The sequence below is a fragment of the Anolis carolinensis genome, unplaced genomic scaffold, assembly GCF_035594765.1.
Source record: "Anolis carolinensis isolate JA03-04 unplaced genomic scaffold, rAnoCar3.1.pri scaffold_10, whole genome shotgun sequence".
Classification (NCBI taxonomy): domain Eukaryota; kingdom Metazoa; phylum Chordata; class Lepidosauria; order Squamata; family Dactyloidae; genus Anolis; species Anolis carolinensis.
The window spans coordinates 20060336-20567111 of NW_026943821.1; the positions used below are offsets into that span (position 1 = coordinate 20060336).

General features: G+C 42.5%; 26 protein-coding genes and 2 long non-coding RNA genes across 46 annotated transcripts; 16 read left to right on the forward strand and 12 right to left on the reverse strand.

Moving 5' to 3' along the window:
• Window positions 1-4516: 4516 nt before the first annotated feature.
• fndc5 (fibronectin type III domain containing 5) lies at window positions 4517-35332 on the forward strand. Its single transcript, XM_062962583.1, has 6 exons — window positions 4517-5110; window positions 22938-23053; window positions 23847-24045; window positions 25525-25617; window positions 29079-29212; window positions 31364-35332. The coding sequence occupies exons 1-6, from the start codon at window positions 5014-5016 to the stop codon at window positions 31403-31405; spliced, it is 681 nt and encodes a 226-aa protein (XP_062818653.1). The 5' UTR covers window positions 4517-5013; the 3' UTR covers window positions 31406-35332.
• A 3836-nt stretch (window positions 35333-39168) lies between these two features.
• On the reverse strand, window positions 39169-51943 carry s100pbp (S100P binding protein). Its single transcript, XM_003228739.4, has 5 exons — window positions 51823-51943; window positions 49414-50261; window positions 47080-47180; window positions 42196-42286; window positions 39169-39453 (listed from the first exon to the last, which is right to left on the reverse strand). The coding sequence occupies exons 2-5, from the start codon at window positions 50142-50144 to the stop codon at window positions 39321-39323; spliced, it is 1056 nt and encodes a 351-aa protein (XP_003228787.1). The 5' UTR covers window positions 50145-50261; window positions 51823-51943; the 3' UTR covers window positions 39169-39320.
• Window positions 51934-61044, forward strand: yars1 (tyrosyl-tRNA synthetase 1). Its single transcript, XM_003228740.3, has 14 exons — window positions 51934-52050; window positions 53655-53744; window positions 53934-54080; window positions 54889-55064; window positions 55907-56036; window positions 56122-56202; window positions 56453-56545; window positions 57120-57255; window positions 57420-57505; window positions 57907-58042; window positions 58169-58266; window positions 59397-59590; window positions 59930-60071; window positions 60352-61044. The coding sequence occupies exons 2-14, from the start codon at window positions 53688-53690 to the stop codon at window positions 60460-60462; spliced, it is 1587 nt and encodes a 528-aa protein (XP_003228788.2). The 5' UTR covers window positions 51934-52050; window positions 53655-53687; the 3' UTR covers window positions 60463-61044.
• A 2673-nt stretch (window positions 61045-63717) lies between these two features.
• On the reverse strand, window positions 63718-149242 carry nhsl3 (NHS like 3). 4 transcript variants are annotated; one of them, XM_062962581.1, is made up of 7 exons: window positions 148885-149242; window positions 77257-77415; window positions 75799-75854; window positions 72125-72245; window positions 71918-72031; window positions 67809-71012; window positions 63718-66627 (listed from the first exon to the last, which is right to left on the reverse strand). In XM_062962581.1, exons 1-7 carry the CDS (start codon window positions 149135-149137, stop codon window positions 66614-66616), a joined length of 3921 nt encoding a protein of 1306 aa, XP_062818651.1. In that variant the 5' UTR covers window positions 149138-149242; the 3' UTR covers window positions 63718-66613. The 4 variants fall into 4 exon arrangements, with proteins under 4 accessions (XP_062818651.1, XP_062818650.1, XP_008120742.2 ...); XM_062962580.1 differs by having other exon boundaries at window positions 63718-66593; window positions 148885-149241; XM_008122535.3 differs by lacking the exon at window positions 148885-149242 and adding an exon at window positions 115073-115384 and having other exon boundaries at window positions 63718-66593.
• A 24397-nt stretch (window positions 149243-173639) lies between these two features.
• Window positions 173640-194734, forward strand: sync (syncoilin, intermediate filament protein). 2 transcript variants are annotated; one of them, XM_008124256.3, is made up of 4 exons: window positions 173640-174279; window positions 185533-186484; window positions 193584-193708; window positions 194194-194734. In XM_008124256.3, exons 2-4 carry the CDS (start codon window positions 185540-185542, stop codon window positions 194255-194257), a joined length of 1134 nt encoding a protein of 377 aa, XP_008122463.2. In that variant the 5' UTR covers window positions 173640-174279; window positions 185533-185539; the 3' UTR covers window positions 194258-194734. The 2 variants fall into 2 exon arrangements, with proteins under 2 accessions (XP_008122463.2, XP_003230004.3); XM_003229956.4 differs by lacking the exon at window positions 173640-174279 and adding an exon at window positions 180701-181255.
• A 608-nt stretch (window positions 194735-195342) lies between these two features.
• Window positions 195343-203696, reverse strand: rbbp4 (RB binding protein 4, chromatin remodeling factor). 4 transcript variants are annotated; one of them, XM_003229955.4, is made up of 12 exons: window positions 203493-203696; window positions 201303-201450; window positions 200979-201124; window positions 199687-199860; window positions 199245-199360; window positions 198979-199139; window positions 198620-198746; window positions 198366-198443; window positions 197481-197557; window positions 197333-197390; window positions 196622-196732; window positions 195343-196404 (listed from the first exon to the last, which is right to left on the reverse strand). In XM_003229955.4, exons 1-12 carry the CDS (start codon window positions 203506-203508, stop codon window positions 196339-196341), a joined length of 1278 nt encoding a protein of 425 aa, XP_003230003.3. In that variant the 5' UTR covers window positions 203509-203696; the 3' UTR covers window positions 195343-196338. The 4 variants fall into 4 exon arrangements, with proteins under 4 accessions (XP_003230003.3, XP_016854465.1, XP_062818957.1 ...); XM_016998976.2 differs by having other exon boundaries at window positions 199236-199360; XM_062962887.1 differs by lacking the exon at window positions 203493-203696 and adding an exon at window positions 203193-203347.
• An 80-nt stretch (window positions 203697-203776) lies between these two features.
• zbtb8os (zinc finger and BTB domain containing 8 opposite strand) lies at window positions 203777-213531 on the forward strand. 3 transcript variants are annotated; one of them, XM_062962891.1, is made up of 8 exons: window positions 203777-203906; window positions 206920-207029; window positions 208023-208047; window positions 209380-209501; window positions 210052-210134; window positions 210815-210867; window positions 211556-211592; window positions 212067-213531. In XM_062962891.1, the coding sequence occupies exons 2-8, from the start codon at window positions 206921-206923 to the stop codon at window positions 212151-212153; spliced, it is 516 nt and encodes a 171-aa protein (XP_062818961.1). In that variant the 5' UTR covers window positions 203777-203906; window position 206920; the 3' UTR covers window positions 212154-213531. The 3 variants fall into 3 exon arrangements, with proteins under 3 accessions (XP_062818961.1, XP_062818958.1, XP_062818959.1); XM_062962888.1 differs by having other exon boundaries at window positions 203778-203917; XM_062962889.1 differs by lacking the exon at window positions 203777-203906 and adding an exon at window positions 205840-206023 and having other exon boundaries at window positions 206097-207029.
• Window positions 213532-214604: 1073 nt separating this feature from the next.
• LOC100555888 (ferritin heavy chain B) lies at window positions 214605-219493 on the reverse strand. Its single transcript, XM_003228716.4, has 4 exons — window positions 219033-219493; window positions 216711-216857; window positions 214974-215099; window positions 214605-214857 (listed from the first exon to the last, which is right to left on the reverse strand). The coding sequence occupies exons 1-4, from the start codon at window positions 219132-219134 to the stop codon at window positions 214705-214707; spliced, it is 528 nt and encodes a 175-aa protein (XP_003228764.1). The 5' UTR covers window positions 219135-219493; the 3' UTR covers window positions 214605-214704.
• Window positions 219494-220052: 559 nt separating this feature from the next.
• Window positions 220053-229804, reverse strand: zbtb8a (zinc finger and BTB domain containing 8A). 3 transcript variants are annotated; one of them, XM_062962884.1, is made up of 4 exons: window positions 229600-229804; window positions 224171-225133; window positions 221924-222093; window positions 220053-220719 (listed from the first exon to the last, which is right to left on the reverse strand). In XM_062962884.1, the coding sequence occupies exons 2-4, from the start codon at window positions 225105-225107 to the stop codon at window positions 220393-220395; spliced, it is 1434 nt and encodes a 477-aa protein (XP_062818954.1). In that variant the 5' UTR covers window positions 225108-225133; window positions 229600-229804; the 3' UTR covers window positions 220053-220392. The 3 variants fall into 3 exon arrangements, with proteins under 3 accessions (XP_062818954.1, XP_062818953.1, XP_062818955.1); XM_062962883.1 differs by lacking the exon at window positions 229600-229804 and adding an exon at window positions 227159-227282; XM_062962885.1 differs by lacking the exon at window positions 229600-229804 and adding an exon at window positions 227121-227274.
• A 496-nt stretch (window positions 229805-230300) lies between these two features.
• Window positions 230301-231781, forward strand: LOC134293761 (uncharacterized). Its single transcript, XR_010000724.1, has 2 exons — window positions 230301-230456; window positions 230614-231781. It is a non-coding gene; the product is annotated as an uncharacterized LOC134293761 (long non-coding RNA).
• A 2884-nt stretch (window positions 231782-234665) lies between these two features.
• Window positions 234666-247127, reverse strand: zbtb8b (zinc finger and BTB domain containing 8B). The gene is made up of 4 exons (XM_062962361.1): window positions 246934-247127; window positions 239432-240406; window positions 237693-237871; window positions 234666-235915 (listed from the first exon to the last, which is right to left on the reverse strand). The coding sequence occupies exons 2-4, from the start codon at window positions 240369-240371 to the stop codon at window positions 235604-235606; spliced, it is 1431 nt and encodes a 476-aa protein (XP_062818431.1). The 5' UTR covers window positions 240372-240406; window positions 246934-247127; the 3' UTR covers window positions 234666-235603.
• A 5783-nt stretch (window positions 247128-252910) lies between these two features.
• bsdc1 (BSD domain containing 1) lies at window positions 252911-264770 on the forward strand. 2 transcript variants are annotated; one of them, XM_008122498.3, is made up of 11 exons: window positions 252911-253007; window positions 254282-254342; window positions 255555-255671; window positions 255873-256040; window positions 256141-256195; window positions 257976-258091; window positions 258309-258377; window positions 258625-258706; window positions 260031-260546; window positions 261000-261103; window positions 262130-264770. In XM_008122498.3, exons 1-11 carry the CDS (start codon window positions 252997-252999, stop codon window positions 262160-262162), a joined length of 1332 nt encoding a protein of 443 aa, XP_008120705.1. In that variant the 5' UTR covers window positions 252911-252996; the 3' UTR covers window positions 262163-264770. The 2 variants fall into 2 exon arrangements, with proteins under 2 accessions (XP_008120705.1, XP_016853627.1); XM_016998138.2 differs by having other exon boundaries at window positions 252982-253007; window positions 254258-254342.
• A 1270-nt stretch (window positions 264771-266040) lies between these two features.
• On the reverse strand, window positions 266041-268587 carry tssk3 (testis specific serine kinase 3). Its single transcript, XM_003228713.4, has 2 exons — window positions 268276-268587; window positions 266041-266792 (listed from the first exon to the last, which is right to left on the reverse strand). Exons 1-2 carry the CDS (start codon window positions 268445-268447, stop codon window positions 266131-266133), a joined length of 834 nt encoding a protein of 277 aa, XP_003228761.2. The 5' UTR covers window positions 268448-268587; the 3' UTR covers window positions 266041-266130.
• A 95-nt stretch (window positions 268588-268682) lies between these two features.
• fam229a (family with sequence similarity 229 member A) lies at window positions 268683-278865 on the forward strand. Of its 2 annotated transcripts, none has more exons than XM_008122497.3 (3): window positions 268683-268901; window positions 276729-276868; window positions 278630-278865. In XM_008122497.3, the coding sequence occupies exons 2-3, from the start codon at window positions 276750-276752 to the stop codon at window positions 278730-278732; spliced, it is 222 nt and encodes a 73-aa protein (XP_008120704.1). In that variant the 5' UTR covers window positions 268683-268901; window positions 276729-276749; the 3' UTR covers window positions 278733-278865. The 2 variants fall into 2 exon arrangements, with proteins under 2 accessions (XP_008120704.1, XP_003228774.1); XM_003228726.4 differs by lacking the exon at window positions 268683-268901 and adding an exon at window positions 273028-273176.
• Window positions 278866-281808: 2943 nt separating this feature from the next.
• On the forward strand, window positions 281809-304786 carry kpna6 (karyopherin subunit alpha 6). Of its 2 annotated transcripts, none has more exons than XM_003228712.4 (14): window positions 281809-281954; window positions 294482-294618; window positions 294766-294861; window positions 295154-295253; window positions 296052-296146; window positions 296860-296991; window positions 297901-297989; window positions 298640-298739; window positions 299149-299312; window positions 300509-300587; window positions 300725-300850; window positions 301506-301633; window positions 302382-302560; window positions 302840-304786. In XM_003228712.4, the coding sequence occupies exons 1-14, from the start codon at window positions 281951-281953 to the stop codon at window positions 303025-303027; spliced, it is 1617 nt and encodes a 538-aa protein (XP_003228760.2). In that variant the 5' UTR covers window positions 281809-281950; the 3' UTR covers window positions 303028-304786. The 2 variants fall into 2 exon arrangements, with proteins under 2 accessions (XP_003228760.2, XP_062818593.1); XM_062962523.1 differs by lacking the exon at window positions 281809-281954 and adding an exon at window positions 293509-293530.
• Window positions 304787-304940: 154 nt separating this feature from the next.
• Window positions 304941-310281, reverse strand: LOC103281270 (harmonin-binding protein USHBP1). The gene has a single exon (XM_008122496.3). It carries the CDS (start codon window positions 308327-308329, stop codon window positions 306134-306136), a length of 2196 nt encoding a protein of 731 aa, XP_008120703.2. The 5' UTR covers window positions 308330-310281; the 3' UTR covers window positions 304941-306133.
• Window positions 310282-310291: 10 nt separating this feature from the next.
• txlna (taxilin alpha) lies at window positions 310292-326131 on the forward strand. Of its 2 annotated transcripts, none has more exons than XM_003228725.3 (12): window positions 310292-310428; window positions 312543-312639; window positions 314268-314500; window positions 315670-315948; window positions 317179-317270; window positions 318416-318586; window positions 318828-319022; window positions 320221-320340; window positions 320879-320953; window positions 321945-322037; window positions 322259-322354; window positions 324098-326131. In XM_003228725.3, exons 3-12 carry the CDS (start codon window positions 314302-314304, stop codon window positions 324380-324382), a joined length of 1605 nt encoding a protein of 534 aa, XP_003228773.1. In that variant the 5' UTR covers window positions 310292-310428; window positions 312543-312639; window positions 314268-314301; the 3' UTR covers window positions 324383-326131. The 2 variants fall into 2 exon arrangements, with proteins under 2 accessions (XP_003228773.1, XP_008120702.1); XM_008122495.2 differs by having other exon boundaries at window positions 312543-312590.
• Window positions 324821-331222, reverse strand: LOC134293800 (uncharacterized). The gene is made up of 2 exons (XR_010000756.1): window positions 330245-331222; window positions 324821-328656 (listed from the first exon to the last, which is right to left on the reverse strand). It is a non-coding gene; the product is annotated as an uncharacterized LOC134293800 (long non-coding RNA).
• Window positions 329825-342044, forward strand: ccdc28b (coiled-coil domain containing 28B). Its single transcript, XM_062962526.1, has 6 exons — window positions 329825-329962; window positions 333884-334071; window positions 335585-335760; window positions 337576-337730; window positions 338222-338244; window positions 340105-342044. Exons 2-6 carry the CDS (start codon window positions 333902-333904, stop codon window positions 340157-340159), a joined length of 579 nt encoding a protein of 192 aa, XP_062818596.1. The 5' UTR covers window positions 329825-329962; window positions 333884-333901; the 3' UTR covers window positions 340160-342044.
• A 1876-nt stretch (window positions 342045-343920) lies between these two features.
• On the forward strand, window positions 343921-349337 carry iqcc (IQ motif containing C). Its single transcript, XM_003228711.4, has 5 exons — window positions 343921-344088; window positions 346654-346797; window positions 347268-347589; window positions 347899-348005; window positions 348615-349337. The coding sequence occupies exons 1-5, from the start codon at window positions 344020-344022 to the stop codon at window positions 348651-348653; spliced, it is 681 nt and encodes a 226-aa protein (XP_003228759.1). The 5' UTR covers window positions 343921-344019; the 3' UTR covers window positions 348654-349337.
• A 1044-nt stretch (window positions 349338-350381) lies between these two features.
• dcdc2b (doublecortin domain containing 2B) lies at window positions 350382-362777 on the forward strand. Of its 3 annotated transcripts, none has more exons than XM_062962524.1 (11): window positions 350387-350987; window positions 353169-353226; window positions 353627-353703; window positions 354703-354834; window positions 356261-356407; window positions 356641-356680; window positions 357809-357877; window positions 357956-358160; window positions 359858-359961; window positions 361156-361218; window positions 362543-362777. In XM_062962524.1, exons 1-11 carry the CDS (start codon window positions 350623-350625, stop codon window positions 362669-362671), a joined length of 1389 nt encoding a protein of 462 aa, XP_062818594.1. In that variant the 5' UTR covers window positions 350387-350622; the 3' UTR covers window positions 362672-362777. The 3 variants fall into 3 exon arrangements, with proteins under 3 accessions (XP_062818595.1, XP_062818594.1, XP_008120700.1); XM_008122493.3 differs by having other exon boundaries at window positions 350397-350987; window positions 357977-358160; XM_062962525.1 differs by lacking the exons at window positions 353169-353226; window positions 353627-353703 and having other exon boundaries at window positions 350382-350987.
• Window positions 361239-368514, reverse strand: tmem234 (transmembrane protein 234). Its single transcript, XM_003228722.4, has 5 exons — window positions 368364-368514; window positions 366697-366848; window positions 365094-365160; window positions 364256-364348; window positions 361239-363346 (listed from the first exon to the last, which is right to left on the reverse strand). Exons 1-5 carry the CDS (start codon window positions 368374-368376, stop codon window positions 363267-363269), a joined length of 405 nt encoding a protein of 134 aa, XP_003228770.1. The 5' UTR covers window positions 368377-368514; the 3' UTR covers window positions 361239-363266.
• On the forward strand, window positions 368456-375094 carry eif3i (eukaryotic translation initiation factor 3 subunit I). Its single transcript, XM_003228710.4, has 11 exons — window positions 368456-368608; window positions 370368-370460; window positions 370601-370688; window positions 371107-371172; window positions 371823-371972; window positions 372064-372191; window positions 372447-372557; window positions 373161-373250; window positions 374354-374427; window positions 374547-374639; window positions 374761-375094. The coding sequence occupies exons 1-11, from the start codon at window positions 368606-368608 to the stop codon at window positions 374840-374842; spliced, it is 978 nt and encodes a 325-aa protein (XP_003228758.1). The 5' UTR covers window positions 368456-368605; the 3' UTR covers window positions 374843-375094.
• A 501-nt stretch (window positions 375095-375595) lies between these two features.
• LOC100556863 (myotubularin-related protein 9-like) lies at window positions 375596-390493 on the reverse strand. The gene is made up of 11 exons (XM_003228721.4): window positions 390099-390493; window positions 386873-387075; window positions 386595-386703; window positions 384943-385071; window positions 383238-383411; window positions 381567-381784; window positions 380383-380544; window positions 380125-380266; window positions 378902-379122; window positions 376363-376508; window positions 375596-375973 (listed from the first exon to the last, which is right to left on the reverse strand). The coding sequence occupies exons 2-11, from the start codon at window positions 387055-387057 to the stop codon at window positions 375804-375806; spliced, it is 1656 nt and encodes a 551-aa protein (XP_003228769.2). The 5' UTR covers window positions 387058-387075; window positions 390099-390493; the 3' UTR covers window positions 375596-375803.
• A 4344-nt stretch (window positions 390494-394837) lies between these two features.
• Window positions 394838-403357, forward strand: fam167b (family with sequence similarity 167 member B). Its single transcript, XM_003228720.4, is given in 3 exon segments — window positions 394838-395483; window positions 395485-395539; window positions 399505-403357. Coding segments are annotated over 3 exon segments (552 nt in total). The 5' UTR covers window positions 394838-395250; the 3' UTR covers window positions 399769-403357.
• Window positions 401798-429538, forward strand: lck (LCK proto-oncogene, Src family tyrosine kinase). The gene is made up of 13 exons (XM_062962854.1): window positions 401798-401938; window positions 405806-405976; window positions 408140-408224; window positions 410132-410222; window positions 411414-411512; window positions 412816-412919; window positions 414917-415066; window positions 416551-416703; window positions 417808-417987; window positions 420853-420929; window positions 421177-421330; window positions 424625-424756; window positions 426627-429538. Exons 2-13 carry the CDS (start codon window positions 405872-405874, stop codon window positions 426827-426829), a joined length of 1533 nt encoding a protein of 510 aa, XP_062818924.1. The 5' UTR covers window positions 401798-401938; window positions 405806-405871; the 3' UTR covers window positions 426830-429538.
• Window positions 429539-430489: 951 nt separating this feature from the next.
• On the forward strand, window positions 430490-452065 carry hdac1 (histone deacetylase 1). 2 transcript variants are annotated; one of them, XM_016998136.2, is made up of 14 exons: window positions 430490-430646; window positions 437142-437254; window positions 438512-438629; window positions 439837-439911; window positions 440366-440504; window positions 441186-441327; window positions 441440-441532; window positions 442132-442240; window positions 442872-443012; window positions 444112-444220; window positions 444313-444443; window positions 445651-445797; window positions 448704-448752; window positions 450792-452065. In XM_016998136.2, exons 1-14 carry the CDS (start codon window positions 430598-430600, stop codon window positions 450820-450822), a joined length of 1446 nt encoding a protein of 481 aa, XP_016853625.1. In that variant the 5' UTR covers window positions 430490-430597; the 3' UTR covers window positions 450823-452065. The 2 variants fall into 2 exon arrangements, with proteins under 2 accessions (XP_016853625.1, XP_008120699.2); XM_008122492.3 differs by having other exon boundaries at window positions 430491-430646; window positions 450789-452065.
• Window positions 452066-457322: 5257 nt separating this feature from the next.
• marcksl1 (MARCKS like 1) lies at window positions 457323-468535 on the reverse strand. The gene is made up of 2 exons (XM_003228718.4): window positions 468178-468535; window positions 457323-459050 (listed from the first exon to the last, which is right to left on the reverse strand). Exons 1-2 carry the CDS (start codon window positions 468274-468276, stop codon window positions 458400-458402), a joined length of 750 nt encoding a protein of 249 aa, XP_003228766.1. The 5' UTR covers window positions 468277-468535; the 3' UTR covers window positions 457323-458399.
• Between the last annotated feature and the right edge of the window lie 38241 nt (window positions 468536-506776).

The window sequence follows — 506776 nt, forward strand, 5'->3', positions numbered from 1 at the left end:
GCAAGCCCCATTTAATCTCCAATCTAGTTGGGGATTAGCGGAGTTTAAAAGCTTTGCTCTCACTTCTTGCCAGCGGAGCCAACACGGGATGCCAAGAACCCTTCCTGGCCCATTCGGTGTCACTTTGCTTGACGGCCCAAGAACGGGAGCGGAAAGCGCTTTCTATTCCCATCGGACAGTGACCATAAATCAGGCCACGGCCAGTTTAATTAACCTAAATGCACATTAATTCCAGCGGCCTGTCTAATACTTGGAGAACTCAGCATTTTGGATCACACCGTCCAGCTGCATTAATCCCTCCCGAAATGGCACCAAAGGCTTGCGGCCATCAGCTAAGGATATATGCACAAACACAGCATTTTCATAGCCTGCGGAAAAGAGGAACATCTCATGAGACCCGAGTGTTTCGACACAGTGTTCTTCCTCTGGACCAAAGATTTCTCAAGTTTTCATTGACCTTCTTTTGCTCCTTTTGCCATCCTGATTTCTGAAGTTTTGCAACAAGGAGCTTGATTTGCCAGAGGAAGTGTGCCATATGGTAGCCAATGAGTATATTGCAGTAAACTTGCAATGGGACATTATGTTGCAGAAAAGAGCCAGCTGTGACCCAAAGAGATCAATAAAGAGCCATAGGAAAGAGCCAGCTGTGATCCAAAGAGATCAATAAAGAGTCATAGGAAAGAGCCAGCTGTGATCCAAAGAAATTAATAGAGGGTCGTGGGAAAGAGCCAGCTGTGATCCAAAGAGATCAATAGAGAGTCGTGGGAAAGAGCCAGCTGTGACACAAAAAGATCAATAGAGGGTCATAGGAAAGAGCCAGCTGTGATGCAAAGAAATCAATAGAGGGTCATGGGAAGGAGCCAGCTGTGACCCAAAGAAATCAATAGAGGGTCATAGGAAAGAGCCAGCTGTGATCCAAAGAGATCAATAGAGGGTCGTGGGAAAGAGCCAGCTGTGACACGAAGAGATCAGTAGAAGGTCGTGGGAAAGAGCCAGCTGTGACCCGAAGAAATCAATAGAGGGTCGTGGGAAAGAGCCAAGTGTGACCCAAAGAGATCAATAGAGGGTCGTGGGAAAGAGCCAGCTGTGACCCAAAGAGGTCACGGGAGGGTTGCCACGGAAACCTAAATAAGACAGGTGTGGTCACAATCTGAGGGACAGAGGAAATACTGCTTTGTGTTTCATTTTGGTGAGAGAACCATCACTACAATCATTTAACAATTATTTTTACTAATAAATATCATTGCAAAATGCAAAGCCAGGCAAAGCTGTGTACCAAAGCTAGTGTATGTATGTATGTGTGTATATATACAAACACATACTCTACATATACATACATATATTTATTTATTTATTTATTTATTTATTAGCGACATTTATATCCGGCCCTTCTCACCCCGAAGGGGACTCAGGGCGGCTTACAAGTTATATATACATACAATATATTATATTATTAGTATAGCACAATATAAGCACTATATAAGCATTATATATAATTATATTGTACTTTATGACTATATTGCAATATTATTGGTAATATTGCACGTAATATAAATATGCAATTATAATAGTGTATTATTATTATTATTATTATCATCATCACATTGTATTACATATGCATACAATTCCATTGCAAATTTACTGTAATCATTTAATATAGAATGATTACAGTACATTTGTAATGGAATTGTGTGTGTGTGTGTGTGTGTATGTGTAGTGTATGTGTGTGTATATATATATATACACACACACTATACACTAGCTTTGGTATCCAGCTTTGCCTGTGCTGTATTCTTGGAGTTAGGTGTGGTCATAGCATATATGTATACGTGTACACATTTACCCATGCACACAAACACACATCATTGTAACCAAACATTATGCATATGTATAGCGTGTTTGTGTGTGTGTGTGTACATACATATATATACACACACACCCTATACATATGCATAGTGTTTGGTTACAATGATGTGTATGTGTGTGTATGGGTAAATGTGTACACATAGAATGGAAACAATGCAGGGGTGGGGGGATTGGGTTTTATTCTAGTGAATCCTAATAATAACAACAACAACAACAACAACAACAACAATAATAGTAGTAATAATAATTCTATTCCTCCCTCTCTCCCCGAAGGGACACAGAGTGGATTTCAACAAAGACGGCAAACATTCAATGCCAGATCCAATTCATAAATGTCATCAATGCCAGATCCAATTCCGACTGCATTTGGCCTGGGCCTTCCTACAAGAGGCAAGGCAACAGCAGCTGCCCCCAAATCCCTTACTGAGAATAGAGTTAGTGCCTTTTTATTCAAGCGTTTTGGACTTCATTTAAGTCAAATGTGCATCTGGATTTGCTTGGAATTTTAATTGCTACAGTCTTCTAAGCTGTTTAAACTTGATGTCTGTGATGTCTTTATCCTGTTTAACCTAGTTTTATGAACCTGGAATTGGAACTTCTTATTGTTTTATCTCTTAAAATACCACAATGAAGAGCAGCTTTAAATAAAGGTTTTAAAGGAAATGAAAAGGAGGCTTAAAAAGGCAACATCACGGGGTGCATTTACACCAGGCATGGACCAACTTGGGCCACAATTCCTAACAGCCTTCCAGCTGGGTTGCTATTGGTTTTCGGTACTGTATGGCCATGTTCCAGAAGCATTTTTTTCTTGATGTTTCGCCTGCATCTATGGCAGGCATCCTCAGAGGTTGTGAGGTCTGTTGGAAACTAGGCAAGTGGGGTTATATATATCTGTGGAATGTTCAGAGTGGGAAAATGAACTCTTGTCTGTTTGAGGCAGGTGAGAGTGTTGCAACTGGCCACCTTGATTAGCATTGAATAGCCTTGCAGCTTCAAGGTCTGGCTGCTTACTGCCTGGGGGAATCCTTTGTTGGGAGGCATCAGCTGGACCTGATTGCTTCCTGTCTGGAACGTAGCATTTGTTGGATCTTCTTAGTGAGTCTGGAAATAGTTTGTAGGTCATGTTTCTTCCTCAGCTTCCCAATGTGGTTGGTGGTTCCATTGATGTATGGTAAGAACACTTTCCCTCTGGGTGGATCTTTGCCTTGACTCTCATGGCTTGTCCCTGGCCTTGCTGCTACTGCTCAGTCGTTTAGTCGTCTCCGACTCTTTGTGACCTCATGGACCAGTCCACGCCAGAGCTCCCTGTCGGCCGTCACCACCCCCAGTTCCTTGAAGGTCAACCCAGTCACTTCAAGGATACCATCCATCCATCTTGCCCTTGGTCGGCCTCTCTTCCTTTTTCCTTCCATTTTCCCAAGCATCGTGATCTTTTCCAAGCTTTCCTGTCTCCTCATGATGTGGCCAAAATACTTCAACTTTGCTTCCAATATCCTTCCCTCCAGTGAGCAGCCATTGGGCATTATTTCCTGGAGGATGGACTGGTTGGATCTTCTTGCCAAGGTCCAAGGCACTCTCAGGATTTTCCTCCAGCACCAGAGTTCAAAAGCATCTCTCTTCCTTCGCTCAGCCTTCCTTATGGTCCAGCTCTCACATCCATAGGTCACTATGGGGAAGACCATTGCTTTCACTATACGGACCTTCGTTGCCTGTGTGATGTCTCTGCTCTTCACTATTTTGTCAAGGTTGGCCATTGCTCTCCTCCCAAGAAGGAAACATCTTCTGATTTCCTGGCTGCAGTGATCTTCGCGCCTAGAAATATAAAGTCTGTCACTGCCTCCACGTTTTCTCCCTCTATTTGCCAGTTATCAATAAATGTAGTTGCCATGATCTTGGTTTTCTTGATGTTTAACTGCAACCCAGCTTTTGCACTTTCTTATTTCACCTTGGTGATAAGGCTCCTCAGCTCTTCCTCACTTTCGGCCATCAGAGTGGTATCATCCACATATCTAAGGTTGTTAATGTTTCTTCGAGAAATTTTAACTCCGGCCTTGGATTCCTCAAGCCCCACATGTCACATGATGTTGAATAGGGAGGGTGAAAGTATGCACCCGTGCCGTACTCATTTCCCAATCTTGAACCAGTCTGTTGTTCCGTGGTCTGTTCTTACTGTGGCTACTTGGTCTTTATACAGATTTCTCAGGAGACAGACAAAGTGACTTGGTATCCCCATACCACCAAGAACATGCCACAGTTTGTTACGGTCCACACAGTGAAAGGTTTTAGAATAGCCAATAAAGCAGAAGTAGATGTTTTTCTGAAACTCCCTGGCTTCCTCCATTAGACAGCGGATATTGGCAATTTGGTCTGTGGTTCCTCTGCCTTTTCTGAACCCAGCTTGGACATCTGGCAACTCTCGCTCCATGTATTGCTGGAGTCTGCCTTGCAGGATCTTGAGCATGGGAAATAAGCTTAAGCGGCTGAGGGGGGAAAGGAAGGGGCCTGAGGCCGTTAGGAATGGTGGGAGTTGAAGTCCAAAACACCTGGAGGAGACAACTTGGCCCATGCCTGATCTATTCTGTGGAATGAATGCAGTTTGGCACCGCCTTAGCTGGTTCCTCTCCACCATCCTTCCTTCTGCCCTCCTTCCAGCCCCCTCCTTCCTTCCTCTCTTCCTCCCTCCCTTCCTCTTTCTCCTCCTTCCTTCCCTCCCTCCCTGCCATGAATGGAGCTGCCTGCCTGCCTGACTGACTGACTGGCGGCGGAGGAAGAAGAAGAAGAAGACCACCGGCGCCCGGATCGGCCTCCTCCAAGGCCCCTGCCCCAAAGCAAGAGACCCCCGGAGAGGCAGACCCCTCCGTCCTTTGCCAAACTTTGCCCGCCGAAGGAGGAGAAGGAGGAGAAGGAGAAGGAGCAGGCGAACGCGGCCTCGGGCCTTTCTTCCTTCTTCCTTCTCGGGCTCCGCTCTCCTTCCTCAGGGCCGCTCTCCGCGGTGCTGAAATGGGGGAGGCCGGGGAGGGCGAGGGCGACGCCATGGGGGCCTCCTGGGGGGCGGCCGGGGCCCTCTGATCCGGGGCCCCCTCCTCCTCCTCCTCCTCCTCTCCCCCCCCTCCTCGAGGCGCCCTCCGCCCATGTGGCTGCAGGAGGATGGACCCCCACCTGAGGATGGACCCCCGGCTCCTCTGCCTCCACGCCGCCCTCCTGCTCTACTTCAACGGGGCCACCCTCTCCCTGGCAGACCCAGGTAAGCAGGGCCCGGGCCGAGGGGTCGCCTGGGGAGGGGTCTCCTGGGAAGAGTTCTCCTGGGAAGAGATCACTTGAGAAGGGTTCACCTGGGAAGGGATCACTTGGCGAGAACTCACCTGGGAAGGTTCACCTAGGAAGACATCACTTGGGGAGAACACACCTGGGAAAAGTCACCTGGGAAAAGATCACTTGGGGAGAACTCACCTGGGAAAGGGTCACCTGGGATCACTTGGGAGAAGTCACCTGGAAAAGGGTCACCTGGGAAGGGATCACGGGGCGAACTCACCTGGGATCACCTGGGGAGAACTCACCTGGGAAAGGGTCACCTGGGATCACTTGGGAGAAGTCACCTGGGAAAGGGTCACCTGGGATCACTTGGGAGAAGTCACCTGGGAAAGGGTCACCTGGGATCACTTGGGAGAAGTCACCTGGGAAAGGGTCACCTGGGAAGAGATCACTTGGGAGAAGTCACCTAGGAAAGGGTCACCTAGGAAGAGTTCTCCTGGGAAGAGATCACTTGAGAAGGGTTCACTTGGGAAGGCATCATTTGAGCAGGCTTTACCTGGGAATGGATCACCTGGGAAATATTCACCTGGGAAGAGAATCCCTGGGAAGGACTCATCTGGGAAGGAATCGCCTGGGAAGGAATCTCTCGGGAAGGGATCGCCTGGGGAGGGATAACCTGGGAAGGGATCACTTGAAAAGGGTTCACTTGGGATGGGATCACCTGGGGAGAAGTCACCTGGGAAGGGATCGCTTGAGAAGGGTTCACTTGGGAAGGGCTCACATGGGAAGAATCATCCAAGAAGGGTTCACTTGGGAACAACTCACCTGGGAAAGGATCACTTGGGGAGGGATCACTTGGGCGAGAACTCACCTGGGAAGGACTCATCTGGGAAGGGATCACCTGGGAAGAGTTCATCTGGGGCCCAAAAGGGGAGATGCCCACCCTCTTCCTGGAAGCCCCCTGAAAGCAGGTACCTGAGAGACCCTTCACATTGGAAGAGAAAGGCTTGAGCCTCACCCTCCCTTCTGGGCCACAGGTATCGCCCAGGTATCTGCCAGGTATCAATCATATTGGCAGGTGATACTTGGGGCCCACGGTTTTCTCTTCCAAATGCCAAGGGCCCCTCAGGCCTCCTCTATTGCCCAGACCTGTTGGGTGCCCTGTATGTTTAGGAAAATACCTGAAGGTCTGGGGAAATGGAAAGGCCCCCGTCTCTCTCTAAGGCAGTGGCTCTCAGCCTGGGGTCAACAGATGTTTTTGGCCTTCAACTCCCATAAATCCTAACAGCTGGTAAACTGGCTGGGGTTTCTGGGAGTTGTAGGCCCAAAACACCTGGGGACCCCAGGTTGAGAACCACTGCTCTAAGGCACTGGGTTCTCCTTTCTCAAACTTCCCAGCCCTCTTGGGAGTCCTAAATGTGAAAGGTTTCCACCCTAATTACTGGAGGCAGCCCCCCATTTCCAGACCCACCTGAACCAAGGGATGGGGGGCACTGGGGAAGGAAGGCAGTACCTATTGATCTACTCACATTTGCATGTTTTCGAACTGCTAGGTTGGCAGGAGCTGGGGCTAACAGCGGCCGCTCATGCCGCTCCCAGGATTTGAACCTGGGACCTTTTGGTCCGCAAGTTCAGCAGCTCAGCGCTTTAACACACTGTGCCACCAGGGGCCCCAGTTAGTGCATATTGAATTACTTTTCCTGTCAAATTTGTTGTATAACATGATGCTTTGGTGCTTAATTTGTAAAATCATAACCTAATTTGATGTTTATAATAGGCTTCTCCTTAATCTCTCCTTATTATCCAACATTTTCGCTTATCCAATGTTCTGCCGGCCCGTTTATGTTGGATAAGTGAGACTCTACTGTATTATTATTATAATTACTATTTGTAATTATATATCCCGCTTCTTCTCTTCCCATGGAGATTCAAAGTGGCTAACAGTAAAAACCATACAATGTGTACATTAAAATCCAAAGCATACGGACATTAAAATTATATGTGTCACTGTTGCTATGCTTAAGTTTTAAAAAATGAAATACAGTAGAGTCTCGCTTATCCAACATAAACGGGCAGGCAGAACGTTGGATAAGCGAATATGTTGGATAATAAAGAGAGATTAAGGAAAAGCCTATTAAACATCAAATTAGTTTATGATTTTACAAATTAAGCACCAAAACATCATGTTATACAACAAATTTGACAGAAAAAGTAGTTCAATATGCAGTAATGCTATGTAGTAATTACTGTATTTATGAATTTAGCACCAAAATATCACGATGTATTGAAAACATTGACTACAAAAATGCGTTGGATAATCCAGAACGTTGGATAAGCGAGTGTTGGATAAGTGGGACTCTACTGTATAGCAATGTAGATAGGGCTTGAGAGATAGTATGGTGGGGTGCAGCGGTTTGAATGTTGAACTATGGATGAAACCACAGCACTCCGTAATGCTTAGTTGTTACAATGCTTTACTTAAAGTAAGGATATTAATAAGTAGCAACATTATCAAAGAAAAAAACACATGTTGCAGGTAACATAATAACTCATAATATATTTCGTCTGGGCTCTGTATAGATATCTTCTAACTGAAAGCCAACTTTAAAATACAGGTTATGTATCCCTTCCCTGAAATGCTCAGGACCACTAAAAAGATAGTTTAGCAAATGCATTGGGTTGAGATTTTGGTGCAAAGGTCAGTTGGCTAAATAGCAAAAGTGACCAAAGAGTTAGAGCAAGCATGGGCTAACTTCGGCCCTCCAGATGTTTTGGACTGTTGTACCAAATTTATTTGTTTAATCTGTTCTTTCTACCATTATTGCAATATTTGTTTATCATTTGTTGCCAGTTATTTATTTCCTTTTCTGAAATCATTAATGGTAACCCCCAAAAAGAAGGAGGATTGGGCCTTCCAAATATAAAAAAATATTATGAGGCAAACCAATTAAGATATGTAGTAGAGAAGATGATGGATGGAGAAGGTTTGGAATGGATGGAATCAGGGAATAAGGCAGTTGAGTGGAGGAAGGATAACATATTCTTTAAGGAAATCTCAAAGAAAGAGATAAAACAAATTGGAAATATATCATTAAGAAATATAATGGAAATATGGAGTAAATATAAAGGACAACTAATTAATAAGAATTCAGTTTTAACGCCAATAATAATGGAAAAAGATTTCCTAAAGGAACTAAAAGGAACACTAGATAAAGAATTAGAAAAAAAGGGAATTAAAAAGGGTAGGAAATTGGATAGAACAAAAATGGAAAAGGTAAAAATGAGAGAAGAATTGAGAGGAATAAATATTTCTTGGATTCATTGGATTCAATTAGAAAAATGGAATGAAAACTGGCGGGCCCGAAATAAAACTGGAAAACAAATAACGCAATTTGAGGAATTAATAATAAAAGCATTAAAAAGAGAAAATAGTGAGCCATTAAAAGGAACAACAAGTAAAATATATAAAATATTAATTCAAGACACCAGATGTTTTGGACTTCAACTCACGTCAGCTGTTAGGAATTGTGGAAGTTGAAGTCCAAAACATCTGGAGGGCCAAAGTTAGCCTAAGCCTAAGCTAGAGGCAAGTGATAGTGCTCCAATATAAAATATTGCAAGGCAATGCTGGGTTTTACCATCTGCTTTGAAAAGTCAGTCTTGGATCCTGTCTTGAGCTGGAACACGGATGTGCCCAATTGAATAACATGAACAAGAGCATCGCCTTCCCAAAAATAAAGAATTAGGCTCTTTATTTATCCCATTCCGGATTTCGAGCGAGCGTTGCAAGAGAGTGGGGACTGTGGCAAATCGTTTGCATCCAGAAAGCGAATATTTAATGTATTTGCATTTCCTGGGATGCTTCAACATGCATTTTCATCATGACAATGCTAGGAAATTGGTGTTCCGGAGGAGTGTTCCTTAAACCCATGTGCCGTTCCCGGTTTTCCTAAGAAGTCCTTTGGTACGTGTTGTCGAAGGCTTTCATGGCCGGGATTACAGGGTTGTTGTATGTTTTCCGGGCTGTATGGCCATGTTCCAGAAGTATTCTCTCCTGACGTTTCGCCCACGTCTATGGCAGGAATCCTCAGAGGTTGTGAGGAACCCAATGCACTTGCTAAACTTTGGTACCTTTGTTGCCATATGATACAGTTATTGGGAATAAATGAATGCAGCAGGTGGTTTGCCAGAAAGAGCAGCATCAAAACCCATTAGGTGATGTTTTTCAACATCTTTTTGCATTCGAGGCTCAGAGTCTCCCTAAGTGAATCATTTTAGTTAGACTTCTTCATTACTGATAAGTAGTTCTCAATTGCTGGCTCAATGGGGTCCCTAAATTGGCAGGTCCCCTAAAAGATAAATCCCAAGGGTTTCCCATTGCGGAAGCAAGCAAACGGCATCGCTGTGCAAATGCATAATCCATTCCCCATCCGAATCGCTGTGGGATTGAGAATTGGACACAAAAGGAGAGTTTTTTTTCCATCTCTGTTCCTAGCTGCTTTTCTCTTTCCTTGGCATCCAAACAGCCAGCCTAAAGCAAACTATCAAACGAAGCTGACAAAGCACAGGTTGACTTCCACTTTGCACCCATTGGCATTGGTGCTAAGAAGGACTCTAAAACCCATCTGCTTGGTATTATCATTGTTGTTATTTATATCCTTTATAACGAGACTGGCTGAAAACAATACAGATCCCCTCTTCACTGCTATAACTCAATGCTACGGAATCCTGGGAGTTGTAGTTTGGCAATAAAACAATGCATTTTGGCACCACTGTAACCCCAATGGATCGATGCTGTGGAAATATGGGAATTGTAGTTTTGTGAGGCACTGGCCCTCTTTGGCAGAGAAGGCTCAAAACTACAGCTCCCGTGACTCTGTAGCATTGAGCCACAGCAATTGATGTGATGTCAAACTGCATTATTCCTCCCTAGGGAGGAAATTCCAAATAATAATAAAAAGGTTTAAAAAGGTAAAGGTTTTCCCCTGATGTAAAGTCCAGTCGTGTCCGACTCTGGGGGTTGGTGCTCATCTCCATTGCTAAGCTGAAGAGCCGACGTTGTCTGTAGACACCTCCTGGGTTACGTGGCAGGCATGATTGCATGGAGCGCCGTTACCTTCCTGACGGTGCGGTACCTATTGATCTACTCACATTTGCATGTTTTCAAACTGCTAGGTTGGCAGAAGCTGGAGCTAACAGGGGGTGCTCACTCCGCTCCTCAGATTCGAACCTGCAACCTTTCAGTCAGCAAGTTCAGCAGCTCATCACTTTAACACGCTGCGCCACCGGGGGCACCTCCAAATAATAATACTGTAATAGTAACAAGGGGAGGCAATGTACTCATTTTGCACCCAGGGAAGTCCATCATGTTCATGACCACAAAGACTTTTTAATTAGAAATGTTTGCACAATATGCATCTCTTTTGGAATTCCTGCTTTTTGCTCCTGATGGGAGGCGGGCCTGAAAATGCACAGCAAGCTCCTGATCCTTATGGCTTTGGGGCCACGCTTGCAATTGTTCCCCAAGTTGCAGAACCGTGCCATGTTTCATATTGTGTTATGTAAACTAAGCGGCTGTCTATGGGTTCTCCCAAAGGATGGGATTTGGGTTCCTTGGATACAACTTGATGGAGGAGAGGAGGCATTTTTGCCCATCATTTCCAGTTATCTTTGACCTTCAGCACACCTTGGGTGACGTCTTGCACAACAGCTTTATGTAACTTGGCCTTGTTTGCAACAGGAAAACCTTCCGGCTCAGAGGTGCCCTTTTATGTGCCCTTTAATTCCATCCCCACAAAAGAAGGCTCCCATTGCCTGCATCCTTTGCATCTGGATCAGTTGGGAGACCATTTCTTCATCCTTTTCCCTATTGCATGAAACAATTGGCTTTGCTTGAAGCAGGATAGCAAAATAACACAGCCCTAGTCCACACAAATATCCAAAGCACCTTTGGATTAGACACAGGTGCCCTTAATGCAAAGGAAGGTATCACTCTGGACGTCCAGCTGTCTCAGGTTTATGAAGGTATTTGCAAAATGTTGCCTTTCTACACCAAAGAAGGCCTTTGCGATTCAAATAGCCTCTTCCTTTCTCCATCTCCTCCTCTCACCTTATCCTTAGCTCACCTTTGAGTCAAGCTGCTGCGACCGAAAAAGTCAACAGAAGGAAGGAAAGGACTTTATGTTTTCGATTCCAAATGTCTTTTCCTTTCCCCTTCTCTGAGAGAAACACAGCCATCTCTGTTTGCTTTGAGTGCGTATTTTGCACATCCAAGCACCCTCTGAGTCATTTCAACGATGCTTTTCATCCCTCCTTTTTCCCAATATGAAGAACAACCAATAACAGGGATGGCTTTTGTGATACTGGAAGGAAACCGTTCTGGGTTTTAGTCTGAACTTTAAAGGAGATGCTGATGGATCCAAAATAGGTTCTGCTCCCTGGATGGCTCCTTAGGTTCAGACTGAAATCTGGAATGGGTTTGCCACCTCAATGAGATGCCATTTCCAATGGAAATAAAGCATCCATTGGGTCTCAACGGTGCCCAAATCCAGATTGCTCAGATAGCCGCTTTCCCTTGCTTCCTCTATACATATTCCACACACATATACATCCAAAATCTTGGAATTTTTGAAATTGTGGGACTTTTAGGGGGGAATTGTGGGACTTCCAGGGGAAAATTATGGGACGTCTAGGGGAAATCTTGGGACTTTTAAGGGGAATTTTTGGGACTTTTAGGGGGAAATCGTGGGACTTCTAGGGGAAAATTGTGGAGCTTTTAGGGGAAAATCTTGGGATTTTGGGCAAGTAGATAGCTTCAAGGTGCCAGTGACAGGAAGGGGGTCACCCAAACCTTGGCCTTCTGTCTTTCTTTAATAGCCCCCCTTTCCTCCCATGCGTCTTTGGTCAATCAAACTCATACACAACAACATGTGCATCCCATTTGGATTTTTGCAAAGTCCTCTATGTGGATCTGCTTTCTAAAAAGACTCAGGAACTTCGCCCGGCCCAAACATTTGCAAACAGATTGTAGCCTGGAGTAGTTGCAGGATGTACACAATTCTATTGTTGCAGTAGCTCTTCTGACCAATTCTGGGCACAATTGCAAAGTGCTGGTGACCATCTGTTGGGAGGGCTTGGATGGAGTCCTCCTGCCTAGCAGAAGGGGGTTGGACTGGATGACCTGTGGAGTTCCTTCCAACTCTAGCATTCTTTTTTTTCTCCCCAAAGGGAATTTTTATTAATCATTATTTTATAATACATAATCATAGTTACATTTTCCTTTTCCATTCCCTTCTCCCTCCCCCACCCCCACCCCACCCCCTTCCCTGTTGACAACTTAAACCTTATTTTCTTGTTACATGAGCCTTCTTTCCATTCTTTCCCATTTTTTCTTCCAACTTTCGTCATATGGTTTAACAATCTGTAGCCATCTACTAAATGGAGTCTTTAATTTTCTTCTGTTTGTCTAACCATGTTTTTTTGTTTCTTATAATGTCCATAATATCCAGTTGTATTTGATCCCATATATATTCATACCATTTTTCAAGTGTCCATTTCTTTTTATCCTTCCACCCCCACGCTATTACTGCATGTGCGGCTCTAAACATTATCATCATTAATTCTTGGTCTTGGTCCTTAATTCTTCTGTCCCCATATATCCCTATTAACAGAATTTGCATATTTATATCAAATTTGGTATTAGTATGTAATTCAATCTAGGTTAGAATTTGGTTCCAATATTTTTTCTCTTCACATTCCCACCATAGATGAGAGTACCATGACTCCCGACTCCCACAATGCCAACATTTCGGATTTAATCCCTGAATCATGTGTGCCAGCTGAATTGGTGTTCTGTACCATTTCGTAATTATTTTCAGTTCTAATGCCTTATATTTGTCTATTTTTATTTTATTTAAACCATTGACTATATTTTCTATCTTTTCTTTTCCTAGGCCCCCTTCCTTTTCCCACTTGTTTTCCATTATTCTATACATAGACTCCTTATCTTGTATCATTCTTCCATATATTTTATTTTATCCTTTTTTACCACCAAGTCTCTCTTTTAATATCTTGTCTATTCTATCGTTCTATGAGGTTCACCTTAGCATCATCAATGGCAGCTAGTTAGTGTCCTACCTTCCAGTGGGACACTCAACACACTTTGGGTTTTAGCCTGAACTTTATTTTGGAGCTTTGGACAAACTCAACTCACACCTTTTCTTGTGACAAATGCCAAGTGCAAATATTGTAATTAGGTTCATTTTCTAGGGCTGATCAATAACCTTTTAGGTTATTCCAGAATGGATTCTGGAATTGGAGTTTTTTCAGCAGCTGGAGAGCAAGGAAGATGATTTGGCATATGCCTTTGCTGGGTTGTTTTCAGGCCATGCACAGCTTTGGAAGGAGCCCCTTTCCTCTTTGTGCATCAATTTCCAGGGGCCGAAACCACCAGAAATGGCTTGGAAGTCCAGGTTCCAGGCTTAGTCTAGTCCCCTTGAGTAACTGGTTGCCTGTTACTCGGAGGTTCATAATAAAAGCAGGAGTTGAAGTGTGCGAAACCTTTGTTGCAATACTATATGGAGCAGCGGAGGAGCAAATGGGACCCTGGGGCTGAGAATTCAGAGGGAGATAGAGGGGAAATAGTAAACATTGGCTCTGGAGATCTCCCAAATTGTGCACTTTATGAAAAGGCTGAAAGATCTTGTGTTGACATCTCAGCAAAGTGTTTCCTCGCAGTTGTTTTTTATGCGATCCCAGAGCAATAATACTGTATATATATAAGATGGCAGATACCCTCTCGTTGCCTTGACCCCAATGCTCTGGGTGAGAATGAAATCAGGGATGCATCCAGCGTTACAACAAGTGCGTCTACACTGTATCATTAGTGCAATTGGAACACACTTTAACTGCCATGGCTTTGCAAGGTCTTTCCCCTTCTCTGACCAAAGAGTTTGGGTGCTGCACCAAACCTTAAAATCCCAGGACTGAGTCATGGCATTTAAAGTGGTGCCAAACTGCATTATCGGAGCCTCCTGTGGCTCAGTGTGTTAAAGCGCTGAGCTGCTGAACTTGCAGACCGAAAGGTCCCAGGTTCAAATCCGGGGAGCAGAGTGAGCGGCCGCTGTTAGCCCCAGCTCCTGCCAACCTAGCAGTTTGAAAACATGCCAATGTGAGTAGATCAATAGGTACCACTCTGGCTGGAAGGTAATGGCGCTCCATGCAGTCATGCCAGCCACATGGCCTTGGAGGTGTCTACGGACAATGGCGGCTCTTCGGCTTAGAAATTGAGATGAGCACCAACCCCCAGAATGTGAGTAGAGTAATAGGTACTGCTCCGGAGGGAAGGTAACGGCGCTCCATGCAGTCATGCCAGTGGCCACATGTCTTTGGAGGTGTCTACAGACAATGCCGGCTCTTCGGCTTAGAAATTGAGATGAGCACTAACCCCCAGAGTGTGAGTAGAGTAATAGGTACTGCTCCGGCGGGAAGGTAACGGCGCTCCATGCAGTCATGCCAGTGGCCACATGACTTTGGAGGTGTCTACAGACAATGCCGGCTCTTCGGCTTAGAAATTGAGATGAGCACCAACCCCCAGAGTGTGAGTAGAGTAATAGGTACTGCTCCGGCGGGAAGGTAACGGCACTCCATGCAGTCATGCCAGTGGCCACATGACTTTGGATGTGTCTACAGACAACGCCGGCTCTTCGGCTTAGAAATTGAGATGAGCACCAACCCCCAGAGTGTGAGTAGAGTAATAGGTACTGCTCCGGCGGGAAGGTAACGGCACTCCATGCAGTCATGCCAGTGGCCACATGACCTTGGAGGTGTCTACAGACAATGCTGGTTCTTCGGCTTAGAAATTGAGATGAGCACCAACCCCCAGAGTATGAGTAGAGTACAGTAGAGTCTCGATTATCCAATGTAAACGGGCCAGCAGAACGTTGGATAAGCGAATATGTTGGATAATAAGGAGAGATTAAGGAAAAGCCTATTAAACATCAAATTAGGTTATGATTTTACAAATTAAGCACCAAAACATCATGTCATACAACAAATTTAACAGAAAAAGTAGTTTAATACGCAGTAATGTTATGTTGTAATTACTGTATTTACGAATTTAGCACCAAAATATCACGATGTATTGAAAACATTGACTACAAAAATGCGTTGGATAATCCAAAACGTTGGATAAGCGAGTGTTGGATAAGTGGGACTCTACTGTAATAGGTACTGCTCCGGCGGGAAGGTAACAGCGCTCCATGCAGTCATACCAGCCACATGACTTTGGAGGTGTCTACGGACAACGCCGGCTCTTCGGCTTAGAAATGGAGATGAGCACCAACCCCAGGAGTCGGACACGACTGGACTTAACGTCAGGAGAAACCTTTACCTTTAACTTACAAACTGCATTAATTCTACAGTGTAGATGCACCCAGAGTTGCCGGGATTAGGGCCAACCACCAAATACAGAAATGAGAAATGTGTGGACACCTTTTGTATGCATTTTTTGGCATTTGCTCCCTCCCAATCTTTCTGTCTCTCGAATCCATTCCTTTTTCTCCTCCTTTGGCTTTTCTTGGAAGCGGAGGAGTACGTATGAAAGGATCGGCTTCCGTCCCCCATCGCTTTGCCATTCAAGCCCTTCCTTCGCTTGCACTTTGCAGGCCCAGCTCCCACTGCGTCGAATGCACGGCTGACTTATGGGGTCTTTGAGCGAAGGCTGCCCACCCGTCTCCCAAGTGCGTCGGCAGCACAAAAGCCCAGACCCGCCTCGGCCATTTGGGGCCTTGAGTCAGACAAAGGCAAGTGCTGTTTGGGCACCTGGATCGAACATTTGTGTTCCTTTGCCATTTGGCGGGAGAACAAAAGCAACACGGAACAGCACATGCAGATCGGAGGCAGATCGTAATCTCTGGGCCACAGGAGACTGTGGACGGCTGTAATTGGAAACTGCAAGATTTTGTGGGTTCTTTGAGGCCATCCAACCCACCACCGTGGCCTTCTTGGCATATTTTAGCATTTCATATATCCACTAGCTGTGCCCGGCCACGCGTTGCTGTGGCGAAGTATGGTGGTATGGGAAATAAAGTATTGAGGAACTGGTGGTAGTTAAGGTAAAGGGTAAAAGTTTTATCTTACATTAAGTCAATTATAAATGGGTTATATAGCTGTGTGGAAGGGCCTTGAGTCTACACTGCCATATAATCCAGTTAAAATCTGATAATCTGTATTTTATAGGTAGTGTGGAAGAGGCCTAACTCTGCCTGTCCCCTGGGTGAGTGGGTTGCTAGGAGACCAAGTGGGCGGAGCTTAGCCTTCTAACTGGCAGCAATTGGATAAAAACAATTATTCCTCTCCCTCTAATTAGGACTTTATTTTTCTTTTCTTTTTGTTGTATCAACCTAGAGGCATGGATGATGGGTTGTGTTGTCAAGGTTGTGGGGAGTTTAGTTTTGTTGTTTTGGCGGTCGCCAGGATTCCATCACTCTCTTATATGTATAGATTAGGAGCTCGCGGTGGCGCAGCTTGTTAAAGCACTGAGTTGCTGAACTTGCTGACCCAAAAGGAGTCACAAAGGACATGGAAAAACATTATATCCACATTGTTGTTATAACAACAATATAGGGTAATATAATAATAATAATAATAATAATAATACAGTAGAGTCTCACTTATCCAACATTCTGGATTATCCAACGCATTTTTGTAGTCAATGTTTTCAATACATCGTGATATTTTGGTGCTAACAGTAATTACTACATAGCATTACTGTGTATTGAACTACTTTTTCTGTCAAATTTGTTGTATAACATGATGTTTGGGTGCTCATAACCTAATTTGATGTTTAATAGGCTTTTCCTTAATCCCTCCTTATTATCCAACATATTCGCTTATCCAATGTTCTGCCGGCCCGTTTATGTTGGATAAGTGAGACTCTGCTGTAATAATAATAATAATAATAATAATAATAATAATAATAGGAGCCCCCGGTGGCGCAGTGTATTAAAGCACTGAGCTGCTGAACTTGCAGACTGAAAGGTCACAGGTTCGAATCCGGGGAGCAGAGTGAGCACCTGCTGTTAGCCCCAGCTTCTGCCAACCTAGCAGTTAGAAAACATGCAAATGTGAGTAGATCAATAGGTACCGCTCCGGGGGGAAGGTAACGGCGCCCCATTTAGTCATGCTGGCCACATGACCTCGGAGGTGTCTATGGACAACGCCGGCTCTTCGGCTTAGAAATGGAGATGAGCACAACCCCTAGAGTCGGACATGACTGGACTTAATATCAAGGGAAAACCTAGCTTTACCTATATCCATAAGTTGGTAGGGTTGGAAAAGGACCCCAAAGGCCATCTAGTCCAACCCTTTTCTATCCATGGAGAAATACACAATCCAAGCACTCCTAACAGATGGACATCCAGTCTCAAATTAAAAGCCTTTACATTTGGGACCCTCAAGGGTCATCCAGTCCAACCCTTTTCTGCCAGGCAGGAAAACACAATCCAAGCCCTCCCAACAGGTGGCCATTCAGCTTCTGTTTCAAAGCTTCCACATATGAAAGGGACTCCTAAGAGTCTTATAACCCAAGCCTCTTTTGCCATGTAGGACTGCACCATCTAAGCCCTCCCAACAGATGGCCATTCAGCCTCAGTTTAAAAACCTTCACATGTGGCACTTTCAAGGGTTATCAAGGCCAAACCCCTTCTTCCAGGCACGTTGCATTGAAGTGATATCAAACTGGACTAATTCTACAGTATAGACACACTGTATGCTAAGTCCTTCTCATTTCTTAGATGGGCAAAGGTAAGCTGATTCGAAGTCCTATATTGGATTTAAAATGCCAGGGAAACCTCCTCAGCATTAGAAATAAATCCGCTCTGGGTTCTAGATCAAAAGTGGATGACTTTTTGTACAAGGGCAGGAAATCTGGAAATCTAGAATATACATTTTAAAGAAGCTTTGAATCTATGTTGCTGATGCATCACCAAATGACAGCTCCCAGAATCCCTTTGCATGGAGCCATGGCAGTTAAAGTGGTGTCAAACTGCATTTGTTCTACAGGTTAGATGCCTCTTAAGTGGCCCTGAGATATTTTTGCTAAAGCGAGACTATTTACCCATTTTTCCTAAAAAGGTTTCAATGTCCCTTGGCCTTTTTTTGCTAAAGGTTTTGGCATCTCTGAACTTTCCGGAGTGCTGCAGAACAGGAACAAACTGACCTATAAAACCTTACCTGCTTGGCCTTGTTACAGGTTTCCTCAGAATCCATGCTGTTTTGGAACAAATGGAGCTCAAAGGCTTTTGGACAAATGGGAAGATTGAGCCATTGCAGTTAAAGGGTGCATCTAATGGTGCAGTTTGTTACTACTTTAACTACTATTGCTCGATGCAATTAAATCCTGGGATTTGTAGTTTTACAAGATCTCTAGCTGGAGCATCACCAAACTACAACTCCAAAGATCCCATATTGTGCTACTACTTTCACTACCTTGACTCAATGCAATTAAATCCTGGGATTTGTAGTTTTGCAAGATCTCTAGCTGGGGCATCACCAAACTACAACTCCCAGGATCCCATAGCATCGAGCCATTGTAGTTAAAGGGTGCATCTACTGGTGCCGTTTGCGACTACTTTAACAACTATTGCTCAGTGCAATTAAATCCTGGGATTTGTAGTTTTACAAGATCTCTAGCTGGGGCATCGCCAAACTACAACTCCCAAGATCCCATAGCATTGAGCCATTGCAGTTAAAGGGTGCATCTACTGGTGCTGTTTGCGACTACTTTAACCACTATTGCTCAGTGAAATTAAATCCTGGGATTTGTAGTTTTACAAGATCTCTAGTTGAGGCATCACCAAACTACAATTCCCAGGATCCCATAGCATTGAGCCATTGCAGTTAAAGGGTGCATCTAATGGTGCAGTTTGCTACTACTTTAACTACTATTGCTCGATGCAATTAAATCCTGGGATTTGTAGTTTTACAAGATCTCTAGTTGAGGCATCACCAAACTACAATTCCCACGATCCCATAGCATTGAGCCATTGCAGTTAAAGGGTGCATCTAATGGTGCAGTTTACTACTACTTTCACTACCTTGGCTCAATGCAATTAAATCCTGGGATTTGTAGTTTTACAAGATCTCTAGCTGAGGCATCACCAAACTACAGCTCTCGGAATCCCATAGCATTGGGTTATTGCAGTTAAAGGGTGCATCTAATGGTGCAGTTTGCTACTACTTTAACTACTATTGCTCAATGCAATTAAATCCTGGGATTTGTAGTTTTACAAGATCTCTAGCTGGGGTATCACCAAATTACAACTTCCAGGATCCCATAGCATTGAGCCATTGCAGTTAAAGGGTGCATCTAGTGATGCAGTTTGCTACTACTTTAACTACTATAGTTCGATGCAATTAAATCCTGGGATTGTAGTTTTACAAGATCTCTAGCTGGGGCATCGCCAAACTACAACTCCCAAGATCCCATAGCATTAAGCCATTGTAGTTAAAGGGTGCATCTAATGGTGCAGTTTGCTACTACTTTAACAACTATGGCTCGATGCAATTAAATACTGGGATTTGTAGTTTTACAAGATCTCTAGCTGAGGCATCACCAAACTACAACTCCCAAGATCCCATAGCATTGAGCCATTGTAGTTAAAGGGTGCATCTACTGGTGCAGTTTGCTACTACTTTAACTACTATTGCTCATTGCAATTAAAATCTGGGATTTATAGTTTGTAATGCAGAGTTGTAGATTGGTGAGACACCAGCCCTCTTTGGCAGAGAAGGCGATAGGCCATTTCCGCACAGTCTTTCTTTGTTATTGCAAATTATGAGCAATTATCTCCTATATTCCTTTTTTAAAAAGCTCCTGCCTTTTGGGCATTGCTGCAAGAAGGAGAAAGCTTTGTTCGGGAAAGATTGAATGGAAACCCTGCTGGCTCTTTTCAAAGTTGCCAGGTACAGCTTTTGTTCAGGGAACTACAGGCGGCTGCGTTTTTATAGGAGCCAAGGGAAAAGCAATGGCTTAATGGATTGGGGCTATTCTGGAATGTTCTGAAACCTAAGCATGTCGGGTATCCGTTATGAACTGAAATATTTGGGACCAGAAGCATTCCATTTTTTAAATTTTGCATTTTGGAATAGTTGTATTATTATTATTATTGTTATTATTATTTTATTATGACACAACAAACAAAATAGATATGCTGGATTTCGTATCACAAAATTACAAGTCGAACACTTCCCAAGTGTCTAGGACTGTGTGATGTATTTTCGGATGATGCGTGCAGATCCCAGTAGGGTGGCCTTTTGCAGTTGGCAGATCGTGATTTTGTCAATGTCTATTGTTTCCAAATGCCGGCTGAGATCTTTTGGCACGGCACCCAGTGTGCCCATCACCACCGGGACCACCTGCACTGGTTTCTGCCAGAGTCTTTGAAGTTCGATCTTGAGGTCCTGATAGCAGCTGAGTTTTTCGTGTTGTTTTTCGTCAATGCGACTGTCCCCTGGGATGGCAACATCAATGATCCAAACCTTTTTCTTTTCCACAACTGTGATGTCTGGTGTGTTGTGTTCCAGAACTTTGTCAGTCTGGATTCGGATTATTATTATTATTATTCATGTTCCTTTGTTACCTGCCTCTCCTTGCAGCTCAAGGCGTGGCACAACACAATTCAAATACATCATCATAAAACACGTTCATTACAATTCATCTATTGAAACATTTTCCCATAAAATACACATATTCAAGTACATGGAACAAATATATATAATGATATACAATAGATCCTTATATAACCCATGGGGACTGGCCGATGTCAGATAAATGTCATTTCTGGTTGCTTGAGAGTTGCCATTAAAAATCGGTTCCATACTATTCCATACCATAAACTCTGTATAGTAAACTCTCCATACTATTTGATACCATAAACTCTGTATTGCCTTAATACAGTAGAGTCTCACTTATCCAAGACTCGCTTATCCAAGGTTCTGGATTATCTAAGGCATTTTTGTAGTCAATGTTTTCAATATATCATGATATTTTGGTGCTAAATTCGTAAATACAGTAATTACAACATAACATGACTGCGTATTGAACTACTTTTTCTGTCAAATTTGTTGTCTAACATGATGTTTTGGTGCTTAATTTGTAAAATCATAACCTAATTTGATGTTTAATAGGCTTTTTCTTAATCCTTTCTTATTATCCAACATATTTGCTTATCCAACATTCTGCCGGCCTGTTTATGTTGGATAAGTGAGACTCTACCATAGTCATAATGAAATACAGTACAGTAGATTCTCACTTATCCAAGACTCGCTTATCCAAGGTTCTGGATTATCCAAGCTATTTTTGTAGTCAATGTTTTCAATACATCGTGATATTTTGGTGCTAAATTCGTAAATACAGTAATTACTAAGTAGCATTACTGCGTATTGAACTACTTTTTCTGTCAAATTTGTTGTCTAACATGATGTTTTGGTGCTTAATTTGTAAAATCATAACCTAATTTGATGTTTAATAGGCTTTTCCTTAATCCCTCCTTATTATCCAAGATATTCGCTTATCCAAGGTTCTGCCGGCCCATTTAGCTTGGATAAGTGAGACTCTACTGTACCTAAAACCAAAATGTATCCTCTCTTAGCATGTTCTAAGTCAGGGGTCCCCAAACTAAGGCCTGGGGGCCGGATGCGGCCCATCGAAGCCATTTATCCGGCCCCCACAGCACAAGGGCAGAAGGGGGTTGGGCTAAATGGCCCAAGGGGTCTCTTCTTCTATTACAACCCTTATTATCATCATCATCATCATTATCATCATCAATATTGAGGCTGGGTGGCCATATGTCAGGGATGCTTTGTTTGTGCTTTTGGTGCACAAAGGCAGAAGGAGTTGGACTCAGTGGCCCAAGGGGTCTCTTCCAACCCTCTTTTTTATATTATTATTATTATTATTATTATTATTATTATTATTATTATTATTATTATTATTAACATTGAGGCTGGGAGGCCATCTGTCAGGGTTGCTTTGTTTGTGCTTTTGGTGCACAAAGGCAGAAGGAGTTGGACTCAGTGGCCCAAGGGCTCTCTTCCAACCCTCTTTTTTATATTATTATTATTATTATTATTATTATTATTATTATTATTATTATTATTATTATTATTAACATTGAGGCTGGGAGGCCATCTGTCAGGGTTGCTTTGCTTGTGCTTTGGGTGCACACAGGCAGAAGGGGGCTGGACTCAGTGGCCCAAGGGCTCTCTTCCAACCCTCTTTGTTGTTGTTATTATTGTTTTTGTTGTTGTTATTGTTATTATTATTATTATTATTATTATTATTATTATTATTATTATTATCATCATCATCATCATCAAGGTTGTATTTGTTCCCGTTTTGTTTGGGTTTTTTTTTAACTTCAAAATGAGGCATGTGCAGAGTGCATAGGAATTTGTTCATAGTTTTTTTTTAAAAAAAAAACCTCTAGTCCGGCCCTCCAATGGTCTGAGGGACCGTGGACTGGCCCCGGTTAAAAAGTTTGGGGACCCCTGTTCTAAGTCTTCTATCATGACTGTGGTTTTCTTGGACTGGAAATCTTTCATTTCAAGAAGGGCGGATAAATGAAACCACCATGATTTCATGTATCCCCCCCCCAAACTGGGATAATGTTCCCTGCAGATACGTGATCCTAGTGTGGAGTTGACCGCAGCCACTTGCAAAGAGACCTTGGGGCCAAAGACGTGAATGACCACTGCCATGGCTTGAGGTCATTCTCCCACCGTCATCTTCCCGGGTTCTCCTTTCTCCCCCTTTGTAGACAGTCCTTCTGCTCCGGTCAACGTCTCGGTCAAACTCTTGAATGCCAACTCCGCCATCGTGACCTGGGATGTCCTGGAAGAGGAAGTGGTCATTGGGTTCGCCATCTCACAGCAGGTAAGCTTACTAATCCAGATTTATCTCCTTGCCTTCCTCTTCCTCCTCCTCCTCCTCCATCAGCTGATGTTTCCAAGAGGAAATATATGTGAATTTCAGTGTTGGAAGACCCCTAAGTCCCCCTCTCCAGAAGAGAAAAAGAGACAGGGAATGCATCTACACCAGGCATGGGCAAACTTCGGTCCTCCGGGTGTTTTGGACTTCAACTCCCACAATTCCTAACAGCTGGTAGGCTGTTAGGAATTGTGGAAGTTGAAGTCCAAAACACCCGGTGGTCCAAAGCAAAGCGGCTCACATGATAAGACCTTGTAACAAAATTTGGGGGGGGGGGGGGGGAATCTGTTCCTGGTTTGAAAGTGTTGTTTCCTGTTTAATTGTGTGGTATTTAGTTCGGAAATAGTTGTTCTACTCCAGAATCTTTGTTTTTGTGGTTGCCACAAACTAGTTTGAATTGGTTGAGATTCAATGAGATATTCATTGAAAAACTATAGCAAAATGTGCTGCAGGATGTCTCTTCTGCAAAAATAAAGTTTTTGCAGTTTAATAAACTTTCCCCATGTTTTTATGATAGAAACAATTAGGAAATGACATTTATAACAAATATTGTGATACATGTTGTTGTTGTTGTTGTTGTTGTTGTTGTTGTTATCAAAGTACTTGAAAAATTAAAAAAGGGAATTTGGCAGAAAAAGGGCCCAGGCGAGCCTCTCTTGGGAGGGATCTTGGAGCCGCCCCCAAGAAGGCCCTGTTGCCCATTCCTTCTGAGACATGCCTGGCTCTTCTCTCCTGGCAGAAGAAGGATGTGCGGATGCTGCGCTTCATCCAGGAGGTGAACACCACCACGCGCTCGTGCTCGCTCTGGGACCTGGAGGAGGACACCGAGTACATCGTCCACGTCCAGTCCATCAGCATCCAGGGCCAGAGCCCGGCCAGCGAGCCTTTCATCTTCAAGACCCCCCGCGAAGCTGAGAAGCTGGCCTCCAAAAACAAAGGCAAGTCAAATGGGCAGGTGGACAGAAAGCAAAGGCTAAGTCACCCAGATTGGGAATTTGGAGTATTTCAGAATTCCAGATAAGAGATGCTCAAATGTTCGAGGGTTATCCAGAAAGTAGATTACATTTTGGAATTAAAAATGAACTAAGTATAGGAGAAAACATTTACCATATGCAGTTGAAAGCCACACCCAAATACCACTTCTCAACATAGTCACCATTCAAATCTAGGCACTTATCATAGCGATGAATGAGCTTGGCAACTCCTTCCCCACAAAACTCTGCCGCTTGCGTCCTCAACCAGCCGGTCACCCCTTCCCACAGCTGCGATCCAGGACGAGCGTCGGGGAAAGTTGACTGCGGGGATTTTGCTGTTTATTGGGACGCCCAGTCCCACATGGTGGGTTACACACATGAAGTTCTGGAATCTTCTGGGTGGGAGTTGTTTCCTCATCCGCTGTGCAAAATCCCCACACTCAACTTTCTCCCACGCTCGTCCTGGATCTCAGCTGTGGGAAGGGGTGACCGGCTGGTTGAGGCAGAGTTTTGTGGGGAAGGAGTTGCCAAGCTCATTCGTCACTACCCTGTTTCCCCGAAAATAAGCCAGTGTCTTATATTAATTTTTGCTCCCAAAGATGCGCTAGGTCTTATTTTCAGGGGATGTCTTATTATTCCATAAAGACGAATTCACATTTATGGTTGAATTTTTAAAAAAATGTAAATTTATTATCTACTATACAGTAGTTGTCATCACAAAACAGCATAACTAAACTGTGAATCCTTTCAAGAATTTCTATATTATATTTTATTGCTATACTGTTTTAAAATTACTGTTTTAAATTTCTGTTCGTATGTAAATTTCTGTTGTTGTTGGGCTTATCCCTGTGCAAGCTGCCCTGAGTCCCTTCTGGGAGATTGAGGTGGAATACAAGAATAAAGTCATTATTATTATTTCTTGTTACTACCTTTATTTCCATGTACAACAATCTATGGTATGTACATTTACCGATCCTGCATGCTTCCAAACAAAAACTTTACTAGGTCTTACTTTCGGAGGAGGCCTTATATTTAGCAATTCAGCAAAACCTCTACTAGGTCTTATTTTCTGGGGATGTCTTATTTTCAGGGAAACAGGGTATGATAAGTGCCTAGATTGAATGGCGACTATGTTGAGAAGTGGTATTTGGGTGTGGCTTTCAACTGCATATGGTAAATGTTTTCTCCTATACTTTGTTCATTTTTAATTCCAAAATGTAATCTACTTTCTGGATAACCCTCGTATATTAATACAAATATTTTGCAGTCAAATTATATAGGAAGGAAAGATTTGGGAAAGTTGCTTCTTTGGGAAAGGGATCTCAGAGTCCTGCAGACAGCCAATACAGCTTATTTTCCCTTTCTTTCTTTCTTTCTTTCTCTCTTTCTTTCTTTCTTTCTTTCTTTCTTTCTTTCTTTCTTTCTTTCTTTCTTTCTCTGCAGACGAGGTTACGATGAAGGAGATGGGAGAGAAAAACCAGCAGCTACGAGCGGGAGAGGTCCTCATCATCGTTGTGGTCCTATTCATGTGGGCAGGTCGGGTTGACTCCCATTTCCATTTCAATGAGACTCATGGGTTGGAGGGTCCCTCAGAGGACATCTAGTCCAACCCTGGTCTGCTCAGGACAAAGAAATGACTCCCTTTCCAGAAAGAAATAAACAGGATCCTTCAATAGACCCAAATAATGCCCAGCAAAGAAGGCTTTGCTTTGGGAGAGTAAACATTGCAGTATTCCAAAACTCATCAACTGAAAAGCAATGTTTCGGAGCATTTGGAATAGAAAAAGTAACAAAACTCAGGGTCCAGGGGGCTCTGTTAGGTGCATCTACACTGCAGAATGAATTCAGTTTGGCACCACTTTAATTGCTATGGCTCAATGCTACTGTCGCCATATAAAAGAGAGAGCAGAGGAAACCTCTCCTGCTTTTGTTTGCTTTCTGCTTTTCCGTCCCCGGCTCCATTTGACGGCTGCTTTGGCTCCTTCCAAGACATGAAATATTTATGAAGGCAGAAAGGCAGCATCATGAAGGTTTTCGTCTGCCTTCGCCGGGATGGCTCCGGGAAGAAGAAAAGGGGAGGCATTTCGGGTGAAATCATGTCGGCTGGCATCGCTTGCAAGATGCGGCTTTCTCTGGGGAGGTTTGCAATGTATAGGCACATCACAGAGGCAGGCCAGAGAGAGCCATCCAAATTAATGGGAACAAAACCAATGCATTTAATGAAACATGTAGTTAGAATCAGAAGAGAGCTGCCCAATTGGGTGCCAAAAAGCCCACCCTAAGTGTGTTTTAAATTGAGTTTTTTTGCAAAATAGAACAACAGACATGTAGTCTTTTGTATTGGTCATTCTTTGAATACCATGAAAAAGTGATATATCTGGGGTGGCTCTACACTGACCATACAATGCAGATTCAAATTGCATTATGTGGCAGTGTCAGTCCAGCCTCCGCAAAGTATTTGGGATTTTATTTATTTATTTATTTATTTACAGTATTTATATTCCGCCCTTCTCACCATGAAGGGGACTCAGGGCGGATTACAATGAACACATATATGGCAAACATTCAATGCCAACAGACAAACAACATACAGTAGACAGACTCAGAGGCATTTTTAACATTTTTCCAGCTTCACGATTCCGGCCACAGGGGGAGCTGTTGCTTCACCATCCAGTAGTGGCTGTACTTCCTCATTCCTTTCCTTGTGTTTTGCTGGCAGTTTTATGGTGTTGTAAATTAGTTAAATTAGCCTCCCGCATAAAGCGTCCCTAAATTTCCCTAATTGACAGATGCAACTGTCTATCGGGGCTGCATAGGTCAACAGCAAGCCGGGGCTATTTAATGGTCGGGGGCTTAACCCGACCCGGGCTTCGAACTCATGACCTCTCGGTCAGTAGTGATTTATTGCAGCTGGTTACTAGCCAGCTGCGCCACAGCCCGGCCCCTTTTGTCCCACAATGCTCCATTCGGGCCTCACTCCATTTTTTTCACTTTTGCCAAAGGGTCAAACTCTCTAGGGGTGCATCTATATCATAGAATTCATGCAGTTTTGACATCACTATAACTGCCAAAAGAATCCTGGGATTTGTTGTTGGGTGAGTCCTTAGCAGAGAAGGCTAAAGACCTTGTGAATCTATGACTCCCAGGTGAATTCATTCTGCAGTGGAGATCCACCCAGAGAACGCCAAAGACCTTATAAAACTACAACTCCATAACACCAAGATATGACAATTGGAGTGGTGTCAAGCTGCATCAATTCTGCAGTCTAGATGCAGCCCGTTTTCATCTGTGAAGCGGCGGAAAGGAGTGGAAATCCACCGGCGCTGATGGAAATGCCACTTCTCCTGCACGGGTTTGGAGGCAGAGCCTGTCCCTTGTGCCACGGTCTCCTCTGCCTGAACACTTGTCGCTTTGCATTTGCCCAACCTGCATGGAGAAGGGCTGCCTATTCGAGCACAAAGTCGGCTGGTTTGCAGGGGAAACAGACTGTTGTCACTTTGCTTTTGCCACCAAATTGCAAGCTCAGTCCCTCTGAGACAAAGGCAATTCCACCCTTTCCTCTCTTTTCCTTTCCTTTCTTTTTCTCTCCTCTTTTACTTCCCTTTCCTCTCTTTTCCTTTCCTTTCTTTTTCTCTCCTCTTTTACTTCCCTTTCCTCCCCTCTATTTTCTTTTCTTTCCCTTTCCTCTCCTCTCTTGTCCTCTCCTCTCCTGTGTGTTTTGCTGGACAGAGATCTGCATTTTTCGGGCTGTGTGGCCATGTTCCAGAAGTATTCTCTCCTGACGTTTTGCCCACATCTATGGCAGGCATCCTCACAACCTCACCTCACAACCTCTGAGGATGCCTGCTATAGATGTGGGCGAAACGTCAAGAGAGAATACTTCTGGAACATGGCCACACAGCCCGAAAGACATACAGCAACCCTGTGATCCCGGCCATGAAAACCTTTGACAACAGATCTGCATTTTCCTTGCAAGAAGGTGCAGTGTTGCCTATGGCATTTCGGCACAAGATCGGAAATGACTTTGGGTGGTGTTGTATGTTTTCCAGGCTGTATGGCCATGTTCCAGAAGTATTCTCTCCTGATGTTTCGCCCACATCTATGGCAGGCATCCTCAGAGGTTGTGAAGTGAGGTTGTAAGGATGCCTGCCATAGATGTGGGCAAAACATCAGGAGAGAATACTTCTGGAACATGGCCATACAGCCCGGAAAACATACAACAACGCTGTGATCCCAGCCATGAAAGCCTTCAACAACACAATGACTTTGGGCTTTGCTTAAAGTAGCACTAAATAACCTCTACAGCAAAACACATCGTATTTGGGGCACTGTTTATCTCCAGACTTGTAGTTATTCATCCAGAGCCTTGATATTGAGGTGGACAACCATGGCAGATCCAGAGATCTGTTGTGGGCCCTTTGGGATGATGATGATGATGATGATGATGATGATAGAGTAGAGTCTCACTTATCCAACATAAACAGGCCGGCAGAACGTTGGATAAGCGAATATGTTGGATCATAAGGAGAGATTAAGGAGAAGCCTATTAAACACCAAATTAGGTTATTATTTTACGAATTAAACACCAAAACATCATGTTATACAACAAATTTGACAGAAAAAGTAATTCAATACGCAGTAATGTTATGTTATAATTACTGTATTTATGAATTTAGCACCAAGATATCACCATATATTGAAAACATTGACTACAAAAATGGCTTGGATTATCCAGAGGCTTGAATAAGTGAGGCTTGGATAAGTGAGACTCTACTGTAATATCAAACAACCACCAATACAATTCAGTATAAACAATCATCATCGTGATCTTCACCATCACCATCATCCTACAGCTCCAAGCCTCACCGGAGCTTTGATTCATGCAAAGCACCCATGTATTTTGCATGGTCTTCCTGGTGTTGGCACCTTCGACCCAAGCCCCCTTAACCACAGCCGGAGCAGGCTGACCATTAATGTTTCCTTCTTCTTTGTAACAGGGGTGATTGCGCTCTTCTGCCGGCAGTACGACATCATCAAGGACAACGAGCCCAACAACAACAAGGAGAAGGCGAAGAACACCTCCGAGAACAGCACCCCCGAGCACCAGAGCGGGGGGCTCCTGCGCAGCAAGGTAGGAGGTGACATTGGGGGAGATTGTGAGTTACAGACCACCACCTAGCCAACCACAACTATTAATAATTGTGGAGTACACAAGAGACCCAGAGTAAGCCTGGCCACCATTATTATGATTATTAGCTTATTGACTCAAATCTAATGCATCCTTGAATCTAATGTGCACCCCAATTTTCAAAACCTTGAAACCAAAAGAAGTACTTGCTGGCAAATGTAATGCACAACATCAAAAAGCGCACTTTGCAAAATTATGTTATTGGGAATGTTAGATATAGAAAAAGATTTTTTAAAAAAAGACGTGCTATTTAATTATTTAATTACCGCTGCAAGGATGACCGTAGCCAAGTCTTGGAGAAATAAAGAAATTCCGGAAACAAAATGCTGGATTAATAAGATCCTAGAAATAATGAACATGGACAAATTGACGTACCTGCTAGCGAACAATCAAGGTCGTCCAAGAAAACAAACAAGACTGGGAAATGATTAAAAATATTTAAAAGAGGAAAAAATGAAGATTTTAATTTGAGATCTAAGAAAACTAGATTATGTACTAAACCTCATAACAGGAGAAAAGGAATGATCTGGGCTATCAGGATGAATTTGAGAACTTAGGAAAGGGGGGAAAGATGAGACCCAAAGACACCATGCAATAGTTGGAAGTTTATTTTATATTTTACATGTTCTTTTTTGGCTATTTTTTGTCTATTTAATTTTTACCCCTTTCTCTCTCTTTTTTCTTTTCTTCTCTTTTGTTTTACTTTTTCTTTTTTCTTCCTTTTTTCTTTTCTTAATTCTGTAATTTACTTTATTGTATGTTTTTGTCTGTGTTTATGTTGAAAAGAACACTAATAAAAATTTATTTTATTTAAAAAAAGTGCACTTCGTCATTTGGCCGTTACAGTTGCCACCTGTATAGGATTGCTTTGTTCTAAACAATTGTGTTAGAACACCAAAGTAACCTTGGAGAGCATCTACGCTGTAGAATGAGTCCATTTTAATTGCCTTCATCCAATGCTATGGAATCTTGGGGGATGTTGTTTCTATACAAACACAAAAAAAAAATATCCAAATAGCATCCAAATCCAAATGCTGAGTATACCAACTATTATTGTAATTATTGTAGGGCTGATCTATCTTCCCATCTAACAATAGGGTGCCTGGCCATGATTATTTTTGCACTTTATTGACTGCTTTAACTGTGAAACTACCTCTCCCATGTTGAAGTTTTCTGCACTCTGGCCCAGATCCGTGTTTTTAGCTTTCCCGTTTTTAATCATTTTATGCTGTATGCCGACTTTTATGACTGTTTACTGATGCTGATGTTTTATTGATACAACATTTGTTTTATTCTCAATATTTGTTTTATTGTTTTATTGCTGCTGTTGTATTGTTGTTGGGCATGGCCCCATGTAAGCCACTCCAAGTCCCTCCGGGGAGATGGGGCGGGGTATAAAAATAAAGTTGTTATTATTATTATTATTATTATTATTATTATTATTATTATTATTATTATTATTATTACCAACTCCTGAAGAAGGGGATTTTCTCCCCAAAACAAGTACAAAAATACCCGGGAACCCCTGTAGACTTGGGACTTTATTTGGACTTTACTTACGAAGACTTTCTTGAGAGCGGTGCTCCATCTTTATTTTCTTCATACAGCAACATGACCAACCGTCTGTTTACTTTGTTTGGAAGATATTTTCATTGACTTTGTATCCCTGAAGCCTATATACTTGGGAACCAATATCAGACTTGGATAACTTTTGTGTTAGAGCTCCTTTTCATTTTGTCTGGTACTACCAAATTGAGCTTTGTACGGGGAACTTTAATAATACTATATGCTATTTGGATATATTTTCTTTGTGCATAGACCATCTTGTGTTTGTGTAGCTACAAGTATTCTGGGATTTTGTATAGTGGATGTTGTTTCTATGCCAAAGGAAACTGGGGCCTCACCAAACTACAAATCCCAGGATGGCACCGCATTGAGCCATGACTATTAAATTAGAGAGGAGCTCCTGGTGTAGCTCCTGAAGCAGCTTCTCTTTTTGCTTGGGCTCAGTGCTAAGACTTTTGGCTCATCTCCTCATTTCCATTTTCTTCCTCTCTTCTGGTCTTTCATTCCCCCCCTCTTTCTCTCTTCTAGTTCCCCAAAAACAAGCCCTCGGTGAACATCATCGAAGCATGACAGCCGGATGGACCGGCTCCATTCTTCCGCACCTGCTGCTTTTCCTTCCCAGATTTGGACGCCGGGGAATTGAAAACAGGGTTGTCCTTTGTGCCGCCAGAGACTTCAACCGCTTCCATCTTTCGACGGAGGAGGAGGAGGAGGCCAAGCCAAGCAAACTCAACCCAAGGTGGAGCAATCGAAAACTCTTTTATGGGGATGAGAGAATGGAAACGTTCCCATCTTCGAGGGTCGGGTTTGGACTTGCCGGACTCGCCTGTGCCATAGAGGCCAAATCACGGTGCCATCGTCCACCTCGACTGTCCGTCTCCGTTTCTTCTCTCTGTGGTTCCGCTTCCTCCCATGGCTCCGTTTTCTAAATGCAGGGGATGCTTGCCCATGATCTCAGACGCCTCCAACCTCCCAAGGCGAAGGACGTTGCCCCCAAATCTGCCGTTTTCGCAGGCCCCGAGTGCCGTTTCCCGTAAATAAACACAAGCACACGACATTCTCCACCTGGGTTCTCAGGACTCCACCAGCTGCTTCTTTAGAGGTTATTTTGAGCAGTTGTGAGTTTCTTCTTTCCGGTGCGTGTCGTGCGTCTTGTTCCCTTTCGTCGGATAATAATCAACAGAGAATGCAAAAAAGAAGAAAAAAAAATGAAGCCGAAACCAAACCCGTTTTTTCAGCGCTGCATAACGGCAAGATCCGTCCAAATAGCATCGCATTTTGTTTTTCCACTCGATTGCAAAAATTGTATGTATTTTATACTGGTTTATCTGCCTGCCGTGGCTCCTCTGCACTGTAGAATGAATGCAGTTTAAAACTACACTAGAGTCTCACTTATCCAACATAAACGGGGTGGCAGAATGTTGGATAAGCGAATATGTTGGATAATAAGGAGAAATTAAGGAGAAGCCTATTAAACACCAAATTAGGTTATGATTTTACAAATTAAGCACCAAAACAAGTTATACAACAAATTTGACAGAAAAAGTAGTTCAATATGCAGCAATGCTATGTAGTAATTACTTTATTTACAAATTTAGCACTAAAATATCATGATGTATTGAAAACATTGACTACAAAAATGCGTTGGATAATCCAGAACATTGGATAAGCGAATGTTGGATAAATGAGACTCTACTGTATTTGAACTGCCATGACTCCACGGGATGGACTCTGCTAGGATTTGGGGTTTGATGAGGCATCCTCTCGCTTTGGCAGAGAAGGCTAAAGACCTGGTAAAACTACAACTCCCATGATTCCAGACCACTAAGCCAGAGCAGATCAAGTGTGGTCAAATTGCATTCATTCTACAGTGTAGATGCACCCCAAATCCCAGGAATGGCTGTTTTATGATGTGATGAAACTGTACAGATGTGGAAAGAGCTTTACCAATGTGGCTATTGTGGTTTCCCCCAATGTATGGCCTTCCCGGTGGACTTCAAATCCTATCCTCCCTGTTGATGAGGCTGTTTGGGAATGATAGTGGTTGTAGTCCAGGACATTTAGAAAAGGCCAGATGGAGAAGGAGCCGATTCCCTTATCTACAGGCTTTCTTATATGCTTTTGGACTACAAATCCTGTCAAACTCATCAATGAGGCTGTTTGGAGATGATGGTGGTTGTAGCCCAAGACATTTCGAAAGGGGCGGATTTCCTTCAATTTGCAGCCTTTCCTGATGTGCTCTTGGACTACAAATCCTATCCTCCCCATCAACGAGGCTGCTTGGAAGTGTTGGTGGCTGTAGCCCAAGACATTTAGAAAGGGGCTGATTTTCTCAAAGGTGCAACCTTCCTGATGTGCTCTTGGACTACAAATCCTATCATCCCTATCAACTACAGTAGAGTCTCACTTATCCAACATAAACGGGCCGGCAGAACGTTGGATAAGCTAATATGTTGGATAATAAGGAGGGATTAAGGAAAAGTCTATTAAACATCAAATTACATTATGATTTTACAAAATAAGCACCAAAACATCATGTTTAACAACAAATTTTACAGAAAAAGTAGTTCAATACGCAGTAATGCTACGTAGTAATTACTGTATTTACAAATTTAGTACCAAAATATCATGATGTATTGAAAACATTGACTACAAAAATGCGTTGGATAATCCAGAACGTTGGATAAGCGAGTGTTGGATAAGTGAGACTCTACTGTACCACTATTTGGGGGTGATGTTGGTCGTAGTCCATTTTGAAAGGGCCAGATTGAGAAGGGGCTGGTTGACCAAGTTCAAAATCTTGATTCCAACTGAGGACAGATAGATGCCCTAAAAGCTTTTCCTATTAGCCCTTGCATTTGGACAGGAATTTTAATCTTTGGGAGGGTTTTTTAATGGAAAGTCTGAGCTAAAACCAATGCCATTAAGATGGCTGGGCATTGAAGCTTTGTGGATATGTCTAATATTGGTCATTTGAGACAGGAATAAGACATGTGGCCCAGAAAAAAAACCATTGTGAAAAGAGGTACTGGATACCTCCTTGCACTGTAGCATCAAAAGGACTTACGATATAGAGGATTTGTGTTGCATTTCCTAGTATAAATCACAAAGGTGGTTCTGGCCCCATATAACCTTATCTAATGACCCCAAACAGGGAGGCTTTCCATCCTTTTTCCAAAAAGGCAGCATAAACTAATGAATGGCCCTTGTCGCACCTTGTAGCCCTGCCAAGGAATGGCTCGTTTTGTGACTGTTTTCTTCCATTTTTCCTGGATCAAATGCCGGTTTTATCGGACGCCTCCCCCGACACTTTCCCCCACATTTTGGCAGATCCAAAGTGCATTTTTTATTTAAGCATTGTTCACCTTCAGCCTTGTGTCATTCTCAAAAACAGCTGTAAATCCGGGTACAACCGGCACCATCTGTTTGCAGGATTGTCAGTAGGAAGTGTATATATTTGTTCTGGATTTTAGTGCAAACTTTTGAGACCCTTCCAAATGCCTGAAGCTATTATGGAGAGAAAGAGACCCAGTGCTTTGGATGGGCTTCTCAAAGTTCAGACTAAAACCCAAAACGGATTTGCAATCAGAGCCACAAGTCTCCACTCGATATAGCCTTTGCTGCAGAAAGACCTTTCTTGAATCCAGGATTTGATTCATTGGGATCAGATCTAATCCATCCAAAGCTGTGAAAATGTACACAAATACCACAAACATCTCCATACTGGATTTATAAAAATGGCTTGTGTTTTTGAAGGAAGTGCTGCAAAATGGTGAATGCCGTTCCTTCCTTCGTGTTGCTGCCTTAATGTGTCTTTGTTATAGGACTTAAGTTTTCTTTTTAAAATGTGACTTCTATGAAATGTATTTGGTGCATTCATGTAATCCCCCTCAAACTCCTTATTTCAACCCCAATAACATTAGTCCAAACATTGAAGGAAGTATCCAACTTGGAAAGCTGGTTTAGGCTCAACGTCACGGAGAGATCTTTTCAAGTTCAGACTAAAGAGTCATAGCACCATTTGCACCAGTTGCTCCAAAGCATTATTTTATCAGTGATAGATCATGTTATGTGATGTCACTGTGATGACATCACAAGTCACATTTTGAGAATTCAGAGGAATGCCATATATATTTCTTTCTCAAGCTTGCTTCCATCTTTTGTGCCATTTTTTTTAAGTTCAAAGGGAAGAGGAACTAAGTCTCTTTTAGCCAAGGAGGCCTGTTCGAAATGGAGACAAAAAACAGGGGTTTTTCCAAGCTTTCCGTCTGCGTGTATAGCTCACTTTTCAAGCCGAGCGCTTGGTTAATTTCAAACACGAGGCGTGATCCGTTCCGGGACGCACTGCTCACCATTGCACACTTGTGTCGTCGCACGAGGGAACGGCAGCCCTTTCCGGAGCCTCCCAGCCGCCCCAAACCGCCCGACTTGAGCGACCAAGGAAAAGGTTGTTAGCTGTGATAACCGTCTGAGCAATAAACCATGTTTTTAAACGCACTACGGAAAAGACCTTCCCTTTGAATGTAACGAGATCATAGTTTAAAGGATTGCTTCGCTAGAACCTGACTATGAGAGGGTTTGGAGAGTATGGGTTTCTTCGCAAGGCATTTGAAAGTTCATTATGTGGACAAGCCTGCCTAAAGATCCACTTTTTTTCCCTCCAGAGAGTTCCTTTAAACACATTTTGTAGAAATGGGGTAGTATTTTTTTCACTCAGGAGGCAACAAAGAAAGCAAATGAGAAATGAATGAGATTTTCCTGCTTCTTGCAGGGGGTTGGACTGGATGGCCCATGAGGTCTCTTCCAACTCTACAGTTCTATGATTCAAAGGTCTTCCTGCCTATAGAAAGTGAGCATCTCAAGCAAGCAAAGGCTTGTTTGTATATACAGTAGAGTCTCACTTATCCAAGCTAAACAGGCCGGCAGAAGCTTGGATAAGTGAATATCTTGGATAATAAGGAGGGATTAAGGAAAAGCCTATTAAACATCAAATTAGGTTAGGATTTTACAAATTAAGCACTAAAACATCATGTTATACAACAAATTTGACAGAAAAAAATAGTCCAATATGCAGTAATGTTATGTTGTAATTACTGTATTTACGAATTTAGCACCAAAATATCATGATATATTGAAAATATTGACTACAAAAATGGCTTGGATTATCCAGAGGCTTGGATAAGTGAGGCTTGGATTAGTGAGACTCTACTGTAGAAAGCTATACAGAACACAGTTCCATGTGAGAGGAATCTAGGAGTCTTAGTAGACCACAGTTAAATGTGAGCCAACAATGTGATGCAGCAGCAAAAAAAGGCCAATGTGATTCTAGGCTGCACCCATAGGAGTCAAAGATTGAAGAAAGTCATAGACCTCCTCTATTGTGATTTGGTTAGACCTCCCCTGGAATTAAAACTTGAGTCCAGCTTGGGCAAAACAACTAAAAACAGAGGTGGACAGACAAGATGAATGGTGTTTAGAGAAGGGCAACCAAAGTGGTCAAAGGTCTGGACACCATAAATCCCTCTGAGAATGCTGGGTATGTTTAGCTTGGAGAAGGTGAAAAGCGACATGAGACATGTTTAAATATTGGAAAGGATATCCCATTGAGAAGGAGGCGGCAAACTTGTTTTCTGCTGCTCCGGAGATTGGGACACAACGGAGCCATGGATTCAAATTGCAGGAAGAGATATTCCACTTGAGCCTACTGATGGTTACAGCTGAATATGCAGCCTGGGAGTCTGGTGGAGCCATCTTCTATGGAGCTTTATAAGCAGAGGCTGGATGGCTATCTGTTGGGGGTCCTTTGATTGTGTTTTTCTGCCTGGTAGAATGAGGTTGGACTGGATGGCCCTTGGAGCGTCTTCCACCCTATGATTCTATGAAATGCCTGCCTCCACATAGAAAGCCGGTGTTTCAACCCTGGTCTAGAGGTTGAAATGCTGGATTGCTCACTTTGTATGGCATGGAATCTCATTTTGAGATGGGAGAATAAATGTTCCCATAGGGATGCAGTCTGCACTTATTTTCATCTCGCGTCGATCAATCTTAGCCCTCATGACTGTGGCCTTCCTCTCTGAATTTCCCTTGTGTCATCAAAACCAGGTTAATCAGAGGGAATCCATATACTTTCTCCCTTTTTTAAGGCTCAGCTTGATATTCTGTACTCTTTGGAGAGCGGAAACAGTGCCAAAAGCATCCCTGCTGTTTTTATTGCAAGGAGATTAGCAAGGGCTGTGGAGGTGGTGGGGACAATCGGCAAAGTTCTCTTGAGAAAAACATTTTCTCCCTGGAAGGAAAGAGCCGGCAGAAAAGAGCTCTTTGCAAAAACAGCAGTGCACAGGGGTCCCCTTTTAGAGGCCTTTAGCATGGCTTCCACATTTGCCACCTCTTCCTGGTGACAAACTTCCCTGCTGTTTCAGCTCGCATTTTTGAAACGCAATGGACTTTATAAGCCATGCTGTGGTATTTTTAAAAGCCTTCCTTCACTCCCAGCGATTCCGGAGGCACAATTCCACCTTTCCTTCTCCCAACCCCACAAAATGGGGCAAAGGCAAGATAATTTTCCATACATCTCCATACAAGAGACCCTCCTCCTGATAAGCACCATGCTTTCCTTTGCTGTGAGTGATTTAGAGGCATTAATTCCCAAGCAGTACATGATGCCAAAGGCTAAAAAGCCCCTTTCTCCATTCCTAAGTGTTATTACGGCAGGTTGGGACCATAATAGCGAGAAGCCGGTAGTTAATCTTGGCCTTGGTCTTTGCCTTTCAAAGGCTGCTCTGTTCTCTGCTGTGCTACTGGTATCTCATTTGGGAGATCTCATGGAAGGGATTGCCTTCTCAACAAGGAATTAAACTTCTGTTGTTCGAGACAATAAGAAAGCTTCAGAAATGAAGTTTTTGATGGACCAGGTGCTATCCTGCGTAGCTATGCTCAGTATCATCTTTGGAGAGCCATCCTTTCTCAGGTTTTGCAATCCACACAAAGATCAGAGAAGCCTCGGAGCCATGGGTTCCACCTGAACATTAGGAAGAACTTCCTAACCATAAGAAGAGCTGTTACACAGTGGAACTCTGAGGATGGATGGCCATCTGTTGGGAAAGCTTTGATTGTGCTTTTCCTGCATGGCAGAAAAGAGGGGGTTGGACTGGACGGCCTCTGGGGTCTCTTCCAACTCCATGATCATGGATTTTAAACTTCGGTCCAGTTAAAGTAGGAGTAGGGAACCTTATTCAGAGAATCAGAAAATCCTAGTTGGAAGGGACCCCAAAGACCATCCAGTCCATTCCCCTTCTGCCAGGCTGGAAGACACAATCAAAGCACCCGCAACAGATAGCCATCTAGTCTCTGCTTAAAAACCTCCAGAGAATGAAGGAGACTCCACCAGACTCCCTAGCAAAAGCATATTCATTTGTTGAACAGTTCTCAACATCAGGAAGTTCTTCCTAATGTTTAGGTGGGATCTCTTATCCTAGAGTTTACATTCAGCTTTTTGGGGCGTTCCTGGTATCCCTTGGTCCCATAAGAAAGGTCTCAGGGGACACATTTTCTAGGGTGGAAAACTCAACTGGGGTCAGACGCGTTGTTTTATCCCCTCTGTATACGTGAATATGAAAAAGGGGAGAAGAGGAGGTTTAAAGCGCAGCAAGGAACGTTTATTTTTAGAAGCGATTTGTTCCCATTATTCATGTGTTTCAAATGTAATTTGTTGCCATTAGTCATATGGAAAAATGGAGTCATTCTGTCACCCGCTGCCCCGCCTGTGGCTTTTCAATGATTTCCCAAGTAGGACATCCCTCCCAAACAAATTTCCTAGCAATGCACCTCTGAAAAGCCCACTGTGGCCTTTGGTCCTGCATCCCCAATGCTCTACTTCTGGATCTGTCAGGATCTCATGCTTCAGCAGCTGAATATGCAGACTTCAAAGCTCTGTGTCTGACGTGATACGAAATATTTGCCTACAGTTATTTGAACCCCGACAGCTGTTCCTCCCATTCAGTCATCCCTTAGAGGCTTTGACTATTAACAAATGTGTTTGAAGGCTCCTCAAAACTTCTAAAAATGGGGAGGAAATGTCAATGAGATTGACATACAAAGTAGTCAACCACAAGCCACACTGAGGACAAAGGGTAAGCGCATCGCAGGATATCGAAAAGACAAAAACGTTTATCAAGGTTATCACAGTGAAACGTATTTCAGAATAGTGAAAGCTCAAAGACCTCCCAAGACAAACCAAGGGCAAGACATGTCTTTCTAACAAAAATATAAACAATGAACTCTAAGATCCACTGAATCTGCCATTAGGAGGTAAGCCAAGACTTACAGAAATCACACTGAGTCAAATGGGTTTATTCTGATAGGACGAAACACTAGATTTAGGCCTGAATTGGCTTTGTTAAAAAATAAAATAAGGTCAGCAAAATGGATATTCAAAGTTGAGAATAAAAAAAAATAAAAAAATACACCTTCTGCTCTGAGGCAACGTCTAGCTTGGGATTGGGCTGCGCTGGAAGACTTCTGGGAGAGATGCGAACCGAGGGATGCTGCGGCCATTCTGATCGACCCACTGGGAAAGGCTGAAGGTCCGGGGTGGGTCTTTACTGCGCTGTGCATAGTTCCTGCATATAGAAAGGGGCAGAAGATGAGGTGCAAGGCAACACAAAGAGGCAAAGGGACAAGTGAGAAGCAAATTCACAGGCACCGTCATGAAGTTTTCTCCATGCTGGGTTTTGAATCAGACCCAAAGTCTCATTAGCAAGATATATGCAAGTATTTTAATGTGGTGTTATGTGCCTTTGAGGTGATATGGGCTTATGATGACCCTGATCCTAGGGGTTTTCCTTGCAAAATTTATTCAAAGGGTTTGCATTAGCTTTCCTCTGAGACTTGCCCAATGCTCCAAGTTTCCAGGGCTGAGCAGGGATTTGAATCCTGGTCTGACAGAATCCTAATCGAAGACTCAAAATGCAACACTGCACTGATAACACTCAGGGTTATATCAAGTACAAGAAGCAACTTCTATTCTCTTGAGCCCCAGAGTGGTGTAAAAGTCTGAGCACTGAACTGTGGGTTTGAATCAATGCTGTGCTATGGAAATGCAATCGGTTAGATTGGGCCAGTCACACAGCCTCAGAGGAGGGTCAGGGAAGACGTCTCTGAACAAATCTCACTAAAGAAAGCTGCAACAGGATTGCCATAAGTCAGAAACAACTTGAACTCACACGACAACCAAACGTAGACAAAGTGGCTGTACGCTGGCTGCCTTCAGTCATAACTGTTAACGTCCAAGCGCAGAGATAGAGGAGGAGTTCTTCCACACCACAGAAAGGGAGGCAAGTTCTATCTGCATGGTCATTTCTGTCCACAAAATCATTTGGATGCCACAGAAATACTCTAAAGTGCATGGCAGTAGCTGGTGAGAATACATGGCGCATGATACTCCCTATACCCAGATGCAGGATCTCTGCATAGTCCAACATTCTTTGTTAAAAATGGACCAAGCAAGCACTTTGGAGACACCCACAAACTGGCTGTGAAGGTAATCTTTGTCCTGCTCCTCTCACACTGAGTGTCCACAGAAGAGTCCATTCCAGTACAGTGCATCCTCTCATACTCTGTTTACCTTATCTAAACCAAAAGCCAGCCAAGCGCTAGCTCCCATCATTACATCTTAGGGAAGTCAATTCCACCAACTGTTTGTTGCTGCTGGATGCAAGGGATGAGTCAGGCCAATTAGTGACAAAATCTCTCTCGACTAGACTCCCGGAGAGTGTCAGGAAATCAGGGCTGTGTCTGCATCTGAGCGTGTTTGGCTCTTGGCAAGGAGGAAGCTTCCCCCGCGAAGGTTTGAACACCACTTTCAAGGGAAGATTCCTGGTTTCATGAAGCGCTTTGAGGAAACACACAAGGGCTACCCACTGCCCCCTCCCTGGACATCTAGCATCTCCTTTGTGTATGTCAAGGGAGGCAGCTGCAGGATCCGTGTCGACCCCCGGGGGAAACGCCATGCCTTACATATCATACATGCCTTTCTTTGCTCATTCTCTCTGCTGCATCATTGCAGATTAAAAGACTAGCTTTAGGGTGCTAAGCAAAGGGCGCAGGAAGACATTCTTCAAAGGGTTACTGGGAATCGACAAGGAACGTACAGCTTTCAGGAGATGAAAGGCATTCTTTCCATTGAGTTGGAGCATTCGGAGGTTGGGTTCTTTCCCTCCCCAAGGCAGACTGCTATTAGACAACCTTTCTGTTCCTGCCTTAAAGGAGTGTTTCAGAAAGCAAAAGCTTCATGAACGGGGAAGTGCATTAATGGGAATCCTGGAGCGGATCCCTGCTGCTGTGAATTATGTACTTCACTACCATTTGATCCCAGGGTTTATACCTTGCTGCATATTGGAAGCGGGCGGATCCAATGCCAAGGATGAATGCACTCTAATTTTCAGTCCAAACTTTAAAGGCACTATCATCAGAATAAACTCGGTATTTTGGACTTCTCCATTAAAGTTCAGACTCAAACTAGAGATGAATTCAGCAATCCAGTAATACCACAGCAGCCCATCTGTGCTCTGCTATTACATTTGTATGTATAACTAAGAATTATCATCAAAAGCATCTCAGTAAGGTTTGCTTGGTTTTTCAAGTATCATGGCAGCCTACTCTCTTGCCTGGCCAGCTTTGGACTGACTTGTAAACATAAGGCTGGTCTATCTAAAGCCACCGTCAAAGAAGGGACTCTGGTAGGAGTTTCAGGGATAAAGAGCTCTTATGGGAGTTAGTGCCGCTCACGTGTTTTGAGGTGGTCCTTACACAGGCCTTGCCTCTCATGCAAGTCTTTTAATTTCCAATAGAACCAAGACTAGGAAGGAGTGGGTGCGAGGTGCATTCACAACAGATGGGCCCTCATCTGAGTCTATTCTGTCATGCACCAAATGTTCTAGGACTGTCTGTTGTGAGCCACACAGGCTCACTCTCTGGGGTCAGATATGCTCAGTGCATTTGGCACAGAACAAAATTGCCTTTGTTGGGGTTTCACCTGTTGAAAGTACAGCTGGTTCTATTCTTCTGACTGTGGGGCCCAGATAACGTATGACAAATTGTATTTAAGGCACAAATCGGGGCTGAAATCCTAGCTGACTAGAAACATGGAAGAAAAAAGTGGCACCATGCCAACTTGACTCCAGCATTTAAAATGTTGGCCACACCAAAAATAAGTGTGAGGTTCAAAATGTGGGATTACTCTGTTACTCTCAAATTATTTTAAAAGACCCTTGAACCATTCCAAAAAACGTCTCTTATTATTAAAGAAAGGAAAGCTTGCCAGTGGGGTTTGGCCCAGATTTAAATGAAAGGGGACCCAGTACCTCACAGTCAGATCGGTTGTGTGCTGAGAGCTGTACCCCTTGTATTCGGAAGCGACCTTCTGCATCAGCGCAAGCATCTCATTGACCGCACCTGGAATTAATCAACGAAACCAAGTATATTCGCATCAAGTAAGACAATGGCAGAGACAACTTCTCACATATAAAGGCCCCATTTGCAAGTCCAACTACTTCACTTGGCACCCGTCGTACGCGATGCAGTGTATTTGTGAGCCAGTTTCAGTGCCAGCCAGAGCCAGCAGGTCCTAATTTCATCCAGCCTGAATGCAACTGACAAGGACATCGGGGAAGTCCAAATGCAATTTCCTCTGAAAGGATGAAGCATCCTTCCTTAGAATGGAGTTTCCAGCCAGGGATGAGTCATGTTAACCCAGAGACCAAAAAAAAAAAAAAAAGGGGGGGGGGAGTTTCAAGAAGGGCTTTCATTTAAATGTGTGTGAAGTCCAATGACAGGAGATAAAAGAGGGACAGACATACTTGCAGAAAAATTGGGAGATAGAGATGGCAGGTCAGGGAGGAGAATATTTGGCAAAGGCACCCAAGAACCCGGCAAAGGGAGCACAAAAAGCAGAGGTGGCACTTGGATTGAGAAGTCCAGCTACCTTGGGCAGCATAGACAAAAGGAAAGAATGATGGACATTTTGCACCCTTAAAGAAAAGGCATGAAGGACAACTAACTGGATGTCTCCGCAGATGTAGGATAGAGAAGGACCAGGTTAATGCTGCCATGTACAGACTGGGGTTTTCTGGTCTTGGCAAACAAAGGAGAAAGAAATTATACATCTGTTCCTTCATATATTCTACTGAGCTTGAATTGCCCTCACCGGAAACAACAAGCTCCTTTTATCCCTAGACGTAATTGGAACCTTCAGCACTGTTGACATTAAATATACATACATACATATACACAGAGTCCCTGAGTTGCAAACACCTAACTTACAAACATATCAAGAGTTACAAACAGGCGTGAAACAACAGGAAATGAGAGAAATCTACTCCTCGGAAGGGAAATTCACTCCTGGAAGAGTTACCCTGTTTCCCCTAAAAGAAGACATCCCCAGAAAATAAGACCTAGTAGAGGTTTTGCTGAATCGCTAAATATAAGGCCTCCCCCGAAAGTAAGACCTAGCAAAGTTTTTGTTTGGAAGCATGCCTGCCGAACAGAACACCAGAGCAGATCGGTAAATGTACGTACCATAGAAATAATGGTACATTGAAATAATGATAATAACAAGAAATTCTTGATAGGATTCACAGTTTGTCTGGTTATGCTGGTTTGTGATGACAACTACTGTCCAGTTTATAATAAATGTTCATTTTTTGTTCAACAATAAATGTGAATTCTTCTTCATGGAAAAATAAGACAACCCCTGAAAATAAGACCTAGAGCATCTTTGGGAGCAAAAATTAATATAAGACACTGTCTTATTTTCGGGGAAACACGGTATTATCGTGCGGGAAAGGTATTTCTACTGAAGTCAATCCTTGTTTCGAAAACATGCACGCACATGCAGACATGCCATTTGTTACTACCTTTGTAATTTCTTTTGCTACCTTAATGCAATGAGGGTTCAGACAATGTAGGCAATTTAAAGTGGCAATTCCATCTCCTCTCCCATTACGGTGCTTGAGTCAAGTAGGCTATCTCCAATGCAAATATTGCTGTAGAAGTTACCTGGGCAGCCGGCTGCAGAGTCGCTAGTGGAAATGCCTAATTATGCCATTAATGGTCCTTGAAAGCTTATTTCCTGAACAGAGGGGCTTGGGAGGGGGAAGCAGAAAGCAAGAATGCCTTCTGCAAATGTGAAGCCACAAAGACAAGGCAGACAAGCAGGATTCTACAGAAAAATGTTAGGGAGCATCACAATGTAAATTGGGCAGTGTCTAAAGAGTCCTATAACACATTTAGTGCATGAAATGAATGGATACCTATTGTGCATGCATCCTTCATCCCTCCAATCTGTCCAGGGCCATTGGGAAAAATGCCTCAGGAGCCAGAGTATTGCTGTAAACCAAGCAGAATTAAAACCTCTGACCGTTGTTTATGCTCCAGGAAGCAAATCCACCAAATGCCATTGGACTACAACTCCCAGCAGCCCCTGGGTCAGCACAGCCAATGATGAGGAATATAGGGAATTGTAGTTCAATACTTGGGAGGACTGCATGATTCCCAATCATGCACAAATTATTATCCTAAAATGCTGAATCATCACCAATTACAACAAACATAGACTAGAAAGTGATATAATGGATCTCATTTATTTTGGTCTTCACTGTAGGAAAACCATGGTCCAATTCTCTTTTAGTCCTGACTAGCGCAGACCATGAATCCATTAATCTACAAGTCCACTAAGGATTCATCTATTGATTGACTGGGTCCGCTCTAGTTTGGACAAACAAGCAATATGCCAGCCAATGTCTTTAAATCCTTGGGTCAAAAATTCCTGAGATGTATTGCATACCTAAATATTGCCTCAAATGGGCAGGCAGACATTTTTCAAACCCAGATGTACCTATGCTTGAAAACCGTAACAGTTTTGGAATTAAAATCTGAAAAGCAGACGTAATGTAAGGTCCCTTTAGTTGGCAGCCACTGAAACCTACGCAAAAGTTTCAGGATCACACAGGCTTCTGCTATGATCTAAACAAGTGTTTTTGCTGGAACTAAAGATCTCTCTAAGTTCCCGACAACCAGACGGAAGTGGCTTCAGCAGATGCCTTTTTTTTGAGCCAATCTGCTGCATGTTACTGTATTCCCAGACAGCTGGAATTCATATTAATCACCCTCTTGTGTTAAAACCTCACAGGAAATGTCAGGTCTGGCTCAGACGGATGGGGTTTCCTCTGGAGAGATCTGTGAAATTTTCGTTCCACCCACAGCTGCAAGGTGTCAAGCAGGAGAGCATTCAGTATTCATTTCAGATATTTATATAGCTTGTGCAGGCCAGAAATTGCAATATGGCCTCCTCTGCTCATAACACTTCCTTTTGATCAGTTATTTTCCACCATAAAGACATCTGAAGTTTACTTAAGCCATTTCATACTGAGTGGGGCACATTTCCAAGGGTCCTTCCACCCAGTCAATTTTAACAATGAATTCAAACTCATATCCTGTGTTTAATTTCATCTTTGTTCTGTGCATTTTAATATATGTACTTCATATATTAAATCTGTGTTAATGTATAAATTTCATATAATGTTTTATGATGATGTTTTTAACTGCCTTGATCCTCAATGAGAGGCAAGTAAGAAATAAAATTACACTATGTAACAAAATTGGGGGGTGGGGGGGAATCAGTTCCCGGTTTGAAAAGTGTTATTTCCTGTTTAATTGTGTGGCATTCACTTTGAAAATAGTTGTTATACTCCAGAATCTTTGTTTTTGTAGCTGCCACAAACTATGTTGAATTGGTTGAGACTCTATGAGATACTCATTAAAAAACTATAGCAAAATGCACTGCAGGATGTCCCGCAAAAACAAAGCTTTTGCAGTTTAATAACCTTTTCCATGTTTTTATGATAGAATCTATTAAGAAATGACATTTATAACCCAGGAACAAAAACTGTGTTGACAATGTTATTATGATTATCATGCAAATTATGCCTGTATGATTCCACTTTAACTGCTATTGAATCCTGATATTTGTATTTTAAAAGAGCTTATTTATTGAGAATCCTGAGTGAGAGAGAGCACTCCAGTGCCTCCTCACACTACAAACCCCATGGCATTTAAAGCGGAATCATAGCAGTATAACCATGTAATATGAATGGGTTTTCAGCAAGGATAGGGTTAAGGCACAAAATCCACTGAAATGCACCAAGCTCTGCATGCGCCCTGAGCATGGTCAGACCTCTGGGAAGCAGCACTCGTGGTCTCAGGCCAAAGCTTTCCTTATTTCTGTGCTCCCTTTGCTTTGGAGACTTTTACCTGAAGCAAGGACGTGTTGTGCCCACACTCAGCAGGCGCTCCCTGCCACACGTCTTCCCTGAGCTGCCCAACCAAGAAGCTATCCAATCAGTCTCTGAAAGCCATTTCGGGCCTAACGGCTTCTCCATTCCTGGTGCCTGACTCTGAATAAGCCCCATGTTTATAAAAAATGCAAACACGTCTGCAGTCTTTCATCTTGGGGGATATTCTGGGGGTGATCAATGTAAAATATAAGCTGTGAAGATAAAGGGTTCTGACAAGGAGCCCCCAGTAGAACAGTTTCAAAACCTCCTCTGTATTTAAAGGGGTGCATGCCTTGGTGGGCTGCCGTAGCCAAAAAGTACCCTCCCTTTGCCCCCGATTACAACCTCGATGCCTACAGCCATCTGAGATAAAAGTCTGTTAGTGCTAATAAGCAAACAGCTTGGATTCATTATAGGAAGCGCTCGCAAGCAACTCCTGACGTGAAACGGCAGGCCTCCAAAGGTACACCTCGCATATTAATAGGAAAAACACAAAGGGGAAAGGAAAGGAGGAACCTCATTAGATCTTCCCTTCTGCCCATATTAATGATCCTCAAGGCAAATGCCGCAAACGGAATAGCAGCCATGGCTCTCATCATATTTCACACAGCAAAGACAGATCAAGGAAATGTCGGTATTCAGTCAGATCAGGAAAAACAATTATTCCTTACCCCATTATGTTGAGGAACATAAAAAAAAAAACTACAAAAGAAAACAGAAAAAAGAACCCATAAAAGAAAACAAAGTTTGAGAAGGAACCACCACACATTTAAATCTCTAACACTGAGAAAGGAAGAAACAATCTTGCTCTGGCTGCAAACCCTTCCCTTTCAAGCAGAACCCTGGAGTTTACCCCTGACTGTTTAAAATTCCATGAGTGAGGCTTTCATGCCCCACTGTCCCCACCAGGCTCACCTATGACAGGTTCTCTGCGACAAGCGTGGTTGAGTACAGCGTTGATGTATTTCTCCTTGCTTGCCTCGAGGTCCGTCTCCTGGATGCATATGCGTCTAGGCCTTGTGGGGATGAAGGAGAGGAAAAACACATGACAAAATGCCATACAAAGCAACCCTGGACAAGGGTGGCATGTTAATAACATGGCTCTTGCTATCTGCCATCAGGTTGGCTCTGACTTATGACAATCTTATGAATGAGAGACCTCAACGAGCCACAGGCATCATCTATCCTGCTCAGACCTTGCAAACTCAGGGCATCTGCCTGTAATATAGCTTTCCTTTCTTCCTGCTGTCTTCCACTTAACCAACATTTTTGCCTTTTCCAAGAAGTCACGTTGTCTCATGATATGGCCAAAGTATGACAGCCTCGGTTGAGTTGAGAATTTAGGCCTGATTTTCTCTTGGACCTACTTGTTTTTCAATTCATTTTGAATAAAAGCCATTTAGGAATGGTTTGCAACACTAATTCCTGCCTATGGAGGCCCTTCATATCCAATATTTTGATATCCAGTCACTATTTGACACATTATGTCTGGCTCCTCAGCAAAATCCCATACAAATTGGGAGATACTACCATTAGCAATGCCACCATCACCATAGCGTCTTACGTCAGTGGAGCCCAACATCATGGAAAAGTGGGGCGAAGGGGAGTACTATGAGAATAGAAATGGGGAAGGGGCTAAAGACAAGAAAACATTGTCTTAAGAGAAGTGGTTTCCTGGTGATTTGCAGCAATTACCGAATTTTTTCAACTGTAAGACTCCATTGATTGTAAGACAAACCCTAATTTCAGAACCAACAAAAATACATAACATACACCTGCAATTCTAAGACCACTTTAGAGATGTTTATATAGGGGCAAAGTACATTCTAGAACTGAATAAAACCTGTACTTCCATCTGGAAGGCTTAAAAATCACATACCCATCAAAAAATTCTTATTCACGTAAGAGTGATTATGCCATTGGACTGGGACAAAGTCAAGCCTCTACTGAGGCATGAAATTCAATGGATAACCATGGGCTGGTCATCTACTCAGCCTGACCTATCCCATAAAACTGTTGTGAAATAAAGTGAGGAGGACAGGAGTCACACATGCCATGCTCATTAGAGGAAACGCAAGATAGAAACCTAAGTAATGGATCAATAAATCTGTCATGTAACAGCTCTCCGAAGTCCTGGCAAGGAAAGGAATGTTTATCTCACTTTCAAGAATTAAAAATACTTCACAGTTCCCAGATTTGACAACAATCTGGAGATAAATTGCAGACGTGACAAGTTTCGCCTTCTTTATACGCATGGAAGACACCTGCAATTTCAGCGCTGCCACCGTAACTAAGCCAAAGTGATTGATATGCATGGGAGAGCTGATGCCCAGCATCATCCAAAGAAGACACACACGTCCACAGCTCCCTCAATTTGCAAAAGGTTTCAGTGAGGCTTGAAGCTCCACCAGATAGTCGATGTAAGCAATCTGTATAATGAGTTTTTTAGAATCTGTAGTATTGAGGAAAGGCAAATTTCTGGCTATTGTGACTACGAGGGAAGGACTTAGCAAAAAATGCCAAGGAATTGTGCACATTCTGTGGGGCTTTAGGAAAAAATGGGAACTGAAGGTCTCAGAAGAAACCATGCAAATAAGCAAATGAGGAGAGTTGAATTTAAAAATATATAAACAGTCAATCAGATTGTTGTTTCTAAACCACACAGAAGAAAAAAATGATTCATGCCAACTTGGGTTTGGGGGATGGACAGAGTATTCCAAAAAAGGTGGACAAATGAACTTCCTAAATTATTTGGGAAAAAGAATCCTAAATGCGGAGGAATCTTTCTATGCTGGGACCCATTCTGTACAAATGTTGTGCATGAGGAGGGTGCATAGAAAACAATGTTCCCTGTCCAGGAAGTGAGTTGTTTTCTTTGGGAAGCAACAACAATGTGCCTTTTTTTGCACTGACTAATTCCCAAGCGGTGAACAGTCTTTATGAGCTATGCATTTTCAATTATGTTCTTGCAGGAAATATTAAAACGCTTAAATTATTCATTCTTGCCAATGAGCACATTTACAGAAATACACAACCCTATGACAGTACCTTTTCAGTCTTAAAATAGGGCATCTGCTACCACCTAGCGGAAAGGGATGGGATACCAGCGGAGGCACAGAATTATAGGACATGCATGTCCGCACAAGACAACAAATCCCTAAATTCTGCAAAAGAATACAAGCAAGGCAGGATAACCAGCCACAAACAGACAGCAGGCGCAAACAGGGCACAGAGGGAAAAGGTTCTGACCTGTTTGGTTCTCTGATCTGAGGATCTTGTCCATGGTTTTCTCTTTGTTCCCTGACAGAGCTGGAACAGGATGGTGAAACCTTGAACTGTGAGCCAACAGTTAATTTAACTCCAATGTTGCCTGCATTTTCCCCTCGTGGCTCCTTTTGATCTATGGAAGCCTGTCCAACTGAGGGCCTATCACCTCCTGCACTGGTCTCTCTCCTTGACTCTGCAGGTACCTTTTCTATGGCACTGGGAACATCATTCCCTTTCTCCAAATTCACTGAAGCATCTTCTGGAGGTAAAGGCCCCTTGGAACCTAAATCAAGTCCGGCTTGATTTTGGGAGCCTTGGTTCAGGTGATTCCAACTTTCTGAACACTCAGAGGTTTTCTTGGAAGCTGGATGGAGGGGCACTGTGTATGGACCCTTCTCTTCATCCTCACTGGCTAGGAGCTCGTCCTCAGCCTCCTGAGAGAGGTCTGTGAGAGAGTCTATGCTTTCCCCAACTGAAGCATCTAGAATGGAATCATCCACGTCACTGTTCTCATCATACGCACCACCGGGCGGCCCATGGACCGGGGAAGGGGCCAGCCCATTGCTTGGGAAGGAATCGTGACGTGAGGATGTGCATTGTCGCTTGCTGTCCAGTGGGTCACCGTCTTCAGTATAATCAAGAGGTCTTTTGCTTCTGGGAACTAGATCATTAAAGACTCGGTACACAAAGGGGCAGGAAATATCACTAGACATGATGGGAATTTCAGGGCTTCAGTAGATGTTTGTTTCTTTAATCAGGCTCTCTGTACCATGACATAAGGGATGTCCAAAACTCCAGCCTTTCCTTCAGTCAAAGCAGTCCCTTGTCACCTGAAAAAGAAAAGAAAAGCAATGTAAAAAGAGTTAGCCAAAAAATCTCTATTCTTGCCCCTATTTTTCATCTCCACTGGGAGAAGGTAGTTACTCCATTAATTTGGATCTGTCCTCCAAGAATTGCATTTACTTAGAAGTAGGCGCCACTCACCTTTTTTTTCAAATGAATACTGTCAGCATGTGCATGCAAGTGATTTGAAACAGCTTTGAGTATGACCTCACACAAGCATGAGTGTGAAGACGTGCAAGCTTTTTCATTACAAAGAATGCTCCTTTACGAGCAATCCTCCAATTCGTATGGCACAGTGGGTTAAACTGCTAAGCTGCTGAACTTGCTGACCGAAAGGTTGACGGGTCAAATCTGGGGAGCAGAGTAAGCTACCTCTGTCAGCTCTAGCTTCTGCCAACCTAGCAGTTTGAAAACATGCAAGTGTGAGTTGATCAATAGGTACTGCTCCAGCAGGAAGGTAACAGCGCTCCATGCAGTCATGCTGGCCACATGACTTGGAGGTATCTACAGACAACGCCGGCTCTTCAGCTTAGAAATGGAGATAAGCACCAACCCCCAGAGTCGGGCACGACTAGACTTAATATAAGGGGAAAATCTTTACCTTAGACTGGAGAGTAAACCCACTTCTTCAGATGCTGTACAGATATGTAAGCCTCAGGTCATAATGCATATTTATATTTGGAGCTGGATACATAAACAGGAAATTTCAAATTACAGTAGTCTCACTTATCCAACATTCTGGATTATCCAACTCGGTCTGCCTTTTAGTAGTCAGTGTATTTGTAGTCCATCTTTTCAATACATTGTGATGTTTTGGTGCTAAATTCGTAAATACACTAATTACTACATAACATTGCTGTGTATTGAACTGCTTTTTCTGACAAATTTGTTGTAAAGCATGATGTTTTGGGGCTTAATTTGTAAAATCATAATGTAATTTGATATTTAATAGGCTTTTCCTTAATCCCTCCTTTATTATCCAACATAGTCGCTTATCCAACGTTCTGCCAGCCCATTTATGTTGGACAAGTGAAACTCTACTGTATTTACATACACAAAGTTCTCTGATTGAAAATTATAGATACAGGAAGTCCGCATGTTACAAACAAGATAGTAACCTTCTATAGGCTGTCAAAGGCTTTCATGGCTGGAATCAATGGGTTGCTGTGAGTTTTCCGGGCTGTGTGGCCATGTTCCAGAAGCATTCTCTCCTGACGTTTCGCCCACATCTAACCCAACCCTTACTTCCTATTCCATCACTCCAACCAGTGGTTCCCAACTTTTGGGCCTCCAGGCGTTTTGGACTTCAACTCCCAGAAATCCCAGCTGTTATGACCTGTGGGAGCTGAAGTCTCAAACACCTAGAGGCCCAAAAGTTGGGAACTACTGCAGTCCAAACACACAGAAGGCTTCAGAGAAAAGAAAGCTCCCTTATACATTCACAGAAGGGGCCTTTAGGAGTCTCCCTTTCCAAGGAAATGCTCAACCAAACACTCCTCAGCTTCCTCGGGCATTTTTCTCCTGTTTAGAGAGAAAGAAGAGTCTCACCCGCCGCCATCTTGTTCCAAGAGGCTCTCAAGCCACGCCCCTCCGGCGTGTAGCGAGCCCGGCTGCATAGCCACGCCCCTTTGTGTCCTCTCAACCAATCAGGAAGCGAGGAAGGCCTCCGATCGATGCGCTCGGTGCTCGGCCAAGAGGAAGTCCGTCGGGGTGTTCAGGAGCGGAGGAGGAGCGCCGAGCGCAGCTGATGCAATCTGGAGAGAAGAGGCCTCGCAGGTGAGGGACTGAGGGGAACCGGTTCTGTTTAAGGAATTGGGGGGAAAGGCAGGTGAAGCCCAAAAGGGGTTGAGGGAAGAGGTGGGAAGAGCCGAGCACGTGGTTTAGATTGACAGTATGGGGAGGAAGGTTGGTGGATTTGGGGTTTGAAGGTGAATTAGAGAGAATTTGGGAGTATCTTGGCCTGACAGGATTGTCAGGTCTGACAGGACAGACCGCGAGGACCTAACAGAAGCTGAAGAGATCAAGAAAAGGTGGCGAGAATATACAGAAGGATAATAATAATAATCTTCTATATATATAAATGAGTGATGGCATCACGGCAACCAACAAAACAACAAAACTTGTTGCCCCCCAACCTCGAAATTTGACAACACAACCCATCATCCACGCCTCTAGGTTGATACAACAAAAAGAAAAGAAAAATAAAGTCCTAGTTAGAGGGAAAGGAATAATTGTTTTTATCCAATTGCTGCCAGTTAGAGGACTAATCTCTGCCCACTTGGTCTCCTAGCAACCAACTCAGCCCAGGGGACAGGCAGATTTAGGCCTCGGCCTCTTCCACAGATTATCTAATTTGCACTGGATTATATGGCAGTGTAGACTCAAGGCCCTTCCACACAGCTATATAACCCATTTATAATCTTATATTATCTGCTTTGGATTATCTGGACTCCACACTGCCATATAATCCACTTCAGTGTGTATTTTATACAGCTGTGAAGAAAGGGTCCTCATATAATCCAGTTCTAAGATGATAATATAAGATTATAAATATAATATGTAATAATTACTATGATATAATAATACAGAACAATATAACCTCTAAAATCAGGACAGTAAATAAAGATCAACACTCTGAAAGCATAAGCCACAGCAACCCGTGGCCAGGCAAAGCTAGTATAGTATATATACTATAATATATATATAATAATATAATATAGGAAAGATAATAATATCGAGGATAGCTTTGATGGTGTGGTGAGTGAATTAGAACCAGACATCCTGAGGAGTGAGGTTGAATGGGCCTTAAGAAGCATTGCTAATAACAAGGCAGCAGGAGACGACGGGATCCCAGCTGAGCTGTTTAAAATCTTGGAAGGTGATGCTGTCAAGGTGATGCATGCCATATGCCAGCAAATATGTAAAACACAAGATTGGCCATCAGATTGGAAAAAATCAATTTATATCCCCATACCCAAAAAGGGAAATGCTAAAGATTGCTCACACTTCCGTACAGTGGCACTTATTTCCCATGCCAGCAAGGTAATGCTCAAGATCCTGCAAGGCAGACTCCAGCAATACATGGAGCGAGAGTTGCCAGATGTCTAAGCTGGGTTCAGAAAAGGCAGAGGAACGAGAGACCAAATTGCCAATATCTGCTGTCTAATGGAGGAAGCCAGGGAGTTTCAGAAAAAACATCTATTTCTGCTTTATTGACTATTCCAAAACCTTTGCGTGGATCATAATAAACTGTGGCATGTTCTTGGTGGTATGGGGATACCAAGTCACCATGTCTGTCTCCTGAGAAATCTGTATAAAGACCAAGTAGCCACAGTAAGAACAGACCATGGAACATAAAACATTATGTCTGTTTTGTTTAGTTTCAGGGCTTGAAACAAGCTGCTTTTGGCATCATGGGGCATGAACTGACAGCAGAAGAGAAGTACCACCTGATCACCAGGAATTTGCAGGTACTTCTAACACAAGTGTGGATAACTATTTTTGAGGAGAGGAGCTAATTCCAACCAGTCCACCCCTCAGTTAGGCTGTACTCCAAGACAACAAGCCTCCAGGTTTTTATATTTGACTTCTTTTTTGAGATTCTGATTTATTTATTGTTTTGATGGTGATATTGTGCTTTTCTTTCTTTTTACTTCCAGGAAGTTCTCGGCGAGGATAAATTGAAGGCAATCTTGAATGAGCGTGAGCTGAAGATCTACTGGGGGACGGCCACTACGGGCAAGCCTCACATCGCCTACTTTGTGCCCATGTCCAAAATAGCAGATTTCCTCAAGGCTGGCTGTGAGGTGAGATAGCATAATCCACCTTATCCTGTCCCACTTGGCTCTTTTTTCCCCAGGGAATGGAAATCTGAAAATATTGTATATACTCGAGTATAAACCTAGTTTTTCAGCCCTTTTTTTAAGACTGAAAAAGCCCCCCTCGGCTTATATTCGTGTGAGGGTCCTGGTTGGCTTATATTTGGGTCAGCTTATACTCGAGAATATATGGTACATTTATTATTTTTCTCTATTATTGTTGCTACTATTACATTTATTTTACTCTATTTTTATTATTATTAATACATTTATTCTTTCACTCTGATATTATTATTATTATTATTATTGCATTTATTATTTTACTCTATTATTACATGTATTATTTTCCTGTATTTATTATTATTATTACATGTATTATTTTACTCTATTATTATTAAAAGGATACATAAGCATATTTACATTGAAGAAGATGAGAATAATGATTTCATCAGAGTTGGACAGTCTTATCTTAAATTTGAGCTTTATGTAAATATTCAAAAACATTTAACCTACCAATGCCTCAATTAATGTAATTTTATTGGTATCTATTTTTATTTCTGAAATTTCCCACCCTTGGCTTATACTGGAGTCAATATTTTCCCAGTTTTTTGTGGTAAAATTAGATGCCTCGGCTTATATTTGGTTCGGCTTATACTCGAGTATATACGGTATTTGAAAGTATATCATTTAGAAGGTGGAACGATTTTGTTTTTTGCTGCTTTAGAGACCAGGAAACCACAAACCACAGTACTTTAATCGCTTTGGTCTCTCTAAGTGTACTTTTTCTTGCTGTCAGGTGACGATCTTATTTGCTGACCTCCATGCTTACCTGGACAACATGAAGGCCCCCTGGGAGCTGCTGGAGCTGCGCACCCAGTATTACGAGATGGTGATCAAGGCCATGCTGGAGAGCATTGGGGTCCCACTGGAGAAGCTCACCTTCATCCGGGGAACGGACTACCAGCTCAGCAAGTAAGTCCACTCAGAAGAGAGTGCTCTGAACTTCTGAGGGCATATAGAGCTCTTCAAAAGCCTTCAGCTGGCATTTCTGTTGATGCTGAGAAGATGCTCTTAATCCTCCAGAGGTTTAGTCTAGTGTTGGAAACTGATTTAGAAAGGGAAGTTGGTGATAGTTTCATACAAGGACTCCTCTTTTGTATGGCACAGAGAAAAATGGAAGGAATATTCTCTTCAGGACCATCTTGCTGCTTATCACTTGTATACAATAAAAATTTTGAATTGTTAATCAATAATAATAATAATAATAAAACTTTATTTATATCCCGCCACCATCTTCCAGAGGGACTCAGGGCAGCTTACAAAGGTGCAATATACAAAATACGAAAATTGCAGAAATATTAAACAATAACAGCCAACATAAATATAACTATAATTATAAAACTTCTTAGTTAAAATCAATAAAATACAGCAATAGCTGCAGATATAAAACAACAATAGTCAATCTAGTAATGTAAAGTGCTTTGACATCTATGGGTCTTCACATATTTATTAAGGACATTTAAATATTGTTGAAGGCTTGTTGAAACAACAAGAAACCTTGTTGCATATCCTGCCAATATCCAAGATATGCAATAGAACCAGAGTTCGGTAAAGTAATATTTTTAGTCAACAAGTCACCAAATTATTCCCGACATCCAGCTTGGCTAACAACCATGCTGCCTGGGGATGGTGGATTTAGGAACAGATGTAGAGCCCAGCTTCTTCCTGCTCAACTTTGAACAGCCCATTGGACCTTTGCCTCAGAGGGAAACAGGAATCTCCCCCATAACAACTTGGGTTTTCATCCCACTCAGGGAATACACGCTGGACGTGTACCGGCTCTCCTCCGTCGTCACCCAGCATGACGCCAAGAAAGCTGGAGCCGAAGTAGTTAAGCAGGTGGAGCATCCTTTGCTCAGTGGCCTCCTCTACCCAGGACTTCAGGTACTAATTCTGCATTTGCCAAATTTTCCCGAGCCAAGAGGATGTTATAGGTGTTCCTTTCATATACGTCTTTTTCTCTCTACAGGCCCTAGATGAGGAGTATCTGAAGGTCGATGCCCAGTTTGGAGGAGTGGATCAGAGAAAGATTTTCACTTTTGCGGAAAAGGTGAGAGCTGGGAGAGGTTTGGCCTTTAGACCAGTAGTTCTCAACCTTGTGTCCCCAGAAGTTTTTGGCCTACAGCTCCCAGAAATCCCAGCCAGTTTACCAACTGTTCAGAGTTGAAGGCCAAAAACATCTGGGGACACCAGGTTGAGGACCACTGCTTTAGACAATCATGGGATTGCTTTTCAAGGCTGGGATGGGAGTTAGATGTTTGGAAGGTGTCTATGTGATATCTTTGTATCTTTCTCTCTAGTACCTTCCCTCTCTGGGTTACGCCAAGCGCATCCATCTCATGAATCCCATGGTGCCAGGGCTGACCGGTAGCAAGATGAGTTCCTCAGAAGAGGTAAGCTTCCAAACTTCACACACCAAATGAGCTGTATCCTGGAGGGAGGAAAATGTAGATTTGGAGAGGTTTCTCCCTTTAGATGCCTCTTACCTGTATCGGGTAATACAAACAGCAAGCAAACTGGATATCAAGGAATCCTGTAGGATATCTGAGACTGAGAGAAGAAGTTTTAGTGTAGGTTTTCATGAACTCTACTCTAAAGCTTCTTTTATTTATTTATTTATTTATTATTTATTTAATACATTTATATCCTGCCCTTCTCACCCCGAAGGGGACTCAGAGCGGCTTACAAATTAAATTTACATACAATATTATATTATTATCATAGCACAACACTGGCAATAAATTACTATATTATACTATATCAATATATTGTAATATTATATCTTTTTATGCTGGCTACCTCCTACTACGCGGTTGCTTGTTACCAGGATAGTTCTTGAGCTTCATTCCAGGAAAAGATCACCTGTCTTCTGCCATTTCTCAGACATTAAAGAATTCCGACTGCATTATACAATGAAAATTCATAACAGGGCCTTCTTCTGAAACATTTTCCATCCCTTTTGTTTAGGAGTCCAAGATTGACCTCCTGGATCGCAAGGAGGATGTGAAGAAGAAGCTCAAGAAGGCCTTCTGTGAACCAGGGAACGTGGAGAACAACGGGGTCTTGTCCTTCATCAAGCATGTCCTGTTCCCGCTCAGATCAGGTAACGGCTTCTTGGGATCTATGGGATGGGGACAGGGATGGATCCGAAGTTAGTTTGTTGTCAAATGGAGAATTCAGAGGGATTTGTGGGCCACCTTTACCATTGTTTGTATATGCACCTGGCTCTTGTTCGTGTGATTCCGTGACTCCTGTCTCTCCTCACAGAGTTTGTGATCCTTCGAGATGAGAAATGGGGAGGAAATAAGACCTACACAGATTATGAAGACCTAGAGAAGGAGTTTGCTGAACAGGTAAAATGCTGAGAAGGATGAGAGACAATGTCAACAGCTGTCCAGTGGCAGGAAAAAAATTAACTTGTACAAATATTTTTTGCATTCGCTTATCTATCTTGAGGCAGGAAAAGAATACAAAGGCCAAGAACACATTGGGGCTGCAAATTTTCCTAAACTGCTTTAATGCTTGTCATACATAACTAATGTGGGAGAAAGATAGTTCTCACTTTCAAAATTTGCTTTTCTTTGTTTTGATTTGGCAGCCTGTAACCTTTGGGAGCCCAGGCAAGTTGAGCCACTGAGTCCTCGTAGTTACGCAAAATCACATATGATAATGACTTAGAATTATTGCATATTCCGCAAATCAGCTCAGTAGTCCTAATGACTATTTGGCTCTTCATTCTTCTTTGTGCTGGCAGGCTGTCCATCCTGGGGACCTGAAGAACTCAGTAGAGGTGGCCCTCAACAAGCTCCTGGAGCCCGTCAGACAGAAGTTCAACAACCCGCAGATGAAGAAGCTCGCCAGTTGTGCGTATCCTGATCCGTCCAAAGCAAGTAAGTGGGGATGGGCACTAGCAGATGTCTCTTCTGTTCTCTGGTCAGAGCCCTTTGTGAGGCACCCACCTCAAAAACAGGACTGCCCTCCAATAACCACCTTTCCCATCTCTTGCCCAAACACAGAGCCAGCTGCAAAGATCCCTCAGAAGAATTCAGATCCTGAAGAAGTGGTGCCATCCCGGGTGGACCTCCGAATTGGGAAGGTGCTTAGTGTGGACAAGGTAGGCCCAGGATCCTGCATCCTACTTGCATGGTGTTATATCTGTACTTAGTTACACAGTGGCTGTGCTACTCCATATTGACATTATGCCAATATTCCTGCTTTTTGCATCATTGTGCAGAAGGGTATAATGCATGGGCACCTTTTTGGCAAACCTAGGATTCAAGTGATGTGCAGTGGGGATTAGAGATAGTTATGGACTATCTATGAATGCATGGTCAGAAACTTCTTTGATATTTCCCACTAGAGTTGGTTAGTTCTGGCCCAGACTACTTGTCTGAACATATCTCCTCCTATGAACCAACTAGGTTGTTGAGATCATCTAGAGAGGCCCTGCTCTCGATCCCACCTGCCTCGCAGGCTCGGCTGGTGGGAACGAGGGACAGGGCCTTCTCGGTAGTGGCTCCCCGGCTATGGAATGCTCTCCCCAGTAGTATTCGACAAGCCACAACACTCCTAAGTTTTAGGAAAGCAATCAAGACATGGCTGTGTACTCAAGCGTGTGAGGAATAAATATCTGAGGTGATATGGCTGAATCAAGGCGTACGCGAAAGGCGTCAGCGGATGAATCTAATTACTCATGCATTTTAATTTTTTTTTTATTATTCATGTTTTAATAGAGTTAATATAACTTTTAATTGATTTTGGTATTGTTATTTTATTGAACTGCCGCTGCTTATTGAATGTGTTTTTGGGGCAATGGAATTTGCCAACTGTTGTAAGCCGCCCTGAGTCCCTATGGGTGAGAAGGGCGGGGTAGAAATGATGTAAATAAATAATTAATAATAATAGTTCTAGGTAGAGTAAACCTATTCATGTGTCAACACATAGCTCAATGTTGCAAGTTCAGTAGCTTTACTGTAATCGAGACATCCACCCATTCTGTGATTGACCTCAAAAGAGCAGCGGCTGCAGCAGGGAACTCACCAACAAAGAGGAGGCCTGCACCGCAGGGCTCCCTCTGTTCCTCATTGCTGCCTATACAAGTGCAGCTCCTTCTTCACTTCCAACATTCTCACCCCAAAGGGAACATTTAGCAAACTGTAGCCTATGCAGAGCTGGTACGGCTCACATCTGCAGTACTGGAGAATTATTATTCCCAGTCATGATACTGCTGTGTCCCCCCCGCAGCACCCTGACGCCGACACACTCTACGTGGAAAAGATCGACGTGGGCGAGCCAGAGCCACGAACGGTAGTGAGCGGCCTGGTCCAGTTTGTGAAACAAGAAGAGCTCCAGGACCGGCTGGTGGTCGTGGTGTGTAACATGAGGCCCCAGAAGATGAGGGGGATCGAGAGTCAGGCCATGCTGCTCTGCGCTGCCAGGTGCATAAGGGAAATGGGATCTTGCAGAAGGACTTCTGCAAGTGGGATCAGGAGGGTGGGTGGCTGACATGGTCACTGTTTAGGTAGTGGGTGGGTTTGCCATTTACTGCATTTGCTCAAATCTAATGCTCACCTTTTTTTGTCTAATGAAATGTGCTGGCACCCTTTCTCCCTGTTCTGTGATGGCGTTTCCAAAAACTGAATTTGGCCACTAGACCAGGAAGGCTTTCCTCACTTTGGATACATTTTTGTTAGTTGAGAAAAGGACCTAATAGAAGCCAACTTTTTTACTGGGACCAGTTTGTATATGTTTTCTTAGTCTCTTTTCCTCCTTCACAGCACTGGGGAACCCTGCCAAATAGAGCCCCTGGATCCGCCGGCAGGATCGTGCCCTGGGGAACGAGTGTTTGTGGAAGGTTATGAGAGCGGTCAAGCTGACGAAGAGCTGAAACCCAAGAAGAAGGTGTTCGAGAAGTTGCAGGTGAGCAGGAAGGGGAAGAAACCTCAGTAGTGAGGACTGCTGGGTGACTCACTCAACTATTGGCGAGTGGCCACTTCAGTTATACCCCACTTTTCCAAGACTGAATTGCAGGTCACTCAGTTTTTATTGATCTGCCAGTTTCCCATGTTGGAAGAGCTTCTATTGTGCTTCTCTTGCGTGGCAGGGGGTTGGACTCGATGGCCCATGTGGTCTCTTCCAACACTAGGATTCCAAGGTGCCTCTTTGGCCTGATGACTCTCCCTTCCTTTTCTGTTTCCAGGCCGACTTCCTGATTTCTGAGGACCTCGTGGCCCAGTGGAAAGGAAAGGCCTTCATGACCAAGCTGGGGAAGCTCACTTGCAAAACTCTGAAAGGCGGCACCATCCGCTAGGCCTCCTCCTTTGGGGTCCCTCTCCTCCGCGCTGCATCCTGCCCGATAACCATCCCCTACACGCCATCGCTATCGAAGAAATGCCAGAAGACTTGGCTTCAAGGCTCCAGAGGGGGGCAAAAGAGGCATCTCAAAGCAGAGGAGGCCGTTGCTCAGAGACCCGGCTCTGAAATCAAGGCAAGTTTGTTTATATTGGGGAGGAACAAGCCCAATACTGCGTGTGGGACCCTGCAAATAATTCAAAGGTGCAAGGCGGGGACTGTGCCTAAACCAGTCTGTCCTCTCGGGCCCATGTGGGAAATTCTGCAAACGTAGCTGGACCGCACCTCCCGCTGTCCCTTACCATTGGCAATGCCACCTAGGCCTCATGGAAGGTGCAGTCCCACAGTGTTCCTCCCCTCCGGTCTGTTTGTGGCCTTGTGTCCATAGTAGAAGTCACTGTCTGCCATGTCCAGATCTAGGCTGGCAAAGCATGCAGGAGGGGATCTCCATCAGATTAGCAAAGGTTGCATTTCTGTCTATCATGAACACTGGACTCTATATTCAGTGTCATCCATCCCCAAATAAAACTATCACAACATAGCTTTTTGGGTCCTTTTAAAACTGATTTCTGCTATTCTACTGGGGTACCTTTTCTACACATTTGTGGACAAAATATGAAGTCCCCTCTGGGTGTGTTTTTAAAAACAGCTTTGAAATGGCATGTTTTTGAACTTGTAGAAGAGCCATGTTAACTCGGTTGTAGCAGACAGGTAGTAATGTGGTAGGTGTTTTGTGGGTTGGGTGACACAGCTGGCAGGTGTGTATCGTGTGAATCCATGAATTTAATATGGAAATGGAGATATCCAAGGGCAGTGAAGGGTCTTTTTGCATGCTTTCCCTTCTTGTGACGCTGAGAGTGTATGACGTGCCCAGTACCACCCAATGGGTCTTCATGGCTGAATAGGGATTTGGACCCTGGTCTCCCAGAATACAAGTCCAATACTCAAGCCATTGCACTACATTTGATCTCCAGATTTCATCCAGAGGTTTGACATTACCTTTCTCTGAGACGTAATACTTTGGTGAATAATAACAACAACAACAACACTATGTAAAAAAATTTGAAAAACTTTCTGTTCCTGGTTTGAAAGTGTTATTTCCTGTTTAATTGTGTGGTACTTACTTTGAAAATAGTAGTTAATACTCCAGAAGCATTGTTTTTGTGACTGCCATAAACTATGTTGACTTGGTTGAGACTTATATCAAATCTTCATTGAAAAACTATTGCAAAATGTGCTGTAGTTTAATAAACCTTTTCCATGTTTTTATGATATAACCAATTAAGAAATGACAGTCCTAATCCAGGAACAAAAATTGTGTTTCATAGTGCAATTATTATTATTTTTGTTCTTCACCAAAATATTAATTCTCAATAATGTAATAATAATAATTCTCTTACATTTGTTTATACCGCACTTTTACTCTCCACAAAGGAAACTCAAATGCCGTGAATGGCCAGCAATGATGGAAACAATGTGAGAAAAGTAAAATGTGTATCATATCTTTCTTTCATTGTTGATCATTGACCTAAATCATTAAATGTATAGAGCAGGGGTCCCCAAACTTTTTAAGCTGAGGGCCGGTCCACAATCTTTCAGACTGTGGAGGGGCCGAATGATCATTTGGAGAAAAAAAAACCGAACAAATTCCTATGCACACTGCACATGTCTTATTTGTAGTGCAAACAACAACAACAATGAAAGAACAATAATATATTTAAAAATGAAAACAACTGTAACCAACATAAACCTATCAGGATTTCAATGGGAAGTGTGGGCCTGCTTCTGGCCAATGAGATAGTCAAGTTAATTAGGATTGTTGTTGTTGTTGTGTGCCTTCAAGTCATTTCAGACTTTGGGCGAGCCTAAGTCTAAAATTATTTATTTATTCATCTACTACATTTATTTATTACATTTATATCCCACCCTTCTCACCCCGAAGGGGACTCAGAGCATCTGTATGTACATAGAATATATTATATTATTAGCATTGCACAATATTAGCATTATATATTACTATATTGAACTATACTACTATACTGTAATATTACAGTAGAGTCTCACTTATCCAAGCTAAACGGGCCGGCAGAAGCTTGGATAGTCGAATATCTTGGATAATAAGGAGGGATTAAGGAAAAGCCTATTAAACGTCAAATTAGGTTATGATTTTACAAATTAAGCACCAAAACATCATGTTATACAACAAATTTGACAGAAAAAGTAGTTCAATATGCAGTAATGTTATATTGTAATTACTGTATTTACGAATTTAGCACCAAAATATCACGATATATTGAAAACATTGACTACAAAAATGGCTTGGATTATCCAGAAGCTTGGATAAGTGAGGCTTGGATAAGTGAGACTCTACTGTATATGTAATATATAACATATAATTAATATTATTATATGGTATTATTATTTGTATTATATTGTATAACATTATAATATTATTATCAGTTATATATGTAAATACAATATATTCTGTTATTAAAAATGATATAAACAGATTATATTATAAAACTGAGGGCGGGAGCCGGGTAAATGACCTTGGAGGGCCGCATCCGGCCCCCGGGCCTTAGTTTGGGGACCCCTGGTATAGAGGCTAAGACTTGTGAAAGGTCACTTTGAGACTTCTGTGGATAAGCAGAGATGCAAATGGTGTCCTCTTAAACACCCCAACGATTACACTAAACCAAACCCCAAAGATGAGGTAGAAAGTGGCTTTTCCCCAAGAACAGACTTCTGTGTTGAATGGAAGGTGAGAGTCATAAATGTGGAATGCCGTTTCCGAAAGGTACCAAATCCCCCCCAAATTGAAGCATGAGTTATAGGTGGCAGCACATTGTTGGCTAGGAGTGTAATTATGATGTACAGATCAAAAGTATCGAAATGTATTCAAGGGCTTGGAAAATTGCATTTTGTATCCTAGCGTGGGGTCCCCCCCCCAATTTCCCGCAAAATTTGCTCAAATTGATTTGGTAGCTTTTGGAAAGAAGGCCAAGGAATAGTTCAATTTCATGTGGGCTTACTGTGGATAACTTGGCTGCTTCCATGTTGCCCTTTGACTACATGGGGTGATGTACCCCAAAAGGGTGCCTTATGTGTGAGTGCACACTCTCTTCCATACGCACATACGTACACGCACTCATTTCTCCTGTGGCTCGGCTTCACCTCCTTTTCCCTTTCAAAGATATTCAATTCACTACCAAAGTAAAAGAATCAGCAAGCAAGCTTTAATCATTCATCTTTACAAAGACACCTTTTCCTCTTTTTTGTAAAAAAGGAGTTCACCCTCATTTCCACTCCTCCCTTTCTTAAAGGTAGATTTTCTTGGTTTCTGTTTTCATTATCTCTTGGGTTTTTTTCTTTTTTTACAATCATGGAAATCAAATCAAATGACCCCAGGATTTGCTTTTTCGAAGTATATAAATCGGTCATCTAGTGTTCCTAGAGAAAGGAAAGCCAAGGCTTAAAGAGGGAAAGGGAGAATCAAAAGCGGGAGGTGTTTGGTCCCCTTTCCGAAAGGCCCGGCCTCGGCGCGGCACCCGTCCCCTCCTTTTCCTGGTCTGCCCACCTTTCCTCTCCTCCTGCCTTTCAAAAGTGCTGCGGGGTCCTTAGAGCAGCCTGGCTTGGGATTGGGGGGCCGGGAGGGGCCTTTCCTTGTGCTGTGAGCCCCTTACGGGGAACCAAAAGCCTGGTCTTCATTGAGTGGCAGGCAGAACTGGGCATTTACCTGGGTGCCAGGTGACTCACCTGTGGGAACTGTAGCATGAGGCACACTTGGTTCAAGGAGAGCAACGCAGAGAGGAGGAGTGAGGAGGCTACTCTTTGGGAGCCATTGACTCAGGATAAGATCAGAGCATCGCTGACAAAAGGGAAGAAGTTGGCAGCAAGAGCTGGGGCAGTATAAAGTGAAGCTTTTTGGTCAAAAGGGCCCTGGCTTCTGCCAAACAAGGCCACCATTTCGCCAGGATTCTTTATCAGACTAATTTTAGAGACACCAAGGATTGGATCTATTTCCTGACTTCCTGATGCCCATCAAACTGCTCTGCAAAGATGTCACTGAGCCAAAGGATGCCCTTTCGAGGGCCCTTGGTGCTGAGATTTAATACCATTCCACTCCCAGACAGTCTGCAACGGCAGACGTGCGGCCCCAGAGAGAAAGCTATAATGCTCAGCCCCACAGAGGAACACAATGTGGCTGATGGGTCTCCCAAGTTCTCATCTATACCATCACATTATAATGCTCTGTTGACCTTTCTTTAAAGCAGAAGCTGCTGAAAGTCAACTCTCATTGGTTAACTGAACCCAGCCTTGGTTTGGTTTGTCTTGCTTTGGCCTGTTCCTTCCAGGCTTTGTAATTTTTAACAATGATTTCAGTACAAACAGAATTCACCTGGACCCCAAGAATTCACCTGGCCCAGCACAGGAGACCCTTGTTGGAAATGGTTTTGCCAACATTAATACTCTTTCGCCTCCAATGGTCCTAATGGCACCAGCAACTCACTACTTCCATCAAGAGATCATGCCATAAAGATCAACATGGGAGATAAAATTGTTGTGTATATACTATAAACTTTGTATGCTTCCATATAGTATATATACACTCTATACCTTTATATATATATATATGCTTTGTATCATTTCCGCCTCTCCCAAAATGGACCGCAAAGCAGCGCCGGCACACTCCTTCCAAACCACCATCCGGTTTCAACTCTACCGTGAAATCCCCAAATAAAATGCAACTTCAGGCGTCAGCAACCACGACGACACCTGTTATTTGGGATCTTTAAAAGGCCAAAGCCCTCTTTGTGAAATCCGCATTAAAAGAATTGCACTGAACGCACCCGGTCTTGCAGCCCTTCTCCCAAATCAGGGCAAGGATCTCAAAACGCCTAGGGCCTCTTGGAGCAAAGGGCAGAGGTGTGCTATAGCTTTACTGTGGCAGTGAAAAGCCAGATTTGGGGGCATTGTAGGTTCTGGGGTGCTCTAACTGCCCCTTTGCCAGGCTGAGACAATCGCATTTTCTAAGGCACCTGCTGACTTACGTGTTAGACCCTGTCATACCTTGCATTGCCAGACACGGCTCCCTTTCGGAAGGCGCCTTCTAAAGGTTCCCTCTTGCTCTCCTGAGAACAAAGGAAGCCTTTCAAAGAGACAATTCCAGGCACAGAGGAAATGAAAGGGGCAGGAAATTAAGAAAAATAATAGACGAGGAACAATCCCATATGCTTTTGCCACCCTGATCCCGTTTTCCACCCCTGCTAGGTCCCAGTTTGTGCTCTGGCAGAATCTCACCGGGTCTGCAAAGTAAGAAAAAGAAAGAAAGAGCCAAATTTTGCTCCCCGAATCATCCAGTTTGCCCAAAGGAGCCCATGTGATATATACACATATGCGCATATATATCTAATACAGCCTTGTTCTCCAGTATCACTCTTCCATTCAAGTGCAAAAGGTCCACAGGATGTCTGTCAGCAGAGAGAGAATTGAGGCCTTGGCCAGATTTGGGAAGAAACAGTCTCGTTTCCTCCTGCCTTGGTTTTTGGAGAAAGTGCTTCTGTTTTGTTTCAGCGCCGGGCGAGTCTCTCGTCCTCGCAGCCAACAATGCAATCCACAAAGAAGAAGAAAGAAAAGGAAGAAGCCAAGGGCTCAGCCTTTGCAAAACACACCAAGCTGATTCAACTTTGCCGTGTCCCTTCTGCCGAGAGGTCGGCTGTTGCTATCCTCTTCGTTTTAACTTCGGAAAGCCTTTTCTTCCTGCACCAAACAGCCTCCGGTGGGAAAAAGAAAACACTAGCAAATCCAGCGAAGAGAAGGCTGCTCAGGAAAGGAAGAGCTGGAGGCAGCCTCAAGGAGGAAGGCGTTGTGCTACTTGGTCTTCCGGTGTGAGAAAAGCAAAACCAACACGATTTTTGCATAAATATCAAGGCCATCAGAGGCTAAGGCTGTTTCTGTTTTCTTTCCTTCCTTGTCCCCAAGTCCTGGCCTGCTCAGGTCCCTGAGATTTTGTGTGTTTGTCTTACGCTCCTCTGCAAGGAGGGCACTCGTACCTATGGGTCCTCTTTCACGCCATCTCCTGCCCTGGGTCTGCAAGAAGAAGAGGAAGGTCAGCGGAGAGGATCTGAAATGCAAAGCGCTGGGTTCAGTTTCTGCCCGACTAAAGAGCCCTATGATCTATCTTTGACCTCAGTTTCTCAACTGTAAAATTGGGTTCACAGTCAAATTCACCAAGGCTGTTAGAACTTTGTTGGAGAGATGCATGCAAAGTTTGGATGTGGATACTTTTTTATGCTCTTTCCATAGATTTGTGCTCTTAAGGTTAACTGCTTGTCTTATTTCACAATGTGCTTTCTCCTTCCAGAAACCATATTAGTTTATTTTATTTGCATGTCTAACTGCTAGGGTTTTTTTTTTTTTGCAATCCACCTTTTATTACTTTCTCACCCAAGTAGTTTTGCCAGAGTAATCAGATGTTATGCATCTACAATGACCATTTAACACAGTTTCAAACTGCCTTATATGGCAATGCAAATGGGGCCAAAGTAACAACAAAACTGGGGCTTTAGATCCACTGCTCTGGGTTCTTTTGCTGCCTAGATGTGCTGGCTTTTTATAAAGAGCTGGGTCATTTTAGTTGTGGCACTATCTTTTCAAGGAAATCCTTTGTATTTCTATGTAGTTTTAGTAAAGGCAAAGATTTCCTCTGATGTTAAGTCCAGTCGTGACTGACTCTGGGGATTGGTACTCATCTCCATTTCTAAGCCAAAGAGACGGCGTTGTCCATAGACACCTCCAAGGTCATGTGGCTGGCATGACTGCATGGAGCGCCGTTACCTTCCCGCCGGAGCGGTACCTATTGATCTACTCACATTTGCATGTTTTCGAACTGCTAGGTTGGCAGGAGCTGGGGCTAACAGCGGGCGCTCATTCTGCTCCCTGGTTTTGAACCTGGGACCTTTTGGTCCGCAAGTTCAGCAGTTCAGTGCTTTAATACACTGTGCCACCATAGGCCCTGTGTAGTTTTACATTATTATTATTCTAAGCACCAACATTTGGCAATATAAGAATGTCATTCAAGCACTTCTCCTGTCAAAACAAGACATGGAGGGAGTGTACTTGTTTGGAAACCTCCAAGAAGTGCTTACCAACTTTCAAACAAGGTGTTCTGTCCCTCAGAAATGCTTAACAGAAGTGGCAGAAGATGCAAACTTTGATACAGCCACCATCTTTGGAGGCTACAGACTGCCGGATGAAGTCCAAATGGGACGACCCAGTCCCGCCCCCCACATCCCACCTCCATACCTTGTGCTGGGGGGCTCTGCAGCGGGGCTCCTGGCACTGCGGAGGGGCCGTCTCCTTTAGTCCCTGCCACGACCGCCTGGCTACCAGACCCGCTGTCCTTAGTCCTCTCCCCAAACGCCACCACTGGGGAGCTCAGCTCCTCTGCTCCCGTTGACCTTGGGCTCCTGGGGGGCTGCAAGTGGCCTGGCCCCAGCAAAGGCTTCTTGGCAATGGGAGGGGGCACCTTCTGGGCCTTCTCGCCTGGAGCCTTCCCGGAGGCCTGGTGGTGAAGCCCCGGGGCTGCCACAGCCCGCTGGCCAGAGACGGTCATCAATTCGGCTACCAGATTCTTCTGCAAGTTGGCCTGGGCTTCCGGAGAAGATGGGCTCTCGATCACCAGTTTCTTGGGGCTCCTTGCAAAGATGAAGCTGGCCGTAGATGCCGGGGATTTGTGCAGCGGGGATGCCGGGCTGTCTTTCGCCTCACCGGTTGTAGAGAGAGACGAAGTGGGGAATGCAGGCAATGTCATCCGATTCCCAGCCTTCCTGTCCGCCGCCGCTCCGAGTCCTGGCACATCCCTGGAAGACAAGGTGGAGGCCTTCAAGCGCACCGCATTGTGCAAAGGGTTCGAGGAGGTCGCTTCTTTAGACGCAGATGGGTGACCCCTCAAGGAGAGGGACTTCCGGATAGGTTTCTGAGGGGCGGTGGGCTGCTGCAGTCCCGTCTTGCCATTGAGCCTCACGCTTGGGCCATTCTGCTCTGCTAACGGTTTGCCCGTTGTTGGGACAGCTGCTGAACCGTGGGCATCCATATTGACCGAGCGCAAGCGCACCATCTGTAGCAGGGAGGGCGTGACGATGGGCAGATTAGCATCTTCCTTTGGCACAGAACTGCTCTTGCTCCGAGCAGCCGGCTCCTTCTTAAGATCAGGGTGGAGACCGTTGACCAGCTTCTTGAGGTTTGACGGAGCTTGGAAGGTGGTGGGTGAGGGCACAGATGACGATGACACTGTGGCCGGAGGCTTGTGATTTTTCTGGGCAGTGGGCAATTCCGCCATCGCTGCTGGGAGCTTGGGAGGTGGAGGGGGCTCCGGCGTGGGAGCTGGCAGTGCCGAGTCACCTGGGACTCCTTGCTGTTGGCTCTTTGAGGACGCCATGGTGGAGGAGGAAGGCAGAGAGGTGGGCTCTTTGGCCTCCCCTGCAGACACGGCTCTTTGGTTGGTTGGCGGGACCCCAAGGGGAGGCCCATCAGTAGCATCAATGAAAGGCATTTCCTTGGCCGTTGACTCTGGCTGTGACTCTGGCGATAGCAGCGAAAAATACTCCTCATCCGGGGGAGGGAAGTCGGCCATTGAGAGATCCTGTTCCTCCGGAACGGGAGGCGGTGGAGGGGGCCACAGGGAGTCCGGAGGAGCCTCTGCAACAACCTCCAAAGAACTGGGGACAGCAATAGCAAGAGCAGCGGGGGCTTCCAAACTTGCATCGGCTTTCTTCGCAGGGGGTGGCGGCGGGTGATAGGCCGGAGGAGGCGATGGAGGAGGAGATTTCTGCTTGTTGGTGATTGCCACATTGTCGGTTTTTGGCTCAGCCAGTTGGGCCTTGATGGGCGGAAGGCAGGTGGGAGCCGGGACCTTGGGGTGAGGAGGAATGACAAAACGCTCTGCTTTGTTCAACATGGTGCCATCGGTGACGACGGCCGACAGCGGGACTGTCGCTGGATCCGAGGTGGAAGAGGACAAGGAGGTCAGTGAGGAGGAGACAGAGAGGCCAGCTGTCGGGGACTGGAGGGAGCAAACCCGTTCCGGCTTCTTTGGTTGCGGCCGCTTCTTCCCCGGCGAGGAGGCCTGGCCCAGGGGACTCTTGGTGTGGAGGGTGGGCGTCCCACTCTGGCTGGAGTAGCCACTGGAGGGAGACATCGTGCGGCCAAAGCGGTCAGGGGAGCTGTTCTTGGAAGGGAGCCCCTGGTTTTCCGCTGCTCTCAGCTCCTCCGCCTCGCGGAGTTTGTCCACAGTGATGGGGCTTCGGTGGGAGATGTCTGGAGAACAGGCCAAGCTGCTGCTCTCGCTCGGGCAAGATGGGGAGAAGACCTCATCCTCGCCCGTCAGACTGAGGCTCACTTGCTGCCCCACAACCCACACCTCGCTGCTGTTGTTATGAGCCGGCCGGCGGTCTGGCTTAGGGGGCAGCCCCATGGCTCTGGGTGCCCCCTCGGCTTCTAGCTGCTGAGCCTTTTGATGCAAAGAGTAGGTTCTGCGAGGGGGAGCAGGGGCTCTCTTCATCTTCCGGAGGGAGACGCTGCGGGTCGAGGAGCGGTCACTCCGCAGGCTCACACTGTCTGAACTGTCCGCCACGCTGCCGGTGCTGTACGCTGGGGAAGCTCGCCCACTGCTGCCGCCACCACTTCCGCCCGGAAGCCGTGTCACTCCCAAAAGGCTAGGAGAAGCAGGGACAGCACCAACCCTGGAGCCAGTGCCGCTGACAGAGCTGTAGGTGCTGAGCTGGTCCGGTTCATGCTGCCTGTTAGGCCCTGAATCGCTGTTGTCCTTCCTCCCGCCGTGGGAGGAGATGGTGGAAGTGTTGGAGACGATGGTCTCAGTGGACTGGGAATGGCTCCAGTTGTCGCTGGAGGAGGAGTGCTCCCGGCTGCGGGGCACCGGGGGGAAGAGGCCCACAGAGCGCACCGAAGGGGCTGGGCTGGCCGTGGAGAGGCTGCAGCGGCTGAGGGTGCGAACCCTGTTGCGGGAGAGCGCAATGACGTCCACCATGGGTGGCATGACGGCATTGGGGATTATCTTGGACAGGTAGGTGCCCTGCGGGGAGATGGACATGACCGGGCCCAGGAGCTCCGGGGAGCCCGGCTGGGTAGTCATCCAGGGAACGGCCAGAGACTTGGGCCTCATCACCAGTGGAGAGAGCTTGGCCTCTGTCTTGCGGCCCAGAAGAGAGTCGTCATAATAGACACGGTCAATGTGGCGCTGGAGGGCAGACTCCGCCGCAGATAGTGCCGCTGTTGGTGCCATCGCTGCTGTCTTTACCTCGAGGGCTTGGAGGGAGACGCGGGCACCGCCTTTGGGGACAGCGGCCGGCTGGAGCTTACCATCAATGGTGGGGATGATTATGGTGTTGCCGGCCACCTGGCCACCGTTCGCCAGGGGCTGCGGACTGGGGGTGGATCTGACTGCGATGCTGCCCGGGCGTTTCTTTGGATCGTAGCCATTGCTCAAGCCTGGGAGAGAGACACAACAGAGAGGTAAGGCAATCCACCTGAACGCAACGTATTAGAAAGCAGGAAGTGGGTGGGAGGATTTGAATCCAGAACCCACTAGTCCCAGAAGTGCACTCAAGTCAGAGGGATGTTTCGGGGATTTGGCTTGGACTGGAAAGCCCATGGGGTCCCTTCCAATGACCCGATTCCACTGATTCACACAATTACGGCTAAACCAGGGATGGGCTAAATGCACCCCCCAGATACTTTTTGGACTGCACTCCTCCCTGTGTTCCTCACTAAAGACGATATTGGCCAGGGCTAGGATGGGATATAGTCCAACATCATCTAGACAACAGGATTTTCCTGGGTGGACCATGCATTTTGCAAAAAGGAGACAAGCAAAAGCACCGTATCTCTTCAATTAAGAGTGTTTGCCTCCAGATGTCTGGCCCAAGACGAGGCTGCCTCTTAAAATGTTTCCTGGCTCCCAAACCTCCGTCTGACTCCAATGTCCACAAATCTCTTTCCCAGACCCCTCTAGAAAGTCAATCGTTTGCCAGAAAAGCAATCTCCCCAGCCAGAATTGAATGCACACAGACGTATAGATCGATAACGTTGAATTTCCATCTGTTTCCCTGGCTGCATTCAGGAGAGGCTGATTCCCATGTCAGATGGGGCAGTGAGACCACTCTGGGTTTTAGTCCCGACATTAGCCTATTGCGAGGACAGGTTTTGGCACAATGGGTCCCTCCTTTGCGCTCTGGACTAAAACTCTAGAGTGGATTCTTCACCCCAGTGACATTCTGGAACATTTTCCAGGTCCACTGTTCCCATTTTGTGCTTCGTGGGAATGTTTTTATTCGACTGGTTTATTCAGATGCCTCTCAGGGATGCCCCTCACCCTTATCCTAAGAGAGACTCACCAAGCTCCTTCTGCACATGATGCGGCAGCCCCAGGACTGTGGTTCTCCGCTCTCTCCTCCTCTTCTCTCCCTTCCCGGATTTTGGAAATGAATCATGCGGCCGGAAAGTAGAACCTGGATGCAGGCAGAGACAGAATTACCATATTGACTTGAGTCTCATGCAAAGAAGATAAATGTAATGAGGTCCCAGAGCTTCAAAGCCAATACCTTTGCGCTGGATCATCTCGGAGCGAACCGAGAGGGCATCTTCGGAGGTGGTTTCCGTGGTGCATGATGGCGTCTGGCTCCGGATCGAGACATCATCGCCTTCTATGGATGACGGGGAAGACTGCGGGGAAGAGAGAGAGAAGAATATGATGAGGACCCAGAATGGCAGCCTTTTATCGACTATTTAAAAGCAGAATATAAAAAGAAAGCATTGGTCTTCTATGGCATCAAGGGAAAATTATGACTACAAGGATGTAGGAATAACAAGAAAAGAAAAGAAAATAGGGAATTAAATAAGGAAATGCTACAAGTCGAAAATGGCTTGAAAACAAAAGTTTTCTTTACGCCAAATAGAAAACAAGTCAGTTAACCAGGAGTGTGTGCTTGCTCCATCAATGTTTAACATTTACACAGATGATCAGTCACTGCCAGAAGGGACCGAGAGTTTATGCTGACAATTGTATCATCACCGCTCAAGCAGGGAGCTTTGAAATGGTTGAATAGAAGCTCTCTGAAGCTTTAGGTGCTCTTACTGCCTATTACAGGGAAGATCAGCTGATTCTTTATCAAAAACGCAAACGTGCTTTTCATCCTAAGAATAGACAAGCATCTTGAGCTCTGAGGATGACCTGGGAAGGAATCCCACTGGAGCATTGCAGCACACTAAAATACCCGGGAGTCACTCTGGACCGTGCTCCGAATTACAAGAATCACTGCTTAACTATCAAGCAAAAAGTGGGCGCTAGAAATAACATCATACAAAAGCTGACTGGCACAACCTGGGGATCACAACCAGATACAGTGAAGACACCTGCCCTTGAACTTTGCTACTCTGCTGCTAAGCATACCCAGTATGGAATATATCTCACCATGTTAAAACAGTGGATGTGGCTCTTAATGAGACATGCCGCATTATCACAGGATGTCTATGCCCCACACCACTGGAGAAATTATACTGTTTTGCTAGTATTGCACCACCTAATATCAGCTGGGAAGTAGCAGCCTGTAATGAAAGGACCACGGCATTGACATCTCCAGCCCATCCTCTGTTCGGATATTAGCCAGCATGCCAACGTCTTAAATCAAGCATGCAACTTGATAAAAAACATTTTTAAAAGAACGAAAACAAGCAAAACTACAAAGGCTGCAACACTCCACCTGTCCACTAGGTGGAGGTATGAGCCAAGATAATTTCCAATATTATTTGCAGCACCAGTCTTGTATATGGAACTAAGATGGCTAAACTGAGGCTCTATCACAGGCATGGGCAAACTTGGGCCCTCCAGGTGTTTTGGACTCCAACTCCCACAATTCCTCACAGCCTCAGGCCCTTTCCTTTTCACCCTCAGCCGCTTAAATGGCTGAGAGGGGAAAGGAAGGGGCCTGAAGCTGTTAGGAATGGTGGGAGTTGGAGTCCAAAACACCTGGAGAGAAGGCCCAAGTTGGCCCATCCCTGCTTTATCAGGATGACTCTCTAGATAGGATACAAGCGAGAAGTAAAAATAGAAAACCACATTCCAGGCAGAGAAAGTGGAACCAAACTGCATTATTTCCACAGTGTAGGTGCACCCAAAGTCAACCTGACAACAGCTAACAACAATCAAGACAAAACAACAAACCAATCTCTTTCAATCTTCAGAACCTTGCGATTTGCCAATTAATGAGAACACCTAGCAATTTAAGTTTGGAGCACGACAGAGAGGATTGAACCTAACGAACTCAGACGTTTGGCGATCCTCCAGGGAGCTGCAACCTCCATCATTCCCAACCACAAGGACCATTCATTTATTGGGCAGGCTGGAGACTACCGATATAGTTTGTTGTCCAATGTATTTAGAGGACTGTCAGGAAAACTGGTTTCACAGCATCGTCCACTGCCTGATCTCCAAAACATCCAGGTTTGACTCCGAAATGGAAAGGAGCCACTCAAAATGCAGAACGTGTTGCCAGAAAAGGCTCAAAGGGGCTTGAATGGACTCACAACCCCATAGACAGGGAAGGAAGCCACTGCTCCGACAGGTTTCCCATCAACAGAAATGAGCCCAGAGGCATCCCTGGCTTGGAGCAAATATGCACCCAAATGGGATGCCAGGAGTGTTGAGGGCAATAGGCATTTCTGATCCACGATGAAGGGAAGGGAGGCCGCAGGGAAGTAAAGGGACAAAGTGCAGCTGGCTCCAGCCAAGGTAAATAAGGACAAGAGCAAACGCGTACACGCCCATGCGCAGAAGTATGAGATGGCTCTCCATATGCAGAACTATTTCTGCAGACAAAAAGGATTTCCCCCAATGGATCCAATCCGTGCTGCCTGTCTCTTGCACCTACACCAGTGCTTCTCAACCTGATGTTTTGGCCTTCAACTCCCAGAAATCCTAATGGCTGGAAAACACAAGTTGAGAACCACTGGCCTTCACGGACATTCGCAACCTCCTTTCTGGACGTTTTTTAAAAGCAGAGGCCAGGTGGCCATCTGTCGGGAGGGCTTTGATTGTGTCTTCCTGCAAAAAAAGAATGGGGCTGGACTGGATGGCCCTTGGCAGTCCCTTCCAAATCTAGTGCATGGGATCATATTGAAGGGTTTAAAGCAGAGGTGAGATGGCCATCTGCCAGGAGGGCTTTGATTGTGTCTTCCTGCAAGGAAGAATGGGGCTGGACTGGATGGCGCTTGGGGATCCCTTTCGAATCTAGTGAAATATAGAGTGCATGGGAGTCTCTGGAGGTTTTAAGAAGAAGCTGGGTGAGTAGGAATTTAGGGTTACTATTAACAAGGATAGATAAATTGGCTTCATAGTGCTTCAGGGTTGGAAGTCATGGTGAAGGGTGCACGGGTGGGGAAGAGGTTTTATTTTGTGTGGGATAGGGGTTTTAGGTGCGTGCAGAGTCTGTTGTGTGTAATACGTTTGTATGTCTTTGTTTGAATGTTAGGGTGAACTCTTATATTTAATTTCTTTTAAAAATGAGTAGAAATCTTGATTGAAAATAGTGGATAACATGTAGAAAGAGCAATTCTATATGTTTTGAATTACTGATAATAATATGTACAGTGGAGTCTCACTTATCCAAGCTAAACGGGCCGGCAGAACCTTGGATAAGCGAATATCTTGGATAATAAGAAGGGATTAAGGAAAAGCCTGTTAAACATCAAATTAGGTTATGATTTTACAAATTAAGCACCAAAACTTCATGTTATACAAAAAAATTTGACAGAAAAATTAGTTCAATACGCAGTAATGTTATGTTGTAATTACTGTATTTATGAATTTAGCACCAAAATATCACGATGTATTGAAAACATTGACTACAAAAATGGCTTGGATTATCCAGAGTCTTGGATAAGCGAGGCTTGGATAAGTGAGACTCTACTGTACTTAATGTTAGAATTAACCGGTTGATTGACTAATGTAGATATGCATGTACATTACAAAAGGACTGTTATTTGACTTTATCTACTATAATTTGCTGTTTTGTTATGTAACATATCATTAATAAACTGTTTACCCACACACACACACACCCCAAAAAAAGAAGAAGAAGCTGGGTGGCCATCTGTCAGGAGGGCTTTGAGACAGGACAGGAAAGCGAGACAGCAAAGAGTTAGTGAAAAAAGTAGGGGAAAGATATGGTGACATTGCAGTGGCAATGCATGACAAACGCCCGCAAAGGGAAGGTCTTACCTGGATGCTGCTGGCGTCGCTGTGGTCCCAGGCCCTCTTGGTCTGCTTGTGCTTCTCTAAAAGGCAACAGCAAAAGAGACATCGTAACCTGGGTCGGGGAGCCCCGGGGGGTCCTAAAAGGGGGTCCAGCGTTTCCGAAACAGTGAAGAGAACTCTCCAAACCAACCCCCACTGGCTTCTGTCTTGGGACTGACTGCGTCCACTGCCCTGGCCGAAATGGTCACTCAGGACGGCCAGGAGGAAAGGGTCACTGGTTGGACTCTGGCCCCATGCCGTCCCTCCTGCGCAGCCGCAAAGGATCACAAATGAGTTTCCGTGGCTGATGTGGCGGAAGGGTAAACAGAGGTGAGTGGCCTTTCTATGCACCACCCAGATAACTTAATACGGAGACTATAAAAGGTGCTATTGAGTTGCTGTGAACTTTTCGAGTTGCATGGCCATGTTCCAGAAGCATTCTCTCCTGAACTTTCGCCCACATCTATGGCAGGCATCCTCAGAGATTTTGAGCTCTGTTGGAAGCTAGGCAAGTGGGGTTTATATATCTGTAGAATGTTCAGGATGGGAGAAAAAACTCTTGTCTGCTTGAGGTAAATGTGGATGTTGCAATTGGCCAGCTTGATTAGCACTGAATAGCCTTGCAGCTTCAAAGCCTGACTGCTTCCTGATTTGGGGGTATTAGCTGGCTCTGGTTGTTTCTCATCTGGGATTCCTCTGTTTTCTGAGAGTTGTTCTTTATTTACTGTCCCCAGGTAGGAAGCAGCCAGGCTTTGAAGAAGCACGTTCTGTCCCTGTGAGAATTGGTATTTTGAACATTTGTCTTGTTGTGGAAACAAAGATTGGGGACAAAGCTTCAGTGGAGACCTCTTTTCCCCATGAAAATGACTCCTCCAGGAGTGAATTTCCCTTCCGAGGAATATTTATTTATTTATTTATTTATTTATTTACAGTATTTATATTCCGCCCTTCTCACCCCAAAGGGGACTCAGGGCGGATCACATTACACATATAAGGCAAACATTCAATACCTTTAACATAGAACAAAGACAAGACAAACAGGCTCCAAGCTGGCCTCGAACTCATGACCTCTTGGTCAGAGTAATTTGTTGCAGCTGGCTGGCTGCTCACCAGCCTGTGCCACAGCCCGGGCCCTCTCATTTCTCATTTCTAGATTCCTCTCATTTCTTGTTGTCTCAGCCCCATTCTTAACTAGGAGTTACTTGTTAAGTCGGATGTTTATAAGTTGGGGACAGACAAATATTATGAAACAGGAATGGCTACTGTGTCTGGAGGTGAGTCCCATCTCCAAGAGATTTCGTAACGCACATCCCTCCCAAATCCCAAATACACCACACTTCTGGCCTCTTGCCTTTCAGACAGGGATGCTCCTCCATCTCAATACTATCAGAGACTACAGAAAGGACCCTGTGCCAAGCCCATCACTATCACTTTGACCGGTACCTTGGTCCTGCAGGGATCTCAGTCCGGCCTGGGCCTGGAAATGTAGCTGCTCCAGGTGTGCCGTCCGTGAGCTGGGGAAGAAGACGTTGTCCGGCTGCTCCTCTCCGGCCTTGTACTGGACGCTCAGCCGCCGCTCATTCTCCGCCTTGGCCGCAGCCCCTGCAAACACAAGGGACACGTGGGGTCAATCCCTTTCCGTTCCTTTTATCTCCACAAGTACTATCAACAGTGAAATGCTTGGAAGCAAGATTTCTGGTTTGCATTAAAACACAGCTCCGTTTGGAAGCACTAGCTCATGATTATTATTTTTTTCGTGTCAGGAGCAACTTGAGAAACTGCAAGTCGCTTCTGGAGTGAGAGAATTGGCCGTCTGCAAGGACGTTGCCCAGGGGATACCCAGATGTTTTTGATGTTTTTTACTATCCTTGTGGGAGGCTTCTCTCATGTCCCCGCATGGAGCTGGAGCTGATAGAGGGAGCTCATCCGCACTCTCCTCGGGTTGGATTCGAACCTGGCAGCCTTCAGGTCAGCAACCCAACCTTTAAGTCACAAGGCTTTTTTTTGGTTATTATCATTTTTATTAAAGTATTAGCAATAGAGTACAGTGAAAGTGTGGGAACAATGTCGTGATAGAAAAGGTGGGGAAATAGAGAGAGAAGAATATAGAAGAGCAAAATTATAAAAAGAGGAAAAAGATGTGTATATATATACAGTAGAGTCTCACTTATCCAAGCTTCGCTTATCCAAGCTTCTGGATTATCCAAGCCATTTTTGCAGTCAATGTTTTCAATATATCATGATATTTTGGAGCTAAATTCGTAAATACAGTAATTACAACATAACATTACTGCGTATTGAACTACTTTTTCTGTCAAATTTGTTGTATAACATGATGTTTTTGTGCTTAATTTGTAAAATCATAACCTCATTTGATGTTTAATAGGCTTTTCCTTAATTCCTCCTTATTATCCAAGATATTCGCTTATCCAAGCTTCGGCCGGCCTGTTTAGCTTGGATAAGTGAGACTCTACTGTATATATATGTGTGTGCGTGTGTGTGTGTGTGTGTGTGTATATAGTGAAAAGTATATACATATATATATAAAAATAAGAAAAAGTAAAATATATAAATAAATATATAAATAAATAAAAATACGGTGACTTCCTTTAATCCTTAGTGTTTAGGGTCCACTTGTTTCTTTCCTCTAAGATTACCCATTGTCCTTCTGACCCTAATGTTTCTCCCATTATTAATAGTCAATTATTTCTTCATTCTTCTGAAGTAGTTTTCTACTAATTCCCAGTCTGTTTGTTTTATGGGGTTTCCTGAGTTCTTTTTAAGTCACAAGGCTTTAACCCACCACGCCATCGGGGGCTCGACTAGCTCATGATTCGATTTGTACAATGCACGTTTCATCCCAAGTGTAAGTGGATTTGCACATCTCGGGTGTTGCAATGTTCGGAGCAAACACAGTGAGTTAGTTGCTGCTTCTTTGGCTCTATGGGATTTTTTCAAAATGCTTTGGGCTAAATGCCCACCCCTGTTTAGATAATGGTAAGGCATCTTTGTAGAAAAATGGAAGCAAAAAAAAGGATAAAAAATTAAAATACAATCAAATCTTGAAACAAACAAAAAGCAATTAGGCTATAATCCAAGGACAAAGTATATCTTCCTAGAGATAAGTCAGGGAGCTATGAAATTCTGGCAGCTGTAGTTTGGAGAGACACCAGCAGTCTTTGGCAGAGAAGGCCTTGTAAAACGACAACCTTGTCAATTGGCCGAGAGTGATTTGAATACAGTAGAGTCTCACTTATCCAACATTCGCTTATCCAACGTTCTGGATTATCCAACGCAATTTGATAGTCAATGTTTTCAATATATCATGATATTTTGGTGCTAAATTAGTAAATACAGTAATTACTACGTAGCATTACTGCATATTGAACTACTTTTTCTGTCAAATTTGTTGTATAACTTGATGTTTTGGTGCTTAATTTGTAAAATCATAACCTAATTTGATGTTTAATAGGCTTCTCCTTAATCTCTCCTTATTATCCAACATATTCACTTATCCAACATTCTGCCAGCCCGTTTATGTTGGATAAGTGAGACTCTACTGTACTAGGATCCTTCATGTCGGAAGAAGCCTATTGAGATCGGCTGACCCAAAAGGAATCGCAAAGGACATGGAAAAACAATATAGGGTAATAATAATAATAATAATAATAATCATTGGATCATTGATGTTGCCATCCCAGGTGACAGTCGCATTGAAGAAAAACAACAGGAAAAACTCAGCCGCTATCAGGACCTCAAGATTGAACTTCAAAGACTCTGGCAGAAACCAGTGCAGGTGGTCCCAGTGGTGATGGGCACACTGGGTGTCGTGCCAAAAGATCTCAGCCAGCATTTGGAAACAATAGACATTGACAAAATTACGATCTGCCAACTGCAAAAGGCCACCCTACTTGGGATCTGCACGCATCATCCGAAAATACATCACACAGTCCTAGACACTTGGGAAGTGTTCGACTTGTGATTTTGTGAAACAAAATCCAGCATATCTATCTTGTTTGCTGTGTCATACAACGTCGTTGTGTCAATAATAATAATAATAATAATAATAATAGGAGCCCACGGTGGCACAGCATGTTAAAGCACTGAGCTGCTGAACTTGCAGGCCGAAAGGTCACAGGTTCGAATCCGGGGAGTGGAGTGAGTGCCCCCTATTAGCCCCAGCTTCTGCAAACCCAGCAGTTCAAAAACATGCAAATGTGAGTAGATCAATAGGTACTGCTCAGGCGAGAAAGTAATAGCGCTCCATGCATTATTATTAGATAAAGGTAAAGGTTTCCCCTGATGTTAAGTCCAGTTATGCCCGACTCTGGGGGTTGGTGCTCATCTCCATTTCTAAGCCGAAGAGCCGGCGTTGTCCATAGACACCTCCTAGGTCATGTGGCCGGCATGATTGCATGGAGCGCCATTACCTTCCCGCCAGTGGGGTACCTATTGATCTACTCACATTGGCATGTTTTCGAACTGCTAAGTTGGCAGAAGCTGGGGCTAACAGCGGGCGCTCATTCCGCTCCCCGGATTCAAACCTGCGACCTTTCGGTCCGCAAGTTCAGCAGCTCAGCGCTTTAACACGCTGCGCCAACGGAAGCCCTTGAAGGTGCATAACAACATTTATTATGTGTGATAAATAAATAATGTCCTGACACTGAACTGCCTCCAGAGCCCTGACTGTGGTAGAAGGAGGATGAAGGAGAGGAATGAAATAATGAATCCAGAAAGGGTGGCGTCTCCGTTGCAGGAGAGCCACCAGGTCCTGCAACTGGATCCCTTTCTATCTCGATGCTGCTGCTGCCAGCAAAGGCCACCCGACACCATTCCTGCTGCCTCTTCTCAGTCCAGCCGGACGCAGCCCCTCCCCGGCTGTGCCTTCAAACCAATGGCAGTGAACAAGCGAAAGAGCCCCAGGGAGGCATCACATGACTGATACCAGAAATATCTGTGCACCTTGCACACTGGCAGGCCCAGAACCAGCCAGGCTTAAAGGGCCAGCGCCCGGCACATGATGCGCCATGCACAGAATGGATGGGAATGGGCGAGGAAATGGAAAGAGATAAAGGGAGGGAGGGACAAAGATACAAGGCAGAAAGAGAGAAAAGGAAAGCAGAAGAAAGGAAGGAAGCAAGCAAGAAAAGGGAGGGACGGAAGGAAAAGAGGAAGAAGGGAAGGAGAATAATAATAATAATAATAATAATAATAATAATAATAATAATAATAATAATAACTTTATTTTTATATCCCGCCCCATCTCCCCGGAGGGACTTGGAGTGGCTTACATGGGGCCATGCCCGACAACAATATAACAGCAATGAAACAATAAAACAAGTTCGGCAATAAAACAATGTCGCATCAATAAAAACATAACATCAATAAACAGTTATAAAAGTAAGCGCACGGCATAAAATGGTTAAAAACAGGGCTAAAAACACAGAGCTGGGCCAAAGGGAAAAGAAGAAAAGAAAGAAAAGGAAAGGAAAGAAGGGAGAAGAGAAAGAGAAAAGGAAGAAGGCAAGGGAGCCAAATAATAATAATAATAATAATTTTATTCTTGTACCCCGCCTCTATCTCCCCGCAGGGACTCAGGGCGGCTTACAAATGCAAAAGAGTATACATACAAAACCATCAAATACCGAAAACGCACAAATGAAAAATTAAAACATACGATTAAAATCAAACCATTATTAAGACAAAGTTAAAACAAATGCAGCATTGCTCAAACAGGAGTCAAGGAACATGAAAGGCACTGCAGACTAACTCCATCCAGAGAAGTCAACCATAGCAGACCACTTGGATGAACCAACCTGGACACAGGATATTATTTGAGAAGACAGAAATGCTGGACCGCTCTCACAACCACCATGTCAGGCTACAGAGAAGCCACTGAAATCCACAGGCATGTGGACAATTTCAACAGAAAGGAGGAAACCATGAAAATGAACAAAACCTGGCTATCAGGATTTAAACAACTCTAAAATCAGGACAGTAAATAAAGAGCAACACTCAAAAAACTGAGGAATTCCAGACAGGAAATAATCAGCGCAAGCTAACACCTCCCAACAAAGGATTTCCCCCTCCCCCAGGCAGGAATCAACCAGGCCTTGAAGCTGCAAGGCTCTTCAGTACTAATCAAGGAGGCCTCGAACAGACAAGTGTTCTTTCTCCTCCCCTGGATATTCCAGATATATAAACAACCCCACTTGCCTAGTTTCCAACAGACCTCACAACCTCTGAGGATGCCTGCCATAGATGTGGGCGATACGTCAGGAGAGAATGCTTCTGGAACATGGTCATACAGTCCAGAAACCTCAGAGCAACCCAGAAGGAAATGAAGTTGGCAAGGAAAGAAAGAGAGAAAGGGAGAAAGGGAAAAGGAATAAAGAAATGAAAGGAGGAAGGGAAGAAGGAAGAAAGGAAAGGAAAAGAGGTGAATTTTCATGGGGAAGAGATGGGAAACTAGAGTAAGACTCAAATGCATGTACATATCGTATATACTCGAGTATAAGCCGACCCGAATATAAGCTGAGGCACCTAATTTTACCACAAAAAAACTGGGAAAACATTGACTTCAATATAAGCCGAGGGTGGTAAATTTCAGAAATAAAAACAGATACCAATAAAATTACATTAATTGAGGCATCAGTAGGTTAAATGTTTTTGAATATTTACATAAAGCTCAAATTTAAGATAAAACTGTCCAACTCTGATCAAATCATGATTCTCATCTTCTTCAATGTAAATGTGCTTATGTTGCCTTTTAATAATAATAACAGAGTAAAATAATACATGTAATAATAATAATAACAAATTCAGGAAAATAATACAAGTAATAATAAATAGAGTAAAATAATAAATGCAATAACAATAAGATCTGAGTGAAATAATAAATGTATTAATAATAATAAAAACAGAGTAAAATTAATTGTAATACGATAGAATACTAATAATACAATATAATATTAATTATATATTATATTTTACATGTAATATTACTAATAATATTACAATATATTGATACAGTGCAATATAGTAATTTATTACCAGTATTGTACTATGCTAATATAATACTGAATGTAAATTTAATTTGTAAGCCGCTCTGAGTCCCCTTCGGGGTGAGAAGGGCGGCATATAAATGTAGCTAATAAATAAATGAATAATAGTAGCAACAATAATAGAGAAAAATAATAAATGTACTAATACCAATAATAATAGAGAAAAATAATAAATGTACCATATATTCTCGTGTATAAGCTGACCCAAATATAAGCCAACCAGGACCCTCACCCGAGTATAAGCCGAGGGGGCTTTTTCAGTCTTAAAAAAAGGGCTGAAAAACTAGGCTTATTCTCGAGTATATACTGTATCTGCCACTTGCAAGCAGGATGTGTTTTGCTCAAATATTTTGCCACTGATGGAAACACAGAGGACTGCCTTCTGTCAAATCGGGCTGTCGAACCAACTGGTTCAGTGCATTGGGAAGCAGACCCTCTGATCCTCCAAAAGGTATAGACGGTGAAGAAGTCCCATCCAGGGACCCTGCAGGGAATAGAATTAAAGCCTTATGGGGATCCCCAGAGCCCACCTGATCTGGGCCTTGCCCTTTGGGCCCCGGCTGAGAGGCTCCTTTCCGAAACACAAAAGTTAGCAATTAAGGGCACTTAACATTCCTCAGCCCAGAGCTCCAATTTGGAAGCAGAAATGTTTGTTCCCAAACCCCCAGGAAAGAGTCCCTGCCTCATCATTGCTGGAGGCAGAGCAGACCTTTCCAGAAACTATACACTGAATATGTGTCGTCGGCTGTCGCTGGCACCAGAATGAGTTACACAACAGGAGGGCAACTGCAAGCACTTTTTAGAAAGAGAGAACAGAGATAGTATATATTTGGAGGAGGGCAAACCAATGCACATCCAGACCAGATGTATTTTCTCTTTTTTTACATCACAGGATGGGCAAAGCGTGGCCCAAGGGAACCCCAAAGTATGGCCCATGAAGACCCCAAACTATAGCCCATGAAGACCCCAAGCTATGGCCCATGAAGACCCCAAGCTATGGCCCATGAAGACCCCAAGCTATGGCCCATGAAGACCCCAAGCTATGGCCCATGAAGACCCCAAGCTATGGCCCATGAAGACCCCAAACTATGGCCCATGAAGATCCCAAACTATGGCCCATGAAGATCCCAAACTATGGCCCATGAAGACCCCAAGCTATGGCCCATGAAGACCCCAAGCTATGGCCCATGAAGACCCCAAGCTATGGCCCATGAAGACCCCAAGCTATGGCCCATGAAGACCCCAAGCTATGGCCCATGAAGACCCCAAGCTATGGCCCATGAAGACCCCAAGCTATGGCCCATGAAGACCCCAAACTATGGCCCATGAAGATCCCAAACTATGGCCCATGAAGATCCCAAACTATGGCCCATGAAGATCCCAAACTATAGCCCATGAAGACCCCAAACTATGGCCCATGAAGACCCCAAACTATGGCCCATGAAGACCCCAAACTATGGCCCATGAAGACCCCAAGCTATGGCCCATGAAGACCCCAAACTATGGCCCATGAAGACCCCAAACTATGGCCCATGAAGACCCCAAACTATGGCCCATGAAGACCCCAAACTATGGCCCATGAAGATCCCAAACTATGGCCCATGAAGATCCCAAACTATAGCCCATGAAGACCCCAAACTATGGCCCATGAAGACCCCAAACTATGGCCCATGAAGACCCCAAGCTATGGCCCATGAAGACCCCAAGCTATGGCCCAGGAAGATCCCAAACTATGGCCCATGAAGACCCCAAGCTATGGCCCATGAAGACCCCAAACTATGGCCCATGAAGATCCCAAACTATGGCTCATGAAGATCCCAAACTATGGCCCATGAAGACCCGAAACTATGGTCCATGAAGACTCCAAACTATGGCCCATGAAGACCCGAAATTATGGCCCATGAAGACTCCAAGCTATGGCCCATGAAGACCCCAAACTATGGCCCATGAAGACCCCAAAGTCTTGTATGTTTTCCGGACTAAATGGCCATGTTCCAGAAGTATTCTCTCCTGACGTTTGGCCCACATCTATGGCAGGCATCCTCAGAGGTTGTGAGTTCTGTTGGAAACTAGGAAAGTGGGGTTTATATATATCTGTGGAAGTTCCTAGATGGAGGGATGAACTCTTGTCTATTGGAGGCCAGTGTGAATGTTGTAATTAATCACCATTGTTAGCATTAAATGGCCTTCCCAACTTCACATCCTGGCCTGGGGGAATCCTTTGTTCAGAGTCGTTAGCTCTTTTTTTTTTTTTCTCGTGTCAGGAGCAACCAGAGTTGCTTCCGGAGTGAGAGAATTGGCCGCCTACAAGGACATTACCCAGAGGACGCCTAGATGTTTTGATGTTTTACCATCCTTGTGGGAGGCTTCTCTCATGTCCCCGCATGGAGCTGGAGCTGAAAGAGGGAGCCCATCCGCGCTCTCCCCGGGAGGGATTTGAACCTGGCAGCCTTCGAGTCAGCAAACCAACCTTCAAGTCACGAGGCTTTTATCCCCTAGGCCACCGGAGGCTCCAGAGTCGTTAGCTGCCCCTGATTGATTCCTGTCTGGAATTCTTCTGAGTGCTGCTCCTTATTTGCTGTTCTGATTTTGGAGTTCACACTAGCCTCCAACACACAAGAGTTCTTCCGCCTGCCCAGGAACTTCCACGGATATATAAACCTTCCTTGCTTAGTTTCTCCATACCTCACAACCTCTGAGGATGCCTGCCATAGATGTGGGCAAAACGTCAGGAGGGAATACTTCTGGAACATGGCCATCTAGCCCGGAAAACATACAACAACCCTGTGATCCCAGCCATGAAAGCCTTTGACAACACAACAACAACAACAACAACAACAACAACAATAATAATAATAAACCATTGATCATATCCTCAGCTGCTGTAAGAAAATCGCACAGACAGACTACAAACAGAGGCACAACTATGTGGCCTAAATGACTCATTGGAACTTATGCCTCAAGTACCACCTTCCAGCAGCAAAGAACTGGTGGGATCACAAAACTGCAAAAGTATTGGAAAATGAACACGCAAAGATACTGTGGGACTTCCAAATCCAGACTGACAAAGTTCTGGAACACAACAAACCAGACATCACAGTTGTGGGGGGGGGGGGGAGATTTGGATCATTGATGTCGCCATCCCAGGTGACAGTCGCATTGACGAAAAACAACAGGAAAAACTCAGCCGCTATCAGGACCTCAAGATTGAACTTCAGAGACTCTGGCAGAAACCAGTGCAGGTGGTCCCGGTCCCGGTGGTGATGGGCACACTGGGTGCCGTGCCAAAAGATCTCAGCTGGCATTTGGAAACCATAGACCATTGACAAAATTACGATCTGCCAACTGCAAAAGGCCACCCTACTGGGATCTGCACGCATCATCCAAAAATATATCACACAGTCCTAGACACTTGGGAAGTGTCCGACTTGTGATTTTGTGATATGAAATCCAGCATCTCTATCTTGTTTGCTGTGTCATAATAAAATAATAATAATAATAATAATAATAATAATAATAATAATAATAATAATAATAATAAGACCCACTACTCCTGACTTGGAAGTTCCCCCATTTGTTTTGAGGAGGCCTCTGCAGCTCCCAATTTTGAGGCCCTCAGTCTGCAGACGGTGGCCAAATGTGGCCCTTGAGCTCCGCTTTGAATTGGAGAAGGAGGCGTTTGCAATTGTCCCATTAGAAGCAAGGTCACCTTGTGCCCCGAAGGGCTGAGTCAGCAGAGGCTCTGCTCTCTTCCCCTTCCATTGTGGTTCTCCGCAATCGATGGATACTCAGCTTGCTTTCCTTCCCACCCATCGCTCCTTTTGTCTCTTCCCACCCAAACCTTCCACACTCACTCGCTTCCTCCCCTTCTTGTTTCCTTCCTTTCTCTGCTCTGCCAAGGTTGCCCAAGGCGTTCCATGCCCCTCATTTTTGGAGACCAAAACAGGACCGGTTACATGCCACGTAACACAATTTCTGTTCCCGGGTTATCAATGTCATTTCCTAATTGGTTCTATCATAAAAACATGGAAAAGGTTCATGAAGCTGCAAAAACTTTGTTTGTGTGGGACATTTTGCTATAGTTTTTTTGTTTAATGAGTATCTCATAGAGTCTCAACCAATTCAACCTATTTTGTGGCAGCCACAAAAACAAAATTTCTGGAGTAGAACAGCTACTTTCAAAGTAAAGACCACACAATTAAACAAGCCAGGAACAGAAGATTTTTCAAATTTTGTTATATAGTGTTGTTGCTGTTGTTACTATTATGTTTATTTAGGTAAAGGTAAAGGTTTTCCCCTGACATTAAGTCCAGTCATGTCTGACTCTGGGGGTTGGTGCTCATCTCCATTTCTAAGCCGAAGAGCCGGCGTTGTCCGTAGACACCTCCAAGGTCATGTGGCCATTGGCATGACTGCATGGAGCACCGTTTATTTATACCCCGCTTTTTCTCTCCACATGGAGACTCAAAGCGGCTAAAACAGCGGTCAGCAATTGGAATAAGGGACCCTATAGTGACGGGATATAAAAATAAAATAATAATAATAAGAATTATTATTATTATTATTATTATTATTATTATTATTATTATTATTATTGACCTCCCCGTTACCCCACCTGGCACAACCAGAGACTATTTAGAGTCATATTGGGCTTCCCCCAGGCAGAAAGAAGCCAGACTTTGAAGCTGCAAGGCTATTCAATGCTAATCAAGTTGGCCAATGGCAACATTCACACTTGCCTCTAACCAACAAGAGTTCTTTCTCCCACCCTGGTCATTCCACAGATATATATATAAACCCCACTTTCCTAGTTTCCAACAAACCTCACAACCTCTGAGAATGCCTGCCATAGATGTGGGCCAAACATGGAACATGGCCATATAGTCCGGAAAACATACAACAACCGCATTATTATTATTATTATTATTATTGACACAACAACATAGTCTGACACAACAAACAAGACAGATATGCTGGATTTTGTATCACAAAACCACAAGTTGAACACTTCCCAAGTGTTTAGGACTGTGTGATGTATTTTCGGATGATGTGTGCAGATCCCAGTAGGGTGGCCTTTTGCAGCTGACAGATCGTAATTTTGTCAACGTCTATTATTTCCAAATGCCGGCTGAGATCTTTTGGGACGGCACCCAATGTGCCAATCACCACCGAGACCACCTGTACTGGTTTCTGCCAGAGTCTTTGAAGTTCAATCTTGAGGTCCTGAGTTGTTGTTGTTGTTGTTATTATTTACTCTCTGTGGCGGAAGCTCCTTCCTTGGTGGCCTTTAAACAGAGGCTGGATGGCCATCTGTTGGGGGTGCTTTGATTGTGCTTTTCCTGCATGGCAGGGGGTTGGACTCGATGGCCCATGTGGTCTCTTCCAACTCTAATATTCTAGGATTCCTTCGACTTCCAAACTGCCAAAGAGTATGAACTACAGCTCCCGGGGTCCCATAGCCTTGAGACAAGGCAGTTCAGGGAGTTCAAACTGCATTAATTCTACAGTGCAGATACAGTAAAAGTTGATTTCGTCTCCCCAGCCCCTTTGAAACATAACCGAATGATCCAACATATTCGCTTATCCAACGTTCTGCCGGCCCGTTTATGTTGGATAAGTGAGACTCTACTGTACTGTATTTACAAATTTACCACTAACATATCACAATGAATTTAAAACACTGACTACAAAAACATTGATTATGAAAAGGCAGACTGCGTTGGATAATCCAGAACATTATATAAGTGAATGTTGGATAAGTGAGATTCTTCTTTAATATGAAATAATTACTGGGATAGAATAATGCAGAACAATATAATCTCTAAAACCAGGACAGTAAATAAACAGGGGAATTCCACACAGGAAACAATCGGGGCCAGCTAACACCTCCCAACAAAGTATTCCCATCATCAAAGTCTGGCAAATCCTGTTTTCTCAGGGCCACAGACAGTAGAAGCACATAAAATATCGCAAACAACACCACTCTGAAAACAAGGGAATTCCAGACAGGAAACAATCAGGGCCAGCTAACATCTCCCAACAAAGTATTCCCATCATCAAAGTCTGGAAAATCCTCTGTTTTCTCAGGGCCACAGACAGTACAAGCACATAAAATATCGCAAACAACACCACTCTGAAAACAAGGGAATTCCAGACAGGAAACAATCAGGGCCAGCTAACACCTCCCAACAAAAAATTCACTCAGGGAGGAAACAGCCAGGCTTTAAAGCTGCAAGGCCATTACATCCTAATCATTTTTCCTAATTGCAGCATTCATACTTGCCTCCAACAAACAAAAAAAACCAATCAGAAATATTGTATATTCACAACCTTTAGGAAATAATATCCCCTGATGGCGCAGCGTGTTAAAGCGCTGAGCTGCTGAACTTCTGGACCGAAAGGCCACAGGTTTGAATTGGGGGAGCGGAGAGAGCCCCCACTGTTAGCCCCAGCTTCTGCCAACCCAGAAGTTCGAAAACATGCAAATGTGAGTGCATCAATAGGTACTGCTCCGGCGGGAAGGTAACGCCGCTCCATGTAGTCATCCCACATGACCTTGGAGGAGTCTACGGACAACGCCGGCTCTTTGGCTTAGAAATGGAGATGAGCACCAACCCCCAGAGTCAGGGGAAAACGTTTACCCTTTACCTTAGCTACCACCAATTCCTCAATACTTTATTTCCCAGACCACCATACTTCGCCACAGCAACGCGTGGCCGGGCACAGCTAGTAGATATAAATAAGATAACTAGATGATAGATAGGGATATTGATACACAAATAATAGATGATTGATAGAGGACGAAAGATACATAGATATGGATGATAGATAGGTACATAGACACAAATAATAGATTGACAGAGTGAAAGATAACATAGATATAAATAAGATAACTAGATGATAGATAGGGATATTGATACACAAATAATAGATAATTGATAGAGGATGAAAGATACATAGATATAAATAAGATAACTAGATGATAGATAGGGATATTGATACACAAATAATAGATAATTGATAGAGGATGAAAGATACATAGATATAAATAAGATAACTAGATGATAGATAGGGATATTGATACACAAATAATAGATAATTGATAGAGGATGAAAGATAACATAGATATAAATAAGATAACTAGATGATAGATAGGGATATTGATACACAAATAATAGATAATTGATAGAGGATGAAAGATAACATAGATATAAATAAGATAACTAGATATAGATAGGGATATTGATACACAAATAATAGATTGATAGGGGATGAAAGATACATAGATATAAATAAGATAACTAGATGATAGATAGGGATATTGACACACAAATAATAGATAATTGATAGAGGATGAAAGATAACATAGATATAAATAAGATAACTAGATATAGATAGGGATATTGATACACAAATAATAGATTGATAGGGGATGAAAGATACATAGATATAAATAAGATAACTAGATGATAGATAGGGATATTGACAAACAAATAATAGATAATTGATAGAGGATGAAAGATAACATAGATATAAATAAGATAACTAGATATAGATAGGGATATTGATACACAAATAATAGATTGATAGGGGATGAAAGATACATAGATATAAATAAGATAACTAGATGATAGATAGGGATATTGATACACAAATAACAGATTATTGATAGAGGATGAAAGATACATAGATATAGATAAATAACTAGATGATAGATAGGTAAACAAATACACAGATGATAGATGATTGATGGATAGAGGGTGATAGATGGATAAACACAGCCCTAGGGGAGTGGCAGCATATAAGTTTAAATAATAAATAAATAAATAAATAAAAACAAGAAAGACAGACAGCAGGTAGAGAGACAAACATCTCTCCTTTTGGGATGTTTCTCCCAGAAGACAAGGAACCGAAGAACATGCGCATGATGCTCCCAAACATTATTCATAGGATGGATAGGAGTCACTGGGCCATTCTCCGCATCGGGCAAATTCCTTGTGCTTTGCAAAAACAACCCCATCCTCCCATTGCACTATTGACTCTCAAGGAAGCCCACCCTTGCCATTAGCCCCAAGCAAAGGGAAAGATGGACATATAGGCAGGAATCCAATGGGATTCCTTGGAAGGAGGGAAGGGGGGGGGGTCTCACCTTTCTTCTTGAAGAGAGCCAGCAAGGAAGGCAGGTTGCGACCCAAGAAGACTACCATCCTGGCCAGAGGAGGAGGAGGAAGAGGAGGAAGGGAAAAGGGATCTTCTCCTTCTTCTCCTTCTCCTCCTTTCTTCCCTCCTTCTCTGCTCCCAGTCTGTCCTTGGCTGCGCTGCTGCTTCGCCCTTTTCTCCTTCAGCCTCTTTCTCTCTTTTCCAGGAAGGGAGGGGGGAAAGGGAGGGGGGAGGAGAGGGGAGCTGTCAGATCAAGCCCCGCCCCCAGGCCCTGGCCTCAGGCAGCAAAAGGTTGGGGTCATCAATAATGCCGCTATACGCACAGATGTCTATAATACACAGCAAAAAAGGAAACGTATGGTATATAATATAGTACAAGGTAAGTTGTGTTCAACTTACCTTGTACTATATTATATGTATTACTAGCTGTGCCCGGCCACGCGTTGCTGTGGCAAAGTGGTGGTGGTATTGGTTAAAAATTGTTGTGTAATTTTTATTTGACATTATCTGCATTTTTTATTAATTTTATTGTAAGTTATATTTTTATTTATTATATTTTATTATTTTCTTGTATTATTTTTAGTTATTTTCTGTTATTATAGTATTTTATTGTATCAATTTTTTAGTGTTTTTTATTATTTTTTATTGGGTTGCTAGGAGACCAAGTTGGAGGAGCTTAGCCTTCTAACTGGCAGCAATTGGATAAAAGCAATTATACCTCTCTCTCTAATTAGGACTTTATTTTTCTTTTCTTTTTGTTGTATCAACCTAGAAGCGTGGATGATGGATTGTGTTGTCAAATTTCGAGGCTGGGGGGCCTGTAGTTTTTTTGTTTTGTGGGTCGCCGTGATGCCATCACTCTTTTATATATATAGATATTATATTATATTGTATTATACTAGCTGTGCCCGGCCACGCGTTGCTGTGGCGAAGTATGGTGGTATGGGAAATAAAGTATTGAGGAATTGGTGGTAGTTAAGGTAAAGGGTCAAGGTTTTCCCCTGACATTAAGTCCAGTCGTGTCTGACTCTGGGGGTTGGTGCTCATCTTGAGTCTACACTGCCATATAATCCAGTTGAAATCAGATCATCTTATTTTATAGGCAGTGTGGAAGAGGCCTGATTGAAGTGGCCCTGGGCTGAGTGGGTTGCTAGGAGATCAAGTGGTGGAGCTTAGCCTTCTAACTGACAGCAGACCAAGTGGGTGGAGCTTAGCCTTCTAACTGGCAGCAATTGGATAAAAACAATTATTCCTCTCCCTCTAATTAGGACTTTATTTATCTTTTCTTTTTATTGTATTAACGTAGAGGCATGGATGAGGGGTTGTGCTGCCAAGTTTAGTGTTTCTGGGATGTGTAGTTTTGTTGTTTTGTCCTAGGCCGAAATTTCATTACCCTTTTATATATATAGATTATATTATTATATGGGAGCCACCGCTCAGTGTGTTAAAGCGCTGAGCTGCTGAACTTGCAGACAGAAAGGTCCCAGGTTCAAATCCCGGGAGAGGAATGAGCGCCCGCTGTTAGCCCCAGCTCCTGCCAACCTAGCAGTTCGAAAACATGCCAATGTGAGTAGATCAATAGGTACCGCTCCGGTGGGAAGGTAACGGCGCTCCATGCAATCATGCCAGCCACATGACCTTGGAGGTGTCTATGGACAACGCCGGCTCTTCGGCTTAGAAGTGGAGATGAGCACCAACCCCCAGAGTCGATCACGACTGGACCTAACGTCAGGGGAAAACCTTTACCTTTACCTAAGTTGTGTTCAAGTTATACACTTCTGTTGTAGTATAATCCTTTGTATATTATGAATGTAACATCAATGACTTGTTTTATTGTTGATTGATTTTTTATTGTTATGTTTTTATATTGTTTGTGACCTGGGCTTGGCCTCATGTAAGCCACCCCGAGTCCCTTCAGGGAGATGGGGCGGGGTATAAAAATAAAATTATTATTATTATTATTATTATTATTATTATTATTATTATTATTATTATTATTTATATGTTCAAAACTGTATCGGTAAGTAATTGTTGTTTTAAACCATTTCAGGTCTGAACTGGATTTAAATTAAACTGGTGATTGACCATAACCCCGTCCCTGTCGTTCATCCAATAGATAATCGTAACCTTATTTATAGTAACAATTCAAATAAACAACATACAATATAGTGTAGGTACCCCACACTACATTATATACGTTTAAGTTGAAAGTTATATAAATCCATTTGGACAATATTATACTTATAGGGTACCTACATTATATTATACGTTGTTTATTTGAATTGTTACTATAAATAAGGTTACGATTATCTATTGGATGAACGACAGGGATGGGGTTACGGTCAATCACCGGGTTAATTTAAACCCAGTTCAGACCTGAAATGGTTTAAAACAACAATGACTTACCGATACAGTTTTGAACATATAAACTGATGTTACATTCGTGATATACAAAGGATTATACTACAATAGAAGTGTATAACTTGAACACAACTTACCTAGTACTATATTATATACCATAAAAGGCAAAGGTAAAGGTTTCCCCTGACGTTAAGTCCAGTCGTGTCTGACTCTGGGGGTTGGTGCTCATCTCCATTTCTAAGCCAAAGAGCCGGCGTTGTCCTTAAACACCTCCAAGATCCTGTGGCCGGCATGACTGCATGGAGCGCCGTTACCTTCCCGCTGGAGTGGTACCTATTGATCTACTCACATTTGCATGTTTTCGAACTGTTAGGTTGGCAGGAGCTGGGGCTAACAGCGGGAGCTCACTTCGCTCTCAAGGTTTGAACCTGGGACCTTTCGGTCTGCAAGTTCAGCAGCTCAGCGCTTTAACGCACTTCGCCACCGGGGCTCCTTATTATATACCATACTTTTCCTTTTTGCTGTCATCAATAATGCCATCAATTGCTTGAAATCAGCCTCCCTCCCCAAATAAATAAACAAATCTGGGAATGTTTGTGGAAGGCTGTGGGGAGGGGGGGTGGACACCTCTGCTGCCAGCTGTCCTTTTCCTCCATCTGGAGAGTCTTCTCTTGTGAACCCCCTGTTTTTTGTTTTTTTTTCCTTTTCCTCCCTCCTTCAGTTGCAAATCCTCCTCTGAATATTCATCAGGCCACTTAGAAAGAGAGGTCAGGCCCATGCCATCTGGCAGGCGGAAAGGAACGGGAAGGAGGGAAGGTGGCAAAGCAGAGAGATGCAGCTGCAAAGCCAGGAGGGAACAGAAGGCAGGAGCAGAGGGAGCAGCCGGAGCCTTTGGAGCTTCTTTTGGGGGGATGCAAGGGGGTCTATCAAGGAAGGATCCCGAATTGGATCCAGTGGCCACACTCATTTCCATGGAGGGCCGCAACCGCCTTCAACAGGCCTGTAGAACCCATTCAGGAAGAATCTGCAGATGCAGAGAGTCAATTCTAATTTCTTTTGCATAGCGATCAGCACTTTTTAGTTTTTACCCAGGTGGAGTCCCCAGATGTTACTGAATAACAACCCCTGGTGGTGCAGCGGATTAAACACGCCTAGCTGCTGAGCTTAGCATTTCGAATCCAGGGAGCGGGTCCTTCATGTCGGAAGAAGCCTATTGAGATCGGCTGACCCAAAAGGAGTCACAAAGGAAATGGAAAAACATTATATCCATAACAACAATATAGGGTAATATAATAATAATAATAAAAAGTGATAAGGAGAAGACCTGGCTATGGCTCACGAATGGGACCCTGAAGAAGGAGACAGAAGGCCCGAACCTTGCAGCCCAGGAGCAAGCCATCAGAACAAACGCAATTAAGGCCAAGATCGAAAAATCAGCTGATGACCCAAAATGCAGACTGTGCAAGGAAGCTGACGAAACCATTGATCATATCCTCAGCTGCTGTAAGAAAATCGCACAGACAGACTACAAACAGAGGCACAACTATGTGACCCAAATGATTCATTGGAACTTATTCATTGGACTTATTCATTGGACTCTGGCAGAAACCAGTACAGGTGGGCCCGGTGGTGACGGGCATATTGGGTGCCGTGCCAAAAGACCTCAACCAGCATTTGGAAACAATAGACATTGACGAAATTACGATCTGCCAACTGCAAAAGGCCACCCTACTGGGATCTGCGCACATCATCTGAAAATACATCACACAGTCCTAAATGCTTGAGAAGTGTTCGACTTGTGATTTTGTGATACGAAATCCAGCATATCTATCTTGTTTGCTGTTTCATACAATGTCATTGTGTCAATAATAATAATAATAATAATAATAATAATAGGAGCCCCCAGTGGTGCAGCATGTTAAAGCGCTGAGCTGCTGAACTTGCGGGCCGAATGGTCGCAGGTTCAAATCCGGGGAGCAGAGTGAGCGCCCGCTGTTAGCCCCAGTTTCTGCCAACCTAGCAGTTCGAAAACATGCAAATGTGAGTAGATCAATAGGTACCGCTCCGGCAGGAAGGTAGCAGCACTCCATACAGTCATGTCAGCTACATGACCTTGGAGACGTCTATGGACAACACTGGCTCTTCGGCTTAGAAATGGAGATGAGCACCAACCCCCAGAGTCGGACACAATGAGACCTAAGGTAAAGGTAAAGGTTTCCCTTGACGTTAAGTCCAGTCCTGTCCCACTCTGGGGGTTGGTGCTCATCTCCATTTCCAAGCCAAAGAGCCAGCGTTGTCCTTAGACACCCGCAAGTTCATATGGCCAGCATGATTGCATGGAATGCCGTTACCTTCCCGCCGGAGCGGTACCTATTGATCTACTCACATTTGCATGTTTTCGAACTGCCAGGTTGGCAGAAGCTGGAGCTAACAGCGGGCGCTCACTCCACTCCCCGGATTTGAACCTGGGGCCTTTCGGTCTGCAAGTTGATTACTAAAAGGCAGACTACGTTGGATAATCCAGATCGTTGGATAAGCAGAGGTTGGATAAGCGAGACTCTACTGTATTAACAGGAAAAAATACAAATAAAGAAAACAATATTTATACATAAACATAAGCAATAAACAATTACATAACTAAGCAATTTCTGTTACATCTCCACCCTAATGACACATAAACGTATATACATGCATTAGGTTTCAAAGGGGATTTCGGCTTTGGAGGTGCGATGGGAAGAAACAAGCATTTTCTGAAGGTAAGCATCGTAGTATTTGGATGTGATGGAGTCAGTATACATCCTGTCTGTATGCAGAAAAAACTACAGATACGGATAGAAGTGGAGTGTTTCCTAATGTTGATGAGGTCCTAAAGAGAGGCGAAGGTGCCGCCGAAATGCAGTGTTTACTCAGATCTTCCTGAACTCGGCAACCTCGCTGCTCTGCCCTGCAATTCTCCCAACACATTCCAGTTCCAGCGCATCACGAAAAACCAGGGTTTTTGCAGTGCCTGGGGCCACATCCAGGATGTGCAAGCAAAACAGTGCAAAAAAAAAAAAAAGCCATCTTGAGACAGCTGGAAAGGAACAAGACGGAACACATCTATTCTGATGAGGACCATGATGTGCCAGTCACTGTGAATTTATAACGAAAGCCGCGGCCATTGGGAGCTGGTTTTCCCACTTCTCCGAAAGGGCAGATCCAGCAATTGGGTGGCCTAGTGGCTGCAGGATCCACGTCTGGGATCTCTATGGAGTTTTCATAGGGATCTGTTGGTTTGAAATATGGGCTGAGGGCTACCATCCCTTGGCTGTTTGTTGCTTATTGTAAGGGGTCCCAAGAGGCCATCCATCCTGACCCCTGGGCATGCAAACCGAACCAGCCTCAACTGTCTTAAAACAAAAGATAGTCTGGTGCAATGATAAGCAGCTCAAACTGGAACTTGGGAAACCAAAATAACAGCTGCATCCAGACTGTAAAATTATTACTATTATTATTATTATTATTATTATTATTATTATTATTATTATTATTATTGACACAAAGACATAGTATGACACAGCAAACGAGATATATATACTGTATATACTCGAGTATAAGCCTAGTTTTTCAGCCCCTTTTTTAAGTCTGAAAAAGCCCCCCTCGGCTTATACTCAGGTGAGGGTCCTGGTTGGCTTATATTTGGGTCAGCTTATAATCGAGAATATATGGTACATTTATTATTTTTCTCTATTATTATTGGTATTATTACATTTATTATTTTTCTCTATTATTGTTGCTACTATTACATTTATTTTACTCTATTTTTATTATTATTAATAATACATTTATTATTTCACTCTGATATTATTATTATTGTTATTATTATTATTATTGCATTTATTATTTTACTCTATTTATTATTACATGTATTATTTTCCTGTATTTATTATTATTATTATTATTATTACATGTATTATTTTACTCTATTATTATTAAAAGGATACATAAGCACATTTACGTTGAAGAAGATGAGAATCATGATTTGATCAGAGTTGGACAGTCTTATCTTAAATTTGAGCTTTATGTAAATATTCAAAAACATTTAACCTACTGATGCCTCAATTAATGTAAATTTATTGGTATCTATTTTTATTTCTGAAATTTCCCACCCTCGGCTTATACTGGAGTCAATGTTTTCCCAGGTTTTTTTTGGTGTAAAATTAGGTGCCTTGGCTTATATTTGGGTCGGCTTATACTTGAGTATATACATTATGCTGGATTTTGTGTTATTATTATTATTATTATTATTATTATTATTATTATTATTATTATTATTATCAACACAACGACGTTGTATGGCACAGCAAACAAGATAGATATGCTGGATTTCGTTTCGCAAAACCACAAGTCGAACACTTCCCAAGTGTCTAGGACTGTGTGATGTATTTTCTGATGATGTGTGCAGATCCCAGTAGGGTGGCCTTTTGCAGTTGGCAGATGGTGATTTTGTCAATGTCTATTGTTTCCAAATGCCGGCTGAGATCTTTTGGCACAGCACCCAGTGTGCCCATCACCACCGGGACCACCTGTACTGGTTTCTGCCAGAGTCTTTGAAGTTCAATCTTGAGGTCCTGATAGCGGCTGAGTTTTTCCTGTTGTTTTTCATCTATGCGACTGTCACCTGGGATGGCAACATCAATGATCCAAACCTTGTTCTTTTCCACAACTGTGATGTCTGGTGTGTTGTGTTCCAGAACTTTGTCAGTCTGGATTCGGAAATCCCACAGTATCTTTGCGTGCTCATTTTCCAATATTTTTGCAGGTTTGTGATCCTACCAGTTCTTTGCTGCTGGGAGGTGGTACTTGAGGCATAAGTTCCAATGAATCATTTGGGCCACATAGTTGTGCCTCTGTTTGTAGTCTGTCTGTGCGATTTTCTTACAGCAGCTGAGGATATGATCAATGGTTTCGTCGGTTTCCTTGCACAGTCTGCATTTTGGGTCATCAGCTGATTTTTCAATCTTGGCCTTAATTGCATTCATGGCTCAATGCTATGGAATCCTGGGATCTATAGTTTGGTGAGTCATTAGGGGTTTTCTACACTATAGAAATTATAGTTTATCACTTTAATTGCCATGGGTCAAAGTGATGGAACCATGGGAGCTGTAGTTTTTTTACAAGATCTTTTGCCTTGATGGGGCCTCATCAAACTACAAATCCCATAGCATTAACCCATAGTAGTTAAAGTGGAGTCAAACTGCATTCATTCTCCAGTGTAGATGCACCACATGAAACGCATAAAATGATTTGGGGCTGGTGGCTCATTTTCTTTTGAGGTGAGCCAGAGACCTACCTCACAGGGTCGTTGTGACGCAGGGCTTGAATTCCCTCCGTTTGCCAGCAACCTAATTGCTGTTAATAAGTTTGTTGTTGTTTGTAATGAATAACCAGAAAGAGTGCGATGCTGGGGAATAAAGTCATTGTACTGGTGCAACGAGTAAAGCGGGGAAAACAAGCCGCCGGGCGACAGCTAAATGAAAGGAAATTATAAAGTTGGAAGGGATCCCAAGGGTTATCTAGTCCAACCCTGTGACAGTGCAGAAAGCCAAAGGGCAAGCAGGTCTGAGCACTTTGAAGGGCGGCGCATGTAAACGCTTACATATGGAGTTCACAATTGAGTGTTTTGGGGGGGGAATTTTTCTTGGAATTTTCAATTCCATTATTCCACTATTTTACAAGAGATTCTGAAGCATGTGTGCATTCAATTTGCCTGTTTTGTTTTTTTTTATCATGTCAGAAGCGACTTGAAAACATATCTGCTGTGAGAGAATTGGCTGTCTACAGAGACTTTGCCCAGAGGACGGCCAGATGTGTTACCATCCTGTTGAAGGCTTCTCTCATGTCCCCGCAAGCTAGAGCTGACAGATGGGAGCTCACCCCATCTCGCAAAATACCAAAAAACACTATGTAACAAAATTTGAAAAAAAATATTCTGTATGTATTATTCCTGTATGTATTATTTGAATTTAAGGACTATGGTGCAGTCCTTACTTTGAAAGTAGTTGTTCTACTCAAGAAACTTTGTTTTTGTGGCTGCCACAAATTATATTGAATTGATTGAGACCCGATGAGAAACTAGAGCAAAATGTGCTGCAGGATATCCCTCAAAAATAAAGTTTTTGCAGTTCAATAAACTTTTCCATGTTTTTGTGATAGAACCAATTAGGAAATGACATTTATAACCCAGGAACAAAAATTGTGTTACATAGTGTAATCGGTATTTTGAGTTTTTTAAATTTCTTGGGTGCACGAAAGTTGGCTTCTTTAATGATTCTGAGGATATGACACAAGGCCACGGTTTCCCACCTCTGCCCTATATAGAATCATCAGCTCTGTGGGTTAGCCGTTCTGAGCAATGCAACCAAACAGGTTTGGGCAAAACTGGGCGTTTCTGGGTTGATGCAAAGGCAAAACCAGAGAGAAAGAGCTTTCAGCTGCAAGAGAAGAAAGATTCTTTTTTTTCCGTGTCCGGAGTGCCTTGAGAAACTGCAAGTCGCTTCTGGTGTGAGAGAATTGGCCGTCTGCAAGGACGTTGCCCAGGATGTTTTACCATCCTGTGATAGGCTTCTCTCATGTCCCCACATGGGAAGCTGGAGCTGACAGACGGGAGCTCACCCCACTCCTCGTATTCGAACCGCCAATCTTTTGGTCAGCAGTCCTGCTGGCACAAGGGTTTAATCCATTGTGCCACTGGAGGCTCCCAGAAGAAAGATAGAAGTGGGGATGCAGTTTGACTCCATTTGAACTGCCCTGAGCCAATGTTATAGAATCCCGGGAGTTATAGTTTTGCAAGGCCTTTAGCCTTCTCTGCCCAAGAGGGCTGGTGCCTCACCAAACTACAAATCCCAGGGCAAATCCACAGCATTGAGTCAAGGCAGTTACAGTGTTGTCAAACCGCATTCAATAATAATAATAATAATAATAATAATAATAATAATAATAATAATAATAACGTCAACAACTGTATTCTTGTAGTTTTGCAAGGCCTTTAGCCTTCGCTGCCCAAGAGGGCTGGTGCCTCACCAAACTACAAATCCCAGGGTTCCATAGCATTGAGTCAAGGCAGTTACAGCATTCAATAATAATAATAATAATAATAATAACATCAACATCTGTATTCTTGTATCCCGCCCCATCTCCCCGAAGGGACTCGGGGTGGCTCACATGGGGACCAAGCCCGAAATACAAGAACAAGGTATATTTAAAACATATAAACAGATAAAATCAAAGGCATATAAAATACAATAAAAACATATTCACAATAACTAATAGCCTTCTAGGCGCAGTGAGCATTCTAGAGTGTATCTACACCTACGTCACTACTACACATAACACAGCCTTCAGACTCTGCATTGAATAGAGTTCCAGTTTTCCATGGGATCTTATATTCTCTCTAGCTTTGTAGAAACTCGAATATCTCCTGGCTCCCATCCACCAATCCTTCTGACTCCCAGGAACAATCTACACTGCAGAATAAGTGCAGTTTGATGCCACTTCAAATGCCATGGCTCAATGCAATTTTTTTTCATGTCAGGAGAGACTTGAGAAACTGCAAGTTGCTTCTGGTGTGAGAGAATTGGCTGTCTGCAAGGACGTTGCCCAGGGATGTTTGACGTTTTACCATCCTTATGGGAGGCTTCTCTCATGTCCCTACATGGAGCTGGAGCTGACAGAGGGAGCTCATCCATACTCTCCCCGGGTTGGCTGTCTGCAAGGACGTTGCCCAGGGGATGCCCGGATGTTGTTGTTGTTTTTACTATCCTTGTGATAGGCTTCTCTCATGTCCCTGCATGGAGCTGGAGCTGACAGAGGGAGCTCATCCACACTCTCCCTGGGTTGGTATCAAACTGACAACCTTCAGGTCAGCAGTCCTGCTGGCACAATAGTTTAACCCACTGTGTCACCGTGGGCTCTGCTCAATGCAATAGGATCCAAGGAGTTGTAGTTTTGCAAGGCCTTTACCTTCCTCCATCAAACAGCGCTGGTGCCTCGTCAAACTACAACTCCTAAGATTCCAAGGGGGTTAAAGTGGCGTCAAAAAAGCATCCCTGCGACAGTGTATAGTTGGAAAAAAGTAGAGACGTTCGTTCACAGACCTCCAAACAGAGAAATAAGAGAGGTACAAGATCAAAAGCAAGCCTGAACTTTCCCTGGAAGTCGAGATGACTAAGGCGAAGCCGAGAAGCTGTCGAACTCGAGACGTATAATGAGACACAAGATGACTCACTGGGTGGAAAGATTACGAAGCTGGAAAGAGTCGATCGGAGAAAGGGTGAGACGGCATGAGAGGCAGATTAGCTCCTTTGCAAGATTTTGCAAGACCTGAGCTGAAGGTGGAAACCTTTCTTGGGGATTAATAATAATAATAATAATAATAATAATAATAATAATTTTATTTTGATAACCCACCAACGAGCTACATCTCAAGGGCAGGATTGCAAAATTGCTGGCTTGGGTTGCATGCATTTTATGGTATAGATCAGGCCTGGGCAAATTTTGGCCCTCCTGGTGCTTTAGACTGCAACTCCCACCATTCCTAACAGCCTCAGGCCCTTCCTGGACTCTAATTAGGAATCTTCCAAGGACTCTAATAAGGATTCTTCCAAGGACTCTAGTAAGGACTCTTCCAAGGACTCTAGTAAGAACTCTAGTAAGGACTATTCCAAGGACTCTAGTAAGGACTATTCCAAGGACTCTAGTAAGGACTCTTCCAAGGACTCTAGTAAGAACTCTAGTAAGGACTATTCCAAGGACTCTAGTAAGGACTATTCCAAGGACTCTAGTAAGGACTCTTCCAAGGACTCTAGTAAGAACTCTAGTAAGGACTATTCCAAGGACTCTGATAAGGACTCTTCCAAGGACTGTAGTAAGAACTCTAGTAAGGACTATTCCAAGGACTCTGATAAGGACTCTTCCAAGGACTGTAGTAAGAACTCTAGTAAGGACTATTCCAAGGACTCTAGTAAGGACTATTCCAAGGACTCTAGTAAGGACTATTCCAAGGACTCTAGTAAGGACTATTCCAAGGACTCTAGTAAGGACTATTCCAAGGACTCCAGTAAGGACTATTCCAAGGACTCTAGTAAGGACTATTCCAAGGATTCTAGTAAGGACTCTTACAAGAACTCTAGTAAGGACTCTTCCAAGGACTCTAGTAAGGACTCTTCCAAGGACTCTAGTAAGAATCTAGAACAGGCATGGGCCAATTTGGGACTTCCCTCCAGGTATTTTGGACTGCAACTCCCACCATTCCTGTTAGGAACACCTGGATGGCCAAATTTGCCCAGGCCTAATATAGATGCATCTAACATCTCACCAAAGACCTTGTAAAACTACAACTTCCATTCAATTCTGCAGTGTAGTTGCATCCTCTTTCTCTCTTATTTCCTACTTATCCATCATCCTTCCCAAATGACACCCACCCCCTTTCCTGACCCCTTTCATTCCCCAATTGGGGTGAAATGGGGCCCCCTCTGAGGGTCCCAGACCCACAAATCGCCCTCCCCCTCCTCCCTGCTGCAGCAGCGCCTGGAAAAAAATAGGAAAAAACCGCTGAAGCAACACAATGCGCATTCTTTGGCTTTGTGGCCGCTGGGCGGTTGCCATGGCAGCAGCGGCTGAGAATGAGCGCACCGGCGGCACATTTTTATTTTCAAGTTGGGGGGGGGGGTCCTCTGCCCCACATGCCAGGCCCCTCTGCTCTCCAGAGAGCTCCCCTATTACATTTTGCTTGCCATCAAATCCATGTGTTTTGGTAGTCAAGCTGCATCTCAAGGGCTTCTCAGTGGTCCAACTGAGTTCAACTTATAGGAGCCTACCAAATGGAAGATCTCCAAGATCCATGGTCATCAGCTCAGGTCTTGAGAAGTCAAGGCTTCCTAAATAGACCCCATACACTTGTATGGATGCAATTTGACTCCACTTTTTCTACTGTAAGCATCCCCTTGATCTAACAAATCAAAGTAGTCAAAATGCATCTCAAGGGCTTCTCAGTAGTCCAACTGAGCTCAACATATGGGAGCCTCCAAGATCCCTAGTCATCAGCTCAGGTCTTGCGAAGCCAAGGCTTCCCAACAAAGTCCATCCACTTATATGTCGGCAGCTTGACTCCACTTTTCCTACTGAAAGCATCCCCTTGATCTAACAAATCATGTGTTTTTAATTAGTCCAACTGCATCTCAAGGGCTTTTCAGTGGTCCAACTGAGTTCAACATATGGGAGCCTACCAAACGTAAGACCTCCAAGAACCCTGGTCATCAGCTCAGGTCTTGCAAAGCCAGGGCTTCCTAAATAGACCCCATCCACTTGTATGAATGTAGTTTGACTCCACTTTTCCTACTGAAAGCATTCCCTTGATCTAACAAACCATGTGTTTTGGTAGTCAAGCTGCATCTCAAGGGCTTCTCAGTGGTCCAACTGAGTTCAACGTATGGGAGCCTCCAAGATCCCTGGTCATCAGCTCAGGTCTTGCAAAGCCAAGGCTTCCTAAATAGACCCCATCGACTTGTATGGCTGCGGTTTGACTCCACTTTTCCTACTGAAAGCATCCCCTTGATCTAACAAATCATGTGTTTTTAATTAGTCCAACTGCATCTCAAGGGCTTCTCAGTGGTCCAACTGAGTTCAACATATGGGAGCCTATCAAACAGAAGACCTCCAAGATCCCTGGTCATCAGCTCAGGTCTTGCGAAGCCAAGGCTTCCCAACAAAGTCCATCCACTTATATGTCGGCAGCTTGACTCCACTTTTCCTACTGAAAGCATCCCCTTGATCTAACAAATCATGTGTTTTTAATTAGTCCAACTGCATCTCAAGGGCTTTTCAGTGGTCCAACTGAGTTCAACGTATGGGAGCCTACTAAACGTAAGACCTCCAAGATCCCTGGTCATCAGCTCAGGTCTTGCAAAGCCAGGGCTTCATAAATAGACCCCATCCACTTGTATGGCTGCGGTTTGACTCCACTTTTCCTACTGAAAGGATCCCCTTGATCTAACAAATCATGTGTTTTGGTAGTCAAGTTGCATCTCAAGGGCTTCTCAGTGGTCCAACTGAGTTCAACATATGGGAGCCTACTAAACAGAAGAACTCCAAGATCCCTGGTCTTGAGAAGTCAAGGCTTCCCAATAGAGTCCATCCACTTATATGTCGGCAGTTTGACTCCACTTTTCCTACTTAAAGCATCCCCTTGATCTAAAAAATCCTGTGTTTTTAATTAGTCCAACTGCATCTCAAGGGCTTCTCAGAGGTCCAACTGAGTTCAACGTATGGGAGCCTACCAAACGCAAAGCCAGAGCCTCCATGGAGAATCAATGATAGAGTCCATGCATCTGTAACGTGGCTTCCTTCTTTTCCCTACTGCAAGTATCCCCTTCATCCAACATAGTAGTTCTCAATCTGTGGGTCTCCAGATGTTTTGGCCTTCAACTCCCAGAAATCAGCTGGTAAGATGGGTGGGATTTCTGAGAGTTGAAATCCAAAACACCGAGGCCCAAAGGTTGGGAACCACTGATCTAACAAATCCAGTGTTTTTAATGAGTCAAACTGCATCTCAAGGGCTTCTCAGCGATCCAACTGAGTTCAACGTATGGGAGCCTACCAAACGGGAGATCTCCAAGATCATCAGCTCAAGACAGGATCCACAGTTTCCTCAACAGAGCCAATCCACCTGTCATATAGCCTTCTGTTTATCTATTATACTATGTAACAAAATTTGAAAACATTTCCATTCCTGGCTCGAAAGTGTTATTCTTGTTTAATTGTGTGGCACTTATTTTGAAAGTATTTGGCTGCCACAAACTACGTTGAATTGGTTGAGACCCTATGAGATATTCATTGACACACTACAGCAAAATGTGCTGCAGGATGTCCCTCCCGCAAAGACAAAGTTGCTGCCACAAACTATGCTGCATTGATTGAGACTTGATGAGATATTCCTTCAAAAGCTATACCAACATGTACTGCAGGATGTCTCTCCGCAAAGAACAAAGTTTTTGCAATTTAATAAACTTTTTCCATATTTTTATAATAGAACCAATTACGAAGTGACATTTATAACCCAGGAACAAAAATCATGTTACATAGTGTTATTATTTGCCATCAATTTGGTTTCAACTTATGGCAATGCTCTGGATCAGAGATTTCCAAGAGTCCTAGCTGACAGCTCCACTCAGGTCTTGCAAACCCATGCAAACATGCTTTTCTCAACATAGCCAACCCACTTGTTGAATAGCCCTACTCTTTCCATATTGACTTCCTTATAATTTGCTATTTAGCTTCAAATTATGGCAATACTCTGGATCAGAGACTCCTAAGACTCCCAGCCACCAACAGCTCCGCTCAGGTCTTGCAAAGTCCGTCAATGACGTTACCATCTTTCCTAATGCATTGTAATGTATTATCGCCTTTCCCAGTGATCTCCGTTGACTCCTTGTACATCCATAATACCAAAAAAGGCCTCGATTTGTTTGTTTTGAACCCCAAAACAGGGACTTATGGCAGATGCAGCCCGGGTCCATATTTGCGATGATTCACAAAAGCAGCATAAATAAACACAGCCTTTTGTTCGCCGCATAAATATATAAAAGCAGGCCCTCACTCCCGAGGAGCTTGCAATAAAAAGGGCTTGGTCCAAGGCCCTCTTTCCAAGCGCCAGATCTCCGTCGCTCCGGAATCATGAAAAGTAGTAATTAAACTCTCAAGATTAGAGGGTGGGGATCTCTCGGCAGACAGGAATGGCCTCGACACTCATTCTCCCATTTCTCTTTCGCACAAACAAACAAAGCCTTCGACAACACATCAAAACTTCGACAACACATCAAACAAATAAGAGTCATCTGGAACCACAGAGAGCCAAAGGGGAGCCACATATTGATGAACTCCAGTTCCCATAATTCCTAACTCTCTCTCTCTCTCTCTCTCTCTCTCTCTCTCTCTCTCTATATATATATATATATATATATATATATATATATATATATATATATGATGGCTAAGGGGATGATGGGATCTGCAGTGCACGATGATACCCACTTCAACTTATGGTAATCTCATTGGGTTTTTAAAGACAGGGAAGACTAAGAGGTGGTTCAGCCAACTCCTTCCTCCAAAACAGAGCCTCCAGCAGCCGGCATTTGTTGGCGGCCTCCCATCCAAGTCCGAACCAAGGCTAAACCTGCTTAGCATCCAAGACCTGGTGCCGTCTGGCTTGCCCTAGATACAAGCAATGAACTTTTATTGGTATGCATGATTTTAATGGGTCTTTAGTCTTATAACATATTTATGAAAACATATTTATGTATGGGGTGGCGTCTCTTCTGGAGGGTTTGAAGCAGAGGCTGGATGGGCATCTGTCTGGAGGGATTGGATTGTGTCCTCTTGCCTGGCAGAAGTGGTTTGGACTAGATGGCCATGGGGGCCTCTTCCAACTCTATATATTTCAATGGTCTTATGCTTTACATATATTTAACTAAGTTGTACCATATCTTGGGCCGTAAGGAGAGGCAGGGAACAAATTTATTATTATTATTATTATTATTATTATTATTATTATTATTATTATTATTTTGGTGTTATTCAAGTTTATTTTTGTTGTCAACATTTTCTTGTTGGGGCCCCTGGATTTTTTGCCACAACTCGACACCCTCATAATATTTGCATGCCAATTAATATTTATTAATACTCGGTGATCCCACGCCCTGTTGAAAGAAAGAGCTGCAAATCCAATGGACACCACACCTCTCAAGAACAAACCCTCAGTTTGGTATCTTTCTCAAATCCCTTCTGGGAGACGGTGGCGGGATATAAAGAAGTTATTATTATTATTATTATTATTATCTTTCTAAGCACCAGACTCTAAGGTCATGTCCTGACATAACTCCAGGTTCATATATTCCTTTTATCCCATCCTTGGGTGCATCTACATTGTGGAATAAATGCAGTTTGACAACACTTGAACTGCCATGGCTAAATACTGTATATACTTGAGTATAAGCCTACTTTTTCAGCCTTTTTTTAGGACTGAAAAAAGCCTCCTCGGCTTATATTCAGGTCGGCTTATACTCAAGTATATATGGTATATTTATTATATTTCTCTATTATGATTGGTATTGTTACATTTACTATTTCACTCTATTAATTATTATTATGACATTTATTATTTTACTCTATTATTGTTGTTACTTTTACATTTATTTTACTCTATTTTTTATTATTAATACATTTATTGTTTTACTCTATTTATGATTACGTTTATTATTTTACTGCATTTATTATTATTATATTATAACACAGCAAACAAGACAGATATGCTGGATTTCGTTTCACAAAATCACAAGTCGAACACTTCCCAAGTGTCTAGGACTGTGTAATGTATTTTCAGATGATGCATGCAGATCCCAGTAGGGTGGCCTTTTGCAGTTGGCAGATCGTGATTTTGTCAATGTCTATTGGCACGGCACCCAATGCATTTATTATTATTATTATTATTATTATTATTATTATTATTATTACATTTATTATTTCACTCTATTATTATTAAAAGAATACATAAGCCCATTTACATTGAAGAAGATGGAAATAATGATTTAATCAGAGTTGAACAGTCATATCTTAAATTACAGTTTGATGTAAGGATTCAAAAACATTTAAACTACTGATGCCTCAATTAATGTAATTTTATTGGTATCCCGGCTTATACTGGAGTCAATGTTTTCCCAGTTTTTTCTGGTAAAATTAGGTGCCTCGGCTTATATTCGGGTCGGCTTATACTCGAGTATATACGGTACTATGGGACCAGAATTGCACGTGGCATCATGTTATTGTTATTATTGTTGGCATTGAAGGCTTTAAAGCTACACATCCTAAGATCCCATAACAAGTGGGCTCAAACTGCATCAATTCAGCAGTTCAGATGCACCCAAATGGAAGAACATGTAGGAAAAAAATGGACCAAGGCTACATCTCTGCCCATCTGTAGGTATCAATGGTGTCTTATCTGGACTCTTCCCAGATGCCGTCCTTGGCATCCAGTCATTGGGAATCATTTGCAAACTTTTGCCAAACTTTGCAGATGAGTAGATCCTCAATTGCAGCCTGCCAAGCCTCTCTTTTTCTCTTGCACTGGGTGCTGCCGGCTCAGCAAAGCTCAGAGGCCTAATATATTGGCCTTGCAATAAGAAAATTAATGTCCAAGCCATGCAAATGTTTTTTCCCTTCCCAGTCTTGCCCAACACTGAACAGGGAAAGTCTGACGCATCCGTGGCAGAAAGAGGAAAGCAGACTTGTCTTGGCTGCAGAAATTGCACAAAGTATCAGAATTCAACACAAGGAATCCTACCAAAGCAAAACAATGAGATTTGTCCACACTGATATAATCACAAATACTGGATTTGGAGTGCATCTACACTATAGAATTAATGCAGTTTCCAACTGCTTCAATTGCCACAATTCGATGCTATGGAATCCTGAGAGCTGCAGTCTGAACTACTGAGAGCAGTTTATAATAATAATAATGATGATGATAATAGGTAAAGGTTTTCCCCTGACATTAAGTCCAGTCGTGACCGACTCTGCAGGTTGGTGCTCATCTCCATTTCTAAGCTGAAGAGTCGGCGTTGTCCGTAGACACCTCCAAAGTCATGTGGCCGGCATGACTGCATGGAGTGCCGTTACCTTCCCGCCGGAGCGGTACCTATTGATCTACTCACATTTGCATGTTTTCGAACTGCTAGGTTGGCAGGAGCTGGGGCTAACAGCGGGCACTCATTCCACTCTCGGGATTTGAACCTGGCACCTTTCAGTCCACAAGTTCAGCAGCTCAGCACTTTAACACACTGTGCCACCAGAGGCCCCCAATAATAATAATAATAATAATAATAATAATAATAATAATAATAATAATAATAATAGCCCAGGAGCAAGCCATCAGAACAAATGCAATTAAGGGCAAGATCGAAAAATCAGCTGATGACCCAAAATGCAGACTGTGCAAGGAAGCTGACGAAACCATTGATCATATCCTCAGCTGCTGTAAGAAAATCGCACAGACAGACTACAAACAGAGGCACAACTATGTGGCCCAAATGATTCATTGCAACTTATGCCTCAAGTACCACCTCCCAGCAGGAAAGAACTAGTGGGATCACAAACCTGCAAAAGTATTGGAAAATGCACACACAAAGATACTGTGGGACTTCCGAATCCAGACTGACAAAGTTCTGGAACACAACACACCAGACAACACAGTTGTGGAAAAGAAAAAGGTTTGGATCATTGATGTTGCCATTCCAGGTCACAGTAGCATTGACGAAAAACAACAGGAATAACTCAGCCGCTATCAGGACCTCAAGATTGAACTTCAAAGACTCTGGCAGAAACCAGTGCAGGTGGTCCCGGTGGTGATGGGCACACTGGGTGCCGTGCCAAAAGATCTCAGCCGGCATTTGGAAACAATAGACATTGACAAAATTACGATCTGTCAGTTGCAAAAGGCCACCCTACTGGGATCTGCACGCATCATCCTAAAATACATCACACAGTCCTAAACACTTGGGAAGTGTTCGACTTGTGATTTTGTGATACGAAATCCAGCACATCTATCTTGTTTGCTGTGTCATAATATAATAATAATAATAATAATAATAATAATAATAATAATAATAATAATAACAGGACTGAAATCTCTGATCCTAGCCATGGAAGGGGGCAATTCTGTTTACATGGGTTATTACTGGTCAAGGTTTTGCTTGACCAACACAACACAAACCGAACTGAAAAGGGAGACCTCGGCCTCCCTGAATCAGCAGCAGCAAAAAACACAAAACCCAGGAGTCCTCCTGCCTTCCGTCACATGGCCTGTCCGTGGGCTGGAAAATCAAATGGACTTTCATGTCTCTAATCCATGGAAGGAGCAGGGAATGAGAGCCAGGGTGTCGGGGGGAAAAAAAACCGGATTGCTTTTCCTCCGTATTTTCCCAAAAACCAGGGCTCCAGACAAACAGATTAGCCTCGGTCCATTGCTTCCCAGTCTCCACGCAACAATTGTTGATGGTGTTGTTGATCGCTTGATTTATACAACTGGGGCTTCACATTGTTGAAACTTGCAAAAAAAATTTAGAATGAAGGGCAACACTGAAAAGGAATCGAACAAGCAATGATATTTTTAAAATAATGACTTTGAATGTTTTTTTTTTCGTCATATATCTTTGCAGCCATTGGAGTAGAGTGAATTTTTTTAACACGGAAGCTTATATCCATTGACTTGTCAAGGTATGAACTGACAACAACACAAAAACACGAGAGTACTGAGTTTGAATCTTAGCTTGGCTACGGAAGCCCATTGGGTGACCTTGGGTAAGTCACACTCTCTCAGCCTCAAAGGAAAGGCAAACTTCATTGGGAGACCTGGGTTTGAATCCTTCATGAGACATGAAACCTAATGGTAGACCTTGGGTATGTCGCACTCTCTCAGCCTCGAAGGAAAAGCAAACTTCATTGGATTTGAATCTTTCATGAGCCATGAAATGTGATGGCAGACCTTGGGCATGTCACACTCTCTCAGCTTCAAAGCAAAAGCAAATCTCATTGGGAGACCTGGGTTTGAATCCTTCATGGGACATGAAACCTAATGGTAGACCTTGGATGTGTCACACTCTCTCAGCTTCAAAGAGACTTGGGTTTGAATCCTTCATGAGCCATGAAACCTAATGGCAGACCTTGGGCATGTCACACTCTCTCAGCTTCAAAAGAAAGGCAAACTTCATTGGGAGACCTGGATTTGAATCTTTCATGAGTCATGAAACCTAATGGCAGACCTTGGACGTGTCACACTCTCTCAGCCTCAAAGGAAGGGCAAACCTCACTGAAAGACCTGAATTTGAATCCTTTGTGAGCCATGAAACCTAATGATAGATCTTGGATGTGTCACACTCTCTCAGCCTCAAAGGAAAGGCAAACTTCATTGGGAGACCTGGGTTTGAATCCTTCATGAGCCATGAAACCTAATGGTAGATCTTGGATGTGTCACACTCTCTCAGCCTCAAATGAAGGGCAAACCTAATTGAGAGAACTGAGTTTGAATCCTTCGTGAGCCATGAAACCTAATGGTCGATCTTGTGCATGTCACACTCTCTCAGACTCACAGCAAGGCAATGACAAGACAACCTTAGGGTTGCTATACGATTGGAAAGAACCTGAAAGCACACAACCACCACACTGGAAAGACAGTTTCCCCATATCCATATGATAAGCGGTATATAAACAGATTAAAGTCAATTAAAAAATAGTCAAAAGGCCAGAGTCTTATGAAGAAGAGAACTAGCTGCTTTCTCTCTCCGTGTTCAACATAGATTCCAGAGGAAGGGGAATCCAGAGGCTGGCATAGGAAGCGTCAGTCTGGATGCATTAATGCAACTCTGCAGGAATGACCTTGCCTACGTGGAGACCATGGTAATGCAGTTCCAGCAACACAAACACACACAAAAGAGCCTCCAGGCGAGATGCGGCAAAGCGTCACCCAGCTGCACAAAGTCAGGGAGACAGGCCCACCTTCAGGCCCCCAAAGCAAGGCCGAAACTGACAACAAGAAGTGCAAATACACTGTCAAATTAATGCAGTTTGGCACCACTTGAACTGTCATGGCTGCATGCTATGGCATCCTGGGAGTTGTAGCTTGCACTCTTCCGAAAAGAAGGCTAAAGACGTTCTAAAAAGACACCTCTCGGGATTCCATAACATGGAGCCTTGGTAGTTCAAGTGATATCAAACTGTGCTAATATTACAGTGTAGATGCGCCCAAGGAGAGATCCTTGATCCATCAAACGCAATAGTACCACCTCTGATTTGCAGCAGCTCTTTGGAGTTTATTTCCGGGTAAATTCCTGGGGCTTTCCTTTCTTCAGGGTTGCCAAGTGGAGCAATCTGCCTTTACCTTTAATCGTTGTGCAAAAGAGGGGATTTCAGTTGTTCTGCAATGAGATAACCAACGGAAATCCCAAGCGATAAAGGGAGAGGAGCCCTGTTCCTTGCTTCAGTGGATTATCCCAGAATGGGATAACAAGCAATCCCTTCTTTTGCAAATCTACAGGTAGAGGTAGAGGGAATCCATGGATTTGGATGCATAGGAGAGATCTGGTTGCATAGGAGATATTTGGGTGCATAGGAGATATTTGGGTGCATAGATTATATTTGGGTGCATAGGAGATAATTGGGTGCATATGAAATATTTGGGTGCATAGGAGATATTTGGGCGCACAGGAGAGATTTGGGTGCATAGGAGATAATTGGATGCATATGAAATATTTGGGTGCATAGATGATATTTGGGTGCATTGGAGATATTTGGGTGCATAGATGATATTTGGGTACATATGACAGATTTGGGTGCATAGGAGATAATTAGGTGCATATGAAATATTTGGGTGCATAGAAGATATTTGAGTGCATAGGAGAGATTTGGATGCATACAAGATTTTTGGGTGCATAGGATATATTTGGGTGCATAGGAAATATTTGTGTGCATAGGAGAGATTTGGATGCATAGAAGATTTTTGGGTGCATATGAGATATTTGGGTGCACAGGAGAGATTTGTGTGCATAGGAGATATTTGGGTGCACATGAGATATTTGGGTGCACAGGAGATATTTGGGTGCATAGGAGATATTTGGGTGCATAGGAGATATTTAGGTACATGGGAGATATTTGGGTGCATAGGAGAGATTTCTGTGCTTTTCCCTCTTCCGCTTATCTCTTTTTCCCTGGCGCCGGACCCATTCCAATCCCAATTGGTTCATTCCAGACAAGTCCGTGCAAAGGACATCCCTTCCCAATGCAGCACAAGGAACTGTACACAAGCTCTTGGTGCCGTCTTTTTTTCATTCCTGTGTCTTTTTCCCCCATAGCTCTAAAAGGAGACCATGGTCAACTCTTTACACCTTCAAAAATGGTTTAAAACTCCAACTGTGAAACAGCTTGCAGGCACAAGGCTGCCTCTGAGCATGCACCGAGCGGCATCCCCTTGCTTCCCTCCACATTCAGGGTAAGAGAGCCCTTCAAGGTCAAAAGGCACAAAAGGAGACTCCAGGAGCCAAAGAAGCCAGGTTTGGGGATTTGGAGACTTTAAAGGTGAATGAGGAAAAGGAATGAACAAAGGACTGGATGAAGAGCTGGATGCCTTCCCTGTGAAGCTCCTTAAGGCATAAAGGGAGCTACCGAACTGGTATCCTTGTGGCTCACCTTCCTGTTGCTCATAGGTGATCTACCGGATGCCTTTGGAAAGGCATTGAAAACAATTCCAATCTGGTTATTCAGTCCCACCAGTTGCTTCGAGGCGACACTCCCCATGGTGGAATAAGGACAGTTTGACGCCACTTTAACTGCCATGGCTTTATTTACGTCATGGGAGTTGCAGTTCAAGGAGGATCCTAGGATTCCACAGCATTGAGCCAGTGCCGTTCAAAGTGATGCAAAACTGCATTTATTCCACAATACAGATGCATCCGTTGCAACGAAAAGAATAGAAACGGGTGGACTTTGGAGGTGACAACAGCTCCACAGCAATTAAAGTAGTGCTAAACCGGATTAATTCTATAGTGTGAATGCACCCAAACACACACACCTGGGTTGCCATATTTGTCTTCATCTGCACAGCTCTCCAAAAAGAAGGACTTGGAGGTAACAACAGTTCCAAGCACTCAACAGAAATGAAATTGGTGCTAAACTGGATTCATTCTACAGTGTGGATGCACCCATATATACACACCTGGATCTCCTGACCTGTCTTCATCCGCAGAGCTCCCCAAAAAGAATGGATTTGGAGGTAACAACAGCTCCAAGCATTTCAAAGTGATGAAACTGGTTCTAAACTGGATTCATTCTACAGTGTGGATGCACCCATATATACACACCTGGATCTCCTGACCTGTCTTCATCCGCAGAGCTCCCCAAAAAGAATGGATTTGGAGGTAACAACAGCTCCAAGCATTTCAAAGTGATGAAACTGGTTCTAAACTAGATTCATTCTACAGTGTGGATGCACCCAAGCACACACACCTGGATCCCCTGACCTGTTTTCATTGGCAGAGCTCCCCAAAAAGAATAGATTTGGAGGTAACAACAGCTCCAAGCATTCCAAAGAGATGAAACTGGTGCTAAACCGGATTCATTCTATAGTGTGGATGCACCCATACACACACACCTGGATCCCTTGACCTGTCTTCATCCAAAAAGGTGCCCAAAAAGAATAGATTTGGAGGTACCAACAGCTCCAAGCATTCCAAAGAGATGAAACTGGTGCTAAACTGGATTCATTCTACAGTGTGGATGCAGCCAAGCACACACACCTGAATCTCCTGACCTGTCTTCATCCGCAGAGCTACCCAAAAAGAATAGATTTGAAGGTAACAACAGTTCCAAGCATTTCAAAGCGATGAAACTGGTTCTAAACTGGATTCATTCTACAGTGTGGATGCACCTATAAATACACACCTGGATCCCCTGACCTGTCTTCATCTGCAGAGCTCCCCAAAAAGAATAGATTTGGAGGTAACAACAGCTCCAAGCATTCCAAGGCAATGAAAGTGGATTAATTCGACAGTGTGGAATGCACACCCAACGCAGACATCACACCTGGGCGGCCTCACCTGTCTTTGCGCGCTCCGGCCGGCCGAAGTTCCAGAAGGACCAGGTGCTCTTGGCGCTGGGTGGGTTGCGCTTGCGGTAAGAGTTGCCCATGGCGCCGGTTCTGGGTTCGAGGAGGGAGGCAAACCCCTCCAACCCACCCAGCCCTCCCCTTGTTGCTGGGCAGCGGAGGAAGAGGGTGCTACATGATGAAGGAAGGCATCCGCAGGGCCAGGCTCCGGCAATGCAGAGAAGCAGGAACAGAGAGGGAAGGAAACCTGCCCGGCTCCGGCGGCGGCTGCTTCTGACGGCTCCTGCCTTCCCAGTGCCTGCAGCAGCGGCTCACAGCCCCGCCAGTTGTTGCCAGGCCAATCGCGGAGGGCAAACGGGAGGGAGGGCCCTGCCAGAAAAGGGTTTGGGAGGTGCCCTCCCGCTGTGTGTGTCTGTCCCTGTCTGGCTCTCCAAAAGAAGGAGAGGCACCAAGGTTCTTTTTTTTTTTAAGCATAGGGACATAAAGCACTTTGCACATGCTCAGAGGCACCGTCGCCAAGTCAGTTCTGGGATTTCAAAGCAAACGTCTAAACTTTTTAAACAGGGGGCCAGTTCACGATCCTTTGGACCGTTGGAGGGCCGGATTATAGTTGGCAACCGAGCAATATTAATAAATAATAATAATAATAATAATAGACCCTTGGGCCATTGAGTCCAACCCCCTTCTGCCTATGTGCACCAAAAGCACAAGCAAAGCACCCCTGACAGATGGCCATAATAGACCCTTGGGCCATTGAGTCCAATCACCTTCTGCCTTTGTGCATTGAAAGAACAAGCAAAGCACCCCTGACAGATGGCCTCTCAGCCTCAATGTCAATAATAATAATAATAATAATAATAATAATAATAATAATAGACCCTTGGGCCATTGAGTCCAACCCCCTTCTGCCTCTGTGCACCAAAAGCACAAGCAAAGCACCCCTGACGGATGGCCTCTCAGCCTCAATGTCAATAATAATAATAATAATAATAATAATAATAGACCCTTGGGCTATTTATTCCAACCCCCTTCTGCCTCTGTGCACCAAAAGCACAAGCAAAGCACTCCTGACAGATGGCCTCCCAGCCTCAATATCAATAATAATAATAATAATAATACAGTAGAGTCTCACTTATCCAACACTCGCTTATCCAACGTTCTGGATTATCCAACGCATTTTTGTAGTCATTGTTTACAATACATCGTGATATTTTGGTGCTAAATTCGTAAATACAATAATTACTATATAGCATTACTGCGTATTGAACTACCTTTTCTGTCAAATTTGTTGTGTAACATGATGTTTTGGTGCTTAATTTGTAAAATCATAACCTAATTTGATGTGTAATAGGCTTTCCTTAATCCCTCCTTATTATCCAACATATTCGCTTATCCAACGTTCTGCCGGCCTGTTTATGTTGGATAAGTGAGACTCTACTGTAATAATAATAGACCCTTGGGCCATTGAGTCCAACCCCCTTCTGCCTCTGTGCACCAAAAGCACAAGCAAAGCACCCCTGACAGATGGCCTCCCAGCCTCAATATTAATAATAATAACAATTATTATTATTATTATTATTATTATTATTATTATTATTATTATTACCCGGTGGTGATGGGTACACTGGGTGCCGTGCCAAAAGATCTCAGCCGGCATTTGGAAACAATAGACGTTGACAAAATTACGATCTGCCAACTGCAAAAGGCCACCCTACTGGGATCTGCGCGCATCATCCGAAAATAAATCACACAGTCCTAAATGCTTGGGAAGTGTTCGACTTGTGATTTTGTGATACGAAATTCAGCATGTCTATCTTGTTTGCTGTGTCATAATAATAATAATAATAATAATAATAATAATAATAATAATAATAATAATAATAATAATAAGGGTTGTAAGAGAAGAAGAGACCCCTTGGGTCATTTAGCCCAATGGGCCGCATCCAGCCCCCGGGCCTTAGTTTGGGGACCCCTGGTCTAACACATGCATGGGCAAACTTTGGCCCTCCAGGTGTTTTGGATTCCAACTCCCACAATTCCGAACAGCCTACCGGCTGTTCGGAATTGTGGGAGTTGGAGTCCAAAACACCTGGAGGGCCAAAGTTTGCCCATTCCTGGTCTAGAAGTTTGCCCATGCCAAGTATAGATATGTGAAAGGATGAGGTTGCAGGCTTGTTTTTGAACTAGCACTCAATGGAGCCATGGGTTCAAATGACAGGAAAGGAGATTCCACCTGAACATTAGGAAGAACTTCCTGACTGTAAGAAGAGCTGTTCAGCAGTGGAACTCTCTGCCTCAGCTCTTCTTTGGAGGCCTTTAAACAGAGGCTGGATGGCCATCTGTCAGGGGTGCTTTGATTATTTATTTGTTTGTTTGTTTGTTTGTTTACAGCATTTATATTCCGCCCTTCTCACCCCGAAGGGGACACAGGGCGGATCACATTACACATACAGTAGCGTCTCACTTTTCCAACATAAACGGGCCGGCAGAACGTTGGATAAGCGAATATGTTGGATAATAAGGAGCGATTAAGGAAAAGCCTGTTAAACATCAAATTAGGTTATGATTTTTCAAATTAAGCAGCAAAACATCATGTTATACAACAAATTTGACAGAAAAAGTAGTTCAATACGCAGTAATGCTACGTAGTAATTACTGTACAGTAGAGTCGCACTTATCCAAGCTAAATGGGCCGGCAGAAGCTTGGATAAGTGAATATCTTGGATAATAAGGAGGGATTAAGGATAAGCCTATTAAACATCAAATTAGGTTATGATTTTTCAAATTAAGCACCAAAACATCATGTTATACAACAAATTTGACAGAAAAAGTAGTTCAATACGCAGTAATGCTACGTAGTAATTACTGTACAGTAGAGTCGCACTTATCCAAGCTAAATGGGCCGGCAGAAGCTTGGATAAGTGAATATCTTGGATAATAAGGAGGGATTAAGGATAAGCCTATTAAACATCAAATTAGGTTATGATTTTACAAATTAAGCACCAAAACATCATGTTATACAACAAATTTGACAGAAAAAGTAGTTCAATATGCAATAATGTTATGTTGTAATTACTGTATTTACGAATTGAGCACCAAAATATCACAATGTATTGAAAACATTGAATACAAAAATGAGTTGGATAATCCAGAACGTTGAATAAACGAGTGTTGGATAAGTGAGACTCTACTGTATAGGAAAACATTCAATGCCTTTTAACATAGAACAAAGACAAGACAAACATAGGCTCCGAGCGGGCCTCGAACTCATGACCTCTTGGTCAGAGTGATTCATTGCAGCTGGTTCATTGCAGCTCTCCAGCCTGCGCCACAGCCCGGGCTGCTGATTGTGCTTTTCCTGCATGGCAGAATGATCCCAAGGGTCTTTTATGCCATTCCTTGATGCCACGCACTTTTTATTTACTGTACAGTGTTCCCTCACTACTTCGCAGTTCACTTTTCGAGGATTCGCTATTTCACGGTTTTTCAATAAACTCTAAAAGACTCTAAATCTCTAAATAATAATAAAAAATTACAATTTACAGCCTAAGGAAGGGAGGAAGGAGAAGCCAAAAGAAGAGAAAAGAATCCTATGCGGCAACGGGAGGAGAAGGATGCGATTTATCAACACACGATTGGTTGATAAAGACTTAAAATAATGTGTAACTACTAAAATAATGTATAAATATTAAAATAAATATAGTGTCCCTACTTTGCGGATTTTCACAAATTGCGGGTGGTCCTGGAACCTAACCCCAGCGATAAGTGAGGGAACACTGTACTTTAAACTTATCCTGAGGAATGCAAGGTCTTTGCTCAACATGGGAATGGAAAGCACTTTGCACATGCTCAGAGGCACCATAGCCAGGTCAGGACTCTCTCAAGTCCTGGGATTTCAAGGCCAAAACAGTGTAGACTCATATAATTCAGTTCAAAGCAGATCATCTGGATTACATGGCAGCATAGATCCAGCCCCGGCTAATATTTCACCAAACTACCCATTCCATATCATTAAGGCAAGGCAATAGTGCCAAACTGCATTAGTTCTGCAGTGTAGACACAGCCCTGGGCAAGAAAAGGGAAAAGACTCTTTGCAAACTTCACTTTAGTTCCAATTTAATAGAATGTCAGATACGAAGGAGTTAGTCCAGAGTTCATGGCCGACGCTTTCCTCTGAACATGTGATGAAATCACAGACTTCCAGCCACAGATTTCTCTATAAATTAGATTTATCTCATGGGGATACATAGTGGGGAACGCCTTACATTTGCCCTACAAATAAATCCTTTCCGGATGCTATAAAAGGGCAATAATAAAACATGCAGTGATGCAACACAAAAACATATCCCATAAACTATACAGGTTTGACACTTATTAATGCATTGGCCCCACTTGGACTGCCATGCTTCCCAGAAAGATCCCAGAAAGATCCCAGTTGCTGTAGTTTGGTGACTCACATGAACTCACAGCATTGGGACCCAAACTGCATTAATTCTGCAGTGTAAATGCACCTAAGGACGCCCCACCCGCTCAAATGAGTCCACTTGCACATCCACATACATGTGCATTAATATCCCCATGGCGACAACTTGCAAAAGGAATGGAAAGCAAGGCTTAATAAGAAGGAGCAAAGCTGATTAAGTGAAACTTCTCAGCCAGTTATGGGTCACTGCGGGTCAGTTTCGAGAGGAGCCAAACCGGTTTGCAGCCAGGCATTTGGAGTTTCTGGCCCCTTAAGAAGGCAAGGGGGTAGCTCTTCTGGATGGAAACAAAGCCATCAGATGAAGGCAAAGAGCCATTGCCAGAGGTTAAGATCTGGAATCATTAACCGGAGGAAACTCTTACCAACTTCTTTGCTGCCTAGGCCTGGGATGGCATCTACACTGGAGAATGAAAACACTTGAACCCCACTTTCAACTGCCCTGATTCTTTTTTTCCTCCCAATATAATTTTTATTGATCAACTGTAGGATGCAGGTAAGGGTGGGTACAAGAAAAGATACAGAATAGGCACTTTAAAAATCTATATATATAAATGAGTGATGGCATCACGGCGACCAACAAAACAACAGGCCCCCCCAACCTCAAAATTTGACAACACAACCCATCATCCACGCCTCTAGGTTGATACAACAAAAAGAAAAGAAAAATACAGTCCTAATTAGAGGGAAAGGAATAATTGTTTTTATCCCATTACTGCCAGTTAGAGGACTAATCTCTGCCCACTTGGTCTCCTAGCAACCAACTCAGCCCAGGGGACAAGCAGACTTAGGCCTCAGGCCTCTTCCACGGATTATCTAATTTGCACTGGATTATATGGCAGTGTAGACTCAAGGCCCTTCCACACAGCTATATAACCCATTTGTAATCTTATATTATCTGCTTTGCACTGGATTATCTTGACTCCACACTACCATATAATCCACTTCAGTGTGCATTTTATACAGCTGTGAAGAAGGGGCCTCATATAATCTAGTATTTTATATTATACTATGTAACAAAATTTGAAAATGTGTTGTCGAAGTCTTTCATGGCCAGAATCACTGGGTTGCTGTGAGTTTTCTGGACTGTATGTCTATGTTCCAAGTGGGGTTTATCTATCTGTGGAGGGAGAATTCTTGTCTGTTTGAGGCAAGTGTGAATGTTGTAATTGGCCACCTTAATTAGCATTGAATGGCCTTGCAGCTTCAAAGCCTAGCTGTTTCCTGCCAGAGAATCCTTTGTTAGGAGGTGTTATCTCCCAACAAAGACACAATCAGGGCCAGCTAACATTTCCCAACAAAGGATTCCCTCAGGTACTGGATATGCCCAAATTTGAACACTGATGGGTTTCACAACTTATAACAAAGTGCACTTTAGCTAGTCTATTCCTCAACTTCGCTGTTTTTAATTCCGTGTTTTATTAAGTGTGTTTTTATTTTCATAGGTTAATGTTTAAATTTTATAATTGGTGCATGTTTTGTTTACTGACGTATTTATTTATTTATTTATTACAATATTTATATCCCGCTCTTCTCACCCATCGGGGACTCAGGGCAGCTTACAGCTTATAAAACACAGATATAAAAATTGTACAATGCACTATAAAACAGTTAAAAATTAATTAACTTACACCGGACATTTATAAAAACACATTATAAAATACAGATGGGCGTGTTCAAGTTTAAAAGACTGGGTCTGTCAATTGAGTTCCACTGTTTTTATCTGATATTATCTGTGAGCCGCCACGAGTCTTCTTCGGGGGAGATGGAGGCGGGGTATAAATAAACTTATTATTATTATTATTATTATTATTATTATTGACACAACGACGTTGTATGACACAGCAAACAAGATAGATATGCTGGATTTCGTTTCACAAAATCACAAGTCAAACACTTCCCAAGTGTCTAGGACTGTGTGATGTATTTTCGGATGATGCGCGCAGATCCCAGTAGGGTGGCCTTTTGCAGTTGGCAGATCGTAATTTTGTCAATGTCTATTGTCTCCAAATGCCGGCTGAGATCTTTTGGCACGGCACCCAGTGTGCCCATCACCACCGGGACCACCTGCACTGGTTTCTGCCAGAGTCTTTGAAGTTCAATCTTGAGGTCCTGATAGCGGCTGAGTTTTTCCTGTTGTTTTTCTTCAATGCGACTGTCACCTGGGATGGCAACATCAATGATCCAAACCTTGTTCTTTTCCACAACTGTGATGTCTGGTGTGTTGTGTTCCAGAACTTTGTCAGTCTGGATTCGGAAGTCCCACAGTATCTTTGCGTGTTCATTTTCCACAACCTTTGCAGGTTTGTGATCCCACCAGTTCTTAACTGCAGGGAGGTGATACTTGAGGCATAGGTTCCAATGAATCATTTGGGCCACAGAGTTGTGCCTCTGTGAATCATTTGGGCCACATAGTTGTGCCAGCTGAGGAGCAGAACTAAGAGCACCTAACCCATTAGCATTATGGAGAATCAAACCCAAACGAAGTCTATACTGGCTCAGTCGTCGCCCAGGATAAAAAGGACCGCGGTGGATGCTGCTGATTCTGGACATCCATCGACAAGTGGGCTACGGAATCATCAAACCCCAAATGAACAGTCACAGAAGCGGCAGAAATACACAATGCCAGAAAACCGCACAATTATTATTATTATTATTATTATTATTATTATTATTATTATTATTATTATTATTTTGAAGGGAATTGGCTTGGTCATTTTGGAGTTTTAGATACTGGGATTTATAGTTCACCTGCAATCAATGAGTACTTTGAACTCTACTGAAGATGGAATTGGACCAAACTTGGCACACAGAGCCCTCATGACCAGTAAAAAATACTTGAGTTATTTGGAGAAAATTCACCTTGATTTGCGGAAGTTGTAGTTTACCTACACCTAGAGAGCACTGTGAACGCAAACACTGATGGATCTGGACCAAACTTGGCATACATACCTTATATGCCGAAACCTGATTACTGGAGGGGTTTGGAGGGAACTGACCTTCCTTTCTGGGATTTGTAGTTCGCCCACAACCAGAGAAACTGTGATTTCCACTGATGATGGACCTGGACCACACAGAACCCCTATGACTAACTCAACCTACTGGAAAGGTTTGAGGGGACTGACACACCATAATGGGAGTTGTAGTTTGCCCTACAGCCAGAGAGCATACTGAACCCCACTGATGATGCCCAACACCATCAATCTTGCAAAGCCCTTGCCTAACTGCAATTCCCAAGATTCCACAGCATTGAGTTTTGGTAGTGAAATGGTATCAAACTGTATTCATTCTGCAGGCATGTTTTGCACAGAAATCAAGTCTCGGTGAGTTCCGCTTGCTCCAGGGACGTTTGCATAAAGCAGGGGTCCCCAAACTAAGGCCCGGGGGCCAGATGCGGCCCTCCAAGCTCATTTACCTGGCCCCCGCCCTCAGTTTTATAATATAATATTTTTATATCAGTTTTAATAATATAATATATTGTATATACATATAATATTGATAATAATATTATGTTATACAATATAATACTAATAATAATACCATATAATAATATTAATTATATGTTATATATTACACTAGCTGTGCCCGGCCACGCGTTGCTGTGGCAAAGTGGTGGTGGTATTGGTTAAAAATTGTTGTGTAATTTTTATTTGACTTTATTTGCATTTTTTATTAATTTTATTGTAAGTTATATTTTATTTATTATATTTTATTATTTCCTTGTATTATTTTTAGTTATTTTCTGTTATTTTAGTATTTTATTGTATTAATTTTTTAGTGTTTTTTATTATTTTTTATTGGGTTGCTAGGAGACCAAGTTGGAGGAGCTTAGCCTTCTAACTGGCAGCAATTGGATAAAAGCAATTATTCCTCTCTCTCTAATTAGGACTTTATTTTTCTTTTCTTTTTGTTGTATCAACCTAGAGGCGTGGATGATGGGTTGTGTTGTCAAATTTCGAGGTTGGAGGGCCTGTAGTTTTGTTGTTTTGTGGGTCGCCGTGATGCCATCACTCTTTTATATATATAGATATTATATAATAGTATAGTGTTATAGTTCAATATAGTAATATATAATGCTAATATTGTGCTATGCTAATAATATAATATATTGTATGTACATACAGCTGCTCTGAGTCCCCTTCGGGGTGAGAAGGGTGGGATATAAATATAGTAAATAAATGCAGTAAATAAATAATTAATTTTAGACTTAGGCTTGGCCAAAGTTTGAAATGACTTGAAGGCACACAACAACAACAATCCTAATTAACTTGACTATCTCATTGGCCAGTAGCAGGCCCACACTTTCCATTGAAATCCTGATAGGTTTATGTTGGTTAAAATTGTTTTCATTTTTTAAATATTGTATTGTTCTTTCGTTGTTGTTGTTGTTGTTGTTGCACTACAAATAAGACATGTCCAGTATGCATAGGATTTTTTTTTGTATTTTTTTTTCCAAATGATAATTCGGTCCCACAACAGTCTGAAGCCTTGTGACCGGCCCTCTGCTTCAAAAGTTTCAGGACCCCTGGCATAAAGACACATGGGTTTGTCATGTGACAACACACTGAAGTCCCAATACTGGTTTGACAAGTCGGATCCTCTTGCCTCTCTCTCTGTTTGCTTTTCCTCTTCATCCTCTTCTTTTGCCAGAACCATAAGTCAACGATCGCATTGTTTTCAAGAGGCAGGATTATTATTTTTTTTAAGTAAGACTTTCCGTATGCATCGAAATCCGACTCCTAAACAGTCCGGAAAGCCGGCTTCAATTATGTTGTTTGCAAAATATACTCCATGCCTTCCTTCCCGCAGGTGAAAGAATAATGCGCTCGGAAGGGGCACGCCTCGCTTTGCTGCGCCAAAAAAGTCTTGCTTTTGGTTCCCGGTTCCCTTGGATTCCTGTTGCTCACATTTTCCGAAATGTCACTTCGGGTTTTCTAAATCCTGCAGATGAACCAAATTATTGTACAAAGGCTTGGAAGGTGTTTTGGCGGTCAAGGCCGAGGGGAAGGGGACCTTTAGCATGCTAGGTTTGCCCCCAAAGCAATGCCCTCTTAATGTATACATACTGTGAGTTCTAGTTTTACAAAGGATGCATCTACACTGTACGGTGAACGCAATGTGACACACCTTGAACCTTGGGAGTTCTAGCTTGACGCAGGGTGCATCCAGATTGTAGAATGAATGCAGTGTGACACCACTTGAACCCTGGGAGTTCTAGTTTGATGAAGGGCGCATCTACACTGGAGAATGAATGCAGTGTGACACCACTTGAAATGCCACGGATCGATGCTATGGGATTCTTGGAGTTGGAGTTCGGTCAGGCACCAGCATTATTGGGCACATCTTGTAAAACTACAAATCCCAGGATTCCATATCTTGTAAGACCTTGTAAAACTACAAATCCCAGGATTCCATAACTTGTACAATCTTGTAAAACTACAAATCCCAGGATTCCATATCTTGTACGATCTTGTAAAACTACAAATCCCAGGATTCCATAACTTGTGTGATCTTGTAAAACTACAAATCCTAGGATTCCATAACTTGTACAATCTTGTAAAACTACAAATCCCAGGATTCCATAACTTGTAAGACCTTGTAAAACTACAAATCCCAGGATTCCATGACTTGTAAGATCTTGTAAAACTACAAATCCCAGGATTCCATGACTTGTAAAGATCTTGTAAAACTACAAATCCCAGTGTTCCATGACTTGTAAGATCTTGTAAAACTACAAATCCCAGGGTTCCATAACTTGTAAAGATCTTGTAAAACTACAAATCCCAGGATTCCATATCTTGACTACAAAAATGCCTTGGATAATCCAGAGTCTTGGATAAGTGAGACTCTACTGTACCTATTGACTACAAATAAAGATAGAATTGCATAAAATGAATTTACAGTAACAACATTGTGGAAAATTAAATCTGTAAAGCATTCAATCCTTGCTGCCTAGAGAAAGAGCTGTGGATCCGGGCGGGACTGTGTTGGATAATCCAGAACGTTGGATAAGCGAATGTTGGATAAGTGAGACTCTACTGTAATGAGATGGAACCCAGTCTAAATATGAGATTCATTTATGCCTCATATTTATGTTATATATGTAGCCTGAAGGTGATTTTACACAGTATATTCCATTATCCTGAGCATGAAATAAACTTTGCAAACAGGAGGCAACGGTGCCACTCTCCCAGGCACCAAGTGTTGGCTATTTGGAAGATTTCACACTTCCAGATAAGGGAAGCTCAAGCTATATTTTTCCGGGGAGAAACAAGTCAGATTTTTCCGTCCTGGGTTGTGCAACGTGCCTTGCGCAGAACAGTGAACTGGGCACCCAGGACTCATTGTTCCCTCCCTTGCAGAGATTGCAATGATACGATTTATTCCTTGTAATAAATAGAACAGAAAAATGCAGCCAGGTAGGCGAAGGGAAAAGGAAGAAAAAAAGTACTGTATATACTCAAGTATAAGCCTAGTTTTTCAGCCCTTTTTTTAGGTCTAAAAAAGCCCCCCTCGGCTTATACTCGGGTGAGGGTCCTGGTTGGCTTATACTTTGGGTCAGCTTATACTCGAGAATATATGGTACATTTATTATTTTTCTCTATTATTATTGGTATTATTACATTTATTATTGTACTCTATTATTGTTGCTACTATTACATTTATTTTACTCTATTTTTATTATTATTAATAATACGTTTATTATTTCACTCTGATTTTATTATTATTATGTTTATTATTCTACTCTATTTATTATTACATGTATTATTTCACTCTATTATTATTAAAAGGATACATAAGCACGTTTACATTGAGGAAGATGAGAATAATGATTTAATCAGAGTTGGAGAATCTTATCTTAAATTAGAGCTTGATGTAAATATTCAAAAACATTTAACCTACTGATGCCTCAATTAATGTAATTTTTGGTATCTACAGTAGAGTCTCACTTATCCAAGCTAAACAGGCCAGCAGAAGCTTGGATAAGCAAATATCTTGGATAATAAGGAGAGATTAAGGAAAAGCCTATTAAACATCAAATTAGGTTATGATTTTACAAATTAAGCACCAAAACATCGTGTTTAACAACAAATTTGACACAAAAAGTAGGTCAATGTGCAGTAATGCTATGTAGTAATTCCTGTATTTACAAATTTAGCACCAAAATATCATGATATATTGAAAACATTGACTACAAAAATGGCTTGGATTATCCAGAGGCTTGGATAAGCGAGGCTTGGATAAGTGAGACTCTACTGTACATTTATTATTGTACTCTATTATTATTACATTTATTATTTTACTCTATTATTATTACACTTATTATTGTACTCTATTATTGTTGCCACTATTACATTTATTTTACTCTATTTTTATTATTATTAATACATTTATTATTTCACTCTGATTTTATTATTATTATGTTTATTATTTGACTCTATTATTACATGTATTATTTTACTCTATTATTATTAAAAGGATATATAAGCACATTTACATTGAAGAAGATGAGAATAATGATTTAATCAGAGTTGGAAATCTTATCTTAAATTAGAGCTTGATGTAAATACCCTAACCTACTGATGCCTCAATTAATGTAATTTTTTGGTATCTATTTTTATTTCTGAAATTTACCACTCTCGGCTCATACTTGAGTCAATGATTTCCCAGTTTTAGATGCCTCGGCTTATATTCGGGTCGGCTTATACTCAAGTATATACGGTAAAACTTGGGAGAAGAGTTTGTATAGACCATTTTGAGGTCTTTAAAAGGGGGTCAAGAAGTCCCCAAAGCTTTGCAGGATTGGAAAAATATTCCCAAAGCACAACGCCGTATAGAATGAGGTCTTGGGGTGCGTCTAAACGGAGGAATTAATGCAGTTTGACACCACTTTGGCTGCCATGGCTCCAGGCTATGGTATCATGGGAATGGTAGCTTTACTAGGTCTTTAGACTTTCCTGCCCAAGAGTCTAAATTAATCATGGCGGTCCAAGTGGTATTAAAACTGCATTAATTCTATCATGTAGATCAGGCATGGGCAAACTTTGGCCCTCCAGGTGTTTTGGACTTCAACTCCCACAATTCCTAACAGCCTATCGGCTGTTAGGAATTGTGGGAGTTGAAGTCCAAAACACCTGGAGGGCCAAAGTTTGCCCATGCCTGATGTAGATGCAATGTTCAAACCCAAGACTTTTTCCCAAGCTCTGAGACATAGCAACATCTGTGTATTAAATCATCTTTCTTTTTCCCAATTTAAAGCCAGTGCGAACATCTGGATTTACAGTAGCAAGGCTCATGGCAGGGAGGAACCTATGAACATAGGCAAAGGCTCTGGGAAAATTAGGAAAGTGCTCCTTTTTATAAAGATCGCAGGCTATTTATATCCGAAGGATGTGAAAGGAAAGCCTCTCCGCAGGATGGAGAAGCCATGTACGTCGCAACAGCTGCGCACTATAAACACACACTGGGTTTTCCCCCCTTCTTTTCCAAATAAATGGCAATTGTGCAAGTTTGAATGTTATCATATTTTTGATCCAGACATAAAAGGATCCCTCACAGTACCTGGTCTCCAAGATGCACAGAAATACACATAGCCAGGTAAATCCAGAATTCTTTGCATCCATAGTGACATTGCGGGCCTTCATCCAATGGTGTTCACCTAATGGTGTTTCTCATCCAATGGTGGTTCTCATCGAATAGCGTCCTCCATCCAATAGTGGTTCCCATCCAATGGTGGTTCCCATCCAATGATGCTCTTCATCCAATAGTGGTTCTCATCCAATGGCGTCCTTCATTCAATTGGGTGCTTCATCCAATGGTGGTTCTCATCTACTGGTGTCATCCATCCAAATAGGGTTCTCCATCCAATAGTGGTTCTCCTCCCATAGTAGTTCTCATCCAATGGTGATTCTCATCCACTAGTGTCATCCATCCAAATAGAGTTCTCCATCCAATGGTGGTTCTCCTCCCATAGTGGTTCTCATCCAATGGTGGTTCTCATCCACTGGTGTCATCCATCCAAATAGGGTTCTCCATCCAAAAGGGTTCTCCATCCAATAGTGGTTCTTATCCAATGGTGGTTCTCATCCAATGGCGTCCTCCTTCCAATAGGATTCTCCATCCAATGGTAGTTCTTATCCAGTGGTAGTTCTCATCCAGTGGCGTCCTCCATCCAATAGGGTTCCCCATCCAATAGAGTTCTCCATCCAATAGTGGTTCTCATCCAATGGCATCCTTCATCCAATGGTAGTTCTCATCCAGTGGTAGTTTTCATCCAATGGCGTCCTCCATCCAATGGTAGTTCTCATCCAGTGGTAGTTCTCATCCAATAGCGTCCTCCATCCTACAGTGTAGTCCATCCAATGGTGATTCTCATCCAATGGTGTCCCCCAATGGTGGTTCCCATCCAATGATGCTCTTCATTCAATGGTGTCATCCATCCAAATAGGGTTCTCCATCCAATGGTGGTTCTCATCCCATAGTGGTTCTCATCCAATGGCATCCTGCATCCAATAGGGTGTTCCATCCAATGGTGGTTCTCATCCAGTGGCGTCCTCCATCCAATAGGGTTCTCCATCCAATAGTGGTTCTCATCCAATGGCGTCCTCCATCCTATAGTGTAGTCCATCAAATGGTGATTCTCCTCCAATGGTGTCCCCCAATGGTGGTTCACATCCAATGACATCCTCCATTCAATACGGTTCTCCATCCAATGCTGGTTCTCATCCAATAGCATCCTCCATTCATTAGGATTCTCCATCCAATGGTGATCCTCCATCCAATAGGCTCTTCCATCCAATGAGGTCTTCCAGTCCATGGAACATCCTCAATCGAAGGCATCCTCCAGTCAATGGGGCTCCATCCAATTGTGGTTCTTTATCCAATGGTAATCGTGCATCCAATGGGGTCCTCCATCCAGTGTTAGTCCTCCATCCAATGGGATCCTCCAGTTAATGGTCAGTTCCATCTAATGGCCAGATAGACAAGATGGCGGCATCACCTGTCCTATTCCCAGGGCCACTCTCATTTGGTTCTCTTGTTGTCCAACACTAAGCCATGCCCCCACCCTTGCTTCACAGATGCTGGCATGAAATTAGAAATCCTGAAGCAGGCGGGTGGCAGCAAAGGGGCAGCCAGAAAGCACCTGCCCTGCCCAGCACCTGGGTTTATTTTTAGCCAACAGCCATGACAACAGAGAGGAAACCCAGACAGAATCCAGCCATGCGCTTCATGCACAGACTTGTCCATGCAACCTTTTGGATGGGGCTGCTCCGCCAAGGAAGCCTCAATCGGGGGCGGAGGTGTTGACGGGATAATTTGCTCTCATTTTGGGCTGTATTTTGGATCCTGCATGAATCGATCCTGAATATGAGCCAGAGAGCTCTGTTTCATGGGGAAAATAGGCAAGAGGGAGCAATGGAACCCAATTTGGGGGGGACGGGGACGGATGGTTACATTATTATCATTATTATTATTATTATTATTATTATTATTATTATTATTATTATTATACTATTACACAAAAATGAACAACTACCCGTATATACTCGACCCTAATATACATATAGCCGACCCTAATATAAGCCGAGGCACCTAATTTTACCACAAAAAAAACTGGGAAAACATTGACTCCAGTATAAGCCGAGATACCAATAAAATTACATTAATTGAGGCGTCAGTAGTTTAAAAGTTTTTGAATCTTTACATCAAACTGTAATTTAAGATATGAGTGTCCAACTCTGATTAAATCATTATTTTCATCTTCTTCAATGTAAATGTGCTTATGTATCCTTTTAATAGTAATAGAGTGAAGTAATAAATGTAATAATAATAAATGCAGTAAAATAATAAATGTATTAATAATAATAAAAATAGAATAAAATAAATGTAAAAGTAACAACAATAACAGAGTAAAATAATAAATGTAACAATACCAATAATAATAGAGAAAAGTAATAAATATACCATATATACTTGAGTATAAGCTGACCTGAATATAAGCCCACTAGGACCTTCACCCGAGTATAAGCCAAGGAGGTTTTTTTCAGTCCTAAAAAGGGCTGAAAAACTAGGCTTATACTCGAGTATATACAGTATGTATCCTTTTAATAATAATAGAGTGAAATAATAAATGTAATAACAATAATAAATGCAGTAAAATAATAAATGTAATAATAAATACAGTAAAAAATAAATGTATTAATAATAATAAAAATAGTAAAATAAATGTAAAAGTAACAATAATAGAGTAAAATAATAAATGTAATAATAATAATTAATAGAGTAGAATAATAAATGTAAAAATAACAATAATAATAGAGAAAAATAATAAATATACCATATATACTTGAGTATAAGCCCACCAGGTCTCTCACCCAAGTATAAGCCGAGGAGATTTTTTTCAGTCCTTAAAAAGGGCTGAAAAACTAGGCTTATACTTGAGTATATACAGTACTTTCAAAGTACCGCACAATTAAACAAGAAATAACACTTTCAAACCAGGAACAGATTTTTTTTCAAATTTTGTTACATAGCATTGCTGTTATTCTTCTTCTTCTTGCTAGTACTAGAAACCATTCTGTCTTCAAATGCTTCCCCCTGCCCTATCCCACTCTATACACAACGATATGACATTAAATGAAATAGCACCCAAAAGCTATTTAAACTTATGATCTCCATGCCGTGGTCGTAAATCCATATTAGAAGCCATATTTCTTCCTCTCAAGGTGAGCGGTTTCAGTCTCTGCTTTAACAACCCTGCGCGACCGAATACCGTCCAGCACAGCAAACGATAATAAAGTTTCGTGTATAGTGCCATGTAGTGATTTAATTATTTCAATAGTTTCAGTGAGTTTATGGGATCATTATTACTATTTATATCCTGCTTTTTCTCTCCAAAGCTGCCTACATTAAAGGTACAGTAAAGTCTCACTTATCCAACATAAACGGGCCGGCAGAACCTTGGATAAGCGAATATGTTGGATAATAAGGAGACATTAAGGAGAAGCCTATTAAACATCAAATTAGGTTATGATTTTACAAACTAAGCACCAAAGCATCATGTTATACAACAAATTTGACAGAAAAAGTAGTTTAATATGCAGTAATGCTATTGTAGTAATTACTGTATTTACGAATTTAGCACCAAAATATCACAATGCATTGAAAACATTGACTACAAAAATGCATTGGATAATCCAGAACGTTGGATGAGTGAGTGTTGGATAAGTGAGACTCTACTGCAGGGGTCCCCAAACTAAGGCCCGGGGGCCGGATGCGGCCCATCAAAGCCATTTATCCGGCCCCCACGGCACATGGGCAGAAGGGGGTTGGGCTAAATGACCCAAGGGGTCTCTTCTTCTCTTCCGACCCTTCTTCTTCTTCTTCTTCTTCTTCTTCTTCTTCTTCTTATTATTATTATTATTATTATTATTATTATTATTAACAACAACATTGAGGCTGGGTGGCCATCTATCAGGGGTGCTTTGCTTGTGCTTTTGGTGCACAAAGGCAGAAGGGGATTAGACTAAATGGCCCTAGGGGTCTCTTCCAACCCTCTTTATTATTATTATTATTATTATTATTATTATTATTATTATTATTATTATTAATAACATTGAGGCTGGGTGGCCATCTGTCAGGGGTACTTTGCTTGTGCTTTCGGTGCACAAAGACAAAAGGGGATTGGACTCTATGGCCCAAAGGGTCTCTTCCAACACTCTTGTTGTTGTTGTTATTGTTGTTGTTGTTATTGCTTGGTGACCAACTATAGTCCGGCCCTCCAATGGTCCAAAGGATCGTGAACTGGCCCTCTGTTTAAAAAGTTTGGGGACCCCTGCTCTACTGTATGTGAAAGGAAGTTGGTGTTCAGAAAGAGAAAGAGAAAAAGAAAAAGGGAGAGAGAAAGTGAAAGTAGATCCGTGAATTCAACTCATGTTTTTAAGACTTTATTTTGTATGTTGACCTTTTATGATTGTTTTTATCGATGTTGATGTTTTATTGTTGAGTAATTTGCTTTTGCTTTTATATTGTTGTGTCCGGGCAAGGCCCCATGTAAGCCGCCCCGAGTCCCTTCGGGGAGATGGGGCGGGGTATAAGAATAAAATTATTATTATTATTATTAAGGTAAACATAGTCTATGCATGAAGGGCTTTATATCTTTCTGTGCTCCTGGATCAAAACATGAAGACTCCACGGTGTTGAGTTGTTAACACAACATTCATTTGCAAATTTTCACTTTTGCATTTGAGACTCTTCTTCCTAGCATTGCTCGCCCTGTGAGAAGACATGAGTGCATCTACACGGTGGAACGAATGCAGTTTGACTCCATTTTGCCATGTTTTTTTTTCATGTCAGGAGCAACTGGAGTTGCTTCTGGAGTGAGAGAATTGGCCGTCTGCAAGGACGTTGCCCAGGGGACGCCCGGATGTTTTGATGTTTTACCATTCTTTTCCCCCCCCCCTGTTTTCTGCTGTTTCCTCCTTATGGTCTTTATTTCTTAAGAAATTACAGTTCAAAAAAACATAAAGGCCACCCCAGATGTGTGCTATTTTGTGTGATTATCTTCCATTTACTGTGATGGTCTCTGCTTTGCTCTGCCTAAATTGAATTTCCTTGTTTGGCGAAAGGGGAGGAAAATGTTGTTTCCATTTTCTTTTCTTTTTTTCAAGTTTTTTTTTAATTGTTATTATTATTTGAGAAAAAGTTACAATTATATAAACATATTCTATACATTTCCCCCTCTTTTATTTACATTCACCCCTGTGCTCCCCTTCCCCAGAGCCATCTTTTACCATCCTTGTGGGAGGCTTCTCTCATGTTCCCGCATGGAGCTGGAGCTGATAGAGGGAGCTCATCCACGCTCTCCCCGGGTGGGATTCGAACCTGGCAGCTTTCAGGTCAGCAACCCAACCTTCAAGTCACGAGGCTTTTAGCCCCTATGCCATGGTTCAATGCACTGACATCATGGGAGCTGTAGCTTCCCAAGGCCATTAATCGTCTCTGCCAAAAGAGTGCAAACTACAAATCCCAGGCTTTCATGGTATTGAGCCATAGCAGTTCAAGTTGGGTACAACCTCCCTCGTTCGAGTTGGGCTCTTGGCCACTTCCGAAGGCAACGCAATGCAACATATCCAGACTCCGCCCAGCGAATGCATGCAATTGCGGCATCCCATAAACGCCTAATAATAACAACCTCTATTTTTAATAGCTCTTTCGTTCCACCTATAAAACCGTGCTACAAACCCAAGTTATGGCAAGATTCCTGGAACCACCCGATCACAGCCAAGATCCCGCTAAGCAAGTCAGCCTTGACCTCCCAAGCCAAGATCTCCTTGACCCATCCAGGCGCTTGGCTTGGACTAAAGCAGCCGGTGCCAAAATGGTTGCGTTGGGTGCGGCATGCGATGCACAGCTTGCTGGAAACACCAGCAAGCCAGGAAAGCACAGAAATCCCAGATGCTTGCATGCACCCACATGTTTCAGGCTCCTGTGGGGGGAGTCCCTTCAATTCTAAGCACATTGCAAACCCTTCCTTACTTGTCTCAATACCCTTTGTCTGTTATTTCACTGCATTGATTCGCTTCTTTGCTTTCCTACCAAAGTAACAAATGGGATCGGGCTGTGGCGCAGGCTAGAGAGCAGCTGCAATCAATCACTGCAATGAATCACTCTGAACAGGAGGTCATGAGTTCGAGGCCCGGCTAGGAGCCTGTGTTTGTTTGTCTTTGTTCTATGTTAAAAGGCATTGAATGTTTGCCTATATGTGTAATGTGATCCACCCTGAGTCCCTTTCGGGGTGAGAAGGGCGGAATATAAATGCTGTAAATAAATAAACAAACAATAAACAAGGTGCAATGCTACCGCGCCCAAAGAGAACCTTTGACTATACAGATGTCAACTTCGAAGCTATTTAATAAAAATCAGGGCTTTTGATCCCATTATACTTATATTTACTCGAATCTAATGCGCACCTCAATTTTCAAAACTATAAAACCAAAGGAAGTATTTGCTGGCGAATGTAATGCGCAGCGGCAAAAAGTGCACTCTTTGTAATTTGGCCAAAAAATGTGCACATTATAGTGGATGCCTACTTATAATTCCCCATTTATAGTTATAATTCTACATTTTAAAGACTTTGCATTAAGAATAGAGGAGCTCTTTTAATTTTGGGAAGGGAACTCAGCCAATAAAGGTGAGCATTAGATTCGAGTAAATGCAGTATTTCCAAGGTTTGGTTCCATCACTTGACTTCAACAGGACTTTCTTGGGACGGCTAAAGATGCATCTACACTGTAGTATTAATGCAGTTTGGCACCACTTTAAGCACCAAGGCTCAATGGAGTTGTAGTTTGGTGACACATGAGCACTAAAGACCTTGTACGACTATAATCCCTAGGATTCCAAAGGCTTGAGCCACGGCAGTTCAAGTGGGGCCAAACTGCATTAATTCCACAATGCAGACGCACCCTTTACAGCAGGCATGGGCAAACTTTGGCCCTCCGGGTGTTTTGGACTCCAACTCCCACAATTCCTAACAGCCGGTAGGCTGTTAGGAATTGTGGGAGTTGGAGTCCAAAACACCCGGAGGGCCAAAGTTTGCCCATATCCATTTCGATCCAGCAATCTGACAGGCTTCAGTCTCCCATCATCCTGCATAAGAGTGAGGATGATGGGCTTTGCCATCCGGCACCTTGAGAAGGTTGCAGAATGGGCGAAACCACATTCTTCATTGTGGAGATGGAAGAAGTCTAATCATAACAACATCTCCTTTCCTACGGCAACCAACCAGATGCGGTTGGTTTTATAAAGGAAATGATTAATAAGGATGTCTGGGAGGAACATATTTTAATTTTTTTTTCCACCTCTTTGGCTTGGAGAGAGCAGGGTTTTGCTTTTCCACTCCTACAGAGGAACAAATGAGGAAAACCCATTTGTAGGTTTCCTCCGAACACATACATAAGCCAAAGGGTCACTAGCATGTAGACAAACAACCCCATGGAGACAAATAAACAATAAATAAATTTGGCAAAGTGGTTCACAGCGTTTTAAAAAATGGAGGGAAATTGTAATTTTAAAATCCACAAAATAACAATATTAAAATAGAATGAAACATGTCAATTTATTAAAATCATTGAAAAACTGTGTTGTCGAAGGCTTTCATGGCCAGAATCACTGGGTAGCTGTGAGTTTTCCAGGCTGTATGGCTATGTTCTCAAATCATTCTCGACTAACATTTTGCCCAACATCTATGGCAAGCGTTTTCAGAGTATCGTGTATCATCCAGAAGTATTCTCTCCTGACATTTCGCCCACATCTATGGCAAGCATCCTCAGAGGTTGTGAGACTTCACAGCCTCTGGGGATGTCTGCCATAGGTGTGGGGGAAATGTCAGGAGAGAATGCTTCTGGAATATGGCCATACAGCCCAGAAAACTCACAACAACTCACTTAAAAACTGTGAAAACATACAGTACTTCTTGGCTTGTTATTTAAAACTTTAACAACATACGGGATATAAATGTATTAAATAAATACATAAATAAGCAACAACAATTGGGATGCCAAAATCCGTGGGGTTACTCTAAGGACTCATCTACACTGCCATATAAAATCCAGATTATCTGCTTTGAACTGGATTACATGGCAGTGTAGACTTGTATAATCCAGTTCAAAGCAGATAGAGTGGATTATCTACTTGGCTAACTTGGTATATATGGCAGTGTAAATCCAGTTTAAGGTCCCACCTAATAATAATAATGATAAAAACAGGAAAAACTCAGCCGCTATCAGGACCTCAAGATTGAACTTCAAAGACTCTGGCAGAAACCAGTACAGGTGGTCCCGGTGGTGATCGGCACATTGGGTGCCGTGCCAAAAGATCTCAGCCAGCATTTGGAAACAACAGACATAGACAAAATTACAATCTGCCAACTGCAAAAGGCCACCCTACTGGGATCTGCACGCATCATCCGAAAATGCATCACACAGTCCTAGACATTTGGGAAGTATTCGACTTGTGGTTTTGTGATACGAAATCCAGCATATCTATCTTGTTTACTGTGTCATACAATATAATAATAATAATAATAATAATAATAATAATAATAATAATAATCTTTATTCTTATACCCTGCCTCTATCTCCCCGAAGGGACTCGGGGCGGCTTACATGGGGCATGCTTACATGCTCAGGCAAACACAATAAGAAACATAAAACACAACAATTAACAAAAACCACGCGCGAATGAGAATAAACATTAACATCAAAAATAGCAAAAACATTGGTAAAAAGCATATTAAAATACAACAGTAGAATCATAAAAACAAACTGGGCAAAAGTGCGCTAAGTGAGTTTTGTAAACATACACTGCATCCTGAACTGGATTATCTGGCAGTGCAGAGGCATATAACCCAGTTCAAAGCAAATAATGTAGACTTGGAAACTGGATGATATGGAAATGTGGATCCAACATACCGTAAGTCAATAGGGGACTTAAAGGCACACAAATTGGAGATTTACATCCTTGCCATTGAAATGAAATCGCAACGCCCCTCAGTACAAGGACTGCATATTCTATTCCTTTTCCAGGGCAAAGGATCTGGCAAAACGCTGAGGACAACATCTGGAAACCGTGTCCGTGAGTCAGAAGGAAAGGAACCCAAAGGAAGAGGAGGGAATTCCCTGGGCAGGCTGCGGAAAACAGCTGCGTTGGAGAAAACGCCAAACGGCTCAGGTTACTATGGAAGGCTACCCCAGAATTACCCTATTGACACGAATGTAACGCTCATCTTTTGGGGTAAATAATAGGCATGTCCGATCGATGAAAAAAATGTTTCAATTCTCGTTTCTAAAGTAGGGGGTGCTGGCGCTTCGATATAGAAAGTATTTCCAATTTTTTTCACCCAAAAATTTCGGATATTTCCGAAAATTCGTAATGATTCTAAATGTTTCTAAAATGGCAGATGCGCATGCGCAATCGCTACACACTGGGCTTGTATGGCAATCTTCCATGTGGACGCAGAGGACGTTAGCTCCCACCTTTGCGTCCATCATGGAAGCTTCTGATTGGCTGGGGAGCGGTAGCCATATTAGGCTGTGCTAAGCTCCCATTCAAGGTAGGTTGCAGAAACAAATTATTTTTAAAAAATATTTTTTAAAATATATATATTTTTTAAATGGGGGGGGGGGGAATTAACGAAACATTAAGAGACAATTAGAGAATGGGTCAACAATGGTTCGAATTACATTGCTGATTGCGCTGTGAGACAATATCTCGGAATGCGTATCAAAAAGTGAGCACAATCCGAAATAATTCCGATGTACGATTCAAAACGATTTTTTGGACATGTCTACTAAATAACCCCAACAAAATGAGGCTGAGCATTAGATTCGCATGATACGGTCATCTTAGTGCTGAGCCAAAGCCAAAGGGGAAGCTGCTTCAGGAGCTCCTCTTTGAGGGACACCATCTCTCATTTAATGCTACGTATGTGATCCTGAGATTTGTAGTTTGGTGAGGTACCCGCATCCTGTGGCAGAGGAGGCTCAAGACCTTGTCAAACTACAGCTCCTGTGTCTCCATAACACTGAGCCAGGGCAGTTAAAGTAGATTCATTCTGCACACCTTTCTGTTGCAGGAAGCCTTGGTGTCCTAACACTTTTGTATTTTACTCTTCGATATAGTCACAGGGTTCACCCCAGTTTAAGGTTCTCCACATGATCTTATAGCACCTTAACTTCCTTCATGTTTACAAGTCTCACTCAGTGCACTTTGCCCAGTTCATCTTACGATTTTATCGCTGTGTTTTAACTTGTGTTTTACAATGATTGTGACTTTGTTTTTGTGCCTTTTAATTTTATTTGCGTGTTTTTCTGTACTTGATACCATTGTATGCTTGTTGTATACAGTAGAGTCTCACTTATCCAACATTCTGGATTATCCAACGCATTTTTGTAGTCAATGTTTTCAATACATCGTGATATTTTGGTGCTAAATTCATAAATACGGTAATTACAACATAACATTACTGCGTATTGAACTACTTTTTCTGTCCAATTTGTTGTCTAACATGATGTTTTGGTGCTTAATTTGTAAAATCATAACCTAATTTGATGTTTAATAAACTTTTCCTTGATCGCTCCTTATTATCCAACATATTCGCTTATCCAACATTCTGCCAGCCTGTTTGTGTTGGATAAGTGAAACTCTACTGTATTTGTAAGCCGCCCAAGTCCCTCTGCGGAGATGGAGGCAGGGTATAAAAATAAAATTATTATTATATTATATTACTAGCTGTGCCCAGCCACGCGTTGCTGTGGCAAAGTGGTGGTGGTATTGGTTAAAAGTTGTTGTGGAATTTTTATTTGACGTTATTTGTATTTTTTTAATTAATTTTATTGTAACTTATCTTTTTTATTTATTATATTTTATTATTTTGTTGTATTATTTTAGTTATTTTGTTATAGTATTTATTGTATTAATTTTTTAGTGTTTTTAATTATTTTTATTGTATTATTTGTATTTATTTTATTTTTTATTCTTTTATTAACACTGGGCAGAGTGGGTTGCTAGGAGACCAAGTGGGCGGAGCTTAGCCTTCTAAGTGACAGCAATTGGATAAAAACAATTATTGCTCTCCCTCTAAGTAGGACTTTATTTTTCTTTTCTTTTTGTTGTATCAACCTAGAGGCATGGATGATGGGTTGTGTTGTCAAGTTTCGAGGTTGGGGGGCCTGTAGTTTTGTTGTTTTGTGGGTCGCCGTGATGCCATCACTCATTTATATATATAGATTCTAAAAATGCATCAGTTGTAACACTCACCTTTTTTTTTTTTGGCAAAATGACGAAGCGTCATTGTGAAACAGCTGAAGACATGGCTATTTCAGTATGCATTTGATTAATTCACCAACATGATAGACCCTTTCACCAAGACATTACTTCTTAGCACTTCAATCCCTTCCTACCTTACCTTATCCCATATTATCCCAGTTGACTCTCTGATGCTTGTTTATGCACTTTATTAAAGCTTTGGATATTGTGTTTTATATGCCCGACCCCTTTTATCTCCAGTGGTTGATGCTGTATTTGTTTGGATTGTATGTGTTTTATTGTAATTTTATAATGTTTAAATTGTTTATTTTATTTTATTTAAGTTAATACTGTTTTGCTTTGATATTTGCTGTAATTGCTTTATTCTGTTTTGTTTTGGGCATCACCCCATGTTAGCCGCCCCAAGTCCTTTCGGGGAGATGGTGGCGGGATAGAAAAATAAAGTATTATTATTATTATTATTATTATTATTATTATTATTATTATTATAAAGCGCACCCTTTTTCACATTTGGCAGCAAATACTTTCTGAGGTTTCAAGGTTTGGAAAATGGAGGTGTGCATGAGATTTGACGGCGCATGAGACTCGAGTCAATACATTAAGACTAAGGGCACGTCTATACTTTAGCCTTCCCTGCCAAAGAGTGCTGGTGCCTCTCCAAACTACAACTCCCAGGATGCCATAGCACAGTCGTTCTCAACCTAGGGGTCGGGACACATATTTCTGATGGTCTTAGGAACCCCTTTAGCACCAAAATATCACGATATATTGAAAACATTGACTACAAAAATGCATTGGATAATCCAGAACGTTGGATAAGCGAGTGTTGGATAAGTGAGACTCTACTGCACTGTATTTACGAATTTAGCACCAAAATATCATGATATATTGAAAACATTGACTACAAAAATGGCTTGGATAATCCAGAAACTTGGATAAGCGAGGCTTGGATAAGTGAGACTCTACTGTACATGTATTATTTTCCTGTATTTTTATTATTATTATCATTACATGTATTATTTTACTCTATTATTAAAAGGATACATAAGGGTATTTACATTGAAGAAGATGAGAATAATGATGTGATCAGAGTTGGACAGTCTTCTCTTAAATTAGAGCTTTATGTAAATATTCAACCTACTGATGCCTCAATTAATGTAATTTTATTGGTACAGTAGAGTCTCACTTATCCAACGTTCTGGATTATCCAACGCATTTTTGTAGTCAATGTTTTCAATATATCATGATATTTTGGTGCTAAATTCGTAAATAGAGTAATTACTACATAGCATTAATGTGTAATGAACTACTTTTTCTGTCAAATTTGTTATATAACATGATGTTTTGGTGCTTAATTTGTAAAATCATAACCTATTTTGATGTTCAATAGGCTTTTTCTTAATCTCTCTTTATTATCCAACATATTCACTTATCCAACATTCTGCCGGCCCGTTTATGTTGGATAAGTGAGACTCTACTGTAATTTTATTGGTGTTTATTTTTATTTCTGAAATTTACCACCCTCGGCTTATATTGGAGTCAATATTTTCCCAGTTTTTTTGTGGTAAAATTAGGTGCCTCGGCTTATATTTGGGTTGGCTTATACTCGAGTATATACGGTAAATCCTGCATACCAGATATTTACATTGCAATTCATAACAGTAGCAGAATGGCAGTTATGAAGTAGCAACGAAAATAATGTTATGGTTGGGGGTCACCACAACATGAGGAACTGTATTAAGGGGTCGCAAATGGTGCCAAACGGCATTAATTCTAGCTTGTTGTTGTTGTTGTTGTCCCTGTTAAGTCTCAGGTTTTGGCCATGAAACCTCGAGACATGGTTCATTCCAGATTTTCTTGTTTCCAACCCCTTCAGCAAGACAAAACAAAAAGTGCATAAACACACGCACACTTGGATCTATCCATGTTTTGCTAAAACTGTAACAATTTGCTGTGTTTGTGTTCAGTTACTTCTGTCCATTTGAAATGGGATACAAAGGGTTTTGTTTACGTGCGTAGTTTTGTGTCTTGTCAGTGAATCAAACAATTGGCAGCGCCTACTACGCTTCAAATCCGTTCCACACCCAAGCCTTGCACAAAAATCCAAGAATCATAGAGTTGGAAGAGACCCCAAGGGCCATCTAGTCCAACCCCCCACCATGCAGGAAAAGCACGAGCAAACCCCTCCCAACAGATGATCATCTAGACCAGCGGTCCCCAAACTAAGGCCCAGGGGCCACATGTGGCCCATCGAAGCCATTTATCCGGCCTCCACAGCACAAAGGCAGAAGGGGGTTGGGCTAAATGACCCAAGGGTTCTCCTCTTCTCTATTATTATTATTATTATTATTATTATTATTATTATTAACAACAACATTGAGGCTGGGAGGCCATCTGTCAGGGGTGCTTTGCTTGTGCTTTTGATGCACAAAGGCAGACGAGGGTTGGACTAAATGGCCCAAGGGGTCTCTTCCAACCCTCTTATTAATGTTGTTATTATTACTATTATTATTATTAACATTGAGGCGGGGAGGCCATCTGTCAGGGGTGCTTTGCTTGTGCTTTTGGTGCACAAAGGCAGAAGGAGGTTGGACTCAATGGCCCAAAGGGTTTCTTCCAACCCTCTATATTATTATTATTATTATTATTATTATTATTATTATTATTATTATTATTATTATTATATTGTATGACGCAGCAAACAAGATAGATATGCTGGATTTCATATCACAAAATCACAAGTCGAACACTTCCCAAGTGTCTATGACTGTGTAATGTATTTTCGGATGATGCGCGCAGATCCCAGTAGGGTGGCCTTTTGCAGTTGGCAGATCGTGATTTTGTCAATGTCTATTGTTTCCAAATGCCGGCTGAGATCTCTTGGCACGGCACCCAATGTGCCCATCACCACCGGGACCACCTGCACTGGTTTCTGCCAGGGTCTTTGAAGTTCAATCTTGAGGTCCTGATATTATTATTATTATTATTATTATTATTATTATTATTATTATTGCTTGGTGGCCAACTATAGTCCAGCCCTCCAATGGTCCGAAGGATTGTGAACTGGCCCCCTGTTTAAAAAGTTTGGGGACCCCTGATCTAGACTCTTTAAAAGCCTCCAAGAAAGGAGCCACCACCAGACACCGAGGCAGAGAGTTCCACTGTTTAAAAAGGTCTTCTCACTGTCAGGTGATGTCAAAAGGAGACATCTCAAACTCAGTACACAATTGTGGATTCGATAACAAAATTTAACTTAAAAAGACAGAAATTGGAAGTGTTTGCTCAAAAAGTAACCAAAGAAGTGAAAAGAATGTGTACAGTAGAGTCTCGCTTATCCAACATAAACGGGCCGGCAGAACATTGGATAAGTGAAAATGTTGGATAATAAGGAGGGATTAAGGAAAAGCCTATTAATTTTACAAATTAAGCACCCAAATATCATATTTGACAACAGAAAAAGCAGTTCAATACATGATAACTGTATTTATGAACTTGGCACCAAAACTCCACAATGTATTGAAAATATGACTACAAAAACATTGACTACTAAATGGCAAACTGCATTGGATAATACAGAATGTTGGATAAGTGAAGGTTGGATAAGCGAGACTATATATATATTTTAATGTGACATATGATGTTGACCGGGCTCGTCCCCATGTAAACCCCTCCAAGTCCCCTTGGGGAGATGGAAGCAGGATACAAAAATAAAATTACTATTACTATATTATTTTATTATGACACAGCAAACAAGATAGCATTACTGCGTATTGAACTACTTTTTCTGTCAAATTTGTTGTTAAACATGATGTTTTGGTGCATAATTTGTAAAATCATAACCTAATTTGATGTTTAATAGGCTTTTCCTTAATCCCTCCTTATTATCCAACATTTTCGCTTATCCATGGTTCTGCTGGCCCGTTTATGTTGGATAAGTGAGACTCTACTGTATTGTGAAATTTTGGTGCTAAATTTGTAAATACAGTAGAGTCTCACTTATCCAACGTTCTGGATTATCCAATGCATTTATGTAGTCAATGTTTTCAATATATTGTGAAATTTTGGTGCTAAATTTGTAAATACAGTAGAGTCTCACTTATCCAACGTTCTGCATTATCCAATGCATTTATGTAGTCAATGCTTTCAATATATTGTGAAATTTTGGTGCTAAATTTGTAAATACAGTAGAGTCTCACTTATCCAACGTTCTGGATTCTCCAACGCATTTTTGTAGTCAATGATTTCAAAACATCGTGATAATTTGGTGCTAAATTCATAAATACAGTAATTACTACATAGCATTATTGCGTATTGAACTACTTTTTCTGTCAAATTTGTTATATAACATGATGTTTGGGTGCTTAATTTGTAAAATCATAACCTAATTTGATGTTTAATGGGCTTTTCCTTAATCCCTCCTTATAATCCAAGATATTCGCTTATCCAAGGTTCTGCGGGCCTGTTTAGCTTGGTTAAGTGACACTCTAGTGTATTTATTATTTATTTACTATATTTTTACCCCACCCTTCTCACCTTGGAGGGGACTCAGGGCGGCTTACAACATGGCAATCATTCAATGCTGTTTAAAACAATGACAAAGAACTACAGAAAAGTCATCTAAATACACATTAATTTACAATAAAACACAGTTAACACCATCAGCATACTATCTGCTCCCATTCTGCGGGTCTCCTGTCTGGATATGGGGGCTTATCCTTATTTCCTGTCTTGTCAAGACAATGGGAGAAACTGAACCCGGCACCCATTTGTATTCTGAGAACCTGGATCAGATTCTCTCCCAGCAGACGCTTCTCCGCCAAGCTACGGGGAGCCCCGAGTTCGAATCCTGGACAGGGGATATGTTTACTACAGGGATATCTGCCTATACACAGTTGGAAACAGAGAACACAATGAACTTTGGTCTGACCCATACGGTGGAATGAATGCAGTTTGACCCCACTTGAACTGTCACGGCTCAAGGCTATGGAAACTTGGGAGTTGTAGTTTGCATGTTATGGCAGAGTAGGCTCATGAAACTGCAAATCCCAGGTTTGACAGTGTCAAAGTACTGTATATACTTGAGTATAAGCCTAGTTTTTCAGCCCTTTTTTTAAGACTGAAAAAGCCCCCCTCGGCTTATACTCGGGTGAGGGTCCTGGTTGGCTTATATTTGGGTCAGCTTATACTCGAGAATATATGGTACATTTATTATTTTTCTCTATTATTATTGGTATTATTACATTTATTATTTTTCTCTATTATTATTGGTATTATTACATTTATTATTTTTCTCTATTATTGTTGTTACTATTACATTTATTTTACTTTATTTTTATTATTACAGTAGAGTCTCACTTATCTAAGCTAAACGGGCCGGCAGAACGTTGGATAAGCGAATATCTTGGATAATAAGGAGGGATTAAGGAAAAGCCTATTCAACATCAAATTAGGTTATGATTTTACAAATTAAGCACCAAAACATCATGTTTTACAACAAATTGGACAGAAAAAGTAGTTCAATGTGCAGTAATGTTATGTTGTAATTACTGTATTTACTAATTTAGTGCCAAAATATCACGATGTATTGAAAACATTGACTACAAAAATGGCTTGGATAATCCAGAAACTTGGATAAGCGAGGCTTGGATAAGTGAGACTTTACTGTATTATTAATACATTTATTATTTCACTCTGATCTTATTATTAACAGTAGAGTCTCACTTATCCAACGTTCTGGATTATCCAACGCATTTTTGTAGTCAATGTTTTCAATACATCGTGATATTTTGGGGCTAAATTCGTAAATACAGTAATTACTTCATAGCATTAATGTGTAATGAACTACTTTTTCTGTCAAATTTGCTGTATAACATGATGTTTTGGTGCTTAATTTGTAAAATCATAACCTAATTTGATGTTTAATAGGCTTCTCCTTAATCTCTCTTTATTATCCAACATATTCACTTATCCAACGTTCTGCCGGCCCGTTTATGTTGGATAAGCGAGACTCTACTGTACAATACAAGAAAATCAAACATAAGCAATTAAAACAATTAGATAATTTAACAAAATACATTAAATAGATTTAAAACAATCTATATATATAAAAGAGTGATGGCATCACGGCAGCGGACAAAACAACAAAAGTAAACACCCCACAACCTCGAAAATTGACAGCACAACCCCTCATCCATGCCTCTAGGTTGGTACAACAAAAAGAAAAGAAAAATAAAGTCCTAATTAGAGGGAGAGAAATAATTGTTTTTATCCAATTGCTGCCAGTTAGAAGACTAAGCTCCACTCACTTGGTCTTCTAGCAACCCAGTCAGCCCAGGGGACGCGTGGCCGGGCACAGCTAGTGCAATATAAAATACTTGAGCCGTTTGTCCACAAGACCTTATGCATGAACTTTAATCCGGACCGAGTCGAAGCCAACAGAATTCACTCATCAAACACTTGCTCACAAAGCCAAGTCTTTACTTTTTTCCTAAAATTACGCTATGTAATACGTTTTTTTGTTCCTGGGTTATAAATGTCATTTCCTAATTGGTTCTATCATAAAAATATGGAAAAGGTTTATGAAACTGCAAAAAAATAATCTCACCCTGCAGTACATTTTGCTCTAGTTTTTCTATTAATATCTCATTGAGTCTCAACCAATTCAATCTAGTTTGTGGCAGCCACAAAAATAAAGTTTCTAGAGTAGAACAGCTACATTCAAAGTAAATATCACACAATTAAACAGGAAATAATACTTTCAAACCAGGAACAGGACATTTTCCAAACTTTGTTGCATAGTGCTATGAGTATCGTGCATCTGAAAAACCCTTGCTTCCATCTTCAATGTGGGATCTGAATCATGTGTGTCTATGTTTCTGTCTGCCTGCATGCGCCTAAAGAGTGGATGTGCTAATTCTGATGCCAGTGTGCCAGCTTGGCATGCTACTTGGCATTGTGTGTTTGGGAAAGTTACACAATGTTTATGTGCGAATCAGCCAGCTCTGCCGCACCGACATAAGTCATGTATGAGCACACTTGGTCCATAGGAGGCACATAGAAGCACATATAGGCACCGTGTGTTGGGCTGCTTTTGCCCCTGTATACAGGAAGGATAGCACATTTATGTGCCGTCTATGGGCCACGCCAGATCTATAGCACAAAGTCCTCCTGGGTGCATGATGTGCCACTTGATAATACTATGTGTTGACAAAGGTTTTCATGGCCGGAAGGTGTGGATGTTGCAGTTAATCACCTTCATTAGCACTGAAAAGCCTTGCAGCTTCAAGGCCTGGCTGCTTCCTGCCTGAGAAATCCCTTCATTATCTGCCCCTGATTGTTTCCTGTCTGGAATTCCCCTCTTTTCAGAGTGTTGTTCTTTATTTACTGTCCTGGTTTGAAAGGAAGGGCTACCGGTACTTGTCACGTGAGGCAGGTGAAGGACTGCCAGTCCCATCAAGCACCTGAGAAGGCTCTGGGTCCCATCAGGCCCTGGAAGGAGGAGTGCAGGTCCCACAAGGAAGTCAGGGGAGGACTACTGGTCCCATTGAGCACCCAAGGGAGGACTACATTTCCCATGAGGGAGGTAAAAGACTGCCAGTCCCATCAAGAACCTGAGAAGGCTTTGGGGCCTCTCAAGACCCGGAGGGAGGAGTGCTGGTCCCACAAGGGAGTCAAGAGAGGACTATTGGTCCCATTGAGCACCCAAGGGAGGACCGTGTCTAGTGAGGCAGGTGAAGGACTGCCAGTCCCATCAACCACCTTGAGAAGCTTTGGGTCCCAACAGGCCCTGGAAAGAGGAGTGATGGTCCCATAAGGAAGTCAAGGGAGGACTATTGGTCCCATCAAGCACTTGAGCAATGCCACCAGGCACCTGAGAAGGCTTTGGGTCCCATCAAGCCCTGGAAAGAGGAGTGATGGTCCCATAAGGAAGTCAAGGGAGGACTACTGGTTCCATTGAGCACCTAAGTGAGGACTACGTGTCCCATGAGGCAGGTAAAGGACTCCCAGTCCCATCAAGCACCTGAGCAAGGGTTGGTGGCACCTGAGAAGACTTTGGGTCCCATCAGACCCTGGAAGGAGGAGTGCAGGTCCCACAAGGAAGTCAAGGAAGGACTGTTGGTCCCATTCAGCACCCAAGGAAGGACTACTTGTCCCATGAAGCAGATGAAGGACTGCCAGTCCCATCAAGCACCTGAGAAGGCTTTAGGTCCCATCAAGCCCTGGAAGGAGGAGTGATGGTCCCACAAGCAAGTCAAGGGAGGACTGTTGGTCCCATTGAGCACCCAAGGAAGGACTACTCGTTCCATGAGGCAGGTGAAGGACTGCCAGACCCATCAAGCCCTGGAAATAGGAGTGCAGGTCCCATAAGGAAGTCAAGGGAGGACTACTAGTTCCATTGAGCACCCAAGGGAGGACTACTTGTCCCATGAGGCAAGTGTAGGACTGCCAGTCCCATCAAGCACCTGAGAAGGCTTTGGGTCCCATCAAGCCCTGGAAAGAGGAGTGATAGTCCCATAAGGAAGTCAGGGGAGGACTTTTGGTCCCATTGAGCACCCAAGAGAGGGCTACTTGTCCCATGAGGCAGGTGAAGGACTGCCAGTCCCATCAAGCCCTGAAAAGAGGAGTGATGGTCTCATAAGGAAGTCAAGGGAGGACTGTTGGTCCCATTGAGCTCCCAAGGAAGGACTACTTGTCCCATGAGGCAGGTGAAGCACTGCCAGACCCATCAAGCCCTGGAAAGAGGAGTGCAGGTCCCATAAGGAAGTCAAGGGAGGACTGTTGGTCCCATTGAGCTCCCAAGGCAGGACTACTTGTTCCATGAGGCAGGTGAAGCACTGCCAGACCCATCAAGCACCTTGAGAAGGCTTTGGGTCCCATCAAGCCCTGGAAGGAGGAGTGCAGGTCCCACAAGCAAGTCAAGGCAGGACTATTGGTCCCATCGAGCACCCAAGGAAGGACTGCTTGTCCCATGAGGCAGGTGAAGCACTGCCAGTCCCATCAAGCACCTGAGAAGGCTTTAGGTCCCATCAAGCCCTGGAAGGAGGAGTGCAGGTCCCATAAGGAAGTCAAGGGAGGACTACTGGTTCCATTGAGCACCCAAGGGAGGACTACTTGTCCCATAAGGCCGGTGAAGGACTGCCAGTCCCATCAAGCACTTGAGCGATGCCACCAGGAACCTGAGAAGGCTTTGGGTCCCATCAAGCCCTGGAAAGAGGAGTGATGGTCCCATAAGGAAGTCAAGGGAGGACTATTAGTTCCATTGAGCACCCAAAGAAGGACTACTTGTCCCATGAGGCAGATGAAGGACTCCCAGTCCCATCAAGCACCTGAGCGAGGGCTGGTGGCACCTGAGAAGGCTCTGGATCCCATCAAGCCCTGGAAAGAGGAGTAATGGTCCCATAAGGAAGACTGTCGGTCCCATTGAGCACCCAAGAGAAGGCTACTAGTCCCATGAGGCAGGTGAAGCACTGCCAGTCCCACCAAGTCCCGCTTACCTTTGTGCCTCTTCCCCTCGGCAGGGGGCGCCGCGCTCTCCCCGGGGGGCGCGGAGGGGGGATTCTGGGCCGCCTTCTTCTTCTTTCGGCCCCGGAGCCAGCTGAAGGCGCGGCGGAGGCTGGAGGAGCCCGACCCGCGGGGCTGGGGCTGCTTGGGCTCCTTGGGCTCCTTCTGCGGCTTGGGCTTCTTGGTCTTCCTGGCCGCCCCCTCGCCCTCCTCCCCCTCCTCTCGGGGGGCGCCTTGGCCGGCCATGGCGCGCCCCCTCCCCGCCTTTGTCCCCTTCCCCCTCCTCCCCCCCCGATGCCCCGCTTCCAACCAGGCGCAAAGCAGGAGAAAGGAGGAGGCGAGCGAGGAAAGTTTCCCCGGAGAAAGAGGAGGAGGAGGAGGAGGAAGGAGGGGCGGCCCCGGAGAGGAGGGGCGGGGCCTGGCGGCGGGAAAAGACCCAGGAAGGGCACCCCAAAGGCCATCCAGCCCAGCCCCCGCCTTCCAGGCAAAGAGGCACCCTCCAAGCCCTCCCTAAAGATGGCCAGCCGCTGCTTAAGAAACCTCCAGACTCAAAGGCAGAGTTGGAAGGAAACTCCAAGGGACATCTACTCCAACCCCTTTCTGCCAGACAATGAGACACCCCCAAAGCCCTCTCGACAGATGGCCAGCCAGCCTCTGCTTAAGAAACCTCCAGACTCAAAGGCAGTGTTGAAGGGAACTCCAAGGGCCATCTACTCTGACCCCTTTCTGCCAGACAATGAGACACCCCCAAAGCCCTCTCAACAGATGGCCAGCCAGCCTCTGCTTAAGAAACCTCCAGACTCAAAGGCAGAGTTGGAAGGGAACTCCAAGGGCCATCTACTCTGACCCCTTTCTGCCAGACAATGAGACACCCCCTAAACCCTCTCAACAGATGGCCAGCCACCCTCTGCTTAAGAAACCTCCAGACTCAAAGGCAGAGTTGGAAGGGAACTCCAAGGGACATCTACTCCAACCCCTTTCTGCCAGACAATGAGACACCCCCAAAGCCCTCTCGACAGATGGCCAGCCAGCCTCTGCTTAAGAAACCTCCAGACTCAAAGGCAGAGTTGGAAGGGAACTCCAATGGCCATCTACTCCAACCCCTTTCTGCCAGACAGTGAGACACACCCAAAGCCCTCCCAACAGATGGCCAGCCAGCCTATGCTTAAGAACCTCCAGACTCAACGGCAGAGTTGGAAGGGAACTCCAATGGCCATCTACTCCAACCCCTTTCTGCCAGACAGTGAGACACACCCAAAGCCCTCCCAACAGATGGCCAGCCAGCCTATGCTTAAGAACCTCCAGACTCAACGGCAGAGTTGGAAGGGAACTCCAATGGCCATCTACTCCAACCCCTTTCTGCCAGACAGTGAGACACACCCAAAGCCCTCCCAACAGATGGCCAGCCAGCCTATGCTTAAGAACCTCCAGACTCAACGGCAGAGTTGGAAGGGAACTCCAATGGCCATCTACTCCAACCCCTTTCTGCCAGACAGTGAGACACACCCAAAGCCCTCCCAACAGATGGCCAGCCAGCCTATGCTTAAGAACCTCCAGACTCAACGGCAGAGTTGGAAGGGAACTCCAATGGCCATCTACTCCAACCCCTTTCTGCCAGACAGTGAGACACACCCAAAGCCCTCCCAACAGATGGCCAGCCAGCCTATGCTTAAGAACCTCCAGACTCAACGGCAGAGTTGGAAGGGAACTCCAATGGCCATCTACTCCAACCCCTTTCTGCCAGACAGTGAGACACACCCAAAGCCCTCCCAACAGATGGCCAGCCAGCCTATGCTTAAGAACCTCCAGACTCAACGGCAGAGTTGGAAGGGAACTCCAATGGCCATCTACTCCAACCCCTTTCTGCCAGACAGTGAGACACACCCAAAGCCCTCCCAACAGATGGCCAGCCAGCCTATGCTTAAGAAATCTCCAGACTCAAAGGCAGAGTGCTGCTCCTTATTTACTGTTACTTATTTACTGATCCCAGCCATGAAAGCCTTTGACAAAACTTTTCTTGGGTTTTTTTGTGTTTTTTTTTGGGGGGGGGGGGCAGCTTACTCACGATCACCCATTGGATTGGCCTGGTTGAGGCACGATTTGAACCCTTTTATTCAAAGCCCAAATGCTCAGACTGCTACCCTGCTTACAACTGCATTGCATTCAATTCTCTTGGACCTCCTTCAGTGTCCTGCCCCATGTCTTGTATGTGATGCAGCCTATCAGAACCACTTGAAAGCAAAAAAAAAAAGCCTTTGTTGAGGAACAGCACCATGCGCACGCATGTATTCCCTATCGCTAAAGGCCCTTTTGTCCGTTTTCTGCGCTGGACAGGATGTTTGGGGCCTGGTCTGAAACAAAGCCACTTTTGGTTCCTGGGACTGGCACTGCAGCCTTCGCCTGACCTTTGGGCAAGCCTTTTGGTTTGGAAAAATGGGGAAAGGGGGCTTGAAAGAGTCATAGAATCATAGAGTTGGAAGGGCCTCCCAAGGGCCATCTAGTCCAACCCCAATCTGCCATGCAGGAAAAGCACAAGCCAATTACCCCCAACAGATGGCCATCCAGCCTCCTTGCAAGCTTCATTCCCCCAGGCAGGAATGAAACTTGCAAGGGCCATTAATGCTAATCAAGGTGATTAATTACAATATTCACACTGGCCTCCAACAGACAAGAGTCCTTTCCCCCACAGATATATAAACCTCGCTTGCTTAGTTTTCCAATAGACCCCACAACCTCTGCTATTAGATGTGGGCGAAACGTCAGGAGAGAATGCTTCTGGAACATGGCCATGCAGCCCGGAAAAAGCACAACAGCACAAAGTTTGCCCATGCCTGTAAGTTGAATGCAGCTTGGCCCCAATTTATCCGCCATAATAACACTATGTAACAAAATTTGAAACATTTTCTGTTCCTGGTTTGAAAGTGTTATTTCCTGTTTAATTGTGGGGTCCTTACTTTGCAAGTAGTTAATTTATTTTAGAAACTTTGTTTTTGTGGCTGCCACAAACTATGTTGAACTGGTTGTCAATATTCATTGACAAAAAAAAAAAATGTGCTGCAGGATCTCCCTCCTGCACAAAGTTTTTGCAGTTTAATGAACTTTCGCCATGTTTTTATGATAGAACCAATTAAGAAATGATATTGATATCCCAGGAACAAAATTGGGTTACACCGTGGAATGTTCTACCGTAATTATGCCTATTTTAACTGAATTGTTTTGCCATGCTATGCTAATTTTATATACATATATATGTATGTATAATATATATATATATATATATATATATATATATATATATATATATTATACATACATATATATGTATATAAAATTAGCATAGCATAATAATATAATGAAATACAATATTATACTACTAATAATACAATATAATAATATTAATTATGTATTATATATTAAATGTAATCTTACTAATAATATTACCATATAATGATATAGTACAATATAGTAATTTAATGCTTATATTGCGCTATGCTAATAATATATTGTATATTCATTTGATTTGTAAGCCGCTCTGCGTCCCCTTCGGGGTGAGAAGAGCGGGATATAAATGTAGTAAATAAATAAATACATAAATTGTTTGTTATGTTTGCTGTGTTTCAAGTTGTTGTATGTTGTTTTGCCAACAATTGTTTTTGCATACATGTTGGAAACTGCCGTGGCTCCTCTCAAGGAGATGGAGCGGTATATAAATAAAGTTTTATATTATTATTATTATTATTATTATTGACACGACATAGTATGACACAGCAAACAAGATAGATATGCTGGATTTTGTATCACAAAATCACAAGTAGAACACTTCCTGAGTGTCTAGGACTGTGTGATGTATTATTATTATTATTATTATTATTATTATTATTATTATTATTGACAAAATAACATTGTATGACACAGCAAACAAGATAGATATGCTGGATTTCATTTATTATTATTATTATTATTATTATTATTATTATTATTATTATTATTATGACACACAAACACGATAGATATGCTGGATTTCGTATCACAAAATCACAAGTCAAACACTGCCCAAGCATTTAGGACTGTGTGATGTATTATTATTATTATTATTATTATTATTATTATTGACACAACAACATTGTATAACACAGCAAACAAGATAGATATGCTGGATTTCATTTATTATTATTATTATTATTATTATCATTATCATTATTATTATTATTATTTTATTATGACACAGCAAACAAGATAGACATGCTGGATTTCGTATCACAAAATCACAAGTCGAACACCTCCCAAGTGTCTAGGACTGTGTGATGTATTTTCGGATGATGAGTGCAGATCCCAGTAGGGTGGCCTTTTGCAACTGGCAGATCGTATTTTTTTTGTCAATGTCTATTGTTTCCAAATTATTATTATTATTATTATTATTATTATTATTATTATTATTATTATTATTATTATTATTATTATGGAAGCTTGGAGCCAAATGGAAATAGCGTTTGTGTCATTTTCCCCATCTATTCTATTCAAAGATCAAAGGCCCAAGATCCAAACATTGTGAGCCATTCCTTTGACTCGGCATTTCTACGGAAAGCTGAGCACATGATGGCCCAGGGTTGCCCTTTGAGCTGGTTTTAGTCAATTTTTAAGCCCTTCGGCATTCCTTTCTTTACCGCTCCAAGGCAGGAAATCAGATTTCTTCAGGAGTTGGGCATTTGCTTCTCCACTTCCAGACATTAGTCAATCAGGGACAGCTGATGCCTCCAAACAAAGGATTCCCCCAGGCAGGAAGAAGCCAGGACATTTGCAAGGCCATTAATGCTAATCAAGGTGATTAATTACAACATTCACAAGAGTTCTTTCTCCCACCCCGGACCTTCCACAAAAATATAAACTTTCCTTGCTTAGTTTTTCCAATATACCTCACAACCTCTGAGGATGCCTGCCATAGATGTGGGTGAAACGTCAGGAGAGAATGCTTCTGGAATACAGCCATACAGCCCGGAAAACACACAACAACCTTGTGATTCCAGCCATGAAAGTCTTCGACAACACAATGTGGGAGGAATCCAGCATTTAAACTCTCCATTTACAGCATTTTTTCCCCATCTTCGGGAAAATACAGAACTATTTTTCACCTTTTATAATATACCGTATATACTCAAGTATAAGCCAACCCGAATATAAGCCGAGGCACCTAATTTTACCACAAAAAAACCTGGGAAAACATTGACTCCAGTATAAGCCGAGGGTGGTAAATTTCAGAAATAAAAATAGATAGCAATAAAATTACATTAACTGAGGCATCAGTAGGTTAAATATTTTTGAATATTTACATCAAGCTCAAATTTAAGATAAGACTGTCCAACTCTGATCAAATCATCATTCTCATCTTCTTCAATGTAAATGTGCTTATGTATCTTTTTTAATAATAATAGAGTAAAATAATACATGTAATAATAATAATAAATACAGGAAAATAATACATGTAATAATAAATAGAGTAAAATAATAAATGCAATAAAAAGATCAGTGAAATAATAAATGTATTAATAATAATAAAAATAGAGTAAAATAAATATAATAGTACAACAATAATAGAGAAAAATAATAAATGTAATAATACCAATAATAATAGAGAAAAATAATAAATGTACCATATATTCTCGAGTATAAGCTGACCCAAATATAAGCCAACCAGGACCCTCACCCAAGTATAAGCTGAGGGGGGCTTTTTCAGTCTTAAAAAGAGGGCTGAAAAACTAGGCTTATACTCGAGTATATACAGATAGATATTGTTTGGGCTGTTTGGTGGTAACTGATGTCGTAAGCCGCTTTGGGTCCCGTTTCAGGAGAAAGGTGGGAGGGAATCCAATAAATAAATCCAATAATTAAAGCAATAAAAATGGTCTTTTGAATCCGTGGGGGTTTAACTAGCCTACAGCCACCCTTTTCCCTTCTTTGTTCAAGGAGACTGAGCTCTTCTTTAGCAGAGGCACAAATGAGGACAAGTTTTCTGTAACTGCTGCAAATCCTAGGCCTTCTCAAGGGATTATTCAGGGATAAGGACCGATAAGCAGAAACACTTCTTCTCTACCTTTTTCCTTCCATTCAAAGGGGCGATAATGCAATATCTGTCATCCCAGTTTATCAACTTGTCATTGTTTTTCCATTGTCCAAAGAACTGGCCGTCCTATGAGTCTCCCACCTGGTCATTGGAACAAGAACACTGGAAAAGAGGGGGGTATGTATTTATGTATGTATGTATGTATTAGTAGAAGTAGCAGTATTGTTACATTATTGTTATCATCATTATTATTATTATTATTATTATTATTATTATTATTATTATTATTGACACAAAGACAGAGTATGGCACAGCAAATGAGGTATATATATGGGGTTTTTGCATCACAGAATCACAAGTCGAACACTTCCCAAACGTTTAGGAATGTGTGATTTATCATCATCATCATCATCATCATTTAAGCACAGGCTGGATGGCCATCTGTCAGGGGTGCTTTGAATGCGATTTCCTGCTTCTTGGCAGGGGGTTGGACTGGATGGCCCATGAGGTCTCTTCCAACTCTACTATTCTATGATTCGATGATTCTATTACCGATACCTTATTATTATCACAATTATTATTTTATTATTATTACTTTATTGTTGTTGTTGTTATAACTTCATTACCTTATTATTATAATTACCTTATTATTGTTATTATTACCATATTATTATTACCTTATCACATTATTATTACCTTATTGTTATTACTTTGGAGCCCCTCGTAGTGCGGCGGCTTAAACCGGTGAGCTGCTGAACTTTCTGACCGAAAAGTCAGTGGTTTGAATCCAGAGAGCGGGGTGAGCTCCCGCTGTTAGCCCCAGCTTCTGCCAACCTAGCAGTTCGAAAACATGCAAATGTGAGTAGATCAATAGGTACTGCTCCGGCATAAAGGTAAAAGCACTCCATTTAGACATGCCAGCCACATGACCTTGGAGGTGTCTATGGACAACGCCGGCTCTTCGGCTTAGAAATGGAAATGAGCACCAACCTCCAGAGTCAGACACGACTAGACTTAATGTCAGGGAAAAACCTTTACCTTAAGCTATTATTACATTATTATTACCTTATTATTATGACCATGTTATCATCATCTTACCTGCCTCTCTCCAAGGTTTGAGGTGGGCTACAATGTGATTAAAAAGTGATAGATAAAACCATAAAACCATTTAAAACACAGATATAATAAATGCCATAAGCATCAGATGGGAAAATATTAAAATTAAAACCAGATATGTGGATTGCTCATTGTTGCTCCTGCTGATCTTGCAAACAGGAGGTCAGTCCTTTGATCCACCAAAGTCCTTGCAATTGTATTGTGGGTTTTTTTTGTCATCTATATTGTTTTGTTCTCATCTATATTGTTTTTTATTGTGGGTTTCTCATTGCATGCACATATTTCATGAACATGTCCCACTTTCCTGACAGTAAACCCTACTGGGATTTCCTTGTATGTAACCATGCATAGGGTTAAGCTGCAAATTTGCATCCTTATCCTTACGTAAGACAGTGTGAGCCTTATTTGTGAACTGGCAAACTATCTGATAGACACTCTGCTCTGAAAAGGGTTGTGATGATGTTTCTGTGCCTTCCATGCTCTCTGAAATCTGTCCTGCTATAAGGCTCCTTTCTGTTGCCTATAAACAATCCCTTGACATTTATTTCTCAAGGCTCCCGGACCATATCTTTCCCGGCTGCCCTGAGATTCAAAGGAGGGCTCGATAAGGACAAGTTTGCTTATGAAACACCCAGAGCGGCTTAGAGTTTTGCCGCAGCCTGGAAAGTGGGTGAAGGTGCACCGGGGAAGTGGCCTGCCTCGCAAGCACGGCGCTCCCGGTTGGTGATGTGTATGCCTGGATCTTCAAGCATGGACCTTCTATTGGGGCTTAGGGCCCAGTTCGGGATACTTAACAGTCTCTGAAATCTCAGAAATCAGTCTTTTCTGCAAGGACTATTCCAAGCACTCTCGTAAGGACTCTTCCAAGGACTCTAGTAAGGACTTCCAAGGACTCTAGTTAAGGACTCTGCCAAGGACTCTAGTAAGGACTATTCCAAGGATTCTAGTAAGGACTATTCCAAGGACTCTAGTAAGGACTCTTCAAAGGACTCTAGTAAGGACTCTCCCAAGGACTCTAGTAAGGACTCTTCCAAGGACTCTTCCAAGGACTCAAGTAAGGACTATTCCAAGAACTATAGTAAGGACTCTTCCAAGGACTCTAGTAAGGACTCTTCAAAGGACTCTAGTAAGGACTCTCCCAAGGACTCTAGTAAGGACTCTTCCAAGGACTCTTCCAAGGACTCAAGTAAGGACTATTCCAAGAACTATAGTAAGGACTCTTCCAAGGACTCTAGTAAGGACTCTTCCAAGGACTCTAGTAAGGACTCTTCCAAGGATTCTAGTAAGGACTCTTCCAGGGACTCTAGTAAGGACTATTCCACGGACTCTAGTAAGGACTGTTCCAAGGACTCTAGTAAGGACTCTTCCAAGGCCTCTAGTAAGGACTCTTCCAAGGCCTCTAGTAAGGACTCTTCCAAGGCCTCTAGTAAGGACTCTTCCAAGGACTCTAGTAAGGACTCTTCCAAGGCCTCTAGTAAGGACTCTTCCAAGGACTCTATTAAGGACTCTTCCAAGGACTCTAGTAAGGACTCTTCCAAGGACTCTAGTAAGGACTCTTCCAAGGACTGTTCCAAGGACTCTAGGAAGGACTCTTCCAAGGTCCTTACTATTCCACGGACTCTAGTAAGGACTGTTCCAAGGACTCTAGTAAGGACTCTTCCAAGGACTGTTCCAAGGACTCTAGGAAGGACTCTTCCAAGGACTCTAGTAAGGACTCTTCCAAGGACTCTAGTAAGGACTCTTCCAAGGACTCTAGTAAGGACTATTCCAAGGACTCTAGTAAGGACTATTCCAAGGACTCTAGTAAGGACTATTCCACGGACTCTAGTAAGGACTCTTCCAAGGACTCTAGTAAGAATCTAGAACAGGCGTGGGTCAACTTGGGCCTTCCCTCCAGGTGTTTTGGACTGCAACTCCCACCATTCCTAACAGCCTCAGGCCCTTTCCTTTTCCCCCTCAGCCGCTTAAGCGGCTGAGGGGGAAAAGGAAGGGGCCTGAGGCTGTTAGGAATGATGGGAGTTGCAGTCCAAAACACCTGGAGGGAAGGCTCAAGTTGACCCATGCTTGACCTAGACTTTTGCCCACCTGAGGAAACTCTTTGAAGGCATCCCAAAGGGAACTCAGCAAAGCCAGAGGCCTTGATGTAATGTGTGTGTGTGTGTGTTGTGTGCATCACAGGGGCTCCATTGTTGGGCGACATCTCTCCCGAAACATGGGAAGACGGTGGGCGGACGGCACCCTCCGGCCTCTTTCATCCGCCAACGCAGGATGCGGCCCCTCTTTCCATTTCGCCCTTCGTTCCCACTCTTCCCTTGCAAAAAAAGAAAAAGGGTGGGCTTCCAGTTTAGCCGATTTGAGTTGAGTCCTGAGGCTGAAACACACAAGAGGAGCTAAGATGTTTGGCATCATTCGCAACAGCTGCTGGGAAAGCCCTGTGGGGCGGGAAGGCCTCCTCCTCCTCCTGTTCTTCTTCTTCTCTTCCTTTTCCTTCTCCCTTTTCTTCTTACTCCCCCTTCATCGTTTTCCTTCATCATTCTTCTCCTTCTTTCTTCCCCTCCTTCCTCTTCCTCTTCCTTTTTCCTCTTTTCTTTTTTTCTTCTCTTTCTCCTCTTCCTTCTCTTCTTCCTCCTTTCCTTTGCCCTTTTTCTCTTCTTCCTTCTCCGTCTGCTTCTCTTTCTCCTTCTTCCTATTCGTCTTCCTCATTCTCTCCTTCTTCTTCTCTTCTTTCTCCTCCTTCTCTTCTTCCTCCTTCTCTTTTGTTCCCTTCTCCCTCCTCCTTCCTCTACTTCTCTTTCTCCCCTTCTTCTTCTTCTTCTTCTTCTTCTTCTTCTTCTTCTTCTTCTTCTTCTTCTTCCTCCTCCTCCTCCTCCTCTTCATCCCTCTCTTCTTCCTTCTTCTCCTTCATCCTTCTCTTCTTTCTCCTCCTTCTCTTCTTCCTCCTCCTCCTCTTCTTCCTCCTTCTCCTTTGTTCCCTTCTTCCTAGTCCTTCCTCTACTTCTCTTTCTCCCCTTCTTCTTCTTCTTCTTCTTCTTCTTCTTCTTCTTCTTCTTCTTCTTCCTCCTCCTCCTCCTCTTCGTCCTTCTCTTCTTCCTCCTCCTTCATCCTTCTCTTTTTCCTTCTCCTTCTCTTCTTCCTCCTTCTCTTTCGTCCCCTTCTTCCTCCTCCTTCCTCTGCTTCTCTTTCTCCCCTTCTTCCTCTTCTTCTTCCTCTTCATCCTTCTCTCCTTCCTCCTTCTCCTTCATCCTTCTCTTCTTCCTCCTCCTTTCTCTGCTTCTCTTCCTCCTCCTCCTCCTCCTCCTTCTTCTTCCTCCTCCTTCTTCCTCTTCTTCTTCTCTGAATATATGCACTAGTCAAGTTTGAAATTACAGCTGTAAGAAACGCTAAGACCTGAAATGTGTGCAAAGGCCCTTAAGGTTTCCATCATGGTCCCCATTGTTTTGCTTCTGAAGTTCATTTCTCCCCATATAGGAAGGTTCAATAAACCTGCCTATAAAATAAACATTCAGACTTGTAACTACACTTACCATCACCCCCCAGGGTCTCCCAGGGAATGACAGAAACTGTAGTTCATTACATCTGAAGAACTAGAAAAAAGCACAACAGCATTGCGGATTTTGTTTGTATACAGGCAGAGTTGGTAAAATTTATATTTAGCCAGTTATTTGCATGGACTTTATAGTCTAGTGGAATCGGTCTCTCTCTCGCTCTTAAAAGTCTATGCAAACTGTAACTATATTTATCCAGCGCTTGGAAAAGGATATGGAAATGGGAGGGAGCAAGCAGGTGTCCCTGGGGCTGGGATTATTCAAAACCCGGAAGCCAAGTTTAGCCTCTGGTTGCCAGGTTTCCATGGCAAGGCAGGTCAACCAGAGGTGCATCTACACTGGAGTTAATGCACTTTGGCACCACTTGAACTGCCATGGCACAATGCTGTGGAATCCTGGGCATTGTGGGTTGCCATGCTTGGTTTATAATTTTTTAGAAATCTTTTAAAATCTCATAAAACTACAATTCCATAGCATTGATCCATGGCAGTTCAAAGGGGGTCCAACTACAGTTTCGATGCACTCAAAGTAGAACTGTTTCTTGTTATTGTTTCTTTAACAGGAATTTGGTACCCAACTCACATATACTATGAGAAGAATAACAACAAGTTCCTGCATTACAAAAAAAGCCACATAATAATTATTAATTATGATATTAATGTGATGTCGAAGTCTTTCATAGCTGGAATCACTGGGTTGCTGTGAGTTTTCCAAGCTGTATGGTTATGTTCCAGAAGCATTCTCTCCTGACGTTACACCCACATCTATGGCAGGCATCCTCGGAGGTTGGAAAAGTAGAGTTAATGTAGTTTGACAACTATATGCTAGCTGGGGGATACTTGGAGTGGCGGTCCAAAAAGAAGGATCTTCCTAAATCCCGAAAAGTCTGCCAAGGAGGGCTGAAACGGTGCAGTCCAAATCCCAGGGGATAAGATGTGCCCAAGAAGAGAGAGATGGGGAGATGTGACCAAGAAGAAAGCAATGGGGAGATGTGTCCAAGAAGAGAGTGATGAGGAGATGTGTCCAAGAAGAAAGCAATGGAGAGATGTGTCCAAGAAGAAAGCAATGGGGAGATGTGTCCAAAAAGAGAGCAATGGGGAGATGTGACCAAGAAGAGAGAGATGGTGAGATGTGTCCAAGAAGAGAGCAATGGGAGATGTGTCCAAGAAGAGAGAGATGGGGAGATGTGACCAAGAAGAGAGTGATGGTGAGATGTGTCCAAGAAGAAAGCAATGGGGAGATATGTCCAAGAATAAAGCAATGGGAGATGTGTCCAAGAAGAAAGCAATGGAGAGATGTGCCCAAGAAGAGAGCGATGGGGAGATGTGCCCAAAAAGAGAGAGATGGGGAGATGTGACCAAGAAGGAAAGCAACGGAGAGATGTGCCCAAGAAGAGAGCAATGGGGAGATGTGTCCAAGAAGGAAAGCAACGGAGAGATGTGCCCAAGAAGAGAGCAATGGGAAGATGTGATCATGGTGAGAGCAATAGAGAGATGTGTCCAAGTTGAGAGCAATGGAGAGATGTGCCCAAGAAGAGAGCGATGGGTAGATGTGCCCATGGTGAGAGAAATGGGGAGATGTGACCAAGAAGCGAGTGATGGGGAGATGTGTCCAAGAAGAGAGCGATGGAGAGATGTGCCCATGGTGAGAGCAATGGTGAGATGTGTCCAAGAAGAGAGCAATGGGGAGATGTGTCCAAGAAGAGAGTGATGGGGAGATGTGTCCAAGAAGAGAGTGATGGGGAGATGTGCCCATGGTGAGAGCAATGGTGAGATGTGTCCAAGAAGAGAGTGATGGGGAGATGTGTCCAAGAAGAGAGCGATGGAGAGATGTGCCCATGGTGAGAGCAATGGTGAGATGTGTCCAAGAAGAGAGCAATGGGGAGATGTGTCCAAGAAGAGAGCAATGGGGAGATGTGTCCAAGAAGAGAGTGATGGGGAGATGTGTCCAAGAAGAGAGCAATAGGGAGATGTGCCCATGAAGAGAGCAATGGGGAGATGTGCCCAAGAAGAGCGCACATCAGCCATGGAGAGGCAATCCCACCCCCAGAGCTGTTCCATCCCCTTTGTTTCTTGCATGGCTTGCAAAGCGGATATTGGAGGGTTGCACAGCGAAATCCCTTCTCCTGCCAAGACCGTTGGATGCCGGAGGAGAACAAAGCGTGAACTGGGCGCCACGCCCTGAAGTTCTGGGCACAAGGAAGGCTTCGTCTGAGTCACCGCTCTCTCTCTCTCTTCCGCTCTCCAGGAGATCCTGGACCATCCGGAGGGGCTGGGCATCTCTCTGGGAGGGGAAGGCCCACCCATGGAGCCGGGCTGGGCCTGCATTGGAGCATGCGCATATATATATAGACACACACATGCAGAGCTATGGAAACGGTGCAGACACACCCAGGCAAACAAAGCCTTGGCAGGACAGAGAGGACAAACAGGAGATAGGCAGGGCGGGGAAGCACCGCCAAGGTCAAGCGGAGAGATTCGTGGAGGAGAATGGGAAGGAAAGAGTGAGAGTGAAGGCTAAAATAGCAGGGCTTTCGGCTCAATAGATTTTGCAACCGGGACTCTGCATCTACACGGTCAAATAGGTGCATTTTGGCACCACTTTAACCACTGTAGCTCAATGCTACAGAACAATGGGAGTTTGTTTGCACCACCAGCCCTTTTTGGCAGAGAAGGCCGAAGATCTTATCAAACTACAGCTCCTAGGAGTCTATGGCATTGAGCAGTACAAGTGGGATCAAACTGCATTAATTCTGCAGTTTTCCATATTTTTGCTATGCATATCCTAGCTGCCGTAACCATGTATATAAAGACATCCCCCTCAATAGAAAAATGGATGCTGAGACTATTCGATATTAAAAACATGGATTTATTAACACAAACAATATCACAGAATACATCACCAAGACAAAAGACAGACTGGGATAAACTGAGACAATATTTGACAAGGGAAAAAAATTGATCTTATATGATATATGTTTACAAGCAATCCTTGGCTTCAGGACATAACAGTTCCCGTTCGGTGGGGGGTTCCTTTCCTAATTTTAATTTTCCTTTATCTCTCTCTTTCTTTTTTCTCTTTTCCTTCTCTTCCTCCTTTCTATCCCTCCATGATTGTTCCACAACTTTTTTTATGTAAACTTAAAATTTAATCTAAATCTGTCTATCTTATCTTATCTAAATCTAAATCTAATCTAAATCTAATCTAATCTAATCTAATCTAATCTAAATCCATAATAAAAACAAAAACCCATATGTGTGTATGTGGTACAGAGGTCTGCTCATACAGATAGCCCCCAGCCACCACTACACTTCCCAGGGTTAAGAATCTAGCAAGTCACTCTTTTCCACTGACATTGCGGTTACAGCGAGCACCATGAGCATGCAGCCCAGCCCCTGCCAATGTCCTTCCCAAACACTACAGCCCACCACCCAAGGAATGCTTTCGTTTGGGGACCATTTCATCCTAGATTTTGCATTTTCTTCCACCACAGGCAGGCATCCCAGGGTTCTCCATTGCTGTGGAATTTGCATGGCCCCGCCCACTGCCCTTTCCTTTCCAATCTCTCTGCATAACAAACAGAGCAGAACTGAGCTGCAACTAAACTTACTGGAGGAGTTTTGGGATTGACTCCACATGGTGGAAGTTGTAGTTCACTCTGCATCAAGTCAGCGCACTGTCACTCCTACTGGGGAATATAGAGGAGTTGTAGTTCACCTACACCCAGAATGCTATGAACCCAAATAATGATGGCTCTTGGCCAAACTTGTCATGCAGACCCGATATGCCCAGATTTGACTACTGGTGGGTTTGGAGGGGAACTGGACTGGAAGTTTAGGAGTAGTAGGTACTGGGATTTATAGTTCACCTGCAATGAATGAGCATCACACTTGGCACACAGAGCCCCCATAACCAATACAACATATTGCACAAGTTTGGGGAAAAGGGAGTTATAGTTCACCTGCAGCCAGATAAACACTGACCCCCACAGACAATGCACTAGGACCACACGTCATGCAGAGAAACCTCATGACCTACTAAACATACTGCAGGTATTTGTGGGAAGGGGCCTTGATTTTGGGAGTTGTAGTCCACCTCCATCCAAAGACCACTGAACCCAGTCAATGACGAATCTAGACCAAACTTGGCACACAAACTGAATATTGCCTGCTGTGGATACTAATAGATATTTCGGGGCAATTGCCCCAGGAATCTAGAAATTGCAGTAATTCACCCCCATCCAGATAGTACTGCACCACACCTGGTACACACGCCCAAAATGGCCAACTTATAATACTGGCAGGGTTTGGGAAGGATTCAGCCACGATTCTGGGAATTGTAGTTCACCCACTCCAAACAGAATACATAACATTAAAAGACAAATGATACCATTCTCAAATGACCTGGGCATTGGAAAATAATAAAATAAATAAAATAATTGGGGAAAAAAATCTGCAGTGTAGATGCTCCCTCTTCTTGATGTTCCTCCACATTTATGGAATTCCACTTTTCCTCTTTATTATCTCCTCTCTGCCCTTTTCCTGGGGCAGATCTGTATCATGCACCGAAACATAGGCACCTTTCAGCGTGTGCATGCGTGTGCGTTTAAGGCCTGCACACCAACTCCCGCAGACAGTTGTTGTTGCTGTGGCGACAGCGGCAGCTTATCATGCGGACAGGGAGGGAGCGGCCCTGGATTTTCCACTCCTCCCTCCCTCCACTCCTCCATTACCTGCCTCTTGAAACCCATCCAAGAAACAGCAGCTGGGAAGGAAACTTTCCCCTGAAAATAAGGAAGCTTGGCATTGGCTGAGCAGCCAAGCACATGGCTGGCTGTGCACGGGTTGGCACAAGTCAGCGAGGACAAAGGTGCCCCAAAGCAACCTGGGTTGGGCCTTTCAGAGAAAGAATGTCATACTGGTTGGCACCGGTGGAGGGTACAGCTAGATGCCCTCTGGGTTCCCCCTATTTCTGGCACACAGAGTGCCAGCAAAATGTGCAAGTGAGCAATTTCTGCCCAGGAGAAGGACACAGCTATTCAATCTCTGACACTTCACAGTCTGGGTATTTATACCAAGCAATGTCAGAATGGCCAGGATGTTGATGAATTATTATTACACTATGTAACACAATCTTCCTGGGTTATAAAGGTCATTTCCTAATTGGTTCTATCATAAAAACATGGCAAATGTTTATTACACTACAAAAACTTTGATTTTGCAGACCATCCTGCAGCACATTTTGCAATCGCTTTGCTCATGGAGTCTCAACCAATTCAACCAAGTTCGTGGCAGCCACAAAAACGAAGTTTCTGGAGTAGAACAACTACTTTCAAAGTAAGTGTGGTACAATTAAACAGGAAATAACACTTTCAGACCAGGAACAGAATACTTTCAAATTTTGTTATGTAAGGTAATAGTAAAGGTGTTCCCCTGACATTAAGTCCAGTTGTGTCTGACTCTGGGAGTTGGTGCTCATCTCTATTTCTAAGCCAAAGAGCCGGTGTTGTCCATAGACACCTCCAAGGTCATGTGGCCAGCATGACTGCATGGAGCGCTGTTACCTTCCTGCCGGAGCCGTACCTCTTGATCTACTCACATTTGCATGTTTTCAAACTGCTAGGTTGGCAGAAGCTGGAGCTAAAAGCGGGCGCTCAATCCTCTCCCAGGATTTGAACCTGGGACCTTTCTGTCTGCAAGTTCAGCAGCTCAGTGCTTTAACACACTTCGCCACCGGGCCTCCCCAATAATGTGATACGGTTATAGTAATAATAGTAAAGTGGTGATAGTAATAATACGGTAATAATAATGTGATAATAAAGTAGTAATAATAATGTGATAATAACAATAATTTGAACCACTGACCTTTCGGTCAGCAAGTTCAGCAGCTCAGCAGTTTAACCTGCTGCACCATCAACGGCTCCTTTTGTTAGTGTTATTATTATTGTTGTTGTTGGTATGTATGAGTGGCTACAAAGGTGACTCAAAGGAACATGCAAAGTATGAGGCATGGATGCCACAGCTTGTTTTTGTCTGAGCCATGTACTGCCAAATAGTGCTGGGGCCTCTAGCCGAAATCCTAGGATCCGTGGAAGTCAAAGTGGTGTGGAACTGCTTCCATTCTAAAGTGTAGACACATCCAAGACCCAGCCCATCCTTCAATCATTGCTAGTTCTTACTAACACGATTTGCTATTGTGTTTTTTTCCATTTCCTGGAGTGTTGCGCATGGATCGCACATAGATGTGCTGCCCTCTTGTGGCTCCAGGGAGGCCTTGCATTTGCATGGAAAGGGCATCTCTGGGTCATGGGCATCTGCAAGGCTCACAAAAGTCTTGGGTTTTCTTCTCAAGCCGGGGAGCTTCTAACCCTCTAAACCTCATATAGAAAAAAGAGGAAGGAATCAGGCCCCAAAGGAAGAGAGCGACGGAGGGAGAAAGGGGACCCTGTGTGGCGCATGGTCATAATGCGGGGAAACGAGCACATTTGCCCTTCTTTGGAAAAGCCTCTCCGACAGCTGGGCCGATACGCGATGATTCAGATTTTCCCCAAGAGATGCAAAGCCTCTTTCCCAACTTCATCTTTATTGGCAAGACAGACACATGGATGAAATCAGAGCTTGGAAAAATAGCTTTCACAAACAACATACCCCAGAATCCTCCCAGTCATTCACTATGCTGGCTGGGTGGATAATGGGAGTTGCAGTCCAAACAGATGATGCCAAAAAATCTCAGCCGGCATTTGGAAACAATAGACATTGACAAAATCATGATCTGTCAACTGCAAAAGGCCACCCTACTGGGATGTGCACGCATCATCCGAAAATACATCACACAGTCCTAGACACTTGGGAAGTGTTCAACTTGTGATTTTGTGATACGAAATCCAGCATATCTATTTTGTTTGCTGTGTCATAATAAAATAATAATAACAATAATAATAATAATAAGGAAGTAATAATAACCCACTGCTTTTCTTACATTTTACTGAAGTAAAAGCTTCAGTGACATAGAAATGATTCAAATTGAACTCTATTTGTCTCTTTCAGCAACATGAATGCACCTAAGGGTGCGTCTACACTGTGGAACCATTGCAGTTTGATACTCTTTTGACCACCATGGCTCAATGCCATAGAAGCCTGGGAGATGTAGTTTGGGGAGGGCACAGGAGAAAGATAAAAAATACTGCTCCCAGGATCTCATTGTTTTGAACCGTGGGGGTTAAAGTGGTGCCAAAACTGCAGTGTAGATGCACCCTTTTTTGTATAAGGATGGAATGATGGATGTCCCTCCAAGTCTTCAGACCTCTCCCAAGTTTTGCATCGACAGCTGACGTCCGTTGGTTTCCAAGCCAGAACCTTAAGTGGCTCCTGCATTCAAATAAAGGCATGTTCCCTAATGGATGCAGCCGGAGTTAATGGCTGGAGCCGGAGAGGGAGTGAATTATATCAGGGCGAAAAGTCCTCAATTGGAGAAGATCCAAGGGCTCTCCTCCCGGCAGCCAAAGCACATCGAAATGAGCAAAAGCAATTACTGCAGTGCTTTGATGGAACCAGAATAGAGGAGATGGCAAAGAGAGAGAAAAGGCTAAATAAGGGGAGGGAAGGATACTCCGTAAAAGCAAGAAAGGAGAGGTTATCAGATTCAGAAGTGGTCTATGAGACAACGCAATGCCTTGGGAAAGGTTTATTTTCCTTACTCCAGAGCAAGGAGAAGGATCCAGAAAGGCCCTCGACCCATTTTTTTTTTTCGTGTCAGGAGCAACTTGAGTCGCTTCTGGAGTGAGAGAATTGACCGTCTGCAAGGACATTGCCCGGGGACATTGCCCAGATGTTTTGATGTTTTTACCATCCTTGTGGGAGGCTTCTCTCATGGAGCTGGAGCTGATAGAGGGAGCTCATCCGCGCTCTCCCCGGGTGGGATTCGAACCTGGCAGCCTTCAGGTCAACAACCCAACCTTCAGGTCATGAGGCTGTAATCCACTACGCCACCGAGGGCTCCAAAATGTGTACTAATAAAGCATTTAATGCACAAAATAAAACCAAGAGGAGCACAGCATGGCAATAAATGGAACCACAAAGACTGCTCAGACAAAACCATATGATATAGTAAATATCAATCTCTACAACTGCAGGAAAAAGAAAACATTTATTTTTTTACTTTGATATTATATCTACCAATATCTGAAGAAATATAGCTAACCATATCATCACTGAAGGGAGGGTTTGTTAAGGACATTGCTGGTGTAAATGCTATTCCAAATGCCATAAAATGAAAGCCAAATGGAAAGGCAGCTGTTGTTGTTGTTGTTGTTGCTGCTGCTGTTGTTGTTATGGCACCCGATTGCCTCTGATCCTGGGTGCTAAGCAGGGTCAGGCCTGGTTAGGACTTGGATGGGAGGCCGCCAATAAATACAAAGCTCTATTTTGGAGGCAAAAGTAGCCGCCCCAAGTCCCTACGGGGAGATAGTGGTGGGATAGATAAATAAAGTTGTTATTATTATTTTATTATGACACAGCAAACAAGATAGATATGCTGGATTTCATATCACAAAATCACAAGTCGAACACTTCCCAAGTGTCTAGGACTGTGTGATGTATTTTCGGATGATGTGCGCAGATCCCAGCAGGGTGGCCTTTTGCAGTTGGCAGATTGTGATTTTGTCAATGTCTATTGTTTCCAAATGCCGGCTGAGATATTTTGGCACGGCACCCAATGTGCCGATCACCACAGGGACCACCTGCACTGGTTTCTGCCAGAGTCTTTGAAGTTCAATCTTGAGGTCCTGATAGCGGCTGAGTTTTTCCTGTTGTTTTTCATCTATGCGACTGTCACCTGGGATGGCAACATCAATGATCCAAACCTTTTTCTTTTCCACAACTGTGAGGTCTGGTGTGTTGTGTTCCAGAACTTTGTCAGTCTGGATTCGGGAGTCCCACAGTATCTTTGCGTGTTCATTTTCCAATGCTTTTGCAGGTTTGTGATCCCACCAGTTCTTTACTGCCGGGAGGTGGTACTTGAGGCATAAGTTCCAATGAATCATTTGGGCCACATAGTTGTGCCTCTGTTTGTAGTCTGTCTGTGCAATTTTCTTACAGCAGCTAAGGATATGATCAATGGTTTCATCGGTTTCCTTGCACAGTCTGCATTTTGGGTCATCAGCTGATTTTTTGATCTTGGCCTGAATTGCCTTTGTCCTGATGTCTTGCTCCTGGGCTGCAAGGACCAGGCCTTCTGTCTCCTTCTTCAGGGTCCCATTCGTGAGCCAGAGCCAGGTCTTCTCCTTATCAGCTTTTCCTTCAATTTTGTCAAGGAACTTTCCATGCAATGTTTTGTTGTGCCAGCTGTCAGCTCTAGTTTGTAGTGCGGTTTTCTTGTACTGGTATTATTATTATTATTATTATTATTATTACTATTATTATTATTTATGATCACACAATTAAACAGGAAATAACACTTTCAAACCAGGAACATTTTTTTCAAATTTTGATACATAGTGTAATCTAGAATGCTTGTCAAACATACTCCAAGAGAGTATTTTAAGCCTGCTGGTGCCGCATTCCTCCGGTCCTACGATTCTGACTCTGGGGCGGGATCCAGATGTGGTCATCTGCAAAACAGGCCCATCCAAATCAGTGCCATGACTCACTGCCCTCCCATCACTTTGAAGGGGTCCAGGCCTGGCTACGTCTGGATCCCGACCCATTTTCCAGAAAGGAATGAGATCACTTGCTTGGCAAACTTGTGTACAATAAGGTGAAGGGCTGGAGCAGAAGGGACCGTGAATGGCGTTTGTTGGGGAAGGAAAGGGGGGAAAAGAGCCTCTGAGTCCAAACTGGCTGCCTTCCTTTTCCTCCTCTTCCTCCTCCTCCGCCTTTCTGTCATGGGCTATTTTTAGAACCTCATTTTTAGCAACTTCTCCATATAAATAAACTGGAAGAGACGGCGAAGCAGAACCATTGGGACAGATTGCAATTTTTTTAAATCTGGATTTTCATGGACATTTGCATACTCTCCTTCTGCACCCCAAAGAATTCCCCAACAGACACTATTGTTATTGTTTTGTGCTTTTGAATACAGTAGAGTCTCACTTATCCAACACTCGCTTATCCAACGTTCTGGATTATCCAACGCATTTTTGTAGTCAATGTTTTCAATACATCATGATATTTTGGTGCTAAATTTGTAAATACAGTAATTACTACTTAACATTACCGCATATTGAACTACTTTTTCTGTCAAATTTGTTGTATAATATGATGTTTTGGTGCTTAATTTGTAAAATCATAGCCTAATTTGATGTTTAATAGGCTTTTTCTTAATCTCTCCTTATTATCCAACATATTCGCTTATCCAACGTTCTGCCGGCCCGTTTAGGTTGGATAAGTGAGACTCTACTGTAGTTTCCAGCTCATGGGGATCCTAAGATGAACTGATCACGGTATCTTCTTATTCTCTAAAGGCTGAGAGTGTGCAACATGTCCAAAGCCTCTCAGTTTCCACGGAATTACAGCTAAATTTTAAACTTTGGTTTTGTCGAATCCTGGCAAACAGAGTGGGATAAAGGCCTTGTAATACTAAATCTCCAGCGATTCCTTCTTTCTTTGTTTCCTTTTCTTCTTGCAGTGCAGCTATATTGTAGAATGAATGCAGATCGACACCACTTTGACTGCCATGACTAAGCTCTGGGAGTTGTAGTTTGACTGCCACTTTGACTCAACCCTGGGAGTTGTAGTTTTCCAAGACCAAAGAGAGCTACATCTCCCAGGATCCCATAGCATTAAGTCATAGTGGTTCGAATGGGGTCAAACTGCATTCATTCTAACCCTAAAAATATTTTAAAAGTGTCTCAAGGGGCAACTATACTAGAAATCACTTGAACTGCCCTGGTGTAATGCTACAAAGTAGTAGTAGTAGTAGTAGTAGCAGTAGTAGTAGCAGCACTTTATTTTGTTATCTTGAGTTCACAACTTTTATCATGTGCACTTTACTTAGTCTAGTATCATAACCTCGCTGTTTTAAATTCCATGTTTTATTAAGTGTGTTTTTTATTTCGATAGGTTAATGTTTAAAATTTTATAATTTGTGTATTTTTTTGTTTATTGATGTATTGTATATTGTATATTGTTAATATATACACAATATACAATACATCAATAAACAAAAAACATACACAAATTATATTGTATATTGTTATTATTGGAGCCTCAGGTGGCCTAGGGGATAAAAGCCTCGTGACTTGAAGGTTGGGTTGCTGACCTGAAGGCTGCCAGGTTCGAATCCCACCCGGGGAGAGCGTGGATGAGCTCCCTCTATCAGCTCCAGCTCCATGCGGGGACATGAGAGAAGCCTCCCATAAGGATGGTAAAACATCAAAACATCCAGGCGTCCTCTGGGCAACGTCCTTGCAGACAGCCAATTCTCTCACTCCAGAAGCAGTTCCGGTTGCTCCTGATACGAAAAAAAAATTGTTACTGTTTTTATCTGGTATTATCTGTAAGCCACCCCGAGTCCCCTTCGGGGGAGATGAGAGGCGGGGTATAAATAAACTTCTTATTATTATTATTATTATTATTATTATTATTCATAATAATAATAATAATAATAATAAATATTTACTTATATCCCGCTTTTCTCCCTCATGGAATCAAAAGTGACTTACAGAGTAAGTGTGCCTCTGGTAGAGCTAAAACTCCCAGATTTTAAGCAGTGCCAAAGTCCATTCGTTCGACAGTGTGGATGCACCCCACGTCACACCAAACTACAACTCCTGGCATCCCATAGCATGGAGACATAGCAGCTAAGGTGATGCCACACTGCACTAATGCGATAGTGGAGGTGCACCTGTAGTCCAGGGTTTGCCTACAGCCCCAGGTGTTCCTTGGCGGTCTCCCATCCAAGGACTAGCCAGGGCTGACCCTGCTTAGCATTCCCAGATCAGAAGGAATCTGGTGCCTTCAGTTGAACCAAGTTGCAAATCCCATCTTTTCGCAGCTGGCGGCCTGTTCTTTTCGCTCTGGAGCAGCTGTTGGAGCGAGGATCCGGTTACCCCTTTGGCTTCGCTCCCTTTTTGGGTTTTGGGTGTCGGGTCAGGAGCGCAAGCTGCCTTGGGAAGTGAGCAGAACTTATTAAAAGGCATAAGGAAGGTCGGCCTGCCTCCCTCTGTGTGCCAGGGCCTTTTTACTTTGTGCGGCTTTATTAAGTTTTTATTTGTTTAAAGTGGGGAAAAAGGCGCAATCCGGCTCTATTTGGGGAGAGGTGCCTTTGACTCCATGGCGAAGGAATGCTGTTAACGTGAGCAACGGTCGCTCGTTGTGGATATAAATACCCGGCTCAATCTCACAGTGAAAAGTGCCAGCGAAGGGGGTCAGCCGGGTGGCCGGAGAGAGCCTTCTATGGCTTGGAAAGGAACAAAATGTAGGTGGCAGAACACGCCTTTCTGATTTATCCCAGAAAAATCCCGGCGGAGGGTGGGCAAGAGAGTGGTCCAGGGCCATGAGTTGGCCACAGAAACCCAAGTCACTCTGTTTGTGGACAGATAGCTAAGCAACAATGATGTGCAAGGGTCGAGTAGCGCATGATAATGCCCCGGGCACGCTTCGTCTCCAGCATCAATGCGGCCTCTTGTACCCAAGCCAAAGCCAGAGGCGAATAGCCAATGTTTGAAGGGAAGAGAGTCTTGGGAGTTGTAGTTTTACAAATTCTTTTGCCTTTATATATCTTTGGAATGATGTCCAGGCTGGGAGAAAGAATTCTTGTCTGTTTGAGAAAAGTGTGACTATTGCAATTGGCCACCTTGATTAGCATTGAATGGCCTTGCAGCTTCAAAGCTTAGCTGCTTCCTGCTTCAAGAAAGAATGCTTCTGGAACATGACCATACAGCCCAGAAAACTCACAGCAACCCAGTGATTCTGGCCATGAAAGAGAGAAGCAGAGAAGCCATTGAAATTCACAAGCATGTGGACGATTTCAACAGAAAGGAGGAAACCATGAAATTGAACAAAATCTGGCTACCAGTACAGTAGAGTCTCACTTATGCAACCTAAACGGGCCGGCAGAACATTGGATAAGCGAATATGTTGGATAATAAGGAGGGATTAAGGAAAAGCCTAATAAACATCAAATTAGGTTATGATTTTACAAATTATGCACCAAAACATCATGTTATACAACAAGTTTGACAGAAAAAGTCATTCAATACGTAGTAATGCTATGTCGCAATTACTGTATTTATGAATTTGGCACTAAAATGTCATGATGTATTGAAAATATTGACTACAAAAATGCATTGGATAAGTGAGACTCTACTGTATTTAAAAAAAAACTCTAAAATCAGGACAGTAAATAAAGAACAAGACTCAGAAAACAGGGGAATTCCAGACAGGAAACAATCAGGGCCAGCTAACACCTCCCAACAAAGGTCGGGGGTGCTTTGAATTTGATTTTCTTGCTTCTTGGCAGGGCATTGGACTGGATGGCCCATAAGGTCTCTTCCAACTCTATGATTTTATGATTACCCAGGCAGGAAGGCTCTGAAGTTGCAATTCCTGACAGGAAACAATCAGGGCCAGTTAACACCTCCCAATAAAGGATTCCCTCAGGCAGGAAGCAGCCAGGCTTTGAAGCAGCAAGGCTATTCATTGCTAATCAAGGTGGCCAATTGCAACAAGAGTTCTTTCTCCCACCCTGAACATAATTCCACAGATATATAAACCTCACTTTCCTAGTTTCCAACAGACCTCACAACCTCTGAGGATGCCTGCCGTAGATGCGGGCAAAACGTCAGGAGAGAATGCTTCTGGAACATGACCATACAGTCTGGAAAACTCACAGCAACCCTATGTTGAATCACAAGTCGAACACTTCCCAAGTGTCTAGGGCTGTGTGATGTATTTTCGGATGATGCGTGCAGATCCCAGTAGGGTGGCCTTTTGCAGTTGGCAGATCGTTGCTGTGGGTTATTATTATTATTATTATTATTATTATTATTATTATTATTATTATTGAGACTAGTCTATGAAATATTCATTGAAAATCTAGAGAGAAATGTGCTGCAGGATGTCCCGCAAAAACAAAAGTTTTTGCAGTTTAATAAACTTTTCCCATGTTTTTAGATAGCACACATTAGGAAATGACATTTAAAACCCAGGTTACATAGCACAACCGAACACAAACTTACACTAGTGTTCACTTACAAAACCACAACAACTGGTGAAGCTATGCTACAGACTGTCCTGTCTGTTGATTTTTGTGCCTTATTTCCCTGCTTCCTTTAGATCACACTATATATGATCCCATCCCATTGAGCCAGGGTAGTTCAAGTGCCACCAAAGTGCATGAATGCTACAGTGTGGATGCAGTTTTCTCAAATTTCTTAAACTGAGAAGAAAGGGAGAAGGAGAAGGGGAGTGGCAGTGCAGTTCAGACCAGACTGGGAAGAAAAAGGGAGATGATGGAGAGATAGACTGGCACTGGGCCATAAAGGGAGGGCTGCCACTTGCCCAGCCCCACCTCCCTCGCTCGCTCTCCTCCTTCTCCTCCTCTTTCATTCCCTCCATCCAGACCCTTCAGGGCAGCATTGACTGCAGCTGATCCAGAGCCTTGTGCCAGGAAGTGCCTTCTTTTGCAGAGGAGCCCCTCTCAAGCCCTGGTCCAAGGAGAGCGAGAAGGAGGTAAGCCTGGCCTAAGCCTGGTGCTAAGTCATAGCCACAGGAATCAGGTTGGGTTTCCTTTGGGGAGGGTCTTGCTCATTGTTACCCAGAAAGTCCCCAAAACTAATCTTATTTGGAGGAAGGAAGGGCAGATTTTTCTTTTGAATGGGTGGTGGTGGTGGGTTGCATCTACATGGGGGAGTTAATGCAGTTAATGCAGTGTGTTAAAGCGCTGAGCTGCTGAACTTGCAGACTGAAAGGTCCCAGGAGTGGAGTGAGCACCCGCTGTTAGCTCCAGCTTCTGCCAACCTAGCAGTTCGAAAACATGCCAATGTGAGTAGATCAATAGGTACCGCTCCGGTGGGAAAATAACGGCGCTCCATGCAGTCATGCTGGCCACATGACTTGGAGGTGTCTATGGACAACGCCGGCTCTTCGGCTTAGAAATGGAGATGAGCACCAACCCCCAAAGTCAGACATGACTGGCCTTGACGTCAGGGGAAACCTTTACCTTTTATACCGCTTTAATGGCTCGAGGCTACGGGATTTGGAGAGCATCCAGATGATTGCGGAGTAAATCTGTCTACTGTAGGGCCATCTGTTGGAAAGGCTTTGATTGTGCTTTTCCTGCATGAAGGGAGAAGGAGGTTGGACTAGATGCTCCCATGTGGTCTCTTCCAACTCTTGGATACTATGGATCTATTATCTATCTATCTATCTATCTATCTATCTATCTATCTATCTCCTGCTCTGGCAGTCTTTATACAGAGCTAAATGGCCACCTGTCAGGGGGGATTTGATTGTGGTTTTCCTGCCTAAAGGGATAAGGGGGTTGGACTAGATGCTCCCATGTGGTCTCTTCCAACTCTAGGATTCTATGGATCTATCTTTCTATCTTTCTATCTATCTATCTATCTATCTATCTATCTATCTATCTATCTATCTATCTATCTATCTCCTGCTCTGGCAGTCTTTATACAGAGCTAGATGGCCACCTGTCAGGGGGGATTTGATTGTGGTTTTCCTGTATGAAGGCAAAAGGAGGTTGGACTAGATGCTCCCATGTGTTCTCTTCCAATTCTAGGATTCTGTGGATCTATCTATCTATCTATCTATCTATCTATCTATCTATCTATCTATCTATATCTGGCAGTCTTTATACAGAGCTAGATGGCCACCTGTCAGGGGAGATTTGATTGTGGTTTTCCTGTATGAAGGCAGAAGGAGGTTGGACTAGATGCTCCCATGTGTTCTCTTCCAATTCTAGGATTCTGTGGATCTATCTATCTATCTATCTATCTATCTATCTATATCTGGCAGTCTTTATACAGAGCTAGATGGCCACCTGTCAGGGGAGATTTGATTGTGGTTTTCCTGTATGAAGGCAGAAGGAGGTTGGACTAGATGCTCCTATGTGTTCTCTTCCAACTCTAGGATACTATGGATCTATTATCTATCTATCTATCTATCTATCTATCTATCTATCTATCTATCTATCACCTACTCTGACAGTCTTTATACAGAGCTAGATGGCCACCTGTCAGGAATGCTTTGATTGTGCTTTTCCTGCCTGGCAGAAGGAGGTTGGACATGATGACTCCATGCGGTCTTTTCCAACTCTAGGATACTATGGATCTATCTGTCTATCTATCTATCTATCTATCTATCTATCTATCTATCTATCTATCTATCTATCACCTACTCTGACAGTCTTTAAACAGAGCTGTATGGCCACCTGTCGGGGGTGCTTTGATTGTGCTTTTTCTGCATGAAGGCAGAAGGGGGTTGGACTAGATGGTCCCATGTGGTCTCTTCCAACTCTAGGATACTATGGATCTATTATCTATCACCTACTCTGGCGGTCTTTAAACAGAACTGTATGGCCACCTGTCGGGAGTGCTTTGATTGTGCTTTTCCTGCCTGGCAGAAGGAGGTTGGACATGATGACCCCATGTGGTCTCTTCCAGCTCTATGATTCTATGGATCTATCTATTATCTACTCTAGCGGTCTTTAAACAGAGCAGGATGGCCATCTGTCGGGGGTGATTTGATTGTGCTTTTCTTGCCTGGCAGAAGGGTTTGGACTAGATGGTCCCATGCGGTCTTTTTTCCTAGCCCTTTGACCCCACTTGAACTGCCCTGGCTCAAGGCATCCTGGGAGTTGTAGTTTGACAAGGTTGGTAGCCTCCTGTGCCCAATAATGTCGGTCTCTCGCCAGATCCCAAGATTTCATAGCATTAAGCTGTCGCACCTAAAAAGGTGCCAAAAATGCACAGATGATACAGAGGCAGCCTTGGGAGTTGTAGTTTGGTGAGGCGGCAGCACTCTTCGGCAGAAATGGCAACGGTTTTGTGAAACTACGGCTCCCATGATGTCATTGCATGGAGCCATGGCTATTAAAGGGTTGTCCAGCTGTTGAGATAGTAACACATTATTATTATTATTATTATTATTATTATTATTATTATTATTATTATTATTATTATTACAGTAGAGTCTCGCTTATCCAAGCTAAACAGACAGGCAGAAGCTTGGATAAGCGAATATCTTGGATAATAAGGAGGGATTAAGGAAAAGCCTATTAAACATCAAATTAGGTTGTGATTTTACAAATTAAGCACCAAAACATCATGTTTTACAACAAATTTGACAGAAAAAGCAGTTCAATACGCAGTAATGTTATGTTGTAATTACTGTATTTACAAATTTAGCACCAAAATATCACGATACAGTGAAAACATCGACTACAAAAATGGCTTGGATAATCCAGAAACTTGGATGAGCGAGGCTTGGATAAGTGAGACTCTACTGTAATAATAATAATGATGATGATGATGATGATGATGATGATGACGACGACGACGACGTTGTTGTTGTTGTTGTTGTTGTTGTTTGGACTCACTCTGTTCCTTTATAGAAGGAATGTATTGACACCATGGAATGAATTCAACTTGACACCACTTTCCCATGACTCAGTACTACAGTCTGGGATCTGTAGTTGGACAGAGAAGGCTGAAAACTACAACTCCCATGACTCCATAGCAATGAGCCATGGCAGTTCAAGTGCGGTCAAACAGCATCCATTCTACAGCTAAAGCGATGGAATGCCATGTTTAAGCACTATGGCTTCTTCCTGGGGGATCCTGGGATTTGTAGTGTGGGAAGGGACTTGGGTTTCTCTGCCACAGACTCCTGTGTGATCCCTCTGAACTACAGGTCCCAAGAAGAGAGAGGTCTGGTATTAAATCATACTGGGAACAGTATGGTTTTATCCGTTCTTATCCTCTTCTTCCTATTACTTTTTCACTTTGGGACAGACTTGCAGCAGTTACAGCCGGCTGAAAACAAGGGAGGAACATTTGGGATGAGAAAGAAACCGGGACATTTTAACAGCAGTTTGAAAAGTGGGACGGCAGAGGACCAATATGCCAAATCCGAGATCGTTGGAGGATATGTCTTCTCGCCAAACTATAAATCACAGAATATTAAACTGGGATTGTGATACAGTGTAAATGCATTAGAAAAACGACATTCCATCGGTGGCGATGCCAATCCAGGGCGGCAAAGAGTGCGGCTGGAAACTCAATGCGCCTCCATCACAAGCCCATTCCGACATTTGCTTTTTGAAGCCATCCTTCAAAGCAGGGAATGGATGAAGCGGCCACTTCATCCTTTCGGAGCCCAGCAAAGGCCAGGCATCTGCAACAGCTGGGCCCAACACACCCTGCTTTTCCCCCTCCGGGGATGACGCTACAATGCCCTCTGGGAGAAACCGGATCCCTTTGGCATCTCCCTCTTTATATATCTCTTTTTTTCCAGACTGGGGTATTTTGAATCCCATCCCTGCCTGACACAGTCCTGCGACATCATTGGGGCCACTGTGTTCTGTTGCCTCCGGGGCTGCTCTCGAAAGATGCAATCGTTTCCGCAGTTTTATGATGATTATATGTGCCGTTCCGATTCCTGCAACCTTATTGTTTGTCCTCGCTTTCCCCTGAAAGGCTAAGAAAATGAGGTTAGTCAAGGGATGAGTAGGATTCGAACCCGGGACTCACTCCCATCAAGCAGGGCAAAGGCACCAGAAGTCTTTCTTGTTTGTTTTGGTTTAAATAACTGACTTTTTATTCAGGGGTGTTTTCTGCCAATACTGACCACCTGATACTCTCGGATGAATTTCTTCCTGATTCCAAAATAAAATGGAACAATATAGAATCATAGACTTGGAAGAGATCATAAGCTATATCTCCCTTCCTTCCTTCCTTCCTTCCTTCCTTCCTTCCTTCCTTCCTTCCTTCCTTCCTTCCTTCCTTCCTTCCTTCCGGGGTCTTGTGCTATAGTCATCCAATTCAACCCATTGCCATATGTTCATAGAATAGAATAGTAGCGTTGGAAGAGACCTCATGGGCCATCCAGTCCAACCCCCTGCCTAGTAGCAGGAAATCACGTTCAAAGCACCCCCAACAGATGGCCATCCAGCCTCTGCTTAAAAGCCTCCAAAGAAGGAGCCTCCACCACAATCCGGTTCCTTTTTTCCTTCTTTCTTTCTTTCCTTCTTTCTTTCCTTCTTTCTTTCTTTCCTTCTTTCTTTCTTTCCTTCTTTCTTCCCTTCCTTCTTTCCTTCCTTCCTTCCTTCCTTCCTTCCTTCCTTCCTTCCTTCCTTCCTTCCTTCCTTCCTTCCTTCCTTCCTTCCTTCCTTCCTTCCTGGGACTTGTGCTATAGTCATCCAATTCAACCCATTGCCATATGTTCCTTCTTTCCTTCTTTCTTTCCTTCTTTCTTTCCTTCTTTCTTCCCTCTCTTCCTTCCTTCCTTCTTTCCTTCCTTCCTTCCTTCTTTCCTTCCTTCCTTCCTTCCTTCCTTCCTTCCTTCCTTCCTTCCTTCCTTCCTTCCATCCATCCATCCATCCATCCTTCCTGGGACTTGTGCTATAGACAACCAATTCAACCCATTGCCATATGTTCGTTCTTTCTCTCTTTCTTTCTTTCTTTCTTTCTTTCTTTCTTTCTTTCTTTCTTTCTTTCTTTCTTTCTTTCTTTCTTTCTTTCTTTCTTTTTTCTTCTTTCTTTCTTTCTTTCTTTCTTTCTTTCTTTCTTTCTTTCTTTCTTTCTTTCTTTCTTTCTTTCTTTCTTTCTTTCCTGGAACTTCTAGTACTATAATCATCCAGTTCAATTCATTGCCATACATTCCCCCCTCTGTTGTCGAAGGCTGTCATGGTTGGAATTACTGGCTTGCTGTGAGTTTTCCAGGCTGTATGGTCATGTTCCAGAAGCATTCTCTCCTGACATTTTGCCTGAATCCATGGCAGGCATCCTCAGAGGTTGTGAGGTCTGTTGGAAACTGATCAAGTGGGGTTTATATATCTGTGGAATAATGCCCAGGGAACATGGCCATACAGCCCAGAAAACTCACAGCAACCAAGTTTCTCCCCTCTTCTCACCTCTTTTTCCTTCCTTCCTTCCTTCCTTCCTTCCTTCCTTCCTTCCTTCCTTCCTTCCTTCCTTCCTTCCTTCCTTCCTCCCTTCCTCCCTCCCTCCCTCCCTTGGATTTGAAGTGCTATAGTGAAGGAACTAGATAAAATCCTCTAGTATAAAGACATATAATTAAATATCAAAGTCTGAATCACCTAAGCCATAGTATGTCTGATTCTATGCATGGACATAAAGGTTGTACAGCAAAGAAAAATGATAGTTAAAGACTCAATGGATGTCACCTGTGTCATGGATTGAGCCTTGGACCGCAGTTTGGGAGACCAGGGTCCGTTTCGCCCCTTTACCACAGAACCCCAGTTGTGAGATACCTCTCAACCTCTGAGGATGCCTGCCACAGATGTGGGCAAAACGTAAGGAGAGAAAGCTTCTGGAACATGGCCATACAGCCCAAAAGACTCACAGCAACCCAGTGATTCCGGCCATGAAAGCCTTCGACAATACAGGAAAGACTTGCAAGACATGAGCTGTCCTGTGGCTGACCAAGGCACATGGAGGTCACTCATTCAAATAAAAACTAAGTTCTGTAATGTGTCAGTGATAACAAAAGTGGGCTTTGGTGCCTGAACGTTGGATATAGGATTCTCGAAGACCAGGATTTGAACCTCGCAGGTCATACTCTCTCAGCTTTAGAAGAAATCAGTGGCAAACTTTCTTTGAACCCATCTTCTCAAGTCAACCTAGGAGCGGGACGCCATAAGTTGGGGCCAATGTGAAGAAGCATAACAAAGCAAATCAATGAAATTGTCCTTATGCATTATAACTCTAAACAGCTGCTTGCATTATAATCTAGATGTCAAATAATGGGGCAACCTCAGCACACCATGCTTCAGGTTTGGATAGCTCTGGTGCAGATCCAAGATGTCGTAAGGATGAAAGGAACCAGCCCAAGTGCAACAAAATACAAGGATCCATAGCCATGTGGAAAGACTCTAAGACAAAATACAAAGATCCATAGCCATGTGGAAAGACTCTAAGACAAAATACAAAGATCCATAGCCATGTGGAAAGACTCTTAAGACTTGTAAATTTCAGGGCAGATGGACAACGGAGCAGGACAGCTTTGGCCGCTCATATTGTTATGCTGTTATTCTTTATCGACTGCATACCTTCCTTCTCTGGTCCTTCCTGAAGCGTCTATTGTGGCCAGGGGAACATGCGCCTGGGTGCACGGCACAGCATTCGTCACCCTTGCAACACGTTCTGCAATTCACAGGAAGCCGTTACAGGAAGTCAGAAAAAAAAAAGGCCAGCTCCAAGATTTAAAACGCTTGCCGTTGGCACCCGTGGGCACACCCAAGCGGACGGCCACTAGTCCAACCAATGGAGCTAAACCATGCATTTATTTGGGTGGAGATGAATCCAGAATCATGGTAGAAGAAGAGTCGGGAAACGTGTGAGATGGGGTGATGGCACCAGAAGAGTTGCAAAACCAAGCGCTGAATAGAGAAGATAGTGTCTTTGGGAGCTCCTTTCATAAAAGCAGAAAGGAGTAATCCATCAGCAAAGAGGTAAGGCTCCTCGTTATATTTCTTGCAAATCTTTGGAAAGTTGAAGATTTTGCAATTGCTCTTTTAGAATGCAGCTGGATATGGAAGGTGAATTGAACAGATGTAAAGCCAAAGTGAGAATCAGGCAGCATTCCAGATGTTGAACTATAATTCCCATCTGCTGGTGAAAATCTCTGGAAACGGGTTATCACAAGTCCCTCAACAGACATTGGGCAGACCCTTTGGAGGGAGAAAACAGACCCATCTGCACTAACCATTTAATGCAGTTTCAAACCAACAAGAAACCTTGGAACCAATTTGAGGCCTGGATAGCGATTCTATATACCACAGAGCACTGGTGCGCATTAAGGACTTCCTTTTGCACACTTTTGTGGGAATTCATTGTCAACCTAGTTTGAAGCTAGTTTGGAATTATGTTATTATGACACAGCAAACAAGATAGATATGCTGGATTTCGTTTCACAAAATCACAAGTCGAACACTTCCCAAGTGTCTAGGACTGTGTGATGTATTTTCGGATGATGCGCACAGATCCCAGTAGGGTGGCCTTTTGCAGTTGGCAGATCGTAATTTTGTCAATGTCTATTGTTTCCAAATGCCAGCTGAGATCTTTTGGCACAGCACCCAGTGTGCCGATCACCACCGGGACCACCTGCACTGGTTTCTGCCAGAGTCTATGGAGTTCAATCTTGAGGTCCTGAGAGCGGCTGAGTTTTTCCTGTTGTTTTTCGTCAATGCGACTGTCACCTGGGATGGCAATATCAATGATCCAAACCTTTTTTCTTTTCCACAACTGTGATGCCTGGTGTGTTGTGTTCCAGAACTTTGTCAGTCTGGAACAGTTTGGAATTATTATTATTATTATTTTATTATGACACAGCAAACAAGATAGATATGCTGGTTTTCATATCACAAAATCACAAGTCGAACACTTCCCATGTGTCTAGGACTGTGTGATGTATTTTTGGATGATGCACGCAGATCCCAATAGGGTGGCCTTTTGTAGTTGGCAGATTGTGATTTTGTCAATGTCTATTGTTTCCAAATGCCGGCTGAGACCCTTTGGCACAGCACCCAGTGTGCCCATCACCACCAGGACCACCTGCACTGGTTTCTGCCAGAGTCTTTGAAGTTCAATCTTGAGGTCCTGAGTTTTTCCTGTTGTTATTATTATTATCATTAACTTCATTTCTATCCTGCTCTTCTCACCCCGCAGGGGACTCAGAGTAGCTTTCAACATACATTTAGACAAAAATTCAATGCCTCATTATACAAAGCAAATAATTGCCTGAAGTAGTCAATGTAGATGGGGCCACCATTTTCAATTGGTGTGTATACTGCTTCCAAACAAAGAAGAAAGAAACGGTTGTTGCCAAGTAGTGTTTCTTAGATACACCTGCCTGTACTCTCACCTGTTTTGAGATGTTCATTGTCATGCTAAGGGCTCTCCTGCCTTTGGAGGAATGGCTTTGCATGTCGTTCAAATCTCCTTTCCGCAGAGAAGGCAGGACCCAGGGGGATGCAAAGCGAAACAGGCGGTGCCAGCGTTGGTTTGGAACATCTTCTGCCGCAAACCGTGTTCTTGTTCCCTTTTTTACGGTTCCATGGCGCCCAGCCATCTGCCTTCCAGCCACTATCTGCAAACCAAATCTCATTCCTAGGACTCTCAAAACAAGGGAGGAAGCTTCTTCAGAAATGTGTTAACGTGCCATGTGATTTTGCCTTCCTCACAAACAGAGGGATTGAACACTTACTTACTTACTTACAACAGACCCTAGATCCCAAGCCTTTCCAACCAACCCTGTTGACCCGCTTTGTTTGCCTGGCAAAGTTATGGCCATTGGTATATAGAGGCACCCTCCAACCAAATCCTGAATGTACCTGAGATTCTCTGCAAAAGACAGGGTGATTTTTAAAATCCAGAGGCCTAAACGAAGGTCTTAATGTCCTTCCATTCTTGTAGACTCTTTCACACGTTGTCGGGTTCTCTTCTCACAGTTGTGCTGTGGGTCAGTCTTCCATCAGAAAAAGCACCTGTAGATTCCAACAGGTTTTATTGTACAGAATACCAGAACCTTCTCTTTAGCCCATTTATATAGGGGCTCTCACATACCAGAGGGGAATTGAGGTTTTATGGCTGGCCCGTTTTATGGCTGGCATCTGTTCTTTGTCAGCCAACCGGAGATGTCAAAAATTTGGAGATCATGACACACGTTCCCGCCTTTCCTTCCCGTTAGTCCAGCACATGCTATTCAGTGTTACGGTATCAATTTTTCCTGTCCGTCTGTGCCGTCACGTTACCTGTCGACTGATGGCAGCCCCATGCATTTAAAGAGCGTTTTCTGCGAACAATGTTAGCCTTTGCTCACATGTTTTCACTTGTCTAAATACATGGTTTGAGTTCCCGATCCAGAAATTTCTGAACTTTGATTCTACAAAGGTGTGGATATAATTATGGCGTTATGCAGTGTGATGCAATATGTATTTATATTTTCTTTTGCCATTTAGTATCGCCCCTGAATGCTTTAAGTATAGCAGTAGTCGTTATTCTGTGCCTTAAATTGTTTCCGAGTGATTGCTGAAAGGATAATAAAAAATATTACAGTATTCCCTCACTTATTGCTGGGGTTAGGTTCCAGGACCACCCGCAATAAGTGAAAATCCGCGAAGTAGGGACACTATATTTATTTTAATATTTATACATTATTTTAGTAGCTATGCACTATTTTAAGTCTTTATCAACCAGTCGTGTGTTGATAAATCGCCTCTTTCTCCTCCCGTTGCCGCTTGGGCTCCTTTTCTCTCCCTTTGGCTTCTCCTTCCTCCCTTCCTTAGGCTGTAAATTGTAATTTTTTGGGATTTATAATAGTCTTTTAGAGTTTATTGAAAAACCGCGAAACAGCGAATCCGCAAAAAGGGAACCGCAAAGTAGTGAGGGCACACTGTATTATCATCCTCATCATTCTAAGGGGTTTTCTGGGGCTGAGAGAATGCGACTAGTCCAAGGTTACCCAATGAGTTTCCATGGCCAAACCGAGAGTCGAACCCTGAATTGTAGTCCAATGCTCCAACCGTATCTACATGGATGATATGTGATAATCTGTATTTATATGTTCTTCTTCGTTGTCATTTTTCTGCTTGAAGAGTATCTTGTTGTTACTGTGTGCCTTAAAGTTGTTTCCGACTTACGGCAGCCCTAAGGCAAACCTATCCTGGCGTTTTATGAGGCTGAGAGTATGTGACTTATCTGAGGTCGCCCAGTTGGTTTCCATGGCCCAACTGGGAATTGAACCTTGGTTTCCAGGGTTCAGACCACTACACCACACTAGCCAAAACACATCAGGCGTTTTGACCAATAGAAGAACAATATTTTGCTTCCATTTTCTTCTGTGAAACCCTTGAAAGACATTGCTTCCGGTCAGAGTTGCCAAGGTTGTGACTCAGTCCATGGCTGCTTCCATTCTTCCCATTAGAATCAACCCATTAGATGAACATGCCCATCTGTATTTTATAAGTGTTTTTATGAATGTCTGATGTAATTTAATAACTTTTTAATTGATTCACAATGTATTGTATCTATATATATATAAGAGTGATGGCAGCAGGGCAACCCACAAAACAACGAAACTACAGGCCCCCCAACTTCGAAATTTGACAACACAACCCATCATCCATGCCTCTAGGTTGATACAACAAAAAGAAAAGAAAAATAAAGTCCTAATTAGAGGGAGAGGAATAATTGCTTTTATCCAATTGCTGCCAGTTAGAAGGCTAAGCTCCTCCAACTTGGTCTCCTAGCAACCCAATAAAAAATAATAAAAAACACTAAAAATAATTAAAAACACGAAAAAATTAATACAATAAAATACTATAATAACAGAAAATAACTAAAACTAATACAAGAAAATAATAAAATATAATAAATAAAAAAATAACTTACAATAAAATTAATTAAAAAATACAAATAACATCAAATAAAAATTACACAACAATTTTTAACCAATACCACCACCACTTTGCCACAGCAACGCGTGGCCGGGCACAGCTAGTATTTTATAAGTGTTTTTATGAATGTCTGATGTAATTTAATAACTTTTTAATTGATTCACAATGTATTGTATAATTTTATATATGTGTTTTATTGTAAGCTGCCCTGAGTCCCCTATAGGGTGAGAAGGGCGGGATATAAATATTGTAATAAAATAAATAAACAAATAAATAAACCGGTACAAGAGATGTCTATAGACCTGATTCACAACTTGCTTTTCCATTTCCAGGGAAGTGATGGCACACTCGGATCCCCTCCCGGAACTGGACGAGGCTGATGCTCTCTTGCCATTCAGCGATGATGCTGCAAGGACGGCACTTGTGGCGGATGATGCCTCTGAGATGCTTTGCATGGACAATTCCAATGGACCAGAAGGAGACGGAAGTATAGGAGACCTGGTGGAGCTCCAGGAAGCGTTGATGGGCCAGGACCTGGATGTGGAAGAGCACGAACTCATGAGCATCGAGGAAATCGGAGAGCGTTTCCAGGAGTGCATCGAAGCAGTGGAAGAGCTGGAGAAGGAGAGGGACCGGCTGATCGAGGAGCTCTCTCTCCTAAGGGAGCCGGCCCTCGAGGAGATCCGGAAGGCCCACCAAGAGATCCTGGAGGCCTACCGGTTGCATGCCAAAGTGGAGCTGGAGAGGAGCAGCCTGCGGGACGAGATCCGGCAAGTGAAGCGGAAACTGTTCCGGGTGACCCGGGAGTGCGTGGCCTGCCAGTACCAGCTGGAGACCCAGCGGCATGAGGTGGCCCAGTCGGCCGTCTACCAGGAGGAGCTGGAAGGCCGGATCCGGCAACTCTCGGAGGAGCTGTCCCAGCTGCGGGAGGCCTGTGAGAAGGAGAAAGAGCGCTTCCGGCAGCGATTGAGGGCCCCTCGGCACCGCAGGGACAGTGTCTACCTGCAGGAGAGCCGCCGCCTGTCCGCAGAGTTCGAAAGCTTTGTCCTGGAGAGCCGGCAAAGCCTGGAGGAACATTACGAGCCCAGGATGATGCGCCTCCTGGAGCGGCGGGAGGCCAGCCGTGTGGCTCTGCGGGAGACACAAGGAGAGGTCCACAGGCTCAAGGAGGCACTGCGGCCGCTGCGGGGAGAGGTCAGCCAGCTCCAGCTCCAAAACCGGAGCCTGGAGGAGCAGATCCTGCTCATCCGGCAGAAGCGGGACGAAGACGTGCTGCAGTACAAGGTATTGTATATACTCGAAGATAAGCCGAGTTTTTCAGCCCTTATTTATGAGCTGAAAAAGCCTCTCCTGGCTTATAATCAGGTCAAGGTCAAGGCCGGCACTGGAGCCTGCAGGCTGTTGCTTGCAATATGTGATCTATTTCTCTCTTCTCTTCCCTTATCAGTGTGTTTACTTTTGCAAAGCCTCCCTCGCTCTTAATCAAGGGAATGTTTTGAAAAGAGAGACACCCTTGCAAGTCAGGAAGAAGAAAAATATATACAGTAGAGTCTCACTTATCCAACATAAACGGGCCGGCAGAATGTTGGATAAGCGAATATGTTGTATAATAAGGAGGAATTAAGGAAAAGCCTATTAAACATCAAATTAGGTTATGATTTTACAAATTAAGCACCAAAACTTCATGTTATACAACGAATTTGACAGAAAAAGTAGTTCAATACGCAGTAATACTGCGTAGTAATTACTGTATTTACAAATTTAGTACCAAAATATCATGATATATTGAAAACATTGACTACAAAAATGCGTTGGATAATCCAGAACTTTGGATAAGTGAGACTCTACTGTATTCATTAATCTCATGAAAGCATTTTCCCCTGAAATATTTGTTAAACTCTCCTACGGATATATATTTTTTATTTTAATGGTCGGGTGCTCACTCTGACACAGGTTGGACTCGAACTCATGATCTCTTGGTCATAGTGATTTATTGCAGCTGGACTGCTAACCATCCTGTGCCACAGCCCGGCCCCAGTGTCCATGTGTCTAGAACCAGTGTCCATGGAAAAGCCCATTTCCCTACCGTCGTCATCATCATCATCATCATAATTGTCATCAGATTCATTGGTTACCTTCTTCTTTTTACTGAGAAGTCTAGACCACTGTTTCTCAACTATTGTTATAATATAGATGAATTGATTTATCGTATATCCTAAACCAGTAGAACACCGGTTTTCTAGTTGGTTTAATCATACAATATAGAATCATAGAGTTGGTATGTTTTGCCATTAAAACTTAACATTTCGCTGCATTATTGCAGTGTTTCACTACAAATTGAATAATTATTTTTGGCACTTTATATTTACTTCCTTAAAAGAACCCTACTAAACGTCCTTCCTTTTGCTAAATAGTGATGACTAATAGCAGAATGCCAGTAAATGTATTAATGCCCTTCTCAGGAGAAAAAATTGCATTTTTTTATTTCACCACATTGGGAGGAAACTGGTTTGTCGGCAATGCAATTAATGGGGTTTAAGGTATGGATGGTTGAGGGCCATGGGGTTAAGGATCTAGTTATTCTTCTGGAACATTAGCAGAGACATGGAGAGCCTTCATTTGTAATCCAAAATAGCCAGTTTCGCAAGCAGAGCAACTATGCACTTGAAGCTATTGATTAATCTTAGTTACGTGACACTTTAAAAGCTCTTATTCATAGAATCATAGAGTTGGAAGAGACCTCGTGGGCTATCCAGTCCAACCCCTTGCCAAGAAGAAGGAAAATCGCATTCAAAGCACTCCCAACAGATTTATTGCCAATTGATTGATCGATCACATGCTTTACACAATTTTCCTTTTGTTTCTACATTTGTACTGGTTAATTCCCAAAGAGCCCATTCCCAAATGTTTGCCTTCACCATTCGCTGATTCCAAACAGTATCTAAAACTAGAGACCTTTTTTTGGAGAGTGAAGTTCAATAGATTCTATGAAACCTTTAAGGGAAAAGGCCTTGCTTTGTGTTCTGGGTGATAATGTTATTCAATGAATTTATGAGGAAGTATGGCTAAAGAGGAGACCTTTTTTGCTTTGCCTCCAGGCCAAGGTTTGGAGCCTATTTAATCAAATGGAAACAGGGTGTGCCTTGCGGTTTAAGGAACAGAGAAAGTTAACCCGTGGAAGGACATCTTTGCGGGCAAATTGGGCATCTTGGTGCATAGAATCTCAGTCACTATTTTTTTAATATACTGTATATACTCGAGTATAAGCCTAGTTTTTCAGCCCTTTTTTTAAGACTGAAAAAGCCCCCCTTGGCTTATACTTGGGTGAGGGTCCTGGTTGGCTTATATTTGGGTCAGCTTATACTCGAGAATATATGGTACATATACTATTTTTCTCTATTATTACATTTATTATTTTTCTCTATTATTGTTGCTATTTTTACATTAATTTTACTCTATTTTTATTATTAATAATACATTTATTATTTTGCTCTATTTATTATTACATTTATTATTTTATTGCATTTATTATTATTATGACATTTATTATTTCACTCTATCTATATATATAAATGAGTGATGGCATCACGGCGACCAACAAAACAACAAAACTAAAGGCCCCCCAACCTTGAACTTTGACAACACAACCCATCATCCACGCCTCTAGGTTGATACAACAAAAAGAAAAGAAAAATAAAGTCCTAATTAGAGGGAGAGGAATAATTGTTTTTAGCCAATTCCTGCCAGTTAGAAGGCTAAGCTCTGCCCACTTGGTCTCCTAGCAACCCACTCAGCCCAGGGGACAGGCAGAGTTAGGCCTCACAGGCCTCTTCCACACTGCCTATAAAATACAGATTATCTGATTTTAACTGGATTATATGGCAGTGTAGACTCAAGGCCCTTCCACACAGCTCTATAACCCATTTATAATGGACTTAATGTAAGGGGAAAACCTTTACCCTTTACCTTAACTACCACCAATTCCTCAATACTTTATTTCCCATACCACCATACTTCGCCATAGCAACGTGTGGCCAGGCACAGCTAGTTATTATTAAAAGGATACATAAGCACATTTACATTAAAGAAGATGAAAATAATGATTTAATCAGAGTTGAAGACTCTACTATATATCAAACATATGATCCAGGCACATGTTTTAACTAGTCTTGAAGACAGATTATTAGCATTTTAATCAAAATGCATCCATTTACATTGGATCAATATTGTGTTGGCCAGGTGTGAATCACATAGTACACACATATTTAATGCATAATAGATTTAATACTTTGAGGTGGGGTGATGGGATCTATAAGTACCTGAAGGATAAATGAACTCAGGGCTCTGGGTCACCCCATTTAAGTGATACCCCTGTTTTCGGAGACCTTATACCTCAAAGGCCAAACACTTGCCCTGCTATTATTTCCGTGCCCTTCTTGTCAACCTTACAGAAGCATCTGGCGAGTCTGGATGGAAAAATACTCAACTTGTGCAACTAGGAATAGCTGTACTTGGAAGTAGGTTTTTGAAATGCCATCTGTTTAAACAAGACATGATTCTAAATGACTAGATGTCAAGATCCTGACGTGTCCAAGATCCACAAAGCCACAGGCTCTCACCTTAAAACAGAGATTATGGCCATAGTTGTTGGGATCAGCAGCTGCAGAGCTCATCAGATCCATTGCAAGCATCGCCCGCTAATCCCTTTTGCATCCCTTTCTCTGCCCATGTAATCTAAGCTCTTTCAGAAAGGCAATTCCGTAATCCGTTTGCTTTTCGTACGAGGAAAACAGATGCTAGAGAAGGGGAGAAGCTGTAGCTCTCTAGATATTGGACTATAGCTACCAGCAACCCTTGCCAAGCTGGCTGATGGGATTTGGAGACCTAAATTCACATTATTATTATTATTATTATTATTATTATTATTATTATTATTATTAGCAACATTTATATCCTGCCCTTCTCACCCCGAAGGGGACTCAGGGCAGCTTACAAGTTATATATACATACAATATATTATATTATTGGTATAGCACAATATAAGCACTATATAAGCATTATATATTATTATATTGTACTATACGACTATATTGCAATGTTATTAGTAATATTACATGTAATATAAATATAATTATAATAGATTATTATTATTATTATTATTATTATTATTATTATTATTATTATTATTATTATTGTATGACACAGCAAACAAGATAGATATGCTGGATTTCATATCAAAAAACCACAAGTCGAACACTTCCCAAGTGTCTAGGACTGTGTGATGTATTTTCGGATGATGCGTGCAGATCCCAGTAGGGTGGCCTTTTGCAGTTGGCAGATCGTAACTTTGTCAATGTTTATTGTTTCCAAATGCCGGCTGAGATCTTTTGGCACGGCACCCAGTGTGCCCATCACCACCGGGACCACCTGCACTGGTTTCTGCCAGAGTCTTTGAAGTTCAATCTTGAGGTCCTATTATTTTATTATGACACAGCAAACAAGATAGATATGCTGGATTTTATTATTATTATTATTATTATTATTATTATTATTATTATTATTATTATTGACATTTATATCTCACCCTTCTCACCCCGAAGGGGACTCACGGCGGCTTACAAGTTATATATACATACAATATATTATATTATTGGTATAGCACAATATGAGCCTCTGGTCGCTCAGTGTGTTAAAGCGTTGAGCTGCTGAACTTGCAGACTGAAAGGTCCCAGGTTCAAACCCGGGGAGCGGAATGAGTGCCCGCTGTTAGCTCCAGCTTCTGCCAACCTAGCAGTTCGAAAACATGCCAATGTGAGTAGATCAATAGGTACCGCTCAGGCGGGAAGGTAATGGCGTCCCATGCAGTCATGCCGGCCACATGACTTTGGAGGTGTCTACGGACAACGCCGGCTCTTCAGCTTAGAAATGGAGATGAGCACCAACCCCCAGAGTCAGACACGACTAGACTTAACGTCAGGGGAAACCTTTACCTTTTATAGCACAATATAAGGACTATATAAGCATTATATATTATTATATTGTACTATACGGCTATATTGCAATATTATTAGTAATATTACATGTAATTTAATTATAATAGTGTATTTATTATTATATTACATTATAAACTATTGCAATTGAAAGTACATGCTACCTGCAATCTCCTCCACTAATATTTCTTTTCCTATTCAGTCCATACTCTGCTGTTCCCTTCCCCATCCATCTCTTTTCTACTTTGCACAAAAATAGTCTTCTGCCTTTTTCTATTTACCTCTCAACTCAACTTTGCTTCCAACCATGTGATGAGTTCCTTTTTGGAACCTACACAAATAGAGGCCTATTTTTGTGCGTAGGCAACCGACAAATATTCCTATACGGCCTTGCTCTGGTTCGCTGCACATGGAGCCCGGCAAAATCCCCAAAGGCATCCCTGGACCTTGCGTAACATCATCCGAAAGGTCAACACACGATGTGAATCGTGCCAGGGCCCTTTTCAGCACCAGTCCTACAAGACCTGAAAGCTAAGGAAATGACTTCTGAAACATGTGTCAAGTTGCCATCATGACTCCCAGGCATCTCAGTTGGCACAGCCTGTTATTTAAGCAGAAAAGGATGGGACACTTACCTTTGTTTTAAAGAAATTGATGCAAAGCAAGAAGGCAACACTGGGATCCTCTGGGATCTTTTATTCAGCAAATCTTATCAGAGGAAAAATACAGTAATTCACATGGTCAGATATGGAACCTTTTGAAGCTGCTCTAAATACAGATACTGTATGGACCCGCTCCTTCTGTGTATGCCTTCAAGTCACTTATTGACTTATGGACCTTCTATGAATTTCATAGGGATTTCTTAGACAAGGAAGACTCAGAGGTGGCTTTGCTAACTTTGGTAGCCTTTCTGAGCTTGAGAGAGGGGTCTTCTTTTTGCACTGCCATTCCCAGAATCTCTTGGCTGGTGGATTCTGGGAGTAATAGTCCAAAAAGGTCCCTTTTCACATGCTTTGGGGTTTTTTAGCATTTCAGGAAAAGCGACTAAGTCAAGATCGTACTTGCAGATCATATTAGGGGAGGTATTAAACATATTAAACAGAGGCTGGATGGCCATCTGTCGGGGGGGCTTTGAATGCGATTTCCTGCTTCTTGGCAGGGGGTTGGACTGGATGGCCCATGAGGTCTCTTCCAACTCTACTATTCTATGATTCTATGATAGGTGGGTAGCAAATGAAAGTATTATATGCATGTACAGTAGAGTCTCACTTATCCAACATAAACGGGCCAGCAGAACATTGGATAAGCGAATATGTTGGATAATAAGGAGGGATTAAGGAAAAGCCTATTAAACATCAAATTAGGTTATGATTTTACATATTAAGCACCACATCATGCTATACAACAATTTTGACAGAAAAAGTAGTTCAATACGCAGTAATTCTATGTAGTAATTAATGTATTTAGGAATTTAGCACCAAAATATCACAATGTATTGATAATATTGACTACAAAAACATTGACTACTAAAAGGTAGATAATCCAGAACATTGGATAAGCGAATGTTGGATAAGTGAGACTGTACTGTATGTATATGCCACTGGCGAGCTCCCATCCAAGTACAGTAGAGTCTCACTTATCCAACATAAACGGGCCGGCAGAATGTTGGATAACAAGGAGAGACTAAGGAGAAGCCTATTAAACATCAAATTAGGTTATGATTTTACAAATTAAGCACCATAACATCATGTTATACAACAAAAAGTAGTTCAATACGCAGTAATGCTGCGTAGTAATTACTGTATTTACGAATTTAGCACCAAAATATCACAATGTATTGAAAACATTGACTACAAAAAATGCGTTGGATAATCCAGAACATTGGATAAGCGAATGTTGGATAAGTGAGACTCTACTGTACTTACCAAGGCTGACTTTGCTTAGCTTCCAAGATCAGAAAGGATCCTGTGCTTTTGGGATCAAATACCAAGAGCCTATCTTGCACTCAAGATGAATTGAACTTATCCTATATCAATCTTTTCTTTGAGGCCTCGTAGTGGTCTTAAAATTTCATTTTCTCTAAGTCTATGGCTTCAGAACACCAAAAAACAATAAACCCAACACACTTCTTTACAGGACTGTCTGTTCCTGCAAGATTTGTCAATGCCAGTAAGTTTGAAGAACATTAATTGCTCCTTCTGCTCCAATCCTAAGGTTGCGTCATGAAACACAGTTTTGCAATTGAGAGCCGGCACACCCTGTTTAGACAAGCACCATCTATTTGAATGTATTTTCATGCTGAGGTTACGTTTAGTGAGGGCCTTTGCATAATAGTCACAAAAAGGCATGATTACTGTTCAACTAGTCCAATGTTGGTGCTTTTCTCCCTACAGGAGCAAGTAGAGGAGATGGAAGAAAGGCTGAGAGAGCTCAAAAACGAAGTGCAGCTCCAGCAGCGGAAAAACCAAGAATTGGAAGAGCTGAGGGCCAGCTTACACCAGGAGCTATCCATTTACAAGTAGGTTTAGCTTTTTTGTTTCACACCTAATTAAATTGGGAAGTGACCATTTGTTTGTTAGCAAAAGAGAAGAACAAGTGACATGTTCTCACTGCAGATACTTGTCAAGCAGATATTGCAACACCAATCCTTGTCTTTCCATGTAAAATGAAAAGTGTGATCATAACCGGTTCTCCTAATCCTTCATCATAAACAGTCTGGAATATCAGAATATTTTCCTCAATGTAGTTGGATTACATCCAATTATTGTACAGCATAATTGTATTTAACATGGGTTAAACAAGCAAGTATGATTAAAGCCACTGGCCAGGATCTGCCTATCCACCAAAATACCAACCTCACCTCAAAAATAACCTGCTCATCGTCATTATTTTCTCATTGTCTAAATATAAGGCATCGTTCTTCATAAGGAATCCCTTCTAATGTTTCTCCTAGCTACTCTTCCCAAGATAAATGTATTGATAATCCTGTTTCCATCCTTGCAGGGACTGCTTAGAAATCTATGGACAGCTCTGCAAGTCCAAATCTGAGGACAATACTGAATCATGAACTCACAAGCCTGGATAGTCTTCCTCTTATTTACAATTGCAGTACTGAGTAGTAGCCACTGGGAAAGAAGTCAACTATGATGGATTCCATCATTTTATACATCAAGGAGTTGAGTGATCTTCTCAATTTTGGGAGCTACGCTGGACAGAGATCATTGCAACAGATATGTGTTATGCAGAACTCTGTGTGAAAAAAGATGGGCCTAAATCCTACTTAGTTCAGACTAGACCCACCAAATCAATGCAATTGAGTCATATTTACTATTTCATCTAGTGGATCTGTTTTCATTGGGACTAATCAACAGGATTCAGGCCTGGCCTCAAGAACAGCTCCATATTAAAAAGACTGTCTGCCAACATGTTTGCCAACATTGCTTTATTTTTGTCCTTCAAGCCATCTGCTTGTAATTGGAACCTGTTATGAAACAAGAAACTGAAATAGAATTAAATGTTTTTATAAACATGTCTTTTGAAACAACCTTTCAAAGAGTAACTACTTTTGTGTTGATGCTTATACTACAACTTGAAGTAAATCTAATAATAATACACTATTATAATTGTATATTTATATTACATGTAATATTACTAATAATATTGCAATATAGTGGTATGCTACAATATAGTAATATATAATGCTTATATTGTACTATACCAATAATATTGTATGTACATATAACTTGTAAGCCGCCCTGAGTCCCTTTTGTGGTGAGAAGGGCGGGATATAAATGTTGCTAATAAATAAATAAATCTTGCAAAAGGTAGCTCCCCATATAGATCTTAAGAAAACATTGGCACTTGACTTTAATGTGCCACTTTCCTGCATGACTTTTGGTGCTTCTCTCTCAATCTCAAACCAAGGATAAATCTGATACATCTCAGGAAAAGGCTTTCTGCACATTTGAAGACTGTTCCTTCATAATATTCCAGTGTCCTTTCTTCACCTCACAGCTGCTCTTTTTACTAAATTATTAACTTTATTTATATCCTGGCTTACTTCCCCATGGACTCATAGTTAATACAGTTCCGTGCAATTATCCAAAATATCTTTAGGTTTTGTTGTTGTTTTTCTAAAAAGAGTCAACCACATTCTACATAGAAAACCAAATTTATTTTATCTGAAGCACTTGCACAGGTCCATGAAAAGATAAATGGGCTGCTGGTGCAATAGTTCACCCACACAGGAGATGTATTGATACAAGGGAAAAAGAGTACATTATCTGCACATAGTACTCCTTAATATGTGCACCAACTGCTAGGATGATCCTAAGTAGTTGGTGTGTGGTGTGTCATTCAGTTGAAAACAAAACACCTTTTAGAACTTGGTGGTCCCCCAAGTTTAAATGCAAAAAAATAATTCACAGAAACAAAAGGTAATAGGATAACACAGATCAAGAAACACACAAGAAGGAAGCCATGTGCAGGTTTAGGCACCTCAATCATATCTGAATCCGAGCCATATCCACTGCCTTATCTACCCATCGACAAAAGATGGAAGGTTCAACGGCTTAGGGAGAAATTATCTAGGCCAATGGAAACACAGCTAGAAATAGAAAATCAGTTGATCCTGCATTGCATTTCAGAACTACAAGACTAGAGAGAGCAAAAGCCCTGCACACGACTTTAATCAGAGGGACCAAAAATATCATATAATATTAATAAAATAAAAGAATCTTCTCCACGCTGGAATATTCCCTCCGAGAAAAACGTTCAGATCTTACTAACATTTGAACTGCAACTTGGGCACTGTTTGCATTAAAAATGTAAAAAGTAAACATCACATCTCAAAGGAGAGGATGCTGACTCAATTCACCAAATACTGTAAAGAGGAAAAGTGGTCAACGATGAAGCCACTGGTGCCATGATGGTTGCGCTTATCAATTTTCAACTGGCAACAGTTCAAGTTCTGTGTTAGAAGCAAAATCAATGGGCAGTATCTACAAATGGGTTGTTTGAATACAGTGTGTGTGTGTGTGAGTGTGTCTTTCAAAACAGCAGTATTGACAATCTTGGGAAAGCAGAGAGAACAAAGCAGGGAGAAAACAACGGAGGAGGGAAGAACAAGGCAGGAACTGGGCCTAATATCTAGGACCCCTGGCCTTCTGGATCCACGTTGCCTTCGGGATCTTCATCGTTATAAATGTTCTCTGCCTACAGAGTGAAAGGAACAGGGATTTAGGAGTATTAATTGGATGGTAAAATAGTAGATTAAAAGAACACTGGCAAATAAAACACTAACAAGCACAATAACTTAACCAGTTGTTATTCTCTCCAAATACTTATTACTGCAATCACTGTTTTAGACCCTGACCAGCCACACTGTTTCGGGTTCCCATTCCCCAAGAATAATAATCAATGAGGTACTTACCATTTGCCAGACTTGCATGATATTGTCTTCTGATACAGAACAAATTACCCAGGGCTCATTGGGATTCCAGGAGAAGTCGGAGATCTTGGCAGTGTGGCCTCCGTGAATAAACTAACATTGAAAATAAGACAATAGTTTTAAGTACACAATACCAATGGTACATATACATATCTAGAACAAAATAGAAACTTATTCTGAATCTTGTTGTTCGGATAACATAAACCCTGACAACCTTCAGCACAGATAGCATTCTAAATCAGTAACACCTTTTTAAATAATTCTAAAATACAACCAAGAAAGAATCACATAACGGAGCTAAAACAATTTCCATTTAAAATTATTACCAGCATTAAGATAAACCATAATGTACAGGATGTAATGATTAAACACCAGGCCAACCTCACACTTCTTTCTCATCACTTTGCTATCTCTTAAACAGCTAGGTTTAATCATTCACAGCCTTGAGGAAATACTAAGGGCATTAAGGTGGGAAGCAAGGAAGGCAAAAAGGATAAGAAAGGAATATACATGCACAACAAAGGTAACAATGACAACACAACATCCTACAATTGGTGTTCACAGATGTCAGGCATACATTTGCTTTATTAGCAAGACCGAACCGAAAGGTACAACTGCACCTGGATTTTCACAGCAGGAGGAAAGGGGAAACAATACGCAAATCATAACAAAATCCAATATAAACCTACTCACCAACAGTTCAGGTGGACCATCCTCTGCGTCTTCAGGAGACTGCTCTTCTCCAATTTTGCTGAAATGAAAGACAGCAACATTTAATGGAAGTACATCAAACGGATTTCTAAACAGGATCAATACAAGGCTTTGCTGATACAACACTCACCTCAAATCCCAGACATTCAGCCTGCGATCCGTGCCACTGGAAGCCAAAATAGTCTCATTATGAGGAGACCACTGAACCTGCATTAGTTAGGATGATAAAATGTTTGAAAGCATTCATTTATATAATTCTATAATTTATATATTTTATAATATTATATTATTTTATAAATAAAAAAGTCTTCAACAAATGCCAGTCACCCATCCTAATTTGCCCTCCTGGTTTATTTTCTGCTCCTGAAAACTGCAATTTAACAGGCTAAATCAAAGGACACAGGGCAGAGAATTAAAAAAAAATCAAGATATATATTATTGAATCAATTTTCCTTTCAAAATAACAAGTATTCATTTCCTGGGTACATCTCGTAAGAGCTCTAATCTTACCTGTTACTGTACTTCTACTGTCTGAAACTAAAAATAGCTCTCAGTTACAAGTGTTTTATAAACTAATGTATTATTACCATTATTGGGGGGAATTACGAGAGCATTTGCTATGAAAACAATATATGTATACAGTTGTCACAGACATCAAGAAAATAAGCATATCCTATCTAAGCCTTTTGTAGTTGCCAGCGTCATTATTTTTTTAGCAATTTAATATACAATATGACAATTTCACTGTTTTCCTCATATGATACTCAAAAGACATGAAAAAGGAGAAAAAGCACAAGCTTAACTGTACATTTTCTCCAACACCTGCTACTAAGCCATTTACAAAAATGCCCAAACACAAGCCGCAGTTTATGTCAATAAAAATAACACTAAAGCAAGTTCTGATTAACTTCCCACAAAGTGGAAAAACTAAAGAAAAAGACATGCATCTTGAATGCCAGCTTGGGAGAAAGACAGGATATAAAGTCAATACATATACAATTATATAGAGTTTTACCTGAAATATTTCATCTTTGTGTGACTCAAAGGAATGTAGCTTCAATTTCAGGTTTCTAAGATCCCACAATGCAACTGTCTACAGAAGAAAATCAGAGCAGAGTTAATAACTAAAGGCATTTATCATATTAAGTCCAGGCCACACTATTGATCGGGGACTTCCGACACAGATTGTATGACATACTATCCCATGAAGAAATCCCTATGAAACATCTCATCAATGAATATTGGTAACAAGAGTTTTGTTACAGGTACCTTATCAGCTGATCCTGTGGCCAGGATGAACTCGCTGTAAGGGTTGAAAGACAAACAGTTCACTTCTGCAGTGTGAGCATCCACAGAGTGGCTTGGCTTGGAAGTGTTGTTTGACCGGGTGTCCCAGCTAAAAAAGAAGAATGTCAAGATTGGTTATTATTAAAAGCCCCTCTTCTTTACAAAAAATTAAGAAAACCATTCAGTATAAATAGATTGTAAGCCTGAGATCAAATTAACATTTTGTGGACTGCTCTGAGTGCCTTTATGGCTGAAGAGTGGGATAAACATTCTCTAAAAATAATAATATAGTAATAACAACCACCACCAAACAAACACAGCAATGGTACAGTTTTATTTACATCATGAGTTTCTGATCATCCGCAACAGAGCCAAAAAGCGATTCATGGAGCAAATGCCAGGAAACGTCTTCAACTACAGCTGTGTGGCCTGTGAAGATCGTTTTGGCATCCACCACTTTCCCTTCCTTTGGAACAGCGCTGATGTCCCACAAGCAGATAGTCTTCAAGAAAAAAATAGAGGAAAATACGCTCAGATAGAAGGCATAATTCACCTGGCAAATATAACATGTATGTGGGCCATGGCTAACTTAACATACAATACTAACATGATCATCAGATGCGCTAAGCAAATGCCCACTAAGGTTTGGGTTCCAGGACAGACCATAGCCTTCTTTCTGATGCCCACGGAGACGGAGATCTGGATTACATTCACCAGAAGGGTCTGCAAAGAAAAGGGTTTCAGAATCTCGGCTCACTCTAACCATGCAGAAAGATCATGCAATCCACTGAGAAGAACCATAGGAAGCTAAGTTTTGTTCCAAACCTGAAACTAGACATTAACAACCCAACTGTCTAGTTTAAAAGCTTTATTTAACTATGAATCAATAAAGGTTCTTTGAAACCTTACTGGAAAATTCTCCCTTATGAGGCCTCCTTGCCCATGGCAACTCAGACCCAGTGATTTTTGTGTGTAATTGGTTCCCACATTTCTGTTCAGGATCTAACTACAACTAAAAGATATAAGGCGAGATCAGTCTTCACAGGTACCTGGTTTAGATGGGTGCTTGGTATAGTCGAACACCAGAACATCACTGGATGGTGTCTTTGTTGCAATGATGCAAGGATTCTGGGGCATGTAGCGTGCTCTATTCACTTCTCCTTCGTGGTTGATTTTTATTTCAATCTCAATTTTCCCGCTGACAGATCCAAAGCCTCCAAACTCTGAAGATAAATAAAACATTGATAATATCAATTGTGCTCACTTATACAATGAATTGAATTTTTTTTTTACAAAAATGTCAGGAATCTATGTCATATGACATTACAGACATGAAATATGGGAGGTGTATAAAAATTGAAAATCATGGGTGGACTGTGGTTCAAATAGAGGGCACCAATACTATTTCACGGTGGCTCCCTCTCCCTTTTTACTGGAAACAGTTGCAAATTATTCAGTGACATATGACCCCATAAATGTTTCACTTCACAAAATGGAGTATTATAATCTCCCAAATTTATTTATTATTTACTATTATTGATTTACAATATTTCTATCCCAACTTTCTCTACCCCGAAAGGGACTCAAGGCGGCTTTACATAAAAATCAGCTATTTGATGCTTTGACAACAATACAGCATTAAAAAGACATTTAAGAATAATAGAATACAAATAAAACAATTAAAAACATTTTAAAAACCATACAACCATAATTGATCACATAATCCACAAGCATAAACCAGGCCGTTCCTATAGTCATAACATGTCAATCCATATCTGTTTGTTTATTGCACAGGTTCTCTAAAGGCCTGGTCACAGAGCCATGTTTTTACTTTCTTGCAGAAGATCAGAAGGGAGGGAGCTGATCTTATATCCCTGGGGAGGGAGTTTCAAAGCTGAGGGGCTATCACTGAGAAATAAAAAAAAAATTTAAAAAATCACCTTTAAGAGATGTAACATCCCTAGTTTTGGTAAATTTATCCAGATGTATAAGTACTGTCAGGTACTATGCTATCAGTTCTACAACTGGGAACTGTTGTACCAGAATATCAGTCACATTTCTATACCACTTCACATAGCCTAACTATTTTTGCAATTATGGTTCCAAGACCCAAAGTAACTCAACACAGTAACAATTTGGAAACACAATTATTTACTTTCTCAATTTTTCAAAAGCGCATAAAATTTCTGAAAATGGCATCCAAGCTGCTGGCAAAATATTTTTGTCCAGACCACCTCATCACTGTCTCAACATCCACAATTAGAGTGGAATTACTTACTGAGCTGAAAAGCAAAATACAGCCAGATAAAATGAGGGAGAATTCTCTTTTTGGTTTTCTTACCTCCCTTTTCACTATCATAATGGGAAGCATCAAACTGTGCATCATCATTCGGAAGCTGAACGCTGGCGATCACAAGGTGGTTTTGCTCATCAGAGGTGTGGGTCCCAAGCACTAGTCGATGGATACTGAAGTCTTTGCCTTCAGGTCTGCAATGTAATCAAAGGGAAATAATCTCTTTTTAGGTAGGACTCCTCTCACTGATTTGGTCATTCATATCAAAGAGAGCATCCCTTACATTACAATGTGCCATGCTCAGAAATAAAGTCCTACTGTATTCAACCACATTAGCAATTACATTAAAGCTATCACTCAAGAGAGACTTACCTGGTTACATCAGGAAGCCACTGAGCAGTCAAGCTGGGCCACTCCAGCGCATGTGTCATTACAAGATCATAGAGAAACGGCGTGTTCTTTTTCCATATTTTATATTCTTCATTAATCACCCGTTCCTCCACTGCATCATCAAAGGCAGCTAGATGAATAAGAAAATCACGAACACAATTGATATCAACACAGAAACCTAAAATCAACACAAATTGCTCCCTAACAGGAAATTCCTTGAACCAAAGATAGAAGAAAAACGATTCCATATTTATGATCTTTCCCATGCTCAGATTGTGTTGCAATGGGTATCTCCAAATCCTCAGAAGGAATAGGAAATGCACCAAAGGAGCACAACAGGTCTGCTGGGTCATGCAGAAATAAAGGCTACGTATTTGAAACTAATTTACTGGACCTAACAGCATTTAAAGTGGTTACGATTGTACTGTGGGGAGAGTAGTCATAAGGAATGGTTTTCAGTAAATAAATGCTTCCACAGTTTTACACTGCAGTTACAAGTAGGAACCTCAGGATGTATACGAGGGTAGAGAAAAGCAGCCGTCAACAGGAAAGCATCAGAACAACTTTATTAAAATTCTAAAGAAACCTAGTTCTATTGTCAAGTAAAAGAACAAGCTCTTAGTAGGTAAACAAACTCAATTCCTCTTATCTCCTGGGCTGCACTTGCATTGTAGAATGAATACATTCTGGCACCACTTTAAATGCCATGGATTGATGCTGTGGAATCATTGGAGTTGTAGTTTTATAAGGATTTCAGCCTTCTCTATCAAAGAATGCTGGGGCTCACCGAAATGCAACTCCCAGCATCCCTTAGCATTAACCCACAGCAGTTAAAGTGATGTCAAACTACATTCATTCTACAGTGTAGATGCACCACCCGTCTGAAGTTTAAAGGAGCTCTCCAAGAGCCGGAACCTTAGATACAATGGGAAGGAACGGAAATAAGGAGAATCCATATTGCCCCTTCAAAGTGTCTTGGGAGAAATGGCAGAAAAAGCAAGGCTCACAGGGGCTCTCTTTCCTCAGTGGAGGTTGATTCGCAGAGTTTTCTAGCCTTCTCTGCCCAAAAATCGTGGTGCCTCACCGAACAACAAATCCCGGGATCCTATAGCATTGAGACTTGGTAGTTAAACTGGTACGAAATGCTGTGGTGTCTTGGGAGTTGTAGTTTGGCCCTATTGGGCAGAGAAGGCTCAAGGTCTTGCAAAACTATAACTCTCAGGATCCATAGCCATAAGTCATGGTGGTTAGTGGTGTCAAACTGCATTCATTCAACAACATCGTGGCCCTATGCTATGGAGTCTTGGGAGCTGTAGTTTGGCCCTATTGAGTAGAGAAAGCTCGAGGCCTTGCAAAACTGTAACTCCCAGGATCCCATAGTCGTGAGCCATGACAGTTAAAGTGGTGTCAAACTGCATTCATTCAACAACAACATCCTGGCTCTATGCTATGGAGTCTTGGGAGCTGTAGTTTGGCCCTATTAGGTAGGGAAAGCTCGAGGCCTTGCACAACTGTAACTCCCAGGATCCCATAGCTGTGAGCCATGACGGTTAAAGTGGTGTCTAACTGCATTCATTCAACAACAACACCGTGGCCCTATTCTATGGAGTCTTGGGAGTTGTAGTTTGAACCTCTAGAGCAGAGTAGGCCCAAGAGGGCCTTGCGAAACTACAACTCCCAGGATGCCACAGCCTTGCGCCTTGGCGGTGAACACGGTCCCAAAGTGGCTCCGCAGAGAGGCCCAGGTGAGGCCTCCTTCCCTTCCCCGCCATGTTGGGTTTCTCCTTCCATCCCGCGGCCAAGGAAGGAGAAGGCACCCCGCGATTTGGGGGAAGGAAAGGCGACTGGGTTCCCGTCCCTTCCCAGCGGCACCTGATCCATCCTGGAGGCCGCCTCCGCCGCCGCCACCGCGCCTCATGACAACGCAAGGAGCCGGTCTCGCTCGGGAAGCAGGCCCTGCGACGCGCCAACGCCAGAAACGGAGCCAAGGAGAGGAAGGGGAGGAGCGAGCGGAGGAGGCTCCCTATTGGCTGCCTCGCGATCAAACGGGGCGGGGCTTGCGCCAAGCCGCGCTCCGATTGGCCCTGGCGCCGAGGGCGGGAAGAAGACAGGCAAGGGTGGGCGTGTGAGGCCTCCTTCCGGCCCAGGAACGCCCCCCTTCACTTCAGTTACCTTCTTTATCCGCCATGATGCCGAATCTCTTCGTCGCCGTCGCGGCTTCTCTGCTTCTTCCCCTCAGTGTCCCGGCTTCCCTTCTCTTCCTTGTTTTCCCCACCGCTTGGCCCGCGGTTTTTTTTTTTTCTCTATCTCTCTCTCTCCGGGAAAGGGACGCGGAGCGCGCGAGAGGACGGGTTCGCGCCAACGCGGGCCAATCGCCGCCGGCGCCGCCGTCTCGAGCCGCTCGGCGAATCAGGAGCGCGTGCGCAGTGGGAGGAGGGGAGGGGGCGGGGCCGCCGGGGGATGCCTGCGCAGGCGCAGTGGCACTCTTGCTTCTCCCACCGTGGAAGCCGCCATTTTGAGGCATTTTGGCCTGTGTGCTGAGTGAGCGTGGTCCTGGGCTTCTTTCCTGTTTACCTATATACACATGTATGCATGAGGTATTCCTATACATAGTTGCATTCAGGGGTGAATAGGCGCTCGACCCAGCAGCCTCGAAAATAGCTTAAATGTACAGTAGAGTCTCACTTATCCAACCTTCGCTTATCCGATGTTCTGGATTATCCAACGTAGTCTGCCTCCTGCTCGGATCCACTGCTGTTTCTCTAGGCAGCAAGGATTGAACTTTTTAGGGATTTAATTTCTGAAAATGTTGTTACTATAAGCTCATTTTATGCAATTCTATCTTTATTTTTAGTCAATTTGTTAGTAGCCAATTTGTATTAGTCAATGTTTTCAATACAATGTGATGTTTTGGTGCTAAATTCGTAAATACAGTAATTTCTACACAACGTTACCATGTATCGAACTGCTTTTTCTGTCAATTTGTTGTAAAACATGTTTTGGTGCTTAATTTGTAAATTCATAATGTAATTTGAGATTTAATAGGCTTTTCCTTAATCCCTCCTTATTATCCAACATTTTTGCTTATCTAACTTTCTGCTGGCCCGTTTATGTTGGATAAATGAGATTCTACTGTATATATATATTAATATAAGTAGATACATACTTTTTAAAGCAGCCATGGACAAACTTTGGCTCTCCAGGTGTTTTGGACTTCAGCTCCCACAATTCCTAACAGCCAGTATATCTCTATATAAATATATATTCATATAAATATATATATGTTTATGGCTATAGCTATATATGTGTGACCGAAAAAGTATGTATATATGTGTTGTCGAAGGCTTTCATGGCCGGGATCACAGGGTTGTTGTATGTCTTTCGGGCTGTGTGGCCATGTTCCAGAAGCATTCTCTCCTGACGTTTCGCCCACATCTATGGCAGGCATCCTCAGAGGTTGTGAGGTATGGAGAAAACTAAGCAAAGAGGTTAATATATATCTGTGGAAAGTCTGGGGTGAGAGAGGTCAGTGTGAATGTGTAGTTAATCACTTAAATTAGCATTGAAAAGCTTATCTGCTGTCTTCTTCCTGCCTCTGGGGCATCCTTTGTTTAGAGTCGTTAACTGCCCTTGGTTGATTCATGTCTGGAAACCCTCTGTTTTCAGAGTATTGCTTTTTATTTACTGTTCTGATTTTTGAGTTTTGTAATACTGGTAGCCAGATTTTGTTCATTTTCATGGTTTCTTCCTTTCTGTTGAAGTTGTCCACATGCTTGTGGATTTCAATGGCTTCTCTGTGTAGTCTGACATGATAGTTGTTAGAATGGTCCAGCATTTTTGTGTTCTCAAATAGTATTCTGTGTCCAGGCTGGTTCATCAAATGCTCTGCTATGGCTGATTTCTCTGGTTGAATTAGTCTGCAGTGCCTTTCATGTTCTTTGACTCTTGTTTGGGCGCTGCGTTTAACCCTAACCCAAACGCAGCGCCCAAACAAGAGTCAAAGAACATGAAAGGCACTGCAGACTAATTCAACCAGAGAAATCAGCCATAGCAGAGCATTTGATGAACCAGCCTGGACACAGAATACTATTTGAGAACACAAAAATGCTGGACCATTCTAACAACTATCATGTCAGACTACACAGAGAAGCCATTGAAATCCACAAGCATGTGGACAACTTCAACAGAAAGGAAGAAACCATGAAAATGAACAAAATCTGGCTACCAGTATTACAAAACTCAAAAATCAGAACAGTAAATAAAAAGCAATACTCTGAAAACAGAGGGTTTCCAGACATGAATCAACCAAGGGCAGTTAACGACTCTAAACAAAGGATGCCCCAGAGGCAGGAAGAAGACAGCAGATAAGCTTTTCAATGCTAATTTAAGTGATTAACTACACATTCACACTGACCTCTCTCACCCCAGACTTTCCACAGATATATATTAACCTCTTTGCTTAGTTTTCTCCATACCTCACAACCTCTGAGGATGCCTGCCATAGATGTGGGCGAAACGTCAGGAGAGAATGCTTCTGGAACATGGCCACACAGCCCGAAAGACATACAACAACCCTATGTATATATGGTCGAATCTGGATAGTCAAATTCGTAGAGTCACAACGGAGAACCTACAGAGTCCTAGAGAGACAATTTGTAATCCGAACTATTCAAATCCATAGAGATGCAATGGAGGACCTGGAGGTTCCTAGAGAGACAGTTTTTGATCGAACCCGTGAATAATGGGGTCCATAGAGTCGCAATAGAAGACCTAGAGGTTTCTAGAGAGACTATTATGAATCAGTGAATAATGGGATCCATAGTTTCAATGGAGGACCTAGAGATTCCTAGAGAAACTATTTGCGATCAAATCCATGAATAATGGGATCCACAGAGTCGCAATGGAAGAACTAGAGGTTCCTAGAGAGACCATTCTTGATCAAATCCATGAATAATGGTATCCATAGAGCCCTAATGGAGGACGTAGGGATCCCTAGAGGATCAAATCCTTGAATAATGGGATCCATAGAGTCGCAATGGAGGACCTAGATATTCCTAGAGAAACTATTTTCAATCAAATCCTTGAATAATGGGATCCACAGAGTCGCAATGGAAGAACTAGAGATTCCTAGAGAGACTATTCTTGATCAAATCCATGAATAATGGGATCCATAGAGTCCCAATGAAGGACGTAGGGATCCCTAGAGGGAATGTCAATCAAATCTTTGAATAATGGGATGCATAGAGTCGCAATGGAGGACCTAGGAGTCCCTAGAGGGAATGTCAATTCTGAATAATGATCAAACTTGCAAATGTGGAGGAACAACCGTTTTTTCAGAACTGCAAATCTAGGGATTCTGGGAGGCATGGCCATGGCAGTGAAAGTGGGGGCAAAGTGCTATAGGCATTCAGTGTGGCTGCAGGTGCCCCCTTGCGTAAAAGCCTGCTACTGTCTCTTTAACAGGCAACCAGGAAGAGGCCCTGCTTTGCTGCCTGGACTGAAGCTGAGCAGAGACAGCAAGAGATTGCTGGCCGTGTTCTCCACCGCTTCCCGTTCCTTCTCCCTAAACAACCATTAATTTCATTTCATTTTTCCTTAGCATGGCGTTCAGTGAAGCTACGGAGCTGGACAATTACCGGGATTACAATTTAACCGAGGACCAGAAGCTCATTAAAGCGAAATACGCTCCTATTTCGAAGAAGTACGAATGTGAGTCTTTCCCCTCGTGTTCCCTTTTCCATTTGAAAAGGATTTCATTCTTCTTTTATTAATAAGGGGCCAAGAAATGCTGTTTGGGGCTGATCTATAGTTAAATCACTTGTATGTGTATATGTGTGTGTGTGTGTGTGTGCGTGTATGTGTGTATCTTGATTTCTCTTGCGTTCAAAGGAGACTCAATGCAATCACATCATGTTTAACCCAACATGTATAAGCCAGGCATGGGCAAACGTTGGCCCTCCAGGTGTTTTGGATTATAACTCACACAATTCCTAACAGCCAGTAGGAATTGTGGGAGTTGTTCTCCAAAACACCTGCCCCCCCCCCGAATATTTTTATATTTTAGTATAAAACACTAAAATAGAATTAAATATGGGACTTATCTAAAGCCAATGAAATAATTAAAACCATTTCTTGACTCCAGGGAAGGCAGTGGGCAAGTTGGAAATTGTTTGGTGAGAGGTTGTTGTTGTTGTCATTATTATTATTAACAGTATCATCTTTGTTGGTACATTGGTGTATCCCATCCTTTCCTAAACTGTAACTCAGAGTAGTTGACAAACTTCTTAAAATATAATGATACAAAGCACTACTTTGTATTCAAGGAGAAGCATGTAACAAATAAAATGCATTATTATTATTACTTGTATATGAATGTTTTGAAAATATTTTATTTTCCCACTTACTGCTTCTTGTAAGCAACCTGGATTGTCTCCCAATTTATAACATGTTATTGTAATATGAACTTAAAGAACTTGATTCTAGGGAATGAGTAAGTTGGCAATGATTGTGTGAGAGGCTAATATTATTATTATTATGAATACCTTTGTTGTTGTTATATCACATCTTTTTCCAAACTATAACTCAAAGCAGTTTTCAAACCTCTTAAGACGTTATGACACAAAATATCCATTTTTGTCTGCCCACTTACTGTTCCTTTTAAGAAGTCTTTTTTAAAAAAATTCTTTTTTACTCCCTCTGTAGATTTGGATCATACAGCTGATGTCCAGTGAGTATTGACTTATATAATAATAATAAAATAATAATAATAATGGTGATGATGTACATGTTGCCTGCCTCTCCTCACCTCTCAAGGCAGACTACAATGAGTTACAACGCCCAGATCACATACACTGCCATTACAAGGAGAAAGGAAGCAATATTGCCAGGTATTGCATGTTCCCTTCTGCTCCTCCCAAAGCAGAAACTGTGACTCGTTCTCTATTCTGTCAGCTGTGCTCTGATGGTGAATCACTATTGATCATAGTTTTGCTGATGATAGACCAACACTGTCTGGACTTACAGAAAATAGGAATCTGTTTTCTGGTAAATCGCAGTCAATTTTTAACTCTGAATTTTATATTCTGTCCCTATTGTGTTTTAATCTTGGTTCCTGTGTATTTTAGTATGTGCATTTTATAGAAATATGTTTTAATATATGCATTTTATTTAATGTATTTGATTATAGTGGTGATGATGATGTACTTTAACTGTGTTTGGCCCCGCCTTGAACCGTAAGGAGAGACGGGTAACAAACAAATTATTATAATTATTATTATGAAGGTGACGATGATGGTAATAATAATAACAATAACAGTCACAACAATAACAGATGGTTTTGTTACCTGCCTCTCCTCAAAGCAGGGTACAACACAGTCAAAACACATAAACATAAGTACATTCAACAAAATATCTATATCAGAACGCGGCACTAAATGATACATACATCAAAACATATGGTACAAAGATCAAAATACATCAGTAATGGTTTATGATCCACAAAAACACGTTTGTCCATTAATCTGTTTATTGGCGGGTAACACATACATTGTTGTTTGACTGCCCCATGAAGGCAACAACAACAACAATAGTACACATGGTACAAAGGTCAAAATACAGCAGCAATAGATTATGATCCACAAAAAACTCATTCTGCAATAAATTATTTTATCTCAAAGCATCTCCATGGTGGTTTCTTGTAAAAGACTTAGCACAACTAGCATTCCGTATCTAGATTCAGTTCCTAGTAATGCAAGAAAAGTAGGGAATAAACATATGGTAGTCACAAAGTTTAAAAGGTAACTGCCATACATGGATTGGAGTTTTAATGTAAATAACATAGCATTTTGGGTAACTGTTCCATCCCTTGCTGTGCCATATTACTGAGAATAAAGAATAATTAAAAGAATAAGATAGAGAGATTGTTTTTCTTTTTACAATAAAAGTAGGGGAACATATAAGTTTAAGAGTAGGAATAAAGAGTTAGCAAAATATAAGATAGGACCTTATATTTTTGACCTGCTTCCCCATGACCATTATGAAGCATTTCTGGTGTGTTTAGGCTGCATGCCTGGGGAGACACCTTGGAAGAGGCCTTTGAGCAATGCGCCATGGCCATGTTTGGATACATGACAGACGCAGAGACCGTGGAGCCCCTGGACACCGTCGAAGTGGAGGCAGAAGGTAGGAGGCCCCCCTGGATCTCCCTCGATTCCTGATCGTCCCATAAGCATCAACTTTCCAAGACGACAGGCAGGGATGGTTTCCCAGCACTGTTACCCAAGACCAATAATAATCAGAATCATTTTTCCAAGACCCCAGGCAGGGATTGTTCTCCAACTGCCACCTAAGACCACTTTTGATGCATTATGGGAAAATGGAAGAAGGATTGGATACATCCAAAGGGTCGGCTCTTCCCATGAACCATTTAACCTTCTCCTTGTTAAGTGTAATGTGAAATGCAAAGGTCTGTTCTTGATTTATAAGGCTGTAGGATCTGGAAGACAACATGCTTCCTTAACATAATTAGGTGCTCTAAGAAGGAACATGAGGTGTCTTGGTGATCGTTGCACCAGTGTAGACCCTTTTATCCCTCACCTGTTAGTACCTGTTGCTGGAGAGAATAGGATGAGCATTTGTTCTCTTCTTATAATCTGTGTCTCATCTGGAAGCCTTCCTTTGCACTGAGAGAGATTCTCCACTTAGGACTGTTCCTTTTCTGCTTACCCGACAGGACATGACTTGTTGTCTCTTCTTTTTCACTTCCTGGACGAGTGGCTCTATAAATTCAGCGCCGAGGAGTTTTTCATTCCTAGGGTAAGTGCTTGTTGTATTCCAGTTTATAGACTAGGTTTTGGAATGAATTCTACATCGTCTCCAGATTGGTTACACTTCACACACTCTTATATTGCTAGTCCACTGGATCCATCCTGTATAAATTCAGCATTTTGGAGTTGGAATTAAGACACTACAATGAGCTAATAGGACATTGAAAGAGAGACAGTTTGGGGGCCAAGTGAAAATTACAAAGCAAAGTTTCCTTTCAAGTTTCACATAAATGTTCTCTGAGTATGCTACAAAATAATAAAGAAAAAACTAAACAGAAAAAGTAGGTGATGATAATTATCTGAATTTCCCTTGAAAGAGAAGAAGTGGTATGATGATAATGATGATGATGATGATGATGATGATGATGATGATGATACATGACCAGTCTCATGAATCATCAGATAGTCATTCAGGAAAATCATAGAATCATAAAATCATAGAGTTAGAAGAAACCGCAAAAGCCATCTAGTTCCAAATTCCCTGACTTTCAAACTGAATAACTTTTGATAACCTTAAACAGTCACAAATTACTGTTATTGTTGTTATTATTATTATTTGACCTGAGATTACGTTACCTGGAGTATTTATCAGGTCTTACTAGATCTCTCTGAAGCATGTTTTTAAAAATTGTAACTAACATTTTCTCTTTATTCCCATTTTTTTATTAGGAAATCAAAGTGCTTTCCATAGATCGATCGAGATACAAAATAAGGTCTATTGGGTAAGCAGAATCATCCAGAGTTGCCATTCATTTAACTAAGTCATACATTTAGCACCTGAAAGGAGGTAGCAATTTTTAGTGGATGTATATTTTAATTTGTTGAATTGTATCCCTCCTTTCTCCCATCATGGGACTTATCAGGAAGCAAGGGAATTCTGGGGCAAGGTACAAAAAAACACTGCAGGAAATTTAAAAATCAGAATTACAATTAAATCCTGGTTTATTTTAATTGGGAATGCCAAACAAATAAATAAAATCACTAAATGACAAACAAGATAATTGCATCGTGGATGCTATATATCCAGCATTGGAAGCACCTTCTGACAAGAGAAAAATGGGTTGTAAACATGTTTTAGAAGAATAGAAATGGATCAGTGGGCCATGATGAACAAAGGAAACACCCAAACAACTTTCTCAAAGACTGGCAACCATTTCTAACATTGGGAGGGAGGACACGTTTTTATAGAAGGCTTCATCATTTAATCGGTCAGAGTTTTCGTGTGGAATGTTTGAATAACTATTATGCTAAAAGGAGGAATGGGAAAATATTGTAATAGGAAAGAAAAATAGAACTGTACACGACGGTCTCTAACCCAAAGGGTGGGAAGTCACTGCAAAGGGGTGCGAGGGAAAGGTATAATTAGTGTAGAAGTAATTGTTTAATCTGGTTTTTTTTTTCATTTTTAAGGTGGGGAGAGGAATTCTCGCTGTCCAAACATCCTCAGGTAAGTCATGATGATGATGATGATGATTATTATTTATATCCTACTTTTTCTCTTTACAAGAACGCATAATAAATGCTTCCATAAATGCTGTTAGCATTCTTTAGGCCTTGAAATACAGAAAGCCAACCATCAGATTGGTTTAACTATAACATGATTGTGACATATATATGTGTATATGTGTGTGTATGCATCTCTCTCTCTCTCTCTCTCTCTATATATATATATATATATCTCCCCAGAATCTCTACATTCCCTCTCCAAAGTAATGAATGAAATGGCTAATCATTACTGTTTAATGAGGCTGACTTATGTCCAAGCGCTGGAGCCCTGATCAAGATGTTGAAGGAGGGGAAGCTTGTTGCATGACAGTATTTGCTTCCTTTTGCTGTCTCTTGCTATGCATCATCAGATAGTGTTGTTTGCCCATCCCTAGGCCACCAAAAGTTGGAGATATATTGTGTTTTTATTTGCCAGGGCACCGAGGTCAAGGCAATCACCTATTCGGCCATGCAGATCCATGAGGAGGAGAAGCCTGAGGTCTTTGTCATCATTGACATCTAAGCCAAGGAAGCAAAGGGCATTGCTCATGTTTCCTAGCAGAAATATCACACAGGAAGGGAATATGCCACCTTGGAAAGACTTGGGAACTGGTTCAGTGAATGGCAACGGTTGAAAAATTATCATGAAGGTGGCAGTGACCCTTTAGGAATGTCCAGATCCGGATGATGCATCATGCAAGAAACTGTTTACAAAGAGAATTTGTATGTATGGAAATATTAACCAAGGGTCATCCTGATGGTGCTGCCTATATTGTTTTCAATGGAGTCAGAGAAAATATCCTTCTTTGGGGATGAAATAGAGCTAGAACTGAACACTTATCTTCTTCTAATCATAATAAAACTACCTCTTGGTTCTTCAGATATCACATAAACTTGATATGATAAAGTTTGCACAAAAAGGAACTAGTGCTTGAGTCTGGATTATGCTGAATATATAGCAGTCCTATCTTCTGAAGGGTTTTTTTTTTGCAATATTATTTGTTTTTATTTCTATTTGTATCTCAAAAAAAGATTCAAAGCGGCTCACACTGAAACCAAGACCATGCAATTTTGGACCTAAAAATAATCAAACATTAAAATAAAATATAAACATGAAGCAGTTTTAAAAATAAACAATGAAAAACATGGAAGGATGTTCACCATTACCTTCTGAGGCTGAGAGAGTGTGTCTTGCCCAAAGTCTCATACTGAATTTCCAGAGCTGAGCAAGGATTCAAAACTGGATCTCACACTCAAACCATTGCAACAACAAATGTATTTAAAATATTTTATTAATTAAATAGTAATAGATCTATTACTATTTAATTAAGGCTCTGCATGTTCTGTAGGAAACAGGAAACAATTGAAAATGTGGATTAAAAGAGTGCCTTTGTAATATGAAAACTGGCTTTCAACCTATCAAAAATTAAAGGGATAAGGAAAAAAACTGTTTTAATGCCCCTAAAAAGCTAATTGTCCCCCCAAGGGGTTCCACCTCCTCATCTTGATATAAATACAGCACTATTATGTTGTGTTTAAAGGCCCAAAGCACCATAACAACATGGTCTGCTGTTAGGAATTGTGGGAGTTGAAGTCAAAATTTGCCCATGACTGGTCTAGACATAGTAATTCACGGTTGCTCTTGTGTGTGTGTATTTATGTATCTCCTGTTTACCTTAACTGTTCAGTTTCGAGAGATATATTTCTGGTTAAACAGGGCAGAAATAACAGGAACGCATGGTTACGAATTCAATTTTATGTTAAAGGACCCTAGCATAACATTCATTTTTACTATGCTTTTATATTTAATTGCGCAAATGAAAGAAAAGGATTTGTGCTTTTATTTTAAATATCTGTGGAATGAACTATTTTCAGCTCAAATAAAATTCATACTGAAAATAGGTGTTCAAGACTTGTGAGTCCATAAAAATCTAAGGATCTGCTATAGCGGAAAGCTGCTGTGTCTCGCATACAAAGTTTGCTGAAATGCTTTTTTTTGGGGGGGGGGGGGCTGTGTGGAATTTTATCCCTATGCTTCTCATTTGATTTCTGCCTGAGGGTCGGTCTTGGTGAGAGATTGAGTCTTGCCATCCATATCTATATCTATAGACGTTACTAGGTGAAGTGGCCCTCTGTGGTGATGTCACTGGATTGGCCCTTCCTAGGTAAAGGATTGGCTGTTGCTGGGTGAACTGGCCTTTGGTGATATCACTGGATTGGCCCTTCCTAGGTAAAGGATTGGTTGTTGCTAGGTGAAGTGGCCTTTGGTGATATCACTGGATTGGCCCTTCCTAGGTAAAGGATTGGCTGTTGCTGGGTGAAGTGGCCTTCAGTAATATCACTGGATTGGCCCTTCCTAGGTAAAGGATTGGCTGTTGCTAGATGAAGTGGCCTTCTGTGATATCACTGGATTGGCCCTTCCTAGGTAAAGGATTGGCTGTTGCTGGGTGAAGTGGCCTTCAGTAATATCACTGGATTGGCCCTTCCTAGGTAAAGGATTGGCTGTTGCTAGATGAAGTGGCCTTCTGTGATATCACTGGATTGGCCCTTCCTAGGTAAAGGATTGGCTGTTGCTGGGTGAAGTGGCCTTCGGTGATATCACTGGATTGGCCCTTCCTAGGTAAAGGATTGGCTGTTGCTGGGTGAAGTGGTCTTCGGTGATATCACTGGATTGGCCCTTAGGTAAAGGATTGGTTGTTGTTAGATGAAGTGGCCCTCTGGTGTCACTGAAGTGGTCCTAGGTAAAAGATTGCTAGGTGAAGTGGCCCTCTGTGATGTCACTGAGAAAGAAAGGTGACGTACATACGAGTATAAGGAAGGAAAGAGACAAGGGAAAGAGGAAAGGAGATGAGAGAAAGAAAAAGGAAGAGAAAGGAGGAAAGGAAGGCGTCTCAGGGAAAAGAAGGGAAAACATTGCCATTAAGACATTGTGAGAGAGGCGTCAGAGCTGGAGAAAGGAGAAAGCAGACGAGTATAACCGATTATATGTCTATCTGCCCGACCAACAGTAAACATTTTTTATTATTACAATGACTTCCAGGAACAAATAGCCAGTGGTCACCAAACTCAACCTCTCAGGTGCTCTCCCCCAAAGAGTGCTGGTCGAAGAGGTGCTCCCCGAGGCCATTGTGGGGCACCTCCAGGCGCCGCAGGTTGGAAACGTGACCTCCCATCTCCTTGACAGTTGCCACTTGGTCCTCCAAGAAGGACTTTAGGAAGTCGCACATCTGCAAGGAGAGAGAAAGCAGGGAGGCTGAAAGAGTGAAGAACTTTTTGCAAGTTGCATGTGTCTGAATGGGAACTCTTGAGTGTATTCTCAGTCCCATCCTCCTTGTTCACTTACGTGCGGATCCCCTTTCTGCAGAGCCAGATGGTGCAAATCCAGGAGAGCTTGGTTCAGGATGCGCTCCAGCCGTAAGGCGCTCTCAAAGGCCACCAAACTGTTCTCCCATTCATCCTTTTCTGGCTTCTGAGGAGGAAAGACCAAGCAGTAAGGAAAATCACTCATGTATTTACATTTTCATGACTACTCAGCCTTTGTCAATGGATGAAAGAGGGTTGTTGTGTGTTTTCCAGGCTGTATAGCCATGTTCCAGAAGTATTCTCTCCTGACGTTTCGCCCACATCTATGGCAGGCATCCTCAGAGATTGTGAGGTATATGGGAAAACTAAGAAAGGTTTATTTATTTATTTAATACATTTATATCCCGCCCTTCTCACCCGAAGGGGACTCAGAGCGGCTTAGAAATTAAATTTACATACAATATTGTATTATTAGCATAGCACAATACTGGCAATAAATTACCATATTGTACTGTATATATTGTAATATTAATTTTTTTTTCGAGTCAGGAGCAACTGGAGTTGCTTCTGGAGTGAGAGAATTGGCCGTCTGCAAGGACGTTGCCCAGGGGACGCCTGGATGTTTTTGATGTTTTGTGGGAGGCTTCTCTCATGTCCCCGCATGGAGCTGGAGCTGATAGAGGGAGCTCATCCGTGCTCTCCCTGGGTGGGATTTGAACCTGGCAGCTTTCAGGTCAGCAACCCAACCTTCAAGTCAGGAGGCTTTTATGCCCTAGGCCACCAGAGGCTCCTAAAATTATTAATAATATTACATGTCATATATAATATATTATTAATATTATATTTTATTAATTTTAAGGTAAAGGTTTTCCCCTAACGTTAAGTCCAGTCATGTCTGACTCTCGGGGTTGGTCTTATCTCCATTTCTAAGCCAAAGAGTCGGTGTTGTCCGTAGACACCTCCAAGGTCATGTGGCTGGCATGACTGCATGGAGCGCCGTTACCTTCCCGCCGGAGCGGTACCTATTGATCTACTCACATTGGCATGTTTTTGAACTGCTAGGTTGGCAGGAGCTGGGGCTAATAGCGGGCACTCATTCAGCTCCCGGGATTTGAACCTGGGACCTTTTGGTCTGCAAGTTCAGCAGCTCAGCGCTTTAACACACTGTGCCACCAGGGGCCCCTATATTGTATTATTATTTATTTATTTACAGTATTTATATTCCGCCCTTCTCACCCCGAAGGGGACTTAGGGCGGATCACATTATATACATATAGGGCAAACATTCAATGCCTTAACATAGAACAAAGACAGAGAGAAACGCAGGCTCCGAGCTGGCCTCGAATTCATGACCTCTTGGTCAGAGTGATTTGTTGCAGCTGGCTGCTCACCAGCCTGCGCCACAGCCCGGGCCTATTATATATATATAATACTAATATTATTAGTATTATATTGTATTACAAAATAATAGTAATATTATATGCATATACAATATATTATATTATATATTATTGTAAAGTATATTATATATATGTATATATGCATGTGTGTATACATATGTGTGTGTGTGTGTGTGTGTGTGTGTGTGTATAATATCTTTTCCCATATACCTAACAACCTCTGAGGATGCCTGACATAGATGTGGGCAAAACGTCAGGAGAGAATACTTCTGGAACATGGCCATACAGCCCGGAAAACACACCACAGCCCTGTGATTCTGGCCATGAAAGCCTTCGACAACACAATAGATGAAAGTTTACTTCTTTCGTCCATTCACCTGAATGTCCTTCAGCATGATGCACCCTCCTCTCTTGTTCTGATACTTGAGAAACGCCTCTGCGTCCGCACTCTTCTTGAGGGACTCTTTGCTGAAGAAGTCGGCCACGTGCTTCAGGGCCACGTCGTCACGCTTAAAGTAGTGGGACTGGGGTCAAGGAGGGAGAAAAGAACAAGAAACCATCAAAGGCCCTTTACCAGATCCGTTGATCAGTGATCAGTATTTTCTGACGTTTTCTACTGGTGTTATATACATCCTATCCATCAGTTTCCACACTCACAAATTACACTCTATAACAAAATTTGAAAAAGTTTCTGTTCCTGGTTTGAAAGTGTTACATCCTGTTTAATAGTGTGGTGCTTACGTTGAAAATAGTTGTTCTACTTCAGAAACTTGGTTTTTGTGGCTACCACAAACTAGGTTGAATTGGTTGAGACTCTATGAGATATTCACTGAAAAACTAGAGCAAAATGTGCTGCAGGATGTCCCTCCTGCACAAACATTTTTGCAGCTTAGGAAACTTTTCCCATGTTTTTATGATAGAACCAATTAAGAAATGATATATATACCCCAGGAACAAAAATCGTGTTAGATATAGTGTTATTGAGCTGTTCTCATCATGCTTTGATTACACTTACCGTATATACTCGAGTATAAGCCAACCCCAATATAAGCCGAGGCACCTAATTTTACCATAAAAAACTGGGAAAACATTGACTCCAGTATAAGCCGAGATACCAGTAAAATTACTGTATATACTCGAGTATAAGCCTAATTTTTCAGCCCTTTTTTTAAGACTGAAAAAGGCCCCTCGGCTTATACTCGGGTGAGGGTCCTGGTTGGCTTGTATTTGGGTCAGCTTATACTTGAGAATATATGGTACATTTATTATTTTTCTCTATTATTATTGGTATTATTACATTTATTTTTTTCTCTATTATTGTTGCTACTATTACCTTTATTTTACTCTATTATTATTAATAATACATTTATTATTTATATCTGATCTTATTATTATTACATTTAATATTCTACTCTATTTATTATTACATGTATTATTTTCCTGTATTTATTATTATTATTATTATTACATGTATTATTTTACTCTATTATTATTAAAAGGATACATAAGCACATTTACATTGAAGAAGATGAGAATAATGATTTGATCAGAGTTGGACAGTCTTATCTTAAATTTGAGCTTTATGTAAATATTCAAAAACATTTAACCTACCGATGCCTCATTTAATGTAATTTTATTGGTATCTATTTTTATTTCTGAAATTTACCGCTCTCGGCTTATACTGGAGTGAATGTTTTCCCAGTTTTTTTGTGGTAAAATTAGGTGCCTCGGCTTATATTCGGGTCGGCTTATACTCGAGTATATACAGTGATATTTTGGTGCTAAATTCGTAAATACATTAATTACTACGTAGCATTACTGCGTATTGAACTACTTTTTCAGTCAAATTTGTTGTATAACATGCTGTTTTGGTGCTTAATTTGTAAAATCATAACCTAATTTGATGTTTAATAGGCTTCTCCTTAATCTCTTATTATTATCCAACATATTCGCTTATCCAACGTTCTGCCGGTCCGTTTATGTTGGATAAGTGAGACTCTACTGTACATGCAGTAGGTAGGTAGTTAGGCAGGTATGGTAAATAGATACAGATCAATAGAGAGTAGATAGGTATGATAGATAGATAGATTGGAGAGAGAGAGGGAGAGCAGATTCTCCCAAAGGGCCGGGCTGTGGCGCAGCTGGCTAGTAACCCGCTGCAATAAATCACTACTGACCGAGAGGTCATGAGTTCGAAGCCCGGGTCGGGTTAAGCCCCCGACCATTGAATAGCCCAGCTTGCTGTTGACCTATGCAGCTCCGAAAGACAGTTGCATCTGTCAAGTAGGGAAATTTAGGTACGCTTTATGCGGGGAGGCTAATTTAACTAATGTACAACATCATAAAACTGCCAGCAAAACACGAGGAATGGAATGAGGAAGTACAGCCACTACTGGACAGTGAAGCAACAGCTCCCCCTGTGGCCGGAATCGTGAAGCTGGAAAAAAAAAAGTTAAATGCCTCTGTGTCTGTCTATATATGTTGTTTGTCTGTTGGCATGGAATGTTTGCCATATATGTGTTCATTGTAATCCGCCCTGAGTCCCCTTCCGGGTGAGAAGGGCGGAATATAAATACTGTAAATAAATAAATGAAATCAATGGGGTTAAGTCCAACAGTGCTGTTGAAACATGTCCTATTTGGATCTAAAGAAGAAGTGCTGAGCATGTCCCACAAGAGAGAAGCAGCACGCAGGCTTACCATGGAGAGGTAGGCATAGCTGGCATAAAGCTCCAGGTTGGCCACGCAGTTCACGGCCGCCTCGCACTCCACGTGGTAGTTCTGGTTCACCTGGGAGCCCATCTCTCAGTGGCTCCCGGTTGAGTCAAGGGCCACTCCAGGTTTGGGCACTGAACATTTCTGCCGAAGGCCTGTGACTCACCACCATTGTTCGTCCATATAATGGGACTCAATGGACAGGGAATGCCATTCAATAGCAAGTGGAGATGAGCACGTGGCCTCGCAGCGTGACACAAGGGTCTCCATGGCACCAGGGAAGGACAAGGCGATGCCAAGCAACACAATCACACTAGACAGAGATCTTGAAGGTCCACAGGGAGGATTCTTGCTCTTATGTATCCAGGAACCAAAGGCTATCTAAGAAATGGACTAACCTGAGGCTGTGGTTAGCAGCCAGCTTCAATAAATCACTCTGACCAAGAAGTCATGAGTTCAAGGCCAGCCCATGTCGGGGTGAGCACCCGAAAATTTAAAATATAGCCCCTGCTCGTTGCTGACCTAAGCAACCCGAAAGATAGTTGCAACTATCAAGTAGGAAATTTAGGTACTGATGATACCAACATAACGCACTTTCGGCCCCGTTTCTTTGGATCCAATCCAAGATTTTAATCAGTATATTTTCTATGTGATTTTTTATGACTGTTTTTATTGTTGATGGTTTTGTTCTATTGCTTGTTTTTATATTGTTGATGTCCGGGCTTGGCCCCATCTAAGCTCAGGCTGTGGCGCAGGCTGGAGAGCAGCTGCAATGAATCACTGCAATGAATCACTCTGACCAGGAGGTCATGAGTTCGAGGCCCGCTCGGAGCCTATGTTTGTCTTGTCTTTGTTCTATGTTAAAAGACATTGAATGTTTGCCTATATGTGTAATGTGATCCGCCCTGAGTCCCCTTCGGGGTGAGAAGGGCGGAATATAAATGCTGTAAATAAATAATAAATAAATAAATAGCACATATTTAAAAGAAAACTTCCACGCCTCCGTGAGTTGTAATAGAGTAACTTACAATGAAGTTGTGAACTTTTATTTCGAAGCGCTCCTCAACATTGGAAAAAAAAGGATTGAGAAGAGATCCGCTGAATACTATCAAAAGTGATCATTGTCGTCGAATGGCAAATGAAATGCCATCTTGGGATGGACGAAATCGCAAGACTTGGGAGTAAATGCAAAAAAGTCATACAACGCTCTGTCCATAAATGCATGCAAGTCATAGAAGAGAAAACGGATGGTACGTTTAACTGCAGGCCGGTTGGGAGTCGAACGGTCAAGACAAAGGAACGGCAACCGAAAAAGGGGGGTTCTCCGCATCCAGTCCGTTCTGGACTACCTGACGTTTGGCTTCACGTCTTTCTCGTCGTCCTCGCTGTCGTCCACTTGCTGGATAACCAGGTCGGTGGAGCTGTCCTCGACAATTTCCACGTCGGATTTGTTGTCCTCGCTGTAATTCCAGCTGGAGTCCTTGTCCTCTTCCAAAGGGAACTCTGGCGGAGGCTCCGTGTTTAAGTCAATGCGGATGCTGTCGATCCCGGCTTCGGAGAGGCACTCGTTGCACAACCTGTAGCGCCGCGTCCCGTCCTGGACCACCTGCCCGGTCATCTCCGTCACGTGCCGCTTGCACTTCCGGCAGATGGGCTTGCAAGCTTGGTGGATCTGCGGAGAAACGGAAGAAGGCCAATGAATTTCAACAAGAAGTGTAGGAGACTTTACCCAGGCAGAAAAAAATAAAATGTACAGTTACAGGACGGTGGCTGCCTGGCTTGACAACAATGTTATATGTGAAAGAGACCTTGAGAGTCTTTGTGACTTTTTTTTTTACAGAAGGAAGTTTAACGAGTGGTGAAAATTAAAATGTATAATACAGTAGAGTCTCACTTATCCAAGCCTCGCTTAATCAACGTTCTGGATTATCCAACGCATTTTTGTAGTCAATGTTTTCAATATATCGTGATATTTTGGTGCTAAATTCGTAAATACAGTAATTACTACATAGCATTACTGCGTACTGAACTACTTTTTCTGTCAAATTTGTTGTATAACATGATGTTGTGGTGCTTAATTTGTAAAATCATAACCTATTTTGATATTTAATGGGCTTTTTCTTAATCTCTCCTTATTATCCAACATATTCGCTTATCCAACATTCTGCTGGCCCGTTTATGTTGGATAAGTGAGACTCTACTGTAGTCAAATTTGAAACCCCCACGTTGAAATAGTCTTTCCTTCTAAAAACCTTTTTTGAAGAAGAAAAGAACTAGAGCTTACAATGGCTGGTGGCTTGTGAACAGGTTGTGAAACAGTGAAAATAAGCAGATAATTCAGGTGTACAGTACAATCTCACTTATCCAAGCTAAACAGGCCGGCAGAAGCTTGGATAAGCGAATATTTTGGATAATAAGGAGGGATTAAGGAAAAGTCTATTAAACATCAAATTAGATTATGATTTTACAAATTAGGCACCAAAACATCATGTTATACCACAAATTGGACAGAAAAAGTAGTTCAATACGCCATCATGTTATGTTGTAATTACTGTATTTACGAATTTAGCACCAAAATATCACAATATATTGCAAACATTGACTACAAAAATGGCTTGGATAATCCAGAAGCTTGGATAAGCGAGACTTGGATAAGTGTGTTTCTTTGCCAAGTACTTTTGCATTTTTATATTGCCATTTGTTCAGATTTATTTGTTTATTTTCTTTTTAATATAAATATGGACACTTTTTAAAAATATAAATATGGACACTTTTTTAAAAAAAGAGTCTTTGTGGACAAGCTGAACATGAGCCAACAATGGGATGCAGCAGCTGAAAAAGCCAATAGGATTTTGGGCTACATCAAAAGGTCGCACCGTTCGGAAATGGCTGGTGAGGTGGTCCAAGCGGCTGAAGCGCTTCCCGCAGGCCTCGCAGGGGTAGGGCCGCTCTCCCGTGTGGCAGCGCAAGTGGCGCTTGAGGTCTGCTTTCCGCTTCACCACGTGCGTGCAGAAGGGGCACTTGAAGCGCGTCCGGGGCAGGTCCTCTGCAAGGGGAGGGAGGGAGGGAAAGCAAGCCTTGTTAAGATCCTAAAAAGGGGGGGGGGGCATAACACATTTAGCACCACTCTGTATCCACATACATACAGTCGCTTCTTCCAAGGATGTAAACACTGTACATGAACATGCAAGCAACACCGCAATTAAGTCCTGGCCCCACTCTCATCTTCTGCTTTGGTCAGACCTTCTCACCTGTAATGACACTTGGTCCAAATCTGGGCAACAACATTCAAAGAGGAAATGGACACCATGGTAGATAGACAGATATGGTAGATAGATACGGTAGACAGACAGACGGATATGGTAGACAGTTAAGATATAGTAGAAAGAGACAGATACGGTAGATCGAAAGATACGGTAGATCGAAAGATATAGTAGATCGAAAGATACGGTAGACATACAGACAGATATGGGAGATAGTTAAGATATGGTAGAACGACAGACAGATACAGTAGATCAAAAGATATGGTAGATTGATAGATACGGTTGATCAATATATACAGTAGACAGACAGATATGGGAGATAGTTAAGATATGGTAGAACGACAGACAGATACAGTAGATCAAAAGATATGGTAGATTGATAGATACGGTTGATCAATATATACAGTAGACAGACAGATATGGGAGATAGTTAAGATATAGTAGAACGACAGACAGATACGGTAGATCGATAGATATGGTAGATCGATAGATACGGTAGATCAATGGATAGATAGATTATAGATAGATAGATAGATAGATAGATAGATAGATAGATAGATAGATAGATAGATAGATAGATAGATAGATAGATAGATGATAGGTAGATAGATAGATATGGTACATGGATACAATAGGCAGAAAGATAGGGTAGATACACGAATATGGTAGGTAGGTAGGTAGATAGAGTAAATAGATAGGTGTCCAGAGAAAGTGACCAATTCTGGAAACCATGAATCTCTCAGAGGAGTGCCTTATCAATACATATAATATTGATAATAATATTATAATGGAATACAATATTATACTACTAATAATACAATATAATAATAATTATATATTATATATTAAATGTAATATTACTAATAATATTACCATATAATGATATAAAGAAGCCCCGGTGGCAAAGTGCGTTAAAGCACTGAGCTGCAGACTGAAAGGTCCCAGGTTCAAGCCCCGGGAGCGGAATGAGTGCCCGCTGTTAGCCCCAGCTCCTGCCAACCTAGCAGTTCGAAAACATGTCAATGTGAGAGTAGATCAATGGGTACCGCTCCGGCGGGAAGGTAACGGCACTCCATGCAGTCATGCCGGCTACATGACCTTGGAGGTGTCTATGGACAACGCCGGCTCTTCGGCTTAGCAATGGAGATGAGCACCAACCCTCAGAGTCTGACACGATTAGACTTAATGTCAGGGGAAACCTTTACCTTTACCTATAATGATATAGTACAATATAGTAATTTAATGCTTATGTTGTGCTATGCTAATAATATATTGTATGTTCATTTGATTTGTAAGCCGCTCTGAGTCCCCTTCGGGGTGAGAAGAGCAGGATATAAATGTAGTAAATAAATAAATGTATTTTCATCTGCTGATGAAGTGCATCATGCCTGTATTTTCTTTCGTTATTTTGCAATTATCCGGGCTTGGCCCCATGTTAGTCGCCCCGAGTCCCTTTGGGAAGATGGAGGCGGGGTATAAAAATAAGGTTATTATTATTACAATATAGTAATTTAATGCTTATATTGTGTTATGCTAATAATATATTGTGTGTTCATTTGATTTGTAAGCCGCTCTTGAGTCCCCTTCGGGGTGAGAAGAGTGGGTTATAAATGCAGTAAATAAATAAATAAATAATAAATACATGAATTTTCATCTGCTGATGAAGTGCATTATGCATGTATTTTATTTTGTTATTTTGCAATTATCCGGGCTTGGCCCCATGTTAGTCACCCCGAGTCCCTTTGGGAAGATGGAGGCAGGGTACAAAAATAAAGTTATTATTAGTCACTGCGCGACAGTCAAAATATCAAATCCTGCACAGCAAAGACACAGAAATAAACACAGAACACATTTCCTTACCATCTGCCCAATTCCCCATGACGCCCAACATGGAGGACATGCTATTGTAGGGCTCATCCCCTTTGGATGGTTTAGATTTGCTGGTGGAATGCAAAGAGTCCAGTTCTTGCGGGGCCACTGCCAAGCCCCTTGGGTTGCCATCGGACCCTTGGCCGTATTGGTACCCCACCGGGCCAGAATCCCCCTCCGAATCAATCTGGAGATCGTCTTCCGGTGGAGAAGGATGGCTAACGGGTTCTGCGGCTCCGTCTTCCATCTTGCTCGACTTGTAGTGAGGGGCGTCGGGGGGCTGCGTCAGTCCCGAATGCCGGCTGTTTTTCTTCCCAGAGTCCGGCCTTTGGTCGTGTTTGGAGAGCGGCTGGACGTTCCTTTGCGAGGGCGGGTAATAGCTGAAACTGGTCCAGGAATTCCCGCTGTCCGGGCTCAAATGGGACGGAGGAGGGCTGCCCTCCGCTCGCCACCCGCCGCCGACTCCGCCGCCGTACAAACACAAACGCTCCACGCCGTTCGAGTTCACGGCCTCTTTATCCGACAGGCTGAAGTAGCGGTCCTTCTCCTTCTCGCTGATGTCCAGGGAGGACTTGATGAAGGTCTTGCACACGCTGATGACGTCCGTCATCTGCAGGAAGCTGGCGGCCGACATGACCTCGATGACGTTCTGCCCCGTGAGAGAGAGCTTCCCTGAATAGACAAAGTCCAGGATGACCGAAAAGGTCTCCGGGGCAAAGGCCTGGAAGGTGGCCGTGGAGGGCTGGCCGCTCTCTTTCGAGGACTGCGAGAGGAACATCTTGAAGTAGCCGCTGCTGGCGAAGAGCACGTTCCGGTGGGCCTTGAAGACCTTGCCTTCCACCACGATGCTGCAGTCGCAGAAGAGGTCCTGCCTGCGCTGCTCGTCCAACTGCTGCAGGAGGTGGAACTGGTGGGAGGAGATCTCCATCCTCGACTGCTGCAGGCTTCCTTCCTCTGCAAAAGAGAAGGAACAGCACCCGTATTGACTACCATCTCATGCACCGTCAATCTCATGCGCACCTCAAGTTTCAAAACCCCTATTTAGTATTTTTGCATTTTGGGTTTTGTAAATAGCTTCTATTATATTTTGGAAATAATACCCCATATCCAATTCTCTAATTATTGTTTTAAAAAAATTCCCAATTAACGTTGTCGAAAGCTTTTTGGGCATCTAAAGCGAGGAAGAGGACTTTTTTTCTCATGATTTAAAAAATATATATTTTTATTGAAAATTTTATATTTAAGGTTAGAAAGAGGGGTTTCAAAACCCCTATTTAGTATTTTTGTATTTTGGGTTTTGTAAATAGCTTCTATTATATTTTGGAAATAATACCCCATATCAAATTCTCTAATTATTGTTTTAAAAAAATTCCCAATTAACGTTGTCGAAAGCTTTTTCGGCATCTAAAGCGAGGAAGAGGACTTTTTTCCTGATGATTTTAAAAAATATATATATTTATTGAAATTTTTTTAGAAAGAGAATATAGGTTAGCCAGTAGTAAAATTTTCACATCGAAAGTGGGGGAACACTGATTGTTTATAGGAAAGTAGGAAATGAGATATAAAGAAGAGAAAGACAGAAAAAATAAAAAAATAAAATAAAAATAAAAAATTGATTGACTTCCATCTAACTTTAACTGGTTCATCATAACAAAAAAAGAACACATACAGTAGCTTAAATGTACAGTAGAGTCTCACTTATCCAACCTTCGCTTATCCAACGTTCTGGATTATCCAACGTATTTTTGTAGTCAATGTTTTCAATATATCGTGATATTTTGGTGCTAAATTCGTAAATACAGTAATTACTACATAGCATTACTGCGTATTGAACTACTTTTTCTGCCAAATTTGTTGTCTAACATGTTTTGGTGCTTCATTTGTAAAATCATAACCTAATTTGATGTTTAATAGGCTTTTCCTTAATCCCTCCTTATTATCCAACATATTCACTTATCCAACATTCTGCCGGCCCGTTTATGTTGGATAAGTGAGACTCTACTGTATTATTATCATCACATTAGATAAGGACAAGGGGTAAAAAATTCATTATTACTATTATTAAACTAAATAAGAAGGGCCCCCCAGTGGTGCAGTGTGTTAAAGCGCTGAGCTGCTGAACTTGCGGACCGAAAGGTCGCAGGTTCGAATCCTGGGAGCGGGGTGAGCACCCGCTGTTAGCCCCAGCTTCTGCCAACCTAGCAGTTTGTGTATGTGCAAATGTGAGTAAATCAATAGGTACCGCTCTGGTGGGAAGGTAACGGCATTTCATGCAATCATGCTGGCAACATGACCTTAGAGGTGTCTATGGACAATGCCGGCTCTTTGGCTTAGGAATGGAGATGAGCACAAACCCCCAGAGTCGGACACGACTATCAGGGAAAAACCTTTACCTTTACTCAGAAATGAGCAAAGCAATTATTATTATAATTACTAGCTGTGCCCGGCCACGCGTTGCTGTGGCAAAGTGGTGGTGGTATTGGTTAAAAATTGTTGTGTAATTTTTATTTGACGTTATTTGTATTTTTAATTAATTTTATTGTAAGTTATCTTTTTATTTATTATATTTTATTATTTTCTTGTATAATTTTTAGTTATTTTCTGTTATTATAGTATTTTATTGTATTAATTTTTTTTGTGTTTTTAATTATTTTTTAGTGTTTTTTATTATTTTTTATTGGGTTGCTAGGAGACCAAGTTGGAGGAGCTTAGCCTTCTAACTGGCAGCAATTGGATAAAAGCAATTATTCCTCTCTCTCTAATTAGGACTTTATTTTTCTTTTCTTTTTGTTGTATCAACCTAGAGCCATGGATGGTGGGTTGTGTCGTCAAATTTCGAGGTTGGGGGGCCTGTAGTTTTGTTGTTTTGTGGGTCGCCGTGATGCCATCACTCTTTTATATATATAGATTATTAGACTACATAAGGAGAGGTGGGTAATACATTTACTACAAAGATGAGCTGCGCTGGCCACGACTGACCAGAACCCATAGGGAGCAGGAGGCTGGGCTTCGGATCAAGGGAGCTGTGCTGTGACCATTCCCATCTGGCCTGTCTTATTCTACCCAATAGGAACCGGTGCTTTTTCCTCCTTCCATCTCTCCTTCCTCACTTCAGCTTCCCTGAAGATGTGTGCTGGCCAACTTCGCCAGGGATGGACGGGATTTCTCAACCCACCACAGAGACCGGGAAAAGGGCCAAGGAAGGAAGAAGGAAGGGAGGGAGGAGAAGATGTATAAGGAAGAAAAGAAAAGAGAGAAGGGGAGAGGAAAGGAGAAAAGCAAGAAGGAAGGGACAGAGGAAGGAAGGAAGGAAGGAAGGAAGGAAGGAAGGAAGGGAGGGAGGGAGGGAGGGAGGGAGGGAGGAGAAGATGATTAAGGAAGAAAAGAAAAGAAAAGAAGGAAGGGACAGAGGAAGGAAGGAAGGGAGGGAGGGAGGGAGGAGAAGATGATTAAGGAAGAAAAGAAAAGAGTGAAGGAGAGAGGAAAGGAGAAAAGCAAGAAGGAAGGGACAGAGGAAGGAAGGAAGGAAGGGAGGGAGGGAGGGAGGGAGGGAGGGAGGGGAAGATGATTAAGGAAGAAAAGAAAAGAGGGAAGGAGAGAGGAAAGGAGAAAAGCAAGAAGGAAGGGACAGAGGAAGGAAGGGAGGGAGGGAGGGAGGGAGGGGAAGATGATTAAGGAAGAAAAGAAAAGAAAAGAAGGAAGGGACAGAGGAAGGAAGGAAGGAAGGGAGGGAGGGAGGGAGGGAGGGAGGGAGGGGAAGATGATTAAGGAAGAAAAGAAAAGAGGGAAGGAGAGAGGAAAGGAGAAAAGCAAGAAGGAAGGGACAGAGGAAGGAAGGGAGGGAGGGAGGGAGGGGAAGATGATTAAGGAAGAAAAGAAAAGAAAAGAAGGAAGGGACAGAGGAAGGAAGGAAGGAAGGAAGGAAGGAAGGGAGGGAGGGAGGGCGGGAGGAGAAGATGATTAAGGAAGAAAAGAAAAGAGGGAAGGGGAGAGGAAAGGAGAAAAGCAAGAAGGAAGGGACAGAGGAAGGAAGGAAGGAAGGAAGGAAGGGAGGGAGGGAGGGAGGGAGGGAGGGAGGAGAAGATGATTAAGGAAGAAAAGAAAAGAAAAGAAAAGAAAAGAAAAGAAGGAAGGAAAGAGGAAAGGAGAAAAGCAGGAAGGAAGGGAAGAAGTTAGGGATGGAGGAAGGAAGGAAGGGAGAGAGGAAGGGAGAGAGGAAGAAAAGAAGGAAGAAAGGAACGAAGGAAGGAAGGAAAAATGAGAATATGAAGAAGGGGAAAAAGAAGGAAGGGAAGAGGAAGGGAGGAAAGAAGGGAGGGAGGGAGGGAGGAGAAGATGAATAAGGAAGAAAAGAAAAGAAATGGGAAGGAGAGAGGAAAGGAGAAAAGCAGGAAGGAAGGGAAGAAGGAATGGATGAAGGAAGGAAGGGAGAGAGGAAGGAGAAGAAGAAGGGAGGTAGGGAGGGAGGAAAGAAGAAAAGAAGGAAGGAAAAAGGAGAATGTGAAGAAGGGGAAAAGAAGGAAGGGAAGAGGAAGGGAGGAAAGAAGGGAGGGAGAGAGGAGAAGACGAATAAGGAAGAAAAGAAAAGAAGGAAGGAGAGAGGGAAGGAGAAAAGCAGGAAGGAAGGGAAGAAGGAAGGGAGGGAGGGAGGGAGGAAGAGAGGAAGGGAGGGAGGAAGGAGAAGAAGAAAGGAGGGAGGGAGGAAGGAAGGAAGAAAAGAAGGAAGGAAAAAAGGAGAATATGAAGAAGGGGAAAAAGAAAGGAAGGGAAGAAGGAAGGGAGCAAAAAAGGGAGGAAGGGAGGAAGGAAAGAAGGAAGGAAAGAAAAAAGAAGGAAGGGAGAAATGAGAGAAGGATGGGAGGGAGGAAAGAAGGAAGGGAGGTTGGGAGGAAGGCTGGAATGAAGGAAAGGAGAAGAAGGAAGGAAAGAAAAAAGTCAGGAAAGGGAGGAAGAAATAAAAGAAGGATGGAAGAGGAGAAGAGGAAGGGAGGAAGGAGAAAAGGAAGGAAAGAAAGAAGGAAGGGAAGGAGGGAAGAAGGGAGGGGAAGAGGAAGAAGGGAGGACGGAAAGGTAGGAGGGAGGGAGGGAGGGCGCCAGGGATCCTCAGCCCCGCCCCGCCTCCTCCGCCTCCTCCTCCTCCTCCCCTGGCGGGCCACTCGCTCCGCACCGGAGGTTCCAAGGGACTCCCGCCAGGGACCCGGGAAGGAAGGAAGGGAGGAAGAGAGGAAGGGAGGGAAGGAGGAGAGAAGGGAAGGGCCAGGGGAGTCCCCGCTCGCCCGCCCGCCCGCCCGCCCGCCTCCCTGGAGACGGCTCCCCGCCCGCCCTCCCTCCCTCCCGCGCCCGCCCTCCCTCCCTCCCGCGCCCCTTCTTGCCCGGCTCAGCCCTCCTTGCCCTCGGCCGGGCCCCGCGGCGCCGCTCACCGTCCTGCGAGAGGCCGCGCCTGGGCGGAGGGCGCTGCGGGCGCTGCGGGCGAGGAAGCGAGGCAGGGAGGGAGAAGCCCGGCGGCGGCGGCGGGAAACAAAAGGCTGAGCCCAGCGCTGCTGCTGCCTCTGCCTCTGCTGCTGGTGATGATGATGACGTGGGCGTCGGAGGGCGGAAAAGAGAGAGAGGCGCCCCGGGGACACAGTTAAAGGGGCAAGGCGCAAAGAGGGCGGGGGAGCCAGGCAGGCAGGGAGGCGGGCGCTGCGCCCTTCCAGGCTCTGCCCACCACCCCTGCAGAACGCCCCGCAGGCACAGCCAAAGCCCTCCCAGCAGATAGCCATCCAGCCATAGATATCATTGAGATAGGTAGGTAGGTAGAGATGGCTGAAGACACAATCAAAGCCCTCCCGACAGATGGCCATCCAGCCATAGATATGATTGAGATAGGTAGGTAGGTAGAGATGGCTGAAGACACAATCAAAGCCCTCCCGACAGATGGCCATCCAGCCATAGATATGATTGAGATAGGTAGGTAGGTAGAGATGGCTGAAGACACAATCAAAGCCCTCCCGACAGATGGCCATCCAGCCATAGATATCATTGAGATAGGTAGGTAGGTAGAGATGGCTGAAGACACAATCAAAGCCCTCCCGACAGATGGCCATCCAGCCATAGATATCATTGAGATAGGTAGGTAGGTAGAGATGGCTGAAGACACAATCAAAGCCCTCCCGACAGATGGCCATCCAGCCATAGATATCATTGAGATAGGTAGGTAGGTAGAGATGGCTGAAGACACAATCAAAGCCCTCCCGACAGATGGCCATCCAGCCATAGATATGATTGAGATAGATAGGTAGAGATGGCTGAAGGTATTTATTATATGGTAGGGATAGCATAGAAATTGTGCTGGAAGGAGTTCCCAAGGGCCATCCAGTCCAGCCTGCTACACAATCAAAGCCCTCCCGACAGATGGCCACCCAGCCATAGATAGGATTGAGATAGATAGATAGGTAGGTAGAGATGGCTGAAGACACAATCAAAGCCTCCCCGACAGATGCCCATTCAGCCATAGATAGGATTGAGATAGATAGATAGGTAGGTAGAGATGGCTGAAGACACAATCAAAGCCCGCCTGACAGATGGCCATCCAGCCATAGATATGATTGAGATAGATAGGTAGGTAGGTAGAGATGGCTGAAGACACAATCAAAGCCCTCCCGACAGATGGCCATCCAGCCATAGATATCATTGAGATAGATAGATAGATAGGTAGATATGGCTGAAGACACAAAGCCCTCCCAACAGATGGTCATCCAGCCATAGATAGGATTGAGATAGATAGGTAGGTAGAGATGGCTGAAGACACAATCAAAGCCCTCCCAAGAGATGGCCATCCAGCCATAGATATCATTGAGATAGGTAGGTAGAGATGGCTGAAGACACAATCAAAGCCCTCCTGACAGATGGCCATCTAGCCATAGATATCATTGAGATAGATAGGTAGGCAGATATGGCTGAAGACACAATCAAAGCCCTCCCGACAGATGGCCATCCAGCCATAGATATGATTGAGATAGATAGGTAGATAGATATGGCTGCAGACCCAATCAAAGCCCTCCCAAGAGATGTCCATCCAGCCATAGATATCATTGAGATAGATAGGTTGGTAGATGTGGCGGAAGACACAATCAAAGCCCTCCTGACAGATGGCCATCCAGCCATAGGTAGGATTGAGATAGGTAGGTAGGTAGAGATGGCTGAAGACACAATCAAAGCCCTCCCAACAGATGGCCATCCAACCATAGATATCATTGAGATAGATAGGTAGGTAGCGATGGCTGAAGGTATTTATATATGGTAGGGATAGCATAGAAATTGTGCTGGAAGGGGTTCCCAAGGGCCATCCAGTCCAGCCTGCTTCTGCCAGGTAGAGACACAATCAAAGCCCTCTCGACAGATGGCCATCCAGCCATAGAAAGGAGTGAGATCATTTTCTTTTACTTGCATGAAAACAAGACCCTCGTTCCATCGTTTTCTTGATGTTCATTCACTTATTTTATTTTCCACATGTTTCATCTATAAAAGTACCGGACAACAGCCATATAAACGTGTATGGTACATGTACAGTTTCAACAAGACGCAATAACGCACCACCGGAGAAACGGGGGGGGGGGGGGGGGGTGTCACAAAAGCACTTTGCATTGGCTCCTTTGCCCTTGGAGCAGAACAGTGGCTTTTTAGAGATTCTCAGCTTTGGTTTATTTCCTTCCGCTTTGATATAAGCCAAGAGGAATACGCTGGGATTTCACTTTGGCACCAGAGTTTTGAGAGGACCATACCATAATAATATGTTATTTTGTAATAATAATTATTATTTGTAGAAAACCCTACAAAATTATTAGAGTATTATTATTATATCATAATAATTGTGTAGGATTTTCTTAGACAAAGAATGCTCAGAGGTGGCTTGGCCAGTTCCCTTCTTCCAAAATACAGCACTTGGGTTTGCTTGGCGGTCTCCCATCCAAGTACTAACCAGGGCTGTCCCTGCTTAGCATCCACGGTCAGCTAAGACATTTCAGGTACTGTATATACCCAAGTATAAGCCTAGTTTTTCAGCCCTTTTTTAGGGCTGAAAAAGCTCCCCTCGGCTTATACTCGAGTGAGGGTCCTGGCCGGCTTCTATTCAGGTCGGCTTATACTTGAGTATATAGGTATTCAGAGTTGGACAGTCTTATCTTATTAAAGGCTTATTATCTTAAATTACATTAATTTTATATATGAATTTTCCCAGCATATGTTTGCAGGTCTTTGCAAATCCTATATACATATAGATCCACGGACCTGTACATCTGTATCCATATATATACATTATTTAACCTACTGATGCCTCAAATAATGCAATTTTATTAATATCTATTTTTATTTTTGAAATTGAGCCATAGCTGCTGCATTTTCCACCCTTGTCTTATACTCGAGTCAATAGGTTTTCCCAGTTTATGTGGTAAAATTAGGTGCCTCGGCTTATATTCGGATCGGCTTATACTCGAGTATATACGGGTATCTGGATATCAACTTAGACTCCATCTGCACTGACCGTTTAATGCGGTTCAAAGCTAGTTTTATGTTGCGGAGGACAGACAAACACGCAAAAAAGGGCATGAAAGAAAGCCCTTCATGCACATCCGTGCAATCAAACTGGTTCCAGGATTTCCTCTGGCATCGAATAAGAGCTCAGTGCATTCTTGCCACCAAAGCTCCAAAAACAGTTCATTGTTGCCTTTGTCCCATTGATTTTAGTTAGGGTGGCCCCAGAAATGGATGCATGAGGATTCTGTACCATATAAATTTAGAAAACTTGGCACCGCGGGGTCTGAAAGGCAGCAAATATTATGGTTTCCTCGTCATAGGTTTCCGCCCTTCTCTTTACATAGAAGAAGTGGATGAAAAGGTGGGATACCTGGGGAGAATTTGCCTAAATATGTCTACAAACCAAAACATTACATTGGTCAAAATTGGGCCAAGGAGCTCCAGTTGTAAAGTTACTGTTCACTGCAAAAGAAAGAATGAAAAACGAAGGGAAAAGGAAAGGAAAAACTACATTATCTCTCAAATGGTCTGGGGATTCAGCACTGAGGAGTCTAGATTCTTTTCAGTCAAAAGGGCAGATTGTAAATCTCAGTGTTTTACTACATAATTATGGTTTTTTTAAAAGGATTATTGCTTCCTGCTCAGCTCTGTTTGCCTCGTAAACAATAGAAATCGGTATGATAACAACCATCGCAATCTCTTTTATAGCAATGCTTTGGAACATTTTAGAAAATGGGTCTGTAAGGGAACCAACGCAAGTCACCAAATTTATGTAGCATCCCAGGTATTAATTATGACCAAAGTGATTGTATATAAATATGCAAAGCTTGGTTGACTTTTAACAAATTGCTTGTTTCGCTATCTTAATAAGGGTTCCCTCCAGTATGTTTCCCAGTCGAGTTAATTGCTGTGTTCCTAGATATTAATAGTGACCCTAAGTTGTCCCACTGGGATTGCTGTTGCTGTTTTGCAACATTAATCCTTCAAGGGTTTGCCATTGTCTTCGCCTATGGCTGAGAGACCGGGATTTATCACTGGATGTCTATGGCCAATTGTCATAATCGCTCATGTCATGCAACGATAATATCCCCGGTACAGTCACATAGCATATGGACAAAAGGGGGGACAGGGACAAATGGGGCAGGAAACTGGAAGGTGACATTAGCTGGCCATAAAGATCAATTACTCCGATGTGCAGGAAAGTGCAGGCTTCAGAGGAGTTCTGTGATTTATGACATTATAGGTAAAGCCCCTGGTGGCGCAGCGTGTTAAAGCACTGACCAACGGTCACAGGGGAGTTGAGTGAGCACCCCCTGTTAGCCCCAGCTTCTGCCAACCTAGTCAAAGGTTTCCCCTGACATTAAGTCCAGTCGTGTCCGACTCTGGGGGTTGGTCCTCATTTCTATTTCTAAGCTGAAGAGCCGGCGTTGTCCCTATACACCTCCAAGGTCATGTGGCCAGCATGACTGCATGGAGCGCTGTTACCTTCCCATACCTATTGATCTATTCACATTTGCATGTTTTCGAACTGCTATGTTGGCAGAAGCTGGAGCTAATAGTGGGTGCTCACCCCGCTTCTCGTTTTCAAACCTGCGACCTTTCAGTCTGCAAGTTCAGCAGCTCGGCTCTTTAACACACTGCACCACTGGGGGCTCAGCAGTTCGAAAACATGCAAACGTGAGTAGATCAATAGGTACTGCTCTTGCTGGAAGATAACGGCGCTCCATGTAGTCATGCCAGCGACATGGCCTTGGAGGTGTCTATGGATAACACCGGCTCTTTGGCTTAGAAATGGAGATGAGCACCAACCTTCAGAGTTGGACACGACTGGACGTAATGTCAGGGGAAAACCTTTACCTTTACTACTAGGTAAAGCCCAATATATATGGGCTGTAGAGCATTACTTATGTATTCCGAACAATAAAGATATTTGGTATCCTCAGCTCCTGTGCATCTTGGAGAATTCTTTTGAGAGAAGGCTAACTCTATAGCAACACAGCCAATGCTCAAAGGGACCATAACACTTTGTTCAGAATCACCAGCGTGCTTCTACCCACAGCAAACATGCAGTCCAACATTGAAACCACTGAAACCTGCCTGGCTCTCTAATAAACAAGGGGAATCAGCCGTTGGAAAGTCAACCAAGGAGCCCCACATTTCCATTGACAGGAAGGAGATGATGTCCAAGGTGAAATTTCTAACATGGAGCAGGACTCGGGTTTATAAGACTGTAAAAATCTAAAAAGAATTGTCAGTACAGACGACACCATCTCACCATACAAATAACACGGATTTAAATTGAAGGAAAGTGGACAGGAACGTGGTCCTTATTACAAAGTGGATGAAGGGCACCTTGGAAAGATAAGAGAGAGCTGGATAAATGTGGCTCATTTAAAGTTTTGTAACAACTTGGACAGAGACGCTTTGTGCCACGACAAATGACCAAAACTTTGGCATTCCTAGAAATTCTTTTAAGGTTTTCCTTTTCTCCAAAATTAAGATAATCCAGCCCAAAGAAGAGTTCAATCCAGCTTTCTTCCAAACAGAAAGTGGAATCGTATAAAAGGGTCTGGGAGAAAGGCAGCAAAGAGTGGCAGCAAAGAGGACGAGAAACAACTGAATGGACGGAGGAAGGTTTCTCACTGCACAGATCCCAAGGCAAGCAAGAGATGGCGGGAATGCGGCTTCCGTTTACCCTGGACACAAAATCCCTTTGAAAGGTATAGCGCACAGCACTAAAAACAGTTTAGAAGACATGTCGGAGTTGTGGAAGTCCAACTGCTCCTATATGTCCTAGGAAAGTTGAATGTTGATATTATTCATATTTTTTAAAGATCACGATCTTGATAAATATCGTACAACAAGTCACACAAAAAGACTTCTTGGCATTACCCTGCCCTGCTTTGGCTACTACAGAAGGGCTTCCCGGTGCAGGCCCCGCTTATCGTCGGGATCGGGGTCCACGTCGTCGTCGTCATCCGGGGGGTCGTTCTCGTCCCCGGACTCCACATAGATGGGCCAGTCATTGTCCGGATCTCTCTTCTCCGGACCCTCCGAGGAAGGCTCCATCAGGCTGAGGTTGATGGGCATGGAGTCCTCATGCGTAGTCGTGACGCATGTGCAGCTGTCGCACAGGCCGAAGCGTCGCAAGCCTTGGGACAGGCTGCTGGTGAACGTTCTCCGGCAGCCTTTGCAGATGATGGGCTTGTTCGAGCGATGGACCTGGAAAGGCAAAGCAGAGCAGGAACATGAGCGGATCAGGTGCCAAAAAATATGGCATTATATGGTCCTTGAGGGGCCAGCAGAAGTCATCTGGAACATATCAGCAGCATGGGAGCAGGGGCTCTTATACCAAGAGTAGGAGTGTCACACTCATTTTCATGGAGGGTCATATCAGCCTAATAATAATAATAAGAAAAAGAAGAAGTAGAAGAAGAAGACTGGCAGAAACCAGCGCAGGTGGTCCCGGTGGTGATTGGCACATTGGGTGCCGTGCCAAAAGATCTCAGCCGGCATTTGGAAACAATAGACATTGACAAAATTACGATCTGCCAACTGCAAAAAGCCACCCGACTGGGATCTGCGCGCATCATCCGAAAATACATCACACAGTCCTAGACACTTGGGAAGTGTTCGACTTGTGATTTTGTGATACGAAATCCAGCATATCTATCTTGTTTGCTGTGTCATACAATAAAATAATAATAATAATAATAATAATAATAATAATAATAATAATAATAATTGTATATCTTCAGCTGCTGTAAGAAAATAACACATACAGACTACAAACAGAGGCACAACTATGTGGCCCAAATGATTCATTGGAACTTATGCCTCAAGCACCACCTCCCAGCAGCAAAGAACTGGTGGGATCACAAACTTGCAAAAGTAATGGAAAATGAACACGCAAAGATACTTTGGGACTTCCAAATCCAGACTGATAAAGTTCTGGAACAAAACACACCAGACATCACAGTTGTGGAAAAGAAAAAGGTTTGGATCATTGATGTCGCCATCCCAGGTGACAGTCGCATTGACGAAAAACAACAGGAAAAAGTCAGCCGCTATCAGGACCTCAAGATTGAACTTCAAAGACTCTGGCAGAAACCAGTGCAGGTGGTCCCGGTGGTGATGGGTACACTGGGTGACGTGCCAAAAGATCTCAGCTGGCATTTGGAAACAATAGACATTGACAAAATTATGATCTGCCAACTGCAAAAGGCCACCCGACTGGGATCTGCGCACATCATCCGAAAATACATCACACAGTCCTAAATGCTTGGGAAGTGTTCGACTTGTGATTTTGTGATACAAAATCCAGCATGTCTATCTTGTTTGCTGTGTCATACTATGCCGTTGTGTCAATAATAATAACTGTTATTCAAAAGGCTGTTGAATCCATGGATGGAGAATCCGTGGAGACAGAGAGAGGGACAACTATCATTTCTTTTACATAGCAATCAGTGCCCTTGAGTTTTCACCCAGTTTGCGTCCCCGGATGTTAATGAATGGCAACTCCCATCACTTGTGAATATCCACTATAGGGACTGGGGATAATGGGAGTTGCAGCCCAATGGCCCTTGTGGCTCTGAGGTTGGGGAAAGGCGAAATGGCATTTTGAAGTCAGGCATCATACTTACAAGCCTTGTATCTCAATCCAAACCCCACTCACCTGACTACACAGAACAAACAGCAGCCTTCCAGATGTGACTGTATGCCAACTCCCATCACCTCTAGCCATGATAATGTCTCATGATGAGGAATACAGGAGTTGTAGTCCAGCGAGCCTTGCATTTCACACAAAACTTAGATGACACAAAACTTAGATGACACAAAAGCCTCCCCGCCAACCTTCCCTGGAGTCACACCCTCCTCACCAGTCCTGTTTATAAGCCCATTTGTTTATTTGTTGACTCCAATCTGTAACTAGACAGGTCTGCACAGATCAAGTCACAACAAAAACACGGGCCAGAACCATTGCCTGCTCTTTCCTTACACTCAATGCGTGGCTCCGGAGGTGCTCCTGCCGTGTGAAACGCTTGCCACAGATCTCGCAGGGGTAGGGCCTCTCGCCGGTGTGCGAACGGATGTGGCGCTTCAGGATGCCTTTCTGTTTGGCCGTGTAGGGGCAGAAGGGGCATTTGTGCAGCTTGATGGGCACCACGAGCACGTCACCTGCGGAAACACAAAAGAGATCGGCTTTGAACCGAAGTCAGAGGCTTAGGACAACCACAGCTTTAAACACAACCTAGCGAGAATATTAGAAAAAGAGGTAATTGCTACATCACTCAATACTAACCATGCCAGACACAGTCCACACAATACTCATTGTTGCAAGGGAAACAGGAGTAGTGTGGGGTCGAAGGAGACAAATTCTCTCACTTTGAAATCTTCCAAATGTATTTGAATGTTTTCTAAAACTTTTGATGGCTCTACTATCGTTAACAAGGCGTCATCCGCAAATAAACTAATGTTTACTTTTTCTTCTTGTCCGATTCCTCTACATCTTTGTCTTTCCTTATTGCATTCGCTAATAATTCTGTCACTAGTATAAATAAAATTGGAGATAAAGGGCAACCTTGTCTAGTTCCTTGGTTTAGGTTAATTAATTCTGTTTCTCCATCATTAACTAATAATGAAGCTTTATTCTTTGCATAGATAAAGGTAAAGGTTTCCCCTGATGTTAAGTCCAGTCGTGACCGACTCTGGGGGTTGGTGCTCATCTCCATTTCTAAGCCAAAGAGCCGGCGTTGTTCATAGACACCTCCAAGGTCATGTGGCCGGCATGACTGCATGGAGTGCCGTTACCTTCCCGCTGGAGCAGTACCTATTGATCTACTCACATTTGCATGTTTTCGAACTGCTAGGTTCGGGCTGGGCTGTGGCGCAGGCTGGTGAGCAGCCAGCAGCCAGCTGCAACAAATCACTCTGACCAAGAGATCATGAGTTCAAGGCCAGCTCGGAGCCTGTATTTGTCTTTGTCTCTGTTCTATGTTAAGGCATTGAATGTTTTCCTTATACAGTAGAGTCTCACTTATCCAACATAAACGGGCCAGCAGAACGTTGGATAAGCGAATATGTTGGATAATAAGGAGAGATTAAGGAGAAGCCTATTAAACATCAAATTAGGTTATGATTTTATAAATTAAGCACCAAAACATCATGTTATACAACAAATTTGGCAGAAAAAGTAGTTCAATATGCAGTAATGCTATGTAATAATTACTGTATTTACGAATTTCGCACCAAAATATCACGATATATTGAAAACATTGACTCCAAAAATGTGTTGGATAATCCAGAACGTTGGATAAGCGAGTGTTGGATAAGTGAGACTCTACTGTATGTGTAATGTGATCCGCCCTGAGTCCCCTTCGGGGTGAGAAGGGCGGAATATAAATACTGTAAATATAAATATATAAATATAGGTTGGCAGGAGCTGGGACTAACAGGAGGCGCTCATTCCGCTCCCGGGATTTGAACCTGGGACCTTTTGGTCTGCAAGTTCAGCAGCTCAGCGCTTTAACACACTTTGCCACCGGGGCTCCATATTCTTTGCATATAAGCTTGTAATACTATATTTGTTAAGATGGATGTTAGTAACTCGGGGACAGCCTGTATCCTATATCCATCCAGACCAAACAGGCCTTATCCCAGGTAGGACATTACCAGATTCTATCAGAAGAGTTTTAAATATCATATAACAAAAGTGTTTGGTGTCTGGTCTCAACTCACCTGCATCCTCTCCATACCAGTCGTTGTCCATCATGGAGCTCATGGGCATGGCACCGTCCTCCGGTCTCCCTTCGAAGCCGCGCACAAAGTGATGCACAACATCCTCCTTCCTCTGCACAGTGCTGTTGCGTAGCAGAGCCTCCAGGAACTGCTTCATGTGGTAGTTGTTACAGGCCAGGTCCATGGCCTGGCCGCTGTGGAGCCCCTCCTCGATCTGCTCCATAGTCAACGGAGCCGGGAATTGTGACAGCCTCTCACCCACCTCCACCTCCACCTCGTCGGCATCGAACTCCACTTTGGGCTCCACCACTTTGGGCAGCGAGGAGTTTGTGTCATCCGGAGAGTCGCTGCCGACGGGGTCCCGGACCCTAAGCTCAATGGGGTGGCAGTTGTCGCACTCCCCGCAGGGAGGGTCTTGGCGACAATCCGGGTTTCTGTCCTTGTCTTGCAAAGACGAGACGGAGGCCGAGCACTGGCTCTTCGTGGCGAACGATGTGCCTTCTCTGGCGGAGCTGCTGCTCCCGCTGTCGGCCTGGTAAAAAGCGGCCTCTCGCTCTATCTTCCTGCAGATATCCAGTGAGGACCGAATGTACGCCTTGCAGAAGTTGACAACGTCCGTCATCTGCAGGTAACTGGCCGCAGACATGACCTCGATCACGTTCTCCCCGCAGAGGTCCAGTTTCCCGGAATAAAGGAAGTCCAGGATAACCGAGAAGGCTTCCGACGTCACGATGTCCAAGGAGGCGGTGCTGTGCCGGCCGCTGTCTTGGATGTAGTGGATCAAGAGCGCTCTGAAGTAGCCGCTGTTGGCAAAGAGGATGTTCTTGTGGGCCTTGAAGATCCTCCCTTCGACGATGATGCTACAGTCGCAAAAGAAGTCCCTCTTTCGCTGCTCGTTGAGCTCCCCTAAGAGTTTGGCGTAGTACGACTGCATCTCCATGGCTTCGGCACAGCGAGGAAGAAGTATTTTCACGTCTGCAAGGAAAAGCAAGGGGAGAACATCAGGAGAGGCACAGGGTGACTCACAGTCCTTCTCATCCGCAACAAATGCACATGGAACTGAATCAGGAGTACTTTAGGATTCCATAGGATACAATTATGACTATAAAATTGGCATCACAGGGCTATATTTGTGGCGTAGGGTCTCCGATGCTGTGGATGGCATCCTATACTCCAAACTAGGCTTATTTATTTATTTATTTACAGCATTTATATTCCGCTCTTCTCACCCCGAAGGGGACTCAGGGCAGATAACATTACACATATAGGCAAACATTCAATGCCTTTTAACATGGAACAAAGACAAACAAACATAGGCTCCAAGCGGGCCTCAAACTCATGACCTCCTGGTCAGAGTGATTCATTGCAGTTAATTGCAGTTGGCTTGCTCTCCCGCCTGCGCCACAGCCCAGGCTTCCCCTTTTTCCACTTTTGTGCTGATTGTTCACAAAATCCCAGCTAGAATCATAGAATTGGAAGGGATCCCAAGGGACATCCAGTCCAACCCCTTTCCGTTATCTAGGAATTCTCAACACAAGCCCTCCTGACACATAGACATCCAGCCATTGCTTTAAAAAAAACCCAGGGAAGGAGGCTCTATTGGATTCCTAGGTAGCATATTCCATGGTTGGACAGCGATTACCATCAGGAGGTTCTTCCTAATGTTCCGGTGGAATCTCTTTTCTTGCAATTTGAACTCATGTCTCCACTGTGTCCTAATCTCCAGAGCAGCAGAAAACAAGCTGGTCTTCTTGGTGCAACATCCTCTCAAATTAACATTTTGGTGCCTCAAATGTTAGACCGTTTCTGGATATATTTGATCGGTGAAGTCCAAAAATGGTACTGGTTTCCACAGTCAGCTTTAGTTTTGAAGATATGACATATAAGAGTCACCACCTGGTCAGCCACGGAAAACCAGGATAACCATATCTAAGAAATTATAATAATAATAATAATAATAATAATAATAATTATAATTATTATTATTATTATTATTATTATGATACGGAAAACAAGATAGATATGCTGGATTTCGTATCACAAAATCACAAGTCGAACACTTCCCAAGTTTCTAGGACTGTGTGATTATTATTATTGTTATTATTATTATTATTATTATTGACACAAAGACATAGTATGACACAGCAAACGAGATGTATATGCTGGATTTCGTATTACAAATTACAAGTTGAACACTTCCCAAGCGTTTAGGATGGTGTGATGTATTTTCGGATGATGCGTGCAGATCCCAGTCGGGTGACCTTTTGCAGTTGGCAGATTGTAATTTTGTCAATGTCTATTGTTTCCAAATGCCGGCTGAAATCTTTTGGCACGGCACCCAATGTGCTGACCACGACCGGGACCACCTGTACTGGTTTCTGCCAGAGTCTTTGAAGTTCAATCTTGAGGTCCTCATAGCGGCTGAGTTTTTCCTATTGTTTTTCGTCAATGCGACTGTCACCTGGGATGGCGACATCAATAATCCAAACCTTTTTCTTTTCCACAACTGTGATGTCTGGTGTGTTGTGTTCCAGAACTTTGTCAGTCTGGATTCGGAAGTCCCACAGTATCTTTGAGTGCTCATTTTCCATTACCTTTGCAGGTTTGTGATTCCATCAGTTCTTTCCTGCTGGGAGGTGATACTTGAGGCATAAGTTCCAATGAATCATTTGGGCCACATAGTTGTGCCTCTGTTTGTAGTCTGTCTGTGCAATTTTCTTACAGCAACTGAGGATATGATCAATGGTTTGTCAGTTTCCTTGCACAGTCTGCATTTTGGTTCATCAGCTGATTTTTCAATCTTGGCCTTAATTGCATTTGTTCTGATATCTTGCTCATGGGCTGCAAGGATCAGGCCTTCTGTCTCCTTCTTCAGGGTCCCATTCGTGAGCCAGAGCCAGGTCTTCTCCTTGTCAGCTTTTCCTTCAGTTTTGTTAAGGAACTTTCCATGCAATGTTTTGTTGTGCCAGCTGTCAGCTCTAGTTTGTAGTGCGGTTTTCTTGTACTGGTTTTTTGTCTGCTGTGCTTTGAGAAGTTTCTGATTTTTGACTTCAATCAAAGCAGGTTCTTCACTTTGCTTTACATATTCTGCTAGGGCATGTTCTTCTTCTTTGACTGGTTGTTTTACTTGAAATTACTATTATTATTATTATTATTGACACAAAGACATAGTATGACACAACAAACAAGATGTATATGCTGGATTTCGTATTACAAAATTACAAGTCAAACACTTCCCAAGTGTTTAGGACTGTGTGATGTATTTTCGGATGATGATGATGACGATGACGATTATTATTATTGTTATTATGGCCCACAATGTGACTGAGACTCTCCAATTATTATGCCTAGCCTACACTGGGGTTTAGAACATTCAGGGAAGGTGTTGTCGAAGGCTTTAATGGCCGGAATCACAGGGTTGTTGTGTATTTTCCGGGCTGTCTGGCCATGTTCCAGAAGTATTCTCTCCTAATGTTTCGTCCACATCTATGGCAGGCATCCTCAGAGGTTGTGAGGTATAGGATTCCAAGCTTGCTCTTGGGACGTCTAAATATAGAACTTGCAAAATAACCAAGAATTAGGGGAGAAAGCTGAAGCCAAGGCGATGACACTTCTTCCTTGATCCTCTTCCTACGAGAAGCCAAAACCACGCAAGGTGACCCTTGGAGGAAGCGGCATTAGGACCTGGGCAGAATCCGCATCCCTTGCCAACCATGTGGTTTTCGTAGCATGACCCTCCAGGGGGAAAGCCAGCCTGACCAAGGAACAAAGAATTTCCAGTCCAGCCAGCAGAGAAAGCACAGGCCCCAAATATCCCAAAGCATCTTCCTTATTTATTTTTATTTTTTTTGCCTGCGATCTTTATCAATCATTCCTTCTCCAATTCTGGACCGTTTTCCTCTCTGTCTTTTTGCAGCTCGTCCTTCTCTTCTTCCGCCTGCTCCAGCATTTCCACTTTGCATTTGCCAAGAGTTGGAAGGGACCCTCAAGGGCCATCCAGTCCAGCCCCCTTCTGTCAAGCAGGAAGACACAATCAAAGCCCTCCCAACAGATAGCCATCCAGCCTCTACTTAAAAGCCTTCCGAGAAGATAAGGAGATAGATAGATAGATAGACAGACAGATTCCTAGAGTTGAAAGAGATCCCAAGTGCCATCCAGTTCAGCCCCTTTCTGCCAAGCAGGAAGACACAATCAAAGCCTTCCCAACAGATGGCCATCCAGCCTTTACTTAAAAGCCTTCCGAGAAGATAAGGAGATAGATAGACAGACGGACTGATTCCTAGAGTTGGAAGAAACTTCAAGGGTCATCCAGTCCAACCCCTTCTGTCAAGCAGGAAGACACAATCAAAGCTCTTCTGACAGATGGCCATCCAGCCTCTGTTTAAAAGCCTCCTGAGGAGGAGATAGATAGAAACCTGGAGTTGGAAGGGACTCCAAGGGCCATCCAGTCCAACCACCGTCTGCCAAGCAGAAATACACAATCAAAGCCCTCCGGACAGATGGCCCTCCAAGCCTCTACTTAAAAGCCTCCTGAGAAGGAGATAGAGAGATAGAATCCTAGCATTGGAAGGGACCCCAAGGGCCATGCAGTCCAGCCCCTTTTGTCAAGCAGGAAGACACAATCAAAGCCCTCCTGACAGATGGCCATAAAGCCTCTACTTAAAAGCCTCCTGAGAAGGAGATAGGTAAAGGTAAAGGTTTCCCCTGACGTTTAGTCCAGTCGTGACCGACTCTGGGGGTTGGTGCTCATCTCCATTTCTAAGCCGAAGAGCCGGCGTTGTCCGTAGACACCTCCAAGGTCATGTGGCCGGCATGACTGCATGGAGCACCGTTACCTTCCCGACCTTTTGATCTACTCACATTGGCATGTTTTCGAACTGTTAGGTTGGCAGAAGCTGGAGCTAACAGCAGGCGCTCACTTTGCTCCCCGGATTTGAACCTGGGACCTTTTGGTCTGCAAGTTCAGCATCTCAGCGCTTTAACACACTGAGCCACCGGGGCGAAGATAGATAGAATCCTAGCATTGGAAGGGACCCCAAGGGCCGTCCAGTCCCACCCCTTTTGTCAAGCAGGAAGACACAATCAAAGCTCTCCCGACAGATGGCCATACAGCCTCTGCTTAAACGCCTCCTGAGAAGGAGATAGGTAGATAGAATCCTAGAGTTGGGACCCCCAAGGACCTTCCTGTCCAACTCCTTTCCGTCTAGCAGGAAGACACAATCAAAGCCCTCCCGACAGATGGCCACCCAGCCTGTACTTAAAAGCCTCCTGAGAAGGAGATAGGTAGATAGAATCCTGGAGTTGGGACCCCCAAGGACCTTCCTGTCCAACTCCTTTCCGTCAAGCAGGAAGACACAATCAAAGCCCTCCCGACAGATGGCCACCCAGCCTCTACTTAAAAACCTCCTGAGAAGGAGATAGGTAGATAGAATCATAGAGTTGGGACCCCCAAGGACCTTCCTGTCCAACTCCTTTCCGTCTAGCAGGAAGACACAATCAAAGCCCTCCCGACAGATGGCCACCCAGCCTGTACTTAAAAGCCTCCTGAGAAGGAGATAGGTAGATAGAATCCTGGAGTTGGGACCCCCAAGGACCTTCCTGTCCAACTCCTTTCCGTCAAGCAGGAAGACACAATCAAAGCCCTCCCGACAGATGGCCACCCAGCCTCTACTTAAAAACCTCCTGAGAAGGAGATAGGTAGATAGAATCATAGAGTTGGGACCCGCAAGGACCTTCCCGTCCAACTCCTTTCCGTCAAGCAGGAAGACACAACCAAAGCCCTCCCAACAGATGGCCACCCAGCCTCTACTTAAAAACCTCCTGAGAAGGAGATAGAGAGATAGAATTCTAGAGTTGGGACCCCCAAGGACCTTCCTGTCCAACTCCTTTCCGTCAAGCAGGAAGACACAATCAAAGCCCTCCCGACAGATGGCCACCCAGCCTGTACTTAAAAGCCTCCTGAGAAGGAGATAGGTAGATAGAATCATAGAGTTGGGACCCCCAAGGACCTTCCCGTCCAACTCCTTTCCGTCAAGCAGGAAGACACAATCAAAGCCCTCCCGACAGATGGCCACCCAGCCTGTACTTAAAAGCCTCCTGAGAAGGAGATAGGTAGATAGAATCATAGAGTTGGGACCCCCAAGGACCTTCCTGTCCAACTCCTTTCCGTCAAGCAGGAAGACACAATCAAAGCCCTCCCGACAGATGGCCACCCAGCCTGTACTTAAAAGCCTCCTGAGAAGGAGATAGGTAGATAGAATCATAGAGTTGGGACCCCCAAGGACCTTCCCGTCCAACTCCTTTCCGTTAAGCAGGAAGACACAATCAAAGCCCTCCCAACAGATGGCCATAAAGCCTCTACTTAAAAGCCTCCAGAGAAGGAGATAGAGAGATAGTATCCTGGAGTTGGGACCCCCAAGGATCTTCCTGTCCAACTCCTTTCCGTCAAGCAGGAAGACACAATCAAAGCCCTCCCAACAGATGGCCATAAAGCCTCTACTTAAAATCCTCCTGAGAAGGAGATAGGTAGATAGAATCCTGGAGTTGGGACCCGCAAGGACCTTCCCATCCAACTCCTTTCCGTCAAGCAGGAAGACACAATCAAAGCCCTCCCAACAGATGGCCACCCAGCCTGTACTTAAAAACCTCCTGAGAAGGAGATAGAGAGATAGAATCATAGAGTTGGGACCCCCAAGGACCTTCCTGTCCAACTCCTTTCCGTCAAGCAGGAAGACACAATCAAAGCCCTCCCGACAGATGGCCACCCAGACTGTACTTAAAAGCCTCCTGAGGAGATAGGTAGATAGAATCATAGAGTTGGGACCCCCAAGGACCTTCCCGTCAAGCAGGAAGACACAATCAAAGCCCTCCTAACAGATGGCCCCCCAAGCCTCTACTTAAAAGCCTCCTGAGAAGGAGATAGAGAGATAAAGTCCTAGCATTGGAAAGGACCCCAAGGGCCATCCAGTCCAGCCCCTTTTGTCAAGCAGGAAGACACAATCAAAGCCCTCCCGACAGATGGCCACCCAGACTGTACTTAAAAGCCTCCAAGGCAAGCCAAACAGCATCTTATACTCAGGAGCGCCTTCCTGGTGTTTAGGTAGAATCTTTTCTCGCCCAAGCCCTGGATTTCGCTCTTCTCAAATTGCATTAGAACGGGTCTGGTCTCCTCTGAGCATCTGCAGAGTGCATTTCCGTTTCCAAGGGGCGGCTCGGAGGACCAGGCGCCGGAGAGGCGTGGCTCCTGGAGGGAAGGTGGCCCAACTTCTTCCTCCTTTCCTTCCTTCCTTCCTTTCTCCCTTCCCTTTTTCTTTGGCTCACAGCAAGTGATGCGGGTCGAGAAGGACAATGGCAGGGAGGGAGGGAGGAGGACCCATTCCGGGTGGGCAGAGGCTCAAGGGAAAGGCAGGACGGGGAGAGGGTGGCTTTGGGGGGCTCTCCTTAAGGAAGGAAGGAAGGACAGCTCCTCGTGGACCCCCCCGCCCCCTCCTCGCAGTCTTTACCTGTCCGCGGGTTTCACCTGGAGCCACAGCCTCCGCCTCCAGCCGAAGGGCAAGCAGCCCCTTCCATCCTGATGCTGGGGAGGCGCCGGGGCTTTCAAACTCCTCCTCTTGCGCCGGGTTTTCTGGGATTTGCAGTTCCAGTGCTCTTCAACAGCTCCATCCACGACCGAACATCCACATCCCACCTGAACATTAGGAAAAAACTTCCTGAGCTGTTCAACAGTGGAACTCACTGCCTCTGAGCCTGATGGAGCGCTCCTTCCTTAGAGGCTTTGAAACAGAGCATGGATGGTCATCTGTCAGGGGTGTTAAATTAAATTTCCAATTAAAAGAGAAATATAATATAGGTAAGAATATTGGATTTAGTGAAAAGGAAACCTTTTGGGGAAAAAGTGTTGAACTTTGATAAGAAAATAATCACAAGTATATACAGTAGAGTCTCACTTATCCAAGATTCGCTTATCCAAGGTTCTGGATTATCCAATTATCCTCCTTTCTTGGAGGCTTTGAAACAGAGGCTGGATGGCCATCTGTCAGGGCTGTTAAAATAACTGCACCCAGTCTCTGGGCAATATATTATTATTATGATTATTGACACAACAACATTGTATGACACAGCAAACGAGATAGACATGCTGGATTTCGTATCACAAAATCACAAGTTGAACACTTCCCAAGTGTCTAGGACTGTGTGATGTACTTTCGGATGATGTGTGCAGATCCCAGTAGGGTGGCCTTTTGCAGTTGGCAGATCGTAATTTTGTCAATGTCTATTGTTTCCAAATTATTATTATTATTATATTGTATGACACAGCAAACAAGATAGATGTGCTGGATTTCGTATTACAAAACTACAAGTCGAACACTTCCCAAGTGTTTAGGACTGTGTGATGTATTTTCGGATGATGCGCGCAGATCCCAATCGGTTGGCTTTTTGCAGTTGGCAGATCGTGATTTTGTCAATGTTGATTGTTTCCAAATGCCGGCTGAGATCTTTTGGCATGTCACCCAGTGTGCCCATCACCACCAGGACCAGCTGCACTGGCACTAATGCACTAGCATGAAATTACTATATTGTACTATATCATTACATTGTAATATTATTAGTAATATTCCCTTTAATATATAATATATAATAAATATTATTAAATTGTATTATTATCAGTATTATATTGAAATACATTATAATATTATCAATACAATATATTATCTATCTATATATATAAAAGGGTAATGATATTTCGGCCTAGGACAAAACAACAAAACTACACATCCCAGAAACACTAAACTTGGCAGCACAACCCCTCATCCATGCCTCTACTTCCATACAACAAAAAGAAAAAAAAGTCCTAATTAGAGGGAGAGAAATAATTGTTTTTATTCAATTGCTGCCAGTTAGAAGGCTAAGCTCTGCCCACTTGGTCTCCTAGCAACCCACTCAGCCCAGGGGACAGACAGAGTTAGGCCTCACTTAGGCCTCTTCCACACTGCCTATAAAATACAGATTATCTGATTTGAACTGGATTATATGACAGTGTAGACTCAAGGCCCTTCCACACAGCTATATAACCCATTTATAATGGATTTAATGTCAGGAGAAAACCTTTACCCTTTACCTTAACTACCACCAATTCCTCAATACTTTATTTCCCATACCACCATACTTTGCCACAGCAACGCGTGGCCGGGCACAGCTAGTATATATATAAAAGGGTAATGAAATTTCGGCCTAGGACAAAACAACAAAACTACACATCCCAGAAACACTAAACTTGGCAGCACAACCCCTCATCCATGCCTCTACGTCCATACAACAAAAAGAAAAAAAAAGTCCTAATTAGAGGGAGAGGAATAATTGTTTTTATTCAATTGCTGCCAGTTAGAAGGCTAAGCTCTGCCCACTTGGTCTCCTAGCAACCCACTCAGCCCAGGGGACAGACAGAGTTAGGCCTCACTTAGGCCTCTTCCACACTGCCTATAAAATACAGATTATCTGATTTGAACTGGATTATATGGCAGTGTAGACTCAAGGCCCTTCCACACAGCTATATCACCCATTTATAATGGATTTAATGTCAGGAGAAAACCTTTACCCTTTACCTTAACTACCACCAATTCCTCAATACTTTATTTCCCATACCACCATACTTTGCCACAGCAACTCTTGGCCGGGCACAGCTAGTATTAGTATATATTATAAATTAAGTTTATATTTCTTTTTCCTTGTCTTTGGGCTATTTGTGCAATGCCCGTATCTCTGCCCTCCTTAGACCATGCTTTAGATTCTGCAGTTTAAAGGAGAAGATGCAGGTTGCTGGCCCTCTCCTGTCTTCCCTGCCTCTCTTCCTCGCTCTCCTAGCTTTGCTCTGGAGGGAATTTCCAGAGGAAATGCGCTTGGATGAGAAAACAGCCCATGCATTTGCGCCACCTGCTTCCAATCAGTGGCGGCCTCCAAGTCCGGCTTTTTCTTCGCAGGAGTCAGTGAGCCCAGCCATGGCATGTGCCCAATGCACACGAAATGTGGTTTAATGCAGCACATTTCCTTCGCTTCTAGACGCACAAAGAGATTGCCATCGGCAATGGCATCATGAAGGATGGAGCGGGTTTGTGGCTGCAATGCAGTCCATCCCTGGCCTGAAATCTCTCCTCCTCCTTCCTCCATCAAAAACATAAACGCCTGTACTTTCACCTCCCCAGGTATCGCAGCCACAAAAGCACCCAGTTTATATTTCAATGTTAATTAGCAGAACCTCTTTGTTCCAAAGCATCGTTCTCTCCAGGCGTCTGTCACTTTCCCCTTTCCCTCTATTTGGAATATTTCCAAACAGACCCAGGTGGGACCCAATGGGCAAAACCCGCAGCAGAGCTTCTCAGCTGTCCTTCCCAGCTGCTCCCTTCATCCGTGGGCTGGCTCTGTTGAACGAGAAGCCAATGCTCACGGAAAAAGAGAGCCAACATTGCAAAATAGAGTGGGAAACAGGTTTTTTGCAGGCAGGGATATAACCAAAGATCATTGGAAAAAAAGGTGTCACCAATGCCATCTCTGTTCCAAGGTTTTGTGCTTCATCCAAAGACTAACACTATCCAACACTATGCTTTTCAATGGGAAAAGCACCTTATGTAATCCACTGCCACTAGTGGTGCATCCACACTGTAGAATTAATGCAGTTTGATCCCACTTTAACTGCCCTGGATGATTGCTATGTGCCCAGGCTTTTAACGAATAAATGACAAAGACGACCCAGACTGTTATATGGATAAAGTAGGAGGATATTGGACAAACGGATTTTAAGCATATGTTTTATATTGTATACTGTATTTAATTGGTTGTAATACATTTTTTATATGTTGTTGTTTTTAATGATGTGTCGGCATCGAATTGTTGCCAATTGTACGCTGCCCTGAGTCCCTTCGGGTGAGAAGGGCGGGATAGAAATATTGGAAATAAATAAAATAAATATTACATTTATATATATATCATCCCGAAGGGGACTCAGAGCGGCTTACCAATTAAATTTACACACAATATTATATTATCAGCATAGCACAATACTGGCAATAAATTACCATATTGTACCATATCTATATATTGTAATATTATTAATATTAAATGTAATATATGATTAATATTATTATATTGTGTTATTAGTATTATATTGTATTACAAAAAATATTATTAATATTACAGTAGAGTCTCACTTATCCAAGCCTCTGGATTATCCAAGCCATTTTTGTAGTCAATGTTTTCAATATATCGTGATATTTTGATGCTAAATTCGTAAATACAGTAATTACAACATAACATTACTGCGTATTGAACTCCTTTTTCTGTCAAATTTGTTGTATAACATGATGTTTTGGTGCCTAATTTGTAAAATCATAACCTAATTTGATGTTTAATAGGCTTTTCCTTAATCCCTCCTTATTATCCAAGATATTCGTTTATCCAAGCTTCTGCCGGCCCGTTTATGTTGGATAAGTGAGACTCTATGTATTAAGTATGTATTTTATTCTGTTTTATTGTAATTATCCGGGTTTGGCTTCATGTTAGCCACCCCGAGTCTCTTCGGGGAGATGGAGGCATGATACAAGAATAAAGTTACTATTATTATTATTATTATTTGAAACACAACAAGATGAGTCCACAGCAGACACTCTGCTGGCTGTTGTACTGGATCATACGTCAGACACTTCCCAAGTGTCTAGGACTGTGTGATGTATCGGCAAATAATGCGTGCAGATCCCAGTAAGGTGGCCTTCTGCAGCTGGCAGGTGGTAATTTTGTCAGCGCCAATTGTGTTTAAGTGCAGGCCAAGGCCTTTAGGCACTGCACCCAGTGTGCCAATCACCACTGGGACCACCTTGACTGGCTTGTGCCAGAGTTTTTGCAGTTCGATCTTTAAATCCTCATATCGTGTCAGCTTTTCCAGTTGTTTCTCCTCAATCCTGCCATCATCTGGGATTGCGACATCGACAATCCATACTTTGTTTTTTAACACGATCGTGAGGTCAGGAGTATTGTGCTCCAAAACTGTCTGTCTGAATTCGGAAGTACCAGAGTAGCTTGACATGTTCATTCTCTGTAACTTTTTCTGGCTTGTGATCCCACCAGTTCTTTGTTGCAGGCAGATGGTATTTATGGCACAAGTTCCAATGAATCATCTGAACAACGGTGTTATGCCTCTGCTTGTAGTCAGTCTGTGCGATCTTCTTGCAGAAGCTGAGGATGGGGATCTATTGTTTCATCTGCTTCCTTGCAGAGTCTACATTTGGGATCTGTTGTCAACTTTTGAATTTTGGCTTTGATGGCATTGGTTCTAATGGCTTGTTCTTGGGCTGCCAGAACCAGGCCCTCCGTCTCCTTCTTCAAAGTTCCATTTGTGAGCCACAGCCATGTTTTTTCTTTGTCAATTTGTATCTCAATTTTTCCCAGGAACTGTCCATGGAGAGCCTTCTTTCGCCAGTTTTCTCTTCTGCTCTGGATTGTGTTTTTATGGTATTCATTCTTTGTCTTTTGCACTTGAAGCAGTTTACTACTCTTGACTTCCCTCAATGCTGGTTCTTGACTGCCTTTCACATAATCTGCCAGGGCATGTTTCTCTTCTTCTACAGTTTGTTTCACTTGCAGAAGCCTTCTTTCTGCCTCCCGATTTTCTGGGCAGGTAAAGTCTGTTGACATCACTATGTGGGTGTCATGAGTAGTGGATTGTCATGTTTTCTTGTTTTTCTGTCCAGATCATCCAGCTCTGCTTGTATCCAGTTCACAATTCCAGCACTGTATCTATTGACAGGGATGGCCCAGGTGTTGATAGCCTTGATCGTATTTCCGCCATTTAATTTGCTCTTCAAAACTTTTCTGACTCTTTGGATATATTCTTTGCTGACCACATTTTTCACATGCCCATGCGTGACATTTTCTAACTGTAGTATGCCCCGATATTTATAGGCTTCAGGCTGATTGCATTTTATGGTTTGTCCATTAGGCATCTCTATGCCCTTGCTGTGAGTACTTTTCCCTTTCTTTAATGCCATTGTGGCGCATTTGTCTAGGCCGAACTCCGTACTGATGTCAGTGCTGAAGATTCTGACTGTGTTGGTCAGTGATTGGATTTCTGTTTCTGATTTTCCATAAAGCTTTAGATTATCCATGTACAGCATTATTATTATTATTATTATTATTGTTATTATCCAGTCCACCCCCATTCTGCTAAGAAGTAGAAAAATCGCATTCAAAGCACCCCCGACAGATGGCCATCCAGCCTCTGCTTAAAAGCCTCCAAAGAAGGAGCTTATCCCAGGTTCCACCAAAAGCAGTCTTGTCCTTTGGTGGAAAGGAATAATAGAGCTGGGTGTAGTTTGCAGTTCAAGCCATGTAGACGGGGCCTTAAGAGTCAGTTGCTTAGCGTCCTCCCAACAGGAATGCGACCCCGCCCCTTTCTGAGCCGGAAGTGTCTCCATGTCAACATTGGCCGCTCCGCCCTTTGATGGGAAGCCGCCGGAAGTGACGGTGCCTGGAGGGGCGGGTCCGAGGCCAGTAAATATTGGTGACGTCAGGCTGCCAAGATGGCGGAGGGGTGAGCCTCAGAGGGAGCGCGGGGGGAGGAAAGGGGAGGGGTGGGGAGGGGGGTCTCTCGACTCCGCTGGGTTTCCAAAGCAAGGGGCCCAAAGCAGCTGGGTGCCTTGTTGGGGAGAAAGGCCGGAGGAGGAGGAGGCACTGGGAGGCTGAGTCTTCAGGGGAAGGAGAAGCCGGTCTTGTTGGGCGTCCACACTGCAGAACTAATCCGTTTTGACACCGCTGTGGGATTCTGGGAGTTGTACTTTACCAAGGCAGTTCAACTGCGTTATATGAGTCTACACCAGGCATGGGCCAACTTCGGCCCTCCCTCCAGGTGTTTTGAATTTCAACCCCCACAATTCCCAACAGCCGGTAGAAACAAAACCGGTTTTCTTTTTCATCCAAAATATTAGTGGGAAAGGAACCCTTTCAGCTCGGAGCCATTGGTTCCATTGACAGGAAAGGATATTCCATTTGAACCTTAGGAAGAACTTCCTGACTTTAAGAAGAGCAGTTTAACAGTGGAACTCTCTGCTGCGGAGTCCGGTGGAAGCTTCTTCCCTGGAGGCTTCTAAACAGACTGGATGGCCATCTGTTGGGAGGGCTTTGATTGTGCTTTTCCTGCCTGATAGCAGAAGAGCGTTGGTCTGATAGCCCTCTTTGGGGTCTCTTCCAATTCTTTGATTCTATTATTCTGTGTTTCAAAGATCCTCGAAGATGTGTTGTCGAAGGCTTTCATGGCCGGGATCACAGGGTTGTTGTATGTTTTCCGGGCTGTATGGCCATGTTCCAGAAGTATTCTCTCCTGACGTTTCGCCCACATCTATGGCAGGCATCCTCAGAGGTAGCCTGCCATAGAGGTAGGCTGCCTCACAACCTCAGGATGCCTGCCATAGATGTGAGTGAAACGTCAGGAGAGAATACTTCTAGAACATGGCCATACAGCCCGGAAAACATACAACAATCCTCGAAGATGTTCCCAAAATGTGTTCTTGATGGCTGGAAATGTATATTATTAGTACATCCAATAGGAAGAGATAAAGGATATCAGCGTAGTTCTGATTCTGAGGTTGGCCCCATCTACACTGCCATATAAAATAATTTCTGAATCTATATCCAGTCGTTCCTTTGCTATTGAAAGGCGAATTTCTGAATTATAGCTGAGGAAGGATTAATAGTTTAATGTTTAATAGAAACAGAATCAACTTATAATACCGCAATATTCATAACACACTCCTTGAGTTTATGATGTAAAATTCCCACTTTCAGCTTCATATGTTTGTCCTGTAACAGGGAAGATGGAGGCTGGTGGCGGAGCTGGCTGCAGCAAAGCCTTCAAACAGTCAAAGAGAAGGTGGGTGGACTGGCCTTTTATCAAAAAGTGTGTCTCTCTCCCGACTCTGAGCAAACAGCTTCCTTTTGTACACTTCTCACTTCAAGTTGTGGCCGTATTTCCTTTCTTGAGCCCACTTCTGAAATGAGCTGGAAGCTATGTCTTTGAATTCTTGTATGCTTGGTTAATAAATGTTTTTTCTAGGCAAACATGAATGCTTTAGTGGTTGCTTTGATGGCAAGTGATGTCAGTTGTTATGGCTCTCCTTATTTTTCATCATACCTTCATCTTAGACCTATTATGGTCTTGGAACAGCATGTTGAATCTGCAAGATGTCATTTCAAATTCTTTCCCTGTTGTCAACCCACTCCAGTTTTTTCCCCCTGTTGTTAACCCACTCTTTTCACCTGACTTCCTCTGCTATTAAATTAGAGGTAATGATAGAGTCCTACCTCCACAGACTTGTTATGCAAACAAACAAGTTAATGATTGAGAACTGCTTCAGTGCTGTTATAATGAAGCCTTTACTTGAACGGAAATACCATTGTTTCCAGCAAAGCTTACTCCTTGACTGGTAGATTTTTTTATATATAAGTAGTTATACTCGGCCCTTTATCAAGAGAGCACAGAGCATCTTACAATAGCATTAAAATGGATTAAACAGCCCAAAAGCAGTAAATTATTATCTGTCTGTCAGGGATGCTTTGATTGTGCTTTTCCTGCATGGCAGGGGGTTGGACTACATGGCCCATGTGGTCTCTTCCAACTCTATTATTCTATTATTCTATGAAATGAGCTGAAAATATATGAAATAGCACAGCCCAACAAAAAGCAATTCCTTCATGTCTTGGTTTTTATGTCTGTTCCTGGGATTATTTTGGTCTGATTCAGAAAATTGCATTGGACAGACTGCTCTAGTTTCTTAGATATGATTATCATGGTTTTGTGTGGGCGAGAAGATGAAGACTATAAAGTACATTTTTGGAATCAGCAGGTCAGATATACCCAAAAAGAGGGCTAACATTTGAAGCACCAAAATGTTTGTTGGCCAGTGTAATTTGAAAAATGTCAAGTTTTTTAAAACTGTAAATAATGGACTTTGAGTTGCATTAATGAGAGCCAAAGGTTTATGAACAATCCAAGTTTTAACTGGGCATCTAAACTGGGCCTTCAGGGTGATAGCATTCTATTCAACACTAAGCACAAATCTGTTATCTTCTTCCTTTGCTGCAGTCCACAGAGGCCTTGGAGTTCATGAAGCGAGACCTGACAGAATTCACGCAGGTGGTCCAGCATGACACGGCCTGCACCATTGCGGCCACTGCCAGCGTTGTCAAGGAGAAACTGGCAGTGAGTGGGCACCAGATTCTGAAATAAAGTGATCTGGGTGGGAGGGAAGGCATAGTGGGTCTTCTTTTCCCTCCACTGTAATGATTCCCACCTTTCCCTGTTGCTACTTTGGTGCCTCTCATTTGGACCCAAAGGAATACAGCCATGTCTGATTTCTTGTCTGTATTGTCTGACTGCCTTTTTAAAAATGTTTTTGAGAAGACGGAGAACTCCTCGGGTACCACTGAAAAGGTGAGGAAAGGGCTTTCCAACTTCCTGGGCGTCATCTCAGACACATTTGCCCCTTCGCCGGATAAGACCATCGACTGTGACGTCATAACCCTGATGGCCACCCCTTCGGGGACGACGGAATTGTACGACAGTGCCAAGGTGCCCCTTCTTCTGTCTTGTCCCCCAGACCATTCTGTTTCTCTCTATTTGCTGTCAGGATCTCATGCTCATACGCCTCTCCTTGTTTCTCCTCTTCTAGGCGCGACTATACAGCCTTCAATCAGACCCAGCCACTTATTGCAATGAACCTGATGGTAAGACATAGTATGGAGAAGTGTGAGGGTTAAGAGCTGTTGGGAGAGGAAATGAGCCAGCTGCCCAGTGGTGACTGCAGTCCACAATATGCTGTTGTCTTCATAGAGTCAAACCTTTCCCATTTTTGCAGTGAATGCCTTTCTTCTAGTACAAAGACAGGCAAAGTACAGCTGTGGCCTGCACTCAGCCCCAGGGTCATTTTTATGGTACCCAGAGCTTACAAGGTTTTATTTTAAAGCTCCAATGTCCTATGCTTAGCCATGAAACATCCCGAGTGACCTTTGTTGGAAAAGGCCCATGAGAATGTGATGCAACTGTCCCAGATAAGAACCAAGCTTCCCTTGTGCTGCCCCTTCTTCCTTCCCTTCCTCTTTTGCTCTCTTCTTCCTCCCTCACTTTCCAGCCATCTGCATGATGGAAGCAGTACAAGCTGGTTCTGAGGAACAGGAGAAACCCAGCCCAACATCTCTTGAGTTCTCCTTATTGCAGAGTATCACCATCCCAGAGTAGGGATGATGAATGTGTGTGTGGGAAGTCTGCCTCCTACCTGTTAAACCTGTTCTTCGGATAATGGAACCTGAGCTTGGAGGAGGCAGCATGTGAATAGGGTGGAGTTTCAAGCGTTCTGAGTCAGCCTGGTCGGGTCTAATCACTTGTTTCTCTCTCCATTCTCCCCAAATTTTTATTCTACTAATGAAACACCCAAACAAACAGATGCCAAGGCGCTTCACATGACACGGTTAATACCGTCATGAAGTGGAAGAGGGAAATTCTAGAACAAACCTAGATGCTAAATTCTTGATGCTAAACCCAGGGCAACCCAATCTGATTGATGAGTCAATGCAATGGACCAAGCTCCTTTTGATTCAGCAGCTCAGCAGTAATTGAGACTAACCTATGGATTTTACCTGACCTCACCGAGGTAAAACCTTCTTCAAACATTGGCCTGAGTACTGAAGTGCTTCTCTTACATTCTTGTCACCAAAGGTCAGCATTCCACAGTTAGGCAGGCTGTGCTTCCTCTCTAAAAAGTGCAGCTTTATCTTCTGGCAGCCTTGTGGCTTGAAGGTTGGGTTGCTGACCTGAAAGCTGGCAGGTTCGAATCCCACCCGGGGAGAGTGCGGATGAGCTCCCTCTATCAGCTCCATGCGGGGACATGAGAGAAGCCTCCCACAAGGATGGTAAAAACATCAAAAAACATCAGGGTGTCCCCCTGGACAGCCAATTCTCTCCAGAAGCAACTCAAGTTGCTCCTGACACTAAAAAAAAAATCTTCTGGCAGGAATCCAGACTGTTTAAATGTGAGGAATAGAGCAGACTTTGCAGACTAGCAAATGGGCACTGAATTGTAGCATAGTTATTTTGTGATCCAGTCTCTACCAATCTACACCCAAAGCATCCCTTGCAGGTGTCCATCCAAGCTGTCCAAAACCTAATGGAGGGGAGTCAGCCACCTTCTGCTGAGCACGTCTTGCTGTCAGGCATTTCTTCCTGATTCTAAGTTGCAATGTCTGTGGTCTTGCATCCATTGTTTCAGGTCCTGCTTTTTAAGATCACAGCACCAAGCTTGCGATATCTTCAGTCTGACATTTGAAGACCGTATCACCTTTCAAGAGTCTCCTTTTATTTTCGCCACCACCAAGGATGGCTGCAGATCTGTTATTAGAGTACTTTGGCTGATTTTGTTATGATGTGACCTCTTCTCCAAGTTCGTTCCAGCCACGTGCCTCTCGTCCATTGTGTTTTGATAGTCTTATTTCTTCACTCCTCCCTTTGCAGGACCCTCTCAACTTTTTGAGGCCTGGCTTTCACACTTCAACTTAGAGGAGAAAAAGGGGGAGATCTCGGACTTGCTGGTGAACAGTCCTTCCATCCGTTCCCTCTACTCCAAGATGGTAAGGGATCCTACTCCCTTGATCTCCGTGGTCTTTTTCCCAAGCCAGATGTTCTGGGTTAGTCCCTTCAGAACATTCTCCAGTGCCATTCTCCATTAGATGTATTGTATGAAACTGCAAGAGTGGTAGGAACCTTGCTTCCTTTGCTTATCAAATTCTGTTTTAAGCCATGCTGTGCCCATGAACCTGCTCTTACTTTTCCTTCCCATAATCCCAGGTCCCAGCAGCTGTCTCCCACTCGGAGTTCTGGCAGCGCTATTTCTACAAAGTCCATCAGTTGGAGCAGGTGAGTTGGCAGAGGCCCCGCAAGAGTGAGATAAATACCTTGTTCCTTTAGAAGGTACAGCATGATGGTTCTCCATCACATCTCTGAAACATAGAATCTGTTCTTTGCTGAACTGTAATAGCCATTAAGCTTCCCTCTCTCAGGAGAATCAGGCCTTGGGCCTTGCTTTGAGACTCTGCCCAGAGAAACCACTGGACAAGGACGCCAAGGAATCACAAGACCCTTACAAATTCCTTTTATTTCCTAGGAGGAGGTACGAAGGGAGGCCCTCAAGCAACGAGCAGAGCAGAGTGTTCACTCAGAGGAGCCCAGATGGGAGGAGGAAGAAGGTAAATGAGCCATAACTATGTCCTAGAAAAATTCAGAATAACTTTTCCCTCTTTTTTCCAAAGTTGTTCTTGGTAGAAAAAATGACAAATGGATTGTGGGATATGTTCTCTTTTAGAATGATGAATAAAATATTTAGAGCAGGATGTTCTTATGTTTAACTCCTTCAAACTGTTTCTAAAAGATCTGGAGTAAGAACACACTTGAATGAAAGCACCGTATATACTCAAATATAAGCCGACCCGAATATAAGCCGAGGCATCTAATTTTACCACAAAAAAACTGGGAAATCATAAGCCGAGGGTGGGAAATTTCAGACATAAAAATAGATACCAAATAATTACATTAATTGAGGCATCAGTAGGTTAAATGTTTCTGAATATTTACATCAAGCTCTAAGATAAGACTGTCTAACTCTGATTAAATCATTATTCTCATCTTCTTCAATGTAAATGTGCTTATGTAATAGAGTAAAATATTATATGTAATAATAATAAATACAGGAAAATAAAACATGTAATAATAAATAGAGTAGAATAATAAATGTAATAATAATAATAATAATAGAGTAAAATAAATGTAATACAGTAGAGTCTCACTTATTCAAGCCTCGCTTATCCAAGCCTCTGGATTATCCAAGCCATTTTTGTAGTCAATGTTTTCAATATATCATGATATTTTGGTGCTAAATCCGTAAGTATAGTAATTACAACATAACATTACTGCGTATTGAACTACTTTTTCTGTCAAATTTGTTGTATAACATGATGTTTTGGTGCTTAATTTGTAAAATCATAACCTAATTTGATGTTTAATAGGCTTTTCCTTAATCCCTCCTTATTATCCAAGATATTCACTTATCCAAGCTTCTGCCGGCCCGTTTAGCTTGGATTAGTGAGACTACTGTAGTAGCAACAATAATAGAGTACAATAATAAATGTAATAATAATAGAATAAAATAATACATGTAATAATACCAATAATAATAGAGAAAAATAATAAATGTACCGTGTATTCCCAAGTATAAGCTAACCCAAATATAAGTCAACGAGGATATAAGCCGAGGGGGGCTTTTTTAGTCCTAAAAAAAGTGCTGAAAAACTAGGCTTATACTCGAGTATATACAGTATATACCAGGTGTGGGCAAACTTTGGCCCTCTAGGTGTTTTGGACTTCAACTGCTACAATCCCTAACAGCCGGCTGTTAGGAACTGTGGGAATTGGAAGTCCAAAACATCTAGAGGGAGGGCCGAAGTTTGCCCATGCCTAATATATACCGTATCTCACATGGTGACCACATTATGGCTTCTTTCTCTCATGCATCAGAGGAGTTTCTAGGGTCGTCGTCATCATCTCCCCAGCCCCATACACAGCCTTCCCATGAGGCAAAACCTGCTCCTGCCTTGACAACAGAGGTGACTCCAACCCTGGAGGTATCCGTGGAAAGCTGGGCCACACTCAGCCCGACCCTAACTGAGGCCACCCCATCCGAAAGCAGCGAGAGCGTCTCCCTGATGACGCAGGTCACAAACCCAGCTTCAGCCGCCGCCACTGTGCCCGCCCTGCCCTCACAGACCAGCGCCCAGCTCTCTGGGGCAGGGGACCTCTCCCCAAGGCTGCCGGAAGTCCCCAGAGAAGAGCCCAAGGCACCAGAGCCCACACAGCTCGCCACAACGCCCCAGGACGGGAAGCCTTCGCCAGAGAAGCAGCCCAAGGAGGCAGCCGAAGGCAAGGGGCAAAGCCGGACAGACGGTCCCCGAGAGGAAGCGCCAATGGACCTGCGACTCTTTGAGCTCAACTCGGACAGCGGAAAGTCCACTCCCTCCAACAACGGGAAGAAAGGTGGGCAGTGTGGGAAGGGCAACGTGGGTCAAACCTAGTCTCTGCATAGGTGGAGGAGCGGGTAAAAACTAATGAGCACCAACTACTATGGAAAAAAAGTGATTGTTGCCCCTCTATCTCCGTGGATTCTCCATCCATGGAACCAACGACCCATGAAACTGATGTGGTCCTCTAGGAAAATGAGTTTGACACCCTTGCAGTACACAATGCTGGCTCACACTATTATGTGGCAGTCCTTCCCAACCTCAGAGGGACAGTCAATGTATATTAGTTACTGGCTGTACGTCAGAAATTGCAAAATCACCCTCTGAAATTCATGGAGTATCGTAAGTCCCAAACAACATATAGATGCACAATAGCAATTGCTAAAGTCCTGGGTTCTGGCTGTAAATAATTTCCCATCCGGAAAGCCTTGCAATAGTGATCCCCGGATTGTCCTTCTCCCTCTTTCAGGTTCAAGCACAGACGTCAGCGAGGATTGGGAGAAGGACTTTGATCTGGACATGACTGAAGAAGAGGTTCAGCTGGCTCTCTCCAAGGCTGACATCTCTGGGGAGGTGACTCATTATTATCCTTACTGCTATTATTAAAATATTTATTTATATCCCACTTTATCTCTCTAAAAGGAGACCCAAAAGAATACAATATGGAGCTTAAAACAGGTCCCTAAATGCAGGGACCTGTAATTTTTATTGTCTTTCTGGTTTCTGATTTTGATGTGTAAAGTAAAATATTTGGCAAGTGATTGCTTACACTATGTAACAAAGTTTGAAAAATGTTCTGTTCCTGGTTTGAAAATGTTATTTCCTGTTTAATTGTGCGGTACTTACGTTAAAAGTATTTGTTCCACTCCAGAAACTTTGTTTTTGCGGCTGCCACAAACTATGTTGAATTGGTTGAGACTCGATGAGATACTCATTGTAAAACTATAGCATAATGTGCTGCAAAATGTCTCGCAAAACAAAGTTTTTTTTTAAATTTAATAAACTTTTTTCATGTTTTTATTATAGAGCCCATTAGGAAATGGCATTTGTAACCCAGGGACAAAAATCGTGTTACATAGTATTATCTCAAAGACTGAACTGAGTTTAGCACAGGCATGGGCAAACTTCAACTCCCACAATTCCTAACAGCCTTTACTTTGGTACTCTGTTTTAGCTGGCTTTTAATGGTTTAAATGATGTTTATTTAAGGATAATTGTTTAATTTACTTGTTTTAATTTATTATATAATGTATTGTGTGCTTTTATATATATTTTTTATTTTATACTGGCATTGAATGTTTTCCTTTATTATGTTGAGAGCTGCCCTTAGTCCCCTTGGAAATATAGGGTGGGCTACAAATAAAGTATCCTTCTTCCTCTTCTTCTTCTTCTTCTTCTTCTTCTTCTTCTTCTTCTTCTTCTTATTATTATTATTATTATTATTATTATTATTATTATTATTATGGAGTCCAAAACACCTGGAGATAGGGCCAAAGTTTGCCCATGCCTGCTTTAGCACAATAGAAAGTACTTCCTTGAATATAGCGCTCCGAAGTCTCATCTTGCGTATCTTCTCCCTCTCTCTCCCTATCTGCTTAGCTGGATGATGAAGAATGGGCAGACTGGGAGTAGCAGCTGGGGCCCTTGCTTCCTGTGCAGCAGAAGCACATCCTGGCCCCTTCTCTGGCACCCCACGCACCCCTCCGCACCATCCAATGTGAATTAAATCACAGAGCAACCGGCTTCTTGCCCCTTGTGTCCGTGTGTGTTCTGGCCTGGCTGCATCTCATCTCTGCTCACGTCCCGCTGGGAAACTTGGACCACGAGGATGACGCTGGGATCCTTGCCATGGAGGCCGGTATCTCACTTGGGAAGGGAAGGGGCCATCTTCTCTTAGGACAATGCTCCTTTCCACTCAGACTAATAACTCTTTCAGAACTGCTGCTCCTGGGTGGAAGTCTCTTTTTCCTCTTTGTTCCCTTTCCACCGCCTTTTTTTGTTTTGTTTTGAACCTTGAGGTGGATGTTAGTTGGTGGTGGATTGGATTGAAGTGTAGAAGGAATTCTCTCTGGATTGACTGGACTTTGCAGAATAGTTAGGCTTCCTTTTCTGGCCGCTCTGAACCAGCAGCTTTGCTCGCTGTGTGGCCATTGGTTTCATGAAATGTAGCAAGCTTCTAGTGGGTCCCAGAACTGGGTCCTCTCTGCCTCCCACTGGGAACAATGGTCCTGAGGAGCGCCAGTGTGGACCCTGGCAGCCTTGTCGGTCTCCTTCCTTCAAAAGAGGCTTCTGTACCACCTAAATGGAACCCACAGTCTCCCAAGTTTTTGAGCAGCCCACCTTCATCCTGTCTTACGCTGCCTCCTTTCTCTGCTCTCCAGGGACCTGAAGCACTTTTCAAAAATAATAAAAGTTCTTGTGCTGAATCCTTTCTTGAGCATGCAACCCCATGGAAGGGGCACTTCCCATGCAAGCTCAGCAAAGGGGCTGTTGTGCAGGAGATGTTATTTCTGTGTTCTCTGGAGGAGGCCCCTTTCCAAAGTTTCCCTGGAAGTAGCCCCCTTCCTCAGACGGACGCTAATCTTGGCCTGCCTGTAAGGACCAGCGTTTGCCAAAGCCTTGTGCCCCTATCCACTACCATTGAGCCGGCATCATCTGTTGAACATCTCACTCAAACTGCCTCCGAGTCTGTTGTCTTGCCCGTAGCCTCCAGTTTAATTTTCCTTCCTAGGTATGTATGTGTTTTCAGGGAGAGCACAGTGCGTTTGCCCTTTTTTCTGCCCTGTCTCCCAAGACGTAGCCTAGCTGCCTTGCAACCAAGTCAAAGAGTCTGAAATTGCTTTGGAAGCTCTGACCTAAGAACCGATTAGCTGCAATGATGCTTTTCTAAAAAGGTTCCAAACTGTTGGCCGATCTCTTTGAGACACAATTCATCCTAGGATGCATTATGTGCCCTTTTGAAATGAATAGGAGCTAGCTTGAATCCACTGTCTACTTGCAGAAAGCATGCTCAGCTGCTCCCTAGTGGCGCAAGAGCCTTGTCTTTCCTGACTTGGAACAGGTCCATATCATAAAATGTTGAGCCTCTATGAGATTAGAATAATCTAATGACAGGAGCAAGCATGGGTTTTTCCAAGAGCTGCAACTCTCATGTGCAGTTAGGTCCCTTCCACTCTTCTCAGTGCTTCTACTTAATTGCTCACTTGTTCAACTGTTCCTGGCTTCTTGGGTACTAGAGGAGAATGAAAGCATTGTCGCTACCATTTTAATTCTCCTCTGCAAGAAGTACCCAGAGAAGATGAGGCAAATGAGCAGAAACACTAAATAGTGACTGGTGTAAGGCTGTCAATGGACAACTGTAGCCGATGTTAGAGTCTACAGACACTACAGTCACCTGGAGGAGATTAACCACATGATTATAGGCTCCTCTGGGAAATGGACCCTTAAAAATCCCCCCTTCGGGGAAAGCTAATGTGGGAGTCAGCTCTGAAAGCAGGTACATTCTAGGAGAACCAGTCTGCCCCCTTCTCTCTCTGGAGGGGTTCCCCAAATGCTGTACTCAGCAGACAAATAAGACGACTTCTTACATTCCTGTGATCTAGAACAGCAGCCGGAGTCAAGGGAGAAAGGCCGGAAAAATGTGTCAGGTTCTTCTTGCAGTTTGCAGCTTGAGTTGAAACGCTTGGGAGGTACCTGCCTCTTGCAAGTACTGGTCCCACCACATTCTTGCAGGAATGGATCTTTGGCTGCGTCTTAAGGATCCGCACAAGGGCCCACAAGACTTCCTTCTTGGCCAAAGGGACCACAAAGCAAGCTGTGTTCCAGGCATTTCCCCTCCCCTGTTTAAAAACTGGATCCAAGAGGATCCAAGCCTGGTGTCCGAGACTTCCGAACCTTGCCTTGGAGGCAGCATCCGCCTTGAAGACCCACAGCGAAGGGCTTGTGCGGACGGCAGGAGCCAAAACGAGGCTGGAGACCTGCAGCCATGTCCCTTCTCAAGGCAGTTGAGACGGGGAAGGAGCACGGGCGTCTCTGGCTTCATCGTAATTCTTCATTTTCCTCTTCTCGGTTGTGCAATATTCTCTCATTTTTAAATTATACCGCATCTCCCTGGACTGTTTTCGAAGCTGGGGGCAAACAAGTGACTCTAACAAGCTGTTAGTTTTGTAATTATGACTTTCTCCCCGAACCTTTTACAGACTTGCTGTTAACAGCGATTAAAAGAGTTCTACAGAAATGGCCTGCTGGTCTCCGTCTCTTTCCTATCCCTGTCCTGCAAATGCACTGAGTGGCCCGGGTTTGTTCTTGGCCACTTGCTATCGGGGTGACCTGAGTATGTTGAGATCAAAGTAGAGGAGCTGTGAAGCCAAGAAATGGCCGTATCAAAGGCATAGTTAATGGCATAGAAACTTATAGCCCTGGCAGCCACAAGGCAAGCAGGAGTCGAGGGCCAGTCAAGGAAAAGAGGGACAAGTAGTTAGGTAGAACAAATGTGCCTTCCCTTGGCTCAACTACTGCCTTCCATGTGCCTGCCAGAGCTATGGGAGTTCACTCCTTCCCATTCATCACATGGGAATGCTCTTTGCCAGGAGGCAGTCAATAGAAGGAGAGGCCGTTGGTGGTGGGAAAGCTATACTTTGCATGCTTGAGCCTCTAGCCTGTGTGTGGCATTAACAATGGAATCAAAAGTGTTCTTATCCTGCAGGATTTGGAAAGACCTCCCCTGAGAATCTGGGGTGAGTCATCTTCCCAAAAGCCAGCACAGAAGAATTATGGGAGCCGTAGTTTAAAAACCTCTGGAGAGCCACTGCTGGCTCACTCCTGGCCTGTTTGTGTTTGGACTTAGACAGGCAACTCTTTTTGATCATATTTAGGAAGCTGAGGAGATCAAGATCTCCAAGGTAAAGGTAAAGGTTTCCCCTGACGTTAAGTCCAGTCATGTCTGACTCGGGGTTGGTGCTCATCTCCATTTCTAAGCCGAAGAGCCAGCATTGTCCGTAGACACCTCCAAGGTCATGTGGCTGGGATGACTGCATGGAGCGCAGTTACCTTCCCGCTAGAGTGGTACCTATTGATCTACTCACATTGGCACGTTTTTGAACTGCTAGGTTGGCAGAAGCTGGGGCTAACAGCGGCCGCTCGCTCCGCTCCCGGGATTTGAACCTGGGACCTTTCGGTCTGCAAGTTCAGCAGCTCAGCTCAGCAGCACTTCGCCACCGGGGCTCCCTAAGATCTCCAAAGCCAGGCCAATTTTAAAATCCTAAGGCATGGCTGGGCAAAGCCTAAGTCTCCTTTGAGATCCCTTGAACGCCACCAAGGGAAGGGAAGGAGGCACATTTGGCACAGAGAGCCAAGGCTTATGTTTCAAAATACATAGCTTTCTTTTTGCCAGAGCCGCCACAAACGAATATTTGAACTCCCCAGTGAATATGCACAATGCCGTGAACGGACTCTGCCCACAGGCGCTCCCCGGGTTAAGGATAGATGAGAAACTGAACATCCCGTTAAAATATATGTGAGCGTTTTGGAAACAGACTGTCCCCTTTTATTGGGGGAAGAGTGTGTGTCTGGGGGGGTGGGGGTGACGTGGTCCTCAGCCCTCAGGAGCTGGCCAGCCACGGGTGCCAGCTGACCTCTTCGATGGAGGGCCGAAGGACCATGTCCGGCTCCAGCAGGCTCTTGAGGAGGTCCTGGCACTCCTCGGAGACCCCTAAGTGCCCCGGGATGGAGACCCCCTTCTGCTGGTGGCAGAGCATCTTCGGGATGTCGGTGTCGTCAAAGGGCAGGTTGGCGCAGAGCATGACGTAGAGCACCACGCCCATGCTCCAGATGTCCCCCTTGCGGCTGTCGTGGGGCACCCCCTGCAGCACCTCGGGCGCCGCGTAGGCCGTGCTCCCACAGAAGGTTTGGCTCAGCTCCTTCCGGTTCTTGGGCAGCAGCTTGGCGAAGCCGAAGTCGGTCAACTTCAGGTCGAAGCCCTGCAGGAGGGCGTTCTCGCACTTCAGGTCCCGGTGCGCCACCCCACAGCTGTGGCAGTAGCGGATGGCATCCACCAGCTGCAGGAAGAGGGCCTTGGCGCGCCCCTCCGGCAGCGGGCCCCCTTGCAGCACGCAGTCAAACACATCCCCGTCCTCCGCCAGCTCCATCACCAGGTAGATCTTCCCGTCCGTCGACTCCAGCATCTCAAACACCCGGATGATGTTCTTGTGGTCCAGGCGCTTGACGATCTGCAGCTCCCTGGGCAGGAAGCGCTCGATAAACTCTGCAAGATGAAAAGGAGAAAGAAAGCATTAGCTTATTCCAGGGGCGCCTAAGAATCATAGAATAGTAGAGTTGGAAGAGACCACATGGGCCATCTAGTCCAACCCCCTGCTAAGAAGCAGGAAAGCCTAAGGCTCTTATTGTCACACCTCAGAATAGTTCACCTTGCTATAGATAGCCAACCAGACACAGAAGGAAGTCTTTTGTACGAGGGCTATCCAGAAAGTAGGCTACGTTTTGGATTTTAAAAAGATCAAAGTATAGGATAAATCATTTACCATATGCAGCTGAAAGACACATCCCACAACTACAATCTCATGTAATCCCCATTTAAATTTAGCCACGTTTCTTATAGATGAATGAGTTTGAAAAGTACTGCACCAGTAAATTTGCCGCCTCCCTCCTCCATTTTCAACAATGGGGCAGCACAGCATTTTGGCTACGCTGCAGGAAGGGAGAAGGGGGAAGAGCCGAGGACACAGGCGGGGAATTTACTGGTGCAGTACTTTTCAAACTCATTTATCTATAAGAAACGTGGCTAAATTTAAATGGGGATTACATGAGATTGTAGTTTTGGGATGTGTCTTTCAGCTGCATATGGTAAATGATTTATCCTATACTTCGATCTTTTTAAAATCCAAAACGTAGCCTACTTTCTGGATAGCCCTCGTAGTTTTATTAAGCAAAGCAATAATATAAACCAAAGCAGGCGGTTGAAAAAGGTTTTCAAAGTTGCAAGGAAAGAGTCAATAAGAATCCAAATACATCATAAGTCATGAAAGGTCCATAAGTCCATAAAACTCAGCAAAACTAATAATCCATGAGGCAAGGCAATAGTCAATAGTAATAATCCATGAAGCAAGGCAGTAGATCCCAAGAGCCAAAGCCCCAAGAGCACAAAGATCCAAGAACTCTCTTCTTAGGCATGAAACGAGAACATCCACACAGATGAAGCGAGGATTTGCTTTGACAAAGAGCTATCTGCAAAACACACATTTAAAAGCAACCCAGAAAAGCATTCCTTTTCCCAGAACTCCCAGAATTCTATCCTGACGTTTCGCCCACATCTATGGCAGGCATCCTCAGAGGTTGTGAGGTATGGAAAAACTAAGCAAGGAATGTTTATATCTGTGGGAAGTCCAGGGTGAGGGAAGAACTCTTGTCAGATGTGGGCGAAACGTCAGGAGAGAATCCTTCTGGAACATGGCCACACAGCCCGAAAGACATACAACAACCCAGACAGTGTTGTTCATGCCCGTCTTATAGCACATATATGGTGGGTGTCTAGAGCCCTGTTTGTGGACTCTTCCAAATATGTGGCCTGCGTTTGTCAATGAAACAAGGTCTGCAGTTGAAGAATGTAACCTCAAAACCCCAAATCCCCTTCTGCTTGCAAATGTTTCCCAGGAAGACGAGATGTAGCCAGTCACACCGCACTTCCAGGGATGTCTGGCTGCATCAGTTCCAGCGTGTGCCGTTCTTACCTTCCGGTCCTCCCCTTTTGTCTATAATTTTCACGGCCACTTTGCGTTGGTGCTTCTTCGAAAACGCTTCCTTGACCTTCGAATAGGTCCCTTCTCCAATGGTCTTGCCCACCTGGTAACCATGGGAGAGTAGGAACTCCTCCATCGTGCCTTTAACCTGCTCCGCGGTCATCCTCAGGGCATCCTGTCCTCGCCTCGCCTAGGCATCGCCGTCTGGTCGCCTCCCAGGCCAGGCTCTGCATCGGATGCAGCCCAGGGCGCTAGAGCATTATTATTTTTCCTGCTCAGGCAGAGAGCCCTGTGATGGAGGGGTCCCTGAGGTGGGGCCCTGAAACCGGCAGCCCCCATTGTGATGCGGGCATGTGTCGCCCATGGCCTGGGGGCTGCAGGGAGGGGGCTTTGCACCAATGGGAGGAGGAGGGGTCAAGTGCCCCCCAGAGCCCTGCGGACAGGGCACGGGGTCAATGGCTATTAGGCCCCGCCAAAGAGACCTTGAAGTAGCTTAGGTAGGCCCCTTAGTCCGGCATGCCGAGTTAAGTTAGTGTTTCGCCCTCCACCATGGAAGTCTGCTGGCTTGAAAGCTTTGGGCAGGGCTTGGGTTCGGCTACGTAAGACGCATCCTAAGAGTAAGTACTAGACATGTCCAAAAAATCGTTTTGAATTGTATATCGGATTTATTTCGGAATGTTCTCGCTTTTTGATACGCATTCCGAGACATTGTCTCACAGCGCAAGCAGCAATGTAATTCGAACCATTGTTGGCACATTCTCTAATTGTCTCTTAATGTTTCATTAATCCCCCCCCCTCCAAATTTGATTTCCAGTGTCCTTCTTGCTTACAAATATAGCAAGGGAATTTCTAGTTTTCAAAGTATCTTTGCATTCCTTGCCAGGGCATTGCTTGGCGTGGTGGTCACTGGTCCATTTATAATTGAAGGCATTGGGTTGAGGCTTGTGGGATTACATAGCCAGATACACCATTGATTTCCAGTGTCCTTCTTGCTTACAAATATAGCAAAGGAATTTCTAGTTTTCAAAGTATCTTTGCACAACTTGCAAGGGCATTGCAAATTTGATGAGGATAGCTCAAGAAATGACCCGCCCCTGTAAAAGCCCCCCCCACCCCGGTTCCTTTTTGGGGTGATTGCACATGCGGGTCTGCCATTTTAGAAACATTTAGAATCATTACGAATTTTCGGAACTATCCAAAATTTTGGGGTGAAAAAAATCGGAAATACTTTCTATATCGAAGCGCCAGCGTCCCCTACTTTAGAAACGAGAATTGAAACATTTTTTTCATTGATCAGACATGCCTAGTAAGTACACCTTGGAAAGCTGTTCCTTCTTGCTGCTGCTGCTCAGTCATTTAGTTGTCTCCGACTCTTCGTGACCTCGTGGACCAGTCCACGCCAGAGCTCCCTGTCAGCCGTCGCCGCCCCCAGTTCCTTCAAGGTCAAACCAGTCACTTCCATCCATCTCGCCCTTGGTCGGCCTCTCTTCCTTTTTCCTTCCATTTTCCCCAGCATCGTGATCTTTTCCAAGCTTTCCTGTCTCCTCATGATGTGGCCAAAATACTTCAACTTTGCTTCCAATATCCTTCCCTCCAGTGAGCAGCTGGGCATTATTTCCTGGAGGATGGACTGGTTGGGTCTTCTTGCCAAGGTCCAAGGCACTCTCAGGATTTTCCTCCAGCACCAGAGTTCAAAAGCATCTCTCTTCCTTCGCTCAGCCTTCCTTATGGTCCAGCTCTCACATCCATAGGTCACTATGGGGAATACCATTGCTTTGACTATGCGGACCTTTGTTGTCTCTGCTCCTCACTATTTTGTCAAGGTTGGCCATTGCTCTCCTCCCAAGAAGGAAACGTCTTCTGATTTCCTGGCTGCAGTGATCTTCACGCCTAGAAATATAAAGTCTGTCACTGCCTCCACGTTTTCTCCTTCTATTTGCCAGTTGTCAATAGGTGTAGTTGCCATGATCTTGGTTTTCTTGACGTTTAACTGCAACCCAGCGTTTGCACTTTCTTCTTTCACCTCCTCAGCTCTTCCTCGCTTCCTTCTTGATGGCCAAATATTAATATGGGGCCAAAATTGGTTTAGGATTCACTCTTTAAGACAGCATTTCTCAACCTGGGGGTCGGGACTCCTGGGGGGCTTGTGAGGGGGTTTCAGAGAGGTCACCAAAGATCATCAGGAACCACATATTTCTGATAGTCTTAGGAACCCCTTTGGCAGAGAAGGTTGTCCTCACAACCTCTGAGGATGCCTGCCATAGATGTGGGCGAAACGTCAGGAGAGAATACTTCTGGAACATGGCCACACAGCCCGAAAGACATACAACAACCCTGTGATCCCGGCCATGAAAGCCTTCGACAACACATTGTCCTCTTCCTTTTTGGAAACAGATGGCGAATCCTCCCACCAAAAGCCCAATCTGCCCCAGTCTATCATTGGTTGGATTCAAGGGTAAACTATGATAGTAGGTGAACTATAAATCCAAACTATAAATATCAAGGTATATTTTCCCCAAACTCCATCCACCAGTCTTCAAATTGGGGCATATTAAGTATTTGAACCAAGTCTGGACCACATTCATCATTGTTTGAGTCCACATTGCTCTCTGGATGTAGGTGAACTACAACTCCAAAACCCAAGGTCAATGCCCACCAAACCCTTCCAGTATTTTATGTTGGTTATAGGCGTTCTGTGTGCCAAGTTTGGTTCAATTCCATTGTTGGTGGAGTTCAGAATGCTCTTTTATTGTAGGCGAACTATAAATCCTGGCAACTACAACTCCCAAATGACAAAATCATTCCTCCCCCCCTACCCCACCAGTATTCAAATTAGGGCTTATCGAGTATTTGTGCCAAATTTGGTCCGACGAATGAAAATATATCCTGCATATCAGATATTTACATTACGATTCACAACAATAGCAGAACGACAGTTAGGAAGTTGCAACAAAAATAATGTTATATTTGGGGGATCACCACAACATGAGGAACTGGATCAAGGGGTCGTGGCATTACGACTGCTTTAAGAGTCCCCTGTATTGCTTTCTATCCATCGTCCCCCTTATATATCAAGCTGGGGATGCTGCCTTGGTTCTTAGAGCAACAGCTTTTGCCTTGGAAAACTGTTTCTTGGAAAGCTGATCTCAGGCTTGGAAAGCTATTTTTTCATGTTCACCAAAAGCGAATCTGGGGGCCAAACATGCCAGTCTGGTGGGCTTATGACTCATCCTTTAAGAGCCTCATCTTTCATTGTCAGACCATCTTACCATCTTTCTCCAACACACCAAACACAACAATTTACTACCCATTATTTCATGGGTGTCTCAAGACCAGCATTTTATTCCCATAGCAAAAGATTGACCAGTTGCCCATTTTTATTTTTACTGCACTTTATTCCTTTAGCCGGCCATAGTCTCCTTTGTTTATGCCTTTCCCAGCACTTTAATGGGATAATGGTTTTGTATCGTCCTCTCCCCGACTGTATCTGATACTACTAGCATTTTTATGGCCCAGTTCTTTTTAGGAGCCAACCCAGGATTTTATCAAGCATGTTTGTTTTATATGATTTTATTTGTTTTATGACTTGCTTTATTGTTGATTGATTTGTGTTATTGTTGTGTTTTATATTGTCTGTTTGTCCTGGGCTTGGCCCCATGTAAGCCGCCCCAAGTCCCCTTGGGGAGATGGGGCGGGTATAAAAATAAAATTATTATTTTATTGTATGACACAGCAAACAAGATAAACATGCTGGATTTCGTATCACAAAATCACAAGTCGAACACTTCCCAAGTGTCTAGGATTGTGTGATGTATTTTCGGATGATGCGTGCAGATCCCAGCAGGGTGGCCTTTTGCAGTTGACAGATCGTAATTTTGTCAATGTCTATTGTTTCCAAATGCTGGCTGAGATCTTTTGGCATGGCACCCAATGTGCCCATCACCACCGGGACCACCTCTACTGGTTTCTACCAGAGTCTTTGAAGTTCAATCTTGAGGTCCTGATAGCGGCTGAGTTTTTCCTGTTGTTTTTCATCAATGCGACTGTAGTCTGGGATGGCGACAACAATGATCCAAACCTTTTACTTTTCCACAACTGTGATGTCTGGTGTGTTGTGTTCCAGAACTTTGTCAGTCTGGATTTGGAAGTCCCACAGTATCTTTGCATGTTCATTTTCCACGACCTTTGCAGATTTGTCATCCCACCAGTTCTTTACTGCAGGGAGGTGGTACTTGAGGCATAAGTTCCAATGAATCATTTGGGCCACATAGTTGTGCCTCTGTTTGTAGTCTGTCTGTGCGATTTTCTTACAGAAGCTGACGATATTATCAATGGTTTCGTCGGTTTCCGTGTACAGTCTGCATTTTGGGTCATCAGCTGATTTTTCGATTTTGGCCTTAATTACATTTGTTCTGATGGCTTGCTCCTGGGCTGCAAGGATCAGGCCTTCTGTCTCCTTCAGTATTATTATTATTATTTGCAAAACCCTAAACCACCCATGTGCAAGTTTCTCGTAAAAATCAGAAGTATCAGTGGATAGAGCTCATGTAAATACTGTTCAATTTTGTGATTTTCCAACTCCATAATTTTGCAATTATGACAACTTAGGAACGTGCAACTGTGATGGAGATGCCCTAAAAGTAAGCAGAGGCGGCAATGGGGTCCGTTGAGGAAAGCCCGGGGCGGCTGTCTTGAGCCAAGCAGGACGGAATTTCCCAGCCAAGAGAAGGACAGGGAGGCTTGTGATGCGAGCGCCATGCACTGCCCGGGTCACAATGCCCCTGAGAGGTCAGCTGCCTCTCTCTGGGCTCCATCCTAGCCTCTTGCCCTTTGCAAGAAGGCACAGCAGGCTGGCTGGTTGACTTCAGGGAGCATTCCTCTGCCTTTGAGAGGTAAGGACAGGTAGACGGAGGGGCTGAGAGACAGGAAGGGGGTTCAGGAGGAGCAGGGGAACCCTAAACCCCACGGTTAGAAGGAGCCATGACAGTCATAAAGTTCAACCCTATTGGGAGACGCCCATCCAACCTTGGTTGGAAGATCTCCAAAAAGGGAGAGCCCAACACCCTTTGGACTAGTGAAGGTGTTCTTCCTAATGTTTGGTTGTGTGGGCATTTTTCTGTATCAATGGGATGGTTTTGGCTAACTTTAGCTGGATGCTATAAGAATGGTATATACAGTAGAGTCTCACTTATCCAACATACACGGGCCGGCAGAAGCTTGGATAAGTGAATTTGTTGGATAATAAGGAGAGATTAAGGAGAAGCCTATTAAACATCAAATTAGGTTATGATTTTACAAATTAAGCACCAAAACATCATGTTATACAACAAATTTGACAGAAAAAGCAGTTCAATGCGCAGTAATGCTACGTAGTAATTACTGTATTTACGAATTTAGCACCAAAATATCACGATGTACTGAAAACATTGACTACAAAAATGCGTTGGATAATCCAGAACGTTGGATAAGCAAATGTTGGATAAGTGAGACTCTACTGTATATAGAAAAAGTCCTTCAGGTTGTGGATATTTATGCTAGATCTTAAACAGTCTTTTGATGTATGGTAATTCTCTTCTTATTGTGATTCTCAGAATCTTCTCATTACAGTAGAGTCTCACTTATCCAAGCTAAATGGGCCAGCAGAACCTTGGATAAGCGAATATCTTGGATAATAAGGAGGGATTAAGGAAAAGCCTATTAAACATCAAACTAGGTTATGATTTTACAAATTAAGCACCAAAACATCATGTTATACAACAAATTTGACAGAAAAAGTAGTTCAATATGCAGTAATGTTATGTTGTAATTACTGTATTTACGAATTTGGCACCAAAATATCACGATATATTGAAAACATTGAGTACAAAAATGGCTTGGATAATCCAGAAGCTTGGATAAGCGAAGCTTGGATAAGTGAGACTCTACTGTATCTACGGTATGCTGTGGATATGTTGCTTTCTCTCTCTTAATCATAATTGCTTGCTTGGTCCTGCTTGAATTCAAGGCCTTTCAATGTTGTCAATCTTCTAAACATAAACTTAGGCACATACTAATAGTAACTGTGATTGTTATACCAAAATAGATATGTATAAACACCCCATATGTTGTCCAATTCTTAATCTAGTACAGTAGAGTCTCACTTATCCAACATAAACGGGCCAGGAGAACGTTGGATAAGCGAATATGTTGGATAATAAGGAGGGATTAAGAAAAAGCCTATTAAACATCAAATTAGGTTATGATTTTACAAATTAAGCACCCAAACATCATGTTATACAACAAATTTGACAGAAAAAGTAGTTCAATACTCAGTAATGCTATGTAGTAATTACTGTATTTACAAATTTAGCATCAAAATATCATGATGTATTGAAAACATTGACTACAAAAATGCGTTGGATAATCCAGAATGTTGGATAAGCGAATGTTGGATAAGTGAGACTCTTATACTGTATATAAAAGAGTTTACAGAAATACAATATCCACAATCTGAAGAAGGACTTCCCGAAACGAGGCATTGTACCCGGGATTATTTGTTGTTGTATAGTTTTGTTTGTATACACCCAATAGTTGTGGACAGTTTTTGGTTGGAGATTGATGTGTGTTTTGCTTTATATGTTACATAATAAGATAGTACCCAGTAGGGACTGTAAAGAAAATGCTCAACAATATTAGCATACTATAATACACACGTTTAAACCTGGATGGGAATATATACATTTAAGTTTTTTCTATATATACCATTCTTATAGCATTTTGATATAGATATCTGTGCCCTATCGATAATTTTAGCTGGACTCTCCAAGGACCTACTTGTCAGATGGCATCCAGAACCTTTGAAGGCTATTTTGAAACCAGAATATGCCCCAAATATTGTTCATTGCCTCACTCACATGGGAGGCACCAATCTCCACTCTTCTCCAGCCTTTTAGGATGGCGCATCCCCAAATCCCCATTTATTGTGGATCAGGCTGGTATGGGATGATAGGAACTGGTCCAAAACACATGGAGAAGTGAAGACATTGTTTTGAACTACTTCGCGGTTCACTTTTCGAGGATTCGCTGTTTTGCGGTTTTTCAATAAACTCTAAAAGACTATTATAATTTTTTTAAAAAAATTACAATTTACAGCCTAAGGAAAGGAGGAAGGAGAAGCCAAGGGGAGAGAAAAGGAGCCCAAGTGGCAACAGGAGGAGAAGCAGGCAATTTACCAACACACAATTGGTTGATAAAGACTTAAAATTGTGTATCTATATATATAAATGAGTGATGGCATCACGGCGACCAACAAAACAACAAAACTACAGGCCCCCCAACCTCAAAATTTGACAACACAACCCATCATCCATGCCACTAGGTTGATACAACAGAAAGAAAAGAAAAATAAAGTCCTAATTAGAGGAAGAGCAATAATTGTTTTTATCCCATTGCTGCCAGTTTAGAGGGCTAATCTCTGCCCACTTGGTGTCCTAGCAACCCACTCAGCCCAGGGGACAGGCACAGTTAGGCCTCACTTAGGCTTCTTCCACAGATTATCTAATTTGCACTGGATTATATGGCAGTGTAGACTCAAGGCCTTTCCACACAGCTATATAACCCATTTAGAATCTTACATTATCTGCTTTGAACTGGATTATCTTGACTCTACACTGCCATATAATCCAGCCTTCCAAGCAGCAAGTCTATTCCTTTGTATTCCAGCTCCTCAAACAAGGATTCCCATAAAAAGAAAATGGCCAGGCTTTGAGGCTGCAAGGCTATTCACAGCTATTCCACCTGGCCAACAAAGCATTCCCATAAGCCACAGCAACGCGTGGCTGGGCACAGCTACTAACTACTAAAATAATGTACAAGGAACCCCAGTGGCGAAGTGTGTTAAAGCGCTGAGCTGCTGAACTTGCAGACCGAAAGGTCCCAGGTTCAAACCCCGGGAGCGGAGTGAGCGCCCGCTGTTAGCTCCAGCTTCTGCCAACCTAGCAGTTCGAAAACATGCCAATGTGAGTAGATCAATAGGTACCGCTCCGGCGGGAAGGTAATGGCTCTCCATGCAGTCATGCCGGCCACATGACCTTGGAGGTGTCTATGGACAATGCCGGCTCTTCGGCTTAGAAATGGAGATGAGCACCAACCGCCAGAGTCAGACATGACTGGACTTAATGTCAGGGGAAACCTTTACCTTTACTAGTGTCCCTACTTTGCAGATTTTCACTTATTGCGGGTGGTCCTGGAACCTAACCCCCGCGATAAGTGAGGGAACACTGTAATCCCTTCTTGGCTTGAAATGATCCTACGAGGAGAAAGGAGATACTGAAAGCTTGCTGGTTACGGCTTGTCTCCAAATGGGGTCTGGCTGTCTCTTTCTTAACAGTTCTCCTCTTCCCATGGGGCGCTTTTTTGGATCTGAAGAAGACCCCAACCTCCCTGACCCTTTCCTGCTTTCACAGACAGGTCTGGGGCTCTCGGTCATGAGCTCCCAAGAGACCCCACAAGGTCGGAGATTTCCCATAGAGGCAGGAGACTCTCCCAGCCTGGCGACGGCCCCCGAAACACAGGAGCCAGTTGCACCTGAGCGCCCTGGAAGCAGGTGAGACAATACAGAGCAATCCCTTGGCAGCCCCATTGGCACCAATATTTAAGTTTGGATGACTTTATATTACAACCTTTGGGGCCAATTTTTCGTAGTCCTTAAATTACTGTATATACTCGAGTATAAGCCTAGTTTTTCAGCCCTCTTTTTAAGACTGAAAAAGCCCCCCTCGGCTTATACTCAGGTGAGGGCCCTGGTTGGCTTATATTTGGGTCAGCTTATACTCGAGAATATATGGTACATTTATTATTTTTCTCTATTATTATTGGTATTATTACATTTATTATTTTTCTCTATTATTGTTGCTACTATATACTCGAATATAAGCCAACCCGACTGTAAGCCGAGGCACCTAATTTTACCACAAAAAACTGGGAAATCATTGACTCAAGTATAAGCCAAGGTGGGAAATTTCAGAAATAAAAATACATACCAAAAATTACATTAATTGAGGCATCAGTAGGTTAAATGTTTTTGAATATTTACATCAAGCTCTAATTTAAGATAAGACTGTCTAACTCTGATTAAATCATTATTCTCATCTTCTTTAATGTAAATGTGCTTATGTATCCTTTTAATAATAATAGAGTAAAATAATACTCTAAAATTAGGCAAAATTAGGTGTCTCGGCTTATATTCGGGTCGGCTTATACTCGAGTATACACAGTATATGGGTTTTGCCTTTTCTCCCATTTTCAGCATAATTTCTGGTATGGTAGAAAATGGGGTATAGTATGAGTTAGACCTATTTAAATAGTTATTCTCAGGCAATCAAAAACTGGCATCCACCAATATCCATCAGTGCCATGGGTTCACTGAGAGGCTATTGTAATAATAATAATAATAATAATAATAATAATAATAATAATAATAATAATAATGATGATGATGTATGGTATTGTATGGGGTATGGTATAAGTTAGGCCTATTTTTAATACATACTCTTTATCAGTGTCGTTGGATAAGTGAGACTCTACTGTATATAACTGTATTTATAAATCAATAACTATTTAGTACCATTATTTCCATGTACAACAATCTATGGTACTTCTTGCAGTTTCCATGCTGATTTCTCTCTATTGTAGTTTCAATGTAGTCATGAATAATGAATAATATAATAATAATTTAATAGTAATATGATAATATACCACAATAATAATAGAATACTAATATAATGATATATGTGTGTGTGTGTGTGTGTGTGTGTGTGTGTGTGTGTGTGTGTGTGATGTGCATAATTCCCATGGAGTAAACAACAAAACCACTGGACGAAATCACACCAAATTTGGCCACAAAAGACATAGTCATCCAATCAATCTGCATGCGGCAGTGTGTCAGCAAAAATGCCTAGGCATGTCAGTGCTGACATGCGTGTCATAGGTTGGCCATCACTGAGTTAGGCCTATTTGAATAGTTACTCTCAAAGCAACCAGAAACTACATTTATCCAGCATCAATTGCTATATGGTACCAGTGAACTAAGATACTATTCTATATTAATTCTACAGCATAAATGCACCGAATGCTGTGGAATCCTGGGATTTGCAATAATGTGAGATGCTAGCACTCTGGAAGAGAGGGCTTAAAAAGACAAGATTCCATAGACTTGATGTCTATGGTTGGTGTCAAGGTTCCATAGCCATGGTGGTTGAAAGTGGCACCAAACTGCACTAATTCCACAGTGTAGATGCATGTATATGTTGATGGGATCTAGTTTGTATTCCTGCATGACCAGCCCTTTCTCTTTGTCTCGGTCCAGGCAGCTGCGAAGATGCCCCGGGTGCCACTGCCTGACCTTGCCCAACGTCCCCATTGACGTCTACATTGCCATGGGAGGCAGCCACCGGCCACGGACCACCTGAGGCTCCCCCGGCACGAGAGGCCACGGCGGCCGCCCCCCTTGGGAACACGCGGACGGACAGACGAGGGGCGGCCGCACAGCAAGCCACACAAAACAGCGACCCACATTTTAATAAAAGGACACCTTAAAATGTTTCGGTGGCCGTCCTTCCTGGAGGCCTGGTTTGCTTCTCTCTCTTTGTGAGGAAGGGGTGGAGCGGGGCCACAATTTGTGGCCTCGTTTGAACTTGGGGGCCCAGGACAGAGGCACGTAGCAACATAGAGATGGAGAGGAAACCTTCTGTCGGGCAGGACAACACAATCCAAGCCCTCATGACAGAGGGTCCTCCAAGCCCATAGACAGAAGCAGGTTCATGGAGAAATAGGGCTGTAGGATCAGAGTATCCTAGTTATAATAGACTCCAACAGCCATCCAGTCCAACTCACTGGACACCATCCAATCCCTCCAGACAGATGGCCATCCATCCCCAGATATGATTGAGATAAGTAGGTATTTATTTATATTTATTTATTAGCGACATTTATATGCCGCCCTTCTCACCCCGAAGGGAACTCAGAGCGGCTTACAAGCCATATGTACATACAATATATTATACTATTCGTACAGAACAATATAAGCATTATACATTACTATATTGTACTATAACACTATATTGTAATAATATTAGTAATATTACATATAATATAAATAATATATTACATATAGGTAGATATGATTTATATATATATATGGTAGTTATACCATAGAATTCTAGGGTTGGAGGAGACCCCAAGGGCCATCTAGTCGGCCAGCCAGACTCAGAGACATAAGCAGACTCATGAAGAAATAGGTAAAGGTAAAGGTTTCCCCTGACGTTCAGTCCAGTCATGTCTGACTCTGGGGGTTGGTACTTATCTCCATTTCTAAGCCGAAGAGCCGGTGTTGTCCGTAGACACCTCCAAGGTCATGTGGCCAGCATGACTGCATGGAGCGCCGGAGAGGTACCTATTGATCTACTCACATTGGCATGTTTTCGAACTGCTAGGTTGGCAGAAGCCGGAGCTAACAGCGGGCGCTCACTCCGCTCCCGGGATTTGAACCTGGAACCTTTCAGTCTGCAAGTTCAGCAGCTCAGCGCTTTAACACACTGCGCCACCAGGGGCCCCATATAAATGCAATAAATAATAAATGCAGTCCAACTGCCTTCAGGCAGGAAGACACCATCCAAGCCCTCCCGACAGACAGACAGCCAAACTCATAGACATAAGCAGGCTCATGAGGAAATAGGTAAAGGTAAAGGTTCTCCCCTGATGTTAAGTCCAGTCATGTCTGACTCTGGGGGTTGGTGCTCATCTCCATTTCTAAGCCGAAGAGCCAGCATTGTCCATAGACAACCTCCAAGGTAATGTGGCCATCGGCATGACTGCATGGAGCGCCGTTACCTTCCCGCCGGAGCGGTACCTATTAATCTACTCACATTGGCATGTTTTCGAACAGCTAGGTTGGCAGAAGCTGGAGCAACAGCAGGCACTCACTCCGCTCCTGGGATTTGTATCTGGGACCTTTTGGTTCGCAAGTTCAGCTGCACAGTGCTTTAACAATAATATATAATAATTCTAACATATTGTATATACAGTAGAGTCTCGCTTATCCAACGTAAACGGGCCGGCAGAACGTTGGATAAGAGAATATGTTGGATAATAAGGAGAGATTAAGGAAAAGCCTATTAAACATCAAATTAGGTTATGATTTTACAAATTAAGCACCAAAACATCATGTTAGACAACAAATTTGGCAGAAAAAGTAGTTCAATACACAGTAATGCTATGTAGTAATTACTGTATTTACGAATTTAGCACCAAAATATCACGATGTATTGAAAACATTGACTACAAAAATGCGTTGGATAATCCAGAACGTTGGATAAGCGAGTGTTGGATAAATGAGACTCTACTGCCTCACAAGCGCGGCTGGTGGGGACGAGGGACAGGGCCTTCTCGGTAAACACCCTCCCCAGAGAAATACGGCACGCCCCAACCCTTTTGAGTTTTAGAAAAGCCCTGAAAACATGGCTATGTGCCCAGGCTTTCGAAGATTAAATGATAAAGATGACCCGGACTGATTTACGGCTACAGCACAAGGATTCTGGATGAATGGATTTTAATCATGTTTTATATTTTTATATTGTTTTAATTGGATTTTCATTGCTGTTTTAATTATGTGTAGGCATCGAATTGTTGCCAATTTTGTACGCCGCCCTGAGTCCCTTTGGGTGAGAAGGGCGGGATATAAATGTTGGAAATAAATAAATAATTAATAAATACTGTACATATAATATTCATAATATTATATTGTAATACGATATAATACTAATAATACAATATAATAATATTAATTATATATTATATTTTACATGTAATATTACTAATAATATTACAATATATTGATACAGTACAATATAGTAATTTATTACCAGTATTATACTATGCTAATACAGTAGAGTCTCACTTATTCAAGCCTCGCTTATCCAACGTTCTGGATTATCCAACGCATTTTTGTAGTTAATGTTTTCAATATATCGTGATATTTTGGTGCTAAATTTGTAAATACAGTAATTACAACATAACATTACTGTGTATTGAACTACGTTTTCATTCAAATATGTTGTATAACATGATGTTTTGGTGCTTAATTTGTAAAATCATAACCTATTTTGATGTTTAATAGGCTTTTTCTTAATCTCTCCTTATTATCCAACATATTCGCTTATCCAACGTTCTGCCGGCCCGTTTATGTTGGATAAGTGAGACTCTACTGTAATATAATATTGTATGTGAATTTAATTTGTAAGCCGCTCTGAGTCCCGTTTCGGGGTGAGAAGGGCGGGATATAAATGTAGCAAATAAATAAATAAAATAACACACTTCGCCACCGGTGCTCCATGAAGAAATAAGGCTATATTATTCAAGAATCTTAAAGTTGGAAGGGTTACCATTAGTGATCCCAAGCACTTCTGGGAAAGGGATCCTGTCTCCTTAAAAAGGGGTGCGTCCTGCGAAGTTTTTTTTTTTTGTCCCCCGCCGGCTCCCGTCGCCCCCCTCTTCCCTATTGAAGCCCCGCCCTTTCCGTTCCGGCTGCCCCTATTGGTCCGGCCCTGCCGCCATATTGTCGCCGGAGGAAGCGGCAGTGGAGGAGGCGTTGGGGGCCCCAGCTGCGGCCCGCGCGACGGAGGAGGCGAACATGGGTGAGGCCCGCGCTCCTCGCCTTTTCCCTTCCCTTCCCCAGGCTCCGGAGGGGCCTCTCTCGGCCTTTCCTTTCCGGCAGGCCTCGGCCTCGCCTGCTCCTCCTTCCCGGCCCCTCAGGCCTCCCTCGCGGGCCTCGCGCCCGACGGACGGACGCCCTTCTGAGGGGGGCAGGCGTTTACCCAGGTGGATTAGCGATCTAATATTAATCGCATTGAGTTTTTGAGGCATTTTAAAATTCTGACGGTGATATTAGGCATTATTATTATTACTATAGTGAAGCCTCAGAAAGGAAAGGGGGTCACTCTCTCAGCTTCATTTATGGTATTATTTATTTATTAGCGACATTTATAGCCCGCTCTTCTCACCCCGAAGGGGACTCAGGGCGGTTTACAAGTATATATACATACAATATATTATATTGTACGACTATATTGCAATATTATTAGTAATATTGCATGTAATATAAATATACAATTACAGTAGAGTCTCACTTATCCAACACTCGCTTATCCAACGTTCTGGATTATCCAACGCATTTTGGTAGTCAGTGTTTTCAATACATCACGATATTTTGGTGTTAAATTCATAAATACAGTAATTACTACGTAGCATTACTGTGTATTGAACTACTTTTTCTTTCAAATTTGTTGTCTAACATGATGTTTTGGTGCTTAATTTGTAAAATCATAACCCAATTTGATGTTTAATAGGCTTTTCCTTAATCTCTCCTTATTATCCAACATATTCACTTATCCAACGTTCTGATGGCCCGTTTACGTTTGATAAGCGAGACTCTACTGTATAATAGTGAATTATAATAATTATTATTAATTATTATTATAGGAGCCTCCGGTGGCCTAGGGGATAAAAGCCTTGTGACTTGAAGGTTGGGTTGCTGACCTGAAGGCTGCCAGGTTCAAATCCCACCCGGGGAGAGTGCGGATGAGCTCCCTCTATCAGCTCCATGCGGGGACATGAGAGAAGCCTCCCATAAAGATGGTAAAACATAAAACATCCGGGCGTCCCCTGGGCAACGTCCTTGCAGATGGCCAATTCTCTCACTCCAGAAGCAACTCCGGTTGCTCCTGACACGGAAAAAAATAATTTTTATTACATTGTATTACATCATAATATGATTATTAATATTATATGTATATACAATATGTTATAATATTAGTATAGTATAATATTATTATATATTATTATATCATTTAATTGATACAGGAGACATGGTGGAAAGATGTCTTCTTGGCCCCATCTTCTTCATTCTGGTCCAGAATGGACTATTATGAGTGTTATATAATATTATAATATATTGTATATGCATATAATATTAATAATAATAATATGTAATACAATATAATACTAAAGGTAAAGGTTTCCCCTGACATTAAGTCCAGTCATGTCTGACTCTGGGAGTTGGTGCTCATCTCCATTTCTAAGCCGAAGAGCCGCGTTGTCCATAGACACCTTCAAGGTCATGTGGCCGGCATGACTGCATGGAGCGCTGTTACCTTCCCGCCGGAGCGGTACCTATTGATCTACTCACATTGGCATGTTTTCGAACTGCTAGGTTGGCAGGAGCTGGAGCTAACAGTGGCCACTCATGCCGCTCCCGATGCTTGAACCTGGGACCTTTCGGTCTGCAGCTCAGTGCTTTAATGCACTTTGCCACCGGGGCTCACAATATAATACTAATAATATAATATTTATTATATATTATATATTACATGTAATGTTATTAATAATATTACAATATATAGATATAGTACAATATGGTAATATATTGCCAGTATTGTGCTATGGTAATAATATAATATTGTATGTAAATTTAATTAGTAAGCTGCTCTGAGTCCCCTTCGGGGCGAAGAAGGGTGGGATATAAATGTATTAAATAAATTAATAAATAAATATTAATAGTTATTTTAAAATAATACTATTGTAACATTATAATGATATCATAACATTGCAATATAATACTTGTAATATATTAACTTTTATTATATAACATATTATTTAGTGTTTGGAGCATTTTAGAATTACAACAATATCAGCCATTATTTTTTATTGCTGAAGTTTGTGTATATTGAAGCCTCAGAAAGGAAAGGGGTCACTCTCTCAGCTTTATGGTATTATTATGAGTATTATTAATAGGCTGGCCTGGGGCAGGCATTTAATAATAAGTGTTTGAGGTATTTTAAAATTATGACAATAATATTGGTAATTGTTATTATTACTACTATTAACTTCAGGGAGCAGAGTTTGTGTATAATGAACTCTCAGAAAGGAAAGCGGTTGCTCTTTCAGCCACTCATGAGGACAACTTTATATTATTATTAGGCTAACCTTAGGCAGGCATTTTGAAATAATAATAATATTGTATTAACTATTATTTAGTGTATGAAACAAAATTTGTGTAGGTTGGACCCTCAGAAAATAAAGAGCTCATTTTCTCACATACCCATTGGGACAGCTTTATGGTGGTGGTGGTGGTGGTGGTGTTGCTGTTGTTAGAAATCATAGTAGTAGTATCTGAGGCTGCCCCAGGGCAGGTATTTTGAAATAATATCAATGCTAGTTATTGTTATTAAGTATCATTATAATTAATATTATTTAGCACAAGAGAAAAAGTTTGCATTGATTGAACCCTCATAAAGCAAAGGGCACACAATTTTGGATTATGATTAGGATGAGTTTCTCCCTTCTTTCCTTTTGCTGTCCTTTTTGTTTCAGTATGTTTTTCGCAGGTAAGCAAGGGAGATGCTTCTTGGGATCTTTCATGTATCCTTTTAAAACGTCTGGATGTCTTTTGTATGATTTTCAATTGTTAATAATGTGTTCTTCAATTGTTTGGTCGATCTCTCAGCCAGCCAAGGGAACAACTTTGGCGCATTATTGTTATTATTGCACTGGTCTTCTTTGGAGCTTCTTATTGGGGTTGTTTATTGATTATTTCAAAACTTTTGGTATCTTTTACATGGTTTTGTGGTATTTAAAGTGATGGTTTTTAATCGTTTAAAACATTTTGTTTAAGTTTTCTTAGTGGTGCTGAAGGTGAAAGACATCTTCTTGCCTCCCTCACCTTATTGCCTTTGGTCCGCTGTTTTGGACTTCACCTCCCAGAAGGCTCTGCTGCTATCTTAGCCAACAGATGGGAACTGAAATCTCAAACACCTGGAAGATGAGCATTTTGAAAAACATTGCATTGTTACGCCCACATCACTCTATATGGTCCTTTTCTATCTATCCATCTTCCTTCGTCTGCCTGTATTTTTGCTCACCAAAGGACTGTTTGTAGTAGCCAAGAGCTATCCTTTCCCTCCTGACCTTCTTCCCTTGATTGCCAGAAAAGAAATCCAAAATAACAATTTTTCTTTAAAAATGAACCATAGTCTCTTCCTGTTCTGTCTTAGCTTTTAACTTTAAGAGTTTGACTCTATAAGGCCTTTTCTCCTCATACCAGTCAGGCCTTACTGGAGTGGACCACGTCTCAGTTTAAAGCAACCCCATGAATTTCATTTTTTTTCCGCCAAGGAGCACACAGAGGTGGTTTTGCCCATTCCTTTCTCTGAAATATAGCCTGCAGCAATCATTGGCAGTCTTCAATCCAGTTACCAACATGGACTGACCCTGTTTGGTTTCCAAGATGAGATGCCTCCCTATAATCCAAGCAAAGTGTAAATAATATTTGCTAAGAACAAAAATAACAATCTTGCCATTTATTGGGGGAGGTCCCACAAAAATGATGGTGGTAATTTTATAAATAGCCTAACTGTTTCTCTTAACTAACAGCTGATTGAAGGGAACTTGAACTTTGGTCTCACCTTCCTGTTTGCTTCTTTTGAGAGCTGTTAGAGACGCAATTCACCTGCCTTTCACCAGTTCAGCTGGTCTGAGGTGACTTCCTTTGACCCAAGCTTTTTTACTTTAAGGGGGACACAGGATACTCTTGGCAGAAAAAGGGGATCCTATCTTATATACAGTCATGATATCCACAGAGAGTGCATTAGGACAGATGGTTCAGTCTTTGTTAGTTTGCGCCCCCCCCCCCCAAAAAATCTTGGTTTAGTATGTTTCCCCTCCCTATCCACTCATGCTCTTTCCCATTGTTTCCTAGGACATAATCTGCTGCGGTGAGATTCATTTTCATCTCTTCTCTGCCTTCTAGATTTCCTTGTGGAAAATGAATTTATTAGAATATATATATTTAGAAGCCTTTAGTGGAGTTTTGAGAGATGTAACACAGTTCCTTATTCTCTGCAGCTAGATCAGTGTGTTTATTGGTTGTTGATCAGCACACTGACTTTTTGTAGAGGATGTGGTGTAGACATGGTTTTCATGACATAGGATAATTTTCTGGACTTAATTAGCTACAATTTCTTGTCTCCTCCCTTGGTAATGTACATAGCTAATTCTTGGGCGTACAGGTTGCTTCTTGTGTTGTGACTTCAGACAGCGAATGGAACTTACTCCTGAGGTTATAGGGCAGAATAATTATCTAGGAAAGCAAAGGACAGTCAGTTGTGTGATTTTTGTAGCATATTAGTTGTGTTCAAAAGGTACAGCTGTTGAGACATCTTGCTTTTATTTTGCGTTACAGGATTTGTGGACTTGTAGGGCTTGTAACAACAATAGGTTTGGGGATAGTTTTTATTGCTTCCCTTAAGGCCTTCATTATTTCCCTTTCTGCCTACCACAATCATGTACATTTTTAAAAAGCAAGAATAATCGACTCCTACACCTGCACTACTAACATGATCAAAATAATGTGTTTTGCTTTCCTAGATTCAAATGGCACCAAAAAGCAAATTTAACTTGCAAACAGATATGTTTTACCCCTTTCCTTTGTTAATGCATTACAGTTTAGCTCAAATAATGAAGATGGCTTGACCACTTGTTGGAGTTGGAGTTTAAAGGTGAATGCTTCCATAAATATTTGCACTGTAAAATTTTCTAACATACATGTTGTCAGTTCTTCTGAATAATGTATTTTCCCACTCTTAGGACATCTTCACACAGGGCATTTTGCCCTGTTTTCTGATTTTATTTGTGGCAAAGATGCTCCCTGCCGTGCACCATCACGTGCATCATGGTACGCCCTGCCCACATTCCTCTCAAAGTGGAGGTGAAGTGTCATAAGGTGCGTTCTCCACTATTACAAGGAAGGAAGTGTAGGGAAGAAAGTGTAGTTTGGTTAGCTCCGATGGAGCTACCCGCATTTTCCTCCCCTTTTTACCGTATGATGGCAGAAAGAGCTGCGAGGCAACATGCGTTGCCATCCTTTGGGACAGGGCCGTGTAGTCATTTGTGACATATTGATGACCTTTTTAAAGAAGTTAGGTAATAACACCACTCCAGCTGTTTCATTTGAAAGCTTTCCTGATAGGACCTTGAAAGTTATTCTCTGGAGAAATATTGGGAGGAAGCAACCCTGCAGTCCATTTTGAATAAGTTTTTTCATCTCTTTTAAGCTCTAAGACAAGTGGCTTAATATTCTTCATAGGTCTGGCTTGAAGATTCTTAGTCTTCTGTACCCAGTTACTAGCATGTCCTGTAGCTATTTATCTTCTGAAATGAGATGAAATCTGATAGTGTTCTATGGAAGTGACACAGTGTTTTTTTTAGGGGAGATGCTTGAATTATGTTTATTCCTAGAAGGAGGCTAATTTATTCTATTATATGTCCTCTGGATGTTTCCAACTTTTTTCACCATTGACTATGCTGTCTAGGGCTGCTGGGATTTGCAAGCAGACAACATCTGGAAGATCACCCAGTTTTTTTTTACTTCTGCTTTACTCAGGTGATCTATAAAAACAGACACAAGTCCTGTTGGCCTCAGAGAGTGATTTTGAGGAGAAAGATTTGCCATTTCTCCCCCCCCCCCCCCCCCCCGGTTGCCTTGAAAGTTTTTCTTTCAAGCTTTCCTTTGCCATTGTGCAATTGTGGAATTTTCAGTCCCGGAGTTTGTTTTGTGATTCAGACAAAACCTTAATTCTGTTGAGGGATGCTTGAAAAGCAGGTTGACCTTGGTTTCGCAGTGAGATTGTACATCTGAGCATGTGCAAACAGTAGTTAAAGGGGCTTGTGGTGGGTTGATGTGGCTGCAGGATTGCGTGGCGATCCTAAAATATGGAGACGGAAGCAGCTGTTCAGTAAAAATTACCTTCTTTCTGTACTGGTTAGGTTCTTTGCTACTTCCCAGTGTGAAATGTTGGCTCCTTGGACTGTGAAAAACCATTAAACTGTCCATAAGATACTTGAGGTATTTTAAAAGGTAGAATTTATGGTGGAATCGGTTTTGTAATGTGACATGAACTATGCATTTCTTATATTTAAGGAGCCACAATAGGCTTTTGTGGTTGTTGCAATGCTAGCATGACATGTTGCTGCTGCATGCTTTCCAGTTATTTCTGACCCATTCACAAGGGGATTTTTGGGCAATATTTGGTTGGTGAGATTGCTTTTGCTTTTCTCTGAGGCTGAGAGTGTGTGGTTCATCCAAGGTCACACTGTGTTTCCATGATTCAAACCCTGGTCTGCAGAGTCATAGTCCAGTGAACAAATGACTATGTTGGCGTAGATGTGCGTGGATTAGCCAGTGTAACACTTAACTGTTGGATATACTTTCTAAGTTTAAAACACCAGTAATGACCATCTTCTTCTGACTATTTTGTATGCTTCATATGTTCTTTTAACGGGTATTTATGTGCCTGATCCACAGTTCTTCGCTTCAGTCCATAGGAGAGGCTGGTAAGAAATATTATTTACCTAGTTCACTCTTAACTAAGACGATTGTCACCCAGCCCTTTCTGTTCCAACTGTGGGAGAGGATGGGATGAGCTTTCTGATTGGTGTTGGTTGTGAGCCAGTTGTGAGCCAAACTGCATGCAGTAGCAAACTAGAAGTGCCAGTCCAACCACATTAGTATTGGATCCCCTTGGATCACACTGTGCTGGCTGTAAGGTTTCCCGCTTTCATGCCGTTGTCAAAACACAGGTGGCATTCAGGAGAGTCTCTGTTTGTCTTGTCAGAACTTCGCCTGTATTATGTGGCACTGAGAGCTGGAAAAGGTTGAAAGCTGAATCTGTGCATTTGGATGCTGTCACTGAGGCATCTATACTATGACTGCCTTTGCATGTCCTTTGAATGAGACCCATGGAACTTTTCTGACTTGCTAGGTGAAGGTGCCACCTTGGAAGCAACATCCAGCTCAGTCATTTATTTGAAGGAAACTGGTGACACTCTACATCCCAGTCCATGTTCGTTTCCTCCCCAATGCAGATCCCAGCTTAGTCAGCAAAGTAGCGCATTCCAGGGATGTTTGGGTGCAGCGAAGTCTTTTGTGCCCCATTTGAATTGGGGCAGGAGCGAGCCCAGCTGCCCGTGACCATTGTACCAGACCCAGAATTGTGAGAATAAAGCGTGGGGAAATTTGTTTTTCTCAGCACAGAGTGTACTGTGCTCAAAGCTCTTGGCTCCAGCAACTCATCTTATGGTCAGGGCAGATCCTGTTTTTTTTTTCTGTCCCTGTCTCACACTCCCTCCCTCTTTTCTCTCTGTTGTACATTTTATACACATTCTGTGACCCTTTGGAAGCTTCCTGGTAACATTTGGGGCCTAAATAAATAGATTAAAACATCTCATCAGAAGACTGGCAAAATGTACAAACCATGCCAGGCACATACAGCTAGGCATAAATAATTGTAACCAGTATTTTTATATTATGGTTGAGATTTAGTTGAATACTTGGGAATTTTCAGAGAAACTGCTGCCTCTGTAGTGGAGTTGGGTGGCAGAGCACTTGCTTTTTTGGGCTGTGGTTTCACAGACCTTTTTGTCCATGTTCACTAACCCCCTCCACCCACATGCCCCTGAAGCAAATTGTGTGCCACTTTGATAAGCTGTTTGCAGCTTGGTTTTATATTAAATGGGAAGGATCTCTTTGATGCCCTTCTATTTTGACTATTGGCTGTAATGTTCCAAAGAGACTCTGAGCAGAGTGCAATGGTGTGAATGTGATCAAACAGGTATTTTCCTGACCTGGATGAATATTACAGTTGTTTGTTTTTATATAGACATATGCCTTCGAGGCACCTTCTAACCTATAGTAATCCCTTGGATTTTACAGGGGTTTCTTAGAGAAGCAGCACTCAGAGGTGGTTTTGCCAGTATTTAGGCCTCCTGTGTGCATATAATATGCCTCCAAGTTGCCTCTTGATCTATGGCAACTCCATGATTTTCATAAAGTTTTCTTAGGGAAGGAATACTCGGAGGTGAAAAAGTAATGGTCTTTAATGGAGGTCAACTTAAACATTTCAGTGGCTGAAGTCCGAATTTTAACCTTTTTTTCTTTCCATTTCTGGTTCTTGGGGTCAAAAGAGTGCCTTATTTTCCTCTTTCCCAGTTTCCATTTAGCCAGGCCTCTTTGGTGGTAAAACACACAGGTAGGTCTTGTGGCCTCTTGCAGAGATAAAGGGATTTCTTTGCCTGGCCTTCAAGAAGAAGCAAGACTTAATTTTAAATTGCAGAAGGCAAGACGGAGGGAGCCCAGTCCTTGAGGGACTTACTGGTCAAGCAGCATGCAGGTCTTTGTCTTCGGCAGGCAGTCTGCCCAGGGAAATCCAGGACACGCAGCCCTTTCTGTCAAGCATCAGCGCTCTTTCTTGCTTTAGAAAACAGTGTTTTGGCCTTACAGCCGTTGCCTCTTCTAGGCTGAGGGAAAACAAGGCAGGATTAGGAATGGGATGTTACTTGTAAAAGCACTGATTGTGGCATCCAATACCCAAGAGTTAGAAAGAGCTCCTTGTAACATTTCAGAGAGATGCCTTGGGAGACTTATTTTTGCAATGGTCAACCCTCAGAACAAATCTTGCCAAGAAAACCCAGGTTTGCCTTAGGGCTGCCATACTTGAGAAACAACTTGAAGACACACAACACCAACAACAAACTACTTACCGTACCTCTATTTCTTGTTTAAAATTAGCTGCCCATTTGGGGTATCAGAACATGCCTTGAAGTCTTGAAAAACTACAGAAAACAACCATGTGAACATTTTGTGTAGAATTAGTCATGATTCAAGAAAATTCTTGTCAATTCGGGATATTTGTCAGTGTTTCTCAACACTCAAACAACTTTTCTGACTTGCTTTTTAAAAGATTTTTTTGCTATCATTATTGGATGCTAGCGACAAAACTTCTGGTTGGCTAGCCGGAGCCGGTATGTTTTATTAAATAATTAAAAGTCAAATTGGAAAGATGTTGTTCTTGTCCAAAGGGCTCATGGTTCTTCTCCCTTGCATTTTACGCTTGCGATGAAGTACACTCTGCTGACAGAAGCAGATTTCAGGAATATGAGGGCATGAGTCAACCCTTCTGTCTAAGAGTATATGGCGGGAAAGCCAGGTCCCACCCCTTGCCCCTTTTAAAAATTATTTTCTCATTCAGAAGTAGTAGAAAATAATATAAAGGCAGCCAATTTTGATAAAGTCTGAAAGGGGTTGCTGAGCTCACGTGCTGGAAGCTCATTCAGCTCGTCAGGAAAAGCAGCGTCTGGACAGGGCTCTGTTTTTTAAAAAAAAATTTGTACTCCAAAGAAATGAACAAGCGGAAAGGTCTGGTAGCACTTAGTCATTCCCTAGTAACTGCTGCATGCCTGACACTGAGTAAGGAAGGCCTCTTCCACAGAAAAACATCCTGGATGGATCCCCAACTTCCTTCCAAGGCGGGCCTTGAAGTCTGCCTTGGCCTCAGCTGCCAAATACCTTGCGCTCCTGTGCCTCCCTTGGCAGCAGGATCAAATGTGCTTACTCTCTGATGCAGTCAGTTTGTCTGATTTAACTCATGATCCAGTCCCATGTTGGTGGTGTTCTGCTTTATAGCAGGGTGGGGACCAAAATAACCCCTGAGTTCATAACTAGGAAATAAGCATGAGGGTATGTCATCCTCATCAGTGATAAGAGTCTTGGCAGTCTCCATTTCTTATGAGGAACAGTTTGAAATGTGGAATGTTGGGAATTGTAGTCCACCAAGTCTGGAGAGCCACATCATGGTATGGACTCGTCCTCGTTTAATGCAGCCTTTTGATACGGGGGAAAAATAGCTTGTACGGTATATGTTTTCTGGGAGAAGCTTTTTATCAGTTCTAGGTTTTTCTATAGGTTCTCTCACACTAAAAGTGACTTGCAGTTTCTCAAGTTGCTCCTGACACCAAACAAACAAACAAACAAACAAATATGGGTTTGTATTCTGTAAACCTCTCTGTAGTGGTTTTTGTTAGGTGTGCCATGCAAGTGTAAATCTGTCTTACCCCTGAAATTATGGCAAGGCAATGCCAACTGGTGTGTTCCATGTTGGTGCAAACTGAGTTGAAAGTACAAAAGTAGTGTATGCTCATTGAACAGCAGGGAAGAGAGGAAAGGAAAGTTGGGAGTCTTTGTTTCCCTGTAAACTCAGGCAGACTGCATCATCCTTTTCCGGCTTATGTGCTCTTCTTCATTAATACCTTTTTCTCATCTTGACTACATGCTGATGCTAATTGTCCCAGTTGTCAATTGTGAAAGGTTTCAGGGCCTGGTCTTCCAGGTTTCCCCCCACAAACGCAACTGCTGAGGCCTCCCTTTTGTGTGACGCCATTCAGGATTAAAAGACTGCTGCCTTTATCCAGTCCACTTAGATAATAGCTCTCTCCGTCTGCTTTGGCTTCTGACTCAGCAGTGTGTCCGCCAGTTTCAGGCATGTGCATTTCTGCAGTTACTCAGCAAGGATTATCAGGAAAGGTAGGGAATGCGGAGAGCAAAGGATGGGAAAAACACTGGGGCTGAGCTTTGGACCTAGGTCTCTTCCAGAGTCATTTTTTGGTGTAACTACATGCACCCCACACAAATAAGTTGCAAGGATTGCCCTACATCAAGACTGATTTATATAGGGAAAGGTCTAAATACAACTTCAGGGCCTAAAATTGTGGGTTACCACCCCCTAGCAATCCCCAACATTTACTATGTGAGAAAGGATGAGCAAATATTTGAAAGTAGACTGTGGAGTGGTTAGGTATGGAGGCTTAGATTTGAGTTGGAAAGTCCAAAGGAAAGCTGGTTTTTTTTGATAGGGAAGCTGTTGCCACATAGGTATTCTAGGAGTCAGCTAAAAAGTAGAAATGGGAAATGTTTTGGAGGTACAAGAATGGAGATCATTCTCCCATGCGACTTGATTAAGGAGAAGCAACAGAAAGAGAGCACAGTGGAAGGAGAAGGGTCCCTGGGCCTCATTGCTTCAAATGTTTCAGTCCAGCTTTCCTGTTTTGCAGCTTTGCCTCAATGTTCTCTACAGTCACCATAAGTGATGAGCCAGCTGATGTCCTTTGGTCTGGCTCCTTCCACCATTCTTTTGACCAGAGTCTTCTGCTGCCAACGAAGTCACAAGCCCTCTTTTATGACATGATGGTTGCTATGGGAATGGGGGTATTTTGTCACACTTCCACTCTTTTGACATTATTGCTGAGGATGGAGAGACAGGGCTGAGAAACATATAGGGAAAAGACTGGTTCAAAGTGGGACTGAAAGTAATGCAACAATAAACAGGTGCTACATGGATTTGTCCCTTGCAAAATGTATCCCTTTTCCGATCCTCCAAGCTGTAGTTCTGGTGCCTTAAATCTGGCATGTTTTGCAAGGTCTGCAATCAGGAAAATGTGGAATGTTTGACTTCTCCTATAAGGTCTGAGAAGTCCTTCCAGATTTCAATGTGGGGGGGGGTGGTGGTGGTGGTGGTGGTGGAGAACTTCTGAAGAGACTTAATTTCTATGTACCAGAAAACAAAGACCGCAATGGGTACAAGATCATTATGCAAGCTTTAGTGGATATTGGTTGTAGCTCAGTATTAATTCAGAGTGGTCTTGAGTATTACTACTCGTCTTGATTTCCTTATTTCCAGGATAGGAGTTTGGTCTTTGAAGCTTTTGGCCTGCCCTATCTAAAAATCTTGCAGCTTGTATTTTATCGTTTGTAATTATGTTGAGAAGTTCAGAGTGGCTTCATGTAAAATCTCAAAGGAGACCTATATAATAATGGGCAAATCTGTAATAAAATGTGTGGTTACATCAAATCCCAAGGAGAGATTAGTATATTGCTACAGTTGTTTGCATTATTAGAGTTTTAAAAAGGTTGATGACATCTTTCTCTGTTGAGACACTTAAGTAACTTCAGGAACCCATTTGTACTTTTCATTTAAGGTCACATTTCTGCAGAGAGGGAATGAATGTTTTATTGCTGGTTTCAATGATCCCAATGGCAGTAGAAATGCTTAATTTTAGTAAAAGAAATTATTGTAAACTATTAGAGACATCTCAAAATGGATGGAGGGTGAGAGATTCTTCCAGACATACGATGGACTGATCCCCTGAGCAGTTCACTTGAATCCCCACCTGGACACATATTACCTTGTGGCCATTTGGGCCATTCTTAAACAGAGCCAATGCTTGAGGATGGAATTGGGAAGGCTGGCATCTGATCTCCTTCTGCTTTTCTCCGCAGAAACCATGGCGAGCCCAGCGAAGGAGAACAACTACAGAATGAAGAGTTACAAGAACAAGGCGCTGAACCCAGAGGAGATGCGCCGGAGGAGAGAAGAGGAAGGAATCCAGTTACGGAAACAGAAACGGGAGCAGCAGGTACATAGAGCCACTTTTCTTTCTGTCTCTCTGACTTTCTTTTCATTTTTGTGTTTGCAACCCCTGCACCATCTTGGGGCAGAAAACTGGCATGACCCACCAGAGTTGCCTTCCCTCCTCTCTGACTTAACCTGCTTTCTGTTTCAGCTCTTTAAAAGACGAAATGTGGAACTAATAAATGAAGATGCTGCTATGTTTGACAGTCCCCTTGCAGACGCCTTTGTCAGCTCCACCACCGGCGGGGTAAGTTAACCTTCAAACCTCTGGAGTGAGCTTAACTGTTTTAACTATTGTTTTGCTATGGTCAGTAGCAGAACACCAAATGGATTTTAAGTACCAGAAAATATTGGAAGTATTTCCTTTGATATCTTTTTTCCAAAAGTTTATAAAATGAATATCTTAAGTTTATTTGAATGGAACGATCCTCTGGGATCCAGACCAGCATTGTTCTTATTTCTGTTTTGATATCCTCCCCTTTGAAAAGAGAAATTTCTTGGGGATGAGATGGATTGATGTTTGGATGTGGATTTTTCAGGAGGGAGTGATCACAAGAGAAATGGTGGAGATGCTCTTCTCCGAAGACCCTGACCTTCAGCTTGTCACTACCCAGCGGTTCAGGAAACTACTGTCAAAAGGTAAGTGCAGCCTCAGGTTTTAAGCAGTTACATATATATATATGCGCAATCTATGCAATCCTCACAGAAATTCTGACAAAGGTGTCACCACAGAGAGAGAGAGAGAGAGAGATCTCTCCCCCCCCCCTCTCTCTCTCTGGTGACACCTTTGTCAGAATTTCTGTCAGGATTGCATAGATTACTGAATTGGTTTGCATAAAACATCTAAATGTTATAACAAGGACTGTGGAATAGACATAACTGTCACATTGTTTCTAGTTTACAAAAACCTTGTGAGAATGAGAGATGGAGTTTTGAGATGTGTGCATAATCTCATCAATCTGCCCAACAGCGTTATGAAAAGTTGCATCTGCCCAAATTTTTGAATGACACCCAGCAGACTGCTTTCTACAGCTCTGCCAGCAAAGTGCTTCAGTGAATAATGCAAAGAGTTTTTCCACCAAAAAGTGAATTAGTATCATTTATGAACATAGGAGCAAATGCTACATACAGCAAGAGGAAATAGCGATTTAAAAAGTGTATATCACTTTAGAGAAAATGTTAATCTCAATCCTTTTGATCACTTTATTTGCAGTACTTTGAAGAAGGTTTGTCTAGGCCTAGCCCGGCCCCAGATTTTTATAGGAATCTCAACTATCAAACAACATGTTTTTAGTGCATATACCGATGGAGAAAATTACTATTTTTATTTATATTTACAGTTCTGAATCTTTACATTAAAGAGTGGTTTTCAACAGAGCACCTAGTGCCATGTTTTCTTATTAAAGTTTTTAAAAGTATCCCTGTTCTTTTCTTTAGAGCCCAATCCTCCAATAGATGAAGTGATAAGCACTCAGGGAGTGGTAGACAGGTTTGTTGAATTTCTCAAGAAAAGTGAGAACAGCACATTACAGGTAAGTGGGGAAGGGGGGCCTTTTGACTTGGTATTACTTCTCTTCAAATCTAATTGGCCCAGTTTCACATTTTGGTGAACTGTACAGGGCACTGTGCCTCCAAATGGCATTCCTTGAACACGCTATTGTGGCCACAGCTTGACACCATTCCTTGGCACCAAACAACATAAAGTGTCTTAACTGTGAACTGAAATGCATTCTTTATTATTATTATTATTATTATTATTATTATTATTTATACCTTTCCTTGTGACTCGAGGTGGAGTGCAGTATAGTTAATGAAAGTGAGATAAAACACTATTAAAACACATATAACAAAAATACACTGAGTAAAATACAGATTAAAATTCACCAGTAAAATGCATATTAAAATAAAAGTGTTAATGAACAAGTGGGTTTTTTGGTCCTAATACTATTAAAGTGTATTGCACCCATTGAAGTTAAAATGCCTTTACTTCTTTTATTGCCCTCCTGCCAAATGTGTGCTAAAGTGTATTTGCATCATATTAAGAGAAGGCAGATAAGGAAGTATGTGGAATCCCAACTTGTGTAACATGTTTTTGTGGTATGTTTTCTGTGAAAGCCCAAATCCAGCATTGCCATTGGGATCAGTTTGTGATAGTCTCTGCTATACTTTGCAGTTCAGGACTCCTTTGTGGTCTCTGTACTTGGTTTGAGGATGTCTATTAATGGGTTGACTCTTGCTTTCCCAGTTTGAAGCTGCCTGGGCATTAACTAACATTGCCTCGGGCACGTCACTGCAAACCAAAATAGTCATTGAGGCCGGCGCTGTTCCTATCTTCATTGAGTTGTTGAGCGCTGATTTTGAAGATGTCCAAGAGCAGGTGAGGCACTTTGAGGGTAAGCTTGGACCCCACATCCAGGAGATCTGTCATGAAATACATTGGGCCAAGCAAAGGTCACACAGTCTTAGTCCCTTCTTCAAGTGTTTATAACCAGAAGTAGACAAATTGTGATCCTGCAGATATGGTTGGAACTATAGATCCCATTAACTGCAACTAGGATTGATGTGAATGATAGTCCAACAGCATCTAGAGGGCCGGATAGTGCCTCCTGTTCTTTTCTGTCCATTGTTGTTCCCTGCTCATCACATGTTCAGTGTGCTCTTTCCAAGCCTATGGTAACAATATGTTCAAGCGTTCTGACTGTTCAAGGAAAAAGGCAGAATAGCTGAAGGAGCTTTAATATCAGGGAAGCTCAGAGAAGAGGGCAAGAAGGAAATGGATATCAGAGGCAGCCCTGTGATTCAGGGTGAGAACACTAAGATCCGAATGGTGACTTTCCATTTCGCACAATTATCAAAGGTACTGCCTGGCACCAGCTTTCTAGAGGAAACCTTTAGGCTACAAGAAGCTTAATTGCTCATTTAATAGCAAAGTTGATGGACAGCAGGAAGTTAGTGCAAGGAGATCATCACATGCACTCTTAAAGAGTTGCTATATCACTTTAAATTCTACAGCTGCCTCCTCAAGAGTCCTGGGATTCACAGTTGAGGTGTCTTTAAAATTCCCAGCCAGAAAGGTTCTGGACCTCACTAAACATCAAACTCCAGAATTCCGCAGGAGGCAGCTGCAGGATTTAAAGTGGGATCTAACTTTAAAGTGTAGTGATAATCTTCCCAAAACAGCAGGGCCTTGAAAGGACCAAAGACTGGGACCATGCCCCTTTCCCATCCCCTATTTTCCTCTCCATTCAGGGATTGAGTGCTGTACTTTTTCTTCTCCTTCCTCCAGGCTGTTTGGGCGTTGGGAAACATTGCTGGAGACAGCTCTGCCTGCCGTGACTATGTCCTCAACTGTGGCATCCTTCCTCCACTTTTGCTGTGAGTAGCTGTTGGAAGAAACTGGGATATACTTCTGTTTCAGGTGTATTAACTATATAGGGCATTCTGGAGTAAAAAACTGATACCTGGACTAAGGCCACAGTAAACATTTCTTTATAAGATTTAATAAACCTTTTTTCTTCCAGAATGTTATTCCAGGATCAATTTTCTGTGTGAAAGACAGCATTTGTAGGTGTGCGTCTGTACTAGAGATAGGAAGGCCTGGGGAAAAAAAAACCAGAAAAATTGGGGAAAAGACCAGGTTTTTTCCCCCAAGCCATTTTTTCCAGAAAAAAATGGAAAAAAGTGCATAGAATATGTTCTTTTCCAATAATATAAATATCTTCAGGTTATAGTTTAAATACCATGTCATGGCCATATAATTTATCATTGGAAACGGACATATTCTACACACTTTTTTCCAATTTGTTTTGGAAAAAATGGAAAGAAACTCTATTTCCCCCCCAATGTTTCTGTTTTTTTCCAGGCCTTCTCATCTCTAGTCTGTACATCACTGTGCTATAGACGTAATTTAACATGGCTAGCTAAAACTGTTATCTTGGTAGAGTATTTCTGAAGAAGGGGGTCTATCAAATCCAAATGTGTTTGCATTTTCACTGTACTAATACATGGTTTGCTTCATATTCCAGGCTTCTCACAAAATCTACGAGGCTGACAATGACACGGAATGCCGTCTGGGCCTTGTCAAACCTGTGCAGAGGGAAGAACCCTCCCCCTGAGTTTGAGAAGGTGAGATTCATGAATTCACCCAGTATAATCCATAAATTCGTGCTAACAGACTGGGCCATTTTAGTTTTCTAGAGCCCATATTGATATTACCTAATGCTCCCACCTGTAGATGGCTCTGTAAAAGACTGTAACCCTCCCATAAGCAAGTGCATGAGGAATACACTTAGCATTGGTGCTGTTCAAGATCTACTTATGGCAGCTCGACTCTTGTGCTCCTTCTCAGGAGAATGGGTGGAAATTCTAGTTTCCCAGGTGGAATAGATATTAGGATAATATCTCCATGCTTCAACAATTTATTGTGTAAGCAACAAATGTTGCAGGCTAAAGACAAAATCCAAACAAATCTCTTGGTTCTTTTCCCCTTTTGGGCCTCTTTAAGGCCAATCATGATGCTCCTTCTTCTTCGCAGGTATCCTCCTGTTTGCCGGTCTTGTCCCGCTTACTCTTCAGTAGCGACTCCGACTTGCTGGCAGATGCATGTTGGGCCCTCTCTTATCTGTCGGATGGCCCCAATGAGAAAATCCAGGCTGTAATAGACTCTGGCGTATGCCGGCGATTGGTGGAATTGCTGATGTAAGTTTTTTGGCTGGAATAAGCACCTTAATCCACAGCGATACCACAGCATTGCATTGGAAGACATAGCAAATTCCTAGAGAGGAGACCTCTAAGAATCTCAGTGCAACTCTGTGGCATGCTGGGACTGCATATTGGGTAATGTAATGGAATTTGGTCATGTCTGTGGTTTCAGGTTATCCTGGAGCATATCCTCCACAAACACAGGGCTCTTAATTGGAGCCTTTTAATGAATCCTAATGGTTACAACCTTATATAAGTGTAACATTAATTAAAATAACTTCTATAAGGATCTTTTATTAATACAGGCGAGCATAGCCAGTCTAATTCAGGGGTGTTCATTCTCAAGCTTTCCTCCTTGGATCCAAAAAAGAATTTTCAACATGGTTATCTCGTTTTGCTTTAAGTGGGTTAAAGCTCTGGGGATATTTTTGGCGCTGAGAGGGCTGAGGCGATGCCCTCAGGATCCTTGGTGCAGAGATTAGCTGCTTAAGAAGAGTATGAAATCTGCCCAGGCAGTGAGTGGAGTTGACCTGCAGCATTGAAACCCCAGGCGCTAATCTCTGGCTCTGTCCTGGAGGTCAAGTGGAGGCCCTCAGCCAAATGACTCTTGGCTTATTTGTGAAGTCAGAAGTTAGCACTGCTAACATTGTAGTGCCTTGTAACACACTGCTGAGAAGGATCCATGGTTGCACATGGCTGACTTGGAGGAGAGCAAAATCATAAAATCATAGAGTTGAAAGAGACCCCAAGGACCATCCAGTCCAAGCTCATTCTGCCAGGCAAGAAGATACAATCCAAGCCCTCCAGACAGATGGCCATTCAGCCTCTGCTTTAAAACCTCCAGAGAAGGAGACTCCACTAGACAGCGTATATACAAATATACAAACATTAAAACATAATTAAGTATCATTGCTATTTAAAAATAATTAAAATACATAAAACATATTCAAAATTACAAACCATAGCACCCCCTGACTTGATCTTTTAAAACTTCTTTAAAATTTGAACCCATTGTTTCAGTTCTAAGTCTCCAGGGTAGCAGAAAATAAGCTTGTTGCCCCTTCCTTAGGGCATCCTTTCAAATATTTAAACATGGCTGTCATGTTTCCTTTTAACCTTCTCTTCTGCAGGTTAAACAAGTGAGCAAAGCTTTTCTAGGCTCAAACCTGTACCTTTCCTCCTCCTTTCCTCAGGCATAGTGACTACAAAGTGGCTTCCCCAGCTTTGCGAGCGGTCGGCAACATAGTGACTGGGGACGACATACAGACCCAGGTGATTACATGGGACAGCCAAGTTTCTGATTTAAGAACCTACAACTAATCAGCATCACCATGCTGGGTGGGATTGTGGGAGGCTTCCCTGAAACTGGCACCAAATGCCCATCCCTGTCTTCTTGGCTTCCTTTCCAGGTGATCTTGAATTGCTCGGCTTTGCCGTGTCTCCTACACTTGCTCAGCAGCCCCAAAGAGTCTATCCGGAAAGAGGCGTGTTGGACGATCTCCAATGTCACAGCTGGGAACAGGGCTCAGATACAGGTAGGGCTTCCCAGTCCCCCGGTTTGGGTCTGATGCCTGGAGATCAGAGTCCTTAAGTAGCCTTGACTAGGTGAGCTATGTTGCGTAGCATCCTAGAATGGAATAGAATCTGTTTACTCATTTGAGGGGTTTGTCTTCATCACCATTCCCATAATGTTATGAGGAAGCTTATAGGAAGGGGCACATTCGCTATCCCCCTCCATAGTATCAGAATAGCTTTGTTGGGAGCCTCTTTGCACGTTTTCTCACTCGGCGGGCCTCCTTCTCCCTGATGTTGGTGTTGGTCATCTTCTGACTTTCAATCAACCAGCCATGGGCAAGCTTCAGTCCTCCAGGTGTTTTGGACTTCAGCTCCCATATTTTCTAACAGCTACTGGCTGTTAGAAATTGTTGGAGTTGAAGTCCAAAACACCTGGAGGACTGAAGTTTGCCTATGGCTGAGATAAACCCATTAAAGGAGATGTCACAAACAGAAGGGGGAACTCTTGCCTCCTCCAGAAGTTAGAGAGAGGTTGGCTTTGCTTTCTTGCTCTGTATTCTTAAGTGCTTTCTTCTTTGCAAGTGGAGACTTTGAGCACGAAAGGTGACTGAAATACTCAAAGCAACAAGGGATTTCAACTTCTTGCTAATGCTGTTCCCTTCCTCTGTTCTACAGGCAGTCATCGATGCCAATATTTTCCCAGTCCTGATCGAGATTCTGCAGAAGGCTGAATTCCGCACGAGGAAAGAAGCCGCCTGGGCCATCACCAATGCAACGTCGGGAGGAACTCCAGAGCAGATCAAGTAGGTCCAAGCATTTATTCCTTACTAGGGCTGTTCTCTGATCAATCTTGAAAGGGGTATACATTGGATAGAGAGATTGTGAGACTATGGAAGCAATAGGATTGGTGTGCAGTTTCCCATTTTCTCCCATCTGAAAAAGAAATCTACTGTATCCAAGCTGGAGCTTAGTGTGTATTCTCAAATAAAAACTACTAAAGCCCTTGTGTTGAAGTTAAGACCTGTGGGCCGAATCCAGCCCTCCATGTCATTTTATGTGTCGCTCCAAATGCTGGACTACAACTCCTGTATTCCTACTCATGAGCATCATGACTAGGGCTGATGGGAGTTGTGATACAGTAACACCTAGAAGGCTACTGTTTGTTCTGTTTAGTCAGAAGAGTGGGGTCCTCAGAGCCACAGGGGCTTATCCCCAGCCTGCATGTCGTTCCATGACATCTGGTGGCCCAAATTGGGTAAAAACTAAAGAGTGCGAACCATTATGTAAAAAAAATATAGATGGCTCTCTGTCTCCGCGGAATCTCTGCCCATAGATTTAACAGTCATTTGAAGGCAACCATAAGGTGGCTGTGGCCCTGATGAAAATGTATTTGACACTCCTATGCTAAAGGAGTGCTTTACACCTAAAGTAGATTATTGTGTAAAGCTGGGGCACTGGACATTAGGATCAAGGGCTTTCTTGTGATGAATGCATGCCTCACTTCGGACTGCGGGTGTGATTTTCCTGAACATTTACTCTCTCCTTCCATAGGTACCTAGTAAACCAGGGTTGCATCAAGCCCCTGTGTGACCTCCTGACCGTCATGGACTCCAAGATCGTCCAAGTTGCCCTGAATGGCCTGGAGAACATCTTGCGACTTGGGGAGCAGGAGGCCAAGCAGAGCGGCACTGGCATCAACCCCTACTGTAGCCTCATTGAGGAAGCCTATGGTGAGTCCTCCCTTTAACTGTTTCCTTGAAATGGCAGTGAGTAGATGATGTTCACCTTGATGCCTCTCCAAACATACCTCTTAACAATATATATAGAAGTTATGTATTTTTTTTAAAAAAAATATCTGCTTGACAAAGAATGTACTTTTTACTCCTGCGCATGACATTCAGCAGCAAATACTATTATTGGTTTCAGGGTTTTGAAAACTGATGTGTGCATTAGACTCAACAGTGCATGAGACTTGAGTCTCATTCTTAACAATGCCCTTTCTCTTCCAGGCTTGGATAAAATTGAGTTCCTCCAGAGCCATGAGAACCAGGAGATCTACCAGAAGGCCTTTGATCTGATTGAGCACTACTTCGGTATCGAGGACGACGATGCCACTTTGGCCCCCCAAGTCGACGAGGCCCAGCAGCAGTTCATCTTCCAGCAGCCTGAGGCCCCCATGGAAGGCTTCCAGCTATAACGCCCAGTCAGAGGCGGACGGAGGGGGAGAGACCACCGGGATGTCCATCCGCGGAGACCCTCTTTGCCTCAGGCCCTGTCCTCTCCTCTGCCGGAAGTGGAAGGTGGCAGCGCCCTCACACCTGTTGAGAAAGCAGCTTTTTTTTTTCACCGACACGTGGCGGCTGTGCTTCGCTCTCATGAAGAGGAGATCATCCTTAGTACACCTTTTCCCCCTTTGGCTGCTGTGTTTCGGGGGGAAAGAAGTAGCAGCAGCAGGTGGCCGGAAGAGGGGTCTGGGTCTGTGACACCTTCTTGCGTGTGTGGATTTTCCTCCAGGTTTTCTTTTTTTTCCCTTTGTGGTGTGGTTTTTTCTCTCTCCTCTTAAAACATTGACTCTTCACTAAGGTACTTGAGAGAAGAAGGCTTCTTCAGAGGAAGGAAGCCAAAGAAAAAAATAAATAACAAATCATAACCAAGGAATCTAATCTTGGACGCTTGGGTTCAACTATTTAAAAGATTTCTATTTTTGTTTTGGTTTTGCACATTAATTTTTATTAAAGACTCTATCCTCTGCCAAAAGCACCACTTTGGCCCACCGTTTATTGTTTTGATTCTTTTTTTGGTCTTTTGGAGCCCCTCTCTTGCCAAAACAAGGATTTGGGGCAAAGTTTCTTGCTGCTTTTTTTGTCCTCCCCTCCGAGAAAGAGAATATTCCCCATAAACAGACTGCAAGGGAGGAAAAGAAATTGGACCATGCCTTGAGGAAGAAGAAGAAGAGCTTTTGTGTGTTTGTGCATTTGCATTTGGGGGGGATCCTTTTTCTTTTTGTTGCGGTTGATCTTGGGAGACAAGGCTCCCAACTTGCCCTCCCAAAGGGATCCATAAGGCATTGAAGGCACACGAAAACTATTCAAAGCACAGCTCCCTCTCCAGGAGGGCTTCCCTTACATTTGCTACTGACTTGGACTGATTGGGAAAGAAAAGAGAGGAAGGAAAAGCAAAACAAAGTCCCCATCTTGCGTCTTTACTTGAAGAAAACCCGGAGCCTTTCGTTTTCATGTCTTCATTTGGGATTGTCCACCCCCACCCCCTCCTTTTCTTTGCAGGGACGAACCTCAAATCTCAAAACGGGTCAAAACCTGCCTGTTTTTTTCTCGGAATGACCTCCTGCTCGCATTCTGTATCGTGTACATTTTCCTTCAAAATGAAGAAAGTCAAAGCTCTGTATTTTTTATATATTATATATACACACGTTAGATATTTGTCTAATTCGGTCTCCGGAGGGGGAGAGAAACTAATCCTTCTCATGAGATCCTGTGTGGAAGCAGGCCTTGCCTAGGAACATGGCTCTGGCAAAAAGAAAAAAGAAACTTTTATTTCTCTTGTGTTCCTGTCTTTGCCTACTCTTTGAGCCCCCAAATACATTCAGTTTCCTCCAACCCGGTTGCAATTGCTGGTCCGACTCGAGCAGAAAGCAGGAGACTCTTCGGGTGATGATAGATTTGGGATAATTATATATATTTGGGATGGGGACGGTCCCTTTGGTTGTCTTCATGTCTTTCCTTGTGCTCCAAAGGTTGAAACCTGGGCTCCCAAAACTTTCAAGAACAGATCTGATAATACAAGCAGGTGATACGTGGCGGTGTATCATCATAAGCCTCTGGCTGTATTTTGTAATAGAGAGAGATGCTTTCATTGTTTAAAAAGAAATGAAATAGAAAAAAAAACAAATGCCAAGGAAATTTAATAAACGACATCTCTGCATTCGGTGACTGCAATCCCAGTGTGACTGGAGGTTTCCCTTAATATGGCCAGCTGCGTCTTAACACTATTATTGATGTTTCAGAATAGCATGAATATTTGAAATTGACCAGGTTTGGTGTTCTGGAATTAACATTATATCGGTAACAAAATGGATTTCAACAAATGTAGGATGCTTCACATATTTATTTATGGCATTTATATCCTGCCCTTCTCACCCGGAAGTGGATTCAGAGTGGCTTACAAGTTATGTGTACATACATTATATTATATTAATAGCATGGCACAATATTAGTATCACATATTGCTATATTGTTCTAAACTACTATACTGCAATATTTAGTCATATTACTGTGTGATATATATATATATATACACACACACACACACATACATATATATATAAATGTTGTATTTAAAACATGACGATCATATATATAACAATATATTAGCAAAGCACGATACAGTATTAGTATTATATATTACTATATTGCACTAAACCACTATACTGCAATATTATTAGTAATATTACATGTAATATATAATTATATTTTATTTGTATTATATGATCAATATGATATGTAAGGTAAAGGTTTCCCCTGACGTTAAGTCCAGTCATGTCTGACTCTGGGGGTTGGTGCTTATCTCCATTTCTAAGCCGAAGAGCCAGCGTTGTCCGTAGACACCTCCAAGGTCATGTGGCCGGCATGACTGCATGGAGCGCCATTACCTTCCTGCCAGAGCGGTACCTATTGATCTACTCACATTGGCATGTTTTCGAACTGCTAGGTTGGCAGAAGCTGGAGCTAACAGCGGCTGCTCACACCGCTCCCGGGGTTTGATATGTACATGGAATATATTATATTACTAGCATAGCACAATATTAGCATTATATATTACTATACTGTTTACTTATAGTGCACTATTTAAAGTAAATAGTACACTATTTACTTATAGTACACTATTTACATAATATAGCACATATCAGTGTGATGCGCGATACATTTATTATGATATGGTATTACAGACAGTGTGCCGCAAAGCCATCCTTCCATTACCTTAGCAAATTGGAAGAGCACATTCATAAACACAGCATCCTTTAGAACAGGCATGGGCCAACTTGGGCTCTAGATGTCCCGGACTTCAACTCCTACTATCCCCAACAGTCCCAGGCCCCCTCTCTTTCCTTTTCCTTTCCTGTTTAAGGGGGGAAAGAAAAAGGGTCTGAGCCAGCCAGGAATGGTGGTCCCAAGTTGGCCCATGTCTGTTTCAGAATGATGCACTGGTTATTTGAGTTGCATCAGAACGCAATCAGGTTCCGGCTCCTCCATGAGGCCTTTAAAGATGGCTGCAGCCGCCTTCTTTTAGGGTTGCTCTCCTGACCCCTGGATGACCTTTGCCTCTTGCGGAAGAGTCCGGAAGCTCCCCAAGTCCTGCAGAGTCTGCACCAGGCTCTGCAACTGCAATGCATGGCGGTGACCCATCAGGGACACCTGCCTCTCTAGCTGCTGCACCTGGGCTTCCTGCTTCAGGCGGGCGTTTCGGAAGGCCGTCCCCAAGGCGCTGTGGGCCTGGAGGAGGTCCCTGGCCAGCTCAGCCTCCTGCCCGGCCAGGTCCCGGCCCTCCCGGCCCTGCTCCTCCACCTCCAGTAGGAGGGAGCCCAGCCGGCTTCTCAGGGCGTTCTGCCGAAGCAAAGACTGCTGGAGCTCCATCGCCTGAACTTCTGGGTCTTTGGGCTCTTCCGTCTTGCCTAAGGTTTCCCTTTTGGAACTGACCCTTGGTCCGTATTCCTCTGAGTCACTGCTGCTGGGACTGCTTTCTCCAGAGGAGAGGGACTGCTGCTGTTTTCCTTGAAGCTCGTCCCGTTCCTCCTGGAGGATGCGCACCATCAGCCGGAAGGCGGCCTCCTGGGACCGGAGGGTGTAGGTCTGGAGCCCCAGGCACTCCTTCTCCTTCTCCGCCAGGTGCAGCCGGCTCTTTAAGTCCGCCAAGGCCTCCCTGGCCGCCTGCAGCTCCTGCAGCAAATGCTCCTTCTCCATTGTGAAGGATGTACTTCTGGAAGGAAGGACCACTTGCAAAGCTTGACCTGCCTCTTCTACCTCTGTGGCCTCAATCCCAGTGTGGCATGGAGGGAGCTTCAGGGCGCGCTGCTCGGCTTTCAGGCACCGGATGTAGCCCCTCAAGAGCTTCTTTCTGTCCCTGTTCTCCTCCAAAGGGTTCTCTTCAGAGCAGACACTCCCATCGTCCACTCCATTACGGCTCTGCAGGAAATGCTGTGCTTTCTCCATCACGGCCAGCTGCATCCGGTGAGGCGAGTCTCTGGGTTTGCCTGCACAAGGAGGTCCTCCTTCATCTTCCCGCTCCACTGCCATCAGTGAAAGCAGAGCTTCATAGGCCTCCAAGCAGTTTTCGCTATACTGGACAGCCAAGCGCAAGGCGGTGCCACCCGCCTCGCTGCGCCCAAGAGCGAGGCTGATGCGTTCGGCGCGGCCCTTGGTCTCCTCTAAAGACACCCGCAGGAATCGGTTGAGCTCTTGGAGCCCTCGGATTGATCTGTGTAACCGATCCCTTTGCTCTTCCTGGGGGTCTTTGCCATTGATTTCTGCTGGAGAAGAGACTTCTTGGGAGGAAAGGCCCGGTGTTGGCTGGATGCTGGCGGCGTTTCGGACACAGCAGAGGAACTTCTGGGTTGCAATGGCCACCGGATCCTGTTTGCAGAGAGGGCTGGAGGCTGTATCTTGGAGGCCCTCTTCTTCCGCAAGGGCTTCCTGCAATTCCTTGACCTTCCTCCTTAACCGGTCCCTCTCTTCCTCGTAAACCAAGAGTGTCCCTTTGCAGTGTTGCAGCTCCTCATTCCGGATGCCCAGCTGCTTCTCGAGGGCCGCCTTCCTCTCCCGGCAAAGGGCCACTTCTTGTCTGTAGACGATGCTCTCTGTCGACAGGAAGTCCAGATTCGGCGCAAAAGATTGCTGACTTTGGCAACCCTTTCGGGACCCCACTGGACTTTCACCAAAGTTCTCAGCCACATTGGGACTTTGCTCTGTTCCGGATCCAGCGCTGGGCCGACGGTTGCGGTGAGAGGAGACCGCGTTCTCGAGGGAGGAGACTGCTTGGAGGGCAGCGAGGAAGAGGTCTGGATGCCTTTTCTCCGGAGGAGGCATCGTCGCTTCCAGGCTCAGAAACGGCACACTGCATCGTGGGAGGCTTGCTGTATATTCAGAGCAGAGATCAGAAAACTCTTCCTCCTCCTGCTCCCTGTCTTTCTCCCGCTCGAGGCGTTGGAGGTGTTGGTGAAGGCGGGAGACCGTCACCAGCAGTGCTGTGATGCGCTCCTCGCAGCGAAGGGCTTCTCGCTCATCTGGTGGCAAAGCCTTTTCGGGGGATCCTTCTTCATCTCTGGATCCTTCCTGCTCCATTCTGTCTGAAAAGTGGCTCCAAAGGCGGACAGCAGCATCAAAACAAGCCAAAGCCCAGCCCTTTGGTTCCTGTTTCTTCCCATAATAACAATAATAATGAGAAGCCTTTCCTGTCTTTCCAGAGAGGAAGGAAGCCGGCTCCATCCGCACCAATGCTTTAACCCAGGGGTCTCCAAACTTTTTAAACGGGGCCAGTTCACAGTCCGTCAGTCCGTTGGAGGGCTGGACTATAGTTGGAAAAACCCTATAAAGAAATTCCTATGCACACTACATATCACTTATTTTGAAGTAAAAAACAAAAACAAATGGGAACAAATACAGCCTCAATGTTAATAATAATCATAATCATAATAAAAATAATAAAGAGGGTGGGAAGAGATCCCTTGGGCCATTTAGTCCAATCCCCTTCTACTTTTGTGCACCAAAAGCACAAGCAAAGCACCCCTGACAGATGCCACCAAGCCTCAATGTTGTTGGTAATAATCATCATCATTATCATCACATAGTCCTAAACGCTTGGGAAGTGTTCAACTTGTGATTTTGTGATACGAAATCCAGCATATATTTCTCGTTTGCTGTGTTATACTGTGTCTTTGTGTCAATAATAATAATCTATATATATAAAAGAGTGATGGCATCATGGCGACCCACAAAACAACAAAACTACAGGCCCCCCAACCTCGAAATTTGACAACACAACCCATCATCCATGCCTCTAGGTTGATACAACAAAAAGAAAAGAAAAATAAAGTCCTAATTAGTGAGAGAGGAATAATTGCTTTTATCCAATTGCTGCCAGTTTAGAGGGCTAATCTCTGTCCACTTGGTCTCCTAGCAACCAACTCAGCCAAGGGACAGCCAGGGTTCAGTTAGGGGACAGGCAGACTTAGGCTCCTCCAACTTGGTCTCCTAGCAACCCAATAAAAAATAATAAAGAACACTAAAAAAATTAATACAATAAAATACTATAATAACAGAAAATAACTAAAAATAATACAAGAAAATAATAAAATATGATAAATAAAATATAACTTACAATAAAATTAATAAAAAATGCAAATAAAGTCAAATAAAAATTACACAACAATTTTTAACCAATACCACCACCACTTTGCCACAGCAACGCGTGGCCGGGCATAGCTAGTAATAATAATAATAAGGGTTGGAAGAGACCCCTTGGGCCATTTAGTCCAACCCCCTTCTGGGAGTGTGTCCCTGTTGGTTCTCTTGGACATCTCAGCAGCCTTCGATACTCTATACCCTGCTGAAGTTTGGAGTACGATGGACCATGGACAATGGGAATTGCAATACCTTCACTCACTTCCTGAGAACATTGCAATCCCCACCAATGCCTGAACAATACCAAACTTAGCACATAGAGGCCCCATGTCCTATTCTACACCTGGGTGCTGTTTGGAGGGGGATGGACCATGGACGATGGGACTTGCAATACCTTCACTGGCTTCCTGAGAGCACTGCAACTCTCATCAATGACTGATCAGTACCAAACTTGGTACACAGAGGCCCCATTACCCACTCTACATCCTGGTGTGGTTTGGAAGAGTTTGGACCATGGATGATGGGACTTGCAGTAGCTTCACTCACTTCCTGAGACCACTGCAACCCCCATCAATGTTTGATCAAGACCAAACTTGACACACGCACTCCCCATGACCTACTATACATCCTGGCGCTGTTTGGAGTGGGATGGACCATGGATGATGGGACTTGCATATGGGAATTGTACTTCACCTGCACCCATTGAACCCCGCTGACCCTGGACCTAGACTAAACTTGGAACACAGGCAAACAATGCCTTTCTCAAATGACCCAGGCACCGCCAGGTCCCCAAGCTAGCTGTTAGGAATGGTGGGAGTTGAAGTTCAAAACACCTGGAGAGAAGGCCCAAGTTAGCCCATGCCTGTTCTTGAAGGTTAAAAAAAGCTCCACTGGCCCTTTAATTCCAGTGTCCAAGTGGTTGCCGGGAAATGTAGTCCTCCGCCCCTCCTTGTTTGTTCTCCCGCCTCGCTCGCCGCTTTTCCCGCCCCGCCTCTGGCCTTTCCCAGCATGCCTTTCTCCGGCCTTCCCTCTGACTGGCTGGCGATGAGGGCGGCGCATGCGCAGTACCCAAAACCCGGGCCGGAGCCGCTTCCTCTTAACGCCGCCGCGAAGAGCAGAGCCGGGCGGCGGAAGAAGCGAAGGCAGCCGAAGCGAAGGGCCGCCAAGGGTTGCCTGCTCGTTCGGTGAGTGCCACGGCTCGCGCGCGTGACGTCAGAGCGGCCGGGGTGACGTCACTATTTACGTCGGTGACGCGAATAGAAAGCGCGGAAATAGTCACTTTTGGGAACTGGTATTTTTAAAAATATATTTTTATTATTTATACTATTTTTTTAAAAAAATTATCATTCATATTATTCTTTAAAATATTATTATGATTGGGTTGCTATGAGTTTTCCGGGCTGTATGGCCATGTTCCAGAAGCACTCTCTCCTGACGTTTCGCCTGCATCAGTGGCAGGCATCCTCAGAGGTTGTGAGGTCTGCTGGGAACTAGGCAAGTGGAGTCGATATATCTGTGGAATGACCATGGTGGGAGAAAGAACTCCTGTTCTGTTTGAGGCAAGTGTGAATGTTGCAATCGGCCAGCTTGATTAGCATTGAATTGCCATGTATGGACATGTTCCAGAAGCATTTTCTCCTGACGTTTCGCCTGCATCAGTGGCAGGCATCATCAGAGGTTGTGAGGTCTGCTGGGAACTATATATATACAATATAATTTATATTGTGTATATATATATGTGTGTGTGTGTGTGTGTGTGTGTATGTATATACACAATATAATTTACAATAATACATAATAATTATAACATATTGTATATACATATAATATTCATATTATATTGTAATACGATATAATACTAATAATACAATATAATAATATTAATTATATATTATATTTTACATGTAATATTACTAATAATATTACAATATATTGATACAGTACAATATAGTAATTTATTACCAGTATCGTACTATGCTAGTATAATATTGTATGTAAATTTAATTTGTAAGCTGCTCTGAGTCCCCTTCGGGGTGAGAAGGGCGGCATATAAATGTAGCTAATAAATAATAAATAAATAATAAACTAGGCAAGTGGGGTCAATATATCTGTGGAATAATGTCCAGGGTGGGAAAAAGAACTCCTGTTCTGTTTGAGGCAAGTGTGAATGTTGCAATTGGCCAGCTTGATTAGCATTGAATGGCCATGTAGTTTCAAAGCCTGGCTGCTTCCTGCCTGGGGGGAACAGCACCCAGAAAGCCGGGCAATTCCAGACAGGAAACAAATCAGGGTTAGCTAACACCTTCCAACCAGGGATTCCCCCAGGCAGGGAGCAGCCAGGCTTTGATGCTGCAATAATAAATAATAAACTTTATTTTTATATCCCGCCCCATCTCCCCAAAGGGACTTGGGGCGGCTCACAACAGGGACAAGCCCGAACAACGACACAACATATTTGACAAAACTTAAAATATTTCAACGATACACAAAATAATATAATGGACATTACATTAAAATCCAAGCAGATAAAATCAGAGTAATTAAAAGCGAACCAACGGGGACAGGTTTCATAAAGTGCTATATCCTGGAAATGAGTAACAGTGATAAAGTGCCGTACGGTTTTATAAACATAAAAAAGTATTCTGATGACAACTCTACTGGGCCTATTCATTCAAAAGCGTTCCAGAACAAGGCTATCCACTGCAAGGCTATTCAGTGCTAATCAAGGTGATTAATTGCAACATTCACACTTGCCTTCAACAGACAAGAGTTCTTTCTCCCACCGTGGACATTCCACAGATATATAAACCCCACTTATCTAGTTCCCAACAGACCTCACACCTCTGAGGATGCCTGCCCTAGATGTGGGCAAAATGTCAGGAGAGAATGCTTCTGGAACATGTCCATACAGCCCGGAAAACTCACAGCAACCCAAAGTATTAATACTGCATTCCTTCTTGCTATAAATGTGTTTTGCACAATACTTTGGGATGTGATTTATAACTGATTGAAACATTATCGACAGCATGTATTCTATATATTTACACAACATAAATGTTCTGTTATTAAAATACGCTGTTTAAAATGAATAGAAAGTGAATATGAAAGATAAATGAATTTAGCGTTTAGACTTGGGTCCAATCACATAATGAATATTCAAATATTTCCTCCCCAAAAATCGGGAAAAAATCCAAATACAGAATATGTCTGGTCCCAAGCATTTCGGATAATAATAAATACTCAAACTGTAGCAGTGGAAGGAATAATAATCCTTTCCTTATTCTCCTTTTGTTGGCAGGTGAAGACTCTTTTTATAAATTCAGACCATCGTTTCGAACTGAAGACTGTAAGTCTGCCGTTGGGTCAGAAATAAAGTCTGGTTTCACTCTTAAACGGTATATTTTTAATATATATTTAATGCATAAGCCTCCTTGAGTCTCAGAATAATAATCCTGCAGCACTGTGTGTTGCGGTCCTTCATTACGCATTGTGATGATGCCTTGCAGTTTCGCCTTGTGCAATGGCACCTAGTTAGTGGCAAGTCTTGCATAATGGTGCCATTTGTGTGGGAATGGTGTACTTAATGCTGGTGTGTGTGTTTATATATATATAAATATGCTACACTCAGAGGATGATAAATTGCAGCCAATATCTATCAGCAGGGATTATATTTCACTATGTATTGGCTTCTGGGACTAGTCCAACAGACCACAGCTGGCTACAAGAACCAAACTTGCAACCAAACTGAGAAGAAGCCAACAACAACAACAATTCCTACCTGCCTCTCCTTACGGCTCGAGGTGGAGCACCAAGCATAGTTAAAATACATCATAAAAACATTCACTAAAATGCTTAAACATATTTCTGTAAAATACACATATTATTAAAATGCACTAAACTAATTAAAATTCATAGTAATAATAATAAGTTGTATTAAAGTTGCCCCAGGTGCAATTCTTAAGGTAGTTTTCAAATAAGGTTCGTTCATCAGAGTCTGGAAATAACCTCAAATATAAAAGTTAAAAACAATGTCAAATATTTATAAACCAGCAGAGAGAGAGGTCTGAAGGCTAGTCTTTATGTTTGTTATTTAGTTTTGTTTTAATACATATGTTAAGTGTGTATGTTGGTGTGTGTTTATTTTTTGTGTTTATGCTTTTGTTTTTCTAGATTCATTGGAATTTTTTTTGCAAAAATGTATAATTTCATAATGTATTTATTCACTTTATTACAGTTGTGTTGTGGTTTTCTATCAATAAAAAGTAATAGCAAAATATTATATTGAACTAATAAAAATACTAATAAAATACTGTGGAATGGATGCAATTTGACACTGTTTGATGTGCCATGGCTTAGTATTATCGGTTCCTGGAGGTGGCACTTTGACAAGATATTATTATTATCGTTGTGATGATGATGTGGCACTTTGACAAGATATTAATATTATTGTGATGATGATGATGATGATTATGATTATTATTTATTATTGACCTCTACTTGTGACTTCATATATGTTCCTTTTTCATCATCATAAAAATGAATTTTTTACTTTACTCTCCTCGTGGCTTCATATAGACTCTCTTCTTCTCGATAATGATGACGATAAATTTATTATTGGCCTCTCCTTGTGGCTTCACGTATGCTCCCTTCTTATCTATAATTTTTATTCGTGTTCATAATATTATATTTCTTACCTATCTCTCCTCATAGTTTTAACACAATGTAGTTAAAAACCTCATCCTATAACATTATATGAAAAGGTATTTCTATGAAGTACATCTATTCAAACACAGGGAACAAAGATTAAAATACATAAACACAGCACATGAATTTAAAATTCATGGTTAAGAATGGACTGTATTTAGTCTTCTCTGGTCCTCGAATTCCATAGCTGTCAGTTTTTCTGGAAGTTCAAGTGTGTCAAAACTACATCATTTCTCCAGTGTCAATGTATCCTGAGTGATGCCCACTGCTCTCTTTCCTTAAAGCCAAGACAGGCTGACTTGTGATTTTCTTTTCCTAGGAACAGCTGAAAGTGGCTTTGCAGGCCAAGCGCCATGAAGAACCAAGAGGGAGATAGCCCAGCAGCCCTCTTCTCATCCAGCCCTTCCCAAAGGAACCTTTGCCCAGCTCTGGAGGACGGAGGCTTCGTAGAAGGGACCGCAGAAAGCAGTGAGGGCCTGTCCCCTTCAAAACCTCTGGTGGATGGGAACCTTGAGAAACCGGTTGGCGAAAAAAAGAGCAAAAAAGAAGAGGGTATGTGGTATCACCTCGTATTATTATTGGCTGTTATACTTTGCCAGAGTGGCTTCCAGGATCTCATAACACTGAGCCAGAGTCATTAATGAAAAGTGAGGTCTCTCAAAGAGACGCTTCTGAAGCAGTTTCTCCTTTTGCTTGGGCTCAACATTAAGATGATATTGTATGACGCAGATATGATGTGCACCCTGATTTCACTCGACGTACTGCTGTCAAGTGAAAAAGACCTTGGAGTCCTCGTGGACAATAAGTTACATGAGCCAACAACGTGATGCGGCTGCTAAAAAAGCCAACGGGATTTTGGCCTGCATCAATAGGAGTATAGTGTCTAGATCCAGGGAAGTCACGCTACCCCTTTATTCTGCCTTGGTCAGGCCACACCTGGAATACTGTGTCCAATTCTGGGCACCGCAGTTGAAGGGAGGTGTTGACAAGCTGGAATGTGTCCAGAGGAGGGCGACTAAAATGATTAAGGGTCTGGAGAACAAGCCCTATGAGGAGCGGCTTAAAGAGCTGGGCATGTTTAGCCTGCAGAAGAGAAGGCTGAGAGGAGACATGATAGCCATGTACAAATATGTGAAGGGAAGTCATAGGGAAGAGGGAGCAAGCTTGTTTTCTGCTGCCCTGCAGACTAGGACACGGAACAATGGCTTCAAACTACAGGAAAGGAGATTCCACCTGAACATCAGGAAGAACTTCCTCACTGTGAGAAGGGCTGTTCGACAGTGGAACTCTCTCCCCGGGGCCGTGGTGGAGGCTCCTTCCTTGGAGGCTTTTAAGCAGAGGCTGGATGGCCATCTGTCGGGGGTGCTTTGAATGCGATTTCCTGCTTCTTAGCAGGGGGTTGGACTAGATGGCCCATGTGGTCTCTTCCAACTCTACTATTCTATGATTCTATGATTCTATGAGAGCTGTTCGGCAGTGGAACTCTCTCCTCCAGCCTGTGGTGGAGGCTTCTTTTTTGGAGGCTTTTAAGCATAGGCTGGATGGCCATCTGTTGGGGTTGCTTTGAATGCAGTTTCCTACTTCTTGACAGGGGGTTGGACTGGATGGCCCATGAGGTCTCTTCCAACTCTACTATTCTATGATTTTGGCAAAGGGATTTAGCCCAAAAAGGTGAGCGTTAGACTCGATTGAATGAGGCCTGTGGGCTGTGTTTCCCTCAGGGCCCTTGGCCTGCGATGTCTCGGAGGAGCTGAGCCGGCAGCTGGAGGACATCCTCAGCACGTACTGCATGGACAGCCAGCAGGAGGAGAGTGGCCAGAGCGAGGTGGCCGAGGCGGAGGAGGTGGAGAAGGGCCGGAGCGAGTCTCCCAGGAACGGGGAGCCGGAGCAGATCGGCCCTGAGATCAACGGGGAGAAAGAGCTTCCCCGGGGGCATGGCGAGGACGGCGGGGAGCGGGACCCCAAGCGCAGCCAGGAGAAGAGGAAAGCCAAGGGGCTCGGTAGGCGACACTGAGCTCAAAACAGCCCTTCCCTCTCCCTTGATCTTGATTATGTTTGCTGTTGTGATTGAGTCGTTTCTTAGCATTTGCAATGTCACTTTCACTTTCAGTGCTATGGAACCATAGGGACTGTAGTTAGGGGAAGCAACCCAGCACTCTTTGCAGTGAAATCTTGTCAAACTACAGCTTTTATGATCCCATAGCATTGAGCCAAGATAGATAAAGTTGGATCAAAATGCATTCAAACAACAAGTGTCGATTAGGCCTGCACAATCTATGGCCTTACAGGTGTTTGGACCTCCAGCTCACAGTAGTCCCTCTTGCCAGCTTGTTCAGTGGTTAGGAATTCTGGGAGCTGATGTCCAAAACGGCTGTAGGCCTGATGCAGATGCAGTTTGCATCTCTAGTTTCTCTGCCGGTTGAACTCTTTCATAGGTCAGGTTTTCTGGCTGTTGTCAGCTCAATTTCTTTCTGGAACTTTCACATTACTCCATTATAGCACTTTGATGCTATTTTGGGACTCCTGGGATTTGAAGTTTCATGAGGCATGGTGCATTTTCCTGGCAAGAAATTCACAATACTACAAATGCCAGGGTCCCATAAGATGCAACAATGGCAGTTAAACTGGGATCAAAACGTGGTGCAGAAGGGACCTGGGATCAAGTTACAGAACAATTGGCTGGAAAGAAATGAAGGAACTTTATTTCCAAATTGCAAAACACATATTCTCTGTGAAATTGGTCTTTCTGTCATAGAGCTGTTGAAGTTTCTTTTTCTCAGTAAAAGGCCAGCCCTTCTGCCTGATTAAAAGATTAAATTTTTGATGAAACAGGAAAATTTTCCCTTTGAAAAGCTTTTTTGTTTTTCCGCTTTCTCTGACTTTCCATCTGATCCCTTTCCCTCCTAAATGCTGTAGGCTGGAACTTCCTGAGCATGGGGGAAAGTATATTTTTGGACTGCCACTCCCATTACCCCCCAGCCAGCATTCTGGGAATGGCAGTCCAAAAAGCAGGATCTTCCCGAAACCTAGAAGGACTAGACAATATCATCTCTAATTATTCCTTTTCCTGAGAAAACCCAATGAGATCTAGGGGTTTCATCATACATGGACACACAAGTTGAAGACAAGAATATCAAATGTTTGTAAAACAGGGTCTGCCCTTACAGTCTTTCCATGACTTCGTTCCATTGTGGCCGAAATTTTCTCTGTTTCATCCCTTTGTTTTCCAGGCAAGGAAATCACGCTCCTGATGCAGACGCTCAACACTCTCAGCACTTCGGAGGAGAAGCTGGCGGCCCTCTGCAAGAAGTACGCTGAGCTGGTTAGTTCTGAGAAGGGAAAAGGGATGGGTTTGGGGAAGGCAAGGCGGTGGGATCCTTGGGGTTGGGGCAGGCTGGTCTTATTCTCATTTACTAAGAGATTGTGACTGTATTTGTGCTTAAATCTTTGTGATTTGGGATGGATCACAATTATTTCTAAGCCAGAAAGAAGAAGATAATGATGATGATTTATTTAGCAGTGTACCTGGGGTGAGCACAAACTTGCTTTGTTCTCATCCACTAGAAGGTTCTGCACATGGACTTAAATCTTCATTATTTGGGACAAGTCCCAATTATTTCTAAGCTAGAAAGATGATAATAGTGATGGTGACGGCAGTAATAAATTTAGCAGGGTCCCTGCGGTGAGTGCAGACTAGTCTCATTCTCATCTGCTGGAAGGTTCTGATGGAATTTGTCCGTGTGCTTAAAATAAATCTTTGTCATTTGGACCAAGTCACCACTATTTCTAAGCCAGAAAATTGATTATGACAACTATGATGATGATGATGATGATGATATTAATAATAACAATAATAATAATAATAGCTCAAGGTGGGGCACAACTTAGTTCAAATATATCCATAAAAGCACACATTAAAACATACATATTAAAACACAAGACAGTGCAAGCCTTAGATGGTACCTCAGTTATCAAAGTCAAACAGATACAGTTTATGGTTAATTTGACAAGACACACCTGGAATGTTGTTGTGTCCAAGGTCCAACTTTTAGGGTTTATGGGTTTTGTCACTCAGATATTTTGCTGGCTCAAGTGCCCATGTCTCCCCCATATCCTTTATGATGTTTCAAAGGCATTCAAAGTCGTTTGCTCCTGGCTCTCCACTTCCTAAGTCTGTAGTAGGCAAAATTGCTTATTATGTTGATAGTGACCTAGGGCTGGTCCCACGCAACTTCATTAGGGATCCCCCATCCAAGTACTGACCAGGGCTGGCCCTGCTTAGCTTCCCAAATCCGTCAGGATCTGATCCTTTAGGCCACTTCAAGTTCAAGTTCCTTTCATAGGCCTTCCATTTTCCCCCTTTGTGTGCTAACTAGCTTGGAAACTCTTTTGGCCCACAGCATCTTGTGGGTTTGTTGGTTCCTCATGGCTGTTCTCTCCTCTCTTTCTTTTCCTCCTTCCTGCCAGTTGGAAGAGCACCGGAACTCCCAGAAGCAGATGAAGATCCTGCAGAAGAAGCAGAGCCAATTGGTGCAAGAGAAGGACCACTTGCGGAGCGAACACAGCAAAGCCATCTTGGCCCGGAGCAAGTTGGAGAGCCTTTGCCGGGAGCTGCAGCGGCACAACCGCACCCTCAAGGTGGGCCAGGCCTTCCTCGCCTTGGCAATGGTTGCCATTACCTTGTCTCTTGCAATCCAAGCCCAGAGTGGCAAACTGGACTGTGAGGATTTGCCAGAGCCTTGCATGGGGACTCCGAGCACAGCTGACTCCATCTGAGTACAGAAACTGAGTAGACTCCGGACTTTCCCGGGTCCAAATTGTAAGCGCTAGGTTTGCATTTCTCCTGCTCTCACCGCCTTGTCTCTCTGTCCCTTTCCAGGAGGAGGGTGTCCAAAGGGCCCGCGAAGAGGAAGAGAAGAGGAAAGAGGTGACGTCCCACTTCCAGGTGACGCTCAATGACATCCAGCTGCAGATGGAGCAGCACAATGAGAGGAACTCCAAGCTGCGGCAGGAGAACATGGAGCTGGCGGAGAGGCTCAAGAAGCTCATAGAGCAGTATGAGCTGCGAGAGGAGGTGAGGAAGCTTAGGGCAGGAGCGCTGGGACACATAAGGATTGGAGGGGAGGGGCAGGGAGAAAGGCTTCCCATTTGCTCTATGGCCTATGGATAGATTTTTATTTTTAATGCCGTTGATATTTAGTTCTGTTCATATAGTTTTTGGTATAAAATTGTATTGTGTTGGCTTTGCTGTGAGTCTCTTTTTAGAGAAAAAAGCAGAGTATTAATAATAATGACACTGTAATAATAGTGTGATAATAATAATAATAATAATAATAATAATATAATAATAATAATAATAATAATAATAATAATAATAATAATAAAAAGAAGAAGAAGAAGAAGACGACGACTCAAAGACGCTGGCACAAGCCAGTCAAGGTGGTCCCAGTGGTGATGGACACACTGGGTGCAGTGCCTAAAGACCTTGGCCTGCACTTAAACACAATCGGCACTGACAAAATTACCATCTGCCAGCTGCAGAAGGCCACCTTACTGGGATCTGCATGCATTATTCGCCGATACATCACACAGTCCTAGACACTTGGGAAGTGTCCGACATGTGATCTAATACAACAGCCAGCAGAATGTCTGCTGTGGACTCATCTTGTTGTGTTTCAAATAATAATAATAATAATAATAATAATAATAATAATAATAATAGGGCCTCTGTTTCATTGCAAACAAAAGGAGGGTAGAATTGTAGAGGACACTTGGCAGGAAAATCCGAGTCTGAGAATCCCAATGGCCAATGGTGTCGTAATTTGCAAGGGACTAGTAATAACTATACACAGATCTTTCTCTCCTTGTAAAAATGAGCAATTTTTCAGACATAAATTGAAGTGGGATGATACCACTATAGTTGTGTAGTGTGAAAGGATCCCTACCATTCTCATATCTTTTAAAATGAGGCCAATTTCATTTGGCACAAGAAAGGGCAATCACTTATTCGCTTTAGAGTAGGATCCCCATATCTCTGGGGAAACATTTCTGGACTTTTGTGGAGGCTCAAAATCGCAGATAATAATAAGCCCTATTAAAGTGAAGGAGCTCTGTCCCGAGAGTACTATAGAGTCACACTGGAGGATCTAGTTTTGTTGGGTGTGGGTAAATGAAACCACAGAGGCTGGTCCGGTAGATATGGGGAGGGGGGTATTCTATCCTTTCCTTGAGGCTCCTAAAAGTGGCCTAATGCTTGTGTTTCCTTCCCACAGCACATCGATAAGGTCTTCAAGCACAAGGACCTGCAGCAGCAGCTGGTGGACGCCAAGCTGCATCAGGCGCAGGAGATGCTGAAGGAGGCCGAGGAGCGGCATCAGCGGGAGAAGGACTTTGTGAGTCTCTGTTCTTATGGCCACATCAACTCGAGTTTCATGTGTCATCAAATCTAATGCATACCTTCATTTTTAATACCTGAAACCAAAAAAAGTATTTGCTGCTGAATGTGATGCACAGTGGCAAAAAGGACACTCTTTGTCATTTGGCCCCAAAAGGTGCACATTACAGTTACTGAACGCCTGGAATTCCTTCTTTCAAAACCAAAGTGTTAGAACAGCAAAGCTTCCAGCAATGGAAAAGAAAACCTTGGGGTGCATTTATGCTGCAGAATGAATCCACCTTTACTGCTTTGGTTCAATGCTATGAAATCATTGGGGGTTGTAGTTTAACAAGGTCTTGAGCCTTCTCTGCTGAAGAATGTGGATGCCTCACCAAACTACAAATCCCAGGATGGCATAGCATTGAGCATGAAATTAGAGATGAGAATCCTTCAAAGAGAATATTCTGGGGGGTTTCAGCAACCTTCGCCGTGCGTCCCCTTGAATGGTGGGTCCAATCCTCATTACTCTGCCCTCATTTCTTGTTTTTTTGCAGCTACTGAAAGAAGCAGTAGAGTCCCAACGGATGTGCGAGTTGATGAAGCAACAGGAGACGCACCTAAAGCAGCAGGTGAGCTGTCACTTGGCTCTTTCCTCTCCTCTTAACTTTCTTCTAGCGTAAAGGGCCATAGGACTGTGCTCGTGGACATAGAAATGACTAGAGGAGTATTCTTAATTTTTATATATTGTGATAATTTTACCACTTTTATGGGGATCTTTCTCACCATCCAAAAGTTGTAAACCAACTGCATCTAGCGATTTGATGTGGAAATTCAACTCTGGAAGCTGGTATCTCAGTTGAAAATCAGCTTCATAGTGAACCCATTGCCATTGACTTAATAACCAATTCCTGATTCAATTAGAAAGTGTTTGTCTTCGCAGGGAAACTTTTTTAACCCAATGCAATCAATTTACACGATCAGTTAAATATAATCTGAGCAGGAAGTATTTATTGTGTATTTTTGGATCTTCTTTACGTCACCAAATTGTAAAAGTCCTTCAGGCACCTCACAAAGCAGCTCTCCTCCTGACACGCTTTAGGGGAGCCAAATGGGCAATTGTTTTACATTATGTAACAAAATTTGGAAAAAAAATCTGTTCCTGGTTTGGAAGTCTTATTTCCTGTTTAATTGTGTGGTCCTTGCTTTGAAAGTAGTTGTTCTACTCCAGAAATGTTGTTTTTGTGGCTGCCACAAACTTGGTTGAATTGATTGAGATTAATTGAAAAATGTGCTGCAGGATGTCCCGCCTGAAAACACAAGTTTTTCCATATTTATATTATAGAACCAATTAGGAAATGACATTTATAACCCAGGAACAAAACCTGTGTTACATAGTGTTATTAGTTTGAAGCTCCATCTGAGTCCCAAGAGCAGAACCCAATGCAGGAGAAGAGATGACAGCTTTTTCCTTTTTGTCTGAAGTTCTCAAGAGAAATGTTCCCTCTGAACCCTTTTTTCAACCACTCTGATCAGTGAGAAATAAAGAAAGCTGTAAAACCTCAATTGCTTTCTTTTCAATGCTTCCCCCCCCCCTCTTTTTCTTCTCCTTCCCCATTACAGCTGGCTCTTTACACCGAGAAGTTCGAAGAGTTTCAGAACACGCTTTCCAAAAGCAGCGAGGTGTTCACCACCTTCAAGCAAGAAATGGAGAAGGTAAGTTGGGCCTCTGTTGCCTTCTGCTGTGGGCCACAGAGCTCCTGGGAAGTGAAAGCATAACGTTTTGATCTGCTCCGATAAGCTTTGTTCTGGGCACAACAGAGCACCACGGCCATCCCCAGGCAAAGAGAGGGAATACGGTGCCCAATGCATAGGCCACTATCAAACTCCTATGCTTTTCATTTTAATCTTCTCCCTTTCCTTCCTGGTATTTCCAGATGACGAAGAAGATCAAGAAGCTGGAGAAGGAGACCACCATGTACCGCTCCCGCTGGGAAAGCAGCAACAAGGCCCTGTTAGAAATGGCTGAAGAGGTGAGAGGATCCTCTCCCCACTTTGTCTCTGGTGTCTTTTGTGCCTCTTGAAGCCCCCTTCAACAATCCTCCAAAGCCCCCCCGCTCCCCTTCATTTAAGTTGTACCTTCGTCTGACAAGGGGGTTGGGCTGGATGACTCTTGGGGATCCCTTCCAAATGCCTGGGAGTCCAATAGTGTCTGGACGTTGTCAAGCAGAGGCTGAGGGACATCTGTCGAGAGGGATTTGATTGTGCCTAGCAGAAGGGGACTGGACTTAATGGCTTTTTTGTGTGTGTGGGTCCCTTCTAACTCTAGGTTTCTATGATTCTATGATATACTGTATATACTCGAGTATAAGCCTAGTTTTTCAGCCCTTTTTAGGGCTGAAAAAGCTCCCCTTGGCTTATACTTGAGTGAGGGTCCTGGTCAGCTTCTGTTCAGGTCAGCTTATACTTGAGTATATAGGTATTCAGAGTTGGACAGTCTTATCTTATTAAAGTCTTATTATTATCTTAAATTACAGTTTTATATAAATATTCAAAAACATTTAACCTACTGATGCCTCAAATAACGCAATTTTATTAATATCTATTTTTATTTTTGAATTTGACTCATAGCTGCTGCATTTCCCACTCTCATCTTACACTCGAGTCAATAAGTTTTCCCAGTTTTTGTGGTAAAATTAGGTGCCTTGGCTTATATTCGGGTCGGCTTATACTCGAGTATATACAGTATATATCCTAAAAGGCTGGATGGCTCTCTGTCAGGAGGGCTTGGATTGTGTCTTCCTTTATGGCAGAAGGGTGGTTGGGCTGGATGGTCCAAGGGTTCTCTTCTAGCTCGACGATTCTATGGTATTATTGTTGTTGTTGTTGTTATTACTATTAATATCATTACTATTATAATGTGTGCAATAGCTGATGTGTTGATATAGCAGATTCCCAGATTAGTGTAATGTTTACATTTTATTTTATTTGTTATTTAATATTTAATGTTTATTTTACTTAAGTGATACAGTGTTCCCTCACTACTTCGCGGTTCACTTTTTGTGGATTCGCTGTTTTGTGGTTTTTCAATAAACTCTAAGAGACTATTATAAATCATAAAAAATTGCAATTTACAGCCTAAGCAAGGGAGGAAGGAGAAGCCAAAGGGAGAGAAAAAAGGAGTCCAAGCAGCAGCGGGAGGAGAAGGTGGCGATTTATCAACACACAATTGGTTGATAAAGACTTAAAATAGTGTATAACTACTAAAATAATGTATGAATATTAAAATAAATATAGTGTCCCTACTTCGCGGATTTTCACTTATTGCGGGTGGTCCTGGAACCTAACTCCAGCGATAAGTGAGGGAAAACTGTATTTGTCTTTACTTTACTGTTACAAATCCTATGTAAAATCATACTATGTGTTTTTAACATTAATATTGAAATCTGAAATATATACAGAAAGTCTTTAGTGGATGGCTATCTGTTAGGAGAGCTTGGATAGTGACTTCCTGCCTTACATTAAAAAAAAGATTGGACTGGATGGTTCTTGGGGAGTTCCTTCCAAATTTAGTACCTGGGGTCATATTGGACTCTCCTTCCCTGGACGTTTTCAAGCAGAGGCTGGATGGCCATTTGTCTGGGGTGCTTTGATTGTGCCGTCCCTGCCTGGCAGAAGGGGGCTGGACTGGATGGCCTTTGAGGGGGATTTCAGGGCAAAAGCCAGTCCAGAAACTGAACCCCTTTCTTTCTTTTTCTCCCTCCCTGCCTTTGAAGAAAACCCTGCGGGACAAAGAGCTGGAAGGCCTGCAGGCCAAGATCCAGCGCCTGGAGAAGCTCTGCCGGGCTTTGCAGACGGAGCGCAATGACCTGAACAAGAAGGTGCAGGACCTTTGCGCCCTGGCCTCTCCGCCGGCTAACTTGGACGCCCAGCAAGGTCAATCGGAGGAGGCGGCAGCACGGGGTCCAGACCCGGCCGGCGAGTGCCTCGCGGGACTCACCGAAAGCCCCGGTGGACCCAGCATAGGAGCCTCCAAACCCGAAGCCGAGGAAACTGAGTGAAGAAAAGGGTGGCGAGCGGGCCTCTGCAGAGACTGATCCGTTCCGGGCCTCAAGGGAGGCGAGGAAGGGAGTCCGCCGGTCAGGTTTCCCAGTTCAATACCGAAGGCACTCTCTCTTCTCTCCCTTTTACCCCACTCTTCTTCTTCTTCTTCTTCTTCTTTTTTTGTTTGGCTTCTTTTTGCAAAACTATCTCAACCTATACTCTGCGACATGGTCCACTTTTTGATTCCAAATGCAAACAGACCCAAGAAACTGGGGGATTATAAGAATCCACAATTCCCAGTTTCGCTCCAAATATTCCACATTGTGTCCTCCAATTACAAACAAAAAAAAGTGGATTTTGCAGGGAACTCGGAGCAAATGTTGTAGCTTTCTTTGTTGTCCCCCGTAAAAAGAGAGCTACAACGTACAATCTCCGGAGTTGTAGGGTTTTTGTTGTTTCCCCCCCCCCCCCTCCACATAAAAAAAGCAGGGTTTGTCTTCTGGAGAATAAGACAGATATGAGAAAGAAGAGACGGTAAGGTTGAAGTGTGCTGTCTTTTTTGGGGCCACGTCCCCCTCTTCCAGGACTTTGTTTGCGACTTCCGGGATCTTTCTCGAAACATAGCCTTACGACTTTTCACCCGTTGCCTCGATGCTTTATATGCAGACACACGCACAATGATGTGTATGTATTAAAAGGAACTTGATCCAAAGGTTTTTTTCCCCCTTCCTTTTTTGCACATACCAAGGGGGATGTATTAGCCTCCCCTCTTTGGGAGCTCGGTCCTAAATCTCTCCTAGGTTCGGAGAGATGAAATCTTAAGCTCTCAAAGCCCAAGGAAAAGGAGGGCTTTATGGGAAGGATATGGGTTCTGTTTCCTTAGCCGTTAAGTGGCTTGTTGGAGTCCAAAAATCCTCATTCGTGCATCGTTACATGATGGAATTAATGCGGTTTGATGCTACCTGTAATTGCCTTATCTCAATGCTATGGAATCCTAGGAGTTTGACACAGAAAAGGCTCCCAGGATCCCACAGCGTTGGCGATGAATGCAGTTTGAAACTTTAGGAACGAAAGCAGCATCGAAACTGCATTGATGCTACTTTTTAGTTTGGGACTTTTCTCAATCCTGGTTGAGGATTGCAATTCAGTCTTGCAACCGATTGCAAGCCTCACAGCTGTTTGTTTTTCCTTTCCAAAGCTACCTTTTTGGGGTCGTTTTTAAAGCCTCGAACCCTTTGCCTGGCTGGTTTTATCCTTCTTCCGCTTTGCTTTCCAGCCCAGTGAGTAAGGAAGGTTTTGGGAGCTTCCTACGGCATTAAAGGGACGCATGGAGTGAGAATTCAATAAATAATGTTGGTCTGCAACTCCCAGCATCCCTCAGCCTCGCCTGGGCTGATGAGTGGCACAGTTCGGCAGCATTTGGGAGGTTTTAGGATCCCAATCCCACCGCCTTTAAAAGAAGGCTTTGGGATTTAGGCCACAGCTTTCAATGCCGAGTCTCAAGCGGTGGGCCCTCAGATTATTACTTTTGGAGCCCGCTTCCTTCCCGCTTTAAAGGGCCCCCTTCCAGTTCCTGGCAAGACGGTCCCATGGCAAGTGAATGTATTTTCTCCGCCTTGTGGCCAGGCCTTTTTTGCTTCCTTCCTTCCTTCCTTCCTTCTTGGCTTTTCTTCAGACGCTGTGGTATCAATAGCCTATAATCATCAGATCCGTTGTATGTACCTTTGTATCCGATAGAAATGAACATAAAACTTGATGACGGGAAATGTGTCGGCTCTGTTCTTTTGAGGGCTGGGATTGGGTCCCCCTCCCCGAGGCTGAGAGAATGTGACTTGCCCTAAAGAGCCCAGTGGGGATTTGAACACAATCGCTATGGAGAACCCATAGCTTCCTTAGGTGAGGCATTCTCAGAAATGGTTAATAATAATAATAATAATATATTTATTCTTATATCCCGCCCCATCTCCCTAAGGGGACTCGGTTCTCCTGAATTTTCCTTGGGGGTCTCCCATCCAAGTCCTAACCTCGGCCAACCCTTGTTCAGCTTCCAAAAAAAATTATTAGGGATGACACACACACACATATACACACATTATTACTATTATTATTGGAGCCTCCGGTGGCCTAGGGGATAAAAGCCTCGTGACTTGAAGGTTGGGTTGCTGACCTGAAAACTGCCAGGTTCGAATCCCACCCAGGGAGAGTGCGGATAAGCTCCCTCTTTCAGCTCCAGCTCCATTGCAGGGACATGAGAGAAGCCTCCCATAAGGATGGTAAAACATCAAAACATCCGGGCATCCCCTGGGCAACATCGTTGCAGATGGCCAATTCTCTCACTCCAGAAGCAACTCCGGTGGCTCCTGATACGAAAAAAAACTATTATTATTCACTCGGGGAGGGAGAAGGAGGAGAAGCAGCAGTCAGGAGGCTTGTCGCACCTTTAGTGGGTAGTCAACCTCTCCCCTCTTGACATCCAAGTCCTAACCTGGTAGCTTCCAAGATTATTAGGGATGACACATACACACATATACACACATTATTACTATTATTATTATTCACTCAGGGAGGGAGAAGGAGGAGAAGCAGCAGTCAGGAGGCTTGTTGTCACACCTTTAGTGAGTAGTCAGCCTCTCCCCTCCTGACATCCAAGTCCCAACCTAGGCTAACACTTGTTTAGCTTACAAGATTATTAGGGATGACACACACACATATACACACATTATTACTATTACTATTATTCACTCGGGGAGGGAGAAGGAGGAGAAGCAGCAGTCAGGAGGCTTGTTGTCGCACCTTTAGTGGGTAGTCAACCTCTCCCCTCTTGACATCCAAGTCCTAACCTGGTAGCTTCCAAGATTATTAGGGATGACACATACACACACATTATTACTATTATTATTATTCACTCGGGGAGGGAGAAGGAGGAGAAGCAGCAGTCAGGAGGTTTGTTGTCACACCTTTAGTGAGTAGTCAGCCTCTCCCCTCCTGACATCCAAGTCCTAACCTGAGCTAACACTTGTTTAGCTTCCAAGATTATTAGGGATGACACATACACACATATACACACATTATTACTATTATTATTATTCACTTGGGGAGGGAGAAGGAGGAGAAGCAGCAGTCAGGAGGCTTGTTGTCGCACCTTTAGTGGGTAGTCAGCCTCTCCGCTCCTGACATCCCCGTTGCCTTGACACTATAAGAGGATTTCGTGAGACCAGTCGCTCTGTAGTAACAGTGAGGCCGCGGCCCATATTTTAGTTCTTAGGGACCACTGGTGGTCCATGGACCACAGGTTGGGAACCACTGTACTAAATGTCCTTTGACCAGTAGCTGGCCACTATTGCTACTGTAACAGCTACCGCTTTTAGGAATTGTATCAAAAGGGTTACGAATCAGTTTTTGGTCAACTTTAGATTCGGTTTGGTTATTTGGAGCCTCCACCAGCCTCGTCCAACTAGAGGCTCCTGTTGAACTTCATTTTGATGGGACGAAACTAACAGAATGAACTTCAACAGGGACAGATGCAAGATACTCCACTTAGGCAGAAAAAAATTAAATGAAAAGATACAGAATGGGGGGCACCACGTGTTAAAAAGATCTTGGAGTCCTCGTGGAGAACAAGTTAAACATGAGCCAACAATATGATGCAGGGGCAAAAAAAGCCAATGGGATTGTGGCCTGCGTAAATAAGAGTCTAGTGTCTTGATCCAGGGAAGACATGCTATTCCTCTATTCTGCCTTGGTCAGACCACACCTGGAATCACACTGGGTCCAATTCTGGGCACCACAATTGAAGGGAGATGTTGGCAAGCTGGGATGTGTCCGGAAGAGGGTGAATAAAATGATCAAGGGTCAAGAACAAGCCTTATGAGGAGCGGCTTAAAGAGCTGGGCATGTTTAGCTGGAGAAGAGAAGGCTGAGAGGAGGCATGATGAGGACCATGGATCAAGATGTGAAGGGAAGTCATAGGAGGGAACAAGCTTGTTTTCTGCTGCCCTGGAGACTACGACGCAGAACGTCTTCATTCTACAGAAAAGGAGATTCCACCTGAACATTAGGAAGAACTTCCTCGCTGTGAGAGTTGTTCAGCAGTGGAACTCTCTGCCCTGGATGTGGTTGCAGCTCCTTCTTTGGATGGCCATCTGTTGGAGGTCCTTTGAATGTGCTTTTCCTGCTTCTTGGCCGAATGGGGTTGGACTCACGAAATCTCTTCCAAATGATGATTCTATAATTGTGGGAGTTGAAGTCCAAAACACCTGGAGGGCCAAAGTTCGCCCATGCCTGACTTAGCCTAAAAAATAAAATACAGTGTTCCCTCACTACTTCTCAGTTCACTTTTCGTGCATTTGCTGTTTCACGGTTTTTAATAAACTAAAAGACTTATAAATCATAAAAAATTACAATGTACAGCCTAAGGAAGGGAGGAAGGAGAAGCCAAAGGGAGAGAAAAGGAGCCCAAGCGGCAACGGGAGGAGGAGGAGGCGATTTATAAACTCACAATTGGTTGATAAAAACTTAAAATAGTGCATAACTACTAAAATAATGTATAAATATTAAAATAAATATAGTGTCTCTACTTTGCGGATTTTCACTTATTGCGGGTGCTCCTGGAACCTAACTCCAGAGATAAGTGAGGGAACATTCTAATCATAAAAAAATAAAATAAATCCTTTAAAAATCTTTAAGTAAAATCCTCAGAAAATAAAAAAACAATTTATTTAAATACAGTAGAGTCTCACTTATCCAAGCTAAATGGGCCGGCAGAAGCTTGGATAAGCGAATATCTTGGATAATAAGGAGAGATTAAGAAAAAGCCTATTAAACATCAAATTAGGTTATGATTTTACAAATTAAGCACCAAAACTTCATGTTATACAACAAATTTGACAGAAAAAGCAGTTCAATATGCAGTAATGCTACGTAGTAATTACTGTATTTATGAATTTAGCACCAAAATATCACGATATATTGAAAACATTGACTACAAAAATGGCTTGGATTATCCAGAGGCTTGGATAAGCGAGGCTTGGATTAGTGAGACTCTACTGTACAAACAAATGTAAAAGATAAATATAATCCTTACAAAATAATATCCTAAAGCTTTTTTTAAAAAAATCCTAAAAATGCAAAAATCCAAAATTAAATCAAACCTTTTTTTAAAAAATCATAACAAATGAAAAAGCCTAAAAAAGACATCGTTGTTTTTTTTAAAAAAAAAACAAACATAACAAATGAAAAAGCTTAAAAATACAATCCTTAAAAAAACCCAAAAAATACTAAAATAATAAAATAAATGCCAAAAGAAACCCCAACAAATAAAATAAATGCAAAAAAAAAAGCATTGTGGCCTGAGATTTGGGTGCAAAAGGGAAAAAAAAAACCAATGCAAGCCCTCGTCTTTTGGAGAAGGGCTTTCTTTCCCTTTCCCTGATTGGCTGTTTGCTTTTGCAAAAGGAGGGGGAGAGAGATGTGTGACCCCCCCCCCTTCCTATTTAAAAACAAGGCAACCTCATCCTTGACACCCCCCCCCCCCCTTTCGTGGAGAAAAAGAGAGAGAAAAACTCGGATCCGGCGTCGTTCATCCATCCTGCAGAGAGGTCAGTTCCATAGGCTTCCCAGGCAGAGAGAGAGAGAGAGAGATTGGACTTGGGGAGGCCAGCCTGGCCATGGATGCCTCTTCCAGGCGGCCAATGGGAAACCCCACGCATGCCCCATCCCACAAAGACCCCCTTCCTCTCCCCATGCTTCCCTTTGGTGGGCCAGCCATGGACCTTTCCTGGGGGTGGGGAGAAGAATCCCCACATCACATCCATTTTAAAGTGAGGGGGAGATAGTATAAACCAGGGGTCCCCAAACTAAGGCCCTCCAAGGTCATTTACCTGGCCCGCAGCCTCCGTTTTATAATAGAACTAGCTGTGCCCGGCCACGCGTTGCTGTGGCGAAGTCTGGTGGTCTGGGAAATAAAGTATTGAGGAATTGTTGGTAGTTAAGATAAAGGGTAAAGGTTTTCCCCTGACATTAAGTCCAGTCATGTCTGACTCTGGGGGTTGGTGCCCATCTCCATTTCTAAGCCGAAGAGCCGGCGTTGTCTGTAGACTCCTCCAAGGTCATGTGGGATGACTACATGGAGCGGCGTTACCTTCCCGCCGGAGCAGTACCTATTGATGCACTCACATTTGCATGTTTTCGAACTTCTGGGTTGGCAGAAGCTGGGGCTAACAGTGGGGGCTCTCTCCGCTCCCCCAATTCAAACCTGTGGCCTTTCGGTCCAGAAGTTCAGCAGCTCAGCGCGTTAACACGCTGCGCCATCAGGGGATATTATTTCCTAAAGGTTGTGAATATACAATATTTCTGATTGGTTTTTTTTGTTTGTTGGAGGCAAGTATGAATGCTGCAATTAGGAAAAATGATTAGGAAGTAATGGCCTTGCAGCTTTAAAGCCTGGCTGTTTCCACCCTGAGTGAATTTTTTGTTGGGAGGTGTTAGCTGGCCCTGATTGTTTCCTGTCTGGAATTCCCTTGTTTTCAGAGTGGTGTTGTTTGCGATATTTTATGTGCTTCTACTGTCTGTGGCCCTGAGAAAACAGAGGATTTGCCAGACTTTGATGATGGGAATACTTTGTTGGGAGGTGTTAGCTGGCCCTGATTGTTTCCTGTCTGGAATACCCTTGTTTTCAGAGTGATGTTGTTTGCGATATTTTATGTGCTTCTACTGTCTGTGGCCCTGAGAAAACAGGATTTGCCAGACTTTGATGATGGGAATACTTTGTTGGGAGGTGTTAGCTGGCCCTGATTGTTTCCTGTGTGGAATTCCCCTGTTTATTTACTGTCCTGGTTTTAGAGATTATATTGTTCTGCATATTCACTTATCCTGCCGGCCTGTTTACGTTGGATAAGTGAGACTCTACTGTATATTGATAATCTTATATTCTCTGCTCAGAACTGGATTATATGAGGCTCCTTCTTCACAGCTGTATAAAATGCACACTGAAGTGGATTATATGGTAGTGCGGAGTCAAGATAATCCAGTTCAAAGCAGATAATATAAGATTATAAATGGGTTATATAGCTGTGTTGAAGGGCCTTGAATCTACACTGCCATATAATCCAGTGCAAATTAGATAATCTGTGGAAGAAGCCTAAGTGAGGCCTAAATCTGCCTGTCCCCTAACTGAAACCTGGCTGTCCCTTGGTTGCTAGGCAACCAAGTGGGCAGAGATTAGCCCTCTAAACTGGCAGCAATTGGATAAAAAAAATTATTGCTCTCCCTCTAATTAGGACTTTATTTTTCATTTCTTTTTGTTGTATCAACCTTGAGGCGTGGATGATGGGTTGTGTTGTCAAATTTTGAGGTTGGGGGGCCTGTACTTTTGTTGTTTTGTGAATTGCTGTGATGCCATCACTCTTTTATATATATAGACTAGCTGTGCCCGGCCACGCGTTGCTGTGGCGAAGTCTGGTGGTCTGGGAAATAAAGTATTGAGGAATTGGTGGTAGTTAAGGTCAAGGGTAAAGGTTTTCCCCTGACATTAAGTCCAGTCGTGTCTTACTCTGGAGGTTGGTGCCCATCTCCATTTCTAAGCCGAAGAGCCGGCGTTGTCCGTAGACTCCTCCAAGGTCATGTGGGATGACTACATGGAGCGGCGTTACCTTCCCGCCGGAGCAGTACCTATTGATGCACTCACATTTGCATGTTTTCGAACTTCTGGGTTGGCAGAAGCTGGGGCTAACAGTGGGGGCTCACGATATATTGAAAGCATTGACTACAAAAATGCGTTGGATAATCCAGAACGTTGGATAAGCGAGTGTTGGATAAGTGAGACTCTACTGTAAATACTACATAGCATTACTGCGCATGGAACTACTTTTTCTGTCAAATTTGTTGTATAATATGATGTTTTGGTGCTTAATTTGTATAACGATTACCTAATTTGATGTTTAATTGGCTTTTCCTGAATCCCTTCTTATTATCCAACATATTCACTTATCCTGCCGGCCTGTTTACGTTGGATAAGTGAGACTCTACTGCATATTTCTAATCTTATATTATCTGCTCAGAACTGGATTATCTGAGGCCCCTTCTTCACAGCTGTATAAAATGCACACTGAGATGGATTATATGGTAGTGCGGAGTCAAGATAATCCAGTGCAAAGCAGATAATATAAGATTATAAATGGGTTATATAGCTGTGTAGAAGGGCCTTGAGTCTACACTGCCATATAATCCAGTGCAAATTAGATAATCTGTGGAAGAAGACTCAGTGAGGCCTAAACCTGCCTGTCCCCTAACTGAAACCTGGCTGTCCCTTGGTTGCTAGACAACCAAGTGGGCAGAGATTAGCCCTCTAAACTGGCAGCAATTGGATAAAAAAATTATTGCTCTCCCTCTAATTAGGACTTTATTTTTCTTTTCTTTTTGTTGTATCAACCTTGAGGCGTGGATGATGGGTTGTGTTGTCAAATTTTGAGGTTGGGGGGGCCTGTACTTTTGTTGTTTTGTGAATTGCCGTGATGCCATCACTCTTTTATATATATAGATATATATATATTAGCTGTGCCCAGCCACGCGTTGCTGTGGCTAGGACTTAATTTTACTTTTCTTTTTGTTGTATGAACGTAGAGGCATGGATGAGAGGTTGTGCTGTCAATTTTCAAGGTTGTGGGGCATTTAGTTTAGTTGTTTTGTCCGGTGCCGTGATTCCATTACCCTTTTATACATACATATATATATATACACACACACACACACACATATATACGTATATAAAATATGTTACTGGAGGATATATACACACACACTCTATCTCTTATATATATATACATACACACACACACACATACATACACACACACACACACACACACATATATATATATATATACACACACACATACATACACATACACACACATAATGTTGTATATACTAAGGAATATACTGTATGTATAAATATATGTGTGTGTGTGTGTGTGTGTGTGTAATTTTACGTTACTGAAGGATTGTATGTGTATATATATATATTTAATGTTATGCTACTGCAGGCAATAAACACACAAACACATATACATACATGCATGTATACACACTCACACATATTCTCTACATACACATATGGGGAGAAAAGGTGAATACGGTATATATAAAATATGTTACCGGAGGATATACACACACACTCTATCTATATATATACTCCTGCCAACCTAGCAGTTCGAAAACATGCAAATGTGAGTAGATCAATAGGTACCGCACCGGCGGGAAGGTAATGGCGCTCCATGCAGTCATGCTGGCCACATGACCTTGGAGGTGTCTACGGACAACGCCGGATCTTCGGCTTAGAAATGGAGATGAGCACCATCTTCCAGAGTTGGACACGACTAGACTTAATGTCAGGGGAAAACCTTTGCCTATCTTAATGGAGGAGATACACACACATATAGATATACACACACACTGGTGTCTGTTTGTATATATATGGAGGGAAAGGGTGACCCTCTCTGTGCTGTTGTGTCTACTTGCAGGTGTCGCTGGTCCTGGCAATGGAAGAGAAGCGGAAAAAGCGGAGCCCCAAGGGCCCCCCACCAGCCCCGGCCCCGGTTTTGCCCCCCACGGCCCTCCGCCGTCTGCCGGCCCCCTCCAACAAGAGCACCTCCTTCGCCCTGGGAAGACCCCACCTGCCTTCCCCGAAGCAGAGGGCCAAGGCCAAGAGGTCAGCCGGGGACATGGCTTTTGAAAGAGGAGGGTGGGAAGTGGGATTCGAACCCAGAGCCCACAGAAAGCAGGCCGGGGAGAAATACAGGGAAGCATTTCAATACCTGCTCTTCAAAGAGGGACACTCTACACATGCTCAGAGGCCGCTGGTAGTCCTTCCGAGCTTTGGGAAAGGAGCCTTCTTTAAGGACTGCCACTCCCAGAAGCCACCATCCAGAATTGTGGGAGTTGTAGTCCAAGAAGGCCCCTTTCCCATTGCTTTGGAAGCCCTATAGCTTACAGCATTTGGGGAAAAAGAGCCAAGAGCATGGTGTTTGTCTTTGTCTGCAAATCAATGTTGTTTTTGTTTTTTCCTCTTCTCCTTTGTAATACTATTAATAATAATAATATCATTTGCTAATCGGTTCAATCACAAAAACATGGGAAAAGTGTATAAACTGCAACTACTTTGTCTGTGCGGGAGGGACACCCTGCGACACATACACATATGTTGCATATTTATGTGTACCATTTGTATTATTTTAAATTGTTGCATGGTTCTGTTTTTTATGTGTATTGTATTGTATTGTATTGTTTTTATCATGCTGCAAACCACCCTGAGGAGATAGGGCAGTTTATAAATAAAGTATTATTATTATTATTATTATTATTATTATTATTATTATTATTATTATTAGCTCTAGTTTTGCAATGAGATAGGACGGTATAAAAATAAATTATCATTATTATTATTATTATTATTATTATTATTAGCTCTAGTTTTGCAATGAGATAGGGCAGTATAAAAATAAATTATCATTATCATTATTATTATTATTATTTGCTCTAGTTTTGCAACGAGATAGGGTGGTATATAAATAAAGTATTTTTATTATTATTATTTGCTCTAGTTTTGCAAAGGAATAGGGAGGTATATAAATAAAGTATTATTATTATTATTTGCTCTAGTTTTGCAATGAGATAGGGCGGTATATAAATAAAGTATTATTATTTGCTCTAGTTTTGCAACAAGATAGGGTGATATATAAATAAAGAATTATTATTACTATTATTTGCTCTAGTTTTGCAATGAGATAGGGTGGTATATAAATAAAGAATTATTACTATTATTATTTACTCTAGTTTTGCAATGAGATAGGGCAGTATATAAATAAAATCACAAGTCGAACACTTCCCACATGTTTATTATTATTATTATTATTATTAGCTCTAGTTTTGCAATGAGTATCTCATCATCGAGTCCCAACCAATTCAAAATAGTTTCTGGGGTAGAACAACTACTTTCAAAGTAAGGACCGCACAATTAAAAACACTTCCAAACAAGGAATATATATATTTTTTCAAATGTTGTTGCATAGTGCAATGATCTCCTTTCCGATTCAAACAATGTCAGGAAACGGTTGGCAGAATTCCCTGTTTTTGAGGAAAGGGAAGTCCCTTTGTGCTTGGAGGAAAGAGGACGGTTTCCACCCCTGGATCTCCTCTTTCTCCTCCTTCTTTTTCTTTCTCAGGCCGACTAAGGAGAAGGGCCGGGCCCCACAGCCCGGAGGGGCCCCCAGCGTTGGGACCGCGGTGGGGACCCCCCTCCAGCACTCCTTCCTCACCGACGTCTCGGACGTCTACGAAATGGAAGGCGGCCTCCTCAACCTCCTCAACGACTTCCACTCCGGGAAGCTCCAGGCCTTTGGTGAGTGGCCCCGGAGAACCAACACAGGGGCTCCAGAACAGACTTTTTAAAACATTTAAATCATATATTGAGACACTATATATTGGGGGGGGGGGGGGAGGGGGGAAGAGAGAAAAGCAAATCACTTTACAAAGTCTAATTACTGTATATACCGGTAATTAGGGGCTGGGCTGTGGCGCAGCTGGCTAGTAACCAGCTGCTATAAATCACTACTGATCGAGAGGTCATGAGTTCGAAGCCCGGGTCGGGTTAAGCCTCCGACCATTAATAGCCCCGGCTTGCTGTTGACCTATGCAGCCCCGAAAGACAGTTGCACCTGTCAATTAGGGAAATTTAGGGACGCTTTATGCGGGAGGCTAATTTACAACACCATAAAACTGCCAGCAAAACACGAGGAAAGGAATGAGGAAGTACAGCCACTACTGGACGGTGAAGCAACAGCTCCCCCTGTGGCCGGAATCGTGAAGCTGGAAAAATGTTAAAAATGCCTCTGAGTCTGTCTAATGTATGTTGTTTGTCTGTTGGCATTGAATGTTTGCCATATATGTGTTCATTGTAATCCGCCCTGAGTCCCCTTCGGGGTGAGAAGGGTGGAATATAAATACTGTAAATAAATAAATAAATAAATAAATAAATAAATATACTTGAGCAGGGGTCCCCAAACTAAGGCCCGGGGGCCGGATGCAGCCCTCAAAGGAGCAAGCCTCCTCATGAGGAGCGGCTTAAAGAGCTGGGCATGTTTAGCCTGCAGAAGAGAAGGCTGAGAGGAGACATGATAGCCATGTACAAATACGTGAAGGGAAGTCATAGGCAGGAGGGAGCAAGCTTGTTTTCTGCTGCCCTGCAGACTAGGACACGGAACAATGGCTTCAAACTACAGGAAAGGAGATTCCACCTGAACATCAGGAAGAACTTCCTCACTGTGAGAGCTGTTCGACAGTGGAACTCTCTCCCCCAGACTGTGGCGGAGGCTCCTTCTTTGGAAGCTTTTAAGCAGAGGCTGGATGGCCATCTGTCGGGGGTGCTTTGAATGCGATTTCCTGCTTCTTAGCGGGGGGTTGGACTAGATAGCCCATGAGGTCTCTTCCAACTCTACTATTCTATGATTCTATGATTCTATAGGTCATTTACCTGGCCCTCACCCTCAGTTTTATAATATAATATTGATAATAATATTATGTTATACAATATAATACTAATAATAATACCATATAATAATATTAATTATATGTTATATATTACATATTATATAATAGTATAGTGGTATAGTTCAATATGATGATATATAATGCTAATATTGTGGTATGCTAATATAATATATTGTATGTACATACAGCTGCTCTGAATCCCCTTCGGGGTGAGAAGGGAGGGATATAAATGTAGTAAATCAATAATTAATTTTAGACTTAGGCTCGACCAAAGTATGAAATGACTTGAAGGCACACAACAACAACAATCCTAATTAACTTGACTATCTCATTGGCCAGTAGCAGGCCCACACTTTCCATTGAAATCCTGATAGGTTTATGTTGGTTAAAATTGTTTTCATTTTTAAATATTGTATTGTTCTTTCGTTGTTGTTGTTGTTGCACTACAAATAAGACATGTGCAATATGCATAGGAATTTGTTTGTATTTTTTTTTCAAATGATAATTCGGCCCCTCAACAGTCTGAAGGATTGTGGACCGACCCTCTGCTTCAAAAGTTTGAGGACCCCTGTACTTGAGTATAAGCCGACTCGAATATACTGGTAAGATGAATAAAATGCAGTAATTGATTGCAAGGGCTGCTATTGTCGTCGTCGTCCTCTTGCAGGGAAGGAGTGTTCCTTTGAGCAGTTGGAACATGTTCGGGAGATGCAGGAGAAACTGGCCCGGCTGCACTTCAGCCTCGACGTTTACGTGGAGGAACTGGCCGAGGATCAGAAGAAGACCGCGGCCGACCGGAACCTGGACCAGCTGCTGACCAATGTGAGATGTTCTGCTTCTTTTCCTGGGTGCTTTTGCTCTCTGGATGGCTGTAATTTATGCAAACATACACCAAAATGGGGTGTTGTGTGGTTTCCGAGCTGTGTGGCCATGCTTTAGCAGCACTTTCTCCCGACGTTTCGCCTGCATCTGTGGCTGCTGTTATCTTCAGAGGATCTGATAGTGGCGTATATATATACCTGTGGAATGTCCAGGCTGGGAGGAAAGAACCATTGTCTGATAAATAAGCGTAAAGGGTGCAATGAGCAAGCCTGATTTGCAAGTGTCTGAGTGGGATCCGCCCATTAGTGAGTAACCATGAGGATAGCATAGTTGATTAGTGAGGGCATCTGCAAATTGTTTTTGTCTGTTTAATGTTACAGCTTTGCATTGTTTACAGCTGGCCAAATTGATTGTATTGTATAGATCCAACTGCTTTGTGATTTTCCTTATTTACCTTTGTTGTTCACAATGTATTCTCTTTGGTTTTGCAGCTGGAGGAACTCAGCAATTCCATGTATCCTTATTGAAGAAGTTATAGTTTGTCATAATTCCTGGGGCAAATGGAGAAGGAATGGATTGGCTCAGTGGGGAGGTTAGTAGAATGCATCTACACTGCAGAATTAATGCAGTTTAGTGCACATGGCTCGGTGCTATGGGATCTTGAAAGCCTGAGCCCCCTTCAACACTGTCATATAATCCACATTGTCTGCTTTGAACTGGATTATTATATATTTTTTCAAATGCTGTTGCATAGAGGGGACCTACAAGTCCTTTAGCCTTTTTTGCCAAAGTGTTCTATTGCCTCATCGAACTACAGATTCCATAGTATTGAGCCGGGGCAATTGAAATGGTATCAAACTGGGTTAATTCTACAGTTTAGGTGTACTCAATATCTCAACAAGCTACAACTCCCAGGACCCCATAGCATTGAGCTATGGAAGTTCAAGTGAGTCCCTATGAGGAAAAAGGTGGAATATTAATAATAATAATAACAACAACAATAACAACAACAACAACAAACTGAGTTAATTCTACAGTGCAGATGTATTTAATACGTTACCAAGCTACAACTCCCAGGACCCCATAGCACTGAGCCATGGAAGTTCAAGTGAATCCCTATGGGGAAAAAGATGGGAATATAATAATAATAATAATAATAATAATAATAATAATAATAATAATAACTACAGCATATATATCTCATTTGCTGTGTCAAACTCTGTCTTTGTGTTAATAATAATAATAATAATAATAATAATAATAATAGTGTTATATTAATAATAATAATCATCATCATCAAACTACAAGTCCCATAGTACTGAGCCAGGGCAGTTGAAGTGGTATCAAACTGGGTTAATTCTACAGTGTAGATGCATTCAATAGCTCACCAAGCTACAACACCCAGGACCCCATAGCATTGAGCCATGGCAGTTCAAGTGAGGCTCCTTCCACACAGCGGTATAAAATCCACATTGAACTGGATTATATGGCAGTGTGGACTCAGATAACCCGGTTCAAAGCAGATATTGTGGATTATCTGCTTTGATAGTCTGGATTATATGGCTGTGAAAGAGATCTTAGTCCTTATAGGGGGAAAAGGCAGTATATTAAAAAGTTAATAATAATAATAATAATAATAATAATAACTTTGTCAGTCTGGGGGCGCAAAGATACTGTGGGACTTCCGAATCCAGACTGACAAAGTTCTGGAACACAACACACCAGACATCACAGTTGTGGAAAAGAAAAAGGTTTGGATCATTGATGTTGCCATCCCAGGGGACAGTCGCATTGACGAAAAACAACAGGAAAAACTCAGCCACTATGAGGACCTCAAGATGGAACTTCAAAGTCTCTGGCAGAAACCAGTGCAGGTGGTCCTGGTGGTGATGGGCACACTGGGTGCCATGCCAAAAGATCTCAGCCGGCATTTGGAAACAATAGACATTGACAAAATCACGATCTGCCAACTGCAAAAGGCCACCCTGCTGGGATCTGCGCACATCATCCGAAAATACATCACACAGTCCTAGACACTTGGGAAGTGTTCGACTTGTGATTTTGTGATATGAAATCCAGCATGACTATCTTGTTTGCTGTGTCGTACAATAATAATTATAATAGGAAAGAAATATCAAACTGGATCACAGTCCTAGACACTTGGGAAGTGTTCGACTTGTGATTTTGTGATACGAAATCCAGCATAACTATCTTGTTTGCTGTGTCATAATAAAATAATAATAATAATAATAATAATAATAATAATAATAATAATAATAATAATAATAGAGGAAAGAAATATCAAACTGGATTAATTCTACAGTGTAGATGCAATTTTATTTTATTTTTTCCCCTTAACGTGACGATCCCTCAGACAGAAGCTCCACTTGGCAGAAAACCCCGACTTGGAAGATGCAGCCGCTGTCTAGAAAAAGGAATCTGCCGGATCCTCCTTTCTCCATTTATTTCAGTCTCGGAAAGGAAAGGGCCCGAGTAAAAGGCTACCGAAATATTTGGGAGGCAGGGCTTTGCAAAGCAGGGTTTTGACATTCAAAAGGATCCACAGCGAGGACAATCTGGGGAAAGAACCAACTCTGTGGCCAAGTAAACGGGGAGAGATCGGAAATCAATGAACCTGGAAGAGACAATTCTTCGGAAACACGAGACAAAAATAATCCCTGGGATGCCGGGCCTGGACTATGCCGGACTGCTTTGAAATCATGTGCCAAAAAGAGGAAAAAGTTCTTTGTTACACAATGCAAATGGAGCAGTTTCTATTGAACCTTGGGATATGTAGTTTGCTAAGGACCAGGGAGGAGTCTCTGTTGAAGAGTTTAAGATTTTCACTCATTGGCCTTCCAGACTTTGGCTGGATCTACCACTTTCATGGCCCTGCAAATATGCACAATGCAAACAGAGCAGTTTATGTCAATCTTGGGATTTTTAGTCTGCCAAGGGCCATGAAGGAATATATTGGAGAATTCTAAGTTTTCAGCCATCGGTCTTCCAGTGGGATCTACCATATGAATTGAGATGGCTCCATGCGATGGAATAATGGGAGTTGTAGTTTCACTCGATCTTTAGCCTCTTCCGTCCAACAATGCCGATGCCTTACCAAACTACAGCTCCCAGGATTCCATAGCATTGAGCCATGGCAGCTCTAACTACATTTATTCTACTGTATAGATCAGGCATGGGCAAACTTCGGCCCTCCAGGTGTTTTGGACTACAACTCCCACAATTCCTAACAGCCTACCGGCTGTTAGGAATTGTGGGAGTTGCAATCCAAAACACCTGGAGAGCCAAAGTTTGCCCATGCCTGGTATAGGTGCACCCCAAAAATGCTGCCATCGAGTAAGCTTCCCTTAGCAGAACTACAAATCCCAGGATTCTATCAAATGAAGTGCAATTGAACTGCTGTAAACTCTGCAGTGTAGAAATATATTCTCAGCAAAATGTATGCTTTCGAATTACAGTAGAGTCTCACTTATCCAACATAAACGGGCCGGCAGAACGTTGGATAAGCAAATATGTTGGATAATAAGGAGGGATCAAGGAAAAGTCTGTTAAACATCAAATTAGGTTATGATTTTACAAATTAAGCACCAAAACATCATGTTATACAACACATTTGACAGAAAAAGTAGTTCAATACACAGTAATGTTATGTTGTAATTACTGTATTTACGAATTTAGCACCAAAATATCACGATGTATTGAAAACATTGACTACAAAAATGCGTTGGATAATCCAGAACGTTGGATAAGCGAATGTTGGATAAGTGAGACTCTCCTGTAGTACTGGCCTCCCTTCGACTGTCTCTCCAGCCACTCATTTTCTTCTGAAACTGCTTTGCTTTCTTTGTGTATGTGCCAAAAAATTGAAAACATTAATGAATGGCTGGCCTTTCCCTGCCTGGCGAGAGTACTTCCAATCTCCAAATTTAATCTCCATGTATATCGACAGAACAAGATGCGATCCCAATATTCCCATATTTTGGGGCAAGGACTCTTCTTAAAGACAGAAATGTGTCCATCATTTGAATGATCAGTTTGGGAAATTTATTATTACTCTTCCATAAGAAATGTAGTCAATTTTAAACTATGGATTTTAGACGTACAGTACATTTAATTCGTATGCATGATTGTAATGTATTGTAAATGTTTTTTGTCCTACACACACACACACACACACACACACACACACACACAGAGTATTAATGGTCTTATGCTTTATATGTGTATTTTCACTGGGTCATATCCTGCTTCAAGGAGAGGCTGGGAACAAATAAAAATAATTATTGTTGCTGTTTATTCTTATTGTTATCATCATTCATGGGCATTCATATGATCTACATGTAGCATGAGAAAACCAGCCCTGGGTCCTTGGGATGTCTAGTTTACCTGGGCCAGGTCCCCACTCACTGAAGTCTCCTTTTTTCTCTCTTTTTCTTCCTCCTTCCCCCTCCTTTCCTTCCCTTCTTCCTCCCTTCCCTTCCTTTCTTTCTCCTTTCCTCCCGCTTTTCCTTCCTTTCCCTTTTTCTTCCTCACTTTCCCTCCCCTTTCCTCCTTTTCTTCCACATTCCCTGCCTTCCTTCCCCTTTTTCCTCTGGGAAGCCTGGCTTGTTAAAGGTACTTTGGAAAACTATGTCTCATGTATATAATTTGTCCTAAATGTTCCACATTTTTCCCCTATGTGTTCCTATTTTGCCTATATGTTGTGTTAACCTAATGTTTTATGCTCCTGAGATCCCCATTCCTTCCCTTTGGAGGAAACCTTGTTCCTGAACCCAAAGATGTCTTGCCTCCCACATAATTGTATAGCCTGGGGAAAAGAAACTAAGCTGGTAACTTCCTCATCAAGTTCCCAGTTTCATCTATATTGTTGGACTTTACCTGGACATTGCAACACAATACTTCTATTCAGGCGGGGGAAATCATCTCTCTCCACCCTTGGGGAAGAACCAATTTCACCACCTGCGCCTTTGATGAATGGGACCTCTCGCATCGGAAGGAAATCTGCATGTCTACAGCCAAACCCAACCTCTGTCATTTTTGCATGATTGTATTAATAAATGATGTTTTGTTTCTCTGGGGTCTGGAACCGCTAGGCCAGCCCTGTTAAGGGGCCATGCCATGTTCATCTCATAAGACATTCCTGGATAGGGCCAGAAAATGCCCTCAATCACTTTGTTATTTTTCCTGTTCAGTCAAAGGAACCCCATTCATCGACACTTAATCATCCTTTGTTCCCAGCCCACGCTGGCCAGTGGCTGTGACTGGACAGAATTATAGGCTTGGCTGCAGCCTATGTATAAAAAGGGCTATGAAACTGTATTCTGTGTGCTATCTAATTTGTGAATGTATCACTAGCTAGCATCTCATTTGCAGATAAAATCTTCCTTGGCTGAAAATCACCTCTCCTTGCTTGCTGGCTAATTTCAATTGGGCCTGATGCCGTGGTGGACTAAAGCCTCATGACTTGAAGGTTGGGTTGCTGACCTGAAGGCTGCCAGGTTCGAATCCCACCCGGGGAGAGTGTGGATGAGCTCCCTCTATCAGCTCCAGCTCCATGCGGGGACATGAGAGAAGCCTCCCACAAGGATGGTAAAAACATCCAGGCGTCCCCTGGGCAACGTCCTTGCAGACGGCCAATTCTCTCACCCCAGAAGCGACTCAAGTTGCTCCTGACACGAAAAAAAAAATCTGAATGCTCACCATAGCAGGGACTCACTAAAATGGGCAGCTCAGGCAAATCACTTGCCTGGGTTTTTGCCGACAGGCTTCTCCTGGGTCTCACTGCCAGAGGTTGCCTCCTAAAATGGGGCCAACATACATAAAAGGAGGAAAGGGCAGCCCCCATCCCCTCCAGGATATGTCTGTCATCTATCAAGCCACCTTCCATATCCATTTGTCTTATCTATCATACACACACAGAGAGAGAAACCTGTTCAAACGAGTTCTCCAGCAGCAGGACAGCAAAAGTTGCAAACTGATTCCTAAGTCCTTGCAAACTCAGGAATTGTGGGAGTTGAAGTCCAAAACACCTGGAAGGCCCAGGTTTGCCCAGGCCTGAGCTGTATCCATCCTACAATCTCTGGAGGTTAGCAAACAGTGCCCCCAGTGGCCGCTTTCGGGAACTGCAGGAGGGCTGGAAAGAGGCGCAACAGCCTCTTCCGCTTGGCTTCCGTCGCATTCTAGTGACGTCGTCGAGAGGCGCGGTTGCCTAGGCAGCAGAAGAGGACCCTGTTGTTGTCGCTGCTCGGGGAGGGGGTTAGAATGGTTTAAAATGGGTCAGGAAGGGGCTCAGGAGCCGCCATGGGGGTCCCTCTTCCTGAAGAGAGTGGTGGTCTTGCAGGTGGGTGTGCTTCTGGGGGATTTGATGGGGTTTTCTCAGGATGCCTCTCTTCAAAGAGGCGTTTGGGCCTATACTCCTTGCCCTGAAAGACAGCCTAAAGCAGTGGTTCCCAACCTTTGGGCCTCCAGATGCTTTGGACTTCAACTCCCAGAAATCCCAGCCAGCTTACCAGCTGTTAGCAAGTGTGGGAGCTGAAGTCCAAAATAATAATAATATAATAGGTAAAGGTTTTCCCCTGACGATAAGTCCAGTCGTGACCGACTCTGGGGGTTGGTGCTCATCTCCATTTCTAAGTAAGTAAGTAAGTAAGTAAAAGTTTATTTGTATACCGCCCCCTCTCCCGAAAGGGACTCAGGGCGGTTTCCAATATAAAATCAGTATAAAACATTGTACAATAAAACACTGAAAACACTATAAAACGCTATAAGAATTAAAAACAAAACATAACAATTGACTAAAACAATCACAAAAACAGAAGGAATATAATCACTCAAATAACATATGAATCTGAAAAGAAAAAAGACCACTGGGATGGAGGAGAGGATGGCCTGGAGGGACCACTAGAACTAAAATACAATGTTATATTCTAAGATGCTTTGGGGCAGAGGAATAAAGTATAAATAAATAAATTACCTATATATATATAAAATAAAGTATAAATAAATAAGCCAAAGAGCCGGCGTTGTCCGTAGACACCTCCAAGGTAATGTCGCCGGCATGACTGCATGGAGCGCCATTACCTTCCCTCCGGAGCGGTACCTATTGATCTACTCACATTTGCATGTTTTCGAACTGCTATATTGGCAGGAGCTGGGGCTAACAGCGGGCGCTCATTCCACTCCCGGGATTTGAACCTGGCACCTTTTGGTCTGCAAGTTCAGCAGCTCAGCGCTTTAACACACTTTGCCACCGGGGCCCTAATAATACTTTATAATAATAATATTATAATAATAAATAATACTTTATTTATACCCCGTCTCCATCTCCCCGAAGGGACTCGGGGCGGCTTACAAGGGTCAAACCCAGATAAAAATGGCAACAATATAAAACACATCAGGTGTACAAAGACATGTGCAATTATAAAAACAGACATTTACATATACAGGTAAAATAGCAAACTTATTAACATAATTAAAACAAGTTAAAAATAGGCTAAATAATATGCACCCTATAGATTTCAAACCTGAGGTAGGTGACAAAGTGCTACAAATTAGTGAGAGGACAACATTTATGTGTTTTAAATGCAATTTTTTATCCTGTATTGTTGTTTTAATTGATATATTACTGTTTTATCTTTTTTATATTGTGATTTGTACTATGTTGTTTATATTTTGTCCTTATGTTGTTTGGGCCGTTGCCCCATGTAAGCCGCCCCGAGTCCCTGTGAGGAGATGGGTTGTGGGGTATAAAGTTTTTATTATTATTATTATTATTATTATTATTTATTAAGGGAATAAACCCTGTGGCTCTATCGAATTAAAGTGCATTCAATGAGGAAATGGTCACAGGAAATGAGAATTATCATGAAGGTGGGCAGACCTTATCCAAAGGCCTGTGTGAAGAGCCAGATTTTCAAGCTCTTCCTGAAAATTGCCAGGGTGGGGGCTTGCCTAATCTCCCCGGGGAGCGAGTTCCAGAGTCGGCGGGCCACCATGGAGAAGGCCCTCTCACCTGGAGGCCCAAAGGTTGGGAATCCCTAGCCTAAAGCGCCAGGAGTCCCATGGCAGCCCTTCTGGGCTTGGGGAAAGGGGCCTTCACCATGGACTGCCATTCAGGGGATGTCTTTTTTTACATGTACAACAATCTGCATTTTAAGGATTTTAATCTTAATTTTTAATTAATACCCTTGCAGTTTAATTCTGTTTTAAAGTTTGTATATTTTTGGATTTAACATTGGATTGGAATGCTTTAATCATAAGCCACTTTGAGTCTCCTTTGTGGAGAAAAAAACGAACAGTATGAATAAACATAAACATAATAATAATGTATTCATTTATTCATGTACAAAAGGATCTCGTCCAAAAGGCGCCTGCTTGGGGTATTTACAAATACTTAATTATAGTGTATATTATCATTTATTTAAGTATTCCTCTCAGTCACATTATGTATTTCTATTTAATAATATAGTAATATTATTTTATAATTCAGTACATCTGTCTTGCATTGCAACAGGTGCCATAAATGTGTCCGTCTGGCTGGCCATGTTAACTGGAGCTTATTTTTGGGGTAGGGCTTATAAGCATCAAGCCAGGGCTTCTTTTTCCTGTTAGGCCTTATTTTGGGGGAAAGGCAGTATTAAATCACCTGCTGACTATCATCGGCCCCATACATTTCCTAGGGGGTTTCTAAGGCAAGAAATGTCACCTGAAAGCACCTGGGACTGCTTGATGGCCCTAAGTTTAGGGAAGGGTCTTTTGGACTATCACTTGCAGCATAATATATGTATATAGGCTCCAGAGCCAAGACATAAGAGAGGAAAGAGCCCTTCTTGTGGTTCAAAGGCTGGACTCTTGGCTCTTCCTTCCTAAGGACAATGATGGATGTTCATATTCCTTTTCTTTCTAGGCTTATGTCCGGGGTTATCTTGTCAGGAAGAGGTTTCAAGGGTTAAAGCAGGAATATGAGGACATCGTGAAAGAGATCGAAGGGAACCTGGATCGGCTGCAATGGGAGAACCATTCTGTACCAAAGCCCATATTTCTCCCCAAGGTAGGATTGTTATTATTGTTATTATTTATATGTTGCGGTGAATGGTGCTAAGAACAATGCAACATACATATTAAAACCTAAAGATTATGAACATAAAAATAGAATTGAACTTAGAACTATCTAAAAAGGAATAAAAGCATAGGATAGTTGGTTCCACTTCCTCTATCCAAGAGATCTCCAATGTGCTTTGAATCATACAAAAGTACAGGAAGATGGGGCAGGCTTAATTAAAAATAGATAATAGTAATATTACAGTCTTGTTATCATCTGACAGCAAAGGGTTGTGGCTAGGATGTTGGGTTCGAGGTTTACAACACAAATATTTAATTGTTGCTTTTTAATGTTTGTATTTGCCTTGTTTTTAAACTTTAGTGGGTTGTGTCAATGTGGAAAAGTTGGCATTTGTGCATAATAATTATAATGTTTGCACTGATTGTTCTTCTCGTTCTTTGTATATTTTAAATCTGAAGAAATCAATAAAGATGAAGGGATTAAGCAGCCAAGACGCTGAATCCAGCAAAAAACAGGAACATGAGCCAAAGCTTTGCTGTCAAGAGGAGTTACTGCCAGAAAAAGACTGTAAGATGCAGTTTCCAAGACACCTTTCAGAAGAAGTGATTGATGTCAAAGAGGAGAATGATGTCAGGCAGAATCCAGAGTATTTTGAAAGCAAGCCACCGGGGAACGCCTGCATTGTGTCGGCAGAGGATGAGGAAGACAAGGAGCAAAGCAATGCATCATCAACATGGAGCAGCCTTATCCTGGGGGCAGAAACCCCTCCACAGGGCCAGAGTAAGTCTCTTTTTTGGAGAGAAAAGTGGGATATAATAATAATAATAATAATAATAATAATAATAATAATAATAATAATAATAATAATAATAATAGCATAGAAAGAATACGTAGCCCAGAGTTATCTGACCTAATGCCCCCACATTAGATTCCTGCCATGATCTCTATCATTTTTACAGAATTTGCACACTAAAAATGAATTCCTTGCCTCAAGATGCTTGCGATCTTCATTTTGCCTGATAAGAAAGGAGGTGAATAAATGGGAAAGGAAAGGTTGACTTTCTCGGTGTCCCTTTTTGTTTTGTACAGCGCTTCTTTGCCACCAAAGACAAGCAATGCCGGAGCTGCAGGAGCACCGGAAGCACTTGGCCATGGAGCTGCTATGGCTGCAGCAAGCCATTGTGAGCCGCAAGAATGTAAGGCATCTATAACTATGTAACACAATTTTTGCTCCTGGGTTACAAATATCATTTCCTAATTGGTCATAGAAACATGGAAAAAACTTATTACTGCAAAATTTGTCTTTGCAGGAGAGACATCCTGCTGCACATTTTGCTCTAGTCTTTCAATGAATATCTTATCATAGGGTCTCAACCTATTCAACATAGTTTGTGTCAACTTAGTTTCTGGAATAGAACAACTACTTTCAAAGTAAGGACTGCACAATTAAATAGGAAATAACACTTTCAAACCGGAAATAACTCTTTCAAACAAAAACAGATTTTTTTCCAAATTTTGTTACTACTGTTATCTATCTCTCATCTATCCATACATACATCTATTTATTTATTTATTATAAGCATTTTTCTTCTTGACCCACCACCCCAGTTCTGTTTAAACCAGATTCTGTGTTCAATTAGTAGCTGTTGCATTTGACGGGTCCTAAAACTATCCAGGAAGAAGGTACTTAGGAAGACTGCAGTCTATTAGGTTAAATGAGTAGGCTCTAGGTTGCTTACTAGGTAGCTTACTGACTGGGATCTGTCTTTTATCTGTTTCCTTGCTCTCTACCTCCTCCTTTATAGTATTTGATCCTGAAACAGAAGATGGGAAGCGCAGAGTGACTACAGTCTGGAGGCACAGCCATTGGTGCCGTTGGGAACAGAAAACTGGAAGCACATGGACTTTGAAGCTATCAGATGGGGAAAATGGCTGAGACAGCTTTCAGCCGTTTTCCCAGAAATGAGTTGTGATATTTGTGCAAAGGGTGTGTTTTAAATACAACAGCTAAGAAGGACAGCATTCTCTGTGGAAGAACTAGACTCTGTTTCTGCAGGCTGAGCTTGCAAATTGTTTTTGATGGAGCAAAATCTGAACTTGAGGGTTTCATATACACACAAACACATACACAGATATGCAGCCTTTCCAACAACAGGCCGATATAGCCCAGTGTCTATGGTTGTTCTTGGCTGCCTGGGGATGATTGAACAGGAAATGATCATTCTTTTTATGTGCAAACTTTCACTTGTCACTTGTTCACTTGTTCGAATTCCCATCGTTCTGCTCCAGAGCTTCCAAGTGTAACTCTTTGGGTAAAATCCAGATGTTCTTTATTGATCTTTTGATAGATTGAATGTTTATTCTGTGGGTACATTTATCTCCACCTTTCAACCTCTCAATCCCATAAGCCTTTATCATTGCTTCATTTGTTGACTTGGTATTAAGACTATGCAATCTCTGATAAATTGGCAGTTGTCAAAATGATGAATGTGTTTTTGCTTTAAATAAAAAGCTATATTTTCTTAAAATGGGGATAACATAAGTGCTAATCATTTGGCTAGATGCTTTTTTCCATTACATGGATGGAATTTACAAACTTTTCCATAAATCGAAATATTAAAGCATGCATTACAGTCAAAGCAGCACAAAGGAGTATTGAATATCCTTTTCACCATACTTACTCAAATCTAATGCTCACTTTTGTTGGCTAAATGACCTTTCCAAAATTTAGGGTGTGCATTAGATTTGCATCATATAGTAATCTTAGTGCTGAGCCAAAGCCAAACGGGAAGCTGCTTCAGGAAACCCTGGAGCCCCTATTTAAAGGAAGTCATCTAATTTAATGGCCATGGCTCAATGCTATGCTGGGATTTGTAGTTTGGTGAGGCATCAGAATTCTTTGGCAGCCTGTATGATCCTAAACTACAGCCTCCATGACCCCATAGAATTGAGCCAAAGCATTTCAAGTGCATTAATTCCACACCATAGATGCACCCCAAATATTTTCCTTTCCATTGATGAGAACTTTGGTGTCCTCACATTTTTATTTTTAAAGAAGGAATTATGAACATGCAGTCACAGCAATGTGCAAATTACAAAAAGGCCACTTTTTGTTGCTGCGCATTATAGTCCCCAGCAAACACAGTAGAGTCTCACTTATCCAAGCTAAATGGGCTGGCAGAAGCTTGGATAAGCAAATATCTTGGATAATAAGGGATTAAGGAAAAGCCTATTAAACATCAAATTAGGTTATGATTTTACAAATTAAGCACCAAAACAACAAATTTGACAGAAAACATAGTTCAGTACGCAGTAATGTTATATTGTAATTACTGTATTTCCAAATACAGTACCAAAGTATGATATATTGAAAACATTGACTACAAAAATGGCTTGGATAATCCAGAAGCTTGGATAAGCGAGGCTTGGATAAGTGAGACTCTACTGTATTTTCCTTTCCATTGATGAGAACTTTGGTGTCCTCACACTTTTATTTTTAAAGAAGGAATCATGAACATGCAGTCACAGCAATGTGCAAATTACAAAGAGGCCACTTTTTGCTGCTGCGCATTACAATCCCCAGCAAATACTTTTATTTGGTTTCCAGGTTTTGAAAATTAGATTTGATGGCACATGAGACTTAATCTATATGAGTAGTTTCTGCAAAAAAAACCCCAAATCTTTCAGCACAAAACCGGATTCCTACGTTGGCATTCTTTCCTGGTACGAAAGAGTTGAAGCGACTGTGGTTGGAGAGGTTTGGGCGTGGAGATTCCTGCGTTGAAGCCTTGCCAAGGAGAGAAAACAACCGCTATGGAAACGACTAACATTCGTCAAACTCGGGCACAAAGAGGCTCAGAGCCATCTGTTTCTCCCTTTGCCATCTGTGGACCAAGACCCATGGGCTCTGGAAGGTTGGTGCTGGCCCCGCCGGCCAGAAACGTGGTGGTCTATCGCAACGGAGACCCCTTCTTCAAGGGCCGGAGGTTGGTGGTCAGCCAGCGGCGCTTCCTGACCTTCGAGGCCTTTCTGAACGAAGTGACCGGCATCATCCAGGCCCCTGCGGCCGTCCGGAGCATCTATACACCCCGTCACGGACACCGGGTCAATGGCTTGGAAGGCCTGGAAAATGGGCAGCACTACGTCGCGGGGGGCTTTGAGCGCTTCAGGAGGCTCGAGTGAGTAGACCCAAGATGGACCCACCTATTTCATGTTGGATCCTCACGTTTATCCCAGTCGCGTCTCCATTCTCTCCTGCTTTCAGTTTTAGATTGTGAATGAAACAGGCTGTATCCGCACTGTAGAATTATAGCAGCTTGACACTGCGTTCACTTCCACAGTTCAATGTTATGGAATCTTGGGATTTGTAGTTTGGTGACCTTCCTTATCAGCTCTGGGGCCACAACAAATTACACTACTTAACACAGTTTTTGTTCCTGGGTTTTCAATGTGTAATTGGTTATGTCATAAAAACATGGGAAACATTTATTAAACTGCAAAAACTTTGTTTTGGCAGGAGGGACATCCTACAGCACATTTTGCTCTAATTTTTCACAGAGTCTCAACCAATTCAACAGAGTTAGTGGCAGCCACAAAAACTAAGTTTCTAGAGCAGGGGTCCCCAAACTTTTTAAACAGGGGGCCAGTACACAATTCTTTGGACCATTGGAGGGCCGGAATATAGTTGGCCACCGAGCATAAATAATAATAACAATAATAATGATAACAGCAATAATAATAATAAAGAGGGTTGGAAGAGACCCCTTGGGCCATTGAGTCCAATCCCCTTCTGCCTTTGTGCACCGAAAACACAAGCAAAGCACCCTTGACAGATGGCCACCCATCCTCAATGTTAATAATAATAATAATAATAATAATAATAATAATAATAATAATAATAATAATAATAATGGTTGTAAGAGAAGAAGAGACCCCTTGGGTCATTTAGCCCAACCCCCTTATGCCCTTGTGCCTTGGGGGCCAGATAAATGGCTCCGATGGGCCGCATCCGGCCCCCGGGCCTTAGTTTGGGGACCCCTGTTCTAGAGGATAACTACTTTCGAAGTAAGTAACGCAGAATTAATCGGGAAATAACACTTTCAAACCAGGAAGAGAAAATTTTTCAAATTTTGTCCCAAAGTGTTGCAAGTTCCACGATTCCATAAAACGGAGATATGGAGGTTACAAGTGGTCCCAAACTGCTACAGTTCTGCAGTGTGGATGGGAGGTGTTTACTTTCTGTGAGTAAGGTGTTCTTGGAAGAGAGAGGCTGGGAATCACATTCATTCAATTCCGTGGTTTAAACTGCATTGTTGTTCTGATATAGAAAAAACATGATGTCCCATCACCAAGAAAGCACGATCTTGAGATTACAGAGTTATCACAACCTACAGTTTGGATTGGGATATAATAATAATAATAATAATAATAATAATAATAATTTTCTTATATACTGCCTCCATCTCCCCGAGGGGACTCAGGGCGGCTCACATGGGGCAAAGCCCTAAAAACAACAGTTGACATATACATAAAATAGTGCAAGTTACAACATTGAAATACATAGCAAATACACAGTTAGGATTGGGATTCAAAGTGCTACAATTGTGTCGCTGCCCACTGGGATTATGACAACACCGAGGCCATGATGTCAATTCTGCATCCTCATCACAACCATTGCAGGCTTCCCTCTGATGTTATTGTGTGTATGTGCTTGTTCATTGGTCAGCAACACTTTCAAGCAGGGAGCAGATATGTGAAGTTAGGTGACATCCTTTTGTGACCCGTTGTCTTACCCAAAATTGAACTGCAATTCCTGGTAAGTAAATAATTAAGTTCTAAAGAGGGGTGTGTGAATCCAAGGGCCCAAAGAACAAAGATCTGCAGCCAATATTATTTTTATAAATACTTTATTAATTAATGTTGAGACACTAAACACATTTACTGTGCATTACACTATATCACGATTTTTGTTCCTGGGTTATGAATGTCATTTCCTAATTGGTTCTATTAAACTGCAAAAACTTTGTTGTTGCGGGAGGGACATCCTGCAGCACATTTTGCTGTAGTTTTTCAAGGAATATCTCATAGAGTCTTAACCAATTAATTCAACATAGTTTGTGGCAGCCACAAAAGCAAAGTTTCTGGAGTATAACAAATACTTTCAAAGTAAGGACCGCACAATTAAATAGGAACAGAACATTTTTCAAATTTTGTTACATAGTGTTGTTAATTGTTATTATTGTTGTTATTTGTGAGAACAAATACGTTAACATTCTTTGAGATGAGATTTGAGTCCAAATCTAATTCTCTTCCTCCGGTCTGACTTGCTGACCCTATTTGTTTCGTTCCCTCTTTGGCAGTTATCTAAACCCTGAAATGAAGCCACTGAACAGAAAGATGACAAAAGACAGAACACAAGTGAGTTTCTAAGGAGACAAGAAAGGGAAAAAAACACCCAGATGTTGCTTTTAACCTGAGCAGCTACTCATAGAAAAGCATTGAATATTATTTTTTAGCTTTATAAAACCAGTAGTGACTTTGTCTATTAAGAAAATGAGCTATATTTATCCATTAACACGTTAGAGCCACATTTTGGCTACACTGTAGAATGGATGCAGTTTGATGCCCCTTTAATTGCCAATGCTATGGATTCCTGGGAGATGTATAGTTCCATAGCAATTTGAGCTCTGGCTGTTAAAGTGGTGTTAAACTGCATTTATTCTACAGTGTAGACACACCCTATGATATTTACCTGTAGAGCAGAAAGGCCATAGATGGATTACTAACTATACTATTTCTGATATTTTCCGCCTGTAAGGACTATCCAGGTATTTCCCAAAGGACCTCAGGTTCAGGCCAATGGAGGAGACCCACAAACTTACCCTGCATCATACAGTGAGTAATAATAATAATAATAATAATAATAATAATAATAATAATAATAATTTAATAATTAATAATAATTATAACTCAGCTGCTATCAGGACCTCAAGATTGAACTTCAAAGACTCTGGCAGAAACCAGTGCAGGTGGTCCTGGTGGTGATAGGCACATTGGGTGCCGTGCCAAAAGATCTCAGCCGGCATTTGGAAACAATAGACATTGACAAAATTACGATCTGCCAACTGCAAAAGGCCACCCTACTGGGATCTGCATGCATCATCCAAAAATACATCACACAGTCCTAGACACTTGGGAAGTGTTCGACTTGTGATTTTGTGATACAAAATCCAGCATATCTATCTTGTTTGCTGTGTCATAATAAAATAATAATAGTAATACATCATGCAGTTCTAAACGCTTGGGAAGTGTTCGACTTGTGATTTTGTGATACGAAATCCAGCATATCTATCTTGTTTGCTGTGTCATAATAAAATAATAATAATATATCACACAATCCTAAACGCTTGGGAAGTGTTCGACTTGTGATTTTGTGTTATGAAATCCAGCATATACATCTCATTTGCTGTGTCATACTCTGTCTTTGTGTCAATAATAATAATAATAACAAAACAACAACAACACTATGTAACACGATTTTTGTTCTCGGGTTATAAATGTCATTTCCTAATTGGTTCTATCATAAAAACATGGAAAAAGTTTATTAAACTGCAAAACTTTTTGTTTCTGCAGAAGGGACATCCTGCAGCACATTTTGCTCTAGTTTTTCAATTAATATCTCATAGATTTTCAACCAGTTCAGCATAGTTTTCTCTCTTCATCGAAACCTAAAGTAGCTCATAGATGACTGAGATGGTCAAATGGTTGCTAATGACCTTTTTTGACCACCTTGGTCATCCACACAACACTGCGAGGTAGGACTCAGCTGCCCTTCCCAGATTCAGACCTGCCAATGCCACCAATGGTGGCCCGCCCTTCCTTCCTTTCTTGCAGCATCTTCCGCAACGGGGACCTGCTGAGCCCCCCTTTCCGCCTGATCCTCAACAAGAGCCTCCTGCAAGACTGGGGCGCCATCCTCGAACTCCTGTCCGAAAAGGCCAACCTGCGCAGCGGAGCCGTCAGAAAGTGAGTCCCAGGAGACAGCTAAAGGCTACTCCTTACAGAGTAGCCCACAGAGTCTGCATGACAAGGCTGGTTTAAATGCCCAGGAGCAGAATGAGAGTTCAAAGCAGATTGCAGCATATTTCACCCAAATTAGCGAATGACAGCTCCTTCATCTCCTTCCTTGGGTTTTTTAATGTTTATTATTGGACTTGATAACCTTTCAAAGAGACTTTGGAAAGAATGTTGCATGGAGAAATAGTGCAATGGAATTGAATATTGCATGGAGAAATAGTGCAACGGAAGTGAGTGTTGCATGGAAAAATAGTTCAATGAAATTTAATGTTGCATTGAGAAATAGTGCAATGGAAGTGAGTGTTGTATGGAGAAATATTGCAATGGGAGTGTTGCATTGAGAAATAGTTAAACAGAATTTAGTGTTGCATGATGATGATGATGATGATGATGATGATGATAAGTGCAGGTGGTCCCGGTGGTGATCAGCACATTGGGTGCCGTGCCAAAAGATCTCAGCCAGCATTTGGAAACAAAATCACGATCTGCCAGCCTCAAAAGGCCACCCTACTGGGATCTGCACACATCATCCGAAAATAAGCACACAGTCCTAGAGACTTGGGAAGTGTTCGACTTGTGATTTTGTGATATGAAATCCAGCATCTCTATCTTGTTTGCTGTGTCATAATAAAATAATAATAATTTATTTGTTTGACCAGTCATATGACCATTTCAAAGTGCAACATAAATAAAAGCAAGGCAAAAAGGATGGGAGGACAGCAGCTGACCTTCTGTTTGCCGTCAAAAATCTTATTTTCCTGATTCTTCTTTCAGGAAATGTGCTCTTTTCTTGATAGCTTTCAGGATAAAAAGGCTTATTCTGATTATGGTGGATCTTTTTTGTCCTTGCAAGAGGACTGTCAGAAGATCATTTCTGTTGGACCTAAAATTAGATAGTAATGGATGAAAATATCTGTGTCAAAGTTCAGCATATGCTGGGCCGTCAATCAAAAAATGTTCGATATCTTTCACTATTTGTTCTCCCCAGACACAAAATTTAGTGTTGCATGGAGAAACAATATAACTGAAGTGAGTGTTGTATGGAGAAATAGTGAAATGATGGAACTTATGGTATTTTGTGTTAGAACGCAGTCTAAGTATAGTGTGTCTCTGCTCCAGAGTTATAGCATTATGATTTCACATTAATTGTCATGGATTCCTGGGATGTGTAGTTTGGTGAGGATCTCTCGGATGTTCCGTTCAATGACAGCAGTCCAGGGAATGGGCCAGAGAGGGAATTCTACAGCTTCTCCCCATACTACACATCTTCATGTTCCAAAAGCGGCCTGAAAGTGCTCCAGTGACATAGTACAGACAGGCCCTTGAGTCTGGCTCTTTCCCCAAAAAACAACGATCTTCCCCTCCTGCCCTCCAGGCTCTACAAGCTGAATGGGGAGCCGGTGCACGGCGGCAAGGAGCTGATCAGCGGGGACTACTACGTGGCCGTGGGGCTGGAGCCCTACAAGAACCTGCCGTACTTTGAGCTCCTGGTGCCCCCCAAGATGGTCCTCCAGTCCTTCCGGTAGGCGATGCAGGGCGTCAGGCCCAGCTGTGCAGAAGCATTGCTCGGGGACCCTCCCGACCAAACCCAATCCTCCCCAAACACTCCTGCGGGATCGTTTAACATTTGGGTAGCCAACCAAGGGTGCCAAAAATTCCCGTATTGACCCAAGTCTCATGCGCCATTGAATCTAATGCGCTCCTGGAACTAAATTTTTAAGAATTGCTATGAATTTTCTCTTTTTGGACTTATAGGAACTTTCCCAATAACCGACGGTGGACCCAGAATCAAGGGGTAAGTAGGCATCTTTCCTTATTCCTCCCGTTTTGATATTCAGTGGTTATAGGAACATAAGCAATAGTTTGAAATAATTATCTTGCAACTTATGTCATTGCTGGCCATTTTAAATGGCCCATTTGTGTCCTAAAGGGGTAGTTATGATATATAAGAAAAATATAATAATAATAATAATAATAATAATAATAATTATTATTATTATTATTATTATTATTATAAAATTACGATCTGCCAACTGCAAAAGGCCACCCTACTGGGATCTGCACGCATCATCCAAAAATACATCACACAGTCCTAGACACTTGGGAAGTGTTCGACTTGTGATTTTGTGATACGAAATCCAGCATATCTATCTTGTTTGCTGTGTCATAATAAAATAATAATAATAACAAAGTAATAATTATTATTATTATTATTATTATTGGGGGGCCCTGATGGCACAGTGTGTTAAAGTGCGGAGCTGCTGAACTTGCGGACCAAAAGGTCCCAGGTTCAAATTCTGGGAGCGGAATGAGCCCCCACTGTTAGCCCCAGCTTCTGCCAACCTAGCAGTTCGAAAACATGCCAATGTGAGTAGATCAATAGGTACCACTCCAGCGGGAAGGTAACGGCACTCCATGCAGCCATGCCGGCCACATGACCTTGGAGGTGTCTATGGACAACACCGGCTCTTCGCCTTAGAAATGAAGATGAGCACCAACCCCCAAAGTCGTCCACGCCTGGATTTAACGTCATGGGAAACCTTTACCTTTACCATTATTATTATTATTATTATTATTATTATTATTATTATTATTATTATTATTATATTTTATTTCTTACCCATCTCTCCTCGTGGCTCGAGGCAGGTTACAACATAGTTAAAACACACAATCATTGCAAACATTCTATAAAACACACATATTGAAACGTAATAATAATATAGTTTGGATGCACCCTAGATTGCTGACTCTCCACCCGACTATAAGCCCCAGGATCCCTTAGCATTAAGCCATGGCAGTGAAAGTGGTGTCAAACTGCATTAATTCTGCAGTGTAGATGCACCTGCAGATTGCATGTGGCTTTTTGCAGCCATGGGGCGGTTAATGGCTTGGTTGCCCACCAGTATGGTCTTTCTGTTCCCAGATTGGCAAGCTCCTTTTGCTTTCCCAAGACGGGTGCAACGACTCCGAATTCCTTGAACCACCACAGCAGGTAAAGGAAGGGGATGGACTTGAACATTTCCCTGCCTCTGCCTTTGCTTTTACCTTTTCTTATTATGTTTTTCTTAAGGTGTGTCCTTCTCTTGACCAGGACCCGCAGCCGGCCCAGTCCACCGGAGCAGAGCAAGCCGAAAAGGCCCCCATTGGCCCCACTGCAGCATCTCTAGGGCACAAACCGAGCAGGAGACACCAGGAGAAGGAGGCATCGGTTTTCCATGCCAAGGCAGCCCAGACGGAAGGAGCCAGCCAGCAGCCACGTCGGAGCATGGAGCAAGGTAGGAATTGGGGGAAAATAATAGAGGGATTTCTCAGGAATGATGGGAAACTATGTCGAGGATCACAATATATCAGTCTGAGAACCAGTGTACAACCGTAAGAGCTCATTGATGAAAAGAAATATAGTTTAAAATATTATTATATTTATTATTATTATAAAACATTGTTGTTATTATTAATATAAAGCATTACAGTAGAGTCTTACTTATCCAACACTCGCTTAACCAACATTCTGGATTATCCAACGCATTTTTGTAATCAATGTTTTCAATACATTGTGATATTTTGGTGCTAAATTCGTAAATGCAGTAATTACTACATAGCATTACTGCGTATTGAACTACTTTTTCTGTCCAATTTGTTGTATAACATGATGTTTTGGTACTTAATTTGTAAAATCATAACCTAATTTGATGTTTAATAGGCTTTTCCTTAATCCCTCCTTATTATCCAAGATATTCGCTTATCCAACATTCTGCAGGCCTGTTTACGTTGGATAAGTGAGACTCTACTGTATTATTAATAATACAAAATATTATTATTTTAAATATATATAACATCATCATTACTATTGTTGCTATTAATATAAAAACTATTATTATTATGATTTTGCTTTGTACCTCACTGTTTCTCTCCACAGAGGAGATTCAAAGCAGCTTACATGAAAAGCATTTCAATACCATTTAAATTCCAAAAATACAGTAGAGTCTCACTTATCCAACACTCGCTTATCCAACATTCTGGATTATCCAAGCCATTTTTGTAGTCAATGTTTTCAATATATCGTGATATTTTGGTGCTAAATTCATAAATACAGTAATTACAACATAACATTACTGCGTATTGAACTACTTCTTCTGTCAAATTTGTTGTATAACATGATGTTTTGGTGCTTAATTTGTAAAATCATAACCTAATTTGATGTTTAATAGGCTTTTCCTTAATCCCTCATTATCCAAGATATTCACTTATCCAAGCTTCTGCCGGCCCGTTTAGCTTGGATAAGTGAGACTCTACTGTATGCAAACATTAAAACATTATTAATAGACAAGTAATACTTATTATCATTCATAGTTATCATTATTTATTATTGTTAATAATAACAATATTCGCAATAATAATAATAATAATAATAATAATAATAATAATAATAATAATAATAATACCACATTTCTTCCCTCAGAAAGGGAAGGTTCTCTCCTTCCAAAGGAAGAAACCATGTCCAATTCAGCCTCCCCAAATTCAGCATTTTCCCCTTCCATCTCTCTCCAAATTGATCATTCCAAAGGGTCCTACATGGAAGAATATCTAGGTTAGATTTTTCCCTATTGGGAGATATGGATTTTGCCAGCTGCTGTGGTTTGTTATATGTCTTTAGGTTGCTTCTGTTGTATTTTACGGTGTTCTTATTTTATTTTAGTGCTGTTTTTTGTTTTAATGGATTGTTTGCTTTTATGTCTGTTGGACTTTCTGTCGCATATGTAAGCCGAGTCCCTTTGGGGAGATGGTGATGGGGTATTAAAATAGTATTATTATTATTCCTGGCAGAATTTGGTCAGAAGAGCTTCACCACAGTCTTCTTCTGAGGCTGAGAGAGTGTGGTTTTCATGGCCAAGCTGGGGATTTGAACTCTGGTCTTCCATCGCCCAATGCTCAAATCCCTCCACGTTTTATGCATTGATGTTTTTCCCTCTAGAAAGAAGCAGTGTCTACAAAAGGAAAGGTGCGCTGAAGGAGGTGGCCCATGCGCCAGAGGTGGGGGAGGATGAGGACACGCAGGTGGAGCTGCCCTTGGACCAGGTAAAGGGGGCTCTCCTGGGGGAGAAAGGATATGTTTTGGACAGGTTCTGGTTTAACTTTTGAGAGCAAAATCATTCTACATAGTTGTAATGAAGTACGAATTTTGGTATACAAATGTTATGTTTAATTGTGTGTTTGGGTTTTAAAAGGGTAAGTATTGCAGTTGCTGCATCTCAGCACTCAGAGGCTGGTTGCCATGGAAAAGTGGGCAGAGCCAACTGCTGGTTTGCTGAAGGATTGCAGAATTTTAAAAAGCGGGTCAGTCTGTGCCCTGATGAGGCACAGGGAAGATTGATCCTAGGTTGGAGGGATCAAGGGAGACTCAATTGGTCATTTTGAGTCAGATTAAAATAAGTTTGGTGACTTATTTAATAATCTGTGTCTTAGTAAGGAACAGAGGATCTGTGATAGCATATCACAGGGGTGACTGTGGTATAAAAGTGGCAGAGGAATAGGGTTTAACTACCTTACATTAAAAGAAGTAATACTTTAGAGAGTTGATTCATCTTATTCTGGAATTGTAACTGTTAATAAGAGTTACATAAGAACCAATATTGTAACCACTAAGCTCTGTGCCTGAATAAACTTGTTCTTGTTTTTCCAACATTGAAGTCTCTGTCATATATATTCTGAACCAAGTACGCTACCATCTGGAGTGAGTGGGAAGAAGAAAGAAGTAAAAGGGCTCCTCTCCTTGAATTTTTGGTGGTTGCATCTTTCCAAATTGGTGGCAGTTGTTTTTAGTTATTAGGCCCCTTTACAATTTGGTGACAGTAATAATTAAGCACCTTCACAATAGTGTAATCTTGTTAAAATCTGGATTCAGAAACTGGATTATAGACGGGTCCTGAATGAGACTGGTCCCTCGTAGATACTGTAAATATGTTTCAAGCATGTATTCATGGGAGTTATGCTTTTATTTGCTGTTGGAAGCCTTCTCTATGGCACTAGTACCATAGAGTACTAGTGCCGTACCAAATTACAACTTCCAGGATTCCATAGCATTGAGCCATGACAGTTATTCTGCAGTGTAGATGTGCCCAAAGTGGTGTCAAACTGCATTCATCCTACAGTGTAGATGCACCCGTGCTCCCAGTAAACATGCCAGCATTTCAAGGATTTGCTGTTCATCAACGAGATGTTTCTCCACTTTGCAATTTCCCTGCTGCAATTGTCTCCTTTTTTTCTCCCTAGAAAGATGCAGAGACTGTGGAAGAGGAGGTTATCCCCAAGACCAAGCCTTTGCCACGCAAAAAAGTTAGCAGTCAATTTTAAACTCTCGTCTTGTAACCACTACATTTTAATCTTTGCTCTGTGTATTTTAACATACCATATATACTCAAGTATAAGCCGACCCGAATATAAGCCGAGGCACCTAATTTTACTACCAAAAAACTGGGAAAACATTGACTCCAGTATAAGCCGAGGGTGGTAAATTTCAGAAATAAAAATAGATACCAATAAAATTACATTAATTGAGGCATCAGTAGGTTAAATGTTTTTGAATATTTACAAAAAGCTCAAATTTAAGATAAGACTGTCCAACTCTGATCAAATCATTTTTCCCATCTTCTTCAATGTAAATATGCTTATGTAGTCTTTTAATAATAATAGAGTAAAATAATACATGTAATAATAATATTAATAAATACAGGAAAATAATACATGTAATAATAACTAGAGTAAAATAATAAATGCAATAATAATAATAATAAGATCAGAGTGAAATAATAAATGTATTAATAATAAAAATAGAGTAAAATAAATGTAATAGTAGCAACAATAATAGAGAAAAACAATAAATGTAATAATACCAATAATAATAGAGAAAAATAATAAATGTACCATATATTCTCGAGTATAAGCTGACCCAAATATAAGCCAACCAAGACCCTCACCCGAGTATAAGCCAAGGGGGGCTTTTTCAGTCTTAAAAAAAGGGCTGAAAAACTAGGCTTATACTCGAATATATACAGTATGTAATTTGTAGAAATAATAATAATAATAATAAAAAAACTTTATTTATACCCCGCCACCATCTCCCCAGCGGGGACTCGGGGCGGCTAACATGGGGCCATGCGCAGAGCAATACAATATAATAAAATATAAAAACAGCATATCATAGCATAATTAAAAGTAATACAATAGATAATAATAAACATCACATCAAGGAATCAAAAAACAGTAAAACAAGAGCAGGCTGCATGAACACAAAGATAAAAGAAATACATTTTCATATGTGTATTTTGTATAACAGTTACGTGTTTGTAGCGATGCCTCAAGCCACAAGATGAGGCAGGTAAGAAATAACATTATTATTATTATTGTTAGCACTTATGGAAGTATTTTTATTGCATGCATCTTGCATAACAGAAGCAACCAATGCATTCCAGCTTTAAAAAGAGTGGGGTTTATTTGCTTTGGCACATATTAGGTTTTTATGGGAGCAAAGCTTGTTCTGCAACAATGAAACAAGCTTCTTTTATTTCTGTATCCTTTTTCACCTTTGTAAACGTTTCTTCCAGTGTTCTCGTCTTTTGTACATCTTTTATTTTCTCCCAACTCTTTCTGTGATAAACAGGTCGAGCCCACCGACAAAGTGCAGGCGGTTCATCCTATTCGGCGCTCGGCCGGAGACCCAGGACAGGAAGTGACCCAAAAGTACCATTTCCTTCCAACTTGGGGAAAGGCGGCTGCGTCGGAGAAATGACCCTAACATCAGAGGCCCATTTTTGATTCCCCTGTGAGTGAGGTTTGGGGCGGTCTTTGCTCTCGCCCTCTCTCATGGAAATCCGTAAAATAAATGTGTAAAACCATCACGTTCTTTCCTTTAAAAGAGTCATAGAAGTGGAGACTGACAGGAACCAAAAGCCCAGGATCACTGGTTTTGCAAGAGGATGGAAGCTTGGCTATTTGCTGCTGTAATGTTTGGAAGTGAAGAAAATATTGTAGTGGTTGAATGGGAATATGGGTACGAATTGTGACCTTTTAGTAGCCATAGTGGCACCAACCAGGGGGCTGCATCAAGGGAAATCTAAATGGGAAACCTTTAACAGTACTTTGGTGCCATTCACAGTTCATTGACTGCACTATAAGAAGTTTTTTTAAAACTTTACCAAAAGCAGAGGAATCTGTGCATCTAGACTCTGACTGGCAGACACAAAGTTGTTGTTGTTGTTGTTGTGTGACTTCAACTGTGATCCTGAGATGAACCGATTGGGGCCTTTCTTGGCACGGTTTGATCAGGAGATATTTGCCATTGCCTTCCCTTGAGGCTCATCTACTCTTGAGTCCAAAGAGCCTCATCAGAGCTGCTTCTCAGGCCCAGACCCAGCGATGCAGAGAGCGACTCCAGAGACAGTTAGCAGCATTCCCAAGGCAGCTCCTAAGGGAGAAACACACCCAGTCAAGAAATACATGCGGACAGTGTTTGCTATTGTTATTAATGTCTACAATACATTTATTCAAGGAGGGAAAGAAGACATGGTGTTCTTTTCCAAGCAAAGACAGAAAGGGACAGCAAGTGAGGAGACATTTCCTGAACAGGGACATAGCAAAATAACATCTCTGGGGTGTTCACCCTTCCCTGTGCTATCCAAAGTTAAAGGATAGACACATTTACAAAATTTGCCTGTTCCAATTTACAAATTTAACTTAAGAACAAACCTACAGAACCAATCTTGTTTGTAACTTGGGGGCTGCCTGTATATGGAAACAGAGGCATGACTGGAGGTGGCAGAGAGCAGAATCTGGCTGGGGCATTACACTCATATAATAAGGCTTGAATAAATGAGTTTGCACAAACACACTCCCCAATGTAATAACACTGGCCAACATACATTTTGATGCCTCAAATGTGAGCCCTGTTTCTGAGTATATTTGACAACTTCCGATTCTGAAAACGGCACCAGTTTACCCCATCAGTTTTGGAGGAGACAGAACATATGCCATCTCGTACCACACTTCACTCTGCTCACCCATAAGAAATAACTATATTCCAGAAATGAGAGATGATGCAGTCTATCCAATGCACTTTTCTGAACTGGCGCCCCAACAAACCCCAGGAACAGGCCTAAAACACCAAGACAAACATTTTTATTGTTGGGCTGTGGAATCATTCAGTTCTTTCTCTCCTTTTTGGCGTAGTGAATGGGGAGCAATTCAGCCATGGTTCTCCTGCTAGGTTCAAGGCCTTGGGGCCCACTGTGTAACTGCAATGTTGGAGTATATTTACATTAGGATTTAAAAGGGATCCTTAAGGGTTTTGTACCCAATCAGGAGCTGAAAGACTTACTTGGGCCGCCAATCTCTTCTCCAAGTACCTTCCCTGTTGCTAAAGTGAAGACTAGAGCCAAAGAGTTGCAAAGAGGCACCGCCAAGGTAAGGTCTGGAAGGAAAAGAGGAGTTAGTTCAGTTGTTTTGTTTGCTAGACTAAGCAACACTATTTCAGATTCTCTCCAAAGGAACAATGTATCCCAAGGGATGGAAATACCTCCAGACTAACCTAAAGCAAGGAAACAAATATCAGGAAAGAGTTGTTTGTTTAATTTGACAAACTTAAATAAAAATAATACTTTCAGATTCTCTCTAAGGAAACAATGTATTGCAAGGAATGGAAACACTCCCAGAATGACTTAAGTCAGAGAACCGGCAAATGTCTGTGTAAATATCAATATCAGTAACCTAGAAAGTTTGTGCGAGTCATTTGCATTTGTATAAATAGTGCTTTGAAGTGTTAGAAAGGGCTTTGCATATTGACTTATGAATGTATAGTCATCCTAGGAGTTGAGAACTAAATATCCTGATAACAAGAGCATAATCCTTGCCTAATAACATCAGGTAAAATAAAAAGCAGGGTGAGATTTGAACTGCTTTATAGTTCAATCTCTTAAGTGACTATACCACCCTACTTTGCTTTGATGAATCTAAAACATCCAACTTGAATATTATCATGCTTCAAATGACAATATTCCTGCTAAAAGCTGTGTATTTGTCCCTCTGCCCATGTGGCTGTACAAACTGAATCCATCTGTAGTGGATTTTCTGGATGTGATGTGTCAATTCTGAATCTTCAGTCTCCGGACCTCAAATCCCACCTGTATTCTCTGAAAGCAGGGATTATATGGACGAACCTGTGGATGCTAAAGTCAGATAGTAGACCAAGGAACCACACTGGTTGAGAACAAATGGCACCACAACCTGAAAGAAGAAGAAGAAATGGCAGTATTGATGCCAAAATCAGCTGGCTGTCTAAGGAATGGAGTGGATCCTTCATCTGGCACACCATGCTACCTTGACAGCCAGAAGAAACGTAGACCAGGTTCAGAAGCAAAGACAGAGGTTTAATTTACTTTCAGATCTGAAAGGATGTCTGATACAGAGTCTCTGTTCTAAAGGCATCGGACATAACCATGTATTTTCTCTCCTTTGACAGCCATTCAAAAGACCCAATCCCTCCCCTGATTGCCTCAGAAATGGTCCTAATTTGTTGTTCTTATATTGACTATTGGTCAATAACTGACTCAGTGGATCCTCTATTTTAACTGGAATACAATTCAAGCCAGCATCTTCAAATGCAATACAGTAGAGTCTCACTTATCCAACACTAGCTTATCCAACGTTCTGGATTATCCAACGCATTTTGGTAGTCAATGTTTTCAATACATCGTGATATTTTGGTGCTAAATTCGTAAATACAGTAATTACTACGTAGCATTACTGTGTATTGAACTACTTTTTCTGTCAAATTTGTTGTACAACATGATGTTTTGGTGCTTAATTTGTAAAATCATAACCTAATTTGATGTTTAATAGGCTTTTCCTTAATCTCTCCTTATTATCCAACATATTCGCTTATCCAACGTTCTGCCGGCCCGTTTATGTTGGATAAGCGAGACTCTACTGTAATTGTAAAACATGTACAATGCTTACTGTTCTGTTTCTTATCTGTAGAACCATATATTCTATAACAACATGCAGATATTCTTTTTTTGTCTTGTCAGCAATGAAAAGTTGGGCTAGATGCATTGCTGATATTGCAGTGAACCGCTATGGGAATGCTCTTAATGGACTGAATTTTATCTAATCTCAATTTTAATATCAGTGGCAAAGTGTGTTAAAGTGCTGAGCTGCTGAACTTGCAGACCGAAAGGTCGCAGGTTCAAATCCCGGGAGTGGAGTGAGCGCCCGCTATTAGCTCCAGCTTCTGCCACCCTAGCAGTTCGAAAACATGCCAATGTGAGTAGATCAATAGGTACTGCTCCGGCGGGAAGGTAACGGCACTCCATGCAGTCATGCTGGCCACATGACCTTGGAGGTGTCTATGGACAAAACCGACTCTTCGGCTTAGAAATTGAGATGAGCACCAACCCCCAGAGTCGGACATGACTGGACTTAACGTCAGGGGAAACTTTTACCTTTACTTTACTGTATTTTAATAGTATTATATTCTAATGTTATTAAATTGTAATAGGTGAAACCTGTATGCCAATTGTTTTATGAAGTACTTTGGTAAGTTTTTGGATTGCTGTGCTTGTATATTGTATTTGTTTGTATGCAAATACCCTATGGTTAGACATTAACAAACAGAACAGAATATTACCCCATGTAACATAAAACCCCAGAGGTCTTAGAAGTATACTTTGTAGGGTAGAATTGTGTGCTTTAGTTACTAGGAATTAGACAGTAATGATTGTTTTAGTTATTATATTATTAATAGACGGAAGTACTAACTACCCTGTAATTGAGGCAAAGGAACTTCATTTCTGCCAGGAGCTGCAGGCTCCGTCTCTCCTTCTTCACTTGCTCCAGACCTTCTGTTCCCTTTTTCAGAAATGGATTGGTTCCTCCCCAAAGAAGGGCCACCAAGAGACAGGCACCCAGTTCACCTGCAAGAAAAGAACCTTCTAATAGTCATAGTACCATTTGAAAGGATTTTTCAAACCAGCATCTAAGAAACCCCTCTTCCTCTTGGAGAGAGGTGCCAAGAAAAGGTTTCTGCCAATCTGCTCCTTGACTCCCAAGGATTTGCAATTAATAATCGGGTCGAGAGCGATCATCTTCCTCTGTCACTTCTATTTAATTTCGAAATATCACCTCCAACATTATTCTTTTGAAATTCTCAAAATCTAAATGGAATCCATGTTGGGGCCTTTGGGATTTCTTCCAACTCTAGGATTCTATATATTAAGCAGAGTCTAGATGGCCATCTGTAAGGAGTGCTTAGATGGTGCCTTCCAGCTTAATGGCAGAAGGGGGTTGGACTAGATAACCTTGGGGTCTCTTCCAATTCTAAGATTCTATAATAATAATAATAATAATAATAATAATAATAATAATAATAATAATAATAATAGCATTATAATAATAAGCAGAGGCTGGATGGATATCTGCCAGGAGGGCTTGGATTGTGCCTTCCTGAACACTGGTAGGAGGGGACTGAACTGGATGGCCTTTGGGGTCCCTTCTAACTCTAGGATTCTATTATTATTATTATTATTATTATTGACACAAAGACATTGTATGACACAGCAAACAAGATAGATATGCTGGATGATGATGATGATTATATTAAGCAGAGGCTGGATGTCCCTTGGGGTCCCTTCCTTCCAACTCTAGGGTTCTATGCGCCCTGTTTTTCCATGAGTCTGCTTATGTCCATGGGCTCGGATGGCCATCTGTCAGGAAGGCTTTGATTGTGCTGGGTTCCAGAAGCATTCTCTCCCGACATTTTGCCCACATCTATGGCAGGCATCCTCAGAGGTTGTGAAGTCTCTTGAAAGCTATGCAAGTGGGGCTGATATATCTGTGGAAGGTCCAGGGTGGGAGAATGAACTCTTGTCTGTTGGGGCAAGTGTGAATGTTGCAGCTGGACACCTTGGTTAGCACTGAATAGCCTTGCAGCTTCAAAGCCTGGCTGCTTCCTGCCTGGCAGAAAGAGGTTGGACTGGGTAGCCTCTGGGAATCCCTTCCAGCTGTAGGACGCACTGATTCTACATAGGCCGAAGGTGGCAATGGACACACACAGTTTCCAACCTTTCTGCCAATGATGGGACTCATATTTATACATTATTATTATTATTATATAATTATTTCCTTTTGTATCTCACCTTTCTGCCAATGATGGGACTCATATTTATACATTATTATTATTATTATTATTATTATTATTATTATTATTATTATTATTATATAATTATTTCCTTTTGTATCTCACCTTTCTGCCAATGATGGGACTCATATTTATACATTATTATTATTATTATTATTATTATAGAATTATTTCCTTTTGTATCTCACTTTTCTGCCAATGATGGGACTCATATTTATACATTATTATTATTATTGTCGTCATTATAAAAAGATAAGGCATTGGATGCCCCCACCCCTCCTTTTTCTCTCACCCAACGAAGCCATGGCGACCGGTCATAGAATATGAGGGCTAGACTGACGCATCAAGTCCAACTTCCGGTATGGTGCGGCTCCTGCTTGACTTGGTTGACTGGAAGTCAACCAAAACAGTGTGACGCTCTCTCACTTTTTGCATCTCTATAGACACCTCGCCCCGGCTTTCCGTTTCCGGTCTGATGCCGGAAGTGGCTCATGAGGCCTCTTCTGCGCCGCCCGGCCTTCTTTTGCCGCCGCCATGGTGAGTCCCTCTCCGCCTGAAGACGTCCCTGAGTCGGTTTGGTGGCCAAATCCAGCCGGGTCTGGGCCTGGGCCTCTCCGTTGATGGCTTTGGAGCCTGGCCTGTTCCTGCTGTCCTTTTGGCTGCAGGCGAAAAGCCTTTGTATTCAGGCAGGCTGTTGAAACGAAGTTTTGAGGCACAGGCCTTGGATTTGTCAATGTTTTGGAGCAGTTTGTGCCTTCCTCACTCTAATAAGGTTTTAACTCGGGCATAGGCAAACTTGGGCCCTCTCTCCAGGTGTTTTGGACTAACTCACACCATTCCTCACAGCCTCAGGCCCCTTCCTTTTCCCCCTCAGCCGCTTAAGCTTAAGTTTGCCCATGCCTGGTATAGAATATATAATTGTTTCAATTTGTTTGTCCACATCCAGTCCATTACGAATGACCGGCACTGGTTTAGGATCAGGACAGCTTCCTTGTCCATTAAAGAGGGGTTTAGGGATGGCTTTTTAAAATATAGACCCCACAACAATCAAAATAATAATTGGAATACAGTGTTCCCTCACTTATCGCAAGGTTCCAGGACCACCCACAATAAGTGAAAATCCGTGAAGTAGGGACACTATATTTATTTTCATATTTATACATCATTTTAGTAGTTATACACTATTTTAAGTCTTTATCAACCAACTGTGTGTTGATAAATTGCCGCCTCCTCCTCCTGTTGCCGCTTGGGCTTCTTTTTTCTCCCTTTGGCTTCTCCTTCCTCCCTTCCTTAGGCTGTAAATTGTAATTTTTATGATTTATAATAGTCTTTTAGAGTTTATTGAAACACTGCGAAACAGCAAATCTGCGGAAAGTGAACCACGAAGTAGTGAGGGAACACTGTAATAAGAAGAAGAATAGGAATGAGGTACTGTTCCATTATCTGAGAGGAATAATAATGATTATAGTAATAGTAATATATGAATAGGAATAATAATAAGAAGAAGAATAGGAATAATAATGGTAATAGGAATACTATTAATAATAGTAATAAGAATGGGAATATTAATGCTAATTGGAATGCTAATAGGAGCCTTCAGTGGCTCAGTGCGTTAAAGCACTGAGTTGCTGAACTTGCAGACTGAAAGGTCCCAGGTTCAAATCCAGGGAGCGGAGTGAGCGCCTGCTGTTAGCTCCAGCTTCTGCCAACCTAGCAGTTCGAAAACATGCAAATGTGAGTAGGTCAATAGGTACCGCTCCGGCGGGAAGGTAACAGCATTCCATGCAGTCATGCCAGTGGCCACATGACCTTGGAGGTGTCTATGGACAATGCCGGCTCTTCGGCTTAGAAATGGAGATGAGCACCAACCCACAGAGTCGGACACGACTGGACTTAACGTCAGGGGAAACCTTTAACTTTACCTTTAGGAATAACAGGAAAAAGAACTAGAGTACGAATAGGAATAATAATGATAATAAGAATAGTAGGAATACTACTAATAAAAGGAATAATACGAATATGAATAAAAATAAAAAATAGGTATAAATTTACAACTGTTTGTGTTTCTTTCCATGTATCTTATAGAATATTTAATTTATATGATACATGTTATCATGTTGTCGCTTGGTGTGCTATGTTTTATAAGAAATGTGCTGCTATTTATACCTTCTAAAAGCATTAAAAATAGATACAGCTTCACAGATTCAAAAAATAAAAACAGAGATAGAAATGAAAGCTCTACAAGGCAATATAGTTCAAAGACTTGTTAAAGCACATTGTTCTTTTCTTCCCACAGAAACCTATCCTCTTGCAGGGCCATGAGCGGTCGATTACCCAGATCAAATATAACAGGGAAGGAGATCTGCTTTTCACAGTCGCCAAAGATCCGGTAATGATTTTCTGGATCCTCCCCAACTTCTATATAAAGGAATTGAAAATCACTAATGTTATGATGTTCTGTTCCTCTCCTGGATGTGCTTCATTATGTTTTAATGACGCAGCCCAATCTATGAATTCTTCTTCTCCCAGATTGTTAACGTTTGGTACTCTGTCAACGGCGAGAGGCTTGGCACATACAATGGGCACACAGGAGCCGTCTGGTGCGTCGATGCTGACTGTATCCTTTGTCTTTAGGAAGCAAGCATGCTATTAAGACACAGATTTTCATTAATAAGACTGAGACAACTCTCAAGGTTCAGAGACTCAGCATCTGGAGAGACTAGTTCAGTAACGGGCCCAACATTCATTTTTATTGCAGATCTTGCTTTGGATTAACTTTTATGGATTCTGATAAGTAATTGTGGGGCATAAAAAACTCTACAGGCCATAAGACTTGCATCAGATGGACTGATAAATCCATGAGTGAGAATATACAAGTGAATTGAGATGCAGTGGGTTATACAAACCGGTTAATTGGAAGAATTAACATCGTACCATCTTTTGGATGCGTTGTCTAGATATTGATCTCTTGCAGTAGCTCATACTTTCTTCTGTACTGATATAATGCGATGGGAGTTCCTTGACTGCTCCTTCAGGGGACACAAGGCATGTACTGACCGGCTCTGCGGACAACTCCTGTCGGCTCTGGGATTGTGAGACAGGTACAACTCAGAAACAAAGGCCTTTGGGAAAGTGGGCTAGAGGCAATGGGAACATGGTAAATATTGGGACAGGATAGATAGAGTCAAAAGCCTGTCCCAGGAAAAGCAGAATTTGGAGCATCTGTGGAAGTAGAGCCATACTTACAAATCTCTTATTTTAATGGATGTCCTTAGTATAGTTCGGAAAGCCTTGTCCTTTATGTATCTGGCAGTGCTCCCTGATTCAATAGAATGTCCTCTCTTTGGCCTGTGTGCGGCCTTCAACCTTCTTCCCCTTCTTTGTTTTATCACTGTGTGCAGTGAGAAGGATTTTTATTTATTTATTTATTTTTATTTATTTTTCAAACTTATATGCCGCCACTCCCCTAGGGCTCAGAGCGGCTTACAAGAACCAGCTAAACTTTAGCTTTAACTTTTCTGAGTTAAACTTAGAAACCTATTTTGTAGCAGATCCCATTTAACTTTTCGGGATTTCTCCTCAGTTTAATGTGAACATCAACCGAGTTTTAGGGCTAGGGGCAGTTTTCCAGTGATGAAAAAGGGCAGATCACAGGATCTTCATTCCATAGGAGAGGCTTGAAATGCTAAATAGAGCTTTTTCTTTGAGCTAGCCCTGTGTTCTGATGTTGTGTGTTGTATCCCTTGCCTAGGGAAGCAACTAGCTCTGGTGAAGACCAGCTCTGCTGTGCGAACATGCGGCTTTGACTTCGGAGGAAACATCATCATGTTTTCCACTGATAAGCAGATGGGGTACCAGTGTTCTGTGAGCTTCTACGATCTCCGGGACTCCAGCCAGATTGGTGAGGCTTCTGAACAGAGGGGCCTGAATTGAGACAGGCCGCTGCCTCTCACCACAGCGGATGCCATTTAATTTTACCTCTTTGCCCATAGAGGACAATGAACCATACATGAAAATCCCTTGCAACGAGTCCAAAATCACCAGCGCTGTCTGGGGGCCTCTTGGGGAGTTCATCATTGCGGGGCATGAGAACGGGGAGCTGAACCAGTACAGTGCGAAGGTGAGTGCAGATTGATAGGTGGTCCTTGTGTCCTGCTGAAAGAGCAAATTGCTGCTGCCACCTAATCAGAGCAGCATCCCTATCTTGCTTTCTTTCATTCCCCTTAAGAAGTGCCACAAGAAGTCAGAAACGACTTTTGAGAGTACACAGCAACCAAAGTTATAAGTGCTGTTGCACTTGGCAATGAAGGGACTACCTTTCCCTCTCCTGGGGTCTGGCGGTACCTTCTTTGTTCACCTCTCTCTTCTTTCCTAGTCAGGGGAGGTCCTCATGAATGCCAAGGAGCACACCAAGCAAATCAATGACATCCAGACCTCCCGCGACATGACCATGTTCATCACCGCTTCCAAGGACAACACGGCCAGGGTATGTCCTATCTCTCAAAGTGCGGGTATTTTCTCCCGTGCCCTCCTATGCGACAGAAGTACAGCCCAACAGGGTTGTTGTGTGAGAGAGATCATATTTGTCTCAGGTATGTTCCCAAAGCCCAAGTAATACACGAGGAGGAACCGTGGGAGGCCTTCTATGTTCTTGGCTTGTGTTTTTTATTGGAGGGAGATTTTTATTGGGTTCGTGGGTGGTGAGACGGCAAAGGGATTTGAGTGTCAGGGTGGGATGAGCAAAGGTGCCTTTGGGTCAGTACAAGATTCCCATTCAGAAATCCCACAGCAGGATATTTTTCCTGTTTTTTACTCCTTTTTTGTTTAAAAAACATTTCTGTGCCAAGAGATGATATACCCCATAGGAATCCCTGAGTACATCACTTAGCTGGCTTTTTGTGGCCGTAATCGAGGTAGCACACAGAAATATATTTCCTTTTAAACAAGCCATACAGGTTTATTTTAATTATTGTTATTATGACACCTTTGGGGACAAAGTCCTGAAGGGCAGGCTAACAATAAAATATGTAGACTAGTTTAGGGCCTTCAGTTTGTGTTTATGCTGAGCATCTGCTTCTTCCCACTGCAGTTGTTTGATTCCACGAATCTTGATCACTTGAAGACATTCCGGACGGAGCGGCCAGTGAACTCGGCAGCCCTCTCTCCCATCTTCGATCATGTATGTTAGCAGACGAGGTGGAGTGTCCCCTTTAACACCCTCCAAAATGTCCTCCAGGGCTAGAGCTACCTTGTCTTTCAGTGGTCTGGAAGGAAATCTTTGTTAAATAACACGTTGTTATCTAAAAGATGCTTTTTGTAAACAGAGTTGGCTTGGTTAGTACTTGTATGAGAAAGCACCGGGAGGAAATAGCACAGATATCAAGGCAGATTTTGGAAAGAATCCTGCCTGGAATCCCTTGAGCGCCATTGCTGTCTGTGAGACGTGATGATATTGGTCTATATCTAGTGCATGACCTCTCTTTGTCATCCCCAGTGGGCTGCAAAAATGCATTTAGTGCGCCAAAGCTAAGACAGAGTGAGTCAAAAAAGAAGAATAGCCAAGACTCAGGGCAGCATTTCTAAAGAGTTTGGAGAGGCCTAGATGGGGCAGGATTTAGAGCAGATATTCTCAGCCTGTGGGTCCCCTGGTGTTTTGGCCTACAACTCGAGAAACCCCAGCTAATATACAAGTTGAATTGCCTTCAACTCCCAGAAATCCGAATAGCTGGGGACCCACAGGTTGAGAACCACTGATTTGGAGTATATGTCCAAATAATTAAGGTAAAGATAAAGGTTTCCCCTTATGTTAAGTCCAGTCATGTCCAACTCTGGGGATTGGTGCTCATCTCCATTTCTAAACCGAAGAGCCGGCGTTGTCTGTAGACACCTCCAAGGTCATGTGGCTGGCATGACTGCATGGAGTGCCGTTACCTTCCCACCAAAGCAGTACCTATTGATCTACTCACATTTGCATGTTTTTGAACTGCTAGGTTGGCAGAAGTTCAAATTAGTCTCAACTAATTATTAGCCTCAAATCTGTGAGAACCCTGATTCCAAATATCCAGTGTGTGTACTCTATTCAGAACTAAATTGGATTTAGGCCAATTTCTGCATTGCGGAGGAATGCAGTGGGCCTTGAGAAGGGAGAACATGGGCTTGTTTTCCACGAAGGAAGCAAGGACAGTTGGACCTTGTATAGCTGCCTTGAGCATCTCATCCATCTGTCAACCCATAACAGAGGAGTGACATGTATTCTTCTGTTTTGCTTTTTTTTAAAATCAGGTGGTGTTGGGCGGTGGACAGGAAGCCATGGATGTGACAACCACTTCCACAAGGATTGGGAAGTTTGAGGCCAGGTGAGCAAAGGTGGCCTTATTTCTTAAAGAGGGTGATGATGTTCCCTGCTGACGTTCCCTGTTGATGTTCCCTTAGATATGTGCTCTGTTCATCATTTTCCTTTCCCTGTTTGGTTCAGGTTTTTCCATTTGGGCGTCGAGGAGGAGTTTGGAAGAGTCAAGGGGCACTTTGGGCCCATTAACAGCGTTGCCTTCCACCCTGATGGAAAGAGGTGAGGGTCTCCATCCCATTAACTCTCCTTCTGGTTTGCCATGTGGCATTCGTTTTCTGGGGTTGGGAACCGCCTTGAACCCTGCAAGGTTTAACTCCCCTTCTTTCGTGTTATTTTCCAGCTATAGCAGCGGTGGTGAAGATGGTTACGTCCGTATCCATTATTTTGACCCTCAATACTTTGAGTTTGAGTTTGAGGCTTGAACCAGCTCCTTCCTCTTTCTACTGTTGCCTTTGGATCTTTGCAGTCCCAGCAAGACCTGACTGTTCCATTAGAGAGGCTTAATGAAGAGGCCTAAATGGAGGCAGGTACATTGTGGCTGCTTCTTTGAGCTCAAGCAACATTGAGATGCCCAGTTTCTTAACCTCACTCTTGAATAGCAGCTGCCTGCCCAATTAGGCGTATTTATAAAAGTTCCATAGATGGAAGCAATAAATTCTCAGTCATGTCTACAACGGTGGGAATGTGTCTGAAAAGTGTTTTGATCCTGATTTTCTTGAAATGTGTAGCATAAGAGCGAGTCAGGTCTCAGTTTTTTAATATTTGGCAATCTTCCGAGGGCTGCGTTTTACTTTCTTATTGAAGTCTGTGGCCCTTTACGGCAAACATTGAACCTCAGACATGAAACATGCCATTGGAAGTCACTTCAATCCCTGGCATCTTGGCTTTCCAGCAAGATTCGGGGGAACTGGCAATATGGTTGATTCAGCCAGTCACCATTCTCTGAAAACAGCATTTCTGATGCCTTGAATTTGGAAAGAAAAATTGTACTTTACTCTGAAGTTTGTTTTTCAGCAATACTTTGGAGAGAACAGTAAGCCCAATTTCCCTTTTGAAGTTTTGACGTTTAAAGCTAATGTTCTTGGAAAAACACATCCCACCCTTTTGTCTTTTATTGCTTGGTTCCCTCGATAGAGATATTTTGGTAATTGGACTAATCAAAAAGACATTTGGGGGTGGCTTTAACCAACAGAAAACTTTTCATTTTCATTGTAACCGTTTAAAGACAAGTCTGTGACGCTTTGCGTCTATTTCCAATGCATACATATATACATACACACCACAGCTGTATTCACTGTTAGTGGCCAGCATCAAGTGCAAAGCTTTTTTCTCCCTTTGGTAGTTCCTTATTAAAATCTGGAAGAAAGTGCAGGTCAGGTGAGTTCATAGGTGAGCATTTGTTTCTACTTTTGAAAGGGTTTGTGCCTCAGTTTGTGTTGATGCCGCCCCACTCTGATGTTCTAGGTGGGCTTTGTGATTTCTTGCTATTTTCTGGATTTCTGTCCATGCTTCATCTATATAATGGGAAGAACGCACCCAGCGGAGGAACAAACCTACAGGAAACACAGCTGTTAGAGACACATATCTTGTTCAAATAATCCACTCTGCAAAAGTTAAAACCTGCAAGTTGACCGTGTAGCACCAGAGTTTTATAGCAGACAATTCTCAGTGTTTCACCCAAACTACAAATCATAGGTTTCCACTGGGTGAAGCCATAGAAGTTAAAACAGTATCAGACTGCTGTATCTACATAGTGTGGATACCTTGAGAGTCAACAAGACTGGAATTGACCGTCTGCAAGGACGTTGCCCGGGGATACCTGGATGTTTGATGTTTTACCATCCTGTGGGAGGCTTCTCTCATGTCCAAATGATATCGCTGTGATTCTGTATTCTGGACAATGGCAGCAAAAGATAAAGGGGAGTGTGGGTTTGGGTCTTACCTTGCCAGAGGAAGATACTCTGGGGCTCCACAGAGGGCCAGATGACCAGGGGGTTGGGGGCAAACAGTGGGTTCAGGAACTTCTCCCTTTCACTGTGGATCCAGGGCCAAAGGGAGTGGGTCTTGCCTTCCACGTTGCAGAGCTTCCTGCAGAGCCAATGTTGGGTCACTTTCAATCAGCCCCAAAACCATGACCTTCCTAATCTAAGGGTAAACCATTCTGATATAGAGATGCTATCCCACTGAATGTTGAACTAGGCTTCGAATCCCTGCCCAGCCATAGAAAGCCAATAGGTCACCTTGGTCACATCATACACTCAGCTTCATCCAGTGTTTTGTGTGTGTGTGTGTGTGTGAGGAGCAACTTGAGTTGCTTCTGGAGTGAGAGAATTGGCCGTCTGCAAGGATGTTGCCCAGGCGACGCCCTGATGTTTTTGATGTTTTTATCATCCTTGTGGGAGGCTTCTCTCATGTCCCCGCATGAAGCTGGAGCTGATAAGAGGGAGCTCATCCGCGCTCTCCCTGGGTGGGATTCGAACCTGGAAGCCTTCAGGTCAGCAACCCAACCTTCAAGTCACGAGGCTTTAATCCACTACGCCACCGAGGGCTCCTTAATCCAGTGTTGAAACACAATATGAAGTGTAACTTGTGGTGAATAGGATTATTGAGACCTGGCAGCAATGGTGAGTGGCACTAGAGTGTTATGAAACTTTTTTTGAATTCGCATATTTGCATCAAGTATTTTGAAAATGAGTGAGAAGCATGGGTCCGCATGGGAACCCCAGTCATTTTTTGTGTGTGGCTCCTAAGCGCCTAAACACCCTACACTGACCCTAAATGTTAGATTTCTTTTCACGTGGCAACTGTAGTTGCTTGTGCATGTCCCTATAGCCTTGTCTTAGGGACCCCCTAAGTCAGAAGAGGAGCGCATTAGATTTGAGAGGGTGAAGCTTCAAATTATTCCTTAGTCTAAATTATGACATTGTAACTGACTTACTGTATATACTTGAGTATAAGCCAACGTGAATATAAGCTGAGACACCTAATTTTACCATAAAAAACTGGGGAAACTTATTGACTCGGAGTATAAGCCATGGATGGGAAATGCAGCAGCTACTGGTAAATTTCAAAATAAAAATAGATACCAATAAAATTACATTAATTGAGGCACCAGCAAGTTAAATATTTTTGAATATTTACCGTATTTTAAAGAAAAAGAAGTAAACTAGCTCCGTAAGTGGAAAAGTAGGGTGAACAAAAACAATATGGTATTAACAATAACTTAACAACAAAACTTCATTTGCCTATCTATTCAATGCCTATCTAAACAATGCAGAGCTAGATATAGATCTATAATTATATATACTAATTTCACATAAGAATTTTTCCCTGAAACGTTTGCAGATCCTCTCTATATATGTGCATTTCCCACCTGCATCTATCTAGAAATTTATATGTGTGTGTGTGTACATTTCCCCTGTAGTATTTCCAAGCCCTATATATCTATATTCATATATATCTATCTAGACATCTCTCTATATATAGATAATTAGATCTGCATAGGATTTGCAAAGACTTGCAAACATGTGAGGCAAATGTTCATATATAAAAATAATGTACACTCATAGATACAGATATGCAGATACAGTAGAGTCTCATTTATCCAAGACTCGCTTATCCAACGTTCTGGATTATCCAACACATTTTGGTAGTCAATGTTTTCAATATATTGTGATATTTTGGTGCTGAATTCGTAAATACAGTAATTACTACATACCATTACTGCGTATTGAACTACTTTTTCTGTCAAATTTGTTTTATAACATGATGTTTTGGTGCTTAATTTGTAAAATCATAACCTAATTTGATGTTTAATAGGCTTTTCCTGAATCTCTCCTTATTATCCAACATATTCGCTTATCCAACATTCTGCCGGCCCGTTTATGTTGGATAAGTGAAACTCTACTGTATATGGAAATCTCTAGATATCTATATGTATATAGAATTTGCACAAACTTGCAAACATATGAGGAAATTCATATATAAAATTAATATATATAGAGAGATATAAATATTTAGGTACATAGGGATTGCAAAGGCTTGCAGGGGGAAATGCCTACATATCTGTAGAAGAGATTAACAAATATTTCAGGGGAAAATGCTTTTATAAGATTAATGGGTATATATATATATTCTTCTTCCCGACTTGCAAGGGCTTATTTTCCTTTTCACAACATTCCCTTGGTTAAGAGTGAGGGAGGCTTTGGAAAATAAAACACGTTGATAAGGGAGGAGTGAAATATATCATATATTGCAAGCAATGGCCTCCAGGCTCTGCAGCCCAGCTTGACCTTGACCCAATTATAAGCCGGGGGAGGCTTTTTCAGCTGATAAAAAGTGCTGAAAAACTTGGCTTATCTTCGAGTATGTACGGTAATTGGTAGATGTTTTAATGAAGGTCTCCCCCTTCTGTAGGTAATTCCCATTCTTTTTCTTACTTGTGTTGTGGCTCCGTGCTATTCTTCCAATCTCAACCTCACCTTTCCTTCTCGTTGTTGCACAAGAAGGTCCCGTACGGCGAGGCGTAGCTGTGCTCAAACAGCGCCAGCAGGAAAGCTTCGTTGAACTCCAGTGACAAGGGGAACTGCCGCCCCAACTGCCAGACGCAGTCCAGGAACAGGAGGAAAACGGGGGACTCCTGCTTGAGCCGGGCATGAGAGTAGGCGGAGCGGGCACAGCGGAGGTGGAAGGGGTGCCCGGCCTGCAAAGAAGCAAAGGGCAATGGGGTAAAAGAGATGTAAGGCCACTACTAGTAGTAGCACTAGTAATAATAACAATAGACAATGGGGTAATGGAAAAGATTAAAGGGTGCTAGCCCTCTTATTTGGAAAACGTATGGCCCATGAATAACAACAAGGAACAACGGGATAACGGAGAACATTAAAGAGTGCTCCTGGTTGGAAAATGTATGGCTAAATAACAAGAAGAGACAGTGGGATAATGGACAAGATTATATGGTTCTTCTGGTTGGAAAATGTATGGCTAAATAACAACAAAAAGAAACAGTGGGATAATGGACAAGATTATATGCTTCTCCTGGTTGGAAAATGTATGGCTAAAATTAACATCAAGGAACAATGGGATAATGGATGAGATTAAAGGGTGCTAACCCTCCTGGTTGGAAAATGTATGGCCAAACAACAACAAGGGACAATGGGATAATTGGTCAGATTAAAGGGTCTCCTGGTTGGGAAATTTATGACTAAATCATAGTAACAACAAAGGACGATGGATAAGATTAAAGAATGCTAGCCTGGCTAGAGAACATATGGTCAATATAATAATAATGGTGATGATGGTGATATTTCTCGCCTCTCTTCACGGCTCCAGTTGGGGCACAACACAGTTAAAACACATCACCATAAAATACATAGCAACAAAACCATACATTAAAACGTGCCACCATAAAATACATGTATTAAAAAGCAAACCTTTGAAAAACAAGTGCGTATATTAAAATACAAGTAGATGGTACATTTAAAATTGGCTGAGTGGAATATTCCAGAATTTCCTACACCATGACTGTGGGCCATGTGGAGACCTGGAAACCAAAGTTGTGCAATAAAGTAGATGCTTGGGAAAAATTGCTCTTTTGGACTCCCAGAATCCTGCTTTTGCTGTTGGTGATTTTGAAGCTCAAATCGGGACTTGGAAAAGCTTCCAACTCCCAGTATCCCCCAGCTAACAAATGGGCCTACGATACCTGTATCCATTCCTGCTCCAGCAGCTCCTGGAATCCGGCCATCGTCCTGCGTCCAGGGTCCAGGATGACCTGGGCCAGAGCGGTCACCAGCAGAGTCGTGTCCATCCCCTCGGCTCCATGCACCAGGACACAGGCTTCCTCCCTGCAAGGAAGCCACACCATTGCTATTTATGGGACTCTCCTGAGTTTTTTTGTCCCGAGGATGCTGCAGGATGCAGGCAACTGTGCAATGTGGAAGAAAGCAGTGGGGAAACACACCTTTCCATGCACTGAGCAGCAAGACAAGCGGTGCCGAGGGACTCCTTGACGTGGGTCAGCCATTTGGAGGCCTCCAGCTTGCTCAGCCAGCGGTCCATGGTCAGCGAGGGGTCATTGCAAGTCTCCACCACTTTGACGAAGCTTTCCTGGAGGGGACGGCCTCTGTCCAGTGGAAAGAAAAGAGACAGCAGTCCATAAGGAAAATCCCACTACAGCCCCATGCACCTCTTCCATAGGGTCTCAGGACTGTTTCTGAAATGGCAGACAAAGGTTTGAGGTAATGAGACAAAGAGATTTCCGGTGGCTGTAGAAAAAAGACGTTTAGTCTCAGTGGCCAGAGAGAATATAGACCCTCCTGTCTCCAGGAAAAAGGGTACAGAACAAAGAAACACAGGTTCTTATATACTATTTTTTACCTTTATCTACGTCATATAGGCATTATCCATTACCAATTAGTGTCAAAAAAGTCTTACTTTGCACTTTACTAAAAGCTACTTTTGCATTTCCCTAAATTATAGGCTACTTTCAAGTCCTTTGTCTCTCCATTAGGCCTTATCTAAGGAATTCCTATCTAGGCTCTCAGGGATCCATTAATTAAGGAATTCCCCCCCCCCCCATCTTAGCTTGTCAGAGAGTCATTAGCACTCCTACATGGCGCCAGGTCTTATCTTGACATCCCAAAAGCCTTAATTTGCCTTTTGTCCTTTAGCTTATCTACTCTTGTTGACACTTGACATATGTCTCTGGCACTTAGGGTGAACTTTGGTCTCTGCTGGGTCTTGCTAGGCAAAGTGTATTTGGGCCTATATGCACACATTCTGCTTGTGATTACATATTCTCCTATTCCTATTTCTAATATGATTACATTCAATATATAATTTCCAATACAAGTATTATATTTTCCCAATACACCTTCATCATTTCCAGTCCATTGCACCTAAAATCTTAGGGTGGCAATGTTGCCCTTTTGGGTAATCTTGGTGCTTTTAAGGGTTGGCTTGCCCCCTTCTCAAGCTAGAATTGCACTCCATGGAGCCTGTAATAATGCTACTGAAAGGAAAGGAAAGCATGGAAAGAAAGGAAGAAAAGGGTCTCCCACGCCACCTGTTAAGGCTCAGGAGGGGTCTTTCCCCCCAAACTAATGGGGGCCAAGTACACGGGGTCAGGCCAAGACGATGTCCAACCTGTCCAGGGCCCTGTGCATCCGCTTCCACCCGGCGTAGGCGCTCCGGTGCTCGGTGCCGCCCCCCATCATCTTGGCCTGTTTGGCCGCCTGAGCCGAGCGGGTGTCCAGGACGAAGCCGCGGCTCCTTCCGTCCAGCGCCGCGGCCAGCAGCCCCTCGTCCTCCGGGCAGCGCTTCCGGTGGGGCCCCACCAACGGCTGGCTGCTGCGGAGCATCACCTGCCCAGGCAAAAAAGGGTGAAAAGAGGGACCCCAGAAAGAGAGGGCAGCTCCCTCCATACAAAACCATTGGGAACCCGCTCTGGTTCTAGTCTGACCATTATAGAACTGATCCAAGTTGTTAAAGTTGTTCATGGTGAGAGATCGGGCTGTGGTGCAGGTTGGTTAGCAGCCAGCTGCAATAAATCACTCTGACCAAGCCCGTGTTGGGGTGAGCACCCGACAATTAAAAATAAAATGTAACCCCTGCTCGTTGCTGATCTAAGCAACCCGAAAGATAGTTTATTTATTTACTACATTTATATCCTGCTCTTCTCACCCCGAAGGGACTCGGAGCGGCTTACAAATCAAATGTACATACAATATATTATTAGCATAGCACAATATAAGCATTAAATTACTATATTGTACAATATCATTATATGGTAATATTATTAGTAATATTACATTTAATATATAATATATAATTAATATTATTACATTATTAGTTGCATCTATCAAGTAGAAAATATAGGTACCACTTATATGTGGGGAGGCTAGTTTACGACACCATAAAAATCATCCAGCCGTCGTTGGAATGAGGAAGTGCCGTCGCAATGGATGATGAAGCAGCTGCTCCCCCTGTGGCCGGAATCAAACATACCCTCAGGAAGCTGGAGAAGGTTTAAATTGCCTCTGCGTCTGTCTCTGTTCTATGTTATATGGCATTGAATGTTTGCCTTATATGTGTACAATGTGATCCGCCCTGAGTCCCCTTCGGGGTGAGAAAGAAGGGCGGAATATAAATACTGTAAATAAATAAATAAACTTCCAGAAACACACAGCATTGAACCATAGCCATGTCAAACTGAATTACTTCAACTGATAAAGGAGATTTAAATTGCCTCTGCGTCTGTCACTGTCTCTGTTCTATGTTTATATGGCATTGAATGTTTGCCTTATATGTGTACAATGTGATCCGCCTTGAGTCCCCTTCGGGGTGAGAAGGGCAGAATATAAATACTGTAAATAAATAAATAAATAAACTTCCAGGAACACATAGCATTGAACCATAGCCATGTCAAATTGAATTACTTCAACTGATAAAGAAGGTTTAAATTGCCTCTGCGTCTGTCACTGTCTCTGTTCTATGTTTATATGGCATTGAATGTTTGCCTTATATGTGTACAATGTGATCCGCCCTGAGTTCCCTTCGGGGTGAGAAAGAAGGGTGGATTATAAATACTGTAAATAAATAAATAAACAAACTTCCAGGAACACACAGCATTGAACCATAGCCATGTCAAACTGAATTACTTCAACTGATGAATCTCAGCTCCCAAAAAAGGATCTCATATACCCAAGATTAAGTTTACTTTGTGGGCATTTTTGAGCATGCAAGAGGAACATCTTGGATGTGCGAAAATGGACGCAGGGAAGGCCTCCAGAAAATGAGAACAGAACGGATGCTTACAGTGCCGTTCTTCTTGTGGTAATAACTCAGGACGGGAAACCGTCCACCTTGGCGGAAGCGGGCGCTCTTCCGAAGGGCAGCGTCGTCCACCGAAGAGGGAACCACCACCAAGGCGGGATACGAAGGGCAGGCCTGGAAATCCTCATTGACGACACTGAGCCTCCAGGCGCCTGTCTGGGAAATGGGTCCACGTCAGCCTCTTTCTTTCTTTCCTTTTTTCTTTCTTGTAGGGTTGGGTCAAGGAGGGAGCCTTGGAGATAGTACACAAAGGCCAAGGCTTCCATTGTAGGAGGTGGAGGGCTTTCTGGGGTACGAAGGAGTTCTATACTGGAAATTGGAGTTCTGGAGCTCGGAATCATAGAAGGATTGAGCTGGAGGGCCTCCCAAGGGTCATCCAGCCCAAACCCCTTTCTGACAGGCAGGAAGGCACAATCAAAGATCTCCCAACAAATGGCCATTCAGCCACAATCAAGATAGATATGATTGAGATAGATTAGGTAGACAGATAGATATGCCTGAGAGAGACATATGGTAAGTATATTATACAATCTTAGAGTTGGAGGAGACCCTAAGGGCCATCTGATTCAACCCGCTTCGGCTGGGCAGTAAAATACAATCAAAGCCCTCCCGACAGATGGCCATTCAGCCATAGACAGACATATGGTTGAGATAGATTAGGTAGACAAATAGATATGCCTGAGAGAGACATATGGTAAGTATATTATACAATCTTAAAGTTGGAGGAGACCCTAAGGGCTGGGCAGGAAGATACAATCAAAGCCTTCCCGACAGATGGCCATTCAGCCATAGATAGACATATGATTGAGATAGATTAGGTACACAGATAGATAGATATGCCTGAGAGAGACATATGGTAAGTATATTATACAATCTTAGAGTTGGAGGAGACCCTAAGGGCCATCTGATTCAACCCGCTTCGACTGGGCAGGAAGATACAATCAAAGCCCTCCCAACAGATGACCATTCAGCCATAGACAGACATATGATTGAGATAGATTAGGTAGACAGATAGATAGATATGCCTGAGAGAGACATATGGTAAGTATATTATACAATCTTAGAGTTGGAGGAGACCCTAAGGGCCATCTAGGATTCTATGGTTCCTATCTTAACTATCTCCTTCTCTGGAGATCTTCAAGCAGAGGCCATCTGGCAGAATGGCAGAAGATGGTTGGACTGGATGTCCTTTGATGGTGCCTTCCAATAGATTATATGGATCTATTTATTTCCTTCTCAGGAGGCTTTTAAGCAGAGGCTGGATGGCCATCTGTCAGGAGGGCTTTGATTGTGTCTTCCTGCTTGACAGAAAGGGGTTAGTCTAGATGGCCCTTGGGGGTCCCATCAAACGAGGATTCTATTGATCGATCTATCTATCTATCTATCTATCTATCTATCTATCTATCTATCTATCTATCTATCTCCCTATCCTCTTCTCTGGAGATCTACCAAGATTCCTAGATCCCTTTCCACCCTTTCTCGTGGACTGCTTTGGAACCAAGTGCCCTTCATCTCGTATCTGTGCATTTCATTGTTATGCCTGTGAAGGAGCTGAGTGATATAAAGATGTGGAAGAGATGTCCTTAGCTCACGATGGAACCCTGAGGTTTAAAGCACAAAAGACAACATTTTTGGCCGATAGAGAGGGAGAGAGACGTCTCCATCCATTCCCAACCTTACTACTCACACGAGAAGCTACTTGCTGGTAGTATTTTTCCAGGGCATGGGGCTGCCTCCCCCCGCCTGCCAGCCTCATGCTTTGGGGCCTGTAGAAGAAGGGGTACATCATCATCACCGATTCCACGGAAGAGAGGGCCTGCGGGAAGCAAAGAGCACAATGTCAGTGGCTTGCAAATTGTTGTACCGAGCTTCTGAGGACATTGAGAGTCTATTTGGAGAGCCCACCCAGACTCCATCCCAAACCCATTCTCAATTAGCTGTTGAATGCAAACTATGGGTGTGTCTACACTATCGAATGAATGCCTTTGGACCCCACTTTAATAACCACTATAGCTCAATGCTATGGGTCCGTGGGAATCGAAGTTCCACAATGCAAATTACAATTCCCAGTATGGAATTTTATTTGTTAACACTTCAAGATGTGATATGGTTATTATTATTATTATTATTATTATTATTATTATTATTATTATTATTAGCTGTGCCCAGCCACGCGTTGCTGTGGTGAAGTATGGTGGTATGGGAAATAAAGTATTGAGGAATTGGTGGTAGTTAAGGTAAAGGGTAAAGGTTTTCTCCTGACATTAAGTCCATTATAAATGGGTTATATAGCTGTGTGGAAGGGCCTTGAGTCTACACTGCCATATAATCCAGTTAAAATCAGATAATCTGTATTTTATAGGCAGTGGGGAAGAGGCCTAAGTGAGGCCTAACTCGGCCTGTCCCCTGGGCTGAGTGGGTTGCTAGGAGACCAAGTGGGCGGAGCTTAGCCTTCTAACTGGCAGCAATTGGATAAAAACAATTATTCCTCTCCCTCTAATTAGGACTTTATTTTTCTTTTCTTTTTGTTGTATGAACGTAGAGGCATGGATGAGGGGTTGTGCTGCCAAGTTTAGTGTTTCTGGGATGTGTAGTTTTGTTGTTTTGTCCTAGGCTGAAATTTCATTACCCTTTTATATATATATATATAGATTAGTACTAGCTGTGCCCTGCCACGCGTTGCTGTGGCGTTGTCTGGTGGTGTTGGTGAGAAATTGGTGAGGTAGTGGTGGCATTGAATGTCTGTTGTATGGATTATATGGCAGTGTGGAGTCAAGATAATCCAGTTCAAAGCAGATAATATAAGATTCTAAATGGGTTATATAGCTGTGTGGAAGGGCCTTGAGTCTACACTGCCATATAATCCAGTTAAAATCTGTGGAAGAAGACTAAGTGAGGCCTAACTGTGCCTGTCCCCTGGGCTGAGTAGGTTGCAAGGAGACCAAGTGGGCGGAGCTTAGCCTTCAAACTGGCAGCAATTGGATAAAAACTATTATTCCTCTCCCTGTAATTAGGACTTTGTTTTTCTTTTCTTTTTGTTGTATCAACCTAGAGGCGTGGATGATGGGTTGTGTTGTCAAATTTCGAGGTTGGGGGGCCTGTAGTTTTGTTGTTTTGTCCGCTGCCCTGATGCCATCACTCTTTTATATATAGAGATTAGTGTTATTGGTTCTGCTCTCCAGGGCTGATGGAATCCCCAATGCAGCAACATCTGGGCAGCCACAGTATTCCTACGTATGCCTTAAGGGCATGGTTCCAAACTTAGGTTCTCCAGGTGTGGATTGGGCTGCTGCAGCGATGACCGACACTCTGAACAGCCTGAGCACATTCTCTGCTTACTTCGATGGAGCTGGCCACGTTGAGACATTCTTCCATCCCAGGGATCTCCAGCTGCAGGACCTTCAAGTCTTTGCATTTGAGAGTCAGGGAGCATGAAGCGTTTGCAAGCCTGGCAAGTGAAGGAGAAATAAAAAAAAAAGAGAGAGAGAGAGAAGAAGGAGAAGAAGAAGAGGAAAATGATCATTGTGTTTAAATATCTGAAAGGAGATCACCTTGAAAAGAGGCAAACTTCTAGAGACCGGGATGTCTCAATAAAAAACAAGGGAATTTTTCCGCACCTTTTCTCAATGGCGTCCACATTGCGAATGAGGAGCCACAGCTCAGTCTGGTTTTGCTCCCGGCTCCCGGATAAAAGCAAGTGATGGCTGGTGATGCAGAGGGTCCCTGCAACGGGTTCGAGCCCTGGATGCGAGAAGACCACATTGTCCACTTTGGTGGTCTTGATCAACTCTGCAAACTCCATCGCTGGGACTTACGGAACCTGCAGCCACAAGAAAAGGACCAAGAGACAGATTAGAGGTGCATCTACACTGTCAAATTAACCCAGTTTGACATCGCTTAAACAGACAGGGCTCAATGCTATGAGATCCGGAAAGCAGCCACAAGAAAAGGACTAAGAGACATGTTAGAGGTGCATCTACACTGTCAAATTAACCCAGTTTGACCACTTTAACAGCCCTGGCTCAATGCTATGGAATGCTGAGAATAGTACAGTAGAGTCTCACTTATCCAACATAAACGGGCCAGCAGAATGTTGGATAAGCGAATATGTTGGATAATAAGGAGAGATTAAGAAAAATCCTATTAAACATCAAAGTAGGTTATGATTTTACAAATTAAGCACCAAAACATCATGTTATACAACAAATTTGACAAAAAAGTAGTTCAATATGCAGTAATGCTATGTAGTAATTACCGTATTTACGAATTTAGCACCAAAATATCACAATGCATTGAAAACATTGACTACAAAAATGTGTTGGATAATCCAGAATGTTGGATAAGTGAGACTCTACTGTAGTTTGACACTCTTTAGCAGAGAAGTCTCAAGACCTTGCAAAACTATAACTCCCAGGACTCTAGCAGTGAGCCATGGCAGTTAAAGCGGGATCAAACTGCATTAGTTCTGCAGTGTAGATGCACCCTTTGAGACTTTTTTTTGCATAAACCAGAAGCAACTGAAAGGCCACCTGAGTTCACAATAACAGAATTATAGAGACATATAGTTTTCAGGCACTGAAATACATTATCTCATCTCCTTACAACAACCCTGTAAGGTAAGCCCATGCTGCACACAATCCAATGCAAGGGGTTTGCTCCAATATATATATATATATATATATATATATATATACACACACACACACACACACACACACACACACACACACATGTATGTATGTAAAGGGTTGGAAAAGTGCCTCCATTTTGTGCTATGATACTTTACGCCAGTTGTAAGATGAGAAAATGAATGCAACCACAAGACAAAAAAATTGAGCCGAGCCGAAGAAAAGTAAAAGAGAAAGTCCAGGTTCGAAAGGAAGACTTGGGGATCGCATTCATTTTATTGGATTTTTCTTAGGCCAGGAATATCCAGAAGTGCTTTTGCTGGTTCCTTCCTCTGAAATGCAGCCTGGGATTCAATGGCGGTCTCCCATCCAAGGACTATCCAAGGCTGGCCCTGCTTAGCATCCATGACAAATGGGGTTTATATATCTGTGGAATGTCCAGGGTAGGAAAAAGGACTCTTGTCTGCCTGAGGCAAGTGTGAATGTTGCAATTGGCTAGCGTGATTAGCACTGAATAGCCTGGCAGTTTCAAAGTATGGCTGTTTCCTTCCTTGAGGAATCCTTGTTGGGAGGTGTTAACTGGCCCTGATTGTTTCTTGTCTGTTTCCCTGGCTCAGAGCTATGGAACTGTAGGAATTTCGGGGCCTGTGGGTTGCTGTGTGTTTTTCGGGCTGTATGGCCATGTTCCGGAAGCATTCACTACTGACGTTTCGCTCACATCTGTGGCAGGCATCCTCAGAGGTTGTGAGGTCTGTTGGAAACTAGGCAAGGGGAGTTTATATGGGAGAAAAACTCCAGTCTGCTGAAGGAAGTGTGAATGTTGCAATTTCATAGCCAACAAAGGATTCCCCCCAGGCAGGAAACAGCCAGGCTTTGAAGCTGCCGGGCTATTCAATGTTAATCGAGGGGATTAATTGCAACATTCATACTTGTCTTCAACAGACAATAGTTTTTTCTCCCACCGTGGACTTTCCACAGATATATAAATCCCACTTGCCTAGTTTACAACATGTCACAATGTCTGAGGATGCCTGCCATAGATGTGGGCGAAACGTCAGGAGAGAATGCTTCTGGAACATGGCCTTACATGGCCTTTTAATTAATTTTTTCCAGAATATACACAATTTAGTGTAGGTAATATACATAGTAAAATAGATACTATAACTTGCAGTCTTAAATCTATTCTACTTATGTCCCTTTTTTCATATGTATATATTAACCTTTCTTTTTCTCTTTTCTTTTTTCCTTTTCCTTTTCCTTCTTTATTACTATTATATTATTATTGTATTATAAAAAAAATCTTAATAAAAAGTATTTTAAAAAAGAAAGCTTCAACAACATGTTGAGAATGATGTTTGCGATCAACCCCATGCAGCAGCTTGAGAGGAAACTGCATTCATTGGCCATGTTCCAGAAGCATTCTCTCCTGACATTTTGCCCACATCTATGGCAGGCATCCTCAGAGGTTGTGAGCTCTGTTGGAAACTAGGCAAGGGGGGTTTTATATGGGAGAAAAACTCCAGTCTGCTGAAGGAAGTGTGAATGTTGCAATTTCAGAGGCAACAAAGGATTCCCCCCAGGCAGGAAACAGCCAGGCTTTGAAGCTGCCAAGCTATTCAATGCTAAACAAGGGGATTCATTGCAACATTCACACTTGTCTTCAACAGACAATAGTTTTTTCTCCCACTGTGGACTTTCCACAGATATATAAATCCCACTTGCCTAGTTTACAACATGTCACAATGTCTGAGGATGCCTGCTATAGATGTGGGTGAAACATCAGGAGAGAATGCTTCTGGAACATGACCATACAGCCCGGAAGACTCACAACAAACCATGAAAGCTTCGGCAACATGTTGAGAATGATGTTTATGATCAACCCCATGCAGCAGCTTGAGAGGAAACTGCATTGACTGGCCATGTTCCAGAAGCATTCTCTCCTGATGTTTTGCCCACATCTATGGCAGGCATCCTCAGAGGTTGTGAGGTCTGCTGGGAACTAGGCAAGTGGGGTCAATATATCTTCGATAACATGTTGAGAATGCTTGAGAGCAGCTTGAGAGGAAACTGCATTCACTGGCCATGTTCCAGAAGCATTCTCTCCTGACGTTTCACCCACATCTATGGCAGGCATCCTCAGAGGTTGTGAGGCATATATACAGCCTCTGTTGAGCTCCTGTATTTATCAGATAAAATCCACGTCATCGTCACTTACCTGTTTGCAAATGGGGCCCAAGAGGATCAGCCAAAAAAGGGGGTGTCTTATTTGACAAGGGACCCCCAAGGCAGGTTCGGAGCATGTGCAGAGTGCAGCAGCTGGTGCAAAAGCAGGGTGCAACTAGCTAGCAGCTGTTTGGTCTGGGAACAGAGATTGTGCAAGAGACAAGAGACACTGTGCACACATTGCAGTGTGGGAGAGGCAGGGAAAAACAAAACCCAGAGAAAGAGAAAGACAGAGAGAAAGAGGATGTGGGTTTTAAGGTCGTCTGGCTGCAAATTATGATTATTATTATCATCCTAAAATGCATTTGCTTTCAGTATATATACCCGTATATACTCGAGTATAAGCTGACCCAAATATAAGCCGAGGCACCTAATTTTACCACAAAAAAATTGGGAAAACATTGACTCCAGTATAAGCCAAAGGTGGTAAATTTCAGAAATAAAAATAGATACCAATAAAATTACATTAATTCAGGCATCGGTAGGTTAAATGCTTTTGAATATTTACATCAAGCTCTAATTTACGATAAGACTGTCCAACTCTGATCAAATCATCATTCGCATCTTCTTCAATGTAAATGTGCTTAGGTATCCTTTTAATAATAATAGAGTAAAATAATACATGTAATAATAATAATAATAATAATAATAATAATAAAATACAGGAAGATAATACACGTAATAATAAATAGAGTAAAATAATAAATGCAATAATAATAAAATTATAAATGTATTAATAATAATATTAAAAATAGAGTAAAATAAATGTAATAGTAGCAACAATTACAGTAGATCCCACCTGGACATGAAAAGCGCCTTAAATGTATATTTAAATGTATAATTATGTATGTTTTTAATGTATACTTTCAATTTTTCTGTAATTTTTAATCTCGATGGTTTTTTAAATCTGATGTAAACTGTTTTTTGAAGTACAGTAGAGTCTCACTTATCCAAGCCTCTGGATTATCCAAGCCATTTTTGTAGTCAATGTTTTCAATATATTGTGATATTTTGGTGCTAAATTCGTAAATACAGTAATTACAACATAACATTACTGTGTATTGAACTGCTTTTTCTGTCAAATTTGTTGTAAAACATGATGTTTTTGTGCATATTTTGTAAAATCATAACTTAATTTGATGTTTAATAGGCTTTTCCTTAATCCCTCCTTATTATCCAAGATATTCGCTTCTGCTGGCCCCTTTATGTTGGATAAGTGAGACTCTACTGTAATACCAATAATAATAGAGAAAAATAATAAATGTACCATATATTCTCGAGTATAAGCTGACCCAAATATAAGCCAACCAGGACCCTCACCCGAGTATAAGCCGAGGGGGGCTTTTTCAGTCTTAAAAAATGGGCTGAAAAACTAGACTTATACTCGAGTATATACAGTGTGTGTATATATATATATATATATATATATATATATATATATATATATATGTGTGTGTGTGTGTGTGTGTGTGTGTGTGTGTGTGTGTGTATATATATATATATATATATATATGTGTGTGTGTGTGTGTGTGTGTGTGTGTGTGTGTGTGTGTGTGTGTATATATTCCCCTTTCACTGTCAAAGGGTTCATCTACACTGCAGAATGAATGCAGGTCATTATGGTTTGATAATCTGGATTATGTGGCAGTGTAGAAAGGGCCTGAAAAGAAGGAAAATGAGAGGGAGAGAAAATTTAGATCCCAATACACTCAGTTTTGTAGGAACACTGCTCTATTTGCCCTGCTCATTTGCAATGGAAGGGCAAATGCATTCCAAAAGTGTGGGCTTTCTGGTCCACCTTAAATGCAGGACAGCTGTTTTGCAGCAGCAAATAAACTCAGGGTTTAGAACTGGCCCAGCAGTTGAACATAAGGGAGCTGTAGGTTTGGGGCATGGGTCTCAAATTCCCCATAGATTGTGTCTCCTGAATTTGGGAGGCCAATGGGATCATCTTCCACAGACCCTTCTGTCTCTGGAGACTGGAGCTTCTTCTACACGGCCATAGAATCCAGATGATCAAAGCAGATGATCCACATACAGTATATGTGTCTACACTGCCATATAATCCAGGTCAAGGATAATCTGGATTAAATATGGCAGTGTAGATCCAGCCTCAAAGGCTAGAAGAACCGTTGATATCCCTGGATTGGTCACAAAGCATCCTAGAATCGGAAGGTTTCCCCAGAGGCCATCTAGCCCAACCCTGACTCATAGAATCGTAGAATCGTAGAGTTGGAAGAGACCTCACGGGCCATCCAGTCCAACCCCCTGCAAGAAGCAGGAAAATCTCATTCAAAGCACCCCCGACAGATGGCCATCCAGCTTCTGCTTAAAAGCCTCCAAATGCAACATCTCCATCTAAAGTTGTGTTGATATTCCTGGATTGGTCTCAGAGCATCCTAGAATCGGAAGAGTCCCCCAGAGGCCATCTAGTCCAACCCTGACTCAATGCAACATCTCCATCTAAAGTTGCGTTGACATCCCTGGATTGGTCTCAGAGCATCCTAGAATTGGAAGGGTTCTGTAGAGGCCATCTAGTCAAACCCCTTGCTCAATGCAACATCTCCAACTAGTGTTGACATCCCTAGGTTGGTCTCAGAGCATCCTAGAATTGGAAGGGTTCCCCCAGAGGCCAGCTAGTCCAACCCCTGGCTCAGTGCAGCATCTCCATCTAAAGTTGTTTTGACATCCTGGATTTGTCTCAGCATCCTAAAATCAGAAGGGTCCCCCAGAGGCCAGCTAGTCCAACCCTGACTCAATGCAACATCTACAACTAAAGCTGAGAGTGACACAAAGAGTTGTGCATGCGCCAGTATTGTGCACTGCGGCTGTGCATGGTTGCAATTGTGCATTGTATTTGCACACATGCACCTTGCAGTTCCATATTTTCCAAGGGTAAAATAATAATATTAATAATAATAATAATAATAATAATAATAATAATAAAATATAAATCATCATCATCACCACTATATATTTTTGTGTGTGTGTCAGGAGCGACTTGCACCAAGTCGCTTCTGGTGTGAGAGAACTGGCTGTCTGCAAGGACGTTGCCCAGGGGATGCCCGGATGTTTTTGATATTTTTACCATCCTTGTGGGAGGCTTCTCTCATGTCCCCACATGGAGCTGGAGCTGATAGAGGGAGCTCATCCGTGCTCTCCCCGGGTGGGATTCGAACCTGGCAGCCTTCAGGTCAGCTACCCAACCTTCAAGTCACCACTATGTAACAAAATCTGAAAAAAAAATTCTGTTCCTGGTATGAAAGTGTTATTTCCTGTTTACTTACGTACTTTGAAAGTAGTTGTCCTAGTCCTACTCCAGAAACTTTGTTTTTTGTGGCTGCCACAAACTAGGCTGAATTGATTGCGACTCTATGAGATATTTGTTGAAAAACTGTAGCAAAATGTGCTACGGCAGGATGTTTCTCCTGCTAAAACAAAGCCTTTGCAGTTTAATACACTTTCCCCATGTTTTGTTATGATATAACCAATTAGGAAATGACATTTGTTTTGTAACCCAGACACAAAAATCGTGATACATTGTGTGATAATAACCATAATAATAATAGTTGCCAGCTATTGCTCATGATCTCTTCCACTGTTCCATAGCAATGAGCCACTGCAGTCCAAGCTGTATCAAACTGGATTACTGTATATACTTGAGTATAAGCCTAGTTTTAGCCCTCTTTTTAAGACTGAAAAAGCCCTCCTTGGCTTATACTCAGGTGAGGGTCCTGGTTGGCTTATATTTGGGTCATCTTATACTCGAGAATATATGGTACATTATTTTTCTCTATTATTATTGGTATTATTACATTTATTATTTTTCTCTATTATTATTGATATTATTACATTTATTACTTTTTCTCTATTATTATTGGTATTATTATATTTATTATTTTTTCTCTGTTATTATTGATATTATTACATTTATTATTTTTTCTCTATTATTGTTGCTACTATTACATTTATTTTACTCTATTATTATTATTAATATTAATACATTTATTATTTCACTCTGATCTTATTATTATTATTGCATTTATTATTTTACTCTATTTATTATGTACAGTAGAGTCTCACTTGTCCAACATAAACGGGCCGGCAGAATGTTGGATAAGCGAATATGTTGGATAATAAGGAGAGATTAAGGAAAAGCCTATTAAACATCAAATTAGGTTATGATTTTACAAATTAAGCACCAAAACATCATGTTATACAACAAATTTGACAGAAAAAGTAATTCAATACACAGTAATGCTATGTAGTAATTATTGTATTTACGAATTTAGCACCAAAATACCACGATGTATTGAAAACATTGACTACAAAAATGCGTTGGATAATCCAGAATGTTGGATAAGTGAGACTCTACTGTATTACATTTATTATTATTTCTCTATTATTATTGGTATTATTACATTTATTATTTTTCTCTATTATTGTTGCTACTATTACATTTATTTTACTCTATTATTATTATTATTATTATTATTATTATTATTATTACATTTATTATTTCACTCTGATCTTATTATAATTATTATTGCATTTATTATTTTACTCTATTTATTATGTATTATTATTTATTATGTGTAATAATAACCATAATAATAATGGCTGCCAGCTATTGCTCATGATCTCTTCCACTGTTCCATAGCAATGAGCCACTGCAGTCCAAGTGGTATCAAACTGGATTAATTCTCTAGTGTGGACGCCCCCTAGGTCTGAGCGATGGGATGCCACCGACCTTTGAATACAGATCTGGGTGGAGGATTTTTTTTTCATAACGGCTCTAAGATAATTATAGAAGCAGGAAAGGAAGGAGTGTCCAGGGGAATAAATGACTTTACGGTATAAACTTTACCCGGCTTATCCTCCTTTATGTCCTCATTGAAACTTCCTTTTCACAGAACTGGGTGTCTCCTCCTAGTTAAAGACAATGATACCACTTTTAAAAAGGAATCGAAAGAGCCTGGGTCATTGGCCTCTGGATAATTAAATTTCCGGCCTTTTTAAAAAAAGATCCCAAGGTCTTTATTGTCCCTGGAATAAACAGCTCTGGGCCATGCATATATAAAAATGCATGCAGAAAGGGAAGAGCACATGATTTGCAAACACATTTTGATTTGCAAAGCTGTGCTATGGCTCTGGTGAGGTTCAAAGAACTGGGCGAAGAGGACTCGAACCCAGAGGAAGAGGACCTCGACAGCGTCAAGGCCTTGGCGGCAAAGCTGAAGCTGCAGACCCGGCGGCCCTCCTATTTGGAGTGGAAGGCCCATGTGCAGAGCAACTCCTGGTCTCAGGACCTGGCCTGAGAAGCAAAACCCAGAGGCCGTCGGGACAGAAAAAGGCCACCCAACCCCACCGGAGAAGGCCGTCTGTGGGTTCCCCAGCATCGGAGAGGCTTTTGAGTGGCTCCGGGCAGAGCTGGTGAGTAGGATCCAGGCATAGCGGAATGGGGTTGGGCTAGATGACCTTTGGGTACCCTGTGGATTCTAGGTCAGTAGGTTGGAAAGGAACTTATTTATAAATTATAAAATTATTATAAATTTATTATTTATATATTATCTTATCTATACAGTATATATAAAAGAGTAATGAAATTTCGGCCTAGGACAAAACAACAAAACTACACATCCCAGAAACACCAAACTTGGCAGCACAACCCCTCGTCCATGCCTCTACGTTCATACAACAAAAAGCTCCAGCTACTCCAGAAAACGGCCAGGCTTTGAGACTGCAAGGCTATTCACTGCTATTCCATCTGGCCAACAAAGGATTCCCATAAGCCACAGCAACGCGTGGCCAGGAAAAGCTAGTATATATATAAAAGGGTAATGAAATTTCGGCCTAGGACAAAACAACAAAACTACACATCCCAGAAACACTAAACTTGGCAGCACAACCTTTCATCCATGCCTCTACGTTCATACAACAAAAAGAAAAGAAAAATGAAGTCCTAATTAGAGGGAGAGGAATAATTGTTTTTATCCAATTGCTGCCAGTTAAAAGGCTAAGCTCCGCCCACTTGGTCTCCTAGCAACCTACTCAGCCCACCCAGCCTCTCAATAATAATAATAATAATAATAATAATAATAATAATAATAATACATTCCTAAGGTTAGCAGATACCCCTAAGGATCATCCAGTTCAACTTCCTTATATCATGCAGGAGGACACAATCCAACCACTCCTGACAGATGGCCATCCAGCCTCAACAAGTTCTCACCAACACCACCAGACAACGCCACAGCAACGCGTGGCTGGGCTAAGCTAGTATATATATAAAAGGGTAATGAAATTTCGGCCTAGGACAAAACAACAAAACTACACATCCCAGAAACACTAAACTTGGCAGCACAACCCCTCATCCATGCCTCTACGTTCATACAACAAAAAGAAAAGAAAAACAAAGTCCTAATTAGAGGGAGAGGAATAATTGCTTTCATCCAATTGCTGCCAGTTAGAAGGCTAAGCTCCACTCACTTGGTCTCCTAGCAACCCACTCACCCCAGGGGACAGGCAGAGTTAGGCCTCACTTAGACCTCTTCCACACTGCCTATAAAATACAGATTATCTGATTTTAATTGGATTATATGGCAGTGTAGACTCAAGCTATATAACACATTTATAATGGACTTAATGTCAGGGGAAAACCTTGACCCTTTACCTTAACTACCACCAATTCCTCAATACTTTATTTCCCATACCACCATACTTCGCCTCAGCAATGCGTGGCCGGGCACAGCTAGTATTTTATAAATTTATAAATTTATTATTTATATATTATATTTTACATGTAATATTACTAATAATATTACAGTATATTGATAGAGTACAATATAGTAATTTATTACCAGTATTGTACTATGCTAATATAATTTTGATTTTGACTTTGCTGTAAGCCGCCCCGAGTCCCCTTCGGGGGAGATGGAGGCGGGATACAAATAAACTTATTATTATTATTATTATTATTATTATTATTATTATTATTAATATAATATTGTATGTAAATTTAATTTGTAAGCCGCTCTGAGTCCCCTTCGGGGTGAGAAGGGCGGGATATAAATGTAGCAAATAAATAAATAAATAAACCTCAAGGGCCATCCAGTCCAACTCACTTCTGCTATTTATTTATTTATTTATTTATTTACAGTATTTATATTCCGTCCTTCTCACCCCGAAGGGGACTCAAGGCGGATCACATTGTACACATATAAGGCAAACATTCAATGCCATATAAACATAGGACAGAGACAGAAACAGATGCAGAGGCAATTTAAACCTTCTCCAGCTTCCTGAGGGTATGCTTGATTCCGGCCACAGGGGGAGCAGCTGCTTCATCATCCACTGCAACGGCAACTTCCTCATTCCAACAGCTGCTGGATTATTTTTATAGTGTCGTAAATTAGCCTCCCCACATATAAGTGGTACAGTAGAGTCTCATCCAACATAAACGGGCCGGCAGAATGTTGGATAAGCGAATATCTTGGATAATAAGGAGGGATTAAGGAAAAGCCTATTAAACATCAAATTAGGTTATGATTTTACAAATGAAGCACCAAAACATCATGTTAGACAACAAATTTGACAGAAAAAGTAGTTCAATACGCAGTAATGCTATGTAGTAATTACTGTATTTATGAATTTAGCACCAAAATATCATGATGTTTTGAAATCATTGACTACAAAAATGGCTTGGATAATCCAGAAGCTTGCATAAGCGAGGCTTGGATAAGTGAGACTCTACTGTATATATCTGTGGAAAGTCTAGGGTGAGAGAGGTCAGTGTTAATGTTGTAGTTAATCACCTAAATTAGCATTGAAAAGCTTTTCTGCTGTCTTCTTCCTGCCTCTGGGGCATCCTTTGTTTAGAGTCGTTAACTGCCCTTGATTGATTCATGTCTGGAAATCCTCTGTTTTCAGAGTGTTGCTTTTTATATACTGTTCTGATTTTTTAGTTTATTAATACTTGTAGCCACATTTCCCCATACCCACACTTTGTTCCCTTCTCCAGTTTTACCTTAGAACCCATTCCCCTCTTTTTTCCCTTTAGATTTAATTTGTAAAATTTTTCAATAAAAATCATTTATAAGTTAATCACCTAAATTAGCATTGAAAAGCTTATCTACAATCTTCTTCCTGCTTTTCAATGCTAATTTAGGTGATTAACTAACAGACACAGAGGCAATTTAAACCTTCTCCAGCTTCCTGAGGATATGCTTGATTCCGGCCACAGGGGGAGTAGCTGCTTCATCGTCCACTGCGATGGCAACTTCCTCATTCCAACGGCGGCTGGATGATTTTTATGTTGTCATAAATTAGCCTCCCCACAATTAAGTGGTACCTAAATTTCCTACTTGATAGATGCAACTATCTTTCGGGTTGCTTAGGTCAACAACGAGCAGGGACTATTTTTTATTTTAATTGTCGGGTGCTCACCATGATATGGGCTGGCCTCGAAATTCATGACCTCTTGGCCGGAGTGATTTATTGCAGCTGGCTGCTAACCAGCCTGCGCCACAGCCTGGCCCGGCCTGGATGTTGTCTTCCTGGCATGGCGGAAAGGGGTTGGACTGGATGACCTTCGGGTGCTGCTTCCAACTCTATGCAATGAACCTGTTGATGAGGAACTGGAAAATATGAATTTTTAGACATAGATTGTATGCACATTAGAAGCACTGAAATGTAGACAAATCAGACTTTCTCTGTGTTAGATTCTGTGTAAATGTACAAGCTGGCAGGACAGGGAGAAGGGGGGCTGTGGCGCAAGCTGGTGAGCAGCCAGCTGCAGCCAGCTGAGACCAATCACTCTGACCAAGAGGTCATGAGTTCGAGGCCAGCTCGGAGCCTGCGTTTATCTTTGTCTTTGTTCTATGGCAAGGCATTGAATGTTTGCCTTATATGTGTGGAATGTGATCCGCCCTGAGTCCCCTTCGGGGTGAGAAGGGCAGAATATAAATACTGTAAATAAATAAATAATAAATATGTACATTCCATTAGAGGGAGAGCAGACCTTTGACAGGTCAAGAGTGGCCTCTTGATGGATCTCTCTTGGTGTCTGTGACTTGCTACAGGCTTTAGGGTGCTTAGATAGAAAAATGCTGATCGTGCATATTTATGCTCATGTATGTAAGCATGTGAAGTGACGTACTAATGACGAGATGTATGTAGAAGCATGTTCTTTGTCTGAAAATGTATAAAAGGCAATGTCAATGCCTTGATCGGAGCTCTGGTTTGCTTTTGGAAGAGATCCCACTTCCAGAGACTCAGCTGAAAATAATAAACTGGACTTTTTGGCCTCTCAAAGGATCGCTCTTGGTGTTATCTCTCATGTCATCTATATCACTGTGAGTGATCATTTTCCATTTCTTCCTCCTCCTCCTCTTCCGCAGCGGGCCATGCAGGCGGTGGACCACTCTCTGGCCCGGCAGCTGATGTCCCTCCGGGCCCAGATCCACCGGCTGAAGGTGGAGCAGGCCTGCCACCAGCACAAGGAGATGCTGGACGACGCCACCTTCGAGCTGGAAGGCTGCGAGGAAGACTCCGACCTGCTCTGCAACATCCCCCCCAAGATGGCCTTCCTCCTCTCCACGCCCCTCAAGCACATCGGCCTCACGCGCATGAACATCAACGCCCGGCGGTTCTCCCTCTGCTGAACAGTCATTTTGCAGAGGCAAATGCAAAAAAAAATGCACATTGGGGGTCTCATTCCTCCTTCCCTCCCTTCCTTGGTCCCTCTCTTCCTTCCTTTCATCTTTCCTCCCTTTCCATGCCTTTGATATTGTATCCATGGCACTATGCCTCCATGGGTGCATCTACACCAAGGGTCCCCAAACTAAGGCCCGGGGGTCATTTACCTTAAAATGGCAGACAAAGGTTTGAGGAAATGAGACAAAGAGAGTTCCGGTGGCTGTAGAAAAAATGACGTTTATTCTCAGTGGCCAGTGAGAATATAGACCCTCCTGTCTCCCGGAAAAAAAGGGTACAAGACAAAGAAACACAGATCCGTATATACTATTTCGGTCTGCCTCCATCTACGTCACATAGGTATTATCCATCACCAATTAGTGTCAAAAAAGTCTTACTTTGCACTTACTAAAAAGCTATCTTTGCATTTTCCTAAAATATAAACTACTTCAAGACCTCTGACCCTCCATTAGCCCTATCTCTGGAATTCTCATCTCAGCTTTTAGGGGTTCTCATTAATTAAGGAGTTCCCCCTTATCTGAGCTGTCAGAGAGCCATTAGCACTCCCCTCATGGGGCCAGGTCTTATCTTGACATCCCAAAAAGCCTTAATTTGTCTTTTGTCCATTAGCTTACAGTAGAGTCTCACTTATCCAACATAAACGGGCCGGCAGAATGTTGGATAAGCGAATATGTTGGATAATAAGGAGGCATTAAGGAAAAGCCTATTAAACATCAAATTAGGTTAAGATTTTACAAATGAAGCACCAAAACATCATGTTATACAACAAATTTGGCAGAAAAAGTAGTTCAATATGCAGTAATGCTATGTAGTAATTACTGTATTTATGAATTTAGCACCAAAATATCACGATATATTGAAAACATTGACTACAAAAACGCGTTGGATAATCCAGAACGTTGGATAAGCGAGTGTTGGATAAATGAGACTCTACTGTATCTATTCTTGTTGACACTTAACATATGTCTCTGACACTTAGGGTGAACTTTGGTCTTTGCTATGGGGAGACATCTATTGCTAGACAGAATGTATTTTAAGGCTACGCACACAATCTGCTGGTGATTACATATTTTCCTATTTCTATTTCTTAACATTATTACATTCAATATATAGTTTCCAATACAAGTATTATTTTCCCAATACACCTTCATCACAGCCATGGTTCAATGCTATGGAATCCTGGGAGTTATAGTTTGCACTTTAACGCCCTGCCAAAGGCCTTAGGGAGCCCCCATTGGCGCAGTGTGTTAAAGCGCTGGGCTGCTGAAATTGCAGGCTGAAAGGTCGCAGGTTTGAATCCGGGGAGTGGCGTGAGTGCCCACTGTTAGCTCCAGCTTCTGCCAACCTAGCAGTTAAAACATGTCAATGTGAGTAGATCAATAGGTATCGCTCCGGCGGGAAGGTAACGGCACTCCATGCAGTCATGCTGGCCACATGATCTTGGAGGTGTCTGCGGACAACGCCGGCTCTTCGGCCTAGAAATGGAGATGAGCACCAACCCCCAGAGTCGGACACGACTGGACTTAACGTCAGGGGAAACCTTTACCTTTACTTTTACTAAAGGCCTTATAAAACTGTAATTCCCAAGTTTCCAGAGCGCTGAGCTACTGGTGACAAACTGCAACCATTCCACAGTGTAGATGCTCAATGTGATGGGAATTTGGGATTTACAGTTTTTCATAATCTTTAGCTCCCTGGATGATGCCACCCCAAGCTGCAAATCCCAGTTCTGCATAGCATTGAGCCATGGTGGTCAAAGTGGTATAAAACCGCATTAACTTTACAATGTAGATGTACGCACAGAGGCACAAAAACTACCTAACGGATTGGGTTTGAAGTTGGCAGGAAACCCTTAGAGTCGTCTTGGAACTTTTTGTGGTCAAGGCAGTGCTGAGAATCAGGTTTCTCGAACTGTTTTGCTGCACAAAGACCTCAGAAGGCAGGAAACCGGCAGAGAAGGTGGCAAGAACGAGAGAAAGAGAGAAAAAGAGAGAAAGAAAGGCGTCCGCACTCCCAACAAAACAGGATTAATTCGATAGTGGGATGAGGAAGATATCTCCTTCCTTCTTCAGTGTTAAGGCCCAAGGAGAACTGGGCTCCCATCTGCCTCGCTGAGAGGTAAGTGACGGAGGGGGAAATCTGGGGCAGAGTGCATCTACACTGTAGGATTAATCCAGTTTGGTACCACTTTCATGGCTTATAGCCCAGATGCAGATGAACCTCACTGAACTGGGTTATGCAAGGTTAGATCTACACTGACATATAAACCAGAGCAGATATTCCACATTATCCGCTTCAAACTGGATTATGTGAGTCTACACTGCCACAGAATCCAGTTCAAAGCAGATAATCTGGATTTTATATGGCAGCGTAGATCCATCCCTTGTCTACACTGCCATATAATCCACTTCAAAGAAGATAATCTGGATTTTATATGGCAGCGTAGATCCATCCCTTGTCTACACTGCCATATAATCCACTTCAAAGAAGATAATCTGGATTTTATATGGCAGCGTAGATCCATCCCTTGTCTACACTGCCATAGAATCCAGTTCAAAGAAGATAATCTGGATTTTATATGGCAGCGTAGATCCATCCCTTGTCTACACTGCCATATAATCCACTTCAAAGAAGATAATCTGGATTTTATATGGCAGCGTAGATCCATCCCTTGTCTACACTGCTATATAATCCACTTCAAAGAAGATAATCTGGATTTTATACGGCAGCGTAGATCCATCCCTTGTCTACACTGCCATATAATCCACTTCAAAGAAGATAATCTGGATTTTATACGGCAGCGTAGATCCATCCCTTGTCTACACTGCCATATAATCCACTTCAATCTGCATTCTGAGTAATCCAGTTCAGTGCAGCTAATCAGCATTCTGAATAATCCAGCTCAATGCAGTGCATCTGCATTATGAAACTGGATTAAATGGCAGTGTAGATCCAATCTGTATAGTCTATGCAGTCCTGGGAGTTATGGTTTTGCAAGGCCTTGAGTCTTCTCTACCAAAGAGTGCCAAACTACAACTCTTAGAATCCCATATCATTGGGTCTTGGCAGTTAAAGTGGTGTCAAACTGCATTAATTCTCCAGTGTAGATTCACCTTAGTTGCCCCTTTGTTCCCAACTCTGTTTCGACTGTCCATCTAAATGCAACACTTCTGATATTTCAATATTTTTGGCGCTATCTTTGCTTGCAATGGACAGCTTGAGTCCCTTTTCTCTAAAATGCTTGAAACTAGAAAATTGGGATTTTGTTTTGGGTTTTGGAAGACCATTATTTGCAGATATACATACTAAACTGAGACTTCTTGGAGGTAGGGCCCAAATCTAAACAGGAAATTAATATATGTTATGTATATATTATACTCATAGCCTGTATTTCATTTTATATGCAATGTTTTTAGTCATTTTGTGCAATAAAACAAAAGTGTCGCTATTTCAAACGAGTTGAAAGATGCTGGATTTTGTTTTCGTTTTCCATTTGTAATTTGCCGTGAAATTCTAATAAAATGAATGTTAAAACAATGGCGTTTGGAATATTTTAGATTTTGGAATTCCAAATAAGCATGATTATGATAATAACAACAACAACAACAACAATTTTTCCAGATCAGATATGCTCAGCCAATATTAATATTAACATTAATAATAATGAGTTGCTGTGGGTTTTCCGGGCTGTATGGCCATGTTCCAGAAGCATTCTCTCCTGATGTTTCACCCACATCTATGGCAGGCATCCTCAGAGGTTGGAAACTAGGCAAGTGGGGTTTATATACAGTAGAGTCTCACTTATCCAAGCTAAACGGGCCGGTAGAAGCTTGGATAAGCGAATATCTTGGATAATAAGGAAGGATTAAGGAAACGCCTATTAAACATCAAAATAGGTTATGATTTTATAAATTAAGCACCAAAACATCATGTTATACAACAAATTTGACAGAAAAAGTAATTTAATACGCAGTAATGTTATGTTGTAATTACTGTATTTACGAATTTAGCACCAAAATATCATGATGTATTGAAAACATTGACTACAAAAATGGCTTGGATAATCCAGAAGCTTGGATAAGCGAGGCTTGGATAAGTGAGACTCTACTGTAAGCATGATTATGATAATAATAATAACAACAACAACATTTTTTTCAGAACAGATATGCTCAGCCAATATTAATATTAACATTAATAATAATGGGTTGCTGTGGGTTTTCCGGGCTGTATGGCCATGTTCCAGAAGCATTCTCTCCTGATGTTTCACCCACATCTATGGCAGGCATCCTCAGAGGCTGAAACTAGGCAAGTGGGGGAAATATATATATATCTGTGAATATATAAATATATAAATATAAGAAATATAAATATATCTGTGGGGGAAAGGACTCTTGTCTGTTCGAGGCAAGTGTAAATGTTGCCATTGGCCACCGTGATTCGCACTGAATAGCCTTGCAGCTTCAAAGCCTGGCTGCTTCAGTATTTAAAAACCTCTACCAATCAGGACAGTAAATAAAGAACAACACTCAGAAAACAGCGGAATTCCAGACAGGAAACAATCAGGGCCAACGGACACCTCTCAATAGAGTATTCCCCCAGGCAGGAAGCAGGAAGCCTTTGAAGCTGCAAGGCCATTCAATGCTGATCAAGGTGGCCAATGGCAACATTCACACTTGCCTATTTATTTGCATTATTATTTTATATTTACAGTTAGCTGCCTTGAGTTTTTCTCTCAGGAGAAAAGCAGGATAGAAATAAAGTCGATTAATAAAAAGAATAAAATGAATTTGAAATCCATTAATGTATATTTTTAGAGCGTCAAGGTTTATGAGTTTGTGGCAGAGATTGTGGGTTTCCTCTTGGTCACTGCATTGACATCCCTTTAGCCCTCAGATGTGGAGGATAAAATGTGATTGATTTCACCGCTCCTGCAATGCAATGCGAGTTTGCAAATTGTTTCTAAGGCCCCTTCTACACTGCCATATATCAATGCAGATAATCCACATTATCTGCTTTGAACTGGATTATATGAGGCCTCTTCTACACCGGTATATACAACTCAGGTCCCTTCCACACAGCTCAATAAAATCCCACATTATCTGCTTTGAACTGGGATATATAGTGTGGACTCAGATACCCCAGTTCAAAGCAGATATTGTGAGATTTTCTAACTTGATATTCTGGGTTATACGGCTGTGTGGAAGGGCCCTGAGTTTACACTGCCATATAATCCAGTTCAAAGCAGATGATTCAGATTGTAAATGGCAGTGTAGGTAAAGGTAAAGGTGTTCCTTTGACATTAAGTCTAGTTGAGTCCGACTCTGGGGGTTGGTGTTCATCTCCATTTCTAAGCCGAAGAGCCGGCGTTGTCCGTAGACACCTCCAAGGTCATGTGGCCGGCATGACTGCATGGATTGCCATTACTGTCCCGCTGGAGCGGTACCTATTGATCTACTCATATTTACATGGTTTCGAACTGCTACGTTGACAGAAGCTGGGGCTGACAGTGGGAGCTCACCTCCGCTTCCCGGATTCGATCCACCGACCTTTCAGTCAGCAAGTTCAGCCGCTCTGCGGTTTAACCTACTAGTAGGTAAAGGTAAAGGTTTCCCCTGATGTTAAGTCCAGTCGTGTCCAACTCTGGGGTTTGGTGCTCATCTCCATTTCTAAGCCTAAGAGCCGGCGTTGTGCATAGACACCTCCAAGGTCACGTGGCCATTGGCATGACTGCATGAAACGCGGTTACCTTCCTGCCAGAGCGGTACCTATTGATCTACTCACATTTGCATGTTTTCGAACTGCTAGGTTGGCAGAAGCTGGAGCTAACAGCGGGTGCTCGCTACTAGTAACATTGAGCAATTTCAATGCACCCTATTGCATGGCTCGTGTTGGTCTCGTCTCCTTGGCTCTGCCCAGGTCTTTCGGGAATCTCTAGCAAGCACGCTCCCTTTTGATTTTTAAATATCTCTTCTCTCTTTTTTGCAGAAGGCGAAAGCCTGCTCGGGGAGCTGGACCTCAGTGTCCCTTGCGTCTCCGTCGTGCACCAGAAGCATGGGATGCTGCTGTAGTTTGGATTGGGATGAGGGCTGGGAGGAAGGAGACCTGGAGATCTGCCAGACCTGCCACTACCCCATCGAGCCGGGCACCAAGCCCCAGGTAAGAGCCCTTGCATCCGCACTGGAGAGTTAATGCAGTTTGATACCACCTGGACTGCGATGGCTCCAGGCTTGGCAGACCCAGCCAGGTTGGTATGGCAAATAGCACTCTGTAATATGTTTTTATTCCTGAGTTATAAAAGTCATTTCCTAATTGGTTCTATCATGAAAACATGGGAAAGGTTTGCAAGGCTGAAGGCCTTGTAAATCCAATAATAATAATAATAATAATAATAATAATAATAATAATAATAATAATAATAATAATAATAATAATAACAATCGATACATCACACAGTCCTAGACACTTGGGAAGTGTCCAACGTGTGATCCAATACAACAGCCAGCAGAGTGTCTGCTGTGGACTCATCTTGTTGTGTTTCAAATAATAATAATCATACTGGTAATAATAATAATAATAATAATAATAATAATAATAATTACATCACAGCATAGTGATCTTGTTTGCTGTGTACTAATCTTGTTGTGTATCAAATAATAATACTATGATGGAATCCTTTAGTAGTTTGGAGAGGCAGAAGAGAAGGCTGAAGACCTTGTAAACCTGATGATGATGATGATGATGATAATAATAACAATAATAATAACAATAACAGACTGCCCGCATCATCCGAAAATACATCACACAATCCTAGACACTTGAGAAGTGTTCGACTTGTGATTTTGTGATATGAAATCCAGCATGTCTATCTTGTTTGCTGTGTCATACTATGTTGTTGTGTCAATAATAATAATAATAATAATAATAATAAATGAAATCCAGCATATCTATCTTGTTTGCTGTGTCATACTATGTTGTTGTGTCAATAATAATAATAATAATAATAATAATAAATGAAATCCAGCATATCTATCTTGTTTGCTGTGTCATACTATGTTGTTGTGTCAATAATAATAATAATAATAATAATAATAATAATAATAATAACACAATGTAATCCTCAGAATTGTAGTTTGGGGAGGAACAAGAGGAGGCTCAAGACTTTGTAACTCCAACAACAACAACAACAACAACAATTGCTACCCACTTATGCTCATAGCTCAAAGCAGAGTACAATGCAGTTAAAATACCTAGATAAAACACAAGAACATTAAAACACAATTTATTAAAAAACACAGAGCAAAAGGATTAAAAGACATAAAAATTATCATGGCAATTATAACAACAACAATAGCAACAACAACAACAACTTGGGAAGTGTCCGACGTGTGATCCAATACAACAGTCAGCAGAGTGTCTGCTGTGGACTCATCTTGTTGTGTTTCAAATAATAATAATCATACCGGTAATAATAATAATAATAATAATAATAATAATAATAATAATAATAATAATTACATCGCACAGTCCTAAACACTTGGGAAGTGTTAGACTTGTGATTTTATGATACGAAATCCAGCATATAGATGTTGTTTGCTGTGTCATACTCTGTCTTTGTGTAAATAATAATAATAATAATAATTTAATTTTTATATCCCGCCTCCATCTCCCCAGAGGGACTTGGGGCGGCTTGCATGGAGAACACTCCCAATCCAACAACAAATTAAAACCAACCACAGATTAAAGCGTAACTCATTAAAATCAATAACATTACAAACGACAATAACATAACATGAAACAGCATCATCAGCCACTAATAAAATGCAAATTTAAAATCCACAGTTTAAAATGGCCTTGGTAAGCACACTCAGGTAGAGTTTGCCATGCAAAGTAAACATCAGAAAGAATGATGGAAATCTATATATATAAAAGGGTAATGAAATTTTGGCCTAGGACAAAAAAATAAAACTACACGTCTCAGAAACACTAAACTTGGCAGCACAACCCCTCATCCATGCCTCTATGTTCATACAACAAAAAGAAAAAAAAATAAAGTCCTAATTAGAGGGAGAGGAATAATTGTTTTTATCCAATTGCTGCCAGTTAAACGGCTAAGCTCCGCCCACTTGGTCTCCTAGCAACCCACTCAGCCCAGGGGACAGGCAGAGTTAGGCCTCACTTAGGCCTCTTCCACACTGCCTATAGGGGAAACAGGGTAGTACTGTATATACTCGAGTATAAGCCTAGTGTAGTATAATTGCAGCCACTTTTCAAGGCATGAAAGAATCTTTGGTGTTTGTTTATTTGTTTGTTTGTTTACAGAGGCCGGCTTTGAACGGCTCCGAGTTTTACAACCCTCTTTTGTCTCCCGATGGAATGACGCCTCCTCCCAGTTCACCTCTTCAAGGTATTTGTATTTATCACCGTCCTTCCTCCTCTTCCATCTTCGGGCAGCAGAAATGGAAGTGAAATAAAACACATATTTTCAAGGCGACGCTCTCACACAGAGATTCCTCCATCTCGCTTTCAAGAGAAGAGAAGGAAAGAACTAGGATCTGATACTTTTGGTCTCTTAAGGCAATGCCAAGCAAAAAGGACCTTAAGAGAAGCTGATGCTCACATTAATGTGTTCCTTATAATGGCAGGGCTGTATCTGTATCTCCAATGCTGTCCTGCATATTAAAAGGTGTATCTACATAGAAGAATGGATGCAGTTTGGCACCACTTTGAACTACCATGACTCAATGCTATGGGATCCTGGGAGTTGTAGTGCCTTTTTGCAAAACTACAACTCTCGTGATTCCAAAGCATTGAGTTACAGCAGTTAAAGTGGTTCCAGGCATGGGCTAACTTCAGCCCTCCAAACTTTGGCCCTTCCTACAGGCTGTTAGGAATCGTGGGAGTTGTAGTCCAAAAGTAGCCGAAGTTTGCCCATGCCTGGTGTACATGCATCCAAAATGCATGTATGGCCCCTTCTACACTGCCACACAATCCAGATTACCAAAGCGGATAATCCACATTATCTGCTTTGAACTGGATTATATGAGTCTACACTGCCGTATAATCTAGTTCAGAACAGATATTCTGGATTTTATACGGCAGTGTAGAAGGGGCCTGAGGCTAGATCTACACTGCCATCTAACCCAGATTATCAAATCAGATCATCCAGATTATCTGATTTGAACTGGATCATATGAGTCTACACTGCCATATAATCCAGTTCAAAGCAGATAATCTGTATTTTTATGGCAGTGTACATGAAGCCCATGGCTGGATCTACACTGCCATATAATCCGGATTATCTGCTTTGAACTGGATTATATGAGGCCCCATTTACACTATCATATACTGTATATACTCGAGTATAAGCCTAGTTTTCCAGCCCTTTTTTTAGGACTGAAAAAAAACTCTTCTCGGGTGGGGGTCCTGGTGGGCTTATATTCAGGTCGACTTATACTCAAGTATATATGGTATATTTGTTATTTTTCTCTATTATTGGCATTGTTACATTTATTATTTTACTCTATTAATTATTATTATTACATTTATTATTTTACTCTATTATTGTTGTTACTTTTACATTTATTTTTGCTCTATTTTTATTATTATTAATACATTTATTATTTTATTCTATTTATTATTACATTTATTATTTTATTATTTTACTCCATTTATTATTATTATTACATTTATTATTTTACTCTATTATTGTTGTTACTTTTACATTTATTTTTGCTCTATTTTTATTATTATTAATACATTTATTATTTTACTCTATTTATTATTACATTTATTATTTTACTCCATTTATTATTACTATTACATTTATTATTTCACTCTATTATTATTAAAAGGATACATAAGCACATTTACATTGAAGAAGATGAAAATAATGATTTAATCAGAGTCGAAGAGTCATATCTTAAATTACAGTTTGATGTAAAGATTCAAAAACATTTAAACTACTGATGTCTCAATTAATGTAATTTTATTGGTATCTCGGCTAATACCGGAGTCAATGTTTTCCCAGTTTTTTTGTGGTAAAATCAGGTGCCTCGGCTTATATTCGGGTCGGCTTATACTCGAGTATATACGGTAATCCAATTTCTGATCCTGCACAACCATGAAGCCCAATGGGGTGAGTCACACTCTCTCAGCCCCAGAGGAAGACAAGGGCAAAGCTCTTCTAATTAAACTTTCCCAAGATATTTTCTTCTTGCTTTCATGTTGTTATAAATTGGAAATAGCCTATAGGTACCGAAGCCTCTTTCATCTTTGGGGCAAATGCTAATTTTCTTTTATTTTCTTATCAAGATAAACTGGTGGTTGCCTTGTATGATTATGACTCGACCCACGAAGGTGACCTCGTGCTCCGAACGGGAGAACAGCTGCGGGTCCTGGAAGAGTAAGTCCCTTGATGGGTCAACCAAAGGCACGTCTACATTGTAGAGTTAATGCAGTTTGGCAGCACTTTAACTGCAATGGCTTAGGGTTTTCTGGGAGTTGTAGTTTAATAATAATAATCTATATATATAAAAGAGTGATGGCATCAGGGCAGCGGACAAAACAACAAAACTACAGGCCCCCCAACCTCGAAATTTGACAACACAACCCATCATTCACGGCTCTAGGTTGATACAACAAAAAGAAGAGAAAAATTAAGTCCTAATTAGAGGGAGAGGAATAATTGTTTTTATTCAATTGCTGCCAGTTACAAGGCTAAGTTCCGCCCACTTGGTCTCCTAGCAACCTACTCAGCCCAGGGGACAGGCACAGTTAGGCCTCACTTAGGCCTCTTCCACAGATTATCTAATACTAAACATAAAGACAACCATACAACAGACATTCAATACCACCACTACCTCAACAAGTTCTCACCAACACCACCAGACTACGCCACAGCAACGCGTGGCTGGGCACAGCTAGTAATAATAATAATATTAATAATAATAATAATAATAATAATAATAATAATAATAATAATAATTATTATTATTATTATTATTATTATTATTATTATACCCCGCCTCCATCTCCCCCAAAGGGGACTCAGGGCGGCTTACATGGGGCAAGCCCGGATAAAAACAATAACAATATACAATACATCAATAGACAAAAACATACACAATTATAAAATTTAAACATTAACCTATAGAAATAAAAAACAGACTTAATAAAACATGGAATTAAAAACAGCGAAGTTGGAATAAGAGGCTAGGTAAAGTGCACATTATATAAAGTTGTAAACTCGAGGTAACTGATAAAGTGCTGCAGATTTGTGGGAGAGCAATTTGGGATGGGAGAAACCTTGAGTCAATGTCAAATTAACTAGGAAAAGTCCAACCGGTGCAGAAATGGTCATGGAACATGATTGTTATTGGGATGGGCAATCTTTATCCAAAGTTTCACAAGGTCTTTGGCTTTCTGTGGTTTTCCAACCCTTGGGAGTCCTATAAGGGACAAGCTTCCCAATCTTTAAATAGCAGACACCTTAAAATAAGGGAGACTTGGGGGTCCGATTACTGACCAAGCAGTGTCCCTCTTTCTTTGGACAATTTGGGATGGGGATTAAAGGGGTTTCCTTCTCCGTGCGTAGGTCTGGGGAGTGGTGGAAGGCCCAATCGCTGACCACGGGGAGAGTGGGCTACATCCCGTCCAACTTCGTGGCCAAGCTCAACAGTCTGGAGCAAGAGCCGTGAGTAGAAAATCTTCCTCGGTTACGTCACAGGCCCTTTCTATACTGCCATATAATCCAGATTATCAAAACGTATATTTTACTTGGCAGTGTAGAGGGGGCCAAACAGGTTTGGGTTTATCTGGGTTGGCAGGAAATCATCTATTTCTGAATACACATGAACAATGGGCTTGTTACTTGCTTTGCCTTGGAAAAAGGCCCCGGGGGGTTTGCCAACCCTTTCCGTCCAGGAAATCGCTCAGTAGGAAGGTGAATGTCTCTGGTCTTATCTGGTTATATTTCGATAAAGAAGTTTATACATTATATACATACAGTAGAGTCTCACTAATCCAAGCCTCTGGATAATCCAAGCCATTTTGGTAGTCAATGTTTTCAATATATTGTGCTATTTTGGTGCTAAATTTGTAAATACAGTAATTACAACATAACATTATTGCGTATTGAACTACTTTTTCTGTCAAATTTGTTGCATAACATGATGTTTTGGTGCCTAATTTGTAAAATCATAACCTAATTTGATGTTTAATAGTCTTTTCCTTAATCCCTCCTTATCATCCAAGATATTCGCTTATCCAAGTTTCTGACGGCCCGTTTAGCTTGGATAAGTGAGACTCTACTGTATATGAAATAGATACAGTGTACAAAAAGATAAAAGTTATATAGTAAGTCATGAAGAATGGATACAATCTATTAACAGGTTAGATATGATAGCTGTTGCTTGTTTTGTTTTGATCTTCTGTTGCTTTGAGCAAAAAAACATATATGATAGATGCAACTATCTTTCAGGTTGCATAGGTCAGTGACAAGCAAGGGCTATATTTTATTTTTAATTGTCGGGTGCTCACCCCGACAAGGGCTGGCCTCGAACTCAAACTCATGACCTCTTGGTCAGAGTGATTTATTGCAGCTGGCTGCTACCAGCCTGTGCCACAGCCCGGCCCCATTATATCAAAGTGTCAAACCACCTCTGGCTTTCTTTGTCTCTTAAGTGCAAGCACACTGATGTTTCTCATAAGCATGCATCTTTGTAAACATGCTCTTTCTAGAATGTTACCCTAAATGTGCAGATCTAATCTGAAGTTGTAAGCTAAGCAGGGTCAACCTTGGTTGGTCTTTGGAGGGGAGACATTCTATAAGGTTCCATTTCAATTCATGTCCCAACTATAATGGGAATGTGCCTTTGCAAACCTTGCATGCTTTCGGTGGGTGGAATTAGGCTTCTGGCCTTGTTGGGTTTGAATACAAACAGTTTTGTCGCAAGAGCCGAACCTGACGATTGCTGTGCGTTGGTTGCTTTTCGCAGCTGGTTTTTCAAAGCGCTGAGCAGGAAGGATGCCGAGCGACAGCTCCTGACCGCGGGCAACACACACGGGGCCTTCCTCATCCGGGAAAGCGAATCCACCAAAGGTAACAACAGAGAATTGCTAACAGGCCCAGCACTACATCTAGGGGTGCATCTACATGGTAGAATTAATGCAGTTTAGTCCCACTGTAATTGCCATGGCTCCATGCTATGGATCTGTAAGAGCAGTACTTTGGTGAGACCCTAACAGTTGTGGCCAGAGAAGTCTCAATTATCATAATCATCAAAAACATCATCAGTAGTAGTATATTGTTGTTGTTGTTGTTGTTAGGATTTATTTTTAATAGATTTTTATTGGAGTTTTAGGTATAGAATACAATGACAGAGTGGGGACATATGATTTAATAGAAAAGAAAGATAGAAAGAATAGAAAAAATAAAAATAAAAATATTTTGACTTCCGTTCTTCTTTTCCTTGGGTAAATATTAAGTCTCTTAATTATAATCCATCTATATTGGACCTCTTAACACCTTGGATGATTGTTTAATATTTTAATTAAGTCTATTTTAAATCATTACTTGTTAATTTGTTTTTTAAATGCATTCTTTGATGTCTTAACTATTTATTTTATGATATTATATGATTGTGTGATATGTGAGGCGGCATACAATAATAATAATAATAATAGTAATAATAATAATAATAATTGTGCAAGGAAACCAATGAAACCATTTGTGATATGAAATCCAGCATATCTTTCTTGTTTGCTGTGTCATAATAAAATAAAATAATAATAATACTTACTATTATTATCTTTCCCTTTTAGTAAGTCTGGTAATTTTAGTTCAAAATCCTAAACTTGGTAGGACTCTTTAATATACTTTGTGTCCAGAGTATAAATTACAGTAGAGTCTCACTTATCCAACATAAACGGGCCGACAGAATGTTGGATAAGCAAATATGTTGGATAATATGGAGGTATTAAGGAAAAGCCTATTAAACATCAAATTAGGTTATGATTTTACAAATTAAGCACCAAAACATCATGTTATAAAACAAATCTGACAGAAAAGGTAGTTCAATATGCAGTAATGTTATGTTGTAATTACTGTATTTATGAATTTAGCCCCAAAATATATTGAAAACATTGACTGCAAAAATGGCTTGGATAATCCAGAAACTTGGATAAGCGAGGCTTGGATAAGTGAGACTCTACTGTATTATTAAAAGGATACATAAACACATTTACATTGAAGAAGATGAGAATAATGATTTAATTAGAGTTGGACTGTCTTATCTTAAATTTGAGCTTTATGTAAATATTCAAAAAAATTGTGTCCAGTCAGTCATTTTTAGACCTTTAACATTATCCTTCTTTAGCAAAAATGTTAACTTGTTGTTAAGATTTATACCCAACTTTGTCTCTGCCAAAGAAGTACAGTAGAGTCTCACTTATCCAACATAAACGGGCCGGCAGAATGTTGGATAAGCAAATATGTTGGATAATAAGGAGGGATTAAGGAAAAGTCTATTAAACATCAAATTAGGTTATGATTTTACAAATTAAGAACGAAAACATCATGTTACACAACAAAATTGACAGAAAAAATAGTTAGATACGCAGTAATGCTATGTAGTAATTACTGTATTTACGAATTTAGCACCAAAATATCACGATGTATTGAAAACATTGACTACAAAAATGCATTGGATAATCCAGAACGTTGGATAAGCGAGTGTTGGATAATTGAGACTCTACTGTAGTAGTATTGCACTATGTAACACGATATTTGTTCCTGGGTTATAAATGTCATTTCCTAATTGGTTTTCTCATAACCAACATGGAAAAAGTTTATTCAACTACAAAAACTTTGTTATTGCAGCACATTTTGCTCTAGTTTTTCAATGAATTTCTCATCCAATTCAACTTAGTTTGTGGCAGCCACAAAAACAAAGTTTCTGGAGTATAGCAACTACTTTCAAAGTAAGGACCGCACAATTAAACAGGAAATAACACATTCTAACCAGGAACAGATTTTTTTTTCCCCAAATTGCAGTTAAAGTGATAGCGCATTGATGTTCTCTTTTGTGTGTGTTTCAGGCTCCTTCAGCCTCTCCGTCCGGGACTTTGACCAGGACCAAGGGGAAGTGGTGAAGCACTACAAGATCCGCAACATGGACAACGGCGGCTTCTACATCTCCCCGCGCATCACCTTCGACAGCCTCCACAACCTGGTGGAGCATTATATGCGTAAGGCTGGCAGAGGAGGCCATGCGCTGTCTATGTGTCGGGATGTGGGTCATTGGATAGTGCCCGGTTTTTTCCTCCCTTGTCCTTGGATTCAGTCTTGTGGGAGGGATATCCTGCAACATATTTTACTCTAGATTTGCAATGAATAGCTCATCGAGTTTTAACCCATTCAACCTAGTTTGTGGCAGCCACAAAAACAAAGTTTCTGGAGTAGAACAACTACTTTCAAAGTAAGGACCGCACAATTAAACAGGGAACAACACTTTCAAACCAGGAACAGATTTGTTTTCAAATTTTGTTATATAGTGTAATAATAATAATAATAATAATAATAATAATAATAATAATAATAATAATATCAGAAACTCCTCCAAGCAGAGCAGAAAAAATCAGTACAAGAAAACCGCACTACAAACTAGAGCTGACAGCTGGCACAACAAAACATTGCATGGAAAGTTCCTTGACAATATTGAAGGAAAAGCTCATAAGGAGAAGACTTGGCTATGGCTCACGAATGGGACCCTGAAGAAGGAGACAGAAGGCCTGATCCTTGCAGCCCAGGAGCAAGACATCAGGACAAAGGCAATTCAGGCCAAGATCGAAAAATCAGCTGATGACCCAAAATGCACACTGTGCAAGGAAGCTGACGAAACCATTGATCATATCCTCAGCTGCTGTAAGAAAATCGCACAGACAGACTACAAACAGAGGCACAACTATGTGGCCCAAATGATCCATTGGAACTTATGCCTCAAGTGCCACCTACCAGCAGTAAAGAAGTGGTGGGATCACAAACCTGCAAAAGTATTGGAAAATGAGCACGCAAAGATACTGTGGGACTTCCGAATCCAGACTGACAAAGTTCTGGAACACAACACACCAGACATCACAGTTGTGGAAAGGAAAAAGGTTTGGATCATTGATATTGCCATCCCAGGTGACAGTCGCATTGACGAAAAACAACAGGAAAAACTCAGCCGCTATCAGGACCTCAAGATTGAACTTCAAAGACTCTGGCAGAAATCAGTGCAGGTGGTCCCGGTGGTGATCGGCACATTGGGTGCCGTGCCAAAAGATCTCAGCTGGCATTTGGAAACAATAAACATTGACAAAATTACGATCTGTCAACGGCAAAAGGCCACCCCCCCTGGGATCTGCACGCATCATCACAGAGTCCTAAACACTTGGGAAGTGTTCGACTTGTGATTTTGTGATACGAAATCCAGCATATCTATCTTGTTTGCTGTGTCATACTATGTTGTTGTGTCAATAATAATAATAATATTAATAATACACCTTTCCTTAAGGCAGGGTACAACACACAGTCAAAAACACATACAGTAGAGTCTCACTTATCCAAGCTAAACAGTCTGGCAGAACCTTGGATAAGCGAATATCTTGGATAATGAGGAGGGATGTTTGGCGTTCAAATGTTACTTTTGGTGCCTTCTTCCTCAAGCATCTCTTTCGACTTTTTTTTGCAGGAAACACCGACGGCCTTTGCACCCGGCTGGGCAAACCCTGCCAGACCCAGAAGCCCCAAAAGCCTTGGTGGCAGGACGAATGGGAAGTGCCCCGGGAAAACCTCAAACTGGAGGAGAAGCTGGGAGCGGGGCAATTCGGAGAAGTCTGGAAAGGTGAGTCGTGTGGCAAAGTTCTGCTTTTTTGGGGGATTGGATCCCATTTGAGGCCCAGCAAATAGCAAGCTCAGTTGTCCCTCCGCATTTCTGCTTTTGAAATTAACAAAAATGCAATTTAAATCCACTCAATAGAAGACCAGAAGTGTCCAAATACTGGAAGAACACTGCAAATGTCTCTGGCTGGATCTTGGGTCCTTCCACACAGTCATATAATCCACAATATCAAGGCAGATAACCCACAATATCTGCTTTGAACTGGGTTATTTGAGTGTAGACTCATATAATCCAGTTCAAAGCAGATAAAGTGGATTGTTTGCTTTGAAAATCTGGGTTATATGGCAGTGTAGATCCAGCCTGAGGCCCCTTATACACCGCCATATAAAATCCAGATTTGCTTTGAACTGGATTATATTGTGATTTTATTGTGTTACTGTTTTTATTGATGTAATACTGTTTTGGGCTGGTCCCAGTGTAAGCCGCCCCAAGTTCTTCGGCAGATGGAGCAGGGTATAAATAAAGTTATTATTATTATTTTATTTTATGACACAGCAAACAAGATAGATATGCTGGATTTCATATCACAAAATCACAAGTCGAACACTTCCCAAGTGTCTAGGACTGTGTGATGTATTTTCGGATTATTATTATTATTATTATTATTATTATTATTATTATTATTATTATTATTAGCAGACACTTTGTTGGCTGTTGTATTGGATCACACGTCGGACACTTCCCAAGTGTCTAGGACTGTGTGATGTATTGTTGTTGTTGTTGTTGTTGTTGTTATTATTATTATAATACTGCAGTATACAGTAGACTCACATAATCCAGTTCAAAGCAAATCATGATTGTCTGCTTTGACACTCTGGATTATATGGCAGTGTAGACACAGCCTCATACGATTTAATTCAAAGCAGTTAGTGTGGATCGTCTGCTTTGATAATATGGATTATATGACAGTGTAGAAGGGGTCTAAGGGCCCTTCTACCCTGTCCCTATATCCCAAGATCTGATGGGTTGCTGGTGGTGTTTCCTGGCTAGAAAATACTGTTTTCTTCTGTTCCAATGTCTGACCAAGTTGTCCGTCTCCCTTGGCAGGGATGTACAACGGCCACACCAAGGTGGCCATCAAGAGCCTGAAGCAGGGCAGCATGTCCCCCGAAGCCTTCCTGGCAGAGGCCAACCTCATGAAGAAGCTGCGTCACCCACGCCTGGTGCGCCTCTATGCGGTGGTCACCCAGAGGCCCATGTACATCATCACGGAGTTCATGGAGAAAGGTGACGAGATCAAACTGAAGGAACCATAAGCCGGAAAATAGTAGACTTTTGCATATATAGCTTTGCCTCTGCATATATCATATTAGCTTTTATAGATGCTCTCATAAGACCATAGGTAAGCAAAGAGACCTCCAAAGACCATCTAGATGGTCTCATAAGACCATCGGTAAGAAAAGGGACCCTCAAAGGCCATCTGGATGATCTCATAAAACCATCAGTAAGGAAAGGGACCGTCAAAGATCATCTAAATGGTCTCATAAGACCATAGCTAAGGAAAGGGGCCCTCAAAGGCCACCTAGACAATCTCATAAGACCATAGGTAAGGAAAGGGATCCTCAAAGACCATCTAGATGATCTCAGAAGACCATAGATAAGGAAAGGGACCCTCAAAGACCATCTAGATGGTTTCATAAGACCATCGGTAAGGAAAAAGACCCTCAAAGGCCATCTAGATGATCTCATAAGACCATCGGTAAGGAAAGGGACCCTCAAAGTCCATCTAGATGATCTCATCAGGCCATCAGAAGACCATAGATAAGGAAAAGGACCCTCAAACACCATCTAGATGGTCTCATAAGACCATCGGTAAGGAAAGGGACCCTCAAAGTCCATCTAGATGATCTCATCAGGCCATCAGAAGACCATCGGTAAGGAAAGGGATCCTCAAAGTCCATCTAGATGGTTTCATAAGACCATAGATAGTGTCAACTGATGACCTTTCGTCAATGGGATGGCCAACACTCTTGGCATTAGTCCGAACTTGAGTTGCTGGCCATCCCAACAAGGGATTGGAGCGGAGGGGCATTCAGGGTCTCTTCTAACTCAATGATTTTATTCTGTTTTAAACCATTCTATGATTCTAGGTGATTCTTGATAATATGATGTAATACGAGTTATTTTGGAAGTAACTTTGTCAAATAGAGGCCGGGACCCCATTTTGCTGAACTTGGTCCAGGGCAGTAGAGGAAGCGAAGGAAGTGGAAGGTTGTCATGACACATCACTGCAAATATGCAGAAATAGACGCGGATCCGGGAGTGGTTTCCTGTCTTTCAAAGACCCTGGGCTCCATTGCCACTAGTTCCAGAAATATATAGTTCCTCTAAATTTATTATTAGTAGCTTTTAGTGTAGGGTGCATCTAACTGTTGAACTGGAGAGGGGGATATCTAGTTTTTAATTGTATTTTTGATGCATTTTAATTGTGTTTTTTCACTTTTGCACACTTGGCAGAAATAGCTACCACATATACTCGAGTATAAGCCGACCCGAATATAAGCCGAGGCACCTAATTTTACCACAAAAAAGAAAACTGGGAAAACATTGACTCCAGTATAAGCCGAGGGTGGTAAATTTCAGAAATAAAAATAGATACCAATAAAATTACATTAATTGAGGCATCAGTAGGTTAAATGTTTTTGAATATTTACATAAAGCTCAAATTTAAGATAAGACTTCCAATGTTGTTGATTGTGGTTAATATCAATATTATTTCATTTCTTGCGTTGCATCCGCCAAAAGAAGCTAAGCTCTTTTCGATGCAGGCTTTATAAAAAGCACTCTGCATATGCTCAGAGGCACTGTGGACACCCCCATGTGTGCATCACAACTTCCAATGTAATATTATTGCATTTCTCCCGTTGCAGCCGCCAAAAGAAGCTAAGCTCTTGTCGATGTAGGCTTTATAAAAAAGCACTCTGCATATGCTCAGAGGCACTGTGGACACCCCCATATGTGCATCACAACTTCCAATGTTGTTGATTGCTGTTAATATTAATATTATTGCATTTCTCGCATTACATCCGCCAAAAGAAGCTAAGCTCTTGTCGATGTAGGCTTTATAAAAAAGCACTCTGCATATGCTCAGAGGCACTGTGGACACCCCAATGCGTGAATCACAACTTCCAATGTTGTTGATTGTGGTTAATATTAAAATTATTGCATTTCTCGCGTTGCATCTGCCAAAAGAAGCTAAGCTCTTGTTGATGCAGGCTTTATAAAAAGCACTCTGCATATGCTCAGAGGCACTGTGGACACCCCCATGCGTGAATCACAACTTCCAATGTTGTTGATTGTGGTTAATATTAATATTATTGCATTTCTCGCGTTGCATCCGCCAAAAGAAGCTAAGCTCTTGTCGATGTAGGCTTTATAAAAAAGCACTCTGCATATGCTCAGAGGCACTGTGGACACCCCAATGCGTGAATCACAACTTCCAATGTTGTTGATTGTGGTTAATATTAATATTATTGCATTTCTCGCGTTGCATCCGCCAAAAGAAGCTAAGCTCTTGTCGATGTAGGCTTTATAAAAAAGCACTCTGCATATGCTCAGAGGCACTGTGGACACCCCAATGCGTGAATCACAACTTCCAATGTTGTTGATTGTGGTTAATATTAATATTATTGCATTTCTCGCGTTGCATCCGCCAAAAGAAGCTAAGCTCTTGTCGATGTAGGCTTTATAAAAAAGCACTCTGCATATGCTCAGAGGCACTGTGGACACCCCAATGCGTGAATCACAACTTCCAATGTTGTTGATTGTGGTTAATATTAATATTATTGCATTTCTCGCGTTGCATCCGCCAAAAGAAGCTAAGCTCTTGTCGATGTAGGCTTTATAAAAAAGCACTCTGCATATGCTCAGAGGCACTGTGGACACCCCAATGCGTGAATCACAACTTCCAATGTTGTTGATTGTGGTTAATATTAATATTATTGCATTTCTCGCGTTGCATCTGCCAAAAGAAGCTAAGCTCTTGTCGATGTAGGCTTTATAAATAGCACTCTACATATGCTCAGAGGCACTGTGGACACCCCAATGCCTGAATCACATGTTTTACTATATAATTTCTTTTCCTCCCCATAGGGAACTTGGTGGATTTCCTTAAAGGCAGTGAAGGCAGCCGGCTGACCATCTATAAACTGCTGGACATGTCAGCCCAGGTATTAATTTTCCTACTGATACTTTTCCATAAGCATTTTTTTGGGGTGGGAGTAGGTTTGTATTTATTTTGGTTCAAAGGGAAGAGACACAGCTCTTCCTAATGTTAGTTTGCCGGAATATTCCTGACCACAGTGTCCATCATCCACAGTTAGGGGTGATGGGAGTTGTAGCCCCATCATTTCAATAGAACCGAACATACAATAAAAATATGGCTATTTCACGAAGCCACCCTCGATCCCCATATAGATTGCAGAAGGCATGGCTTTCCTGGAGAAGAAGAACTACATCCATCGGGATCTGAGAGCTGCAAACATCTTGGTGTCGGAGGCGATTTGCTGCAAAATTGCCGATTTCGGATTGGCCCGGCTCATCGAGGATGATGAATACACGGCTCAGGAAGGTGGGTCTGCACTGTAGAATTAATTCAGTTTGGCCCCGCTTTAACTTCCATGGAAACCTGGGAATTGGAATTCAATTTAATCTTTGGCAGAGAAGGCTGAAGACCTTGCAAAACTACAGCTCCCAGGATTCCGTAGCATTGAGTTATAGTACTTCAAGCAGGGCCAAACTGCATTAATTGCACTCTGCTCATGCACAGAGGCATTTATATTATTCTGTCCCAGGTTGCCTGAGTTGTTCCAAAACCATCTCCCAACAAGGCAAACTGGGATTTTTGCTCTGACGGTGACACTTTTCACAAGGATCTGCAAGACAATATACTGTATATACTCGAGTATAAGCCTAGTTTTTCAGCCCTTTTTTAGGACTGAAAAAAAACCCCCTCCTCGGCTTATACTCGGTTGAGCGTCCTGGTGGGCTTATGTTCGGGTCGGCCTATACTCATGTATAGATTTATTATTTTTCTCTGTTATTATTGGTATTGTTACATTTATTATTTTACTCTATTAATTATTAATAGAGATAAATAAATACTAATTATTATTATGTATGCTGGAACTCAATTGACAGACCCAGTCTTTTAGGCTCGGAACATGCCCAACTGTATTTTATATGTGTTTTTATGAATGTCTGATGTAATTTAATAACTTTTTAATTGATTCACAATGTATTGTATAATTTTATATATGAGTTTTATTGTGAGCCGCCCTGAGTCCCCTATTGGGCGAAAAGGGCGGGATATAAATATTGTAATAAATAAATAAATAAATATTATTATTACATTTATTATTTTACTCCCTCCTTATTATCCAACATATTCGCTTATCCAAGCTTCTGCCGGCCCGTTTAGCTTGGATAAGTGAGGCTCTATTATTTTTCTTTATTATTATTGGTATTGTTACATTTATTATTTTACTCTACTAATTATTATTATTACATCTATTATTTTACTCTATTATTGTTGTTACTTTTTCATTTATTTTACTCTATTATTGTTGTTACTTTTTCATTTATTTTACTCTATTATTGTTGTTACTTTTTCATTTATTTTACTCAATTTTTATTATTATTAATACATTTATTATCTTACTCTATTTATTATTACATTTACTATTTTACTACATTTATTATTATTATTACATTTATTATTTCACTCTATTATTATTAAAAGGATATATAAGCACATTTACATAGAAGAAGATGAAAATAATGATTTAATCAGAGTTTAACAGTCATATCTTAAATTACAGTTTGGTGTAAAGATTAAAAAAAATTTAAACTACTGATGCCTCAATTAATGTCATTTTATTGGTATCAATTAATGTCATTATACTGGAGTCAGTGTTTTCCCAGTTTTTTTGTGGTAAAATTAGGGCCTCGGCTTATATTCAGGTTGGCTTATACTCGAGTATATATGGTAGTTTTCCCTCCTGGGCCATTGAAAAGGTTCGAAAGGTTGTGTAATCTGATGGAGGCAGAGTGCCTTCTTGTGGCCAGAATTCAAAAAGGGTAGAATTCTAAAGTCATTTTTTCTGGCATATTATTATTATTATTACAGTAGAGTCCCACTTATCCAACGTAAATGGGCGGCAGAACATATTGAAAACATTGACTACAAAAATGCGTTGGATAATCCAGAACGTTGGATAAGCGAGTGTTGGATAAGTGAGACTCTACTGTATTATTATTATTATTATGGTAAAACATCAAAACATCTGGGCGTCCCCTGGATAATGTCCTTGCAGACGGCCAATTCTCTCACATCAGAAGTGACTTGCAGTTTCTCAAGTCGCTCCTGACATGGAAAAATATTATTATTATTATTATTATTATTATTATTATTATTATTATTATTATTATATGAAGCTAGGTGCTGATTGTTTTAATATGCTTACTGTTTAAACTGGTGTTATGCTCTTTCAGCTGATTATGTATTGTCAATGAGTGTTTGTGTTTTTAACTGTATTATGTTTGTTGAGGAGCCCTCGGTGGTGCAGCGGGTTAAACTGCTGAGCAGCTGAACTTGTTGACTGAAAGGTTGGTGGTTCAAATCCGGGGAGTGGGGTTGAGCTCCCGCCGTTAGCCCCAGCTTCTGCCAACCTAGCAGTTCGTAAACATGCAAATGTGCGTAGAACAATAGACGGGAAGGTAATAGCGTTCCATGCAGTCATGCCGGCCACATGACCTTGGAGGTGTCTACGGACAACGCCGGCTCTTCGGCTAAGAAATGGAGATGAGCACCAACCCCCAGAGTCGGACACGACTGGACTTAAACCTTTACCTTATGTGTTTGTTTGGCTGCATCTACACTGCCTTATATCCCAGGATGTGATCCCATATTATCTGCTTTGAACTGGATTCTCTGGCAGCGTAGACTCATAAAATCCAGTGCAAAGCAGATCATTAGGGATCAGAGCCTGGAATATAGGGCAATGTTGATCCAGCCTTTGTTGGCTTGGTTGGTAACAAAGGAAGAAGCCTAATAATAATAATAATAATAATAATAATAATAATAATAATAATAAGAAGAAGAAGAAGAAGAAGAAGAAGAAGTAGTAGTAGTGATGGGCACTTTGGGTGCCGTGCCAAAAGACCTCAGTCGGCATTTGGAAACAATAGATATTGACAAAATCACGATCTGCTGACTGCAAAAGGCCACCCTACTGGGATCTGCGCACATCATCCGAAAATACATCACACAGTCCTAGACACTTGGGAAGTGTTCAACTTGTGGTTTTGTGATACGAAATCCAGCATATCTATCTTGTTTGCTGTGTCATAATAATAAAATAATAATAATAATAATAATAATAATAATAATAATAATAATAATAATAATAATAATAATACATCACCCAGTCCTAGACACTTGGGAAGTGTTCGACTTGTGATTTTGTGATACGAAATCCAGTATATCTATCTTGTTTGCTGTGTCATAATAAAATAATAATAATAATAATAATAATAATAATAATAATAATAATAATAATAATAGGGTGCCATGCCAAAAGATCTCAGCCAGCATTTGGAAACAATAGACATTGACAAAGTTACGATCTGTCAACTGCAAAAGGCCACCCTACTGGGATCTGCGCACATCATCCAAAAATCCATCACACAGTCCTAAACGCTTGGGAAGTGTTCGACTTGTGATTTTGTGATACGAAATCCAGCATATCTATCTTGTTTGCTGTGTTACACTATGTCATTGTGTCAATAATAATAATAATAATAATAATAATAATAATAATAATAATAATAAATATCAACATCATCATCATCTTGCTTATTCCAGGTGCCAAGTTCCCCATTAAGTGGACAGCTCCAGAGGCCATCAATTACGGGACATTCACCATCAAATCTGATGTCTGGTCCTTTGGGATCCTGCTGACCGAAATCATCACCTATGGCCGGATTCCTTATCCAGGTTGGACCTTTTCAGCAGTAAAACACTGGCTAGATCTACACTGCCATATAATCTAGTTTTTTGTGTGTGTCAGGAGAGACTTGAGAAATTGCAAGTTGCTTCTGGTGTGAGAGAATTGACCATCTGCAAGGACGTTGCCCAGATGCTTGATGTTTTACTATCCTTGTGGGAGGCTTCTCTCAGGTCCCCACATAGGAAGCTGGAGCTGACAGATTGAAGCTCACCCCACTCCCCAGATTCGAACTGCTAGCACAAGGGTTTAACCTATTGCGCCACTGGCGGCGGAAAATCTGCATTTTATATGGCAGTGCAGATGGGACCTGAGACGCTGGATCTACACTGCCGTGCAAAATCCAGATTATCCATTTTGGATTATATGGCGGTGTAGACTCATATGATCCAGATCGAAGCAGATAATGTGGATTATTTGATTTGATAATCTGGGTTATATGACAGTGTAGCAGAGGTCTGAGTCTACACTGCCATATAATCCAGTTCAAATCAGATAATATGGATTTTACATGGCAGTGTAGAAGGGGCCTGAGTGTTTATTGTACAGGCAGTCCCCAAGTTCTGTAGGTTTGTTCTTAAGTTGAATTTGTTTGTAAATTGGAACGGGGACATTCTGTAAGTGGAACGCCAGCCTATCTATCTATCTATCTATCTATCTATCTATCTATCTATCTATCTATCTATCTATCCATCCTTCTATCTTTCTATCTATCTATCTATCCATCCATCCATCCATCCATCCATCCATCCATCCATCCATCCATCCATCCATCCATCCATCCATCCATCCATCCATCCTTCTATCTTTCTATCTTTCTATCTATCTATCTATCTATCTATCTATCTATCTATCTATCTATCTATCTATCTATCTTTCTGTCCATCTTTTTCTTTCTTTCTTTCTTTTTCTTTCTGTCCCTCCCTCCCTCCCTCCCTCTTTCTTTCTTTCTTTCTTTCTTTCTTTCTTTCTTTCTTTCTTTCTTTCTTTCTTTCTATCCATCCTTCTATCTATCTATCTATCTATCTATCTATCTATCTATCTATCTATCTATCTATCTATCTATTTTTCTATCTATCCATCCTTCTATCCATTCATCCATCTATCTATCTATCTATCTATCTATCTATCTATCTATCTATCTATCTATCTGTCCATCCATCCATCCATCTCTATCTATCTATCTATCTATCTATCTATCTATCTATCTATCTATCTATCTATTTTTCTATCTATCCATCCTTCTATCCATTCATCCATCTATCTATCTATCTATCTATCTATCTATCTATCTATCTATCTATCTACCTATCTATCCATCCATCCATCCATCTCTATCTATCTATCTGTCTGTCTGTCTGTTTGTCCATCCATCCATCCATCCATCCATCCATCTCTATCTATCTATCTATCTATCTATCTATCTATCTATCTATCTATCTATCTATCTATCTATCTATCTATTTTTCTATCTATCCATCCTTCTATCCATTCATCCATCCATCCATCTATCTATCTATCTATCTATCTATCTATCTATCTATCTATCTATCTATCTATCTATCTATCCATCCATCTCTATCTATCTATCTATCTATCTATCTATCTATCTATCTATCTATCTATCTAAACTTTGGATCACATTGGGAAGGATTCGCACACTTGTGGTGTTTACTTTGCTGTCTGTGCCTCTGTTCAGAAGACCCCACCTCATTTTTGTCCCTGTGAGAACCGGATTTTGGAAAAGGTGGCTTGTTGTGGGAACAAGGATTGACCACAAAGCTTCACTGGAGACCCTTTTCCCTCCTGATAATAACCCCGGTGCTCTTCCTTATCCTTTCCTTGTGCTTGTGTCTCCAGGGATGAGCAACCCGGAGGTCATCCAGAACCTGGAGCGGGGCTACCGGATGCCGCCCCCGGAGAACTGCCCGCCTGAGCTCTACCAGCTGATGCTCCAGTGCTGGAAGGACAGCCCCGAGCAGCGGCCCACCTTTGAGTTCCTGAAAGGGGTCCTGGAGGACTTCTTCACGGCCACCGAAGGGCAGTACGAGCAGCAGGTCTGAGCAGGAGGAGCACCGCATTGGAAAGATGCTGAATGGAACCCATTTATCTGGAACTCACAGCGGAGAAGATCTTTCAGGGCAGGAAGCCCGTCTTCTTGGACCCGGGGTGCGTCTGCACTGTGGAATGAATGTGGTTTGACGCACATTCACTGCCACGGCTCAGTGCTAAAGAGTCTTGGGACTTCTTGTTGGGTGAAAGATTGGGTGCGTCTACACTGTAGAATGAATGCAGTTTGACCCCACTTAAAATTGCCACAGCTCAACCTTACGAGGTCCTGGGAGTTGTAGTTTAGTGACGTACTAGTGTCACCAAGTTTCACTGCTTTTTTCCCTTCTTTCTCTTTCTTCTCTTTATACCTCTCGCTGTTTCCCTCCTTCCTTCCTTCCTTCTTTTTCTTCTTTCTTTCCTTCCTTCCTTCCTTTCCTTCCTTCCTTCCTTTCCTTTTCTTCCTTCCTTCCTTCCTCCCTTCCTTCCTTTTCTTCTTCCTTCCTTCCTTCCTTCCTTCCTTCCTTCCTTCCTTCCTTCCTTCCTCTCTTTCCTTCCTTCCTTCCGTCCTTCCTTCCTTCCTTCCTCTCTTTCCTTCCTTCCTTCCTTCCTTCCTTCCTTCCTTCCTTCCTTCCTTCCTTCCTCTCTTTCCTTCCTTCCTTCCTTCCATCCTTCCTTCCTTCCTTCCTTCCTTCCTCTCTTTCCTTCCTTCCTTCCTTCCTTCCTTCCTTCCTTCCTTCCTTCCTTCCTTCCTTCCTCTCTTTTCTTCCTTCCTTCCGTCCTTCCTTCCTCTCTTTCCTTCCTTCCTTCCTTCCTTCCTTCCTTCCTTCCTTCCTTCCTTCCTTCCTTCCTTCCTTCCTCTCTTTCCTTCCTTCCTTCCTTCCTTCCTTCCTTCCTTCCTTCCTTCCTTCCTTCCTTCCTTCCTTCCTTCCTTCCTTCCTCTCTTTCCTTCCTTCCTTCCTTCCTTCCTTCCTTCCTTCCTTCCTTCCTTCCTTCCTTCCTTCCTTCCTTCCTTCCTCTCTTTCCTTCCTTCCTTCCTCTCTTTCCTTCCTTTCTTCCTCTCTTTCCTTTCTTCCTCTCTTTCTTTCCTTCCTTCCTTCCTTCCTTCCTTCCTTCCTTCCTTCCTTCCTTCCTTCTCTTTCCTTCCTTCCTTCCTTCCTTCCTTCCTTCCTTCCTTCCTTCCTTCCTTCCTTCCTTCCTTCCTTCCTTCCTTCCTTCCTTCCTTCCTTTCTTTCTTTCTTTCTTTCTTTCTTTCTTTCTTTCTTTCTTTCCTTCCTTTTCTCCCCTTCCTTGATTCTCTTCCCCCTCTTTTCTTTTTCTCTTATTTTCTTTCTCCTCCCTCCCTTCTCCTTTCCTTTGCTTGTTCTTTCTTTCTTGCCTTTCTTTTCCTTCTTCTTTTTTCCCCCTCCCTTCCTTTGCTTCTCCTTTTTTCTCTTCTTTCCTTTTTCTCTTCTTTCCTTTTTCTCTCCCTCCCTCCCTTTCCTTTCCTTTTTTCTCTTCCTTCCTTTCTTTTGACCCCTCCCCCGGGTTCCGTCCCCCTTCCCTTCTTTTTCCCTTCCTTCATTTTTTTCTTCCCCTCCCTCTCTTCTACTTTCTTTTATTTTCTCATGTTAGACAACAAATTTGACAGAAAAAGTAGTTCTATACGGAGTAATGCTATGTAGTAATTACTGTATTTATGAATTTAGCACCAAAATATCACGATATATTGAAAACATTGACATTGAAAACATTGAAAAATGGCTTGGATAATCCAGAACCTTGAATAAGCGAGGCTTGGATAAGTGAGACTCTACTGTATATATATTCTTGGTGTCTTCGTTTTTAGGCCTGTTCCTGGGGTTATTTGGGGTGCTGAGTCAGAAAATTGCATTGGATAGACCACATTCACTCTAGATTTTTAAATAAGGTTTTCTGTGGGTGAGTAGCTCCCAGTGGCGCAGCGTGTTAAAGCGCTGAGCTGCTGAACTTGCAGACCGAAAGGTCCCAGGTTTGAATCCGGGGAGGGGGTGAGCTCCCGCCATTAGCTCCAGCTTCTGCCAACCTAGCAGTTTGAAATCATGCAAATGTGAGATCAATAGGTACAGCTCCAGCTGGAAGATAACAGCTCTCCATGCAGTCATGCTGGCCACATGACCTTGGAGGTGTCTATGGACAACGCCGGCTCTTTGGCTTAGGAATGGAGATGAGCACCAATTCCCAGAGCCGGACACAACTGGATTTAATGTCAGGGGAAAATCTTTACCTTTCTGTTGGGTGAGCAGATGGCGACTACTGGATCAGAAACTAGAGCTGATGTGGTCTATCCAATGCAATTTTCTGAATCAGCACCCCAAACAATCAAACCGAATCTAAAGTTGACTAAAAACTGATTCATAACCTTTTTGGTACTAATGTTGGAGAGTGGTCCCTGGTCAAAAAAAGGTTGGGAACCACTGGTATAGAAGCCACTTTTCTTTACCAGTGCTCACAAAGGGACACTTCACCTAGCAGCAGCCAATCCAGTGACATCACAGGAGGCCACTTCACCCAGCATGCAAACAAACATACATAGCTACATACTTTGACTTTTATATACATGGACTGGATACGTCTACACTGAATGAATGCACTGTGACTCTAGTCTACATTCCAAGGATTTTATTGTATATTTTCCTATTCAAATGTCTTATTTTTGTCAAATTTGTTACACTTTTTGAAAAAGTAATAAAATATGAATTATTTTTTCCTCCCCATTTTTGAAGCCTTGCTCTCTGGATCTAGATTTTATGTATTTTATTTATTACAACATTTGTATCCCGCCCTTCTCACCCAAAAGGGGACTCTGGGCGGCTTACAATAAAACACACATATAAAAAAAATATATAATACAATACAAATCAATTAAAATAGTGAATTATTATTAAAAATTAATAATTAAAAATATTAGTTGATAAATTATTATTATTTATTAACTATTAATTATAGTGTTAATAATAATTATTAGTTAATAATTATTAGTTAATTATTAGTTATTCAATTAATTAGTTAATAATTATTAGTTAATTATTAGTTAATAAAATTAACTAATTAATTACAACAACGTTCATAAAATACAATACTAAATAGCAGATAGGCGCAATCGGATCTAGAAATACGAGTCTATCAAATTGCATCTACATTGTGGACTTGATGCAGTTTAATACCACTTTCACTGCTATGGCTCAATGCTATGGGATCCTGGGAGCTTGAGTTCAACCTGGTATGTTTTCTATATCCTACCAAAAAACCCCCTTTTTTAGGTGGAAGAATACATTTGATTTAGGAAAAAACAAATCAAAATAAGTTATTTTGGACTACAACGCCCATAACCCCCAGTCAGGCATACCAAGTTTTTAGAGTAACACCCCCCCTCCGAAGGAATAATGGTACGCTCCGTCTCGATTATTCAGTCTTTGCGGGAACTTCCATTTCGTTTGCAGGGGAGGGCAAAGTAATGTGTGGTCTTGTGAGGAAATGGTACACTCCGACTATAAATATCTCTCGTCCTCCCCTTTAATTTCCCCTTGGGAGGGAAATGGTACAGTCCAAGCAACTCCTCGCCGCTCGATCTAACTTGTTGTCTCGAAACCGCCCGCCTCCGGAAGTTTCTTATTGGCCGTTGGAGAAGCATCTCCACTTATGATTGGCCGAGGCGGCCCAAAAGGGGCGGGGATGGCGCTGAAGGCTGCCTCCGGCGGGCTCGGTTGCGTGGCGGGACTCATTCGGGCCCGGGCTGAGGAGGCGGCGGCGGGAGAAGGAAGATGGCGCTGACTCAGGGGACCAAGCGGAAAGTCTGCTACTATTATGACGGTGAGAGGAAGGCGGGAAGGGCCCCGAGTGAGGAGGGGGCGGTGGTCGGTTGGGGGCGGGGCTTCGGGAGGAAGGGGCGGGGCTAGGGAGGAAAGGTGGGAGGGGGCGAGGAGGATGATGAGGATGATGATGGAGGAGGAAGAAGGAGCCAAGGGTGGGTTGGGGAGCTGTGCTTTCAGGCCTTGCAACGACAGCCCTGAGAGGTAGGACACTCTCAGCACCAGGATGGGTTATGGAGGAAGGCAGGCAGTTTTAGAAAAACATCTATTTCTGATTTATTGACTACTAGTAATAGCAATTTTTTAATCGTTGTGGGTGAACTACAACTCCCATCATGCCAGGTTAACCTCCAGAAACTCCCATCAGTTCTTAAAGTTTGTTATGTTGGGCAAGTTTGCTCTGGATGCATCATCAGTGGGGTTCAGTGAGCTCTCTGGCTGTAGGGTGAACTACAACTCCCACCATAAAAAGGTAAAGGTTTTCCCCTGATGTTAAGTCCAGTCGTGTCCGACTCTGGGGGTTGGTGCTCATCTCCATTTCTAAGCCGAAGAGCCAGCGTTGTCCGTAGACACCTCCAAGGTCATGTGGTGCGCAGCGCCATTACCTTCCCGCCGGAGTGGTACCTATTGATCTACTCACATTGGCATGTTTTCGAACTGCTACGTTGGCAGAAGCTGGAGCTAACAGCGGCCGCTCCCGCCGCTCCCGGGGTTTGAATCTGGGACCGAAATTTCGGTCTGCAAGTTCAGCAGCTCTGCGCTTTAACACACTGAGCCACCGGGGCTCCTTAACTCCCACTATAGAATCAGAGAATCGTTGGAAGAGACCTCATGGGCCATCCAGTCCAACCCCTGCCAAGAAGCAGGAAATCACATTCAAAGCACCCCCAACAGATAGCCATCCAGCCTCTGCTTGAAAGCCTCCAAAGAAGGAGCCTCCACCACACTCCGCGACAGAGAGTTCCACTGCTGAACAGCTCTCACAGTGAGGAAGTTCCTCCTGATGTTCAGGTGGAATCTCCTTTCCTGTAGTTTGAAGCCATTGTTCCGCGTCCTAGTCTCCAGGGCAGCAGAAAACAAGCTTGCTCCCTCCTTCCCATGACTTCCCTTCCTTAGGCCTCCAGTGGCCTAGGGGATAAAAGCTTTGTGACTTGAAGTTTGGGTTGCTGACCTGAAAGCTGCCAGGTTCTAATCCCACCCGGGGAGAGCGTGGATGAGCTCCCTCTATCAGCTCCAGCTCCATGCGGGGACATGAGAGAAGCCTCCCACAAGGATGGTAAAACATCAAAACATCCGGGTGTCCCCTGGGCAACGTCCTTGCAGACGGCCAATTCTCTCACTTCAGAAGCAACTCAAGTTGCTCCTGACACGAAAAAATTATTATTATTATTATTATTATTATTATTATTATTATTATTATTATTATTATGTTGCTTTGTACTCCATAAAGGAGACTCAAAGCAGCTATCATGTACATGGCTATCATGTCTCCTCCCAGTCTTCTGCAGGGTAAACATGCCTAGTTCTTTAAGCCGCTCCTCATAGAGTTTGTTCTTCAGACCCTTGATCATTTTAGTTGCCCTCCTCTGGACACTTTCCAGCTTGTGAACATCTCCCTTCAATTACGGTGCCCAGAATTGGACACAGTGTGATCCAAGGCAGAATAGAGGGGTAGCACAACTTCCCTGGATCTAGACACTATACTCCTATTGATGCAGGCCAAAATCCCATTGGCTTTTTTAGCAGCCGCATCACTTTGTTGGCTCATGTTTAACTTGTTGTCCACGAGGACTCCAAAATCTTTTTCACATGTACTGTTGTCGAGCCAGGCATCGTCCCCCATTCTGTATCTTTGCATTCCATTTTTTCTGCCGAAGTGGAGTATCTTGCATTTGTACCTGTTGAACTTCATTTTGTTAGTTTCGGCCCATTTCTCTAGTCTGGGTCCTGTCTTCTGGAATGTTAGCTATCCCTCCCAGTTTGGTGTCGTCTGCAAACTTGATGATCGTGCCTTCTAACCCTTCGTCTAAGTCGTTAATAAAGATGTTGAACAGAACCGGGCCCAGGACGGAACCTTGCGGCACTCCACTCATGGAGTGGATAAATAAATCTATTTCTGATTTATTGACTACTAGCAATAGCAATTTTTTAATTGTTGTGGGTGAACTACAACTCTCGTCATGCCAGGTTAACCTCCGGAAACTCCCATCAGTTCTTAAAGTTTGTTATGTTGGGCAAGTTTGCTCTGGATGCATCATAGGTGAGGTTCAGTGTGCTCTCTGGCTGTAGGGTGAACTACAACTCCCACCATGATGAGTCAGTCCCCTCAAATCTCTCCAGTAGTAGAGTTAGTCATGGGGATTTTGTGTACCAAGTTTGGTCTAGGTCCATCATCGGTGGAGGTCACAGTTTCCCTGGTTGTGGGTGAACTACAACTCCCAGAAAGAAAAGTACCCCCCCCCCCCCGAAACCCCTCCAGTAATCAGATTTCGTCATATCAGGTCTGTGTGCCAGTTTGGTCCAGATCCATCGGAGTTTAGGTTCAAAGTCCTCTCTGGATGTAGGTGAACTACAACTCCCCTAAATCAAGGTGAATTTTCCCCAAAAACTTTCAGTATTTTTTGCTGGCTGTGGGGGCTCTGTGTGCCAAGTTTGGTCCGATTCCATCTTTGGTGGACTTCAGAGTGCTCATTGGTTGCAGGTGAACTATAAATCCCAATACCTACAACTCCAAAATGTCCAGGCCAATTTCCCTCAAAACCCACCAGTATTCAAATTTTGGCATATCAGGTATGCATGCCAAGTTTGGTCCAGATCCATCACTGTTTGGGTTCATAGTGTGCTCTGGATGTAGGTGAACTACAACTCCCATAAATCCCTCCAAAGATCTCCAAGTATTTTTTGCTGGTCATGGGGACTCTGTGTGCCATGTTTGGTCCAATTCCATCATTGGTAGAGTTCAAAGTGTTCATTGATTGCAGATGAACTATAAATCCCAGTACCTAAAAGTCCAAAATGTCCAGGCCAATTCCCCTCAAAACACATCAGTATTCAAATTTGGCCATATTGGGTACGTGTGCCAAACAATCCATCATTGTTTAGATTCATAGTGCGCTCTGGATGTAGGTGAACTGCAACTCATTATAATTATAACTATAATTCTATTCTGAATGTTATTAGGTTCCTTTCACTGGGATATTTTAATCTAATGATTTTATCTTATATTGCTGCTATAGTCCCCCCACCTTTGAAGTTGACTGAATTGCATTGGTGGTTGTTTGATATTATTACTATTGATATTATTACTGTTGTTTAAATCTTTGTTTTAACTTGTTTTATCATCTTCTTGTGTTTTAAACTGTGTGTATTGTTAATGTATTTGCGCTGTTACTTTTGTAACATTGTGAGCCGCCCCGAGACCCCACGGGGAGATGGTGGCGGGGTATAAATAAAGATTTATTATTATTATTATTAACTCTTATAAATCCCTCCAAAGACCTCCAGTATTTTTTGTTGGTCATGGGGACTCTGTGTGCCATGTTTGGTCCAATTCCATCATTGGTGGAGTTCAGAGTGTTCATTGGTTGCAGGTGAACTATACATCCCAGTACCTACAATTCCTGAAAAATAAAAGTAAAACCTCAATTTGAAAACAGTACTCATTAGTTTCCTTGGGCAACCAACTATCATTTTGTGAGTCTCTTAAGTGGTGTTGCTTCCTCCACACTATATGTTCATCTCTCTGTGGCTTCAAACTACAGGAAAGGAGATTCCACCTGAACATCAGGAAGAACTTCCTCACTGTGAGAGCTGTTCGACAGTGGAACTCTCTCCCCGGGGCCGTGGTGGAGGCTCCTTCCTTGGAGGCTTTTAAGCAGAGGCTGGATGGCCATCTGTCGGGGGTGCTTTGAATGCGATTTCCTGCTTCTTAGCAGGGGGTTGGACTAGATGGCCCATGTGGTCTCTTCCAACTCTACTATTCTATGATCCTATGATTCTATGATTCTATGAAGGTTTGTCTTGTCTTGCCTTCTGGGACGCAACTCCTGGATTATGTGGTTGGCCTTTTCAGCAACTCTTGCTGCTCTTTTCTCTTTTTTTGAGAAGCGTGTTGCTGTATGCTATGCTGGAGGCATAGTTTTGTGTATATTTTTATTTTTTGCAACGGAGAGCTCTGCAACGCCCACAGCCCCACCGTGACATTGGCACAAACCTTGAGCAACAAGTAGGCGCTGTGGGCGATTGGGCTACCGAGAGGCCTGTGCTTTGCACCCTTTCTGCCCATCCCAGTTCTAATCTTCCAGCACTTGTCATTCCAGTTTTCATCCGCAGCTGGAACGAAATTTAGAAAAAGTTAGGAAGGTGATTCATTTTGAGTCAATGCACAGCTCCATTGAATGGAGAGGTAGGACGTGATCATTCCTTAGGTGTTTTGGGACTGCACTGTCCAGCATACTGGGAACTGCAGTCACACAACACCTTGGGAGGCACATTGTTCTCTTTTTAAAATAGATGTTTATTTTTAATTATTTCAGCAGTCTAAATGGTAGTATACAATTTTAAAAATTCCCCATATATGACCGATATCTCTTTCTGCACCAATTACGGCTAGCTTCCTCATCCTCCCCACTAAAAACAATACTCAAAATCATCTTCTATATATATAAAAGAGTGGCATCAGGGCAGCGGACAAAACAACAAAATTACAGGCCCCCCAACCTCGAAATTTGACAAAACAACCCATCATTCACAGCTCTAGGTTGATACAACAAAAAGAAAAGAAAAATAAAGTCCTAATTAGAGGGAGAGGAATAATTGTTTTTATCCAATTGCTGCCAGTTACAAAACTAAGTTCTGCCCACTTGGTCTCCTAGCAACCTACTCAGCCCAGGGGACAGACACAAGAGTTTGGAGAGACCCCTAAGGGCCATCCAGCCCAACCCTTTCTACTATGCAGCAGGACACAATCCAAGCATTTACAACACATGGACAACATATAAATACTATACAATACTACTCAGGGACATAGACTCCCTCTGACCTCACCACTTTCACAGTACACAAACAACCAAATGCATACTAAACATAAAGACAACCATACAACAGACATTCAATACCACCACTACCTCAACAATTTCTCACCAACACCACCAGACAACGCCACAGTAACGCGTGGCCGGGCACAGCTAGTAAAATTATAAAACAAACATGTACTGGGAAGTGCAGTCACGCAACAGCTTGGGAGCCATATGATTCGCTCTTCTTAATCTATATACCCCGTATATACTCGAGTATAAGCCGATCCAAATATAAGCTGAGGCACCTAATTTTACCACAAAAAAACTGGGAAAACATTGACTCAAGTATAAGCCGAGAGTGGTAAATTTCAGAAATAAAAACAGATACCAATAAAATTACATTAATTGAAGCATAAGTAGGTTAAATGTTTTTGAATATTTACATAAAGCTCAAATTTAAGATAAGACTGTCCAACTCTGATAAAATCATTATTCTCATCTTCTTCAATATAAATGTGTGTATGTATCCATTTAATAATAATAGAGTAAAATAATACATGTAATAATAATAATAAATACAGGAAAAATACATGTAATAATAAATAGAGTAAAATAATAAATGTAATAAGATCAGAGTAAAATAATAAATGTAATAATAATAATAATAATAAGAGTAAAATAAATGTAATAGTAGCAACAACAATAGAGAAAAATAATAAATGTAATAATACCAATAATAATAACTTTTCCCAGCCACCCTGCTAAAAACAATACTCAAAATCATAAAATTATCAAACAGATATGTAAAATTATCAAACAGATACGCGACAGCTTGGGAGCCACATGATTTGCTCTTTTTAAACCTATATATTTATTAATTTTTCAGCAATGTGTTATTCTACAATTTGTAAAGACAGCCATTTCCCCAAACATGACTTATATCATTATATATCATTATAGCTAACTTATCCCAGTCACCCTGCTAAAAACAATACTCAAAATCATACAATTATTAAAGGTTAAAATGGGCTTCCCAACTCAGAGGCACCCAGTGAAAATATTATTGTAATCCCACCGAACTCTTAAATGTAGACAGTTCCTTCATTCTATAACAACAACAACAAAAACAACAATAATATTTTAAAAAATGTATTACCTGCTTCTCCTTATGGCTTTAGACGGAGCACAACATACTTAACTATGTCTATAAAAACACATCTTAAAACATAGTTACCGTACTATCTCAAAATTTCAACTCGGTTGTCAAAAGCCGCAAGCATTTTTACATTTCCCTATTTATTTGAAACCCTTTGAACTAAAGATGCCAGAGAATGAATCTGAAACCTTTGGAATTCATTGCAGGGATTTTGCCACTGAACTAGAACATCCCCTTCTTCTTTTTGCTCCTGTTTGGTCCTTATTATCTTCAGTATGATGCGAGTATTGTCTCATCTTTCTCTTTCTCTTTTCCTTCTCAGGGGACATTGGAAACTACTATTATGGCCAAGGCCACCCCATGAAGCCTCACAGGATCAGGATGACACACAACCTCCTCCTCAACTACGGCCTTTACAGGAAAATGGAGATCTATGTAAGTTGAAAAGGGCAAAGCTGTCTTCCTTTTAAAGTCTACATTGTATAAAACATTATAAGGAGATGTGACAAAAGGATAGAATCGCAAGATAGAAAGTATACAGCTATGGAAACAAGAACAAAGTTATCAAAACATGTACAACATAGAGAAAACTATAGTCAAAACACATATACGGTGTAACAGATTTCCAGATTTGTTTTGACTAAAAGTGTTTTCACTATGTATTTGTGTTTATGTATTAGCTTTTATGTTTCAAAATTGGTTGCTGTAAATATTCTTTAAACTCCATAGAAAGCAATGTCTTTGGTGCCTTCAGTTTCACCCCAGTTAGAGCAGACCCACTGAAATAAATGAAGCTGCTTAGACAGCCATTTAATTTCACTAGTTCCAGTACAGAGAATTTACTCTGTGTCTATCATTTTAAAACACATTTCCAAGCTTCTCAGCAGCAAAACATTAAAAACCTGTGTCATTGTCTTGTCTATGCTGGCCTATAATGCATTGAAATGTGCGTCTACACTGACTGTGTAATGCAGTTTCAAACGGGATTAGATAGTATGTTTAGTGTACTTATGCTCATTATTGTATTTGATTTGTTGTTGTATGGTTTCCTTGCTATGTTGGAAACCACCCTGAGTCTCTTGAGGAGATTGGGGGATATAAATAAAGTTGTTATTATTATTATTATTATTTGAAACACAACAAGATGAGTCCACAGCAGACACTATGCTGGCTGTTGTGCTGGATCACACGTCGGACACTTCCCAAGTGTGATGTATCGGCGAATAATGCGTGCAGATCCCAGTAAGGTGGCCTTCTGCAGCTGGCAGATGGTAATTTTGTCAGCGCCGACTGTGTTCAAGTGCAGGCCAAAGTCTTTAGGCACTGCACCCAGTGTGCCCATCACCACTGGGACCACCTTGACTGGCTTGTGCCACAGTCTTTGCAATTCGATCTTTACATTCTCATATCGTGCCAGCTTTTCTAGTTGTTTCTCTTCAATCCTGCTGTCACTTGGGATTGCAATATCGACAATCCAATTATTATTATTATTAATTAGACGGGACCTCAGATTCTTTGTGCTTTTAACCCATTTCTTCTGATTGCATTAAATGAAACAAGTGGAAACCAGACCCTGTCATTTGCGTCCTTTTTTCTGTCTTGCTTAGGCTCCTGAGTATAAAACCCATTGGAAAAGATGCTGGTCTTGGAAATGTGTTTAAAAAGTTTTCCCCCCAAATTGTCTCATTCCAGAGGCCCTACAAAGCCAGTGCTGAAGAAATGACCAAATACCACAGTGACGACTACATCAAATTCCTGCGCTCAATTCGCCCAGACAATATGTCTGAGTACAGCAAGCAGATGCAGCGATGTAAGCTTTGATGGGTAGGAGGGTCTGCTCTTGGGTAAAAAAAGCACACACACACACACACAAAAGATAGTTGGAGGACAGTTGTGATGGAACGCAAAGTAAGACAGATGGCAATGTGAGAGTAAAATCTCTTGGCAGCACACTCTGTGTTGCCTCTTGTGCCAGCCTTATGAAGAAAACCCATCTTCCTATGATAGGAGGATAGTGGCTGTATTGAGACATCTTCCTATGATAGCAGGATAGTGGCTGCATTCAGACATAACAACAAAACATGGCTTGTAGTTATGAGCCCTGAACCTCAAGGGTCAGTGTTTCCTTCTCCCCTTTAATACTTGTTGTGCACTTGCAGAGATAAACAAAGGTTTGGGAGAAAACCAGTATCTTCACCCAACTTGAAGCAGTTCTGCTTCCTTCTTTGTGAGTAAAAGATGGAGGAAAAAGAGACATTGGAAAAGGAGCTGAAAGAGTGGCATTTATTGTTCTTGCAATAATAATATTACAAGAACAATTGTGCTTTGTTATGTCTAAGCCAAGATCTGGAAAAAAATGTTTTTTGGACCGTACCTTCCAGAAGTCTTCAGCCAGTATGGTCATACATTCTGGGAACCATCCTCCCCAAAAATAACTGCTTCTAAACTGAGACAATACATATGAAGCATTTTAGATGATCTGTAGGTCAGTAGGATTGTTTGGATGCAGGGTTGGAAAACTTGGAGCTCTTGCATTCATTTCCATGTGTCTCCTCCAAATGGTGAATGATTGTGTTCATTCCTACTTATTTCTAATGCCCACAGTAGTGGTCTCTCCCTCTGTGTTTTGTTCCAAGGGTTAACATATATTCTGTGCCAAGGAACAGATTGGATAAATGTCAAGTCTTGTATTGATCAGCACATAAATGGTAATATATTCTTCCAAAATGTAAGCAACTAAGCACCCTGTGTCAGTGCAGCTGCTTTCTTATTGTACTCAACATATCTAGATTATCTGGACATGTTTGTAGGGAAGATTGTGTTCTTCCTCTACTCCTCTACTCTTGTCATCCTTGCTTAGCTTTCATATTGCTTTCTTCCTCAAAGTGGTGTTGCCATAGTACAAAGCCTGTTTCAAGGTTTGAAAAAGTCTCCCTCTCTGTTGTGATGATTCTGTTTGTGCCTTTCAATAAATATTTGCTCTCCACAATCTTTTCTTCTTGCTTTCTTTTTTGAAGTCAACGTCGGAGAGGATTGCCCTGTCTTTGATGGCTTGTTTGAGTTTTGTCAGCTTTCTACAGGAGGCTCGGTTGGTAAGTGACAACTCAGATGAGGAATGTATTACAGTGGGAAAGATTTACATATATTTCCTCTTCGGAGGTGGGCTAATTTAACCTGGATAGTGCAGTGCTTGTTTGCCATAGAGCTTAGAGATTTCTAAAGAAGTGTTCTCTTAGGTCAGAAAAAAGTACTTTTTTTATTTCTGCGTTTTCCTGTGCTCCTTAACCCCTGCAAAATTGGAGAGTATTGTAATTGGATGCTTAAAGGTTGTGGACCTTTACAGGTTGTGGACCATGAGAGTGGACCTAATGGACTTTGAATGTTGCGTTTTAGGAACTTTGAATGTTGAGTCTATCTATTTATGGGAATCTTGCAATTGCAGAATGTAGACATCCCAAACAAAGTCCTGAGTTTTTCAAAAAGTGCTCTGACCCATTCTTTTGGGCTTTCTTGCTTTGCCTCACCATTCCCGTGTTCTCTATATAGCCAGTGCAGTGAAACTGAACAAGCAGCAGACGGACATCGCAGTCAATTGGGCAGGAGGCTTGCATCACGCCAAGAAATCTGAGGCCTCAGGCTTCTGCTACGTCAACGACATTGTTTTGGCCATTTTGGAGTTGCTCAAGTAAGTTGGATCTCAAGATTCTTAGCTCCATCCCTGGAAGAGGAAGCCATTTCTAATGTCCCTGAACCTCAGCATAATTACTTAGTTGTACTAATTTGTCAACATGGCAGCTCTTGGGCCTTAATTACATAGGTCATGCTTTTCTCCATTGGATGAGATGTTCTTTATGCCTCTGTCATGGGACTTCCGCTGTCAGATCAAGATCGGCTTTGTCAAACATTTTTCCTAGGCATTACTTCTTCTGGCTATATGTATGTTTCCTTTTTTACCATTCCCCTCATAAATCTATGGCCTCCAGGAAAGTCCAAGATTTAGTATTGAACCTGGGCAAAACGTGTTATGGGGAAATTGAATCCTATCAATTGTGCATATTTTCTTTCTGGCCTTCCCTTATTTGGCGGAACCAATGGGCAAGTGTTCCAAGATATTTGGTTTCAAATGGATCAACAATGAGGATGTGCACAGGATTGAATCTGTTATTCTTTGGGGTTGCTCTTTTCCTTAGCTTGACCTGTTCATAGGGAGATGGTTTGGAAAGCTTGAGAAATTTGGTCTTCTGCTGTATTTTAAGTAGAAAGAGCACCCTTCCTTGTATGTCTGAGCTCGTGGGCCAGTGAGTAGCATTTTTGACGACTCGGCTCCCTGTTTCCATCCTGATCTTTTGTTTCTTCCCAATCCCAGGTACCACCAGAGAGTGCTGTATGTGGACATCGACATCCACCACGGCGACGGTGTGGAGGAGGCGTTCTACACCACAGACCGCGTGATGACGGCGTCCTTCCATAAATATGGCGAATACTTTCCTGGAACAGGAGACCTGCGGGTGAGAACAGAGGCCCTGGTTTCAGCCTCACCGCTTTCCCTGGAGAATCCCAGCCACCTGCTTTGCCCTGGCTGTCGTTCCACAGTGTGCCACCTTTCCTTTCCTTCTCTAGGACATTGGTGCAGGCAAAGGGAAGTACTACGCCGTCAATTATCCTCTCAGGGATGGAATCGATGACGAATCTTATGAAGCCATTTTCAAGCCGGTACGCTCCCCTTTGCTTTTGTGCCTCCCTGGGGTACTCCCCGGCCTTCAGAGTGGCATTTGCTGGGAAGATGTAGACTTATTCAGGCTTCTTCTTATTGCTTCTCTGTTGTGAGTGTCCCATTACACTCTAACAAATATTGGAAGAGCACTTTTAGGCTGGAATTCTGTTCCTTCGCGGTGCTAGCAGGGGAGGAAGGGCAGACAACATATATCCAGTCCAACCTCTACTACTATCTACTACTACTATAGCTACTATCTCCAACCTCCTCCTTTGCTACATCCATGTTTGGTCATAGTGATATCACTGTGGTGCGTAAAAGGACCTTGGAAGCTGGGAAGGGATGGGGATGTCTTCTGAAGCTGGGATGGATGTCTGAGCACTGTACACAATAGAACAAGCCCCTTCCCAAAAAGTCAGAATGGAAGCAGTCTTTGACTTCTCATGGATAATACTGCATGATGCCTCAAGGCCCAAAGCTGCAAATAGGGCTGCCTTGGAGCAGGCTTTGAAGAAGGAGGTCCTTGGTACCTATCGGCTTTGGATCCTCTTACACTTGGCCCAGATGCTGAAACTGCTCTCTTGTTTGCCTTGACCAGGTGATGTCCAAAGTCATGGAGACGTTCCAGCCGAGCGCTGTGGCCTTGCAGTGTGGCTCCGACTCCTTGTCGGGGGACAGATTAGGCTGCTTCAATCTTACTATTAAAGGTAAAAGAGGCATCTAGGGGGTGGGTCGGCTGTATGTGCTTGCTACCCAATGTGGCTTTTACTTGAAATTTAGCCTACATTGATCCCATGAAGTGTTAGAAGTGAAGAAGCATCAGTGCTTTTCAGCCTGCGGCCTTCCAGGTGTTTTGGACTTTAGCTCCAAGAATTCCTGACCATTGGACAAACTGGCTAGGCTTCTTTTGTCCAGGAATGTTTACATTTTTGTCCTTTGACCCAAAGCACTTTAGAATTATATCATTGCACTTTAGTTTAAGTGGCCCCGCCATGCCATCCCCTCCACCAACCTGGTGGCCCATTTTATTTTATTCTAACTGATTTTATTTTTAACTGATTTATATGTTAACTGAGTTTTTATGATTTACTGTATTGTTTTGGTTAAGGTAACTGTTTTGTATAACTGCGGATTTTACTGTGTTTGTATTGCAATGTGTTTTAACTGATTTATTGCTTTGTATTTCGGACTTCTGACCCGTGTAGCCGGACTTCGGGAGATGGTGGGGGGTGTAGAAAAATAAAGTTACTTACTTACTCCCGTTTTTCCTCCAGTTCTCTCCCCATCAGCCTGATGCTCCTTCCTTCATTTTTTGCTCTCTTTTTCCTCTGCATCCAGGTCACGCCAAGTGTGTGGAGTTCATAAAAAGCTTTAACTTGCCAATGCTAATGCTTGGAGGAGGCGGCTACACCATCCGCAACGTGGCCCGGTGCTGGACGTACGAGACTGCCGTGGCCCTGAACACGGAGATCCCAAATGGTAAAGCAGTGCTTATTTGGCACCTACATTTGAATTAATGTAGAGGCATGTCCCACCAATATTCCACACTTATTGGGCAAGGACATGGGAGAATGCCTTGTTGATGACTACTTGGTGGAACACCCTCTCTGCTTTTTTCCCACCAGCAAGACAAGACATTTTTTTGTGCAGGCATTTTATTAATTAAAAAAGTCATAATACTATCCTGTAGGGTAAGGAATAAGATTAAAAGGTGCTAGCTCTCCTGGTTGGAAATTGTATGGTCAAATAATAATAAAAATATAATAATAATAATAATAATAATAATAATAATAATAATAATAATAATAATAATACAAGTGGGGTAAGGGATAAGATGAAAGGGTGCCAGCCCTCCTGGTTGGAAAGTATGTGGTCAATTAATAGTAGTGGTAGTAGTAGTAGTAGTAGTAGTAGTAGTAGTAGTAATAACAGCAACAACAACAATTGACAATGGGATAATGGATAAGATTAAGGAGTGCTAGCATTCCCAAGTGGAAAATGTATGGCCAATATAGTAGTAGTAGTGGTAATAATAATAATAATAATAATAATAATAATATATTTTACATATAACAACAATAATACATTTTAAATATAATAATTGTTATAATCATCCTTTTAAGATCAAGTCGGGGGCTGCGGTTTTAGCTATGAATAAGTTTTAATTGGTTTAAAGGATGTAACTTTATTTTTCATACTGTTCATGCTTAATTCCATTTTAATGTTTGTATATTTGTAGTTTTTAATTGTATTAGTTTTATTGTCAGCCGTTTTGAGTCTCTTTTTCTTTGAGTGAAAAAGGTGGAATATTATTAATAGTAATAGTAATAGTAATAGTGAAATAGTGTTATTATCCTGTTCTTTTTAAATGGCATTTCAAAGCTATTTTAAAATGTTTTTAATTCTCCATTTTTAATAACATTGCTGCTTAATTTCTTTTGAAACTTTTGCCTTTACTTTTTAGTCTCAATTACATGTTGTCTTCTGCCTTGGGGTCCTTTGGTGAGACATGAAATTCGTTCAAACCTATAAACAAGTGTTCCCTCTCCCTTAAAAGAATATTAAACTTTTTGTGCAGAGCTTCCTTACAACGATTACTTCGAATACTTTGGCCCGGACTTCAAGCTCCACATCAGCCCTTCCAACATGACGAACCAAAACACCAACGAGTACCTGGAGAAGATTAAGTAAGTCCTGTGGATCTTGGGGGGGGGGGGGTTGCTGTCTTGTCGCTGTACCTTTGAGGTTCTCTGACATCTCTGTGGCTTCTTCATCCCAGGCAGCGTCTCTTTGAGAACCTGCGGATGCTTCCTCACGCTCCGGGGGTCCAGATGCAGCCCATTCCAGAAGACGCTGTGCCAGAAGATAGTGCGGATGAAGACGAGGAAGATCCCGACAAGCGGATTTCCAGTGAGTAACAAAGATACATCCTTGTTGGGAATATTACTGGAGAAAAAGCCAGGCAAACCTTGGTGACAATTGTTTGTGTCTGCATCTCTCTGGAAGCCACTCTACTTCTCAGAAGGAGCATAAGACAGATCAGCCTCTTGCCCTGTTTTCCTCAAAATAAGGCCTAGCTGGAATATAAACTCCAGCATGATGCTCATAATATAAGCCCTGCCACAAAAATAAGCCCCAGTTAAGATTGTCAGCCAGCAGTGCATCAGCTGCAGCCCATGAAATGGATGTTTTTAATTATAAATTATTATATCTATATAAATAAAAAATATTTGATGATGTTCCAGAAGATTATATGACTGTCTTTAAATAAAATAGATTTTTGCACACATGTCAATGAATTATTGTAGATTGAAGTACCGTATATACTCGAGTATAAGCTGACCCAAATATAAGCCGAGGCACCTAATTTTACCACAAAAAAAAAAAAAACTGGGAAAACATCAACCAGCCGAGAGTGGTAAATTTCAGAAATAAAAACAGATAGCAATAAAATTACATTAATTGAAGCATCAGTAGGTTAAATGTTTTTGAATGTTTACATAAAGCTCAAATTTAAGATAAGACTGTCCGACTCTGATTAAATCATTATTCTCATCTTCTTCAATGTAAATATGCTTCTGTATCCGTTTAATAATAATAGAGTAAAATAATACATATAATAATAATAAATATAATAATAAAAAAATCAGATTGAAATAATAAAAGTAATAATAATAATAGTAAAATGTAATAGTAGCAACAATAATAGAGAAAAATAATAAATATAATAATAATAGAGAAAAATAATAAATGTACCATATATTCTCGAGTATAAGCTGACCCAAATATAACCCAACCAGGACCCTCACCCGAGTATAAGCCGAGGGGGGCTTTTTCAATCTTAAAAAAGGGCTGAAAAACTAGGCTTATACTCGAGTATATACAATATATGAAATAAATAAGACATCCCCTGAAAATAAACCCTACTTTTGGCAAAAAAATAATAATATAAAACCCGGTCTTATTTTGGGGAAAATACAGTAAATATGGAGCCCTGATTAAGCTTTTACTAAATTGTAGCACAGGAACTTCCAGAATTAATTACTTTATCAATTCTGGCTATGTAGCGGAAAATGTAGCAGTTCTGACACCCCTTTTCTTTGCATTTGCCTTGCAGTCCGCTCCTCGGATAAGAGGATCGCGTGCGATGAGGAATTCTCAGATTCCGAGGACGAAGGCGAAGGCGGGCGCAAGAATGTGGCCAACTTCAAGAAGGCCAAGCGCGCAAAGACTGAGGAGGAGGAGAAAGAGGAAGAGAAGAAAGGTGGGAAACTCAGGCTACTTGCACCGTTCTTGTTTTGCAGGAAGGGCAAAGTTTTCCAGTTCCAAACCCTTGAGTATGTTTGCAAAAGGAGAGAGAAAGAAAGACAAGTGAATTGCTAAATTTGTCTTTTTTACTTATGGGTTGCTTTCAGGAATTTTTCTAGCCCATACAGTCTACACTCACAGATTATGTGGCCCCTTCCAACACAATCTCAGAGTACATTTAAACTAGATAATGGAGGCAGTTTGATACCCCTTTAACTTCTATGGCTTAATGCTACGGAATCCTGGGAGTTGTAGTTCCACATCGTCCTGAGACATCTCTGTTAAATAGTGCTGGTTCTTCACCAAAATGCAGCTCCGGCTATGCCATTGCGTTGAGTCATGGCAATGAAAGTGGTGTCAGACTGCATCCATTCTACAGCGTAGATGCACCCCTTGACAGTGGAGAGAAATACCATATATATTTACAGTAGAGTCTCACTTATCCAACATTCGCTTATCCAACCTTCTGGATTATCCAATGCAGTCTGCATTTTAGTAGTCAATATTTTTGTAGTTAATCTTTTCAATACATTGTGATGTTTTGGTGCTAAATTTGTAAATACAGTAATTACTACATAACATTGCTGTGTGTTGAATTGCTTTTTCTGTCAAATTTATTGTAAAACATGATGTTTTGATGCTTAATTTGTAAAATCATAATGTAATTTGATGTTTAATAGGCTTTTCCTTAATCCCTCCTTATTATCCAACATATTCGCTTATTCAGCGTTCTGCTGGCCCGTTTATGTTGGATAAGTGAGCCTCTACTGTATCACATATATGCCATATATATCATATATACACATGTACACATGCAGACCCAGAATACCTTAAACTACACATCCAAGATGCATCTACACTGCCAAAATACGAGTCCCAGAATCATACAGCATTGAGCCACGGCCATTAAATGAGAGATGAGGAGCTCCAGGTGCAAGTCCTGCGCTTTGTCTCAGCATTACGATTACCATATTATGTGAATCTAATGTGCAGGTTAATTTTAGCGAGGTTATTTAGCCAAAAAAAGGTGAGCATTAGGTTTGAGTCAATGGGGTATTCCATGCTTTTGTAGAGAAGCTGCTCTCGGAATCTGAACCAAAACTAGACCTTAGAAATGTATCCAGTAGCATTGCGTGCTGTGAGCATGTGCAAAGTGTGGCTGTCTTCTGGTTCCCAGCATCCCTATCTCTGTATTCTTACACATTTGGGGGAGTCGCTTCAAGGTCTGGTCTTGTTAGTATTTTAGATACTAACAAGAAAACAAACGGAGGTATCCATGCAACTCCTTTTTCGGTCTCGGCCTGTTCAAAACCCAACCTTTTGGGAGCATATTTCTGAGAAAACAGGGTCCCAGTATCCCAAGTTATGTAAACTTTTAAGCGTGTGGACATTTCATTTCATAAGATGCCGTCTGCCTGCAAATCCCCAATCTGTTGCTTCCTGGTTCTCAGGGCAACAGCAAAGTGAGTCTTCGCAGCTTTTGCAATTTGACAGTTCTGTCTCCTTGATGTCGCTTTAAATAAAAATCGGCATCACGCGGAAATCTACATGTGACTTAGAAGCTTAGTTACTTAATGCCTGTACCATCTTCAGACGTTTTGAGGAAGTTTAAAACTAAAGGAATCATCAACTGTTCCAACTCTTTCAAAAACTTCCAATTATATAAATATAATTGGGTTTTAGAGGGTTTGCTGGTTTTTTGGGGGATTCAATGCCCAAAGTTTTGGATCCTGGGGGGGGGGGGGGGGGTAACAGCTTTCCCATCCCATTATCTGGTATTTAACTTTTCTTTATGGAAGTTTGCTTTTGAGGCTGGGCTTTGGGTACACTTTGCTCTTGAAAAACCCCCAAGCCAACGGATATTCTTTATCAGGAACAGTGTGATTCTTTAACCAGCAACAGTTATGAAAACATGGCTTTGTTTCATGTGTATCCCTATCTCTGCCAGTTTTGCTCTACAACTTTACTAAGGAAAAATAAAGTGGAAACGTGGGAGCTTCATTCCCAGGGAACGGAAAAGATCACATGCTCAAGCATTATCAATATGTTGTCGAAGGCTTTCATGGCCGGAATCAATGGGTTGTGGTGAGTTTTCTGGGTTGTATGGCCATGTTCCAGAAGCATTCTCTCCTGACGTTTCACCCACATCTATGGTGGGCATTTTCAGAGGTTGTGAAGTCTGTTGGAAACTAGGCAAGTGGGGTTTATATATCTGTGGAATGTCCAGATAAACTCGACTTGCCTTTTTTCCAACAAACTTCACAACCTCTGAGGATGCTTGTCATAGATGTGGGTGAAACATCAGGAGAGAATGCTTCTGGAACATGGCCATACAGCCGGGAAAACTCACAGCAACCCATTATTATTATTTTATTGTATGAAACAGCAAACAAGATAGATATGCTGGATTTCGTATCAGAAGTTGAACACTTCCCAAGATTGTGTGATGTATTATTATTATTATTACTATTATTGACACAAAGACTACTACTACTACTACTAACAACAACAATGGTTTGCTGTTATTATTGTTATTATTGACACAAGACTACTACTACTGCTACTACTGCTAATAATAATAATGGTTTGCTGTTGTTGTTATTATTATATTTATTATTTTCAGGCATACCCAGGAAGACTAGGAACTTTCCCCTTTTTTTAAATTGGCAGCTTCAATGTTCAAGAAGCAACTTGCCGCTAGATTTTCCACATTTCCATAACCTTGAATGGTGGGTTAGGAGGAGGATAGCAAGAAACAACGGGGACATTATGAAAGAACAAGAGGGAATAGGAGATTATGAAACAATCTCTCCAGATGACCTTTCCGCAGCTAAACCTCTTGTGTTTTGCGATCTCTTCCAGAAGTCAAGGAAGAAGATAAAGCGAAAGAAGAAACGGTGGAGCCCAAAGGGTGAGAGATCTTGTTTCTGGAGCCCATTGGTATCTCTTACCTTTGCTCTTAATACTTTTCTTTGGACCACAAAGAAGGCCCTTGGGGTCTGTTTCCAGCTTGGCTGCTGCTAGGAAGGAAGAAGGAAGAAAAAGGAGGGGAGGGAGGAGGAAAGAAGAGATGGGAAAGGGGAAGGTGTATGAAGGAAAGCAAGGGAAGAAGGAAGAAAGAAGAAGGGGTAAGAGAGGGGGAAAGTGTGTGGGGAAAACAGGAAGGAAAGAGAGCCTTGAGCATTTGAAAGCAGTGTTGTGCATTTGTGTGGAATTGCTGTTCATTTTGTGTAGTTTCATTCGTGTTGTCTCATTATCATATTCATGTCTCGCTAATGAAAATGGTCCGCCTATATGACACGAATTTTCATCTGGCTTACAAAAAAACCCCAAAATTTTTGGACCATTGGCTGCAATGGGAGGGCTACTGAGCCCCCCCCCCCCCCCCGCTCAGTTTTTGGGCTGGAGGGGTGAAAATCGCTACACACGGAAGGCGTTTCGATCCCTTTTAGCCCACCGTTTTAAACGTTAGGGTCTTCCCTAGAGTACTATTGTTATTAATAATATCATTACGACCCATTGGCACACATCAGCTGTCATGGGGAAGCAGCCCTCTCTCAGACTCAACTTAGGGTCCCAAAATAACTATTGTTATTAGTATGAATATTATTATTACGACCCATTGGCACACTTCAGATGTAATGGGAAGGCTTTCCTCTCTCAGACTCAGCTTAGGGTCCCAGAGTAACTATCGTTATTAATATGAATATTAACACCCATTGGCACACATCAGCTGTCATGGAGAAGCACTCCTCTCTCAGACTCAGCTTAGGGTCCAAGAATAACTATTGTTATCAATATGAATATGAATATTATTATTAAGACCCATTGGTCCACATCTGATGTAATGGGAAGGCTTTCCTCTCTCAGACTCAGGTTAGGGTCCCAGAGTAACTATCGGTATTAATATGAATATAAATATTATTATTAAGACCCATTGGTCCACATCTGATGTAATGGGAAGGCTTTCCTCTCTCAGACTCAGGTTAGGGTCCCAGAGTAATTATTGTTATTAATATAAATATTAACACCCATTGGCACACATCAGATGTCACGGGGAAGCACTCCTCTCTCAGACTCAGGGTCCCAGAATAACTATTGTTATTTATATTAATATTATTATTAACACCCATTGGGACACATCAGATGTCATGGGGAAGCAGCCCACTGTCAGTACCTGTTTATTACAAGGCCCAAACGAAAGGAAAACGAAAGCCAGCATGATGACTGCGCGCTTTTCATTGTGTTGTCTTATCGTTTCGTACTAAAATGTCGTCGTTCGTTTTATGTAGATGGTCGAAACAAAACGATAGTATGAAGGAAAATTTTTCACGCACTTCTCTATTTGAAAGCCACGATCCTTTCCATCCCATGCAGAGCAGCCCTCTTCCAACCCTAAGTTGTTATTACAGTAGAGTCTCACTTATCCAACGTTCTGGATTATCCGACGCATTTTTGTAGTCAATGTTTTCAATACATCATGATATTTTGGTGCTAAATTCGTGAATACAGTAATTACTACATAGCATTACTGCGTATTGAACTACTTTTTCTGTCCAATTTGTTGTATAACATGATGTTTTGGTGCTTAATTTGAAAAATCATAACCTAATTTGATATTTAAAAGGCTTTTCCTTAATCCCTCCTTATTATCCAACGTATTCGCTTATCCAACGTTCTACCGGCCCATTTATGTTGGATAAGTGAGACTCTACTGTATTATGATCCAGAGAGAGAAGAGCAAGGCCTCTGGGAAGAGATCTGGGCAGCATCACGGGGACTGCAAAATGCAGAATCCCCTTCTGTCCTTTGGGAGAGTTTTGCTGGTTCTTTCATTTGGCCAAACTGGCCGAACTTTCCGAATGGACGGATGTGAGATTTGAAATGTCATCTGTTTTCGTTCTTTCGATCTAGCTCTTGACATGCCTCTTCTTTCTGTCTCCGCAGCAGCAGCATCAAGGAGGAGACAAAGTCGACCTAAAAGGCCACCCTTCGGCCACCCAACCCTCCCCGACCCCCGACTTCGCTCTCTCCGCTTCCCCTCCTCACGTCCTGAGATTTCTATTTTGTACTTTTCTGTAAATATTTCTATATAAATATATTGGAGGCAGTGGGACCAGGCGGGATCCCTCTGGGGCGGTTTGGGGGGCATGTCCCTCCCGCGGCCATTGCTTTTTTTTTTAAAAAAAGAAAAAATTATTTTAAACCATCTCCTTTTTCCCTTCCTCTTCTTTTCGAAGGACTCCCGTCCCCTCAGGACACTCTATGGGCTTTTGCCTTCTTTTTCCTTAGTCTTTTCTGAGGTATGGATACAGCCATAAAACTTTGGGAGAAATATGTGGGTTTTGTTTTGGGGTGAGGGGAATAGAATTGGAACTTGTGCACATGTGAGAGGATTCACTTTGTTCACCATTGTGGCTTGTCGGCCTCTCAAAATGCATCCGACCAATTTCAACGTTTTCGGATCCGCACTATACACTTACACCACTTTGGCGCCACTTCCCAACTCACACAGAAATCCTAGGATTTGGATTAATGTGAGAGGTGCAGATTTGTCAGAGAGTGCTAGTATCAACATTACAAACCCCTGGATCTTATAGGCAGTTAAAGTGGGATGAAAGTGCTACAGCTGTGCAGTGCGAACGAGATGGGAGTGCTTATCAATGTGAATCTAACGCGCAATGTCCACAATTGCATCCATTTAAATCAGTGATTCTCAAACTGAGGTTTTGGATTTCAGTTCCCATTGGACAAAGCAATGGAGGCTTCTGGGAATTGAAGTCTAAAAGGCTAGAGATCTATAGTTTGGGAAACGATTCCCAGTCTGGACTTCAACTCCCAGAAGCCTCAGATGCTTTAGCAAGTGACCCGCGGGACATTATTGGGGTGGGAAAACCAGTATAGCCATGTCTTTTTTGGGAGGGGGGAATGGTGGGTTTTGTGGGTGAAAAGGCCTTTTATTTTTGTAATTCTCTCCGTCTTTGCCGTTTTCTATTCTCTCGGATGCAAGTTCCAGGCGGCTCTTCTTTGCTCCCTTTGATACTCGTCTTGGTGAAGGATCACTGCATTTGTGTGTGGGTTTTGGGTGGGTGGGAGATATATATATTGTGGGGTTTGTTTTTTGTTTTTTTTAAAATGCAACAAAAAAGATGGACTTTTATTTTCGTTGGGGTTTTTTTTGGAAAGGAAAAGCTTTGTAATAAAATGGGTCTGTTTCTTGGTTTCGAAGGGTGTCTTCTTTGAGTTTGGGAGAACGAAAGTAGATCCGTCTCTTACAGGTAGTTTTCTAAAAGACGCTAAAAGAATGGCAGTTGTCTAAAATACACATTTTTGTGGTCCTCAGTTTATTATCAATAACAATAAATTGCACAAATGTAACATTTTTGTTCCTGGGTTATAAATGTCATTTCCCAATTGGTTCTATCAGTTGAAAAATTTTCTGTTCCTGGTTTGAAAGTATTCTTTCCTGTTTAATGGTGTGGTCCTTACTTTGAAAGTCATTGTTATTCTCCAGAAACTTTGTTTTTGTGGCTGCCACAAACTTGGTTGAAGCTCTATAATGAGATATTCATTGAAAAAGTACTGCAGTAAAATGTCTTACACGCTGCTCCGCCCGCAAAGTCAATGTTTTTGCAGTTTAATAAATTTTTTGGATGTTTTTATGATAGAACAATTAGGAAGTGACATTTGTAACCCAGGAACAAAAAACGTGTTGCATCATGTTGCTATTGTTTGCTTATTCTCGACACCAGGAAACGGAGAACCGCAAGAGCAAGGCTGTCGCTACTGTTTGTTGGCAGGTAACCAAGGCCAGATTAGGCTTCACTAAGGAAGCCACCCGAATGGGTTTTTAAGAGAAACAGATGTGAAAAGACCAGGAGAATAATTTACATCGAGTGTCAACACTACACAATTGTTCTTAGTTCAAGCCCACTTTAAGGGTTATGGCTCTGTAATATTGAATTTGTAGTTTGGGGAGGAATTACAGGTTCTCTATGGATTCTGCCTATCTAAAGTGGTATGAAACTGATGTAACTCTGTAGTGTAGATGCTTAGTAAAGGTAAAGGTTTCCCCTGACGTTAAGTCCAGTCGTGACCGACTCTGGGGGTTGATGCTCATCTCAATTTCTAAGCCGAAGAGCCGGCATTGTCCATAGACAACTCCAGGTCATGTGGCCGGCATGCCTATGGAGCGCCGTTACCTTCCCGCCGGAGTGGTACCTATTGATCTACTCACATTGGCATGTTTTCGAACTGCTAGGTAGACAGGAGCTGGGGCTAACAGCGGGCGCTCATTCCGCTCCTGGGATTTGAACCTGGGACCTTTCGGTCCACAAGTTCAGCAGCTCGGCGCTTTAACACAATGTACTTACATCCTCAAAAAGTGGAAGACTGGCACCTATTTTGTATGGGGTGCAAGCACTTAAAATAGGCGAGAAAGAATATAAATGGATCCAAACTATTGTTCCTCCTAACTTTCCCTGCTTTTCTGAAAAGCACGTTATGTAAATAGAGGAATATCCCAGTATTCCTATCAAATCATATGATCTGAACCCTAGTAGCGCAGTAGGTTAAATCCTTGTGCTGGCAGGACTGATGACTTGAAGGTTGCCAGTTCAAATTCAACCCAGGGAGAGCGCGGATGAGCTCCCTCTATCAGCTCCAGCTCTATGCAGGGACATGAGAGAAGGCTCCTACAAGGATGGTAAAGGTATTCCATTGACATTAAGTCCAGTCATGTCCAAGTCGTCTCCATTTCTAAGCCAAATAGCCGGTGTTGTCCTTAGACCCTCCAAGGTCACGTGGCCGGCATGACTGCATGGTGCCATTACCTTCCCACTGGAGCAGTACCTGTTGATCTACTCACGTTTTCGAACTGATAGGTTGGCAGAAGCTGGGGCTAACAGCGGATGCTTACTCATAAAAACATCCAAGTGTCCCCTGGGTAATGTCTTTGCAGACGGCCAATTTTCTCAAGCCAGAAGTGACTTGCAGTTTCTCAAGTCGCTCCTGACACAAAAAAATGTGATCCACACAACAGGTCTTGCCAATCCATTACTCTTTCCCTAAACGGTCTCACTACAAGAAATTAAACAGCATAGTAATGAGGCTTCGGGGAAGAATACATAGCAAACAATTCTCCCAAAGAACTGGGTGGACTACATTTCCCATCCTGTTAGCCTGGACACAATGTAAAGTGGGGTCCTGGGAGTCAGAATGGGAACCAATTGGCTTCAGAATAAAAAGACGCCAGATTAGACACCTAATTGAGTGTATATTTATTGTTACAGGGAGGCTTTCTCATTCAGAAATGCTAATCCAATATAGTCCACGTCTTGGCAAGGAGCCCGATGAGTCACAAGGTGACGATATGCCTCATACTATTCTATTTACTACGGGTTGAGCCTGCTTTCTTCGAAACACTCTCAAAATTCAAAACTGAGATATAGGGACACCTTTGGCTTTCTAATGGATTAAATTACCAAGAAAATATAGAAAAATTAAAAAATGCAGGAATTAATCTGATATCTTATTATATGCAAAGACGTATTCCAAAATCAGGAAAGAAATTGGAAATCTTAAGTCCTTATATGCAAAGACATATTCCAAAATCTGGAAAGAAATTGGAAAGCTAACTCCTTATATGCAAAGACATACTCCAAAATCAGGAAAGAAATTGGAAGTCTTAAGTCCTTATATGCAAAGACATATTCCAAAATCTGGAAAGAAATTGGAAAGCTAACTCCTTATATGCAAAGACATATTCCAAAATCAGGAAAGAAATTGGAAGTCTAACTCAGGCATTTCTCAGATCATGAATTCTAAATATATTTGCCATTCATGACGGCATCAGATACTAGAGGAGTTGGGAGACTTGGCTCACCGACTGTTGACAAAAAGGCAAGGGAAAACACTCAAGGAAATACACAAAGTGAATCTAATATAATCCAAACCAGGCTATTTAGTGAGCTTTTCTCAGTCTCCTTCCAAACTGATACATCCCTGCATTCCAGTAGCATAAAATACAATAAAATCTCATTTTCTGGCCAACAAAGCCATATGCAATGCCCTAGCTTTCTAATCTCTCCCTGCATTGCAGCCTCTTTTGTCCTTGGGAATCAAGTCACTGCAATTTCATATTTGGGAGGCAAACAGACATCCTGTATTGTTGGGAAGCCCTTGGAGCCTCCATCTTAAATCAGAGCCGTAACATCTCCATCGGCTATTGCTTCTGCCATCTCTGTGCCTGGCTCATCTTGGCTTAAAATGGCTGCCACAGATAAGAGACAATACAGGAGAGGCTTGCGGAATAAAAAACACATCCTAGGCAGACTGCCCTTTATTCCTGGGCTCTTGTCCTGCAGGAAATGCACCCGGATGTCCAAATGCAACACTATCAAAAGCAAAGAAATAAGCCTTTCACCTGCCAAAGTCAAATACTATTTGGTGAAGGTGTGGCTGGAATACGCAAATACTACAGGTAAGGAAACCAGCACCAGTTCTTTCCATTCTGGCTCCAAGTTGCAAAAGTAAAGCATATTGATTCTGACTTAACAAGGATGTTACATGCATAGGGAGGTCTAGTTCACCAAGACTGCACAACCAGGGTTCAAAGCATGACTATTGCAACCATAATGCTCCAGATATGCCACACTCCTTGCTTGCAAGCCATTTGTAGTTGCATTGCACAGCCAACCTTCTACCTCAAACCAGAACCCAATGCGCAGCCTTTTCCTGAAGTTTCGCACCCACGTCCAGCACACTGACTGACCAATCAAAAGGAAATAAAAGCAAAAATTGGTGCAGAATTCCTCCTGCCACAGTGACAAGTCTAGAGCAGGGATAGAACTGAGTAGACACCCAGGTGATGTTTGGCTATGACTCCCAACATCCATCACTTTTGGCTAAGGATGCTAGGATTTGCAGTCTAATACTATTTGGAAGCCTGTGCAATCCCACCCTGAGAATCTAAGAGCATTTGGGTTTTGGTGCTCCAAAACTCCTTTCTCCTATATGCTGACACTTTCTGTACATCTAAATTTTGCATCCAGACCCAGCAAAGAAAGCAAAAACGCGTATAGAAGCCAACCCAGCACAGTAGTAGTAATAGTAGTAGTAAAAAAACAACTTTATTTGTATTCTGCCCTATCTCCCCAAGTCGTGGCGGATTTAAGACTCTACGGCCCTTCAGATGGCGTTGGGAGCATGACTCCCAGTTATTGGCTAAGAATGCTAGGATTTGCAATCTAATATTTGGAAAGCTATGAAGTGCTACCTATCTTCCCGAGAACCTAACACCATGCAATCTGGGGACCTGGGCATCTCCTGGCACTTTCTGGACTGCTAAGAAGTTTCGCATCCAGGCCCAGCAAGTAAAGCAGAAATAGGTATAAAATACCACCCACCACAGTAATAAGACTGTATGGCCCTCCCGGTGACTCCCAACATTCATTTATATTGGCTGATGATGCTAAGATTTGAAGTCTAATATCTGGAAGTCTAATATACAATCCCAACCTTCCTATTTGAGCATTGAACAGTGTCATTTAAAGCAAAAAAATGGTACAGAATCCTACCACTGTGAAAAATTTGGACAAGGGGATTAGAGCTGTATGGTTATGTACCTCACAACCTCTGAGGATGCCTGCCATAGATGTGGGTGAAACGTCAGGAGAAAATACTTCTGGAACATGGCCACAGCCTAAAAGACATACAACAAACCAAGGGGATAAGAGCTATGTTCCAGAAGCATTCTCTCCTGACGTTTCGCCCACACCTATGTCAAGCATCCTCAGAGGTTGTGAGGTCTATTGGAAACTAAGCAAAGTGAGGTTTATATAGCTGTGGAATAATGTCCAAGGTGGGAGAACAAACTCTTGTCTGTTGGAGGCAAGTGTGAATGTTGCAATTGGCCACCTTGATGAACATTGAAAAGCCTTGAAGTTTAAAAGCCTGGCTTCTCCCTGCCTGGGGGAATCCTTTGTTGGGAGGTGATTAGTTGGCCCTGATTGTGTCTTGTCTGGAATTTCACTTGTCTAGTTTCCAACAGACCTCACAACCTCTGAAGATGCCTGCCACAGATGTAGGCGAAACATCAGGAGAGAATGCTTCTGGAACATGGCCATACAGACCGAAAAACTCACAGAAATCCAGTGATTCCGGCCATGAAAGCCATCAATACAAGGCGAGAAGAGTTCCAAATGATGAAAGATTGGCTAAAGATGCTGGGATTTGCAGTTGGTTCAATAACACCAGGAAAGCTATGCAATGCCAGCCTTCTTGGGGATCAAACACCATGCAATTGCATGGCTTTGGCTCTCCAAAATCCCTTATTTTCGTCAGAATGAGAATAAGGAGCCAAGTCTCATCCATAAAGACCCACACAACATATTGAAGGCTATGCACAGTGTCTTTTTTCTGTAGGTTTTAGTTCCCCAAATGCCTTGAAAAGCAACAGAAGAAGGACCCAAGCCTCATCCGTAAAGGGGGTCACCATTTATTCCTTTCCAATGTTACAATAAAGACCCATACAACTTTTGTTTTTATTATTATTTTAGGAGTTAGAAAACGGCAGATTCTGAAGTTGGGTCATTAAAAAATTATTTACAAAGACAAGGAAAACAAAACAAAAACAAAGGAAACCAAGAGTCACGCCATACAGCCAGCACGCTCCCCCCTCCCACCCCCCTTTCCATCCCAACCCCCCAAAATAAACCCAAAGATCTCCCTCTGAAGTCAAATTAAACACAGTGGACTTACAAGCTTTATGGTTTTAAAGCCAAAGAGCAAGACGTTATAAAAAACTAACCAGATTAGCTTTTTCTTCTTCTTCTTCAACGGTCGGTTTCTATAAAAAGCACAAAATACCCTTAAAATGAAGTCAGAACCAGGAATGTAAACCGAGAGATCAAAAGAGAGATCCGTTCTGAAGAACAGACCATTGCTGGTTTATTGGACTTTTTTTCTCGTTGAAAACAATAATAATAATTAAAAAAAAGAAAGACGACAATGACGACGACGACGAGAAGAAGCTGCTCGGAGAATTAGTAGAAACCAAAAGGTTGGAGAAGCCAAGAGCTCGGGGCATTGGTTTGAGAGCCTCACAAAAACGGAGCCGCGTTCCAGTTTCTGTCCAGGAACGACGCTTATCCTTCCATTTTCACAGTTTTCGGGAAGGATATCTTTTTGCAAAAAAAGGCGACCGGCTCCGTAGTGTGATGCCAATGGGGGAATCAACGTATTTGAGATGGTGTTGACGCCGCTGTCCTCTCTTTTCGTGATAACATATTTTGCTTCGGGTGAGAAAGGGAACCATCTTGGAGTGAGGAGGACGGGGGGACGGACGGGCGGGACCCATTAAGTTCGACGCCGGAGAGGGGCTCGTCTTCTCGGCGCCGCAGAGTGGCATCTGGGTCGACGACGAGAGCAAGGCAGCAGTTCCGTTGGGTTGACTGGGACGAAAAGGATGGCACAACAAAATAATAAAAAGTCATTTCCCCCCCTCCCTCCGGTTTCTCGTTAAGTTAGACGGACGCTGGGTTGGCTCGATCGATCGATCTACTCCTCCTTCTGCTCGGCAGGCACCGGGCTGGCTTCGGCCTCAGCCGCTTTCGTCTCCTCCGGACTCTCGCTCGGGGCCGACGGGACCTCCGCCGGCTTCTCCTCCTCCTTTGCCGCTCCTTCTTCGCTGCCTCCTCCTTCCCGCTTGGCCGGCTCCTCTTCCGGGGCTTCCGGAGCGGAGGCTTCCACGGCGGGAGCGGTGGCCACCTTCTCCTCCTCCTCCTTCTCCACCACGGCCTCCTCATTGGTGGCCCCGCTCTGCTCCGCCTCCGGGTTGCTCTCCTCCCCCTTGGCTTCCGCTTTGCCCGGCTGCTCCTCCCCGCCGCTGGGAGAGGAAGCAGCCGAGGCCTCGCCGGACTCCTTCTTGGCTTTCCGGAAGGAGATGCCGCTCAGCTTGAAGGACTTCTTGAACGAGAACTTCTTCTTCTTCTTCGGGGTTTCCTTGGGGGCGGCAGGCTTGGCGTCTCCGTCCGCCTTGGCCTCTCCAGAGCCTTCGGCAACCGGGGCCGGCTCGATGGCATCACCGCTACCGGACTCCGCCTTGGCTTCTTCCTTGACCGGCTCAGCGGATCCGTTGCCGTTCAGCGGAGTGGCCTCGCCGTCCGCTTTGGGAGACACATCTCCATTGATCTTGACGTGGCCGTTCTCCTGGAGAGAAACACAACACCACTGTTATTATTATTATCAACACCACTGTGTTGTCAAAGGCTTTCATGGCCAGGATCACAGGACTGTTGTATGTTTTCTGGGCTGTATGGCCATGTTTTAGAAGTATTCTCTCCTGACGTTTCGCCCACATCTATGGCAGGCATCCTCAGAGGTTGTGAGGTATGGAGAAACTAAGTAAGGAAAGGAAAGAATATATATCTGTGTAGAGTCCAGGGTGTGGCAAGAGTCCTTTGTCACTGGGAAGCCAGCATTAATGTTTCAGTTAATCACCCTAATTAGCATTGAATAGCTTTATCTCCTGGCTTCTTTCTGCCTGGGGGCATCCTTTGTTAGCTGCATCCTCACAACCTCTGAGGATGCCTGCCATAGATGTGGGCGAAACGTCAAGAGAAATACTTCTAGAACATGGCCATACAGCCCAGAAAACATACAACCCCATCAACACCACTGTTGTTATCATATTATTATTATTATTATTATTATTATTATTATTATTACAGTAGTCTCACTTATCTAACACTCACTTATCCAAAGTTTTGGATTATCCAACACATTTTTGTAGTCAATGTTTTCTATACATCATATTTTGGTGCTAAATTCATAAATACGGTAATTACAACATAACATTACTGTGTATTGAACTACTTTTTCTGTCAAATTTGTTGTATAACAAGATGTTTTGGTGCTTAATTTGTAAAATCATAACCTAATTTGATGTTTAATAGGTTTTTCCTTAATCCCTCCTTATTATCCAAGATATTCGCTTATCCAAGCTTCTGCCGGCCTGTTTAGCTTGGATAAGTGAGAGACTACTGTATTATCAACACCACTGTGTTGTCAAAGGCTTTCATGGCCAGGATCACAGGACTGTTGTATGTTTTCCGGGATGTATGGCCATGTTCTAGACGTATTCTCTCTTGACGTTTCGCCCACATCTATGGCAGGCATCCTCACAACCTCACTTCACAACCTCTGAGGATGCCTGCCATAGATGTGGGTGAAACGTCAGGAGAGAATACTTCTAGAATATGGCCATACAGCCTGGAAAACATACAACCACCCCATCAACACCACTGTTGTTATTATTATTATTGCTGGCTGGAATTCAATGTCAGAGTGCAACACCTGCAGAGCATGGAATTGAGTAGTTTTGTTATGTCTGTATTGGCAAGATACTAGGACTTGCAATGGGTTTCAAAGGAAAGGAGACTCCACCTGAATATTGGGAAGAATTTCCTTATCTCAAGAACTATCCAATAGTGGAACTCACTGCCTCAGAATCCGGTGGAAGCTCCTTCTCTGGATGTTTTAAAGTCGAGACTGTATGACCATCAAGGGGTGCTTTGATGGTGCTTTTCCTGCGTGGCAGAATGGGGTTGGACTGGATGGCTCCTGGGGGTCTCTTCCTACACTATGATTCTATGGGACTTAGTGAAGGACCAAGTACCAAAATGCATCATAGAGTTGGAAGAGACCTCACGGGCCATCCAGTCCAACCCTCTTCCAAGAAGCAGGAAAATGACATTCAAAGCACGCCTCTGAATGCATATACAGTAGAGTCTCACTTATCCAACATTTGCTTATCCAATGTTCTGGATTATCCAACGCATTTTTGTAGTCAATGTTTTCAATACATCGTGATATTTTGGTGCTAAATTTGGTGCAGTAACATTACTGCATATTGAGCTACTTTTTCTGTCCAATTTGTTGTATAACATGATGTTTTGGTGCTTAATTTGTAAAATCATAACCTAATTTGGTGTTTAATAGACTTCTCCTTAATCTTTCATTATCCAACATATTCACTTATCCAACGTTCTGCCGGCCCGTTTATGTTGGATAAGTGACATTCTACGGTACATTGGCTAAAACTTTAATTAAAAAGTTTTCATTCCATGTTTTATTAAGTGTGTTTTTATTTCTAGAGGTTAATGTTTAAATTTTATAATTTGTGTATGTTTTTGCTCATTGATGTATTGTATATTGTTATTGTTTTTATCTGGTATTATTTGTGAGCCGCCCCGAGTCCCCTTCGGGGGAGATGGAGGCGGGGTATAAACTTATAATAATAATAATAATTATTATTATTAAAACTACAATATGGAACAGGCATGGGCAAATTTCAGCCCACATCTGTTTGGACTTCCAACTCACACAATTCCTAACAGCCATACAAGCCATTAGGAATTGTGGGAGTTGAAGTCCAAACACTGACCTAGTGCATGCCTTCTTATGTATGCTATTTTCACATGGAATTGCCTCTGAAAAATGGGAAATTTGTAGAGTGCAAAAAGATGGCAACCAGTGGATGCTGGAGACTGGAATGAAATTTCACTGCTCAAATAGTTCCAATGGCTGCCAGTTTTTTTCCAAGCACAATTCAAGGCATTGGTTATGATGCACAGCTAGGTCCTGGGAGGTTCAAATAGCCTCTTCCTTGTTCTTCTCTTGCCATATTTGAAAAGAAAGGGCTTTATAGACTTCTGTATCGTTTATTTACTGAACTTTCTGAACTGCTTTGATGCTGCAAATGGTTTGTTTTTCTCCGAATATAGCTTTTAGCTATCCCACATTTGATTTTGGTTTGTAACACCCTGCGAATGGGGAAGGGAAGGCAAAGTATACACTTAGCAACAACAATAAACCTGCTTTTTCTGCCCCCAAACCAACTAAACAATATAATTAACACATGCAAAAACATTAACATAAGGAGTAGACCATTGAGCCAAGCCTTCCCTGGTCTGTCCAGCCCCAAAACTATTCCTTGGACTAGTGTGTCCTGAATCCTATGAGTCAACGAATTACGTTGCATGTGCAAGTAAATACATGTTATTGCACCAAGTGTAGTTGAGAGTGACAGTATTGTGCATACTCTATTGGGATTTTTTAATTTATTTTTTGCAGACCTAGCAGCATATAAGTACTGGTAAAAATCACACCTGTTTTTTCCCAATGCAGGAATAACCCCATTAACTGTAATGCCCATATTATGGCAATCCCTCTTATCAAAAGGTGGAAAATTCTCCACCTAGCCTTTTGAAATATGTCTGGTTCCTTTTTCCTTCATCTAATAGAGGTATTATAATATGGAACTTGGACTTTTTATGTACTGAGTTGGCTTTTCAATCACTCCCAAGTAGTGACTATGTGGGTTGTTTGGTGATTCCATTCGTCAAAAGTCAACTTTCCTTCCCAAATTGAAATTTCACACCATACTTAGTATTTGACTGCTTTGGGGTGCATATACACAGTAGAATTAATACAGTTTGACACCTCTATTACAGCCGCGGCTCAATATTATAGAATCCTGGGAGTTGCCCAAACTATAACTCCTTGGATTCCATAGTATTGAGCCTCGGTATTGATTTATTTATTTAATACATTTATATCCCACCCTTTTCACCCCGAAAGGGACTCAGAGGGGTTTACAAATTAAATTTACATACAATATTATATTATTAGCATAGCACAATGCTGGCAATAAATTACCATATTGTACTAGATCTATATATTTATTATTTATTTTATTCACAACATTTATACCGCGCCCTTCTCACCCGAGGGGACTCAGGGCGGCTTACAAAAATTGGCAAAATTTAATGCCCAAAATGCAATCATAGATTGTAATATTAACAATATTACATGTAATATATAATAAATATTATTATATTGTATTACAAAATATTATTATTATATGCATATAAAAAAGGTAAAGGTTTCCCATGTTGTGACTGACTGGGGGTTGGTGCTCATCTCCATTTCTAAGCCGAAGAGCCGGCGTTGTCCATAGACATCTCCAGGTCATGTGGCCGGTGACTGCATGGAGAGCCATTACCTTTCCGCCGGAGCGGTACCTATTGATCTACTCACATTTGCATGTTTTCAAGCTGCTAGGTTGGCAGGAGCTGGAGCTAACAGTGGCTGCTCATGCCGCTCCTGATGCTTGAACCTGGGACCTTTTTGGTCTGCAAGTTCAGCAGCTCAGCGCTTTAACACACTGTGCCACCAGGGGCATATACAATATAATATTATATATTATTGTGAATTATATATAATACATTATTATATATTATTGCAAATATTATACATATACAATATAATATATTATTGTAAATCATATTGTGTATAATATATACACTAGCTGTGCCCGGCCATGCATTGCTGTGGCGAAGTATGGTGGTATGGGAAATAAAGTATTGAAGAATTGGTGGTAGTTAAGGTAAAGGGTAAAGGTTTTCTCCTGACATTAAGTCCAGTTGTGTCCGACTGCACACTGAAGTGGATCATATGGCAGTGTGGAGTCAAGATAATCCATTTCATATATAGCTTATATAGGTTATATAGCTGTGTGGAAGGGCCTTGAGTCTACACTGCCATATAATCCAGTTCAAATCAGATAATCTGCATTTTATAGGCAGTGAGGAAGAGGCCTAAGTGAGGCCTAACTCTGCCTGTCCCCTGGGCTGAGTGGGTTTCTAGGAGACCAAGTGGGCGGAGCTTAGCCTTCAAACTGGCAGCAATTGGATAAAAACAATTATTCCTCTCCCTCTAATTAGGACTTAATTTTTCTTTTCTTTTTGTTGTATGAATGTAGAGGCATGGATGAGGGGTTGTGCTGCCAAGTTTAGTGTTTCTGGGATGTGTAGTTTTGTTGTTTTGTCCTAGGCTGAAATTTCATTACCCTTATATATATATAGATATATATATGCATGTGTGTATACACACACACACATATATATACACTAGCTGTGCCCGGCCACGCGTTGCTGTGGCAAAGTGGTGGTGGTATTGGTTAAAAATTGTTGTGTAATTTTTATTTGACGTTATTTGTATTTTTTAATTAATTTTATTGTAAGTTATCGTTTTATTTATTATATTTTATTATTTTTTTGTATTATTTTTAGTTATTTTCTGTTATTATCGTATTTTATCGTATTAACTTTTTAGTGTTTTTAATTATTTTTTAGTGTTTTTTATTATTTTTTTATTGGGTTGCTAGGAGACCAAGTTGGAGGAGCTTAGCCTTCTAACTGGCAGCAATTGGATAAAAGCAATTTTTCCTCTCTCTCTAATTAGGACTTTATTTTTCTTTTACCTAGTGGCGTGGATGATGGGTTGTGTTGTCAAATTTTGAGGTTGGGGGGCATGTAGTTTTGTTGTTTTGTGGGTCGCCGTGATGCCATCACTCTTTTATATATATAGATATACATAGAATTAGCAAAGCATGTTAATGGTGGGAGGGGCCTTCAGCTGCAGCAAGCAGACAAGATGGAAACTGTCTTTGCTGAGGATGCCTGCTATAGATGTGGGCAAAACATCAGGAGAGAGTGCTTCTGGAACATGCCCATACAGCCCGGAAAACACACAACAATCCGACCATGAAAGCCTTAGACAACACACAGAACTTAACACCTTCTTTGCCTCAATCCAGTCCCAAAAGGGCTCAATTTAGGGGTAAAGTTTGCCCATGCCTGATCCTAAGGGGGCAGTAGAGGAAATGCTGCACAATAAAGGTAAAGAAGCAGTAGAGGAATATCTTGCTATTCCAAAGGGATTCAAGTCACTGAAGGCAAGATAATTGAGCCAAGGAGGAAGCAGAGGAAATGCACTACAGTGAAGAGGGAGGAGAGGAGTATCTGGCTACTGAACATGGCATTCAAGTCTCAAGAGCCAAATGAACAACATCCAAAGAACTGGGCAGAATTTCACAACCAGTGGCCATCATCTTCGAGAAGTCCCAACAGACTGGAAGAAGGCTAACACAGGGTGGGGTTGCTGTGAGTTTTCCAGGCTGTGTGGCCTGGAAAACGTTCCAGGAGCATTCTCTCCTGACGTTTCACCCACATCCACGGCATGCATCCTCAGAGGTTGTGAGGTATGTTAGAAAAACCCAGAAAGGAAGGTTATATATCTGTAGAAGGTCCAGGGTGGGAGAATTATTTACCGTATATACTCGAGTATAAGCTGACCCAAATATAAGCTGAGGCACCTAATTTTACCACAAAAAAACTGGGAAAACATTGACTCCAGTATAAGCCGAGAGTGGTAAATTTCAGAAATAAAAATAGATACCAATAAAATTACATTAATTGAGGCATCGGTAGGTTAAATGTTTTTGAATATTTTACATAAAGCTGAAATTTAAGATAAGGCTTTCCAACTCTGATCAAATCATTATTCTCATCTTCTTCAATGTAAATGTGCTTATGTATCCTTTTAATAATAATAGAGTAAAATAATACATGTAACATTAATAATAATAATAATAAATACAGGAAAATAATACATGTAATAATAAATAGAGTAAAATAAATGTAATAGTAGCAACAATAATAGAGAAAAATAATAAATGTACCATATATTCTCAAGTATAAGCTGACCCAAATATAAGCCAACCAGGACCCTCACCCGAGTATAAATCGAGGGGCTTTTCCAGTCTTAAAAAAAGGGATTAAAAACTAGGCTTATATTCAAATATATACAGTAGAGTCTCACTTATCCAACACTAGCTTATCCAACATTCTGGATTATCCAACGCATTTTTGTAGTCAATGTTTTCAATATATCATGATATTTTGGTGCTAAATTTCGTAAATACAGTAATTACTACATAGCATTACTGCACATCAAACTACTTTTTCTGTGAAATTTGTTGTATAACATAATGTTTTGGTGCTTAATTTGTAAAATCATAACCTAATTTGATGTTTGATAGGCTTTTCCTTAATCCCTCCTTATTATCCAAGTTATTCGCTTATCCAAGCTTCTGCCAACCCATTTAGCTTGGATAAGTGAGACTCTACTGTAGTAATAAAAATAGAGTAAAATAAATGTAATACATGTAATAATAATAATAAATACAGGAAAATAATACATGTAATAATAAATAGAGTAAAATAATAAATGTAATAATAAGATCGGAGTGAAATAATGTATTAATAATAATAAAAATAGAGTAAAATAAATGTAATAGTAGCAACAATAGAGAAAAATAATAAATGTACCATATATTCTCGAGTATAAGCTGACCCAAATATAAGCCAACCAGGACCCTCACCCAAGTATAAGCCGAGGGGGGCTTTTTCAGTCTTAAAAAAAGGGATGTAAAACTAGGCTTATACTGAAATATATATATATATAGTAATATATATTTATAGTAATATAAATATATATATTTAAGGGGTGGGAAAAAAGGATGTGGATAGGACGTTGCCTCCTTCCGCCGCCAGGGGGCAGCAGCTCCTTGAAAATGCCTTTAATTTTGCGCGCTCTGGGAAAAATAAAAAAACAATGCACTCAGGGCGCGCGCAAAAAAAGGGGTCCTTTGCATATAATATATATATTTTTTTCAGGGTGGGGGCAGAGCTGAGAATCCAAAGTTTTCTTCTATCCTCAACAATGCAAAAAAATAAACAAGATGCATTGAAGAAATCCTTGCAAACAGAGTCAATAATCCCATTCCATTGGGATTTTAATATTCCCCCCCCCCTTGAGAAAAATGCGAGAACACGTCCCAGGGTTTTGTCCCCAAAAATCCCACCAACAAGGTCCCCAAATGCATGGGTCTGGTTCAGGGATTCCCATTCATTCCAACTGAAAGATTTGCAAAACCCAGATTAGGATTCCTTTGCAAAACAAGTCCAATAGAAGAACAATTGCAAGGCTCCGACACGTGTCTATCGTTCGCATGATCAGCTCAATGGGGAGGGGGGTTTAAAAATTGGGAGTGGGGGGTTTAAAAAAGAGGTGCAATGCAGCTTGGGTGGGTTCCCTTTGTTTGCTTCCTGCAAAAGGGAGGGGAGGTCTCGCTGCTTCTGCAAACAAAGGAGAGGCAGTGCCCGCGTTCACACGAGACGCGTGTCGAGCCAAGAGCGACACAAGAGTAACATTTTTTTTAAAAAAACACCCCTTTTAAAAATAATTAAGTCATTTCCCATCTATTGTTGCTCCCAATCCGAGGAGACCCATAGACACCCATGGATTTACTCCAGTGTAGCGCTCAAAAATACTTTAGGATGTCCTTTAAGGCTTTGTTGGAAAGCCTCCGCCCTATTCCCGGCCCCGATCCGAGGAGACCCATTGATTTCCTAGGATTTACTCCAGTGTAAAGCTCCAAAGTAGCAATAACCCTTTAAGGATGAGCCTTTGATTTCATTGGATCTGTACTATTTCTGGCCCCGATCCGAGGAGACCCATTGCTTTCCTAGGATTTACTCCAGTGTAAAGCTCCAAAGTAACAATAACCCTTTAAGGATGAGCCTTTGATTTCCTAGGATCTACTATTTCGGGCCCCGATCCGAGGAGACCCATTGATTTCCTAGGATTTACTCCAGTGTAAAGCGCAAAAGTAGCAATGACCCTTTAAGGATGAGCCTTTGATTTCATCTCTGCACTATTTCTGGCCCCGATCCGAGGAGACCCATTGACCCCGTGATTTACTCCAGTGTAGAGCTCCATAGTAATAAGTATCCCTTCGAGAATGCTTAGGCTTTTTTGGAGAGCCTCCGCCCTATTGTTGGTCCCGATCCGAGGAGACCCATTGATTTCTTAGTATTTACTCCAGTGTAGAGCCTCAGTGATCGTAACCCTTAGAGAATGAGCCTGAGGCTTTGTTGGAGGGCCTCCGCCCTATTATTGGTCCCGATCCGAGGAGACCCATTGATTCCTTAGGATTTACTCCAGTGTCAAGCTCCAACGTTAATAACTAACCCTTGGCTCTGTTGGCGCTTCCACACCATTCCTGGCCCCGATCCGAGGAGACCCATTGATTCCTTAGGATTTACTCCGGTGTAGAGCTCCATAGTAATAAGTAATGCTTCAGAGAATGAGCCTCGAAAGCCTCCGCTCTATTCCCGGCCCCGATCCGAGGAGACCCATTGGTTCCTTAGGATTTACTCCAGTGTAGAATTCCAATAGGGTTTCCATCCAAAATGCCTTGGCTCCAATGGGTCTCCTCGGATCGGGGCCACAGGCGAAAGCAAACGGGAGTCAGGCTTTGCAAATAGGATGAGCTCCGATGAGAAGCCAACTTGTTGCACCGACACGGGAGTAAATCCACGGGGGCGAATGGGTCTCCTCGAAGCAGAGGCCCCGATCCTGCACCCACCTGGCCGTTGGACTTGGAGGGCGAGGCGTCCCCGGCGGCGGCGGCGGCGTCCTGCACGGCGAGGTCTCCCTTGGCGGCTTTGGAGCTGTGGCTTCCCATGGTCGCCGACGAGGGTCTCCCGGAGAGTCGGGCGAGGAAGCAACGCGAGGCGGAGGGCGGCCCTCCTCAAACGGCGAGGCGGGAAAGGGCTCGGCTTCCCCGAACCCGGCGCCTTCTCGGATGAGCTCGAGTCAAGATGCTTTGGGATCGGGTCCTCCCTTGCAAGTCTTCCCTTTGCAAGCGCCGTCCAGGAAACCCTTGCGCATGCGTCAACACAACCACTCCCTTCACACACTACTTGGCTTCTGCCGCGGGTGGGGCCGGGCGCCGCCTAATAAGGGCGCGGCGGAGGAGTGGGCGGGGCTACGAGGCAGCCTCGGCCAATAAGGAGGCCGGGATGGGAGTTGGGCGGAGCTTCTCTCTCTCTCTCACTCACTCTCTCTCCCCCTCCTCTTTTTATTCCAGGGTCTATGTATGCTACTCTAGTCCAGGCATGGGCAAACTTGGGCCCTCCTAGATGTTTTGGACTCCAACTCCCACAATTCCTAATAGGTACCTATATAAAGACTCCAACTTGAAAAAGAAGCACAATTAAAGTCCTGGCAGACCATGTAAAAAGGATCTGCGGAACCCACCTCCTCGAAGGGAACAGAACCACCTAAACTGGGCTCTACAAGCCAATGGAGATCCACCAGAGACTTCAAATGGGCTCTACTGGCCAATGGAGACTCCATCAGAGATCTCAGCAAAGCTTGCAAGACCTAGAAGAAGACATGACGCCTCCACTGAGCTCTACAGGCCAACAGAGACTCCACCAGAGACATCAGAAGAGGTCTACAAGCCAATGGAGACTTCACCAGAGATATCAAAGAAGCTGCAAGACCAAGAAGAAGCCATGACACCTCCACTGAGCTCTACAGGCCAACGGAGACTCCACCGGAAACATCAGAAGAAGTCTACAGGCCAATGGAGACTCCACCAAAGACATCAGAAGAGCTGCAAGACCCAGAAGAAGCCATGACGCCTCCACTGAGCTCTACAGGCCAACGGAGACTCCACCGGAAACATCAGAAGAGCTGCAAGGCCCAGAGGAAGCCATGATGTCTCAATTGGGCTTTACAGGCCAATGGAGACTCCACCGGAGAAATCAGAAGAGCTCTACAGGCCAACGAAGACTCCACCAGAGACATCAGAAGAGCTGCAAGACCCAGAAGAACCCATGACACCTCAACTGGGCTCTACAGGCCAATGGAGACTCCACCAGAGACATCAGAAGAGCTGCAAGACTCAGAAGAAGCCTTGACACCGCAACTGGGCTCTACGGGCCAATGGAGACTCCACCAGAGACATCAGAAGAGCCACAAGATCCAGAAGAAGCCTTGACACCTCAACTGGGCTCTACAGGCCAATGGAGACTCCACCAGAGACATCAGAAGAGCCACAAGATCCAGAAGAAGCCTTGACACCTCAACTGGGCTGTACAGGCCAATGGAGACTCCATCAGAGACCTCAGCAAAGCTTGCAAGACCCAGAAGAAACCTTGACACCTCAACTGGGCTGTATAGGCCAATGGAGACTCCACCAGAGACATCAGAAGAACTGAAAGACCCAGAAGAAGCCATGATGCCTCAACTGGGCTCTACAGGCCAATGGAGACTCCACCAGAGACATCAGAAGAGCCGCAAGACCCAGAAGAACCCATGACACCTCAACTGGGCTCTACTGGCCAATGGAGACTCCATCAGAGACGTCAGAAGAGCTTCAAGACCCAGAAGAAGCCTTGACACCTCAACTGGGCTGTACAGGCCAATGGAGAGTCTACCAGAGACATCAGAAGAGTTTCAGGACCCAGAAGAAGCCTTGACACCTCAACTGGGCTCTACGGGCCAATGGAGACTCCACCAGAGACATCAGAAGAGCTTCAAGACCCAGAAGAAGCCATGATGCCTCAACTGGGCTCTACAGGCCAATGGGGACTCCACCAGAGACATCAGAAGAAATGCAAGACCCAGAAGAAGCCTTGACAGCTCAACTGGGATCCACAGGCCAATGGAGACTCCATCAGAGACATCAGAAGAACTGAAAGACCTAGAAAAAGCCTTGACAACTCAACTGGGCTGTACAGGCCAACAGAGACTCCACCAGAGAGATCAGAAAAGCTTCAAGACACAGAAGAAGCCATGTCAACTCAACTGGGCTGTACAGGCCAATTGAGAGTCCACCAGAGACATCAGAAGAGCTTCAGGACCCAGAAGAAGCCTTGACACCTCAACTGGGCTCTACGGGCCAATGGAGACTCCACCAGAGACGACAGAAGAACTGCAGACCCAGAAGAAGCCATGACACTTGGGCTCTACATGCCAACGGAGACTCCACCTGATCCCTCAGAAGAAATGCAAGACCCAGAAGAAGTCATGTTGCCTCAACTGGGCTCTACAGGCTAATGGAGACTCCACCAGAGACATCAGAATTGCTGCAAGACCTCACCTTCTGAGATAATCTATGATCAAAAACCTTTTTAGACATTCTTCCTCTATGTGTTGTCGAAGGCTTTCATGGCCGGGATCACAGGGTTGTTGTATGTCTTTCGGGCTGTGTGGCCATGTTCCAGAAGCATTCTCTCCTGACGTTTCGCCCACATCTATGGCAGGCATCCTCAGAGGTTGTTGAGTCTTCCTCTATGTTGACTCAACCCTGGTAGTCACACATGTCATTCAGATGTGTCACTCATTGCCCAAGATCTGCAGAAGGCCGCTCATGTTTATATTGCCTCCACTTCCTTTGCAAGGCCGCCACCCAATCCTATGAAGCCGATATGGGCAAGCTTGGGCCCTCCAGGAGCATCATAGATGCGGAACCCACTAACTCCCAAGGCAATCCATTCCACTAAAATAAAAATATATCCTCAATGTTTCAAGTGGGGTATTTGAATCTACGGTTTTGTGTTTTGGTCTCTGGAGCAGCAGCAGGGAAACAAGTGGCCGCCTTCTCCTGTTGCGCTCGGAGATCCCCGCAGCTTCTTCGGCTCGGCTGGAATTGGCTCCCCGGAGAGACCTAATTAGCTAATTCTCTTGCTATTTTTAAACCTCGATGGAAGAAAGGCCCCCGACTGCTTATGGCTGCTTTTTTACCCCAATGTCAGCATTTGGGCAAAGCCGTTCCTTTCCCAAAACAACTTGGGTGGAAATAAAGCACTGGAGCCATTGAGAAATCAAAGGCTTGGAGAGGAGAAGCAATGGCATCCGTTAAAATAAAATAAATTAATAGCCAGATCCGTCAATTAACGAAGGAAGGAAGGGCAGGCTTTCGATTGTATTGGCCATCCATTTCAATTTCTCTAAGCTCTTTAGATCTGGAAGCGGTGAAAGACATCTTTCTCTTTGTCTGGATTCTGTGCCATAATATCCAGGGATGGAATTGCCATTAAAGACTTTTTCTGCAGGGCCTGGGTTGAGAGGTTATTATTAATTATTATTATTAATAGTAAAGGTAAAGGTTTCCCTTGACATTAAGTCCAGTCGTGTCCGACTCTGGGGGTTGGTGCTCATCTCCATTTCTAAGCCAAAGAGCCGGCGTTGTCCGTAGACACCTCCAAGGTGATGTGGCCATTGGCATGACTGCATGGAGCGCCGTTACCTTCCCGCCAGTGCAGTACCTATTGATCTACTCACATTTGCATGTTTTCAAAACTGCTTGGTTGCCAGAAGCTGGGGCTAACAGCGGGCGCTCATTCCGCTGACCGGATTCGAACCTGCGACCTTTTGGCCCGCAAGTTCAGCAGCTCAGCGCCACCGGAGGCCCCATTATTATTATTATTATTATTATTATTATTATTATTATTATTATTATTAATATTATTAATAATATAATAATAATAGAAGAGAGACACACAATTATAATAATAACCTGTCTCTCTTCAATTAATAATAATAATAATATCACACAATAATGTAATTAACCCTTTTCTCTTCAAGGCTCAAGGCAGAGTGCAAAATAGTTAACATTCATTCATAAAATGTAATACTATTAAAACACCTCTGTTAAAACATAACAGGTGCATCTTTAGAGTAAACGTGGCTTGACCCTACTTGAACTTCCAGGGCTCAATGCTATGGAATCCTGGGATTTGTACAGTAGAGTCTCACTTATCCAAGCCTTGCTTATCCAAGCTTCTGGATTATCCAAGCCATTTTTGTAGTCAATAATTTCAATATATCACGATATTTTGATGCTAAATTTGTAAATACAGTAATTACAACATAACATTAAAAGTATTGAACTACTTTTTCTGTCAAATTTGTTGTATAACATGATGTTTTGGTGCTTAATTTGTAAAATCATAACTTAATTTGATGTTTAATTGGCTTTTCCTTAATCCTTCCTTATTATCCAAGATATTCGCTTATCCAAGCTTCTGCTGGCCCGTTTAGCTTGGATAAGTGAGACTCTACTGTAGTTTGTCACGGTCTTGAGCTTTTTCTGCTCAAGACTATTTATTCGTGCCTTGCCAAACTACCGATCCCAGGATTCCATAGCATTGAGGTAGGGCCGTTAAAGTGATGTCAAACTGCATTAATTCGACAGTGCAGATGCACCCTAAAACAAACAGATAATGGTTGGTTGGATTTGGGTTAGGATTCCATATAGTTCAATGCACCCAATGCACCCAATTATTCAAAATATTATATATAAGGTGTCTATAAAATATAAGTGAGTTCCATATTTAGACTTGGGACTCATCTCCTAAGTACCTTGCTGATAATCTGCAAAGAAGTCCAAAATCTGGGAGAAAAATCCCAAATCCCTTTGGTTCCAAGCATTATGGATAAGGGAAATTCAATTTGTATGTATGTAGTAGCATCACTAATAAAGCAGAACTATATCAATATTAAGACAAGATATTTCAACTCATCCTTTCTTGAGTTGCTCAGGGTTTAGAAAAATATAAAATGTTAATATTATATTTCACACACTTTCACAGAGAAGGGTGAATGGCAGAGCCACAGGCAAAAGGGGTGGGGCCATATTCAGGGGGTGTGGCTGCAGAAAAGGGGTGGAGCTACATGCAAAGGAGGTGTGTCCATTATTGGAAAATAACTGTACCCAGTCTCTGGGCACATATCCGTTTGGAAAATGTGAGTCTCCATGAATATGTGGAGACCACCTTTGGAAAACCACTAGTTATGAAAAGCATGACCTTGTTAGAAGCCAACCTTTTGAACAAGCGATATTCATAAGCATTCATGTAATGGCACACAGGTTACTCAGCTGTTAAACTGAAGAACCATGCATTTGAACTGCCAAGGGCAAAGACATACCATTACAAAAATATAGAGGATGGTTGTTTCTTTTAAGTTGAAATTGCAGTTGTAATCGCGCAAAAAGTCTTCCTTGAAAAATAACGTATCTTGTTTACTCATAAACATCTTGCATTGAGTCACCATACAGGCACATTTCGTATTGAAGTTTAGGGTGTATGGTAGCTTCTCTGTGCTGAGTACACAGGGTATCATTCTTAATAAATAGTCCATGTCTTTAAGTATACTTGTATGCACTGACGTCCATAAGCATACTTATAAATAATAATAATATACAGTAGAGTCTCACTTATCCAAGCCTCGCTTATCCAAGCTTCTGGATTATCCAAGCCATTTTTTTAGCCAATGTTTTCAATATGTCATGATATTTTGGTGCTAAATTCATAAATACAGTAATTACAACATAACATTACTGTGTATTGAACTATTTTTTCTGTCAAATTTGTTGTATAACATGATGTTTTGGTGCTTAATTTGTAAAATCATAATCTACTTTGATGTTTAATAGGCTTTTCCTTAATCCCTCCTTATTATCCAAGATATTCGCTTATCCAAGCTTCTGCTGGCCAATTTAGCTTGGATAAGTGAGACTCTACTGTAATACTAATAATAATAATAATAATAATTTTATTTTTATACCCCGCCCCATCTCCGCGAGGGGACTCAGGGCAGCTTACATGGGGCCAGGCCCAGGCAACAAACAATATAAAATTCAACAGTAGAAAACAAGTCAAAAACAGATGAAATCACATATACCAATAAACAATAAACATACTTTGGTAAAAACCTGGCTGGCTCCTAAAAGAGGAGTGGGCCGGAAAAGTGCAAATAGTGTACGATGCAAGTTATTTATTTATTTATTTGCGACATTTATATCCCGCCCTTCTCACCCCAAAGGGGACTCAGAGCGGCTTACAAATTAAATTTACATATAATATTATATTAGCATAGTACAATACTGGTAATAAATTACTATAGTGTACTGTATCAATATATTGTAATATTATTAGCAATATTACATGTAAAATATAATAAATAATTAATATTAGAAGAGAGGTAGGTACCAGGGACTATTATCCCGTTAAAGTTCTGGAGAAGGCGAACCTAGAAACAATGTACGGCTAAGGAGTAAAAATACTATAAAATAAAATAAACAACAGGGCGATCCCAAACTAAGGAAATCAGTCGCCAAAAACCTGTTGGAAGAGTCAAGTTTTCAGTCCAAACAGCAACATACATACATCTGATGCAAAAGGGACATCCACCTTCACGGAGGTGTAAAGCAGACTGACTACAAAATGGAGTCCTGAGCCTGAACATGCTCAGTACAATCATATGTCTATAACCCCTTCCACACCAAAGAGGTACAGCCAAACTGGCAAATCAACATATAGGTTAGCAAACATATACATTAACAAATGAACAGCGAAAGGCTTGGTAGGTTGCTATTTCCCAACAGATCTTTCCTCCCCTTACGTTGTCACACTTGTAAGTGTTGCAACGGATGAGGTCAGCCTTGGAATCCGCTAATCACTTTCTGCCAGTAAATTAATCAACTCGGATGTGATTAAATCTCGCAAATCCCATCACAGGGCAAACCTGAAAACCCTTTCAGGAGACGCAGCATTTCAGAGGGGAGAGCGTGCCTCGAAACAAATGCATTGGGGTGAGGGGAGAGTCTGGGATTTCTAGTCCGAATTATCTGGAGGTTCCATCCCTTTATGGCAGGTATGGGCAAACTTGGGCCCTCCAGGTGTTTTGGACTCCAACTCCCACCATTCCCAACAGCCTCAGGCCCTTTACTTTCCCCCCTCAGCCGCTTAAGCGGCTGAGGGGGAGAAGTAAAGGGCCTGAGGCTGTTGGGAATGGTGGGAGTTGGAGTCCAAAACACCTGGAGGGCCCAAGTTTGCCCAGGCCTGAGATATACCAATGTGTTGCTCAGGGCTTTCCAAAGACCTGACGTGAAAATAAGCCCAAAATAAGCAGCATGAAAGGTTTGGAAAACCCTGGCGTCACCGATGGCCACGGTTCGGGGAGAAGAATGTGGCCAAGGCCGCAGCTGCCCAGTCCGCTTTTTGGCAGGCGATGGGCAGAAGATAGAGTTCATTGGCAGGGCCTTCCCCACGTTCAAAGGGAAGTTTATAATGCAAACAAAAGCCCGTTTCATGCCAAAGGGAGCCCTTTCTCTTGCTTTCTTTCTGCAGCAGGGCTGTTGCTGGAGCCTCAAGGCACATTGGTCTCCGTCTTCCTGGGACTCTCCTTCTCACTAACACATTGATGGAAGCAAAGCCTTTTTCTTGCACTGAGAGCTTGGTGGGTAACAATAATAATAATAATAATAATAATAATAATAATAATAATAATAATAATAAGAGACCTGGCTATGGCTCACGAATGGGACACTGAAGAAGGAGACAAAAAACAGCAGACAAAAAAACCAGTACAAGAAAACCGCACTACAAACTAGAGCTGACAGCTGGCACAACAAAACATTGCATGGAAAGTTCCTTGACAAAATTGAAGGAAAAGCTGACAAAGAGAAGACCTGGCTATGGCTCACGAATGGGACACTGAAGAAAGAGACAGAAGGCCTGATCCTTGCAGCCCAGGAGCAAGCCATCAGAACAAAGGCAATTAAGGCCAAGATCGAAAAATCAGCTGGATAATCCAAGCCTCTGGATAATCCAAGCCATTTTTGTAGTCAATGTTTTCAATATATCGTGATATTTTGGTGCTAAATTCGTAAATACAGTAATTACAACATAACATTACTATGTATTGAACTACGTTTTCTGTCAAATTTGTTGTATAACATGATGTTTTGTTGCTTAATTTGTAAAATCATAACCTAATTTGATGTTTAATAGGATTTTCCTTAATCCCTCCTTATTATCCAAGATATTTGCTTATCCAAGCTTCTACCGGCCCGTTTAGCTTGGATAAGTGAGACTCTACTGTAGTAACAATAATAACAGAGTAAAATAATAAATGTAATAATACCAATAATAATAGAGAAAAATAATAAATGTACCATATATACTTGAGTATAAGCTGACCAGGACCCTCACTCGAGTATAAGCCGAGGCGGGCTTTTTCAGTCCTAAAAAGGGCTGAACAACTCGGCTTATACTCTAGTATATACAGTAATTGCACACCTGTACAACTTGGAGCAAGTGTGGATGTTGTTGGTTTACCCGCAGAGAACATGCGAAAAGTTGCGGCTGGATTCCTGGAAACCAGGGACTGTCCCCACCACAAGGATAATCCAGTTCTACTCCCTGAGAACGAAAACTAAACACTTCTCCATCGAAAGACCATGACAGAGAGGGTTTATGACAGGCCATGCGCCTCCTCAAAAGTCCCTTCTTTTCCAGAGGTTGATCCGGCAGCCTCTGAGACACTTTTGGTTTTGCTTTGGGAAGGATGATTTTGGTGCACTCTCTCTTTCCTGGAAACGGATGAGATCTAGAGGAATGGAATTTCCCCCAGAAAGTTGTAAACAAACCAGTTTCTCTTCTTCGTCTGATTCATGCATATATGTGTTGGTCACCAGCAGAATGGGTGCCTCATGCGCTGGCACACAATTGGCACCGAGGCACATAAGAAGTCCGGATAGATCAGCACAATCTCTGACATTGTGCCCAATAATGTGCATTGGAGAGGCCAGTGTCCATCCGGTCTGCGCCAGAGCATCCTTGCTTGGATATATGGCATGTCTTTGGAGGTCACTGACCAGGCTTTGCAGCATTTCGACACCATAGTTTTGGACGTGAAAGGTTAAAAGAAGCATCAGTCCAAATTCACCACATTCAGTGAGATTCGGTTCCAGGATATCAACATCCTTAGATGTTCAAAGTCCCATTATAGACAATGATATAGTAAATGCACAGTGTGTTAAAGCACTGAGCTGCTGAACTTGTTGACCAAAAGGTCTCAGGTTCAAATCCCAGGAGCGGAATGAGTGCCAACTGTTAGCCCTAGCTCCTGCCAACCTAGCAGTTCGAAAACATGCAAATGTGAGTAGATCAATAGGTACCGCTCCAGCGAGAAGGTAAGGGCGCTCCATGCAGTCATGCCAGCCACATGACCTTGGAGGTATCTACGGACAACGTCGGCTCTTCGGCTTAGAAATGGAGATGAGCACCAACCCCTGGAGTCGGTCACGACTGGACTTAATGTCAGAGGAAACCTTTACCTTTACTAAGCATCTACACTATAGAGTTACATCAGTTTCATACCATTTTAGATATCAGGCAGAATCCATAGAGAACCTGTAATGCCTCCCCAAACTACAAATTCCATAATTCCATTATTACAGAGCCATAACCCTTACCTTTAACTTTACTATTTGAATACCGTAAAATCTTGCTTATCCAACATGAAAAGGCTGGCAGAACGTTGGATAAGCTAAAATGTTGGATAATAAGGCGGGATTAACGTCAAATTACGTTATAATTTTACAAATTAAGCACCAAAACATCGACAGAAAAAGCAGTTCAATACACGGTAACGTTATGCAGTAATTACTGTATTTGACACCTAAACATTGCAATGTATTGAAAATACAAAAACATTGACTACCAAAAGGCAGACTGCGTTGGATAATACAGAATGCTGGATGAGCGAAGATTGGATAAGTGAGACTCTACTGTACTTGAATCCATGGATGCAAAAGCCATGGACTCCAACCGTAGTTACTTTTGCCTCCAGCTTGTGACATAAATCCTCCCATAAACGTTACCCAGGATACGCTAAATTCAGTTTTTTCCCTTTGCGGTTGGCCTTGTTGTGTTGTTAGGCAATATTCTTGTTGCCTGTATTTTTAGATACGCTTGGAATATGGAAATTTGGTAGAAAATGAGAAGAAAAAGAACTCTCCACTGGTTCAAAGCCTGGCCGATTTGATGCAGTTTGACACCACTTTAGCTGCCATGGTTCCGTGTTATAGAATCATGGGAGCTGTACTTGGCCTTTGCTGCCAAAGAATGTAAACTACAACTCCAACAATCTCATAACATTGAGCCATGGTGTCAAACTGCATTCATTCTACAGTGCGGATGCACTCTTAGTCAATATATAATCTTATATGAATGCCGTATGTTCCTAACCCTATACTTCTACACTGTAGACTTAATGTGGTTCGACACTCCTTGAACTGCCATGGCTCAATGCTATGAGAAGATGGGATTTGTAGTTTAGTGAGGTACCGGCACTCTTTGTCAGGGAAGGCCAAAGATTTTACAAAACTACACATCCCAGGGTTCCGTAGCTTTGAACCATGACAATTCAAGGGGTGCCAAACTGCATTAATTCAACAGCGTAGATGCAGGATTGTTGTGAGTTTTCCGGGCTGTGTTCCAGAAGCATTCTCTCCTGATGTTTTGCCCACATCTATGGAAGGCATCCTCAGAGGTTGTGAGTGTAGATGTAGTAAAGGTTTCCCTTGATGTTAAGTCCAGTTGTGACCGACTCTGGGGGTTGGTGCTCATCTCCATTTTTAAGCCGAAGAGCCGGCGTTGTCCGTAGACACCTCCTAGGTGTTGTGGCCAGCATGATTGCAAGCAGCGCTGTTATCTTCCCACAGAAGCGGTACCTATTTTTTAAAATAAAATTTTATTCAGTTTTCTTATTTTTGATACATAGTTAAAAAGGGAAAAAGCAATTAGGGCAAAGTTTCATAGAAATGGTACCTATTGATCTAGTCCCATTTGCATGTTTTCGAACTGCTGGGTTGGCAGAAGTTGGGGCTAACAGCGGGAGCTCACTCCACTCTCTGGATTCAATGTGCCAACCTTTTGGTCATCAAGTACAGTAGAGTCTCACTTATCCAAGCCTCGCTTATCCAAGCTTCTGGATTATCCAAGCCATTTTTGTATTCAGTGTTTTCAATATATCGTGATATTTTGGCGCTAAATTTGTAAATACAGTAATTACTACATAACATTACTGCGTATTGAACTACTTTTTCTGTCAAATTTGTTGCATAACGATGTTTTGGTGCTTAATTTGTAAAATCATAACCTAATTTGATGTTTAATAGGCTTCTCCTTAATCCCTCCTTATTATCCAAGATATTCGCTTATCCAAGCTTCTGCTGGCCCGTTTAGCTTGGATAAGTGAGACTCTACTGTACAGCAGCTCAGTGGTTTAACCCCACATCTATGGCAGGCATCTTCAGAGGTTGTGAGTGTAGATGTGCCCATAGGTAAAGGTAAAGGTTACCCCTGATATTAAGTCCAGTCATGTCCGACTCTGGGGATTGGTGCTCATCTCCATTTCTAAGCCGAAGAGCCGGCGTTGTCCGTAGACACCTCCAAGGTCATGTGGCCATAAGCATGACTGCATGGAGCGCCGTTACCTTCCCGCTGGCGCGGTACCTATTGATCTACTCACATTGGCATGTTTTCGAACTGCTAGGTTGGCAGAAGCTGGAGCTAACAGTGGGTGCTCACTCCGCTCCCAGGATTTGAACCTGGGACCTTTCCGTCTGCAAGTTCAGCAACTCAGTGCTTTAACACACTTCGCCACCAGGGCTCATAGTTTCAATATTGCCACCTTGCTTTTCTGGTCCTATTTCTGCCCAAAGTTGCCCCATCCTCTGCCTTTCCTCTCCTCTTCCCTCCATCCTCCATTCTTCATGCAAACCTTCTCTCTATCTTTCTTTTTCTCTCTTTGGGGCCATCCGATGTTGCTGCCCGGGGGAACAATGCCGCCTATTGTCTCTCTCAGGAGCAGCGTGACAAAAAGGCCCATTGACTCCGGGCGGAGAAAGGGTCCCATAGATTGCATTTGGGGCTGGGGGTGGGCATGACCCAGGGGTCCAATGCCCGATGCCGTTGTGACTGCATCTACACTGTGGAATGGACGCAGTGTCGATTTGGGTTGTTGTATGTTTTCCGGGCTGCCTGGCCATGTTCTAGAAGCATTCTCTCCTGACATTTCGCCCACATCTATGGCAGGCATCCTCAGAGGTTGTGAGGTATGGAGAAACTCAGCAAGGAAGGTTTATATATATCTGTGGAAAGTCCAGGGTGAGAGAAGAACTCTTTGTCAGTTGGAGGCCAGTGTGAATGTTGCAGTTAATCACCTTGGTTCTGTTTTTCCAAGGTTCACCAATATGCTCCTTTTGACGCAGCATAGAATTGCGTTGGCCTTTTTCGCTGCTGCATCACACTCTCGGCCCATGTTCAACTTGCGGTCTGCTAAGACTCCTAGATCCCTTTCACATGAACTGTTTCCAAGCCAAATGTCCAAACATTAACCTGGAATAGGGTTGTTGTGTGTTTTCCGGGCTATATGGCCATGTTCTAGAAGCATTCTCTCCTGACGTTTTGGCCACATCTATGATAGACATCCTCAGAAATGTCAGGAGAGAATGCTTCTGGAATATGGCCATACAGCCCGGAAAACACACAACAACCCTGTGATTCCGGCCATGAAAGCCTTCAATCATATTGGCCTCTTTAGCTGCTGCATCACACTCTCGGCTCATGCTCAGCTTGCGATCTGCTAAGACTCCTACCAGTAGATCTCTTTCACATGGATTGTTTCCAGGCCAAATATCCAAACAGTAACTTGGAATCATATTGGCCTCTTTAGCTGCTGCATCACACTCTCGGCTCATGCTCAGCTTGCGATCTGCTAAGACTCCTACCAGTAGATCTCTTTCACATGGATTGTTTCCAGGCCAAATGTCCAAACAGTAACTTGGAATCATATTGGCCTCTTTAGCTGCTGTATCACACTCTCGGCTCATGCTCAGCTTGCAGTCTGCTAAGACTCCTACCGGTAGACCTCTTTCATATGGACTGTTTCCAGGCCAAATGTCCAAACATTAACTTGGAATCATATTGGCCTCTTTAGCTGCTGCATCACACTCTCGGTTCATGCTCGGCTTGCATTTGTTTGTATTGTAGCACGGTTTCCAAGGCCACCCTTGCAACCGTCCCATGAGCCTCACCCCAAGATTGTTGGCTCGGTCAGCCTTCCTGAGCCAGATGAAAGAAGGCCGCTGGTTAACATTTAGCCCGGCAAACAATGCGTTGCTGACGCAGCAGCCATGTGCCTAAATGTTGTGAGCAAACAAGCCGGGCTTTTATGGGGCCCTGATAAAAGGAACAAACAGGCAGGATTTGCAAGAGGTGAAGTAGCCCTGAAGGTCTTTCTCCTCCTTCTGTTTCCAGCAACGGGGCTCATGCCAATGCATTTAGGGCCTTTGTGCCAATATGGAATAAAAGCATCAGGAAAAATGAAATGCACAGATATAGGATGGGTGGCTTGGAAACAGTCCATGCAAAAGGGATGTAAGAGTCTTAGCAGACTACAAGTTGAACATGAGTCAAAAGTGTGATGCAGCAGCAAAAAAGGCCAATACGATTTTTGGTTAATGTTTGGACCTTTGGCTTGAAAACAGTCCATGCAAAAAGGATCTAGGGGTCTTAGTGGACTGCAACATGAACATGAGTCAAAAGTGTGATGCAGCAGCAAAAAAGGCCAATACGATTTTAGGTTAATGTTTGGACCTTTGGCTTGAAAATAGTCCATTCAAAAAGGATCTAGGGGCCTTAGCGGACCGCAACATGAACATGAGTCAAAAGTGTGATGCAGCAGCAAAAAAGGCCAATACGATTTTAGGTTAATGTTTGGACCTTTGGCTTGAAAATAGTCCATGCAAAAAGGATCTAGGGGTCTTAGTGGACCGCAACATGAACATGAGTCGAAAGTGTGATGCAGCAGCAAAAAAGGCCAATATGATTTTAGGTTAATGTTTGGGCCTTTGGCTTGAAAATAGTCCATGCAAAAAGGATCTAGGGGCCTTAGCAGACCGCAATATGAACATGAGTCAAAAGTGTGGTGCAGCAGCAAAAAAAGGCCAGTACAATTTTAGGTTAATGTTTGGACCTTTGGCTTGAAAATAGTCCATGCGAAAGGGATCTAGAGGCCTTAGCGGACCACCACTTGAACCTAAGTCAAAAGTGTTATGCAACAGCAAAAAGGGCCAATACAATTTTAAGTTAATGTTTGGACCTTTGGCTTGAAAATAGTCCATGCAAAAGGGATCTAGGGGCCTTAGCGGACTGCAACTTGAACATGAGTCGAAAGTGTGATGCAGCAGCAAAAAAGGCCAATATGATTTTAGGTTAATGTTTGGGCCTTTGGCTTGAAAATAGTCCATGCAAAAAGGATCTAGGGGCCTTAGCAGACCGCAATATGAACATGAGTCAAAAGTGTGGTGCAGCAGCAAAAAAAGGCCAGTACAATTTTAGGTTAATGTTTGGACCTTTGGCTTGAAAATAGTCCATGCGAAAGGGATCTAGAGGCCTTAGCGGACCACCACTTGAACCTAAGTCAAAAGTGTTATGCAACAGCAAAAAGGGCCAACGCGATTCTAGGCTGCATCAATAGGTCGAGAGAAGAGGACATGGTAGCAAGGTTTAAATACCTGAAAAAATATCCTATTAAAAATGAGGCTTGCCATGCATGCGCACTCCCTCCCTGGCTGCACATTTCCCCACTGCACTGCATCCGCACGTACGCAGGCACTTTGCCATCCGTGAGACCCCCCCCCCCCCCTTCCCAAAAAAAGGAGGTCTTCCCGGTGCATAAATATACATGCACTTGGCGCATCATATCTGCCGATGGCGACGTCACGGTTGCAGCGTGAGTGTGTGGGCCTCCCAGGATGCGCATTGGATGCATGGAAGGCAGGCCATGCCCACATCCAGGCACCGCTTTGGCCGTGGTGCAGAATGCGGAGAGATGTGGTACCAACAAATCCGGAGTGCCACATCTTCCCACCCCATGCTCAGACTTGGAGGCTTTGCATGGTGTGCAATACATTCCTAGCAATTCCTCTTTGCAATTGATGCGTTCCCTTGCTCTGCTTGCTATATCCATACACACACACACAGAGGGTCCTCGTTCTTCCTTTTTTGCCATCCTGGAACATGAGCCTGGGCGCTGTTGCCATGGCAACAGGCATGCACGTCTTCCTCTTCTTCTTCTTCCCAGGGATGTGTGTGTGTGTGTGTGTGTGTGTGTGTCTCTGCCCAAGTTTGCAGAGCCGACTGGAGATGGTGCATGTGTGTGTCTATGGAGATACGGATCTTGGCTTTGTCCAACAAATGACTTTGGCCTTGGGTTTTTTTTCCCCTGTTATTATTATTACTATCCAAAGCAAGGCAGGCAGGGATTTCCAGATGAAACACCAGGCTGGGAGGCAGCTTGGAAGAAGAAGAAGAGGAGGAGGAGGAGAAAGAAGAGGGGAAGGAAGAAGAAGGGAGGAATAAGAAGGAATAATAACAGGAGGAGGAAGAAGAAGAGGAGGAGGAAGAGGAGGAGGAGGAAAAATAAGAGGAAGAGGGGGAAGAAGAAGAGAGGGAGGAAGAAGAGGAGGAGGAAGAAGTAGAAGGGAGGAATAAGAAGAGGGGGAATAAGTAAAGGAGAAAGAAGAAAAGGGGAGGAAAGGGAAGAAGAAGAAGAAGAGGGGAGGAAGAAGAGATGTGATGCATTGGGTGTTTCCGACATTGCTCGGTGCAGTGACAAGATCCTTGATACGGATCTCCAGAATTCACTTGCAAGGTTCTGTGAGATCCAGATCTGGAACATGATGCGCATTGGGCACTTTGGATGCATATATGTGATGCATCGGATGTTTCCGATATTGCTCGGTGCAGTGACAAGATCCTTGATACGGATCTCCAGAATTAACTCGCAGGGTTCTGTGAGATCCAGATTTGGAACATGATGCGCATTGGGCACTTCGGATGCACACTGGATACCTTGGATGCACATATGTGATGCATCGGATATTCGGTGCAATGACAAGATCCTTGATACGGATCTCCAGAATTAACTCGCAGGGTTCTATGAGATCCAGATTTAGAACATGATGCGCATTGGGCACTTGGAATGCACACTGGATACTTCGGATGCACATCTGTGATGCATCGGATGTTTCTGATATTGCTCGGTGCAATGACAAGATCCTTGATACGGATCTCCAGAATTAACTCGCAGGGTTCTGTGAGATCCAGGTCTGGAACATGATGCGCATTGGGTACTTGGGATGCACACTGGATACTTCGGATGCACATCTGTGATGCATCGGATGTTTCTGATATTGCTTGGTGCAATGACAAGATCCTTGATACGGATCTCCAGAATTAACTCGCAGGGTTCTGTGAGATCCAGGTCTGGAACATGATGCGCATTGGGTACTTGGGATGCACACTGGATACTTCGGATGCACATCTGTGATGCATCGGATGTTTCTGATATTGCTCGGTGCAATGACAAGATCCTTGATACGGATCTCCAGAATTAACTCGCAGGGTTCTATGAGATCCAGATTTGGAACATGATACGCATTGGGCACTTGGGATGCACACTGGATACTTCGGATGCATATCTGTAATGCATCGGATGTTTCCGATATTGCTCGGTGCAGTGACAAGATCCTTGATACGGATCTCCAGAATTAACTCGCAGGGCTCTGTGAGATCCAGGTCTGGAACATGATGCGCATTGGGTACTTGGGATGCACACTGGATACTTTGGATGCATATCTGTGATGCATCGGATGTTTCTGATATTGCTCTGTGCAATGACAAGATCCTTGATACGGATCTCCAGAATTAACTCGCAGGGTTCTATGAGATCCAGATTTGGAACATGATGCGCATTGGGCACTTGGATGCACACTGGATACTTTGGATGCATATATGTGATGCATCGGATGTTTCCGATATTGCTCTGTGCAATGACAAGATCCTTGATACGGATCTCCATAATTAACTCGCAGGGTTCTGTGAGATCCAGGTCTGGAACATGATGCGCATTGGGCACTTGGATGCACACTGGATACTTTGGATGCATATCTGTAATGCATCGGATGTTTCCGATATTGCTCGGTCCAGTGACAAGATCCTTGATACGGATCTCCAGAATTAACTCGCAGGGCTCTGTGAGATCCAGGTCTGGAACATGATGCGCATTGGGTACTTGGGATGCACACTGGATACTTTGGATGCATATCTGTGATGCATCGGATGTTTCTGATATTGCTCTGTGCAATGACAAGATCCTTGATACGGATCTCCAGAATTAACTCGCAGGGTTCTATGAGATCCAGATTTGGAACATGATGCGCATTGGGCACTTGGATGCACACTGGATACTTTGGATGCATATATGTGATGCATCGGATGTTTCCGATATTGCTCTGTGCAATGACAAGATCCTTGATACGGATCTCCATAATTAACTCGCAGGGTTCTATGAGATCCAGATTTGGAACATGATGCGCATTGGGCACTTGGGATGCACACTGGATACTTCGGATGCATATCTGTAATGCATTGGATGTTTCCGATATTGCTCGGTGCAATGACAAGATCCTTGATATGGATCTCCAGAATTAACTCGCAGGGTTCTGTGAGATCCAGGTCTGGAACATGATGCGCATTGGGTACTTGGGATGCACACTGGATACTTCGGATGCATATATGTGATGCATCGGATGTTTCCGATATTGCTCGGTGCAGTGACAAGATCCTTGATACGGATCTCCAGAATTAACTCGCAGGGTTCTGTGAGATCCAGATCTGCTACTGACTGATGCTATGACGCAATGTTTGCGTGATGCTGAATCCTGAGCTATTGAAAAAACATGCCAACCGACCCAACTGCCATCCAGTTTATCCAAACTGCAAAGGGATACCAATCTAGTGCAGTTTGGAGCGGTTTGTTTTGTTCCCTGGAGAAAAAAAATGCTCTCGCCCTTCGGAGAGCTATCTTTTGGCCCGAGGTGCAACAATGATCTCAGATGTTTCAACCTCCGAAGGTTATCTTCCCAATGAATGGATGGCACCCAGAGAAGGGCAAGGAGAGAGCGGCATTGTTTATCGCTCCGAGAAAAACTGACCTCAGGCCTTTGGCAGCCAAGAAACAATTGGGAACATAATGGGATGGCCTGGAGGTAAGTGCCTCCCTGCGCCTGCAATGGGCTCCGGAATGTAAACTGAGTGAATCATTTGGACAAGGTCCTTCCTCCATTCCGCAACCTTAAAAAGGGGCCTGTTTCAATCCAAATCGACACTGTGTTTTCGAAGGCTTTCATGGCCGGGATCGCAGGGTTGTTGTGTGTTTTCCAGGCTGTCTGGCCATGTTTTTCCAAGGTTCCGTTTTTCCGTCTGTGTTGGATAAGTGAGACTCTACTGTAATATGTTTCAATACATATATTTAACAGTATGGACTTTATGGTAGTATGTTGTCCCGGGCGAATCTTAAATTTACAATTCTGTTACAGTAGAGTCTCACTTATCCAAGCTAAACGGGCCGGCAGATGCTTGGATAAGTGAATATCTTGGATTATAAGGACTGATCAAGGAGAAGCCTATTAAACATCAAATTAGGTTATGATTTTACAAATTAAGCACCAAAACATCATGTTATACAACAAATTTGACAGACAAAGTAGTTCAATACACAGTAATGTTATGTTGTAATTACTGTACTTACAAATTTAGCACCAAAATATCACGATATATTGGCAACTGACTACAAAAATGGCTTGGATTATCCAGAGGCTTGGATAAGTGAGGCTTGGATAAGTGAGACTCTACTGTAGTACAGTAGAGTTTCACTTATCCAACATAAACTGGCCGGCAGAATGTTGGATAAGCGAATATGTTGGATAATGAGGAGGGATTAAGGAAAAGCCTATTAAACATCAAATTAGGTTATCTTCTATATATATAAAAGAGTGATGGTATCACGGCAGCGGACAAAACAACAAAAGTAAACACCCCACAACCTCGAAAATTGACAGCACAACCCCTCATCCATGCCTCTAGGTTGATACAACAAAAAGAAAAGAAAAATAAAGTCCTAATTAGAGGGAGAGGAATAATTGTTTTTATCCAATTGCTGCCAGTTAGAAGGCTAAGCTCCGCTCACTTGGTCTCCTAGCAACCCACTCAGCCCAGGGGGCCCTTTACCTTAACTACCACCAATTCCTCAATACTTTATTTCCCATACCACCATACTTCACCACAGCAACGCGTGGCCGGGCACAGCTAGTGGTTTTATAAATTAAGCACCAAAACATCATGTTATACAACAAATTTGACAGAAAAAGTAGTTCAATACGCAGTAATGCTATTAATGTATTTACAAATTTAGCACCAAAATATCACGATGTATTGAAAACATTGACTACAAAAATTTGTTGGATAATCCAGAACGTTGGATAAGCAAGTGTTGGATAAGTGAGACTGTACTGTATTGTGTTGTCATTCTTGTTCTCTGCGTTTTAATACGCCTGTATTGTATGGTAATATGTTTTATGGCAAGTCACACTTTCTCGGCTTTGGAGCCAGAGAAGGAAGGGCAAACCTGGTTCAAGAAACAACAGATCTCTAGCTGGGAATGACAGCTGAATGCAAGCCTGAATTAAATGCTCCAAATTAACTGTGTGTTTGTGTCCATGAGAAAGAGAAGCATCACAGGCGGAAGCCTGCATTTCATGCATTTTTTTTTCCCCAAAGAAGAAGGTTAGTGGGTCACTCCGGCGCTGGAGGCTTTTGCGCTCAGCTGCTTTGCTGCCAAAACCGACCGGGAAAACAGCTCCTTCGCCACCAGCAGGCAAAGCAAAGGGAGAGGAAGGAAGGGGACGATGGGAGCTGGAATCCAGGACTCCCACCCTTCCCAAGAGAAACCAAGAGGTTGGAAGGGCCATCCAAAGGCTATCCCAGGCGTGGGCAAACTTGAGCCCGCCAGGTGTTTTGGACTCCAACTCCCACAATTCCTAACAGCCGGTAGGCTGTTAGGAATTGTGGGAGTTGGAGTCCAAAACACCAGGAGGGGCCAAGTTTGCCCATGCCTAGGATAGCCTTAGAATTGGAAGAGACCTCCAAGGGCCGTAATAATAATAATAATAATAATAATAATAATAATAATAATAATAATAACCCTCACAGTGATGTTGACCGGCTATATCTGCCTAGAAGATCAGGGGGCAGAGGACTCTTACAAGTAAAACAAGGAGTCAAAGAAGAAGAACATGCCCTGGCAGAATATGTAAAGCAAAGTGAAGAACCTGCTTTGATTGAAGTCAAAAATCAGAAACTCCTCAAAACACAGCTGACAAAAAATCAGTACAAGAAAACCGCACTACAAACTAGAGCTGACAGCTGGCACAACAAAACCTTGCATGGAAAGTTCCTTGACAAAACTGAAGGAAAAGCTGAGAAGGAGAAGACCTGGCTCTGGCTCACAAATGGGACCCTGAAGAAGGAGACAGAAGGCCTGATCCTTGCAGCCCAGGAGCAAGCCATCAGAACAAATGCAATTAAGGCCAAGATCGAAAAATCAGCTGATGACCTAAAATGCAGACTGTGCAAGGAAGCTGACGAAACCATTGATCATATCCTCAGCTGCTGTAAGAAAATCGCACAGACAGACTATAAACAGAGGCACAACTATGTGGCCCAAATGATTCATTGGAACTTATGCCTCAAGTACCACCTCCCTGCAGTAAAGAATTGGTGGGATCACAAACCTGCAAAAGTATTGGAGAATGAGCACGCAAAAATACTGTGGGACTTCCGAATCCAGACTGACAAAGTTCTGGAATACAACACACCAGACATCACAGTTGTGGAAAAGAAAAAGGTTTGGATTATTGATGTTGCCATCCCAGGTGACAGTCGCATTGACGAAAAACAACAGGAAAAACTCAGCCGCTCTCAGGATCTCAAGATTGAACTTCAAAGACTCTGGCAGAAACCAGTACAGGTGGTCCCGGTGGTGATGGGCACACTGGGTGCCGTGCCAAAAGATCTCAGCCGGCATTTGGAAACAATAGACATTGACAAAATCACGATCTGCCAACTGCAAAAGGCCACCCTACTGGGATCTGCGCACATCATCCGAAAATACATCACACAGTCCTAGACACTTGGGAAGTGTTCGACTTGTGAGTTTGTGGTACGAAATCGAGCATATCTATCTTCTTTGCTGTGTCATAATAAAATAATAATAATAATAATAATAATAATAATAATAATAATAATAATAATAACTTTATTTATATACCGCCCTATCTCCTGGATGGGACTCAGGGCAGTTTTCAATCATGAAAACAACACATACATTACATAGCAACATAATAACACATTATTAAGCAAGGTAAAACATTTCAATTATATAGTAATAAATAAGACTTATAGGACCTGATCAAGGGGACGGGAACCATAAACCCAATATATTAAAGTGTATCATTTTAGGCTAGATAAATCTTGTGCAATATCGTGAAATCCAAGAGATGGAAGAGTCCCCTAAAGGCCATCCAGTCGAACCCCTTTCTGCCAGGCAGGAAGACACCATCCAAGCCCTCCCGACAGATGCCCATCTAGCCATAGAATATGATTGAGAGAAAGACAAAGTTGATATATATATGTGTGTGTGTGAGTGAATTCTTGAGTTGGAAGGGGCTCCTAAGGGCCATCCACTCCAAACCCCTTCTGCCGGACAGGAAGACACCATCCAAACCCTCCTGACAGATGCCCATCCAGCCATAGGTATGATTGAGAGAAAGGGAAAGCTGGTCTGTGTGTGTGTGTGTGTGTGTATGTGTATATATATATATACACACACACACACACACACACACACACACACACACACACACACACATAGAGTAGAGTCTCACTTATCCAGCATAAACAGGCTGGTAGAATGTTGGATAAGTGAATATGCTGGATAATAAGGAGGGATTAAGGAAAAGCCTATTAAACATCAAATTACGTTATGATTTTACAAATTAAGCACCAAAACATCATGTTATACAACAAATTTGACAGAAAAATTAGTTCAATACGCAGTAAGGCTATGTAGTAATTACTGTATTTACGAATTTAGCACCAAAATATCACGATGTATTGAAAACATTGACTACAAAAATGCGTTGGATAATCCAGAACCTTGGATAAGCGAGTGTTGGATAAGTGAGACTCTACTGTATCGTGAAATCCAAGAGTTGGAAGAGACCTCTAAAGGCCATCCAGTCGAACCCCTTTCTGCCAGGCAGGAAGACACCATGCCCTCCCGACAGATGCCCATCCAGCCATAGATACAGTATGATTGAGAGAAAGAGAAAGCTGATATATATATATATACCGTGTTTCCCCGAAAATAAGACAGTGTCTTATATTATTTTTTACTCTCAAAGATGCGCTAGGTCTTACTTTCAGGGGATGTCTTATTTTTCCATGAAGAAGAATTCACATTTATTGTTGAACAAAAAAAAAAAAGAACATTTATTCTATACTGTACAGTAGTTGTCATCACAAACCAACATAACTAAACCAGACAAACTGTGACTCCTGTTAAGAATTTATTGTTACTATCATTATTTCCATATACAACTGGTATGTAAGCTGCCCCGAGTCCCTCTGGGGAGATGGAAGTGAGGTATAAAAATAAAATAATTATTATGATTATTATTATTTTATTGTATGACACAGCAAACAAGATAGACATGCTGGATTTCATATCACAAAATCACAAGTCGAACACTTCCCAAGTGTCTAGGACTGTGTGATTTATTATTATTATTATTATTATTATTATTATTATTATTATTATTATTATTATTGTTGTTGTATGACACAGCAAACAAGATAGACATGCTGGATTTCATATCACAAAATCACAAGACAAACACTTACCAAGTGTCTAGGACTGTGTGATTTATTATTATTATTATTATTATTATTATTATTATTATTATTATTATTATTATTATTATGTACTTTTACCAATCCTGCATGCTATGGTGTTTTGTTTGGCGGGCGCCGGGCATGTTTCCAAACAAAAACTTTGCTAGGTCTTACTTTCGGGGGAGGCCTTATATTTAGCAATTCAGCAAAACTTCTACTAGGTCTTATTTTTTGGGGATGTCTTATTTTCAGGGCAACAGGGTGTGTGTGTGTGTGTGTGTGTGTGTGTGTGTGTATATATATATATATATATATGAATATGAATTCTTGAGTTAGAAGGGGCACAATTCAGCAAAACTTCTACTAGGCCTTATTTTTTGGGGATGTCTTATTTTCAGGGAAACAGGGTGTGTGTGTGTGTGTGTGTGTGTGTGTGTGTGTGTATATATATATATGAATATGAATTCTTGAGTTAGAAGGGGCGCAATTCAGCAAAACTTCTACTAGGCCTTATTTTTTGGGGATGTCTTATTTTCAGGGAAACAGGGTGTGTGTGTGTGTGTGTGTGTGTGTGTGTGTGTGTATATATATATATGAATATGAATTCTTGAGTTAGAAGGGGCGCAATTCAGTAAAACTTCTACTAGGCCTTATTTTTTGGGGATGTCTTATTTTCAGGGAAACAGGGTGTGTGTGTGTGTGTGTGTGTATATATATATATATATGAATATGAATTCTTGAGTTAGAAGGGGCGCAATTCAGTAAAACTTCTACTAGGCCTTATTTTTTGGGGATGTCTTATTTTCAGGGAAACAGGGTGTGTGTGTGTGTGTGTGTGTGTGTGTGTGTGTGTATATATATATATGAATATGAATTCTTGAGTTAGAAGGGGCGCAATTCAGCAAAACTTCTACTAGGCCTTATTTTTTGGGGATGTCTTATTTTCAGGGAAACAGGGTGTGTGTGTGTGTGTGTGTGTGTGTGTGTGTGTGTATATATATGAATATGAATTCTTGAGTTAGAAGGGGCGCAATTCAGTAAAACTTCTACTAGGCCTTATTTTTTGGGGATGTCTTATTTTCAGGGAAACAGGGTGTGTGTGTGTGTGTGTGTGTGTGTGTGTGTGTATATATATATATGAATATGAATTCTTGAGTTAGAAGGGGCGCAATTCAGCAAAACTTCTACTAGGCCTTATTTTTTGGGGATGTCTTATTTTCAGGGAAACAGGGTGTGTGTGTGTGTGTGTGTGTGTGTGTGTGTGTGTGTGTGTATATATATATATGAATATGAATTCTTGAGTTAGAAGGGGCGCAATTCAGCAAAACTTCTACTAGGCCTTATTTTTTGGGGATGTCTTATTTTCAGGGAAACAGGGTGTGTGTGTATGTGTGTGTGTGTGTGTGTGTGTGTGTGTGTATATATATATATATATGAATTCTTGAGTTAGAAGGGGCGCAATTCAGTAAAACTTCTACTAGGTCTTATTTTTTGGGGATGTCTTATTTTCAGGGAAACAGGGTGTGTGTGTGTATGTGTGTGTGTGTGTGTGTGTATATATATATATATATATATATATGAATTCTTGAGTTAGAAGGGGCGCAATTCAGTAAAACTTCTACTAGGTCTTATTTTTTGGGGATGTCTTATTTTCAGGGAAACAGGGTGTGTGTGTATGTGTGTGTGTGTGTGTGTGTGTGTGTATATATATATATATATATATATATATATGAATTCTTGAGTTAGAAGGGGCGCAATTCAGCAAAACTTCTACTAGGTCTTATTTTTTGGGGATGTCTTATTTTCAGGGAAACAGGGTGTGTGTGTGTGTGTGTGTGTATATATATATGTATGTATGTATGTATGTATGTATATATATATGTATGTATGTATGTATGAATTCTTGAGTTAGAAGGGGCTCCTAAGGGCCATCCACTCCAAACTCCTTCTGCCAGGCAGGAAAAGCCCTCCCGACAGATGGTCATCCAGACAGATACAGAATCATGGAATCCAAGAGTTTGAAGAGACCTTCAAGGGTCATCCCTTTGTGCCTGGCAGGAAGACACCATCCAAGCCCTCCCAACAGACGCCCATCCAACCATAGATATGATTGAGAGAAAAAGAAACGGATCCATCATTATTGGAGTCCATTATTGGAGTCTCTGGATGTAGGTGAACTACAACTCCAAAATCAAGGTCAATACCCACCAAGCCCTTCCTTCTATTTAGTATAGACCAGGCTTGGGCAAACTTGGGCCCTCCAGGCGTTTTGGACTTCAACTCCCACAATTCCTAACAGCCTACCGGCTGTTAGGAATTGTGGGAGTTGAAGTCCAAAACGCCTGGAGGGCCCAAGTTTGCCCAAGCCTGGTATAGAGGCTGCATGAAAGAGCCCCCTCCCCCAAATGATGCTTTTCCTCTCCTTCTCGTTCTCGTTCCAGACGCAGAGCTCCTTCCGTGGCCTCCTTCTGAACCGCCAATGGCCCCATTCTGTCAAGTGCGCCGCGCATCGCATCGTGGCCCATGTCTGACTCCTGCGCCGAGTCTCGCTCCTGCTCTTCCGTCTTCCAGGTAAGACCGTATTCACTCGAGTCTCGTGCGCCATCGAATCTAAGGCACATCTCAGTTTCCAAAACTCTGAAATCACACCATTATGACAACATGATGGTTTCACTTTGGCTACCACAGTTCTGACCTGTTGTTTGCAGTTGTTTCATTGTTATGGTTCCAGCCTGGGATTTGTAGTTCAGACAGGGGCATGTGCAATCCTCAGCCAGAGTGCAGACTCCAAACCTCAGGATGCTGTAGGAAAACACTATTGAGATTATAGTGGAATCATAACACTATATGAACCGATAATAACTGGGATCTGCAAGCATCATCCGAAAATACATCACACAGTCCTAGACACTTGGGAAGTGTTCGACTTGTGATTTTGTGATACGAAATCCAGCATATCTATCTTGTTTGCTGTGTCATAATAAAATAATAATAATAATAATAATAATAATAATAATAATAATAATCTGAAGAAGGAGACAGAAGGCCTGATCCTTGCAGCCCAGGAGCAAGCCATCAGAACAAATGCAATTAAGGCCAAGATCGAAAAATCAGCTGATGACCCAAAATGCAGACTGTGCAAGGAAACCGACAAAACCATTGATCATATCCTCAGCTGCTGTAAGAAAATTGCACAGACAGACTACAAACAGAGGCACAACTATGTGGCCCAAATGATTCATTGGAACTTATGCCTCAAGTACCACCTCCCAGCAGTAAAAAACTGGTGGGATCAGAAACCTGCAAAAGTATTGGAAAATGAGCACGCAAAGATACTGTGGGACTTCCGAATCCAGACTGACAAAGTTCAGGAACACAACACACCAGACCTCACAGTTGTGGAAAAGAAAAAGGGTTGGATCATTGATGTTGCCATCCCAGGTGACAGTCACATTGACGAAAAACAACAGGAAAAGCTCAGCTGCTATCAGGACCTCAAGATTGAACTTCAAAGCCTCTGGCAGAAACCAGTGCAGGTGGTCCCGGTGGTGATGGGCACATTGGGTACTGTGCCAAAAGATCTCAGCCGGCATTTGGAAACAATAGACATTGACAAAATTACGATCTGCCAACTGCAAAAGGCCACCCTACTGGGATCTGCACGCATCATCCGAAAATACATCACACAGTCCTAAACGCTTCGGAAGTGTTCGACTTGTGATTTTGTGATACGAAATCCAGCATGTCTGTCTTGTTTGCTGTGTCATATAATAATAATAATAATAATAATAATAATAATAATAATAATAATAATAATAATAATAATAATAAAGAAGATTGGAAGAGACCCCTTGGGCCATTTAGTCGAACCCCCTTCTGCCTTTGTGCACCCAAAACACATGCAAAGCACCCTGACAGATGGCCACCCAGCTTCAATGTTAATAATAATAATAATAATAATAATAATAATAATAATAATAATATAGCGAGTTGGAAGAGACCCCTTGGGCCATTTAGTCCAAGCCCCTTCTGCCTTTGTGCACCAAAAGCACAAGCAAAGCACTCCTTAGTAATTAATTAAATGATTAATTAAATCATAATTAAAATACAGTGATGAAAAGCACAAGCAAAGCATTGGAAGGCCCGGCCCGGAAAGGGTTACAAGCCCCATCATACCTTTGAGTGGTTTTCCAGGGTCATTTCGCTCGTTGTTCCTCCAGATACAACAATGTTATCTCTGTTTCCTTGTGAGATTGTCCTGTGCATTAAACATTACAGAGGATGGAGCCCAGGGCGGAACGGAGCAGGCTTTTTCCTTGTTGACCCAAGAAAGGACTTCTGCAATGCGAGGCGAACGGAGCCATGGAACTCACTGCCACATGATCGAGAGGTGCGAAGAAAGAATAGAGACCTTTGAAGAGTCCAGATGAAGGGAGAGGTGGGTAATACAATTGTTGTTGTTGTTGTTGCTGTTGTTGTTGTTAGAAGAGGCAGTTTATAAGTATATTATTATTATTATTATTATTATTATTATTATTATTATTATTATTATTATTATTAGGAAAGGCAGTTTACAAGTAGTTCTACTACTAGTAGTTATAATAATAATAATAATAATTATTATTTTTATTAGGAAAGGCAGTTTACAAGTAGTAACAGTAGCAGTAGTTATTATTATTATTAGGAAAGGCAGTTTACAAGTAATACTACTAGTAGTAATTGTTATTATTATTATTATTATTATTATTATTATTATTATTATTATTATTAGGAAAGGCAGTAGTAGTAGTAGTAGTTATTATTATTATTATTAGGAATGGCAGTTTACAAGTAGTAGTAGTAATTATTATTATTACTATTATTATTATTAGGAAAGGCAGTTCACAAGGAGTAGTAGTAGTAGTTATTATTATTATTATTATTATTATTAGGAAAGACAGTTTACAAGTAGTAGTAGTAGTAATTATTATTATTATTACTATCATTATTATTAGGAAAGGCAGTTTACAAGTAGTAACAGTAGCAGTAGTTATTACTACTACTACTACTACTACTACTACTACTAGTTATTATTATTATTATCCTTTAACATTTCACAAACTAACCCTGGAACCTATGTGATCCAGTGACAGGTCCAAAGCGTGGCATCAAAGCCAATATAATAATAAATATATAATATTATATCCAGGTTGTGCATTCCGTATTCCGAAATTTGGTAGCTGAGACAGTGTTATCTTTTGTTTCTGGATGGTTCAATGTACACAATTGTTTGTCATGCGCCTAATGATTGAACATATCGCATAAAATTACCATCAGGTGTCTATGCAACATCAATAGATTTCGGGTCCAGGCTTGGGTCCCATTGCGAAGGTATCCCATTATATATATATATATATAGGAAAATAAAATAAATGTGTCTCTTTTTAGAGCCATAAGGTGACTGGAAGGCGCATGCATGCACACAGATGCACATTCGGAGCTTCTTGCCTTATATTTTATTTTGCTATCATCTTCCCAAAAGTCAATTGGGACAGAAAGGGGCTGTCACGCATTAGGAGGCAGTGCTTTTGGTGGGCCTATGCGCTCCCCATGTGCCGCATGCGCACATTGGAGGGAGCTTCGGAACGTGCTTTTAAAGGCCGGGATGAAATGTGCTTCTGAAGTACTGACGTGGAATAAGCAAGCGGGCCGCTCTCCCCCAAGGCCACGTTTTGCATCTCATTTGCATGAATTGCATCCAGAGCCCTTGCAAGCGGCGCATATTGCGCCTCAGAACGAACCTTGGTTTCAATGGAAGGCAAGGACTCTTTGGATGTGTCTGCACTGTAGAACGAATGAAGTTTGAAACCACTTTAACGGCTGTGGCTCAATGTTATTGATCCACGGTCTTTGCCTTCTTTGCCTAAGCACCACCAAACTACAACTCTCAGGAACCCATAGCAGTGAGCCATGGCTAAAGTGAGTTAAAGTGGTTTCAAACTGCATTAATTCTGCAGTGTGGATGCACCCGACGACTGCGGATTGTGGTCCGAATCCCCATTTGGACATGAACACTGGCTGGGCACATCATACACTCATAGGTTGCAGAATTATCTCAGTCTGACACCACATGAACTGCCAGAACCTCAATGCGCTGGCATTTTGGGATGTGTAGTTTTGTGAGCCATTTACCCTTCTGTATTCCAGAGCATTGATGCCACAAGAAGATGCAAATCCATTGTTGGTTTGTCCATGGAAACAAGGAGATGCTTTGTTTCTTTAACCATAAACATGGTTATTTAGAGCCATAAGGCGACCAGAAGGCGCATGCATGCACGCACACACATTTGGAGCTTTTTATATGATCTTGTATTTTGCTATCAACCCTTCCAAAAAACCGTTATAAAAGGAAGATACTATGATGTGTCTTTTGTGGGTCTATGCGCTCTCCATGTGCCACATGTGCACATCCAGGGAGCCTCGGAGTGTGCTTTTAAAGGGAGGGAATTTGCTTTTTAAGGCAAGGAGGAAACGAGGGCATAAACAAGGTTCGAATAAACATAATAATAATAGTAATAATGACCCAAAATGCAGACTGTGCAAGGAAACCGACGAAACCATTGATCATATCCTCAGCTGCTGTAAGAAAATCGCACAGACAGACTATAAACAGAGGCACAACTCTGTGGCCCAAATGATTCATTGGAACTTATGCCTCAAGTACCATCTCCCAGCAGCAAAGTGGGATCACAAACCTGCAAAAGTATTGGAAAATGAGCACGCAAAGATACTGTGGGACTTCCGAATCCAGACTGACAAAGTTCTGGAACACAACACACCAGATATCACAGTTGTGGAAAAGAAAAAGGTTTGGATCATTGATGTTGCCATCCCAGGTGACAGTCGCATTGACGAAAAACAACAGGAAAAACTCAGCCGCTATCAGGACCTCAAGATTGAACTACAAAGACTATGGCAGAAACCAGTGCAGGTGGTCCCGGTGGTGATCGGCACATTGAGTGCCGTGCCAAAATATCTCATCCGGCATTTGGAAACAATAGACATTGACAAAATTACGATCTGCCAGCTGCAAAAGGCCACCCTACTGGGATCTGCGCGCATCATCCGAAAATACATTACACAGTCCTAGACACTTGGGAAGTGTTCGACTTGTGATTTTGTGAAATGAAATCCAGCATATCTATCTTGTTTGCTGTGTCATACAATAATAATAATAATAATAATAATAATAATAATAATAATAATAACAACAACAACAACAACAACAACTGCAAAAGGCCACCCTAATGGGATCTGCGCGCATCTTCCGAAAATACATCGCACAGTCCTAGACACTTGGGAAGTGTTTGACTTGTGATTTTGTGAAACGAAATCCAGCATATCTATTTTGTTTGCTGTGTCATAATAAAATAATAATAATAACTGCAAAAGGCCACCCTACTGGGATCTATGCGCATCATCAGAAAATACATCACACAGTCCTAGACACTTGGGAAATGTTTGACTTGTGATTTTGTGAAACGAAATCCAGCATATCTATTTTGTTTGCCATGTCATAATAATATAATAATAATAACTGCAAAAGGCCACCCTACTGGGATCTATGCGCATCATCAGAAAATACATCACACAGTCCTAGACACTTGGGAAATGTTTGACTTGTGATTTTGTGAAATGAAATCCAGCATATCTATTTTGTTTGCCATGTCATAATAAAATAATAATAATAACTGCAAAAGGCCACCCTACTGGGATCTATGCGCATCATCAGAAAATACATCACACAGTCCTAGACACTTGGGAAATGTTTGACTTGTGATTTTGTGAAACGAAATCCAGCATATCTATTTTGTTTGCCATGTCATAATAAAATAATAATAATAACTGCAAAAGGCCACCCTACTGGGATCTATGTGCATCATCCGAAAATACATCACACAGTTCTAGACATTTGGGAAGCGTTCAACTTGTGATTTTGTGAAACGAAATCCAGCATATCTATCTTGTTTGCTGTGTCTTACAATAATAATAATAATAATAATAATAATAATAATAATAATAATAATAGTAATAATAATAATAATAATAATAATAATAATAATAATAATAATAATAATAATAATAATAATATCAGGCACATTGATTCCGTGCCATCCCAGCCTGTTATGCAGATGCTTTTCGCCCCGATCGTCTCCTGCGTGAAGCTTTAACTCCTTATTTAGGTCACCGTGAAAGACACAGACATATATTTTGCATTTTGCATTAGCCTTGTTTATTGCTCTTCTTCGTTGGTCCCCATGAAGAAACCCAGATACATATTTCCAGGCTGAAAACGCTGGAGGCAACTCCGAGAAGACTGATCTACCTTTCTTTCCGATGCTCAATGTTTCCAATATTTTCCTTTTTGCACTTTCCACAACTATGGGTCTGACTCTTCACCGTTATGTGCGTTTTGGGGCATGCAATGGGGTTGCAATGGACTCCAGTTTTCGCTTTTGAGCCATCCATGCAAAGACCTAAAGCCTTGCCACACTTTAGACAAATGAGCATCATTCAAAGGAGCATCCCTATGGGAAAACATGCTCAAACCATCCATGTGTCAGTGTCGTCCTATGTGTCTTCATGGCTTCTGCTTCCCCCCCACTGTTTTGCCATCTTCGAAGCAATACTCCAGAGACTGGCCCTTTCATGCGCCTTGCTGCAGCGCAGTTGGCATGGCAACCCCCGGCGCATAAGCGGCATGCGCCTGGCTTGGCCCTGTCCAGAAGTGGAACCGCGTTCCTATGCTCTGCCTTTTAATACGAAGCCATAGAGCTGCCAGATTTAAAACTGGAGAGGAACCTTAGCAACATGGCATCATAAGCATTGGGAGGGGCCTCTAAAGGCCATCCAGTCCAACCCCATTCTGCCAGTGACAAAGTCACAATGCAAACCCTCCTGACAGATGACCACGCAGCCTCTGTTTACAGAGCTCCAGAGAAAAAGACTCCACGCAGTGTTATTCCAGGTGAGGTCTGACCAAAGCAGAAGAGAGTCGGACTCAGACTTTTGTCTCACCTAGAATCGCATTGGCCTTTTTCGCTGCTACATCACATTCTTGGCTCAGGTTCAGCTTGTGGTCAACAAAGATCCCTAGATCTGTTTCCCAGGGATTGTTTTCAAGCTTGAAGTCACCCATCCTAGGTAAAGGTAAAGGTTTCCCCTGACATTAAGTCTAGTCGTGTTCGATGTTAGTGTCCGTCTTTATTATGTGTATATTAATATGACCATTTTATAGTATTACAAGCTTCCGCTCCGCCCTCAGTAGCCTAAAAAACAAAGTGTTTCCGAGTGGCGCATGAGGTAAACCATCTGCCGCTGCGGTTGGGCTTTTCACATGCTGCGTCTTGCAAGGGTGGGGGCTGGGGCCCGCACTGCGCATGCGCATATTGGTTTTTTTTTGGTTTTTGGGATTTTGGGAGACATGGATGTTGATGTGAGTTTTGGTTTTGTCATCTAAACATAGCGGGGAGGACCATGTGTTTTGTTGCCAAGTTTCGTGTTTCTGGGTTTTTTAGTTTCGCTGCTTTTATTAAGGTAAAAATGGTCAGAACAGATTTATATATATCGATATGTCTTATCTGTCTGTTGTTGTGAGAAGAGGTAGGTAACAATAATATTAATATTAATGGTTTGCTGTGAGTTTTCTGGACTATATGGCCATGTTCCAGAAGCATTCTCTCCTGACGTTTTACCCACATCTATGGCAGGCATCTTCAGAGGTTGCCTACTGTAGATGTGGGCAAAACGCCAGGAGAGAATGCTTCTGGAACATGGCCATACAGCCCAGAAAACTCATAGCAACCCAGTGATTCCGGCAATGAACGCCTTTGACAACATATTAATATTAATATTTATCATTACTATTATGACTACTATTATTATTACTGTTGTTGTTGTTGTTATTATTGTAAGTATGACACAGCAAACAAGATAGATATGCTGGATTTCGTATCACAAAATCACAAGTCGAACACTTCCTAAGTGTCTAGGACTGTGTGATGTATTTTCGGATGATGCGCGCAGATCCCAGTAGGATGGCCTTTTGCAGTTGGCAGATCATAATTTTGTCAATGTCTATTGTTTCCTTATTATTATTATTATTATTATTATTATTATTATTATTATTATTATTATTATTATTATTCCCTTGGACTTGCAATGGAGAGGAAGCATTTAGGATAGTCAGCCAATCTCTCCAAACTACAAATCCCAGGAACCTCCATGAAACCATAGAAATTAAAATGGAATCAATATGCTACAACTGTGAGGTGCAGAAAAGCCATATAAGAAGGAGGTTTTAAGGATCCCAGTGCTGATTTGTGCCTTTTTCTTCTATGGGCACCAATGCCAACCTGTTTACCTTCTAGATAGTTGGTAGCTCTTTCAACTTTTAATAGCATAGCTTAAACGAATATTTTGTAGTCATTTTGATGGGCCTTGCCCCTGTTTAATTGGGCCAACTATGCCCTGTTTTCTCTTGAATGGGGAAAACAATTAACAAAGCCAGCAGGGCATCTGCAGGTAGGGTATATAATGGGAAGATGGGTGCCTGGCCGCACTTGTTTCAATTATTTCAATTAGGAAAAAATGCAAAATGCCAGGTTGTTGAGGCCCAATGGGCATTGTGGGACCCAACCCAGGCATGGCATTTTCCAGTACGTCAGGACCTCCATAATCATCGGCAGAAACCCTTAAAGTGCAGGAAATATTTGGGTCCGAAAACTGTCCAAAAGTGAGGTGCGATTTCTATTTCTTGATGGCCATCTGTCGGGAGGGCTTTGATGGTGCTTTCCTGCCTGGCAGGAGCAGGTTGGACTGGATGTCCCCTTGGGGTCCCTTCCAGATTTTATCTATCTATCAATCTATCATTCATTCTGCCTGGAAGTCTCCTTCTCTGGAGTCCTTTATGTAGAGGCTAGATGGCCATCTGTCAGGAGGGCTTTGATGGTGCTTTCCTGCCTGGCAGGAGAGAGTTGGACTAGATGACATCTTTGGGGTCCCTTCCAGATCTTATCTATCTATTTCTCATTCATTCATCCATAAGAGCTGCCTGGAAGTCTCCTTCTCTGGAGGCCTTTATGCAGAGGCTGGATGGCCATCTGTCGGGAGGGCTTTGATGGTGCTTTCCTGCCTGGCAGGAGCGGGTTGGACTGGATGGCCCCTTGGGGTCCCTTCTAGATCGTATCTATCTATCTATCATTCATTCATAAGAGCTGCCTGGAAGTCTCCTTCTCTGGAGACCTTTATGCTTAGGCTGCATGGCCATCTGTCGGGAGGGCTTTGATGGTGCTTTCCTGCCTGGCAGAAGCAGGTTGGACTAGATGACCCTTTGGGTCCCTTCCAGATCTTATCTATCTATCTATCTATCATTCATTCATAAGAGCTGCCTGGAAGTCTCCTTCTCTGGAGACCTTTATGCAGAGGCTGCATGGCCATCTGTCTGGAGGGCTTTTATGGTGCTTTCCTGCCTGGCAGGAGCGGGTTGGACTGGATGACCTTTTGGGGTCCCTTCCAGATCTTATCTATCTATCTATTTATCATTCATTCATTCATAAAAGTTGCCTGGAAGTCTCCTTCTCTGGAGACCTTTATGCAGAGGCAGCATGGCCATCTGTCGGGAGGGCTTTGATGGTGCTTTCCTGTCTGGCAGGAGCAGGTTGGACTAGATGGCCCCTTGGGGTCCCTTCTAGATCGTATCTATCTATCTACCATTCATTCATAAGTGCTGCCTGGAAGTCTCCTTCTCTGGAGGCTGAATGACCATCTATTGGGAGGGCTTTGATGGTCCTTTCCTGCCTGGCAGGAGCGGGTTGGACTAGATGACCTCTTGGGGTCCCTTCCAGATCTTATCTATCTATCTACCATTCATTCATAAGTGCTACCTGGAAGTCTCCTTCCCTGGAGGCCTTTATGTTTAGGCTGCATGGCCATCTGTCAGGAGGGCTTTGATGGTGCCTCCCTGACTGGCAGAAGAGGACTGAACTGGATGACCTATTGGGATCTCTTCCAACGCTGTGATTCCAAACTAGAAGGCGCACAACAATGGACTTGGCAACCCCGCATTTCAGAGCCACGGTGCCGTGTTGCATAGCGAAGTGGTTTCGACAACATGCCAGACTTCCTTTGCGCAATGCGTCTGCATGTGTCTACTAGTGCGAATGTTGGCATAAAAGGCACATAATTTATTTGCCAGTTCCCTGGACTTTGGCTGGTGAGATCTGGAGACCAGCCGATTGCCCATCCAACCCATTCAGAAGGGTGTTTGTGAAGGCAAACTACAAATCCCAGGATGTTAAGGGAAACGGTGCCATGAGAGTGACATAAAGCTACTCCTTATAGCATAGCATTGTGATGCTCTTGGGACTATTAATGAATGGCTATAGCTTGATCCCACTTGAACTGTCATGCATTCCTGGGAGTTGTAGTTCCATAGGGCCTTTAGTCTTCTCTGCCTGGGAATGATGCAAGCGGACACGATAAAAAATCACATTTGGAGGGTATTATTTTTAATACAGATGCATTTGAGTCGAAAGGAGATGCGAGCATTACATTAATACATTAAGAACTAGCCTTTTAATTCTGTTTTTAGTTACTTTTAGTGACATCGTTTTGTAGTCCATTTAAAAAAGTCGGACACTGGAATCCCATCCCATGTCTACACTGTCGAATGAATGCAGTTCGATACCACTTGAACTGCTATGGCTCTATGCAATGGAATCCTGGGAGTTGTAGTCTTACAAGGACTTTAGTCTGTTCTGCCCAAGAATGCTTAGCCTCACCAAACTACAGATCCCAGGAATCCATACCATTGAGCCACAGCAGAGGAAGTGGCATCAAACTGTGTTAATTCTACAGTGTAGACGCACCCAAACAAGGCTAAAAGCCTTCCCAGGCATTGAACCGAAGCCATTCAAGTGGCGTCAAACTGCATTAGTTTCACAGTGCGGGCGCACCCTCTCGTTCCATGGTATGTAGGCTATACTGGATTTTCCACTTTCAGTCTCGTAGGAATGAAACCTGGCCGTTTGCCTTCCTTTCCAAAGATGATATCTCGATCTTTGCTCAGTTTGGCAAGAAGAATACCCACGACTCCTCAGCCTTCCCATTTTGAAAATGTCCCAGTTTCCCTCTTCTCCTCCCACTTTTGCCATCGGCTTATTTACATCGCTGCAAACGGAGTGTGAAGCACTTCAGCTGCCTCTGAAATGTCCCAGTTTTGCTCCCTTCGTCCTCAGTTCAATTTGGTTGCCGCAAACTGCGCTCAAAGTTCAAAAGGGGTTTTTCTTGACTTTCTTAATAAGGTCTTGACTTCCTTAATAAGCAAAAAAGATGCACGTTTGGGTCGGATGCATTGAAGGAAGCAGCCAGGCTTTGAAGCTGCAAGGCTATTCAATGCTAGCCAAGCTGGCCAATTGCAACATTCACACTTGCCTCCAACAGACAAGAGCTCTTTATTCCATCTTGGACATTATTCCACAAATATATAAACCCCACTTTTCTAGTTTCCAACAGACCTCACAACCTCAGAGGCTGCCTGCCATAGATGTGGGCGAAATGTCAGGAGAGAATGCTTCTGGAACATGGCCATACAGCCCGGAGTTGTTCTCCTCCAGAAACTTTGTTTTTGTGGTTGTTGCCAACTAAGTTGGATTGGATGAGATATTTATTGAAAAACTACAGCAAAATGTGCTGCGGGATGTCCTGAAGGTCAAGCAAAAAGATGCATGTTTGGGACGGATGCATTAAAGGGAAGCAGCCTGGCCTTGAAGCTGCAAGGCTATTCAATGCTAGCCAAGCTGGCCAATTGCAGCATTCACACTTGCATCCAACAGACAAAGAGTTTTTTCTCCCACCCTGGACATTCCACAGATATATAAACCCCACTTGCCTAGTTTCCAACAGACCTCACAACCTCAGAGGATGCCTGCCATAGATGTGGGTGAAACGTCAGGAGAGAATGCTTCTGGAACATGGCCAGACAGCCTGGAGTTGTTCTAGTCCAGAAACTTTGTTTTTGTGGTTGCTGAGATGAGATATTTATTGAAAAACTACTGCAAAATGTGCTGCAGGATGACCTGCAAAAACCAAGTTTTTGCAGTTTTATAAACCCTTTCCATGATAGAAAGAGTTTTTTTTATGATGGAACCAATTAAGAAATAACAATTATAACCCAGGAACAACAATCGTGCCACATAGTGTCAGGTAGGTAAATATTTTCCCCTGACGTTAAGTCTAGTCGTGCCCAACTCTGTGGGCTGCTTCTCATCTTCATTTCTAAGCCGAAGAGCCGGCGTTGTCCGTAGACGTCTCCAAGGTCATGTGGCCACTGGCATGACTGCATGGAGCACCATTACCTTCCCTATCTATATATAATAACTAGCTGTGCCTGGCCACGCGTTGCTGTGGCAAAGTGGTGGTGGTATTGGGTTAAAAATTGTTGTGGAATTTTTATTTGACGTTATTCGTATTTTTTAATTGATTTTATTGTAACTTATATTTTTTATTTATTACATTTTATTATTTTGTTGTATTATTTTTAGTTATTTTGTTATTATAGTATTTTATTGTATTAATTATTTTAGTGTTTATTATCATTTTTATTGTATTATTTGTATTTATTTTATTTTTTATTCTTTTATTAACACTGGGCTGAGTGGGTTGCTAGGAGACCAAGTGGGCGGAGCTTAGCCTTCTAATTGGCAGCAATTGGATAAAAACAATTATTTCTCTCCCTCTAATTAGGACTTTATTTTTCTTTTTGTTGTCGGAACCTAGGGGCAAGGATGGTGGGTTGTGTTGCCAAATTTCTAGGTTCTGGGGCTTGTACTTTTGTTGTTTAGTGGGAGGAACGGACACCATTACTCCTTTGTATATATAGATGGGACTTGTGGGTTAGTGATACACCAGCCCTCTTTGGGTCATCAAGCTACGACTCTGAGGATGCCACAGTATTGAGCCAAAGCAGTTCAGATGGTGCAGAACTGCATTAAACCCACAGTGTGGATGCAGACAAGGACGTAGATGAGGCAAGGGCCAGATCCAGATGGCCGCCCAGCCTGTCTGCGTCTCCCGTCCTGGCAATATTGTTCCTCCGCACATTAATAATGTCACCCACAACATCAGCAGTTCATCCGTCGGCGCACCATGTATGCCACCATCTGCCGGCACCGTCCTTCCTCCGAGGACAAACAAGGCGGCCTCAGCTCGGAGACCGAGGACGGGAATCTGACATCAGGAAGGGCAAAGCGGAGGCAGGAACATCTGCATTTCAAGGCCTTCCATCACTTAGTTTGACCCAGAAAAGAGCCAGGGCTCCTCCTCAAAAAGCTTTGGTTCCACGGAGGGATTGATGCACCATTTCCATTCTCAAGTGAAGGTTTTTGGCTCCATCTACACTGCAGAATGATGCACATGAACTGCCATTGCTCAGTGCTATGGGATCCTGAGAGTTGTGGCTTGGCAAAGCAAAAGGAAGCT

Excerpts from the sequence above, each read along its gene's own strand:
- fndc5 (XM_062962583.1), top strand. The coding sequence starts at position 5,014 with ATGGACCCCCACCTGAGGATGGACCCCCGGCTCCTCTGCCTCCACGCC. Across the intron at positions 23,054-23,846 it reads GGTTCGCCATCTCACAGCAG|AAGAAGGATGTGCGGATGCT; the intron begins GTAAGCTTACTA and ends CTCTCCTGGCAG. Across the intron at positions 25,618-29,078 it reads GGTCCTATTCATGTGGGCAG|GGGTGATTGCGCTCTTCTGC; the intron begins GTCGGGTTGACT and ends TCTTTGTAACAG.
- s100pbp (XM_003228739.4), bottom strand. The coding sequence starts at position 50,144 with ATGTCTAGTGATATTTCCTGCCCCTTTGTGTACCGAGTCTTTAATGAT. Across the intron at positions 47,181-49,413 it reads CAGATCAGAGAACCAAACAG|GCCTAGACGCATATGCATCC; the intron begins GTCAGAACCTTT and ends CATCCCCACAAG. Across the intron at positions 42,287-47,079 it reads TCGCAGAGAACCTGTCATAG|GTGCGGTCAATGAGATGCTT; the intron begins GTGAGCCTGGTG and ends GATTAATTCCAG.
- yars1 (XM_003228740.3), top strand. The coding sequence starts at position 53,688 with ATGGGGCATGAACTGACAGCAGAAGAGAAGTACCACCTGATCACCAGG. Across the intron at positions 58,043-58,168 it reads TCCTGATCCGTCCAAAGCAA|AGCCAGCTGCAAAGATCCCT; the intron begins GTAAGTGGGGAT and ends GCCCAAACACAG. Across the intron at positions 58,267-59,396 it reads AGGTGCTTAGTGTGGACAAG|CACCCTGACGCCGACACACT; the intron begins GTAGGCCCAGGA and ends TCCCCCCCGCAG.
- nhsl3 (XM_062962580.1), bottom strand. The coding sequence starts at position 149,137 with ATGGCCGGCCAAGGCGCCCCCCGAGAGGAGGGGGAGGAGGGCGAGGGG. Across the intron at positions 75,855-77,256 it reads GAGATCCCTGCAGGACCAAG|AGAAGCACAAGCAGACCAAG; the intron begins GTACCGGTCAAA and ends GTTGCCTTTTAG. Across the intron at positions 72,032-72,124 it reads CGAGATGATCCAGCGCAAAG|GTTCTACTTTCCGGCCGCAT; the intron begins GTATTGGCTTTG and ends GCCTGCATCCAG.
- sync (XM_008124256.3), top strand. The coding sequence starts at position 185,540 with ATGGCACACTCGGATCCCCTCCCGGAACTGGACGAGGCTGATGCTCTC. Across the intron at positions 186,485-193,583 it reads AAGACGTGCTGCAGTACAAG|GAGCAAGTAGAGGAGATGGA; the intron begins GTATTGTATATA and ends TTCTCCCTACAG. Across the intron at positions 193,709-194,193 it reads CAGGAGCTATCCATTTACAA|GGACTGCTTAGAAATCTATG; the intron begins GTAGGTTTAGCT and ends CCATCCTTGCAG.
- rbbp4 (XM_016998977.2), bottom strand. The coding sequence starts at position 203,238 with ATGAGGCGCGGTGGCGGCGGCGGAGGCGGCCTCCAGGATGGATCAG. Across the intron at positions 199,361-199,686 it reads CAAGCACCCATCTAAACCAG|ACCCTTCTGGTGAATGTAAT; the intron begins GTACCTGTGAAG and ends TTTTCTTTGCAG. Across the intron at positions 197,558-198,365 it reads ACAAAGATGAAATATTTCAG|GTTCAGTGGTCTCCTCATAA; the intron begins GTAAAACTCTAT and ends TAACTAATGCAG.
- zbtb8os (XM_062962888.1), top strand. Across the intron at positions 209,502-210,051 it reads CGTCGAAGTGGAGGCAGAAG|GACATGACTTGTTGTCTCTT; the intron begins GTAGGAGGCCCC and ends CTTACCCGACAG. Across the intron at positions 211,593-212,066 it reads CGCTGTCCAAACATCCTCAG|GGCACCGAGGTCAAGGCAAT; the intron begins GTAAGTCATGAT and ends TTTATTTGCCAG.
- LOC100555888 (XM_003228716.4), bottom strand. The coding sequence starts at position 219,134 with ATGGGCTCCCAGGTGAACCAGAACTACCACGTGGAGTGCGAGGCGGCC. Across the intron at positions 215,100-216,710 it reads TCATGCTGAAGGACATTCAG|AAGCCAGAAAAGGATGAATG; the intron begins GTGAATGGACGA and ends TTTCCTCCTCAG. Across the intron at positions 214,858-214,973 it reads TGCAGAAAGGGGATCCGCAC|ATGTGCGACTTCCTAAAGTC; the intron begins GTAAGTGAACAA and ends CTCTCCTTGCAG.
- zbtb8a (XM_062962883.1), bottom strand. Across the intron at positions 222,094-224,170 it reads CATGGGGAATTGGGCAGATG|AGGACCTGCCCCGGACGCGC; the intron begins GTAAGGAAATGT and ends CTCCCCTTGCAG. Across the intron at positions 220,720-221,923 it reads TCACCAGCCATTTCCGAACG|ATCCACCAAGCTTGCAAGCC; the intron begins GTGCGACCTTTT and ends GTTTCTCCGCAG.
- zbtb8b (XM_062962361.1), bottom strand. The coding sequence starts at position 240,371 with ATGGAGATGCAGTCGTACTACGCCAAACTCTTAGGGGAGCTCAACGAG. Across the intron at positions 237,872-239,431 it reads CTGGTATGGAGAGGATGCAG|GTGACGTGCTCGTGGTGCCC; the intron begins GTGAGTTGAGAC and ends GTGTTTCCGCAG. Across the intron at positions 235,916-237,692 it reads TCCGGAGCCACGCATTGAGT|GTCCATCGCTCGAACAAGCC; the intron begins GTAAGGAAAGAG and ends TTGCCTTTCCAG.
- bsdc1 (XM_016998138.2), top strand. Across the intron at positions 256,041-256,140 it reads AATTGTACGACAGTGCCAAG|GCGCGACTATACAGCCTTCA; the intron begins GTGCCCCTTCTT and ends CTCCTCTTCTAG. Across the intron at positions 258,707-260,030 it reads CAGATGGGAGGAGGAAGAAG|AGGAGTTTCTAGGGTCGTCG; the intron begins GTAAATGAGCCA and ends CTCATGCATCAG.
- tssk3 (XM_003228713.4), bottom strand. The coding sequence starts at position 268,447 with ATGACCGCGGAGCAGGTTAAAGGCACGATGGAGGAGTTCCTACTCTCC. Across the intron at positions 266,793-268,275 it reads CAAAAGGGGAGGACCGGAAG|AGTTTATCGAGCGCTTCCTG; the intron begins GTAAGAACGGCA and ends TTCATCTTGCAG.
- fam229a (XM_008122497.3), top strand. The coding sequence starts at position 276,750 with ATGAGCTCCCAAGAGACCCCACAAGGTCGGAGATTTCCCATAGAGGCA. Across the intron at positions 276,869-278,629 it reads CCTGAGCGCCCTGGAAGCAG|GCAGCTGCGAAGATGCCCCG; the intron begins GTGAGACAATAC and ends GTCTCGGTCCAG.
- kpna6 (XM_003228712.4), top strand. Across the intron at positions 296,147-296,859 it reads GTGAGAACAGCACATTACAG|TTTGAAGCTGCCTGGGCATT; the intron begins GTAAGTGGGGAA and ends TTGCTTTCCCAG. Across the intron at positions 301,634-302,381 it reads GGAACTCCAGAGCAGATCAA|GTACCTAGTAAACCAGGGTT; the intron begins GTAGGTCCAAGC and ends CTCCTTCCATAG.
- LOC103281270 (XM_008122496.3), bottom strand. The coding sequence starts at position 308,329 with ATGGAGCCGGCTTCCTTCCTCTCTGGAAAGACAGGAAAGGCTTCTCAT.
- txlna (XM_003228725.3), top strand. The coding sequence starts at position 314,302 with ATGAAGAACCAAGAGGGAGATAGCCCAGCAGCCCTCTTCTCATCCAGC. Across the intron at positions 320,341-320,878 it reads ATCAGCGGGAGAAGGACTTT|CTACTGAAAGAAGCAGTAGA; the intron begins GTGAGTCTCTGT and ends GTTTTTTTGCAG. Across the intron at positions 320,954-321,944 it reads AGACGCACCTAAAGCAGCAG|CTGGCTCTTTACACCGAGAA; the intron begins GTGAGCTGTCAC and ends TCCCCATTACAG.
- ccdc28b (XM_062962526.1), top strand. The coding sequence starts at position 333,902 with ATGGAAGAGAAGCGGAAAAAGCGGAGCCCCAAGGGCCCCCCACCAGCC. Across the intron at positions 334,072-335,584 it reads CAGAGGGCCAAGGCCAAGAG|GCCGACTAAGGAGAAGGGCC; the intron begins GTCAGCCGGGGA and ends TTTCTTTCTCAG. Across the intron at positions 338,245-340,104 it reads GAGGAACTCAGCAATTCCAT|ACAGAAGCTCCACTTGGCAG; the intron begins GTATCCTTATTG and ends ACGATCCCTCAG.
- iqcc (XM_003228711.4), top strand. The coding sequence starts at position 344,020 with ATGGGTCAGGAAGGGGCTCAGGAGCCGCCATGGGGGTCCCTCTTCCTG. Across the intron at positions 344,089-346,653 it reads AGAGAGTGGTGGTCTTGCAG|GCTTATGTCCGGGGTTATCT; the intron begins GTGGGTGTGCTT and ends TTTTCTTTCTAG. Across the intron at positions 348,006-348,614 it reads CCATTGTGAGCCGCAAGAAT|TATTTGATCCTGAAACAGAA; the intron begins GTAAGGCATCTA and ends CCTCCTTTATAG.
- dcdc2b (XM_062962524.1), top strand. The coding sequence starts at position 350,623 with ATGGAAACGACTAACATTCGTCAAACTCGGGCACAAAGAGGCTCAGAG. Across the intron at positions 356,681-357,808 it reads GGTGGACCCAGAATCAAGGG|ATTGGCAAGCTCCTTTTGCT; the intron begins GTAAGTAGGCAT and ends TTCTGTTCCCAG. Across the intron at positions 357,878-357,955 it reads TCCTTGAACCACCACAGCAG|GTGTGTCCTTCTCTTGACCA; the intron begins GTAAAGGAAGGG and ends GTTTTTCTTAAG.
- tmem234 (XM_003228722.4), bottom strand. Across the intron at positions 365,161-366,696 it reads TCCTTTGCCTCAATTACAGG|GTTGTGGTGCCATTTGTTCT; the intron begins GTAGTTAGTACT and ends TTCTTCTTTCAG. Across the intron at positions 364,349-365,093 it reads TCTGACTTTAGCATCCACAG|ACCTTACCTTGGCGGTGCCT; the intron begins GTTCGTCCATAT and ends TTTTCCTTCCAG.
- eif3i (XM_003228710.4), top strand. Across the intron at positions 370,689-371,106 it reads CTGGTGCGTCGATGCTGACT|GGGACACAAGGCATGTACTG; the intron begins GTATCCTTTGTC and ends CTGCTCCTTCAG. Across the intron at positions 374,428-374,546 it reads ATTGGGAAGTTTGAGGCCAG|GTTTTTCCATTTGGGCGTCG; the intron begins GTGAGCAAAGGT and ends TGTTTGGTTCAG.
- LOC100556863 (XM_003228721.4), bottom strand. The coding sequence starts at position 387,057 with ATGGAGTTTGCAGAGTTGATCAAGACCACCAAAGTGGACAATGTGGTC. Across the intron at positions 386,704-386,872 it reads GTGGACGCCATTGAGAAAAG|GCTTGCAAACGCTTCATGCT; the intron begins GTGCGGAAAAAT and ends TTCACTTGCCAG. Across the intron at positions 375,974-376,362 it reads GAGTATCTTCCTCTGGCAAG|GTTTGTTCCTCCGCTGGGTG; the intron begins GTAAGACCCAAA and ends TGTTTCCTGTAG.
- lck (XM_062962854.1), top strand. The coding sequence starts at position 405,872 with ATGGGATGCTGCTGTAGTTTGGATTGGGATGAGGGCTGGGAGGAAGGA. Across the intron at positions 415,067-416,550 it reads CCTGGTGGAGCATTATATGC|GAAACACCGACGGCCTTTGC; the intron begins GTAAGGCTGGCA and ends TTTTTTTTGCAG. Across the intron at positions 420,930-421,176 it reads TGCTGGACATGTCAGCCCAG|ATTGCAGAAGGCATGGCTTT; the intron begins GTATTAATTTTC and ends ATCCCCATATAG.
- hdac1 (XM_008122492.3), top strand. The coding sequence starts at position 430,598 with ATGGCGCTGACTCAGGGGACCAAGCGGAAAGTCTGCTACTATTATGAC. Across the intron at positions 442,241-442,871 it reads CTTCAATCTTACTATTAAAG|GTCACGCCAAGTGTGTGGAG; the intron begins GTAAAAGAGGCA and ends CTCTGCATCCAG. Across the intron at positions 444,221-444,312 it reads GAGTACCTGGAGAAGATTAA|GCAGCGTCTCTTTGAGAACC; the intron begins GTAAGTCCTGTG and ends TCTTCATCCCAG.
- marcksl1 (XM_003228718.4), bottom strand. The coding sequence starts at position 468,276 with ATGGGAAGCCACAGCTCCAAAGCCGCCAAGGGAGACCTCGCCGTGCAG. Across the intron at positions 459,051-468,177 it reads CCTCCAAGTCCAACGGCCAG|GAGAACGGCCACGTCAAGAT; the intron begins GTGGGTGCAGGA and ends GTTTCTCTCCAG.